Below are 576,716 nucleotides of genomic sequence, written 5' to 3' on the forward strand. Positions count from 1 at the left end.
GTTTGTAAGTCCCTAATCAGTTTTAATCTTGAGGAAAGGACCTTTGCTGGGTTCCACTTCTGTCTTTGACAGGGAGCAATGGTACACAACGTCCAGGATTAGCAAGAAGTAGGAAGCAGGCGGCTGAGACTGCGTTCCCCTTTCTGCGAAAATACCGAAGGAAAATTCTTGACTTTAAGATTGCTTATATAGACATTATCACGAATACTAATGAAACTCTCCTTCTGATAAATAAAGATTGATTTTGAACAAAGTAACCATAGTAAAGAATTTGAGTAGCAATACAAGGTAACGAGAGACCATGTATGGGTGAACTCCATGCCTTTTTGATGGTGGGGGGGCGGCACCACGAGAAGCAAACCACAGGTAAAAGTCTCGTACCCACCTCGCTTTCCTCAGCCAAAAGCCGACATTGTCTATAGAGAGTCTGTATAGTGTTCATATGCAATCCCTGTGTATTTTCGCCATCCGTGGTTTGGCGTAGTCAAAGTTCATCTAATGTATTGTTAGATTATTCAAATGTAAGATTAGTGTGAGACAGTAGCCTTTTCAGGTCGATGTTGTGAGTTTTTCTCGGGTTGAGTGAAATCTTCTTCTTTTGGATTTGTGCACTTAGTTTTAGACCTCGTGGTCCGTTAGTTCAGTAGTTTTACTAAAACCTTTCATGAACAAAGTTATTTCCTTTTGATTTGAAGTGTTTGTTAAATTTAAAGTGTTTTAATTTCGTAATAAAAATAAAAAAGGAACCCCAACTGAACCTTGCTAGACCTTCTTTAATAATTGTATAGCTTTGATGTTTGTTGGTTTTGCCCTTCAGGCCAGACTATGAAAAGTCCAACACCATCTTGTGACTCAGAACCAGTGCATCAGAGGTTAAAATCCCTGACAATATATATATATATATATATATATATATATATATATATATATATATATATATATATATATATATGTATATATATATATATATATATATATATATATATATATATATATATATATATATATATATATACTATTTATTACGTTTTTAATACAATATGTTAAAATGTTGGAATTTTAAGCCATAATTACATAAAATAGAAGACCTATGAATCACCCCAAGAATGCCCAGATAATTATATTTATCAGCCAAATAACTCGATTTACAATTAGAATGATATGGTTGAGTTTTAACTATTACATTTTATCGATGTAACGTGAAAATACCTTATTATTAACCCATAATTAAAATAAACTATTATATTTGCGATACACGCTTACTGTAATGGACACTAAACACGTACGGTAGAAAATAGGTAATTCGCCAAAAATGCTTTATTAATTACTTTTATAAGTACGATAACACAGTTTTATATTGAAATTATATATTTAAATTATATTTATGAAATTTAAATGAATTTAAAATGTTATAAAAAGAAATTTATAACAAAAAAACGACTCAAATAAAGGCCCTAATAATGTTGGGTGGAAAGTGGCCGAGTGAATGTAAACAAACATATGTCTCAGTTCCTGTCGCCAGAGGAGGACCAGTCACAGAAATCAATCAATTTCGACCGGAAATATTGACTGAATGATCGAGTTGAGGGTCAGCCGAGGTAAATCAAGGATTGGAGTTGAATTCGCGAGTTAAAAATTGGGTTAAATTCGAGTTTTTGAGTTAAATACGGTTGAAATAAGTGAGGCGTTTCCCGTCTCGGTGGAGCTATTCAAGCTTATTTAATCGATTTAAACCGTTATTTCCGGTATAAAAATCGTATTTAAATAACGCTGAAGGTCAGTCAGTGATTGACGTTGATTTTGAGTAAAGGAAATTGTGTTAAATTCGAGGTTTTTAGTTAAATATGGCTAAATTAAGGGTATTATTTTGATAGGGGAAGTGATCGGGATTGAGACACATGGGCGGCAGAGTTTTCACTCGATATTTAATCGGAGAAATTAACAAAAAATTGAACCTTTAAGAAAACCCTTCAAAAGATTGAAGCTTCATTAACAAAATAGCGAGAGGAAACTGCCATACGAACTAAAATAAGCATGTGGAGTCTTCGTAAAGTAGGTGTTGCAGGTAATTCGGAATCCAATATGGCGTCCCCCCCGAATACTGAGAGTAAATGAATGGCGATTGGACGCCTCCTTCCCAGCGGTCATTTAACAGTGTTCTGAACACTAATTGCGTGTATATGTAATGTTTGTAGATATTACTCAAGGTTTTAGTTGTAACCAGCACGATAAAACATTTTGTTGCCCGTACTAGTGGAAATATGAGACATGGAATTCCCGTCTCTCATGTGGTTGAACTGGAATGCATTTTTGCCTTTAATCCTTACCGACATCATAACTGAAGTCCACAAGTGCTTATTTGTTCTTAATTCACTCAAAATACCGTTTAAAATACGTGAGGATGTTTGTTCACAGTACTTTACTCCATCAAAGTAGCGAAACTGTGGCGGGAACACTTTTCCAGCCTTATTGTACATCTGGCTCCCACAAACATCCGAGAGCGGACGACGCATTAGTGAACTGTTTACGATAGAAATGTAGTATTTTGTTGTTGAGACTTTTCATTTATTTAAGTCCATGTTACTATGTATACTTCTGAGACATGCAATGTGTACATATGAGTGTTACCACTTGGCAAAAATTTAAGAAAGTTGAGTGCGACAGTTTATCTAGAACTGGTACGAGAGTCAAGATGCCATGACGTCAAAATACAAGACTGAAATAGTTTTAAATCCAAAATTATTACTTAAAACACCATTATATTTGACGAAACTTACACTGTGTATGTGATATATATGTATATCAGGTCCACAATAATATTCAATGGTGAATTCTTGTTGCTTTTATAAAAAAAAGTTAGGAAAGCTTTCGAACCCTGTCCTGGGTTCGTCTTCAGTCAAACTAAAAATTATTGACACAATAAATAAATATGTTAGCTCCAGTTTTAAAGTATGGAACCAGTGGACGACCTCAACGATGTGTTTTTCCAACGGACGAGGCGACAAGCAGGACGGTCAGCTATCCAACAAGGTGGTTGCTTCTCCTCTTCTTATATTCCGCGTGGCCATCCTTCTTGATCTCCTCACCTGTTGTTCTTGTTCTTCATGTAATTCATCGTTAGCGGTGACATCCTCGAAATTGCGGCTGTTGTAAGGTGTCTGCAGGGTGATGTCAGAGATAACGGCCTGTCCTAATATTAAAACCTTTTAATAAATGTTTTGATTGCATGGAAGTTAACTAGCGGGTCCTCGTTAACGAACGACTTGTTTCCCTTAAATGATTCTCCTGTATTTATGGCGGCGCCCTCGACTAATCTTCTTATGTCGACGTTGTTACTTTTATGAATGATGTTGGCTCTATTCCAGTCTGGTCTATGATCGTTATTAAATGCATGGGTAACTGCTGCGCTATTTTGAGAATGTAATGAGGAAGCCCGTCTATGTTCCCCTGAACGTGTTTCTAACCCCCTAGCGCTTTCTCCGAAATATTTACCTCTGCAGTCTTCACGTGGTATTTCGTATACTCCTGGTACTATGGGGTTATTATGATTGTTGTTGTTTTTTATTAGGTTGTTTCTTATCGTGTTGGTGTATTTGAAAACAATTTCAGTATTACCCTGGCTATTGTTTGCATATTTACTTATGTTATCTATGTTAGGGTTAAAAGGTAATGTTAAAAATCAATTCGGTTTTCTTCTGATGTTATTATCTTTAGGGCAATAATAAGTCTTCCGGGCACGTGGGATAGCCTTTTCAGTGAAGTGGGAGGGGTACCTAAGGCTTCTGAAAGTTGCTTTAATGTGATGTATTTCTCATATATCGAGATGGCGTTACTCATCCACTTTTAAAGTGTTTTAAGGAAAAGTTTTTGAGAGCGTCATGGCTGGTAAATTAGCACCGCGCACGGCTAAATCTTAATGAACTTCTGTTTAATCGGAAATATGCCATGATTTCGTAATTTAGGAGAAAACTGTTACTTTTATAGGAACGTAGAGGTCTTGGCATGTTGTGTAGAGGGGACACAAGTCTCACTGATGCTGATGGGGGCACGTTCGAATGCATTTTCTGGAAGTGTCTAAACAGCGGAGGAATGTCGCAGTGTCTCACGTCCTGAGCATTTACCCTAGGTAGAACTACATAACAGGTCCACATGGGATATTATCTTGAAATTGACTTTTTCTATAGTATTTGGGTTACATATCAAGAATTTACCGTTATTTTTATGTCACTCAGCTGTAATTAACCTTAGAAGTTGTATGCTGGCCATCCTGGGATGCTATCGCACATGCGCAGTGTAATATAGTTGCTTTTGGTAAAAAGTGGAGTTCCTTCACCGTGAGGTACAGAAGCGGAGCCCCTTGGGTAAGTAACACGCCCTGCTAGGTTAGGTTAGGTTAGGGAACATTAGATTAGTATGCAGACCAGCCTCTTAAATCTGGGAACCTTGGGACCAGGCCACTGCCGGACCACAGAAGATCCCAGAATATAGAATGCATCCCTAAAAGATGGTGCCTCTATTTAAGCACAGTCTTGCAAACTAATTCCACATACAAATAGCCTAGTTGCCAACTTAGCCTACTTCTTGGCTGAGTTCTGACACCGCTTCTTATCATCTTATTACGCATATATTTTCAATTTATCACTTTATAACTTCATACTGGATAATTTTATTTAAAATAGTGTACTTTATTTAACACATTTAGCCTAATTCCAGAATGTTATTGGTAACTTTCATCTAAATTTATTATCTTCATAATTATCGCTATTTATTTTGATTGTAGAGGGTAATGAGGTGACAAAAATAATGAATGAGCTTTGGCAATCACAGTGCGTTTGAACGTCGCTGTAAAAACATCAACAAAGCAATGAACACTAAACTATTTGCTGATGGGAGAACCATTTTTTAGCACAGATGAAGACTTACGCTTGCGCTTCTTACCTCTAGCGTCATCTGATCTCACGGGTGGCATATTGAATGGTAAATATACAGCTATATAAAAGAAATGATCAAAACCGTATCACCTGTAAGTCTTTTCAAGCACTCTAAGAGTAAGGAATTTGTGCATTGCTAAATGAGTCATTGTTTTGATTAAAAGTTTTGACTTGGTAGAGCCTTCTCAAGTGGAATATTTAAAAATATATATTTATTCATTTAAAGTTAATATCGAAGACATATTTGACTTCACACATTTTCATTACTAACAATTATTTTCATAAAAACAAGATATGGCCATTTTTGGCCATCGGAAAGTTGTAAACAATACGTGGCTCCGCCCTCGTGGCCACGCAACCAACTATTGGCAGCCGATTCAAAAGCAAGCCGAACCACAGGAGTTCCTGGGCCACAGATTGCCAGTTTTAAGAGGTTCAACTGTAGTGCCTTTTGTAATAGGTTTCCTTAGCCAATCCCTTCTTGAACATATGGCTCCCTAATGACTTGCACATGCACGGAAGCATGCCAGAACAACAGCATGGCAGTCCAGTCTTTCTCCCAACGATTTCCCCCACCCAAAACCCCCACGTTCCCGAAGGACCCCAAGGATGATGGGTAGATATGAGGTTAATGATAACTGACTGACAATAAACGCCACCGCCTCCTTCATCAGCAACACTAAAAGTGTAGCAAAAAATTTCAAAGTAATAGTCCGTGCAGAGCTGTTCTTTAGTTTTACCAGAACATGTTCCTACTGAGGTAGAATGCAAAGTAAGATGTCACAAATTATGTTTTTTGGGGGTCCAGGGGAAGCAAACCCCTCTCCCCACTACTTGGCCAAGATTGAGTGTGATCGGCATCGACTTCAGAATTTCCCTCATTCACCTTTCTCCATATAAGCGGTAGTGCCGTCAGTGCATCTCATGCGGTGCACTGTAGGCATTACTTAAGGTTCTTTGCAGCATGCCTTCAGCCCCTAACTGCAACCCCTTTTTTTTATTGTACCTCCATTCATATTCTCTTTCTTCCATCTTGCTATCCACCCTCTCCTAATAATTATTTCAAAGTGCAACAGCGACGTTTTCCTCCTCCTGTTACACTTTTCAAACCTGCCTACTCTCAATTTCCTTTCCAGCGCTGAATGACCTCATAGGTCCCAGTACTTGGCCTTTGGCGTAAATTTCCATATTCAATTCAATTCATTATGGGGTCAGGTCAGAAATGATCACCGAGGTAGTTCTTCTTTGGAGGAGTGGTAGAGCTTTCGACTGGCATGTTGTTGGCCCAGCGTTCGACTCTCCGAGCTGCCAAAGAGGAATTAGAGGAATTTATTTCTGGTGATAGAAATTCATTTCTCGTCATAATGTGGTTCGGATTCCACAATAAGCTGTAGGTCCCGTTGCTAAGTAACCAGTAGGTTCTTAGCCACGTAAAAATAAGTCTAATCCTTCGGGCCAGCCCTAGGAGAGCTGTTAACCAGCTCAGTGGTCTGGTTAAACTAAGATATACTTGACTTATGTATCACCGAGGTATATGGCCTGTATAGGCTACTGTGTTCCAGAGGGCATGAAATTGTGTTTTTCGTAAACAACTTTTATACCATTGTATGGATTTCCATGCTACTAAAGCACTGAGTATTTCCATCATTATCCTCATTTATGGTAGTACACTGAATTGACAGAAGTGCTTAATTACGCCATTTACTCTTAGAAAAAAGACCAACTTTTTGCCTTTCCTCAGACCGTTTCGAACAAGTTTCGCTTTATGATGTATCTGTAATGCAGAGCCATTCCCCCATACCTATCCCCCCCCAACACTTCCCAGTACTATCATCATACAATATATTAATGTGCTTAGAAAAAATGTTGTGTTGGCCAGGATAGGTAAAATGACATTTAACCATAAGTCAAACAACCACTTGATAAGGTATAGTGGATTCTACGCCGTAAAATAAGTCTAATCCTTCGGGCCAGCCCTAGGAGAGCTGTTAATCAGCTCAGTGGTCTGGTAAAACTAAGGTGTACTTTCTTTGTACTGACATCACTGACATACTTCACCACTTCTGCAGAGGGTTGGGTGGCCAAGCACAGCTTTAACCTCATTTCCTAGGTAAAAAAGTCAATGAAACACATACGGCAATGCACAGTAACTTCCAAAAATTAGAATGAAATTTGAAACACTCATTGCGTTACTGGCATGGAAATCCATAAGTCGGTTTAAAAGTTGTTTATGAAAAACACTATTTCTTGGCCTCTGGAATGCATAGTAGGATAAGTTAAGCTGCAGTAAAAGTTCAGGAGCAGATAAAAGATGTATTTTGCTAAACCTCAAGACTACTACTACCTCCCTCTGGTTTGGTAACTACCAGTTTACGTGCCAAATGGGCGCTACGTTTAGTACCAGCTCCTTGGGATGAGTGTCGTGACAGAAATAGAAGACAGTAAATATCGTAAACAAAAGATATGAACAAAAACGTGATCAAAAGGCAATAAACATTATGGTTGGCGACTGGCAGGAACCAGGCCGCAGTGGTAGTCTTCGGCCTGGTTTAGCAAAATACATCTTTTATCTGCTCGTGAACTTTTACAGGCCGCAGTGGTAGTCTTGGCCAGCCCTATGAGAGCTGAAAGTCAGCTCAGTGGTCTGGTTAAACGACTTTAATAATAATAATAAGTGGTAGTCTTTAGTTTCACCCATATTTCAAAAGGGATGCAGATCAGTGTAAAGGGAATGGCTGCATGAAGATAGGCTACCATTTAACAATATAATTTTTTGAAATTAAAATATAGAAAAATGTGTACAATACCTCGATCTTACACAATTCAAGTTGCGCAAATTCACAGACACACGAACTTTTCACTGGAACCTAACTAATTGTCATATGCGATTTTTTCACAGATGCGACATTTGCGAATCCTCGAGAGAGGAGAGAGAGGTAAGGGTTGTCCTTACTGAAGGGAGTGGAATTATTTATCATTTATTATGGTGACAGAGAGAATAACACGAGAGAGAGAGTGGTTGTCCTTACTTGAAATATCAAGTTAAATAATTTATGAATTATTACAGAGACAGAATAACATGAGAGAGAGAGAGAGAGAGAGAGAGAGAGAGAGAGAAGTTATTCTTACATTAAATATCAAAAGATGGAAATTCATGATTTATGAAGGAAAAAGAAAGAAGAAAGAGAGAGAGAGATAGTACCAGAAATTCTTTGACACACTATGGGCAGTGATTGACATATTTGACAGCTTTGCCCTCACCCCTCTCTTCAAGAGGTTTCACGAAAGATTGGAAAACTATATTTGTTTAAAATATCACATAATTTACTGTAGAAATGTAGAAATTTTGTAATTACAGTTATATTATTATTATTATTATATTATTATTATTATTATTGATATCTAACATAAGAATGACTTTCTCTCTCTCTCTCTCTCTCTCTCTCTCTCTCTCTCTCTCTCTCTCTCTCTCTCTCTCTCTCTCTCTCTCTCTCTCTCTCTCTCTCTCATATGTTATTCACTTTGTCTCCGTAATAATTCATAAATAATTTAACTTGATATTTCAAGTAAGGACAATCTCTCTCTCTCTCTCTCTCTCTCTCTCTCAGAGAACCATTCTCTCTCTCTCTCTCTCTCAGAGAACCATTGCAGTCCTCTCTCTCTCTCTCTCTCTCTCTCTCTCTCGTTCGTAGTTAGCACTCACGCACTTTTACAACTTATTATTTCTCTGTATGTCTTTACCTGTACAGCAGATAGTTTAAACTGATCTCATTTTACCTGTACTGTCTACAAACTGTAAAATGGCTAGTGTGGCAAATGCATTCTAAAACATCGAGACATAATAACTAAGAGCTGTCTTAGTCCAAATAAAAAACACTGTTTGTTCATGAAAAAGTATTTCAGAAAGAGAGAGAGAGATGTAGAATAAAGAAGTTATTAAAAAAAGGTTGAGAAGACTTCTAAAAATAGATTGGTCAGAAATGGAGAGAGAGAGAAATTCTTTTCCAAATCTGTATTTTTATGTCAGCCATATATTTCTTTTTTTAAGGGTAATGTATTAAGCTAACTTTTAAATGAAATTACAATAACTTTAATTTCATTTTAAAGTTAGCTTAATAATGTGGGAGCATGATTAGCATCATATTTAGTGCTTAAACTTTAGAGATAAGCATTTATTAGCATTTTTAGAGACCGTGCCAAACTTGCGTGGAAATTCGCCTTGCCCGAGGGGTTCTGGAATCTAACCTAGCGTAATTTTGGGGTATGACTGTATACAGTACAGTACAGGGGAGATAATATGATGGTAAATCAGTCAAGATGTTATGTTGATAAACTTAGCTAAGATTTTCTCTTCAGTTTCTTCACAAATAACATTTTCAGCTCTGATTATACACAAACATTAAAAGCTTTGATTATACACAAATATTAAAGATATTCACTACTTGTCTAAAGTTTGGCAGCAAGTTGCTAAGTATCTTACCAGATGCTGGTACAGGCTGTAAGTATTTTGCTACAGATGCCATACCTCTCAGTCCAGCGTTGTAAAGTCTGCCAGCAGCCTGGCATTGAATATTCCAAGTCTTCTTCTTTCCCACCATTATCCCTATGTTAAGGGGTCGGTTGCCTTGATGCGCCTTCTTACAACAGCAGGCATGGTTCATTTTTGGTAAAGGGGTTTTTATGACTGCATGCCCTTGCTGTCATCAACCACAGTTATTGGCTGTGGGCCTCCCCTTTGACTAAAAAGTCCACCTGCAAGGCAGCAGCTGTCCTTTTAGTCACCTTTCACGACACGCAGAACCCATGGTGGTAGTATTCTTACACCCATACAACAAGGTACATTGTATATTCCGAGTACTCTACTGTAAATTAATACAGTAACCTCACTTTTGTTGGTGTCAGTAGAGCCAAGGGTCTTGTGGATTCCTGCAACACAAAATGGAAATCTTGATCAGTCACAGTAATGCCAATGTCCAGGCTGGGGAACACCAAGATTCCTGCTCTCCGTTGACTTCTCCTGTATTTCAGGTGTATCGGTTTTATTTTCTGTTCCTTCGTATTTATTTATGTATGTGTATCACCTTTTCCTGCACCTTTTTTTCTCGTTTTGTAGGCTGATTCATCTTTGGAGCCCGGTTGGGTTTATTAAAGTCTGTTGACTCTGTCTGTAAGGGTTTTCAGCTGAAGATTTTAAGAAAAGAAAAAAATGCAGTCCCATTGACGAACAAAATGACTTTGAAGGTGTTTCTATTAGGGCCAACACCACACTCCTTTGCCTGTACAACAGACTTCCTGTTGACCACAGTACTCTACTTGACATCCCATTATAGGAAGCAGGGTGTACAGTCAATTCAATTGAACTGTTCTTTAGTCCTCAAAGATGGCCTGAAATAGAGGGCGAGTTAAATAGGTTTCAGGGAGACCTATAGTCACATAAAAATGTCAGATATTAAATTATTACAAATAAATTTTTCCTCATTAATATTTTACTTTGAAAGCCTGAGCGGTGCTTGAACTGTTTGCTTTAGTCTGTAGGATGTCTATACTGATTGTTACTTGGGAAAAAATTGAGGGCTTTATACTAATGTAAGCCTTATACACTTCCTCCTGTGTATTTGCAATAATCAGTTTATTTATTTTGCAGATAATTCGAACGCGCCAAATGAAGCCTTGGTCAGAGGTCCTCGAAAAAGGAGGCTGAAGTAATTGTTGAAGAGGAAGTGCATTTCTTGCTGTTGTTACAGAACCTTCGCATGCATATGCTGTTAGGACCAATGTCCATTTCATTTTTCTGTAAGTTTGTTGAAAAGATTATTCATATGTTTATGAACACTATACTGTAGTTCATTATGGTTTAAAGAATGACTCATGAGATTAGGAACTTTGTAACTGTTAGTTATGCTTAGTTCTCATGGCACCAGAATTGAAAAACTAAAATCACTTGTTCCCACAACGATACAAACCTTCATCAGGGAGTATCTATAGAAAGAAATGGAACAGCCCTTGAATCATGTTACCATGGTCTGCAGGCCTTTTCAAGAGGTCTTTTGTCGACAGAGTTGTATTTTCTGTTTGTATACGATTAAGGCTTGTGGGTGTGAGAGAGAGAGAGAGAGTGTGTGTGTGTGTGTGTGTGTGTGTGGGGGGCTGCTTTATATCATCCATGAATGTTGATTCTAGCGGGCCTACACAACTTTAGTTCCTTTTCTAGGGGGCCATATTTGTGCTGAGGATATTCTTTGCCAAGGAGAGGAAGGAAACATAGACTTTATCTTGTATCTTCTTGACGTCAAGCATTAGGGGCCTGCTTTGGAAATTACGAGAGCATTTCCAAGGCAGCCCCCAGATTCGTATTAGTCTTTTGTTCGTTTGTTTTTTGGTAGCTGGTCTGCTGGTATGGTCGCTGGCGTTGTGGCATGCTGCTCAGATGTTGCGAGTTCAGGCCTCCCTCAGGGCGATGAAAAATCACTGGCTCAGTATCATGATCAGTTACTGCTGCAGTTTGGGGTCTGCGGTGGGCAGCTGTAACCAACGTCCTTCGGAAGCTTGAATTTCAAGTCAATGGCCCCGTGGGCTTGTTCCATGTGAATAGGTTTCATCTAGTGAAATAATAATAATAATAATAATAATACGCAGAACAAACCTTTGGTCTTAACATAAGGGAAAGTTCTCTAGCACCAGCTGGAGTCCGGTTAAAAAAAGTTACAGGGAAATTGGTGGCATCAAGAGATGGACCAGATGGCGGTGGGTAGGAGGAGGAGCCAACCTCCTATAATCCATCTCAGAAGGGTTGCGTCAGTTTTTCTCTGACCTCCTTTTGTAGGAGGTAGTGCTTTTGCCCTCTCTCCTAAAAGCTGGTTTTTTTGCCACTTCCTGCCTGCTTTTGCCATTACCTTCTGCTAATTCCTTTTGGTTTTTGTGTGAGCAGTGTGATTTTGTGTTTCTGTGTGTTCCTACTGTGAGTATGCAATCCCACAGCCCTCCTAAACATGTTAAACTCCAGAGGAAATGCCCTGGTGCTGGCAACAACCCTTGTTCCCAATTCCTGCCTTCCTTTGCAAAAGGCCCTCATTCTACTTGTCCTAGATGTAGATCTAATGTCTGCAGCGTAAGTTACCCTTGCCCTGACTGTGTTGATTGGCCTCCTGAGTTTTGATAAGAAGAGGAGATATAGAAGGAAGTCTGTGCCACCGTCTTGGGAAGGCTTCCCTCCCCTTCTCTATGGCGGCGTCCATGTCTTTCCATTCTTGTTCTACCTCTTCCTTACCAAAATCTTCTCATGCTGCTGCTTCTTCCCATGAAGATTTTACTCCCTCTCATTCTTCCAATGCTTCAGCATTAGAAGAGTCGATTGGGAGTGCAGGAGATCTTGCAATTGATGTGGATGCCCCTGCTCGTGCGGGGATTGTCCCCCCCCCTCTCCTTGGAGTGTAGAGGCTTCTCCCCCTTTGTACTGTGTTTTGAGGAGGTGATGTGCAGATTTTGGAGTGTTGGAACTCCTTAGCCCTACCAGGTGCATCAACGCTTTCTGGCCTCTTGTCCCAGTGTCTATCCACCCGCACTTGAGTTCTGTTTGCCGTTGCAGTTTTCCAGTCTACTGTCTCAGTGACGTCATCGCATCTCACTTCTGCTACAGTTTCCATCTGGTTAGCCTCCTCTCAGCTGTGTACAACACTTGCTGCTCCCCACCCCATGATATCATCCGTGTCCTTACCATCAGCTACACCGACTGCTCCTGACTCCCTTATCCAGTCAGTTTGCGATAGGGTCAAAGGTATGTTGATGAAGAAGTTTGATCATTCAGAGCCCAAAGAATCCAGGAAGAGATGTCGTAGATCTCCTCCTCCTTCTTTGTATCCTAAGCAGCTGGGTACCAGGGGAAATGGACCATCTATTGTGGTTGGTTTCGGTGACGGGGTCTCTCTCCTGTAGGAGCTACTCTTCAGCAGGTAACAGACTTTCTTGCTAGACATCAACGAAGAGAGTTGGCAAACTTCATGACCTTTCCTTCAATGATAGCACTCAAAGGGATGGAGATCTGTTACACACAAGTTTGTCCCAGAACTCATAGCAAAGACTTGGAATCTGTCAGTCTCTGACACTAGATTCAAATCCCCTTAGATCACCTCCCTAAAGGACTTTGTTGGCAGTGAGCAGGACAAGTGATGCGGTGCTATCGTACGAGGACTCAACATCTCAGGCCTGAGTGTCGACGACTCTTCATTAGTGCTGGCTCGACAAAGAAGAAGTGTTCAAGAACACGATTTCTTTCTGCCTTCGTGAGATAGTCAAGTGAGAGTGCTCTACATCTGGCGAGTTAGATGGGAGTATGTTCCGAGTAAGGCCTCATGAGGTTAGGGACACTGGTCTGTCCCAAACGCTCCAGAAGAACCTGTTGGTTTTACAGGTATTAAGGGCGAGAGTGTAGTCTTGATAATCCACATTCACGTCCTTCTACCTTCGGGACATTGCCCACAGGTCCTTGGACACATTGTCCTTGGGTCCTGTGGTGGCTGCTCATCAAGTTGTGTAGCTCACCCGGCTTCCCAAGAGGGAGAGGTAGCATCTCGCCTAAGGTGTATGGTAGCAAAGAGAGAATGTGACTGAGTGACTGGCCTCCTCCCTTTTCTCTTTCCTCTCTCGTAGAAGAGAGGCAAGTGGCAAACCATTGCATGGTGGCCTGGCATGTCATGCAGGTGATCCTACATGACTTGGTACCCTGTCTATAATCTAGAGTAAGTTATCAGATGCAAGTCCTCACCTTCGATCTAGCAAGGAGAGAGAGGGGCTGACAATAAAACGAACTCGTTGGTTGTTTTAGCCTTTTATTGTCTCGGACACTCCAAGCCCTTTTTGAAGTGATGACACAAACTCATTAATTCAAAAGGGACAGAAATCTGGCAGTTGAACATTCCATATGTTCAACAGATCAGAGGCATAGGACTCCTTCAGTTTGTATGTCAGGAAAATTACAAACTACTTCAAAAATTTGTAGTTTTGAGAAGATTTTTACTGCATTTTTGTTATTTATACAGCATGGCCAATGTAATACAGGATTTTTTATATTGAAGAAAGTATCAGATACTGAAAATATTTGACAATAAATTACTGTAATGTAAGATATGACAGTTTGCATGAATGGCTCAATGTTTTCTTGGCAACTACGCAACATTAGTAATTTAGAAATAATTTGTGATGCTTTGTGGTGTGACTAGTCATGCTTTGTATAAGAATATTTGATGTGCAGTATCACTGAAAGCAGGCTGAAAATAAGCTAGGATTATTTTGAACTTGCAAAAGACCTGGATGCAACCTACCATTCTGTGAGATATTGTAGATTTTATGATAACGTGAATGAAAATTGCATACTTCAGTGCTTCCTCTCATTCCAGCAATTTCACAATCTGAAAGTTTGACAATACTACAGTAGTTGGTTCATTTTGAGAGATTTCTTGGATGAAACTGAATATTCATGGGCATAAAACTGACTTTGTTTCAAAGCTGTACATTCAACATCCTTTGAGAATGGAAGCTGAAAACTCAGTTTTGCCTTCAGTCAAGCAACAAAAGGACAGTTTGGGGGATTAACATACCAAAGTCACAGTTGATGGATCTTTATTTGGAGATTCTTCCATAGAAGTTGAGGGGGAGCCAGATTATATTGATTGTGGTGAAGTTGATGTAAAATATAGATGCCAGCCTCTAAAGAGTGAAGACCATCTAAGTTTTCACAAGGAATGTGGAAAGAAGTATTAGAGAAGAAAATATACCACTGCCTACCGCAATTCCTGACGATTCTCACATATTACGTCTTGCAGAAAAGTAGTTTGTGAGAAATCATCTCATAATGTTGATAAAAGTAATGACAAAAATTTGGAATTTTTTTTTACAGAAAACCAACATGGTTGGAAAACCAGTAACTTGTTCAGAATGTCAAAATACTTTTTCTTACTTGAATCATCTCAGAATCCACTTGGGAATCCGTACTGGAGAGAGACCATATCCTTGCACTGAATGCCAGAGTACTTTTGTTCACTTAAATCATCTCAACACTGGCATGAGAATTCATACTGGAGAGAAACCATTCACTTGCCCTGTATGTCAAAGTAGTTTTTCTCGCTCCAATAATCTGAAAATGCACATGAGAACTCTTACAGGAGAGAAACCATTTACTTGCCTCATATGTCAAAGAAACTTTACCCTTTCAAGATATCTCCGAATTCACATGAGAACTCATACAGGAGAGAAACCATTCACATGCTCTTTATGCCCAAGTAGTTTTTCTCATTCTGAAAGTCTCAAAATACACATCAGAACTCATACTGGAGAGAAGCCATTCACTTGTTCTGAATGTCCAAAAAGTGAAATTACACGTGAAAATTCATACTGAAGAGACTCTGGCTTTTCACTTGCACTGAATACCAAAAAGTTTTTTATCATTCCTCTCCTCTCAAAATACTTATGAGAACCCGTACTGGAGAGAGGCAGCCATTCACCTATGCTGAAGGAGTTTTTCTTTATACCACGTTCTCAAAAGGCACATGAAAACTTATACTAGATAGAAATGATTTATATGTACTGGATGTCCAAGTAGCCTTTTCATTAGAACCACCTTAAAATGCACATGCCATTCATATAAGAAGAAAAACACCATTCTTCTGTAAATAGATTTATAATACTCCCAACTCATGTAGGAAAGATGCTATTCATTTGATTGTCAAACTTAGGGAAAGTCGGGAATTTGTGGTAAAGGGAGAAGCTGCTGGTTGAATTGTCAACTACCTTTGGCTTGAATAAATTTTTTGATTCTAAATAGAATCCAGGGATGCTGTTTTATTTCTTTTGAGACAAATTGTGTCCAAGTTATCATTGCATTGTGATATTTGTTTTCCCAGAGGATGCTTATTTTAGAGTTGGAAAAAAAAGCACATGCTGTAAAACATGAAATTATTTTGAATTTCTCATTCTGTGTTTGTTATGAACGGTGCTATTCGGAACATGTTTTCCTCAGATTTTTTATTTTATTTCAGAGTATTCCAAACGGAGGAAAATTTCATCAGGTCCTAACTAGGATTGAGTGTTGTAAATAGAACATCCTGTGGAAATGCCATCAATTAAAGAAGAGAAGGAGAATTTGGAGGAGGATCTTACGGAAAACGCAGGTGAAGGCTCTTTCTTTGCAGATCCCTTAGAAGTCAAGGCAGAACCAGAATTTATTAACCATAGTGAATTTGTTGTTGTGAACTGTTCGTCCCAGTCTATTAAGCACGAGGACAGGTCTCCAAGCTGTGATGATGAAAGTGGAAAGATCTGTGCTGCAGAAGAAAATAGACCTTTGGGTAGAACAGAAGTATTTTCAAAGAAGAGAAACGCAGCAGGGAAGCGACTATCTTGTGCCGAATGCCAAAGGACATTTTCACAGATGTGCAGCCTAAAATCCCACATGAGAACCCATACAGGAGAGAAACCTCACACTTGCTCTGTATGTCAAAAAAGTTTTTCCGATTCAAGTACTCTCACAAAACACATGAGAACTCATACAGGAGAGAAACCATATACTTGCTCTACATGTCAAAGAAGTTTTTCTCGTCAAAGTCATCTTAAAAGACACATGAGAACTCATACAGGAGAGAAACCATATACTTGCTCTATATGCCAGAGAAGTTTTTCTTGTCAAAATGCTCTCAAAACTCACATGAGAATTCATACAGGAGAGAAACCATATACTTGCTCTATATGCCAAAGAAGTTTTTCTCAATTAAGTCCTTTCAAAACACACATGAGAACTCATACGGGAGAGAAACCATATACGTGCTCCATATGTCAAAGAAGTTTTTCTCGTCAAAGTGATCTCAAAATACACATTAGAATTCATACAGGAGAGAAACCATACACTTGCTCTATATGTCAGAGGAGTTTTTCTCAATCAAGTAATTTCAAAAATCACTTGAGAATTCATACGGGAGAGAAACCATATACTTGCTCTATATGTCAAAGAAGTTTTTCTCAATCAAGTCCTTTCAAAACACACATGAGAACTCATACAGGAGAGAAACCGTATACTTGCTCTATATGTCAAAGAAGTTTTTCTCGTCAAAGTAATCTCAAAAACCACATGAGAACTCATACAGGATAGAAACCATTCACTTGCTCTTTATGTCAAAGAAGTTTTTCTGCTTCATCTCAAAACACAAGAGAATTCACACTAGACAGAAACTATACTCGATCTTTGTCCAAGTAGTATTGGAAATCATTATAGAGAGAGGATATTCTCCAGTGCTTATGTAAAAAATGTTGGACAGTTTCAAGCACTTTGAGATTACTCATGAAAATTCATAATATTTTGAGGGCAATTAAATGTATTGAATGCCATAAAGGTTTTTAGTATTTCTCTGCTCTAAAAAAAAAATTATGAGAACCCATATTGGAGAGAAGCATTCACCTCATGAATGTCAAAGGAGATATTTTGAATCAAGGTGTCTCAAAAGGTGTGTGAAAACTCATACTAGAAACTGACTTAGTGGAAATAAAAACTTATATTTTTTCATTAAACATCAATGAAAATTAGGTGCAGTTTTATTTGATTACTTTTTGATATGTTCTTGGTTTTAATCACAGTGGACTGACTGTATTACTGTATTTTGTTGTAAGCTAACCAGTCAGAAGTGTTAAGACAGGACTTGCTTTGTAAATGAATAAAGTACTGCATTACTGTATTCTGTTGTAAGCTAACCAGTGAGAGGTGTTGAGATAGGACTTGCTTTGTAAATGAATAAAGTACTGCATTACTGTATTCTGTTTTAAGCTAACCAGTCAGAAGTGTTGAGATAGGACTTACTTTGTAAATGAATAAAGTACTGTATTAGTGTATTCTGTTGTAAGCTAACCAGTCAGAAGTGTTGAGCCAGGACTTGCTTTGTAAATGAATAAAGTACTGCATTACTGTATTCGGTTGTAAGCTAACTAGTCAAAAGTGTTGAGACAGGACTTGTTTTGTAAATTATTAAAGCACTGCATTCCTTCATTCTCTTTTAAATGACTAAAGTACTGTATTCCTGTGGTCTCTTTTAAGCTAACCAGTCAGAAGTGTTGAGCCAAGACTTGCTTTGTAAATGACTGAAGTAATGTATTATTCTGATTAGATTAAACTTTTTTTTTTTTTTTTTTTAGTTTATTTCAATGTTTAAACTTGAAAAATATTTATGAATATATAAGAATAGTTTACATATGAATAAAATCTTTCATTGAACCTCATTAAAACTTAAATAATATCTGAATAATATTGTACACTACCAAAAGTTAATTTTCAATGCTCGCTATTGTATACGGTTTATGGACTAAATACACCATTGTCTCAATGCACCAACACTAGTCTGAATGTGCCATGCGTCATGGTCCAACGCACCAAGTACTGTATCTGGTCCCAGTGCACCACCTCCCAATTAAAGTGCATCTTTCCTTGTGGTCCCAACGCGCCAACTTAATTCACATAACATCTGCTCTTTGGGGAACTATCTAGGTTGCTATATTCACTTTAAAGGATTATTTTCCTTGATATAATGAATCATTTACAAAGTCTGAATAAGAATATTACAAAACCAACAAATACATTACGGAATGAGAAGAAGATTAATACTAGCCAGTTAAAATGCATTATTCCTTATGGTGCCAATGCACCAACTTAATTCACTTAACACCTGTCCTTTCGGTAACCATATATATTCACTTTGCAGGATTATATTCTTTGATAAAGTGAATCACTTCAAAAGGCTGAACAGAAATGGAATATTACAGAACCAACAAACTCATTATGCTATGAGGGAGAAGTTTAAAACTTTACGACCTTACTAGGTAGCTACCCAGGTACCCCTTGCTTTAAACTACAAGCCTACCTGTTTCTGCAGCTGGTAGTTAACCTCTAAAAGAAATTACTGTGCTAACCACTTGTTTACCTTACCAGTAGCCTACAGTACTGTGATTCAGACAGCAGAGCTTTCTCCATATACCATGACCACAGGACCTAGGAATAAATTCAACCTCCACCCTCGTGTGGTGCGTGAAGGGGAAGTACGGCCACGTCAAGAAGCTATGCAGTGTGACAGCATAAAATTTGTAGTAAGTCTTCTTGGTAAAACTTTAGTATTTTTCTCATTATATGTAGTATTAGAAGAATCAATAGGGTTCAAAGTATGTAAATTAGTTGTGCAAAATCTGTAGGCGTGATCAGATAATGGATCAGTGTGTGTGTGTTTGGAGATACTAGTTAAGAATGTAAAGAAACCTCTATGAATGTTTTCAACAAAGGTACACGCATACCAAATATGAACCTCATTGGTTAAGGCATGAAGAAGAAGACATGAATTGACAACAAATAAAAATGGTAAAAAATAGTGTCCATATATGGGCACTTAAGCTCACTTAATACACATTCAACCATTATTACTTTCACTGTTATATGGTAGCATTTGTACTAAGGTAATGATGAACTTTATACTGTATATCCTTGGATTAAAAAGATATGAGTTAGTAAAATAAATCTGACCTTTGACTTTTACCCTTGACCTCTACATACGGACTGTTATTTGGTAGCGCTTGTCCTAAGGCATGTGCATATTAAATATGGTCCTGATAATATTATGTTTCTGTATTGAAAAGATATGAATCAATAAAAATAAATTGACCTTAATTGCTCGAGTGACCTTTGACATCTACATATGAACTCATTGCATAGCCCTTACCAAATATGAATCTGATATATTTCTGCGTTAAAAAGATACGAACCAACAAAAAAGTGTATACCAAAACAGCAAAAGTTTTATTTCTGCTAATAATATGACCTTTGTAGGTACTTGTAATGTATAGTTCTTGCCCTAAGGTATATGCACACCAAATATGAACCTGACTGGTTGTTGTATTAAAAAGATATGAGCTGAGAAAAAAGTGAATACCAAATTGTCGACACAGACGCGCATGACGGCATCACCCCACCTCATCAGCTGAGCTAAAAATCAACGGACAACACCCCAATAACAACTTATTTATTTGCAGAAAAATTTACATCTGACACTGAGATGGGACTTGAAGCATAAGGCCACGTTGAAACTTGAAAACGTTTTCCTTTATTTTTTTAGGTATCACAAGGGAATTCTACAGGAAGCTAAACAAGAGGGAAATTGAGTTACCTGTAGGGGTTTGCCATAACTGTACTCTCAGCAACCATCTGCAAATGGGTACTGACAGCTTTAATGGAACAGCAATTCCAGATGATCCTTCTGAGGACCCAGCATCACAAAGTACAGCAACTGTAGGTGGTCCTTTCGGGGAGATAATCCCTACAAACTCTTCACTCCTCTTGAACAACAGTCTTCCAGTGGAGGAGATCACTCAAGCTGAGGAGACATCACTTACTGAAGAAGAACCAATCCCTGATGCCATCATGGTAGATGCCCCAACCACCTACCGAGCAACTGAAGGAGGTTCAAGAAAAGGTGGTGATCTCCTCACAGATAGCCTTGGATTCCAGTACAGGCAGTCCCCGGTTTACGACGGTTCCGGCCACGACGCCCGAGGTTACGACGCTTTTTCAAATATATTCAACAGAAATTATTTCCCCGGCACGATGGCCGACGCCGATCCGACGGAAGAAATTTGGCCCCAAAACGGCAGAATAATCATAATTTGAAGGTTTTTTTATGTAAAACTCAATAATAATGCAGTTTACGTCGTTTTCAATGCACCCAGAGCATTAAAAGTAAGGTTTTCTTATGATTTTTGACGATTTTCGACGATTTTCCGGTTTACGACGATTTTCGGGTTACGACGCGGCGAAGAACGGAACCCCGTCGTAAACCGGGACCGCCTGTAGTCATAAAGGGGAGACATCTGTAGCAGTGTGTGTGCGTACAAAGAAGAAGAGGTGCTTTGCTAGTGTTAGTCAGCAAGACAATATCATCGCCAGAGGCCTTAAGGAACTCAACCATGAAGACAACCCAGGAGCACGATTTTGGTCGCAAGCTATAACCTGTGTTAAAGCAGCTGCCAAGAAAGATGTCTTCAAATCTTCAGGGAAGATTGTTACGGATACACTCTTGTCACATGCAACCGATGAAGCTAAACTGCCAAAAGTATCCAACCTGCAGAGAGAGAGAGAGAACTGCCAACAGAGCCCGACAACAACTGTGGCCAAAGCGGCCAACTGATCTGGAATTTGAGATTGCCGAAAATCGCATTCCAAGTGATTTTCTTCCAGAGGATCATCTTCACCACGAAGGAAACCGTCGTTCGTTGCTTGCGTCACCTCTCCAACTTTCTTTCCTTTGCAAATGAAAGATCTGGTTTATCGATGGAACATTCAAAGTTGGCAGAGAGCCGTTTTTACAGCTTGTTAGTATCCACAGCTAAAGACTGGGGACACTGCAAAGCAGGTTCCACTGTTATTTGCACGTATGTCTCGACGAAAGGCCGCAGATTACAAGGTCTGTCTTGGATGCTACCATCACGCTCTTCCCACCAGACATTATGTTAGAAAAAATAGTTGTGGACTTTGAGTGTGCTCACTGGAATGCTCTTCATAAGTTTTTGCCAGATATTCCTGTATATGGATGCTGTTTCCATTGGGCGCAGGCAGTGTACAACGGTTAAAAAATATGGGCTATGCTCAGCATATGTGAATCAGCTTCCTGTCCGTAACTATATTCGGGACTTAATGGCACTACCCAACTGTCCTGATTCACACACCTGCAGTGCTTTCAATTCAAAGACAGATGTCCCGCAACTGCCACAGCAAACTTCGCAGACTGGTGGATTACATTGAGAAGGCATCTCGACCACTATCTAGCTGGTTGACCCTCAAGAGGTTAGTAAGAACGAACGATGAAGCAGAGGGATGGCACCATCGTCTGAATCACAATGCTCCTAAGAAGAAAATGAATCTGTATCTGCTGATATCTATTCTATACAATGAGGCAAAGTTGCTTCCCTTGCACATAAGGCTGATCTCACAGAAGCAGCTATGCAAAGGATCAACTCTTTATTGAGGGAGTACAAAAATCACGGCACAGTAACTTCTTATTACTTAAGAATATGCTGTAGTTTGACAGATCATGGTGAAGACTAGGCTTGTCATTTTCTTTTTTTAATTACTTGTAATTATTTTTATAACAATTGCATTATTGCCGTTGTTTTCACTGTCTATTAGCAAGACACTTTAAGGCTTCTGCCAGAAAAATTCATATCCTATACGTAGACTAAACTGGGGCGGATAAAATCAAATAAATATTAATATTCAGTATGATAAAAAGGATGAATGATATAAAAGCTTTAGTAAAGAAATAAGACTCTCTATTCTTTAAATTAGTTAACAACTACTTTTAACAAGCTAAACACTTTGAGATTTAACCAGTTTCTAGTAAGAAATGCAAAAATTTGATAATACAGACTATTTACAAAAGGGTGCATTTGTAAAGTCCCCACTCAACGGGTTCTCCATGATGAACATCCCGTTTTCTGTGGCGCCTTCACATGCGACCTAAGATCGAACGGACGCAATCTTATTATCATTATTGTGAACTGTTTATTTATTGTCGGTTCATTTGCCCTTATACCACGTATATGTGACAGAGTATTTTTATGTCCAACCAGTTATTGTTAATCATCATGTTCTCTGTGTGTACCTGTGCTGTTTTGTGTAGGGAAATAGTTTGACCTCAGGCCACCTGTAAATTTTTGTACCCGTGGTCTCTGCATATACGCAGACATCCTCGCGCCGCTTTATAAGCGGGTCGCTTCGTTAATAAACCAGCAGTACATGTCTTCCTGCTCTTTATTTCGCACCTCTCACAGTGGTGACCCCCGGAGTGGTTCCTGGAGCCATTAATGGACCCAAACGGTGATGAACCAACCCACGCCCCTAACGGACTAACTACGGCACTCTAACAAAGCGTTCGGGCATTACTGACCCTCGTCTGCAAATCACTGGCATCATTAGCGGACCCACACAGCACGTTCCCAAGCGTGCATTGACGCGAGTGTTCCCTCACACTCCAAGTGAGAGCGCGGAATGAGCATGGACGCAGACATCCCCAACCACATACAAATTACCGCGAACTTCTCAGAGGCAGATGTCTCTCTCACGCAACCCCCTCTCGCGTGCTCCTCCACACCGGTGCCCGCTCCCCACACGATGCCCCTCCTGACAGACCAACCAAGGGTGGCCCTCAGCATAAAGCTGCCACTATTCACCCATCAGAACCCAGCGTCCTGGCTCTACAGGGTCGAGGGGCGATTTAGGGTGGCAGGCCTGACCGACGAGGTGTTGAAGGCAGACATCGCCATTAACGCTCTACCGGAGGAGATATACAAGGTCGCCCCGTGGGTGACGTCAACGACGATCCCTGCCACCTTCCAGGAATTAAAAGCCACTCTCGTTGAGACCTGCTCCCTGCCGGTCTCCGAGAGGGCAACCCGCACCCTCGACCTCGCCATCAACCCCCGGCAGGACACAAACCTCTTAGAGATGTGGCATGCCCTCCAGGACCTCCTCCTCCCCAAGACTGACAGCAGCGGCAGGCACAAAGAGATTAGCCTGTTGAGGGAGATCCTCCTGCTGCAGCTACTTCCAGAGGTCCGTGGGCAGATCACAGAACCATACACCCCGCCGGTTGAGGACCTGATCAGGGTGGCGCAGCAGCTGACAGACTCCACGAGGGCAGCGAAGTGGGCGTCCATGCCCGCACACCCCATCAACTGCCTCCAGCCAGAGGACCCCACCACAGAATGCATCAACCTCGTTGACAGGAGGAGGCCACCCCACCACCAGAAGAAGGAAAGGCCGGGGCTTTGCTATTACCACCAGAGGTTTGGTAAAGCTGCCCAAAATTGCGAAGCCCCCTGCCTTTTCTCCCCTCCAAAAAACGGGGGAAGTGGCGGCCACCCTCACAGGCTGCCATGGCAGCGGCATCAGAAACACCCAGGGGGGGCCCCGCACCAGTAGGGCCCAGGAGACGTCCGCCCAGTTGCATCGAAAGTCGAGGCCACCTTCAGGTTCCCCACCCCTACCTCCATCAGGGCCGTACAAGAATTCCTCGGAATGGTCAACTACTACAGGAGATTTATCCTGGGGATCGTGCACACCCTGGCCCCCTGACGGAGATCCTCAAGAGCCGTCCGAAAACCTTAGTGTGGGGCCCCGACCAGCAAAGGGCCTTCTCCCTGACTAAGACAGCCCTCACCAAGGAAACAGCTTTGGCCCACCAGGACCCCAGTGCTCCCCTCCAGCTGACAACGGATGCCAGCAACGTCGCCTGGGGGGCTGTCCTGGAACAAGTTGTCAACGGAACCCCTCAGCCCATTGCCTTCTTCAGCAGAAAACTCAGCCCACCACCGAATCCCGCTACAGTACCTTCAACAGGGAACTCTTCACGGTGTACCAGGCATTACGCCACTTCAAGTTCCTCCTGGAGGGTATGCCCTTCACAGTTTGGATGGACCACCAGCCGCTGGTCCACGCCTTCACGAAGCTGGGGGATGCATGGTCCTCCAGGCAGTAGCGGCACCTCGCGGCCATCGCAGAGTTCACCTGCTCCATCAAGTACCTCCTCGGCAAGAAGAACCCAGTAGCCGACGCCCTCTCGAGGATCGAAATCGACACAGTGCAGCTTGGGATTGACTACGAGGACCTCGCCTGCGAACAAGCCGCCGACCCAGAGACTCCAGCTTACCACACTGCCATCACGTCGCTGAAGTGGAAGGACGTGCCCCTCGGCCTTGGAGGGCCAACACTGCTGAGCAACATAAGCACTGGCCACCCCTGCCCACTGGTGCCTGCCTCCTGTCATCGACTGGTCTTCGACGTCATCCACGGACTGTCCCACCCCTCCGGAAGAACAACGGCCAGGCTGCTGGTGAAGTTTGTCTGGCACGGCATACAGAAGGATGCGACGGCCTGGGCAAGACAGTGCATACAGTGCCAGGCCAGCAAAGTAAGGCGGCACACCAAATCCGGGGTGGGTGATTTTTTCCAGCCAGGGATACGTTTTGGGCGCATCCATGTCGACATGGTGGGTTCTCTACCCCCATCAGGAGGAGCAAGATACCTTCTAACAGTGGTCGACTGCTCCACCAGGTGGCCCGAAGCTACGCCCATGGAAGAAGCCACCTCCAGTGCGTGCGCAGAGGCCCTCCTCTCCAGCTGGATCAGCCGTTTCAGTGTCCCAGACCACATAACCACGGACAGGGGCCCCGCTTTCGTGTCCGAGCTGTGGACTGCCCTGGCACGCCTGCTGGGGACCACTCACCACACCACCACCACCTACAACCCTGCAGCCAATGGAATGATGGAAAGATTCCACAGGTCCCTGAAGTCGTCCGTCATGGCTCGTTGCACCTCCAACAATTGGAAGTACCAGCTGCCCTGGGTCTTCCTCGGGCTGACGACCGCCCCCAGAGCCAACGGTGACCCATCCACAGCAGAAAAGGTCTTCGGGGAGACCCTCATAGTCCCGGGGGAACTCATCACAGAGGACCGGGACGACTTAACAACGCAGAGGCTCCACGACAGGGTTGGGAAGTTCGCCCCCTGCCGGTGGACATATACCGACAAGACATCCCCCTTCATTCCTCCCGGGCTGTCCTCCTCCACCCATGTCTTCGTCAGCGATGCTGCCGTATGCCCACCCTTAATGAGGCCCTACAGGGGGCCTTTTGTTGTGCTTGGATGGAACAAGAAGGCATTCCGGGTAGCTGTCCACGGGAAGGAAGACTGGGTATCGATAGACTGCCTCAAGCCTGCATTTCTGGAGGAGGACGTCGGGGGCACTTCCCAAAGCCTCCCGCAGAAGGTGGCGCCCCCTCAACCCACCCCGTCCACAAGAAAACCTCATGGGCGCCCCTGGAAGGCCCCGGGAGCTGGCAGGAGAGCAACCCAATACACCCATCCACAGGACACCGTAGAAGATGACCACCCCGCCAGCTGACGTCGAGAAGGCGGGGCCCCCTCCGCCACCCCAGCAGATACCTGCTTTGATCACACGTTACCCAAGTCTTGCGGGGGGAGTATTGTAAAGTCCCCGCTCAACGGGTTCTCTATGATGAACATCCCGTTTTCTGCGGTGCCTTCACATGCGACCTAAGATCGGATGGATGCAATCTTATTATCATTATTGTGAACTGTTTATTTATTGTCTGTTCATTTGCCCTTATACCACGTAAACGTGACAGAGTATTTTCATGTCCAACCAGTTATTGTTAATCATCATTTTTCTGTATGCACCTGTCCTGTTTTGAGTAGAGAAATACTTTGACTTAAGGTAAAATTAAGTATATCATAGTTTAACCAGACCACTGAGCTGATTAACAGCTCTCCTAGGGCTGGCCCGAAGGATTAGATTTATTTTACGTGACTAAGAACCAACTGGTTACCTAGCAATGGGACCTACGGTTTATTGTGGAATCCGAACCACATTATAGCGAGAAATGAATCTCTATCACCAGAAATAAATTCCTCTTATTCTTCATTGGCCGGTCGGGGATTCGAACTCGCGGCCAACAGAGCTCCGATGATGTCGTTATCGCGAAAATCATAAAAAAAAAAACAAATAAATAGTATTTTCAACTGCTAAATATAATAAAGATTATCCAAAAAACTCTAAAACAAACAGTATATAATTTATTTCATATCTAACAACAAAGTTGACATGTATTGTAACCCTGCTAGGTGGTCTAGCACTTTCCCCCCTGGCCAAGGGTACCCCCGTCCATGTCGCCACAGACCCCTAATGTAAGATTGGGAGTTGCACAAAAAGTACGTGAACATTACGTGTTTCAAATCGAATTATTTGAAGGATACAAGTTGCACAAAAACAAACTTCGAGGCAGTCAGTCAGTTTCCAGCGGTGCTGTGTCTGTACAAATCTGTTTCATAATGAGTCAGTAAAGTGAGAAGAACTGCTGCCAGCGTTATCGTCCAGTCTGGGAAACAAGACAGACGCATCCCGCTTTTTCTCTCTCTCAAGGAACGCAACTTCTACCATATAATATTTCTGTCTGTTTCTCCCTAACCATTATTGTCTCGATTCAAGTACAATCACCACTACTTGCATTGCCATGCAAGCATTCCAATCATGTACCCATAATGCTCCACCGAATCATCTGTATCAAACTGCATGTATGTTTCTGTTTGTGAAGACGCCAAACGTCTCGCCATTTCACATATATAGCTACTGCATTGCATTCATTAATCTGTCTCGAATCTCATGCAATTGGCCATATGTGGAATTTCATGGCCTTTCCATTGATATATGTTTTATCATTGTACGTTTATTACGTCTCTCACAATCGCCATCTGTTTGTCTGTCAGCCAATATAAGAATCTGTACATACATTCACGGGCTGCTCTAGGAACAAGAGCCCGCGTTGGCACAAGGCCAGCTAAATCTGAAACAACAGCTGTACATGCATTCAGTGAGGAACCACCAAATAAACTAGACAACACCCGGCCAGTATGGCACTCAATACGATCCTTACAGATCTAAGTATGCAATGTATCGCTGAATATACTAGGCAAATGCTTTGTTATTCTTGTCATTAAAAACAAGTTCTTTGCCTCGTTGCTGTCAGTAAATTATGATAAGAAAAGGATATATGTAACAGTAATTACGTTAAATATGCTTTATATTATTATTATTTCTGAAACAGATTGTTGTTTAATGAACTCTACGTGGGCTTCTTTGTATATCGAACCTACAAGTGTTAGTTAACTTCATCTACAGTAAAGGCAGCATTGGAATTAACTTTCAAAGGTATGAATTTAGCTAACAGGCCTATGCTATGCTGTGTGGCTCTGATTAAACACTAGTAAATGTTTATCTCTTTTCCTCGTAGCCTAGAGACAATTTCTTTGCAGGAGTGCAATGGTAAACTAAATGGTTAGCGCCATGTTGGTCTCGTCAGAAAAAAAAAACCTAAGGAATGAGATATAATTAGGAAACTAGGTAATTATGAGATATTTTTATACTTTTATGAATTATATATGTAGGTTTTCTTTGGTATGGGCCTGAAAGCGTTAGCTATGCTACAAGAAAGTCAACATATTCTATTCTTTTGGATTCAGTTTGATTTTGTATGGCTAACGTGTTACCTTATATATGTAAAGATCAGGAGATAATTCTATGGAAAACTTAAGTCTTGTTTGTAGCCTAGCCTGCGTTAAGTTACTGTTTTCCAAGCTTCTCATTTTCCAACCTGCTTGAAAAAACTGAGTAGCCCTACACAATTCATATAAGTAACTTTCATTGCAATTTTTACTGCCATAGAATGTATGCGTGTATGATATTCACTCTAATGTCACTGGTCCAGACTTTAGTACAAACTAGCAAGGCAGTAAAATTTAGGACACAGTTAAAATATATATTTTTTAGTTATGTAATTATGTCTTTTACAGTGTGGCTGCAGCCCGTAGAAGGAGATGCAACCAAAGGTTGCAAAATTTGTGCCACTACCATTCAAGCTCATATTAGATCCCTTGTTGGTCACTGTGAGAGTAAAAAAAACATTTAGAGCTTGTAGGGTACGCAGCAGCCCTCTATTCTTTGACCCCACTAGTGCAGAATTGAAGGTTGCCATATATATATATATATATATATATATATATATATATATATATATATATATATATATATATATATATATATATATCAGAACACTCTTCTAACTTTTCTGTAGATCATCTACTGTAGGTGACTTACTGCCACGCTTAGACACAAAATCTGCATGTCTCAAGGGCTTGAAGTTTCACAGAACAAAATGTGGTAGATTACAAAGAAATGTAATTGCATCCAGTTTTGCTAAATATTTACGAAAAATGATATTGGAAATAATTATTTCAGCTTGATAGTTGATGAAGGTACGAATGAAGCCAGTATTTCATGCTTAGCCATTAGCATTTGCTACTTCATTGAAAAGGAAAAAAGTAGTGTTAGATGCATTCTATCGTTGGTTCCATCGCAAGACTGTACTGCAGGCACACTGTATAGAGATGTAGGAAAGGTCATGGAAGAGGATCAGTTGCAAATTGAACGCATGACAGGCACAGGATGTGATGGTGCCAACTGGATGATAGGCCCTCGCCATTCTCTTGCAACACTTTTCTGAAAAATGATAACGACAACATAACAGTATTTCGGGGCATCTGTCATTCCCTGCATCTAGCTGCCAGTAAGGCATCTGAAGTGTTGCCAACAGTGTTAGCATTTAGTGTTCGTGAATCACATAATTGGTTCTCACACAGTCCCGAACGAATTAAGAAATATAAAGATATATATTTACCAAACTCTTGAGAGTAAAACACCTCAGAGAATCCCAGGCATGGCAACAACTCGTTGGTTAGCCCGTTTAGAAGTTATGAATGTCATTACTGAACAGTGGGATGCACTGAAACTGCATTTTCATATAGCAGCATCCACAGAGCGGTGTCACACAGCTAAACTTTTGTGGGATGCTTACAAAGACCCTCAAAATGAACTCTATATGCTGTTTGTTAGGAAGGTGTTGAAAGAGGTAGTCGGGGTGGATTGGCTGTTTCAAGATTTGTTGAACATGTACAGAAATATAATGCAGATAATCGTAGAACCTTCTCAGCTTTCAAAATGTCCAGCTGAACAACTTCCAGGGATAAAATTTTTAGATCATGCAATGCTAGTATCTGCCATTAATTCTGGCTTTGAGTTTAGCACCGCAGCATCAAAATGTCCCCTTAAAAATGCTCAACTCACATACGATAAAGAGCGTTGCGGGAGTTCTGTGATAGAATTAATAAGGGAAGTGCAGATGCGACTTCCTGAAAACATTAACTGCCTACTGATACTGAAAAAACTGCACCCCAAAATTGCTACTTCTCAGTGCAAAGACAGTATTTCTTCGTTAGCTGCCAGATATCGATCAACCTTCGAGGACATGGATCAACTCGTGCAAGCTCGACAGATGCGGTTTCATTTTGGGCAGAAGTTAACGAAAAGAGAAACTCTTTAGACTTTGCAAATAGCTAAGGACTTAAACTACAGTCGCAAACATATGTAGACTTCGATATGTTGAAGAATTTTGGTGCAAGGGATAAAATAACCGATGAAGATGTGGGGCTCTGAAGGGAAATTGGTGACTTTAGGAGGAGAAGAAGAAGATGAAAGAACTTCTGTAGATATATGGCTGACAGTGACTCCATATCTGCAATTTCCATATGTACTGGGTAAGCTGGAAAATTAAATTTTTAAGAAAATAATTTGTGGGATATTCTGCGGGAGTCCGAGAATCTTTTGTGGGAATCTGTGGGAATTTTAGGATCGATTCGTGGGAATTCCTATTTTTAGAAGTGGCAACACTGTTCATAATAATCGTCTAGTGACAGCTGACAATTTGACAGATGACGTCTGTGACCCTTATTGGAGAGTCCTCGCGTGTCTTCGCCTCATTTCATCGCGGATATACGCCGGAAATACGTCGTGTTACGCATTTTAAGCGTACGTAATTTTTATTTAACTCGTGAGAATAAAAACAGTGGGTGTTACTTCGTGGAACGGCAGTAAATAAGGCGTTTTTTACGTAAGTTAAACCTCCTATGGTCTAAACCTATTGATATACTAACCCTCCCTCACGGGATCGATGTGGGGACATATTTGACCGTATTTTAGGTGTTTGAGGGGACTAGGTAGATATGATGGTCCTCAAGGGGCGGATACCCCTCTTAATATTATTAAAATTGCCCTAATTCCGGCATAGGCTAGGCCATGGAGTATGGGGGATAGCCTACATCCTGACCTAGCCTGACCTAGGGTGACCCCCTAAAGACTTTGGGTGGTTGGTCTCAATCCCATCAATATCACCGCCTGCTGTGGTGGTGGAATGCAGAGGGAGGGGTCACGACTTTTTTTGGGGGTGTCAAGGGGAGGGCCAACGCCCACAGGGGACAATGTCCCAGTTTAGGTTAGGTTAGGGTTAGGTATGTCCGGTTAGGACATATTCCTACTGGGGTAGAATGCAAGGTCAGAACTATAGGGTAGGTTTAAGTAGTATCTCCGCGGCGGCGATTTCCTTCCGACTTGACTTTTTCTACAGTTTCTTGGTTGCTAATTATGGATTTACCTTCATTTTTTGTCGAACGAATGTAATTAACCTGTAATTAACCCCTGAAGCCCATCCAACAAGGGGTTTCCATACAGGTATATACGTCTGTTTTGAACGGTTCATATCCTGTCCGGCAAGTGCAATAACTTGTTAAAGTTTGGGTACACCTCGCCCCCCTGGGGCCAGTACTAAACATGGCAAAGGGACATTCCATTTGGCCGACAACAAACAAATGCACTGCCAGTATCAGAAGCCCTAAAAGTGTAGAAAAAACCAGTTTCCAGGGTGAAAACGGGCGCGGAGCTAATACTTAAAATTAACAACTATAGCATAACTGCACAGCTTATTACCTTGGAAATTGAGTTTTTCTGTATTATTTTGGTTGTTTATTAAGGACTAACTGTCATTTTTTTTGGCAGTTAACTGATTAATCTCAGAACTGATATGTTATTGTATGCTGGCCATCCTGGAAGGCTATTGCACCTGCCCAGTGCTCTAGGGGAACTTTTAATAAAAGGTCCGTGGCTCCAGCCCCCAACTAAGTAACGTGGCCTACTAGGTTAGGTTAGGTTGGTATAGTTCCTTTTATAATAGGGTTTGGTAAATTTTTAGAAAGAGGAACCAGCCCAAAATGACATGAAAATATGTTTTTCTAGGTGATTTTGATGTGTTTTGCACGAATATCACCTTCATTTTCCTCGGAAATTAACGGTTTTAGACTTTACTCGGAGCACCTACAGTTTCCCCGGCCCACTCGACCGCCGACCGAAATCGGCGGAAGAACACCAAAACCAACATGTCGTCCTGTTTATGTGTGCTGTCAGTAAGGCCGTGGCGGAACGGCGCTTCGCGCCTTATCCACATATTTAAAGATTCTTGGCAAGCACGACATTTTCTGGCAAGAGGTAATGTTGCGCTGCGCGCGCTAGCCACAGGGGTTACAGTAAGGCCGTGGCGGAACGGCGCTTCGCGCCTTATCCGCATATTTAAAGATTCTTGGCAAGCACGACATGTTGGTTTTGGTGTTCTTCCGCCGATTTCGGTCAGCGGTCGAGTGGGCCCGGGAAACTGTAGGTGCTCCGAGTAAAGTCTAAAACCGTTAATTTCCGAGGAAAATGAAGGTGATATTCGTGCAAAACACATCAAAATCACCTAGAAAAACATATTTTCATGTCATTTTGGGCTGGTTCCTCTTTCTAAAATAATACCTAGGGTTCTTTAGCCAATCCCTTCTGAAACATATGGCTCCCATATGCCTTGCATATGCACGGAACCATTCCAGGGTGGCCATCATAACAATAACGTGTCCATTCTCTCTCCCTGTGTTTTACCCCACCCAAAACCCCCTTTCCCAAAGCGTCCCCGATAAAGATGTGAGGTTAATAATAATTGACCACTAATAAACAACACCACCTCCTTCATCAGCAATTACATAACTGTTAGTTTCACTCATTCGGCAGCTAAAATTTTGAAATTCGTGGGTCGCGCTAGTTTGATTCGTGGTAGGTGACGTGCTCTGCCCACTTTCGGGGGGTAAGAGAGGAACAACTTAGCAAAGGGTTCAGTTTGTTTTTGCCAGCTAATGGTTGAAATCCAGTGGTTGACAGCAGCTTTAATTTTGGAATTCATACGTTTTTTGTTGTTTCCTCTGCAATTGGTGAAGTATTCTCATGGTAGCCTCTTGGCATATTTAGTTATCATCAGATTATGACTTTTTCCCCAATTTGGACCTGTTTTTGGATTTTCACAATGTCTGACTCTAGTGTTTTTAGCTTTAGGTATTGCAGCAAAGGCTGCAATCCACATCTGACTAAAGAATCATATGACTCAAACACGCTCTGTTGATTTGAGATGTTCGGAGTGTGCCGATTGGGACATTAAAAAGGGGAAGACTGTAGATTCTCACTTGTGGAGACTTGCAAGGAACAAGAAAAGGAAAGCAATGGCTAGGGACAATAGTAAGTCATTAGCTAGTGAAGCATCATCTGTTGCTAAATCAGATTCTACTGTTCCTTTAATTTCAATGTACTCAGTTCCAACCCATATAACTATTCAAACCTCTCCTTTACCCAGCTCTCCCGTTTCTGAACCCAACCCCGTGGCCAGCCTCAAGTCAAAAATCGACAAGAGGTCTGAGTTAATAGTGGAGTCTATTGCACAGTTAGCTTCTTTGGTGAAAGTGCTTATGGAAAAGAAAGGTAATTTAAAGTGCTCTGTAGCGCCCAGTGCTAGTGAGATGTTGGTGGAGGAGGTGGCTGCTTGTCCCTGGCGATTCTCCCAGGCCAAGGTCCCTGGCATACTACCCAAAACCTGGGAGGAGCCAAACTGGTACCCTAAAGGAGGTCGATGGGGTCTGCCCAAGAGTAGTCGTCCCCTTGGTTCAGCCTGTTGATGTCTCTCAGTGGCTGTTCATTGTATGTCCAGTTCTGGGGAGTTAAGTCCCAGGTGTCAATCTTCTCTAGTGCCTTCCAAGAAGAGTAAAGATCCCAAGCCCCCCTCATGTATTCACTGGGACAGCCCGGAGAGTTTTTCCTCGAGTAACCTCTTGGCAGAGGATATGCTTTTGGTGCCAAAATGCCAAGCTTCCCATAAGCGCTGTTTGCCTTCGAGAGGAAGTTCTTCTAAGGAATGTTGTCAAGCACCTGGGCGCCCAGAAATGTCAGAACTTCCTTCGGAAGTTGAATGCCCAGCAGCTTCAAAGCGCCAGATAGCTCCCGAGTGCCCAGCGGCTCCTGTACATGAGGTAGCACCCGAGTTCCCAAGTGTTCCGTTGTGTTCTTTGGCGCCCGAACACCATAAGGTGTCCTTGCTCCCTGTAGCTACTGACCTTCCAGTGTTTTCAGAGCACCCATTGGTGCCCACACGTCAACCTTCGCAACGTCTTCAATCATCGTTCCTGCTTCTTCTACGTTGGTTGGAGTTTCATCTTTTCCACACCCAGAGCCATCAACTACACAGGTGCTTCTCAGTACTCTGGCTCCCTCTTCTGATATTCCGGCTCCTACACCTGTCCTGGACCCTATTCACGGGTATTCCGGCTCCTACAGCTGTCCAGGACCCTATTCAGAGTAGCATTTTGAGCCTGCTCAAGAAGGCTCCTCCTCCTTCCCAGACTCCAGCTGATTTGTCATTGTCTCCTGTATCCCTTGATGAGGAAGAGGTAGCGGAACAGGACGCGCCCTCGACAGCGTATACCTCGCTGAGATTCCTTCTGACAACCTTCCCTAGCTTCTTTTCTCCAGCAAGGCCTTCCTCTCCTGCTTGGCCTTTTTTAATGGAGTCTCAGACAGCTGGTTCCTTGAAATTACCTAAACTGGTACTCTCTTCTTCAGTGAAGAAGGCACTGAGTGAAGTAGAAGGATGGTTAGCAGAGAAGAGGGACCAAGGATAGAGCTACCTTTAGTTTTCCTCCCTCCGGACTTTCGCGAGTGAGTTACCGCTTTTATGCCACCGGGAAAGCTCCTTCCCTGGGAGTTTCTGCCTCCTCCCAGGGGTATCTCTCCAGGTTGATAGATTCGGCCGGAGATCTGCTTCCACTTCAGTGAAAATCATGTTTTCTGCTTCAGAACTAGCTCATCTGTGAAAGAATGTTTTTAAGGTGTTGGAAATGATGAGTTTTCTAGACTGGGCTGTAGGTGCTCTGGCTCGGAAGATTAGAGAATGTGCAGTATCGCCCCAAGATTCCTCTAATGACTGGCTAGGAATTCTTTCCTGTATTGATAGAGGAATCAGAGATAGTTCCCGGGAGTTAGCTGGCCTTTATACTATGGGCGTTTTAAAGAAAAGAGAACTGTGGTGTTCTTTTACATCTAAGGGAGTGGCTCCTTCACAGAGATCAGTACTCCTTTTCTCTCTCTTGGATTGGCTGCATCTTTTTCCCCAAGCTACAGTCTTGGTATAGTTTCCGATCTTCAGAAGAAGAGTACCCAAGATCTACCTTTCACAGTCGTCAAGACTCTCAAAGGAAACGCCCACTTTTGCTACCAGATCCACAATACCGCTGCGATGCATCCCTTTCGGAGCAGCAAACCCTGGCCATACTCTAGACCGAGATCAGCGTGTATTTTACGCAATGCGCCATTAAGAAGTCCGCCTCTAGATCTTCCTCCAGAAAGTGAGGACAAAGTCATCCATACCCAAATAGGAGCAAGTTGAGGGAAGAAGGGAGCAGAACCCTGGATAGTCTCTGTCCTGGTGGATGGCTACACCATACCCTTCGTGCAGAAGCCTCCTTTAGTCAACATGCCTGTTGCATTGACAGCTTACTTGACAGGCTCAAAGAGGTTTGCAGCCCCCTCGCAAGAAGTCACGTCTCTCGTCAAGAAAGAAGCCATTTATTCTCCAGGGTTCTACAACCAATCGTGCGTAGTCCCCAAGTTGTCAGGGGGCTGGAGACCTGTATTAGATGCAGCTCCCTGAACGTCTTTGCACAAAAGACAAAGTTCAAAATGGAAACAAACCAAACAGTTCTAGCATCCATTCGCCAGGGAGAATGGATGGCGTCCATAGACATGCAGGACGCGTACTTTCACATACCGATCCATACAGATTCAAAGAAGTACCTCAGGTTTGTTTTCGAGGGCAAGGCGTTCCAGTTTCGGGCCCTGTGTTTCAGTCTTTCGACGGCCCCCAGGTTTTCACCAGTGAAATGGCTTCATCTGATGGGAATCAGGATATCCCTTTACCTCAATGATTGGCTACTCACGATCCCAATTGAGAGAACACTGTACAGAGGGCCTTTGGAGTTCCTCGTTGGGCAAGTGGGTTCTGTTCTCAGCTAGCACTCTGCTGGCCGCGAGTTCGAATCTCCGAGCGACCAATGAAGAATAAGAGGAATTTATTTCTGGTGATAGAAATTCATTTCCCGTTATAATGTGGTTCGGATTCCCCGATAAGCTGTAGGTCCCGTTGCTAGGTAACTAATTGGTTCTTAGCCACGTAAAATAAATCTAATCCTTCGGGCCAGCCGTAGGAGAGTTGTTAGTCAGCTTCAGTGGTCTGGTTAAACTAAGGTATACTTTTTTTTTAGAGGACCTTTGGAGAACCCCTCAGGATTTTGGCCTTCTCATCAACATGGACAAATCAGAGCTGACTCCTCAGGAGATTCATTATTTAGGAATGAAAATAAACTCCCAGGATTTTCGGGTTTTCCCATTTCCGAAGAGAGTAGAAACTTGCCGGAAGACAGTTAACAAGATCTTGACTCTATGTGATTGTTCAGCCAACAGGTGGATGAGTTCTGGGCACCTTGTCGTCCATGGTGCAGTTCGTCTCTCTGGGCAGGCTCTTCATGAGACCCCTACAGTATTACCTAAGAGTCAGCTGGAACAGGAAAAGTCTCCCGGATGCATTTGTATTTCCAGTAACGTCAGAAATTACGTAAAAAGACGGGGAACTTCCTTCTTCTCTATTTGCAAGGCAGCAAGGGACCTCCTTCTCTGGTTGGACCAGAATGACACACAAGTAGTGACCCGATTCATTCAAGGAAGACTCAGTGTTCTTGTGGACGAATTAAGCCACCAAAAACAGATTCTCCGATGGAGTGGACGTTAGACCCACTGGTATGCCTAGATCTCAGGAAGCTTTTGGGGGAAACCGATGTTAGACCTTTTCACGACCTCCAGAAACCATCATCTCCCTCTGTTCTGTTCGCCAGTCCCAGATCCTCTAGCATGGGCTCTCCAAAGTCTCTGAAAAACTAATTTTTAAGCCACTGTCTAAGTTGTGTAATTTAAAGGATTGTTAGCTGATAGTCAGTTTGCATACAGGAAGCAGATGGGTGCCTGCGATGGTCTTTTAGACTTGACATGCCATTTTGCAAGAGAACCTTGATAAGGGTTTTGAGTAGTTCAGGTAGATTTTAGTGCAGCTTTCAGTTTAGTAAATCACTTTAGAATCTTGGAGTTGGTGGATATGTTTTAGGATTACTTCAAGATTTCCCTACAGGTAGGCAGCAGCAAGTTGCTGTCAATGGGATCTTTAGTGAACCAAGACCTATTTTGTTTGGAGTTTCACAGGGTAGTGTTCTTGGTCCGCTGTTATTTATAGTGTATACAAGTGACATGGCTGTTGGCCTGGAAAACAAGATTGTTCAGTATGCCAATGATGCAACACGTGGGTGTAGTAAAGTCTTCACTTATGAGAAGTGAAGCAGCCCTCGGCTTCAATTGGGACATGGACCGAATTAGTGAATGGTGTAGCCAGTAGGGTATGAGACTGAACTCCGATAAAATGAAAACACTCTTGATTAGTAGATCTCGTACAGATTTCCCACCTTATCCTACCCTTCAGGTGGATGGAACTTTGCTGATTGAGTCCAAAGCTTTAACTATTCTAGGTGTAACTTTTGACTCACATCTGACTTTTGAGAAACATCTAATGAAAGTTTCAGCAAATGCTGCACGAAAGTTAGGTATTGTTCATAAGGCCTCATGTATTTATAACAGTGATAAAATCAGTGCGACCTGTTTGTTCGTACACAGTATACAAACCATTGGTCTTTACATGAGGATTTTTGCTTCAGTACACCTGGAAACTGGCCGTTTAATTTTAAACCAGGTGCTTTGTTAGGAATCCCACCCACCCACACAGTAAGCATTCACTTTGCATTCAGCCTCCACGCTATGAGGAGCTCTTGGTTCTCCTTCCGCCCTGCCTGCTGTTTTGCTTTACTTTGTACGTTCCCGGTAGGATTGTTCTTTTTCTTTTGTGTACTTTTGTATATATCTGGATATATTTGCATGTTTGAGAAAAATGCAAACCTGTGAATCAGATGATAAGCTGTCTGAGCAAAAGGTTGGCTTTCAGTGTATGTCCTGGGACTAGCCTTAAGCAGTAACCACATCACTCTTCCTTTGATGCTGACCCCCATGCCCTCTGCTCCAGTTGTAGGGGCCTTGACTGTACTTAAGATGATCTGGTCTCCTGTGAAGATGATCTGGTCTCCTGTGCAGTGGGTGAAGTATTCACAGAGGCGGTGGTACAAGAGAAAAACTCCCAAGGATTCGTCTAGTGGTAACACACCCCTGACGTCTACATAGGTTACTGATCCCTCTTATTCCTTCCTTCCCCTGCAAGGCTTCCATCCATGGCTGTCACTCCTACAGGAGTAAACTTCCCCTCATCATCTTCGCTTGTTTCATCAGGCGGTAGTTGTCGTGGGAGGGCTGGGGACCGGGATGACCTCTGCTTGATGGTCTTTGGTAATAAGGGGGGAATCCCTTCGAGTAAAGAGGGACTGCCACCATTAACCTGGCTTCCTTTCAGGTATGGAGGAGGAGAACGAGGAGCTCTTGGAGACTTGGGTCTCTTGGGCATTCCTTCATGGCAGGGCCTGCTGAGTCATCTGAAGGTATCCCGTGATCTTGCGATGACTCCAGTGACTACCACTTATGTGACAGTGACTACTTCGACTGTCATGATGTCTTCCTTCCTGAGGGCTTCTATGTTGATTATGGTAACAACACATGTCTCTCCTTTAGTATCGCCTGCTGTGGTTGACAAGGCATCACCTTATGCTGCTGCAATGGTCTACCCTCCAGTAGCCCAACCATCTGGTTTTTCATCTGCTCCCCCTTCCATCGGGGGTCAGCTCCTCCATGCCATGTTGAAGAAGGTTGCCAAGAAGAAGTCGAGAACCTAACGTACTCATCGACTGGCTGCACCCCCTTACTTCTCAAATTCTGTTATTTGATATCCTATCCCTCCAATTAATTCCTAATATTCTTTTGGGCTATTTTCAAATGCTAGGGATGTATTATCCGAAGTCACTGTACTGTACCATGACTCATGCCCATAAATCAAAATACTCCCAACCATTACCTTGTAAATTTTTATTTTTGCATGCTCAGAAAAATGGCTACTATTCCAAAATGTTTTAAGTATTCCCATTTCCTGATGAGCCTTTTTTAATCTCCATAAATTCTGTGATCAGAGCACATCTTTTACCTAAATAAGTACCTAAATATTTAAACTTATCCACTTGCTTCACAACCATGCCTTCAATTAGACAGTCCCGTGGATTTTCAATATTCATATTCCTGATTTCAGGTTTTCCACTATTAATAGCCAAACCAACCTTTTGACTTTCACTCGCTAGACAATCCAACACTCTCTGCATCTGTTCTGGTCCCTCGCAGATCAAAACTATATCATCAGCATAATCTAAGTCAAGAATTTCACATAAGTAACTCGCCAAGTAATTACACAGCTATACTTTTCCACTCGAGCAGCAGCTAAAATTTAAAGTTTACTGTAGCGATTTCATTGTTTTTGTGTAGATGGCTACCTTGCTCACTATCGGGTAACAAAAAGGAACAACAAAACAGAGGAGCTCATTTCCTTTCTGCCAACTTTAGATGCAACATTGAATGTTTTTGGCAACTTTGTTCAGAGTTTTTCATCGCTGTTTTCAGGGTTTAGTGATGTACTCTTTGTTCTGGTAGCTTTTCAGCTAGTTAAGTTTAGGAGACCCTTGTGTTATTAATAATGTCGGATCCAAGTTCCTCCAGCATTAAATAATTTAGGGAGGGTTGCAAGACTTGCATGACTAAGGTGACCTATGACAGTCATACAGTTTGTGCTAAATGTAGAGGACAAGAGTGCTCAAAGGATCTTACTTGTGAGGAATGTAAAGGATGGGATGAAAAGCAGTGGAAGATTTTAAAATCTTGTTTGGAGAAATTAGACAGATAGAAAGAGGAAGGCAGCTTCTAGAGCCGAGAGTAGGGCTCATAGTTTAAAACCTGTTAATATTCTTTCTATTGATGACCCCAGCCAGCCCCAACAGTAACATTCCTTATTCTCTGGCTTTAGCCTTATCCCCATCCTTAGTCCTCCTAATATTTTGCCATCAACTCCTTTACCCAGCTCCCATGCTTCTGAACCCGATACCATTGCCAGCCTTGAGAGTAGGTTTGATCGCAAATTGGAACTTATGGTCAACAGTGCCTGAGTTAGGTGAGTCTCTTAGGATCCTAATGGGTCAAGTGCCTAGTGTTGTGAAAGTGCCAGTGCCAGTGGAGGAGGCGGCTGTTCATCCCGCTGATTCTTCCAGACAGAAGGTCCCAGTCACACTCCCCTGAACCTGGGAGGAGACATACTGGAGGTCCAAACGAGGTGGGTGGGGATTGCCCACAGACAGTCACCCCCTCGTCTGATTCTGTAGCTCGTGTTTCAGACAGCTGTTGGAAAGGCGTCTGTGTCAGTGCTCATCAGTTGTCTTCAGACTCTGATCTCTCCAGCCCAACAACAAGAGGTATTCTTGGCGCTTTCCGGGCAAATCTCATCCTCCAAAGAGACATCACATCTGTGAGATTCTCCCGTTCCATCGAAGCAGACTAGAGAGCTGTCGCTCAGCCCTCAGCCAAGTTTTGGTGCCCACTCTGCTAGGAAACATTCTTTATCTTTGTCCAGGTGCCCACACAAGCGCACAGTGTATTCTAATGAGCGTCGCTTGGTGTTATCTGTCGCTGAGTGCCCAGCACTGACTCCCAAGCGCCTGGTACCTGCCTCTGCCAGCTCGCCGAAAACCAAGCGCCCGTCTTCTTCTTTGCCTGCAGCCATCATAGAGGATCCGTCTTTTGCTCATATCAAGAACAGTTAGCAGACTTGCTGTACTGAAGCCTTCCTGAGATGTATCATTATCTCCGGTCTCTCTCTGCGGAGGAGGAGGTAGTGTAAGAACCGGCTCCCTCTGCATATGCTTCTCTTTCGAGGTATTTCTTAGCAACCTTCTCATTGCGTTTCCAGCCAGCTGCTCCATTTTCTTCTGCTTCTACCTTCTTTATGAGGAATCAAGCCGACTCCAGCACTCATCTCCCCAAGATGGTTCTTTCTTCCTCGGCGAGGAAAGCTTTACAGGAAGTAGAGGATTGGCTCACGATGAAAAGAGAGCAGGGGAGGGCCAATTTTGCTTTTCCTCCAGCAGGACTCACAGCCAGAAGATATCTGTCCAATGCTACAGGAGAAGCTCCATCCTTGGGAGGCACTGCCTTATCCCAAGGTGACTTCTCTGAACTGATCAAGTCAGCTCGTCGATCCACCTTCTCATTGGCTAAGGTTTTCTTTGCCCCCTCGGAGTTGGATCATCTAGTCAAACATATGTTCAAAGTCCTCGAGGTGTTTAGTCGCCTTACCAGAAAGATATATGATGTTTTGGCGACAGACCTGTCAGTGGATTGGATCGGTGTATTGTCATGCTCTGGTAAAGCCGTTGAGATGGTCCTCGGAGCTTGCAACCCTCTTTTCCATTGGAGTCCTGAAGAAAAGGGAGTTGTGGTGCTCCTTCGCCACGAAGGGAGTGACTTTGGTTCAAAAGTTAGAGTTGTTGTTTTCTCTCTTTGACAAGCAGTACCTGTTTCCGCAATCAGCTGTGAAGGAGGTTGCCACCGATTTGCAGAAAATATCGACACAGGATGTTTTGGCTCAGTTGTCCAAACGCCTAAAGAGCCTTCTACTTTTGCTGTGAAATCTGTCTCCTTCAAGAGCAGCCTTTTGGGGGAGGCAGACAGGGTTTCTCCTCCAACCCCCGTTCCAAGGTACGATTCGCCGATAGGTCCATCAAGAGGGCCTCATCCAGACCTTCCAAAAAATGACTCTTCTATCCTTCGTGCACCTGTAGGAGCCAGACTCCTCTTCTGGGAAAAGTGGAGTGCCAGAGGCATGGAGCCTCGGACAATCAAGGTTCTCGATGAGGGTACTCTATCCCATTCAAGGAGTACCCTCCCCTTGTGTCTTCGCCGATCACATTGACGGCACACTCGGAAGGCCCTGAGAGGTTTGCAGCTCTGGCGGAGGAAGTGTCATTTCTCCCAAAGAAGTGGGCCATAGAAGTAGTAGTCCCCAAGTTGTCAGGGGCGTGGAGACCTCTCCTCGATATCAGCGCTTTGAACGTCTTACAGAAGACAAAGTTCAAAATGGAGACAAATCAGTCAGTACTATCATCCATCCAACCGGGCAACTGGGTGATCACCTGGATATGCAAGACGTGTATTTCTTTATCCCAATACATCCGGAGTCCAGGAAATAAGTAAGATTTGTCTTCAAGGGCAGAGTCTTCCAATCTCGAGTGCTATGTTTCGGCCTCTCCACGGCCCTCAGGTATTTACACAAATTCTATCACCCTTCACAAAGTGGCTACACCTTCTAGGCATCAATGTATGCCTGTACCTGGACGACTGGCTTCTCCGTTCATTGTCCAGGAACAGTGCACGAAGGATATTCCGAAGGATATTCAAAATTACTGTATTACTGTATTCTGTTTTAATCTAACCAGATGGAAGTGTTGAGACAGAAATTGCTTTTTGAATGACTAAAATAGTATATAATTCTGTTAAAGCTGTGCATAAAATACATAACATATAGATGAACTGTGTTCATGGATCACTGTTCCCACACAAATTACTTAAGGTATATCCTTTTTTACGGAGCCATTCAGGAGGCCTTGAAACAGTAACGCAGATAAGAGCAGCTGTAAAGTTAAGTATACCTTAGTTTGACCAGACCACTGAGCTGATTAACAGCTCTCCTAGAGAGGGCTTGCCCGAAGGATTGGACTTATTTTACGTGGCTAAGAACCAACCTAGCAACAGGATCTACAGCTTATTGTGGAATCCGAACCACATTATACCGAGAAATGAATTTCTATTACCAGAAATAAATCCCTCTAATTCGTCACTGGCTGGCCGGAGACTCGAACTCGGGCCTAGCAGAGTGCTAGCCGACAACTCTACCGACTCATCCAACGAAGAACTTGGCAGCTGTAAAAACAAGATGGATAATAATAAGAAAAGTAAGAATGTTAAAAGGTGTAATTTACACTAGTTGGAACTTTAACAATTTAATAGTATGTACAACAATAAACCAAATTGGATCATAAGCAAATGCAAAACAACACTGGCCAACTTGGCCAGGTAGGAGGGTTGCAAAATGAATATACAGTTAGAGAATTAATCAAGTCTTCAGCATCGCTGGGTCACGAGAAGACATCTGCCTCTTGCCTACCATGTGGGAGCATGCAAGCTGACTGACTCAGAGCTGAAGTTCTGAATTCACCCACGATAACACATCTCTCTGGAAGAGAAATGGGTCGTTAAATATGGAAATGGCGTGCATTAAGGGCCTAACAACGTGCAAATGAGCTATCAAGTCTCCCCTAACTAAGAAGTCCGAAGCATCACGATGAAGTTGCGTGCTCTGGACGATGTGCTCATGCACATGAGGATGGCACAGTCAGTAAAGAGTCTCTTTAAGTGATTTTTTCCTAATTTGGAATTAAACGAGGCACGCAAACAGTGGATGGCTTTGGTATAGAGGATTTTATGTGGGTTCCAGGGTAAGATGTGGAAAGTAAGTCATATGAGAGAAGGTAGGGCACGTGGGGAATATCACATTAAGGATTGGATGAGGATTTCTGATAAAGGAAGGAAAAACAGGTTATAGGATAAGGGAAAGGCTTGCCGTTTGTCCCTGTGCACTTGTTGGACTGACCTGGGATGTTTCATTGATTGTATATATTTTAATACAAAGTCCCACAGAGTTTCTCTTTTTGGCACGGGGTGAAGAAAGTGTGCTTCTCACAGGCAGAATGCAGTGGCTGCTTTCCTCTCCACTTCTCAAGCCAGATTGGGACTCGCTCAGGCCTTGCTTCACATCAACTGCTTGGGCTCCAAAATGGCGGGTACCTGTAGGCCACATGACACTAAGTCGATAAGCCTAAAAAGACGCAGATCTCACGGCAGAAAACCTAGGATTTAGGAGTGATTGGGAGAGAGAAAGGCTACTAATTTGGGCTCTATATTAGGCCTACCATGTGTCAGCCATTATGAAAAGGGGGTTTCGAACAAGGTTAAGCCTGCGGACTTAAGATAGCCCCCCATTTTTAGCAGAGATTTCGTCCTTGAACGGGACGGAAGTTTTGTAAGTACAGGCTTAACTAAAGGATAATTTAAAGTGAAGCAAAAGGGAGTTTGACTGGCTGATCATCGCGTGATTCTCTCAATTATATAAATAAATAAACAATACTAAGAAATGATTAGACTGTGGCTAGTTGAATGAAGTTACTTTCTGTGTGATTAATTTTAAATGCAAATTAGATTGAAGTAAGTTGGCCATGAAGGCACAAAAATTGAAATATTTCATGCTTTAAGGAGTTCAGCACACAAGCAATCTAGCGCAGCAATATACTAGGACATAAATGACTTTACAACGAAGATATGTCAATTAAATACAGATAATGCTAAATGAAAGAATAAAATAAATGCGATGCAAAATCACAATATAAAAATACACGGGAAGCTAGGACATGGCCTCAGTTCGTGAGTCTGGGGAACAGTCATAGCTTATTGTAATTTTTCCATACAGCCACGTCTAGGCCACTCTGGAAGGCTACAGAGTTACAGCTACTGTACAGTACATGGCACTGTGCACTAGGGCACTAGTGAGAGCACATTTGCTCTTTTAATGTCTATCCTTTTCCCAAGCTTTTTGTCTGGTTCTATCTCTTTCCTCATCTCTGTCCCAGTCTTTAGACCAAGATCTTCTCCTCCATAGCCTAGAACCTAACCTGCAGTTGCAAGGCCAAAAGTAACTTCTGCATCTGACCGTAGTTTGTCCTGCAGGAGGGAAGGTTCCCTAGAGGGATCCTGGAAAGGGGTCTGTGGCGGAGGCTGAGTGGTATCCATGGTCAAGTATGACCATGAGCTCTTGGCAAAGTCACCTTTGGAACTGAGGCCTGGGATGATGGCCTGTGAACTTCCTTTGGCTGGCACTGGATAATCTAGGCTAGCTACTGCTTTGGCTGCTGCAACAACCGTGACAGTAGCTGTGCCTGTTACATCATCACTGGGTGTCTGTTCCCAAGGAGTGGTTTGGACCTGGGTGTTCAGGACAGTCCCCAAGGCTTCACCCTTGGCCGGAGATGTTTCAACCAGGCTCTCAGGCCTGTCTTCTTCCCTCAGCAGGTGTGGGTCATCTGCCAAGGCAGTGGCTGTGGCACTGACACTTTCCCATGATGTCTCATTCTTCTTTGGCTTTTCTGTCAGACTCCTCAGTAGGTACTGTATTTGGGCCTCCATCAAGAATGCTCTTGCTCAGGTGTTGGCACCAGCTTTGGCTCTGGCTCAAGGTTTGACTCAGGCTCTTGGCTCTGATGGCTCTGTGGTTCTGGTGCTGGTGCGGGCTCTGGCACAGGCTCTGGCTCTTGTCTGTAGCTCGACATCAGGCTTAGCCTGCAAAGCAGCGCCTGATGGAGGATTCGGAGTTGTATTAATTTGGTTGGGCACTGAAAATATAAAGAAAACATAAGAGAAGAAATCTGGTATGATAGCACTGAAAGAAACAATGCTGATCAGTAAGGTTAGACTAGGCACACTAGAATTAAGTGGCATTTATATGGTCAAATGATTTGTCCAACCTGGTTTGCCAACATATATTTGAAGTGAAATTTGACTGTGTGAATTGGGTGTTTGGTTGGCCAACGGCATTGACAAACTGTTTGAAGGAAGTCCAGCTTGGCCTGACTTTTGTGGGTGGGACTTAAGTTATCCACAAACATTTTGCTCGCGTGAACGATCGGCAAACATCAAACCCCATTAGCTATTTTGGTCATGTCTTGGAAAAACTGTCGGTGTTTCCCATCTCAAATATGAATATTGAGGAAAATAAAATAAAGAGGAATGAGATGGAAGTTTTTTGGAATTTATCCTTAAAAACAAAGAATATACACTTTTATGTTAAATCTAAAGAATATGCCAATAAGCTATCTAGAAACAAGGGCTTACCTCACTTCAGGAGGTATTAAAAGAACCAAGCTGCTGCTCACAGGACAAAATCTAAATCTGCTGCCTCATCCAATCTCATATAATTATGCCAGTCCTACGGCCATAATCACCAAATCGACAAGCAAGTTTGCATGAGAAATTTGGTCTCTTTTTAACAACCAGTCTTTTCTCCACTTAGACATTTTTTCTTTTTCCTTGGTGCCACTGCTAAACCAAAAGCAATAACATTGTCTCAGTCCAGAGGCACCTTTGCTTCCCAGCTGCACGACTGAGGTTGGATGTAAATTTGGTCTGACCGTGAGACACCTTTTCAAACCTATTAACAAACAACTTGGGCAAACTGTTTGACCATATAAATGCCCCTGTGAGGACAAGAAAGTTCAACTGGGTATTTATTTGTTTATTACCTGAACGCAGGTATACATGGTAGAGTGAGGACAGAAACGTGGTGTTCGACCTCCGAACCCCATGACTCGTACTCTGAGCAATTTGTGTTTGTTGACAGACAAATAAATGGCAATTTTGAAAGACGTAATAAATGTACAATGATGAAATACATATCGGCAGAAAGGCCAGAAAATTCCACACATGACTATTTACATGAGAGTCTTGACATATTAGGAAATGCAATGCATGACGTGATTGATGCGAAAATGAAGAGACGTCTGACGTCTTTACACCCCTTTAAACGATAGGAATAGGTTAAAAGGGGGAGTAAGATACAAAATGTTTGTGCTGTGAAGAAATAACTGAAAACTTAGAACATTTCTTGCTCTACTGCCCAGCATATATATAGTGACGTGTTTTTGGCGTAATTTATGTAAATATGTAGTAACTGTATATTATGAAAAATGCTACAACAAACGGTAAGGGGGGACCTTATTGCTGGAAAACCGGGTTTCTGGGTTGGGGGGGGGGGAATGGACACAAAGGTATAGGATGTCCATGACTTTCGTAATTCTCGTTTTACTGACCTGCCACTCTGCATACAAGAAGCGACAACATTCGGGAAGTCTACCTTACTTAGGTCGCTATGGTGTGACCTGGTTGAGGGGTGTGCAAAGACCCCCAACAGTCAGTGGTAAATCCAAGCAACGCCTCCACATGGACTATTACCTTGGAGATTGATTTTTCTTATACTTTTAGTGTTGCTGATGAAGGAGGTGGTGTTGTTTATTGTCAGTCAGTTATTATTAACCTCATATTTACCCAGTATGGTTGGGGACCCTTTGGGGACGGGGGTTTTGGGTGGGGGAAATCGTTGGAAAAAAGACTGGACCGTCATGTTCGTATGGAATGGTTCCATGCATTCGCAAGTCATTAGGGAGCCATGTGTTTAAGAAAGGATTGGTTAAGGAAACCTGTTATGAAAGGAACTATACTAACCTAATGTACCCAAGCCTAACCTTACCTAGCAGGCCATGTTACTTATCCAGGGGGCTCCACTTTTTACTAAAAGCTCCCCTATAACACTTCACATGCGCGCTAGCATTCCAGGATGGCCAGCATACAACTTCTGAGCTTAATTACAGGTTAATTACAGTTGACTGACAAAAAATAATAGCAAATTCTTGATAAGCAATCAAAATACTATAGGAAAAGTCAAATTCCAAAGTAATACCCTATGCAGAGCTATTGCTTAATTCTACCCAGTCGGTACTATTTTGGCCACTGTCTTAGTTAGAATGCTTGGGCTGTTCTTAGGCAAAGTTGACATTCAGACATGGTGAGGAGCCCTATCTTCCTCTTGCCAACAAGATTTTTTATTAGCTAATATATATATATACTACTTATTTGCTTTTACCCTTAACTAAGGAGCATTTACCTTAATCTACATATACATCAATGAACTTACCTTATTACTGGGAGGTGTCAGATCCATTTTCCGCAGGGGAGACCGGAGGTGGGTACAGGGTGGCGACAGCAGGCATGAACGTGTGAAACTGGGCTTTGTATACTGGGTATTTTCGGCGGAAGAGGTGATATGTTAGGTATCTGTTGAATGTGTTCCCTTCTGCCATATTTTGGTACATCAGCTATAGCGTCCCTCCAGCAACGTTCAGTGTTCTGGGTGATGCCCCAGTTTTTGGGCCCACAAAGTTTCGTGAGTGGTTCACAGTTTCGTGTGTGTACCCTCTAGTTGTAACTGGGAGTATGCCGGCCAACAATCACCTATTATCTTTGTTCCTGGCAATATCCACTTGTGTTTTCTGGGTACCGGGACCATAAACGTTTTTTGGAATCGAGCCCGAACCCCCCGAACACCCACAATCCTTCAGTATACCTCCCTTTGTTGTACTTTCTTTTGCCAAACTTGGCCTCATTTTTTTCTTCAATTTAGCCAGGACCACCTATTGGACTGCTAGTACTTTCAATGTTATGCAATACCACTTCCCGGCAAAAGTTGTACCAGTAATTTATGGTACCCTCACATACCCTGGTGGCATGTGTAACCTCTAGTTGAGTACAACGGCTAAGTTAAAAAAAGAACACAGTAGAACTTGCTCAGTAGGAAGGTGCACGTTCTCAAACCAAGTTCCTGTCAGCCCTGATACATTAAGGCGACATCTCACTCATTTACCAGCTGAATTCTGTATTACTTTGTCTCAATGGAATCTTATTTTTAGTTATTTTTAAAATATTAGGCAGCAAGGGCATTTATACATTAACTTTAACACTTTGTGCTGTGCTAAAAATTCAAGAGTTAGCTCACGATCCTTGGATATAACTGAAATATCGGCAATGCTTAATTCACAACCGAGGCAGAGATCCATTCAGTTCGCAGGCAAAAATCCAATGGACGAATTCAGAGCAAACTCGACAAAGCCAGCTGTAGCAGGCATAATCCTAGGCCTATGATTGGCTGGGCTGGATCAAATTTAAATCGGAGAATACTGTATGATAGGTCAATTAGAAAAAAACTGTGCATGTGCAGTAACCCCAACCTGGTTGGCACATGCATAAAAGCCTTTGACTCAACCTTCGAAATGCCTGTGACCGTAACAAGGTACTGTGGCCATCGGAAGAACTAGTGGAGAGCGACCTAGTGTGTCACCAGTAAACAACTACTTGGGACGTAAGAAAAATCTGGCTTGTAAGAAACTTGTGTGATCATGAAATTGTCTTTTTGAAGAAGTCGTCTTTTATAATGTTTTGCATGCAATGTGCCATTTTACCGAGATAGGCTGTGCAAGTATTGTAAAGCTTTATCAATTGTTTCATTTCATTTACATTTGTGTCATAGCACTTTAGTGCACGTAATGTTGTAGACAAACTTTCAATAATCCTACAGTTTAGGGGTCCATATTCACTGCTCCCTTGTGTTTGTTTGTTTAAGTTTTCATCCCTATTTTCAATTTCAACACATCTGCAAACAGAAGTATATTTGCTAAAAAACTGAGCAGTTTATCTGCTTACAGAAGCAGAGGTTGTAAAATAAACAAAGGGAGTAAAGCTCTGCACCTCACACGAATAGTGTAGTGTGCCTGCAACTGTGTTTGTGGAGCAAAGCGCTCAGGAACCAGGAACCAGGTAGGAACCTGGCACGGGCTCTTGCTCTTCAGCAGCCGCTTTTTGGTAAATCTGAAAAAATGATCAGTTTATGTGTTTACAGAAGTAGAGATTTACAATTTTCCCAGAATTCTGTGGGTCTGTATCCCCTAATACATGTTTTGTCTATTTACGTTCCCCCTTTATTCCCTTTGTGTTTTTACAATCTCTGCTTCTGTAATCAGATAAACTGTTCATTTTTTTTTTCATTGTTTTCCATGATTCATTAAATATTTGATAAATCTGTGTGCTGATCTTGACTTTACGTAATGCAGTGAATTTGGACCCCCAAACTGTAGGATTACCAAACTTTCTATCTATATGTCTGAAACTGGTTGGTAAATCTGTTTGTTACTGTCAGTGAATTTGGACCCCCAAACTGTAGGATTACCAAACTTTCTATCTATATGTCTGGAAACTGGTTGGCAAATCTGTTCGTTACTGTTACAATGTGCTCCATGACTTTGTCATAAAAAAAACTACTAAAAAAACCTTGAGGTTTCCAATAAATATTATTCAGTATATGTTAGAGGCTTCTGAGCTGCTACTGTAAGTCTTGTAGCTTTAAGAGGTGCAAAGGAAACGAGCAGGAAAAGTTATTGCTGCTTTATTGGTGACCCAGGCAGTTTATATAGTGGCAGACTGACGTCATGCCGCGGAATACAATGAGAACAAGGGTGACCTGAGGTCGATAATAATTAACAATAAATACAGTGAACGAATACACTTTGAGTTATACAAATGGACAGATATGGAGTTGAATACAATCTGATGCTTGCGAAAGAAGTATACATGATATACAAATTGGAGACAGGTAAATAATTATATACATAATTTAAATGATTGGATCTGCGTGACCCATCATGCCAGGTGTGACGAATTGGAGAGGCAAAGAAAATGGGACCTCACCATAGAGAACTCGCTCAGCAGAGACTTTACAAAGCTGCGGGGACAACTGTCCAGTTGGAGGGTGTGGTGTGGTGACGTCTGTGTCCTCCTCCAGGAGGGTGGGCTTGATGCAGTCTGCAGACACCCAGTCGTTCTTCCCATGAAGGGCGAGCAGGAACGCCTTGTTGTTCCTCTCCAGCACGCGGAAGGGCCCCCTGTAGGGCCTGGTCAGTGGCGGGCGGACGGCGTCATCCCTGACGAAGACGTGGGTGGTGGAGGACAAGCCGGGCGGCGTGAAGGTGACTGACCTGTCGGTATATGTCCGCTTGCAGGGGGCAAACTTGCCGACTATGTTGCGAAGCCTCTGGACAGATGGGTTGTGGCGGTCCTCTGTAACTAACTTGCCCGGGGCCACAAGGGGCTCGCCGTAGGTTTTCTCAGATGCGGACGGGTCGCCGTCGGCCCTTGGGGCGGTTCTCAGCTCGAGGAGGACCCACTGCAGCTGGTATTTCCAATCCTCAGCGGTGCAGCGGGCCGTGAGGGACACCATTCAGGGACCTGTGAAACCGCTCGACCAAGCCGTTGGCTGCAGGGTTGTAGGCCATGGTGGTGTGATGAGCTGTTCCCAGCAGTCGTGCCAGGGCGGACCACAATTCGGACAGGTTGTAATGTGGTCAGGGACGCCGAAGTGGCTGATCAAACTGGAGAGTAGGGCCTCAGCGTACGCGCTGGCAGTGGCTTCTTGCATTGGCGTGGCTTCGGGCCACCTTGTTGAGCGGTTGACCACCGTCAGGAGATATCTGGCCCTGCCTGATGGGGGAAGGGGCCTGACAATGTCGATGTGAACGTGGCCAAACCGCCACCCTGGCTGCGGGAACTCTCCTACTCCAGACTCGGTGTGACGCCCCACTTTGCTGGTTTGGCACTGCAGGCACTGCCTTGCCCAGGTCCTTGCGTCCTTCTGCACTCCGTGCCAGACAAACTTCTCTGACAGCAGCTTGGCCGTCGTCCTGCTGTAGGGGTGTGACATCCCGTGGATGACGTCGAATACCTGGCGGCGGTGGGAGGTGGGCACCAGGGGGCGGAGCTGGCTGGTACTGACGTCGCAAAGGAGATTTGGTTCCTCCGGGGGTGAGGGGCACGTCCCTCCACTTCAGGGATGTGATGGCGGTGCGGTAGGCTGGGGTCTCTGGGTCTGCGGCCTGCTCCCTGGCGAGGTCCTCGTAGTTGATCCCGAGCTGCACTGCGTTAAGCTTGAATCTGGAGAGGGCGTCTGCCACGGGGTTCTTCCTGCCGGGGAGGTACTTGACGGAGCAGGTGAACTCCACGATGGCCACGAGGTGTCACTGCTGCCTGGAAGACCATGCGTCCCCCTGCTTGGTGAAGGCGTGGACCAGCGGCTGGTGTTCCGTGTAGATTGTGAAGGGCGTGCCCTCCAGGAGGAACTTGAAGTGCTGGACTGCTCGGTATACTGCGCAGAGTTCCCTATCGAAGGTGCTGTAGCGGGCCTCTGCAGGGTTGAACTTCTTGCCGAAGAAGGCGATAGGCTGGGGAGTGCCGTTGACGACCTGCTCCAGGACAGCTCCACAGGCGATGCTGCTGGCGTCCATCGTCAGCTGGAGGGGAGCGGTGGGGTCCTGGTGGGCCAAGGCAGTTGCCTCAGCGAGGGCAGCCTTTGTCAGGGAGAAGGCCTGCTGCTGGCTGGGTCCCCACTCTAAGGATTTTGGTTGACCTTTCAGGGTTTCCATCAGGGGGGCCATGGTGTGTGCGATCCCGGGGATGAACCTCCTGTAGTAGTTCACCATCCCAAGGAACTCCTGGACAGCCTTGACGGAGGTGGGGATGGGAAACCTGGTGCCGGCTGCGACTTAAGATGTGAGCGGGCGGACACCATGTGGGGATATCTCGTGGCCCAGGAAGTCAGCTTTTTGGACGCCGAAGGTGCACTTGTCGAACCTTACGACGAGGCCGTTCTCCTGCAGACGCTGCAGGACTGCCCGGATGTGCCTCTGGTGCGCCTTGTGGGACCTGGAAAATATAAGGATATCATCCACATAGCAGACGCAGAAATTTCAGGTCCCCCAGGATGCTGTCCATGTGCTGCTGGAAAGTCGCCCCCGCATTCCTCAGGCCGCAGGTGGAGAAGGCGAAGACGTAGGACCCGAAAGGCGTGATGATGGTGGTCTTCAGGACATCCTCTGGCGCGACTGGTACCTGAAAATAAGATTTCAAGAGATCCAACTTAGAAAATATTTTGGCCCCGTGGAAGGAGGCTGTGAGATCCTCCATGTTCGGCAGGGTGTAATGGTCAGGTTCCGTTGCGAGGTTGAGCCGCCTGTATTCGCCGCAGGGTCTCCAGGAGCCGTCCGGTTTCTGCACCATGTGGAGAGGAGAGGCCCACGGGGTGGAGGCCTTCTTGGATATTCCCATCCGTTCTATTTCGGCGAAGGCGTTCTTGGCCTCCTGAAGCCACCGAGGGGGAAGCCTCCGGAACCTTGCGTGTGCAGGGGGGCCCCCCTTGTTTTTATGTGATGGTAGATGCCATGTTTAGCTGGGGCCCGGGGTACCTGGCGGAGCTCGGGCCTGAACACGTCAGGGAACTCCTTCAGCAGCTGTGAGTACTGGTGGGGGGCAATGGAGCAGATGGTGGGCGCCTTGGGTCCCGTTGCTAACGGAAGGGACTGGCAGGAGTTGGTGTCGAGGAGGCACTTCCGACTGACGTCGACTGCCAGCCCGAAGTGGGCAAGGAAATCCGCACCCAGGAGCGGGGTCCTTACGTCTGCGACGACGAAGCCCCAGGAAGGCAGCCGGGTCCGGTGCACGCTTGCAGTCCTCTCTGGATAGCGGGAAGATTGATCTAACGGCCCCAGTGTCGACCAACATCATCCTGCCGGAGATGGTGTCGCGGATGTAGAAGCCTACTGGCTCTGGGCCCCTGGGTTCTTCTGTTGCCATGGCAGCCTGTCCTGCTGGCTGCCGCCTCCCCCGTATTTTGGACGGGCGAATGAACACTGCGGCTGGCAGTTCCGGGCGTCCTTGCTGAACCGCTTGTGGTAGTGGCAAGGACCTGGGGGATTCCACCTGCTGTGAGGCGTTGGGCGCCTCCTGGTGACAGCGTTTACCTCCTGCTCTGCGCCCTCCTCCTGTTGGATGGCGCTGACGGGGATTGCGGGTGCTGGTGCCCGCTTCGTTGCTTTCACGGAGTTCGTTAGGTGCTGCGCTGTGTGGATCAGGACCTCGAGGGGCATGGCGTAGGACTCAGGGATTTGAGTGTGGACCTACGGGAGGAGCTGACGGAGGAGGAGCTCCTGCGACATGCTTATTTCGGGTTGTTTTCCACTGCCGTCGGTGTCGGGGAGGGTGAGGAGGTCCTGTATCATGCCCCATGACTCCATGACACTCTGATCCTGCCGTGGGCTGACGGCAAGGCCGAGGGCGCGGGCGGCCCGCTTGGCGACCGGCAGGGAGCGCGTCACGAGGAGGGACTTCTTCAGGAGGTGGTAGGTGAGGGGCCGTGCGGCGGACACCCATGGGACGAGTTTCCTGTAGATCTCCTCCGGCAGGGCATTGAGTACTGTGTCTGCTTGTAGCACCCCATCGTTGAGTTCCGCTAGCCTGAATTGACTCTCAACCCTGTACAGCCACGCTGGCAGGTTCCCCTGCATGAGAGGTGGTAGCTTTATGGTCAGGGCGCCCTTTGCTTGTCCTGCCGGGCAGGGGAGAGTGTGGGGAGCGGGCAGGGGTGTGGAGGAGTGCGAGAGCCTCGGCGCGGGGGCGGGCGTGTGTGATATGGGCGGGAGGTAGACATCCGAATCCGCGAGGTTAGCGGTTAACTGAATGAGGGAGGGGATGCCCGCATCCATGCTCGCTCTTGTCCTCTTAATTGGAGTGGGATACTCGCGTCAAAACGCACTTGGAAGCGCGCTGTGTGAGTCCGTTAATGACGCTGGTGATTCGCCAACGAGAGTCAGCACGCCCGAACGCTGGTTACAGCGCCGTTGTGAGGCCGTTAGGGAGGGGCGTGGGTAGTTCCTGGAGCCAAGACTGAGTCACCGTGTGAGTCTGCTAATGGCTGCAGGAACCACTCCGGGGTCACCACTTTAAGAGGTGCAAAAGAAACGAGCAAGAAAAGTTACTGCTGCTTTATTGGTGACCCAGGCGGTTTATATAGTGGCAGACTGACGTCACGCTGCGGAATACAATGAGAACAAGGGTGACCTGAGGTCTATAATAATTAATAAATACAGTGAACGAATACCTTTGAATTATACAAATGGACAGAAATGGAGTTGAATACAATCTGATGCCTGCGAAAGAAGAATGCATGATATACAAATTGGAGACAGGTAAATAATTATATACACAATTTAAATGATTAGATCTGCGTGACCCATCACCCCAGGTGTGACGAATTGTAGAGGCAAAGAAAATGGGACGTCACCATAGAAAACTCGCTCAGCAGAGACTTTACATAGCCATTGTCATTCTCTGCAATGAGTAGTGATAATATCCCTCCAGGCAAAAGATTTTCCTTTCACTTAGGAACGCTTGTTGTGGGGGATAAATGGAACGAAAGCAAAAAGAAATCAATCGTTTATCGATGAACGCCTGAAGCGTAGCGGGAGGCAGGAGGTCGATGTCCTCAGTCAGAATGTCTTTCCGTTACAAAAAAAAATGGCCATTTACCCCTAATTTAGATCACAGTGTTACCAAATGATGTTCCTACAACTTGTATAGGGGTAGAGTGCATTTCTGAGCTTGATCAGGGCGACACCAGCATTGAAAGAGGGAGAATGTGTTACTCCATTGAAGGTGGTGTGATATGGGATGCGGGCGGTCGAGATATGCCATTGGTGATGCTTAACACATTAAGGGAGACCCATAGTCACATAAAACACCAAATATTAAATGATTATAAATAAATTTTTCCACACAAACAAACCATTTTACTTTAGTGGCCTTAGTGAGGCTTGAACTGGATACTTACACAGACAGGCGTCCTATTTTTAAGCCTGAAAATGATGGGTTGAACTTTACGTGAGGTATACATTTACCACCATACTTTGTTTCATTAATTCTGTAAATATGACTTTCATCAGTAGAATTTGCTTAAAAGTAAGCATTACCAATCTCCATTTTCATCAGCACCCATTATTGTACATAGCAAGGATAGTGAGAAGGTTTCCAAAACGGAGATATGAAACCTTATTATATTACAAGAATTTATTGTAACATTGAGAATGTATGGTAATTAGAACATTAGAGAAAGATAGGGAACCCAATACTCAAACTAGCAAAACTCTTTTACTTTAATTATCAGCAGTATTGGTGATTTGCAGGTTAGTATATACTGTACTGGTATTTTATGCATTTTATAGACTTAGAAAATTATAATCCTATGCCAAATTGACCTTGAAATGAAAGAATCTTAGGCTAACTAGGCCTAAGGCTAATGTAACCAATCATAGTGTTTTGATTCCAAAGCTAGCCTCTACTTCTTCTTCTTCCCAGCTTGTTCCCATTTTTATATGGGGTTGCCGTGATGCCTTCTTTTGAAGGACTTTGATTTGGCTTTTGGGGTAGGCTTTGTAGTCCTGGTCGGCTGCCCTGCCTGACATCGCTTAGACCCCGGTATTGTGTACATGTATTGTACCAGTTCACCAGCGCTCCTTCTCCCAGCAGCGAGGAGTTGTTACGTGGTGAGGTCGACAATCGAGACGTGTGAGGTGTCTGTTATGTTTTTGAGACGTTGGAGTGGCTTTGTGTGTGTAATAGTCTGTAACAACCATTTGCTCTTAAGCAAACCTATCCTTTGATTACATACATAATCCCGGGGTGTCTACACGGATAGCAAAGTGTCCGCCTCTCTGACCGGTCGGCTGCGGATTTGAACCCGCGCCACAGACTTCTAAGAAGTCCAAGGCTGCTGCCTTAACCAACTCGGCCTTCGGGGCTCTGATTCCAAAGCTAGCCTAAGCCTACATAAACTTAGCCTAGGCTGTACAATATTTGCCAAAATCAAGACTTGAACATTACAGGGGGTATGGGTTGAAATCATGATTTCTGGTGGTGGGGTGAGTGGAATGCTGCTTGCCATAGTCTCCAGGACATTGTATATTCATTGTTACTGAGGAAAACATTAATGCCTGTATATTAATGTAAGCCCGATGCACTTCCTATATTTTGATAATGATCAGTTTCCTATATTTTGATAATGATCAGTTTCTTTATCTTGCAGATAATTCCTAACGCACCAACTGCAGACTTGGTTAGAGGTCCTAGGAAAATGAAGTTTAAGTAATCATCAAAAAGGAACTGTGTTTCTTGGTCTTGCTGGGAATGTGTTAGGACCACTGTCCATTTTATTTTTCTGTAAGTGTTTAAAAGATTATTTGTACGTTTATGAGTACTGTTGTTCATGTATGGTTTAAAGTATAACTCTGGAGGTTAGGAAGCTTCTGACTGTTTAAAAACCAAAGTCATTTGTTCCCACTAGGATACGAACCTTCGGCTGTTATATGGGAGTACAGGCAGTCCCTGAGTAATGATGACGATCCATTCCTACAGTTTGTTGTAGGTAAAAATCTGTCGTGAGTCAGAATAATAAGCAGTCGGCAGCGTAACGTCGGGTTGTTCCTACACGAATACAAACTTTCTGTCTTTACATTAGGATATTACTAGCAGCACAAGGTACAATGAACCCCCCATATTCGCGGGGGATGCGTACCGCAACCCCCCCCCCCGTGAATAGCTAAAATTCTCGAATAATTAAAACCCCTCTAAAATCACTTAGAACTGCCCATTTCGATAGTTTAAACACAAGGAAAACCCTGTAAAAATGTAATACCTGAGTATTTGAATAGTTTTATCACAAAAAGTGCATTTATTCATGAAAATTACAGTATATGAAAATACAGTAATTAGTGAATATTTCTTTGTGGAAAATGCCACGAATGGGCAAATTTTCTGCGAATAATGGGTAGATATGTTCCACAGGGAAACCCGCGAATGCGTGAGTCCACGAATCGTGAGAACGTGAATACAGGGGTTTACTGTACTGTAGTTAACTACCGATGATAGGGGTGGGAGCTCCGCCCACCTGTCGGTACACGCACTTTGCTTTCGGCCGCCGTCGAGTGTAGACGTCTCCTCAACGCAGCTGACCATTTGACTTACCATATTTTTGTTTTTGTTTGTGAATACTTGTGATATATGAGTGTAGTTGTTGTTTTGCTTATCTGAGCCTAGGGAGAGGAAACCGTGTGTCATGAAGCGTTGCCCTGGCACTGACAAACCCTGTGTTACTTCCTCTCCTCTCTTGAGATAGATCCTCATACCCTCTGCACTTTGTGCAGAAAACGTGTAACCAGTCTACCCCTTATTCTGAGTGTCGTGTCTGGTCGTCAAACAGTGGGCGCAATTTCCCAGGGGAAGGGAGAGAAGAGAGCTTCCCTGTGATGCCGAGGTTTCTCTCTGATTCCTTCCTACCCCAGCCAAACTTCCTCCTAAGGGAACGGTCTTCCCTTGATCGTCTCCGACTGCTTCGTCAGTAGACAGTTGGAGTAGGGGGTGGTGACCCAGTACGACTCTTCACCAGAGGGGGAGGAAATTCCCCCTTGGGGTGAAGAGAGAGTGCCCTTCTTAACCTAAGTTGTCTGGCAGGTGTGATGGAGCCCAGGGGGCTTAGGGAGTTATGGCCCTCCCTAGGCGTCCTGGGGGTGTCTTCCATGGAGGGATTGATCTCACACTTGAGTGCCTCTGGTTCCCCTCCAGTGACTGCTGCTTCTGAGACCATAACTATAGCTACTGTCACGATGTCTACCGTATCTAGGACCACCACTATGGCAGTGGTTCCCATGGTCCTGCCTCCTGTAGTGTGCCCCCAAGTGCTCATCTTGACTTCCTCCTATTGGGGGATATCCTTCTCCACTCCCTGTTCAAAAAGATCTGCTGTGACTGTAAGAAGAGGTCGAAGAGGAAGTCGCAAAGTGTCTTCATCATCTTCATCATCGTCTTCTTCTTGTCCCTACTCCTCCCTTTCTTCTTCCAGTGCTTGCAAGCGGAGGAAGAAGAAGGTTGCCTCTCCAAGCTGTAAGAAGGCCTGAAGGGCTTCTGACAGTCAGCCTTCTTCCACTGAAAAGGCTAAGGGATCTCTCGTTTGCTCTTTCAGTCTGTCTAAGGGCACGGGAACCGTTGCATAGTGTTCCACAAACCCCCATGCCACATGACCAACAGGTGCATGGGGTTCCACAGACACCCATGTCACCTTCCTGGGCCAATAAGTTCCTTCTACCACTGTGCAGGGGTCCACAGACCCCGTGACAACGGTACCAGTTCTTTCTACTGCTGCATGAGGTGCCATGGACCCGAGTGGCACTGGTACCATTCCTAGGAATTCAACTTCCCAGACCGATAAGGGTCCTTCTACCGCTGCACGGAGTTCCTTGGACCCCCGTTGCATCGTTACTGGTCCCAGGAAGTCACTTTCTCGGACCAGTAAGGGTCCTTCTACCTCTGCACAGGGTTCCACGGACCCCTGTGACACTGGTACAAGTCCTGGGAATTCACCTTCCCAGACCAATAAGGGTCCTTCTACCGCTCTGCGGGGTTTCACGGACCCGTGGCATCAGTACCAGTTCTGGGAAGTCAACTTCCCAGCCCGATATGGGTCCCCGGTCTATGGATCCAAGCCCGGCCCAACAAGAGAGAGAGTGTGCTCTGAGCATGCAGGCACTCCCGTAACCCCTGCAAATTCCTGCACAGGGACAGTGCCAAGATCTTGGAATGGTGATGCCAGTCTACTGGTCCGCTCTCTTGGGGAGACGAAGAGGATGTCCCCCATCCAGTCTTCTGTTGTAGAGGGCCCCAACCCCCCTCGACTTGGGACCACCTTGACGTGGCGAGGGGGCTCTTGAACCCCAGGAATCTGTTTCTTGATTTAAGTCCAAGAGTCTCATATATGATTATATACTGTATATCTTTGGATTAATTTTTGTGGAATTTTCCACTTTTGCTAAAATTTATTGGACCTGATAACCATCAACTACCCAATGATGTTTGGACCTGAGAGATATCAGATTGATAGCTCAAGGGCGAAACTATTTTTTAGGGCTGGGCCACGGATTCACGGGGGCTCTGGTTCTGGGGATAGTACTCTCAGCATTCTATCTGGTTTGCCCAAACCATGATTAGCGTGGGGTTGATTGTATTCTTGTAATACTCTCGGTCCTAGCAAGTGGGTTTGGCTTGCACTTGGGCCACTCAAATCATGTTGTGCCATCCCCTGTGGGGTGAGGTTAGGGGGTGAACATTTGGGAGTCGGTTCTCACTGGTGTCATTGGTGGAAGAACAAACTCCATGAAAGGCAGATGATATCTTTTTAAGGTTTTCAGGTTTAATTTTTTTCCTCCAATCCTATGAGTAGTAATTATAGAGATTCAAGTACCCCTGGGCCCTTTGATGGTACCATCTCGGCACAGTTGGCGACTGCTGCTCCAGTGCAGAGCAAATCTTCCGGTATGGAAATGGATGATTCTCTGGATAATCCAGATAATCAAAATCAGGGTGGTATTAGAACTTTAATACCGCATAAAACACCCAAAAAGAGTAAATATCAACATGACCCAACTATGACTCACTTCGACTCCCTCTTTGGGAGTGGAAGTTGGTCAAGGTTTCTAACCATGGAAGCTGACCAAAATATTTCAGCTTTGAAATGAGAAAATTATTTATTAAATAGGCATCCAGCGGCAGAATTGCCGTTGAGACAAATAAAGGAGAAGGCTTGGCTTATAGAGGCCACAACAAAAAGTCAGTCCGAAGACTATTTGTCCTTAAAAAATATAGATAACATCAACGTAAAAGTGGAGAAACACGATACTATGAACAACATTCAGGTTCCGTTGTACTTCCTGAAAATAGCAACGAACCAGTCGAAAAGAAAATGCTATTTGACTCTCACAAAGAGATGCCCTAAGGTCCAGGATTGTGAAGTATATGTTGTAGCAAGTGAAAAAGTAATAAACAAATATTAAAAATAGCAAAAATAAAATTTGAGGGTGAAGATCTACCACAAAAAAATATAAATTTTAGGCCAAACAGAGAGTTAAGACCCTCTGTCCCAAAGCCATTACAGTGTCAGAATTGCAGTAAGTATAGGCACACAAAGAAAGATTGTAGAAATGCACCGGTATGCACTTATTGTGGCTCTACTGAACATACCACACAGTGGAAGTGCAATGAACCGAAGTGTGTAAAGTGTGGGCAGAATCATCATGCAAGATCCAAAGAATGGATGTATCACATACACAATACAGAATTAAAAATGTTACAAGAAAGAACAGGGATGTCTATAAAAGAGGCTAAATGAGAATTGAAAGTGAGAGGAATTCGAGATCCTGCTAAGAAACTTACATATTCTTCGATAACAAAAACCAGTAATGAAACAAAAACACATACAGATAGAAGTAATAAAACGCAGTTAAATAAATCTCAAGACATTAATGCTTTACAGAAGAACACAAAGATGGTAAAGAATCAAGAAAGAGGTACAAAGGATATGGATAACATTTTATCAGATTCATTTGAAATTCTAATGCAAATAGGAACACAAGGAGATACTACTCTAGAAGTAACAGAGGAAAGTTGTGAAGGACTGGAAAGTAAAGGTAAAAAGAGATCTTTGGAGAGAACTAATATTAGAGCAACATCGGTTAAATCAAAGACAAAGGATATGAAGAAGGAAAAAAAAAGCTGAGAATATACCTTTATCTCCTAAAATAATAGTAAATATCAGATATCCAAAACACTGAAGGAGTGGGAGAGAAGCATACCATAGCTAACAATGATCATGTCAAGGGAGAAGGGATTACTCCGTCACCAATAATTGGTACAAGAGCAAATGAAACGAGAAATGTACATGAAAACACATGTGGACGTAATGACACATGAAAAAGGTTGCATGTGCATTGAGCACTTAATATATTATAAAGAAAACCAAATGAATGGCGTGAGTAAATTATTAGAAAAATCCAAGTTGATAATACAAAAAAGAAAGCAAAACTCGACCTCTATAACAAAATATTTTCAGTAGTTATATTACACAATGGAATGTAAATGGTCTGCAGACCAGATTACACCTAGGAGAAATACAGCGATTACTAAAAGAATATGAATCAATGATATTATGTTACAACATGTCAACAAAACTGTATCAGCAATAGGTAATACACCTTAGCAGCTACTGTACATATATCAGCTCTTCGTTGGGTGAGCCGGTAGAGCTGCGGACTGTCACTCGATGGGCCGGAGTTCAATTCCCCCCGGCCGGCTGATGAAGAGTTAGAGGAATTTATTTCTGGTGATAGAAATTCATTTCTCGCTCTGTGGTTCGGATTCCACAATAAGCTGTAGGTCCCGTTGCTAAGTAACCAGTTGGTTCTTAGCCACGTGAGATAAGTCTAATCCTTCGGGCCAGCCCTAGGAGAGCTGTTAATCAGCCCAGTGGTCTGGTAAAACTAGGGTATACTTAACTTTTACTGTCCATCTAGAGAAGAAGAAGGAAATTTAGGTACAGCCATATATGTACATAAAGGAGTTTATGACAGAGTATCAGTAAACAGTACTGACTTACAAATCAGGTATTAAAATCCGAATAAAAAATGATAATCATGTAATTTGTAATTTATACAACCAACCTAATAAAAATTATGACATTGATAAACTTAAAGAATTACTTAACAGTGCCGAGGAACATACATTAATAGTGGGTGATTTTACTGTTCACAAACCAGTATGGGACTGTAATTGTACAAACTCAAATAGAGCAGGAAGTACAACAGAAGAATTCATAGATTCAAATGGCATGTGCTGTATAAATGATTACAAAATCAGCACATTTTTCAAAAACACATGGAACATTGTCCTCAGTAGACTTAACTCTATGTACAACAAGCATAGTAGACAGATTGGATTGGAATGCAATTGATGGCTTGCATACCAGTGATCATTTCCCAATATTAATTTCATTATTACAAAATAATCCTGCCTAGCATGTCCCTCAATATAACATTTATAAAGCAGATTGGGAACTATATTAATTCCACACTAGGAATAACCCACCATTTGAGTATATACAAGATCACAAGGAAACAAATAGATTTCTTGTTGATTTCATTAAAAATGCTGCTGTCAAAGTAATAGCAAAATCAAAATGTTACCCAACAAACACAAAGTCCCATGGTGGTCTGAAAAACTAACAGAATTAATAAAAATAAAACAACTAAATTGGAAGATGATTAGATAACTTGAATAGAAAATTTAGTAAAATAAATAAAACATTACTGTTATTAGAAGAAAATTGACAAAAACTGACTATATTGTTATTAAAAATTGATACATTGAAGCCTCCATATAACAAAATATCTGCAAAATTTAAAAAAGTAATTCAAGGAACTCATTTCATGGAGGAAATATGTATCAGATCTCTCTAATAATACTGCCATACAAAAAATATGGGAAAAATTCAGGAAAATAAATGGTACCCATGTTGAACAACCTAGACTTGCCATATCAAAAGATGGGAAAAGAATACTTGGTCTGAAAGAAATAAGTAATGTAATAGGAGAAAACTTAGCAAAAATCAGTAGTAATAACAATTTAGATGAAGACTTCTGCACAAAGAAAAATAGTATAGAGTTAATAACAATAAATTTTGAAACAATAGAAGATATGAATTATAATAGAAGATTTAATATGGAATAGTTGGAATCTGCTCTGTTGAACACCAATAAATCTGCCCCTGGAGGTGACAACATTTGTTTTTAAATGATCTGCCACTTAGCACCTTTGGCAGAGTCATACTTATTACAGTTTTATAATCACTTATGGCTTCGAAATTTATTTCCTGATGAATGGTGTAAAGCTATATTTATTACTATCCCAAACCTGGAAAGGATCCCAGTAATGCAAACAGTTACAGACCAATTTCTTTAAAAAGTTGTTTATGGAAATTACTAGAGAAAATGGTAAATGCTCAACTAACATGGCACATTTGAGAAAATAAAATTTTGACTCCCTCTCAATTTGGGTCACAATGTAACAGATCTACATTGGATTCTCTGTCTAACTTGGAAGACCACATATGAAGAGGATATGCACGAAAACAAATCACTATAGCTGTCTTTTTTGACACTGAAAAGGCATATGATACTACATGGAGATATGCAATATTAAAAACGTTACATAAAAACGGCATATGTGGACATTTACCCAAGTTTATCCAAAACTTTATGACAAATTGCACTTTTGAGGTGAGAATTGATAATTTATTGTCAAGTTCATTTCCACTTGAAAATGGTGTTCCACAAGGAAGTGTCCGTAGTGACAAACTGTTACTTTAGCAATGAATGATATCAGTAAAAATCTACCTGTTGGAATTAAAAGTAACTTGTATATGGATGATTTTGTCTTATATTATTCAGCATCTCAAATAAAACATGCAGAACGAATCATTAATAAAAGCAAAATAAAAATAGATGAATGGGCCTCATATGTAAGGTTTAAATTTTCCACAGATAAAACTCAAGCAATCATGTTTTATAAAAATAAAAAGTGGAAAAAAGGTGAAGAAATAGATTTAAAGATCAAAAATCATAGTATACCAATTAGCCAAACAGCAAAATTTTTGGGATTAGTGTTTGATACTCACTTGTACTGGAAAGCTCACATAGCATACATGATATCAAAATGTAAGAGAGCATTAAACCTAATTAAAAAACTATCGAACACTACTTGGGGAGCCGATGGCCATACCCTTACTGTACTGTGTAAATCAACAGTGCTGTCTGTCATTGATTATGGGAGCGAAATATATGGTACAGCATCAGAGCTAGAAAATTGTTTGAATCGCTGCACATAAATATGCAATTACCTTTAACAGTAAAATTATCTCCTCCTTGGACAATGAATAAAATGTGAATTTGTGCACACCTAAAATACTTATCAAAAAGTTATTAATATACCCCCAGAACACCATAGACAATGTACAGTAGAACATATACAGTAATCCGAAAAGGTTCACATTACACAATACAGGCAGTCCCCGGTTTACGACGGGTCCGGCTTACAACGTTCCAAGGTTACAACGCTTTTAAAATATATTCATCAGAAATTATTTCCCTGTTTACGATACATGTTCCGGGGTTATGACGCGCACGCCGATGCGACGGAAGAAATATGGCTCCAAAACGGCAGAATAATAAAAACTTGGAGGTTTTTTCTTTATGAAAAACTCACTAAAAATGCAGTTTACATCGTTTTCAACACACCCAAAGCATTAAAAGTAAGGTTTTCTTAGGGTTTTTGACGATTTTCGACGATTTTTCGGTTTACGACGATTTTTGGTTTACGACGCGTCGGAAAAATGGAACCCCCGTCGTAAACTGGGGACTGCCTGTATACACAGACGGATCTAAATCACAGTGCGGAGTGGAATATGCTGCAGTATCCCAAGACAAAACGTATCAGTTCTCTCTATCCGATAATGCCTCAGTATTTACAGCTGAGTTATGTGCAATAGCATCAGTCATAAACATAATTAAAGAAGCCTCATTTAATAATTTTGTGGTTTATGGTGATAGAAGTGCTACAGATGCCACTTGAAGTTACAATCCAAAAAATAATATAATACAACTAATTAAGTTTTCACTCCATATAAATTGTATAATAATGGAAATAAAAATGAAATATGTTGGATCCCTGCCTATGTACTGTAGGAATGAAAGGAAATGAAGAGGCTGATAAAGCAGGTAAAGAAGCGGTCCATTTGACAAGGGCAAATGTAAACATCCCTCTTAGTGACTATATTAAGATATACTGTATATATAAAAAGGATCACTTTAAGTAAATGGCAAAATATATGTGGAATAAAGAACCTGAAAATGATAAATTAAAACAGATAAAATCCAGTGTTGGAAAATGGAGTTCATCATATCAGAGACAGAGACGCACACATTCAAGTAATTCTGACGCATCTTTGAGTAGGCCATACTCATATGACCCCGTAGGGGGCTAATGCCGTTAGTGAACCTCAAGCGGTGCACTGTAGGCATTACTTAAGGTTCTCTGCAGCGTGCCTTCAGCCCCTAGCTGCAACCCCTTTGGTTCCTTTTACTGTACCTCATTTCATATTTTCTTTCTTCCGTCTTACCGTCCACCCTCTCCTAACAATTGATTCATAGTGCAACTGCTTTGAGGTTTTCCTCCTGTTACACCTTTCAAACCTTTTACTGTCAATTTCCGTTTCAGCGCTGAATGACCTCACAGGTCCCAGTGCTTGGCCTTTGGTCTAAATAATATATTCAATTCATTTCAGTTCATACTCATTTGACACGTGGACACTTAATGAACAGTCCACGTGGCCCTCCTCCTGAATGCCCAGAGTGCAAAGCATTGATAACAGTCAAGCATGTATTGTGTGAATATCCAAAATATAGCCCGCAGCGATTATCAAATTTTGGAAGTAGACTGATGAAGGAAAATGTTGTCAGAATCTTCTACATTTTCAGTAATACCAGTTTTAATGTTCATGAGGAGCTGTGATTTAATAAATAAGATATAAAAATAAGTAAATAATAAAAATACGAAGAACCTTAGGTGTCTAATGAATTTTAAAACGACTAAATTTTAAAATTTAACTTAACTTATTCTGAATTTTAATATACCTTTTTTAGTGAGTATATATGGAAACATGAGTATAAATGATTTATTGTGTGAGTGTGTTCCAGTATGAGAGCTTGTGCCTTTGTGCAGTTTTTACTTTCATTTTCATTCATTCATCACCATACCAAATGACCTATTTGGTCCCAGTGCTAGGCCTCTGGCCTAGACCTGTCATTTCATCCAAATCCTTCGGGCCACCCCTATTAGAGCTGATAGTCAGCTCAGTGGTCTGATTAAACTGTTTTAATAATAATAATAATAATAATAATAATAATAATAATAATAATAATAATAATAATAATAATAATAATTAATAATAAAGAGGCCCAGCCTCTAAGAAGACTGTAGCATGTCTTTGGGACAGCCTTGTACATGCTCACGTGAATGGGACCTCTCTCCCTGGGACAGCCCCTGGCTACGCTTGCATGAAAGGGACCGCTCTCCCTAACCCATGTGGCTGTCGTCACCGCAGGTTGATGACCTTCCACGGCCTTCCTCACCCACCGGGGCTTTGGCCTCTGGCAGGTCTGTGAAGGGTGCTAGGCACTTCTCACGTGTCCCCTCCACCTCTAGGAGCTGGACAGACCTAGGGTTTGGGACCGAGAATGTTCATGCTTCCATCCCAGCCCAACTACAGAAATGCGCATATACTCCGGGTACGGTCCTTGGATCAGACAGGTCATGTGCTCGAGTGGTAGAGAGATTGTCAGGGGACTGGCGAGTGTCTCTCTCTTGTAGAGGTAGTAACCTGGGAAGACTGTGACCTGGAAGGGCTCGAGAGCTCTACCGTATAACCCAGGACTCGGACACCCCTGAGTTGCAGAGGAGATTCTTCAGAGATCGTCCGTTTGGTATGGCTGTTTAAAGCTCCCGAGGAAGAGACCATGGCTTTCCCTGTGCATGAGAAAAGGTTCAGAAGTCCATGAAGGAAAAAATGTCAGTCGAAGAAAGAAAAAATTCCCATAAAAGAATAGATGAAGGGGAGTGTTTTGATCCAGTCCTTTTCAATAGAAATGCCACAGATCTCCAGAGGTTGTGGATGGTCAGAAAGCTTCCTGAAGGAGAAGCAGCAGAAATGATTTCTCCAAACTCCTCGGGAAGATTTTAGGAAGAAAATTTTTAATACTTGTATATTGAAGATATTGTCGTGGAAAAATAGCACGTTGGAACAAGTTTCCTGTTATTATTAATATTAGAATGTGCAAACATTAGTAAATAGTTGACCACAAAAGTAAAGGCAGTATAAATGAGTGTAATGAAAATAAGTTAATTAAACAATAAAGACTCTAATTAATAGTTATCTAGATGAAAAACTACGCCTAATTTCGCCACTGAATTTCAGCAAATCCGTTGACAGATCCACCACACCTCTTATCTATTTCCTATCAAATTAGGCAAACCACCCAGGGACAATTAGCAATATAATCTGAGACTTAGTTATATACTATCTCAACGCTCACAAAAAAAGTTTCACATCATTGTTTGTCAATTGCAAAGAATATATCGTATGCTTGTTGGTCAGATTCCTTGTCGCTCTTGTGATAAATTTTAAGTTGGTTGGATTGGGAAAGCGTTGGAATTAGAGATGGCAGCAGCTGAAAAGATGATTAAGAAATGCACAGGTGAACAGCGGAAGTTTTGTGCGTGCAAGTGGAAATAAACATACAATTAATGGGACAGGAGCAAGAAAGATGATTTATTCTAATAATGCACTACAAAGAAACATCAGTGAGTGTAGTTTTAAAAAGAAAGTTTCTCTCAGAACATGAACATCAGAAAACTGATCCATTAATTCCAAAAGAAACGTGCAAAAAGTTTAGTCAGGAGAGAGAGAGAGAGAGAGAGAGAGAGAGAGAGAGAGAGAGAGAGAGAGAGAGAGAGAGAGAGAGAGAGAGAGAGAGAGCCTCCAGCTAGATAATCAGGGTGGTAATATTTGTTTTCCAACCGTTTGTAGGCTCCTATATACAGTTCCGCTACCATATATACAGTGAATTTCTACCAATGTATCGGTCCTCTGAAGATGGCCGATACCAGCCAGGACTTGTAACCATGTCTCATTTCTTCCCTGTAGTGTCTGATGTAAAATCACGTTTAAGAGTGATTATATATAATATATATATGTATACACACATTGTACATATATATATATATATATATATATATATATATATATATATATATATATATATATATATATATATATATATATATATATATATATATATATATATAAATATAATATATATATATATAAATAAATATTACCCAAACCTGTAAAAGTATCTTTCCTATAAATCCCTGTATAAAAAACCTTGTTCATTTCTAGAGACTAGAACATCCAGGAATGGTAATTTATTATTAGATTGTTTCTCCAGAGTAAACTTTATGTTCGGGTGTTGAGCATTAATAGTCTAAAAAAGAGTCAGCATTAATTAACTGATTCCTATGAAATTAAACTAGCATTTTTTTTTTCATTTTATCACATCCCCAGAAGAGAAAACCTCCCTGATGTTCAGTTATGCTTTTTAATGAAAGCTATACATAGCATAATCTTATTTTCCTGTTCAGTTAGATTCAGTGATCATTAGTGAAGAGTTGAATCATCACTGGATCATGTCAAGGTTAGCGAACCCACTCATAGCAGTGTTTGCTATTCTATGCAAGAAAATTATTGGGTTCATTATTCTTTATATGGGAATAAATGAGTTCGCTGTTCTAAACATGAACACTCTGGTACCAGTATAATGTGGCGGAATTCAAAACACAAAAAAACAACACACATCACTCACCCCGATCCTCGGTTGCTGGGAGACACCAACAAGGAAACCAACAACTCCCAAAAAAGCATAATACAAAACTGTCCAACGCTAAAACCACTGAAAACAGCGCTCTGACTAAAGACTCAACAACAAGCGAACCTCGTTCACATTCTCACAGACAGACAGCGCCGTGTACAACTCTTCAACTGACGACCCTTATCCATTCTCCAACAACATTAAACACCCTTATTACACCCTCTTCCAACAAAGAAACACTCTCTAACTCTCTCTTCTCTCTCTCTCTCTCTCTCTCTCTCTCTCTCTCTCTCTCTCTCTCTCTCTCTCTCTCTCTCACAAAACGTTGGGAAATGCTAAATAAAAATCCATTCATCCCTCTATACCAGACATTTGATCCCCCAGGGGCTAGTACTAAACAAGGCAGAATACATTTGACCCCCCCTGGGCTAGTACTAAACACAGCAACCCCCCAGGGCTAGTACTAAACACAGCAAAACAGTGTAGATGAATAACTGTTTTGCAGTGTTTAGTACTAGCCCTCATGTGGAATTGGAGTTCAGACCGGAAAGGGTTGGCCATTCTTTACATGAGGATCATTGGGTTCGCTGTTCTTGACAGATGTTGGGTTCGCTAAGCTTGACATGATCCACATTATTTATTTATTTTTTTTTGCTGATAAATCTCCTATTTAACAGTCATTATTTTCCTTACTATTATCATTCGGAGTAAGGAAGAATAATCTGTCTATTGTGAACTAAAATGAAAATAAAGTAGTTAAACTACCACAGAGATAAGCATTTGTCATATAACGATGATGAAGGAACCATCAACAACCTTCTTAACTGACCATTGGGCAACTGTTGGTCCATTTTGTGGCGTAAGTTCGTATTTTGATACTTGATAATCTTTTCTTCACGCCACAGAATATAGAGTGGTCGTCAAAATGCTAAAAATACCAGCTGTTCACTGAGATTATTCTAATGAAGAATAAACGATGAGTTCTTTTTCTCTTGAAATGTTATGTATATATATATATATATATATATATATATATATATATATATAAAATATATATATATATATATATATAATATATATATATATATATATATATATATATATATATATATATATATATATATATATATATATATTTAGTTGTATTCTTCTCAATCACGAAGATAAAATATTACGATGCACTCCACAATGAAGATGAAGGAGAAACCAGAGGAAAAGGAAATAGAGTTCTTAATTTGTCCCAACAGTTTCGCCCTCCATCAGGCCTCTTCCGGGGAACTTTATTGACTAATCAGTTTAAGAAAACATATACCGGACATATGTTTACATTTGGCTTCAAGACTTACATAAAAGAAACTTATACAAATGGTTAACGATGCTTACAATTGTTACAGGATAATATAAAATATAAATTGTCTAGTACATAGTTCGTCCAACAGAAAAAGGTTAACAGTCTAATGAGGCTAAACAGGTAATTAAGTGAATACCTAAGTCAATATATTACATAATTTGTACTGGTTTTTCATGATATGTAGAAATAGCGGGTCTGTCCTGAATAAGCCTATACTGCCATTGAAGTTATTGTTTTCAGTATATTGAATACATGCTGTTTCTATTAGATTTCTTTCTATAAAATTATTGTTTCTGAACAGGATTCTTGCTTGAGACCACTGAATTGGATAAAAACACTTCTAGCATGTTTACTAATGGCGCTGTTTTTTGATCAGTAGCAATACTATATTTATGTTGTGCAATTGTTTCTCAACAGTTTTTGCTGATTGTCCAATATAAAATTTATTGCAACCACAAGGAATTTTGTATACTACTCCGTTGTCGTATATAGGGCTGTTTCTTATCAAAGTTCTGCCAATGGTATTGCGGTAGGAAAACACAACAGTCACATTTAATAATTTAAGTGGGTGGATAATATGATCGAAGGCTGGCATGTATGGCAAACACAGTATATTCCTATTAGAATTCCTATTTCCCTTAGTGGAATAAAATGATTTTTGGCTAGCGAGAAACACTCATCTATATCCTGTAAGGTAAAATTGTGCTTAAGACCTAATCCATATATATAGTCTATCTCGTCATCAAAGAATTCAGGGCTGACTAGATGAAGAGCTCTAAAAAACATAGATCTTATACCTGCCTGTTTTACTTGTTTACTGTGGAAAGATCTCGCATTGATAATCAGATTGTTGTTGCTATCTTTTCGGTGTACTTTAAACTTTAAAGTATTGTTATTTCTAATGACTTTAACATCCAAGAAAGCTATACTCTTATTTTCTTCCTTCTCAACAGTAAATTGATCGAAGGTACTAACCCATTCAAGTGTATTAATGTGAGGTCTATGTCCAAGTGAATTTTCCAAATACTAAATATGTCGTCAACATAACGGAACCAAAGTATATTGTCGGGTAAAATGGAATTAGCCAGCCTACTCTCATAAAATTCCATGTAAATGTTAGAAAGAACAGGTGAAAGGCAATTCCCCATCTGCATACCAAATTTCTGTCTAAAATATTTACCATTAAAAACAAAGCAAGTATCTACTACACAAAGTCTAATCAATTGTAAAATAACACTAACTGGCAAAGTAAAAACATATTTATCTAGCTCACATTTCAAAAATCCAGCACATCATTAACGGGTACACAAGTGAACAAACTAGTTACATCAAAACTAACCATAATTTCATCGTCCGTAAAGCACATTTTTGCAGTTTATTAACAAAATCCACAGAATTTATGATATGGGACTTGGAAATTGTGCCAACTAACGGCTGTAACAATGAGACAAGGAATTTTGACAAAGCATATGTGACACTACCAACTGTGCTGATTATAGGTCTCATGGGATAATTGGGTTTTATGGGTCTTTACATTACCGTATAAATAGGGTAGACTTGCATTATATGAACGAAACTTGCCAATCATATCCTGATTCTTTCCAAAAATTACTTTCATTTGTTTGTGAAATTCACTATTAACTCTCTCTAGTGGGTTGATAACAAAGGTTCATATGTACTGGCATCGCTTAACAAATCATTCATCTTATTTAAATACATTTCTTTATCAAGAATGACAATAACACTTGCTTTGTCGGCTTTGGTGATATATAGATTATCATCATCTTTTAACGATTTCAGAGCTACATTGAATCTCTTAGGAAAATAATTAAAACTGGTATGCTTGATGTAAGCCCCATAAACTATGCCTTTGGCTATGCTCAAAATATTATTTTCGTTGGAATTATATTCTACTAATTTTTCGTTTTGCACAAAACTCTTGAAGATATTTACAATGTCGGGCTTCTTTGTAGGGTTATTAAACTTTATACCCAAACTTAATGCTGTCTTCTCATTTCCTGATAGCTGCCTAGATGAAAGGTTGCAGAAATTGATGCATCTCCCATCTCTTCCCACGTCGAATGGTTGACTAGTGATTCCAGTTTCCTCTTGTGCATGGTCTGTATTTCCGCTTTTGCTCTTCTAAGACGATTATATATCCAGTTCATGAGGCCAATGTGCCACTCCTGGTATGTCTCTATAGAAGTCAGTTCTGATACTCTGAACATTTTTGAAACGTTGCTTTGTGGATTCTCTGGCACTGTTGATATGGAAATTCAGGATGATGTTTTCCAATTTAGTGAAGTTATAATTATTCAATGCTCTCATGCTTTTAGTCATCAAGGAATTTGGCACCACATATGTCCGGTATATGTTTTTCTTAAACTGATTAGTCAATAAAGTTCCCGGAAGAGGCCTGATGGAGGCGAAACTGTTGGGACAAATTAAGAACTCTATTTCCTTTTCTCTGGTTTCTCCTTCATCTTCATTGTGGAGTGCATATATAATATATATATATATATATATATATATATATATATATATATATATATATATATATATATATATATATATATATATATATATATAGGCAGTCCTCAGTTTACAACGGGGTTCCATTGTTACGCCATGTCGTAAACCAAAAATCGTCGTAAACTGAAAAATCGTCGAAAATCGTCAAAAATCCTAAGAAAACCTTACTTTTAATGCTTTGGGTGTATTGAAAACAATGTAAACTACATCTTTATTGAGTTTTTCATCAAAAAAACCTCAAAATTTTTATTCTGCTGTTTTGGAGCCATATTTCGTCCATCGGATTGGCGTACGACACGTCGTAACCCTGGAATATGCGTCGTAAACCGGGAAATAATTTCATGAATATATTTGAAAAGCGTCGTAACCTCGGAACGTCATAAGCTGGACCCGTCGTAAAATTGGGGACTGCCTGTATGTATATATATATATATATATATATATATATATATATATATATATATATATATATATATATATATATATATATATTTTCTCCTTAACTTTTATTATATTATTAAAGACTTCTCACTTAATACTGATGAATCTCAAGAAAACCTAAGTAAAGAGGACATGATAATAATAATCTCATTTGAATAAGCATTAGTGAACATCACAGAGATTCTGTAAGATTTCACTATTTTGCTGACATAAGTTCTGAACAAGATTAAGAACTTAAGGTTTAAAGTTAATCTGTCTGGTGCTAAGTGCTGACCATTTCTGGTGAACCCAACTTTACAGAATCGTTGTAGAAACCATCAGCTCCCATTTTTCAACTCTCTGAAATGTCGTTTTATGCTGAGGCCTTTATGAAGATTACAAGAAGCCTGAAGATTTTGTACTATGCCTTGATGTGAAGGGACGATACTAGTGAATATATGTCCAGTACTGATTTTTCTTTTGTGTAGAATTTCTTGATCTTTTGTGGTATATATTTATGATGTCTTATGTTATACCATTCAAGGCTATTGGTGAGATAAGGATTCCTGCTTTGTTCGTGGAGAGAATTCATTTATAAAATAATCCAGGAACTCATACTGTGATTGTGATAATGAAAATAAGTATATATTAAACTTTTATGTTCAAAATATATACTTAGTATAAGAATAAATATGACTAAAATCTTTATTAAATATACTGAAATCATATCTCATTAAAGTAACCAGATTCTTTCAGATAACCCATAAGGTTCTCTCTCTCAACGTGATCATTTAAAATTTCTAAAATAGCTTTCCCAGTTACTAAGTACTTTGCCCTCAGGCGATTAAATTTAGGACAGTGCACCAACACGTGCTCAACGGATATCTGACCACCACAGTGAGCACAAACTGGGTCACTGGCTCCCTCCAAAATATAGCTATGAGTGAAGCGGATATGGCCACTCCTAAGCCGTGTTAGGACGATCTCAAATCTTCTGTTATGATTAAAACCCAAACTCCAAAAATCGATACTTGTTTAATGTTTCTGTACTTCCTGTTTGTGGATAAAATGGGGGAAGTCCATCTCTGCAGCCATTTTGTACGAGTGTATTGTCTGACATTTGCTTGCTTGCTTATTGATAAAGTCTCTGGTTGCAGTGCTTGCTTCTCTTCTCTTCTCTTGAGCGATTCACGGGTAGCTTTGATTCGGGTGGTTATAAAAATAAACAAAGTGAGACCAGTTAAGGATGAAACATAAGGCTCCTTAGAGAGGTGCCACTTCTCCTTCAGCGTACATAATGCGTTGCCTACCGCTCTCCACGGGGGGTATTGTAATCCAGTCGTCAAATTTCCCATTTTTCTTAAATCTCTTCGTTTAACCAGCAGCTACGTCTTAAAATTAGTCCATCACTTCCTTTACTGCTTGTTCTAATTTCTTTAAAAACCCAAGAATTATAAGCAAAAAGTTTTTAAGAAATATAGATACAAGTAAAGATTAACAGTAAGTATAAATAATATAAATAAAGATTAGCAATACATATAAATAATACAGGGAAACTTCCTGATCTGGTGTCCGTTATTTTATCAATGACATGATTCTGGGCTGTTGAGTCTCTTCTTCACGATTCTATAATTTCTATTAACTTACAATGTTTGTTAAATATCCTTGCAGAGTTTCTCCCTTATCTTGTATCCATTCCATCCAGTTATCTGGCTGTATGCCCTTACCATGCATGGGTGGGGGGGTGGGGGTTAATCACCTTGCACAAAATTATGAGATCTTACATGATGTAAAGAGACAGACTGGTGGTATAGCCAGATGTTGATAGGAGCAACATTCAAATGAATACTGTACTCTACAGAATTGTTATATATATATTGTAAAGAGTAGCAGGGTAAGCTTCACAAAATGGACACCAAACTCATCTAATCAGTTTATATAGTAGGTGCGAGGACAACTATGCAATATTAAAGATGTTCCTTAAAAAATATAAAAGTATAATGTAAGAATTGTTGAAATAATTATAAATATCACTTTTTGTTCTATTACAAAAAATACTTTATGTATAGTAATTTTTCCCCAGTAGACGATTTTCGCAAGTGATTTACTTCCAGTCAAAGGAATGCAATATATTCAGTTACAGAGTTTCCAATAAAAAGAAAATGTTGACAAGTCACAAGTACTGAGTGCAAGAGATATTATAAATGTGCCAAAGAAACGATAGCTATATTCCTTATTATGACTGATTATGCAAAATAAACATACAAATCTCTTTATAACTTACGGACAAAGAAAACGGACTTCAAAGCAGTAAAGTCTTATGGGTAACTATCAAGAAAAATGGGCCAAAACACTTAACCTTCTCTGTGTCCTTGCTTGATTCCCATTCTTGATCGTGATGGGAATATTGTATATCCTTTCAGAAGCAAAATATACAGAATATGTCAGGTTCACTGTGAAGAAGTTTTATTTTAATGAACATAATCTTTAGAAGCTTCAATTTCAAGTCAATGGTCACTTTTGTGGGCTTGTTCCACGTGAATAGGGTTCATCTTCTGAATAATAATAATAATAATAATAATAATAATAATAATAATAATAATAATAATAATAATAATAATAATAATAATAAATACAGGGAGATAATTTTCAACCTAATTTCATACTTTTAGAAATGACTGCTGATAATATTGTTAATGAATTATGTCCGTGATACTGTTTTCCCTGAATTTTAGTAATTTAATATCTTAATAATGTGTATTAATTTTCTGAAATATTGTTTTCTGTATTTCCCATTACCTTCTGTTGCTTCTTTCGAGTGAACACCATATTCTTTGTAATCTTGAATTTCAAGTCAGTGGTGACCCCTTTTGTGGGCTTGTTCCATATGGATAGGGTTCATCTTTAGAATAATAATAATAATAATAATAATAATAATAATAATAATAATAATAATAATAATAATAATAATAATAATAATAATAATAATAATAATAATAATATGTTTTGTTGAATATGATGGCAGCCTTGGTTGCATTAATCTTGTAGATTATTCATTCAACTCTTCTGATTAGTTTTTTCTTCTTCTCCAGCAACAGAATTAAGTAAAGTGCCAAAGTTCATTGCAGGGATTTTTATTTATAAAAATATCCAAATGTCGATGGTAAATTGAAGTTCCGAGGGCGAGGTCCAAAAACGAGTACAGGGGTCGTCAGTGCGTCTGGGATCTTGGAAGGTATCGCGACATGTTTCAGAAGGCCATCTTCCTTCTTCAGGCGGAAGCTTGATGAAGTAAGACTCTGGTCTCACTTTTTTATATCAGCGGTGGGTCACGGTCTGCTTTTTGACTGGCCTAGAGAGCAGTGAATTTTGATTGGCTAAGAGAGCTGACGTCACTGGGCATGGTCTTCTTCCATTGATTGGCGGTTTTTCGGCCGTAATCTCAGAGCGTAGAGGTTGTTCCGTGATGCCCTATGGTTCGTACGACATCCCCTGTGGAGGAATGCATGTATAGTTTCATTAAGGTCATGTCTTGTGTCAGGGGGTTCGTCAGGAGGGTCTGGCACGTTGCTGCTGTTCTCAGCATCCCGCTGGGATGTTCTGATAGTTAGGTTTTCAGGGGGGGCTGTGATAGGGCGTCGTGTTGCTGTCAGAAGCAGATAGGTTTCTTGCATGGTATTAATGCTAGGTTTTTCTGCTCCTATATGCAGTGCCTCTAGTATCCATAGTCTTCAGTGGTCAGGGGCTTGGTCTATTATTTCGAAGCAATTGATAATATCACTATGCTGGATGCAAAGGGATGACAGGAAATCCGTTTCGAAAGACACATGGTGGTCATTCCGATGTAGGTCGCAGGGCATCCTCGCAAAGGGCATTTGTACCAGTGCACCACGTTGGTCTTCTTCAGTTCTACATTTTTCATCGGGTCAGTGGGGGCAACGTGCTCCTTGATGATTTTTCAGGGCTTTTTCATCTTTATACCTTTTGTGGAACCTCCCTCTGTAGAATATTTAATATCTTCCAGGGGGCTGGGCAGGGTTCTTGCTGGTACCAATTCTCCAAACCTTTCTTTACAACGTCTCGGATGTCTCGGTTTTTGTGTCCGTTGATAACCAATACTGTATTTGGGCGGCGCGGTCGAGTTCTTCATGGCGTTTTTCGCCAGAAGGAGCAGTGGGAGAGGGTGCTATGAACATAGGCTTTAATAACAGAGTTTTTATAATGGTCTAAGCACTCGCTTTCACCATTCATGCAAAGGCGCAAGTTAGTGGGTTTAGTGTAAATGGAAGTGCTGAAGGCGATGCCCTGCTGCTCTATCAACACATCGAGGAAGGGGGGCTGGTTGTTTTCAGCATATTCTGTGCTGAAGGGCAGGCTGCTGTGCTGGTGGAAGGCAGTCCGTAAGTTATCAATCTCCTCTTGTGAGTCTGCATGGCGGAAGGTATAGGAGCAGAAAAACCTAGCATTAATACCATGCAAGAAACCTATCTGCTTCTGACAGCAACACGACGCCCTATCACAGCCCCCCCTGAAAACCTAACTATCAGAACATCCCAGCGGGATGCTGAGAACAGCAGCAACGTGCCAGACCCTCCTGACGAACCCCCTGACACAAGACATGACCTTAATGAAACTATACATGCATTCCTCCACAGGGGATGTCGTACGAACCATAGGGCATCACGGAACAACCTCTACGCTCTGAGATTACGGCCGAAAAACCGCCAATCAATGGAAGAAGACCATGCCCAGTGACGTCAGCTCTCTTAGCCAATCAAAATTCACTGCTCTCGGCCAGTCAAAAGCAGACCGTGACCCACCGCTGATATAAAAAAGTGAGACCAGAGTCTTACTTCATCAAGCTTCCGCCTGAAGAAGGAAGATGGCCTTCTGAAACATGTCGCGATACCTTCCAAGATCCCAGACGCACTGACGACCCCTGTACTCGTTTTGGACCTCTCGCCCTCGGAACTTCAATTTACCATCGACATTTGGATATTTTTATAAATAAAAATCCCTGCAATGAACTTTGGCACTTTACTTAATTCTGTTGCTGGAGAAGAAGAAAAAACTAATCAGAAGAGTTGAATGAATAATCTACAAGATTAATGCAACCAAGGCTGCTATCATATTCAACAAAACATATGATTATTATTATTATTATTATTATTATTATTATTATTATTATTATTATTATTATTATTATTATTATTATTCAGAAGATGAACCCTATTCACGTGGAACAAGCCCACAAAAGTGACCATTGACTTGAAATTGAAGCTTCTAAAGAATATTTTCATTACAATAAAATATCTTCACAGTAAACCTGACATATTCTGTATATTTTGCTTCTGAAAGGATATACAATATTCCCATCACGATCAAGAATGGGAACAAAGGACGTAGAGAGGGGGAAGTGGTTTGGCTCATTTTTCTTGATAGTTACCCATAAGACTTTACTGCTTTGAAGTCCGTTTTCTTTGTCCGTAAGTTATAAAGAGATTTGTATGTTTATTTTGCATAATCAGTCATAATAAGGAATATAGCTATCGTTTCTTTGGCACATTTATAATATCTCTTGCACTCAATACTTGTGACTTGTCAACATTTTCTTTTTATTGGAAACTCTGTAACTGAATATATTGCATTCCTTTGACTGGAAGTAAATCACTTATGAAAATCGTCTACTGGGGAAAATTACTATACATAAAGTATTTTTGTAATAGAACAAAAGTGATATTTATAATTATTTCAACAATTCTTACATTATACTTTTATATTTTTTAAGGAACATCTTTAATATTGCATAGTTGTTCTCGCACCTACTATATAAACTGATTAGATGAGTTTGGTGTCCATTTTGTGGAGCTAAATCTGCTAATCTTTACAATATATATATAACAATTCTGTAGAGTACAGTATTCATTTGAATGCTGCTCCTATCAACATCTGGCTATACCACCAGTCTGTCTCTTTACATCATGTAAGATCTCATAATTTTGTGCAAGGTGATTAACCCCACCCCCCACCCATGCATGGTAAGGGCATACAGCCAGATAACTGGATGGAATGGATACAAGATAAGGGAGAAACTCTGCAAGGATATTTAACAAACATTGTAAGTCAATAGAAATTACAGAATCGTGAAGAAGAGACTCAACAGCCCAGAATCATGTCATTGATAAAATCACGGACACCAGATCAGGAAGTTTCCCTGTATTATTTATATGTATTGCTAATCTTTATTTATATTATTTATACTTACTGTTAATCTTTACTTGTATCTATATTTCTTAAAAACTTTTTGCTTATAATTCTTGGGTTTTTAAAGAAATTAGAACGAGCAGTAAAGGAAGCGATGGACTAATTTTAAGACGTGGCTGCTGGTTAAACGAAGAGATTTAAGAAAAATGGGAAATTTGACGACTGGATTACAATACCCCCCGTGGAGAGCGGTAGGCAACGCATTATGTACGCTGATGGAGAAGTGGCACCTCTCTAAGGAGCCTTATGTTTCATCCTTAACTGGTCTCACTTTGTTTATTTTTATAACCACCCGAATCAAAGCTACCCGTGAATCGCTCAAGAGAAGAGAAGAGAAGCAAGCACTGCAACCAGAGACTTTATCAATAAGCAAGCAAGCAAATGTCAGACAATACACTCGAACAAAATGGCTGCAGAGATGGACTTCCCCCATTTTATCCACAAACAAGAAGTACAGAAACATTAAAAAAGTATCGATTTTTGGAGTTTGGGTTTTAATCATAACAGAAGATTTGAGATCGTCCTAACACGGCTTAGGAGTGGCCATATCCGCTTCACTCATAGCTATATTTTGGAGGGAGCCAGTGCCCCAGTTTGTGCTCACTGTGGTGGTCAGATATCCGTTGAGCACGTGTTGGTGTACTGTCCTAAATTTAATCGCCTGAGGGCAAAGTACTTAGTAACTGGGAAAGCTATTTTAGAAATTTTAAATGATCACATTGAGAGAGAGAACCATATGGGTTATCTGAAAGAATCTGGTTACTTTAATGAGATATGATTTCAGTATATTTAATAAAGATTTTAGTCATATTTATTCTTATACTAAGTATATATTTTGAACATAAAAGTTTAATATATAATTATTTTCATTATCACAATCACAGTATGAGTTCCTAGATTATTCTATAAATGAATTCTCTCCACGAACAAAGCAGGAATCCTTATCTCACCAATAGCCTTGAATTGGTATAACATAAGACATAAATATATACCACAAGAGATCAAGAAATTCTACACAAAAGAAAAATCAGTACTGGGCATATATTCACTAGTATAGTCCCTTCACATCAAGGCATAGTACAAAATCTTCAGGCTTCTTGTAATCTTCATAAAGGCCTCAGCATAAAACGACATTTCAGAGAGTTGAAAAATGGGAGCTGATGGTTTCTACAACGATTCTGTAAAGTTGGGTTCACCAGAAATGGTCAGCACTTAGCACCAGACAGATTAACTTTAAATTAAGTTCTTAATCTTGTTCAGAACTTATGTCAGCAAAATAGTGAAATCTTACAGAATCTCTGTAATGCTCACTAATGCTTATTCAAATGAGATTATTATTATTATCATGTCCTCTTTACTTAGGTTTTCTTGAGATTAATCAGTATTAAGTGAGAAGTCTTTAATAATATAATAAAAGTTGTCAGCTCTCCTCACAGTGATGTCCTCTCTCTCTCTCTCAGTTGCTTAGCCACCTCTCTAACCCGACAGTCGAGAATATCGCTGAGATAGTTTCCGCGGTCGGTTAGGGATTTGGTGAGCAGAAGGGTTTGAAGAGCATCAGTCGTGCGAAGGTTACCTAGCTTCTCCTGCTGTGGGATATTATCGAGGAGGTATTCCACTTCAAGGTGTTTGTCCATGGGGCAGGGCTTGGAAACAGAATGGCAGCTCAGACCTTGTTTGAGCAGTTCATCTTGTCGGTGGTAGGGGTATATTCTGTCAAATTGATGAAAGCTCCGGTGTTCTGTGGCAGGCGCAGCTTATCCCCACTAAGGGCTATCAGCTTCTTGAGGATAGTCTTGGTGTGTCATTCTGCATCCTTTTGTTCAAGGTGTCGTAGGCCGTTGATAATTTGGTTGTAGATGTCATGGTATGTGGGTTCTTCTTCATTTCTGTTACTACCAGCACCTGAGGGTGCTGCTGCATTAGGCCTTTTACTATGGATGGATTCCTACTCATCGAGGAGGCGTATCCTTTCAGCATCAAGTTCATCCTGTTCTCGTTCTTTAGTAATGATGCCACGTTGTATCAAGTCCTTGTAGCATCGATGCCAGGGTGTCGGTTGGCAGCTGGGTCCTGTAGCCTAATCGTAGTATACTTTGGGTATAGGCCCTCTTTGATACATGTTTTGCTGAATATGATGGCAGCCTTGGTTGCATTAATCTTGTAGATTTTTCATTCAACTCTTCTGATTAGTCTTTTTTTTTCTTCAGCAAGAGAATTAAGTAAAGTGCCAAAGTTCATTGAGTTCATTGCAGGGATTTTTATTTATAAAAATATTCAAATGTCGATGGTTAATTGAAATTCCGAGGGCAAGGTCCAAAAATGAGTGCAGGGGTCGTCAGTGTTTCTGGGATATAGGTAGGTATTGCGACATGTTTCGGAAGGCCATCTTCCTTCTTCAGGCGGAAGCTGGATGATGTAGGACTCTGGTCTCGCTTTTTTATATCAGCGTTGGGCGGGGACCGCTGTTCACGGTCTGCTTTTTAATTGGCCGAGAGAGCGCTGATTTTTGATTGGCCAAGAGAGCTGACGTCACTGGGCATGGTCTTCTCCCATTGGTTGGCGGTTTCTTGGCCTTAATCTTAGCGCGTAGAGGTTGTTCTGTGATGCCATATGGTTAGTAAGACGTGCCCTTTGGAGGAATGCATGTATAGTTTCATTAAGGTCACGTCCTCTGTCAGGGGGTTCATCAGGAGGGTCTTGCTAGTTGCTGCTGTTCTCAACGTCCTGCTGGGATGTTTCGATAGTTAGGTTTTCAGGGGGGGAGGGCTGTGATAGGGCATTGTGTCGCTGTTTGGAAGGAGATAGGTTTCTTGTGTGGTATTAATGCCAGGTTTTTCTGCTCCTATATGCAGTGCGATTCACAGGTAGCTTTGATTTGGGTGGTATAAATATAAACAAAGTTAGTCCAGTTTAGGGTGAAACATAGGGCTCATTAGAGAGGTGCCACTTCTCCATCAGCTTACATAATCTGTTGCCTACCTCTCTCCACAGGGGGTATTGTAATCCAGTTGTCAGATTTCCCATTTTGTGTTTTTAAATCTCTTCATTTAACCATCGGCCACGTCTTAAAATTAGTCCATCACTTCCTTGACTGCTTGTTCCTTTTTCTGTAAAAACCCCAGAATTGTAAAAAGTTTTCAAGAAATAATAGATACAAGTAATGATTAACAGTAAGTATAAATAATATAAATGAAGATTAGCAATAAATATAAATAATACAGGGAAACTTCCCGATCTGGTGTCCGTTATTTTATCAATGACATGATTCTGGGCTGTTGAGTCTCTTCTTCTTCACGATTCTATAATTTCTATTTTAACAGTTTTGTTAAATACTTGCAGAGTTTCTCCCTTATCTTTAGCCATCCAGTTATCTGGCTGTATTACCATGGGTGGGTATCACTTTGCATGAAACGATGAGGCCTTACATAATATAAAGAGGCAGACAGTGGTGGTATAGCCGGATGTTGATAGGAGCAGCATTCAAATGAATACTGTACTCTACAAAATTGTTATATATATATTATTAAGAATGGGTGTTGGCGGGTATCACCTTGCACAAAATGATGAGACCTTACATGATGTAAATTTAGAGAGCCAGACTTCAGTGTTGCAAGTGGGGAAAATATAAATGTATCCAAAAACGTATCCAGAATGTACAAAACGTATCCAAATATGAAATAGTATCCAAAATGTATCCAATATATTCTCTTTAAAAAATGTGTTATAGGCAATGAGGATGTGGTTAAGAAAAGTGTTTTTAATTGATTAATATTTTTTAATTCTTACCCTGTTGGTAGACATCTTACAGCTGGCAGCCAAGTTGCTATCTGCTGCCTGGTGATGGTGATTGTACACTGTACATCACTGTACAATGTACAGTGATGTACAATCGTACACTATAAATTTGGAGCAAAACTTATACTATTGGTTAGATTTTCAAAAAATATATTTATTAATGCTTTGTATGAACAAAAATAAATTGAAGTTGCATGCAATACACTCACACTGCACCATACGATTATATGAAAACCTTTACTGAAGAATATAAAAGTACAAAAATACAAACTTATGTCTTCTGCCTATACAGCTACATATGCTTCACTGTTTATCCTTCCTTGAATACATTTTGGGCAGAGTTCATCATCAAATTACTAGGCTCCCATTGATAGCAATAAACTGCTCCCCCGTTGCCCTTGCTTAATAACAGTCCATTTACTGATTCAGTATTCAACCTATTTCTTGTGTCTGTCTTTATTAGTTTGACCTGAGAAAATATTCTCTCCACTGCAGCAGAAGAATGAGGCAGAACTAAAAGACATAACATAAATTTTGACAGATTTGGGAACAAAAGTGTTCCATCACTACTTTTAAGTTTTTGAACTGAACACCAAACCTCAGCGGGGTTATTGGAAGTAATCAATGATTCTTCATGAAAAGCAAGTGACCGCCATTCATTATTGCACACATCATATTGTGACTCATGAATAAGCTGAAGGAATTTTTTGAAGGGTGGCACTAGACTTTTAACTGCGCTTACTCTAGCTACAGCAGGATCACAGGCATTTAATAAAGGGAATACATCGCTCAGTCCTCTGAACCTTTTACTGATTTGTTCTGGCAACTCTATGTAGAAATTTATGAGTTTTAATTGGTTTTCACTTTTTGTAAAAAATAATGACTGCAACAATGTGGATGTAAAAAAAATTGTAAAACATATCCAGTTTTGGCCTCTTTATTCAATTTTGTATCCTTTTGTCCAGCGTCGTAAAAACGTACTGGCAACATCAAAATGTATCCAAAGGATACTTTCGTATATCAAACTCAACCTTCAAAAGTAGGATTGTTCATGCTGATAACTAACAGAAAAAGGGCATGAGATACTCAGCTCCTACATAAATTTCTCTCCCTGCTCCCCTTTTTGGTACAGATTTTTATCTTTCTTAGACCTGGTGACTGCTTGAAATACCTCTATATATATATATATATATATATATATATATATATATATATATATATATATATATATATACATATATATATATATATATATATATATATATATATATATATATATATATATATATATATATATATATATATATATATATATATATATATATATATATATTATCCATAACTACAAACGTCCTTTAATATCAATTTGCTCTACCTCGGAAATAATATATTTTCATATGTTACCGAAGGGGAATTTTTAGTTGATAATAACTTCGTCGTCCCGTGGGCTCGAACCAGCGAAGGACAAGAACTCAGGACTACAGTGGACGCCTTTACCCACACAGCCAGCAAGTGAGGTATAAGTTGATATCGGCTCCCATTTACAGATCCCCGTCGAACTCAGGTATTTGTATTTAGAGTCGATATCAGCCCACCTCTGCCATTCTGACAATGTAGTGCGTTTGTCTCACGCAGCCATATTATGACTTATTTTCAAATGCACTACATTGTCAGCAGGGCAGAGGTGGGCTGATATCGACTCTAAACACAAATACCTGAGTTTGACGGGGATCTGTAGATGGGAGCTGATATCAACATATACCTCACTTGCTGGCCGTGCGGGTAAAGGCATCCACCGTAGTCCTGAGTTCTTGTCCTTCGCTGGTTCGAGCCCACGGGACGACGAACTTATTATCAACTAAAAATTTCCCCTTCGGTAACATATATGAAAATATATTATTTTCCGAGGTAGAGCGAATTGGATATTAAAGGACGTTTGTAGCTTACTGATTGTATATGAATCACGGTGATGTGATAAAAAGTATATATATATATATATATATATATATATATATATATATATATATATATATATATATATATATATATATATATATAATATGTGTGTGTGTGTGTGTGTATATACATTTCAACAAGAAGGTTGGTCGCCAAGAAAGCTGATTGTGAATGATTACTTTATTCACACAGTGAGCAGTGTGATAACTGAGGGCTGGGATGCAAGCCAGGCTGGCAAATTTAGTGGTGCAGTTACAACAACATTCTACACAACATAGGATATCTGGGGTTAGTAAGAAGAGTCACATGGATCAGTTACTCAGTGGAATAAATGTTGACTGGTGTGTAAACCAGTAGGACAATGGATGATTAATTAAGCCTCATTGCAGGATAATTACATAGTTTTCTAAATAGTATTCAAATAATCATGAACAGTAAATAAAGAGCCTCGGCGTGGATTGATAATCTTGCAGTAGACAATGGGGCTGAGGGCATAGTAGCAGCGGAGTGCATGCCTCTTCGAGGCAAGGATCCAAAAGGCGGTGGTTGCAGAACAATGGGGGCTGAGGCAACACGGTTCTGGAAATAGATTATTCCAGTTAAACTTAATACATAAGAGAACCCTTTCAATAGCACTGATTTATCACTGTGGAGTGAGATTTAACTTTATGACCTTCAAAACAAATGGTGTTCTATCCCTAACTTAATTTATGCAAAGAACAAAAGATCATTCAGTTATATGACAAGGAACACACAAATAAATAGTAGTGAGAGCTTAAGAGATTTACTTGGAGGGGAGAGGAAAGGAAATAGAAATAAGAAAGTTCAGTCTTAGGGAAAGAGAAAGATTACTGGTACGAAGAAGTCAATTTACAGACACGTACCGCGTTATCTTCTACATTGCACATACTTTGCAATGAAAGGTGGCGTTGATTCGTCCTTCCATGGTAACTGAATGGGGTGCTTTTACCCCTGGGTACCAGTGGCTTCAGAGATAAGGAGTCAGTAATGTTTCCTTCTCAGAGAGTTTAGGCACACGTCTGTGCTGTTCGAAGTTTAGCTATGAACTGCCTGCTTTCCTTACACTCTGCTAGGGCTCAGCCACTCTGGAAGGGCTTGGCCCCCCTTGGGAGAACACCTAAGCTAATTTCCCCGGGGGGAATTTCAGTCGGGGGGAATAATTTCCTGCTACACCGGTCTCATGGCACCTCAGGTTAATTAACTCTTAATTACTTTGCGTGCTGATATTATGCTACCAACCACTAGAGCAAACATTTTCCAGGACTGAACACCACGCTGCTTTCGCAACAAACAGGAATGTCACTGCTTCATAAATCGCGCGCGTGTGTGTGTGTGTCACATCGTGAATGTAAGTTACAATGATGAATATAATTTCATCTGATAAACACTGTAATGTGTTCATACTGTGAAAATAAGTAAAAATCTTATAGAATTCTTAGGATCTTAGCCCTTGTCCATAATGACTGCTCAGAAATTGGTATTTTGTAATTATTATTATTCGAAAGATGAACCCTATCCATATGGAACAAGCCCACAAAAGGGGTCACCACTGACTTCAAATTCAAGATTACAAAGAATATGGTGTTCACTCGAAAGAAGCAACAGAAGGTAATAGGAAATACTGAAAACAATAATCCAAAAAATTAATAAACTTAAAAGTAAATAAATTACTGAAATACAAGAAAAACTGTATCGCGGACATAATTCATTAACAATATTATCAGCAGTCATTTCTAAAAGTATGAAATTTGGTTGATAATGATCTCCCTGTATTTATTATTATTATTATTATTATTATTATTATTATTATTATTATTATTATTATTATTATTATTATTATTCAGAAGATGAACCCTATTCATGTGGAACAAGCCCACAAAAGTGGCCACTGACTTGAAATTGAAGCTTCTAAAGAATATTTTCATTAAAATAGAATATCTTCACAGTAAACCTGACATATTCTGTATATTTTGCTTCTGAAAGGATATACAATATTCCCATCACGATCAAGAATGGGAATCAAGCAAGGACATAGAGAAGGTTAAGTGTTCTGGATCATTTTTCTTGATAGTTACCCATAAGACTTTAATGTTTTGAAGTCCGTTTTCTTTGTCCATAAGTTATACAGGGAATTGTATGTTTATTTTGCATAATCAATCATAATAAGGAATATAGCTATAATAGAAGAAGTGATATTTAAAATTATTCTAACAATTCTTACATTATACTTTATATTTTTAAAGTAACATCTGTAATATTGCATAGTTGTCCTCGCACCTAGTATATAAACTGATTAGATGAGATTGTTGTCCATTAATGTGGCAATCTTAACATTACTTATTGAACATACAACAATTTTGTAGAGTACAGCATTCAGCTGCTCCTTTCAACATCCGGCTATACCACCACTGTCTGTCTCATTATATTAAATAAGGCCTCATCGTTTCATGCAAAGTGATACCCACCCCCACCCTGTGGTAGGGGCATACAGCCTGAAAACTTGATAGCTACAAGATAAGGGAGAAACTCCACAAGAACATTTAACAAAAAGTGTAGGTTAATAGAAATGATAGGATCGTGAAGAAGAGGAGACTCATGTCATTGATAAAATAACGGACACCAGAGCAGGAAGTTTCCCTGTATTATTTATATTTATTGCTAATCTTTATTTATATTACTTATACTTACTGTTAATCTTTACTTGTATCTATTATTTCTTGAAAACTTTTTGCTTACAATTCTCGGGTTTTTACAGAAAAAGGAACAAGCAGTCAAGGAAATGATGGGCTACTTTTAAGACGTGGCTGTTGGTTATATGAAGAGATTTAAGAACACAAAATGGGGAATTTGACGACTGGATTACAGTACCCCCTGTGGAGAGAGGTAGGCAACGGATTATGTAAGCTGATGGAGAATTGGCACCTCTCTAATGAGCCCTATGTTTCACCTTAAAACTGGTCTCACTTTGTTTATATTTATACCACCCAAATCAAAGCTACCTGTGAATCGCACTGCATATAAGAGCAGAAAAACCTATCTCCTTCCAACAGCGACACGACGCCCTATCACAGCCCCCCCTAAAAACGTAACTATCGGAACATCCCAGCAGGACATTCAGAACAGCAGCAATGAGCAAGACCCTCCTGACGAACCCCCTGACACAGGACATGACCTTAATGAAACTATACATGCATTCCTCCACAGGGCACATCTTACGAACCACAGGGCATCACAGACCAACCTCTATGCTCTAAGATGAAGGCCGAGAAACCCCCAACCAATGAGAGAAGACCATGCCCAGTGACATCAGCTCTCTTGGCCAATCAAAAATCAGCAGTCTCTTCGCCAATCAAAAAGCAGACCGTGACCGGCGGCCCCTGCCCACCGCTGATATAAAAAAGCGAGACCAGAGTCCTACTTCATCCAGCTCCTGCCTGAAGAAGGAAGACAGCCTTCTGAAACATGTCGCGATACCTACCAAGATCCCAGAAGCACTGACGACCCCTGTACTCGTTTTTGGATCCTGCCCTCGGAATTTTCATTAACCATCGACATTTGGATATTTTTATAAATAAAAATCCCTGCAGTGAACTTTGGCACTTTACTTAATTCTGTTGCTGGAGAAGAAAAAAGACTAATCAGAAGAGTTGAACGAATAATCTACAAGATTAATGCAACCAAGGCTGTCATCATATTCAACAAAACATATCGTTATTATTATTATTATTATTATTATTATTATTATTATTATTATTATTATTATTATTATTATTATTATTAAATACCAGGAACACTTGAGTGCAGTAAACACCGGACTATCAGTACCATGAGTCAGATCCCAAAAATAATATTAAGGATTGTTGTGAGTAGAATAAGAAATAAGATACTCCCGCAGATTGGCAATGAACAGTGTGGTTTTATGAGAGGTAAAGGGACAAGAAATGCAATTTTTATTTTGAGAATGTTGACGGAGAGAGCAATAGAAGTGAAAAAGGATCTATATGTTTGTTTTATTGACTATGAAAAGGCTTTTGATCGGGTTAGACATGTAGACCTTATAAGGATATTGGAACAGATGAATATCGATGAGAAAGATCTAAGATTGATAAAGAATTTATATTGGAATCAAGAGGTTTCAGTGAAAGTAGAAAATGATGAATCAGAGACTCGACACATCAAGAGAGGTGTGAGACAGGGTTGTGCGTTATCACCTGATCTCTTCAATTTATATAGTGAAATGATAATGAGAGATCTCAGAGATATGGAAGGAATTAAGGTTGGAGGAGTCAGTATTAATAATATCAGATATGCTGATGATACAGCACTTGTTGCAGACTCTCATGATAACCTTCAAGCTTTAATCAGTACTTTACACCAGTCAAGCAGAGAAAGAGGTCTGTCAATAAATATTAAGAAAACAGAAGTTATGGTTATCACCAAAGATGAAATCCCCCCAAGAACATGATGTGTTGGTATTTATAACACATACTAGGCTACAATTCTTCGTTCTTACCTGCAAGGTAAATATGATGTATTTAGTATTTGAGGTTTGGTCCCATTCTCGTCGCAGACGTCCGAGGTATGAAGGGCGATAGTAAAGCTATATCTTTCAGCTGGTGTTTATTCTCTGCTACATTTGAGAAGAAGGCGGTCACAGATGTATACAAAATACAAAAAGCATAACAATGGAATCATAACAGACATATGAGCATCGGAGCTCGATACACAATAAGGAATTACATTCTACATACATGAGGTAGAACTCATAGGATCGAAGCCTATGTGTCGGATTCGATACTAACACAATAATAACTGATTACACTTATACTCTACAGCATTACGCAACATCTAGCTGCAGCTTTGAACTGAACGCGTCTACGGACGGCGTTATATGACAAGTCTTGCACTTACGTTAAGACATACATGACACTCTCCACATCCCTGAACACATCCTTCGGTCTCTCTTGCAGATATGTACAAAAAAGGCCCCGTTCGCCAACCTCCAAGGACATGTATTTACAAGTAGATGGAGTTGCCATGGGTTCCTCCCTACAAGTCTTATTTGCAAATTTTTACATGGGTACTGGTGAACAACAGGTCTTCGCTAATGTACATACACCCCCTGTTTACGTGCGTTATATCGACAACACCTTCCTCCGAGCAGACTCACAAGAGGAGATTGATAACTTATGGGCTGCCTTCCACCAACACAGCAGCCTGTCCTTCACTATAGAATATGCTGAAAACAACCGCCTCCCCTTCTTCGGCGTGTTGGTAGAGCAGCAAGGCACCGCGTTCAGCACTTCCGTTTACACCAACCCACTAACTTGGACCTCTGCATGAGTGGTGAAAGTGAGTGCCCACACCATTATAAAAACTGTTATTAAAGCCTATGTTCGTCGTACCCTCTCCCACTGCTCCTCGTGGTGAAAAATGCATGAAGAACTCGACTGCGCCACCCAAGTACAGTATTGGTTAACAGTCGACACAAAAACCGAGACATTCAAGAAGTTGCAAAGAAAGGTTTGGAGAATTGGTACCAGCAAGAACCCCGCCTGGCCCCCCTGACGATATTAAATTATTCTACAGTGGGAGGTTCCACAGAGGGTATAAGGATGATGAAAAAGCCCTGAAAAACATCAAGGAGCACGTCGCCCCCACCGACCTGATGAAAAATGTACAATTGATTACCTACTATGCCAAAAGAAGCCGAGCAGTCTTATTATGAAGAACAGCCCTGCCCCTTGACAGGAACTGCTGAAGAAGACCGATGTGGTGTACCAGTACAAATGCCCTTTGGAAGGATGCCCTGCAACCTACATCGGAATGGCCCCATGCGTCTTTCGAAGGAAGATGGCCTTCTGAAACATGTCGCGATACCTACCAAGATCCCAGAAGCACTGACGAACCCTGCTCTCGTTTTTGGACCTAGCCCTCGGAATTTCCATTCACCATCGACATTTGAATATTTTTATAAATAAAAATCCCTGCAATGAACTTTGTCACTACTTAATTCTGTTGCTGAGGAAGAAAAAAGACTAATCAGAAGAGTGGAACGAATAATCTACAAGATTAATGCAACCAAGGCTGCCATCATATTCAACAAAACATATCGTTATTATTATTATTATTATTATTATTATTATTATTATTATTATTATTATTATTATTATTATTATTATTATTATTGTAAAGATGAACCCTATTCATATGGAACAAGCCCACAAAAGTGGCCACTGACTTGAAATTGAAGCTTCTAAAGAATATGTTCATCAAGAAAATATCTTCACAGTAAACCTGACATATTCTGTATATTTTGCTTCTGGAAGGATGTACAATATTCCCATCACGATCAAGAATGAGAATCAAGCAAGGACATAGAGAAGGGTAAGTGTTCTAGATCATTTTGCTTGATAGTTACCCATAAGACTTTACTGTTTTGAAGTCCGTTTTCTTTGTCCATAAGTTATACAGAGAATTGTATGCTTATTTTGCATAATCAGTCTCAATAAGGAATATAGCTATTGTTTCTTTGGGTAGTTTACAGTTTCGTTTGCTGGGCCACCTAACTCATTCTGCCCATGCCAAGATTCCTCCACCAAGGTAAGTAGTTCCACCCAAAACAGCTGACGACCAACGACCCGATATACCCCGAGTCCTACCGACCCGACCCGACATGCCCCGAGACCTATTGACCCGATTTGCCCCGAGTCCTACCTCAGTCTGGTCCGAGTTGCCAACATGGCCACATCCGAGTCCTATCCCTCACACGCTTAATTTACTGCCAAAAATCCTGTGAATCTCATGGATTTAGGTGTTCTTTGCAATGATGGGCGGTCATTGCTCGTCTATCTGATGAAAAGTGGCCTACTTGGCGACTTCAGCGGTACTTGTGCAAAGTGTAATGAAAGCACCATCGTCCTCATCAAGCATGGCCAAAGTTGTCCAGATCCCGCCAAACCCAGGTGTTTCAGCCCCAAAACGAAGAAGAATCGAGTTTCCGAAAGCAGTCATTCCGGATTTCTCCGATGAATCCGACTTCGAATAAGGTAAGTGCGGTTTCGAACAGTTTACGATACAATAATTGTACGGCCCTTTCGGGGGGGGATGTCCAGGGTGGGGCAAAGCCCCCCTGGCCAGATAAGGGCATGCTGTCCTAGGTCTGGTTAGGTAAGTCAGGTCTGGTTAGGTAAGGACCTGGGTTTCTGGGGTCCAGGGGCGAAGCCCCCGGCCAGGTAAGGGCACGCCGCCCTGTGTTCGGTTAGGTCGGTTTCATCAGGTTAGGTTGCTCAGTTTTTTTTAATTAAGGTCAATATTAGGCTCCGTCCAGACGCCATCTTCTTTGTATTTGTCCACCGATTTTCTAGTTGGTGCCCACTGCCACCTGGTGGTGGGTCCCGGCTAGAAAATTTGCAGACGAAAACCCTTAGCAAACTAAACTGTAAGCGCCCCATTTCTCTAACACAATTATAATATCTTTTGCACTTAAGACTTCTGACTTGTTAACATTTTCTTCTTATTGAAAACCCCAACTGAAAATATTGCATTCCTTTGACTGGAAGTAAATCCTTTACGAAAATCGTCTACTGGGGAAAAATTACTATACATAAAGTATTTTTTGTAATGGAACAAGTGATATTTATAATTATTTTAACAATTCTTATATCATACTTTATATTTTCAAAGTAACATCTTTAATATTGCATAGTTGTCCTCGCACCTAGTATATAAACTGAATAGATGAGATTGGTGTCCATTTATGTAGCAATCTCTGGGATAAATTCTTAATAATATATATATAACAATTTTGTAGAGTACAGTATTCATTTGAATGCTGCTCCTATCAACATCCGGCTATACCACCACTGTCTGCCTCTTTATATTATGTAAGGCCTCATCGTTTCATGCAAAGTGATACCCACCCATGGTAAGGGCTTACAGCCAGATAACTGGATGGCTACAAGATAAGGGAGAAACTCTGCAAGGATATTTAACAAAAACTGTTAGTTAATAGAAATTATAGAATCGTGAAGAAGAAGAGACTCAACAGCTCAGAATCGTCATTGATAAAATAACGGACACCAGATCAGGAAGTTTCCCTGTATTATTTATATTTATTGCTAATCTTCATTTATATTATTCATACTTACTGTTAATCTTTACTTGTATCTATTATTTCTTGAAAACTTTTTGCTTACAATTCTCGGGTTTTTACATAAAAAGGAACAAGCAGTCAAGGAAATGATGGGCTACTTTTAAGACGTGGCTGCTGGTTAAGTGAAGAGATTTAAGAACACAAAATGGGGAATTTGACGACTGGATTACAATACCCCCTGTGGAGAGAGGTAGGCAACGGATTATGTAAGCTGATGGAGAATTGGCACCTCTCTAATGAGCCCTATGTTTCACCTTAAACTGGTCTCACTTTCTTTATATTTATAGTACCCAAATCAAAACCTAGCATTAATACCATGCAAGAAACCTATCTCCTTCCGACAGTGACACAACACTATCACAGCCCCCCTAAAAACGTAACTATCGGAACACCCCAGTTGGACGTTGAGAACAGCAGCAACGAGCAAGACCCTCCTGCCGAACCCCCTGACGAAGGACGTGACCTTAATGAAAGTATACATGCATTCCTCCACAGGGCACGTCTTACGAACCATAGGGCATCACGGAACAACCTCTACGCTCTAAGATTAAGGCCGAGAAACTGCCAACCAATGGGAGAAGACTGCCCATTGACGTCAGCTCTCTTGGCCAATCAAAATGCAGACCGTGACCAGCACCTCCCGCCCACCGCTGATATAAAAAAGCGAGGCCAGAGTCCTACTTCATCCAGCTCCTGCCTGAAGAAGGAAGACTGCCTTCTGAAACATGTCGCGATACCTACCAAGATCGCAGAAGCACTGACGACCTCTGCACTCGTTTTTGGACCCTGCCCTCGGAATTTCAATTAACCATCGACATTTGAATATTTTTATAAATAAAAATCCCTGCAATGAACTTTGGCACTTTACTTAATTCTGTTGCTGAAGAAGAAAAAAGACTATTCAGAAGAGTTGAATGAATGATCTACAAGATTAATGCAGCCAAGGCTGCCATCATATTTTTAAGAGGTGCAAAGTAAGCCGAGCAGGAAAAAGGTAATGCTAGTTTATTGGTGATCCGGGCGTTTTATATAGCGGCAGACTGATGTCGCGCCGCGGAATACAATGGGAACAAGGGTGACCTGAGGTTGATAATAATTTACAATAAATACAATGAACGAGTACACTTTAAATTACACAAATGGACAGAATTGAAGTTGAGTACAATCTTGATGCCTGCGAAAGAAGAATACATGGTATACAAATCGGAGACAGGTAAATAATTGTATACATAGTTTAAATGATTGAATTTGTGTGACCCGTCATGCCAGGTGTGACGAATTGTAGAGGCAAAGAAAATGGGACGTCACCAAAGAAAACTTGCTCAGCAGAGACTTGACATATTCAACAAAACATGTTTGAAAGAGGGCCTATACCCAAAGTATACTACGATTAGGCTACAGGACCCAGCTACCAACCGACATCCCGCCATCAACTCTACAAGAAGGACTTGATACAGCGTGGCATCATTACTAAAGAACGAGAGCAGGATGAACTTGATGCTGAAAGGATACGTCTCCTCGATGAATGGGAATCCATCCATAGTAAAAGGCCTAATGCAGCAGCACCCTCTGGTACTGGTAGTAACAGAAATGAAGACTCACATACCGTGACATCCACAACCAGATTATCAACAGCCTATAACACCTTGAACAAAAGGATGCAGAATGATGCACCAAGACTATCCTCAAGAAGCTGATAGCCCTTAATGGAGTTAAGCTGCACCTGCCACAGAACACCAAAGTTTATATCAATTTGACAGAATATACCCCTACCACCTACAAAGATGAACTGCTCAAACGAGGCCTGAAGTGCCATTCTGTTTCCAAGCCCTGCCCCATGGACAAACACCTTGAAGTGGAATACCTCCTTGATAATGTCCTACAGCAGGAGAAGCTAGGTAACCTATAGAGACCCATCCATCGCACCGATGGCGATCTCTTTCAAGCACACGCATGTGTGCATTTGCGTGTCATATCTTCGGAGGGACCCAGATAGAGAGGGAACAAGAACACCCCGTTTTCTCACAAGGAACGCAACTTCTACTACCATACAATATTTCCGTCTGTTTCTCCCTAACCATTGTTGTCTTGATATATGTACAATCACCACTACTTGCATTGCCATTCAAGCATTCTAATCATGTACCCATAATGTTCCACCAAATCTCCTGTATCAAACTGTATGTATGTTCTGTTTGTGAAGACGCCAAACGTCTTGCCATTTCACATATATTATGCTACTGCATTGTATTCATTAATCTGTCTCAAATCTCATGCAATTGGCCATATGTAGAGTTTCCTGGCCTTTCCATTGATATATGTGTTATCACTGTACGTTTATTATGTCTCTCACAATCGCCATCTGTTTGTCTGCCGACAAACACAGATGTCCGAAGCATTACCTCTGTTTTGCTCTGTCTGTGCGAGCCGCCTGAAGGGTCTGTTGGCGCGTGGGTCATCATCTTGGGTCAGCCGGGTCCTTCGTTTCACTCTTGGGTCACCAGTGTAAGGATGGGATTGAGTGACATACTGGCTGGGTGTTGACTGGTTTATTGGTAGTTCCTTCCTGAGTGAATGTACAGAATCTTCAAAGATGTTATTGGCCTGTGCGAGCCGCAACGTAGTGTCCACACACAGAGAAAGCAAAACAGGTAATGCTTCGGACATCTGTGTTTGTCAGCAGACAAACAGATGGTGATTGCGAGAGACATAATAAACGTACAGTGATAAAACATATATCAATGGAAAGGCCAAAGGCCAGGAAATTCTACATATGGCCAATTGCATGAGATTCGAAACAGATTAATGAATACAATGCAGTAGCATAAGGTATGTGAAATGGCGAGACGTTTGGCGTCTTCACAAACAGAAACATACTCGTACATACAGTTTGACACAGAAGATTTGGTGGAACATTATGAGTACATGATTAGAATGCTTGCATGGCAATGCAAGTAGTGGTGATAGTACATATATCAAGACATGTCCACCTGCTCATTATTTTGCACCTCTTACAGTGGTGACCCCGGAGTGACCTAGGCTTGTGGGAAAGGCACCACAGAAAACGGGAGGTTCACCACAGAAAACCCGTTGAGCAGGGACATTACAAACCTTCGCACGACTGATGCTCTTCAACCCCCTTCTGCTAGCCAAATCCCTAACCAAACACGGAAACTATCTCAGCGATATTGTCGACCATCAGGTTAGAGAGGTGGCTAGGCAACTGAGAGAGAGAGAGAGAGAGAGAGGACATTCATAGAAAAATAGAAGAAATACTCGCTGATCAGAAGAAATTCAAGAGAATCACAAAGAACCCAGTAGACGACATTAAACGCCAAGCAAACAGACTCACAGAAGTACAGTGCTGCAACAGATGCTACCCACCTCCCTACCATCACAGGTGATTATAGCCCAGGATACATACATGGTAATATCAAGACACACAAACCAGGAAACCCCCTGCGACCCATCATCAGCCAAATCCCCGCCCCCCACCTACCACCTGGCCAAAAGACTGAACACTTTATTCACCCCCTACACACCTGACATGTCCAGCCTTAAGTCGTCTGCTGAGTTCCTACAAGTTCTCCGGTCTACCCCGCCCGGTGGATTCATTGCCTCTATGGATGTAGAATCTCTCTTCGCAAGCGTACCTGTCGATGAAACCATCTCTGTGATTGCTGACCGAGTCTACCAAGATCCTTCAGTTACCCCTGTCCGCATCCCTGAACACATCCTTCGGTTTCTTTTAGAGATACATACAAAAAAGGCCCCGTTCACCAACCACCAAGGACACATATATTTACAAGTAGATGGAGTTGCCATGGGTTTCCCCCATAGGAGTCTTATTTGCAAATTTTTACATGGGTACTGTTGAACAACCGATCTTTGCTAATGTACGTAAACCTCCCGTTTACGTGTGTTATATCGACGACACCTTCCTCCATGCAGACTCACAAGAGGAGATTGATAACTTATGGGCTGCCTTGCACCAGCACAGCAGCCTGTCCTTCAGCACAGAATATGCTGAAAACAACCACCTCCCCTTCCTCAACGTGTTGGTAGAGCAGCAGGGCACCGCCTTCAGCACTTCCGTTTACACCAAACCCACTAACTTGGGTCTTTGCATGAACAGTGAAAGCGAGTGCCCAGACCATTATAAAAACTGTTATTGAAGCCTGTGTTCGTCGCGCCCTCTCCCACTGCTCCTCGGGGCGAAAACGCATGAAGAACTCGACCGTGCCACCCAATTATAGCATTGGTTAACAACAGACACAAAAACCGAGACATCCAAGATGTAAAGAAAGGTTTGGAGAATTGGTACCAGCAAGAACACTGCCCGGCCCCCCCTGAAGATATTAAATTATTCTACAGAAGGAGGTTCCACAAATGGTATAAAGACGATGAAAAGGCCCTGAAAAACATCATCAAGGAGCACGTCGCCCCCACCGACCCCATGAAAAATGTACAACTGATTATCTACTATGCCAGCAAGAAGACGAGCAGTCTTATTATGAAGAACAACCCTGCCCCTCGAAAGGAACCGCTGAAGAAGACCAATGTGGTGTACCAGTAAAAATGCCCTTCACGAGGATGCCCTGCAACCTACATTGGAATGTCCACCATGCATCTTTCAAACGAATTTCCTGTCACGCTCAAGAGGGGTTAATTTTCAACCATGCTAGAGACGCTCACAACCTTTGTGTCCAGTGTAGTGATATTATCAATTGCTTCAAAATAATAGACCAACCCCCTGACCACCAAAGACTACGGATAATAGAGGCACTGCATATAGGAGCAGAAAAACCTAGCATTAATACCACGCAAGAAACCTAACTGCTTCCGACAGCGACACGACGCCCTATCACAGCCCCCCTCAAAACCTAACTATCGGAACATCCCAGCAGGACGTTGAGAACAGCAGCAATGAGCAAGACCCTCCTGACGAACCCCCTGACGGAGGACGTAACCTTAATGAAACTATATGTGCATTCCTCCACAGGGCACGTCTTACGAACCATAGGGAATCACAAGCTGAGAAACTGCCAACCAATGGGAGAAGACCATGCCCAGTGACGTCAGCTCTCTTGGACAATAAAAAATCAGCGCTCTCTTGGCCAGTCAAAAAGCAGACCGTGACCAGCGCCCCCCGCCCACGACTGACATAAAAAAGCGAGACCAGAGTCCTACTTCATCCAGCTCCCGCCTGAAGAAGGAAGACAGCCTTCTGAAACATGTCGCGATACCTACCAAGATCCCAGAAGCACTGACGACCCCTGCACTCGTTTTTGGACCCTGCACTCGGAATTTCCATTCACCATCGACATTTGAATATTTTTATAAATAAAAATCCCTGCAATGAACTTTGGCACTTTACTTAATTCTGTTGCTGAAGAAGAAAAAAGATTATTATTATTATTATTATTATTATTATTATTATTATTATTATTATTATTATTATTATTATTATTATTATTATTATTATTCTAAAGTTGAACCCTATCCATATGGAACAAGCCCACAAAAGGGGTCACCACTGACTTCAAATTCAAGATTACAAAGAATATGGTGTTCACTCGAAAGAAGCAACAGAAGGTAATGGGAAATACAGAAAACAATATTTCAGAAAATTAATAAACATTAAAAGTAAATAAATTACTAAAATACAAGAAAAATTGTATCACGGACATAATTCATTAACAATATTAACAGCGGTCATTTCTAAAAGTATGAAATTAGGTTGATAATCATCTCCGTGTATTTATTATTATTATTATTATTATTATTATTATTATTATTATTATTATTATTATTCATGTGGAACAAGCCCGCAAAAGTGGCCACTGACTTGAAATTGAAGTTTCTAAAGAATGTGTTCATTAAGAAAATATCTCCACAGTGAACCTGACATATACTGTATATTTTGCTTCTGAAAGGATATACAATATTCCCATCACGATCAAGAATAGGAATCAAGCAAAGACACAGAGAAGGGTAAGTGTTCTGGATCATTTTTCTTGATAGTTACCCATAATACTTTACAGTTTTGAAGTCCGTTTTCTTTGTCTGTAAGATACAGAGAATTATATGTTTATTTTGCATAATCAATCATAATAAGGAATATAGCTATCAATTCTTTGACACATTTATAACATCTTCTGCACTTAAGACTTGTGACTTATCAACATCTTTTTATTGGAAACTCTATAACTGAATATATTGCATTCCTTTGACTGGAAGTAAATCAATTGCGAAAATCGTCTACTGGGGAAAAATTACAATATATAAAGTATTTTTTTGTAATAGAACAATTGATATTTATAATTATTTTAACAATTCTTATATTATACTTTATATTTTTAAAGAAGCATCTTTAGTATTACATAGTTGCCCTCGTACCTAGTATATAAACTAAATTGATGAGGTTGGTGTCCATTTATATAGCTATCTCTTGAATTTAAATACGTGAAAATATATATAACAATTTTGTAGAGTACAGCATTCATTTGAATGCTGCTCATATCAACATCTGGCTATACCACCTCTTTATACTATGTAAGGTCTCATCAGTCTGTGCAAAGTGATTCCCCGCCCCCCTTGGTAAGGGCATACAGCCATACAACTGGATATCTACGAGATAAGGGAGAAACTCCGCAAGAATATTTAACAAAAATTGTAAGTTGATAGAATCGTGAAGAAGAAGATGATGCTGAACAGCCCAGAATCATGTCATTGATAAAATAACGGACACCAGATAGGGAAGTTTCCCTGTATTTATATTTATTGCTAATCTTTATTTATATACTTACTGTTCATCTTCACTTGTAGCTATTATTTCTTGAAAACATTTTGCTTACAATTCTCGGGTTTTTACAGAAAAAGGAACAAGCAGTCAAGGAAGCGATGGACTAATTTTAAGACGTGGCTGCTGGTTTAATGAAGAGATTTAAGAACACAAAACGGGAAATTTGACGACTGGATTACAATACCCCCTGTGGAGAGAGGTAGGCAACGGATTATGTAAGCGGATGGAGGAGTGGCACCTCTCTAATGGGTCCTATGTTTCATCCTAAACTGGTCTCACTTTGTTTATTTTTGTGACCACCTAAATCAAAGCTACCTGAGAATCGCTCAAGAGAAGAGAAGGAACATGGCAACCAAACGACTTTATTAATAATATTAAAGTCCAGCATTAATAAAGTCCAGCTTTGTCTGTTTACGAATAGTTTAGTTATAGTTATAGAACAACGGTCCAGTCACGAAAAGCCAAGACTATCGGTTTAACCTTTTTAATGAATTTAAAATGGAATTATGGGTCTATGAATTTACTGATGGTATAGTTGTGCTCTGAACCATTCTTTAAATGAATGAGCTTTCGCTGTTCTGTACTATTTTCTCTCTCTCTCTCTCTCTCTCTCTCTCTCTCTCCCTCACAGAGCCTACGCATGTTTTCTCTCATAAGCATTTTATATGAATGATGTGAAAGTTGATCAGTCAGCGCCATAATCTCTACCTTTTTTGCATTGAGGATTAAACTTCGCAACGAAATGAGGGCTCGGCCTAGAGACGCCTGAGAGCACGACATTCTCGACCTTATGGGCTGAGGGAACAAAGACTTTTTTCCATCTGTTCTTCCTCCTTCTCCTCCTCCTCCTCCCACTCCTCCTCGCCTCCCTAGGCGCCGGTGGCCCTTGCAAAGCCATATAGACCTTGAGTGCTAAGTCAATCAGCCAATCATTATCGGTCTTTTACAAGTAATAGAAAATTAAGTTCTCTCTGTAATTCCTTTTACCTTCCCTTACTTCCTAATGAGCAACACATTCTTTGGAAGCTTGAATTTCAAGTCAATGGCCCCATTGATGGGCTTGTTCCATATGAATAGAGTTCATATGATTAATGATAACAATAATAATAAGAGTAATAATTAAAAGAAAATTTACATAATAGGTGCTACAATTAGTTATGCAAAGAGAGAGAGAGATGTTTAACAAGGAAAACGGGCATTCTCCTTTGAAGAAACCAAAGAAGATATAAAAAAAAAAAGAGGTAAAATTCCAGGATTTTCAATCTCAAACCTGAGTAAAATAGCGAAAATTTTCACACCACAAAATGTTCTGTAAATTTCATGCTTTCTGGGGATGTTCACGACAAACAGTAATTATTGCTGCACTTACAGTAAATGCATATAAATTATAAGTTTATTTTGAAGTTCAAGAGAAATGTCAAAAGAGAGACTGATTCTTTATTATTCTCGACAGGTGTTTGTAAAACGAAAAGCGGACGGAAAGTTAGCGGGCGACCCAAGGCCCCCCGCTGCATCCATACAGAATTTGTGTTTTCTTACAAGCATAAAACTATGTACAGCATTCGTTACAAGGCACATAAAAGGTAGATATACATGTCGGCGGAAAGGCCGTACAATGATGCAAGAGATGAGGTACGTAAAGAATCTGAAATAAAGACAGGTAATATACGTGACATGATTAATGTACGTCTGAAGGGAGAAACGCAAGAAAGGAGAGGCGCGATTTGTCGCCCTTACAAATACTCTCCCCCCCCCCCAAGACAATAATTAGATGAGCAATTATTGGATGAAACAGCATTAATCACGGAGGCACTGGGGCAGTCAGAGTGTGCCCCTGCTTCTGGAGAACTGTGGGTGCGGGGTGGAGCTGACACCTGGGGTTGGCTGGATGAGTTTCCTGGGCCGCCCCAGGCCCGCCTTGGTGGGGAAGCAGGTGTGTCTGCAGGCAGGTATTGAGGGGGGGACTCTGGGGCGCCTATCTTCTTCGCGTACTTTGCTGTCCAACAGGAATGCAGGTTTTAGCCTGTCGATGGTGATCCAGTCCTCCCGCCCATGGATATTGAGGAGGAATGCTTTGCTGGCTTGCCCGATGATTCGGTGGGCCCCCCTGCAGAGCCTGGTTAAGGGCAGGCAGCGGGTGTCCACCCTGATGAAGACATAGGCGCAAGAGTGTAAGGCGGGTGGGCTGTAGGTGATGGTTCTGTCGTTGAAAGTCTTGTGGCAGGGCGCAAACTTTTGTGCGAGTTCCCTCAACCTCAGGAGGGGGGTGTCGGCGCTGTCGGCCGACAGTGGGAAGAATTCTCTGGGGATGGCCAGTGTTTCCCCGTAGACTTTTGGCGCGGGGTGGAGACCCAGCAGAACCCAGGGCAGCTGTTCCTTTCACCTCTCGTCAGTGCAGCGTGCCCTCTCGACCATGCTGTTCGCTGTGGGGTTGTAAGGAGTTGTGCTGTGTAGAGTTGTACCCATCAGGCATGCCAAGAAGACCCAGAGCTCTGACAGGAAGGCAGGACCCCTGTCCATAGTGATGCTGTCTGGCACTCCAAAGCAGCTTATCCAACTGGAGAGGAGGGCCACTGTGCATGATGTTGTTGATGCTTCATCCAAGGGGGTTGCTTCGGACCAGCGAGTGGAGCGGTCTATGATTGTCAGGAGGTATCTGGCTCCCCTGACTGCGGAAGGGGCCCGACAACGTCAATGTGGATGTGGCCAAACTGCCGACGAAGCTGGGGAAAATCGCTGACCCCGGACTCTGTGTGCCGGGATGTTTTGCTTGTCTGGCATGGGATGCAGCTCCTTACCCACTGGCGGATGTCTTTGTTGATGCCATGCCAGACGAACTTGTCAGTCATGAGGCGCACCGTTGTGCGCCCCAATGGATGGGAGAGACCGTGGACTATGCCGAACATTTACTTTCTCCTCGAGGCGGGCACCAGAGGGTGTGGGTGGCCTGTGCTGGTGTCGCAGAGGAGAGTTGTGTCCGAGTTTGCTAAGGGCACGTCTTTCCATTTGAGAGCCGTCACTGCCGTCCTGTAGTCCGCCATCTCTGGGTCCGCTGCTTGTTCTCTCACGAGGTCTTTGTAGTCGATGCTAAGATGAAGGGAATTGATTTCTACTCTTGACAGAGCGTCGGCCACTGGGTTTTTCTTGCCAGGAACGTAGTTGATGATGCAACCGAATTTGGAGATGGCGGCCAGGTGCCACTGTTGCCTTGCAGACCACGCGTTCCCCTGCTTTGTGAATGCGTGAACCAAGGGTTTGTGGTCTGTCAGGATTGTGAACTTGGTTCCCTCCAGCAGGTACTTGAAGTGCCTCACAGCCTGGTAGACAGCCAGCAGCTCTCTGTTGAAGGCGGCGCTGTAGCAAGTCTCAGCTGGCGAAAACTTGCGGCTGAAGAAGGCCAAGGGCTGGGGTGTGCCTTTCACCAGCTGCTCGAGTACTGCACCACAGGTGATGTTGCTGGCGTCCGTTGTCAACCTGAGGGCAGCAGCGGGGTTGTGGTGAGTTAAGGTGGTGGCACTGGAGAGGGCCCTTTTCGTTTGAATGAATGCCTGCTGCTGCGTAGCTTCCCATGTTAGTGTTTTTGGTTTCCCCTTCAGGATTGACGTCAGGGGGTACATGATGCGGGCAATATTTGGGATGAAGTGCTGGTAGTAGTTAATCATCCCGAGAAACTCCTGAAGGGCCTTGATGGTTTGTGGTTCCAGAAATTTTTTATAGCTTTTACTTTAGAGGCCGTGGGGCACACTCCCTCTGGGGAAATCTCGTGGCCAAGGAAGTCTATTTTTCCTTTCCAGAAAATGCACTTGTTGAACCTGACAACTAATCCGCTGTCCTGCAGGCGTTTCATGACGGCACGGACGTGGTGAAGGTGTTTCTCTGGGAACCTGGAGAAAATGAGGATGTTGCCAATGTAGCAGATGCAGAAAGGCAAATCTTCCAAGATGGTGTCCATCAGGCGCTGGAAGGTGGTGCCTGCGTTCCTGAGACCGAAAGTGGAATAGGAAAATGTGTAGCTCCCGAAAGGCATGATGATGGTGGTTTTTGGGACGTCGTTATATATATACAGGGACTTGGAAGTACAACTTCAGTAGGTCCATCTTGGAGAAAATTTTGGCTCCGTGGAGGGTGCCTGTCAGGTCCTGCTTGTTAGGGAGGGGATAGTGGTCTGGTGTTGTTACCAAATTCAGGCGCCAATAGTCTCCACAGGGCCTCCATGAACGATCGGATTTCTTTACCATGTGGAGGGGAGATGCCCATGGGCTTGATGCCTTTTTACAGACGCCCATGTGTTCCATTTCTGCAAAGGCTCTTTTGGTGTCTTGTAACTTCTGGGGAGATAGTTGTTGGAACTTGGCATGGGTTGGTGGGCCCGTTGTGGTGATGTGGTGGAAGATGCCGTGCTTTGCTGAAGCCCCAGGTGACTGGCGCACAGTTCTGGTTTGAATACGTCCGGGACCTCCTGTAGGAGGGACATGTAGCTGTTGGGGGCTGTGGAGCAGATGGTGGGCATTCCAGGTCCGGTGGAGAGCTGACGGGAGTGGCATGTTCCTGTGTTGAGGAGGCGTTGTCTGGCAATGTTGACTAGAAGTCCATGGCGCCCTAGGAAGTCCGCGCCCAGCAGCGGGAACTTAACATCCGCATGACGAAAGGCCAGTGGTATCTGTGCCTCAGGATTGAGATAGCCCGGGTCGCCGTGCCGTAAGTGTGGATGGGAGTTCCATTTGCTGCTATGAGGGCGAGTATTGAGTCAGGTATTTTTTCTAAACCTTCCCTGGATTGTGGGAAGACCGACTGCATTGCCCCCCATATTTACCTGCAGACGACGTTTGGAAAAACCTGCTAGGCAGGGAGCTGGATTTCGCGGCCACAGCTGTTACTTGTGGCCACCTTTATTGTTTTTTTTGAAAGAACAGGGAGGCCTGCAGATACTGGCATTGGTCCTGAACTCAATATGGTAGAAGCACCACATCAGGTTTGACCATGTCCTGTGCTCTCTGAGTGGCGGTCTCCTCTTATAAAGGGTATTGATGTCTCCGTCGTCATCGCCGTCTTCCTCCGACAGGTAGCAGGCTCCCAGGGCAGCACCTGCGACGGCGGTGGTGTGTATCGAAGCCTTGGTGGCCTCGTATAGTTTCTGGGCGTGTTCAACTAAGGCATCCATGTCTAGGTTCTCTGCATCCCTTATCTGGCGCTAAACTTCCCGCTGGAGGCGCTGAAGGAAAATTGCTTTTGTTAGGTCTATAGTCCGTTTCCTCCCGTTCTTGTCATGGCCTGGGAGTGTTATGAACCCCCGCAGCTAGGTCCAGGCTTCCCTGGGTGATGCATCTCCAAGGGGCTGGGATTACAGGTCGAATATGTCCTGCGCTCTGTCGGACACTGCCAGTTTGTCTTTTAAGTCCGCGTATGTGACTTTGTCCGGTTGCGTGTCCAGCCGGGGGGAGGATTCTGTTGAAAACTTCTTCCGCGAGCGCTGTCATGACTATGTCTGGTTTGGTAGCATCGTCTGAGATGTGCGCCATGCAAAAGTGCGCGTCTGAGCGTGGGAACCATGATGCCCTGTTTTGGCACGAGAACGGGGGAAGTTTGACTGTGTCTGGCTTTGTTGGTGAGAGAGGCGTACAGACGATGCTCGCGGGTTTGCATTGAGGTTCTGCTTCTGACATCTTTACTATTGCGTCCATTAATGGTGCTGATTTGTTCGAGAGGTCGAACGAAGTGCCAAAACGTGCCCTTTTGAGTATGCCGTATTTAGTCCGTTAATGGCAGTGTTTCTGCCAGGGAGGGTGCTATCAGAGGCCTAAAGTTCACGCCGTAGTTGGTCTGCTAAAGGCTTTCTGATGGTAGGGTCTGGCTGTAGTTAGTCCGTTAATGGCTGGGCCAAAACTGTGCTGCCTGTCCCTGACCCGGGTCACCAGTGTGAAGTTCAAGAGAAACGTCAAAAGAGACTGATTCTTTATTATTCTCGAAAGGCGTTATAAAACAAAAAGCGAACGGAAAGGCAGCGGGGCACCCCAAGACCTCCCGCAGCATCCGTACTGAATGTGTGTTTTCTTACAAGCATAAAAATACGTACAATATTTGTTACGTGGCATATAAAAGGTAGATATACATATCGGCGGAAAGGCCGTACAATGATGCATAAGATGAGGTACATAAAGAATCTGAAATAAAGACAGGTAATATACATGATGTGATTAATGTACATCTGAAGGGAGAGACACAAGATAAGGGGGGAGCAATTTGTTGCCCTTACATTATCAATATTTAACACACACACCATTATATATATACATATATATATATATATATATATATATATATATATATATATATGCATATATATATATTTTATCCCTCTCCCGACTTCTTCCATAACCACGTCCTAAACCTCAACTGACAACCTACCTTTAAAGTCAACACCTTGTGACTAGTTATTTACCACAGGTACCATATTATATTATCATGAATATCACCCATATTGTCAACAATATCACTCATATTATCACCCATGAAAGTATTCCCCTCCATTTCACTAGTACCCACACATGGGACAAAAACACCAGGAACCCCAACAGTAATACCTCCTGACCCAGTATGTACGGAGACTTTGTTATGCCGGCAAGCAGTGTGACCCAAAAGAATTCTGTTCCCTAAAGCAACATCTCTGATCAGCAAAACTGGTTCCCTAAGTAACTGAGCGCCTAGTGGGAAACAAATGGTAGCCGAACCTAAAATATCCAACTTATGAGCCTGAACATCGCATACCTTCTCATTCGAAGGTTTCAACAGGTATTAGGAAAACATCGACTGATAAAATTCAAAGTCCAATAAACTGACAAAGGCCCAGTATCAATAAAAATTAAAACCTCAGAACCAGAAATGGTCCTCCTTCACTACAGAGCTTTGCCTCTGGGGCATCTTCCAAAAGTGCTACATGACAAGAACGGTTCATTGTCTTTTTTTTTTTGTTGACTGGTCTTCCAAAAAATTCTGCTGATCCCTAGGTCCCTTTGAATAACCCCCTTGAGGAGCCTTCTTAATGGAACTACTAAAGCTCTGGGATGGAGGTCTAGCATTACCTTGTTTTTGGGATGGATAAGACCGCCAGGAGAGTGGCTCGCACTCCTGCAACCTGCACAATATCTAACTCGGCAATTCTTAGTATGCCCTACTCTGTTACAGTTAAAACACTGAAACTGGCATTCGATCCATGAAGGCCCTAGCACTGTCTACCCTAACACCAAGACTATTGGAAGCTAAAACTGGTTTTCTATCAATGTCTACCTTGCCACAAAAACTGCCAGAGGCAAAACCTGAATCCCCTTGTGACTGGTACTTTGGTATGCCCGAAGAAGCCTTCGGTATCCCATTGAAAAAAGTGCTGTCAGCTGCAGGACATTTCAAAATGTGTCCGCGAACCCGAGAGAAAATCAGCATCTCATCAGCTGTATGCTCTATATTCTTATCAAAACTGTCCACTATAGCATCTGGGACCTCGTGTAGAAGTACTGTCACCATCTGCCCAATCAGACCCTCTCAATTTCTTCACCAAATCTATAGTCTGATCGTACAGCCTACAGCTAAAGCCAACCATCGAATCTTGGCCTTTTCTTACCCTAAAGAGAGCCCGAATATCACAAACGACATCTCTGGTTTCAGCAGCGCCACATGCCCTCCTAAGGAAACCTTTGAGATCATCCCCACGTTTTACGCCTGCTAAACAAATAGTTGCGACAACGTCGAGCACTTGTCCCCCTTTTGGGGGGTGGGGAATCCTCGAGCTTCGTTAAATGCTTCATTGTCATTCGTAATTTTCTTAGCAGTGAGGTAATTGTCTACCCCCACAATAAAAATCTCTACCACTTGGGGGAGAGTCCCCTTCACTAACCCAGGAAGTGATTGAATTCCAGCAGATATTTTTGTGACCTTATGGACCAAGGTCTTTTTGTCTTCATCCCCGCCTGCCATATTGTCGGCCTTTTCCATCCTAACTACACCTAAATTGGAATTATCAACCAGGTCTGATAAAGATTTGCTCTCTCTCGAAGGCACATCTTTTTCTACGTCTTGCACAGTTTCCTTCGTCGGCCAATAAACAAACAAATAGGGCAAAACCCAAAAAATAAAACAAAGGTATCTCAAAAATACAATAAAAGAAACCAAACTCTAAGGGAGTAAGCCACCCCTTTGTAGCCGCTCGATTAACAGGTGATCGCAGAATGTAGTTCGAGGATAAGCACAAGTCTTTCCCATTGGAAGGCCAGAGAGAAACCCCAAGTCATCCAAACATGAAAGAAGAGGGGAGACGGAGAAGAAAGGGAGGCGGCGGCGAAAGGTAGAAGAGGATGGCGAAGAGACGCCCCTATACCAACCACTGCCCCCTTCCTGCGTGGCAATGAAAGCAATTCTGCTGAGCCTGCAGAACCCGAAGGAATGACAGGCCAGCAGCTGTCTCTGGGTCAGGAATGCTAACCCCAGCGGAAAGAAGAAGTCGTGACCCCTCCCCGACCACAGAGCACTCACTACATACATGATAAACTCACAGTAAAACCAAAACCAAAACACAGAGGGGAAAGAGGAGGGGAAATAATATCATACATCACCTAAACTCAGTTTGTTCCCTTTAGGCCCCTACTGTAACACACTTCATAATAATAGAGAAGAAGAAATTAAATGGGAATCCACTCGGACCGGAAGCCAAAAGAACACGGAATTACTGTATCCCAAAAATAAAAAATTAACACTTACTTATCTTCGCTTTCCCGCATCCCAGCTACTTTGTGAGGCCTAATCACCCACTATATGCCCTAAGAATTAGCATATCACCAAAATATAAATCGCATAAATTCGATCTGCACGCCCCTGATATACCTAAACACTACCACTGTTGAATGACACCAAGTTACTCAATCACCTCCCGGCTTGCTTAGGTCATCAGTCATGGGTGCCAACCTACCTGACAAAACTATCCATTGAAACCTAATTTAATTACCCAGACCCCGTCTCTGTGAAGGCGTGTTTACCAGTTTATGCTGACACCATCTGTTTTAACCTTCTCCCAACTTCTTCCATAACCAAAATCTTAAACCTCAATTGACAACCTGCCTTGAAAGTCAACACCGTCATCCCTGCTCATCGAAGTCAGTCTAGGAATGTCAGTTTTTCTCTCTTATCTCTCTCATGTCATAGTTCAAATCAGATCAAGGCTAGATGAAACTCATGTTCTACCAAAATACAGGTTTTATTCCTAAACTTAACATGACGGAACAAAAGCAAAATTAAAGAGGAGAAGGCCAAAGACTGTCCTTAACTTCTGGCAAAAAAAGTAAATGAAAAATCAAGCTCTTGGACTGTAAATACATTTTGACATCACTCATTTCCCAAAACTACTGTCAAAGTCTGTCATGACTGAAGTCATAGTTTTGCGTCAGAAATTCCCTTAACATGTGACCACTAACAAATCCGTCTGAAACAAAAGGTCACCTTTACAATAAAGTACAAAGACATATAAATGCATAAATGGGAGAATTCCTAAGTTACCAAAATCACCCACCACATCCCAAAGGTTATACATGGTAAATATGCAAGACAATAGAGGAAAAAATATCCAGTAACAAAATATCAATGAAACCAACTGGGTGTGCAATTAACTCAATGTCCAATTGGGCATTTTTAAATGAAAAGACCACTTCTCACCTTTACTGGCAATAGTCTAGTGCCCTCACCTAGGCAGCACATTCACCAACTCGAGTTACTGCCCGAATCCCTCATCTGTACTTGAGATCACAATTTATTACCCATCAATGACCCCCTTTCGAGCGGACTTACGCACACAACCATAATTCTAGAACATTCTCCTGCCACTCCCTCGTGACGTGATCTCGTGACACGATACAAGTCAGTAGGGTCAACACTCGGGTCTACGCGAGGCACCTAGATTTCCAAGACCCAAGTTCCTTTCGCTCACTGCAAGGACAAACAGCCTGATGTACGCTGACACAAGTGTTCATCTTGCACCAAGCTTTCTTAAACATGCTTGACACTGTTGCACATGCCATCAAGGGACATATGACATACATTTCATTGCTCCATAACTATATACTATTTATTCTGTAGGACTTGCAATGCAATTATTAAGTTTGTAGGGGGAAATTGGTTAGGTCACCATCCAGCAAAAAGAAAACTAATTGCGGGAAGTAAATGTATTTACCGTCGGGATTTTTGCCTCCGACGCACTAGTTCTCAGTCGAGATGTTAGTTGACTCATGATAATCTGGCCTGAAGGGCAAAAATCTGCAAACATAAAACAAGGGGTCCAGCAAGATTCAGTTGAGTTTTTACAGTTTTATTACAAAATTAGACTATTTAAATTTAAAAACGACAGAACCAACGGACCACGAGGTCCATGACAAAGTACACAATTGAAATGGAAGAAAAATTTCATGGAACATCAGAAAGACTTAACATCGACCTAGGAAGGCCGCAATCATATATTTACGTTACTTCTAGATCATTGAACAATACCTTAGATAAACTTTAACCACATCAAGATGCAGATGACAAAAATACAGAGAGATTTCATAAGAACACTAAGTGAACCGGCTCTTTACTGCAAGGATACGACTTGGCTGGGGAATTGCGAGGTGTACGAGACTCCTACCTGTTGCTTATTATGATGCTCCCGGTAAAAGACGCACATCGCCTCTCTGCATGCCTCATCGTCACTTTGGTTCCCATTCAAAACTTCAACATTGGTTAATTTATCAAAAATTACATTTGAATCACTTAAAAGAGAGCCCTTCTAATACACAAGACATTGCTTATACAGGCAATCTGCCTGACACCAATACTTCTCGAACATACTTAAACCAGGAACTTGGCCGCCTGCTTGTCCCTTCTGTTACCACATGCTGAACGTTGTGAAGGATTGTCGGGAAAAAACGGATCCAATTTTTTCATGACATTTACATGAATATATAATTATATACCGTGATAATAAAGGAGCACATTATATTATATATATATATATATATATATATATATATATATATATATATATATATATATATATATATATATCCTGGGATCATTGATTAATGGAGCCACGAGGGCCCCGTGGGAGGTTGGACAATCCATGGAAGGCCTAACAAAATGCTGTTGTGAGGAGGAATGCTGAGGAAGATTTTAAGGATCCTGTTTCCTGGTCCTGGAAAATTGAGAAACCAGAAGTGCTTGAGGCAAGGTGGCATCACAGAGCGATGGATTGTTTGAAGATGAAGAGATCAGTAGAGGGAGATGCTTTCAACAGGAGTAACTGGAGAGAATGCATCAAGATAACTGAACCCTTAGCTTAGAGATACCTCCAAGAGATGAGGAGAGAGAAGCAGTCGGACTCAGGCAGCCATACTGGACGACTTCGCAACGTATAAATTTGATTTTCACTTCAGCATTTAACGTTTATGTTGCCCCAACCACACGTAACCTTCTGTCTAGTTAACACAGTTGTTATTCTGAATAGGGAGAGACATCAAACGATATATGTTGTTGATTCGGGAAAGTTAGCTTGTGTAGCATGTAAATGTCACAGCATTTTGTGAAGGAACTAGGTTGCTCACCTTTGGTCGCTTATCGGTAGGTTGTGCTAAAACTCTTGTTTTTTGCTTATATTATTTAACAGTGGTACCGTTATAAAGGTAAGATAAGTTCATTAATGCTTTGATATGGTTTTTAACACTTATGATCCTGTACAAAAGTAAATTATGAAAATGGCATCCACTATTGATATACCAAGCCATTGTCACTTAGACCCAGAGACGTTTTGACTGTTGATGTAGCAAGGTTAAACCTCAGGTGTCTGACTAATGTCAATATACGGTATATTATTAACATATCAAATTACAGTTTTTGAGAAAAATATTATCTTTGACCAAATATATGGTACAAATCTACCCTGTTTTCAATAAATCAGCTGTGACTAAATCAAACGAGTTCTTTTATGTTGGCAGTCAATTTTGAGCAGAATTTTCTATGTGCAATACTCAGATTTGTCACTAGATAAACAGCTTAAAATTATACATGGGCATTTGTATAACTGTGGAACAGCCTTCCTCAGGATGCCAAGCAATTGGAACTGCAGAAGTTCAAGCGAAGATGCAACGCATTACTTCTGAAATACAATTCTTGTATTTTAATCATTTGCTTACATTTTTTATCATTAATTTGTCGAAGAACTCATGCAGTGATTGTGACAATGAAATTAATCAGCACTTCTTCAGTCTAGAATAGCTTCTAACCACCTTCTTGTAATTCACAACAGTTGTAGTTGCTTGCTTCAGCCTTAGCTGGACATTTGCTTGCTTGCTTATTAATAAAGTCATTAAATTTTGGGTGCCATGTTTGCTTCTCTTCTCTTGAGTGATTCAGGGGTAGGTTTGGTTTGGGTGGTATAAAAATAAACAAAGTGAGACCAGTTTAAGATGAAACAGAGGGCCATTAGAGAAGTGCCACTCCTCCATCTTCTGCTTACATAATCCGTTGCCTGGCTCTCTCCACAGGGGGTACTGTAATCCAGTCGTCAAATTTCCCATTTTGTGTTCTTAAAAATCTTCGTTTAACCAGCAGCCAAGTCTTAAAATTGGTTCATCATTTCCTTGACTGCTTGTTCTTATTTCCGCAAAAAAAAAAAAAAAAAACTGGGAATTATAAGCAAAAGTTTGAAAGAAATATAAATACAAGTAAACATTAACAGTAAATATGAATAATATGGGGGAGCTTCACAGTCTGGTGTCCGTTCTTTTATCGATGACATGATTTGGGGCTGTTGAGTGTCGTCGTCTTCATGATTCTATCATTTCTATTAACTTATAGTTTGTTAAATATTCTTGCGGAGTTTCTCCCTCATCTTGTAGCCACCCAGTTGTGTACCTGTATGCCCTTACCATGGCGGGGAGGGGGATGCATATCACTTTTCACAAAATGGCAAGGCCTTATGTAATATAACAATAGACAATGTGGTGGTATAATCAAAATTATAAAGTTGATAAGAGTTGCAGGATTCAAATGAATACTGTACTCTACAAAATTGTTGTAAAAACGTTGCTAGAATACCAAAGACAGCTACATAAATAGGACACCAATCTCATTTATTCAGTTTATATACTAGGTGCGAGGACAACTATGCAATATTAAAAATGTTACTTTAAAAATTTGAAATGTAATATTAGAATTGTAAAAATAATAAAAAACACCATGTAATGTTACAAAAAATATTTTATATATTGTAATTTTTTTCCCCAGTAGAAGATTGTAAAAAGAAAACGGACTTCAAAACATTAAAGTCGTATGGGTAACTATGAAGAAAAATTTTCCAGAACACTTACCCTTCTCTGTGTCCTTGCTTGATTCCCATTCTTGATCGTGATGGGAATATTGCATATCCTATCAGAAGCAAAATATACAGTATATGTAAGGTTTACCGTGAAGATATTTTCTTAATGAACATTATTCTTTAGAAGCTTCAATTTCAAGTCAGTGGCCACTTTTGTGGGCTTGTTCCATATGAATAGGGTTCACCTTCTGAATAATAATAATAATAATAATAATAATAATAATAATAATAATAATAATAATAATAATAATAATAATAATAATGACAATGGTCCTGCCTGATCAAAAACTGATAAAGGCCTGAAATAATGGTAAAATTATACTTGACACATCTGGACTACCTCTCAGGCTGCACACGATATTTTTCTTGCTTGCTTTGGTGGATTTTTGCATGTTTCACCCCATTACTGTTTTCGGAAATGCTTACTTTTCGACTTGTTTTAAAGTTGAAGGTCATTGTTCGGAAGTCTCCAGGAAGCATGAAAAAAAACACTTTTTTTTCCTATTAGTTTTCATGTTTGTTGTTTTCTGATGGTATTATCTTCGGCAGAACTATTGTTTTCCAATTGTCACTACCTCAATTTAACCCAACAATGTAGGTGACGCTACTTTTTTAACGGTCATTTTTTTTAATGATTCTGCTTTCAGTTTGGGCAGGGCAGACCTGCGCTTCATCTGCATTTTGAACGATTCTTGGCTAGCTCGTATGATCTGGCAGGCGGTAAAGTTGCGCTGCGTGCAGTAGCCACAGGGGTTACAGAATATGAGCGATGTGAGGAAGGTAGTAACAGAAAACGAGCGATGCGCAGAAGATAATAAAAACAGCAAAACAAAACAAGAAAACTTACGGAAAAATGTTTTTTTATGCTGGCTGGAGGCCTTCCGAAAAATGACAGACTTTAATCAAAGTAAAAAACTAAGCATTTCCGAAAACAATAATGGTATGTAGCATGCAAAAACCATCAAAACAAGCAAGAAAAATATTGTGTGTAGCCTGAGAGACAGTCTGGGTGTAAAGTATAAGTCGTAATATAAAGATGAGTTCTTTTAAAATACCTTAATAGTGTGAAGGGCCAGGTGTCTTCACTATCAATGATGACAGGAGAACGTGTGCGGCCTTCAGACTGTGGCGGATACGAGATGGCAGCAGCTTTGAACAGTTCATGAAGCCTCTCCTTTACTTTTAATTTCCTTAGGAACAGGTACCGGGAGAAATACTGTACAAGGTATTGTGTTCTGAGCCCCGGCCTCTCCATCCCCTCTTTAATGTCTTTCCAAAGCCTCTCAATGGTGTGTGTGTAAAATGTGCTGTCTGTTGGGTCCACAAATGCTTCAGAGTGGTTAACCACTTTATGTGTGTAGCCCATGACGGATGTATTTTTTTATGGTGGGTATAAGGGCCTCTGTGCATGATATTGTTGATGCTTCATCCATAGGGGTTGCTTCAGGCCAATGAGTGCAGGGGTCTATGATCATCAGGAGGTATCTGGCTCCCCCCGACTGTGGAAGGGGCCCAATGACGTCGATGTGGATGTGGCCGAACTGCTTATGAGGTTGGGGAAAGTTGCCGATCCCGGACTCTGTGTGCCGGGATGTTTTGCTCATCTGGCATGGGATGCAGCTCCTTACCCACCGGCAGACGTCCTTGTTGATGCTGTGCCAAACGAACTTGTCAGTCATGAGGCATGCCGTTGTGCGCCCTGATGGATGGGAGAGACCGTGGACTATGTCGAACACTTGCTTTCTCCTTGAGGCGGGCACCAGAGGGCGTGGGTGCTGGTGTCGCAGAGGAGAGTTGTGTCCAAGTTTGCTAAGGGCACGTCTTCCCATTTGAGAGCCGTCACTGCCGTCCTGTAGTCTGCCGTCTCTGGGTCCACTGCTTGTTCTCTCGCGAGGTCTTTGTAGTCGATGCCAAGGTGAAGGGAATTGATTTCTACTCTTGACAGAGCGTCGGCCACTGGGTTTTTCTTGCCAGGAACGTAGTTGATGGTGCAACTGACCAAGGGTTTGTGGTCTGTCAGGACTGTGAATTCGGTTCCCTCCAGCAGGTACTTGAAGTGCTTCACAACCTGGTAGATAGCCAGCAGCTCTCTATCAAAGGTGCTTGTAGCAGGTCTCGGCAGGCAAAAACTTGCGGCTGAAGAAGGCCAAGGGCTGGGGTGTTCCTTTCACCAGCTGCTCGAGTACTGCACCACAGGTGATGTTGCTGGTGTCCGTTGTCAACCTGAGGGGAGTGGCTGGGTTATGGTGAGTTAAGGTGGTGGCACTGGAGAGGGCCCTTTTCGTTTGAATGAATGCCTGCTGCTGCGCAGCTCCCCACGTTAGTGATTTTGGTTTCCCCTTCAGGATTGACGTCAGGGGGTACATGATGCAGGTCATATCTGGGATGAAGTGCTGGTAGTAGTTAATCATCCCGAGAAACTCCTGAAGGGCCTTGATGGTTTGTGGTTCCGGGAAATTTTCTATAGCTTTTACTTTAAAGGCCGTGGGCACACTCCCGCTGGGGAAATATTGTGACCAAGGAAGTCTACTTTTTCTTTCCTGAAAATACACTCGTCGAACCTGACAACTAATCCGCTGTCCTGCAGGTGCTTCATGACAGCGCGGACGTGACGAAGGTGTTCCTCAGGGGACCCAGAGAAAATGAGGATGTCGTTGACGTAGCAGATGCAGAAAAGCAAATCTCCCAAGATGGTGTCCATCAGGCGCTGGAAGGTGGCGCCTGTATTCCTGAGACCGGAAGTGAAATAGGAAAATGTGTTGCTCTCGAAAGGCGTGATGATGGTGGTTTGTGGGATGTCATTGGGATGTACAGGGACTTGGAAGTACAACTTCAGTAGGTCCATCTTAGAAAATTTTGGCTCGGGGAGGGTGCCCGTCAGGTCCTGCTTGTTAGGAGGGGATAGTGGTCTGGTGTTGTTAGCAAGTTCAGGCACCAATGGTCCTGCAGGGCCTCCATGAATCATCGGATTTCTTTACCATGTGAAGGGGAGACGCCCACGGGCTTGATGCCTTATTACAGATGCCCAAGCATTCCATTTCGTTTGGCGTCTTGTAACTTCTGGAACAGCCTTCCTCAGGATGCCAAGGAATTGGAACTGCAGAAGTTCAAGCGAAGATGCAACGCATTACTTCTGAAATACAATTCTTGTATTTTAATCACATGCTTACATTTTTTATCATTAATTTGTTAAAGAACTCATGCAGTGATTGTGACATTGAAAGTCATCAGCACTTTTTCAGTCTAGAATAGCTTCTAATCACCTTCTTGTAATTCACAACAGTTGTAGTTGCTTGCTTCAGCCTTAGCTGGACATTTGCTTGCTTGCTTATTAATAAAGTCATTAAATTTTGGTTGCCATGTTTGCTTCTCTTCTCTTGAGTGATTCAGGGGGTAGGTTTTGGTTTGGGTGGTATAAAATAAACAAAGTGAGACCAGTTTAAGATGAAACAGAGGGCCATTAGAGCAGTGCCACTCTTCCATCTTCTGCTTACATAATCCGTTGCCTGCCTCTCTCCACAGGGGTACTGTAATCCAGTCGTCAAATTTCCCATTTGTGTTCTTAAATCTCTTCGTTTAACCAGCAGCCAAGTCTTAAAATTGGTTCATCATTTCCTTGACCACTTGTTCTTATTTCCGTAAAAAAAAAAAAAACTGGGAATTATAAGCAAAAGTTTGAAAGAAATATAAATACAAGTAAACATTAACAGTAAATATGAATAATATGGGGGAGCTTCACAGTCTGGTGTCCGTTCTTTTATCGATGACATGATTTGGGGCTGTTGAGTGTCGTCGTCTTCATGATTCTATCATTTCTATTAACTTATAGTTTGTTAAATATTCTTGCGGAGTTTCTCCCTCATCTTGTAGCCACCCAGTTGTGTACCTGTATGCCCTTACCATGGCGGGGAGGGGGATGCATATCACTTTTCACAAAATGGCAAGGCCTTATGTAATATAACAACAGACAATATGGTGGTATAATCGAAATTATGAAGTTGATAAAAGCAGCATTCAAATGAATACTGTACTCTACAAAATTGTTATATATATATATTGTCAAGGATTTACAAAACTTACCTACATAATTGGACACCAATCTTATTTATTCAGTTTATATACTAGGTGTGAGGACAGTTATGCAATATTAAAAATGTTACTTTAAAAATTTGAAATGTAATATTAGAATGGTAAAAATAATAAAAAACACCATGTAATGTTACAAAAAATATTTTATATTTTGTAATTTTTTTCCCCAGTAGAAGATCGTAATAGATTAACTTCCAGTCAAATGAAGGCAATATTCTCAGTTGGCATTTTCAGTAAAAGAAAATGTTGACAAGTCAGAAGTCTCAAGTGCAAAAGATGTTATAACTGTGTTAAAGAAACGATAGCTATATTCCTTATTATGATTGATTATGCAAAATAAACATACATTTCTCTGTATAACTCATGGACAAAGAAAACGGACTTCAAAACATTAAAGTCTTATGGGTAACTATCAAGAAAAATGATCCAGAACACTTACCCTTCTCTGTGTCCTTGCTTGATTCCCATTCTTGATCGTGATGGGAATATTGCATATCCTTTCAGAAGCAAAATATACAGTATATGTAAGGTTTACCATGAAGATATTTTCTTAATGAACATTATTCTTTAGAAGCTTCAATTTCAAGTCAGTGGCCACTTTTGTGGGCTTGTTCCATATGAATAGGGCTCATCTTCTGAATAATAATAATAATAATTATGACAATGGTCCTGCCTGATCAAAAACTGATAAAGGCCTGAAATAATGGTAAAATTATACTTGACACATCTGGACTACCTCTCAGGCTGCACACGATATTTTTCTTGCTTGCTTTGGTGGTTTTTTGCATGTTTCACCCCATTACTGTTTTCGGAAATGCTTACTTTTCGACTTGTTTTAAAGTTGAAGGTCATTGATCGGAAGTCTCCATCCAGCATGAAAAAAAAACTTTTTTTTCCTATTAGTTTTCATGTTTGTTGTTTTCTGATGGTATTATCTTTGGCAGAACTATTGTTTTCCAATTGTCACTACCTCAATATAACCCAGCAATGTAGTTGACGCTACTGTTTTAACGGTAATTTTTTTAATGTTTCAGCTTTCAGTTTGGGCATGGCAGACCTGCGCTTCATCTGCATTTTGAACGATTCTTGGCTAGCTCGTATGATCTGGCAGGCGGTAAAGTTGCACTGCGTGCGGTACCCACAGGGGTTACAGAATATGAGCGATGTGAGGAAGGTAGTAACAGAAAACGAGCGATGCGCAGAAGATAATAAAAACAGCAAAACAAAACAAGAAAACTTACAGAAAAATGTTTTTTTATGCTGGCTGGAGGCTTCCGAAAAATGACTGACTTTAATCAAAGTCGAAAACTAAGCATTTCTGAAAACAATAATGGTATGTAGCATGCAAAAACCATCAAAACAAGCAAGAAAAATATTGTGTAGCCTGAGAGCCAGTCTGGGTGTAAAGTATAAGTCGTAATATAAAGAGGAGCTCTTTTAAAATACCTTAATAGTGTGAAGGGCCAGGTATCTGCACTATCAATGACGACAGGAGAACGTGTGCGGCCTTCAGACTGTGGCGGATACGAGATGGCATGCAGCTTTGAACAGTTCATGAAGCCTCTCCTCCACTTTTAATTTCCTTAGGAACAGGTACCGGGAGAAATACTGTACAAGGTATTGTGTTCTGAGCCCGGCCTCTCCATCCCCTCTTTAATGTCTTTCCAAAGCCTCTCAATGTTGTGTGTGTAAAGTGTGCTGTCTGTTGGGTCCTAAATACTTCAGAGTGGTTAACCACTTTATGTGTGTAGCCCATGACGGATATATTTTTTATGGTGGGTATAAGGGCCTCTGTGCATGATATTGTTGATGCTTCATCCATAGGGGTTGCTTCGGGCCAGCGAGTACAGGGGTCTATGATCGTCAGGAGGTATCTGGCTCCCCCCGACTGCGGAAGGGGCCCGATGACGTCGTTGTGGATGTGGCCAAACTGCTGATGAGGTTGGGGAAAGTTGCCGATCCCGGACTCTGTGTGCCGTGATGTTTTGCTCCTCTGGCATGGGATGCAGCTCCTTACCCACCGGCAGACGTCCTTGGTGATGCCGTGCCAGACGAACTTGTCAGCCATGAGGCATGCCGTTGTACGCCCTGATGGATGGGAGAGACCGTGGACTATGTCGAACACTTGCTTTCTCCTTGAGGCGGGCACCTGAGGACGTGGGTGCTGGTGTCGCAGAGGAGAGTTGTGTCCCGAGTTTGCTAAGGGCACGTCTTCCCATTTGAGAGCCGTCACTGCCGTCCCTGTAGTCCGTCTCTGGGTCCACTGCTTGTTCTCTCGAGGTCTTTGTAGTCGATGCCAAAGTGAAGGGAATTGATTTCTACTCTTGACAGAGCGTCGGCCACTGGGTTTTTCTTGCCAGGAACATATTTGATGGTGCAACTGAACTCGGAGTGTAAGTGCGTAAACCAAGGGTTTGTGGTCTGTCAGGATTGTGAATTCGGTTCCCTCCAGCAGGTACTTGAAGTGCCTCACAGCCTGGTAGATAGCCAGCAACTCTCTATCGAAGGTGCTCTCCACAGGGGGTACTGTAATCCAGTCGTCAAATTTCCCATTTTGTGTTCTTAAATTCTTCGTTTAACCAGCAGCCAAGTCTTAAAATTGGTCCATCATTTCCTTGACTGCTTGTTCTTATTTCCGTAAAAAAAAAAAAAAAAAAACTGGGAACTATAAGGAAAAGTTTGAAAGAAACATAAATACAAGTAAACATTAACAGTAAATATGAATAATATGGGGGAGCTTCACAGTCTGGTGTCCGTTCTTTTATCGATGACATGATTTGGGGCTTTTGAGTGTCGTCTTCTTCATGATTCTATCATTTCTATTAACTCACAGTTTGTTAAATATTCTTGCGGAGTTTCTCCCTCATCTTGTAGCCACCCAGTTGTGTACCTGTATGCCCTTACCATGGCGGGAAGGGGATGCATATCACTTTTCACAAAATGGCAAGGCCTTATGTAATATAACAACAGACAATGTGGCGGTATAATCGAAATTATAAAGTTGATAAGAGCTGCAGGATTCAAATGAATACTGTACTCTACAAAATTGTCGTAAAAATATTGCTAAATATACCAAAGCCACCTACATAAATAGGACACCAATCTCATTTATTCAGTTTATATACTAGGTGTGAGGATACCTATGCAATATTAAAATGTTACTTTAAAAATTTGAAATGTAATATTAGAATTGTAAAAATAATAATAAAAAACACCATGTAATGTTACAAAAAATATTTTATATATTGTAATTTTTTCCCCAGTAGAAGATTGTAATAAATTAACTTCCAGTCAAAGGAAGGCAATATTCTCAGTTGGCATTTTCAGTAAAAGAAAATGTTGACAAGTCAGAAGTCTCAAGTGCAAAAGATGTTATAATTGTGTTAAAGAAACTATAGCTATATTCCTTATTATGATTGATTATGCAAAATAAACATACAATACTCCGTATAACTTATGGACAAAGAAAACGGACTTCAAAACATTAAAGTCTTATGGGTAACTATCAAGAAAAATTATCCAGAACACTTACCCTTCTCTGTGTCCTTGCTTGATTACCATTCTTGATCGTGATGGGAATATTGCATATCCTTTCAGAAGCAAAATATACAGTATATATAAGGTTTACCGTGAAGATATTTTCTTAATGACAATCATCCTTTAGAAGCTTCAATTTCAAGTCAGTGGCCACTTTTGTGGGCTTGTTCCATATGAATAGGGTTCATCTTGTGAATAATAATAATAATAATAATAATAATGACAATGGTCCTGCCTGATCAAAAACTGATAAAGGCCTGAAATAATGGTAAAATTATACTTGACACATCTGGACTACCTCTCAGGCTGCACACGATATTTTTCTTGCTTGCTTTGGTGGATTTTTGCATGTTTCACCCCATTATTGTTTTCGGAAATGCTTACTTTTCGACTTGTTTTAAAGTTGAAGGTCATTGTTCGGAAGTCTCCAGCAAGCATGAAAAAAAAAACTTTTTTTTCCTATTAGTTTTCATGTTTGTTGTTTTCTGATGGTATTATCTTTGGCAGAACTATTGTTTTCCAATTGTCACTACCTCAATATAACCCAACAATGTAGGTGACGCTACTTTTTTAACGGTCATTTTTTTAATGTTTCTGCTTTCAGTTTGGGCATGGCAGACCTGCGCTTCACCTGCATTTTGAACGATTCTTGGCTAGCTCGTATGATCTGGCAGGCGGTAAAGTTGCGCTGCGTGCAGTAGCCACAGGGGTTACAGAATATGAGCGATGTGAGGAAGGTAGTAACAGAAAACGAGCGATGCGCAGAAGATAATAAAAACAGCAAAACAAAACAAGAAAACTTACGGAAAAATGTTTTTTTATGCTGGCTGGAGGCTTCCGAAAAATGACTGACTTTAATCAAAGTCGAAGACTAAGCATTCCCGAAAACAATAATGGTATGTAGCATGCAAAAACCATCAAAACAAGCAAGAAAAATATTGTGTGTAGCCTGAGAGACAGTCTGGGTGTAAAGTATAAGTCGTAATATAAAGATGAGTTCTTTTAAAATACCTTAATAGTGTGAAGGGCCAGGTGTCTTCACTATCAATGACGACAGGAGAACGTGTGCGGCCTTCAGACTGTGGCGGATACGAGATGGTAGCAGCTTTGAACAGTTCATGAAGCCTCTCCTCCACTTTTAATTTCCTTAGGAACAGGTACCGGGAGAAATACTGTACAAGGTATTGTGTTCTGAGCCCCGGCCTCTCCATCCCCTCTTTAATGTCTTTCCAAAGCCTCTCAATGTTGTGTGTGTAAAGTGTGCAGTCTGTTGGGTCCACAAATGCTTCAGAGTGGTTAACCACTTTGTGTGTAGCCCATGATGGATGTATTTTTTTCTGGTGGGTATAAGGGCCTCTGTGCATGATATTGTTGATGCTTCATCCATAGGGGTTGCTTCGGGCCAGCGACTGCAGGGGTCTATAATATTCATATTATGGTTGTAACTTTCTCTTACAAAGCTAGATTCAATGATATTCGTTTCCAGTGCATTTTTAGAATATATACAATCCTTTTTGCCCCTTCCCAGTTGATAGCATGATTGTTCTCACTAACATGTACAAAAATACCACTGTTCCCCTGTGCATATCTCACACATTTCTTATGCTGTTCAATTCTTTTTTCTAGTGCTTTCCCCGTTCAGCCAATATAAAAGTTGTCACAGGACTTACATGGAATTTTATATACACACCTTTAGTATTATCAAGGGAGTTGTTGATAAGTACATTTTTCATTGTTTTATTGTTCTTAAAAGCGACATTAACACCAAAATTCTTAAGAAGATGGGGGATATCTTTCATATTGTTATTATAAGGCAGTACAAGCAAATTTTTTGTGTTGTAAAGTTCTTTTTGGTTTTGATATATAGTCTTTTTTGCCACTTCAAATGTACTGTTTAATACACTGTCAGGATATATATATATATATATATATATATATATATATATATATATATATATATATATATATATATATATATATATATATATATATATATATATATATATATACTATATATATATATATATATATATATATATATATATATATATATATATATATATATATATATATATATTATAATACTATATATATATATATATATATATATATATATATATATATATTCTCAACACCTCTATTGCAGGACTCCATAAGGAAGGAATTCCTGTGGGTAAAACAGTAAGACTAGGACCCAAGGAGGGACTGCAAACCAACTTACAAGAAGAGAGTTTTGAGATGGATTGTAGGGAAAAGTTAATTTCAGGTACTCGTAAGTGAGAATGACAGGGACGTCCAAACAATAGTTAGTCTTTATGGCCCTTGTTAGAGAGGTTTTCCCCCAAGAGGCAGTGGTGAGAAGTTTTAGGGGCGAATTCCTTATAGTGAATCATACTAAATTTACCTTATTGAATTATTTACTCATTTTTACTTTGAATTATTGCCTGAAATATGGCGTAAGAGGATATATATATATATATATATATATATATATATATATATATATATATATATATATATATATATATATATATATATATATATATATATATATATATATGTAGAATCTACTGGTCACTTTTACCAGACACATATGTAATTCTAATATTAATAACGCCCTCTTAACTTCTCAAATTCTTGGCGCTTTTTGGATATGCTTGTAACTGCATGGCGAAAATATCAGACGGAAGAAATTGAAGAGCCTGTGAATGGCGGTCGCGAGAATCGAACCCGCATTACCATATTCACAAGGAGGTCACGTTGCCGACCTTCTCGTAGGACGGCGGCAATCACAGGCTCTTCAATTTCTTCGGGTTCATCTCTGCGACCGCCAATCACAGGCTCTTATTCTTCCGTCTGGATATTTTCGGTCATAGTTACAAGCATATCCAAAAAGCGTAAGAATTCGAGAATTGTTAAGAATTACATATATTTATATATTATATATATATATATATATATATATATATATATATATATATATATATATATATATATATATATATATATATAATAACCTGATTCTCAGTCGTATACAGGTTCTAACCCTACAAATGAAACACATAAGATGCAATTAAAGTGTATTTTCCTTAATAGCTACACAGGGCCCTGCTGCTAGTATTATGCTACTTAATCATGCAATTATAGTTGGAATGTTCCCTGACGTGATGCGCTGACCACTATTATTGACGCACCCCAACCCATCGACCGATGAACCCCTACTGATCATTAATTTTCAAACTGAACTTGCTTTGGTCATAGACCTCAGCTGACTGGTCTCTTATAATCGAAAGGAACCAATTAGGGTCTTCAATGTATAGCACTCATTTGAATTGCCCACTCCAAACCTCAACGATTGTATGGCATTTGACGAATCAGCAGTTTCTGTTCGTTACTCTCCGTTTTAGATTTAGCTGGCCTTGTGCCAGCACGGGCTCTTGCTTCTAGAGCAGCCCCTAACATTACTCTCTGATCACTAATACATACAAACAGCTGGCAGATTTTCCATATATCTCAAACATGAATTTCTATATAAATCTGTTTACCACTCCCCCCTAAAAGTTCTGCGTCTCGCAGACCTCACAACACTCTTTTTTTTTTCGATTAGGTCATTAACAAAATATCTTCACAGTAAACCTGACATATACTGTATATTTTGCTTCTGAAAGGATATGCAATATTCCCATCACGATCAAGAATGGTAATCAAGCAAGGACACAGAGAAGGGAAAGTGTTCTGGATCATTTTTCTTGATAGTTACCCATAAGACTTTAATGTTTTGAAGTCCGTTTTCTTTGTCCATAAGTTATACAGAGAATTGTATGTTTATTTTGCATAATCAATCATAATAAGGAATATAGCTATAGTTTCTTTAACACAATTATAACATCTTTTGCACTTGAGACTTCTGACTTGTCAACATTTTCTTTTACTGAAAATGCCAACTGAGAATATTGCCTTCCTTTGACTGGAAGTTAATCTATTACAATCTTCTACTGGGGAAAAAAATTACAAATATAAAAATATTTTTGTAACATTACATGGTGTTTTTATTATTATTTTACAATTCTAATATTACATTTCAAATTTTTAAAGTAACATTTTTAATATTGCATAGGTATCCTCGCACCTAGTATATAAACTGAATAAATGAGATTGGTGTCCTATTTATGTAGGTGGCTTTGGTATATTTAGCAATATTTTTACGACAATTTTGTAGAGTACAGTATTCATTTGAATCCTGCAGCTCTTATCAACTTTATAATTTCGATTATACCGCCACATTGTCTGTTGTTATATTACATAAGGCCTTGCCATTTTGTGAAAAGTGATATGCATCCCCCTCCCCGCCATGGTAAGGGCATACAGGTACACAACTGGGTGGCTACAAGATGAGGGAGAAACTCCGCAAGAATATTTAACAAATTGTAAGTTAATAGAAATGACAGAATCATGAAGACGACGACACTCAACAGCCCCAAATCATGTCATCGACAAAAGAACGGACACCAGACTGTGAAGCTCCCCCATATTCATATTTACTGTTAATGTTTACTTGTATTTATATTTCTTTCAAACTTTTGCTTATAATTCCCAGTTTTTTTTTTTTTATGGAAATAAGAACAAGCGGTCAAGGAAATGATGAACCAATTTTAAGACTTGGCTGCTGGTTAAACGAAGAGATTTAAGAACACAAAATGGGAAATTTGACGACTGGATTACAGTACCCCCTGTGGAGAGAGGCAGGCAACGGATTATGTAAGCAGAAGATGGAAGAGTGGCACTTCTCTAATGGCCCTCTGTTTCATCTTAAACTGGTCTCACTTTGTTTATTTTATACCACCCAAACCAAACCTACCCTGAATCACTCAAGAGAAGAGAAGCAAACATGGCACCCAAAATTTAATGACTTTATTAATAAGCAAGCAAGCAAATGTCCAGCTAAGGCTGAAGCAAGCAACTACAACTGTTGTGAATTACAAGAAGGTGATTAGAAGCTATTCTAGACTGAAAAAGTGCTGATGACTTTCAATGTCACAATCACTGCATGAGTTCTTTAACAAATTAATGATAAAAAACGTAAGCAAGTGATTAAAATACAAGAATTGTATTTCAGAAGTAATGCGTTGCATCTTCGCTTGAACTTCTGCAGTTCCAATTGCTTGGCATCCTGAGGAAGGCTGTTCCAGAAGTTACAAGACGCCAAACGAAATGGAATGCTTGGGCATCTGTAATAAGGCATCAAGCCCGTGAGCGTCTCCCCTTCACATGGTAAAGAAATCCGATGATTCATGGAGGCCCTGCAGGGACCATTGGTGCCTGAACTTGCTAACAACACCAGACCACTATCCCCTCCCTAACAAGCAGGACCTGACCGGCACCCTCCTCGGAACCAAAACTTTCTCTAAGATGGACCTACTGAAGTTGTACTTCCAAGTCCCTGTACATCCCAATGACATCCCACAAACCACCATCATCACGCCTTTCGAGAGCAACACATTTTCCTATTTCACTTCCGGTCTCAGGAACGCAGGCGCCACCTTCCAGTGCCTGATGGACACCATCTTGGGAGATTTGCTTTTCTGCATCTGCTACGTCAACGACATCCTCATTTTCTCTGGGTCCCCTGAGGAACACCTTCGTCACGTCCGCGCCGTCATGAAGCACCTGCAGGACAGCGGATTAGTTGTCAGGTTCGACGAGTGTATTTTCAGGAAAGAAAAAGTAGACTTCCTTGGCCACAATATTTCCCTAGCGGAAGTGTGCCCCACGGCCTCTAAAGTAAAAGCTATAGAAAATTTCCCGGAACCACAAACCATCAAGGCCCTTCAGGAGTTTCTCGGGATGATTAACTACTACCAGCACTTCATCCCAGATATGACCTGCATCATGTACCCCCTGACGTCAATCCTGAAGGGGAAACCAAAAACACTAACGTGGGAAGCTGCGCAGCAGCAGGCATTCATTCAAACGAAAAGGGCCCTCTCCAGTGCCACCACCTTAACTCACCATAACCCAGCCACTCCCCTCAGGTTGACAACGGACGCCAGCAACATCACCTGCGGTGCAGTACTCAAGTAGCTGGTGAAAGGCACACCCCAGCCCTTGGCCATCTTCAGCCACAAGTTTTCTCCTGCCGACACCTGCTACAAGCACCTTCGATAGAGAGCTGCTGGCTATTTACCAGGTTGTGAGGCACTTCAATTACCTGCTGGAGGGAACCGAATTCACAATCCTGACAGACCACAAACCCTTGGTTCATGCATTTACAAAGCAGGGGACACGTGGTCTGTAAGGCAATGGTGGCACCTGACCGCCATCTCTCAATTCAGTTGCACCATCAACTACGTTCCTGGCAAGAAAAACCCAGTGGCCGACGCTCTGTCAAGAGTAGAAATCAATTCCCTTCACCTTGGCTTCGACTACAAAGACCTCGCGAGAGAACAAGCAGTGGACCCAGAGACAGCAGACTACAGGATGGCAGTGACGGCACTCAAATGGGAAGACGTGCCCTTAGCAAACTCGGACACAACTCTCCTCTGTGACACCAGCACCCACGCCCTCTGGTGCCCGCCTCAAGGAGAAAGCAAGTGTTCGACATAGTCCATGGTCTCTCCCATCCATCAGGGCGCACAACGGCATGCCTCATGACTGACAAGTTCGTTTGGCACGGCATCAACAAGGACGTCTGCCGGTGGGTAAGGAGCTGCATCCCATGCCAGATGAGCAAAACATCCCGGCACACAGAGTCCGGGATCGGCAACTTTCCCCAACCTCATCAGCAGTTCGGCCACATCCACATCGATGTCATCGGGCCCCTTCCACAGTCGGGGGAGCCAGATACCTCCTGACGATCATAGACCCCTGCACTCGCTGGCCCGAAGCAACCCCTATGGATGAAGCATCAACAATATCATGCACGGAGGCCCTTATACCCACCATAAAAAAATACATCCGTCATGGGCTACACACATAAAGTGGTTAACCACTCTGAAGCATTTGTGGACCCAACAGACAGCACACTTTACACACACAACATTGAGAGGCTTTGGAAAGACATTAAAGAGGGGATGGAGAGGCCGGGGCTCAGAACACAATACCTTGTACAGTATTTCTTCCGGTACCTGTTCCTAAGGAAATTAAAAGTGGAGGAGAGGCTGCATGAACTGTTCAAAGCTGCATGCCATCTCGTATCCGCCACAGTCTGAAGGCCGCACACGTTCTCCTGTCGTCATTGATAGTGCAGATACCTGGCCCTTCACACTATTAAGGTATTTTAAAAGAGCTCCTCTTTATATTACGACTTATACTTTACACCCAGACTGGCTCTCAGGCTACACAATATTTTTCTTGCTTGTTTTGATGGTTTTGCATGCTACATACCATTATTGTTTTCAGAAATGCTTAGTTTTCGACTTTGATTAAAGTCAGTCATTTTTCGAAGCCTCCAGCCAGCATAAAAAACATTTTTCCGTTAGTTTTCTTGTTTTGTTTTGCTGTTTTTATTATCTTTTACGCTTCGCTCGTTTTCTGTTACTACCTTCCTCACATCGCTCATTTTCTGTAAACCCTGTGGCTAGCGCACGCAGCGCAACTTTACCTCCTGCCAGATCATACGAGCTAGCCAAGAATCGTTCAAAATGCAGATGAAGCGCAGGTCTGCCATGCCCAAACTGAAAGCAGAAACATTAAAAAAATGACCGTTAAAAAGGTAGCGTCACCTACATTGTTGGGTTATATTGAGGTAGTGACAATTGGAAAACAACAGTTCTGCCAAAGATAATACCATCAGAAAACAACAAACATGAAAACTAATAGGAAAAAAAAGTTTTTTTTTTCATGCTGGATGGAGACTTCCGATCAATGACCTTCAACTTTAAAACAAGTCGAAAAGTAAGCATTTCCGAAAACAATAATGGGGTGAAACATGCAAAATCCACCAAAACAAGCAAGAAAAATATCGTGTGCAGCCTGAGAGGTAGTCCAGATGTGTCAAGTATAATTTTACCATTATTTCAGGCCTTTATCAGTTTTTGATCAGGCAGGACCATTGTCATAATTATTATTATTATTATTATTCAGAAGATGAGCCCTATTCATATGGAACAAGCCCACAAAAGTGGCCACTGACTTGAAATTGAAGCTTCTAAAGAATAATGTTCATTAAGAAAATATCTTCATGGTAAACCTTACATATACTGTATATTTTGCTTCTGAAAGGATATGCAATATTCCCATCACGATCAAGAATGGGAATCAAGCAAGGACACAGAGAAGGGTAAGTGTTCTGGATCATTTTTCTTGATAGTTACCCATAAGACTTTAATGTTTTGAAGTCCGTTTTCTTTGTCCATGAGTTATACAGAGAAATGTATGTTTATTTTGCATAATCAATCATAATAAGGAATATAGCTATCGTTTCTTTAACACAATTATAACATCTTTTGCACTTGAGACTTCTGACTTGTCAACATTTTCTTTTACTGAAAATGCCAACTGAGAATATTGCCTTCCTTTGACTGGAAGTTAATCTATTACGATCTTCTACTGGGGAAAAAAATTACAATATATAAAATATTTTTTTGTAACATTACATGGTGTTTTTTATTATTATTTTTACAATTCTAATATTTCATTCCAAGTTTTTAAAGTAACATTTTTAATATTGCATAATTGTCGTCGCACCTAGTATATAAACTGAATAAATGAGATTGGTGTCCATTTATGTAGGTAAGTTTTGTATATCCTTGACAATATATATATAACAATTTTGTAGAGTACAGTATTCATTTGAATGCTGCTCTTATCAACTTCATAATTTCGATTATAACACCACATTGTCTGTTGTTATATTACATAAGGCCGTGCCATTTTGTGAAAAGTGATATGCATCCCCCTCGCCGCCATGGTAAGGGCATACAGGTACACAACTGGATGGCTACAAGATGAGGGAGAAACTCCGCAAGAATATTTAACAAACTGTGAGTTAATAGAAATGATAGAATCATGAAGAAGACAACACTCAACAGCCCCAAATCATGTCATCAATAAAAGAACGGACACCAGACTGTGAAGCTCCCCCATATTATTCATATTTACTGTTAATGTTTACTTGTATTTATATTTCTTTCAAACTTTTGCTTATAATTCCCAGTTTTTTTTTTCTTTACGGGAATAAGAACAAGCAGCCAAGGAAATGATGAACCAATTTTAAGACTTGGCTGCTGGTTAAATGAAGAGATTTAAGAACACAAAATGGGAAATTTGATGACTGGATTACAGTACCCCCTGTGGAGAGCACCTTCGATAGAGAGTTGCTGGCTATCTACCAGGCTGTGAGACACTTCATTTACCTGCTGGAGGGAACCGAATTCACAATCCTGACAGACCACAAACCCTTGGTTCACGCATTTACAAAGCAGGGGACACGTGGTCTGTAAGGCAACAGTGCACCTGACCGCCATCTCTGAGTTCAGTTGCACCATCAAATATGTTCCTGGCAAGAAAAACCCAGTGGCCGACGCTCTGTCAAGAGTAGAAATCAATTCTCTTCACTTTGGCATCGACTATAAAGACCTCGCGAGAGAACAAGCAGTGGACCCAGAGACGGCGGACTACAGGACGGCAGTGACGGCTCTCAAATGGGAAGACGTGCCCTTAGCAAACTCGGACACAACTCTTCCTCTGCGACACCAGCACCCACGTCCTCAGGTGCCCGCCTCAAGGAGAAAGCAAGTGTTCGACATAGTCCACGATCTCTCCCATCCATCAGGGCGCACAACGGCATGCCTCATGACTGAAAAGTTCGTCTGGCACGGCATCAACAAGGACATCTGCCGGTGGGTAAGGAGCTGCATCCCATGCCAGAGGAGCAAAACATCCCGGCACACAGAGTCCGGGATCGGCAACTTTCCCCAACCTCATCAGCAGTTCGGCCACATCCACATTGACATCATCGGGCCCCTTCCGCAGTTGGGGGGAACCAGATACCTCCTGACGATCATAGACCCCTGCACTCGCTGGCCCGAAGCAACCCCTATGGATGAAGCATCAACAATATCATGCACAGAGGCCCTTATACCCACCATAAAAAAATATATCCGTCATGGGCTACACACATAAAGTGGTTAACCACTCTGAAGTATTTGTGGACCCAACAGACAGCACACTTTACACACACAACATTGAGAGGCTTTGGAAAGACATTAAAGAGGGGATGGAGAGGCCGGGGCTCAGAACACAATACCTTGTACAGTATTTCTCCCGGTACCTGTTCCTAAGGAAATTAAAAGTGGAGGAGAGGCTTCATGAACTGTTCAAAGCTGCTGCCATCTCGTATCCGCCACAGTCTGAAGGCCGCACACGTTCTCCTGTCGTCATTGACAGTGAATACACCTGGCACTTCACACTATTAAGGTATTTTAAAAGAACTCATCTTTATATTACGACTTATACTTTACACCCAGACTGTCTCTCAGGCTACACGCAATATTTTTCTTGCTTGTTTTGATGGTTTTTGCATGCTACATACCATTATTGTTTTCGGAAATGCTTAGTTTTCGACTTTGATTAAAGTCAGTCATTTTTCGGAAGCCTCCAGCCAGCATAAAAAACATTTTTCCATTAGTTTTCTTGTTTTGTTTTGCTGTTTTATTATCTTCTGCGATCGCTCGTTTTCTGTTACTACCTTCCTCACATCGCTCATATTCTGTAACCCCTGTGGCTACGTGACGCAGCTAACTTTACCACCTGCCAGATCATACGAGCTAGCCAAGAATCATTCAAAATGCAGATGAAGCCATGCCCAAACTGAAAGCAGAAACATTAAAAAAATTACCGTTAAAAAAGTAGCGTCACCTACTGGGTTATATTGAGGTAGTGACAATTGGAAAACAATAGTTCTGCCGAAGATAATACCATCAGAAAACAACAAACATGAAAACTAATAGGAAAAAAAAGTTTTTTTTTCATGCTGGCTGGAGACTTCCGAACAATGACCTTCAACTTTAAAACAAGTCGAAAAGGAAGCATTTCCGAAAACAATAATGGGGTGAAACATGCAAAAAACCACCAAAGCAAGCAAGAAAAATATCGTGTGCAGCCTGAGAGGTAGTCCAGATGTGTCAAGTATAATTTTACCATTATTTCAGGCCTTTATCAGTTTTTGATCAGGCAGGACCATTGTCATTATTATTATATTATTCAGAAGGTGAACCCTATTCATGTGGAACAAGCCCACAAAAGTGGCCACTGACTTGAAATTGAAGCTTCTGAAGAATAATGTTCATTAAGAAAATATCTTCACGGTAAACCTTACATATACTGTATATTTTGCTTCTGAAAGGATATGCAATATTCCCATCACGATCAAGAATGGGAATCAAGCAAGGACACAGAGAAGGGAAAGTGTTCTGGATCATTTTTCTTGATAGTTACCCATAAGACTTTAATGTTTTGAAGTCCGTTTTCTTTGTCCATAAGTTATACAGAGAATTGTATGTTTATTTTGCATAATCAATCATAATAAGGAATATAGCTATCGTTTCTTTAACACAATTATAACATCTTTTGCACTTGAGACTTCTGACTTGTCAACATTTTCTTTTACTGAAAATGCCAACTGAGAATATTGCCTTCCTTTGACTGGAAGTTAATCTATTACGATCTTCTACTGGGGAAAAAAATTACAATATATAAAGTACTTTTTGTAACAGATTACATGGTGTTTTTTATTATTATTTTTACAATTCTAATATTACATTTCAAATTATTATAGTAACATTTTTAATATTGCATAGTTGTCCTCGCACCTAGTATGTAGGTTATTTGGGGCCTCTGGCCCCTCATCGTGAGACATAATCTCCTCAAATACTCAACTTTCTCACGGGAAGGAGGGAAATGCGTGCTTCCTTGATATTTTTATTGCTCTCACAAGAAATTCAAAATTCAAACAGCTTGGGGAGAATGTAACAGGTTCCACAGTTCTTTTTTATAATTCCCAGTTCACTCAAAATTCACAATAACGGTACAAACAAGATACAAAACACAATTGGTACATCAATTTACAACTTCAATATAAAAATAGCAAGAAACTCTGAAAAGAAAGGGCATAAATACGACACACCATAGGGTGTGGGTGACAAGGCACAGGGAATGGGTAACTTCTTAAGGCGTCACCCTAATAAAAGGGGAAAACAATATTTGTTTTACAACACAAACACATATATACCTGATTAAACACACTCCACAATTGTCATATAAGTAAAGTTTAGCAATACTCAGAAAATCTACTTAAATTTCCACATATTGATACAATGTAAACAAACAGGGAGCGTTCTTTTAGACGCTAAACGTACATTTTAACAAACGTAAACACAAGATCGAGAGCATTCTTTTGGACAAAAAACATACATTTAACATCCTCCCCACCATAGGAGTGTGTCAACACTCCTATCATCATAAGAACCTCCACACATTTCTCATAACCTGAAAATTACAAGTCAAGTTTAACAGGTACTTTAATAGATCTCCCCCTTCGGGTTTTACCTACAGTAGACTCAGTGATTGATTCAACTGGATCCATGGGATCCCCTACAACTGGATTTTCCTTTATTATTTCATCAGGGGAATTACAAACACTTTCCTCACTGATATCTGAAATCTCTAAATTGTATAGGTTCTGAACAGGTCTAGTTACAAATCCACGTTTAGTTTTAACCTTGGCACTTCTCACCATTCCATCCTTTCCAGGGTACAACTCAGTAATAACTCCAAGTGGCCACAGCAGCCTAGGCACTCTTTCTTCCCTTACTATTACAACAGAACCCCTTGTTAAATTACAATTAGCTTTGAACCCTTTACCATGCAAGGCAGGTTTCTAAGGTACTCGGATTGCCAGATGTTCCAGAATTTCTCCAACTGACTCAGACGCACAGCCTCTCTCACACACAAATCCTTTGAGGTCACACCTGAGGCAGAGTCATCTGCCAGTTCCACCTGAAAACCTGCTGAACGACCAATAAGAAAATGAGATGGAGTAAGGGGATTAGCAACATCAGGTTCTTCACCTACAAATGTCAAGGGTCTAGAATTGATACATGCCTCCACCTCATGAAGAGTGGTTTCTAATTCACTCCTAGACAATGTCTTAGTGCCCAACGTCTTTCTCAACGCAACCTTCACTGATCTAACGAGGCGTTCCCACCAGCCTCCCCACCAAGGCGCATTAGGTACAATAAACTTCCATTGGGGGGCCATGGGGCCATAATGTTGCTTCAACAGGTTGGAGGCACCCAAAAAGGTTTTAGCATTGTCAGAGTAGAACACAGAAGGTACACCACGTCTAGCCGTAAACCGACGAATTGCCAAATTGCAATCAGTAACCGAGAGAGACTCAGTAAGCTCTAGGTGGACAGCTCTGACAACAGCACAAGTAAAAAGAAGAATATACAACTTCTTGGAGGGGAAATCAACACAAAATAAGGGACCAGCAAAGTCTAGACCTGTAACAGTGAAAGGAGGGCAGATTTAACTCTTAACTCAGGAAGGGAGCCACCGGCTGGGAACAGGCCTTGGCTTCACATCTACGACAAGCGACACATTCTCTGCAAACCCTCTTAGCAATCTGACGAAGACGAATGATCCAATAATTGTTTCGCAGGGTGGAAACAAGCACAGCAACACCAGCATGTTTAAGCAATCCATGCTGGAAACGAACCAACAACAAAGCAATGTAAGTACCAGGGACAATGATAGGGTGCTTACTCTCAAAACTCAATTCGGCATTCTCTAAGCGCCCCTTTATTCTCAGCAATCCTTCCTCATCTAGATAAGGATCAAGTTTGACCAAAGGGGACCCCTTAGGGAGGGGTTGAGACAAAGCCAGAGCATTTATTTCTTTTGCAAAGGCCTCTCTTTGAGCACAGTAGAGCAGTTTGACCTTGGCTTTCATCAATTCTCCATAAGTCAAGGGACCACTAGCTTTAAGGGATGAAGCTTTACAATTACCAACAAATCTTAACACCCAACCTACTATATTGAGTGCCTTCGGAAAGGAGCTCCATCGGGAAAACTCAAACAAGGGCAGATCAGACTCAACAGCAACACAAACAGTGTCTGTTTCACATTGCTCTTCTCGTGTGAATCCCTCTCTCGCATCTTCCTTAAGTAGGAGAGATGAGGTGCGGAGCCAAGAAGGACCCACTAACCAAACATCAGACTGTGTGAGTTGCTCCGCATAAGCACTCTCGATATCAGGTCTGCATGGGTTGTCCTTTCCAGGACAATGTTGCCAACAAAATGGTGGAGTCAATCCTTGAATTTCCACAACTCTGTTGGCTACAAAGGTTTTCCATCTATTCGGTTCTCCTTTAATCCACGCTAGGGCAACAGTGGAATCAGTCCAACATCGAACTGAAACCTCCTGGACCAGCCGCAACGCAGACTTCACAAATACAACCAGTCTAGCACACAATAAGGCACCAAGTAATTCTAGCCTAGGGAGGGAAACTTTCTTTATAGGGGCTACCTTACCTCTAGCAGCAATCAATGTTACCTTGAAATTACCCTCTTCGGGCACTCTCACATACACACAAGCACCGTACCCCCTTTCCGACACATCACCAAAGGCATGAAGTTCAATAGCAGGGAGATCTCTCCAGGACAATTCTGAAAATAAGTAACAATTAATTCTCAATGATTCAAGTACAGAAAGTCCTACTACCCACAACTTAACTCTGCCTTGCATAGCCTCAGGTAATGGTTCATCCCAATCTAGACCTAATCTCCAGATTTCTTGAAATAGTATTTTTGCATGCATAACAAAGGGACATATGAACCCCAAGGGGTCAAAACATCGAGCAATTAGGCTTAACACATTTCTTTTAGTACAAACAATATCCCCAAAGGGATCTACATTCTCTACCTTAAATGTAAAACAGTCCGAGGAGGAATCCCATTGTAAGCCTAACACCTTTACACCTTCTACAATAGAATCCTCTGTCATGGGCAAGGTTTTATAATTAGAAGTACACTTTGATAGGGACATACCAGCCTTCTTCAACATACCACAGGCTTCATCAAATCTTGCACAGGCCTCAGCAGGGCTATCAGCCCCAGAAAGCCAGTCATCAACATACAGATTCTCAAGCAATTCAGAAACCACCTCTGAGGGAGGGTATTTCTTTAAATGAAATTTCAAAGTGGCATTCAACAAAAAGGGACTACTCTTATTTCCAAAGGGTACTCTTACAAAACGGAAATGTTTTACAATATCCTTTTTCTTCAACAAAAACCTGTGAACATCACGGTCCCTCCCTCCTCACCTTAATTTGAAGGAAAGCCTTTGTAATATCAGCAGTTAAGGCCACCTTCCATCTTCTAAACCTCAGTAGAACTTCTACTAAATCTGGGTTTAAGGAAGGACCACTTCCTAAACAGTCATTTAGGGACACACCATTACTGCCACGAGCTGACCCATCAAACACAGGCCTGATTTTGGTAGAGATATTCGCCTCCCGCACCACAGGTCTATGAGGCAAATAGAACACTGGGTACCCACCCTCCAACTGATGGGGTGGGATCTCTTCTATAATACCTTCCTTTTCATACTCTTCAAACACTGTATAATATTGTTCCTGCAGACCAGGGTCCCTATCTAACTTACGACTCAGATTATCCAATCTTCTCAAGGCATGGTGTTTGTTATCAAGTAACTTTAACTTTACAGACTCTGATTTCCAGGGAAGGGCCACCTCATAACGGCCTTCCTTGTAACTTACCAATTTCTCAAATTGCACCAGGATAGGGTCAGGCTTAATAGCGCCAGAACGTGGTTCCTGGGCTTGAATACCTACAGATTCTAAATCCCAAAAGTTACTCAAGCTATCTTCCTGAAAATTAGAAAATGTTAACAGTTGCACACCTACATCACAGTTATCTTTGGACCTAATTGAGGATCCAGACAAAACCCAACCAAAAACAGTCTCCTGGGCTACAAGCCCTTCATGACACACAATTTTGTTAGGGAGCATCAGCTTCCAATACAAATCTAATCCAATCAACATATCCACCTGTATCTTTCGGTTGGATCCATACTCATCAGCTAGGTTAAGATGTGCAAAAGGATCTAAGCACTTAGGATCCACCTTGGTCCTACATAAAGGGGGACAAATTACATTAATCTCAGCTACCTTAAAGCTATGTTTGTGGTTATTAGCCCCTAAACTCATCACTTCATAAATGCTACACAAATCTGCCTTGGAGGCCTTACCTCCCCCAAAGGCAGAAAATGATAAATACTCAGAGGTCAGCCACTTGGGCCTGACCCTTTTGACCAAGTCCTTGGAAATGTAGGATCGATCCGATCCTGTATCAAACATTACAGTTGCAGAGATTATGCCCTGATAGCCTACAACCTTTATCTTTGCTGTTTGTAATACACAACACTGCTTAATAGCCCCAGCCCTTGACTCACAAGGAGCCACTCTCACATGTGTAACAGATTCACTCTCCCCCCGCACCTTTTCTCCTTCAGGGGTTTTCTCACTAGCTGTTACAGGGGTTATCGCTTCGGACTTACGACAAATAAGTGCGTGGTGATGGCCACCCTTGCACTTTGAACACCTGGCCCAGCAACCCCTTGCATAATGGCCAGGAGATAAACACTTAAGACACAGCTGCTTTCCACGAATGGCTTTTTCTCTTTCATGAAGAGTGAGCTTCACTATACCAAAACACTTATCACTAGGATGCAGCTTTCCACAGAATGCACACTGCTGCTTAGAGGCACTATCTTCTGACGAAGTTTGAAGGGCTGAGGCTGAACCCTGGATGAGCTTTTTCTGCCTTTTTTCCACGCCGGGATCCTCAGTCTTTCGGTGGTTCAGCCCCTGAAGGGCCTCAGCCCTTTCTCGCCCCTCAACTTCTCGTTGTAGGAATTCCAGCAGCCCTTTAAGGTCTCCTTCCTCTTGCTGACTTCGAGACCACTCCAGTCTAATCTCGTGGGGGAGTAGGGACAAGATCATGGGCGCCAATACCAGCCCATATTGGTCCCCTCCTACCCCAAGAGCCTCCAAACTGCGAACATGGGCTATCACGTCGTCTTGCAACTTCCATAACGCCAAGAGTTGATTGTCGTACTTGATGTCCTTGACAATGCAAGCTGCATTAGGTCCTGAATGTGGGCGGAAATTATCTTGTTTGGTTTGGCATACCTCTCTTTTAACAGTTCACATGCCGATTCATAATTAGCTGCCGTCTGAGCCAGACCCTGTATAACTCTTCTCGCCTCGCCCTCCAACACAGAGCGCAGGTACATAAATTTGTTAACAGGAGGCATAGGCTTGTCATCAACAATAGCCTTAAACTGATCCCAGAACGGCATCCACTCTGTTATTTTCCCGCCAAATTTTAATAACTCAAGCCTAGGCAATTTCACACTATGTGCTTCACTACTAGGCTCACTTGCAGAAATTATACTGCCTTCAGTAGCCCTACTATTCAAGTTCACAAGTCTACCATTGCCTAACCTTTCTAAAACTTCTGCAGCAGCAATGCGTGTTTGGTCTACCTCACTGAGGAAATCGTTGGCTTCATAGACTAACCTTTTGACTTCTTCCGGATTTTTGATCAAGTCTTGCACCGCATCATCTAGTTCAACCCACTTAGACTTACGGCGGTCGAATTCGTCCATTAGGCTAGTCAACTCATGCCAGCTTGGTTGGCCTTGTAGAACTCCACTTAATTTTCTCGCAGCACAACGCAGCCATGTTTCAGCTCCAACTTTCTTCAATCTAAGACTTCTCAGTTTCATCAAAATGTCAGGAAATCCGGGAAAATCTTCGTCACTTTCTTCTGATCCCAGGTTCTGGGCACCACGTAGGTTATTTGGGGCCTCTGGCCCCTCATCGTGAGACATAATCTCCTCAAATACTCAACTTTCTCACGGGAGAGAGAGAGAAACGCGTGCTTCCTTCAAATCTTTATTCTCACAAAAAATTCAAAATTCAAACAGCTTGGGTAGAACGTAACAGGTTCCACAGTTCTTTTTTATAATTCCCAGTTCACTCAAAAATTCACAATAACGGTACAAACAAGATACAAAACACAATTGGTACATCAATTTACAACTTCAATATAAAAAATAGCAAGAAACTCTGAAAAGAAAGGGCATAAATACGACACAGCCCAGGGTGTGGGGAACTTCAAAAGGCGTCACCCTCATAAAGGGGGCAAAACAATAATTGTTTTACAACACAAACACATATATACCTGATTAAACACACTCCACAATTGTCATATAAGTAAAGTTTAGCAACACTCAGAAAATCTACTTAAATTTCCACATATTAATACAGTGTAAACAAACAGGGAGCGTTCTTTTAGACGCTAAACGTACATTTTAACAAACATAAACACAAGATCGAGAGTATTCTTTTGGACAAAAAAACATACATTTAACAGCTCGTTTTCTGTTACTACCTTCCTCACATCGCTCATATTCTGTAACCCCTGTGGCTATCGCACGCAGCGCAACTTTACCGCCTGCCAGATCATACGAGCTAGCCAAGAATCGTACAAAATGCAGATGAAGCGCAGGTCTGCCATGCCCAAACTGAAAGCAGAAACATTAAAAAAATGACAGTTAAAAAAGTAGCGTCACCTACATTGTTGGGTTATATTGAGGTAGTGACAATTGGAAAACAATAGTTCTGCCGAAGATAATACCATCAGAAAACAACAAACATGAAAACTAATAGGAAAAAAAAGTTTTTTTTTCATGCTTCCTGGAGACATCCGAACAATGACCTTCAACTTTAAAACAAGTCGAAAAGGAAGCATTTCCGAAAACAATAATGGGGTGAAACATGCAAAAAACCACCAAAGCAAGCAAGAAAAATATCGTGTGCAGCCTGAGAGGTAGTCCAGATGTGTCAAGTATAATTTTACCATTATTTCAGGCCTTTATCAGTTTTTGATCAGGCAGGACCATTGTCATTATTATTATTATTATTATTATTATTCAGAAGATGAGCCCTATTCATATGGAACAAGCCCACAAAAATGGCCACTGACTTGAAATTGAAGCTTCTAAAGAATAATGTTCATTAAGAAAATATCTTCATGGTAAACCTTACATATACTGTATATTTTGCTTCTGAAAGGATATGCAATATTCCCATCACGATCAAGAATGGTAATCAAGCAAGGACACAGAGAAGGGTAAGTGTTCTGGATAATTTTTCTTGATAGTTACCCATAAGACTTTAATGTTTTGAAGTCTGTTTTCTTTGTCCATAAGTCATATGGAGAATTATATGTTTATTTTGCATAATCAATCATAATAAGGAATATAGCTATCGTTTCTTTAACACAATTATAACATCTTTTGCACTTGAGACTTCTGACTTGTCAACATTTTCTTTTAATGAAAATGCCAACAGAATATTGCCTTCCTTTGACTGGAAGTTAATCTATTACAATCTTCTACTGGGGAAAAAATTACAATATATAAAATATTTTTTGTAACATTACATGGTGTTTTTTATTAGTATTTTTACAATTCTAATATTACATTTCAAATTTTTAAAGTAACATTTTTAATATTGCATAGGTATCCTCGCACCTAGTATATAAACTGAATAAATGAGATTGGTGTCCTATTTATGCAGGTGGCTTTGGTATATTTAGCAATATTTTTACGACAATTTTGTAGAGTACAGTATTCATTTGAATCCTGCAGCTCTTATCAACTTTATAATTTTGATTATACCGCCACATTGTCTGTTGTTATATTACATAAGGCCTTGCCATTTTGTGAAAAGTGATATGCATCCCCCTCCCCGCCATGGTAAGGGCATACAGGTACACAACTGGATGGCTACAAGATGAGGGAGAAACTCCACAAAAATATTTAACAAACTGTAAGTTAATAGAAATGACAGAATCATGAAGACGACGACACTCAACAGCCCCAAATCATGTCATCGATAAAAGAACGGACACCAGACTGTGAAGCTCCCCCATATTATTCATATTTACTGTTAATGTTTACTTGAATTATGTTTCTTTCAAACTTTTGCTTATAATTCCCAGTTTTTTTTTTTACGGAAATAAGAACAAGCAGTCAAGGAAATGATGGACCAATTTTAAGACTTGGCTGCTGGTTAAACGAAGAGATTTAAGAACACAAAATGGGAAATTTGACGACTGGATTACAGTACCCCCTGTGGAGAGAGGCAGGCAACGGATTATGTAAGCAGAAGATGGAAGAGTGGCACTTCTCTAATGGCCCTCTGTTTCATCTTAAACTGGTCTCACTTTGTTTATTTTTATACCACCCAAACCAAACCTACCCCTGAATCACTCAAGAGAAGAGAAGCAAACATGGCACCCAAAATTTAATGACTTTATTAATAAGCAAACAAGCAAATGTCCAGCTAAGGCTGAAGCAAGCAACTACAACTGTTGTGAATTACAAGAAGGTGATTAGAAGCTATTCTAGACTGAAAAAGTGCTGATGACTTTCAATGTCACAATCACTGCATGAGTTCTTTAACAAATTAATGATAAAAAATGTAAGCAAATTATTAAAATACAAGAATTGTATTTCAGAAGTAATGCGTTGCATCTTCGCTTGAACTTCTGCAGTTCCAGTTGCTTGGCATCCTGAGGAAGGCTGTTCCAGAAGTTACAAGACGCCAAACGAAATGGAACGCATGGGCATCTGTAATAAGGCATCAAGTCCGTGGGCGTCTCCCCTTCACATGGTAAAGAAATCCGATGATTCATGGAGGCCCTGCAGGGACAATTGGTGCCTGAACTTGCTAACAACACCAGGCCACTATCCCCTCCCTAACAAGCAGGACGTGACGGGCACCCTCCATGGAGCCAAAATTTTCTCTAAGATGGACCTACTGAAGTTGTACTTCCAAGTCCCTGTTCATCCCAATGACGTCCCAAAAACCGCCATCATCTTGCCTTTCGGGAGCTACACATTTTCCTATTCCACTTTCGGTCTCAGGAATGCAGGTGCCACCTTCCAGTGCCTGATGGACACCATCTTGGGAGATTTGCTTTTCTGCATCTGCTACGTCAACGACATCCTCATTTTCTCTGGGTCCCCTGAGGAACACGTTCGTCACGTCCGCGCCGTCATGAAACACCTGCAGGACAGCGGATTAGTTGTAAAGGTTCGACGAGTGTATTTTCAGGAAAGAAAAAGTAGACTTCCTTGGCCACAATATTTCCCCAGCGGAAGTGTGCCCCACGGCCTCTAAAGTAAAAGCTATAGAAAATTTCCCGGAACCACAAACCATCAAGGCCCTTCAGGAGTTTCTCGGGATGATTAACTACTACCAGCACTTCATCCCAGATATGACCTGCATCATGTACCCCCTGACGTCAATCCTGAAGGGGAAACCAAAAACACTAACGTGGGAAGCTGCGCAGCAGCAGGCATTCACTCAAACGAAAAGGGCCCTCTCCTGTGCCACCACCTTAACTCACCATAACCCAGCCACTCCCCTCAGGTTGACAACGGACGCCAGCAACATCACCTGCGGTGCAGTACTCAAGTAGCTGGTGAAAGGCACACCCCAGCCCTTGGCCATCTTCAGCCGCAAGTTTTCGCCTGCCGACACCTGCTACAAGCACCTTCGATAGAGAGCTGCTGGCTATCTACCAGGCTGTGAGGCACTTCAAGTACCTGCTGGAGGGAACCGAATTCACAATCCTGACAGACCACAAACCCTTGGTTCACGCATTTACAAAGCAGGGGACACGTGGTCTGTAAGGCAACAGTGGCACCTGACCGCCATCTCTGAATTCAGTGGCACCATCAACTACGTTCCTGGCAAGAAAAACCCAGTGGCCGACGCTCTGTCAAGAGTAGAAATCAATTCCCTTCACCTTGGCATCGACTACAAAGACCTCGCGAGAGAACAAGCAGTGGACCCAGAGACGGCAGACTACAGACGGCAGTGACGGCTCTCAAATGGGAAGACGTGCCCTTAGCAAACTCGGACACAACTCTCCTCTGCGACACCAGCACCCACGCCCTCTGGTGCCCACCTCAAGGAGAAAGCAAGTGTTCAACATAGTCCACGATCTCTCCCATCCATCGGGGCGCACAACAGCATGCCTCATGACTGACAAGTTCGTGTGGCACGGCATCAACAAGGACGTCTGCCAGTGGGTAAGGAGCTGCATCCCATGCCAGATGAGCAAAACATCCCGGCACAGAGTCCGGGATCGGCAACTTTCCCCAACCTCATCAGCAGTTCGGCCACATCCACATCGACGTCATCGGGCCCCTTCCGCAGTTGGGGGGAGCCAGATACCTCCTGACAATCATAGACCCCTGTACTCGCTGGCCCGAAGCAACCCCTATGGATGAAGCATCAACAATATCATGCACAGAGGCCGTTATACCCACCATAAAAAAATACATCTGTCATGGGCTACACACATAAAGTGGTTAACCACTCTGAAGCATTTGTGGACCCAACAGACAGCACACTTTACACACACAACATTGAGAGGCTTTGGAAAGACATTAAAGTGGGGATGGAGAGGCCGGGGCTCAGAACACAATACCTTGTACAGTATTTCTCCCGGTACCTGTTCCTAAGGAAATTAAAAGTGGAGGAGAGGGTGCATGAACTGTTCAAAGCTGCTGCCATCGCGTATCCACCACAGTCTGAAGGCCGCACACGTTCTCCTGTCGTCATTGATAGTGAAGACACCTGGCCCTTCACACTATTAAGGTATTTTAAAAGAGCTCATCTTTATATTACGACTTATACTCTACACCCAGACTGTCTCTCAGGCTACACACAATATTTTTCTTGCTTGTTTTGATGGTTTTTGCATGCTACATACCATTATTGTTTTCAGAAATGCTTAGTTTTCGACTTTGATTAAAGTCAGTCATTTTTCAGAAGCCTCCAGCCAGCATAAAAAAACATTTTTCCGTTAGTTTTCTTGTTTTGTTTTGCTGTTTTTATTATCTTCTGCGCATCGCTCGTTTTCTGTTACTACCTTCCTCACATCGCTCATTTTCTGTAACCCCTGTGGCTATCGCATGCAGCGCAACTTTACCGCCTGCCAGATCATACAAGCTAGCCAAGAATCGTTCAAAATGCAGGTGAAGCGCAGGTCTGCCATGCCCAAACTGAAAGCAGAAACATTAAAAAAATGACTGTTAAAAAGGTAGCGTCACCTACATTGTTGGGTTATATTGAGGTAGTGACAATTGGAAAACAATAGTTCTGCCAAAGATAATACCATCAGAAAACAACAAACATGAAAACTAATAGGAAAAAAAAGTTTTTTTTTCATGCTTGCTGGAGACTTCCAAACAATGACCTTCAACTTTAAAACAAGTCGAAAAGTAAGCATTTCCGAAAACAATAATGGGGTGAAACATGCAAAAAACCACCAAAGCAAGCAAGAAAAATATCGTGTGCAGCCTGAGAGGTAGTCCAGATGTGTCAAGTATAATTTTACCATTATTTCAGGCCTTTATCAGTTTTTGATCAGGCAGGACCATTGTCATTATTATTATTATTATTATTCAGAAGATGAACCCTATTCATGTGGAACAAGCCCACAAAAGTGGCCACTGACTTGAAATTGAAGCTTCTAAAGAATAATGTTCATTAAGAAAATATCTTCATGGTAAACCTTACATATACTGTATATTTTGCTTCTGAAAGGATATGCAATATTCCCATCACGATCAAGAATGGGAATCAAGCAAGGACACAGAGAAGGGAAAGTGTTCTGGATCATTTTTCTTGATAGTTACCCATAAGACTTTAATGTTTTGAAATCCGTTTTCTTTGTCCATAAGTTATACGGAGAAATGTATGTTTATTTTGCATAATCAATCATAATAAGGAATATAGCTATAGTTTCTTCAACACAATTATAACATCTTTTGCACTTGAGACTTCTGACTTGTCAACATTTTCTTTTACTGAAAATGCCAACTGAGAATATTGCCTTCCTTTGACTGGAAGTTAATCTATTACGATCTTCTACTGGGAAAAAAAAATTACAATATATAAAATATTTTTGTAACATTACATGGTGTTTTTTATTATTATTTTACAATTCTAATATTACATTTCAAATTTTTAAAGTAACATTTTTAATATTGCATAGGTATCCTCGCACCTAGTATATAAACTGAATAAATGAGATTGGTGTCCTATTTATGTAGGTGGCTTTGGTATATCTAGCATTTTATACGACAATTTTGTAGAGTACAGTATTCATTTGAATCCTGCAGCTCTTATCAACTTTATAATTTCGATTATACCACCACATTGTCTGTTGTTATATTACATAAGGCCTTGCCATTTTGTGAAAGGTGATATGCATCCCCCTCCCCGCCATGGTAAGGGCATACAGGTACACAACTGGATGGCCACAAGATGAGGGAGAAACTCCGCAAGAATATTTAACAAACTGTAAGTTAATAGAAATGATAGAATCATGAAGAAGACAACACTCAACAGCCCCAAATCATGTCATCGATAAAAGAACGGACACCAGACTGTGAAGCTCCCCCATATTATTCATATTTACTGTTAATGTTTACTTGTATTTATATTTCTTTCAAACTTTTGCTTATAATTCCCAGTTTTTTTTTTTTTTTTACGGAAATAAGAACAAGCAGTCAAGGAAATGATGGATTTAAGAATTGGCTGCTGGTTAAACAAAGAGATTTACGAACACAAAATGGGAAATTTGACGACTGGATTACAGTAACCCCTGTGCAGAGAGGCAGGCAACGGATTATGTAAGCAGAAGATGGAAGAGTGGCACTTCTCTAATGGCCCTCTGTTTCATCTTAAACTGGTCTCACTTTGTTTATTTTTATACCACCCAAACCAAACCTACCCCTGAATCACTTAAGAGAAGAGAAGCAAACATGGCAACCAAAATTTAATGACTTTATTAATAAGCAAGCAAGCTAAGGCTGAAGCAAGCAACTACAACTGTTGTGAATTACAAGAAGGTGATTAGAAGCTATTCTAGACTGAAAAAGTGCTAATGACTTTCAATGTCACAATCACTGCATGAGTTCTTTAACAAATTAATGATAAAAAATGTAAGCAAATGATTAAAATACAAGAATTGTATTTCAGAAGTAATGCGTTGCATCTTCGCTTGAACTTCTGCAGTTCCAATTGCTTGGCATCCTGAGGAAGGCTGTTCCAGAAGTTACAAGACGCCAAACGAAATGGAACGCATGGGCATCTGTAATAAGGCATCAAGCCCGTGGGCGTCTCCCCTTCACATGGTAAAGAAATCCGATGATTCATGGAGGCCCTGCAGGGACCATTGGTGCCTGAGCTTGCTAACAACACCAGACCACTATCCCCTCCCTAACAAGCAGGACCTGACGGGCACCCTCCTCGGAGCCAAAATTTTCTCTAAGATGGACCTACTGAAGTTGTACTTCCAAGTCCCTGTACATCCCAATGACATCCCACAAACCACAATCATCACGCCTTTCGAGAGCAACACATTTTCCTATTTCACTTCCGGTCTCAGGAACGCAGGCGCCACCTTCCAGCGCCTGATGGACACCATCTTGGGAGATTTGCTTTTCTGCATCTGCTACGTCAACGACATCCTCATTTTCTCTGGGTCCCCTGAGGAACACCTTCGTCACGTCCGCGCCGTCATGAAACACCTGCAGGACAGCGGATTAGTTGTCAGGTTCGACGAGTGTATTTTCAGGAAAGAAAAAGTAGACTTCCTTGGCCACAATATTTCCCCAGCGGGAGTGTGCCCACGGCCTCTAGAGTAAAAGCTATAGAAAATTTCCCGGAACCACAAACCACCAAGGCCCTTCAGGAGTTTCTCGGGATGATTAACTACTACCAGCACTTCATCCCAGATATGACATGCATCATGTACCCCTTGACGTCAATCCTGAAGGGGAAACCAAAAACACTAATGTGGGAAGCTGCGCAGCAGCAGGCATTCATTCAAACGAAAAGGGCCCTCTCCAGTGCCACCACCTTAACTCACCATAACCCAGCCACTCCCCTCAGGTTGACAACGGACGCCAGCAACATCACCTGCGATGCAGTACGCGAGCAGCTGGTGAAAGGAACACCCCAGCCCTTGGCCTTCTTCAGCCGCAAGTTTTTGCCTGCCGAGACCTGCTACAAGCACCTTCGATAGAGAGCTGCTGGCTATCTACCAGGCTGTGAGGCACTTCAAGTACCTGCTGGAGGGAACCGAATTCACAATCCTGACAGACCACAAACCCTTGGTTCACGCATTTACAAAGCAGGGGACACGTGGTCTGTAAGGCAACAGTGGCACCTGACCGGCATCTCTGAATTCAGTGGCACCATCAACTACGTTCCTGGCAAGAAAAACCCAGTGGCCGACGCTCTGTCAAGAGTAGAAATCAATTCCCTTCACCTTGGCATCGACTAAAGACCTCGCAAGAGAACAAGCAGTGGACCCAGAGACGGCAGACTACAGGACGGCAGTGACGGCTCTCAAATGGGAAGATGTGCCCTTAGCAAACTCGGACACAACTCTCCTCTGCGACACCAGCACCCACGCCTTCTGGTGCCCGCCTCAAGGAGAAAGCAAGGGTTCGACATAGTCCACGGTCTCTCCCATCCATCAGGGCACACAACGGCATGCCTCATGACTGACAAGTTCATCTGGCACGGCATCAACAAGGACGTCTGCCAGTGGGTAAGGAGCTGCATCCCATGCCAGATGAGCAAAACATCCCGGCACACAGAGTCCGGGATCGGCAACTTTCCCCAACCTCATCAGCAGTTCGGCCACATCCACATTGATGTCATCGGGCCCCTTCCACAGTCGGGGGAGCCAGATACCTCCTGACGATCATAGACCCCTGCACTCGCTGGCCCGAAGCAACCCCTATGGATGAAGCATCAACAATATCATGCACAGAGGCCCTTATACCCACCATAAAAAAATACATCCGTCATGGGCTACACACATAAAGTGGTTAACCACTCTGAAGCATTTGTGGACCCAACAGACAGCACACTTTACACACACAACATTGAGAGGCTCTGGAAAGACATTAAAGAGGGGATGGAGAGGCCGGGGCTCAGAACACAATACCTTGTACAGTATTTCTCCCGGTACCTGTTCCTAAGGAAATTAAAAGTAAAGGAGAGGCTGCATGAACTGTTCAAAGCTGCTGCCATCTCGTATCCGCCACAGTCTGAAGGCCGCACACGTTCTCCTGTCGTCATTGATAGTGAAGACACCTGGCCCTTAACACTATTAAGGTATTTTAAAAGAGCTCATCTTTATATTACGACTTTACACCCAGACTGTCTCTCAGGCTACACACAATATTTTTCTTGCTTGTTTTGATGGTTTTTGCATGCTACATACCATTATTGTTTTCAGAAATGCTTAGTTTTCGACTTTGATTAAAGTCAGTCATTTTTTGGAAGCCTCCAGCCAGCATAAAAAAACATTTTTCCGTTAGTTTTCTTGTTTTGTTTTGCTGTTTTTATTATCTTTTACGCTTCGCTCGTTTTCTGTTACTACCTTCCTCACATCGCTCATTTTCTGTAAACCCTGTGGCTAGCACACGCAGCTTTAACTTTACCTCCTGCCAGATCATACGAGCTAGCCAAGAATCGTTCAAAATGCAGATGAAGCGCAGGTCTGCCATGCCCAAACTGAAAGCAGAAACATTAAAAAAATGACTGTTAAAAGGTAGCGTCACCTACATTGTTGGGTTATATTGAGGTAGTGACAATTGGAAAACAATAGTTCTGCCAAAGATAATACCATCAGAAAACAACAAACATGAAAACTAATAGGAAAAAAAAGTTTTTTTTTCATGCTGGATGGAGACTTCCGATCAATGACCTTCAACTTTAAAACAAGTCGAAAAGTAAGCATTTCCGAAAACAATAATGGGGTGAAACATGCAAAAATCCACCAAAACAAGCAAGAAAAATATCGTGTGCAGCCTGAGAGGTAGTCCAGATGTGTCAAGTATAATTTTACCATTATTTCAGGCCTTTATCAGTTTTTGATCAGGCAGGGCCATTGTCATTATTATTATTATTATTATATTATTCAGAAGATGAACCCTATTCATATGGAACAAGCCCATAAAAGTGGCCACTGACTTGAAATTGAAGCTTCTAAAGAATAATGTTCATTAAGAAAATATCTTCACGGTAAACCTTACATATACTGTATATTTTGCTTCTGAAAGGATATGCAATATTCCCATCACGATCAAGAATGGGAATCAAGCAAGGACACAGAGAAGGGTAAGTGTTCTGGATGATTTTTCTTGATAGTTACCCATAAGACTTTAATGTTTTGAAGTCCGATTTCTTTGTCCATAAGTTATATGGAGAATTGTATGTTTATTTTGCATAATCAATCATAATAAGGAATATAGCTATCGTTTCTTTAACACAATTATAACATCTTTTGCACTTGAGACTTCTGACTTGTCAACATTTTCTTTTAATGAAAATGCCAACTGAGAATATTGCCTTCCTTTGACTGGAAGTTAATCTATTACGATCTTCTACTGGGAAAAAAATTACAATATATAAAATATTTTTGTAACATTACATGGTGTTTTTTATTATTATTTTTACAATTCTAATATTTCATTCCAAGTTTTTAAAGTAACATTTTTAATATTGCATAATTGTCATCGCACCTAGTATATAAACTGAATAAATGAGATTGGTGTCCATTTATGTAGGTAAGTTTTGTATATCCTTGACAATATATATATAACAATATTGTAGAGTACAGTGTTCATTTGAATGCTGCTCTTATCAACTTCATAATTTCGATTATACCACCACATTGTCTGTTGTTATATTACATAAGGCCGTGCCATTTTGTGAAAAGTGATATCCGCCCCGCTCCCCGCCATGGTAAGGGCATACAGGTACACAACTGGGTGGCTACAAGATGAGGGAGAAACTCCACAAAAATATTTAACAAATTGTAAGTTAATAGAAATGACAGAATCATGAAGACGACGACACTCAACAGCCCCAAATCATGTCATCGATAAAAGAACGGACACCAGACTGTGAAGCTCCCCCATATTATTCATATTTACTGTTAATGTTTACTTGTATTTATATTTCTTTCAAACTTTTGCTTATAATTCCCAGTTTTTTTTTTTTTTTACGGAAATAAGAACAAGTGGTCAAGGAAATGATGAACCAATTTTAAGACTTGGCTGCTGGTTAAACAAAGAGATTTAAGAACACAAAATGGGAAATTTGACGACTGGATTACAGTAACCCCTGTGGAGAGAGGCAGGCAACGGATTATGTAAGCAGAAGATGGAAGAGTGGCACTTCTCTAATGGCCCTCTGTTTCATCTTAAACTGGTCTCACTTTGTTTATTTTTATACCACCCAAACCAAACCTACCCCTGAATCACTCAAGAGAAGAGAAGCAAACATGGCACCCAAAATTTAATGACTTTATTAATAAGCAAGCAAGCAAATGTCCAGCTAAGGCTGAAGCAAGCAACTACAACTGTTGTGAATTACAAGAAGGTGATTAGAAGCTATTCTAGACTGAAAAACTGCTGATGACTTTCAATGTCACAATCACTGCATGAGTTCTTTAACAAATTAATGATAAAAAATGTAAGCAAGTGATTAAAATACAAGAATTGTATTTCAGAAGTAATGCGTTGCATCTTCACTTGAACTTCTGCAGTTCCAATTGCTTGGCATCCTGAGGAAGGCTGTTCCAGAAGTTACAAGACGCCAAACGAAATGGAATGCTTGGGCATCTGTAATAAGGCATCAAGCCCGTGGGCGTCTCCCCTTCACATGGTAAAGAAATCCGATGATTCATGGAGGCCCTGCAGGGACCATTGGTGCCTGAACTTGCTAACAACACCAGACCACTATCCCCTCCCTAACAAGCAGGACCTGACGGGCACCCTCCACGGAGCCAAAATTTTCTCTAAGATGGACCTACTAAAGTTGTACTTCCAAGTCCCTGTACATCCCAATGACATCCCACAAACCACCATCATCACGCCTTTCGAGAGCAACACATTTTCCTATTTCACTTCCGGTCTCAGGAATGCAGGCGCCACCTTCCAGCGCCTGATGGACACCATCTTGGGAGATTTGCTTTTCTGCATCTGCTACGTCAACGACATCCTCATTTTCTCTGGGTCCCCTGAGGAAACAAGGTCACGTCCGGCGCCGTCATGAAGCACCTGCAGGACAGCGGATTAGTTGTCAGGTTCGACGAGTGTATTTTCAGGAAAGAAAAAGTAGACTTCCTTGGTCACAATATTTCCCCAGCGGGAGTGTGACCACGGCCTCTAAAGTAAAAGCTATAGAAAATTTCCCGGAACCACAAACCATCAAGGCCCTTCAGGAGTTTCTCGGGATGATTAACTACTACCAGCACTTCATCCCAGATATGACCTGCATCATGTACCCCCTGACGTCAATCCTGAAGGGGAAACCAAAAACACTAACGTGGGAAGCTGCGCAGCAGCAGGTATTCATTCAAACGAAAAGGGCCCTCTCCAGTGCCACCACGTTAACTCACCATAACCCAGCCACTCCCCTCAGGTTGACAACGGACGCCAGCAACATCACCTGCGGTGCAGTACTCGAGCAGCTGGTGAAAGGAACACCCCAGCCCTTGGCCTTCTTCAGCCGCAAGTTTTCACCTGCCGAGACCTGCTACAAGCACCTTCGATAGAGAGCGGCTGGCTATCTACCAGGCTGTGAGGCACTTCAAGTACCTGCTGGAGGGAACCGAATTCACAATCCTGACAGACCACAAACCCTTGGTTCACGCATTTACAAAGCAGGGGACACGTGGTCTGTAAGGCAACAGTGGCACCTGACCGGCATCTCTGAATTCAGTGGCACCATCAACTACGTTCCTGGCAAGAAAAACCCAGTGGCCGACGCTCTGTCAAGAGTAGAAATCAATTCCCTTCACCTTGGCATCGACTAAAGACCTCGCAAGAGAACAAGCAGTGGACCCAGAGACGGCAGACTACAGACGGCAGTGACGGCTCTCAAATGGGAAGACTTGCCCTTAGCAAACTCGGACACAACTCTCCTCTGCGACACCAGCACCCACGCCCTCTGGTGCCCGCCTCAAGGAGAAAGCAAGTGTTCAACATAGTCCACGGTCTCTCCCATCCATCGGGGCGCACAACAGCATGCCTCATGACTGACAAATTCGTGTGGCACGGCATCAACAAGGACGTCTGCCGGTGGGTAAGGAGCTGCATCCCATGCCAGATGAGCAAAACATCCCGGCACACAGAGTCCGGGATCGGCAACTTTCCCCAACCTCATCAGCAGTTCGGCCACATCCACATCGACGTCATCGGGCCCCTTCCGCAGTTGGGGGGAGCCAGATACCTCCTGACGATCATAGACCCCTGCACTCGCTGGCCCGAAGCAACCCCTATGGATGAAGCATCAACAATATCATGCACAGAGGCCCTTATACCCACCATAAAAAAATACATCCGTCATGGGCTACACACATAAAGTGGTTAACCACTCTGAAGCATTTGTGGACCCAACAGACAGCACACTTTACACACACAACATTGAGAGGCTTTGGAAAGACATTAAAGAGGGGATGGAGAGTCCGGGGCTCAGAACACAATACCTTGTACAGTATTTCTCCCGGTACCTGTTCCTAAGGAAATTAAAAGTGGAGGAGAGGCTGCATGAACTGTTCAAAGCTGCTGCCATCGCGTATCCACCACAGTCTGAAGGCCGCACACGTTCTCCTGTCGTCATTGATAGTGAAGACACCTGGCCCTTCACACTATTAAGGTATTTTAAAAGAGCTCATCTTTATATTACGACTTATACTTTACACCCAGACTGTCTCTCAGGCTACACACAATATTTTTCTTGCTTGTTTTGATGGTTTTTGCATGCTACATACCATTATTGTTTTCGGAAATGCTTAGTTTTCGACTTTGATTAAAGTCAGTCATTTTTCGGAAGCCTCCAGCCAGCATAAAAAAACATTTTTCCGTTAGTTTTCTTGTTTTGTTTTGCTGTTTTTATTATCTTTTTACGCCTTAGCTCGTTTTCTGTTACTACCTTCCTCACATCGCTCATATTCTGTAACCCCTGTGGCTACCGCACGCAGCGCAACTTTACCGCCTGCCAGATCATACAAGCTAGCCAAGAATCGTTCAAAATGCAGGTGAAGCGCAGGTCTGCCATGCCCAAACTGAAAGCAGAAACATTAAAAAAATGACTGTTAAAAAGGTAGCGTCACCTACATTGTTGGGTTATATTGAGGTAGTGACAATTGGAAAACAATAGTTCTGCCAAAGATAATACCATCAGAAAACAACAAACATGAAAACTAATAGGAAAAAAGTTTTTTCATGCTGGATGGAGACTTCCGATCAATGACCTTCAACTTTAAAACAAGTCGAAAAGTAAGCATTTAAAAAACAATAATGGGGTGAAACATGCAAAAATCCACCAAAGCAAGCAAGAAAAATATCGTGTGCAGCCTGAGAGGTAGTCCAGATGTGTCAAGTATAATTTTACCATTATTTCAGGCCTTTATCAGTTTTTGATCAGGCAGGACCATTGTCATTATTATTATTATTATTCAGAAGATGAACCCTATTCATATGGAACAAACCCACAAAAGTGGCCACTGACTTGAAATTGAAGCTTCTAAAGAATGATTGTCATTAAGAAAATATCTTCACGGTAAACCTTACATATACTGTATATTTTGCTTCTGAAAGGATATGCAATATTCCCATCACGATCAAGAATGGTAATCAAGCAAGGACACAGAGAAGGGTAAGTGTTCTGGATCATTTTTCTTGATAGTTACCCATAAGACTTTAATGTTTTGAAGTCCGTTTTCTTTGTCCATAGGTTATACGGAGTATTGTATGTTTATTTTGCATAATCAATCATAATAAGGAATATAGCTATAGTTTCTTCAACACAATTATAACATCTTTTGCACTTGAGACTTCTGACTTGTCAACATTTTCTTTTACTGAAAATGCCAACTGAGAATATTGCCTTCCTTTGACTGGAAGTTAATCTATTACAATCTTCTACTGGGGAAAAAAATTACAATATATAAAATATTTTTTGTAACATTACATGGTGTTTTTTATTATTATTTTTACAATTCTAATATTACATTTCAAATTTTTAAAGTAACATTTTTAATATTGCATAGGTATCCTCGCACCTAGTATATAAACTGAATAAATGAGATTGGTGTCCTATTTATGTAGGTGGCTTTGGTATATTTAGCAATATTTTTACGACAATTTTGTAGAGTACAGTATTCATTTGAATCCTGCAGCTCTTATCAACTTTATAATTTCGATTATACCGCCACATTGTCTGTTGTTATATTACATAAGGCCTTGCCATTTTGTGAAAAGTGATATGCATCCCCCTTCCCGCCATGGTAAGGGCATACAGGTACACAACTGGGTGGCTACAAGATGAGGGAGAAACTCCGCAAGAATATTTAACAAACTGTAAGTTAATAGAAATGACAGAATCATGAAGACGACGACACTCAACAGCCCCAAATCATGTCATCGATAAAAGAACGGACACCAGACTGTGAAGCTCCCCCATATTATTCATATTTACTGTTAATGTTTACTTGTATTTATATTTCTTTCAAACTTTTGCTTATAATTCCCAGTTTTTTTTTTTTACGGAAATAAGAACAAGCGGTCAAGGAAATGATGAACCAATTTTAAGACTTGGCTGCTGGTTAAACGAAGAGATTTAAGAACACAAAATGGGAAATTTGACGACTGGATTACAGTAACCCTGTGGAGAGAGGCAGGCAACGGATTATGTAAGCAGAAGATGGAAGAGTGGCACTTCTCTAATGGCCCTCTGTTTCATCTTAAACTGGTCTCACTTTGTTTATTTTTATACCACCCAAACCAAACCTACCCTGAATCACTCAAGAGAAGAGAAGCAAACATGGCACCCAAAATTTAATGACTTTATTAATAAGCAAGCAAGCAAATGTCCAGCTAAGGCTGAAGCAAGCAACTACAACTGTTGTGAATTACAAGAAGGTGAATTAGAAGCTATTCTAGACTGAAAAAGTGCTAATGACTTTCATTGTCACAATCACTGCATGAGTTCTTTAACAAATTAATGATAAAAAATGTAAGCAAATGATTAAAGTACAAGAATTGTATTTCAGAAGTAATGCGTTGCATCTTCGCTTGAACTTCTGCAGTTCCAATTGCTTGGCATCCTGAGGAAGGCTGTTCCAGAAGTTACAAGACGCCAAACGAAATGGAACGCATGGGCATCTGTAATAAGGCATCAAGCCCGTGGGCGTCTCCCCTTCACATGGTGAAGAAATCCGATGATTCATGGAGGCCCTGCAGGGACCATTGGCGCCTGAATTTGCTAACAACACCAGACCACTATCCCCTCCCTAACAAGCAGGACCTGACGGGCACCCTCCACGGAGCCAAAATTTTCTCTAAGATGGACCTACTGAAGTTGTACTTCCAAGCCCCTCGAAGTAGGTTCCTTCACGTGGTGAGGGGGTAAGGGGCCCTGGCTTTTTTTCTTCGTTCTTACGAAGAATAAAAGCCCGGGCCCTGACGGATCACCTACAAACCTTTCGATTTAAATGGCGTGGATATTTTCACTTTCGTACAAATTTCTTGGACCTGGTAAATAGGAAAAGGTATCATAGCTGGGATTGGGTTTATATCCGAAGCTAAATAGTGAGAACCGTGGCAGGACCATCAACTGCCCGATAATGTTCGGACCTGAGTTTTCAGGCGGAACTATTCTACGGGACTGGACCACGGATTCCAGGGGGGTCTAGTTCTGGGAATAGGACTCTCGGCATTCTGTCCGGTTTGCCCATAATGTGATTAGGGTGGGGATGATTGTATTCTAGTAATGCTCTCAGTCCTATCAAGCAGGTTGGCTTACACTTGAGCCACTCTAATCATGTTGTGCCATCCCCTTTGGGGTAGGGTAGGGATGCGGACATTTGGGAGTCGGTTCTCACTTGTGCCATTAGTGGAGGAATGAACTCCATGAAAGGCTGATGATATCTTTTTAAGGTTTTCAGGTTTACTTTTTTTTTTTTTTTTTTTTTTTTTTTTTTTTTTTTTTTTTTTCTCTCCTCCAATCTTTATGACAAGTAAGTTAAAGGATTTGAGTACCCCTGGACCCTTTGATGGTAGCGAATCGGCACGGTTGACAACCATTGGAACCTCATCTGACAACCCTTCTTTACAAAAGTCAAAAATTCAGAATGCAATAACACTGGAACCATATGCTCCAGTACAAAGGAAACCAGTAAAAGTAAATACCGTCTTGACCCAACCTTGACTCACTTTGACTCCTCTTTGGGAGTGACAGTTGGTCAAGGTTTCTAACCCTAGAAACTGACCAGAAAATATCGGCACTCAAGTTGGAAAATTATTTATTAAGCAGACACTCTACGACTGAAATGTCGTTTAGACAAATAAAAGAAAAGACTTGGCTTATAGAGGCCACGACAAAGAGTCAATCTGAAAATTATTTATCAATAAAAAATATAGATAACATAAATATAAAAATAAAAAAACATGATACTATGAACAGTATTCAGGGTACTATTGTACTTCCTGAGAATAATAACGAGCCAGTTGAAAAGCAAATACTGTTGGACTCACTTAAAAAGAGATACCCCAAAGTACAGGATTGCGAACTATATGATCTACCAAGTAAAGAAAAGAATAAACAAGTCTTAAAAATCGCAAAAATAAAATTTGAAGGCCAAGACCTACCTCAGAAAATAAAAATTTTAGGCCAAACCAGAGAAGTAAGACCATACGTCCCAAAGCCGCTACAATGTCAGAATTGCAGCAAATATGGACATGCAAAAAAGTATTGTCGAAATGAACCTGTATGCGCATATTGTGGATCTGAAGAACATGCCACACAATGGAAGTGTGGGGAACCAAAGTGCATAAACTGTGGGCAAAACCATCATGCAAGATCCAAAGAATGTATGTACTATATATATAATACAGAGTTGAAAATATTGCAAGAAAGAACTGGAATGTCTGTAAAAGAAGCTAAATTAGAATTGAAAGTAAGAGGAATCCAAGATCCGTCTAAGAAACGTACATATTCTTTAACAACAAAAACCAACAATGAAACAAAAATGCATACAAATAGAACTAACGGAGCACAGAAAAGTAATTCTCAGGAAGAAATTAATGCCTTGGAAATAAAAACTAAAATGGTAAAGAATAAAGAAACAGGGACAAATGATATGGATAACATTTTATCCAATTCATTTGAAATATTAATGCAAATAGAAACAACACAGGAGGATGCTACTACAGAAATAACAGAGGAAGGACCTGATAGACTGGAAATTAAAGATAAAAAAGGCCATTGGAAAGAACACCACCCAAAACAAAGAAACCAACAATTGTTAGAGAAACGTCAGTCAAAACAAAAACAAGAGATATGAAGAAAGAACAAAAACAAAAACTAGTTAAGAATATTCCATTATCTCCTAAAATAATAGTAAAACCAATGGATACAGATATCCAAAATACCGAAGAAGTGGGAGACAACCATACCTTAGACAACAATGAATATGTCAAAGGAGAAGAGATTACTCCATCACCAATAATTGAGACAACAAGAACAAATAAAGAAAGAAATATACATGACAACTCTTGTGGATGCAATGATTGTTTCATTGCATTGTGCAACGATAACAAAAACATAACAAAAGATGGCTTAACAAACGTTATAAGAAACTTTATGAAATATAGAAAAAAAGAAACCACAGATTTGAGTACCCATGAAAAAGGTTGCATGTGCGTTGAGCACTTAATATATTATAAAGAAAAACAAATGAATGTCGTAAGAAAATTATTAGAAAAAATCCAAATTGATAATACAAAAAAAGAGAGTAAAACTAGACCGTTATAATAAAATATTTTCAATAGCTATATAATACAATGGAACGTAAATGGTCTGCAGACCAGATTACACCTAGGAGAGATACAACGATTACTAAAAGAATACGAACCTATGATATTATGTTTACAACATGTCAACAAAACAATATCAACAATAGGTAAATATACCTTAGCATCTTCATCTAGAGAGGAAGAAGGAAATTTAGGTACTGCTATATATGTACATAACAAAGTATGTTATGACAAAGTACCTGTAAACTTTAATGATCTGCAAATATCGAGTATCAGAATACGAATAAAAAACGATAATTATGTAATTTATAATTTATACAACCAACCCAATAAAAATTATGACTTAGACAAACTTAAAGAATTATCTAATAACACCAAAGAACCTACATTAATAGTAGGTGATTTTAATGCCCACAACCCGATGTGGGACTGTAATTGTACAGACTCAAATAGAGCAGGGAATAAAATAGAAGAATTCATAGATTCATATGACATTTGCTGCATAAATGACAACGAAATCAACACATATTTTTCTAAAACACATGGAACATTTTCCTCAATCGACTTAACTCTATGTACAACAAAAATAGTAGATAGATTGGATTGGAATACAGTTGACGACCTGCATACAAGTGACCATTTCCCAATATTAATTTCATTTTTACAAAATAACCCCACCAAGCATGTCCTCAATATAACATTTATAAAGCAGATTGGGAGCAATATGAATTCCACACTAGGGATATCCCACCATTTGAATATTCAAAAGACCACAATAAAACTAATAAATTTCTTGTTGATTTCATTACAAATGCAGCTGATAAAGCAATACCAAAATCCAAATGTCATCCAACAAAACACAAAGTCCCATGGTGGTCTGAAAAACTAACAGAATTAATAAAAGTAAAACACCAAATTGGGAGACGATTAGATAATTTGAATAGAAAATTCAGTAAAATAAATAAATCATTACCGATATTAGAAGAAAACTTACAAAAACTGACTATATTATTATTAGAAATTAATACATTAAAACCTCTATATAACAAAGTATCTGCAAAATTTAAAAGAGAAGTAATTCTAGGAAGAATCATTTCATGGAGAAAATATGTATCAGATCTCTCTAATAATACTCCCATACAAAAAATATGGGAAAAATTTAGGAAAATAAATGGTACCCATGTTAAACCACCTAGACATGCCATAATAAAAGATGGGAAAATAATGCTTGATCCTAAAGAAATAAGTAATGTAATAGGTGAAAGTTTAGCAAAAGTAAGTAGCGACAAAAATTTAGATGAGCATTTCCGAACTAGGAAAAATAATATAGAATTAATAACAATAAATTTTGAAACCATAGAAGATATTTATTATAATAGAAAGTTTAATATGGATGAGTTAGAATTTGCATTGTTGAACAGCAATAAATCTGCCCCTGGAGGTGACAGTATTTGTTTTGAAATGATCTGCCACTTAGCACCTTTGGCAAAGGCATACTTATTAGAGTTTTATAACCACTTATGGCTTCGAAATTTATTTCCTAATGAATGGCGTAAAGCTATAATTATTCCTATCCCCAAACCAGGAAAAGATCCCAGTAATGTAAACAATTACAGACCAATTTCTTTAACTAGTTGTCTATGCAAATTACTAGAAAAAATGGTAAATGCTCGACTAACATGGCACATTCGAGAAAACAAAATTTTGACTCCCACACAATTTGGATCACAATGTAACAGATCGACACTGGATTGTCTATCTAACTTAGAAGATCACATACGAAGAGGATTTGAACGAAAACAAATTACTATAGCCGTGTTTTTGACATTGAAAAGGCATATGATACTACATGGAGGTATGCAATATTAAAAGCGTTACATGAAAATAACATCCGTGGACATTTACCTATGTTTATCCAAAACTTCTTGACAAATCGCAGTTTTCAGGTGAGAATTGATGATGTTCTGTCTAGAACATTTCCTCTTGAAAATGGTGTTCCACAGGGAAGCGTCCTTAGTGGCACGCTGTTTACTTTAGCAATCAATGATATCAGTAATAATCTACCTATTGGTATTAAAAGTAACCTGTATATGGATGATTTTGCCATATATTATTCAGCATCTCGAATAAAACATGCAGAACGAATCATTAATAAAAGCATAATAAAAATAGATGAATGGGCTTTATCTGTAGGCTTTAAATTTTCCATAGAGAAAACCAAGCAATCATGTTTTATAAAAATAAAAAGTGGAAAAAAGGAGAAGAAATAGACTTGAAAATCAGAAACCATAGTATACCAATTGGCCAAACAGCAAAATTTTTAGGATTAGTATTTGATACTCATATGAACTGGAAAGCCCACATAACATACATGAAATCAAAATGTAAAAGAGCATTAAACCTAATTAAAAACTATCAAACACTACTTGGGAGCCGATAGACATACCCTTACTTTATTGTATAAAGCAACAGTGCTGTCTATCGTTGATTATGGAAGTGAAATATATGGCTCGGCATCAGACGCAACGCTGAAAACGGTAAACCCAGTTCATAATGAGGGCCTTAGAATATGTTCAGGAGCTTTTCGATCATCACCAACATCATCTTTACAAGTTGAATGTGGTGAACTACCTCTGTCTCTCCATAGAGAGCTAGTAACAATGAAGAGTGCGCTGAGAATTCAGACAAATGATTCTCCAACTAAAAAATTATTTGGATTAAGAGATGTGTTTATAAACAATCATCCACCTTCTTTCCCAATTAGAGCTAAAAGATTGTTTGAGTCGCTAAATATACATATACAATTACCTGTAATAATAAAATCGCCTCCTCCTTGGACAATGAATAAAATGAGAATTTGTACACACTTGAAATATTTATCAAAAAATCATTCATATACTCCAGAATACCATAGACAACATGCAGCAGAGCATATTATCCGAAAAGATCCACATTACGCAATATATACTGACGGATCTAAGTCACAATACGGAGTGGGATATGCTGCGGTATCCCAAAACAAAACGTATCAGTTCTCTCTCCCAGACAAAGCTTCTGTATTTACAGCTGAGTTATGTGCAATAGTATCAGCCATAAAAATAATAAGAGAAGTCTCATATAATAATTTTGTAATTTATAGCGACTCCAGGAGTGCTATAGAAGCTATTCAAAGCTATAATCCCAAAATAATATTGTACAACATATAAAGTTCTCTCTCCATAAATTGTATAATAAGGGAAAAAATATTGAAATATGTTGGATCCCTGCCCATGTAGGGATTAAGGGAAATGAAGAGGCTGATAAAGCAGCTAAAGAAGCGGTCCACATGACAAGAACAAATGTAGACATCCCTATCAGTGACTATGCAAGATATATAAAAACAGTCCTTGTAAAAAAATGGCAAAATATATGGAACGAAGAACCTGAAAATAATAAATTAAAACAGATAAAATCCAGTGTTGGAAAATGGAGTTCATCATATCAGAGAGAAAGACAAGCACAAGTAATTCTGACACGTCTTCGAATAGGCCATACTCGATTGACACATGGACACTTAATGAACAGTCCATGTGGCCCTCTTCCCAAATGCCCAAATTGCAATGTGCTGATAACAGTTAAGCATATACTGTGTGAATGTCCACAATATAACCTGCAGCGATTATCAAATTTCGGAAATAAACCGATAGAAGAAATTTTGTCAGAATCTTCAACGTTCTCAATAGCACCCATTTTAATGTTTATAAGAAGCTGCAAATTAATTGGAAAAATATAAAAAAAGGAAAAAAAATCAGAATAATGAATTTTAAAAGTAAATTTTATGATTTTACTAATTTATTTTGAATTTTTATATACCTTTTTAGTGAGTATGTATGGAAGCATGAGTTTAAATGTATTTATTGTATGAGTGTGTTCCAGTATGAAAGCGTATACCTTTTTACAGCTTTTAATTTCATCTTCATTCATCATCATTGACAAGTGACTTATTAGGTCCCAGTGCTAGGCTTCTAGCCTAGACTTGTCATTCCATCCTAATCCTTCGGGCCAGCCCTATGAGAGCTGATGGTCAGCTCAGTGGTCTGGTTAAACTATTTTAATAATAATAATGTACTTCCAAGTCCCTGTTCATCCCAATGACGTCCCAAAAACAGCCATCATCTTGCCTTTCGGGAGCTACACATTTTCCTATTCCACTTTCGGTCTCAGGAATGCAGGTGCCACCTTCCAGTGCCTGATGGACACCATCTTGGGAGATTTGCTTTCTGCATCTGCTACGTCAACGACATCCTCATTTTCTCTGGGTCCCCTGAGGAACACCTTCGTCACGTCCGCGCCGCCATGAAACACCTGCAGGACAGCGGATTAGTTGTCAGGTTCGACGAGTGTATTTTCAGGAAAGAAAAAGTAGACTTCCTTGGCCACAATATTTTCCCAGCGGAAGTGTGCCCCACGGCCTCTAAAGTAAAAGCTATAGAAAATTTCCCGGAACCACAAACCATCAAGGCCCTTCAGGAGTTTCTCGGGATGATTAACTACTACCAGCACTTCATCTCAGATATGACCTGCATCATGTACCCCTTGACGTCAATCCTGAAGGGGAAACCAAAAACACTAACGTGGGGAGCTGCGCAGCAGCAGGCATTCATTCAAACGAAAAGGGCCCTCTCCAGTGCCACCAACTTAACTCACCATAACCCAGCCACTCCCCTCAGGTTGACAACGGACGCCAGCAACATCACCTGCGGTGCAGTACTCGAGCAGCTGGTGAAAGGAACACCCCAGCCCTTGGCCTTCTTCAGCCGCAAGTTTTTGCCTGCGAGACCTGCTACAAGCACCTTTGATAGAGAGCTGCTGGCTATCTACCAGGTTGTGAAGCACTTCAAGTACCTGCTGGAGGGAACCGAATTCACAGTCCTGACAGACCACAAACCCTTGGTCAGTTGCACCATCAACTACGTTCCTGGCAAGAAAAACCCAGTGGCCGACGCTCTGTCAAGAGTAGAAATCAATTCCCTTCACCTTGGCATCGACTACAAAGACCTCGCGAGAGAACAAGCAGTGGACCCAGAGACGGCAGACTACAGGACGGCAGTGACGGCTCTCAAAGGTGAAGACGTGCCCTTAGCAAACTCGGACACAACTCTCCTCTGCGACACCAGCACCCACGCCCTCTGGTGCCCGCCTCAAGGAGAAAGCAAGTGTTCGACATAGTCCACGGTCTCTCCCATCCATCAGGGCGCACAACGGCATGCGTCATGACTGACAAGTTCGTTTGGCACGGCATCAACAAGGACGTCTGCCGGTGGGTAAGGAGCTGCATCCCATGCCAGATGAGCAAAACATCCCGGCACACAGAGTCCGGGATCGGCAACTTTCCCCAACCTCATCAGCAGTTCGGCCACATCCACATCGACGTCATTGGGCCCCTTCCACAGTCGGGGGGAGCCAGATACCTCCTGACGATCATAGACCCCTGCACTCGTTGGCCTGAAGCAACCCCTATGGATGAAGCATCAACAATATCATGCACAGAGGCCCTTATACCCACCATAAAAAAATACATCCGTCATGGGCTACACACATAAAGTGGTTAACCACTCTGAAGCATTTGTGGACCCAACAGACAGCACACTTTACACACACAACATTGAGAGGCTTTGGAAAGACATTAAAGAGGGGATGGAGAGGCCGGGGCTCAGAACACAATACCTTGTACAGTATTTCTCCCGGTACCTGTTCCTAAGGAAATTAAAAGTAAAGGAGAGGCTTCATGAACTGTTCAAAGCTGCTGCCATCTCGTATCCACCACAGTCTGAAGGCCGCACACGTTCTCCTGTCATCATTGATAGTGAAGACACCTGGCCCTTCACACTATTAAGGTATTTTAAAAGAACTCATCTTTATATTACGACTTATACTTTACACCCAGACTGTCTCTCAGGCTACACACAATATTTTTCTTGCTTGTTTTGATGGTTTTTGCATGCTACATACCATTATTGTTTTCAGAAATGCTTAGTTTTCGACTTTGATTAAAGTCAGTCATTTTTCGGAAGCCTCCAGCCAGCATAAAAAAACATTTTTCCGTTAGTTTTCTTGTTTTGTTTTGCTGTTTTTATTATCTTTTACGCTTCGCTCGTTTTCTGTTACTACCTTCCTCACATCACTCATTTTCTGTAAACCCTGTGGCTAGCGCACGCAGCGCAACTTTACCTCCTGCCAGATCATACGAGCTAGCCAAGAATCGTTCAAAATGCAGATGAAGCGCAGGTCTGCCATGCCCAAACTGAAAGCAGAAACATTAAAAAAATGACCTTTAAAAAGGTAGCGTCACCTACATTGTTGGGTTATATTGAGGTAGTGACAATTGGAAAACAACAGTTCTCCCAAAGATAATACCATCAGAAAACAACAAACATGAAAACTAATAGGAAAAAAAAGTTTTTTTTTTCATGCTGGATGGAGACTTCCGATCAATGACCTTCAACTTTAAAACAAGTCGAAAAGTAAGCATTTCCGAAAACAATAATGGGGTGAAACATGCAAAAATCCACCAAAACAAGCAAGAAAAATATCGTGTGCAGCCTGAGAGGTAGTCCAGATGTGTCAAGTATAATTTTACCATTATTTCAGGCCTTTATCAGTTTTTGATCAGGCAGGACCATTGTCATAATTATTATTATTATTATTATTCAGAAGATGAGCCCTATTCATATGGAACAAGCCCACAAAAGTGGCCACTGACTTGAAATTGAAGCTTCTAAAGAATAATGTTCATTAAGAAAATATCTTCATGGTAAACCCTACATATACTGTATATTTTGCTTCTGAAAGGATATGCAATATTCCCATCACGATCAAGAATGGGAATCAAGCAAGGACACAGAGAAGGGTAAGTGTTCTGGATCATTTTTCTTGATAGTTACCCATAAGACTTTAATGTTTTGAAGTCCGTTTTCTTTGTCCATGAGTTATACAGAGAAATGTATGTTTATTTTGCATAATCAATCATAATAAGGAATATAGCTATCGTTTCTTTAACACAATTATAACATCTTTTGCACTTGAGACTTCTGACTTGTCAACATTTTCTTTTACTGAAAATGCCAACTGAGAATATTGCCTTCCTTTGACTGGAAGTTAATCTATTACGATCTTCTACTGGGGAAAAAAAATTACAATATATAAAATATTTTTTGTAACATTACATGGTGTTTTTTTATTATTATTTTTACAATTCTAATATTACATTTCAAATTTTTAAAGTAACATTTTTAATATTGCATAATTGTCGTGGCACCTAGTATATAAACTGAATAAATGAGATTGGTGTCCTATTTATGTAGGTGGCTTTGGTATATCTAGCATTTTATACAACAATTTTGTAGAGTACAGTATTCATTTGAATCCTGCTCTTATCAACTTCATAATTTCGATTATACCACCACATTGTCTGTTGTTATATTACATAAGGCCTTGCCATTTTGTGAAAAGTGATATGCATCCCCCTCCCCGCCATGGTAAGGGCATACAGGTACACAACTGGGTGGCTACAAGATAAGGGAGAAACTCCACAAAAATATTTAACAAACTGTAAGTTAATAGAAATGACAGAATCATGAAGACGACGACACTCAACAGCCCCAAATCATGTCATCGATAAAAGAACGGACACCAGACTGTGAAGCTCCCCCATATTATTCATATTTACTGTTAATGTTTACTTATATTTATATTTCTTTCAAACTTTTGCTTATAATTCCCAGTTTTTTTTTTACGGAAATAAGAACAAGCGGTCAAGGAAATGATGAACCAATTTTAAGACTTGGCTGCTGGTTAAATGAAGAGATTTAAGAACACAAAATGGGAAATTTGATGACTGGATTACAGTACCCCCTGTGGAGAGAGGCAGGTAACGGATTATGTAAGCAGAAGATGGATTAGTGGAACTTCTCTAATGGCCCTCTGTTTCATCTTAAACTGGTCTCACTTTGTTTATTTTTATACCACCCAAACCAAACCTACCCCTGAATCACTCAAGAGAAGAGAAGCAAACATGGCACCCAAAATTTAATGACTTTATTAATAAGCAAGCAAGCAAATGTCCAGCTAAGGCTGAAGCAAGCAACTACAACTGTTGTGAATTACAAGAAGGTGATTAGAAGCTATTCTAGACTGAAAAAGTGCTGATGACTTTCAATGTCACAATCACTGCATGAGTTCTTTAACAAATTAATGATAAAAAATGTAAGCAAGTGATTAAAATACAAGAATTGTATTTCAGAAGTAATGCGTTGCATCTTCGCTTGAACTTCTGCAGTTCCAATTGCTTGGCATCCTGAGGAAGGCTGTTCCACAGTTATATAAATGCCCATGTATAATTTTAAGCTGTTTATCTAGTGACAAATCTGAGTATTGCACATAGAAAATTCTGCTCAAAATTGCCAGTGGGTTCATTACTGCCAACATAAAAGAACTCGTTTGATTTAGTCATAGCTGATTTATTGAAAACAGGGTAGATTTGTACCATATATTTAGTCAAAGATAATATTTTTCTCAAAAACTGTAATTTGATATATTAATAATATACAGTATATTGACATTAGTCAGATACCTGAGGTTTAACCTTGCTATATCACCAGTCAAAACGTCCCTGGACCTAAGTGATAATGGCTTGGTATATCAATTGTGGATGCCATTTTCATAATTTACTTTTGTACAGGATCATAACTGCTAAAAACCATATCAAAGCATTAATGAACTTATCTTACCTTTATAACGGTACCACTGTTAAATAATATAAGCAAAAAAGAAGAGTTTCTGCACAATCTACTGATAACAGTGACATTTACAAGCTAACACAAGGTAACTTTCCCGAATCAGCAACATATGTTGTTTGTTAACTCTCCCTATTCAGAATAACAACCGTGTTACCTAGACAGAAGGTTACGTGTGGTTGGGGCAACATAAACATTAAATGCTGAAGTGAAAATCAAATTTATACGTCGTGAAGTCGTCCAGTATGGCTGCCTGAGTCCGACTGCTTCTCTCTCCCCATCCCTCAGAGGTACCTCAAAGCTAAGGGTTCAGTTATCTTGATGCATTCTCTCCCGTTACTCCTGTTGAAAGCATCTTCCTCGACTGATCTCTTCATCTTCAAACAATCCATCGCTCTGTGATGCCACCTTGCCTCATGCACTTCTGGTTTCTCAATTTTCCAGGACCAGGAAACAGGATCCTTAAAATCTTCCTCAGCATTCCTCTTCACAGCATTTTGTTGGGCCTTCCACGGATCGTCCAACCTCCCACGGGGCCCTCGTGACTCCATTAATCAACGATCCCAAGAGATATATATTATTATAATGTGCTCCTTTATTAACACGGTATATAAATATATACTCATGCAAATGTCACGAAAAAAATTGGATCCGTTTTTTCCCGACAATCCTTCACAACGTTCAGCATGTGGTAACAGAAGGGACAAGCAGGCGGCCAAGTTCCTGGTTTAAGTATGTTCGGGAAGTACTGGTGTCAGGCAGATTGCCTGTATAAGCAATATCTTGTGTATTAGAAGGGCTCTCTTTTAAGTATGTAATTTTTGATAAATGTAATTTTTGATAAATTAACCAATGTTGAAGTTTTGAATGGGAACCAAAGTGACGATGAGGCATGCAGAGAGGCGATGTGCGTCTTTTACCGGGAGCATCATAATAAGCAACAGGTACGAGTCTCGTACACCTCGCAATTCCCCGGCCATGTCGTATCTTTGCAGTAAAGAGCCGGTTCATATAGTGTTTTTATGTAATCTCTTTGTATTTTTGTCATCCGCATCTTGATGTGGTTAAGGTTTATCGAAGGTACTGTTTAGTGACCTAGCAGTAACGTAAATATATGATTGCCGCCTTTCTAGCTCGATGTTAAGTCTTTCTGATGTTCCATGAAATTTTTCTTCCATTTCAACTGTGTTCTTTGTCATGGACCTCGTGGTCCGTTGGTTCTGTCGTTTTTAAATTTAAAAAGTCTAATTTTGTAATAAAACTGTAAAAACTTAACAGAATCTTGCTGGACCTTTTGTTGTATGTTTGCAGATTTTTGCCCTTCAGGCCAGATTATCGTGAGTCAACTAACATCTCAACTGAGAACCAGTATATAGTACATAGTTATGGAGCATTGAGATGTATGTCATATTATGTCCCTTGATGGAATGTGCAACAGTGTCAAGCATGTTTAAGAAAGCTTGGTGCAAGATGAACACTTGTGTCAGCGCACACCAGGCTGTTTGTTCTCGCAGTGAGCGAAAGGAACTTGGGTCTTGGAAATCTAGGTGCCTCACGTAGACCCGAGTGTTGACCCTACTGACCTGTATCGTGTCACGAGATCACATCACGAGGGAGTGGCGGGAGAATGTTCTAGAATTATGATTATGTGCATAAGTCCGCTCGAAAGGGGGTCATTGATCTCGAGTACAGATGAGGGATTCAGGCAGTAACTTGAGTTGGTGAATGCGCTGCCTAGGTGAGGGTACTAGACTTTTGTCAGTAAAGGTGAGAAGTGATATTTTCATTTAAAATTGCCCAATTGGACATTGAGTTAATTGCGCACCCTGTTGGTTTCGTGATATTTTGTTACTGGATATTTTTTCCTCAATTGCCTTGCATATTTACCATGTATAACCTTTGGGATGTGGTGGGTGATTTTGGTAACATGGAAATTCTCCCATTTATGCATTTATATGTCTTTGTGCTTTATTGTAAAGATGACCTTTTGTTTCAGATGGATTTGTTAGTGGTCACATGTTAAGGGAATTTCTGACACAAAACTATGACTTCAGTCATGACAGACTTTGACAGTAGTTTTGGGAAATGAGTGATGTCAAAATGTATTTACCAGTCGGAGTGTTTGATTTTTCATTTACTTTTCTTGCCAGAAGTTAAGGACAGTCTTTGACCCTCTCTTTTGGGAATAAAACCTGTATTTTGGTAGAACATGAGATTCGTGTAGCCTTGATCTGATTTGAACTATGACATGAGAGAGGAAAAACTGACATTCCTAGGTTGACTTCGATGACCAGGGATGATGGTGTTGACTTTAAAGGTAGGTTGTCAGTTGAGGTTTAGGACGTGGTTATGGAAGAAGTCGGGAGAAGGATAAAGGATATATATATATATATATATATATATATATATATATATATATATATATATATATATATATATATATATATATATATATATATATATATATAAATAAAAAAATAAATTAACTTTTTTTAATCGTTCATTTTTATTTTTATTTTTTTATTTTTTATTCTTTTAAATAAAAATAAATACATAAATAAAAAAATAAAAATAAAAAAAATAAAAATAAATAATTAAATAAAAATGAATAAATAAATAAATAAATAAAATGAATAAAAATAAAATAAATAAATAGAAAAAATAATTAAGAAATAAAAATAAATAATTAAATAAATAAATAAAAAATAAAAATAAATAAAAGTAAAAAATAAGAAAATACAAAAATAAAAATAAATAAATAAATAAAAATAAATAAATCAAAATAAATAAATAAAAAAAATAAATAAATGAAAATAAAAATATTAAAAAAAATATTTTCGTTTTTAATTTATTTATTTATTTTTTATTTTTATTATTTATTTATTTATTTATTTTTATTTATTCCTTTGAAAATAAATAATAAAAATAAATAAATAAATAATAAATAAAAAATAAACAAATAAAAATAAGAAAAATAAAATATTTTCATTTACTTATTTATTTATTTTCATTTATTTTTATTTGTTTATCCTTTATTTTTAATTTATTTATTTTTATTATTTTTTGTTTTCAATTTTCAATGGTTATTTTTTTACAAAAAAATAAAATTAAATAAAAAAAGAAAAAGTATATTTATTTTATTTATTTATTATTAATTATTTTTTTATTTATTTTTATTTATTTATTTATTTATAGTATTTTTCTTTATTTATGTTCCAGGGTTACGACACATCGTACACCGATCCTACGGAAGAAATATGGCTCCAAAATGGCAGAATAATAAAAATTTTGAGGTCTTTTTGATGAAAAACTCAATAAAAATGCAGTTTACATCGTTTTCAATACACTCAGAGCATTAAAAGTAAGGTTTTTTAGGATTTCTGACAATTTTCAACAATTTTTCGGTTTACGATGATTTTTGGTTTATGACGCCGTGTAGGAACGGAACTCCCATTGTAAACCGGGAACTGCCTGTATATATATATATTATTAAGCTTGCAATCTGACCTACTTACTTGTATTCCTAGCTCAGGGATCCAATCCTGGGGTCTAGCTTGAGAACAGGGAACTTACCACGAACCTTGTAACTCTGACTGCAATTGCTAGGCCAGATAGAAACTTATATAGAAAAACAGTTGGCTGAAGGCTGTAATTCAACAAGGGATTGTTGCAGACAAAGTCCTAAGTTCACTTTAAATGGAATATATTTACAATTACACAGGTCAATCAGATAATGGGGAATGCTAGGCAGGTAAAGCAAGGTTCCTCCATGGGGTTAAATATTACAGCAATTGTTCAAATACTGTAGAATCTATGGGTAATCCTCTTGAAAGGGACACTGAAGAATTGATTGCAGTGGAAATGCCACGCCAAGAATCACAAGACAAGCAGTTGTTTCCGCAGCTAGCAGCGCCGTCTGCAGTTAAAGAATGCAAGCGGTTATGTAAGGAAATATATAAAGATTTCGGGCTAATCAAGGGTTGCACATATGGTGCCAAGATAACTCAATTCTGGTATGAGATGCCTACATTAAAATTCACACTGGACTGGCTAATTCAGGACTTTGTGAGAGATTGCACTTCAGAAAAGAAAATGAAATTCAGTAAAAAGATTAAAGTTATGTGACTGTTGAAATAACCTCAGATCAGGGACACTTCCTTAAAACGTAGCGATGGAGAGCCTCGTTGAAAATTCACCAAGAATGGAGGGATGAGTTTAATGGGAATGCACAGATAAGTGACTGGGGGGGCTGAGAAATGGCCATTTGGGGGTCAGCTCAATAAGGGGCAAGCAAGGTGTGTGTGTGCAAGTGTGTGTGTGTGTGTTAGGTCTGCTGCTGATAGGGTTTCTGAGAGTGAGGGGGCTTAGCCACACGTTTTATGCCTGCAAAAGATTATTTTCTTGCTCTTCTCAGAGGGTGCTTGGATCACCAGAGTCTGGCCTCGGGTCAAGATGGTGACTCAGTCACATATTTCGTGACCCCCATTTTCTGTGTCAAGACCTCGTGCAGGCCTTCCAAATCCTGGCGACCTCCTGCAACCCCGTGTTCATTTGTTTTTGTGGGGGACGAATTTTCTAGCAGGGTTCGGCAGGCTTCTGACTCCATTCGCCTTGATCTGAAAAGAGGTATTTCAAGCAGTCACCAGGTCTAAGAAAGATAAAAAGCTGTACCAAAAAGGGGAGCATGGAAAGCAATTTATGTAGGGGCTGAGTTTCTCCTGCCCTTCCTCTATTAGTTATCAGCATGAACAATCCTACTATTATGGTAAAAGGCAATTTGGAGGTTGAGTTTGCTTATAAAATGGTTTCCCACGTTACAGTATATATATATATATATATATATATATATATATATATATATATATATATATATATATATATATATATATATATTATATATCATATAATTATTATCACGTGATTCATTTATCACACATTACCACAGGTGAAAAATAAGAGACGGGTGTAGGTCCTGACCGGTTTCGGCTTTATTTCCAAGCCATTGACGAAGGACTTATACAGAGTATAAGAATTCAAAAATATATATACTGCATGAACAGTACTGACGAACATACCCAACCGTTAGAGACTACATATCCACCCACTGGCCGGTGTCGAGGAGGAGTGGCCTTCAAAACTCATTTGGCTAAAAATCACAATATACCCTCGGGGGACAATACTGATAAACATACCACCATAGGCGACCTCAGATCCACACCTGACAGGTGTCAGGGAGGCAGAGTTTGGAAACTCATTAGCACTGTACTGTGTTTACAAATATGATAATCCTATATTCATACATCTCTACTGCCTGCCTTAAAATTTAAATAATTTACAAATTTCTTTTGATATTAAGGAATCAAGTTTATACATCCCTTGACTGATATTCATATTATGGTTGTAACTTTCTTTTATAAAGCTAGATTCAATTATATTCCTTTCAAGTGCATTAATAGAATATACAATCCTTTTTGCCCTTTCCCAGTTGATAGCATGATTGTTCTCACTAACATGTACAAGAATACCACTGTTCCCCTGTGCATATCTCACACATTTCTTACGCTGTTCAATTCTTTTTTCTAGTGCTTTCCCCGTTGAGCCAATATAAAAGTTGTCATAGGACTTACATGGAATTTTATATACACACCTTTAGTATTATCAAGGGAGTTGTTGATAAGTACATTTTTCATTGTTTTATTATTCTTAAATGCGACATTAACACCAAAATTCTTAAGAAGATGGGGGATATCTTTCATATTGTTATTATAAGGCAGTACAAGCAAATTTTTTGTGTTGTAAAGTTCTTTTTGGTTTTGATATATAGTCTTTTTGCCACTTCAAATGTACTGTTTTTAATACACTGTCAGGATATATATATATATATATATATATATATATATATATATATATATATATATATATATATATATATATATATATATATATATATATATACACACCAGGTGTTTCTAAATTGAGCCCCCTCCACAGAACAAAATTGGAAAGTAACGAAGTTTTCTGCTATAGCCTGTCTCCAAGTACATTATTTTAAGTTTCTATTAAGCTACTTTTCATTTTACATTTCTTGTATTTTCAGACTGAATAACAGAGTTAGATACAGCCATGGCTAACGACTCGGAGGAAATCAGATGGATTGACCTAATCCGGGCTATAACCTTCACAGAGGCCAGGGATGCTGGTGCATCCTTCATTTCACGTTCCTGGATAGCTAAATACATTAAAAGAGATGAATCCTTTGTTAAAAGAAACTGGAACAAAAATCCTTATGACTGTCATCGCAAAAAGAGTGAGAATCCTGGAAGGCCTGAAGTCCTTTCTCAGGTTCAAAAGACATCATAGCTGAAGGCAGTGGGTGGACCAAGAAAGTCTTTACGCAAATTGGCGCTTGAACTAGAAACAAAAAGGGGAAAGAAGAGAGGTTATAGTGCTGTATATCTTGAGTTGAAAAAATCTGATATCAAGCCATATCATGTTATAAGAAAGCCAAACATCACTCAGCAACGGAGAGAAGGCCGTGCATGGTTTTGTGGTTCATTTCTTAAAGATTGGGATGAAGCTGACTTTCTCCATGTTGCTGCATCAGATGAATTCTTCATTTACACAGTCAGGAAGCCAAAATCATAAAAATGACATCGTTTGGGCTGCAAAGTTGGATGATATCAGCAATAACGTGCACTATCGCCAAGTTGTGAAATTTCCTGAATGTTTGGGAATTTTTCTCTGTTTCACAGCCAAATGGTTAATGTGGATCATCAAAGAAAAAGGACAGTCATGGAATGGTGAATACTTCAGAGAAACTGTGCTTACTGGTGGAGTATTTCCTTTCCTCAAAGATCCTGAAAATGTGTTATCTGTTGAAGAAGTCACATTTTTGCATGATAAGGCACCATGTTTCAAGGCTCTTCAGACACAGGAGCTGCTTCGAAACAGTGGTATCGAATTCTTCTTGTCAAGTGAATTTCCAGGTAGCTCCCCTGACCTTAATGTGTGTGAAAACATTGGTGGTATCTTAAAGGATCGTGTTGAAGCGCGCACATTGAACTATGATGGTATACCAAGCCTCGACGACCTGCAAAGAGAGGTGACCGAAGTGCTCGGAAATGGAGTTTGAGTCTCAGCTTTTTTGCGATTTGCTGAAACCATACCCCTCAAGAATGCAGGCTGTGGCACAGGCAGATGGAGGCCACACAAAATATTAAATACTCAGAGAGAAACTTAAATAAATACCTGTTCTGAATTTCTTTTGTTTTTGTCCATATCAATTTTAGTTTATACTGTAGTGGTGGGCTCTAATTTTGAAACACCTGTATATATATATATATATATATATATATATATATATATATATATATATATATATATATATATATATATATATATATATATATATATATATATATATATATATATATATATATATATATATATATATATATATATATATATATATATATATATATATATATATATATATATATATATATATATATATATATATATATATATATATATATATATATATATATATATATATATATATATATATATATAGAATCTACTATGTAGAATCACTGGTCATTTTTACTAGACACATATGTAATTCTAATAGCCACAATGCCCTCTTAATTTCTCAATTCTTGCGCTTTTTGGATATGCTTGTAACTGATGAAGCCGAAAATATCCAGACCGAAGAAATTGAAGAGCCTGTGAATAGCGGTCGCGAGAATCGAACCAGCGTTACCATATTCACAAGGAGGTCACGTTGCCGACCTCCTTGTGAATATGGTAACGCTGGTTCGATTCTCGCGACTGCCATTCACAGGCTCTTCAATTTCTTCCGTCTGGATATTTTCGCTTCAGAGTTACAAGCACATCCAAAAAGCGCCAAGAATCTGAGAAGTTAAGAGGGCATTGTGGCTATTAGAATTACATATATATATATGTTAAGCCATACCCATTGGGGTATAGGCTCTTACCTGAGGTCCGGTTGGCATCTCGCAACTGGCCATCGAGAAGTCCTCTCTCTCTCTCTCTCTCTCTCTCTCTCTCTCTCTCTCTCTCTCTCTCTCTCTCTCTCTCTCTCTCTCTCTCTCTCTCTCTCTCACATCAGTACTAAATAGAACCTTTCAACTAAGATGTGTGAAAGTAAATCCCCTTTACAAAAATAAAGTTTATTCTACAAAAAAAAGTGAACAGGTTATTTATGGTAACCAGTCAAAATGAAGAAAATTATTAAAAGTACAAGCAAATACACTACTTCCCAAAAACATTGCACTATTGAAACACTAACGAGACCTTCTCCCGTCTCTACACTGTCACTGCAAGTCTCTCCATTGTTAAGTCAGTAGTACCAGTCTCAATTGGCTGTATCCCCACAACAGCCAAATTCTAATAAGTTCATACACCTGCCCATAATTGTCCTACATGGCACACCAATGCCAATCATGCCCATAGATTTGAAACATTTCATGGGGATTATGTATTTCCTATTAGTCCTGGGCCATATTATGTTTTCACAACATCAAAACGAGAGTAAACAATGGTACCGGGTTAAAACTAATGCAATCAATGACAGAATAAAGATAGAAAATAGGGCGATCAAAGTCTATCTCCAAAACTCACCATTCAGGCGATTGTTTGAACCCAAACGTCCTTGGAATGTTCCAGCAATATTCCAGCCCAAAGCAGAATAAAATATTATTTCACAAAAGGTTTAAGCTCGAGGCACACAGGTATTTACAAACGAACTCGCATGCCCAGTGCCCCGCTTGTATCACAGTCAGGGCTAGAAATTCCTTCTAGAAGTTTCCAAAGAGAAATGCAGATTTAGTATCTGGTCTCATTGCACATCAGGTTAACGAACTCTTAATTACTTGCGCACTGATCTGATGCTACTAACCACTTGAGCAAACACATTTTCCAGGACTGAACACCACACTGCTTTCTCAACAAACAGGAATGTCACAGCTTCATAAATCGTGTGTGTGTGACCACATCGTGAATGTACATAAGTAGTTCAGACAATGATGAAAATAATTTCATCTGATAAACACTGTAATGTGTTCATACTGTGAAAATAAGTAAGTAGCCTCTAGAATTCTTATGATCTTAGCCCGTGTCCATAATGACTACTCAGAAATTGGGATTTCCTGTCACGCCCAAGAGCGGGGCCATTTTCAACCATGCTAGAGGCGCTCACAACCTTTGCGTCCGGCGTAGTGATATTAACAATTGCTTCGAAATAACAGACCAAGCCCCTGACCACCGAAGACTACGGATACTAGAGGCACTGCATGTAGGAGCAGAAAAACCTAGCATTAATACCACGCAAGAAACTTATCTGCTTCCAACAGCGACACGATGCCCTGTCACAGCCCTCCCTGAAAACCTAACTCCAGGAACATCCCAGTTGTAGTCGCTTGCTTCAGCCTTAGCTGGACATTTGCTTGCTTGCTTGTTAATGAAGTCATTTGGTTGCCACGTTTGCTTCTCTTCTCTTGAGTGATTCAGGGGTAGGTTTGGTTTGGGTGGTATAAACATAAAGCGAGACCAGTTTAAGATGAAACATACGGCCATTAAAGAAGTGCCACTCCTCCATCTACTGCATACATAATCCGTTGCCTGCCTCTCTCCACAGGGGGTACTGTAATCCAGTCGTCAAATTTCCCATTTTGAGTTCTTAAATCTCTCAGTTTAACCAGCAGCCAAGTCTTAAAATTGGTCCATCATTTCCTTGACCGCTTGTTCTTATTTCCGTAAAAAAAAAAAAAAAACTGGGAATTATAAGCAAAAGTTTGAAAGAAATATAAATACAAGTAAACATTAACAGTAAATATGAATAATGTTGGGGGAGCTACACAGTCTGGTGTCCGTTCTTTTATCGATGACATGATTCGGGGCTGTTGAGTGTCGTCTTCTTCATGATTCTGTCATTTCTATTAACTTACAGTTTGTTAAATATTCTTGCGGAGTTTCTCCCTCATCTTGTAGCCACCCAGTTGTGTACCTGTATGCCCTTGTCATGGCGTTGAGCGGGGCAGATATCACTTTTCACAAAATGGCAGTGGTGGTATGATAGAAATGATAAAGTTGATAAGAGCAGCATTCAAATGAATACTGTACTCTACAAAATTGAAATAGTTTAGTGTTAAGAATAAAACTGATTTCCGTTGCATAAATGGACACCAATCTCATTCATTCAGTTTATATACTAGGTGCAAGGACAACTATGTAATGTTAAAAATGTTACTTTAAAAATTTGAGACGTAATATTAGAATTGTAAAAATAATAATAAAAAACACCACAGTCTGTTACAAAAAATACTTTATATATTGTAATTTTTTTCCCAGTAGAAGATCTTCGTAATAGATTAACTTCCAGTCAAAGGAAGGCAATATTTTCAGTTGGGGTCTTCAATAAAAAGAAAGTGTTGACAAGTCAGAAGTCTAAATTGCAAAAAATATTATGATTGTGTCAAAGAATTGATAGCTGTATTCCTTATTATGATTGATTATGCAAAATAAACATACAATTCTCTGTATAACTTATGTACAAAGAAAACGGACTTCAAAACATTAAAGTCTTATGGGTAACTATCAAGAAAAATGATCCAGAACACTTACCCTTCTCTGTGTCCTTGCTTGATTCCCATTCTTGATCGTGATGGGAATATTGTATATCCTTTCTGAAGCAAAGTATACAGTACTGTATATGTCAGGTTTACTGTGAAGATATTTTCTTAATGAACATTATTCTTTAGAAGCTTCAATTTCAAGTCAGTGGGCACTTTTGTGGGCTTGTTCCATATGAGTAGGGTTCATCTGAATAATAATAATAATAATAATAATAATAATAATAATAATAATAATAATAATAATAATAATAAAAATAATGATAAAAAACTGATAAAGGCCTGAAATAACGGTAAAATTCTACTTGACACATCTTGACTGCCTCTCAGGCTGCACACGGTATTTTTCATGCTTGTTTTGTTTGTTTTTGCATGTTTCATACCATTATTGTTTTCGTAAATGCTTATTTTTCGACTTGTTTTAAAGTTGAAGGTCATTGTACTAAATGTCGATGATGAAAATTGGTGCAAGAGCTACTGCTCCAACTTTGGGACGTTCTCCTCGTCTGGTGGGAAGGGCGTGGATGAGGACTCAGTCAGAGACCGCCCAATGGGTGTGGGGACCTCATGCTCCAGTGAGAGGCTTGCTGACAATGGTAGGTGGTGGAGAAAGGACTGGGGCATGAGGACAAGGTTCTTAAAAGCAGCCAATGAAAGGAAGAAAGACCTTGCAGACTTGCTGAAGCACACTTCTTGGAAGGTTGTCCTGCCACCATATTGAATGCGAAGAGGGTTGGCCCCTGTACATTCCAATCAAACATTGGCAACTTCATGTAGGCCCCCATAGCGTTGTTTTCAAAAGGGCAGGCCTTTCAATGAGGTCGACGGGAGGGTGGGGCCTGCAACACACACACTTGGGCCTCTGTGTCTACCACAGCCTGTACTGTACAGGGTTGTGACCATTAGACCTAGACCCATGCATTGATGAGGGCACTTCCACTTGTATAGTAGGCTGCAGACTGTGTTGTACCCTGGCAGTGACTGCCCTCAGTGTTACTGATGAAGCAGGGGCATCACTCACCATCTTCTTCTTGCTCCTTCAGAACCGTTTCAAGTGGCCGATTTTTTGACAGCCGTGACAAACAATATTTCTTGCTGGGCAAAACACCTTTCTGGGCTCACGCTGCACACCACAGTTCCCACACATACGAACAACGATAGAGACCAAGGCCCTCTCACCACTCTTCACCACTGCACGCTTGGGGTGGGGGGCAGCCGGGGTCTGTCTCCACATTGGCTGCACGTGGCTCTTGATGCCATGAGTCATGCTGGGGCGTGGATGCATCTTTGTGGGCTGACTCGTATGTTGCACATGCTGCCCTTAAGGCATCTACACTACATTTTTGCCACCTAAAACCTGTACCCAATTGTAAATAAGTACATTTATATATAATAAATCAGATTTAAGGTATTATTGGCATCTGGTCCCTCAGTTCCTCGTTGAATGGGTCGGTAACATTCTCGGCTAGCACTCTGCTGGGCCCGCATTTGAATCTCCGGCCGGCCAATGAAGAATTAGAGGAATTTATTACAGGTGATAGAAATTCATTTCTCGGTATAATGTGGTTCGGATTCCACAATAAGCTGTAGGTTCCATTGCTAGGTTGGTTCTTAGCCACGCAAAATAAATCTAATCCTTCGGGCCAGCCCTAGGAGAGCTGTTCATCAGCTCAGTGGTCTGGATAAACTAAGGTATACTCAGGCCATTCCAGTCCCATCTCTTTAATTTTGAGTAATGGAACCTGAAGAACGAAAAGTAGTTCATTACAACATGAACTGTTTTATATAGAAATTCAAGTTTGAGACGCAACGGAAAATCTGCCAGTTGTTTGTACGTATTTGTGATCAGAGAGTAACTAACAGATACTGCTGATTTGTCAAACACCATATGGGGTTTGGCATAGGTAATTCAAATGAGTGCCATACATCAAAGACCCTAATTGGTTCCTTTCGATTATAAGAGACCTATCAGGGCATAGCATGTTTGTATACTTAGATGAAAAACTCATAATAAGTGCTACAGTAGAAAAATGTAAAAACATTATTGAAGTCTTAGAAGTTTTAAAGTGACATGGTATAAAAATTAATCTAACCAAATGTAGATTCTTTCAGTAAAAATTGAATTTTTGGCACACATAGTAACATCAAAAGGCCTTAAGCCTTGTGCAGATAAAGTAGCAGCAATTAAAGAATTTCCCCAACCGAAGAATGCAAAAGAAGTAGACAGCTTCCTCGGGCTCGCAGGCTGCTATCGTAAATTCGTAAAAGATTTTGGTAGATTTATTGAGCAAAACAGTCGGATTTTCATTGGGGACAGGAGGAAGAAATAGCTTTTCAAGAATTAAAGATTTCATCCACTAGTAATGAACTGCTAGCTTATCCAAAGTTCGATCAACCACTTCTAGCAACCACTGACGCGAGCAGTATAGCTATTGGGGAGTGATTTCTCAAGTTGACAAGGCAGGGAATGAAAACCCTGTTTGTTTTGCATCACGAGCATTAAAAGGGTCAGAGAAGAATTACAGTACCTTCGATAGAGAGGCATTGGCGATTCCATGGATGCTGGAGAGACATCGCTACTTTTTGCTGGGGCATAAAGTCAAAATAAATACAGATCATCGCCCATTGAGAGATTTATTCAAGAAAAGGGCTTTAATCACTCGCCTGGCTCATTGGATCAAGCGACTGTTGAAGTTTGATATTGTGGGAATTGAACATACAGCACGGAAGACAAATAAAGTAGCTGATAGTCTCTCCAGGAGTGTCATAATGGGAGTTACAACCGGAGAAGCAAAGAGGGAGGAGCAGCGACGAAAGAAACAGTTGCATGCCTCAGAGGCACCCGATGTAGAAAACGGGAATAACTCGGTAACTCAAGAGTCAGGGAGAGAGAGAGAGGGGATGCGAATCGAACCAGCCGTGGGAATGGTAGGGCTGATCCTCCAGGGGGGTCAGCAAACAAATGCCCTGGGAGTAAGAGACAGTGTGTGATTGGTTTGTGTGGTTGGAGTGTGGAAGAGGTGATGAGGGTTCAGAAGTCCGAACCCTGGATTGAACAGGTTAAGGCTTACGTAAGGGGTGCGAGTAACGGGTTTCCTATTTTAGTGCAGCAGATTGCTGTAAAAATCGTTCAGATAGTGAAACAAGCATGAAATTTGGCACAAACATTCCTAAGACTACGCTCTCTTAGAAAAGGGCGCTGGCCACCTGAAAATCCAAGATGGCGGCTATTTTTCAAAATGGCCGCCATCTATGTTGAGATTCACTGGTTTGGGAGCATCTATTGGATGGAATATGCCAGTTTTTTTTTAAACCTCGACTTTTAGGTTATAAAATGTTCCATACCACATTTTATTGAAAACCCTTACTAAATGAATTGTAACCAAGATGGTGTACAAAATGGTTGCCATAAAAGTTTTTTTTTTCTATCCACAGCGCTAGCAGACATAGAGACCAACTGTTTTTATTTAATGGTATATTCATGTGATCAGACAGTTTAACTAATATGCTATTTTCAACTGAAATAGTAATGGTATGGTCACATACAACATTGTGTCTAAGACTGTAACCATAAAAAGAAAAGAAGAGAAATACGGACTAAAACGCAACCAATCTATGTATAGGTCTCTCAACCTACACCTTTGAAAAATTCGAGGATAAGAAGGTAGGCATAGCATGACACGTTGGATGCTCAAGCTAGATTATCTACTGAAGAGAGGGCAATATTTATCTAGACTTCACATTTGCAAGTGCACAGAGCTGTGCAGGAAGACCCAGCTTGTAGCACTTGCACCTTTCCCGACAGCCTGCTTTGCATCCACATTTGGTAAGCTGTTGGCAACTCTTGGCTAAGGGGCGAGTTGGTTGTCCAGAGGACTTGCCATGCTTCACCAGACTTTTGCCATCCCCACTCAGCAGGGTTCTCTGGCTGTGGCTGACACTGGGTGGCCTGCCCCACACACAACCAGCCTGGCACGCAGCACGCTTGGTGTGTTGGAGGAGAGCCCCTGGTTGGTGGAATGGCCTCATATGCCCTTTGTTTTCTGGCAAACATATCAAGTCTAGCCTCATCCACAGTGCCAGCAGTGCTGGATCTTTCATACATAAGTATGACAAACCTCTCCAGGACCTTCAGGTCACTCTCTTCCACTCTGAGAGGGTAGTGACTCAGTTTGGAGAACACAGTGGAGGCCTCTGGAAAGATGTTCCATGTCTGCCAGGCGGTCTTCTTGCCCTTGCTCCGGAAGGCTGACACTGTATCACAGCCTGTGAACGCATGGAAGAAGAGCATGCCATTCACCTTCTCCTGGCCCAGAGAGTTGCACAGGTCATGCACAGCAATCCAGCGCAGGCTCTGGCCTTGGCCAAATGCCACCCATAGCTTCTCTAGCCCTAGATTGTGGAGAGTGGAGAAAGCACTGACTGCAACGACAAGAACATCTGTGTCATTTGCTTTAACCGTGATGGTCTTGGCTCCATGTTCTGTGGCATATTTGGCATGGAGAAAGATGCAGGTGTCAGCTTCCTCATGAGAGCACTTTTCCAGTCCCTGAAGACTAGCCTCATGAGTGCTGAGGACAGCAGACCCTTTCGTGGCAATGACAACATTTGTGGCAGACATCTGGGCAACTTTGTCTGCCAGGAACTGGAACAACTCTGTCTTGTTGGCATCGTGTCTTAGGAAATTGCGCCAGTTGGATGGAATTGTGTTCTTGTCTGTCACCTTGCGCCTTCCTCCTTGACCACGTTGGAGCCTGGTCTCAGCTTTGAGGCTGGATGTATTGTATACATCAAATACAAGATGTGATGATGTGTACTTGCTGCTATAGGATTGTATCACAGGCAAGAAGTCGCAAAGTGCATAGCCCTCAAAGGTCTTTCCTTTCTTTGGTGGCAAGGCATGGACCAAAGCTGATCCATCTACAATGAGGACATCAGTCTTTGGTTCTTTGTCTTCTAGTGTAACATGACTCTCCAGGACCGAGGTCAGCTGAGACTTCTGACATGTGTACAGCCTACCACCCTCACTAAGGGAAGCTGGGAATGTTTGATTCTCGTGCTGGAAGAATTCCTGCAGATCACATTCACGGCTCTGACAGGATATAAATAGCTTTGAGAAAAAGCTGGCAATCCTCCTTCAGAAGTTTCTGCTTTGACTGTTCTACAGGAGCAGCTTCTTGCCTGAAGAAGTCAGTTCTGTTCTTCTTTATCGGCTCATAGAAGGAGACTGCATTGTTTGCCAAAGAGTCTGAAAACTTCTGAAATTTAGTGCGGCCTCTGTCAAGGTGTGTCTGTAGAAGTTCTGCTGAGCTGGGGTGGGCAATGTCTTTGTTGTCAATGGAATACAGATCCTGGCTCTCTTCCTGAAAAGGACTTCCCAAGTGTTGCAAAGCCAATGACAGCTTGCTGACTCTCTCCAAGAATGTCTTCTGCGCAAGTAATACATCTCTGCCAGATTTATGAGCCTCAAGTTCTGGAATTTCTGCCAGAAGTTTGTCTTTGAGTCTCGTGGAATTTACACTTGGTGACTCTACACCTAATTGTTCCAGACGTTGTTGGTAGAGGTGGCAAATATCTGCCAGCCGAAATGTGACTGGATCATCTGAACAAAGGTTGTTTTCAACAATGTATGTCATCAGTTCTGACAGAACTAGTGGATACACATCTGATTCTGACTCAGTGCTACCTTGGTCTTTCTCAAGGCTCCTCAGGTAGGACCTTTTTCTGTTGTAGAGGGCACAAAGACAGGCATGGTGATACTTAAACTCCTGTGCAATGACATCCCCACCAGTCAACTTAGCAAGGAGCTTGCCATCACTAAGTATCTCTGCACATTCACGCAATTTCAAGTCAAGGCCCTTAGTACTAGCCTGTCTGAGATCAGATGCAGGTGCCACTTTCTCACAGAAAATGCAAACTTCATTGTCATGACTGGTTCGGCGCAGTTTTGCACGACTAGTCTCAGTGTTGGTGGTCTGGTCATTGGATTGTCGCTTTCTTGCACGGTCCAGTTTAGTGTTGTTAAACAACAAGCTACAGTTCACATGGTATTTTGCTGCATTTTTCCTGAGAGTGGCCTCTATGCCATCACCTTCATCCAGCCTTGCTGGATCCATTATCAGTGGCATTTCATTAATTTCACTGAACATGGGAATGTTCCTTGCCAGCATTGTGTACCCATCATGGTCTAGGACATGATGACTTGGAGGTGATGTCAAGTGCTCACCTCTTTTGTCCTTCTGACAAAGACAACACAAACTCCAGTTTGTTTTTCTACTGCTCAATATTGGATTGGCATCACATTCTGCCATGATTTCACTTCTGATTAAGGCCGAGGGTTATCCTTTTACCACCTTAAACAAAGCACACATTCCTGTATGGGATTCAACTAGGTTCGGTCTCCCTACACCTAGCCCGATCATTCATCCAGTGCCATTTAAGTCCCGTGTGATCTGTACACCATCCGGGTAAGTACATGAACCATCATGTACAGCCCCCATACCCTTGGCTCGGCTCTCCCCGCTGGCACATCCTGTCTATTCAGGTGCGGCTATCTAACTATAGCTGGTCTGGGGCTGTTAGAAAGCATTTGGGACACTAAACTAAACTATACTACAACTACTAGTCTAAGACTACAGGATTAGTAAAGCTGGATTAGCTGGCACTGAACCCCATGCTGAGTTACACAGCAGTGATGTCACCAGTGTGCCCTGGTTGTGTGCAGACATACACTCTTTTACATTTATTAATTTTCCTTCAAAATTGATGAGTTATTCGAAAGAGATGGCCTCATTAGGATCTAAAACCACAGAAACCAAGATCCATGCTTAAAACGATAATTGTTGAACGGGCATTATTTCTCATTATAATTATTGTTTCTACCTTTTCTTGGCAGCCATATAGCCCCCATATTTAAAGGTAAACTGTACTGGAAGCTACAGAAACATAATATTCACAAGAAATAGTATGGAAGAGCTTTACCATATTGCTAGAAGCAAATACATACCATTCTAGTGAAAAATTAGCCAAAATCTGTCGATACTGGCCGCCATCTTGGAATTTGGCCGCCATATTAAATTTTTTGCGTGGCCAGCGCCCTTTTCTAATAGAGGGAACTTTAAAGAGCACTTGTGCAAAATTTCATGCTTGTTTCACTATCTGAACGATTCTTATGAAATATGCAATTATCTGCTGCACTATTTTCCTAACAGTGCCCAAAGATATGTTCTTCCTTGAAGGAGACATCTTATTTCGTAAATATGAGAAGAGACCGGGCGATATCCAATCTCACGCCATCCTTCCTCCCGCTTTGGTAAAGAAAGCCATCCAAATGATACACGTAAGTTCCTGTGCAGGACATGTAGATATAGAAAGGTCCCTCAAGAGGCATGAGAATCCATTTTTGGGTAGGGATGAAAATAGACATTGTCAAATTAATCTCCCAGTGCCACATCTATAATACCTTGAAAAACCATGGACATACTATTCCGAAGGCTCGAATGTTGCCAGCGGAGCCAATCAAATTTGCCAGAGTACACATTGATGTTGTGGGACCCTTTCCCCAAGGGGACAAGCAATTCAGGTATGTGGTGTGATGGTGGATGTGTTCGTGCGATATACACACACGTAAGTGATGATGGATAAATCGGCGCTATTAGTTGCCAGAGCCTTTAGTTCATTTATAGCGAAGTTCGGCTGTCCCCATACGTTAATCAGTGACAGTGGATGTGAATTTATTAACGAAGTAATAAAAGACCTAACAAAAATGTTGAATGTAGAACATTTCACAGTCACATCTTACCGGCCTTGAGCCAATAGGTTAGTTGAATCCCATAATAGAGAAGTAACAAATATTTTGAATTATTAAGTAGCAGACAGTCCGAATCAGTGGGTAGAGATGTTGCCAATGGCGGAACGGCTCCATAAGAGATACCCCATATTTTTTAGTGTATGGACAGGACCCTTCTTTGCCATATACTGTGATCATGGACCCTAGAACTCTGCCGTTATATAGTGTCAAACAATACCGGATGATATTCTGTAACCTGACCCGAAGAGTGTTTCAGACATTGCAGACGCTGCTGTTGAGGGCTAATGAAAAATTTCAGACGAAATATGATCAGCGATTCCGCATGCAAACATTTAAGATACAAATATGGGACATAATCTATCTGAAAAGGCTGCAACCGAGGAAACATAAACTCAAGCCCGCCTACTTAGGACCGTATCGTGTGAAAGAAATTAAAAACAACACCGTGGTGATCCGTCACATTAGAACCTTTCAACTAACATGAGTGAAAGTAAATCCCCTTTACAAAAATAAAGTTTATTCTACAAAAATGTGAATTGGTTAATTGTGGTACCCAGTCAAAAGGAAGGAAATGACTAAAAGTACAAGCAAATAAACTACTTCCCAGAAACATTGCACTATTGAAACACTAACGAGACCTTCTCCCGTCTCTACACTGTCACTGCAAGTCTCTCCATTGTTAAGTCCGTAGTACCGATCTTAATTGGCTGTATCCCCACAACAGCGCCAATCATGCCCATAGATTTGAAACATTTGTGGGGGAATATATATTTCCTAGTAGTCCTGGCCACATTATGTTTTCACAACATCAAAACGAGAGTAAACAATGGTACAAGATAAAAATAATGTAATCAATGACAGAGGATAAAGATAGAAAATAGGGCAATCAAAATCTATCTTCAAAAGTCACCGTTCAGGCGATCGTTTGAACCCAAACGTCCTGAGGATGTTACAGCCCAAAGCAGAATAAAATATTATTTCACTAAAGGTTTAAGCTCGAAGCACACAGGTATGTACAAACGAACTCGCATACCTACTGCCCCGCTTGTATACCAGTTAGGGCTATAAATTCCTTCTAGAAGTTTCCAAAGAGATATGCAGATTTAGTATCCAGTCTCATGGCTCCTCAGATTAATGAATTCTTAATTACTTGCGCGCTGATATTATGTTACTAACCACTTGAGCAAACATTTTTCAGGACTGATCACCACACTGCTTTCACAACAAACAGGAAGGTCACAGCTTCACAAATCATGTGTGTGTGTGTGTGTGTGTGATCACATCGTGAATGTAAGTAGTTCAGACAATGATGAATATAATTTGATCTGATAAACACTGTAATGTGTTCATACTGTGAAAATAAGTAAGTAGCCTCTAGAATTCTTACGATCTTAGCCCTTGTCCATAATGACTGCTCAGAAATTGGGATTTCCTGTCTCGCCCAAGAGGGGGCCATTTTCAACCATGCAAAAGAAGCTCACAACCTTCGCGTCCGGCGTAGTGATATCAATTGCTTCAAAATAATAGACCAAGCACCTGACCACCGAAGACTTCGGATAATAGAGGCACTGCATATAGGAGCAGAAAAACCTAGCATTAATACCACACAGAAAACCTATCTGCTTCCGACATCGACACGATGCCCTATTACAGCCCCCCTCAAAACGTAACTATCGGAACACCCCAGCAGGACGCTGAGAACAGCAGCAACTAGCAAGACCCTCCTGATGAACCCCCTGAAAGAGGACGTGACCTTAATGAAACTATACATGCATTCCTTCCACAGGGCACATCTTACGAACCATAGGGCATCACAGAACAACCTTTACACTCTGAGATTAAGGCTGGGAAACTGCCAACCAACGGGAGAAGACCATGCCCGGTGATGTCAGCTCTCTTGGCCAATCAAAAATCAGCGCTCTCTCAGCCAGTCAAAAAGCAGACCGTGACCAGCGCCCCCCACCCCCTGCTGATATAAAAAAGCGAGACCAGAATCCTACTTCATCCAGCTCCCACCTGAAGAAGGGAGACGGCCTTCCGAAACATGTCGCAATACCTACCAGGATCCCAGAAGCACTGACGACCCCTGCACTCGTTTTTGGACCCCACCCTCGGCATTTCAATTAACCATTGACATTTGAATATTTTTATAAACAAAAATCCCTACAATGAACTTTGGCACTTTACTTAATTATGTTGCTAAAGAAGAAAAAGACCAATCAGAAGAGTTGAATGAATAATCTACAAGATTAATGCAACCAAGGCAGCTATCATATTAAAGTAAGTATACCTTAGTTTTACCAGACCACTGAGCTGATTAACAGCTCTCCTAGGGCTGGCCCGAAGGATTAGACTTATTTTACGTGGCTAAGAACCAATTGGTTACTTAGCAACGGGACCTACAGCTTATTGTGGAATCCGAACCACATTATAGCGAGAAATGAATTAACAAAACATGTTTGAATGAGGGCCTATACCCAAAGTATACTACGATTAGGCTACAGGACCCAGCTGCCAACCGACACCCCGCCACCGACGCTACAAGAAGGACTTGACACAACGTGGCATCGTCACTAAACAATGAGAGTGGGATGAACTTGATGCTGAAAGGATACGCCTCCTCGATGAGTGGGAATCCATCCGTAGTAACTGGCCTATTGTAGCAGCACCCTCCAATGCTGGCAGTAACAGAAATGAAGAAGAACCCGCATACCATGACATCTACAACCATATTATCGACGGCCTATGACACCTTGAACAAAAGGATGCAGAATAACGCACAAAGACTATCCTCAAGAAGCTGATAGCCCTTAATGGGGGTAAGCAGCGCCAGCCACAGAACACCGAAGCTTATATCAATTTGACAGAATATACCCCTACCACCGACAAAGATGAACTGCTCAAACGAGGCCTGAGCTGCCATTCTGTTTCCAATCCCCGCCCCATGGACAAATGCCTTGAAGTGGAATACCTCCTCGATAATATCCTACAGCAGGAGAAGCTAGGTAACCTTCACACGACTGATGCTCTTCAACTCCTTCTGCTTGCCGAACTCCTAACCGAACGCGGAAACTATCTCAGCGATATTTTCGACCGTTGGGTTAGAGAGGTGGTTAAGCAACTGAGAGAGAAAGAAGACATCACTGTGAGGAGAGCTGACAAGACTGCCACCTTCGTCCTCATCAATACTCAAGAATACCATAGAAAAATAGAAGAAATACTCCTGATCAGACGAAATTCAAGAGAATCACAAAGAACCCAGTAGACGACATTAAACACCAAGCAAATAGACTCATAGAAACTAACAATGCTGTAACAAACGCTACCCACCTCCCTATCGTCACAGGTGATTATAGCCCAGGATACATATATGGTAATATCAAGACACAAACCAGGAAACCCCCTGCGATCCATCATCAGCCAGATCCCCGCCCCCCACCTACCACCTGGCCAAAAGACTGAATACTCTACTTACCCCCTACACACCTGACACATCCAGCCTTAAGTCGTCTGCTGAGTTCCTGCAAGTTCTCCAGTCGACCCCACCTGGTGGATTCATCACCTCTATGGACGCAGAATCTCTCTTCGCAAGTGTACTCGTCGATGAAACCATCTCTATGAACGCCGACCAAGTCTACCAAGATCCTTCAGTTACCCCCCTCCACATCCCCGAACACATCCTTCGGTCTCTCTTGGAGATATGTACAAAAAAAGTCACTGTTTGGCACCAAGGACACACGTATTTACAAATAGATAGAGTCACCATGGGTTCCCCCATAGAAGTCTTATTTGGAAATTTTTACATGGGTACTGTTGAGCAAAGGGTCTTCGCTATTGTATGTAAACCCCCAGTTTACGTGCGTTATATCGATGAGACCTTCCTCCGTGCAGACTCACAAGAGGAGATTGATAACTTACGGGCTGCCTTCCACCGGCACAGCAGCCTGTCCTTCACCACAGAATATGCTGAAAACAACCACCTCCCCTTCCTCAACGTGTTGGTAGAGAGTAGGGCACCGCCTTCAGCACTTCCGTTTACACCAAACCCACTAACTTGGGCCTTTGCATGAACGGTGAAAGCGAGTGCCCAGACCATTATAAAAACTCTGTTATTAAAGCCTATGTTCGTCGCTCCCTCTCCCACTGCTCCTCGTGGCGAAAAACGCATGAAGAACTCGACCGCGCCACCCAAGTACAGTATTGGTTGACAACGGACACAAAAACCGAGACATCCAAGACGTTGTAAAGAAAGGTTTGGAGAACTGGTACCAGCAAGAACCCCACCCGCCCACCCCCCCTGAAGATATTAAATTATTCTACAGAAGGAGGTTCCACAAATGGTATAAAGACAATGAAAAAGCCCTGAAAAACATCATCAAGGAGCACATCGCCCCCACCGACCCAACGAAAAATGTACAATTGATTATCTACTATGTCAGCAAGAAGACGAGCAGTCTTATTATGAAGAACAACCCCGCCCCTCAACAGGAACCGCTGAAGAAGACCCACTTGGTGTACCGGTACAAATGCCCTTCGCAAGGATGCCCCGCGACCTACATCAGAAACGGATTTCCTGTCACACCCGTTTTCAACCACGATAGAGACGCTCATAACCTTTGCATCTGGCATAGTGATATTATCAATTGCTTGGAAATAATAGACAAAGCTCTTGACCACTGAAGACTACGGATATGTCAAGAATGTACTGGAATTATGGCAGATGGACGCGAATTGGTCGAGTGTGAGTCATGTTGCGAATGGCACCGCACTGCTTGTCTTGGAACAAGACAGAATTATAAGGCCTCATCTAGCTGTCCTAAGGGTAATCCACTCCCGCAGTCAAAAAGATAAAATGAATTAATGCTTCTCTAAAATCCGTGAGGTTTAATTACTTTTTAAGTATATTTTTTAGTTAGCCTTCCAATAAAGACTTTTTTTTACCATTATCCTGATAATCATTATCTTTACCATTATCCTGATAACTGATAATGACAAGTATAATGTGGCATCACCATTGTTCTACCTGAAACTGCTTTTGGCTCCAACATAGACAATCATAAAATAGTATCAGTAACCAAGGAACAAGACAGGCGACATGGTTTAACATTGTGATGTGCTGCCTACATGCTACTGTAAAGTCACCACATCGGCGCCAGGATAGTGTTTCGGCGGCGCCATTAATTAAGTCTCCGCTGAGCTTGTTTTCTTTGGTGACTTCCCATTTTCTTCAAGCTCAATTAGTCACGCCTAAAACGTGCCAGGTCACGCATTTTAATCATTTTACTTTATGCGTATTTATACAAATGTCACACATTGTGTATCACATGTTTCTTCATTCACAGGCATCAAGACTGTATCCATATTGTAGCTCTGTATGTTTTGTATTGTAATTTGTACTCGTTCACTGCATATTATTGTTTATTGTTTCGACCTCAGGTCACAGTCAATTCCATTGTCTCTCGCGGCCCGGCGTCAGTCGGCCGCAATATAAGCTGCCTGGATCTGTAATAAAGTAGCAGTAACTTTTACCTGCTCGTTTCTTTGACACCTTACACTACCGGTGAGTACTCTGCCAAATAAACTCAACACATTAATACTGCACAAGTACCAGTAAATGATCAGATTACATAAACTAACATAATTCTGATGTAGAAAAAAATTCCTAAGATTTTGTCAAACTTACCCGTTGATTAAGTCATGAAAATAGTTTCTATATAGGGGGGAGAAATGGCCCAGAGGGGGAAAAATATCCTAGGTCTTGATAGTTACCCATAAGACTTTACAGAGAATTGTATGCTTATTTTGCATAATCAATCATATTAAGGAATATAGCTGTCGTTTATTTGACACAGTTATAATATCTTTTGCACTTAAGACTTCGGACTTGTCAGCATTTTGTTTTTATTGAAAACGCCAACTGAAAATATTGCATTCCTTTGACTCGAAGTCAATCTATTACGAAAATCGTCTACTGGGGAAAAATTACTATATATAAAGTATTTTTTGTAATAGAACAAGTGATATTTATAATTATTTTAACAATTCTCATATTATGCTGTATATTTTTAAAGAAACATCTTCAGTATTGCACAGTTGCCTCGCACCTTGTACGTAAACTGAATAGATGAGATAGGTGTCCATTTATGTAACTAATTTTGAAAATACGTAAGAATATATATATAACGATTTTGTAAGAGTACAGCATTCAGTTGAATGCTGCTCCTATCAACATCCAGCTATACCACCACTGTCTGTCTCGTTATATTATGTAAGACCTCATCGTTTTGTGCAAAGTGAGCCCCCCCACCCCCCCCCCCCCGCACCCCGTGGTAAGGGCATACAGCTGGATGGATACAAGATACGGGAGAAACTCCGCAAGAATATTCAACAAAAGTTGTAAGTTAATAGAACTGTGAAGTAGACGCTCAACAGCCCACAATCATGTCATTGATAAAATAACGGACACCAGATCAGGATGTTTCCCTGTATTATTTATATTTATTGCTAATCTTCATTTATATTATTTATATTTATTGCTAATCTTCATTTATATTATTTATACTTAGTTAATCTTTACTTGTATCTATTGTGAGGGACCGCATGGCGGTCTTATGGGCACACGTGAGTGTGAATCAGCCATTGGACAAAACAAGACGACAAAGCATCCCTCTCTCTCTCTCTCTCTCTCTCTCTCTCTCTCTCGCATTACCATGCAAGCATTCCGATCATATACTCGTAATGTTCCACCGAATCTTCTGTATCAAACTGTATGTATGTTCCTGTTTGTGAAGACACCAAACGTCTCGCCATTTCACACACATTACACTACTGCATTGTATTTATTAATCTGTCTCGAATCTCGTGCAAATGTTCATATGTGGAATTTCCTGGCCTTTCCATTGATATATGTTTTATCATTGTACGTTTATTATGTCTCTCACAATCGCCATCTGTTTGTCTACAAGCACAGATGTCCGAAACATAATCTCTGTATGTGCATTCAGTAAGGAACCAGTAATGAACTAGACAACACTCAGCCAATATGTCACTTCCAACCTTCCTTACACTGGTGACCCTGGAGTGACCCGAAGGAGCCAAAGGTAGACGTCCGACCCACGCGCCAACGAATCCTTTGCCGCCTCCTTGACTCAGCCTCCCACTGTTCCCGAGCCTACAGTAGGTGTCCAACCCTCCGGGATGACCTGCCACACCACCGGAGCCTCCAGGCAGCCTGATACCACCGGAGCCTCCAGGCAGCCTGACACCACCGGAGCCACCACCGGAGCCTCCAGGCAGCCTGATACCACCGGAGCCTCCAGGCAGCCTGACACCACCGGAGCCACCACCGGAGCCTCCAGGCAGCCTGACACCACCGGAGCCTCCAGGCAGCCTGACACCACCGGGAGCCTCCAGGCAGCCTGACACCACGAGCCTCCAGGCAGCCTGACACCACCGGAGCCTCCAGGCAGCCTGACACCACCGGAGCCTCCAGGCAGCCTGACACCACCGGAGCCTCCAGGCAGCCTGACACCACCCCCGAAATTGTACCGGACGAGCTGACCAACGAAGGACCAGCCGACGTCATCCTTCAACCTGCTGCCATCCTCCTCAAGTTCCTGCTGGCCGGCATCATCCTGCGGCCCGCCCAAAACCCAAGCCCTTCGTGCCCCCCATTCAAGATTGTCAGCAAGACGATTTCTGCTATCGGGGCCTTGCTTGTTGTGGGGATTCAAGTCAGTAAGGATAGATAATACAAATAAACAGTAACAGTAAACATGAATAACGTTGGAAAGCTTCACGGTCTGGTGTCCGTTCTCTTGTCGATGACGTGATTCTGGGGTGTCGAGTGTCGAATTCTTCACAATTGTATTGACTTACAATTCGTTAAATATTCCTGCAGAGTTGCTCCCTCATCTTTTAGCCATCCGAATTCCAATTACCTAGTTGTATGCCCTTGCATAGGGGGCGGCTATCACTTTGCACAAAATGACGCCGCATTATGTAATAGAACAACTGACAGCGGTGATATAATCGAAACAAGTTGACAGGAGCAGCATTCACATGAATACTGTACTCTACAAAATTGTGCTAATAAGAATTTCAAGGTGTAGTCACATAAATGGACACCAACCTCATCTAATCAGTTTATATACTAAGTGCGAGGACAGCTATGCAATATTAAAGATGTTACTCTACAAATTTGAAGGATAATATAAGAATTGTTAAAATAATTATAAATGTCACTTGCTCTTTTACAAAATAAATACTTTATATATTGTAATTTTCCCCCACTAGATTATTTTCGTAATTGATTTGCTTCCAGTCAAAGGAATGCAATGTTTTCAGTAGGAGTCTTCAATAAAAGGAAAATATTGACAAGTCAGAAGTCTCAAGTGCAAAAGATGTTATAAATGTGTCAAAGAAATGATAGCTATATTCCTTATTATGACTTATTATGCAAAATAAACATATAATTCTCCATATAACTTATGGACAAAGAAAACGGACTTCAAAACAGCAAAGTATTATGGGTAACTATCAAAAAAATGATCCAGAACACTTACCCTCCTCTATGTCCTTGCTTGATTCCCATTCTTGATCGTGATGGGAATATTGCATATCCTTTCAGAAGCAAAATATACAGAATATGTCAGGTTTACTGTGAAGATATTTTCTTAATGGACATTATTCTTTAGAAGCTTCAATTTCAAGTCAGTGGCCACTTTTGTGGGCTTGTTCCATATGAATAGGGTTCATCTTCTGAATGATGATAATAATAAATGCAGGGAGATCATTATCAACCTAATTCCATACTTTTAAAATGACTGCTGTTAATATTGTTAATGAATTATGTCCGTGAAACAGATTTTCTTGTATTTCAGTAACTTATTTACTTTTAATAATGTTTATTAATTTTCTGAAATATTATCTTCTGTATTTCCCATTACCTTCTGTTGCTTCTTTCGAGTGAACACCATATTCTTTGTAATCTTGAATTTGAAGTCAGTGGTGACCCCTTTTGTGGGCTTGGTCCATATGGATAGGGTTCATCTTTGGAATAATAATAATAATAATAATATGTTTTGTTGAATATGATGGCAGCCTTGGTTGCATTAATCTTGTAGATTATTCGTTCAACTCTTCTGATTATTCTCTTTTCTTCTTCAGCGACAGAATTAAGTAAAGTGCCAAAGTTCATTGCAGGGATTTTTATTTATAAAAATATTCAAATGTCGATGGTGAATGGAAATTCAGAGTGCAGGGTCCAAAAACGAGTGCAGGGGTCGTCAGTGCTTCTGGGATCTTGGTAGCTATCGCGACATGTTTCAGAAGGCTGTCTTCCTTCTTCAGGCGGGAGCTGGATGAAGTAGGACCCCGGTCTCGCTTTTTTATATCAGTGGTGGGCGGGGGGCGCTGGTCACGGTCTGCTTTTTGACTGGCCAAGAGAGCGCTGATTTTTTATTGTCCAAGTGAGCTGACATCCTCTCCCATTGGTTGGCGGTTTCTCAGCCTTAATCTCAGAGCGTAAAGGTTGTCCTGTGATGCCCTATGGTTCGTAAGACGTGCCCTGTGGAGGAATGCACGTATAGTTTCATTAAGGTCACGTCCTCCGTCAGGGGGTTCGTCAGGAGGGTCTTGCTCATTGCTGCTGTTCTCAACGTCCTGCTGGGATGTTCCGATAGTTAGGTTTTCAGGGGGGCTGTGATAGGGCGTCGTGTCGCTGTCGGAAGCAGTTAGGTTTCTTGTATGGTATTAATGCTAGGTTTTTCTGCTCCTATATGCAGTGCCTCTATTATCCGTAGTCTTCGGTGGTCAGGGGCTTGGTCTATTATTTCGAAGCAATTGATAATATTACTGCGCCAGACGCAAAGGTTGTGAGCATCTCTAGCACGGTTGAAAATGGCCCCCTCTTGGGCATGACAGGAAATTCGTTTCGAAAGACGCATGGTGGTCATTCCGATGTAGGTTGCAGGGCATCCTTCCGAGGGGCGGGGTTGTTCTTCATAATAAGACTGCTCGGCTTCTTGCTGGCATAGTAGGTAATCAATTGTACATTTTTCATCGGGTCGGTGGGGGCGACGTGCTCCTTGATGATGTTTTTCAGGGCCTTTTCATCGTCTTTATACCATTTGTGGAACCTCCCTCTGTAGAATAATTTAATATTTTCAGGGGGGGCAAGGTGGGGCACTTGCTGGTACAAATTCTCCAAACCTTTCTTTACAACGTCTTGGATGTCTCGGTTTTTGTGTCCGTTGTTAACCAATACTGTACTTGGGTGGCGCGGTCGAGTTCTTCATGCGTTTTTCACCACGAGGAGCAGTGGGAGAGGCCGCGATGAGCATAGGCTTCAATAACAGAGTTTTTATAATGGTCTGGGCGCTCGCTTTCACCATTCATGCAAAGGCCCAAGTTAGTGGGTTTGGTGTAAACGGAAGTGCTGAAGGTCGTGCCCTGCTGCTCTATCAACACATCGAGGAAGGGGAAGTGGTTGTTTTCAGCATATTCTATGGTGAAGGACAGGCTGCTGTGCTGGTGGAAGGCACCCCATAAGTCATCAATCTCCTTTTGTGAGTGCATGGAGGAAGGTGTCATCGATATAACGCACGTAAACGGGGGGTTTACCTACATTAGCAAAGACCCGTTGTTCAGCAGTACCCATGTAAAAATTTGCAAATAAGCCTCCGATGGGGGAACCCATGGCAACTCCATCTACTTGTAAATACGTGCCCTTGGTGGTTGGCAAACGGGGCCTTTTTTGTATAATCTCCAAGAGAGACCGAAGGATGTGTTCTCGGATATGGAGAGAGGTAACTGAAGGATCTCGGTAGACTCGGTCGGCGATCATAGAGATGGTTTCATCAACAGGAATGCTTGTGAAGAGAGATTCTACATCCACAGAGGCGATGAATCCACCGGGTGGGGTCGACTGGAGAACTTGAACGAACTCAGCAGACGACTTAAGGCTGGACGTGTCAGGTGTGTAGGTGGTGATGGTATGGAGGTGGGTAGCATTTGTTGCAGCATTGTTAGTTTGTATGAAATCTGTTTGCTTGGCGTTTAATGTCGTCTACTGGGTTCTTTCTGATTCTCTTGAATTTCGTCTGATCAGGAGTATTTCTTCTGTTTTTCTATGGTATTCTTGATTATTTATGAGGACGAAGGCGGCAGTCGTGTCAGCTCTCCTCAAAGTGATGTCCTCTCTCTCTCTCTCTCAGTTGCCTAGCCACCTCTCTAACCCGATGGTCGACAATATCGCTGAGATGGTTTCCGTGTTCGGTTAGGGATTTGGCGAGGAGAAGGGGTTGAAGAGCATCAGTCGTACGAAGGTTACCTAGCTTCTCCTGCTGTAGGATATTATCGAGGAGGTATTCCACTTCAAGGCGTTTGTCCATGGGGCGGGGCTTGGAAACAGAATGGCAGTTCAGGCCTCGTTTGAGAAGTTCATCTTTGTCGGTGGTAGGGGTATATTCTGTCAAATTGATATAAACTTTGGTGTTCTGTGGCAGGCACAGCTTAACCTCATTAAGGGCTATCAGCTTCTTGAGGATAGTCTTGGTGCGTCGTTCTGCATCCTTTTGTTCAAGGTGTCGTAGGGGCCGTCGATGATCTGGTTGTAGATGTCATTTATGTTACTACCAGCACCGGAGGGTGCTGCTGCATTAGGCCTTTTACTATGGATGGATTCCCACTCGTCGAGGAGGCGTATGCTTTCAGCATCAAGTTCATCCCGCTCTCGTTCTTTGGTAATGATGCCACGTTGTATCAAGTCCTTCTTGGAGCATCGATGCCGGGGTGTTGGTTGGCAGCTACTGAGTCCTGTAGCCTAATCATCTAATCGTAGTATACTTTGGGTATAGGCCCTCTTTCAAACATGTTTTGTTGAATATAATGGCAGCTTTGGTTGCATTAATCTTGTAGATTATTCATTCAACTCTTCTGATTAGTCTTTTTCCTTCTTCAGCTACAGAATTAAGTAAAGCGCCAAAGTTCACTGCAGGGATTTTTATTTATAAAAATATTCAAATATTCAAATGTCAATGGTTAATTGAAATGCCAAGGTTGAGGTCCAAAGATGAGTGCAGGGGTCGTCATTGCGTTTGGGATCTTGGTAGGTATCGCGACATGTTTTGGAAGGCCGTCTTCCTTCTTCAGGCAGGAGCTGGATGGAGAAGGACTCTCGTCTCACTTTTTTATATCAGCGTTGGGCGGGGGCCGCTGGTCATGGTCTGCTTTTTGATTGGCCAAGAGAGGCCTGAGTTTTGATTGGCCAAGAGAGCTGACGTCACTGGGCATGGTCTTCTCCCATTGGTTGGCGGTTTCTCGGCCTTAATCTTAGAGCTTAGGGGTTGTTCCGTGATGTCCTATGGTTTGTAAGACGTGCCCTGTGGAGGAATGCATGTACAGTTTCATTAAGGTCACGTCCTCCGTCAGGGGGTTCGTCAGGAGGGTCTTGCTCATTGCTGCTCTTCTCAACGTCCTGCTGGGATGTTCTGATAGTTGCGTCTTCAGGGGGGGCTGTGATAGGGCGTCGTGTCGCTGTCAGAAACAGATAGGTTTCTTGCGTGGTATTGATGCCAGGCTTTTCTGCCCCTATATGCAGTGCGATTCACGGGTAGCTTTGATTTGGGTGGTATAAATATAAACAAAGTGAGACCAGTTTAAGGTGAAGCATAGGGCTCATTAGAGAGGTGCCACTTCTCCATCAGCTTACATAATCCGTTGCCTACCTCTGTCCACAGGGGTTATTGTAATCCAGTCGTCAAATTCCCCATTTTGTGTTCTTAAATCTCTTCATTAAACCAGCAGCCACGTCTTAAAATTTGTCCATCATTTCCTTGACTGCTTGTTCCTTTTTATGTAAAATCCCGAGAATTGTAAGCAGAAAGTTTTCAAGAAATAATAGATACAAGTAAAGATTAACAGTAAGTATAAATAATATAAAGATTAGCAATAAATATAAATAATACAGGGAAACTTCCCGATCTGGTGTCCACTGTTTTATCAATGACATGATTCTGGGCTGTTGAGTGTCTTCTTCTTCTTCTTCTTCACGATTCCATCATTTCTATTACAATTTTTGCTAAATATTCTTGTAGCCATCCAGTTGGCTGTATGCCCTTACCCAGGGTGCGGGGCGGGCGGGGGGGGTTCACTTTGCATGAAACAATGAGGCCTTACATAATGTAGACTTGTAGAGAGACAGTGGTGGTATAAGCCCGATGTTGATAGGAGCAGCATTCAAATGAACACTGTACTCTACAAAATTGAAAAATATATATCTCTACCGCGTCGAGGGATAAATAAATGGACACCAATCTCATCTAATCTGTTTATATACTAGGTGCGAGGACAACTATGCAATATTAAAGATGTTACTATAAAAATATAACATATAATATAAGAATTGTTAAAATAATTATAAATATAACTCGTGCTATTTAAAAAAAATACTTTATATATTGTAATTTTCCCCAGTAGACGTCTTCAATAAAAATAAAATGTTGACAAGTCAGAAGTCTCAAGTGCAAAAGATATTATAAATGTGTCAAAGGAACTATAGCTATATTCCTTATTATGGCTGATTATGCAAAATAAACATAGAATTCTCTGTATAACTTATGGACAAAGAAAACGGACTTCAAAACATTAAAGTCTTATGGGTATCTATCAAGAAAAATTATCCAGAACACTTACCCTCCTCTATGTCCTTGCTTGATTCCCATTCTTGATCGTGATGGGAATATTCTATATCCTTCCAGAAGCAAAATATACAGAATATGTCAGGTTTACTGTGAAGATATTTTCTTAATGGACATTATTCTTTAGAAGCTTCAATTTCAAGTCAGTGGCCACTTTTGTGGGCTTGTTCCACGTGAATAGGGTTCATCTTCTGAATGGTGATAATAATAAATGCAGGGAGATCATTATCAACCTAATTCCATGCTTTTAAAATGACTGCTCTTAATATTGTTAATGAATTATGTCCGTGAAACAAATTTTCTTGTATTTTAGTAATTTATTTACTTTTAATAATGTTTATTAATTTTCTGAAATATTATCTTCTGTATTTCCCATGACCTTCTGTTGCTTCTTTCGAGTGACCACCATATTCTTTGTAATCTTGAATTTGAAGTCAGTGGTGACCCCTTTTGTGGGCTTGTTCCATATGGATAGGGTTCATCTTTAGAATAATAATAATAATAATATGTTTTGTTGAATATGATGGCAGCCTCGGTTGCGTTAATCTTGTAGATTATTCGTTCAACTCTTCTGATTATTCTTTTTTCTTCTTCAGCGACAGAATTAAGTAAAGTGCCAAAGTTCATTGCAGGGATTTTTATTTATAAAAATATCCAAATGTCGATGGTGAATGGAAATTCCAGTGCAGGGTCCCAAAACGAGTGCAGGGTCGTCAGTGCTTCTGGGATCTTGGTAGGTATCGCGACATGTTTCAGAAGGCTGTCTTCCTTCTTCAGGCGGGAGCTGGATGAAGTAGGACCCCGGTCTCGCTTTTATATCAGTGGTGGGCGGGGGCGCTGGTCACGGTCTGCTTTTTTGACTGGCCAAAAGCGCTGATTTTTATTGTCCAAGTGAGCTGACATCCTCTCCCATTGGTTGGCGGTTTCTCAGCCTTGATCTCAGAGCGTAAAGGTTGTCCTGTGATGCCCTATGGTTCGTAAGACGTGCCCTGTGGAGGAATGCACGTATAGTTTCATTAAGGTCACGTCCTCCGTCAGGGGGTTCGTCAGGAGGGTCTTGCTCATTGCTGCTGTTCTCAACGTCCTGCTGGGATGTTCCGAGAGTTAGGTTTTCAGGGGCTGTGATAGGGGCGTCGTGTCGCTGTCGGAAGCAGTTAGGTTTCTTGTATGGTATTAATGCTAGGTTTTCTGCTCCTATATGCAGTGCCTCTATTATCCGTAGTCTTCGGTGGTCAGGGCTTGGTCTATTATTTCTGAAGCAATTGATAATATTACTGCGCCAGACGCAAAGGTTGTGAGCATCTCTAGCACGGTTGAAAATGGCCCCCTCTTGGGCATGACAGGAAATTCGTTTGAAAGACGCATGGTGGTCATTCCGATGTAGGTTGCAGGGCATCCTTCCATTGGTCTTCTTCAGAGGGGGTTGTTCTTCATAATAAGACTGCTCGGCTTCTTGCTGGCATAGTAGGTAATCAATTGTACATTTTTCATCGGATCGGTGGGCGACGTGCTCTTGATGATGTTTTCAGGGCCTTTTCATCGTCTTTATACCATTTGTGGAACCTCCTCTGTAGAATAATTTAATATTTTCAGGGGCAAGGTGGGGCACTTGCTGGTACAAATTCTCCAAACCTTTCTTTACAACGTCTTGGATGTCTCGGTTTTTGTGTCCGTTGTTAACCAATACTGTACTTGGGTGGCGCGGTCGAGTTCTTCATGCGTTTTTCACCACGAGGAGCAGTGGGAGAGGCCACAATGAGCATAGGCTTCAATAGCAGAGTTTTTATAATGGTCTGGGCGCTCGCTTTCGCCATTCATGCAAAGGCCCAAGTTAGTGGGTTTGGTGTAAACGGAAGTGCTGAAGGCAGTGCCCTGCTGCTCTATCAACACATCGAGGAAGGGGAAGTGGTTGTTTTCAGCATATTCTATGGTGAAGGACAGGCTGCTGTGCTGGTGGAAGGCACCCCATAAGTTATCAATCTCCTTTTGTGAGTGCATGGAGGAAGGTGTCATCGATATAACGCACGTAAACGGGGGGTTTACCTACATTAGCAAAGACCCGTTGTTCAGCAGTACCCATGTAAAAATTTGCAAATAAGACTCTATGGGAACCCGTGGCAACTCCATCTACTTGTAAATACGTGCCCTTGGTGGTTGGCAAACGGGGCCTTTTTTGTATAATCTCCAAGAGAGACCGAAGGATGTGTTCACGGATATAGAGAGAGGTAACTGAAGGATCTCGGTAGACTCGGTCGGCGATCATAGAGATGGTTTCATCAACAGGTATGCTTGTGAAGAGAGATTCTACATCCACAGAGGTGATGAATCCACCAGGCGGGGTCGACTGGAGAACTTGAACGAACTCAGCAGACGACTTAAGGCTGGACGTGTCAGGTGTGTAGGTGGTGATGGTAGGGAGGTGGGTAGCATTTGTTGCAGCATTGTTAGTTTGTATGAGTCTGTTTGCTTGGCGTTTAATGTCGTCTACTGGGTTCTTTCTGATTCTCTTGAATTTCGTCTGATCAGGAGTATTTCTTCTATTTTTCTATGGTATTCTTGAGTATTGATGAGGACGAAGGCAGCAGTCGTGTCAGCTCTCCTCACAGTGATGTCCTCTCTCTCTCTCTCTTAGTTGCCTAGCCACCTCTCTAACCCGATGGTCGACAATATCGCTGAGATGGTTTCCGTGTTCGGTTAGGGATTTGGCGAGGAGAAGGGGTTGAAGAGCATCAGTCGTATGAAGGTTACCTAGCTTCTCCTGCTGTAGGATATTATCAAGGAGGTATTCCACTTCAAGGCGTTTGTCCATGGGGCGGGGCTTGGAAACAGAATGGCAGTTCAGGCCTCGTTTGAGCAGTTCATCTTTGTCGGTGGTAGGGGTATATTCTGCCAAATTGATATAAACTTTGGTGTTCTGTGGCAGGCGCAGCTTAACCTCATTAAGGGCTATCAGCTTCTTGAGGATAGTCTTGGTGCGTCGTTCTGCATCCTTTTGTTCAAGGTGTCGTAGGAGCCGTCGATGATCTGGTTGTAGATGTCATTTATGTTACTACCAGCACCGGAGGGTGCTGCTGCATTAGGCCTTTTACTATGGATGGATTCCCACTCGTCGAGGAGGCGTATCCTTTCAGCATCAAGTTCATCCCGCTCTCGTTCTTTGGTAATGATGCCACATTGTATCAAGTCCTTCTTGGAGCATCGATGCCGGGGTGTTGGTTGGCAGCTACTGAGTCCTGTAGCCTAATCATCTAATCGTAGTATACTTTGGGTATAGGCCCTCTTTCAAACATGTTTTGTTGAATATGATGGCAGCTTTGGTTGCATTAATCTTGTAGATTATTCATTCAACTCTTCTGATTAGTCTTTTTCCTTCTTCAGCTACAGAATTAAGTAAAGAGCCAAAGTTCATTGCAGGGATTTTTATTTATAAAAATATTCAAATATTCAAATGTCAATGTTTAATTGAAATGCCAAGGTTGAGGTCCAAAGATGAGTGCAGGGGTCGTCATTGTGTTTGGGATCTTGGTAGGTATCGCGACATGTTTTGGAAGGCCGTCTTCCTTCTTCAGGCAGGAGCTGGATGGAGAAGGACTTTCGTCTCACTTTTTTATATCAGCGTTGGGCGGGGGCCGCTGGTCATGGTCTGCTTTTTGATTGGCCAAGAGAGGCCTGAGTTTTGATTGGCCAAGAGAGCTGACGTCACTGGGCATGGTCTTCTCCCATTGGTTGGCGGTTTCTCGGCCTTAATCTTAGAGCTTAGGGGTTGTTCCGTGATGTCCTATGGTTTTGTAAGACGTGCCCTGTGGAGGAATGCATGTACAGTTTCGTGAGTCCGTCCTCCGTCAGGGGGTTCGTCAGGAGGTCTTGCTCATTGCTGCTCTTCTCAACGTCCTGCTGGGATGTTCTGATAGTTTGCGTCTTCAGGGGGCTGTGATAGGGCGTCGTGTCGCTGTCAGAAACAGATAGGTTTCTTGCGTGGTATTGATGCCAGGCTTTTCTGCCCCTATATGCAGTGCGATTCACGGGTAGCTTTGATTTGGGTGGTATAAATATAAACAAAGTGAGACCAGTTTAAGGTGAAGCATAGGGCTCATTAGAGAGGTGCCACTTCTCCATCAGCTTACATAATCCGTTGCCTACCTCTGTCCACAGGGGGTATTGTAATCCAGTCGTCAAATTTCCCATTTTGTGTTCTTAAATCTCTTCATTAAACCAGCAGCCACGTCTTAAAATTAGTCCATCACTTCCTTGACGGCTTGTTCCTCTTTCCGTAAAATCCCGAGAATTGTAAGCAGAAAGTTTTCAAGAAATAATAGATACAAGTAAAGATTAACAGTAAGTATAAATAATATAAAGATTAGCAATAAATATAAATAATACAGGGAAACTTCCCGATCTGGTGTCCACTATTTTATCAATGACATGATTCTGGGCTGTTGAGTGTCTTCTTCTTCTTCTTCTTCTTCTTCACGATTCCATCATTTCTATTACAATTTTTGCTAAATATTCTTGCGGAGTTTCTCCCTTCTCTTGTAGCCATCCAGTTGGCTGTATGCCCTTACCACGGGGTGGGGGGTTCACTTTGCATGAAACAATGAGGCCTTACATAATGTAGATTTGTAGAGAGACAGTGGTGGTATAAGCCCGATGTTGATAGGAGCAGCATTCAAATGAACACTGTACTCTACAAAATTGAAACATATATATCTGTATCGTGTCGAGCGATAAATAAATGGACACCAATCTCATCCAATCTGTTTATATACTAGGTGCGAGGACAACTATGCAATATTAAAGATGTTACTATAAAAATATAACATATAATATAAGAATTGTTAAAATAATTATAAATATAACTCGTGCTATTTAAAAAAAAATACTTTATATATTGTAATTTTCCCCAGTAGACGTCTTCAATAAAAATAAAATGTTGACAAGTCAGAAGTCTCAAGTGCAAAAGATGTTATAATTGTGTTAAAGAAACGATAGCTATATTCCTTATTATGGCTGATTATGCAAAATAAACATAGAATTCTCTGTATGGACAAAGAAAACGGACTTCAAAACATTAAAGTCTTATGGGTAACTATCAAGAAAAATTATCCAGAACACTTACCCTCCTCTATGTCCTTGCTTGATTCCCATTCTTGATCGTGAGGGGAATATTCTATATCCTTCCAGAAGCAAAATATACAGAATATGTCAGGTTTACTGTGAAGATATTTTCTTACTGATTATTCCTTTGTGAAGCCTAATTTCAAGCCAGTACTAATTTTTGTGTAGCTTTCTGTCCCATATGAATAATGGTTCATCTTTAGAATAATAATAATAATAATAATGGTAATAATTAGAAAATGCCAATTTCTGAGCATTCATTATGGATAAGGGCTAAGATTGTAAGAATTCTAGAGGCTACTTACTTATTTTCACAGCATGAACACAGTATAGTGTTTATCAGATGAAATTATATTCATCATTGTCTGAACTGCTTACTTACATTCACAGTGTGATCACACACACACACACACACGATTTATGAAGCTGTGACATTCCTGTTTGTTGAGAAAGCAGTGTGGTGTTCAGTCCTGGAAAATGTTTGCTCAAGCGGCTAGTAGCATCATGTCAGCGCGCAAGTAATTAAGAGTTCGTTAACCTGATGTGTCATGAGACCGGTGTAGCAGGAAATTATTCCCCCCAGCTGAAATTCCCCCCTGGGAAAATTAGCCTGGGATTGATTTCCCCCCGTGAATAACAGCCCAGGCTGTTTTTCCCCCTGGGGGAATTTTGGACCTAGGGTATTTTTCCCCCTGTAGGCCATTTCTCCCCCCTACATAATCAACGGGTAAGTTTGACAGAATCTTAGGAATTTTTTTCTATACCAGAATTATGTTAGTTTATGTGGTCTGATAATTTACTGGTACTTGTGCAGTATTAATGAGTACTCACCGGTAGCATGTAGGCAGCACATCATAATGTTAAACCATGTGGTCTGTTTTGTTCCTTGGTTACTGATACTATTTTATGATTGTCTACGTTGGAGCCAAAAGCAGTTTCAGATAGAACAATGGTGATGCCACATTATACTTGTCATTATCAGTTATCAGGATAATGGTAAAGATAATGTTTATCAGGATAATGGTAAAAAAAGTCTTTATTGGAAGGCTAACTAAAAAATGTACTTAAAAAGTAATTAAAAATCACGGATTTTAGAGAAGCGTTAATTCATTTTATCTTTTTGACTGCGGGAGTGGATTACACTTAGGGCAACTCCATGAGGCCTTATAATTTTGTGTCGTTCCAAGACAAGCAGTGCGGTGCCATTCGTAACATGACTCACACTCGACCAATTCGCGCCCATCTGCCATAATTCCAGTACATTCTTGACATATCCACGCCCCAGGAATGTCGTCCTCCCTTGCCATAAGTGTGGCATGAAGCGTCGCAATTGCATCTTCATCCATGTATTTCTAACCACCCTCAAGTGCTTGTCTTTTCATAACAAGTATGCCAAGAAGCTTCTCTGGTTTTGTCTCTATTTCATCTTCGGTGACTTGTTTTCCTTCTGCTTCTGCCTCTCCGATAGCTTGTACAGTCACCACAACGCCGTCAGCGGAGTCTCCTTCGGATGCGACATTCATTAAGTCTCCGCTGACCAAGTTTTCTTTGGTGACTTCCCACTTTCTTCGCCACACAATTCGCTACGCTTAACGTGCCAGGTCACGCATTTTCTACCATTTAAACTTTACATGTATTTGTTCAACTGTCATAAATTGTGTGTCTTGTGTTTCTTTATTTGTTGCAGGCATCAAGATCATATCCATATTGGAATTCTGTATGTTTTTGCATTGTAAATTGTACTTAGTTTGCTGTATATTATTGTTAATTGTTTTTGACCTCAGGTCACACTCATTGTCTTCCGCGGTTCGGCGCCAGTCGGCCACTATATAAACTGCCTGAATCTGTATTAAACCAGCAGTAACTTTTGCCCGCTCGTTTCTTTTGCACCTCATACAAGCTTCCTCATCTACAAAGATAAGTAAAATTACTTTCTCTTCAGCTGGGATATTGTCTGTAGAACTCTCGTTTGTTCAGTCGGTTGAGCTTTAGACCGTCATTCGATGGGCCGAGTTCAATTCCCCGCCCGGCTGATGAAGAGTTAGAGAATTTATTTCTGGTGATAGAAATTCATTTCTCACTATAATGTGGTTCGGATTCACAATAAGCTGTAGGTCCGTTGCTAAGTAACCAATTGGTTCTTAGCCACGTAAAATAAGTCTAATCCTTCGGGCCAGCCCTAGGAGAGCTGTTAATCAGCTCAGTGGTCTGGTAAAACTGTAAGGTGTCAAAGAAACGAGCAGGTAAAGGTTACTGCTACTTTATTACAGATCCAGGCAGCTTATATTGCGGCCGACTGACGCTTGGGCCGTGAGAGACAATGGAATTGACTGTGACCTGAGGTCGAAACAATAAACAATAATATGCAGTGAACGAGTACAAATTACAATACAAAACATACAGAGCTACAATATAGATACAGTCTTGATGCCTGTGAATGAAGAAACATGTGATACACAATGTGTGACATTCGTATAAATACCATAAAGTAAAAATGATTAAAATGCGTGACCTGGCACGTTTTAGGCGTGACTAATTGAGTTTGAAGAAAACGGGAAGTCACCAAAGAAAACAAGCTCAGCGGAGACTTAATTAATGGCGCCGCAAACACTATCCTGGCGCCAATGGTGACTTTACAAATACTCCCCAAGACGAGGGGACGCGTCTGATTAATCCCTGTACCTGGTGGGGCGCTGAAGGGTGCCATGCGGCTCCTTGAAGATAACTGAGGGGCCTCCCGCCTGTGAGGCTGCTGTTTGGGCGGTCCCTTCCTGGGGCGGCGCGCCTGCGGGTGAGGGCGTGCTGGAGTGCGTTTGGGCGGAAGGGTGCTGCGTCGCTGCCGGGACTCTCCGACAGGAAGGCGGGCTTTAGCCGGTCTATGGAAACCCAGTCGTTCTTGCCTGGGAGTGCCAGCCGAATGCCTTGCTGTTCCGCTCCAGCACGCGGAAGGGTCCCCTGTAGGGCTTAGTTAGTGGTGGACGGACGGCGTCGACTCTGACGAAGACGTGGGTGGCGGATGACAGCTGTGGCGGCATGAAGGTGGTTGCTCTGTCGATGTATGAGCGTCTGCAAGGGGCGAACTTGCCGCCACGTCGCGAGCCTCTGCAGAGATGGGGAGTGGCGATCATCCGTCACGAGCTCTCCCGGCACCACGAGGTTCCCCATAGGTTTGTTCAGCTGCGGATGGGGTGCCGTCGGCTCTGGGGCGGTCCTCAACCCGAGGAGGACCCACGGCAGCTGATGTTTCCAGTCCTCGGCGGTGCAGCGGGCCATGAGGGATGACTTTAAGGACCTGTGGAACCGTTCAACCAGGCCGTTGGCCGCTGGGTTGTACGCTGTGGTGGTGTGGTGCGTGGTTCCCAGCAGTTGAGCCAGGGCAGACCACAACTCGGAGAGGAAAGCGGGGCCCCTGTCGGTTGTGATGTGGTCCGGGGCGCCGAAGCGCTAACCCAACTGGAGAGCAGGGCCTCAGCGCACGCGCTGGCGGTGGCTTCTTGCATGGGTGTGGCCGGGCCACCTCGTCGAACGGTCTACCACCGTGAGGAGGTATCTGGATCCGCCTGATGGGGAAGGGCCCGACGACGTCGATGTGGATGTGGCGGTGGCGCCCTGGCTGTGGGAACTCGCCTACCCCGACTGCGTGTGACGACCCACTTTACTGGTCTGGCACTGCAGGCACTGTTTTGCCCAGGCTGTGGCGTCCTTTGCACCCGTGCCAGACGAACTTTTTGAAAGCAGTTTGGCCGTGGTCCTGCCGGAGGGGTGTGAGAGGCCGTGAATGATGTCGAATACCTGGTGGCGGCGTGAGGCTGGAACCAAAGGCGGGGGGCTGGCCTGTGCTGATGTCACAGAGCAGGCTGGGGCCTCCCGGGGGCGGGTCACGTCCGCCACTTGAGGGATGTGATGGCGGTGCGGTATGCTGGGGTTTCTGGGTCAGCGGCCTGTTCTCTGGCAAGGTCCTGGTAATCTACACCAAGCTGCACTGCGTTCAACTCGACTCTGGAGGGCGTCTGCTACGGGATTTTTCTTGCCGGGGAGGTACCTGACGGAACAGGTAAATTCGGCTATGGCTGAGAGGTGGCGCTGCTGTCTGAAGACCATCGTCCCCTGCTTCGTGGAAGGCGTGAACCAGTGGCTGGTGGTCTGTGAAGATTGTGAAGGGCGTCCCCTCCAGGAGGAACTTGAAGTGCCGAACTGCGCGGTACATCGCGCAGAGTTCCCTGTCGAAGGTGCTGTAGCGGGACTCTGGACTGAACTTCTTGCTGAAGAAGGCGATGGGCTGGGGCGCCGTTGATGATTGCTCCAGAACAGCACCGCAGGCAACGTTACTGGCGTCTGTCGTCAGCTGGAGGGGAGCCTTGGGATCCTGGTGTGCCAAGGCGGTTGCCTTGGTGAGGCGGCCTTCGTCAGGGAAAAGGCCTGCTGCTGGCTGGGTCCCCAAGACAGGGACTTGGTTGACCTTTTAGGACTTCCGTCAGGGGGCCGTGGTGTCGCGATCCCGGGGATGAACCGCCTGTAGAAGTTTACCATCCCAAGGAACTCCTGGACGGCCTTGATGGAGGTGGGTGTCGGGAACTTGCTACGGCTGCCACTTTCGATGTAAGAGGCGGACGCCTGTCGGAGACACCTCGTGACCCAGGAATTCTGCTTTCTGGACGCCGAAGGTACACTTGTCAAAACGGACGACGAGGCCGTTTTCTTGGAGGCGCTGGAGGACTGCTTTGATGTGCCTCTGGTGTTCGCTGTGAGACCTGGAAAATATGAGAATGTCGTCGACGTAGCAGACGCAGAATTTTAGGTCCCCCAGGATGCTGTCCATGAGCCGCTGGAAGGTGGCCCCGGCGTTCCTCAGCCCGAAGGTGGAGAAGGCGAACACATAGGACCCGAAGGGCGTGATGATGGCTGTCTTTGGTATGTCCTCTGGCGCAACAGGTACCTGGAAATAAGATTTAAGAAGGTCCAATTTAGTGAATATTTTGGCCCCGTGAAAGGAGGCCGTGAGGTCTTGCATATTGGGCAGAGGGTAGTGGTCGGGCTCCGTTGCAATGTTGAGCCGCCTGTAGTCGCCGCAGGGTCTCCAGGAGCCGTCCGGTTTCTGCACCATGTGGAGGGGGGAGGCCCATGGACTGGAGGCTTTCCTGCAGATGCCCATCTGTTCCATCTCCGCGAATGCTTTTTTCGCCTCCTGAAGGCGCTGAGGGGAAGCCTGCGGAACTTCGCATGTGTCGGGGCCCTTTAGTCACTATATGGTGGTATATGCCGTGCTTGGCTGGGGCCCCGGGACTTGGCGGCTCGGGCTTAAACACCTCAGGGAACTCCGACAGAAGGTGTGCATACTGGTGGGGGGCGACGGCGCTGATGGTGGGTCTGGGTCCCGCCGTTAACGGAGAGACCGGCAGGAGTCGGTATCGAGGAGGCGCTTTTGCCCCACGCCGACTAGCAGGCCGAAGTGCGCCAGAAAATCGGCCCCAGGAGTGGGGTTCCTACGTCATGACGATGAAGTCCCAGGAGTAACTCTGGCCAAGGATGGAGATCGACAGGAGCCTGGTGCCGTAGGGAGAGGATGGGGTTCCGTTGGCGGCCGTCAGGAAAAGCGGCCGGGTCTGGTGTCTGGTTGCGGTCCTCTCTGGATGCTGGGAAGACCGACTTAAAGGCTCCTGTGTCGACCAGCATCATCCTGCCGGAGACGGTGTCGCGGACGTAAAAACCTACTGTTTTGAGGCCCTGGGTTCTTCGGCTGCCATGGCGGCCTGTCCTGCTGGCCGCCGCCACCCCTTTTTGAACGGTTGAACGAGCAGGGCGGCAGGCAGTTTCGGGCGTCCTTTCCGAACCACTTGTGGTAGCGACAGAAGCCCGGGACCACCGTCTGCTGTGGTTCGGTGGGCGTCTGTTGGCGATGGCGTTGACGGGCTGCTCTCGCCCTCTTCAGGCTGGACGGAGCTGACCGGCTGTGTGGCCGGTTTAGCCGCTGTGAAGCCTTGACGGAGTCTGTGAGGTGTTGTGCCGCCTCTATGAGGTCCTCGACAGGCATGGTGTAGGGGTGAGCGATCTGGTTGCGTACTTCGGGAGGAGTTGGCGAAGGAAGATTTCCCGTATGAAGCTTATCTCCTGCCGCTTGTTTGTGCCACCCAAGACTGGTATTGACAGGAGATCTACGACCATGCCCCCCTGCGTCTCTTGGATTGAGGTCGTGGCGTGGATTATTGGCAAGGTCGATAGCACGGGCGCGCCCGCTCGGCGATGGGCAGGGAGCAAGCTTCGAGGAGGAACTTTTTGTGGTGCTGTATGTGAGGGTGTGTGTTTCGGTACTCGCGAGATGAGTTTGTTGTACACGTCCTCCGGAAGGGCGTTGAGCACTGTGTCGGCCTGTAGGATTTCGTCCGTGAGGTCCGCGATTCTGAAGTGGCTCTCCACCCTGCGCAGCCACATCGATGGGTTCCCCTGCGAAACGGGCGGCAGCTTTACGGTGAGGGCGGCCCGCGATTGTGTTGCCCGCCGTCGTGTGTTCGGGCGCTGGTGTGGAGTTGCGGAGGGCCTCGATGCGGGGCGGGCGCGGCTGTGATGGGAGGTAGGTAAACCTCGGAGTCCAGCGGGGTCCGCGTTTAACTGCATGAAGGAGGGGATATCCGCGTCCATGCTCGCTCCTTTGACCCCTTACTGGAGTGGGGTACTTTCGCGTCAGTCGCACTTTCGCGCCGTGGGTTCCGCTAGTGACGCTGGTGGGGTACGCCGACGAGTCAGCACGCTCAAACGCTGGTTACAGCGCCGTGTTTAGGCCGCTAAGAGCGTTTTGGAGAAATCCTGGAGCCAAGACTGAGTCGCCGTGGTGAGTCCGCTAATGGCTCCGGATACTCCGGGGTCACCACTGTAAGGTGTCAAAGAAACGAGCAGGTAAAGGTTACTGCTACTTTATTACAGATCCAGGCAGCTTATATTGCGGCCGACTGACGCCGGGCCGTGAGAGACAATGGAATTGACTGTGACCTGAGGTCGAAACAATAAACAATAATATGCAGTGAACGAGTACAAATTACAATACAAAACATACAGAGCTACAATATAGATACAGTCTTGATGCCTGTGAATGAAGAAACATGTGATACACAATGTGTGACATTCGTATAAATACCATAAAGTAAAAATGATTAAAATGCGTGACCTGGCACGTTTTAGGCGTGACTAATTGAGTTTGAAGAAAACGGGAAGTCACCAAAGAAAACAAGCTCAGCGGAGACTTAATTAATGGCGCCGCCGAAACACTATCCTGGCGCCGAATTGGTGACTTTACAAAACTAAGGTATACTTAACTTTTAGCTGCTGCTCAGTCACAGATGCATTGCATGGCTCTTCTGCTACAGTGATGTCATCATCTTGCCTAAAACCATTCGTGTCATCTTGTTTGTATACCTTTAAATTCACTATGCGGTACAAGTTTTTCAGTTCTTTACTTGATGCAACGTTTTTCAGCTTTGCGCATCCTTTCCTTACAAGAGAAACAACTTCGTATGGGCCTGTGTATTTTGCTTCTAATTTTCCTCCCATTCGGTGATTATTTTCGTTGTTTTTTAATAGTACTAATGAGCCCTCGACTATTTCATTGTATTTACGTGTATGTCTTTCATCACAGTTCATCTTTTGTTTGTTTTGAGCTTTAGCAATATTTATAGTATAGTGAAACACATTTGATAAGAGCTCTTTCGAGGGTTTGATTAAATCTCTCCCGCAATCCACTTGTTTGCGGATGATAGGCCGAAGCAATTCTGTGATCTATCTGTAACTTGGCACATATGATGTCATTCAGTTCGTTGGCAAATTCTCTCCCTTGGTCGGTGATCAACGTTTCTATACGGCCAAATTCGCGTATGGTATCTAAAAAGAACTGTGCAACTTCTGCTGCAGATTTGTGTTTTAAAGGTGAAGCAACTGGAAATTTCGTAAAGTAATTCGTCATTGCAACAACATAACAGTGTCTGTCTGGGGCAAGGGTCGGATCAAGTCCCTTCCTACCCGAGGCCAAACTTTTTCAGCAACAGGCACTGGACGTAACTCTGGAGATTGCATTGGTGGTTTATTACTTGCTCTCTGGCACTTGTCACATTTAAAAACGTAGTCACTAACAAGTTCTTTGTTGCCCTTAAAATAATACTTGGCAGTAATTTTTCCGATAGTCTTATCGGACCCTTCTCATATGTGCACCAAAAAACCCTTCACGACAAGCTCTCATAACTCTGCTCACTTCCATTTTCATCAACACTTGACGCAACTGAACTTCATTATTTATTTTTCGTTTATGCATTAGATGTCCATCTGTAACACAAAATGGTTCGTACTTTTTTTCTGACATCACGCTTTTCGTCTTTGTTCAGTCCATCAGGATACTTTCTGCTATCCAGATATTGGTAGTATGTGTGGTAAGCGAGCTCCTCCATCTTCTAACGCAGCTGTTTCCACTGCCACTACCCAGACAACTGTGAAGCCTCATGGCACCATGACTACAAGGGAAACATGAAAAAAGAGAGTGATTGCCAACAGCCCAAGTGATGGTAGTTTAGTCGTGATGATAATTACCCTGTGTGGCAGGCTGTTGTTGCTACACATCGCCGCCATAGCCATATTATGGAGGAATGAGGTTATTGCATTTGACGACGTCTTGTGTGAGAGAGAGAGAGAGAGAGAGAGAGACAACAAGCAACGGCGTACGTAATTGTTGAATGATGTCGTTAGAGAGTGTGATTTTCTTTTGTTTACGTTTTGATTGTCCGTGAGGTTTCGTGTTCTTTTGTTTTGGGAGTGCGCGGAACTATGTTTTTTTTTTTTTTTCGAATGATCGTGACCAGATAGCGAGAGTCTTGAAAGAGATATTGTGCTGAAAGGACGAATTTTCCGGTGGTTGATCGGAGTTTTGGTTGCGTTTTTTTATTTTCGGTTTGTGTGATTTGGTATTTGGAGGCTTCGTGGTTGGAGTGTTTGTACTTGGGCGTGTTTTGGGTTTTGTGCTGTGTTGGTTGCGTGATCGGTGTCGTGTGATAGCCTTTTTTTTTTTTTTTTTTTTCTGCTGTGTTCCGAGTGAGTTGAGTTTGAGTCTTTTTGAGTCTTGTTTTGGCTCGTGTTTGTGTACTGGTTGGTTTGTTGTTTTCTTGGTTGTGGACTGTTGTTGTGTGGTGAGCGTTGGCATTATGTGCTGTTTTTTTGTTAGTGCGAGTGTGTGGTCGTGAAATCCCGCCACAATATTCTTATAACAGTAGTGGGGTTGGGGGAATCTGGGCCCAGAGGGGGGATATTATCCTGGGACGAAATTCCCACAGGGGGGAAATATATCCTGGGCCATATTTCCCCCAGGGGGAATTCCGGACGGGGGGAAATACAGACTGTTACACCGGATACTAAACCTACATTTCTCTTTGGAAACTTCTAGAAGGAATTTCTAGCCCTAACTGGTATACAAGTTGGGCATTGGGACATTTGAGTTCGTTTATACATACCTGTGTGCTTCGAGCTTACACCTTTCGTGAAATAACATTTTATTCTGCTTTGGGCTGTAACATCCCCAGGACGTTTGGGTTCAAACAATCGCCTGAACAGTGGGTTTTGGAGATAGACTTTGATTGCCCTATTTTCTATCTCTATTTTGTGTCATTCATTGCATTATTTTTATCTTGTACCATTTTTTACTCTAGTTCTAAAGTTGTGAAAACATGATATCCCTAGCTCTAATAGGAAATATTTATTCCCCCACAAATATTTCAAATCTGTGGGCATGATTGGCACCAGTGTTGCAGCCATATAGGACAAATATTGGCATATGTATGAACTTAGTAGAATTTGGCTGTTGTGGGGATACAGCCAATTGAGACTGGTACTGTTGACTTAACAATGGAGAGACTTGCAGTGACAGTGTAGAGACGGGAGAAGGTCTCGTTAGTGTTTCAATAGTGCAATGTTTTTGGGAAGTAGTTTATTTTCTTGTACTTTTAATCATTTCCTTCCTTTTGACTGATTACCACAATTAACCAACTCACCTTTTTGTAGAATAAGCTTTATTTTTGTAAAGGGGATTTACTGGCACGCGTTTATTGAAAGGTCGTATTGAGGAAAGAGAGAGAGAGAGAGAGAGAGAGAGAGAGAGAGAGAGAGAGAGAGAGAGAGAGAGAGAGAGAGAGAGAGAGAATTCCAATATTAATTTTTGTATACATTTATTCAGTAAACGTTGTACAATTTGGTTTTCAAATTTGTGTACAGCACAGTACTGTATTGTAGAGTATTCTTTATTGTTTATAAGCATATACTGTAGTCACAAAACAGGCAAAAAAACAAAAAAAATACAAAATGATAATTTTCATGGTATAGTTAATTATTTGGATACCTACCTACTCTTAAAGTTAGCTTACATCGTTGCGCCATTAGGTGAGATCAGCTAACGCCTTGCTAACCCACTAGTACTGTCTCTGTAATCACCTGTTTCCACCAGGTGGCGTTGGAATGTTTACGTTCTTGTCAGAATTCTTCATGCTGCGTCCTTACGGACATGGTGTGAATCGGCATTAGTAATAATTTTGATGATTTTTAACTTATTTTCTTCTGTATGGTATTGTGCTTGTTTTCTGTTCATGCAGTATGTCTACGACAAGTAGATGAAAGCATTGTCTGTACTGCGTGGGAAAGTTTGTGGAAACTGAATGTTTCGGTTGTGTATGACCACGTAGCCTATATGTTAGCCTAGCTGTTGAGGCACGATATCCTTCTCCCCACACTCTTCACACAGAGAAGTTCAGAGTTGGGGGAGGGGGGTAAACTGGACAGTTGTTGTGCAACAAGGTCATGGAGCCACTGGGCATTTCCAGCCTCAACCAGTTTGCTTGGCTGAACATTGTTTCTCTGGCCACATTAACCCACCATCTTCATTCAATATGGTAGTCGGCTAACTTTAACAGTAGGGAAGATTCATTCCAAATAATGATAATTTCCATGATCAGATCAATTATTTGGATACTTAACAATTGTTAAAGTAAAACCCCAACCAGCCTTCCCACATCTTAGTGGGTGGTCATAAAGAATTCTGACAAGAATATAAACATTCCAATGCCACCTGGTGGGAAACAGGTGAATACAGAGACAGTCCTAGTGGGCTAGCCAAGCATTATTTTTTTAAAATTTTGTATGCCAATCGCACCTAATGGCACAAAGATATGAGCTAACTTTAACAGTAGGTAAGATTCATTCCAAATAACTGACATTTTACATCCATGAAATTTTTTTTTTTTTACCATAGCCACAAAATTCCTTTCTCCACAAGAGCCTTAGGTATAGTACAGCAGATAATTGAGGGTTTACTGTAAATGGCTACTTTCCAGTGTAAAGTCTCATACTGAATTAAAAATGTTTCATGGAAAATGCTTTCCCACATTCCTTGCACACGAATGGCTTCTATCCAGTATGCTTTCTTATATGATATGTAAGATGCTGTTTCATGGAAAATGCTTTCCCGCATTCCTTGCACAAGAATGGCTTCTCTCCAGTATGGATTCTCATATGACATGTAAGATGCTGTTTCATGGAAAATGCTTTCCCACATTCCTTGCACAAGAATGGCTTCTCTCCAGTATGCATTCTCATATGACATGTAACATGATGTTTCCTGGAAAATGCTTTCCCACATTCCTCGCACAAGAATGGCTTCTCTCCAGTATGAATTCTCATATGATCTGTAAGAACACGTTTCATGGAAAATGTTTTCCCACATTCCTTACACATGAATGGCTTCTCTCCTGTATGAATTCTCATATGAAATGTAAGATTTGTTTTTGTGGAAAATGCTTTTCCACATTCCTTGCACATGAATGGGTTCTCTCCAGAATGCATTCTCATATGATCAGTAAGATTCTGTTTCATGGAAAATGCCTTCCCACATTCTTTGCACATGAATGGCTTCTCTCCAGTATGCATCCTCATATGACCCGTAAGAATACATTTTCTGCTAAATGCTTTCCCACATTCTTTGCACATGAATGGCTTCTCTCCAGTATGAGTTCTCATATGATACGTAAGATTTTGTTTACTGGAAAATACTTTCCCACATTCCTTGCACATGAGTGGTTTCTCTTCAGTATGAATTCTCATATGAATTGTAAGATTTGCTTTCCTGGAAAATGCTTTCCCACATTCCTTGCACATGAATGGCTTCTCTCCAGTATGAGTTCTCATATGATATGTAAGATTTTGTTTAATGGAAAATGCTTTCCCACATTCCTTACACATAAATGGCTTCTCTCCAGTATGCATCCTCATATGCACTGTAAGATCTGCCTTTCGGGAAAATGCTTTCCCACATTCCTTGCACATGAATGTTTTATCTCTGATAGGACTTGTGATATGACTTGTAAGATTAATTTTCTTGTCAAATATTTCCTCACCGTCAGTGGATCTGAAAGGCTTCTCACCACTGTGACTGTTCCTTCTCTCTTGTCTTACTTTCGTTTTGCAAGTCAGTGGATCCTTTTCATTCACTACTGAATTCATTTCATATGAATATCCATCATCTTCTTTAGATTCACAGAATTCCTCTGGCTCTATTTTGATGTCCATCAATGGATCCAGAGACAAAAAGTCACCATTACTGGTTTGACTAAAGGCAGCCATGCTGCTGTTTTCTTGATTTATGGAAGGGTGTGATAATGCATCTTCAGTTTCACTTTTCAAAGGAAATTCTGAAGAATGTTCTGGATTCATTCTTGGCGTGTGTCCTTCAACATTCAAAACATTTGTTTCCCAGTATGCTACAGTTGGTGAACCTTTTTCAATCAGTGCTGAATTCCTTTTATATGAATATTCATCACCTTCATTAGACTCAAAGAATACTTCTGGCTCTGCCTTGATATCCATCAGTGGGTCCAGAGACAAAAAGTTACCATCATTCCTTTCACTAAAGGCAGCCATGTTGCTGTTTTCATGATTTATGGAAGGGTGTGATAATGCACCTTCAGTTTCACTTTTCAAAGGAAATTCTAAAGAATGTACTGGATTCATTTTAGCCTTTTGTCCTTCAATGTTCACATCATCTTTTCCCCAATATGCTACAGGTTGAAATGCAAGCTCATCACTTCATATCCTTGGACCTTGTGCATGCTACTCGCTTTGCAAAGCACCAGCATCCACTTTCAGCTCAGGTGCCACATTGTCACACTATCCAGTATTCAATTTTTGTCATTTCTTTGTGAGCAGCATTATTCAAGATTCTGCTTGTGAATTTCAGAGAGGTTGTAATACCAAATGTGTCCTGTATTACTGTTTTAAACACTTCTCCATTCAGACAGAACCACTTTAAAATACATCAACTTTATATTTTCAGTGAATACACAATGACATGCAAGAATAATACATAACACTGTTCTCTAATGACAATGTTCCATTAACAACTCTTAACACAAAATTGTTTATAAAATGATTATCCAATAAATCTGTCATAAATTAAGTAAAATATTTTGTAGGACTACAAGCGGATTTCATTGCAGATGTGTGAATCTGATATTCAGATCAGATTTTAATTGTTGTTATTTTTAAAGTAGGAGTACTACACTGTCACTCTTGTCCCTTACACTTTAAGAGCTGCTATTGGTAATGTTACATGTAGTGCCATTAAACACACGCATTTCCAAAATCTTGATGCTGCTCAAAACTGACGAAGGAAGGAAGGTTCTTCTGAGGGAGAATCTGAAATCAAAGAAAGCAATACAGAGTTAGGAAACATAATGCCAGAACTGAAGCATAATAATAAATCTAATTTAATTCAGGTTCCTATAAAGGTCTCAATCCAATTGACAAGGTGTGCATTTGACAGTACTATCCAAATATTAATACAATCTAACCAAATGTTGTCCAGGCACAGCATCAAAACATTCCTGAGGCAACAATGCAACAATAGATTATCAGTTAATATTGACTCCCACCCTCTCCCACCTGTAAACCTTCTTAGCTTAACACTGTGAGCACATCCCTATTAACAAATCAAAGGCCAAGAATAGAAAATGCAAGAGAACAGCATAAGAATTTTTTTGGGTAACAGCAGAAAGGGTATACAGTAAATGCTGCTTAATTATATGTGATCCATATTATCCACAGTTGCGGCAGACAATAAGAAAAAAATAATAAGGGCGAGTTGAGTAGTAGTTTCACGTGAGACGACAGTTTTTTAATTAGGTTCACTGATTATTGCTGTGGATACAATACATGAGCAGCTATTCTATTGAGACCAGCAACAAATAAGACAAATTTTTTTTCAGAGCCATACAAACCAGAGCTTTTTATGAAGGATTATCTTTCAGTGCAAGTTGGAAATGGGTTAACAGGTGGTTAAGATGAGTAAGGGAATTCCCCTCACTCGCATGCACCACCAAGCACTCCTTTTAGCCTGACAAACAAAGAGGGTTTTGGTTTGCATACCTATGAAAATTTCATATTACAGTATTTCCTCGATTGCTGTGTCTGCATATGCACTGTCCGTGACTCGGCAGCATCCACATTCAACTCCAGCCCACCAAAATCTACATGAATGTACACACACATAAATAAAAATGAATAGAGTAAAAAGCCTTTCGGTTTTCAATGCTGCAAGGGTGGATAATCTACACATTTTTTAAGCTATTTACATTTTTCCCACCCCGTGATTATGCATGAGGGGTGGCTTGAGGTGGGCCATTTATGTAAAGACCTTCAGGTTTGTATGTTAGGCAAAATACAAAATTACTTGAAAAATTTGTAGTTTGTTCCTACACGTATACAGACCTTGGGTCTTTACGTATGGAGACTTACTTCACGTATAAAGACCTTGGGTCTTTACGTATGGAGACTTACTTCACGTATACAGACCTTGGGTTTTTACGTATGGAGACTTACTTCTTGGTGGGAGGATTCTTAGTAAATCTCTGAACTGACTGGTAGTTCTGATCACCTGGGCCTCCTTCCTGGTCATGTAGAGCAGAGGAAGGAGTCCCATGCCTCTGACCTGTTGAGCATATGTGACGTTCAACTGCCAGACTTCTGGGCCTTTTGAATTAATGGGTATGTAGCTTCACCGATTCGAAAAGGGCTTGGATGAACGCATGGTGTCGGAGACAATAAAAGGCTAATAAAACCAGCAGGATTTGTTTTAATGCCAGCCACTCGGCCCCCTTGCTAGAGAGAGGGAACGACTTGCATCTATTAATATACAGACTTATAGATTATGGACAGGGTACAGTATTCAGTTATGTAGCTCACCTACGGTACGTCGCACGCCCGTCCAGGATGTGACGGTTCGGGTATAAAAAGAGAAAGGGAGGCGGCCAGTCACTCACTCACACTCTCTCTTTGCAACAGAGCACCTTAGGTGAGATGCTGCCTGTCCCTCTAGGGAAGCTGGGTGAGCTACACAACTTGTTAAGCAGCCACCACAGGACCCAAGGAAAGTGTCCATGGGCCCATGGGCAACGTCTCGAAGGTAGAAGGATGTGAATGTCGATTTTCGTGACCATGCTCCCACCTTTAGTACCTGTGGAACTGACAGGTTCTTCTTGAATGCGAGGGAAGGACCAATGTCCCTAACCTAGTAAGGTCTGCGCGAAACGTGCTCCTGTCTACTTTGTCAGACGTAGAGGACATTCATTTGTTTGTCTCACGAAGCCAGAAAGAAATCATGTTCTTAAACAATTCTTTTTTGGTCGGACTAGTACTAACGAAGAGTCGCCGACACTTTGGTTTGAGATGTTGAGTCCTCTAAAGATAGTACCGCAGCACTAACTGGACACGGTAAAATATTGTCCTGATCAGTACCAACCAGGTCCTTTAGCGAGGGGACTGAATGGGAATTGAATTTGGTGTCAGGGACTGAAGGATTCTGAGACTTTGCTACGAATTCTGGAACAAATCCTATAATGACAGATCCCTACTCCTCGAGTGCTAGCATCGAAGTTCATGTGGCTTGCCAACTCTCTTGTCAATGACCTCTCTTCCTGTTCATGTAGAGCAAAGGAAGGAGGACAAGCATAAACACAGTCTTGAGGGTCAGATCCCTGTCCACTGAGTCTCGTAAGGGAGGTAGAGACTGTTCGAAGCTTCTCATCAGCATGTCGATCTCTTATGAGGAAAGGAGATCGATGCCCTTAAAGATAAAGACTTGCCAAGGGTAGTTAAACATATGTGAAGTTAAACTGTCTTCTATTGTTGAGAGTGATGATGATTATTCATTGGGGGAGCTGTGGTCCTGTCCTGGGGATCCTCGCGCTGACGAATCGCCGCAAAGTTCTCTGAAAAACGAGGCGATCGTAACTTGAAGAGGAAGACCCTCGCTGCTTCTGAAGCGTGAAACTCCTGTACCTCTCTCCTTGGCGGGAGACCTTGACAGATCCCAAGAAACCCTCCTTGGCTACCTGGTTGTACTACGAGACAATCGGGGGACCGACACCCAAAGCACGCCAGGCAGCCGAACTCCGAAGACATATTCGTCAGAGCTCTCTCTGTCCGTCTCGCGCCTCTCAGAACAACCAAGAAGAAAAGAGGACAGGTGAGGAGAAAGAGTACCCCTACCTGCCCTGCCAGTAAGACCAGCAGGAGAGGTGGACCATGAGCCGGAAGGAGATTATTGCCACATGAGGGAAGAAGAATGCTTGTGCTGTGGCAAAGCGCTTTCCTGGGAAGAGCAGAAAGTTCACTCAAACAGAGCCGAGAACCCGATTCGGAAAACCCGAGCAGGGCCGAGCTGAGCTGATCATGCAAACGCAATCCAGACCAGGTGGTATGCAGTGGAGTGGGAGGCAGTCGAGGCGAGGCGAGCTGAGCCGAGCCAGTCTCGCGAACGCGACCAGGGGCTGGGCAGGGCGGACAAGCCGAGCCAAGCCAGTCTTGCAAATGCGACCAGGGGCTAGGCAGGGCAGACAAGCCGAGCGGATCGCATAAACACAATCAGAACTGGACAGGGCGAAACTCATCTGCCGTGAATAAGCGCTAGTTTCCTGAACTCTAAACTCCTTTGAGGCCGAGGCCCCTCGAGAAGAAGATTTAAAGTAAAGCCCCCTATTCGCGGTCTCACAATTCGCGGATTTCTCTGTGGAACATATATACACATTATTCGCAGAAAATTCGCCCATTTGTGGTATTTTTCACTGAAAAATATTCATTAATTACTGTATTTTCATGTCATTTTCATGACTAAATCCATTTTTTGTGATAAAACTATTAAAATACTCAGGTCCCCAGGTAGTGCTCGAGTTACAGTAATTCGCCTTACGATAATTCGATGGGGTAAGCAATTAATACTGATATGACAATATTTAGAAAATATTTTTAAATTTCTCGCAGGCACAGGCAGCAGTGTACAATCAGGCAGCAAGAGAGACCAAATTACAATACTGTACACCACCTCCTTTTCCTCCATCTCTTTATCCCATCTGCTAGTTAACCCTTAAATGCCGACTGGACGTATCGTAAGTCGACTACAATTGTCTGTTGGGTGACGAGTGGACGTACCGTACGTCGACTACAAAAAATTTCAACCTCCGGTCCACTTTGACTCGAAAAAATGATCGAAAAACGCAATTGTAAGCTAAAACTCTTACATTTTAGTAATATTCAATCATTTACCTTCATTTTGCAACAAATTGGAAGTCTCTAGTACAATATTTCGATTTATGGTGAATTTTTGAAAAAACTTTTTCCTTACGTCCACGTGGTAACTCGGCCGAAAATTTCAGAAATTCTTTCGTCATTTTGTCATAATTTTTGCACCATTTTATATTAACTGTTACATAAAGTTTTATATATGAAAATGTGCGCAATTTCATGTAAAATACAACAAAAAACAACCTATGGTTGTAGCTTTTATCAGTTTGGAAATATTTTCATATAAATCACGATAAGTGCCAAAATTTCAACCGTCGGTCAATTTTGACTCGACCGAAATGGTCGAAAAACGCAATTGCAAGCCAAAACTCTTACATTCTAGTAATATTCAATCATTTACCTTCATTTTGCAACAAATTGGAAGTCTCTAGCACAATATTTCGATTTATGGTGAATTTTTGAAAAATATTTTTCCTTACGTCCGCGCGCGGTAACTCGGCCGAACATCTTAGAAATTCTTTCGTCACTTTGTCGTAATGTTTGCACCGTTTTTCTAATAGCTGTTACATAAAGTTTTATATATAAAAATGTGTGCAATTTCATGTAGAACACAACAAAAAATAACTCATGGTTGTAGCTTTCATCAGTTTTGAAATATTTTCATATACATCACAATAAATAGAAAAATTCGAACTTCGGTCAACTTTAACTCGACCGAAATGGTCGAAAACTGCAATTTTAAGCTAAAACACTTACAGTATAGTAATATTCAATCAATTACCTTCATTTTGCAACAAACGGGAAGTCTCTAGCACAATATTTCGATATATGGTGAATTTAAAAAAAAAAACTTTTTTTACGTCCGCAAGTTACGAATTCATGCATCATTTTGTGATAATATTTTCTGTGTTGCTTTGATCGTTTTGCAATTTGTTATATACCAAAATCATCGCAATTTAGTGTACAATACAAAGAAAAAAAATAACCCATTAGTTTTAACCGTTTTGCTCACAGCGCGATTTGTATACAATTATATACGAAATTTTTTTTCTCGCTGTCATATATTTCAATATTTATATATGATAATATTTTTTTTCATTTCTGACGGTTACATACTAAACTTCAGGCAATGACAAAAAAGGAGCCAAAAATGAACTCTTAATCTTAAAAACTAAGCATGCTGTGATTTTTTTGAAAAATACTTTTTTTCCACTTCGGCGCTAACTCCCGAACGCCGCCGGCATACGGCAGACACTTTTGTCGATAGAGGCTCGGCGTTTAAGGGTTAAAAAGGTAAAAGAGAATGAGTGATAAAAGTATTGTTAGCAACGTTATACTCTTGCGTACAGCCATAAACAACCGAACAAGAAACTGTTGTTTTGCTTATAACCGAATCGGATAACAACAGTCGTTTTGCTTGTACAGTAAACCCCCCATATTCGCGTTCTCAAGATTCGCGGATTTCTCTGTGGAACGTATCTACCCATTCGCGGAAAATTCGCCCATTCGCAGTATTTTCCACTGAGAAATATTCACAAATAATTACTGTATTTTCTTATCATTTTCATGACTAAATGCACTTTTTGTGATAAAACTATTAAAATACTCAGGTTAAGCATTTTTAGAGGGTTTTTTTTGTTTAAACTATCAACATAGGCAGTTCCAAGTGTTTTTAGAGGGCTTTTTAAGTATTCATAGTTTTAAGTATTCGGGGTTGTTAGATTTTAGCTATTCAACCATCATACGGGGGTTGGTTACTCGCCTATTCATCCCTGTGAATATGTGGGGTTTACAGTATTTTTCACTGAGAAATATCCACTAATTACTGTATTTTAATCTCATCTTCATGACTAAATGCACTTTTTGTGATAGAACTATAATTAAAATACTGTACTCAGGTAGTGCTCTAGTTACATTAATTCACCTTGCGATAATTCGATTTTGCAATGGGATAAGCAAATAATACCGATACGTCAATATTTATAAAATTTTTAAATTTTGCGCGGGCACAGGCAGCAGCATACAATCAGGCAGCGAGAGAGACCAAATTACAATAAATAGACAACTTTTCCTCCATCTCTTTATCCCATCTTCTAGTTAAAAAAGTAAAAGAGAATGTTACAAGTATTGTTAGTTATACTCCTGCGTAAATGCGTACAGCCGTAAACAAACGACCGAGAAACTGTTGTTTTGCTTATAACTGAATTGGATAACAACAGCTGTTTTGCTTGTATTTCAACCAACGTACGGTAATACGCAATTACTGTAGGTTATAGTACAAATGACGTTAAGTAGACTATACTATAACCAATTTATGAGCAGACTCCGAGCCCATTTGCGACGTTGCCAGATCCTTCTGACCATTTTAATCCACACCTGGTTTGACCTCTTTAATTTATAAGAAGACTACGAAAAAGAGAAAAAAGAGAAAGGGTAGTTTAAATCCCTCGTTAAAGCAGATTTGAATGGTCAAAGTATATAATCCTTTAATTTCATGCAGCACTTTACGAAATGATTCCTTGCAGCCACCAAACCCAATATTTTCCTTCACTTGTTGTAAAACTTTGTCTATCGTCGGAATTTCTTTCCTTGCATAAAAAGCCAATACAGTTCGTCGTATAACGCATCGATCAAAATCGTCCACATTTGTTACGGCTTTTGATATTTTCCTTTTCTTTTCCCTAAAAACCAGCTCTCCAAATTCTTCTTCCGTTTCTTTAGCTTCCTTACAAATCTGATGCAAAGTCGTTTTTAATATCTTCGTTGCATCTGCGGCACGTTTGACTGCTTGATTGATGCCAAACTTTGAAATTCCATTTTCTTTTCCCCATTTAAAAAACCGGTACACATTGTATGCCATTTCGCGTTCTTCAGGACGAAGGACACGGCGTGGGGAACTCTCCATGGTGTTTACGGAAGCTTGCTGTGCGAGACAATGAATACGGAAGATTATCTCGACCCATTTTATACGATTTGACTGAGGGTCTCAGTGATCTGACCCAGGTGAAGAAGTGGCAGCAAGTTTGCCAGATCGCCAAGTTTGTAATTTTTCTTCCCTTCTTTTAGTGAAGCGAAGGCAGCCAGATTAAGGAGAATTGGCAGTGCTGGAAATGGTCTTGGAATCCGCTCATAAAATGGTTTGACTTTAGGACATATATTTTTACATTATACCCTTATTCAGTTTGGATAAAAGATTGGCAAGGATACTGCTAAATTTAAGCTGCAAATTGTAACTGAAGCTCAGAAAACAATGTTCAAGCTGCTAATGATTGTAAATTATCATGCATTGGCAACATGGATGAAACTCGACCATAAATTGGAGAGGAAGTATTTTAATCAAAATTACTGGGCATGAAAGAACACAAATTACTTCTATTTTTACGCCGATAAACGATAAATACATAAAGCTCGTATTATGATGAAATCAAGTGAAAAATTATTTTTTTCTTTATACAAAATAAAAATGCCCCCAAACGGCCAACATCATCTATTAATGAAAATAATAGATAAATTAATTTCACAACAGTGAACGCCCTGTATTTGCGGGAGAGGCATCCCATAGCTCCCCGCAAATAGCTAAAATCTGCAAATACTTAAAACCCCTCTAAAAACACTCAGAACTGCCCATTTTGATAGTATAAACACAGAAAAACCCTGTAAAAATGCATATACCTGAGTATTTTAATAGTTTTATCACAAAAAGTGCATTTATTCATGAAAATACAATAATTAGTGAATATTTCTCAGTGAAAAATACCGCGAATGGGCGAATTTTCCGCGAATAATGGCTAGATATGTTCCACACAAACCCGCGAATGCGTGAGTCCGCGAATCATGAGAACGCGAATACGGGGGGTTTACTGAATAGGTATTTAAGTTATATTTCGACTTAAAAACACTTCGTATAACGAAAAATAACCTTGCCCCATATAAATATCTAGAGATTCATTTACGCTAACTAGAAGCAAGAAAAGTGCTCTGAACAGAGTCAAACACGGCGAAATAAACTTACCGTGTTATCGGTTTCCAAACAAAAACATTGATCACTATGATCGCAATTTATAATGCAAAAGCAATATAATATCTACAATATTATTGGATACAGTGAATTAAAGCATAACATTTTAAAAGATCCATGGAAAAGATTCATATTCGTTATGTTGATGTTTGTATAATACGATATGTGAATATAAAGTACAGTATAATGTAGGCTAGGCTACCGTATATGTATACGATATACCATAATGTAGGCTAAGCTAATTCTTGTTGTTATTCAATTTCTCTTTGTATTGAATTATCATAAATCACTCTGCGTGAACCTTCAGGATTAGTTGATATTAATAATTACTATACTGTGTATGTATAGAGTATACTTTATAGTGTTGGCTAGGCTACCATATTTGTATACATAGTACTGAATGCCCTAGTGTAGGCTAGGCTATATTCAAGATATGTTTTTTCCAACAAACAGGTTTTTTGGAACCTAACCCCATCGTAAGTGGGGTAATACCTGTATAAGCATTTTTAAGTTTTTTTTTGTGATTGAACTATCCAAATAGGCAGTTTTAAGTGTATTGAGAAGGGTTCTAAGTATTGGCGGATTTTAGCCATTCGTGGGGTGGGGGTGTGTGGTACACCTCCCATGCAAATACGGGGGGTTTACTGTAAAGGGGAATTCTGTGTCTGCTATCCTGCAGCCGAAGCAGCTGGCGGGCAGTATCGAGACACGGCACTTTCTCTCGTCTTGTGCCTCTCGTCAGGAGAGCGCTTGTGATTCATAGAATTTGAGCAACCTACGAGACTCACAAAAACCAGGAGCGGCTGCTTTCAGTTTCCTAAGAAATCAAAAAGAGCCAGGCACAGAACCAGTCTTAGATACAAACTTCTAAGATTGGCAATGAGGGTGCGGCCTCTCAAGGCCAGGCTCTCGCAGCGCCCAAAACGCGAGACCCCAGAGGAGAATGTGAATCGGTTCCTGCCCGAGGGCAAGAAGAGGCAATGAGAGAAACTTGTCTCCCCGAAGAGATTCAGTCCCTTAGAAGTCCCACAGGACTCCCGAAGAGAGTCAGTTCCTTAGAAGTCCCGCAGGACTCCCAAAGAGAGTCAGTTCCATAGAAGTCCTGCAGGACTCCCAAAGAGTCAGTTCCTTAGAAGTCCCACAGGACTCCTGAAGAGAATCTCTTCCCTACTTCTTCTGGTGTTCGAACTGATAGGATCGAGAAACCAGGCTGGGAACTGGACCAGCACTGGTAAGCACTCAGGGAGCACTTGTAGTGCTGGCAGGAAGAGCTGAGACACTTGGGTGCCTCGGCCCTTTCTCTTGCACTGCTCCCGAACTGGGATACTGATATTCCACGGAATCTTGAGCACTCAAAGTGGCTCGCGAACGAGTGCTCGAAGCAGCCTCCGTCTTAGAGGCCGAACCTCTAGGACTGGGTACGGGATCGCAAACCGAGGTCTGTGCGCCCATGGCTCCCGAGACACAAAACCCAGGGGTATGCGAATCGGTTCCCTAACCCAAAGGTCGGGAAGAGCCAATGAGAGACCCACTGCCTCCTTGGAAGGAGGCAGTCCCTAGACGCCCTGGGGCATCAAGGGGAAAGAAGCAGCCTCCTTCTCCTTCGGCCGATGGAGGCCTATCTGGTTCCTGGGACCCCCTCAAACCTCGGGAGAGGAAGGGAAGAGGCAGCAGAAGACGAAATCGAAGATAAGTTGAATAAGATGGCGGCTACTTCCACAGGGTGACTCCCTTCACCTTCATTCTGACATCTTCTACAGGATGGTGGACACGAAACATTGTAACCTTCAGGGCAGCTAGGCAGGATCACAACGGAAGCGGCCCAGGACACGACCACCAGGAGAAGCAGCACATGAAAGTCACCAGCAGCGACAGGAACGATCAGGATGGCTGCGGCAGGAGACCAGGAAGAGCCGCCCAGAGACTGTCGTCGAGTCAACAGGAGCACAACACAGGAAATAGCAGGAGCAGAAGGACCACAGATACGCCAGAGGCAGTGCCACAGCATACACGAAGACCAGCAATCACAGCGATCGATCCACATCGGCGAGAACAGAGTCAGAATGATCCCGATGTGGAACTATGCCATTCCAACCAGGTACTGTGGTCAGTCCTGAAGCAACACTCAATGAATGTCAGGACTCCTTCATGCAAAGATATCCAGCCAACTACTGATGTGTCTGGGATGCTTACTCAACGTGAAAGAAAAAGCAAAGATGATTAGTAGAGGGAGACTCCTCTGGTTATCATCATCACTAGACAAGCGCCGTAAAACCGGATCGCCGATAACCGAGGCCTCCGATAACCGGGGGACTGCCTGTGTCTAAACAGAGGGCTGCTGGAAGAGAAGCATTACCACTCAGCTATGCCCCTCTAAATACGCCCTTGGCCGTCAAACCCAAGACGCAGACGCAGGAGAACGATGGCTTATGCAAGGCTATCACAAATCATGGGTTTGTAATAATAAACATCATACACATGTAATATATACACAAAAATACAGAAAGATCCCACCGGGATAATAAAGAGCTGAACGACAGTCAGGCAAAGAGATCTGAAAACACACCTGCAACGCATGACGGCCGAAAGCAAACTGGAATGTTTACATCCGGGTAGGCGGGTATTCCTGCCTACCTGACGGTAGTCACTGCCTAACCACCTTGTTCAAGAGTTTAATGGCCGTGTCCAGCTTGGCCATAAGTAATTCCTAATGTAAAGGACCGATGGTTTGCATGTCATGTCGGAACAATCAGCGTTTTGGGTGGGGGAGAACACACACAAACAAAGTGGACATGTTTACATTGCGGAAGCATACTCTGGACATGTAAAACACCAGGGAGCCATTTGTTGCAGGGAGGGAGCGGCTGAGGGAAGGGGAGGAAAGTGGGGGAAGGCAGGAGAGAGTTCCCCACATCCCCCCAAATGCGGGGGAAGGTGGAAAGCGGCAGTGGGGGCAGGCAGAAGGTTCTGGCAGACGCAGAATGTACTGGCACCAAGGAAACAGCAGAGGGGGGGGGTTAGGTAGGAACGCATTAGGAAGGTAGGAAACTCTACCAAGCAACAAGGAGAGGCTAAGAGAATAATAGGCCGACAAAAAACCAAACCTCACCTCCTTTACCAACAGCCCTAAAAGTACATAGGGAAAACCAATTTCCAAGGCACCAATCAGTCCGGACGCAGGTGTTCCAAACTCATAACATTAAAAAAAAAAAAAATTCAATATACTAAGAAACCAAGCCCCAGTAGACTTACCTTAGGGACTCCAAGCCTGTTTCTGAGGGAGTGGAGTGCGTTTTGCCGCACCTGAATGCTTTTTTTCTGTATATCCAGTCTGCACTCACTACCGCACCGGAGGCTAAAATTCTATTTTTTTTTTTTTTTAAAGGCTGTGATCTTGACACAGCTGCATTAACATCTCGTAACTGCCGTAATAATATACGTTAAATTCCTGGTAACTGACGTAACAGTTCTCACAGGTAACTGGCAAAGAGTGGCAAGTTGTAGGCTCAAAGGATAACACGTAGAAGAGCGATAAATGCATGAAGAGTCAGAAAGTTGTAACGTGCACTAAATGTTACAGCAACCGAAAGGAAAAGCTTTGTATAGGTTATCATAATACTATAACCAACCTAAAACAGTAGGCCACATTAATTAAATGAGGGTGTTTATAGAAGGAGTAAAATGTAGGTTATTATATTAACCAAACCCACCTAACCCAGCAGGCCGCCTTACCTGCCGGGGAGGCTTTGGCCCCCTGGACCCCACCCCCTTTGCTTATAACATAAATTATAGGCTTTTACAGTAACTAAACCAACCTAACATAACCTAGTAGGCCATGTTAGCTGGGAGGGGGGGAGCCCCTCCAACGCCCCCTTTAACCCACACGGTGCGGCACGTCGATAAAATCGACGCTTTATATGCTGCGTAAGGACGACGTCGATATCATTGACGCTTTATTTTCAAATATCGCGGTAAAATTAGCCTCTCAACTTAGCTCTGTTAGAGTGACATCAACAGTCTCACCAACCATTCAGCTCACTCTTGAGCATAAAAGATGCCAGATTTCTCTAATCATAGGTATAAAAATGGCAAAATTGTAAACTTTCCTTCCGTGGGGGGGCGTGGCCAGGAAGGCTTTTGCATCTTGAATTCGAGCAACGGTCAACAATTTTTATAGTTCTTTGTTTATTTTGCAATTTCTTTGAGATAATGGCATCTTTTGATGATGATGATGTTGATTCATTATCATCATGCAGCAATTTTGGTATCAATAATTACAATGACAGCGACGATACTGACGATGACAGTGGGAGTAACAGTGATAACGACGTGCATATTGATGTGGGAAGCTTATGGGGTCGGGTATTTGCACCTGAAACCCTTGCTCAGGTACGAAATTTAGTTTTTTGCAGAGACATATAGGACCAATAGACATTCCTAGTGAAAATGCTTATCCAATAGAGTATGTGTTCTTATTTATTTACGAATAATGCCATTGTCGACGAATTAGTCGCTTAAACCAACAGATATGCAAACTAAGTCTTTTCTGAGAAGGAAGAGTGGATGGCATCCTATCCACATTCACGATATTCTCGGTGGAAACCTGGCACTTGAAACAAAATGAAAAAGTTTTGGGTTTGTCCTTGTTGATGGGTCTTATTCCTTTGAAAAATGTAAAGCATTTTTAGAGCACTTCTAGAGACGATGACAAGGGATGAATGCTTGCTCATTAGTAGATTTTTTCATGTTAGTGATAATGCACTTGTCTATCCTAGAGATCATCCCCAGTTCAATGCTTGGGCTCGTATAAGGCCATTTTTGAATTCGTAACCGTATCTTTAGACGAGAGTATGGTAGGTACGCGCAACATGGGTGTGTGTACATTCAATATATGGCAAATAAAAGGCATTCCAGGTATGGTATAAAAAAATTTGAATTGTGTGATGCCAGTATTGGGTATGTTTATCACACTGACTTATATTCAGGGAGGGATATTTATGCTAGTGGATCCGAGAAAGGTCTTGCACATACTGTGGTAATGAGTATTATGGAGAGGAGTAATCTACTGAATGAAGGTTACCATCTTGTAACAGACAATTTTTATACAAAAGTGCCTCTTGCTAATGATTTATTGCTTCATACTGTAGTACTTCCCCTACTGGAACCATAAGGATGACATCAGCTATATTGAAAAATGAAAAATTGAAGGCAGGTGACACTGTGTATGTGAGGAAAGGTCAACTCCTTACCTGTGGCTTCAAAGAAAAACCTTGTAAGCCAGCATATATACTAACAAGATTTTCACATGCCGAAAATGTAACACTAAACGAAAAGTAAACCTAAAGTGATAAATGATTATACCAGGAATGGGAGGGGTGGACTTGAGTGACAAGAAACTGTATTATTTTGCTGCTCAAAGACCTACAAGGAGGTCTTGGAAGAAAATATTTATGAATACTGTATCTTTGGTATTTTAGTGCTAAAGGCATATAGTATTCTTCATCAAAAAAAACACTGATAAACCAGTCGAGAGATATGAATTTATTAGGATGACAGTGGGAGTCCTTTGCCAAGGCGAGCAAATTCATACCTATCCAGTGATCCCAACATCACCTTTGTCACCTTCCAGTAGTCGCCTGTCAAATTTGTCAAATTCCTCACCTGGCCCTCATCACCTGGATGTGGAACAAAGCTCTGGTTTGCAAGGCTGGATGGGATAAAATCACAAGTTTTGAAAGCAAATTGTATTTTTCCTAACTATACAAACGTGAGGTCTATTGCATTAGGAATTACTTTCAGCGTAGGCTGGAAACAGCCGTTAAAATCTTGAGCAAGGTGGTTAGGCAGTAGCTACTGCCAGGTAGGCGGGAATACCCGCCTGCCCGGACGTAAACATTCCAATTTGCCTTTCGGTCCAGGTTCAAACTGAGGGGTGGCATGAGGCGGGCATAATATGCAATGTAAAGGACCTCAGGTTTGTATAGTTAGGAAAAATACAGTTTACTTTCAAAAACTGTGATTTGTTCCGACAAGATATACAAACCGTCGGTCCTTTACATTAGGAAGACTCACTGGTTGGAGGGAGGAATCTGAGTGAGTTTCCTGAATTGACTGGAGTTCTGCACACCTAGGCTACTCCTCCTGGTCGAAAGAGCAAGGAGTACAGTACCTTTGACATATTGATCGGAGTGTAGGAACTGCCAGATCAAATGTCAGATACTGGACCTTTTCACATGAGTGAGGAAACGTAACTCATGGAAGAATCTTAGAGTCGGAGGCAGTAAGGACAAGCCGAGACAGGGTTCCCTTATTGCCAGTCTCTCCTTCCTCCCCTTGCTAGAGGAAGGAGCAGAACTGCTTCTATGATTCTAGAAGAAAAATAGAACGGGTGCTCCATGTGTAGTCTTACCGCATCAGCGCCAGATCCAGCAACTATTGGTTCGAGTCCTATTCTCATCCTGAGGACAGATCCAGTCCCTGGGACAGCGTTGCAGAGGACTTCAAGAGGTATCCAGCTATATCCGTTGCTGCTCGGCAAGAAAGCCTGTGTTTGCAAGGAAAGCTGGAAGGTCTCTCAGTCCTGAACACACAGGGATGTACTGCCTGAAGAACTGCTTTTCATGTAGCTGCTACAGGAGGCTGAGTCAAACAGAACTCTTCTTGGTGCCTCGGCTATCAGGTCGGGCGAAAGGCGAAGTCTTCCGGCATTTGTCTGTAACTCGGGGTGAGCAATGCTTGTGAACCCCTAGCAAAACAGACAAATACAGAGGGAAAAATGTAGATATCAATTTTTCCCCAAAAAGACAGCATGCCTCACCGTAGCTACCCCTGGGTCTGGTATGAAGGAGCGAGAAAAACTACCGACTTGTTGTGCAGGGAGGCAACAGAAAGGTGGTAGGGGTTTCTCAGACGAGCAGTCTCTTTGTGAATCTTCGCGGAGAAAAGAGTGGGCAGCATGTTCCTTCCCGATCACTCAAACCCGAGGCCAAGCTCGCCTACCAATACATCCCCACGGGTAATGCATCTGGTTAATTGAGCTGTCGAGTGCACTATAGAACACTCGAGTACCTGCAAATGTCGACAGGTTAAACAGGAGGAAAAAACAATTACCTCTTGTTTGTCGACAAATACCACTACCGTGGTTTTGCAGTTCAACGAAACCACTGAGTGTCGCAAAACTCATTCTGGATTCTCAGATGGCCAAAAGACTGCCCTGAGCCCTGGACGGTGATGAGAAGGTACTAATCGTCTTGGTCACGCACCTTCAGGACATTTGTCACGCACCTTCAGGACAAAGTCTTACCGGTGTGCGCCTATTCCTCAATCAGTGAATCAGTAAGTAGACACACGATGTGAGGGAAATATGCAAGCATATTTGAAAGTTCCTTCAATCAAGCATTAGCCTAGCTCTTTCCTCATACTTCGAAGAGGAAAGAAGGATGGAGGCATGGAAGCAGACCTTCATTCTCCACCACGGGGAAGCTTCTGCAAGATGACAGGATACCGAGACAATTAGCTCTAGCAGGGCTGGCAATTCCCGAATCGGGAGCACGGGAGAGGAAGCGGGATGGAAGTTTGATGAAAAGAATTGCCGAGACCTAAGGGAAATGGATACTTCTCCTGAAGGAATCCATTCCCAGGTCTCGGCACTGTCACTGCCAGCTCCAGAGACTCGATAAGTATCATTTCATCCAGGCATCAGCAGTAGGAGAACTTCTTCCCGGTCGATACTTCTTCCTCCCTTCCCCTACGGAAAAGAGGGTGGAAACACAGTTATGTGCACTTTCCTAGAAGGGAGGAAGAGGGCTATGTGTTCCGCAATCTTCTTCCGAAGCCTGGGACTTCTTAGGAGTTGTGGGGGTTGGCTTGAGCTCAAGGTCAAGTCGAGATGACTAAGACCCCAGGGTCTTGGCCATTGCCCAAAGGACAAGGCAGTGCCCTAGTATGAACCTTGATTACCGCAGTATCTGGCAAATCTCTGAAAGAGAAAGGCAGAACCAAGTAAAGGTTCGTTCCTAAGGGTCGAGCCAACTCAGGACTTACGAAACTGGAGATCCGAATTGGGACAAAGTCCTTCTTCTAGCACCAGAATTGCCCACAGAACTGTAGTCGGCAAGACCATCCGAGGCAAGGAGAATTTGTATTCTGTCGAGGCAGAGGAGAGGCTTGGTGTCTCGACCTGAATGAACTCCTTCTCTGATGAAAAGAATTCATCTGGTTGAGAAAGCTCTCAGAAGCCAGGACTGCAGCGGTCCCCGACACTCTTGGCCCCTCAGCAACTGCAAGGGTTGTGAGTCATGAAGATTAATCATTGGGGGGGAGCCGTGGTCCTGTCCCTGGGATCCTTGCACCAACGAATCGGCGCGAAGTTCTCCAAAAAAAAACGAGGGCGATCGCAACTTGAAGAGGAAGACCCTCGCTGTTTCCAAAGCATGAAACTCCTATACCTCTCCCATTGGAGTGAGACCTTGACAGATCCCATGAAACCCTCCTTGGCTACCTGGTTGTACTACGAGAGAATTGGGGGACTGACACCCAAAGCACGCCAGGCAGCCGAACTCCGAGGATAAGTTCGTCAGAGCTCTCTCTGTCCATCTCGCGCCTCTCGGAACAATCGAGAGGGAAAGAGAACAGGTGAGGAGAAAGAGTACCCCTACCTGTCCTGCCAGTAGGACCAGCAGGAGAGGTAGACCATGAGCAATAATCAACCAAGGGAGATTACCGCCACACGGGGGAAGAAGAGCGCTTGTGCTATGGCAAAGTGCTTTCCTGGGAAAAGCAAAAAGTTCACTCGAACAGAGCTGAGAACCCGATTCGGAAAAACCGAGTGGGGCCGAGCCGAGACGCACTGAAGTGAGCCGATCACACGAACACGATCTGACTGGGTAGTATGCGGTGGACTGGGAGGCAGGCAGGGCGAGCCGAGCCGAACCAGTCTCGTGAGCGCAACCAGAGGCTGGGCTGGGCGGGCAAGCCAAGGTGAGCGCGTGAACATGATCGGCATTGGACAGGGCGGAACTCATCTGCCGTGAACTAGTGCTAGTTTCCCAAACTCTAAACTCCTTCGAGGCCAAGGCCCCTCGAGAAGAAGGTTCAAAGGAGAATTCTGTCTGCTATCCTGCATGCTTGAACCCTAAGGTTCAAGATACAAGGATGAAACCCGGCCAAGCAACCGAAGCAGCTGACGGGCAGTATCGAGACACCTGACATCTGGTCACCCAGACACCTGAGTGTCTTGGCACTTTCTCTCGTCAGGAAAGCACTCGTGAGTCATAGAATTCGAGTGACCCACGAGACTCCCAAAATTCAGGAGCGGCTGCTTTTGGTTTCCTAAGAAATCAAAAAGAGCCAGGCATGGAACCAGTCTTAGACACAGACTTCCAAGACTGGCAACGAGGGCGTGACCTTGAGAGGCTGCGCTCTCGCGGCCCCCCGAAACGCCAGACCCCAGAGGAGAATGCGAATCGGTTTCCACCCGAGGGCGGGAAGAGCCAACGAGAGAAACTTGTCTCCCGGAAGAGAGTCAGTCCCTTAGAAGTCCTGTAGGACTCCTAAATGGAATCTTCCCTGCTTCTTCTGGTGTTTGAACTGATAGGATTGAGACACCAGACTGGGAACCCGACCGAGCACTGTAAGCACGAGTGCTTGTGGTGCTGGCAGGAAGAGCTGAGACACCTGGGTGCCTCGGCCCTTTCTCTTGCACTGCTCCCGAACTGGGCCGGGGAGAGTACTCTCCAGACTAGATCGGGATACTTGATATTCCATAGAATCTCGAGCACTCGGAAACTCTAGGACTGGGAACGGGATCGCAAACTGAGGTCTGCGCGCCCGCAGCTCCTGAAACACAAAACCCAGGGGTATGCGAATTGGTCTCATAACTCAAGGTCGGGAAGAGCCAATGAGAGACCCACTGCCTCCTCGGAAGGAGGCAGTCCCTAGACGTTGAAGGGCATCAAGGGTAAAGAAGCAGCCTTCCTCTCCTTCTCCTTCGGCCGACGGAGGTCTGTCTGGATTCCCGGAACCCCTTGGACCTCGGGAGAGGAAGGGAAGAGGCAGCAGAAGACGAAATCAAAGACAAGTTGAAGATGATGGCGGCTACTTCCACAGGGCGACTTCCTTCACCTTCACTCCAACATCTTCTACAAGCTGGTGGACACGAAACATCGTAACCTCCAGGGCAGTCAGGCAGGAACACAACGGAAGCGGCCCCGGACACGACCACCAGGAGAAGCAGCAGGCACGATCAGGACAGCCGATGCAGGAGCTACGGAAGCGGTTTGGAAGGCAGGAGCTACCGCAATGGCCAGGAACGTCGCTTCCACAGGGCAACTTCCTTCACCTTCACTCCTCTACAGGATGGCAGACATCGTAACCTCCAGGGCAGCTAGGCAGGAACACAACGGAAGTGGCTCCAGGCACGACCACCAGGAGAAACAGCAGGCACGATCAGGACAGCCGATGCAGGAGCTGCGGGAGCGGTTTGGAAGGCAGGAGCTACAGCAATGGCCAGGAACGTCACATGAAAGGCACCAGCAGTGACAGGAACGATCAGGTCGGCTGCGGCAGGAGACCAGGAAGAGCCGCCCAGAGACTGTCGTCAACTTAACAGGAGCACAACACAGGAAACAGCAGGAGCAGATGGACCACAGATACACCAGAGGCAGTGCCACAGCATACATGAAGGCCAGCAATGACAGCGATCGATCCACATCGGCGGGAACAGTGTCGGAACGATCCCGACATGGAACTGTCATTCCAACCAGGTACTGTAGTTGTCCCGAAGTAACAATGAATGAACGTTGGGACTCCATCATGCAAGATATCTAGCCAACTACTGCTGCATACTCCTCTCGCTACAAGGGGAACTGCCCTACGCAGCAAGAGGGGGTACCCTAGACGAGGTCGCCTGACCGCCCCCGCCCCTCATGGTGTTCACCCGACGAGCGAGCGAAGAGGGCGAAGGTGAGAGATCTCTACCGAGGAGAGATAAGGAAGAACCTACAGGGAGAGTGAAGGACGGAGGGGAGGCCACCAAGGGCGCCGTGGAAGCAGAACTTACAGACGACGGCCGCAACCTCCCACCCGCCCCGCAACCCTCTAAGCGCAGGTGGCAAAAACAGCACTCAGCACAAGTAAGAAGGAAGAAGTCATGCCCTTGTACGCGGAGGGTCGGAGCCCAGGATGGGAAGCGAACTCTTATGTCCTGATCAGTGTAGGGGAGAGAAGATATTACGTCCCTATCTCAGATTGTACAGGGGAACGCCTTCAGTATCTAATAAAGGGCTACTGGAAGAGAAGCATTACCACTCGGTTATGCTTCTGTAAATACGCCCTTGGCCGTCAAACCCAAGACAGCGCAGGGGAACGACGGCTTATGCAAGGTTCTCACAAATTGTGGGTTTGTATTAATAAATATCAAACATACGTAATATATACACAAAATATAGAAAGAGCCCACCGGGATAATAAGAGCTTAACGAGTCAGGCAGAGAGGTCTGAAACCACGTCTGCAACGCATGACGGCTGAAAGCAAAACTGGAATGTTTACATCCGGGCAGGCGGGTATTCCCACTAACCACCTTGCTCAAGGACCAACGGTTTGTATATCGTGGTGGAACAAACTAAGATTGTGTGCTATATGTCCAAAAAGATCAAAACACAGGTGCCCGGGATGCAATGCAGGAATTCATGAGAAGTGTTGGCCCGAGTTGGGCCACTATTTTCGGGTGAAAGGGCACCCACAGAAGAAACAATGATAATGAATGAATAATAAAGAAATCTTTGTACCTGATGTAAGTAGTAGAAAAAAAAATCTGAGTTCATTCAAGTTTTATAACATTTTTATTTGGTGAGTAATATTGGTGTTTACGCTAGCTTGCATATGATCGTTAAATACACATGCATATAACCCATCTAACCAGTTAATAACTATTGTATATATTTTTTTTTCAGGTATTTCTTCAGTACATAAGGAGTAATTTTGGCATGAAAAAAATTGGAATTATATAAGAAAATACTGAACTGAGCCTTCCAAAAATAAAAAGTTGTTTCTGAAATTTTTTTATCTTTCCAAAAAACCATAATTTTAAATATAAATTTGTAAAAGTATCTTATATTTTTTTTTTATTGATTATTTATCTGTGATAAAACCTAGCCACTTTCATGGGTGCCGGTCCCAAGCCCGGATAAATAGGGAGGGTTGGTGTCAGGAAGGGCATCCGGCCGTAAAAATCTGTGCCAAAACCATGGAATGAGCCGAAATATGGAAAGAGGTAATGCTAGGGCGTACTCCGTAAACGACGCACAGAGACATCGCCTAACTCTGTGATAAGGCGAGGGCTACTGCATCAGGAGCGGGTGCAGCTAAAGCAGCGAGCTCACATTGGATATAGAGTATGTCAGCTTAATATTGGGTCCATGACTGGGAGAGGTAGAGAGTTGGCTGACCTGATGAGGAAAAGGAAAGTAGATGTTTTGTGTGTGCAAGAAACACGATGGAAAGAAATAAAGCTAAAGAATTGGGGATGGATATAAGCTGTACTATAGTGGAGCAAATAAACAAGGCAGAAATGGAGTTGGCATAGTACTGTCTGGTGAATTGAAGAATACAGTGATAGAAGTACAAAGAAAAGAATGACCGTATCATCAGATTGAAGATGTGCTTTGGGGAGAGTCTGAATATTATAAGTGCATCGCACCACAAGTTGGTTGCACAGAAGAAGAAGGAAGTTTCTGGAGAGACATGGATGGAGTAATGCAAGAAGTGGAAGAACATGAGAGGGTGATAGTGGGGGCAGATTTGAATGGCCATGTTGGATGTGAAAATGAGGCGATTGGTCGGGTGCATGGGGCCATGGAATTGGGGAGAAAACCCAGAAGGGGAGAATGTAGTGGACTTTGCTGTGGCACTTGACATGGCAATAGTAAACACATTCTTTATGAAGAAAAGGGAACACCTAATAACATATAGGAGTGGGGGAAGATGCTCCCAAATAGACTACTTCCTATATAAAAGGATAAAGCTGGGGGAGGTCAAGAACTGCAAAGTTATCCCAGGCGACCATGTAGCCCCCCAACACAGACTGCTATGCATGGATTTGAAGCTAAAAAGGGAAAGAAAAACCAAAGCTAAAGGGATAAGGAAAATTAAATGGTACAAATTAGTGAGGGAGGAGGATAAGAAGAGAGTATAAGAGGAGGGTTTGGAGGACATTGATATAAGAACTGAAGATGTTCAAGAATGGTGGGCTGAGAAATGCAGCAGTAATTAGAAGACATGGAAAGGAGCTGCTGGGAGAGACATCGGGGATCACATGGGAGGAAAGGAGAGAGTTGGTGGTGGGAGGAAGACATTGGGAAAGTAGTAAAAGATAAGAAGGAGGCAAAGAAGAGATGGGAAGAGTCACAATCAGTGGAAGACAGAGATCGGTTCAGAGAGAAAAACAAGGTGGTGAAAAAGATGGTAGCCCAAGCTAAAACAAAGTCGTATGATGATGTGTATAATGAGCTGGGGACGAAGGAAGGATTAAATAAGATGATCAAGCTATCAAAGGCTAGAAATAAGAGCACCAAAGATATTACACATATCAAACAAATAAAAGATCAAGATGGGGTAGTACTTAGAAAGGAAGAAGACATCGTGAAGAGATGGAAAGAATATTTCGAACAGCTGTTAAATGAAGAAAATAATAGACTAATAAGAGGGGATGGGCAGGTGAACATTGGCATGGTGATGAGGTTTTCTAAGCAAGAGGTGCTGGATGCACTGAAGAAGATGAAGAATGGGAAGGCAACCTGGACCAGACATGATACCTGTGGAGGCATGGAAGGCATTAGGGGATGAAGGAGTGGATATACTTTGATCTTATGATAAAGATCCTTGAGCAGGAAAAGATACCAAATGAGTGGCATGGGAGTATACTGATCCCAATTTTCAAAGGGAGGGAGATGTCCAAGAGTGTGGTAATTATAGGGTATTAAACTAATGTCCCACACTTTGAAGATACTGGAAAGGATGATAGATGCCAGACTAAGGAAGAAGTAGAAATAGGTAAAGAGCAGATGGGATTTATGAAGGGAAGAGGAACAACAGATGGTATATTTTGTCTGAGACAACTAATGGAGAAATTCGGGGAAAAACAAAGGGACCTACATATGGTATTCATTGACCTTGAAAAGGCTTACGACCAGAGTCCCCAGACAAGAGGTATGGAGGAGCCTGAGGGGAGAGGATGGTGCCAGAGAAGCATGTGCGATTGATACAGGAGATGTGCCGGAATGTATTTACCAGAGTGAGGAGCAGTGTTGGGGAGACGGAGGGTTTTGAGGTGAGTAGGATTACACCAGGGGTGGCTCTTAGCCCATTTATTTTTAGCATAGTGATGGACGTTATCATAGAGGAAGTAAAGGGAGGCAGTACCATGGAACATATTGTATGCGGATGATATTGTCCTGTGTGCAGAGAGCAGGGAAGATCTGGAAATGAAACTGGAAAGATGGAGACAAGTACTGGAGGACAGAGGAATGAGAATAAGTAGATCTAAGACAGAATATATGTGTACCACCAATGATGGGGGTGATAGGAAAGTGTTCAGCTTGGGGAGAACCAATAAAGAGAGTTGAAAATTTTAAGTATTTGGGATCCTTTGTTAATGCTGGAGGACATATGGAAGAAGTAGTAAAACATCGGGTACAGGCAGGCTGGAACAACTGGAGAGCGGCCTCCGGAGTTCTTTGTGACAAAAGAGTACGCTGAGGTTAAAGGAAAATTTCATAAGGCGGTGGTAAGAAAAGCAATGATGTATGGCACGAGCAGCAAGCTTGAGAAAGACAGAGGAGAAGAAGATGGATGTGGCAGAAATGAGAATGCTTAGATGGATGGCTGGGGTGACGAGAGGATAGGATCCGAAATGATTACATTAGGGGTCTACTAAGGTGGTGGAAATATCAAAGAAAGTGCAGGAGGGGAGGCTGAGATGGTATGGACACCTGTTGAGGAGAGATGAGGACCACATTGGTAGACATACTATGGGGATGGAGGTCCAGGGAAGAAGAAGAAGAGGAGACCAAGAAAGAGATGGAAGGACTGTGTGAGGGGAGACCTGCGTGAGAAGATGAATTGATGAGGCAGAAGCACAGGATAGAAATAGATGGAAACGGCTCATCCGAAACGGCGACCCCATGTAAAAATGGGAACAAGCTGGGAAGAAGAAGAAGATTTATCTGTGATAAAACACGATTTCAACCCTGTATAATACTAGCTGATAAGTTGGAAAATAAGCGAGAAAATACTGGTTCTATGCTATTACTTGCAATTGCATAATATTGTCGTTGTCCTTAAGCGGCATCCCCCCCCGCACCTCATGGGTTAAAGAAAACCTAAATTAATTAAACAAAACAAAGTTCAAGTAGGTTAACAGAAACTTGGTATAGCTGACAGAAGGGTTATGAACCGTTCCAACGCAAACAGACAGTTGCAACAGTTGGAAAGACGACGGTCTAACCTGTGAGGATGGTGTATGAATACCCCCCCCACAGCCCCTCCAACGGCAGGATAAACTTCTCAGTTCATCCTGAAACCCCTTGTTTCCTCACAGTTCCTCTAGGGTGCAGCCCCATTCTTAGAGGCCTATCCTCAATTGTAATTCTGTATTGTTACGCTTATAAGTTAAACGTCACTTGGAGGGAATGCATTAATGTACAGGAGCAGTAATAATTGTGAATAAGGATCTCGAAATAAAGGCAAGCAGAAAGAAAAGACGGTTATAAAAAACAAAAACAGAAAGAAATATAAGTAACTCGGAGTATGAATCCAGAAGTCGTTTCACCCATTCCTAACCATCCGTTTGGGCTGTAGTGTGGAGAATTTGGAAGGTTTTCCTCAACATAGAGTTAACGGTGTAACATGATTTATTGGATAAGTATTTATAGGCTTCAGACTCCCCAGCTCCCGCTTTTTCCTCAGTAAGGAGTCGGGCTGTGTACCAAAAGCTCCCCTATAAGAGAGCGCATGCATGGCAGCATTTGAAATAGCAGTAGTAGTGAAAGTATTTGTCTTTGTAACGGCTACCTTGCTGGTCTTGTTCCGCCCGTGTTTGTGTAAGGGTTTTCGGTCTCTGTATACACTAAGATCCGATCGCCTTCTCACCCCTCTACAGTCTCCCCCACCCATAACCCCGGTTTCCCTAGGGGTCCCCTAAATTGTAGGATAGTAACAAGCGGGGGAGCAAATCAACCTGTCCTGGCAGTATACCCCACCCACAACCCTGCTTTCCCATTGGGTCCCCTAGCTTGTTGGATGAAGTTCTGTGGTTAATTACAGGTTAGTTACAGTCGTGCAACAAAATTTGAAGGTAAATCCTTAGTTAGCAACCAAAATACTGTAGAAAAATAAGTTTTTAGAAGTAAATTGTATTTTTCCTAACTATACAAAACCCGAGGTCCTTTACATTAGGAATTACTTTCAGCGTAGGCTGGAAACGGCCGTTGAACTTTCGAACAAGGTGGTTAGGCAGTTAGTTCCCGTCCGGGAGGCGGGAGTACCGCCTGCCCGGATGTAAACATTCCAATTTGCCTTTCGGCCCAGGTATCAGATTGAGGGGTGGCATTAGGTGGGCATAAAATGTAAAGGACCTCGGGTTTGTATAGTTAGGAAAAATACAATTTACTTTTAAAAATTGTAATTTGTTCCAACACGATATACAAACCGTTGGTCCTTTACATTAGGAAGACTCATTGGTTGGAGGGAGGAATCTAAGTGAGTCTCTATGAACTGACTGGAGTTCACCACCTTGTCTTCCCTTCCTGGGTCGATAGAGCAAGGAAGGAAAAACTGCCTCTGACAAAATGGTCGGGTTGTAAGAAACGAGGGATCAATTGTCAGACTTCTGGGTCCCTTTGCATGAAAGAGGAATCATCAGTTCATGCAAAGTAGGTTAGGAAGAACTTGGAGTCAGTAGAACTTGGAGTCAGTGACATTAAGGCAGTCACAAGAATTGGGTTTGTCTTATTGTTATGGTCTCCTTCCCCCCCCTTGCAAGGGAAGGACTGGGGTTGCTTCTATAAACCTGAACGGAAAATAGAACGGGAGCTCCCGTTGAGTGCTTACCTGCATCGACCGCCAGATCCAGCATGTAGTGGCACATCAGCTCCCTGCCTGTGGGAAGAGAGCTGAGATGGGGAGAAAGAAGAGAGGTCAGTCACTCCACATTCATTCTCCCAATCACAACCATACATCTTAGAGCGAGATGCAACCTGTCCTGTCAGAGCAGCCACCACAGGACCCTAGGAAAAAGTGTCCAAGGACTTGTGAGCCACATCCCGGAGGTAAAGGTGGTCTGTTGGGACCACACACCTGCCTTCAGCACCTGAAGAACCAACATGTTCTTCCGGAAAGCAAGGGACGGACCAATGCTGCGGACTTCTTGAGCTCTCGGACGAAGCGTACCAGTGCCATCTTCTCCAGCAGCAGAGTACGCTCTCCTTATCATCTCACGAAGCCAGAAAGAGATCATGTTCTTCGACACTTATTTCCTGGTTGAGCCAATACTAACGAAGAGTCGTCGACACACAGACCGGAGACGTCAAGTCCTCTTCAGATAGTGCTGCAGCACTCTAACAAGACACAGTAGCATCTCGTCTGGTTCATTACCTACAAAGTCCTCTAGGGAGGGGATCGTGAAAGACTCGAACTGTGCGTTAGGGACTGAAGGATTCTGAGTCTTTGCCACGAAATCCAGGATGAAATCAAGAGTAACTGATCCCCATCACCTCGAGTGTTTAACATCAAAGGAAAGTCTGTGCAGTTCGCCAACTCTCTTCGCCAATGCCAGGGCCAGCAAGAAGACGGTCTTGAGGGTCAGATCCCTCTCTGACGACTCTCATAAAGGTGCACGAGTCAGGCTCCTTAGAACAAAAATCATATCCCACGCAGGGGGGCCTGAGGTTCCTGGGTGGGCAAGACCTTTCGAAGCTTCTCATCAGTAGAGAAATCTTGAAGGAGGAGGAGATATCTACTCCTCTCAGCTGCAAGACTAGGCCGAGTGCGGCGCGGTAGCCTTTTACAGCTGAAACGGAGAGAAGCTTCTTTTGGCGAAGGAAGACAAAGGAAGTCCACGACCTGCTGAACAGTAGCTCCATACGGAGAGATACCCCGTCCACGACACCAACCACAGAAGACAGACCACTTTCCCTGGTATACCGCTCCAGAGGATCATCTGAGGTATCCAGCCATCTCCGTTGCTGCGCGACGCAAAAAGCCTCTCGCTCGCAGGAGATGGTGGATAACCTCCAGCCATGAAGACAGGGACTGCACCGCCTGGTGATACCGCTCCACGTGGGGTTGACACAGCAGATTGGGCCGGGGGGGAGGATCTCTCTCGGTGCCTCGGAAAGGAGGGCTAGCAGGTCGGGATACTAAATGGCAGGGTGCCACCAGAGTCATTCTGAGATTTGGAGTGATCATCACCTGGTTGATCACTCTGCGAATCGGACAGAACGGAGGAAAGGCTATAGGCTACATCAAGGTTGTCCCACGGGTGCTGGAACGCATCCTCTGCAGCGGCTCATGGGTCCGGCACGACAGAGCAGAAGACCTGGAGTTTTCTGTTGTGCTGGGTGGCAAACAGATCAATGACTGGACGCCCCCCCAGACTCGAACAGCCTTTCTGTGATTTCTGAGTGAATGGACCATTTGGTTCCGATCACCTGATTCTGGCAGCTGAGCTTGTCTGCCACGACATTCCTCTTACCTGGAATGTACCTGGCTGACAGCTCTACCGAGTGGGCCAGGGCCCACTTGTGCATCTGCATCGTCAACTGGAGAAGCAAGAAGGATACTAGATGCCCCTGCTTGTTGGAGAGCCAGGAAGGCTGCCTTGAGTTCCAGGTTGTTGATGTGAAGGTGCTTGTCGTCTCGGTACCACACTCCCAAAGTCAGCAACTCCTCCAGGTGTGTGCCCCATCCCTCGGTCGATGCGTCTGAGAAGAGCAGCATGTCCAGAGGGGGAGTATGCAGGGATACTCCTATCAAGAGGTTCCTGTCGTCCATCCACCAGTGAAGGTCCTCTCTCACCTCCTCGGAAAGAGGAGTGAGAAAGGACTGGGGGTCTCAAGACTGGGACCAATACTCGTTTAGTCTCCATCGTAGAGACCGCAGGTGAAGATACACACGAGGTACCAGCGATGACAGGTGACCAATGACGACTTGCCATTGCCAGGCTGGGTGTTCCAGCTGTGCTGCCTGCCTGAACCTGCTGATACGAGAGTCCAAGGGAAAGACTTTCGCTGCTACCGTGTCTATCAGCATGCCCAGGTACTTTACCCTCTGCTTGGGGGTGAGATCCAACTTCTCGAGGTTCACCATGATCCCAAGATAGCAGCAAAGCTCGAGGAGCTGATCCCTGTCCTGCAGCAACTGCAAGCGGGAGCTTGCCAGGACCAGCCAGTCGTCAAGATACCTCAGTAGATGTATCCCGTGCAAATAGGCTCAAGCTGACACAAGAGAGAAGACTCTTGTGAACACCTGGGGAGCGGTCGAGAGCCCAAAGCAGAGTGCCCTGAATTGGAAGACCATCTCCCTGAGGATAAAGCGGAGGCACTTGCGAGAGGATGCTGAATGGGTATTTGGAAATACACAGCCCTCAAGTCCACCATAAGCATGAAGTCAGAGACTCTCCCTGATGGAAGCGAGCATGAAATGCGTCGTTTCCATCGTGAACTGAGTCTGGCGAACGAATAGGTTCAGGGGATAGAGGTCTATGACCGGTCTCCATCCTCCTGTGGCTTCCTCTAAGAGGAAGACACGGCTATAAAATCCTGGGGATAGGTCCGACATGACTTCCACAGCACCCTTGCTCAGCATGGCTTGCACTTCTTGCTCTAGTGCAGAGTCCTTTGGTGTTCCTTGGACGCAGTAGGTGAGGGATGGCTGAGACTCGAAGGGTAGTAGATATCCCTCCCGAAGGACATCCAATATCCAGGTCTCGGCTCCGTATCACCGCCATGTTGCCTAATGACTCGACAGGCATCCCGTACCTCCAGCACCATTTGAGGGCGAACGTCGTCCCTAGTGTTTCCCCTTTTTCTTCTTCCCCTTGCCCCCTGTACTGGACTGGAAAGCGGGCTGAAAGCGGGCGGAAAGACCTACCCTTTCTAGAGGAAGAAAAAGGCTGCGTGTTTCCATGGGATCCCTTCGAAGACTGGGACTTCTTAGGAGCCAATGAAGAGCTAGCCTGACCCAAGGGCCTGGCCACCATGGAACGCGAAGACCCGGAGGTCTTGGCCACTGCCTGGTGAACAAGGCAGTCGCTGTCATCCACCCGGCGCTTGTCCACCGCAGCGTCCACCAACTCTCTAGGGAAGAGAGAGGCCCCAGCAACGGTCCGTTCCACAAGGTCATTGCTGACTTGGGCCCCACGGACCTGGAGAAGCAAGAAGCGAGAAAGAACGGCGCCCCTCCGCTTCAAGACCAGGTTACCCCACAGGTTTGCTGTCTGGTGGGCGAGGTAGGAGATGGCTCTACCTCCAGACTGGCACAGTCTCCTGAAAGAGGAGTCTTCCCCAGGTACAATAGCGCCCGAGGAAGCAGCCACTTTGGATACTGTGAAAGACCACAGATCCAACCAGGAGACTGCCTGGAAGGCTGCCATGGCAGTGGCTTCCAGGGTTGTGGCCTCCTGCTGAGAGAGGGAGATACTCTCTGCAGTAAGTTGCTGCAACGAGAGACCCGGATCCAGACGAGCCAGGTCCGGGTCAACCTGTTTAGGTGGCAATGACCTCTCTGAAGGCATATAGAAACGGTTCTGACGGGGCAGAGGAGTAGGAAATAGCTTGTCCGAGTGGTTCGATCATAGTGAATTGCCCTGCCCAGACACAAGACCATTCACCTGATCAAGGACCTCCTCAGTAAGTGTGGATCACGGCAGCCCCAACGAAGCCTTGGGTTCCTTCTTGGGTCCCCAAAAGGATTTGAGGTGCGATGGACTATCCACAGACGAGGCTGTGGTCCCTTCCCCGAGGTCGTTGTGCTGACGAATCACAATTACCTCGGCAAACGTCTCTGTATCTCGGGGGTGTCCACATCCTGGGGAAGAGGACCCTCGAGTCCTTCCACGGTGCGGTCCTCCCGATCTACTCTCCCTGCAGGAGGGAGAACCTCGGCAGACCCCTGTGCTGGCGAATCGCAATTACTCTCTCTGTATCTCGGGGGTGTCGCGTCCTGGGGAAGAGGACCTCGAGTCCTTCAGGTGCGGTCCTCGATCTACTTTCCCTGCAGGAGGGAGAACCTTGGCAGACCCCTGTGATCCATCCTACACCACGCAGGCATACGACCTAGCCAAACTGAGGACCAAGCCAGGCACGTACACCCCTGAGGTAGAACTCTGGGGAGACAACTTGCCAGAGTTCTTCCTGTCTGACTCGCGCCCCCTGGGAGGAGCCCAGGAGGTAGAGGGGACAGGCAAGGAGGATCGGGCGCTCCCACTGGTCTTGCTGGCAGAACCAACTGGAGCAGCGGGCCAGGAGCGGTTACCAACCCGCGGTGGTGATGACAACCCGGGTAGAGGAGAGCGCTTTCACCTGGGTGAAGCGTTCTCCCGAGGAAAATGGAGCAGCTCACACGAGTCAAGCCATGCACTCGGCTCGCCTGAGCCAGGCTGGCCACGCGAACTTGGTCGGGGGCTGGGAGGAGTTGAGCGTGCTGCTGGCTGATGAGAACGTGTGCTGTCCTCTGGCCATGCCCCAGTCTTCTTTGAGGCCAAAACCTCTTGGGAAGACTGAGCAGGGGACCTCTTTTCTCTACCTCACCAGATGTCCAGACCCAGGGGACCAGAGCACCTTCCCGGGAACCTGGCTTGGCACTCGAACCAGTACCAGCAGGAAGAGTAGTGGGAACCTGCACTCCCGGACTTTTCTCCCGTCCCTTGCCCGCGTTCATATGGAGAGAGGTTTCTCCCGTACCGGACTGGGGTGCTCAGGTCTCCTTAGAGTCCGAGTACTTGGAGCAGCTCGTGAACGAGTGTCCGACACGGTCCTACAGCCTTCTTCGGCGCAGCGGGGGGAGTGCAAAACACGGTTCGCACACCCTTGGCTCCCGATACGGCTGACCCGGGGGTCAATGCATCAGTTCCCTGGTCCTCGGATTGGGAAGAGCCAACGAGAGATCCCACTGCCTTCCCTGTGGAAGGAGGCAGTCCCTTAGAAGTCTCGGTGCAAGACTTCTTAGGGGGGGAGAGGCAGGTTCTTCGGAAGAAGAAGAGGTAGCAGACAAAGACGATGACGACACCTTTCTTGATCTCTTCTTTGTCATCTTCCTCCACGAAGGAGCAGCAGAAAACACAGGCACACCCAGGGGAACCAGGTAGCAGAGATGGTGCTCGGGCCAGCAGCCACTGGGGCAGGTGCAGCAACGCGGGAGCCAGGAAAACCAGAAGACGAAGCCAGGGTCAGGGGCCACGGGTGGCGCATGGGAAGCCAGGCCGGGCCAAGAGTCAGGATAGCCAGGAGCCAGAACCGTGGTCATGAACGAGCGTGGGTTGGCAACAGAAGCAGGCACGGACATATATGGGACCGACGACGTCACCATCTGCGAGGGGCCAGGCAGGGATAATGGGGCCAGGAACCCAGGAGGCAGCGGCATGGGATGAAACGTGGTAGGTGCAGCCGACACCTGGTGCGAGGCCACTGTAACAGGAAGCTCTCCAAATACTGACACGGTGACGGTCATGGTGGTGGATGAGTTGGCTGCGTGGGTCGTCACCGGAGCGCCTGACAAATAGGATACCAGGCCCTCCAATGATGGAATGCCAGGAAGACCCAGGTGCAGCCAGACAGAGGCGAGATCAGGTGCCTGGCTACCAACCGACGCTTCCATACTCAAGCCTGAGGACACAGTCAGGTTAAAGAGGGAAGCCTCTACTCACTCCCGGGGGAAAAAATTCGCCCCTGGAGCAAGGAGAGGCCCCAGAGAGGAAGTCCTGAACATCCGCTCACCCGCAGCCTTCCACACGGATGAAACGAATGAGGAAGGGGAAGGGGAGTCCTCACCACGAGAGTCGTCGGGGGCGTTACCCTCAGACGACGCCTTCGCGGCCTTCCTATGGTATCGTCTCCCCCCCTAAAACTTTGCCCACAGCTCAGGCCGACCAGGAAACACACTCCGAACAGGGAGAAGTACGAGAACACATACGTCCTCTTCAGGTGGGGCAGAGGGCGTTTTGGTCCAAATCAACACTAGATCTGAAAGTGTTACATTTCTTGCCTCCCACCCCCGGAGACACGTGCTGGGGGAAGGAGGGCTTAAGGGATTTATCCACATTCATATCAAAAGCAAAACAAGAAAGTTCCCACCGGGAAAAAAGCTCAAACGCAGTCAGGCAAAGAGCAAGAAACACATGTCAGCAGGCTACGACGGCCGAAAGCATATTGGAATGTTTACATCCGGGCAGGCGGTACTCCAGCCTCCAGGACGGCAGTTAACTAGTTAACTGCCTGACCACCTTGTTTGAAAGTTCAACAGCCGTTTCCAGCCTGCGCTGAAAATAATTCCCAATGTAAAGGACTGACGGTTTGTATGTCGTGTCGGAACAGAGTTAAATTACAGGGAAATCCCCACTGTGGAGTTGCTTCTTAGTTCTACCAAATGAAGTTTAATGAACTGTAATAGAAGGCCTACTCTAACAGAGCCTGGTCAGGCTATACATTGAGGAAGGAGCCAATCCCGAAGCAAATGCTACACTTAGGAAGCGATTTAAAGGGCGAAATACGATTTAAATATAATTAAATAATGCCTTACATCACTTATTAGGTTAAATAAGGCCTAAAGAAAATGAAGATTTGACCATATTTAGCTAATTTAACGTAATTCTCAGCTCACTAAATTCTAACTTCGATCATTCATCACCTGAATTACATAAGTAACGGAATTAACGCTTTAAATAACGGTTAATTACACCGGCAATCGGAACCTTGGGCGCCTCGAGACCGAAAGTGGCCAACTTAACTGAACCATATTTAACACAACAACTCAAATTTAGCCCAATTATAAACTCAAAAATTCAACCTCAGTCATTTGTCTACCTCGGGTGACCTCCGACTCGATCATCCAGTCAATATTTCCGGTCAAAATTGGTCGATTTCTGTGACAGTTCGGTCGATGACGTGTGACAGATGGACGAGCCAACGCCCCTTTGTCACTTTCCACCCGAGGTGATTAGGTCCTTTATCGAGTCGTTTTTGGGTTAATAATCACGTTTTATAAGATTTTAGATTTGTATAGTTGTAATAAATATAATTTAGATACGTTATTTTAATATAAAATTGAGTGAGTTTACTCATAAACTGAGTTTATGAAGCATTTTTGTCGATTTGCTGATTTTCTACCGTACCTAATTTGTTTTAAGTTACCGTAAGAGTGTATCGCAAATGTAGTAGACTATTGTGCTTACTTGCGGGTTAATTATAAGTGCTTTAACAGACGTTGATAAAAATGTGAAAAATTCAATTCACTCATATTATTATAATTATAATTCGGGTTATTTGACTGATAAACGTAATCAATAAAGCATTCTTGGGGGTGATTAATGGGTCTCCTATTTTAGGTTATTATGGGTTAAAATTATGCATTTTAACATGTTGACGTGATAAAAATGTAACAAATATAATTTATATACTATTTTAATATTAAATCGAGTTTACTGCAAAATATGATTAATAAAGCTTCCTTGGCAATTATCTACTCTCCACCGTATCTGTTAAATCAAGGTAACGGTAAATTTATTGTAAAGATGGCAATTTTGTTACATATTTTAACAAAAATAGCTCAGATTTGTTACAATTCATTTGTTATCCAAATTTAATCAAATTGCGTGTATTTAATATCTCATTGTACTTATTTCTGTCTCTTATTTCGTTTTAGTCATAAGCGCAATTTGATATTGTTTCTTACTGAACTTATCGGTCTAATTTTACTCTTACGTGATAATTTTCATTATCAAAATATAAATGAAAGATTATCTCTCACTGTTTATCATATATATGAGTTGTTTTGCCACTAAGTATGACTTTTAAGTACACTCTGACTGTGAAATAAGGTCAGTTTTAGCATTACATAACCTCAACAGTAAATCTTCTGACTTTAAAGTTTTTCCATTTGAAATCATTCACAACTAATCATTTCTTTAAAGATTTATTGGTTCTAAATTTTCTGGCATCGCATAACCAGATTTAAAGTAACAAAGGAGGGTTATAGCAATCCTATAATAATAATAATAATAATAATAATAATAATAATAATAATAATAATAATAATAATAATATAATTTCGTATGTCAGTATGTTTTCATGTGCCTTATTGCATTCTTGTTTTTTTGTCTAAGTGTATGTGAGTGTATGTATGTGTGTATGATCACATCGTGAATATAAGTAAGTAGTTCAGACAATTATGAATATAATTTTATCTAATAAACACTGTAATGTGTTCATAAGTAGCCTTTGTCCATAATGACTGCTCAGAAATTGGTATTTTCTAATCATTATTTTGTTGAGTAAAATGGCTGCATTTTGCGAATTGATTTTATAGTGAGTTTTCTCAATTCTTCTAATAATTCGCTTTTCCTGCACATCAATATTAATCAATAATTGTCCAATGTTCATATTTTGATGGATGAAACAGCGTATTTCTTACAGGAGAAATCCTTTGAGGCATTACAGCAGGTTACAGAAACCTGGGATGTAAAGCTGTAGATTCTCCTGATGGTATTTTCGGTGGTATTTCTTCTTTTTTCTTTTTCTGACGTTTGTCTGGTATTTTCAGGACTTTTTCTGTCGACATGTTTCGACCAGCTCGATGGTCATCTTCTGGACGTTGGGATGAGTATGGAGACACAGGGCACTCGTGGCGGTAGTATATAGGGGGTCTCAGATCAGGTCGATTTTTCATTGGCTGCCTGAGGCGATTCTCCTTGGGCGAAGTCTCCTCTCGCACGGTGATGTTTGTATGCGCTCTTGCGTGCGTGCACTGGAGTGCACGTTAGTGAGTTTATTGTTTGTAGGGTTGCTGCCGGCAGATGGACGTTCCTGATTGGTTCGCTCATCCAGGGTAGCCAGTAGGTGCTGCCCTTCATGCCGATGTCGGGAGGAGGAAGGTCTCCTGTGTGGTATTGAGACTCGGCTTCTCTCTCCCGATATGTAGGGGTTCCAGGAGGCGGAGGTGGCGAAGGTCGGTCGCTTGATCTATTATCTCGATGCTGGGGATAATATAATTCCTTCTTATTCTCAGGTTATGGGCAGTCCTGGCGTGATTAAAGATGACACCCTCCTGGGCATGACAGGAGATCCTCTTGGAGAAGCGCATGGTAGTCATACTGATGTACGAGCTGAGGCACTATATACTGTGTATATATATATATATATATATATATATATATATATATATATATATAAATATATATATCTATATATATATATATATATATATATATATATATATATATATATATACACATATACATACATATATACAGTATATTAAGTCTGGGTTCTCACTGGACAGCAGGAGAACTATGTGACGACCTGTCAGTGTTTTTGTGGCAGGTGCATTTGTGCTGACCTTGGAATTTGCTCATTCGGATGCAGAGAACTATTTGGTCATGGTCCAAACACATGGATACAGCATGATAGGACACTGAACCCATGCGCCGGAAGTCCCCAGGTTCTGGTGGGGTATGTGCGTGTGTGCGTGTGCGATCTCCCATGAGATATTTATGAGAGGAACAGTGGCCCTCACGGGGAGACTGCCTCGATCTCTAGTAGCTGACGTGTGTTTTAGCCTGGTGTAGTGTTTAAAGGTCAGCACTATGAAGATACTTTATTTAAGGCTGTATAAGTAAGTCAAATTGCACAGTGACATTGGTATCATTTCCAGACTTTAGAAGGAAAAACCCCGGTTTGGAACCAGTGAAACTGAACGATGTCTACATAGTGAATTTCCTCATTTGTGCATTTTTTATTTCTGTCTTGGATATGTGCATTCATTCCAGGTTATTAATATAATGAAAAGTTTCTCTCAACAGGAATCAAACATCGTCCTGGGAGGACGAATTTTTGGGAGTGGTGTTTTTTACTCTTACATACGATATGACATTTCTTGTGGTCTTTATGACCTTATTACTTTGCTTGCTGACAATAGGGTTATTCACTAGTATTACTTGGAATAAGATCATGGCTAAGCTTGTTTGCGAAACAGTATTTTCTCTAGTTATGTTTTCCATTGATAGGGGGTGTGAATCACTCCATTTCATGACCGTAGCTTTTGCCGAGTTACTTTGGTTAAATTTGTCAGTGAAGTCTAGTTTTGTATATCAGTGTCTCATTTCAGTAGGCCTTTGTGTAAAGGTAGGTTTAGGAGAGAAGTTTTGACCAAAAGAGAATGGATCTGCTGACCCAAGGAAGAGCTACGGCTACCAGACACATCTCAAGAAAAGTGAGATGTTTGATTCTGTCCTGAAAACAGATACACCAAGTGCAGATGGCCCTCAGAACCTGGGGCCACTAACATATATATATATATATATATATATATATATATATATATATATATATATATATATATATTTATGGTGACACGCATCTTTCGTTTCCCGTGACCGGCATCACAGCCACTTCAGTTTCTTGCACTTGGATCTTACAGCTTTGTAGTGACAAGCATATCCAAAAAAGTGCAAAAAATTCGAGAAGTTATGAGAGCAATGTGGCTATTACAATTACATATGTATCTGGTAAAAGTGACCAGTATATTCTACATATATAATATATATATATATACAATTATATATATATGTATAGGCTAACTGAATCACGAAAATATGAAACATGATGAATATATAAATAAAGATAAAATCCACAAAATGAGATTATGCATCCCAATGTTTCCCTTTCCTTCATGGATTTTATCTAATATATATATATATATATATATATATATATATATATATATATATATATATATATATATGATATATGTATATATGTATATATGTATATATGTATATATGTATATATGTATATATATATATATATATACATACATACAGTGAACCCCCATTTTCACGGGGATCGTCCCACCCCCCCACAAATAGCTAAAATCTGCGAATACTTAAAACCCTCTAAAAACACTTAGAACTGCCCATTTTGATAGTTTAAACACAGAAAAATCCTGTAAAAATGCATATACCTGAGTATTTTAATAGTTCTATCACAAAAAGTGCATTTATTTATGAAAATTATATGAAAATACAGTAATTATTGAATATTTCTCAGTGAAAAATACAGCGAAAGGGTGAATTTTCCGTGAATAATGGCTAGATATGTTCCATAGAGAAACCTGCGAATGCGTGAGTCCGAGAATCATGAGAACAGAGTAATGGGGTTTACTGCATATATATATATATATATATATATATATATATATATATATATATATATATATATATATATATATATATATATATATATATATATATATAGTTATAGTTAGTTTACTGATACAAATGCTCTGTCCGGAGTGCCTCACCACACCCCAACCGGTAGCTAAAATCCACGAATACTTAGAACCCCTCTAGAAACACTTAGAACTGCCTATTTTGATAGTTCAAACACACACAAAAACCAAAATTCTATAAAGGTATTTCTGAGTTCAGTCCCGTGTCAGGCGTATCACGTGCTAGAAAATGGAATGAAGTAGGTGGCGCTGGTGTCGCCGTCCTGGCGGGTGTTGAGTGTGGGAGCTGTAACGGCTCACCGCTCTTTTACGGGGTTTTGATAAGGAAGATCTTTCTATATTTCCGTGGTAGTGGTATTTCACTCACCCTTCATTATACCGGCGTCTTCTAAAGACGGTCGACTGGGGTAGTAACCCCAGCTTTCCTGAAAGCTCTTTTCTCTGGTATATCTAGCATTGTTATACCTAGAAATTCGTGCTGTAATGGAATTTCACCGGTGACACGGGACCTTCCTCAGAAATAGATTTTTCCTCTGTCAAAATCCCTTTATTGTACTAATGATGTGGTTAGGTTCCAAAAAAACCATAGTTTGTTGGAAAAACCTACCTGAATTATAGCCTAGCCTACACTAGGGCATTCAGTACCATTCAGTACCATGTATACCTATATGGTAGCCTAGCCAACACTATATAGTATACTCTACACATATGCGGTATAGTAATTATTAGTATCAGCTAACTCTGAAGGTTTATGCAGATTGAGTTATGATAATTCAATACAAAGAGAAATTGAATAACAAACAAGAATTAGCTTAGCCTACATTATGGTATATCGTATACATATACGGTAGCCTAGCCTACATTCACATAATACCATATTATGCAAACATCAACATAACGAATATGCATCTTTTCCATGGATCTTTTAAAATGTTATGCTTTAATGCACTATATCCAGTAATATTGCATATATATTCTTATATTGCTTTTGTATTATAAATTGCGATTATAGCGACCAATGTTTTGGTTTGGGAATCGATTACACGGTAAGTTTATTTTGCCGTATATAGCTCGGTTCAGAGCAATTTTCTTGCTTCTAGTTAGCATAAATGAATCTCTAGATACTTTATTTATATATGGGGCAAGGTTATTTTTCGTCATATAAAGTGTTTTCAAGTCAAAATATAACTTAAATACGTCTCGTTGTGAAATTAATTTAGCTATTTTTTTTGTTAATAGATGACGTTGGCCGTTTGGGGGCATTTTTGTTTTGTGCAGGAAAAAAAATCAAGATTCCGTTCGCTATTTTCACCTGATTTTGTCATAATACGAGCTTTACATCTTTATCGGCATAAAAGTAGCAGTAATATGTGTTCTTTCATGCCCAGTAGTTTTGATTAAAATACTCTCTCTCCAATTTTAATTACAGTCGAGTTTCATCTACGTTGTCGATGCATGATAATTTATAGTCATTAGCAGCTTGAACATTGTTTTCTCAGCTTCAGCTACAACTTGCAGCTTAAATTTGGCAGTATATTTCCTTGCCAATCTTTTATCCACACCGAATAAGGGTATAATGGAAAAATACATCAGTCCTATTCTGCTTAACGTCATTTGTACTATAGCTACGGTAATTGTTTTCTACCGTACGATGGTTGAAATACAAGCAAAACTTTTGCTGTTATCCGATTTGATTTGCAAAACAACAATTTTTGTTTGGTTGTTTATGGTTGTACGCATTTACACAACAGTATAACGTTACTAACAATACTTTTATCGTTCTCTTTTACTTTTTAACTAGAAGATGGGCTAAAGAGATGGAGGAAAAGAAGTTGGTCTATTGTAATTTGGTCTTTCTCGCTGCCTAATTGTATGCTGCTTCCTGCGCCCGTGCGAAATTTAACCCTTAAGGGACGGCATAATTTATCAATGTGCAGCACCCCAGACCGGGGAAACTTTGAGGTCGGCAAAATAAAAACAAAATCACATCAATGGAAAGAGAATGACACATACATTCACACTTCATAAATAAAAAAATTCGAAAAAATTTTCCCTACCATCCATGAGAATTTGAAAATAACTATTTACAACCCCTTGTGGGGTCTCATTTACAAGACAATTGTAAATTTTACCAACTTATATATGTGTTTTCTAATAAATAAATTTATTGTATTTTGTAAAATTATTATTACTGCTCACACAATATCAAAACAGATAAGAAATAAAAGCAGTAACAAATTTTTGGCATATTTGTCGAAAAATATTCACGTAAATTTACGAGAAGGAAGATCCAGTAACTTTTTTTTTTACTTTTACACGCTTTTTCTAATATTTCTTTCCAATTTTCTTTGTAAAATTACATTTACAACCGACATACTATCGTAAAAGACAAAAACAAAAAACAACAGCAACCCCTTTGTATATTTACAAGCAAATTTACACAAAGACTCATGTGAGAGAGAGAGAGATGCACTACCTTCCCCCTTGAAGTCACAAGCATTGCTGATGGCTGTGAAAAGACGTCTGTGGCGACTGGCCCAACTCTCACGTCTGTATAAAAGTTGCCATTAGTGAATTTTTAGTATATAGAAGTATTGGCACCTCTGTTTCGACGCATTATTACCAAAACAGTGGTGCGTAATACTGTTTCACACTGAGGCTCAATCCGTCCACCTCCCCAAACCTGTTTTACTTCACACTGAGGCTCAGTCCGTCCCTTAAGGGTTAAAAATATTTTCTAAATTTTGTATCAGTATTAATTGCATACCCCATTGCAAAATTGAATTATCATAAGGCGAATTATTGTAACTCAAGCACTACCTGGGTACCTGTTATCACAAAAAGTGCATTTAGCCATGAAAATTATAAAAAAAATACAGTAATTAGTGAATATTTCCCAGTGAAAAATACCACGAATGGGCGAATTTTCAATGAATAATGCTTATACTGTACATGTTCCATAGAAAAATCTGTGAATAGGCGAGTCCGTGGTTCGTGAGACTGCGGAATAGGCGAGTCCGTGGTTCGTGAGACTGCGAATACAGGGGTTTACTGTATATATATATATATATATATATATATATATATATATATATATATATTTACTATATATATATATATATATATATATATATATATATATATATATATATATATATATATATATATATATATATATATACATATGATATATATATATATATACTGTATATATAATACATATACTGTATATATATTTTGAACATGACTGTTCAGTATGTTATAATGTGAAATCTTGGTCAATGTCCTTAAAAGCATTAATAGGGCATAGATAGACCTTCGCCTTTGTACACATCACTCTTAACTGACTCTGCAATTTTTGCTTACAATGTCAGCAGATGTATTGGCCACTTATTTCACAAGATAATCACTTCTAAAACTGTATAGCAAATAAGTCTGTGGGTTAATCTGGCCTTATGATTGCACAGGCGCTTGTTCCTAAATCTGCCTGTACTTTGCAGAGCAAGCCATAGGTCCGGTACAGGTGATTAAGAGGTTTATGCTCCTGCAAAAATGTCTGAAATTTCTGGTGAATATTACTCCTGCGCTGATGGAGAGAGAGAGAGAGAGAGAGAGAGAGAGAGAGAGAGAGAGAGAGAGAGAGTAGAGAAAGAGAGAGAATATGACAGAGAGAGAGAGCGAGAGAGCAGTTCTGTTTCCACAAAAGTTAGAGAAAGAAAGAGATAGAGTGGTTCTGTCTCAGCAAAAGTGAGAGAGAGAGAGAAATTGAATGGATTATATAGTATAAGCCAAAGGCCACAAGCCCTAGGACCTATGAGGTCATTCAGTGGCGGATAGGAAATTGAGAGTAACTAGGTTTGAAAGGTGTAACAGGAGGAGAAACCTCACAGTTGCACTACGAAACTCATTACGTTAAGCCCAGAGGTCTAGCAGCTGCAGCATCCCACATGTCCAACAAGCTAGAGGTGTGGGGTTCCTTCCTCACCTCTTCCAGACCAGGAAGGTGTTCCCGGGTGGGTAGAACCAACCAGTCGGTTCACAGAATTGCCCAGACTCCCCCCACCAATAGGTAAGTCTCCATACGTAAAGAACGAAGGCTTGTATTCGTGTAGGAACACAAAGCAAATTCTTAGGTAATTTCTATTTTTCCTAACATACAAACCTGAAGGTCTTTAGATTTACGGCCACCTCAGCCACCCCTCATTCTTCCACCTACGCCAAAAGGCAAAGTGGAGTACAGACCAACAAGCGGACAGGGCCTCCCCGCTACCATCGGCAATTGAAGACTGCGTTGGAAATTTTAACAGCCATTCCTGCTATGTGTCTGCAAGCTAAAGCCCCAAGTAAAGGTCTTCAGGTTTGTATGGTAGGAAAAATACAAATTACTTTAATAAAAAGTAGCTATTCTGAGTCCATCCTTTAGATGACAACAGTATTCCTGTTTTGAAAAACGTAGTTTTATTCCTTTCTACGAAAAGCTCTTGAAGAAGACGATTATTTCTCAGGTTATGGGAAAATCCTGTTTATTTTTATTCTGTGCATGGTCATTTTAATGGTAGTACTTATAAGTAAACAGTAGTAAACCACTACTTCAATATTTACTTGAAATGATAAAAAAGAGTTAGTTGCAAAATTGTCCAGGGTAGGGTTTACTGACAGGCCAACACTCTGGCGAGTGTGTACAAAAACATAATTAGTTTGATACAAAACATAGGCATATGTTAGCTTATCACATGCTGTGAGGTGATTGAAATACAGTGAACCCCTTGTATTCGCGGGGATGCGTACCGCACCCGCCCGCGAACAGCTAAAATCCGCTAATACTTAAAACCCCTCTAAAATCACTTAGAACTTGCCTATTTTGATAAACACAAAAACACCCTCTAAAAGTGCTCATATCTGAATATTTTATTAGTTTTACCACAAAAAGCGCATTTAGTCGTGAAAACGATAAGAAAAAAAAGTAATCAGTGAATATTTCTCATTGAAAAATACCGCGAATGGGCGAATTTTCCGCGAACAGTGTGTATATACGTTCCACAGAGAAATCCGCAAAGAGTAAGACCACGAACACGGGGGGTTTACTGTAGTATTCAATGCTACACATGAGAAACATATAAGCAACACAGGCAGTCCCCAAGTTACGAAGGAGATCCGTTCCTCAGGCAGCGACTTGAGTCGAATCTGCCTTAAGTCGAATCTTAATAATAGTAATACAGGCAGTTCCCGGTTTACGGCGTTCCGAGGTTACGACGCTTTTCAAATATATTCATCAGAAATTATTTCCCTGTTTACGACGCACGTTCCAGGGTTACGACGCGTCGTACGCCGATCCGACGGAAGAAATATGGCTCCAAAACGGTAGAATAATCAAAATTTGGAGGTTTTTTTTATGAAAAACTCAATAAAGATGTAGTTTACATCGTTTTCAATACACCCAAAGCATTAAAAGTAAGATTTTCTTAGGATTTCTGACGATTTTCGACAATTTTTCGGTGTACGACGATTTTCGGTTTACGACGGGTTGTAAAAACGGAACCCCCGTCGTAAACCGGGGACTGCCTGTATAGTATTAATAATTCTGTATTCTTTCTATCAACTCACACACTCTAGATACATGAGATCAAATGATAAAAATTACAATAGACACAACCTAGATACCGCGAGGTAAAATCATAAAAATGATGACTGGCAATAAATAAAGTACTTAATGCTAAAAAAAATTATAAAAAGTGAAAAAAGTTCAGAATTCTTAGCGTCGTAAGGTCGGATCGGCGTATGTCAAGGCCATCATAACCTGGGGACTCCTTGTACTGATCAAGTTGACAATACAAGACTCCCCACACTGAGGAGTTGCCTAAGGTCTCTAATGCTCACATACCAGACACGCAGAACAGTCATTGGTTTCTTTAGTTAATGGACTAAGTGAGGACTCAGGTTTTTCAAAACCTATGTTGTAATGGTGTATGGTCATTCTGACGGCAGTTTACATTTTACCTGCATTCTAATACCTTTTTTTTTTTTTTGTTGAGAGACTTCCTACTCTGTTGGACTGCCCTGCAATACTCATATTGCTTCTGGAAGTCATGTAGATTTTTAATCACCATGTATTTCATTGTTAGGTATTTATCAGAGATTCATTCTTCACTCAGAGTTGTTAACTTGTTTTCAACCAGTTTGTGATATGTATTTGATAAGTTGTAGTGTAGATGTGCCCTAAGGTTATTTTTATAGGTAAATGCTTTCTCACATTCCTAGCATGTAAGTATGTAAGTAACCCCTCATTGATCCGCATTTGCAAGGACTGGAGCACACCAGTACATATATAAAATATATATACAATAAATAAAAATGAATAGAAAGCCTCCTGTGTAGCTGGCAACACTACACAGCCAGAAAAATGCAACATTAATGCTGGTAGCAGCCATATAGGGGTACAATACAGTGCGGGTGGGGGGTTGCTTAGTGAGGAGGGCCCTTGTCTGCATGGGAGTGTAAAGTCCCCGCTCATTGGGTTCTCTACGACGAACATCCCGTTTTCTGCGGTGCCTTCACATGTGACCTAAGGTCGGACAAACACAATCATATCATTATTGTGAATTGTATATTTATTATCTGTTCATCTGCCCTTGTACCACGTATATGTGACAGGGTATTTTTATGTCCAACCAGTTATTGTTAAACCATCATGTTTTCTTCATGTACCTGTCCTGTTTCGTGTAGAGAAATAGTTTGACCTCGGGTCACCCGTAATTTTTGTACTCGCGGTCTCCGTGTGCACGCAGACGTCCGCACGCCGCTTTATAAGCGGGTCGCTTCATCAGTAAACCAGCCGTACTCGTCTTCCTGCTCATTAATTTGCACCTTTCTCACAGGAGCTTTTGCAATTGTGAGCTTATGGGGTGGGAGGGCCAGGAGAGCTGAGCGGGGAGGACTGGGCAAGTCTTTATCTGTCCGAGAGCTTGTGGCTGTTACTGGCTGAAAAGCAAAAACGTCATGACACGTCATTCTTTTACTACTTTCACTTTTGAGTGGCTGAGTGCCGTGACTGTGTCACAGAAGTTTCGATCTCTCGTTGGCTGCTTGAGTTTGGTCCTCCCATTCTCTCTCTTCAATTTCCCCCTCTGATGGATAACTCCAAAAGTTACCGTGAATTTATGACCGTTGTTGCAATGTCAGTGAACTGAAAAACTTGAAGAACACATTAGGAAATAACATATCAGTATAAACTGCCCCTGTCATGTTGCATCAAAACTTATCTTACCTATCAGTGCCAGTCTTTGCATGTGTGTATATACACAATGTGTGCGTGTTTACGTACACATATGCATCATAAAGTCAATTACAATACACACTTGCTGCTTATAATCACCTTCAACTTGGGCAACCATATATCATTGGTTGAAACCATTGGTAAATATTTAATGTAATAATGTTTAATGTTAAACACCATTATATAAATAACATTTTATTACTAGACATTAACTTGTAATCGTATGATCAAGCACAATGCAATAGAAAGGTAGTAACCAGATACTACAGTACTGAAATAATTGGTTGCCGAAGAGCAATTTACATGTAGTCAACAAACCAACTGAACTTTTTACGATGTAAATTGAATTGCATAGTAAAGTACTTAAAGGTATTGCCTATCCATACAACACAAACAAAAGACTAGGTAGTATTGCTTTAGTTCTTGTTCACTTTCATTCAGTCCTAAGCATATGCTGTACAGTACTGTATTCATAAAACAGGTAAAAAAATACAGGCAGTCCCCAGTTTACGACGGGTCCGGCTTACGAAGTTCTGAGGTTACGACGCTTTTCAAATATATTCGCCAGAAATTATTTCCTGGTTTACGACACGTTCCGGGGTTACGACGCGTCGTACGCCGATCCAACGGAAGAAATATGGCTCCAAAACGGCAGAATAATAAAAATTTGGAGGTTTTTTTGATGAAAAACTCAATAAATATGCAGTTTACATCGTTTTCAATACACCCAAAGCATTAAAAGTAAGATTTTCTTAGGATTTTTGACGATTTTTCGGTTTACGACGCGGCGTAAAAACAGAACCCGTCATAAACCGGGGACTGCCTGTAGTGTGCAAAATGATAATTTTCATGATAGAGTTAATTATTTGGATGTTTAACTACTACAAAAATTAACGTATATCTTTGAGCCATTAGGTGCGGTCAGCATACAAAATAAAAAAATAAAGCTTGCTACCCCACTAGAACTGTCTCTGTAATCACCTGTTTCCCAGCAGGTGGCATTGGAATGTTTTGGTTCTTGTCAGAATTCTTCATGAGCACCCATGTGGGGAGGATGGGTGGGTTTCCACTTTAACAGTAGGTAAGTATCCAAACAATTCATTTGATCATGAAAATTATCATTACTGTAAACCTCCCGTATTCACGGGGGGATGCTTACCGCACCCCCCACCCGCGAACGGCTAAAATCCACAAATACTTAAAATCCCTCTAAAAACACTTAGAACTACCTATTCTGATAGTTTAGAACAAAAAAACTAAAAATGCTTATATCTGAGTATTTTAGTAGTTTTATCACAAAGAGTGCATTTAGTCATGAAAACGATATGAAAATACAGTAATTAGTGAATATTTCTCGGTGAAAAATACCACGAAAGGGCGAATTTTCCGCGAATAATGTGTATATATGTTCCACAGAGAAATCTGCGAACAGTGAGACCGCGGATATGGGAGTTTACTGCATTTGGAATGAATCTTACCTACTGTTAAAGTTAGCTGACTACCACACTGAATGAGGATGATGGGTTAGTGTGGCCAGAGAAACAATGTTCGGCCAAGTGAACTGTCCAAATTACCCATCCCATCTCTGAACTTTGGTGTGAGGAGTGTGGGGAGATGGATATCAGAAGTTGATTGGGGTGAAGGGTAAAACGTATCCTTCCCTAAGAACCGTCACTACGAAAGGTTCTTCCTGACGCTTTACCAGACACTTCTGAAACTCTAAACACAGCCCTCTGAGGAACCACACAGCCTACTTGAAGTGGGAGTTCTAGACATCAGTTATGGTTACAAGTGTAATTTTCCACTTAGAATGCGAGTGAGATCACTACTGAAGCAGAAGTCGAGAGTGGCTTGGGGAATTCTATATAGAACTTATATGTAAAAAGGCTGTAGGAGCAAGACACTACAGGGAAAACTTCAGAGGTAGTGCTAAGAATTTTCTAATCTCCTGATTCGAGACATCTTAGGCGATGGCCTTAGAAACTTAGGGGTTAAGGAGACAATGGTGGGACACTATCAAAAACAGCTACTAATGGTTGAGCAGGGCTACTTTATATGATTTGTACGCAACTGTTTCTGTTACTTTACAACTGAGTTGTAAAAGGAATGAGAAATTCCTCCCATTAGCCTCAGAAGTCGGTCTATGAAGGAGAGGTTACAACCCTAATAAATCATCACGAAACTGCCTCTTCAGGCCTAATATTTATAACTGTTGTCATCATCATCTCTCATATGCATCCACACACGTACATACATGTCTACATATGCACACATAAACATTACTGTACACATATGTATACATATATGTGTATATACACATATATGTGTTACTCTTACAGTAACTGAGCTCTAGTGCAAAGAATGAAATATCGAACTCAAAAGTACTTCCGCCTCACAACTCGGTCAAAGTATCTTTTCAGTCAAAGAACCTTACCTATTAGAGGAGTCTTCGCTTCCTTGGTCCAAGAACTTGAAATTTGCAAGTTGAACAGAGGAAAGTAAAAAAAAAAAAACCTGTAAGTAATTCCTAACCCAGCTCTAAGCAGCTTCAAAAACTGGAAATAGATACAGTAGCATCCGAGAACCGGCATTAGAGGATACAATTCTGAGATCGCCCCTGTTGTTTAGATTAAACCAGAAACATGCCGGTACATCGCCTAGAATGGTTGGTTCCTAAGAGTTCACTCTACGTACACGTTACAAGTACACTACACTGTCCGTGTTAGGAGCAGAGCTATTCAACACTAAACAGTATCCTAGCTTTCTCTTTCGGCTTTTCATCCATTTCCCAAAGGCTCGCCTTGTATGATGACAAACCTTACCGTAATCAGTATTAACTTCTAAATCGTTTTAACAAGAGCCGAGGGAGAAGTAAACTAAAGAGTGCCGGTTAACGGATTCATCTTTGGCAAAAGGAAGTAAAAGCGGAACAACACGAGCTATGCACTGCTTAAATACTTAAGGAGAATCAACCAAGTCACAGCTGAAACCCATAAAGTCTAAACGAAGTAACCGAGATGGAAGAAAACGGCAAACTACGGACGATGCTGGCGAGGCAAAAAAGGACCAGAGAAGATGATATACCACTGAACGTCAGCAAAGGTGACACAGAATGCTGGCAGTAAGTAGCGGACGGCTGGGTGGGGAAGGCAGAGGGTTCTTGCGTGATGTCACCAAGTAAACGTGACGACCGCCGGAGGTGGTTGCCGAGAAGAGAGAGCTGTTCTATCGCCAGGCTAACTCACTCTAGATAAGTATGCTGTGAAAGAGGAAGAGCTGCTATTACAAAAAGGAATACAGCAATTGTCACAAGGTGACAAATATGAGCGATTAGAGGAAAAACTGAGCAGGACAGTGGAGGGTTATCAAAAAAACAGACTGGGCGATGCCGAGATGTATCCAAAGTAATTACCAAACTTCACAACAACTCTCTCTCAAAAACAGACTAACCCGAACCGGCAAATGCGAGAGCCAAACTTGCAAACAACTCATCTGGAGAACATGCCGAATCCGAACCGGAGAGACAGCCGAGAGAGGTGGCGAAGGGCACAGACCTCGGCCCTGAGACACACCATAGTTCCTGTCTGCAGAGAAATTGACCTACGCTTCCAGGTAGGCTAATGGAGGAGTAGCAGCAACACCAGAAGACAAAAGGAAAAGACCGAGTAGTAGGCTTACGGTGCGCCCTAAAGAGTTGTCTACGTAAACTATCGACCTCCAGCATCTTCCGATACTTCATAACACTTTCATCCTCTCATCAGATCACTCATTACCCTCACATCAAGAAAACACACACGTGCTTCAACAGCTAGGCTAACAGGTAGGCTATGTGGTCATGCACATCTGAAACATTTGGTTCCTACAAACTCTTTCCTATACAGCCTAATGCTTTCATCTCTGCTTGTTGTTGATGACATAATGCAAAAACAGAAAACAAGCACAATACTGTGTGGGAGAAAATAAGCCAGAAATCATAAAAATTATTACTAATGCTGATTCACACCGACTGCATAGGGACACACCATGAAGAATTCTGACAAGAACGTAAAAATTCCAACGCCACCTGGTGGGAAACAGGTGATTACAAAGCCGGCCCTAGCAGGTTAGCCAAGCGTTACTTTTTTACTCTGCATGTCGATCGCACCTAATGGCACGAAAATATAAGCTAACTTTAACACTAGGTAAGATTCATTTCAAGTAACTGGCATTTTACATCCATGAAGTGTTCTTTAACAAATCCACAAATTTCCAGTCTCCACAAGAGCCTTAGATATATTACAGCAGATAATTGAGAGTTTACTGTAAATGGCTACTTTCTAGTAAGAATTCTCATACAAATTATAAGATGTATCCCAGAATATTCTTTGCCAAATTCTTGCACATGAATGGCTTCTTTTGAGTATAAATTCTCAATGAACTGTAAGATTTGGTTTCCTTAAAAATGCTTTCCCACATTCCTCACGCACGAATGGCTTCTCTCCAGTATGAATTCTCATATGATCAGTAAAAATAAGTTTGATGCAAAATACTTTCCCACATTCCTTGCACATGAATGGCTTCTCTCCAGTATGAATTCTCATATGAGCTGTAAGATCTGGTTTCTTGAAAAATGCTTTCTCACATTCCTTGCACATGAATTTTCTTATGAACTGCAAGTTCATGAATGTAAGTTTATGAATCCTGGAAAATGCTTTTCCACATTCCTTACACATGAATGGCTTCTCTCCAGTATGAAATCCCATGTGAAGTGTAAGATATGGTTTCATGGAAAATGCTTTCCCACACTCCTTGCACATGAATGGCTTCTCTCCAGTATGCAGTCTCATATGATGTGTACGATGTTGTTTCATGGAAAATACTTTCCCACATTCCTTCAACATGAATGCTTCTACAAAGTGTGCATTCTCATATGACGTGTAAGAGCTGGTTTCTGGGAAAATGCTTTCCCACATTTCTTGCACATGAATGGCTTCTTTCCATTATGAATTTTCACATGACGTGTAAGATGATGACTTACGGAAAATGCTTTCCCACATTCCTTACACACGAATGGTTTCTCTCCAGTATGAACTCTCATATGACGTGTAAGATCTTGTTTCCCGGAAAATGCTTTCCCACATTCCTTGCACCTGAATGGCTTCTCTCCAGTATGAATTTTCATATGAGCTGAAAGATTTTGTCTCTTGGAAAATGCTTTCCTACATTCCTTGCACCTGAATGGCTTCTCTCCAGCATGAATTCTCATATGAACTGTAAGGTGTGCTTTCCAGGAATATGCTTTCCCACATTCCTTGCACCTGAATGGCTTCTCTCCAGTATGCATTCTCATATGCTCTGTAAGATGTTGTTTCCTGGAAAATGCTTTCCCACATTCCTTGCACAAGAATGGCTTCTCTCCAGTATGCATTCTCATATGACGTGCAAGATTTGCTTTCAGGGAAAATGCTTTCCCACATTCCTCGCACATGAATGGCTTCTCTGCAGTATGAAGTTTTATATGTTTTGTAAGGGTAATTTTACTGGAAAATGCTTTCCCACATTCATTGCATATGAATGTTTTCTCTCTGGTAGGATTTGTGATGCCACTTGGAAGATTAATTTTCTTGTCAAATGCTTTCTCACACTCAGTGGATCTGAAAGGCTTCTCTCCACTGTGACTATTCCTCCTCTCTTGTTTTACTTTCTTTTTGCAAGTCAGTGGATCTTTTTCATTCATTACTGAATTCATTTCATATGAATATCCATCATCTTCATTAGATTCACAGAATTCCTCTGGCTCTATTTTGATGTCCATAAATGGATCCGGAGACAAAAAGTCACCATCACTGGTTTCACTAAAGGCAGCCATGTTGCTGTTTTCTTGATTTATGGAAGGGTGTGATAATGCACCTTCAGTTTCACTTTTCAAAGGAAATTCTAAAGAATGTTCTGGATTCATTTTAGCCTTTTGTCCTGTTCTGCAATGACAATGTGTTCAATTGACAACTCTTAACACAAAATAATTTATAAAATGATTATGCAATAAAACTGTCATAAATTAAGTAAAATATTTTGAAGGACTACAACCAGATTTCATTGCTGATGTATATATCTAATATTCAGAACAGATCTTATTTTTAAAGTAGGAATACTACACTGTCACGGTTGTCCCTTACACTTTAAGAGCTGCTATTGGTAATGTTACATGTAGTACCATTAAACACACATGCCTTGCCAAAATCTTGAAGCTGCTCAAAACTGACGAAGGAAGGAAGGTTCTTCTGAGGGAGAATCTGAAATCAAAGAAAGCAACACAGAGTTAGGAAACATAATGCCAGAACTGAAGCATAATAATAAATCTAATTTCATTCAGGTTCCTATAAAGGTCTCAATCCAATTAAAACAAGGTGTGCACTTGACAGTAACCAAATATTAATACAAAATCTTAACCAAATGTTGTCCAGACACAGCATCAAAACATTCCTGAGGCAACAATGCAACAATAGATTATCAGTTGATATTGACTCCCACCCTCTCACATCTGCAAACCCTCTTAGCTTAACATTACAGTATTACTTATGAACATACCTCAAGGACAATAAGAAAAAAACAATAAGGGTGAGTTGAGTGGTAATTTCAAGAGAGATGACAGTTTTTAAATAAGGTTCACTGATTGTTGCTGTGGATACAATACATGAGTAGCTATTACGACCAGCAACACAGTCTTGGAAGGTATGTGCTGATACATTTCCTCAAATAAGACAAATTTTCTTCAGAGCCATACGAACCAGAGCTTTTTTATGGAGGAGTACCTTGCAGTGCAAGTTGGAAATGGGTTAACTAGTGGTTAAGAAAAGTGAGTTAGGGAATTCCCCGTCACCAAGCACTTCTTTAGGCCTCACGAACCAAGAGGGGTGGTTGAGATGGGAGATATGATATAAGGTTTTGGTTTGCATACCCACGAAAATTTCATATTACAGTATTTCCTCGATTACTGTGCTGTATCTGCATATGCACTGTTTGTGACTTGACAGTATCCACATTCAACTCCAGCCCACTAAAATCCACATGAATGTATACATACATAAATAAAAATGAATACAGTAAAAAGCCTTTTGGTTTTCAATGCTGCAAGGGTGGAAAAATAGAAAATTTTTTAAGTAATTTAACAAACAAACCTGAAGGTCTTTACATATGGATATACTTGCAGCACGAGCTGGGAAAACAGTTGTTTAACCTTAAACAAGGTGGTTAATTATCAACAGTAGGGTAGGATTCCCGCCCACCGCCACTGTTAGCATTCACTTTGCCTTTCGGCCCAGGTAGCAGAATGAGGGGTGGCTTGAGGTGGGCCATTTATGTAAAGACCTTCAGGTTTGTATGTTAGGAAAAATACAAATTTTTAGTTTGCTCCTACATGTATACAAACCTTGGGTCTTTATATATGGAGACTTACTTCTTGGTGGGAGGAATCTCAGTAAATCTCTGAACTGACTGATTGTTCAACTCACTGGGGAATTCTTCCTGGTCATGTAAAGCAGAGGGAGGAGCCCTGTGCCTCTGACCTGTTGAGCATACGTGATGTTCGAATTAATGGGTATGTATAACGTCCCTGATCTGAAAAGGGCTTGGATCAACCCATAGTGTCGGAGACAATAAAAGGCTAATAAAACCAATGGGTTTTGTTTGATTGTCAGCCCCTCTCTCCCCTTACTAGAGAGAGGTGAAAGACTTGCATCTATTAACCTAAACTTGAAAGATTATAGACAGGGTACAGTACTCGGCTATGTAGCTCGCCAGCATCGCATGCCCGTCCAGCATGTGACGGTTCGTCAACCGTCCCTCTGAACTATGGGTATAAAAAGAGAGTGGGAGGAGGCCAATCACTCACTCACATTCTCTCTTTGCAACAGAACACCTTAAGCAAGATGCTACCTGTCCCTCTAGGGGAGCTGGGTGAGCTACACAACTTGTTTAGCAGCCACCACAGGACCCAAGAAAAACTGTCCACGGACCCATGGCAATGTCCCAGAGGTAGAAGGGCGTGAATGTGGTTTTTTGTGACCACACTCCCACCCTTAGTACCTGTGGAACCGACAGGTTCTTCCTGAATGCGAGGGACGGACCAATGTCTCTAACCTTGTGAGGTCTGCTTGGAATGTACTCCTGTCTACTTCGTCGGACACGGAGTACATGCACTTGATTGTCTCACAAAGCCAGAAAGAAATCATGTTCTTGAACATTTCTTCCTTGGTTGGGCCAGTACTAACAACGAGTCATTGACACTCAGGTTTGAGATGCTGGGTCCTCTTAGGATAATACAACAGCACTCTAACTGGACACAGTAGTATCTTGTCCCGATCACCACCAACCAGGCCCTTTAGGGAGGGGGCTGAAAGGTACTTGAATCTGGTGTCAGGGGCTGAAGGATTCCGAGACTTGCACAAATTCTGGGATAAATTCGAGCATGACAGATCCCTACTCCCCGAGTGCTAGCATTGAAGGCCATGTGGCTCACCAACTCTCTTGTCGATGTCCTCTCTTCCTTATCGTGTAGAGCAAAGGAAGGAAGACAAGCAGGAACACAGTCTTGACGGTCAGATCCCTGTCCGATGACTCTTGTAAGACATGTCAAGACTGTTCGAAGCTTCTCATCAGCATGTAGATTTCTCATGAGGAAGGAGATCAATGCCCTTAAAGAGAAGGACTTGGCAAGGGCAGTTTAACATGAGATGTTCCAGCTATTGGCTTCTATATCTCAACATACTGAGATAGAGGGAAGCCTCTCGGCAAGGAGGGACGAAGAAGTCCACTACCTGCTGCAGAACAGCTCCTACTGGACAGCAGAGCTCGGCAAGTGGCTACTTGGGAGCCATCAAGGTCATCCTGTGATTCTGGGTGATCACGACCCTGTTGATCACCCGAAGAATCAGAAAAAAAAAAAAATTAAATTAAAGGCGCAGACCTCAAGATTGTCCCATGGGTGTTGGAAGGTGTCTTCTATAACTGCCCATGGTTCTGTAACAATAGAACAAAACCTGCAGCTTCTGTTGTGTCTGGTTGCAAAGAGATCCCAAAGATTGGGCACCTTCAACAATGTCTGGGTGTAGGGGCCATGTCCCTATCACCTGACCCCGGCGACTGAGCTTGTCTGCCACTACATTCTGGTTCCCAGGAATGTACTTGCCTGACAGCTCTATTGAGTGTGCTACTGCCACTCGTGCACCCACAATGCCAACATGTGGAGCTGAAGGGAAACCAGTTCCGCCCCCTGCTCGCTGACGTATGCTACTACCATGGTGATGAGGGTACTGTTGTTCATCAACACCAAGGAGTGCCCATCACTCGATCCTGAAACTCATCAGGCTAAAATGACACATTGAGCTTCAGAATGACGTGGAAGTGTCTGTCGTCACAGCCGAGGTTGTTCCTGTTGGGACAGGAATTAATGCAATGCCTCTCTGAACTTGCTGATACTCGAGTCCAAGGGGGTAGACTAGTTTCAGCATGCCCAGATACTTATGCTCTGCTTGGGTGCGAGATCGGACTTCTCGAAATCGAACGGGACCGTCAGGTCATGAGAAAATTCAAAAACCGGAAAAACTGGAGGATAGGTGTTCGAAAATATGCATCCTAAAGTCCACTGAAAGCATGAAGTCGAACTCCCTGATGGCATCGAGTACTGACCATACTGTTTCCATCTTGAGTCGGTCTGGTGAATGAATCAGTTCAGGGGAGGAAGGTCTATGACTGGTATCCACACCCATTGTCTTCTACGAGAAAAAGACAGCTCTAAAACCCCCTGGAGACCAATCTGTCCCAACTTCTACAGCACCTTTTTCAGCATTGCCTTCACCTCTTCCCATAGCATGAGGTCGTCGGTGAGCCAGGAATGTAAGTCTTCTGGAAACGGACTGGAATATTGGTGGGGGGGTGGGGGGGGGATGGAACTCCAAGGTTTCTGCTCCACATCACTGCTGTGTTGCCCAATGGCTTGGCAGGTACCCCCTCATCAATGGCAACAGGTGGGGAAGGAATGCCGTACCAGTCCCCTTCCCCTTCTTCTTACCCTTGCCCCCTTTCCCAGGCTGGGCAGGGAAATGAATGGAGCACTGCTGCGCACCCTTCCTAGCAGGGGCAGAAGACTGGGTGTTCTTGCGTGGACCCTTGGAAGTTTGGGACTTACTAGGACCCGAATAGGAAGAGCCAGCCTGACCAGAAAGGTAGGCTACAGTGTGAAGACCCGAAGGTCTTGACCACTGCCTGGTGAACAAGCAGTTCATTATTTTTCATCCCTAGCCTGTCCACCGTGGCATCCACTTCTCCTCTAGAGAAGAGGGAAGCCGAACCCAGCACCAGTTCATTCCTGAGTGCCAATGCTGACTCAGAACCAACAAACCTGGTGACATGAGTCAAGACAGAGTCTCTCCTCTTGATCACCAGGTTCGCCCACAAGTCAGCCGTCTGGTGGGGTAGGTATGTGATGGCTCTACCTCCGGACACCATCAGCCTCTTGAATGTGGCTTCCTCCTTGTGAGACCCCAGAGAGGAAGAGGCAATCTTGCCATTGCAAGGGACCAGAGATCTATCCAGGAAACTGTCTGGAATGCTGTCATGACAGTCGATTCCATTGCTGCTGCCTCCTGCTGTGAAAGGGAAACTCCATCTGTATGGAGGCAGTCCAGCGACAGACCCGGACACAGACGAACCAGGTCCAGGTCAACCTGTTTGGTCAGCAAAGCCTCTACAAGAGATTTTAGTATCTCCTCTGGAGAGTGTGAGGCTGAAGAAGCGTCTTGCACGATCAGCTAGATGCAAGTGACTTCTCCAGCCCAGACACAAGATAATTCACTTGGTCCAAGACCCCTTCCACAAGTCGCAACCATGGGTCCCCGGAAAGCCTTGATGGCTGAAGAACAGTCCACAGGGAAAGCCATGGTCTCTTCCTCGAGATCGTTAAACTGCGACATCAAACAGACGATCTCTGAAAAACTCCTCAGCAATTCGGGGGTGTCCAGGTCCTGGGGCATAGGGCTCTTAAGCCCTTCCAGGGCACGGTCTTTCACGGTTACTCCTTCTGCAGGAGAGGGACACTCGCCAGAGCCCCCTGATGAACTCTCTACCACTCGAGCATATGACTGGTCCAGCCCGAGGACCAAACCTGGAACTTATGCTTCTGTGGTCGGGCTGGGATGGAAGCAGGTGAGTAAGGCTGTGGAGAGCGGTCCCGTTCACAAGAACGTGAACAAGAGCTATCACAAAGACGTGCTACAGCCTCTCAGAAGCCAAAGCCTCTACAGTAGAAGAAGACTGGATCTTGCCTTTCCCAGGTGAGTGGACCGGTAGGCTGGCATCACCTCCGGACCCTTGCACCATTCCCTTAGGAGAACAGGATGGGGGTGAGTGAGTACCTGCACTCTCTCTACTCACTACCTCTCGCTGGGACAGGTTAGCAGCCAGGCCTAGGGACCCTTACTGGCCTGGGCAGATGACTTCCTGGGTCCTGGGAGCAGTACTGTTGTACCAAGGGTCCGTGGAACCCAGGGCAACGGTTATTCCCGTGCCGGTGGCAACGGGGGCTGCAGTACTGGTAGTAACGCTAGTGGGAGACCCCATGGCCTTCTCTATGGAATAAGGCTGGCCGTCAAAAGCCCTACGGGACTTCTTACAGCTGGGAGAGGCAGCCTTCTTCTTCCTACGCTTGCTAGCTTTGGAAGAAGGAGAGGAGGTGACAGCACACAACAAAGACGATGAAGACTTCTGATTCCTCTTCTGATTGTGGCAGGCCTTGGACAGCAGGGTATGGAGAAGGATGTAACCAAGGTAAGACCGTGTAGAGGGTAACACTTGTGGGCACACTATCGGAGGCATGTTCGAAGGCATCACTGATGAGTGGTGACCCTCAAGCCAGTAGACACTGTACCCATAGAAGTAGTGACAGTTATGGTGGAAGCAGTTACTGGAAGGCCCATGGAGGCCTTCAAGTGGGAGATCATACCCTCAACATTTGGCTTCCCCAGGAGGCATAGAGATAGCCACAACACCTGTAAGACAATTTCCCTTCCAAGTGAACAGAGACCACCAGAGAGTCAAACCAGTCAACCGTTCCCTTACGTTGGCTCTCTACTGATAACGCAGTAGGAGACAGCGAAGGAGAAACCACTCCCTTAGGATAGCAACAGCGGGTGGAAGCTTGGCCGGGGGCAAGGACTCGGACAGAATCTTCGCTGTCACCAGCGGAGTATTGCACGCTGATGACACTGGAGAAACTTGCTTCTCTCTTCTTTTTCCAAGCAAACTTCACCCACTGTTCAGAAGGCCAGACTCGACACTCACTACACAGACTATTTTGATTACAGACATGCTTCCTGCATGATGTACACAAAGTATGAGGGGTCTATCTCTAACGAGAAGAGGGACTGATTACAAGGTTTGTTTTTACCTGAGCAATTCCTTTTAATGAAAGGTTTCCTCTCCCCAGGCTGTTGCAAGTTGGAGGTTTGCATTATAGATAAAAGGCAAATAAATAAACACACTCATATACACAAAACCACAAAGAAAAAGGAAAGCGAACAACAGTCGGACAGAAAAGTGCAGAGACCTCTTCTCACAACGGCAGCCAAAAGCAAAGTGGAGTGCAGACCAACAAGTGGGAGGGGCTTCGCCTCCTACCACTGGTAGCTAACAGCCTTGTTTGAAAGTTAACAGCTGTTTCAGCTCACATCGCAAGCAAAATCCTATGTAAAGACGGAATGTTTGTTTTTGTGTAGGCACTAACACTCAAAAAATAACCACAAGTTCCAATTTAGCAGTTAGTAGGAACACAGCAAGACATCGTCTCTCAATGATGGCCGACGAAAAAGTGCTTAGTGTCGTCGGGTGTAAGAAAGGCATGGAACGGAATATAGAATTCAGTCCAAAAGCCAAGCAAGCGCTCAGATCTCTGACGAGGTCATTTACTGCTGAAAGGGAAAGCAAGAGAAATAAAGTGGTCTGGAAGATGTAACGGGATGAAAACCTTTTGCAATTGAAGCACTATGAATCAATTGCCAGGAGAAGGTTGAGGAAAGTAAGGTGGAAGAAAGAGAATATGAACGGAACTACCAAACAGTGAAAGGAATGGAAGGGGTTACAGCAGCTGGGGGCCGAAGGGATATTGCAAAGAACCTTAATTCCCTACTGTACGAGGTACCCTGTTGGCACCACCCCTCTACAAGGGATGGTAGGTGAGTATAGGGTCCTAGGCCACAGTTAACTATACGTTGTTACCAAGTTTGAACAGCCAATTCCAACTGGCACTAAAGATTACTCCAATATAAAAGGCAATGGTTTGAATTCCAGTAGGAACAAATTATTATTACTGTATACTCATCCCTTATAATTTTTACCAATCTGACGTCAGGCTATGATGCAAATGCTTAGTTAATTTATTTAGCATTTCATCAATCCTTGGAATAATTCTTGATTTTTAACTTGGCAAGTTTAGTTTCTGCATGGTTGTGCTAGCAATAATCTAATCTAAAATATGACAGTTTTAAAAGTAATTTGTATTTTTCCTAGCTATATAAACCTGACGTCTTTACATGGGAATATACTGCAACGCAGCTGGAGACCGGCCATTTAGCTTTAAACAACGTCGTTAAGTATGTAGCTGACACTGACTACGGGGCGGGGTCGCGCCCACCCAGCCAGTATGCATTGACTTTGTCTCTTGGCCCATGGAGCAGAATGAGAGGTGGCATGAGGTGAGCATTTAACTGTAAAGATCTCAGGTTTGTATAGTTAGGAAAAAATTACATTTTTATAATGAAATAGTTTTATATATACTTAGCAAGTACAGTAATTACATAGCTATCAATTTCCAGTAACCGGCAGCTGAAATTTGAAAATTCGCAGCAGCAATTCTTTTTTTTGTTTTGTTTTTGGTGTAACTAGCCCTACCCACTTTTAAGGAGAGGAACAACACAGCAGTTTCTCAATTGTTTATGACACAATGTCCCTGTGAGGGGAGGAGGGAGGGCTCTCACTCTGTAATTACTTGGTGAGTATATATAAAACTTTATTTTATTATAAAAATGTCATTCTTATATAAGTAACTTACCAAGCAAGTACATAGCTGAGTCCCACACTGGTAGGAGGTGGGATTCATGGACTCATTGCAGCAGGTTAAATTTGGGTTTGTATGATGAAAGACGGTTTGTGTGAACTGATTGTTCCGTTTTTCTTGCTGTGATGTTTTTTTATTATGTTTATTTTGTGTTTTTGTTATGAATGTCTAATGGAAGTTTTCATGTTTTTTTTTCTTTTTTTACTTGCAGTTTGCTTGAGAGTACAGGCGGTCCCCGGTTTACGACGGGGGTTCCGTTCTTGCGCGCGTCGTAACCCGAAAATCGTCGTAAACCAGAAAATCGTCGAAAATCATAAGAAAACCTTACTTTTAATGCTCTGGGTGCATTGAAAACGACGTAAACTGCATTATTATTGAGTTTTACATAAAAAAAAAACCTTCAAATTATGATGATTCTGCCGTTTTGGGGCCAAATTTCTTCCGTCGGATCGGCGTACGACGCGTCGTAACCCCGGAACATGCGTCGTAAGCCGGGAAATAATTTCTGATGAATATATTTGAAAAGCGTCGTAACCTCGGAACGTCGTAAGCCGGAACCGTCGTAAACCGGGGACTGCCTGTGGTAGGATAGAGTAGACTCCCCTTCACCTTAATGCCCATAGTGCTTGGACTGAGAGAACCTGGTTGAGAAACAGTGAAGGAAACAAGGCCTTTATTTCCCTCCTGAATGCTTGCCATGCTTTGCAGCAAGTACTACTTACAAATTAGTTGTGTGAACCAGAGGCTGACTTATTCAAGTTTGCAGTAGAAAATGATAATACAAGACACTATAAACTGATTGTTACAGACTTGTTCCAAGGAAACGAAAAAACATCGAGAGAGGAATCGCAGTGTGAATTGGGTTACAGTGAAGTTGTGTACAGAATACTACTTAAAGAAAAGTGTGTTTGGTTCTCAAATGATCTTTGTTGGACAATCCCAAGTAGACTTTGAAGATTGATCTTCCAAGCATTGGATGTGTTTCCATTTTTAGGATTAAGAAATAAAATTAGATTAGATTCTTAAAATTATTGGGCAAAAAAACTATAAGAAGTTAGGTTAAGGAACTAAGGATAGGTTTTGGTGATCTGTAGTATTAAGTTAGGCTAAGTTTAAGTATAGGAAGATTGTTTTGGTAAATATTAAGAGTAAGTAGGAAATAAGTGTAATGTTAAGGAAATAAATTAGGTTAAGGAAAATCGGAGTTTAATTTAATAACCTTCAAAACTGTTCCCATCATACTGTCCCAATTGTGTACTATAAAAAGCCCCTACATCATTCTACCCCCAAGCATTAATAAAAGTAATGAGTTGAGAATGGAAAAGGTTGCTAGCATCAATACGATGCCTGTTGTTTCCTTACCTGGTAAGAGAGCTGCTGCAGGAAGATACTGACTCTGGTGGTGCTCATCTTACCCCGTAGAGGTGTGGCGGTATAGCCAAGCGTCACCTACTACATAAATGGGGACCTCGCAGTGAAGGACTTCTCTGAACGCTAGCAGTGTAAAAAGGCTGCCCCTACCCTGGGCGCAGTACTGACACCCAATAACTAGAGAACAATGCTGTTACCTGCACAAGAAAATTAAAAACACCACTAACCAACCATTAAAACACCTGGTGGGCATCCTAGTAACCCCAGACGCCCCTAAGACTCAACACCAGTTTCCAAGGCGAAGAGTAAGGATGGAAGGAATGCTTCCTATAACTCCTTCCCCAACGCCATGCCAGCCACCAATAAAGGACCCAAGGTACTGCAATTATTAAAAAATGTTTCAACATCAAGTAAATAGTGACGTAAATACTGACTTACATTTCCAATATGTGGATTGTAGAATGGAAGAAGGAGAGAGATTATACTTAAATGATAAAGATGTCACCACAGCCCTAATCTCGTGAGCTCTCACTTTCAAAATGGGTAGAAGCTGTTCTCCTACTTGGGAATGTGCCTCATGAATGAGATCTCTCAGGAAGAAAGAGAAGGCATTCTTCGAGAGAGGTCACGAGGGGTTCTTCACTGAACGCATAAGACCTCTTATACTGTCAGTCTTATGGAGGTAGAATTTGAGTGCCCTTACTAGACAAAGGAATCTTTCCTTGTCTTCTGAACCTACTACTTCAATTAGGTTCTCAATGCAAGAAGAATGAGGCCGAGGTTTTGCTGGATTCTTGTTCTTTGCAAGAAAACCAAGGGCATAGGAACTTATCACATCTCCATTAGAGAAACCGATTCTTTTATCAAGAGCCTGAATCTCACTTACTCTCTTGGCTGGAGATAAGGCAGCTAAGAAGAGGGTCTTCTTGGTTACATACTTTAATGAAGCAGAGCCAAGAGGTTTGAAAGGTGGACTGGAAAGCCATTAAGTACCACGTCCAGGTTCCACAACACTTGTTCTATATCCTTTCATTTTGAAGTATCGAACGATTTAATAAGATCACACAAGTCCTGATCTGAAGAAAGACCCAGGCCCTATGTCTGAATACTGAGCTCAAAATGGCTCTGTAACCATTAATAGTAGAAGAGGATAAGTCCTTAGAATTTCTCAGAAACAACAAAAAATCAGCAATCTCTGTCACAGATGTTTTAGAAGAAATGTGATTTCTTTTGCACCAAATGAGGAAAATAGCCCACTTGTTTTGGTAGACTCTGGGCGATGACTGTCGCCTGCATTTTGAGATAGCTTCTGAAGTTGCCCTAGAAAAGCCTTTAGCTCTGAGGAGCTTCTTGACAGTTTGAATCCTATTAGAGCTAGTGTAGATAACCCCTGATGGAATCGCTTGAGATGGGGTTGTCTGAGAACCTTGTGTTGGGAAGTCGGACAGGAGACGTATCGGGTCTGGGGACCATTCCCTTAGTGGCCAAAACGGGCCTATGAGGATCATCGAGGCATTCTTGTGAGATCGGAACTTGTTTATCACTTCCCTTGCCATCCCGAAGAAGGGAGGGAAGGCATACAGATTCTTGTTGGACCTGCCTAAAAGCATGGCATCTGTTGCCCATGCAGAGGGATCTGGTACTGGAGAACAATAAAGTGGAAGACAGTGATTTTTGGAGGTCGCAAATAGGTCTAGTGTCAGCCTTCCCCTTGTTGTTGTGTTTTTGGTTGTTGGGTGGCCATTGAGATGGATCATCCCAATTTTTTAGCCTATAGGTTCATTGCCTTGTGATAGGCCGGTCAGGTGGTTGGTCGTTGCCCTTTCCTCTGTATGGTCGCATGATCTAGTCCTATTGTGTGGTCACGCCCGACAGTCATCTAGATCTCTCCAGCTTATAGGTCCCTTTACCTTGCTGGAGACTCTAGAAAGCAGAAGCAGGCTTGGGTGACAGTAAACTCAAGTCAGCTATGCTAACAGGTATGAAACTGTACATGCCAGTCGCCTACATTTCTTTGTTTCAAATCATTCTGTCTCTTCCACCTCCAATGCAGGATCTGAATATAGCATATCTGGCAGGGCACATGAACAAATGATATGTTAATGATAAAATAAAGCTTGTTCATACTACCTGGCAGATATATATATACTTTTAGTGCCCACCCGCTCCTCTTGGCCAGTGGCATCAGTGTCTGAATAGAAAATGGGAATGTGTTCCCGATTCCGCCCCAGCGGCTAATGGTTTCGATTCTCGCTCCCAAAGGCGATGTTCCCGGGACTCGCTCCCAGCTGCATGGAATGTGAGTACTACCCACCTGGCCAATTGGGCAGTTTTAGTTTGAAATTCTGTTTGATTTCGGGGAAATACAGTTATATATATATCTGCCAGGTAAGTATGAACAAACTTTATTTTATCATTAAAATATCATTTTTGGAAGCACATCTAGATAGACTCCAAAGAGACAGACAAGAGAAGGGCTGCTAGTAGCCGAGAGGCTAAAGCTTTAGATAGTCAGGTTTCTACTCTGAAATTGGATATTGCCTCTCAGCCTGTGCCTTCTGCACCTCTACCTGTGTTAGAAGTCCAAGGGAGGCTGGTGGGGTTTGCCCACATGTAGTTGCCCCCTCAACCAAGGATGTTGATCGAACCCAGGACTTGGCAGAATGCCATTGGAAAGGCGTTCATACTGATGTGTGCGCTATGTCGCCCAGTGGTTCGGACACCAGTGCAGACAGGGGGCGTAAATTATTTTCAAAGGTATTAAGGCCATTGAGAAGGCATGCTCCTTCTGCTGAGCACACTTCCCGGCACCCACGTAAGATTCCCGGGGAACAAGAGCACAGTCCTCTTCCCTCCTGCAATTTTTGGGTTAGTTCCAAGAGGGTTGTGCATAACACTTTGGTGACAGAGAGCCAGTCTTTGACGCAGTATTCCTTATCCAAGTTGTCCGAATATCTAACTTCCAGTCCTGATCGGCTTGTGCATGACACTTCGATGCCGGTGAGCTGGTCTATGACATGGCATTCCTCATGCAAGTTGTCCGAGCATTCAGCGGCCAAGTGCCTGGTTTCTGATCATGTAGTGTCCTGCTGTTCTGTGTCGAAGCGCCAAACTTCCGAGCGCACACTGTCCGAACGCCCAATGTCCAAGCTTATGGTGTCAGATCACCCAGTGTCCAAGCGATCAGGTTATGAGCACTCAGTCTCCGAGCGCCCAACTGCCGAGTGGCACCCAGTGTCCGTATGCCCAGTTTCCGAGCGCCAGGTGTCAGAATCCTCACCTTCAGTACGCTTGACGCCAGAAGCCAAACGTTTGGCGCCAGTGCCTGCCGTCACGGATCCTTCGTTGGAACGTATCCAACAGCAGTTGGATAACAGCATTGGGCTTTTACAAAAGCAACCTGCTGCTACACAGGATCAGGAGGACTTAGCTCCTTCTCCCATTACATCAAATGAGGAAGTTGATAAAGAAACTGTAGATCAAGATTATCCTACGTCAGAGTATTCAGCCCTCTTGAGGTACTTCCTCTTCTGCTATCCATCTTTCTTCTCTCCAAGGGCCCCGTCATCACCTGGTTTGGCCTTCTTGATGAGACAGCCAGTAGAGGCCTTTAGACTACAGAAGATGGTCATCTCATCCTCTAGGAAGGCATCACTGGGCATTGACGGTTAGCAGGAAAGAGGGAGCTGGATAAAGCAGTTTTCAGTGCACCTCCCTCCCGTCTGTCGCTAAGGAGGTACTCGTCATGCTCCACTGGGGAATCGCCTTCGCTGGGAGTTTCTGCCGCCTCCCAAGGGGACTTCTCCAGTCTTGTGGACGCAACGCTGAGACTGGCTCTTAACTCTGCAAAGCTTATGTTCACGTATTCTGTCATTTTTGTGAAAGACATTTTTTAAGTCTTCAAAGTACTCAGCTTCCTAGGCTGGACAGTCTTGGCATTGGCCAAGGAAATTGAAGACTGAAGTACACTTCAAGAGGACTTCGCTGCAGACTGGCTGGGAGTACTCTTGTGCGCAGATAAGGCCATTAGGGATGGCTCCCAGGAGCTGCCCCAGGGGGCTCTTAAGAAAAGGGAATTATGGTGTACCTTTACCTCCAAAGGTGTTACTCCCTCTCAAAGATCAGCTCTCCTGCTTGCACCTTTAGATCGGTCAGCTTTATTCCCAAGAGCTGCAATAGAACAGATCGCGTCCGACTTACAGAAGTTGACACAGGACCTTTTGTTGCAGTCGACGAGGCATGCCAAGGAACCCACCCGTGGCACTTCGGTCTCATTCAGCATGAGAACTGCCTCCCCATTGCAACAGCAGCTGTTTCAGGGCGGAAGAACCAAATTTCAGCCCCGCCCGCGCTCGAATCTGTGATCAGTCTGGCCAACCAAGAAGCCGTCCTCCAAACCAGCCTCTCGCAAGTGAGGCTCCGGTCCTCCATGTCTCCGTAGGAGCCAGGCTTTTCCAGTTTTGGGACAGATGGGAAGCCAGGAATGCAGAACCCTGGGTAGTAAGTCTTGCAAGAGGGCTTTGCTATCCATTCAGGGAAAAACCTCCTTTGACAACCCTGCCCATCAGCTTAACAGCCTACTCAGAAGGCTTGGAGAGGCTTTTGGCCCTGAGGGAAGAAGTATCGTCGCTACTCAGGAAAAGAGAGGTGGAGTTGGTCAAAGACGTAAGCACAGAGGGGTTTCACAACCGCCTGTTCGTCCCCAAGGCGTCGGGAGGTTGGAAACCAGTCCTAGACATCGGTGCGTTGAACTTTCGTGCAGACCACCAAGTTCAAAATGGAAACAAACCGTTCAGTCCTGTCAGCCATTCATCAGGGAGATTGGATGGTAACTATTGACATGGAGGATACTTACTTCCATGTCCCAGTACATCCGGACTCAAGGAAGTGTCTGCGGTTCGTATTTCAGGGCAGGGTCCTTCAGTTCGGAGATCTATGCTTTGGCCTCTCTACAGCTCCGCAAGTATTCACCTGTGTTCTTGCCCCTGTAGTGAAATGGCTCCATCTCATGAGGATCAACGTCTGTTTATATCTGGACAACTGGCTACACTCCCCATTGAAGAAAAGATGCACAGAGGACCTTCAAAAAACTCTACTACTGGCCCAAGGGTTGGGACTTTTAATAATGTCCAGAAATCCTAATTTACTCCAACACAGTAAACTCTCTGTTTGGGGATGAAGACATGTCTGGACTTTTTCTCGGGCTTTTCCATCCCAATAAAAGGATTCAAGACTGCCTGAAGAAAGTAAGAAAGTTCATATCTCGCCCATTGTGCACAGCCAACAAGTGGATGAGTATGCTGGGCACTCTCAGCCATTGAGAAGTTCATTCCTTTAGGAAGGTTACATACAAGAATCCTACAATTCTTCCTAAAGGCTAGTTGGCAGAGGAAAACTCTCCCAAACTCCTTCATGTTTCACATCACTCCCAAGATCAAGGAGAATCTTCGGTGGTGGCTAGCAGAGGAGAGGTTCTCAATAGGAAAGTCATTGCACCCCCTGAACCCCAACCTAATGTTGTACCCAGACACGTCAGATCTGGTTTGGGTACACTTTTGAACAACTTGGAAATACCCGGGAAGTGGTTGTCGGAAAAGAAGAAATTACATATAAATATAAGGGAATTAGCGCGATTCTCTTGGCCTTCAACATTTTGCAGAGGACTTACAGCAAGACAATCACAGTCCACTCTCGACAACATGACCACATTGCCCTGCATCAAAAATCAGGGAGGGACTCTTCCTTCTCCCTTTACAAAGCAGCCAAGGAGCTTCTTCTCGGGGCAGAGGTCAACCGTACCAGGATGATAACTTGCTTCATCCAGGGAAAGTTAAACGTTCTGGCATACGTGTTAACTTGCTGCAAACACATCCTTCCGACGGAATGTACACTGAATCCACAGGTGTGCACCAGCCTGTGGAAACGGTGGTGAAAACCGTCGGTAGACCTGTTTGTGACGTCGAGGAACAATCGCCTCTCTGTCTACAGTACTGTTCTCCAGCCCCAGACCCTCAGGCATGGTCAACGATGTCGTGCTCAGGATCAGACTTAGATGTTCGACGAACCCACCATTCACCATGGTGAGGGAAGTCCTAAATAAGTTCATGACCCACACCAATGTGTCCATGACACTTATAGCTCCGTTTTGGCCATAGAAGGAGTGGTTCCCGGACCTTCTCAGTCTCTTAATGGACTTCCCAAGACTTCTACCTCTGAAGAGAAGCCTGCTAAAGCAGCCTCACTTCCGTCGCTTCCATCTAGGCTTATCCACTCTCACTTTGACAGGCTTCAGACTGTCAGGGAGCTTGTCAGAGTGAAGGGCTTTTCAAGAAAAGCTGCAGAAGCAATCACCAAATGCAGACATCAGTCTTCCGCTGTCTACTGGGCAAAGTGGACAATCTTTCGTGACTGGTGCCGAAGACACTGCATATCGTCTTCTAAAACCTCTGTACCACAGATCGCTGATTTTTTAATATTTCTAAGGTCCTCTCGAGGCTATGCCACCTCTACAATCAAAGTTTATAGATCTGTGCTAATCTCTGTGTTTAGACATAGAGTCTCAAGTTGTCTGCTAATCAAGGCATAAGCAATCTAATTAAGTCCCTAGACACTTCCAATCAAGAGAAGTCTACACCAGTTGCCTGGAATCTAGATGTCATCCTCAAATGGCTCTCTGGCCCTACATTTGAGCCCCTTCATGCTTTATCACTTAGAGATTTAACCAGAAAGACTCTCTTTTTAGTTGCTTTAGCTATGCAAAGAGGATCACCGAACTACACACCTCCAGTAAGCGGGTGGGTTTTTTGCAAGGAGATGTGGTCTGCTCATTCACACTTGGATTCCCGGCAAAGAACGAAACAATCATTTGTTTGCAATCAAGGGCTTGTTAGATATCCTTGGACCAGGGGACCAGAGAGAACTCTTTACCCAGTTAGAGCTCTTAAGTAATACTTGGATAGGACTAAAGGGATTAGAGGTCCTCAGAATTTATGGTGTTCGTAAAACCCTTCACGTTGTTATCCAAGCAGTGCCTTGGCCTTCTTTAAAGAGGTTATTCGAGTCACACTCAAGATTCAAGAAGACACGATCTCTAATTTTAAAGTAAGAGTCATGAGATTAGAGCAGTCACCACTGCTGGCTTTTGAAGAAAACTTGTTGCTCTCCCATTCTCCAGTCAACTTACTGAAGTCAGAATCATGTTCACCTCCTACGTTTGCACTCCATGTGCAGTCTATAATAATTGCATAAAAGAATGCCCATTGGCCATGGCTGGCATGGTATTGGGGGAAGAAGGATAGGGGATATCCCTTTCAATCCTCTATCACCACCTTGTTAAAGGATGCTGGAGTTTTGGGATATTGGTGCCATGTACCAGGAGTACCCAGCAGTCCTTGCTTTTTAATGGCTGGGTAATGGTTTTATTATTGTGTGGTAACAAATTTCTGGTTGTATTTATTGTACTGTGCCCAGGGCAAGGGGGACTCATTTTGTATGAGGCCTTGTCAGTCCACGGAATAATTCTCGACTGCAAGGTTCTCCACTGAAGTACAAATGACTCTCAGCTTTATTGCCAGAAAAACATTACAAGTTGAGATGAGCGCCAACCAGAGGCAGTAACTTCCTGCTGCAGCCTCACCAGGTAAAGTTACAACAAGCACACACCATCGTTAACTACCTTCTGAGTTTCAAATTCATTCCTATTGAGGTTTTTGGATGGAATGTCCATGCTTTCCCAATTCCTTGTCACCGGGATTCAGCTATGTAGTTCCTTGATAAGTTACTTATTTTAAAATGACATTTTTATGATAAAGTGTTTTATATATACTAAATCCAAGTAACAACATGATCAAAACCCTCCCGCCTCCCTCTCATGGACATAGGGCACAAAAGAATTGTGCCTCAGCACTGTTGTACCCATTCTTCCTTGCCCTGGGCTAAGACCAATACAGAATGAAAACACGGGTTCACCACACCACAGAATAAAACCAACAACCTAAATCCATTATCAAAGATAAAGTACAAACTGGTGGGTACTCCAGGTACAGTGTACCCCAGGTTTCCCCAACACTCAAAACCTTGAGTCAAGGCGCAGTGGATACAAAGGAACAGATAGATTCCTCATGCTTCTCCCAGCACCCAGTAATATAGCAACATGCAACATATACATTATATACAGTAGTTATATATACACTGCATAAAACCAGTGGGGTTGCACTTATGGCTGGAGGGGCATGACTGGGGTCACCTGCTAAAAAGGTTGGGAACCACTGCTCTACGCCAAGGCAGGAGCGAGATGAAAGATGGTCTTGAGAGGCACATCTCTGTCAGACGACTCTTGCCGAGGTGCGTGTGAAGCACGTGGCAGGAACCCTAAACGAGAGTCACATGCCACCCAGGGACCTGAGGCCTGGGGGACGGCAAGACTAACAGAAGTTTCTCATCAGCAGCTCAATCTCGACTGAGGAGAAAAAGGCTACTTTCAGATGGAAGACTAGGCCGGATAGGGCTGATGTCTTTCACAACTGAATCGGAGAGAAGCAACCCTCAGCGGAGAAGATAAGGAAGTCCATGACCTGCTGAAGAGCAGATCTGACCAGAGAAAAAGTCCCATCAACACCAACCAGCGAAGATGGCTCCAATTCCTGGGTACTGCTGCAGAGGATGACAGAGATATCTAGCTATCTCTGTTGCCGCTCAGCAAGAAGCCTATGCTTGCAAGGGAAGCCGGAATAGTCTCTAGTCATGAAGGCACAGGGATTGTACTGCCTGAGGAACCACTTCACGTGTTGCTGACACAGAAGGTCGGGTCAGGGAGGAACTCTTCTCTGTGTCTTGGAAGCAGAGCAAGCAGGTCAAGCAAAAGGAGAAGTCTTCCAGCATTCCTCTAAATTCAGAGTGAACGACACTTGCTGAACACCTTGTAAATTAGAAAAATATGAAGGGAAGATGAAGACATCAAGGTTGTCCCACCGTGTCAGCATGCATCACCGTAGCAGTCCGTGGGTCTGGTATGATTAAGTAGAAGACCTGCAGACTTCTGTTGAGCTGGGAGGTGAATATGATAGGGAGCCCTCAAGTCAAGCTTGTCTGCCAATACAACCCACTCTCTGGAACGCATCTGGCCGACAGCTCTACAGAGTCCACCACAGTTTACTCGAGCACCTGCAAAGTCAACCGAAGCAACAGGAGTGAAACAAACAAGACCCTCTTGTTTGTTGTCATATGCCACTACTGTGGTGTTGTTGCCTAACATCATTCCAGAGTATCTCAAAAAACCAATCCTGAAACTCTCGGAGGGCCAGGAAACTGCCTCGAGTTCCAGGATGTTGATGAGAAGGTACTTATCGTCTCGGTCGCACACCTTGAAGACAATGGTCTTACAGGTGTGCACCTATTCCCCGGTCGGTGCATCTGAGAACAGGAGCATGTCTCGAGAGAATATGCAGACATATTCAGAGGTTCCTGTCGATCAAGCACCAGCCTAAATCCTCCCTCATCCTTCAAGAGAGGAAAGGACTAAGAACTAGAAGCAGATCTCCTTCATTCTCCATAAAGAGAATCGAAGGAGAAGCTGCCCACGAGGGGACAGCTTCTGCAGCGACGACAGGACACCGAAGACGACTAGCTCTAGCCGGGCTGGCTGCTCTCGAAGTCAGGAACATGGGAGAGGAGAAGGAACGGAAGTTCAATGAAAGGTGGCTGAGACCCAAGGGAAATAGATACTTCTCCTGAAGGTTATCCACTGCCAGGTCTTGGCTATACTGTTGTCATATAGTCCAATGACTTGACAGTCATTCCTTCATCAAGGTACCAGCAGGAGGAGAATGCCGTTCCGAGCGTTCTCCCTTCTTCTCCTCCCTCTGCCCTCTTCATGGTGGAAAGAGGGTTGAAAGAGACACAAGTATGTGCACTTTCTAAGAAGAGAATGAGGAAGGCTGGTGTTCAGTGAGTGCCCTTGGAGTCTGAGACTTCTTAGGGGCTGAGGAAGGGCTAGGCTACCACTGTCTGGGGGACAAGGCAGTTGCCCTGGCACATTCCTTGACTACTGCAGCATCTACAAACTCTCTGTGAAAGACGGAGGCAGAAACGAGTAAAGGTCCGTTCCTGATGGAATGTGACGACTCGAGACTTACTAGGCTGGAGATCAGAATCAGGACAATGTCCTCCTTCTTAGCACCACAGTTGCCCACAAGTTGTTGTCTGGTGCTGGGTAGGTAAACCCACCCCCAGACTGGAGCAGTCTCTAGAAGGCAGACACCTCTTCAGGAATGACTGCATCCAAGGAGACAAAGCCCTGAAAAAGTGAAGGATCACAGACTCAACAGGAGACTACCTGTAGGGACACCAGGTTCGCCGTCTCTTGTGGCGAGAGGGAACACCCTTCGCGGCAAAGAGAAACAGCGAGAGATCCAAGTTTGGACAAGCCAGAGCCAGGACAATCTGCCGGTCAGCATAAGACCCCTCCGAGGCAAGAAGAATCACTTCTGTCGAGGAAGAGGAAGGCGAAGGAGCTTGATTCGGTGGCTCGTCCAAAATAAACTCCTCGTCTGGGGAAAATGCATTCATCTGGTACAGAAAGCTCTTATAGCAAGCAAGGACCGTTGTGATAGGCTAAGTTTGGGTTTGTATGATAAAAGACGTTTGTATGAACTGATTGTTCCGTTTTGTTTGTAGTGATGTTTTTATTTTTTTTATTTTTTTTCTTATTAAGTTGTGTGTATATTTTGTTTATGAACGTTTTGTTGGTGTATGATTGTATGAATGTGTTGTTGGTGTATGACTGTTTAATTAATCATTATTTTTACTTTTTTTACTTGCAGTCTTACCGTTTGAAGAGCTTTGGTACGAAACATTACAGAAAACATTTGCTGGAGTGAGTGAAAAAGGCAGGAGAAGCTCCCCTTCACCTGAACCATTGGAGCCTACAGATAAAAATTGGTGGGCTCTTGCCTCCTTTTGAAGCCTCAAGTACTGTATATCACAGTTTGTAAAGAAAAAGAAGAAATCACCTCAAAGCGGGAGACAGAAAAAGAGAAAGACTGAGAAGTTTGAGGTGAATGAAGAAAGTGAAAGGGTTACTGAAGAAGTTGATGTTGACAGTGAAAAACTATGGAAGTAAAAATATAACACTGTATTTCCTGATTTACTGTCAGCAAGGCTTAAAAGGTTCTTTTGGGGGTTGTGGTAGTATTAAGTTAGGCTAAGTTAGGTATAGGAGTAAGTAGGAAGTAAGAATAAGTATTGAGAGACGATGATTGCTAAACTGTGGCAAATGTAAATAAAAGTAAGATAAGGTTCTGTCTGAAGGTCTTCAGGCCACAGTAATATTAAGGAAATAAATTAGGTTAAGGAAAGGCGAGCTGATCCGAGAACCGAGCCCAAGAAGTAGATCCTTGTATCATAGCTCCAATAAGAAAAAAACTCGTCGGAGTCCTCTCTATCCGACTCACATCCCCCGGCAGCAACCAAAAGGGTTTGAGCGAAGGGGAGAGGAGAAAGAGCACTCTTACCTGTACTGCTAGAAGAACCAACAGGAGAGGCCGACTGCAAGCGATCATCAAGCAGAGTTGATGATGGCAGCAGGGAGGCAGGAAAGTGCTAATGCCACAGCAAAGCGCTAACCTGAAGAGAGAGAAAGTTCACTTGAGCTGAGTCTCCTAAAGGAAAGAGAACCTCCACAGCATTCGGTTCGCCAAACCGAGCGAGCTGAGCCAATCACATAGACTCGATCAGGGGCTGGGCGCACAAGACGAACTGCACGAGCCGAGCTGATCACGTAAACGCGATCACAGGCCTGGAAAGCAAGCCGAGCCAGTCTTGAAATGCTAATGGGCTGGGTGAGAGGGCCGAGCCAATCCGAACCGATCAGGTAAACACAGTCGATGGCTGGGTGAGCAAGCAGGGCTGAGCCGAACCGAGCTGGGAAAGCTGGGCCGTGAACTAACACTGTCCTTAAGACATGTTTTAATCTCCTCCGAGGCTAAAGCCCTCGAGAAGAAGGTTTAAAGGGGATTCTTATCTGCTAACCTGAGTGCTAGAACCCAAGATCCGAGACACGAGTTTCAGAACTGATCAAGCACCCAAAACAAAGAAGGCAGGCAGTGTCAAAACATCTGAATGTTTTTAGACCTTCTCTCATCCTGTGCCTAAACCAGACCAGAGAGTGAACTCCCAAGTACTGGTTTGGGAGTTGGGAGTGCCCAAGATTCCGCAGAATCCCAGACACTCGAGGACTCGCTAGTCGAGCACTCGAGACGCCAAGGAGTCCGAGCACTTGGTGAGACTCCCGAATCTCAAAAGAACAATCATCGGGAGTAAGTTCCTCTCGGCTTCCAAAGAAAACTGAGGAGGGACAAGCACAGAATCAGCCTTAGATGCAGACTTCTAAGAACTGGAATCGACAGCACGTCCTCGAAAGGTTGTGCACTTGAGGCCCACAAGACATGAGACCCCAATGGGGAATGCAAATCAGTTTCTGACCCCAAAGGCCAGGAAGAGCCAAACAAGAGAACGCACTACCTCTCCAAAGAGAGGTAGTCACTTAGACGTCCCTCAGGACCTTTGAAGGGAACCTCCTCCTTGCCTCTCCAAGTGCTCCAACCCTCAGGACTGAGACACCAGGCTGGGAACCTGACCAAGCACTCAAAACTCAGTACTGGCAGGAAGAACCAGGACATTTTGCATGTCTTAGTTCCTTCCCTCGCCCTGTGCCTGAACCGAAATGGTGAAAATTCTCTCCGACATCGGTTAGGGATGCACGACTCTGAAGATTCTCAAGTACTCGGTGTGGCTCGACAAAGTCGAGCACCAGACATAGCACCAGTCTAGAGGCAGAACTCCTAAAATAGCGATGGGAGCACAACAGAAGCCTGTGTGCCCGCAACTCCCGAAATGCAAGACCCTGGGGTAAGCGATTCGGTTCCCGAGCCCGAAGGCCGGGAAGAATCGACGAGAGGTCCCACTGCCTCCCCGTGAAAGGAGGCAACCCAAAGTAACCACTGTGCGAGTGCCACAGGGAAACTCCTTAAGGCTAAGATCTCCAACAGTGACATATCTAGCCATCTACTGCTGCGGCTATGATGCTCACTGTAAACCTGAAGAAAAGATCAAAGATGATTAGCAGAGGGAGACTCCTCTCGCTCCAAGGGGAGCTGCCCTACAGAGTGAGAGGAGGCCCCTGAGAAGAGGTTGCCCGACGCTCATGCTGGGGGATGACGGCCTACGCAAGGCTATCATAAATCGTGGGTTTGTATATTGACAAATATCAAACAAATGCAATATTTACACAAAAAGATAAAAAAAAGAGAGCTTAACGAGTCGGGCAACGAGCTCAGAAAACACGTCTGCAACGCATGACGGCCAAAAGTAAACTGGAATGTTTACGTTAGGTAGGTGGGTAGCCCCATCTGCAGAGGGTAGTTACTGCCTAACCACCTTGTTTAATAGTTTAACGGCCATTCCATCTTTGCCATAATAATTCCTAACGTAAAGGACTGATGGTTGTATATCGTGTAGGAACAAACCAGGTTTATAAAATAAATTTGGTAAATTTAAATAATTTAACCTTATTTAACATAAAACCTCGACTTTTCTTGACTCAAAATAAACTCCAATCACCGACTGACCTCGGTTGACCTTCATCGTTATTTAAATAACGGTTTTAAATGGATCAAATGACGCTTAAATACGACTGACCCCCGTAACCTTTACCTTCAAGGGGCGGAAAATGTCTCACTTAACCGTATTTAACAGACTATTTAACTCGCGAATTCTACCTCGGTCGTTGACTGACCTCGGTCGACCTTCGATTCGATCACTCGGTCAATGTTTCCGGTGGAAATTGATCGGTTTCCGTGACGGATTCTCTGGCGACACGGCCATGACGTTCATCCAACAGCCGTTTGTTTACATTAGGAGACACTCGGCCATTTTCCACCTCAGGTAATTAGGTCCTTCATTTGATTCATTTTTTGGCGACAAATATCTTTTTTTAACATTTTAGAGATATAAAAATGTAATGAATATAATTATCTTATATTATTTTAATATAAAATTTATTTATTGTACTTATAAATGTAATGAATTAACCTTTTTTTTAGCTATTCTTATTTTCTACCGTAACCAAGAAGTCAAGTAATTGTAGAAGTGTATCGCAAATATGGTAGCTTATTTTACTTATTTATGGGTTATTAATAACGTATTTTAATATGTTCAATTGATAATAAAGTAATAAATATAATTATACCAGATTTTAATTATAAATCGGGTTATTTAACTGATAAATATAGCCTAATCAATAAGGCATTCTTAGGGTGACCAATGGGTCTCGTAGTTTATGGAATTTTGGGTTAAAATTACGTATTTTAACATGTTAAACTAATAAGAATGTAATAAATATAATGTACATATATTTTAATATTAATCTGAGTTATTTTACTGCAAAATTATAATTAATAAAGCATTTTTGGGGCATTATGTACTTCCTTCATACCTGTCAGGTCCTGGTAACGGTAAATGTCCATCATAAAAAAATAGCGAATCTGTAATATGTTTTAACTAATATGACTTGAATTTATCATCATTCATTCCTATTTTTTCCAAATTTCATCAAATATTATATATTTAATATCTTATTTTACTTATTTCAATATCTTGTTTCGTTTTGGTCATGAGCGCAATTTGGTATTGTTTCTTACTGAAACGTATCGGTCTAATATCGCCCTTTGTGATAATGTTCATTATCAAAATACAAATGAAAGATTATCTCTCACTATTCATCATATACATGAGTTATTTTGCCACTAAATATGGCTTTTAATAATTCTTTGACTGTGAAACAAGGCCAGTTTTAGCATTACATGACCTCAAAAGTAAATCTTCTGACTTGAAAGTTTTTCCATGTGAAATCATTCACAACTAAACAGTTCTTTAAAGATTTATTGATTCTAAATTATCTGGCATCGAATAACCAGATTTAAAATCACAAAGGAGGGTTATGAAAATCCTATAATAATATAATAATAATAATTTTGTACGTCAATATGTTTTCGCGTGACCTATTTATCTAATTAACATCACAATTTTTTAAAGTTGTATTTTTCCTAACTATACAAACCTGAGGTCCTTTACATTAGGTTTGTATAACGTGTCGGAACAATTAATACTTAGTATTATCTGTTATATATATATATATATATATATATATATATATATATATATATATATATATATATATATATATATATATATATATATATATATATATATATATATATATATATTTGAAATATACTTTATTTCTTTAAATGGGGAAATAAATAGGCCTGTTTCATTATGTTCTTAATGGCTATATAAAAAAATTACTAATGGTGACAATTAGTTTTTATGTATTAAGATACAAATCTGATTCATTTCAAGTGCCATTAATATTTTAAAAATATCTTTCGGGCAATCTAATTTATTTTTTATCTTGAATGGAAATACTTAAATTTTAATGAGATGAATTTTAAACTTGGGTTTCAAAAATTCATTTTGGATCATATCATTTCTGTTATCTTGAATTAAAAATATCTATTTGATGTTTTAAATTTTAATGATTGAATTAAAATCAGTGTAAGATTATATCTAACAAAAATAATTCTGTGGTGTAATGTCCGTGAAATCTGAATATAATTCACTCTGATGAATATGAAATCATGCTCATACTGAGTTAGGTTCATAGGTCATAACTTTCTAAGTAACCAGTAGCCAATGCCTTCTTTCCCCAGGGTCTAACGTGGGGAAGGAATCATCGAGGCTGCCTTACTTTACGCTCCCAAGGTCCCACAGGATTGGAGGAAAGTTTAAATTGAGGACGAAAGGAGAGAGAGTATCATATGGGAAGTGACAGGATTAAGGACCTTCTTGACAGGAGAAATTTGAGGTTAGGTTAGGTTAGGTTGGGTTAGGTTTAATGAGATTTAGGCCACCAAGCAGAGCGCTGGGGCATTTCTGGCCATTTGGCAGTGCTTAAGGCAGTGGAAAGAGGGAGTTGGAGTGGTTGGACAGCAAGACAGAAGAAAGGAAACAGGAGTGGAGGTGAAGTAAAAGGCTAAAAATGGATGTGGAGAAAGATGAGATAAGGAAAAAAACTGAAGATAAGGGTCCCAAATTACAGCAGAGAGAGAGAGAGAGAGAGAGAGGTGAGAGACTGAGATTCACTGGAATTTTGTAAATCCTTCTCTCAGTATTAACTAGATACTGTACCTTGACATAGTTCATTTTAAAAAGCCTATTTATTTAACCTTACATTATACTCACAAAATACCCTGTGTTAACTTGGGCCTAATTCTGAAGCTGACAGAGATTGTGGCACTTCAACAAAGAGGCTTTTATACAATGATATTTTCATGGCTCTGCAAATTACTAGGCAAAAGTACTTGCTTGTTGTAACAGGAGAGCAAAAGATGACTTCGATACCAGTAATTCAGTAAAAGAAACTACAGTAGACTGTATTTACCTAAGAAAGTGAGAAACAATGTTTATTTGCAGAGATCCATTCAGAATTAAACAAAGAATATGGCTCCATCAAGGACCACTGCTCATGGCGTGTGTATTTCTAGTAGCTTATGGAAGATTGGATGCAAGTCTTGTCTAGCAAAGTTCAAGGGCAGAGAGTAGACTTGAAATTATACTGTATGAAGTTGAGAGGATCGTATTGAGTGACATACTGGCTGGGGTGTTGAGTTTATTGGCGGTTCTTACTGAAACAACAGAATCAGTTGTTATTGGCTGGTGCGAGCCGCAAAGCAGTTTCTACACACAGACAGCACAACAGAGGTAATGTTTCGGACATCTGTGTTTGTTGACAGACAGACAGACGGTGATTGTGAGAGACATAATAAACGTACAATGATAAAACATATATCAATGGAAAGGCCAGGAAATTCCACAGCATAATATATGTGAAATGGCGAGACCTTTGGTGTCTTCACCAACAGAAACATACATACAGTTTGATACAGAAGATTCGGTGGAACATTATGAGTACATGACTGGAATGCTTGCATGGCGATGCAACTAGTGGTGATTGTACATAAACTGAGGCATCAGTGGTTAGTGAGAAACACACGGAAATATTGTATGGTAGAAGTTGCGTTCCTTGAGAGAGAGAAAACGGGATGCTCTTGCTCTTGTCTTGTTTCCTCCGATGGATGACGCGCACACACGCGTGCGCCCGAAAGACCGTAATGCAGTCTCTTACAAAGTCATGGCAGGCAAGTTGTAGCTCAGACATCTTTTCACTGCAGCGGTCCAGAGTTCAAGTACTGCTCGAGGCCTGATAAACTTTACTTCTTTAGTTTCTTTTCTTTATTTTTCCTTCTTAAAATCTTCAGCTGAAGAAAATCCTTATGCACAGAGTCGCCCAACTATAATAAACCCAAGATGGTTCCAAAGGGAACTCATCCTGCAGAGAGAGAGAGAGAATTTGCTCCTCACTTAAACATTTGGAGATCAGAAGAGTCCACAGCTGCAACAAGGAAACTATTCCACATTTTAGTCATAGCCAAGATGAGATGATTTGTTTTCATGGCGGCAACTTTCCTACAATCTCGTCACCACCGTAAATGTCTTGATGTCAGCGTTACCCTTTCATGGGGTTAGACGTGATCTGAGTTCTCTCTCTCTCTCTCTCTCTCCCAACTTGTTTGTCCTACGCTCTTTCTGCCTGAACTCTACGATTTCCTGGGTCTTCCTAATGCTTCCATACCAACAGCTTTCCTGACAAAATGTTCATCTCTTCCCCAAACTGAAACTGGAATATACAGTAGAATTCAGGCCAAAGACCATGCAAGCTTTTGGACCTCTGATGAGGCTGTGAGAAAGGTGCGAAATAATGAGCAGGAAGACAAGTACCGCTAGTTTATTGATGAAGAGATCCGCTCATAAAGCGGCGTGTGGACGTCTGCGTACTTCGCAGAGACCGCGGGTACAAAGATTTACAGGTGACCTGAGGTCAAACTATTTCTCTACAAAAACAGGACAGGTGCATACTGCAAGGTCACTCGAACAGACAATAAAATATACAATTCACAATAATGGTAATAATATGTGTTCGGTTGACCCCAGGTCAAATGTGAAGGCACCGCAGAAAACGGGATGTTCATTACAGAGAACGCGTTGAGCGGGGACTTTACAAGGCCACTCAGGGCTGAAAGGTAAACTGAGAGGGACAGAAAGGCTTGAAAGGCACAACAGGAGGAAAACCTCTTGCAGTTGAAGCACTATGAAACAGTTGTCAGGGGAGGGTTGAGGAAAGGAAGGTGCAATAAAGAGAATATGAATGGAGGTACAGTAAAAAGAATGAAAGGGGTTACAGCAGTTAGGGGACTAAGGAAGGGACGCTACAAAGAATCTTATTAATTAATACCTACAGTGCACCATGTGAGGGGAGTTCATTCTTAATGGAAAAAATGTCCTAAAATAATTCTGAAGATTCTGACAAAGAATTCTTTATACTGTATAATTTGTTCCTTTGAATTTTATTTTGTAATATTAAAATCCATTTCTCCCTAACAGGGGGTGACTTCATAGAAAAAACAATGCAAGAGTCAGTTCCACTATACACGTACACAATTAGCACATCAACAGCACATTGAATACCCTGCATACACTGTGCCACTCACCTCTGGTTTCAGTGCATTTTCTGCTTCCTAGATATTTCCAACCCACTTTCACTCCATCTATCCAGTACTTTCAATGTCTTCCCTATCCTCTGTCCACCTACCATATTCAAGTAGCGTGTGCACTCTTTCATCAGCCTATCGTCCTCTATTCTTTCCACATGACTGAACCATCTAAAAATGAAACTTCCATGTATCTCTGAATTTCTCAACCTTTTAGTTCCTCTTAGATCATGTATACTTCACAAAAAATTCATCTCAGCGCCTTCAATCTGTTTTTGTTACAAATACCAACACTTCACCAAATCTTACTGTAAACTGACTGAAATTTATAATGAAACAACAAATTAATTCAACAAAAACATCCAACCGTCAAATTCATCATCGCTCTCATGCCGTGTGACGCAAAGGGCCTCTGTAAAGTATCTTTCCTCTTTCCTGTGCTTTATCTTCCACAAATCTCCACTCATCTGAGGCCTCTCTATTCATAGTTCTCATGCAAGTAGGTCTGGGTCTTTCAACTCTTCTGGTGCCCACAGGAGTCCTGCTGGGGTAGTGCAAAGGACATGTCCAAGCCGTGGAACCTTATAACCACAGAGTATATGATTAACTTGAATAATCGTAGCCCTCAGGGTTTGTGCTACAAAAAAGAAATGTTGAATCTGCCAAAACATAAACTTGAAACATAATTTATTATTCAATAATTTATAACGTCAGCGCCTTTGCCAAAATATCTGGCGTGATGTGAGGCTGAAACTGCATACAAATGAGACTATGTCCAGCAGAGTTCGTCGATTTGAGAATGAAGCTAGGCTTGCCAACCCTCCCGGATTTGCTGGGATTCTCCCATAATCCTGTATACAGTATTCTTCCGTCCCCCAAAATGGCTTTAAAACCTCCAGAAGTTTAGAAAAATATTAGGTTTTAAGTAAAAAAATATATATATATATATATATATATATATATATATATATATATATATATATATATATATATATATATATATATATGTAAATGCATTTTGCGGTGCATATGGCGTACGCACGATCTCCCGGATTTCTAGATCAGGTAGTTGGTAAGCCTAAATGAAGCTTCAAGAACATTAGGAGTGGACGGCAGAACAGAGTGAGAAACAATACCATAATGGAAATGACAAAAGTCCCACATGCCAGAGGAGATAATGACGAGAGGGAGATGGAGGTAGTTTGGACACGTCCTTCGCACAACCCTTGGTAGAATGACGTGTGATAGCATTAGCTCTGGGGCTTCCGTAGCGCCAGAATTTTTGCCTGACCCAGACATACTCAGACGAGAACTATGATAAATTAAACACGGAAAATGGAGACTTCCTTTGAGGACTAGGTGTGGTTTTACTGATCCAAAATGCCATTGATGTAAGAAAGTGCGACACTGTGTTGAACTGGAGACTTATAAAGCAACTGCAGACTGTATAAATTTCATGAATTGTGAATACGACCACTAACAGTCGTTTTTATTAAATTTAACAACATGTATACTTCCTCATCAGTCTCCTGTTACAGTATTTGTTTAGCAATGATGACCAAAAAGATGGCGTGGGTTTCCTGACTTAACCTTCATGATGCTAATTACAGTGAAAAATATGTCAAAGGGTTTTCACTGCTGCTAATCTTTCCAATTTATGAATGTTCTATAATACACATAATCTTAAAAAGTTTAACTGGGATTAAATTAAAAGTTCTCATGGAATGGGTTATAAAATTTAGGCCAAAAGGCCAGCGCTGGGACCTAATACAAGAGGAAAAACCTTTTGCAGCTACACTGTGAAACAATTGTTAGGAGAGGACTGAGGAAAGTAAGATGGAAGAAAGGGAATATGAATGGTGGCACAGTAAAAGGAACGAAAGGGGTCACAGCAGCTAAGAGCCATGGAAGGGAAGCAGCGAAGAACCCTAAGCACTACCTACAGTGTGCTGAGCGAGGTTCACTAATGGCATCATTCCCTTACGGGAGGTATGGGCGGAGGCTGGAGACAAATGGAGATTTTGGAAAGATGGAGGAATTTCACAGAGGCTCTTTGTGTCATACAGCATTAGAGGCGATGGTGATGATGATATGTCAAGTAATGATATGACAGTCAAAAGTTATGTTCAAATCACACCTCTAAGAAAGTAAGTCTTGAAGATAAGTAGGCACTTATATGTTCTTGAAAAGGCTCGCAGGTACTTATGATGACTTATGAAACAAAATATTCTAGTCATATATGTACAAGTGCCAGCTGTAAGTCCACAATTTCCAATGCCTCCAGCAACACCATCTAAGACACGTATTGTTTGTCCGTACGGTACGCGAACTTCATATTCGTGTTGCTTCCAACTATCTGGGGTTTTGAAGATTCTTCTCTATTATGGAAGGCAAAACCTAACCCCCGATATGCTAAATTGTTTATACAAGGGTAGGAAACAGTGTATGGAATGCTTTTTGTTTTCGGTTAAACAAAGCACCTTTTAATGTGGAAACAATAATCTGATTTTCCTGTATTCATTCACCTACAGAGAGTAAACAACTGGCATCTTTTACCTACATGAAATAAACATTTTCTTCCATTTACCTACATAAGGTAAAAAAAAAAAAACAATTTTCCTACAAACAATGAAGAGAGGTGTCTCTTTTCACCTACAATAAATAAACAATTGCCTTATTTCCACTACAAACAATGCAAGGGCATCTTCTTTTATCCAGACAAACAACAGAAGATGAAATTTCTGTCGCCTACAAAACACAAATGCTTTTATCCTGAGACAATAAACAGAAGCACTTTCTACACACATCACAAATAACTCCTTTCACCCAAAAGAAAAAACAAAAACAAATGGACGTCTTCTTTTATACACAAACACATTTCCAAAGATTCTGCTTCTTTTACCTGGAAGCAATAGACTTGTGACTTCTGTTTACCAACAGCAAAGAAATGTACTGTTTTTTCTTATTTACCTAAAAGTGACATAAAAAGACCATGAAAGAACCTCAATCCTTTGAGGGTCCCTTGATGGCAAATGACGCGACTGTAAAATACCTTTAAGGCAAAATTCAACTCATCAATTTGCCTCTTGTTTTTAGTCTTTATCATTTTTTGAGTAAAATAAACATTCAAAAGTATTCAGCTTCAAAACAACACAATCATCCCTAATCTATCTTAATAAATTTACAGGAAGCAATAAAATGTTGCTGTAACTTGATAAAAAAACTGTCTGTTACTGATAAATGGTCAATCCATGAGTCTGATTTATCAGATGTATTTCCAGATTCTCTAAGAACTTCAGTGAAAGATTTATGATCTTAAATGAAGTACAAAACTGGAGAGGGCAGAGTTGTAGACAGTTAATGAGGCTGTCTCCCCCAAGGGAGGTAGAAATAAATACCACAGCTCTCGCTTAGCCTACGCGTTGAGAAAATTAGACTGGTAGCCTGCATACCTGTAGACAATGAGGGCATCCATTTCATCCAAAAACAATAAACAGAAGCATCGTTTTTTTACCTGCTAAGAGAAGGTTCTTCCTCTAAGAGGAGGGCCTTCCTTTTAGAGAAGATCTTCTTTAACTGCATCCATCCACCTTCTTAGCTTATTCAGTCTTCCTCCTCTCTCTCTCTCTCTCTCTCTCCCACCGGGCACCTCCAACTGCATCACTCTCCTCCCTACATTTGTCTCATCCCTTCTCATCACATGGCCATACCACTGTAGTCTTCTTTTCTAGGGCTTCTTTGATAATTCTAAGACTTTTGTAGTTCTTCTCATTCTTTCATTCTTGATCCTGTCCATTTTTGTCACTCCACACATCCACCTAAGCATTTTCATCTCTACCACATCCAACTTTTTCTTTGCACTCTCTTTACTGACCATGTTTCAGTTCCATATATCAAAGCTGTTCTCACTACTGTCTTATGCACTCTTCCTTTAACCTTAAAGATGATTCTGTGGTCACACAAGGCACCTGACACCTTTCTCCACATTTCCCACCCAGGCTGCACTCTGTGTAATTTCTACAGCCAAATTTCCATCACCAGCTACTGTTGAACCAAGGTACCTGAATTTCTCTACTTGGTTCAACCTTGTCCCTTCCATACTAATCTCGGAGTCTTGATCTTCATTAAATTTGGTATTCAGTCTTCTTTCTACTGATCTTTAATCCTCTGTCTTCCAGTAAGTTCTTCCATTGCTCTAGTTTTGACTCCACTACCCCTCTGTTGGTGCTGCAAATCACGATGTCATCAGCAAACAGCATGCCTGGTACCAGGGGGGACTGATCTCTTGTTCACTGAGATAACACATCCATAACCAGGTCAAAAAGATATGGACTTAAAAGACTTAAAGCAGATCCCTTATGTAAACCAAAACTCACTGGTATCCATTCAGTTAAGCCACCACTGCTTCTAACTTGCGTTTTTGCTCCTTCGTACATATCTTCGACCAACCTCACATACTTCTCCTGTGTTCCCTTTGCTTGCACACACCTCCAAACCTCCTGGTTTACTCTGCATCTGTCGTTCCTCTTCCTGGCATGAAACCAAACTGTTCTTCACCTACAGATGCGTCTTCCTTAATTCTTTCCCAGATTTTCACGGTGTGAGACATTAGCTTTATTCCTCTGTAGGTTGCACAATCCTGGATGTCACCCTTCTCTTTATAGCCACAATAAAGCTTTCTCTTCATTCCTTTGGTGTCTTTTCCTGACTATAAATTTTCTTTGCTAGGTCCCACAGCACGTCTTCCATTCCTTCTTCTACCAGGCTCTGCCACACTTCATAAGGAATTCCATCTGGTCCTGTTTCTTCATTTTTCATCCTCTTTGGTGCCTCCTTTACTTCCTATCTTTCTATCTACCTTTCTGTCTAATATATAATATATATATATATATATATATATATATATATATATATATATATATATATATATATATATATATATATATATATATATGAGGGTGGGCCAGGGAAACCAATTAACTCAACATATTTCTCTATTTCCAACGTTTCGTAATAATTTCTTTATTACATCATCAGGGATCTGTTGAATAATGAATGAAGTACTCAAAGAGTTACTATGAAAACTTTAAAAATCATAAGAGAAATGAAATTCACCAAATACAATACAGCTAAAAAACCCAACAGAACCAAAGGTCGCTAACCATCCTTAGGCGGGGAGAGCAAAAGACAGAATGCTTTAGAGAGAGTCAACTCAGGTAAAGTTGAGTAGAGGAGGTTTGGGTATTTAACTGGGGACTAGTCGTTTGATAAACCGTGACTAGAGTATAGGCAATTCGTCAGGATTTGCCGTTTGGCCTATTGTGCTGAAATAATTTCTTTCAATGTGAGTTTTACAAATTTTGGAATGAGCTCTAATATTAGAATAATTAGACTTGTTGCCCAGTCAACTGGGGCAATAACACAGGAAGCACAATAGGAGCAGATGGACCACAGATGTGCCAGAGCAACATGAAGGCCAGCAATGACAGCAATCGATCCACATCGGCGGGAACAGAGTTGCAACAATCCTGTTGTGGATCCATGCCATTCCAACCAGGTACTGTGGCTGATCCCGAAGCAAACACTGTATGAACGGTGGAACTCCTTCAGGCAAGGATATCCCAACTGAGATATCCAGCCAACTACTGCTGTGCCTATGATGCTCACTGTCAACCTGAAAGAAAAAGCAAAGATGATTAGTGGGGCAAGACTCCTCTCGCTCTGAGGGGAACTGCCCTACGAAGCGAGGGAAGGCCCCCTTAGAAGAGGTCGTCTGATAGCCCATGTCCCCCCCCCCAACGCAGTCTTCGCCTGACGAGTGAACGAAGAGGGCGAAGGAGAGATAGAAGAACCTACAGGGAGAGAGAAGGGAGAAGGGGAGGCCACCAAGGGCGCCACGGAAGCGAAACTTACTGACGACTCCAGTAACCTCCCCCGCCAACCCCTTCCACAGCGCAGGCGGCAAAGACCAACACTCGGCACAAGTAGAAAGGGGGTATTCATGCCCTTGTATACGGAGGGCGTGAGCCCAAGAAGGGGAGCAAACTTATTACGTCCCAACCAATGAAGGGGTGTGAAGTTATTACGTCCCAAACTAATATATCCGATCGTACAGGGAATGCCTTCGGTATCTAACTAAAGGGCTACTGGAAGAGAAGCATTACCACTCGGCTATGTCCCTCTAAATACGCCCTTGGTCGTCAAATCCAAGACACAGACGCAGGGGAATAACGGCCGATGCAAGGCTGTCATAAATAGTGGGTTTGTATATTAATAAATATCAAACACAATATATATACACAAAAATACAGAAAGATCTCACCGGGATAAATAAAGAGCTTAACGACAGTCAGTCAAAGAGATCCAAAAACACGTCTGCAACACATGATGGCCGAAAGCAAACTGGAAAGTTTATCCGGGCAGGAGGGTATTCCCGCCTACATGAAGGTAGTTACTGCCTAACCACCTTGTTCAAGAGTTTTAACGGCCGTGTCCAGCTTCACCGTAAGTAATTCCTGATGTAAAGGACCAATGGTTTGTATATCGTGTCAGAACAACTTTCTCTTTAGCCTTCAAAGGTAATGCCAATGGCAGTTTTGCATCTCTCCCTCACTTTTGCCAGCACTCAGGACTGATTTCCATACCTTAAGAGAACCTGGCACGCATCACCTTACTTCTACAAATTGCTCACATTCAGAGTAAGAACTTGATATACAGTACAGTTAATATCCTTCATTGAAATGTAATTAGTATACCTAACTCAAACAGTATTTTCAGTAAAAATGGTGCAATACATATTTGAAGGTCGTTTCAACCAGTAATATATGATGGCCTAAGCTCTAGTAGCTTAAGATGTTTAAGAAGGTGTATATTTTTATGCCACACCAAATAAATAACAACAATGCTGTAATACATTTTTAATAAGATTTGACTGAAATGTTTATTAGATTTTTAATGTAGAGGTACCAAATGCAGTACAAAATAGCAGCTACTTTCAATATTAAATAAACATGCGTTGACATACATTTATGTGTATGTACATGTGCATATACACACATGTATATATCATGATGCTATGCATTTGCACATTTCTGTTTCTCTCCAAGGGTTATTCTTAATAAAAAAAAGAGATAGAGATTTTTCAAGTTTGGCCCATGCAAATAGTTTCGACAAGGTGAACAGGTATGAGAAAAAGAAAGAATTTCAATGTTAATTTTTTTTTATACAATTATTCAGTAAACAGAACCATATAATTTGTTTTTCACTATGTGTACAGTGTGTATTATGTATTATTTACAAGCATATATTATACAGTACTGTAGACAAAACAGGTAAAAAAAAATAGAGTACAAAATTATAATTTTCCTGATATGAATAATTATTTGGATACTTACCTACTGTTAAAGTTAGCTTACGTCTTTGGCCCATTAGGTGCGATCTGCAGACAAATTTTTAAAAAATAACGCTTGGCTAACATGATAGGACTGTCTCTGTAATCACCTGTTTCCCTACCATGTGGCATTGGAATGTTTATGTTCTTGTCAGAATTCTTCATGACCATGTGGGGAGGATGGGTGGGTTTCTAAAATTCATTTCATCATGAAAATGATCATTATTTGGAATGAATCTTACCTACTGTTAAAGTTAGCTGACTACCACTTTGAAAAAGGATGGTGGGTTAGTGTGGCCAGAGAATGCTCAGCCAAGTGAACTGGTTGAGACTGGAAATGCCCATGGCTAAAGTGCCTTGTTGCATAATAACTGTCCAATTTACCCCTCCCAACTCTGAACTTCTCTTTGCAAAGACTGTGGGGAAAAGGATATCAGAAGTTGATAGGGGTGAAAAAAGGTACAAAGTATCCTTCCCTGAAACCCATCACTACCAAAGGTTCTTCCTGACTCTTTGCCAGACACTTCTGAAACTCTGCACAAGGCCCTCTGAGGAACCACACAGCCTACTTGAACTGGGAGTTCAAAACATCATTTATGGTTACATGCGTAATTTTCCACTTAGAATGTGAGCCAGATCACTATGGAAGCAGAACTCGAGAGTGGTTTGGGAAATTTTATATGAAACTTCCATGCAAACAAGGATGTAGGGGCAAGACACTAAAGGGAAGACTTCAAAATTAGTACCAAGAAGTTTCTAATCTCCTGATTCGAGACATCGTAGGTGATGGCCTTCAACACTTAGGGGTTAAGGAGATAATGATGGGACACTGTCAAAAACCGCGACTAATGGTTGAGCAGGGCTACTTTATATGATTTGTACACAACTGTTTCCGTTACTTTACTACAACTAGTTGTAAAAGGGATGAGGCATTCCTCCCATTAGCCTCAGAAGTAGGTCTATCAAGGAGAGGTTACAACTCTGATGAATCATCATGAAACTGCCTCTTCAGGCCTAATATTTATAACTGTTGTCATCATCATTATCTCTTATATGTATCTGCATATGTACAGTCACTCAAAAATGTTTTGCAACATGTTCCAGAAGTTTTCGTTCACCTACCAGTACAGTAATTTGTTCTTTGGATATTTACAAGGAAATGTAATTTTCTTATTCGACTTTGGTTGTTAACCATACGGTTAACAATATAAAAAAGAACGGCGAGTGAAAAATTCACATTACGAAAAACGACAAAGCATTTTGAAAAATTTCACTTCAGATGATTGGGCAAAAGAGTCAAAGAAGAAACTATATTTAGAATCCAGATAAAAGCTTATCGACTAATGAAATAATATTGAATAATCATCAATGAAATTATATATAAATAAAGAAAGAAATCAACCATAATTATTGTCAAAAACAAAAAAGAAAAAATCTCATAACGTCGTATGTCATCGTGTGACTCCACACTCGGGCAGGAAAGTTAAACTAAACTGTCTCGTCACTTGCACCGATAAGATGGGCAACAGACTAAGAAACAACCATGTATAGAGGGATACAACAGCTGAGAGAACGAGGAAATATGATAAATTCATTGTAAAAAGTGGAGGACTACCCCATTGTTGCACTACTGTTGGGGATCATCATCAGATGATCACTGAAGGAGCTCCGCCCAACATTACGCTTTCCCTTCAAGTTGCTGCTCAAACCACCTGTAACAGGCTGCATGAGACCAAGATATTATTTCATCATACTCCTGCCAAGAAACACTTCATATCAGCGAAACGCAAAGAATAGAGGCTAGGGTTTGCGTTATAATAAAATCCAGTGGCCGATGATTTCTGTAAGAGTCATCTCTTGCGATAAGGAGGAGACATTCTCCACTGATGAGCATGGTAGTCTTTGTCACTGCTGGCATTTAGCATTAACTAAACTAATGTTGAACTTCTTGCCAATTTTAATTCTTTAGAAACTTTGATAATAAGAAATACAAAAATAGGCGTTATATTATACTCAGTTAACTTCGTAAGAGGCATCAAAATGATGGGCCTAAGCAGCAATAAATATATATATATATATATATATATATATATATATATATATATATATATATATATATATATATATATATATATATATATATATATAAAGGCATACAGCAGGGTCCACAAAACACATCAAAAAGGCCATAATTTATTTATGAGACGTTTCGCACATGTACTATGTGCATCTTCAATCTGCAAATATAACAAATTTCGTTAAAATTTACAAAACTATTTTAAAAAATAAAGTTAAAAGGAAAAAATTATTTACAAAAATTAAAATTAATAAAACTTGAAAGGTATACAGTAAAAAGAAACCAGTGCTGAACAAACCATTCAAAGGAGGAGGAGAAGAACGAATGACCATGAAAGACCTGACCCCACCCTACTGAAGACTTCAGTCATGCTAGATAAAGAGGAGTTGGAAACGTTAGAGTTCAAAGACGGAACAAGCCGTTTGATGTATAAGGACTCAAGGGTGGTTAGGTAATCACTATGGCTTGTTCCACCAATAATAGAGAAATGTTTTTATTTATTTCGATTTTACATATGGAGGCATGGTTCTTTATATTAGAAAATTCTGGTTTACTCAGTTTCTGACCCGTTCTAAAACTGTATCCCACATGGCTACAATATCTCACCTGCAGTAACCTACGGCAAGATCCAACATAGATACCGGGACATCCCGGGCACTTGAATTTATAAATAACGTTAGATCTCATGAAGGTCTGCAGTTTGTCCTTGTAACCAAAGAATACACCGATCTTGAGTGGATTGATTGGGATCAATTGTATCTTAAGGCAGCCAAATTCCTGTTCAATTATTTGTTTAAGTTTGGCTGAAAACTTGTTGTCAAAAATAAACAGGATTGTTGCATATATATTTTCTTTAAGACATTATAAGAGGGTGACGGATTAGAGAAGTGTTGTGACAGTAGTCTGTTAATGACTTTAAAACCAAATTTTCAGGATAGGAGTTCTGTAAGAAAAATTTGACTAAAAATAAAATCTCAATATGAAAAAGAGACCAACTCGAAGAATAACGAAGAGCCCTATAAACTAAAGTGTATATGGAATTTAGCTTAAAGTTCTTAAAACATGAACTATAGAAGTTGTTAGCAAGTCCAGTGTATGCCTTCATATATCTTCGCCTGGAATCCTTGAATACGTCCGTGATGTTGCATCGGCTTCTTTTCGTCTTTCTCTTTGCGTTCAGGCTGAGACTTCGCCGTATTCAACACTTTTCACAGCTCCTTCGACACCGATATCCACCAGTGACCCTGACCACCTCGAGGAAGTTGGAGAAATTGACCTTAAAGGAAGAAAAAGCCAAATGTGACTTGGATTTCTTACAATACTGTCTTCTAAATGGAGTACACCCGAAGTTCGTCAGATTCAAGCTCTACAAGACCTCGTTATATCGCACTGAATTCTACAAAAACGCCCTGGACGAGCTACTTAAGAAGGAGATTGAGACCAAGCAAAAGCTTATTGAGAGTACTCATACGACTGTCTGCCAGCTACGAGATCAGCTATTTCAATATTTATCAATTATTGACCGTTTTTGTATCAGAAACTTTTATGATTTTGTAAATGATTACGTCTCCTCTGTACAATTACGTCATCAAAAGAAACTAAAAGCCCTAGGTGTTGTTACTCCTAATTTTAATAATAGAAATTACTGTATTTTTAATTTTTCTAACTATGTTCTCTCCAAAAGAGAGGAGTTCTTGTTATCGTTTGGCTTGGACTTTTGTTTACCATCCTACAGACCTAAGTATGCAGACTTCTTTTTCCCTTCGAAATGCTTTTTCAGAGACTCAAGGGTTTAAATTTGGTCAATGACTTAAGTGGTTTACAACATAAGCTATCTTTCTCTTACATAAGACTTATACCAAATTAAAAGTGTCTTGGACCCCGTTCTTCAGGAAAGAGGATTTGAATATCTTACAGAAACTAGGTCATTTGTAAACCAGATAAAGGAAAAGGTGTTGTGCTTCTTAATAAACAAGAATATATAGATAAGGTTAATAACATTCTTGCAGACAACACCAAATTTCAATTACATGGAGAACCAAACTTCTTGGACATTTATAAAAGAGAAGATAAAATTAACAGGTTTTGAGAAAATTAAAAATGAGGGTATTTTAGATGAGGTTACTTATCAGAAACTATTTGTGACCAGTTCTTCTTTTAGCATTCTCTATGGCCTCCCTAAGATACATAAGGAAGGAGTTCCTATCAGACCTATCATGGCAGCCTATAACAGCCCTTCTTATACCATATCAAAATACCTTGTTTCGTTACTGAATGAGTTCGCTTACAACCAATTTTCACTTAAAAATGGTTATGAGTTCCAGAAACAAATAGTCCTACAAGATGGTGATCTACACATGACAAGCTTCGATGTAGAATCTCTTTTTACAAATGTGCCTCTGAATGAAACCATCAACATTATTTTAGACAAGATTTTTTATGACGATCGTGTAGTTTTTCATGGTTTTAACAGACAACTTTTTAAGACTTTTCTTGAGCTTGCTGTGCAAGACTCAATGTTTGTTTTTAATGGTCAGCTCTTTTCGCAGGTTGATGGAGTTGCCATGGGCTCCCCATTGGGACCTGTGTTTGCTAATATTTTTATGGCTTTTTTAGAAGAAACCTCTTTAACTAACTGTCCGGATGTGTGTAAACCTGTCTATTATAGAAGATATGTTGATGACACTTTTGCGTTGTTCAAGGAACCTTGGCATAGAGAGATGTTTCTGGACCATATTAATAAGCAACATCAAAATATAAACTTTACCATGGAAAAGAAAGCAACAACTCTTTACCTTTTTTAGATATCAATGTCAGCAGAGACAATGGTGAATTCACTACATCTGCGTATAGGAAAAAACATACACTGGACTTGCTAACAACTTCTATAGTTCATGTTTTAAGAACTTTAAGCTAAATTCCATATACACTTTAGTTTATAGGGCTCTTCGTTATTCTTCGAGTTGGTCTCTTTTTCATATTGAGATTTTATTTTTAGTCAAATTTTTCTTACAGAACTCCTATCCTGAAAATTTGGTTTTAAAGTCATTAACAGACTACGGTCACAACACTTCTCTAATCCGTCACCCTCTTATAATGTCTTAAAGAAAAATATATATGCAACAATCCCGTTTATTTTTGACAACAAGTTTTCAGCCAAACTTAAACAAATAATTGAACAGGAATTTGGCTGCCTTAAGATACAATTGATCCCAATCAATCCACTCCAAGATCGGTGTATTCTTTGGTTACAAGGACAAACTGCAGACCTTCATGAGATCTAACGTTATTTATAAATTCAAGTGCCCGGGATGTCCCAGTATCTATGTTGGATCTTGCCGTAGGTTACTGCAGGTGAGATATTGTAGCCATGTGGGATACAGTTTTAGAACGGGTCAGAAACTGAGTAAACCAGAATTTTCTAATATAAAGAACCATGCCTCCATATGTAAAATCGAAATAAATAAAAAACATTTCTCTATTATTGGTGGAACAAGCCATAGTGATTACCTAACCACCCTTGAGTCCTTATACATCAAACGGCTTGTTCCGTCTTTGAACTCTAACGTTTCCGCTTCTCCTCTTTATCTAGCATGACTGAAGTCTTCAGTAGGGTGGGGTCAGGTCTTTCATGGTCATTCGTTCTTCTCCTTCTCCTTTGAATGGTTTGTTCAGCACTGGTTTCTTTTTACTGTATACCTTTCAAGTTTTATTAATTTTAATTTTTGTAAATAATTTTTTCCTTTTAACTTTATTTTTAAAATAGTTTTTGTAAATTTTAACGAAATTTGTTATATTTGCAGATTGAAGATGCACATAGTACATGTGCGAAACGTCTCATAAATAAATTATGGCCTTTTTTGATGTGTTTTGTGGACCCCGCTGTATGCCTTCATATATCTTCGCCTGGAATCCTTATATATATATATATATGTATGTATGTATGTATGTGTGTGTGCGTGCGATTATATTCTATGTATTACAAAAATAGACGTGAAATCTGTTGGTCTAGTTCAGCATATTCTATATTAAGTTTCACTAGTTCACAATATACAAAGGATTAGTCATTCAAAAATTTGATTAATAATAATGTGCAAGCAAATCTGTACAAAAGTCGTATTTGTTGATGTTAATAAGACTAATAGTTCAACTTATAACAGTCGTAGGCTTATGTCTACAAAGTTCACACATATAAAGGAGATAAAACAACGATAGTGATGGCAGTTGGAGACGAAAATGTTACAACATAAGAACAGCGATGACCTCTGAAGTATTATAGTAACATCCTTTAATTAAGTAAAAGTAACATCCTCTAATTAAGTAAAATATGACAACAGTAAGCAGTATCAGGAAAAGCCTTGTTTAAGGGTAACTGCAGGTAATTTCTCGGACCCACCATTAGTGTTCAGATGTTTCATGCGCTTACAACTGAGTTGCCAAATAGCACCAGATGTCGCTATTATAAGCTGTTGTCTGAAAAGTTTTGAAGTATGTTGCAAAACATTTTTGAGTAATTGTACATACAGATACATACATATCTAAACATGCATAAACATAATAGTACACTGTATATTATATATATATATATATATATATATATATATATATATATATATATATATATATATATATATATATATATATATATACAATGTATATATATATGAACTGATTGATACAGAAATTCATGTCTGGGACATAATGGAGGATCTGCTAGTTGTTTGTACGTAGTTGTGATCAGAGAGTAACGAACATATGCTGCTGATTCGTCGAACGCCATACGATCGTTGGGGTTTGGGGTGCGCAATTCAAATGAGTGCCATACATCGAAGACCCTTATTGGTTCTTTTTGATTATAAGAGACCAATCAGCTGAGGTCTATGACCTAAGCAAGTTCAGTTTGCAAAGTTAATGATCAGTAGGGGTTTATCGGCGCGTGTCACCTCAGAGTACCCTCCAACTATAATTGCATAATTAAGTAGTGTAATATTAGCAACAGGGCCCTGTGTAACTATTAGGGAAAATACACGTGTTACTTGCATCTTACGTCTTTCATCTGTACTGGTAGAACCTTTATATGACTGAGAATCAGGTCATACTTTTGGTGTCAGTTGCAGGGTCTTACCAGTACATAATAATTAACAGCATAATTGTGAAATAAACGAAGCAAACTAGAAGGATATTGGCGTGCGATGGCAGGAGTGCCAGTGCTAGCAGTACCAGTGCTAACAGTAACAGTGCCAAGGAAGAGGACTGTGTGAAAGAGCTGTCAACGACTATCCAACGCTCATTAAAAGAGTTGCACCAATTAACAAATGAAATGCAAAATTAAAAGCCCGTCAACCCACCCACAATTTCGGCCGACGTCACGTCGTCCCCGCAAGTGTGATCAGTCAAGAAAATAAAAAAAAACTGCCAGTGCTAGATGGATATTCGGTCGTGGTTTGGGCTGGTCAATCAGTTGGCTCCCTTCGTTGCAACGGCGCCTGTTATGGCACCATTTCGGGAATTATTGAAAAAGGGGGCCAGTAAAAAAGTGTACTGGGATGAAATGTTGATGTCTAAATTTCAATATGCTAAAAATAAGTTGTGTAGATTGATATCTGAGGGTCTGCATTATTATGGAAAGACAAGACCAACCATTGTTATGACTGACTGGAGTAATGAAGGGATGGGCTTTGTTGTGTTGCAGCAATACTGTATTGTTCTTGCATATGTCATGATGTACCTTTCTGTTGTCAGCAGGCACCTTTCAAAAGAGGAACTGAACTACGCCCCTATCGAGGGGGAGGCGGTGGCTGTTTGGCGATCGGGAATTGAAGCACATTGAGAGTCCCAGGCTGTTCCGTTTGAAGGAAAAAACCCTTCAGTATAAATTCTCAGTGAAATACGTGGCAGGTAAAAAAAAATACTGCCGCTGACACCTTGTCCCGGTATCCGACTCTAAAGGCATCACCGAGCGAGACAGATATGGAGGAAGCAGAAGAGTTATGCGGGATAATGTCTGCGGCAATGAACGCGTCATTCTTGGGATGGAGGCAGATGTAATGTTTCAGAGGTCTAAATGTACGACGTGCAATGAGAATTCGCCATCCCAACAACGAGAACCATTCGTTCCCACCCAACCGCCAGTGTATCCATTTCAGAAAACAGTGGCAGATTTCTTCCAGTTAGATAATAAATGCTATTTAGCATATGCAGACAGATTAACTGGGCGGCTGGAACTGTCGTACTTTGGCAATGGTGTGACCTCATCGAAGATCAACCCTGTTTTGAGGAGGTGGTTCTGCCGTTGGGGAACCCCTGAGGAGATATCCACTGATGGGGGGACGAACTTGGCGAGTGCTGAGATGTCAGACTTCTATAAGCGATGTAGTTACGTATCTTGTCAGCATAATACCCCCAATCGAATGGGCGAGCTGAGGCAGCCGTGCGCTCTGCTAAGTGTATGATGAGGGACAACGTAAGGGATGACAGTAGCCTAGACACTGATGCTACAGCAAAAGCCCTCATGCAATGCAGAAATACTCCCCTAAGAGATGTAGACAAGTTCTCCGCGCAATTAACATTGGGGAGGCAGTTATGGGACTCTATCCCAATGGCGCATGAATTCTTGCTTTTGGATAATCACTGGATGACAACGATACGAGAGAGAGAAAAGGCTATGGTCAAAACTTTGCAGAAAGAGAAAGAATTATATGACCTGCATGCAAGGCAGTTGCCATACCTACGTATAGGTAACCAAGTCCTGGTACAGGATGTGGTCAGTAAGAAGTGGGATCGATCGGGGGTGGTAATGGAAAGACTCCCTTGTAGACAGTATTTAATCACAACAGATGGGACTGGCAGAATGTCGAGGAGAAATCGCCGCCACTTGAAATACATAACAGCAAAGAGCCAGTGCCCTACTATAGAACCAGCTGGGGCAGTGCCACATACCCAGGACCAGGAGGTATACGCTGGCCACGGCAGCCCCCCACCCCTTGGTGGGCGTAGTTCAAGGCAACTAAACGCCCAGCTTGGCTGAAGGACTACGGAGGTGGAAAATAGATTGCATTCTGTTCGCTGAACTATTATTAAGTTTTGCTTTGATTAGCCATTCCTTGCTGATTTTTTATTTATTTTTTTTTATTTTGCCTTTTCTCGATTATGATATCCTTTATTTGTCTCTAATTCTGAGTTCTGAGTATACCTATATTTTGGTTAATGCGTAGCTGGGGAGGGGGGGATGTATGTAGGATAAGTGTGTATCAAGTCACTGATATCAGTAATACTACTGAATCGAATGTTGTTATGTCTATGGTTAGCAGTGCATTGCCTAACTCCGTCAGGATTTTGGCGCGAACGTCAGGTGCCCTGTACCCGCCATAGGATTAAGATGCTTCTGTAATAAACCATCAACGCGAGAATAGTGCCTCTTACTTACCCTGCCCACAGAGCATCCTATACTGACAATTCGAATGGGCGTGAAGGGCTTGGGCTTTGGGCGGGCAGCATACTGAAGGGCGACGACGGCCAGCAGGAACTTGAGGAGGATGGCAGCAGGTTGAAGGATGACGTCGGCTGATCCTTCAGTAGCCAGCTCGAGGGGAACAGCAGCAGGCTGAAGGATGACGTCGGCTGATCCTTCAGTAGCCATCTCGAGGGGAACAGCAGCAGGCTGAAGGATGACGTTGGCTGATCCTTCAGTAGCCATCTCGAGGGGAACAGCAGCAGGCTGAAGGATGACGTCGGCTGATCCTTCAGTAGCCATCTCGAGGGGAACAGCAGCAGGCTGAAGGATGATGTCTGCCGGTCCTTCATTGGTCAGCTCGTCCGGTACGAGTTCGGGGGCGGCATCTGGCTGCCTGGAGGAGGCCTCCAGGGCTCCGGTGGTGAGGTGGGTCATCCTGGAGGGTCGGACATCTCCTGAAGGCTTGGGGAGACTGAGTCGAGGAGGCGGCAAAGGGTTCGTTGGCGCATGGGTCGCCATCGTGGGTCGGACGTCTACCATTGGCTCTTTTGGGTCACTCTGGGGTCACCAGTGTAAGGAGGGTATTGAGTGACATACTGGCTGGGTGTTGTCTAGTTTATTGCTGGTTCCTTACTGAATACATGTACTGAATCTTTGAGGTTGTTATTGGCTATTGTGAGCCGCAATGTAGTTTCTACGCACAGACAAGACAAAACGGAGATTATGTTTCGGACACCTGTGCTTGTCGACAGACAGATGGCGATTGTGAGAGACAATATAAACGTACAATGATAAAACCTATGTCAATGGAAAGGCCAGGAAATTCCACATATGGACATTTGCATGAGATTCGAGACAGATTAATGAATGCATTGCAGGAGCATAATATATGTGAAATGGCGAGATGTTTGGCGTCTTCACACGGAAACATACATAGAGTTTGATACAGAAGATTCAGTGGAACGTTATGAGTACATGATTGCAATGCTTGCATGGCAATACAAGTAGTGGTGATTGTACATGAATCGAGACAACAATAGTTAGAGAGAAATAGACAGGAATATTGTATGGTAGAAGTTGCATTCCTTCGAACGATCGACGCTGACGCACGGGAGGGAGAGAGAGAGAGAGAGAGAGAGAGAGAGAGAGAGAGAGAGAGAGAGAGAGAGAGAGAGAGAGATACTTTGTCGTCTTGTTTTGTCCAATGGCTGACTCACATACACGTGTGCCCATAGGACCGCCACGCGGTTCCTTACACAGTAAATTACCAAGAGTTGTTATGGTAATGTTACGTAATTGCGCCATGATGAGCTTGCATGTGGTTGCAATGCCACCAACCGTAGGCTAAGATGTGCGATATTCTTCCATATCTTTATAAATATGTCAATTCTCGAGTTACATTCCACCCTTTATGCATATAAAGCCAAGCTTACTGTTTAATGTAACAGTTAAGTTAGGCATGAATACAGTATAGCCTGGATTAAGGGCTGCATGCTGTCTGGCACATTACTGCTGTCCTAAATGAACTTTTCGTATTACAGGAACATTAGGAATAAGTTGTTTGCACCACGTATCCTCTACTAAGAAGCATTAAACAACCACGGGAGTCAGCCTTCCCCTCAACCCTAACCAGAAATGAAATTCTTCCGTCAACGACGTCAAGTACCAGTTCAAGCTAAGAGCAGTCCTGGGGTTATTAACCTAGGCCGGTGTATCACACTTGTATTAGCCCATGGCCAGGACTGAATTGTCATTTTAGGCTAGTCTGAGTTCATTGTCCTAAAGTGAATGGTAGCCTCCGAATGTAAGTCAGGACAATTGACATATCAAGCCACAAGTAATAACAACATAATTATTAAACAATTATTACAGCAGTGCTTATTTCTAGTCTCTTGAGTGATTCACGGGTAGCTTTGATTTGGGTGGTTATAACAAATGAACAAAGCTTAAATCTCTTCATTTAACCCGTAGCCACACCTTAACATTAGTCCATCATGTCCTTGGCTGTTTGTTCTTATTTCCGTAAAAACTCGGGAATTGTAAAAAAAAAAAAAATGGTTTAAAGAAATATAGATACAAGTAAAGATTATCAGTAAATATAAATATGGAGAAGCTTCATGAAATGGTGTCCGTTCTTTTATCAATGACATGATTCAGGGCTGCTGATGTGGCCTTATGTAATATGAATGACAGACACTGATGGCATAAGCGAAAGTTGTTCTTGGGGGTCGGTCCGTCAGTATCCCAAGTAATAGTGACATATAAGTAGCATTCAAATGAATGCTGTACTCCCCAAAAATAGTACTAATTACCATCAAAAGGACAGAGCATGTAATTCTGTACCACTATTGGTACATAAATGCAGACCTGTCTGATCTATTCAGTTTATATACTAGGTGCGAGGACAACTATGCAATATTTAAGACGTTACCTTAAAAATTTGAAACATAATACGAGAATTTTTAAAATTAATAGTAAATACCACTTGATCTATTACAAAAAATACTTTATATATCGTAATTTTTCCCCAGTAGACAATCTTCGTCATAGATTGACCTCCAGTCAAAGGAGTGCAATGTTTTCAGTTGGTGTTTTTCCATAAAAGGAAATGTAAAGTCTCCACTCAACGTGTTCTCTATATGAACATCCCATTTTCTGCGGTGCCTTCACATTCAACCTGAGGTCGGACAAACACAACAAATTATTATCATTATTGTGAATTGTATATTTTATTTGACTGTCAAGTGACCATGCATATGTATATGTAACAGAGTATTTTATTTCAGACAAGATATTGTTAATCATTACGTTTCATGTATGTACCTCTCCTGTTTTTGAAGAGAAATAGTTTGACCTCAGGTCACTGTAATTATTTTGTACTCGCGGTCTCTGCAGTATACGCAGACGTCCGCACGCCGCTTTATAAGCAGGTCGCTTAGAAGCAAGAGCCCGTGCTGGCACAAGGCCAGCTAAATCTAAAACAACAATCAATAAACTAGCAGTGCTTGTCTTCCAGCTCTTTATTTCGCACCCTCTCTCACAAGAAGTCTTGAGTGCAAAAAATATTATAATTGTGTCAAAGAAACGATAGCTATATTCCTTATTGTGATTGATTATGCAAAATTAATATACAATTCTCTGTATAACTTTAAACAAAGAAAAAGGACCTCAAACCAGTAATGTCTCATGGGTAACTATCATGCAAAATGATCCCAAACTTATCTTTCTCTATGTCCTGAACGTTGTGAAGGACTGGCGTGGGAAAAAACGGATCCACTTTTTCCACGACAGGTCGACCGATTGCTTGATTGATTCAATGTTCTCTGGCATCGGGACAACTTAGGTCATTGACGCCAATATCATTTGCTGGGAATGAAGAATTTTTGTAAGAAACATACTGAAATGAGGTCTAGATTATATATATAAAAATTAAATCCGTAGCTTTTGCAAAAGACCTGCTTCTGATACAAATCTTCTTCCCCAAGAGGACTTTGGCTAGAATTTACCGGCCATTCTCGCCTCGGGCCTTGGAGAAAGGCTTCTCCTCAGGTCCCTATGGGTGCGTCGGACAAACACTGTCACCAGATAACAATAGGATGAGTACAGGTGTGCTGATGATGCCAGAAGCGGCCACCACAGATTAACAGCCATTGCCCGTGTTCATGCGAGTTCGAATCTCCGACCGGCCAATGAAGAATAAGAGGAATTTATTTCCGGTGATAGATATTCATTTCTTGTTATAATGTGGTTCGGATTCCACAATAAGCCGTAGGTCCCGTTGCTAGGTAACCAATTGGTTCTTAGCCATGTAAAATAAATCTAATCCTTCGGGCCAGCCCTCTCTAGGAGAGCTGTTAATCAGCTCAGTGGTCTGGTTAAACTAAAGTATACTCAACTTCTCCCATTCCACTAAAGTAAGTATACCTTAGTTTTACCAGACCACTGAGCTGATTAACAGCTCTCCTAGGGCTGGCCTGAAGGATTAGATTTATTTTACGTGGCTAAGAACCAACTGGTTACTTAGCAACGGGACCTACAGCTTATTGTGGAATCCGAACCAATATAACGAGAAATAATTTCTATCACCAGAAATAAATTCCTCTAACTCTTCATCAGCCGGCGCGGGGAATTGAACTCCGGCCCATCAAATGACAGTCTGAAGCTCAACCGACTCAGCCAAAGAAGGGCTTTTCCCATTCCACTACTAACCCTATCTCACCCTTCTCCCGCTTAACCAAAAACTGGAGTTTGCCTTGTTCAAGACTTTCTCTTAATAATAATAATAATAATAATAATAATAATAATAATAATAATAATACTGTATTTCAGCTCTTGGGAACATTCATTATACATATACAAGAAAAAACCAATGTAAAAACTATATTAAAATCACCTCTAAACAACTTCTAGAAGGTGGGAAAGCACCCCAAAAATGCCCACTCACTGACACAAGCACTAGCAACAACAGACACCACCTCTTCAGCACTTCCTCACAAACAGACACACACACACACACACAAACAAATCACACTCTTACAAAATCAAAACATGAGCGCATAAGAACACACCCAAAATCTTTCCACTTTAGGAGAGGATGGCAACAAAAATAACTATACACTTACTTTCTACAGTCCTACTCTGAGGGGCAAGCACAGGCCAAGTGCCATTAAATACAGTGACAGCCCACAGTTCTTCTTGATAGGCAAACGCAACCACACATCTTCCCTTCAAGCGTGGCGGAAGAGCTAAAGAAAATCTTTCTTTTTCCTTCATCAATCCCCACTCATAGAGGTCGGTGCTTTTTACTCTACCCTTCTCAGTCATTCGAATACAGTAAGGGATAAGGCACCTCCGTCAATCTCTTTATTTTCCCAGATTTCTCCCTTACGATCAAGTTTTCCATTTTCCTTGCTGGCCACCTACACTACGAGGGTTTAATCAAAGGGGTCAGTGATCCTATCTTTCGAAATTTTCATTTCACATGACCGTTTTTTCACTTGCATACCATCAGTTCCTACTCATTTATTTACGACCGTGTCGTCACTTCAAGTCACTGAATGATTCTTTACAGTCTGCTGCTCTGTGAGCAGGCACCTGTGCTGGCATAACGCCAGCTTAGTCATGAACAGCACCAACAGGAACATAGAAAGTTAAGTAAAATCAGGCAGGCCAATACAAACCTAAATAAACTGAGAACATAACAGAGGAAAACCAATAAAATAACTGCTTGTCCCCACAAAAAAAAGGAAGTTTCATGGCTCTGAACACTGATTACTGAACCCAGCCAGATACAAAATCCCCGTGGCATCATAACAAAGAATGGAATGCATACACTTAGTATAACACATGTCCCTTCCAGGACACGACTGCCAATTATATCTTGCAGGAGGAAAAGGATGACTCCCGACAGAAATACCAGGTTTCAAGAAGAATAAACAAAACAGTAACATTAACCTAGAATAGAGAGACTCGGGCCACCTGCAAATGCCAATACCCACCGTATAGGCACATGTGAAAAGGGCATTCCATTTCTGCAGAGCTTCCATAACTGATGGAGTTTTAACTTTCCGAGAACTTTCATAAACTTGAGCACTCGAACCTCAGGCGGCAAAAGGTCATCTGTCTGCCCCCTCGAGAGATCGAAGGAAGCCCTGAAAATATGAGCAGCAGTCAAAAATAGGCCATCCAAGGATAGCCGACGCCACGTTGTTATATAAAACCATTAATCAATAAATAAAAAGAGCCCTGAAGTGGCCTTACATTAAAGGAACACCAGAAGTCAACATCAACTCCTTGGTTCTTTGTTTGAGGTCCTGCTTTCAGCTCTAAGTCGGTCCTCCTCCTCCTCCTCCGATATATCTGCTTTGCACATCGAGCCCTTCTTTGGCTGAGTCGGTTGAGCTTCAGACTGTCATTCGATGGGCCGGAGTTCAATTCCCGCGGCCGGCTGATGAAGAGTTAGGGAATTTATTTCTGGTGATAGAAATTCATTTCTCGCTATACTGTGGTTCGGATTCCACAATAAGCTGTAGGTCCCGTTGCTATGTAACCAATTGGTTCTTAGCCACGTAAAATAAGTCTAATCCTTCGGGCCAGCCCTAGGAGAGCTGTTAATCAGCTCAGTGGTCTGGTAAAACTAAGGTATACTTACTTACTCTTTCATTCTTCTCGAATCTCTCTTTCTTCGAACTAATTCGTTCTTAGGCAACTTACTGAATGGCTGTTGCCTAAGAATGCAGACTGACAATGTTGACAGCGGGGAAACTTCCACTATAAATTCTGTGACCTTTGATGAAGAAAAATAAAAAAAAATATTAGCCGTCGAGTAAGCTTAAGGTTACGTAAGAAAAACCTCCAACACTAGTTGATAATCGTGTCTAAAATGAGGTACCATTTGTCAAAATAGTCCTAGAGTCGAGCTCTCTCTCTCTCTCTCTCTCTCCAGGTCATGACCTTTAACCCTAGCTTTACAGTCTAGTAGCTCTTCGTTGGGCGAGTCGGTAGAGCTGTGGACTGGAACTGGCCAGGCTCGAGTTCGAGTCTCCGGCCGGCTGGTGAAGAGTTAGAGGAATTTATTTCTGGTGATAGAAATTCATTTCTCGCTATGATGTGGTTCGGATTCCACAATAAGCTGTAGGTCCCGTTGCTAAGTAACCAATTGGTTCTTAGCCACGTAAAATAAGTCTAATCCTTCGGGCCAGCCCTAGGAGAGCTGTTAATCAGCTCAGTGGTCTGGTAAAACTAAGGTACACTTTTTCACAGTCTAGTCATCATCATAAGGGTGTTATTCAGATCTTGAACCCTATTCATGTGAAACAAGCCCACAAAAAGGGGCCACTGACTTGAAATTCAAGATTTCAAAGAATGTGGGCCACTGGTCTAGTTAAAAAGTTAAGTCTACCTTAGTTTAACCAGACCACTGAGCTGATTAACACCTCTCCTAGGGCTGGCCAAGGCAATGCCAGAGTGAACTCAGAGTCAGATAAAGAGAATACAGAAACAACTTCACTCTGTCGGAGCTGTTCCTCTACCGTATGTGTGGTTTAGAATTTACCTTAGGAGGACCTACAGACCAAGAACACCTCGATATACTTAAAAAGTGACTCTGCACTTGGAAAAACACTTATGTATTGTCACTCAACTAGACAAGAAAATCATTTAAGTCGATGCTTTATTGGAAATCTTCGCTCTGAATTGTATGCAGGCAAAGTAAGTGTCCAAAGACGTTTGTGTAAGTTGAATTGTTTCATGTACAAATGCCTGAATGAGGGAGAAATGACGGTGTAAGAAAAGGTATGAAAATGGGAAACTAGACAAACATTCTTAAACTGGCAAAGGAAAACGAAAAATTACCAAAAGCGATGCAGTTGGACAAAACATTAAGGATGACAATTTTAAATGATTATAATATCCCGATCTAGGTACCTGAGTAATTAAATGAAATTCTGCTGTAGCCATTTCTTGAAATCCGTCTGTAGCGTTTCAGGTGCAGGGGAAAGTTCGCACAATCTGGAGAACTGGACTCCAGAGGCAGTAACTAGATTTTATCCTTCAGGGTGAATCCCAAGAACTTTTTTTTATGAAAAAATAAATGACCGCATTGTTCTCCCTGCACTTGTCACATAAGGCGAATCTAGACAGGAGTACCAGTTTCAGAGTGCCAAAGAAACCACAAACCCACACAGGCAGGGGCTGCAAGGCTGAATACCGCTGTTGTTTCCAGAACAAGAGGTCAACAATCAGAAAGGCTCAGTGTCTCTGTATCAGACCTTCACATGTATTCAAAAAGGGTCGATTCTGGAGACAAGCTGACACTACGCTACACATAATCACTGCTCGCACGTGGTCACCACAGTTTAAATTCTTATGTCAAAGCCATATTGGATTGGTGATTCTCCCAAAATAATGTTAAAATAAGAATGAAACGCGTACATTGCCAGGCAAGGATAACTTTGATACTATTGTCATGCTGGACAATGGTCTTCCTGACAGCGTTGTAAATACTGTTGCTAAGATATATATTTGTTTATTTATTATATACACACATATGGTGTGTGTATATGTGGATGCAATGTACATACACATTCACGTACACAGATAGCCTCTTGAGACCTCAGTAATAATAATAATAATAATAATAATAATAATAATACGGTCAGTTTTACAGCCATACTAAGGAGGTCTGGATAAAATTTAACAACTCGTCAACATACAATATAGCGGGAAAACTAAAATAGTTCCCTGACTGTACAGGTTGACAAGCACGCATTGTATTAGTTAGACTGACTGAAAGAAATCTATATGCCTTATACACATGACAGTTGAGGGTAAATTCGACACATAAATTCTAGTTATAAAATGAGAGTCAGTGTTAGCAATCTTCTCAGGAGCTTCGAAATTGTCTCAGTATTGTGAAAACAGTCTCAGTATAAATAAATGTACCCAAAGATGGCCCGATTTTTCACACAGTCCCCAGGTTGGTATTTCTGACAATGGGAATGTCTGAGAGACATTCTGACAGAGCGACATTCTGACATGGCCGCCTGTCCAAGAGTGCAGCTTATTCATAATTATCAGCCATTCTGAAATGTCAAATGAGATATGGATGGAATGACTAAATGTATATATGTAACTATCTCGAAACACTGTGTGGTTGACACCACTGCCACGGACAGTAAATAAGTGGGAATAGAAAATAACAATAAAAGAAAAAAAGGGTTTTGCCAACTCAGAAGGCACCCAAGACACGGCTGGCCCATGAATGCACGATCACGAAAGTGGGAATGAGAGGGGAAAAAATGAACACGAAACACCCAAACAGCTTCATGAAGGAAACTTAAATTGCCAGGGAAACTGCCTCCCCAGGATCAGAGAGAGAGAGAGAATAAATCTCACATGAGGAGGTCATCCAACCTCCTTCGGAGGAGGGAGTGAGGTGTAATTCGGCAGAGGAGAGAGAGAGAGAGAGAGAGAGAGAGAGAGAGAGAGAGAGAGAGAGAGAGAGAGAGAGAGAGAGAAGGGGGGAGGGGGTGGTCTCTTAAATGATACCATCGGATCCAGAGGGACGCCGTAAGACCCAATCCAATGCACTTGAATCCAAATGTGTTTCTCTCAGGGTTAATCATTGAAGAGGGCGGACAGCCGATGGCAGTTTACGACATTAGTGGACAAGACCAAATGGAGTCCATTTGGGTGTTAATACACCTGAAAGGGTTCATTGAAGACACGAATTGAATTATAATTTTGACAGCAATGTGATTTACTTTGAACGTCAACTCCTGGTAACAAGGTGACTCAATGAATATAAACAGACAATAAGAATATTTAACGTTTGGCAGTGCCTTCCACACAAGCTCAGATTTGGTATTCAAGAAACAAGGTATTCTGCCAGTAACGTCAGAATCCATATGACCTCATGCCTTCTAATTTTGGATAGCTTATGTAAACAGTCGTGGTTACTTAAGCCTCAAGATTAGACTTCTCGACACTGCAAAAAAACTGTTGTTTTAGTACATCAAAGATCCAGCATATAGGCGTGGAAAGAATTTCCTCGTGGTGTGGTACAGAGGAAGTTATAATTGAACAGCACGCAAATATTAATGTGGAACTTTTGTCCATGAATCACCGATATTCTTTGGCAATGGCTTCTCACTACAGAGTATGTCCTGGAGCTATTTCTGGTGTGTAATGAATTGTATCAAGTTCCACTTATTTACTTTTATGACTTGTACATCAAATGACAGTGTAATCGAAACAAGAATATGGTATCCCGTCGGCTGTCAAGAATATAAAGAATACAAGCATGAAAAAAAGTTAAAGAATAGTCTCTACTCTCCCTCTCGAGGAATGACTACTGTATATACCTGGAAGAGCGATATCACGAGACACAGCCCCCTTCTGTCAAGGGTTTTCCAGGAAAACCATCATCAATGAGATTAGGAAGTGACTTTAAACACTTCAGACAAGGTACCTACATTAGGAACACCCATGATGAAATGATCATTCATCCTACCGTAGGTGTATACTGAACATTTTGAACAATGGTCAGGAAAACAATATGCAGTTTTCACTACTCGAAGGCCGTCTGTTGGGAATGCAAGGCTGCTTTTCTTCATTATTGAACACACTGTCGGGCAAATAACACCAACATACCATATTCTGATATGTCATAATACCAAATTCTTGTTGCACTAAATGAGGACCTATGGGAGGTCCCGTAAATATGTGTAAATTAAAACCCAGCACATTCATTCTACTCCCTATCACTGATAGCCCTTTCAAGAAATATTATGCAATAAATCACTAATCTAATATAACTGGAATTCAGTCCAGTTTCCCTACTGTAAACAGTCGGCCATTAAAGCATTTCTCTGGCAGCTTTCAACTTGATGACAAAACACCTTCACAACTTTATTATTCTAGACTGAAATCAGTGACCTTGCTCAGTGGTAGTGTGAGAGGGTGCTAAAGAAAGAGCAGGCAAACAAGTACTGCTAATTTATTGAGGAAGCAACCCGGTACACATAGATAACAGGATGATTAACAACAGCTGATTAGACGCAAAAATACTCTGACACATATACTATGTATACGGACAAGTGCACAGGTAATAAATGTACAAATTACAATAATGATAATAAGGCTGAGTAGTGCGACCTTGGGTCTGGGTCAGCTGTGAAGGTACCGTAGAAAACGGGAGGCTCAACACAGAGAACCCGTTGAGCTGGACTTTACAATATCCCCCCTCCCACCCCAGACATAGGTAATGTCTGATCAAAGCGGTTATCTGCTGGGGTGGCGAAGAGGGCCGCGCCTTCTCGATGTCAGGTGGGGGGTGTGTTCGACTTCTCCGGTGCCCTGTGGATGGGAGGTTTGGGTTGTTCTCCTGCCCGGACCCAGGGCCTTCCGGGGGCGCCCACGAGGTTTTCTTGCAGGTGGGCCGGGCTGAGGGGGTGCCGCTTCGCGCAGGGGGCTTTGGGAAGTGCCCCCGACTTCTTCCTCCAGGAATGCGGGCTTGAGGCGGTCTACCGACACCCAGTCATCCTTCCCGTGGACGGCCACCCAGAATGCCTTTTTGTTTCTCTCTAGTACAAGGAAAGGCCCCCTGTAGGGCCTGGTTAAGGGTGGGCATATGGCATCGTTCCCGACGAAGACATGGGTGGCAGAGGACAGACCAGGAGGCATGAAGGGTGATGTCCTGTTGGTATATGTCCGCTGGCAGGGGGCGAACTTTCCAACCCTGTCGCGGAACCTCTGTGTTGCTAGGTCGTCCCGGTCCTCTGTGATGAGTTCGCCTGGGACTGCAAGGGACTCCCTGTAAACCTTTTCTGCTGCGGACGGGTCGCCGTTGGCTCTGGGGGCAGTCCTCAGCCCGAGGAGGACCCAGGGCAGCTGGTACTTCCAGTTCTCGGAGGTGCAACAAGCCATGAGGGATGCCGTCAGGGACCTGTGGAACCGCTCCACCATTCCATTGGCTGGAGGTTGTAGGTGGTGGTGTTGTGGTGAGTGGTCCCCAGCAGGTGTGCCAGGGAAGTCCCCAGCTCAGAAAGGAAGGCTGGGCCCCTGTCTGTGGTTATATGGTCCGGGACACTGAACCGGCTGATCCAGCCGGAGGAGGGACTCAGCACGCGCACTGGAGGTGTCTTTTTCCATGGGTGTCACTTCGGGCCACCTGGTGGAGCGGTTGACGATTGCCAGAAGGTATCTGGCTCCTCCTGATGGGGGAAGAGGACCCACTACGTCGACGTGGGTGTGCCTGAAACATCTCCCCAGCTGGGGAAAATTGCCCACCCCCGATTCGGTGTGCCGCCCTACTTTGCTGGCCTGGCACTGTATGCACTACCTTGCCCAGGCCGTTGCGTCCTTCCGTATGCCGTGCCAGACGAACTTCTCCGCCAGCAGCCTGGCTGTCATCCTGCCTGAGGGGTGGGACAGTCTGTGGATGATGTCGAAGACCAGCCGACGACAGGAGGCGGGCACCAGTGGGCGGGGGTGGCCAGTGCTTACGTCGCTCAGCAGTGTTGGCCCCCCAGGGGCGAGGGGTATGTCCTTCCACTTCAGCGACGTAATCTCTGGCTTGGCGGCCTGTTCCCGGGCGAGGTCCTCGTAGTTGATCCTGAGATGCACTGTGCTGATTTTGATCCTCGAGAGGGCGTCAGCTACTGGGTTCTTCCTGCCGGGGAGGTACTTGATGGTGCAGGTGAATTCCGCAATGGCTGCGAGGTGCCGCTGCTGCCTGGAGGACCATGCATCCCCCAGCTTTGTGAAAGTGTGGATCAGCGGCTGGTGGTCCGTCCAAATTGTGAAGGGTGTACCCTCCAGGAGGAATTTGAAGTGGCATACCACCTGGTACAAAGCAAAGAGTTCCCTGTCGAAGGTGCTGTAGCGGGACTCGGTGGGGCTGAGCTTCCTGCTGAAGAAGGCAATGGGCTGAGGGGCTCCGCTGACGACCTGTTCCAGGACGGCCCCGCGGGCGACGTTGCTGGCGTCCGTTGTTAGCTGGAGAGGGCCACTGGGGTCCTGGTGGGCCGGGGCTGTTGCTTGGCGAGGGCAGCCTTTGTCAGGGAGAAGGCCCGCTGCTGGTTGGGGCACCACACTAAGGCCTTCGGACGGCCCTTGAGGATCTCCGTCAGGGGGGCCATGGTGTGTGCGACCCCGGGGATGAACCTCCTGTAGTAGTTGACCATCCCAAGGAATTCTTGTACGCCCTTGACGGAGGCAGGGGTGGGGAACTTGACGACGGCCTCGACTTTCGATGCAACTGGGCGGACGCCTCCCGGGGATATCTCATGGCCCAGGAATTCACCCCTGTCGATGCCGAAGGTGCACTTGTCGAACCTGATGATGAGGCCATTCTCCTGCAGGCGCTGCAGGACCTTCCGGATGTGTCGAAGGTGTTCCTTGTGGGACCTGGAAAAAATTAGGATATCATCAATGTAGCAGACGCAGAAGTTCAGGTCGCCCAGGATGCTGTCCATCAGTCTCTGGAAGGTCGCCCCTGCGTTCCTCAGGCCGAAGGTGGAGAAGGCGAAAACGTAGAACCCGAAGGGCGTGATGATGGCGGTTTTGGGGATGTCTTCTGGAGCTACCAGTACCTGGAAATATGATTTTAAAAGATCGAGTTTTGAAAATATTTTGGCCCCATGGTCTTGCATGTTTGGTAGAGGGTAGTGGTTGGGTTCCGAAGCAAGGTTGAGCCGCCTGTAGTCGCCGCAGGGTCTCCAGGAGCCGCCCATTTTCTGCACCATGTGAAGGGGGGAGGCCCATGGGCTGGGGGCCTTCCTGCATGTGCCCATACGTTCCATCTCGGCGAAGGCCTTCTTGGTCTCCTGAAGGCGCTGTGGGGGAAGCCTCCAGAACTTAGCGTGCGTCGGGGGCCCCTTGTCTTGATGTGATGGTATATCCCATGTTTGGTGAGGGCCTCAGGCACCTGACGAAGCCTGGGTCTGAATACCCCCGGGAATTCCTTCAGGAGGGAGGCGTATTGGTGGGGAGCGAAGGAACAGACTGGGGACCGGTGACAGGGGCAGGGACTGGCAGGACTCGGTGTCCAACAGGCGTTTGTGGCCGACGTCGACTGCCAGTCCGAAGTGGGTGAGGAAGTCCGCACCCAGGAGTGGGGTCCTAACGTCCGCGACGATAAAGTTCCACTTGCATCTCCGGCCCAGGATGGAGACCGACAGGAGCCTGGTGCTGTAGGAGAGGATGGGGGACCTGTTGGTGGCTGTCAAGGAGTCTGCCAGGTCCGGCAGGTGTCTGCGGTCATCTCTCAAAGGTGGGAACACTGACAGCATTGCCCCAGTGTCGATCAGCATCATCCTGCCGGAGATAGTGCCAAGGACGTAGAAGCCTACTGGTGTGGGGCGCCTGGGTGTTTTTGGTGCTGCTGCCATGGCAGCCTGTGAGGGTGGCTGCTGTCTTCCCCGTGTTTTGGATGGGCGAAAAGGCAGGGGGCTTCGCAATTCCGGGCCTCTTTGCCAAACCTCACTGTGAGAGGGTGCTAAAGAAAGAGCAGGCAAACAAGTACTGCTAGTTTATTGAGGAAGCAACCCACTTATAAAGCGGCGTGAGGACGTTGGCGTATACGCGGACGTCAGTACAATATTTACAAGTGACCCGAGGTCAAAACTATTTCTCTACACAAAGCAGGACAGGTATACATAGATAACAGGATGATTAACAACAGTTGATTAGACACAAAAATACTCTGACACATATGCTATGTATAAGGGCAAATGCACAGTTAATAAATGTACAAATTACAATTATGATAATAAGGCTGAGCACTGCGACCTTGGGTCAGCTGTGAAGGCACCGTAGAAAACAGGAGGCTCAACACAGAGAACCTGTTGAGCGGGGACTTTACAATACTCCCCCCAAAGACGTAGGTAATGTCTGATCAAAGCAGGTATCTGCTGGGGCGGAAGAGAGGGCCGCGCCTCCTCGATGTCAGATGGGGGGGTGTGTTCGACTTCTCCAGTGCCTTGTGGATGGGAGGTTTGGGTTGTTCTCCTGCCCGGACCCGGAGCCTTCTGGGGGCGCCCACGAGGTTTTCTTGTGGGCAGGGCGGGCTGAGGGGGCGCCGCTGCCTGCGGCTTACTTAAAAAGGGCAGTTTTATCCGAAGAGTGGGCCAGGGCACCTCAAGCATTTCATTACATTAGGTTACAAAATACCACGATACAGAGGCCATGGATTAGCTCAACATTGTGTTCCTGTGCACACAAAAGTGCTTTCAATACCGCCCTTCGGGTTGAGGAAAGGCCTCTCAAATATGACGCATGCATCTGACTAAACAGTCAACTTCAAATCCCTTTACCTGGATAACCTGCTCTATCTGAACAGCCACAGGAACCACAACCATGATTTTTTGAAAATCAAACTGAGAGTCAATTTTCCACTCCTAGAGGGGAAGTCAGTTTGATAATACAACATCAAAAGTCAAATCACATCAAATATAATCGCAACGACCAATAGACGCGCACTGAACTACCTCTTAGGAAAAGCCTGGAAATTACAGGCCAAACCACGACAGTTTTCCTGCTGTAAATAACTGAACTAAATTCTGCAATAAAATCTCATGACAAACACCATGCAAGTCTTCGTTGTCACTGAAAAACCTTCATTCCTAATGCCATTTCTCAGCCAATAACGCCTCAATTAAGTGGTACACAGTGCGCATGTGTGCTATAATCCAGCTTCTTTTTCATAATTATGTTATTTCTATCCTTCTCTCTCTCTCAACAAACACTCCTTCTCCTGAGGGTAATGAGCTGTTGAAATGAAAGACTTGGTAGCAAGGACGTGGCGTTAGAATTGACTTCACATCGACTTCGAAATCAAATTGAAATCATCTGTGGCAAAATACGAAGTTTCAAATTTAGGGCAGTTAGTGTATCAAATAAAATTACGCATAAGACAAAACTGAAATTACGTAGCATACGACAATATCACAGAGGATTCACGCTAAATTAAGCTATATATCTCACCTTTGAAAACCACATGAATAAAATTACAAATAAAAAAAAAAAAATTATAACGCTTTTATTAAAATGTACTAAAAAGTTGAACATTTTTTGAGATACACCGGGATTTTCTTACATTTAATTGTCTACAGAAATAAAATCGTGGGCTCCAATCATGGAAGGAAATGCTGCAATGAAAGAAATATATATTTTTTATTTCTTGTGGCATTTCCTCCCATGTTTGGCGTCAACGCTTTTCAACGCTTTTGCTTTTGTAGACATGATTAATTTTAAGAAAATCCTGGTGTATCTCAAGGAATTGTTTTGTACTTTTAAGTGCAATTTAATAAAAGGGTGCTTTACCATTTTTTTTTATCAACTTTTTATTTTATACTTTTTAGTTTTGACAGAAATTGTAACCGATTTATGACTGATCAGTTCCTCGCTGGGTGAGCGGATTCCGTTCTCAGCTACTTTGTTTTGTTTCTGCCAGTGAAGAACAAGAAATTTGTTTTCATTTTCTCACTATAATGTGGTTCGGATTCCACAATGAGCTGTAGGTTGCCCGTTGCTAGGTAACCAATTGGTTCTTAGCCACATAAGTCTAATCCTTCGGGCCAGCCCTAGGAGAGCTGTTAATCAGCTCAGTGGTCTGGTTAAACTAAGATATACTTTTTTTTTTGTAGCTAACGAAATTGAGATCTTGTCGAGCCAAAGAAGGTTTGAAAAATCCGAAGAGTTATTTACCAGGTCAAAGAAGTTGTGAAAAATCCGAAGAGTTATTTACCGAGTCAAAGAAGGTTTGAAAAATCCGAAGAGTTATTTACCGAGTCAAAGAAGTTGTGAAAAATCCGAAGAGTTATTTACCGAGTCAAAGAGGTTGTAAAAAATCTGAAGAGTTATTTACCGAGTCAAAGAGGTTGTAAAGAATCCGAAGAGTTATTTACCGAGTCAAAGAAGTTGTGAAAAATCTGAAGAGTTATTTACCGAGTCAAAGAGGTTGTAAAGAATCCGAAGTTATTTACCGAGTCAAAGAGGTTGTAAAGAATCCGAAGAGTTACTTACCAAGTCAAAGAGGTTGTAAAGAATCCGAAGAGTTATTTACCGAGTCAAAGAAGTTGTGAAAAATCCAAAGAGTTATTTACAGCGTCAAAGAGGTTGTAAAAAACCCGAAGAGTTATTTACCGAGTCAAAGAAGTTGTGACAAATCCGAAGAGTTTCATACAAATCCTGAGATACTGGGAGAGGTGTGTCATTTTCATTTATGTTGTCCTTTACGTTAGTCCAGCCTTCACTACCAATATGGGTGGGTGTTCCATGTCCCTTTGTTGATATTTGTCTTCCCCATTTTTTCTTTTTGCTCTCTGTTCTTCCTAAGATATAAATAAGGTGAGAAATATACATTTCACGTTATATATACAAGTACTTATTGTTTTTAACTGCTCTTTCAGCCTTGAAAATGCATCAAGCGATGTGAAACGTCGGCTCTTAAATAAATGTTTGAAATCAGAACGCCTTTCCCTGAACTCTTGATCGCGTATCATCCGAGCTACTGCTCCCCCTCTGATATATATATATATATATATATATATATATATATATATATATATATATATATATATATATATATATATATATATATATATATATATATATATATATATATATATGTGTGTGTGTGTGTGTGTGTGAAGATAAAAAGTCCCATACAACACTATTAGAACGTTGCAACCATATATTTCGAGCACTTCCTTCTGGTAAAACATGGACAGATGAAATGTTACAAGGGTATATATACAGAGCATATGTAGGTGTGGTAGTAAGTCTCCGATGGTATGTGACCGTTTCCCAAGAAGGAGGGAAAATAAACAATGCCCCAGTGGTTTTTGGCCTCATTAACTCCCGTTTGGCGATGCGTCTGGTGGTCATGTTTCCTGGAATACCTTCTTCAGAAGAGGTTTGAGGATTAACCCATTGATGTCATCCGATTTACAATGTCCTCCTGACAAGTTTATATTGTTGGTTTGACTGATGATAGCAGATTCCAGCATCTTTCTTTCGTATGGACAGCTACTTTTGAAAACCAGCTCCGTCTCGCTCCAGTTTATGGAATGGCCTTCATCTCATATGAAGGAAAATCCCCGAACTCTCCGAAGCATACCGTACTGACCTTTTGCGCTCTCGCAAAGGTTAACAGAGCACAAAAGGTCAGTACGGTATGCTTCGGAGAGTTCGGGGATTTTCCTTCACATTAGAGATAAAGGGCATTCCATAAACTGGAGCGGGGCGGAGCTGGTTTTCAAAAGTAGCTGTCCGTACAAAAGAAAGATGCTGGATTCTGCTATCATCAATCAAACCAACAATATGAACTTGTCAGGAGGACATTGGAAATCGGATGACATCGACGGGTTAATCGTCAAACCTCTTCTGAAGAGGGTATCCCAGGAAACACGACCGCCAGACACATCGCCAAACGCGAGTAAATGGGGCCAAAAACCACTGGGGCATTGTTTATTTTCACTCCTTCTTGGGAAACGGTCACCTGCATACCATCAGAGACTTAATGTCACACCTACATATGCTTCGTATGTATACCCTTGTAACATTTCATCTATCCATATTTTACCAGTGAACAGGGGCACAGAAGGAAGTGCTCGAAATATATGGTTACAACGTTCAAATAGTGTTTCATGGGCCTTTTTATCTTCATATTATACTGTGGTATGACAGTAAAAGACATTCATACACACATTATTATATATATATATATATATATATATATATATATATATATATATATTATTACTGTAAAGACAAGGTCTCCAACGCCATTTGTTCAGTCACCTATATCTCTTTCAATGATATGTTGATACTCTTGTTATCTGCATTATTATATTTCAGAAACTCTGATACACTATCAATTATGTGTGTTGCCTAAAACTGAAGTATCATCAACAATATTAATCAAAACGTTGAGTAGAATCTTTTTTTCTGTATGGGAAATTCAAGGTCTTCATAACGTTCCCTTGTTACGGTATTACGGTATTCATGAACAGGGTAATGACAAGTCTGGAAGAAAGCAGCTATTCTTTGTAAGAAAGAAAGCAGCATGAAAACAATTGACAGCATAAAGGCTTCTCTCCAACGTTCAGTAAGTTCCTCATTGGACAAGTCGGTAGAGTTCTCTTCTAGCACCCTGCTAGGCCCGAGTTTGAGTCTCCGGCCGGCCAATGAAGAATTAGAGGAATTTATTTCTGGTGATAGAAATTCATTTCTCGCTATAATGTGGTTCGGATTCCACAATAAGCTGTAGGTCCCGTTGCTAGGTTACCAATTGGTTCTTAGCCACATAAGTCTAATCCTTCGGGCCAGCCCTAGGAGAGCTGTTCATCAGCTCAGTGGTCTGGTTAAACTGTGGTATACTTAACTTTTCCAACGTTCAGTGTTCTGCGGTGAGGGCTGATATCTACGATATCTGATGGATAACTAGGATGGCATAAGAGAACTGGCAGAGAGGGAATGGACCTGAAGACATTCAGTGGAGGGAGGTAAGAATAAAAGGATGGTATTCAAGTGGCAGGTGCTTCCTTACCCAGTACCTGCAGGCAGGGTCTAAACTTCCCCTTTTATGCAGAGAGGAATGGCTGGTTTATGAGGCGGCCTGGAAGCCTTCAAGTTGCCCAGTGGATGGGACTTTCGTTCCCCACAAGTGAGCCACCAGCTCTTATGGCCTGTCCACACTAGCGGGCATGCCCGTCGGGCATTTCCAGCTGCTTATATTTTCTCTCGCTTCTGAAGCAGTGTTACCAGAAAATCACACCGTTCTGGCTGCATACTCGGTCGGTCAGTGTAGTGGAAAGGGTTAGGGGAACAGTGTTTGTCCGTCGGTCAGTGCCCGCTAGTGTGGACAGGGCTTTAGATTGCCATTCATCCCAAGAGGCATCATTTGAAATAAATTTCGTTATACCTGTATTTTAGTCATTTACTTACATTTTCATCTATTTATTCATTTTTCACTTACGTTTTCTTTTCTAGTAACGAATCTCTTCTTCCTCTATTCGCTGTTTCCTTCTCTTACTTCGTTCGAATGTGCACCACATTCTTTAGAAGCTTGAATTTCAAGTCAGCGGTCCCTTCGGTGGCTTGTTCCATATGAATAGGTCATCTTCGAGAAACCTGACAACTTCTCTCGAAAAATCCAGTCTCTTGGTCCACGAAAATGGGAAGACATCTAAGTAAGTTGTAAAACTCAGTTAAGTATGCTTTTTTAATTTACTCTGGTCTTGGCTTAGGAAAGAAGTTTGACAACGTCCTGAGAGCAGAAGTATATAATCAGTTGCAGTTAATGGCCAAGTAATGAGAATACTCTGATTGGTGTGGTAAAAAGTTGCCGTAGTAGTTTCGTGGTATACCGTTTTGGGACCAGTTCAGTAATACTGCGGTACCTCGGATTGTATTGACTAACTTGGTAACTGGGGTATGGAGTGTTAACTTTTCATCTCCAGTGTAACTCCTGAAATTTTGGAACCTCCAAAAACAAGGGTCTCGAACAAGATCACAGTTCTGTTGCCACTGGTTTTTGCCAGCAAGAAATCTACCCTGCGCTTTGGATCATTAAAATAAAAAACATGTATATATGTCATGACATCTTGTGATACTGGAAAGTGCTTGCCATTTCATGTCGTGATTTGGAAAATGTACAGCAGAAACTGATGTACATTATCCTTCATGATTTTTTGCTTTATTCGCCATTTATGAGGCTACTGACTGTTAGAGTATGAAAGGTTTAGTTTTATTGTTTTTATCGTTGTAACCGACTCGATGAATCTGTAATCAGTCAAAAGAATAAAATGCAAATAAGACATCATCGCGGTATTGTACGGACGCTGTAAATTTATAACGGCGTAAGAAGAACTCCTCTTTCTTTCTAGATGCAGACGCCTCCTTGCTTCTCTGGAAGATGGTGTCACATCACGGACAATCCTTCGTGTGAGACTAACAGTCCTGAATTTGTTGGGGTTATCAGAAACGCAAGTCATATGGAGAAGAAAACAAACCCATCATGAGATCTGTACAGCTTTTATTTGGTGAAGAAAAAGAAACAGAGGTTTGCAAGAAATTCAGTCATCTTGATCATTCCCACAGAACCTCAGGAAGAAACATTTTCAATGCCAGCTCATTTCATTCGGGGAAATATTCACTTGAACGGTGACAACATTTAGTTGGCAACTCTGGAACTGAAACAGAAAATCTAGGCCAGTGGCCCATTGCTGGGACATATGAGGTCATTCAGCGCTGAGAGTTGCAACTTTAATAGTTTCTTTTGACGTTGCAAATAGCATACGGTATTTCGGTATCACAAGGAATAACTGAACATCCGGGTGAGCTACTGTCTGATAACATGGTGGGACATCCGTCGTCATCATTCAAGTCCGAAAGTGACCCGAGTAAAATCCAGGCTTTACCTGAAAGGAGATCAATTCATTAACCTGCACTGAGTCTCTTGTCTGCCTATTTTCTATATGGTCACATACAAAGAAAAATTGAGCAGCTACATCAAGACAAACTGCATTTCTACATAAATGTTTTTTTTTTTTTGTCTCATTTCCTTATCTTCTCTCATTCATTGACAGACTTGTGCTAACATCGGTTTGCTTCTAAAATTGCATAAATATAGATTTTTTCCAGCCTGTAATTTAAAGACTGCGTAATTACTCGTCAAAATTTCTAAATTATTCAGAATGCTGATGAGTCGCCACCAGGATCCACACCATGAAATGGGTGGCACTCAGTAGAAGTCCAGTCACTCAGCAGCTGCTGTTTTGGAAAACTCTTCTAATCAGCTGATTTCAACACAAACTTTGACTCCAGAGTTCATAAAAGATGAGTAAGCTATTATTTCTCAGGGTTCTTTCCTTCCTTTGCATCCTCTTACGTACTAGCTGTGCAAGAGTACCAACGTCCCTGATTGCAAATGGGAGCTAAAACCTGTGATATGAGACCCCTAGAATTATTGATTATAATGAATACTTACGGAGCCGGATTATTCAGGTTTATCCAAAGCAACTGTAAGAACTTTTTATCAGTAACCACAACTGCCATCAACCTTCCAACCAGAGGCTTCATGAAAGTGAATGATCTCTCTCTCTCTCTCTCTCTCTCTCTCTCTCTCTCTCTCTCTCTCTCTCTCTCTCTCTCTCTCTCTCTCTCTCTCTCTCTCTCAGATGTGGACACTAGGTAGAGAGTCAAGGGAGGAACTGATCCTCCGGACTACAAAGTCAATCACCTGAGACTACTAGTTCATGTTCAATTCAGTTTTTAGGTTCTAATGAGTCCGAATTTTCAAGGAACAAACAAACTAAGCTTGGACTGGTGGTTTCCTTTCCCGAAATCAGCTGATTAAAATGGTTTCCCAAAACAGCTGCAGAGTGCCACCCACTTCATGGTGTGGATCCTGGTGGCGAGTCACCATCAGCATTCTGAATAATTTAGAAATTTTGACAAGTAATTAGGCAGTCTTTACACTACCGTAACCTAAGGTAACTTCGTGCTACGTTCGTTTCATTGAATGAGACGAGTGTGGGGTGTGTGATACGACTGGTGTGAGGGAGGTTTCGCATTCTTCTTCCGCAGCATTCAGCTTAGTTGTACTATTTCAAGTTTCAAGATATGTAGTTTCTAGTGGCTGGAGGTGCTTGATTACTATAGTTCATGATCATCAGATACTAAATATTCTCCTGCCTAATTTCTTCCGTATAGCAACATTTAAGGACTACATCGTTGGTCCTGTGTTGCAAATGGAATCCTGAAAAGTCCTAGTCATTAACTGCTAGTCGGTATTTATCAGCTCCAGTACAATAAAGACATCATCATTTCCACAGTCTAAGTGTTTATATTAGTACTCAAACTAATTAGGCATAACTTGAAATGCATTGATAGTGATAAGAAATTTCTGTCAAAAGTTTGTTGAGTCTAAAGGACAGGCTAAGTAAGGATATCTCTTTAGCCACTTGACCTTGACCATTCATTCCTCTGGGTGCCTCATGAGTCTTGTTCAGCTCTGAATGTCCCCTCACTCATCTCTGACGCAAGACCTGCTTGTACCTCTCCTCCTCGTTCTTATCCAAATTGGTCTGTGTCTTCCAACTCTTCTGGTGCCCGCAAGAGCCCACCTGACATATCACGTGCTATTCTCCCAGGGGTCATGCAGACGACTTGTCTGAGATCATCTCCATCTCCCTTCCGTCATTATCTCATCTACTCATAAAACTTCCCTTTTTACCATTCTCATACAATTTCAAACTTTATGTTACCTGCCTTCTGGATTCTATTATTTTTCTTAAAGCTACATTCCCCAGTCTACAAAATTTTTGGAACCCGTACATTCTGAGCACGATCTCCAAACCCCCCTTACTCTCTCTCTCTCTCTCTCTCTCTCTCTCTCTCTCTATATATATATATATATATATATATATATATATATATATATATATATATATATATATATATATATATATATATATATATATATATATATATATATATATATATGTTACAGTCAACACGCAGTAATCAGTCATTACGTGTAAGGACTGAAATTTCAGTCATCACGCGTAATGCACTTAGGGACATTTGATCCCCAGGAGCTAGTACTAAACACGGCGAAATACATTTGACCCCCCGGGGACTAGTACTAAACCCGGCAAAACAGTGTAGGTGACTCACTGTTTCGCCATGTTTAGTACTAGCTCCTGGGGATCAAATGTCCCCTAAGTGCATTACGCGTGATGACTGAAATTTCAGTCATTACGCGTAATGACTGATTACTCATGTTGACTGTAACATATATATATATATATAATATATATATATATATATATATATATATATATATATATATATATATATATAATATATATATATATATATATATATATATATATATATATAATATATATATATATATATATATATATATATATATATATATATATATATATATACATGTATATGGGTTTCCAAAGTAGGCTTTTGATTGATCAAGTGTGGATTATTTACCAACGATACTGCCCATGATGCCTGGAGCAATTTCAAAGCAAAGTACAGAGGTTGGTATAGTGACCAGTCCATTGAATTCCTGAGCACAACGTTGTTCTGCTTCATCGTAGGTCATATTCCCATATATGAACTTGTAACAGCTCTCAAGTTGCGGGGCGAAAACAGCCTGAGCATCACATTGCGCTGAAAAGTTTGGTCATCATCATAGGAATAGTTTTTCTGTGTTCATAAGAAATAGATACAAATGTATAATAGATACTCATTGTGCGTGTTAACCCTATGTTTAATTTAGCAATTTCCGTATAAGATCTCAAGTAATGAAGGGTACATTTCTACTGAAAATAATTGTAGGAGTAAATATTACCCCTGGAAACTAATTTATACAGGGTAAGAACATCACTGCTAAAACCTGCTAAATTCTGCTGGATTATTAACAGCAACGTTTCAGAAATTCTCTATCCCCTCATTAGGCTGTGAAAAACTATATATATATATATATATATATATATATATATATATATATATATATATATATATATATATATATATATATATATATATATATATATATATATATATATATATATATATATAATTTATGAGCCCTAGCCCGGATTGGTCTGTCTAGCCCTAAAAGCAATCTAAACTCATCTAATTACTTGGCTAAACTCATAAAAAGAAGTTAACAGTAAATTAAATGGTTTTCAAAAGAAATGCAAGACTTCACTAATAAGTTTTTCAGATCTGAACATAGGAAAAGCGTATTTGCTAAGGGCGCCTGACAAGAAGTGTGTTTTGTAAATCTAAAGCATTTCAAGTGATTTTGCAAAGGTTTTCACAAGCTTATGTAAGGTAAAGTGAATTTTACTTATTATTACCATGGTATAATAAGGAATATCAGGGAAATTTTGCCTTAGTGAAATTGTTATTGGTAAATCTTTTATTTATTTTTGCGTGTTGTGTTTGCAATCTCTTAATTTTCACATTTTATATATTGGTGATTTAACATTTATTTATACTTAGCATTTTAAATATTTCTTGATAATTTAACGTTGCATACTTCATTTAATTTTCATTTATTAAGATTTTCTCTTCAAATCTTGATTAATTCTTGATAGTTTAAGTTTTGCTTGATTAATTTAATTTCTTGATAAATTAAAGTTTTGTGATTTAGTTTTGTTTAATAATTTAACTCAAGAATTAATTAAGTTTTTGTGTGTTTTCAAGTAATAGTAAAGTTTTCAGACTGTGAATTCTAATTATAAATTTTGAATTTAAAATTAAACTTTTGCATTTCAAATTTCTAAAAACAATGTTTCATTCATTGACCACCAGTGGATAGGATTAATAGTGTGCATAAGGCAAAGTGATAAACATGTTTTGCTCCTTTAGGTTTGCTGAAGTGAATTAAGACCAGGGAAACAAAGTTGTTTGATGGAGTGATGCCCTTTTTCTCTAGTATATTTCTTGTTTAACTGTTGATACCTCACACTTGTTTTGATAAACTTAGTTTGATTTTTCACTTGATTAGTAAGTTTGTTAAGGGATCACTGTTACATTTAGAGTACTCAGCCGTAATTTTTTTATTGTTATGAGAGTTCAGGTATCTGGCTGAAGTGAGATAAATTTTTGAATTCTGTAATTGGTTGTGTAATAACCAGGTACGTGGAAAACACACACACACACACACACACACACATATATATATATATATATATATATATATATATATATATATATATATATATATATATATATATATATATATATATATATATATATATATATATATATATATATATATATATATACATATATATATATATATATATATATATATATATATATATATATATATATATATATATATATATATATATATATATATATATATATATATATATATATATATATATATATATATATATATATATATATATATATATATATATATATATATATATATATATATATATATATATATATATATATATATATATATATATATATATATATATATATTATATATATATATATATATATATATATATATATATATATATATATATATATATATATATATATATATATATATATATATATATATATATATATATATATATATATATATATATATTGTCACAGTGTGTACCAAGTACCTGGTTATTACACAACTAATCACAGAATTCAAATATTTACCTAACTTCACCCAGATACCTGAACTCTCATAACAATAAAAATTGCAACTGAGTACTCCAAAGGTAACAGTGGTCCCTTAAAAAGCTAATTAATCACTTGAAAAATCAAACTAAGTTTATCAAAACAAGTGTGAGGTATCAACAATTAAACAAGAAATATACTAGAGTAAAAGGGCATCACTCCATCAAACAACTTTAACTGTTTCCCTGGTCTTAATTCACTTCAGCAAAACTAAAGGAACAAAACATATTTATCACTTTGTCTTATGCAAACAATCAATCCTATCCACTGGTGGTCAATGAATGAAACACTGTTTTTAAACATTTTAAATGCAAAAATTAATTTTTAAATTCAAAATTTATAATCAGAATTCACAATCTGAAAAATTTACTATTACTTGAAAACAACACAAAAATTTAATTAATTCTTGAGTTAAATTATTAAATAAAACTAAATCACAAAAACTTAAATTTACCAAGAAATTAAATTAATCAAGCAAAACTTGAACTATCAAGAATTACTCAAGATTTAAAGAGAAAATCTTAATAAATGAAAATTAAATTAAGTATGCAATGTTAAATTATCAAGAAATATTTAAAATGCTAAGTAAATAAATGTTAAATCACCAATATATAAAATGTGAAAAATCAAGAAATTACAAACACAAGAACACACAATACACAAACGATTTATCAATAATAATTTCACTAAGGCAAAAATTCACTTAATATACCTTATACCATGGTAATAACAAGTAAATTTCACTCTACCTTAAACAAGCTTGTGAAAACCTTTGTAAAATCATTTGCAGCTGTTCCAGATTCACAAAACACACTTTTTTATCAGGCGCCTTCACGAATATACAATTTTCATACATTCAGATCTCAAAAGTAACTACACTACACTTTATGCTAATAATTGCTCTCTTTTGGAGAGAGAGAGAGAGAGAGAGAGAGAGAGAGAGAGAGAGAGAGAGAGAGAGAGAGAGAGAGAGAACCAATATGAACGGTCTCTGAAATCAGAATGAATAAAACTGAGGATTCCAGTATGAAATAAACGTCATATGATGTCATTAAGGCATTTTGGGAACGAGATACAAGAGAAGGTTCTAAAAGAAGTAAAAATTTTTTTGAACTGCAACCTTACAAAACATGACATAATCGACCGAGACATGTACTCTTACTCTCAAAAGGGCATGCTTGATTCGAAAAAAAATCATATGGGATGCGATCGGAACAATACGTGATCAGAGCAATGTATGTAACATTGCAAAATCCTTCGACTTCTTCTCATAAGAGACAAAGCTTTTACAGAAATCTTAACATGATCAAACAGACTGCAACTGGCTAACTATGACTGCTGTGTTTTAAAAACAAAACGAAAAACCCGAGTTTTCCAGAACGGAGCAGCGATTGTTATTCCCGACCTGTCAACACGTGAATCAAAACAAAGCGCTCTCTTATCGTAACTGGTGACAGATGGTACATCCAGTCTAAAACTTGAATCTCTCTCTCCCGCTACTACGCTATTATTAGGAAAGATATTATTAATTCTAAAATTACACTGTTAGGTTATCTAAACCACTAACTCTTTTGAGATCTTACATTACACTACAAATGATATTTCAACAATCGTTATTATTACACATAAAACACGATAAATAGAATAGTAAATATATCAAAACTATGGGTGATATACATATTACAAGGAAACATCATGAATATATATATATATATATATATATATATATATATATATATATATATATATATATATATGTGTGTGTGTGTATGTGTGCAGAATCTACTGGTCACTTTTTATCAGATACATATGTAATGGTAATAGCCACAATGACCAATAACCTCTTAACTTTCTCGAATTCTTTGTGCTTTTTTGGATATGTTTGTCACTACAAAGTCTTAAGATCCAAGTGCAAGAAATATGAAGAAATTCTGATGCCTGGTAGCAGGGAACGAACCTGGGTCCACTAATCAGAACATGGTCAGGTGGACAATGGTGCCTAGTTCTGATTAGTGGACCCGGGTTCATTTCCCGCTACTGGGCATCAGAATTTCTTCAAATTTCTTGCACTTGGATCTTAAGGCTTTGTAGTGACAAGAGTATCCAAAAAAGCGCGAAGAATTCGAAAGTTAAGAGGTCATTGTGGCTACTACAATTAAAAAACACACACACACACACACATATATATATATATATATATATATATATATATATATATATATATATATATATATATATATATATATATATATATATATATATATATATATATATATACATATAGTTAATATACAGTTAATGCAGTGTTGCCCACCTTTGCAAGGGGAACAGTTGCAATCATCGATATTTGTAAACAGAAAGTATGTGAGAAAAGTCATTGTCAGATAGCTACAAATAAATTTAGCAACAGATGCTCAAAACCAATTAAATCTTGACTAAAGTCAATAGACAAAATGTCCAGAGCTCAAGATCTATTCGCAATATGCTGATCCATGTAATTGCTGTTGATAAACTTCTTGTTTCTTGAACTTTAAGTCTTCAAATACTTTTCCACGGAGAAATGTCCAAGTTTACTTCAGTGCTGTGAACTACAGGAACACACTTCTAAACTTGTGTAAATCTGAACAAAGCCCTCCCACACAAACACTGTTTTCTTTCGTGAATCCACTTTCACATGAATGCAATGCACTGCTACCCTAAACAGTTTCTGTAGTTATAAACTGTTTATATGGAACAGGCCTACAGTGGCCACTAACCTGAACTTCAAGCTTCCAAAGAGTATAATGCTTGTTTGAAAGAAATCATAGACGATAGTAGGAAACACAAAGAGAAGAGACCTCACTTATTAGAAGAACAAAGTAACCGATTAATGGATCAGGCCGGTTCCATATGAACAGGGTCCATCTTCTGAGTAATAAGAATAATAATATCACCCAAATACTTTTCAGTTTAATATATTATGAATAAAGTACCTTATAAATAATAATGTAGAAAAGTGGTCTTTATCCTAGTTCACTCTGAAATCTAAATGCCAGGCTAAAAGTAATGCAAGAATATCTGGGAACAATCATGTTTTAAATATAAAAACTTTCCAAAAGACTCTGAAAGAGTCTTATGGAAACTGTTATATTTCAAGGCTGACTCTGCATGAGTGTTTAGAATCCCAATCAGAAGTTTATATTAAAGCGAAACTTACCGATACAAGTACCGTTGACTTTCCCGAACCCAGTGTTGCAGAGGCATTCATAACTTCCGTATGTATTTTGGCACTGCGAGTTTGGACCACATGGATTGCTGTAACATTCATTTATATCTGTTAAAACGAAGAAAATCAAGTAAATATTAAAGAGAGAGAGAGAGAGAGAGAGAGAGAGAGAGAGAGAGAGAGAGAGACCGTCCCCAAATCCCCATATAAAATTTTCATTATTACTGTGATGTTGCTGAAGGTGTTCGTATGTAATACGTAGTTCTCATCAAACTTGGAAAGAGAAATAAAGATATTTAACACCTTTGCAAAATTCTCAGATGCAGATAAGGTTTTGCACAGGACACTGTTGTGGTCTAGTTTTCATATAAAATCACAATTTAACAGAGAGAACTTGTGCAGAAGGTTCACTAGACAAAGTTGGAATAAACACTGGGATCTCCACAATAACATTTTGACATGAGGCTTTAGAGGAGCTGCGAGGAACCTTTGACAATAATTTCAGCCGAATGAACTCTGCAAGAATCTTAACTTATGCACCAACTACCCAAAATAAACCATAAGGGTGAGAATGTAACTCACCTCCACATTGCTCAAAGCCTGCAGAGCAAACACATTCGTAGCCTTCTGCTTTATCTTGGCATTCTGAGTTGGTGGGGCAGGTGTCTAGCCCTCTTGAGCATTCATCCCACTTCAATGTAGCTGCGGAAAACAAACAGGGAAGTTGTAGTGTTTTCATCAACCAGACTAACTACAAGGTAGTCTGACAGGAACATGACAAGATATTCCAAGTTTTATTCGCAACTTAAAGGAATACATTTTAGCAAAGCGTGCCTCGATGAATGGCGGGAAGTCGACGGCCAAAAACAACAAACGCCCACTTCCCAGCTTAAACAACAGGCACAAAAGAATACGTACATTTTTTCCAAGTGAAGTTTCTCACTCATTGGCAATACATATCATTCCTCTCCCCATAAGTAAAATTACCTATTTTGTTCTATTAACCTTCCAGTTTTTTTTTTTATAATTCGAGTAGACCTTAAAACAACATCTGGCCTACCCTGGGGTTTAGGAGTTTCCTTAACACCAGTTTGTACAGAATTTGAATTACACCTTTCCAGGAAACCATAATCATTAGGAATATTTATTACACTTGAGTCAATGACAACACTGGGAGGAGAACTTATTGGCATATGAGGCACCACTGGAACATTGACATTGTGAGGCAAAGACTCATAGGTTTCAACAGGATTACACAATTTCCTTTCAAACAACTGGGATAAATGATGCTTCCAAATTAAATTGCCATTTACATTTACAGACACTAAATAATTTCTTCTATCAAGAACTTTTGTAACTTTTGCCTTGACCCATTCCAGTCCTTTACCAAAGTTCCTGGCATATACTGCATATACTGGTTAAACTAAGGTATACTTAACTTTTACTGGTGCAATTGGACTTGCCCAGTCTCCAGCATGCTCTACTTTACTAATGATTTCACTTTTTTCTAATTCTTTCAATGACTTTTCAATTTTACACTCATAATGATATGGTACAGAATGGGCTTTGAAATATTTGGGTACTGCATTTTCTTTTAATTGTAAATCACTCTCATAATCCTATATAGGCAAATTCTCCCTTACCTGATAATTATCAAATAATTCCATGCATTTAGACACTGAATTATTACACTGTACAGCATCAACCTGCACCCACTGATACTTCAGCTTCTTCAATAAAGCTCTACCAGCTGGGTTCACATCATTTTCAACTACAAAAAATGTTTGACCCTTGGCAATTTTGCCATTAGCTGCCACATCACACACTACTTCTCCATATACCTTTATTTCTAATTTATCTTAATTAAATAACTGCTTCTTTGAGGGACATGGGGACACCTGTAATTTTACTACATCCCTCTTAGAAATAGTGGACGCACCACTTCCGGTACCCAACTCAAACTCAGTGGGGACACCATTTAACTCCATCACTTCACGATGGGGCTTATCCTCATTATTGTGAGATTCAACGCAGTTCAAATTAGTTTCAAGAAGCTTACGCAAATCATAAGAGTGTGAGAAACTTTCAACTTCACTAGGTACAGCCGCCTCATTAAGAGAATGAACTTTTGGACCCTTCCCCTTCTTACTAATGCACACTTAGAGCTTACATGACCTGTTTTGCCATAACTATAACAGGTAGGATCCTTATTGGGAATTTAACTGGGTGACTCTGGGGTTTAGTCTTAGCACTAGAACTAAAATTTTTGGGAATTCCTGCCTTGGCTTTATTCACTGTGCTATTCTCAGCAGAACCATTCGGAGGCTTACATTCCGTTAAATAAACTGTCTCCAAATCTGTAACCTTTGTCAGCAAATCCCCAGAAGATATTGTCTTAAAATCAAAAGGATCAGCTGACACCTTGAAATAAACTTCTTGGTCTATTCCAACCAATAATTGTTCTTTCAAACGTCGGTCGAATTCTGTTCCAAATTCACACTGCTGGGCTAACTGTTTTAATTCTGCAAAATACCTCTTAATTGTCTCATTCCCCATCTTTTTTCTCTGCAGAAAATCAAACAGGGTAAATGATCGGGGTTGAGACACATGGGTGGCAGAATTTCCACTTTTCACTCGATATTTAATTGGAGAAATAACAAAAAAATTAAACCTTTAAGAAAACCTTTCCAAAGATTGAAGCTTCATTGACAAAATGAGTGATAGGAAGCTGCCATACGAACTAAAATAAGCATGTGAAGTCTTCGTAAAATAGGTGTTGAAGCCTGGAAGGCAATTTCGAATCCAATATGGCATCTTTCCAAATACTAAGACAAAATTGAGTGGCGATTGGACACTTCCTTCCCAGCGCTCATTTAACAGTGTACTGACACTAATTGCGTATATATGTAAAATACCTGAGAATGTTTGTTTACAGTTCTTATTCCCTCAAAGTAGCGAAGCTGTGGCGGGAACAATTTTCCAGCCTTATTGTACATCTGGCTGCCACAAACATCAGAGAGCGGACGACACATTAGTGAACTGTTTACGATAGAAATGCAATATTTTGTTGTTAGGACTTTTCATTTATTTAAGTCCATATTGCTATGTATACTTCTAAGACATGTAATGTGTACATATGAATGTTAAAACTTTGGCAAAAATGCAAGAAAGTTGAGTATGACAATTTATCTACAACTGGTACGAGAGTCATGATGCCATGATGTCAAAATACAGGACTGAAATGGGAACGGGATCACAAACCGAGGCCTGCGCGCCCGTGGCTCCCAAAACACAAAAACCCAGGGTATGTGAATCGGTTTCCTAACCCGAAGGTTGGGAAGAGCCAACGACAGACCCACTGCCTCCTCGGAAGGAGGCAGTCCCTAGACGTCCAAGGGCATCAAGGGGAAAGAAGCAGCCTTCCTCTCTCTCAGCTGATGGAGGTCTGTCTGGTTCACGGGACCCCCTCGAACCTAGGGAGAGGAAGGGAAGAGGCAACAGAAGACGAAACCGAAGATAAGACGAAGAAGATGGCGGCTACTTCCACAGGGCGACTTCCTTCACCTTCACTCCGACATCTTCTACAGGAAGGTGGACACGAAACCTCGTAACCTCCAGGGCAGCTAGGCAGGAACACAATGGAATCGGCCCAGGACGCAACCACCAGGAGAAGCAGCAGGGATGATGAGGATAGCCAATGCAGGAGCTACAGAAGTGGTTCGGAAGGTAGGAGCTACCACAGCAGCCAGGAACATCACTTCCACGCGGAAACTTCCTTCACCTTCACACCCACAACTTCTACAGGATGGCGGACATCGTAAACTACAGGGCAGCTAGACAGGAATGCAACGGAAGTGGCCCAGGACACGACCACCAGGAGAGGCAGCAGGCACGATCAAGACAGCCGATGCAGGAGCTACGGAAGCGGTTCGGAAGGCAAGAGCTACAGCAACAGCCAGGAACGTCACATGAACGTCACCAGCAGCGACAGGAACGATCAGGACGGCTGCGGCAGGAGACCAGGAACAGCCGTCCAGAGACTGTCGTCAAGTTAACAGGAGCACAACACAGGAAACAGCAGGAGCAGGTGGACCACAGATGCGCCAGAGGCAGTGCCACAGCATACATGAAGGCCAGTAATGACAGCGATCGATCCACATCGGCGGGAACAGAGTCAGAACGATCCTGACGTGGAACTATGCCATTCCAACCAGGTACTGTGGTCGATCCCGAAGCAACACTAATGAACGTCGGGACTCCTTCGTGCAAAGATAGCCCAACTGAGATATCCAGCCAACTACTGCTGTGTCTGCGATGTTCACTGTCAACCTGAAAGAAAAAGCAAAGATGATTAGTAGAGGGAGACTCCTCTCACTACGAGGGGAACTGCCCTATGCAGCGACAGGAGGCCCCTTAGGAGAGGCTGCCTGACCGTCCGCGCTCCCCGCCCCTCCTCGCGGTCTTCGTCCAACGAGCGAGCGAAGAGGGCGAAAGAGAGAGATCTCTACCGAAGTAGGGATAAGGAAGAACTTACAGGGCGCCGTAGAAGCGGAACTTAAAGACGACACCCGCAACCTTCCCCTCGCAACTCTACAGCGTAGGTGGCAAAAACAACACTCACCTACAAGTAGGAAGTAGTCATGCCCTTGTACATGGATGGCGGGAGCCCAAGAAGGGAAGCGAACTCTTACGTCCTGATCAATGTAGGGGAGTGAAGATATTACGTCCCAACTAATATCTCCGAAAGTACAGGAGAACACCTTCAGTATTTAAATAATGGGCTAATGGAAGAGAAGCATTACCACTCGGTTACGCCCTTGGAAGTCAATCCCGAGACACAGACGCAGGGGAACGACAGCTTATGCAAGGTTATCATAAATCGTGGGTTTGTATTAATAAATATCAAACACACGTAAAATATGCACAAAAAATACAGAAAGATCCCACCGAGAAATAAGATCTTCACAACAATCAGGTGGAGAGATCCGAAACCATGTCTGCAACGAATGGCGGCCGAAAGCAAACTGGAATGTTTACAGTTTACATCCGGGCAGGCGGCTGAGGCGGGTCAACGATACTTTACTATTTAAGGATTGTCCACTCTTATGGGCGGCCTGGTCGTCGCGTACAGCAGCGCCGCCATGCGGCAGGCAGGAATAATTTCAGTTGGCGACCAAGGGTCACGAGAAATACTGTCTTGTTCATCTGTTTTTCTATATTATATTGGCTTCCGCTTGTGGCTACGATGGGCATTACAGGCTGTTCAGCTCCGAATTGCTCCAATAACTCCAAGTGGAATAAGGATCAGTCGTTTTTCCGATTTCCAAAGAATCCTGAAAGGTGAGTTTTATCTTTGCTTACTATATAGCACAGACCGTCTTTTATTATCAATTTGATGTACAGCTATGTTGAATACTGAAAGCATATCACTTCAGATTTGTCAGCTAGCATAACATCATTGCCAGCAAGCTACACTGTGCACTGCTTGAACAAACTGGTGTGCTATACTGTATAATTATGTTAAAACACTGTATAGTGTACCAGAGAGTAGAGGAGGTGTTTGCGGTGAAAAATTAAGCAGGCTATCTGGAGTGCAAATGTCCGAAATTCCCTAGGGATTTCATTAGTTATTTCACACTTGCCTGTGACCAATATTTTTCACTGATTTCCCAGTGTCCTGCCCAGCTGTGCTGCTGCTGTCCTCACCTGACAAGTGCCCTTTCACTCACTTACCATTATTATTTCTTGATCAGAAACAAAAACAAAAAACAATATTCTCCAAAGTAAAACAAAATTACTCCACAGCCAGGCGTGAAGGCAATGATGAATGTAATATTGACAATGTTGTGAACAAAGAACACAGGATATTAACATTGATAATAAATTGGCGATATTACTTTGATACATATCCGTCAGCTCCTTTTTTGGACATAGAATAAACCAATGTTATTTCTTTTCTTCCCATAGACTGAAAATGTGGCTTCAAGCTTGCAGACTGCAAAACACTGTGAAAGTAACAGCAGATTATGCTTACAAAAATTTATGCCTCTGCACTAAACACTTTAGTGACTCCAGCTTTATGAACATCACTCAAAAGAACAGCTTGGTGTGGAATGCAGTTCCAAGTTTGTTTGATGTGCCAAAAGTTAAGCCTATCTTAGATTAACCAGACCACTGAGCTGATTAACAGCTCTCCTAGGGCTGGCCCGAAGGATTAGATTTATTCTTACGTGGCTAATAACCAATTGGTTACCTAGCAACGGGACCTACAGCTTATTGTGGAATCCGAATCCTCCTCCTGCTAGATCTCCTAAAAGGAAAGCACAGCACCTCGTGCTCACCGCCCCCCTCTGCCTAAGAATAAGAGAAGGATTTATAATCATCAAGACAATAGTGAAGTTTCAGGTACCTGTTGGGTCTCCTTGTTAAGGGAGTATTATCGGTGAATATATAGCTAAGGAAATGTTTTGAATAAATATCGACGGTTAAACACTCATAATAATCCCTTGACTATCAATATTCCACCATAATATTTCCTATCAGTCAATATTCACTCATAATAATATACCCTTAACTGTCAACATTCACCCTTAACATAAAAGTTACTAGAAAGGAATAGTCTCATGTCGTTAGTTGCTCTTCTTTTAGTGATGTTTATTGTAAATAAACATCTTCATGATCATTACCAGCACCATTGTTCTTTATCAACGTCATTACATTCATCAGTGCCTTCACGCCCGGCTGTGGAGTAGCTTTTTTTTAAATGGGGGAATAATACTGTACTGTTTGGAGGGAGTTAAATTATCATTTTCCAGCTGTAAAACTGTATGTTTTGCGTTAGAACTAGTCTGCAAGTACACTATGGAGTGGGGAAAAACTCAACAGAATGCCCATTTCATGCATCTAGTAAAACACCTGTAGTTCAATGTTCAGTATTTTAGATATCCAATAAAATGTCTGTTTTTATTTATTTATTAGTTTTCACATCTATATATATTGGATATATTACTTTTTTATATCTATACCGGTAGTGTCAGTGATATCTAATTGTTAAAAACAGGTAGCATTGTGTTAGAAATCCACCATTCTTAGTGAAGAACTTGAATAACGGGAAGTTTGAATTGTTCAGACAGCTAATTTCATCCTTTAGTTTAAAGACACACGTATGATTTTGGAATATGTATCCAAATAACTAGTCTACAAAAATCTGCACACTCGTGCAAATTGCTGTAAAACTAAATACAGGAAAATATTTTCTCTCTTCTCCTCTCTCTCTCTCTCTCTCTCTATCACTTAAAACACAGCTATATCAAGATAAGAAAAGCTATTGGATGATTAAGCTAATGAAAGCCACTTAATTCTCCATACACTACGTGACTCATCAATAGGTCTATGCTTTTATTACCAGATTCAACGCTCTGACCCCTGATGATATCCCTTTAGTGGGGTTCTTAAGAAATAAAAGATCTAGGACTAATTATTGTCTAGACTACTAGAAGTAGGTCACTACGCATAGGCCTTATCACCCCTTCGAACAACTTTACATTCATAAAAAGAAAGTATGAAAGAAAAAAAAATTGGATAGCTTTCATCAGATCATTTCTTCATTCATTGCACAGGCCAGGCCTATTCTAATTTTGTACTTCATTTCAAGAATTTAGTCCACTGTCAAAACCAAGACGGAGTGACAAGTCGATGATGCTCCTGTGACGTCACAGAGAGAGAGAGGGAACTTAGCGATCGGATCCCTATGTAAAGGACCGACAGTCTGTGTATCGTGTCGGAATAAATGACTATTCAAGGGAATATATTTAGGAACGAAGACTCTCTCGCCCTCAAAAGCTGTAAAGGTGAAACTGCGAAATCAGCCACGTGCTCAAGAGAACGGAATGATTACTTCACGAACTGCATGTTTTTCGAGCACTTCTTCTTCTTCTTCTTCTTCTTACCTTCCACACAGCAGGAACAGAAGACCGACCTGCATTCCTTTGAAAATAGAAGGCCGTCGCAGTCTTTTTTATTGCTGTTTTTGATGCAGTGGCCACCGTTATCAATGCATGCGTCCGTTGGTCTACAATCTGCAAAGTCGAGGAGTCATGTCTGAATACCTCTCTCCAGTCTATGATCTCATAATGAAATTACGTCGTAAGGTGCAGAAACATAGGGGAACTTTCCTTGTAAAATAATAAAGACATTTGCATTCATATCTTACAGTTTCATAATGGTGACAACGAGATTTCTCTATTTACGTCAAGTAATGGATATTCATTAAGTTTTACGGTACTGGTGGTCTATTTTGACTTGATCATATGCTACGTCACCTCCATAAAATAACCGATAGTGTGTGCTACCAAATGAAAACGAATACACAAAGCCCATTACATAAGACAAAAGAATCCACAAACAAGCAATGACGTCATGGAAGGACTTCGTCCCTCCGGAGAATGAGAGAAACGAAAGGAACTCACGGTGTTTGTGAAAATGTCCTCTTCCCGAATTGACGAGTCCAGGTCTCTGGAAAGACGGAAGAAAATTCGACAGAGAGGAGTTTGTCATGGTGATGGAATTCCGAATAAACTTCAGCGTTTACACAACGCAAGTCAATTATGGCAGTATTTACGAAACTTCTTTCTGACACGGATCATTGGCTGGTGAAAAAACCCTATTTTAAACACGACAGAGACACCATGTCTTGGAAAGACATTATGAAACCCTTCATAATAAAAAAAACTATGTTAAGGCCTAAAACCCAGCACTGAATTTTGTCAGCTGAAATAACTTCAGTTCAGTCTGATCGAGTTAATCATGAGGCTACCTTGTGTCCGGGGCCATGGCATTGCGCTAAGGCAAGGAGGAAGCCGAGGTAAGCTAACGTTGTCTTCATATTCACGTCAGGGAGAGAGAGAGAGAGAGAGAGCTCTGGTAACGACTGCAACTATTTCCCACCTGTTACTGGTGCTCCTAGATTTGAATTAAAATTGATTTAGCCAGGCTGCAGGCGGCACTCACCGCGCTTGCGCTGACAGCCAACACCTGCGCTGGATTCCGGCAATGGCAGACCGCCGAGAGGCAAGAATTAGTTTCGACTTCTCTAAACCGATTGAGAGAGAAAAATAGGATGTATATGTGAAGATGAAACACTCATATCAAAATTCTACTCTTAAAAAATGATGAAATGGAAACTGTGTTCTGATGAAAACCTCTGATTGTGGACACGATCTCAGACATGTTCACCAGACGAATCTGACAAAATATGAATCGGTTCATCAGAAAGTTTGTTTACAGAGTCAAGTCAACTTACTCTTCTAAATTCATGAAGCTTACCAGGCTTTAAATGTCAGTCACTATTCAAATTAAACCTTTTATCTCCACTTATGTGAGAGTTTTTGACGTACTAGGATTAATAATGAAGGAAAATATCTTAAGATCTAACTGCAATGCATTGTCTTCTCTTTGTATTTATCTTAAAGTCTAGCACTGAATAGAGATAAAAAAAAAGATTTAACTGGGGCTTACCAACTGGGGATTAATATTAATAAACTTTTCCAATTATTTTACATCATCTACAATTTATGAACTGTTTGAAATTGTTCATGGCATTGTTTTTATTACGAGTTCCAGTCCTTTTTTCCAGTTTTGATATTTATAAACTCCTATAAAATCTTTGTAAAATAGGATGATTTGCCTTGAGCGCCCAAGGAAGTTCTTCATAAACCTGAGAAAGCATCTGATGGATAAGCAAGTGAGAGGGAGTGTTTTGGCGTTTAAGAGAGAGGCACGTGCCGAAAAAGCTGGTTTGGTGGGTAGAAATGTGTCAAAGAACGAGGACAGTAGTAATGAAATTTCCTGAAGGCAGTTAGTAACAAGCAGAGATCCAACAGGCATTATAGATCAGCATATATTTCGGTTTACTTGGAAACTGCTGCAAAAAAATTGGGCACATAACATAAGGGACGTCATGCCCTAATTTGCGAGTTGTGAAACGCCCAAATGTTCTTATGATGATTTATAGTGAAGTCTCTGAACGATTAATATTTGGTGTGATTGAATACATCAAAGTTAAGTATACCTTAGTTTAACCAGACCACTGAGCTGATTAACAGCTCTCCTATAGAGGGCTGGCCCGAAGGGTTAGATTTATTTTACGTGGCTAAGAACCAATTGGTTACCTAGCAACGGGACCTACAGGTTACTGTGGAATCCGAACCACATTATAACGAGAAATAAATTCCTCTTATTCTTCATTGGCCGGTCGGAGATTCGAACTCGCGGCCAGCAGAGTGCTGGCTGAGGACGGAACCCTCTCGCCCAATGAGGAACTACACTGAATACATCAGACCTTACACACGCAGTTCTTTTCTTTTATAAACTGCTCTACGTGAATCGTTTGTATGACTGACTGCACCAGCAATAGAGTGCTTCGCGTGGAATAAAGTCTGCGTATATATTACGAAATTCATTTGATATCAAAACGAAAGAATCTTCAAGTCCCAGATCGAGTCATTTCCTCCAGAAGTGGTTGTGGAAACATCTACTGCATATTTTTAGAGCTTTTCACCAATCAATTTGATTTTGGTCATAGACGGCGATATTCATGTTCTTAACCTTTAGATAATGAAACGAAGTCTTCACGAAAACATTATCAATTCTCCAAGTGGATCTATTATCAAGACAGTTGGGGTGTCATGGAGGAATAAGAAACCAACAAAAATTGGTTGAGTATATCCCTGTGATGTCTTGGGAATCATTACATCTATTCGGTACCTCACTGAAACAGCAACATTTCACCTTTAGGTTATGGGTTAAGATTTGCTACTGTACCTGGTGAGGAAATCACCAAAGACTGTCTGTGCAGTCTGGAAAGTATAGTGATCTTCCCTGGTGTGGAAATCACCAAAGACTGTCTGTGCAGTCTGGAAAGTATAGTGATCTTCCCTGGTGTGGAAATCACCAAAGACTGTCTGTGCAGTCTGGAAAGTATAGTGATCTTCCCTGGTGTGGAAATCACCAAAGACTGTCTGTGCAGTCTGGAAAGAAATCACCAAAGACTGTCTGCAGTCTGGAAAGTATAGATCTTCCCTGAAATCACCAAAGACTGTCTGTGCAGTCTGGAAAGTATAGTGATCTTCCCTGGTGTGGAAATCACCAAAGACTGTCTGTGCAGTCTGGAAAGTATAGTGATCTTACCTGGTGTGGAAATCACCAAAGACTGTCTGTGCAGTCTTACCTGGTGTGGAAATCACCAAAGACTGTCTGTGCAGTCTGGAAAGTACAGTGATCTTACCTGGTGTGGAAATCACCAAAGACTGTCTGTGCAGTCTGGAAAAGTATAGTGATCTTACCTGGTGTGGAAATCACCAAAGACTGTTTGTGCAGTCTGGAAAAGTATACTATAGTGATCTTACCAGGTGCAGAAATCACCAAAGACTGTCCGTGCAGTCCGGAAAAGTATAGTGATCTCTGTCCTCTCACCAGTCATCAAAATGAAGTTAGTCTCACAAAGGTGGGAATAAAGTTAGAATTACCTACACAAGCCAAAGTTCAATGCCTTTACCAGTTACCCAGACTCTGCCGGGTGAATCATTCTGCTCCCAGCTTATAGGGGAAGCAACCGCCCTTCCAGCTTCGACTGCCAATCAAAAATCGCTTATTATTATTATTATTATTATTATTATTATTATTATTATTATTATTATTATTATTATTATTATTATTATTATTATTCTGAGGATGAACCCTCTTCATATGGAACAAGCCTATCAAATGGGCCATTGACTCGAAATTCAAGCTTCCAAAGAACATTATTATTATTATTATTATTATTATTATTATTATTATTATTATTATTATTATTATTATTATTATTATTTTATATCTCAGTCATCCTATTCGACTGGGTGGCATTTGTAGAGTGGAGTTCTGGGTTGCATCCTGCCTCCTTTGGAGCCCATCACTTTTCTCACTATGTGCACTGTTTCTAACAGCACACTTTTCTGCTTGAGTTCTGGAGCTACTGTGGCATCTTGTTTTTCCAGATTCCTTTTCAGGGATCTTGGGATTGTGCCTAGTGTTCATATGATTATGGGTACAATTACAGTATACATGTAATTACAATCTGCATTAATTCATATTCATACAGAAGCAGATAAAAGCATTTGAACCATGACACAGAAGTTATTTGTACAGCTTCAAGTGCAATTATTACTAAGAGGCACATTTATAAAGTCATGTAACATGTCACAGCCACAATGACCTGTAATTCAACATACTTATTTACACTGTACAGTCTAAGTTAGGGTAGCTTGTAAGAATAACTGACACTTTCATAGCTAGCCAAGACTTGAGCTGTATTTCATAGTCTGTGGAGAGGGACAGACAGAAAAATCAGCGTTCCTGAAAAGTTGCCAAGTTAGGCTATTTTTGTTCAGCTGAGGTTAGGCTATGGGAGGCTACCCTTGGTTATTTGATGATCAGCCCTGGTAGACAAGCTAGTTGGTAAAGTTTACTTTCAAAGCTATAGTATGAATCTGAAGTATCCTTTAGAGTAAAAATGATAATGGTAAAATTGCAGAATACCACCTTTAAGTATTCTGACAGATCAAATTCAGTGGGACTGGCATCTTCTGACAGCTGAGTCCTCTGCATACCAGGAGGTTTGAGAACTTATTGATAACATGGCAAGTAACATCAGAACATTTATAACATTATAAAACTGCAGCAAGTCTAGGGCTAGGCCTCATGACACTAGGCTATGTACATTGTAGTACTAGTACTAGGGAAAATTGTCAAACTTAACCAAGGTTATTTGGACTGATGGTAACCGTAGATGCTAATTTATCAGGCTATATGAATTTAATGTCAAATAGGCTTTAATCAAAAACTCATTACAACATTCACTATTTTATTAACTCAAAAAGCAGGTGTGAAGTTGATTGCGAGTTGACTGTAATATAAAGCATGTTTACTTGCTTTAGTTTGTTTCAACACAGTTATAAAGACTTTCATGAATGAAAACATGTCAATTTCCTGTGAAATGTGATCCCCTGTTCTCTTGAGATCCTGCTTCTGCATTCAACACAGTTGATGGCCCAGCATTGCGTGCCACAGGTGGGTCTGTTGCTGCTGGTACGTGCAGTCACTGCCACTGCCATTTCTGGGAATCAACACATAGCAATGGCGCCCTACTTGCACGCAACAGTCACGTGACTGCCCAATCTATCCTCTCTATATCTATGAGATTGACGGCGGGGGAATGCGATCCCCTTTAGGGGTTCTATTTGCCAATTTCTACACGAGCGCCGTAGAGGAGAGGGTTCTCAGTGAGGTTCCCTGCTGCCCTCCTCAACAACATCGTCAAATAGGTGGCACCTTCACAGGAGTGGACAAAGAAGAGGACCTTGAAACGCTGAGGACCTTCGAAGAATGTTCCGTCCTCCGCTTCATGTGCGAACGCAGTGTTCGTGGTGGCCCCTTCCTGCTGTATATATACTTGTGCATCGTGTCTCTCCATCCATTCACTTTGTCCTCTCATAGGTGACCGTAACGGCGCGTCGGTAGGAAATAAACCTAGGACAACAGAAAATCTGTATATGTCCTTAGGAAACATGATATACCAGCTACATGCTGATGAAAACAAGATTGTAAAACGATTAGAGACGACTCTATACAAATCAAATGCCTTGGAAACAGCTATAATAATCATAATAATAATAATAATAATAATAATAATAATAATAATAATAATAATAATAATAATAATGCAAGTGGACAAACAATATACGATAATTACAGTGCCTGTACTTTTAATTCCTTCCATCTCCGTATCCTGCATTTAGAACTTTAGGATTTATTGAATGTATACATACACACAAACGTGCACACACACACACACATATACATATATATATATATATATATATATATATATATATATATATATATATATATATATATATACATATACACCCCACCAGTGGAAGACCATCACACTGAGGCTTTCAAATGGCATTTGCACCAGATTCTATAGTATGATATGACAAAGAAATCCGTCAATTTATCCCAAGACATAAACATACACGACAGTCTTGACTGTTTACAGCGTGTTCAAACAGAGACGGTAGTCACAGGGAAATTTGCCGCGACCAGCAACAATATAATTACTACTTTTCATGCTGGCGTCATTAGCTGAGCGATTCGGAGAATCGAAAAATTCGACACATGTTCGGCAATCACGGAACTGCTCTCGTTCTCATGACAGAGTAACGACCATTTGGTCAAACCTAAGCCTGCGTCGGCAATCACAAAGGTTAGGCGTTATCAGGAGCTAAGGTAATGGCAAGTCACAACATTACAGAAATTCATTTCTCGCTACAACGTGGTTCGGATTCCACAATAAGCTGTACGTCCCTTTGCCAAGTAACCAATTGGTTCTTAGCCACGTAAAATACGTCTAACCCTTCGGGCCAGCCCTCTCTAGGAGAGCTGTTAATCAGCTCAGTGCACAGTGTTTCAAAACAGCTAAAAACCGGACAAAAATGAAAAAATCGAAGTTGTTAAAATTACATATATCACTTCATTACTGGTTTCCTAAGACGTTAAACTAATGTATAATCATAATTTCAGGTTTAATAGATGACTTGGCAATGCAGGTGTAATACGTGTTTTGTCATGTTTTGAGAGCCAGCAAAATTCATTATTTTTCAGTCCTCTTCTGAACTTATGTCAGGGTGGTAGTTTAAGTTAAGTTGATAGATTACTGTGAGGTAATAATGGCATCTCCATCAAAGTATAGAGGTAAGTGGCCAAAATGCTAAATATTTGTGTTTGTAGTATATTTGAGGGTTGTTTTATCCGATTATCGGAAGATATAGGAACATTAAAAGAAAAAATTTAAAACATAAAAATATAGTTTATATTGCTATCGATTGCTGATGTGATTTTTCAACCAAAAGGCTTCTTAGACTTCATACTAACTTGATATAGAGGTTTCAGCTGCCCGTTTTTGCCCCTTTTTATGTAATTGTCAAATAAAGCTAATATAGGGCTACATACATGAAATATAGCTCGTTAGGCCTATTCTCATAAAACATGCCTTATTGAATGTGGTTGTCTATTTTGATCATTAGTGTCAGTAGAACTATCTCATTTTGATTCTCCATGCTTAGAATATCTTTTTCAATTCCTATAAATTCTTGTAAGAATATCAATTTACTTGATTTTAATAGGCCTATTTCTTTTAAAAAAATGTAAGATGGTGTAAAATTCAGTAGTTTTAAACTTGAATCGGTTGTCAGGGTAGCCTACGAGAATTAAGACCTCTGCTCCTTTGTACTTGATAGTAGCTCATAATTTCTAAAGCCTTCTGTTCATTTATGCAAAGAAAAACTAGTAACAGATTACAGGAATTGCGTTTGTCATCGTCATCATTTTTAATCTTATCTTTAGAACTCTGCACAACCTTCAAAAAAATTATTCTATGTATTCATTTAACTTGACGTTTCAATTGTACATTTTATGCACATTCTCTTGATGAATATCACGGTCATCAATTGTCAGGGGGTCTATAGAGTTTTGCTTTCTCTTGTTATGACAGGAAAAGGAAAATTTTTCAAATCCTGCACATAGCCTATGTTTAACAAATGCAAGGTAACTAATAGTGTGTAATGTATGCGCTTTGCTTTTCAGATACAGGTGTGACTCTAACTAGAAAGGAGTTTATTGATGAAGCCATGACATATCACTCAAAGTCACTGAAAGCTATAGGCACTAAAGAGTTGGTTGAATGTTGATGATAAAAGTGAAATCATTATAACAAATGCAATACAAGACTTTATGTATAAATTTTTTAGTAAACTCAAATCGTGTAACAGAATGATTGATAGAGTATACTCTAAATATCCAGAATGGTTTAGTGCTCCCCTATTCCGAAAAGATGTTATTGATGTAATAGATTCTAAGATACAGGAAAATGCAAGTGCTAATTCTCAAATAACTCTCCAATCAAAAGGAAGGCCATCAGGACCATATGAAAGCCTTACTGACCGGTCAAAAAGGCGAATTACTTCTGACATAAGAAAAGATTTCACACCTGATCAACTTCTCGATGCTACCTCAACCTCACTATGGACATCTCATGAACCTAAAAAAGCAAAAATTGTAAAAGCTGTTTCTTTAAGTTCGCCGAATACACTAAGGAAACTGGACAATGCTATTCTGAGGAAGGAAACTACGATGGCACAATACTCTGCAGAAGAAGCTCTTGCACTGATAATTGACCTAAATTTGGGGATAGAGGCATATAAGACTCTGAGGCAAGGAGCTCTTCATCATGGATTTGATTTATACCCAAGTTATCATGAGGTCTTAAAAGCCAAAAGTCAGACATATCCATTGAATATTTTTGTAAATGAAACGGAATGTAGCGTGAGGCTGCAAGAAATTCTGGATTTGACAGCAAAAAGAATTCTTATGACATATGAAGAAGACATATTAAAGAAATTTTCCAAATTTACTATAGTTAGTAAGTATGGGATGGATGGCTCAACAGGATACAGTAAGTATAAGCAAAGGTCAGAAGAAGAAATTGATGAAGATAATCTTTTTCTAATATCCTTTATCCCCATCAGATTAGAAGGGGTTAGTGAAGAAAAAACAACTGTTATCTGGACCAATCCAAGACCCTCGTCAACAAGATTATGTAGGCCAATAAAGTTATTGTTTAAAAAAGAAACTACAGAACTGATAAAGGTAGAAGCTGGTTTGTTAGAAAAAGAAGTGGATGCACTAACAGATTCATCTATTAGACTGTATGATTTGAATTTTTAGAGTAAGTCACAAAATGTTTTTCTATGATAGATGGTAAAGTAATGCAGGTTATAGGAAATATTAAGTCAAGTCAGGTCTGTGTTATATGTCAAGCAAAACCAACAGAAATGAATGACCTCAACAGAGTTCAGAACAGAGAAATTAATCATGAAATGCTGAAATATGGACTGTCACCTCTTCATGCTTATATACGCTTTTATGAATGTATTCTCCATATTAGCTATCGTTTAGATTTCAAGAAATGGAGAGCTTCAGGAGATAACAGGAGGAAACTTGAAGAAGAAAAAAAAAGAGTGCAACGGGAATTAAGAACCGAACTTGGTCTGATAGTTGATATACCATGTCCAGGGGGTAGTGGAACTTCAAACGATGGCAATTCTGCTCGCCGTTTCTTTGACGAATATGAGATTTCCTCGTATAACACGAGTTGACTCTACTTTATTGAAGAGACTCGGAGTAATTCTTAAAGTGATAAACACTAATTTTGAGATAGATAGTGAGAAATTCAACCAATATGCTCAAGAAACAGCACAACTGTATGTCGAAAAATATCCTTGGTTTTATATGCCAAAATCCATGCATCAGATTTTAATTCATGGAGGTGATGTTATTTCTTATCTTCTGGTCCCAATTGGATCTCTTAGTGAAGAGGCACAAGAGACTCGTAATAAAGACAATAAAGACTTAATCACACTAGAAAAACTAGTCGAATAAGTGGTAATGAAGATCTTATGCATGGACTTTTAGCCTCTTCTGATCCATGTATTGTGGGCTTGAGAAAAGAGCCTAAAACCAACAAGTCATCGTCATTTTCCTCGGAGGTTCTATCGCTTTTAAAAAGAATATACATGGCAAGATGAAGAATTGTAATTATGCTCTAAATTGTATAAATTTCATTGATGGAGCATCCTTAATTTTTTTTTTTTTCTCAGCCACCTACTATTTTTGTTTGGTATAAATATAGTAATATCAAATACTGTTTACAAGGTTTCAACTTTTTCAGTAAGCACCATATAAAAGATAAGATGAAGAACAGTAATAAAACTATGAATTTCATGCATTCTTTATTAATGGAACCTTATTTTCTTATACACTACGTCATTTTGTTTGCCAACTTTCATCTTGTTTCAGTAACTAATGAACCGCACAAAAGACAAGAGAAAGAACTGCAATTCGACATCAAATTTCATGGGTTGTTTATTACTGGACCATCTTTAATTTCTTTCTAAACATAATTCTTTTTCTTTTTTTTTTGCATAATTCTAATTAATATTTGCAAAGTTTCAACGTGTTTCAGTAACTACCATATGAAAGGGATTCTATCACTTTCTTAGTTACCAATGATATGATGAATATTGAAAAACTTTAGCAACATTTTTACACTATGAAAGAACTACAAAACAGTAAGGATAATGTATTCTGAGGGATAAATTAATACAAATATTCCATGCAGAGCCAAAAAGTGTTACAATATGAAATATCATTCAAGACACTCATAAAAACCTGTAATCTAACGTTTCAGACATAAAAAGTTCAGAAAAACTCAAAAACTAGGCCAAAAGGATTTATGTCCGGTTTTGGACTGTTTTGAAACACTGTGCAGTGGTCTGGTAAAACTAAGGTATATTTAACTTAATAACAACATCTGTTGGGAGGTGATTCAGAATGACCCAAATAGAGGCCAGTGTCCCAAGCCGTGTGGGATTTATCGAGCGTCACTCTCTTCGGGATATTCAAGAATCGACTCTCTTCTTTGGAAGCTTCAATTTCAGGTCAATAATAATAATAATAATAATAATAATAATAATAATAATAATAATAATAATAATAATAATAATAATAATTAATAATAATAATAATAATAATAATAGGAAAAGACCTTCTTTAATACAGGTTTTGTTAAATAAAATGGGTTTCAACAGCATTTATTTCATACAGTAAACGCTCAATTTGTTTTTCTTGCGCTGGAATGGTTGCAAGCAACTGACCAATATTCATATCCGGTGGTTTAGTGATGCGTAGGCGGTCAATTGCTTGCAACCATTCCAGCGCAAGAGAAACTAATAAGACGAATTGAGCGTTTACTATATAAAAATAAATGCTGTTGAAAGTGCCGTTTTGTTTAATAATAACAATAATAATAATAATAATTGAAATTTTATTAGAAAACACACTGCTTTAAATGCAAGCATAGGAGTGCAAGAATGACAAATTATCCTCTCTCGTATAGGGAAGAAAGAGGTATTGGCGTTCATCTCTGAAAATCTCTCTCGCTCAGCACGAGGCGAGACTCAATTTTAAAATTCTCTGCCCTTTTGGCCAGTATATTTCCAATGATGTTTCTTACCTACAATTACAGCTCATCAACTCTATTGCACTCCGTTATTTTAGCCTTGCTTCCGGGTTTGATGGAAACGGCACTAATAAAGGGTTTGGTAAAGGTGTTGTTTCGAAACACCTGAGTTTTATCTTTATTGCGCGCAGTGCTTCGAGTCCAATGCTCCTCATTGCTGCTAAAATGGCGAACAGGAAGAGCTCTGATCCAAATACTGAATACTGTAGTTACAATTAGTATACACAAATACATATATATATATATATATATATATATATATATATATATATATATATATATATATATATGTAATCCTTCTCGTGGTCAGGTCGCCAACGCAACCTAGTTGTGACTATGGAACCGGGGTTCGTTTCTCGCTACCGGACGTCATAAGTTCTTCACATATCTTGCACTTTCACCTTAAGGCTTTGTAGTGACAAGCGTATCCAAAAAAGCACAGAGAATTTGAGAAGTTAAGAGGGCATTGTGGCTATTACAATTACAAATGTATCTGGTAAAAAGTGACCAGTAGAGTCTACACACACATATATATATATATATATATAACTGGTTATGTTTTCTAGAAAACTTCAATTTAAGGACGAACAGTACAGCCATCCAGAAGATGTGGAAACACTGAAGACATTAGTAGTTTTTAGAACGTAACAGCAGCACAGCCGAGCTTTCGGGTACAGATGACTTTCCCCATCACCAGGGTCACTTATCTACAGAATGACATAAAAATAAAGAGAAAAGTATTGAAACAGCTGTAACTGACAACACTTTAAGATATACATAATAATATAAAGTAAAAGCGGAAAATATAAACCTAAGTTAAGTGCAAATCAAATAGGACAAAAGAGCAATGACTAAGTAATAGGAGATTAATTTGTTCCTCATTGGATGGGTCGGTATCGTTCTCGGCTAGCACTCTGCTGGGCCCGCGTTCGATTCTCCGACCGGCCAATGAAGAATTAGAGGAATTTATTTCTGGTGATAGAAATTAATTTCTCGTCATAATGTGGTTCGGATTCCACAAGAAGCTGTAGGTCCCGTTACTAGGTAACCAATTGGTTCTTAGTCACGTAAAATAAATCTAATCCTTCTGGCCAGCCCTAGGAGAGCTGCAAATCTAATCCTTCTGGCCAGCCCTAGGAGAGCTGTTAATCAGCTCAGTGGTCTGGTTAAACTAAGGTATACTCAACTTTAACGTACTAAGCAGAAATCGTCACATAAAATCACTGAGCATATAGATATTGAGAGAAAAAAACATGAATATTCAAAATAATAAAAATGATAATGTAGTACCAAATATTGAGAACCTAGTGTTCATGTCGTGGTTAAATGGCAACTGGGCGAGTTAGAAGACTGAGAATGGAAGAGGGTGAAGTGCTGTGGGTAAAAAAAAAAAAAAAGGCTATTGAGTGTTGGTGATATTTGTTTAATATGGAGGGACTCTAAAAAGGGAAGCGAATGGCTGTTTTTTGTTTGTCCGAGTACTTGGAAATCACTGTATTGTATGTGATGCTGGCAAGATATGGCATGAAGTCTAATGGCACTATTTTCTTTTGTGTCTAAAGCTAAGCATGTACAAAGGCCTCATTCAAACTGGATGGTATCTAACTGAGTATTTATTCAGAAAAAGCTACAAACGTTCTTGGACAAACCGTCCACATTATCAAGTATGGGTACACATAATTGATAATGTGAACTGTTTGTCCAAGAAAGCTTGTAACTTTTTCTGAATAAATACTCCATTAGATACCATCCAGTTCGAATGAGGTCCTTTTAGTAATTCTACTATTGCACAGAACAATTGTGTATGTGATAAAGTTAATATACATATGTGTATACAGTCACGGCAAAAACACTCTTGAACACCCACTTCAAATGAACAAAAATCAATGTTACAAAAATGGAAAACAATAGGCAAAGTTTTTTGTTTTATTACCCTTTATTGAAAATTTTGACATTTCTCCATTATTTTTGAGTACATCTCTTAATCTTTTTTGGAGCAGAATGAGATGCGTCTTCAAAATACTGTGCATCCGTTCACTCAAACCAAAACTTCCTGGTCGCATCCTTCAACATAGGCAAGGGTGTTTTCCCTTCTCCCACGCCATTCAGTCGTCGTTTCATGTAGGCCCAGCAGTTTTCTACTGGATTTAGGTCTGGTGAATTACCAAGCCACTTCAACTTCTGAATGCTGTGTTCCTCAAACACCTTTTCAGCATCATTTGATCGGTGGCAAGGGGCTCCATCTTGCACAAAGACTCGCATCCCTGACAGATCTGTATAAGGGACAAGTTCGTTCTCTAAAACTTTAACATACCTCCCTACTTATTACTGTACTGGATGGAAAAACAAATACGTTGAACTGAGCTAATCATGAAATGCATCTGAGAACACAGAGCTGAGCAGAAAATAAATCTGTCTAAGGAACAGATCAGAAATAAAACGCATTTATATAATTTGTACTTACATACAGATTCACAGGTACAAGTGATTGGTAGATCATATGTGTAAGACACTACGTACTTCATGGTGACTGTAAATCAATCGATGATTTGGAATCGATAAAGTCAAGATTAAAAATGACCTTACACCTAATATTGCGAGAGCAAGAAAATGGTCGTCTGAAATGAAGAGTCCAACACGACATACTGGAACTCCCTCTAAACACTCAAGACTCCTCGTAGTGAGAGAGAATGACGTAAAACTCTCACACGCCATCTCATCTGTCAAAAATGCAGCGTACAGAATATTCAGTTGCTTTATTTGTTTTTTGCAAAGAACACTGAAGACAGAATTCGCCCCTACCAACCTCTCCTTCACCACTGCTTTTGTGGGGAGAATACTTTAATCGCCTTTCCTTGTTCGAGTGACTGCCAGACCTTAAAATCCAGGTGCTGATCTGGTAGGAATGCAAATCCTCGCCACCATCTTGGAACTTGGCCCACGCAGCCCCATGCCCGCAGTGACACATGGTTATACAGACGCCAGCGCCATCTACGAAGAGCAGGATTGTAATTCCTGGAATCTAAAGAAAGCGTCCTCTCTCAACCAAAATCTGTCTGTCAAGGGGAAACAAACTCTCGCGATTTTACGTGATTTCTCGTATATATATATATATATATATATATATATATATATATATATATATATATATATATATATATATATATATATATATATATATATATATATGTACACACATATATATAAACATACATATACATATACAGTACATACATATATGTGTGTGAATGGAATTAAACAAAACTCACTTTTTGTCAGGAGGTTCTTCGTTGATTCTGTGAGCAAACTCTCTCTCTCTCTCTCTCTCTCTCTCTCTCTCTCTCTCTCTCTCTCTGTTCATTATTCCATATTCTATTCGAAGACGGAGACCCATGTGGAAAATGCGTATTATTACAGCATCTCTCTCTCTCTCACATACACACACACACTCTACCCAGAAGTTACTGTTCCTGAAAATCATTCTTATTAGTACAGACGGTTATAAGTCTGGAGAATTTTCTTCATAAGTCTATATTAATGTTGTATAAGTTAAATTAGCAAAATTGTATTTTCTATTAATAAATAATATATTGTGTAATTATGACAATAATCGATGCATTAAACTTGGTAACAGCACGAGGACTCTATGGGTCTAGAGACGAAGAATGCTTCAGGGGATGTGATGGGACTCAGCACGACATTCTCGACCTTCTGGCTTCAGGAATAAGGGCGAAATTCCCTCTTGGGGTTGAGGGAGGAAATCATTATCAAGGAATCTTCTCTCTCTCTCTCTCTCTCTGTGGTTTATACACAGTTTTGCTTTTTGTATTTTCATTATCTGATGTTCATGCGCGAGCGGTTCTGAATACAAAATTCACATTACTCTTTGATGTTACATGCTTTCATTTAACTTGACTTCTGTATCTGTCTGTCATCAAAACTTGTAACTCAATTTTCAACTTGTTCCCTTCGTCTGATGGACTTGAAATTTTGCATGGTTACTCAGTCTCAGTGACAATACAAGCTTACATGATCAGTAGGTCAGCAGTGACCTACAGCGACCTCTCCCAGGATCTCAGGATTTGTATGAAAATCTTCGGATTATTTAAACCTTCTCTGGCTTGACAGGATAACACGTTCAATATCGTTAGCTGCAATCATAATTTGGTTAGAATTTCTGTCAAAACTAAAAAGTGCAAAACAAAAAAAATATAATTTTTTTAAAACACGCTTTTATTAAAATGCACTAAAAAGTAAAAAATAATTTTTTGAGACACACCAGGATTTTCTTACAATTAATGATGTCTACAAAAATAAAACCAAATGCTTTCATTTCTGCAGACATGATTAAGTGTAAGAAAATCCTGATGTCTCAAAAATTTATTTTGTACTTTTTAGTGCACTTTGATAAAAGCGTGTTTTTATATTTTTCAATATTTTTTTTTTCATTTACTACTGTGCTCCATTTTAGTCTGACTCCTGACGTATGGATTATTTCATTTTCTCTGATTATAGCCCTGGTGATGGATTTTATATATATATATATATATATATATATATATATATATATATATATATATATATATATATATATATATATATATATATATATATATATATATATATATATATATTATATATATATATATGTATATATATACACTGTATATATATATATATAATGGATCTACATTTCACTTTTTACCAGATACTTATATATAAGTAAATTTGTGCACAAGTGTACCTTAGTTTAACCAGACCACTGAGCTGATTAACAGCTCTCCTAGAGATGGCTGGACGAAGGATTAGACTTATTTTACGTGGCTAAGAACCAATTGGTTGCCTAGCAACGGGACCTACAGCTTATTGTGGAATCCGAACCAAATTTTAGTGAGAAATGAATTTCTATCACCAGAAATAAATTCCTCTTATTCTTCATTGGCCGGTCGGAGATTCGAACGCGGGGCCAGCAGAGTGCTAGCTGAGAACGGAACCCACCTTCCCATTGAGGAACTAAATTTGTGCATTATATATATATATATATATATATATATATATATATATATATATATATATATATATATATATATATATATATATATATATATATAATTTATATTTAATAAAAGCAATTCCTTTAAGCAGACGTCTCTCTCTCTCTCTCTCTCTCTCTCTCTCTCTCTCTCTCTCTCTCTCTCTCTCTCTCTCTCTCTCTCTTCCATTTTCTTGTTTTCGTCACGACAGCTTTCTCTCCACTCTGTGGCAATTCCAAAGCAACTACTGACCTGCAACCCGCTGTTTACGATTGTGGTGGCGTTATGCCAACACGGGCTATTGCTCCTAGAGCAGCTTGTGGAAACTTACGATCTGGGCTGACAACCTTTTTGCTTCTCCATGTGGAGGGGCAAGTGATTAGACCTAAGCGGTGATTGGTCGAGGGGATAAAAGGACGAAGAACCAGTTTTAAGGTCGAAGAAGCTATGGCTACATCGTGCTTATATGGAATCGAGGATAAGACTGTGAATGTATGGTTAAAATGGATATTCTAATTACAATACAGTATGCACAGAACTTGCACAAAAATTGTGGCAATAATTCTATCGAAGTCTACCTGCGCATTTTTAAGGGATAGTTACAAAATGGTATTGTATGACAAAGGTTATCGATAAGTGTACCTACGATGGTGTTACAATACAAACATCTAATTATGTGCAAAAACTGTAAAAGTGTGTGTGTAAACAGTGCAAAATCCTATAAACAAAAATGACGCGAGTGTGTACAATATATTCGACAACACAGCAGACCTTGTCAGGGAGAGGAAGTGTCCAGAAGATAAGAACCCTCAGTGGCAAGACCTTGGACAATCGTCTGTGCTGTCTGTACCAGTCTCTCTCTAGTTCCATCGCCTGGGTGATGTGTAGCAGAGGTCGTCAAGTCATACTATCTGCATTCCCGAGTGACATGGAGATAAGGCCTTGTGAGCGGCCGGAGACGAAGCTGGGTGCTCTCGTTAGTGTTCCGTTTCCCTGTGGGTGATGCGGCGGGCGTCTTCCTTTGTGAGAGGAACCCAAGGACGCATCATCACCTCCGCCTGCAGAAATCTATCTTCCTTTGTATTCTCATTCCCTCAGTCAGAATCACCATTCAGAAAGGTAAGAGATTCTTCACCATCTTCTTCCCATCATGTATCAAGGGGCAGCCTTGCTGCAGACTGTCCTTATCACGAGTTGATAAGGACACAAGTCTGGTAAGGGGAGGTTTCACTGGGTGAGGAAATGCCTTCATGATAAGTGTTTCTCATTATCACACACACACACACACACACACACAGAGCTCCTTATCAGCTTTTAGAAGCAAATCTTCACCTCCTTTGTATCGGATTCTTCAATCAGAGACATGAAGAAGAATAGTTGGGAACAGAAACAGCTCATATTTGGCAACAGCTGCAGGAAACACGGACATTTTTCTTCCAACGCCTTTTCTTTGAAGTTTGGAGAATGCTGCAAAGAATTGAGACTGGATATCAATATACTGTACGACACAGCACATGGAGGAGAGAGAGAGAGAGAGAGAGAGAGAGAGAGAGAGAGAGAGAGAGAGAATACTTGATTTCTAGAGATAGATCACATACAAATGAAAGGAAAGTAAGACAGAGAGAGAGAGAGAGAGAGAGAGAGAGAGAGAGAGAGAGAGAGAGAGATTCTTCCAACATTCCACCCACACCCCCAAAACTGATCTCTCTCAATTGTTAAATTGCGTTCCTATTTCCTGTCCATATTGAGAGAGAGAGAGAGAGAGAGAGAGAGAGAGAGAGAGAGAGAGAGAGAGAGAGAGAGAGAGAGAGAGAGAGAGAGCAAATACTGGCCAAAAATAGGCGGATGGACCGGGGGCGGATTTGTGGTGGGGAATGGGTTGGCAGTGGCCAGGGAATGGCCGACTGGATTTAGGTGGCCATATGTAGCCAGGTGGCCGTTCTAGAGGCCGCAAGGTGTTTCAGGTGAAAAGAAATGGGCCAAAATTAGGAAATGGCACCAATGTCGGATTTTGGGCATTTGGGGCACATTTGGTCCCATGGCGGCAAGGAGGCTGGGCGGGGTCTAAGAGCTTTGGAGGCCTGTGATTGTGTAACGGCCCAATTCGACCACTACACAATTTACACAGTCAAAATACCTTTCCCATATTCACTACCCTGCGATGAAGTCCACAATGGGTGAAATCATACGCCAAATACAGCAATATGAACACTGACAAAAACCATATTTAATACATAATACTCAGACTGAAATAATCCCTGAACCTTGTAAATACATAAACCACAAATACTCTTAATTAACAAATCTAAAACACAACTACACCATTAAATACAGAAAGCAACGCGTTCACATTTTTCGCAGGGTGTCCAGAGAGGCTGAGAGGGACGAAAAGCAAAAATAACCTAACAAATACAGGCTAAGTAAACCTTATAAATAATGGCTTCAATATATATCGTTGTGATCTCCTCAAGACGTTAAGCAAGGCTTGCAACGTCACATATATCAAACTCCACGTCTGGAGTAAAACAGAGTAAGCAGGGATAAAAGAACCCACGCCAAGGTCCATATGCTGTGATCACAACTAACTGCAGGCAACGCCAATAATTCCACCTTACTGGCTGAAAGTGAGGTCCCTCTGACAGATACAAAGCCGAAGGTGAGGATGAAGTCCAGTCCGCAACTCCAATAATGATGGAACAAAATCCCACAGGATGTATAATTGGTATGACCCTACACAAGGTCAATTAGGGTCATAATCTCTTACATTATCTTTCTTAAGAACAGCACCATATCAGCTTACATCTCTAAGATTCTCTGGTAGTGGTGGCCAGCCCTGGGTCAGCAAATTCCTTCTCCCTCGTCGACTCCTCTCACTGAGTCTGTCCTCAAACCAAGGCCTACTGGAATTAAACACCCAGATACAAATCTAGACATTATTTGCAAAAATTTAACGAGAGCGATTCAGCAAAACCTACGGACATATAAAAGGAAATTCTGATACACAATCCATCGAATTAATGATTCTACACCAACCAATACTAGTGACTAACACCTTGGTCATCAAAAAAATAAACGGGTCAAAAATAGGTCAAAGTTTAGTATATTCCCAATGAGTACATTCTCGACCTCTAACTCAGCGAAACATCTGAAGAAGACAAGCAAAATCTTCTTTAGTTTTCAAAGCACAAAAAAATACAGATATGGGAATTCCTCCCACGTTATTCAGCCATAAATGCTTAAACAAAATACATAATATAGAAATGGAGAAAACAATCTACAGTTTGGTAAATAGATACGATTCTTACCTCGAAACCGCAATGTTCAAAATCTGTTCTCGTATCACACACAACACAAGTCTCGGTTTACTTTTCGAGACTTTTCAAAAGGTTCAAGGTTGGTCTTCTAATGATTCCTTTCTCCCAACCTAATCCCTTCACACCTTGGGACTTCCCCCAAAAGACACGCACAAACACACGTTCCCCACCGGAACCTGGACAGTTCCAGCGAACATACATACAGTGTCACCTCGCACGCCTCGAAAATCCTGATGCCATCCTTACTTAACGAGGAAATGCGTCAGATGATAGCTAAACATTCTCTCCAAGATTTTGGGAAAGTTTTCCTCCCCACTTGTTAATTCAACATCCGTTGTATATTGTAATTCATAACATACTTGTGACCTATAGGCTTTTCATATTAATCCTCAGCTTGTAGCGAGGGAAATAGGTCAACAGGACTTCCAACAGGCAGACAAGTATGGTGTAAACCTCTCCAAAATAGCTCAGAAAACAGACTGTCTACCCTCCACAAAAGAGCTTTCGAGCACCCCTCTTCACAGGGGAAAAACCAAGCACCCATCAACCATGTGAAAACAAAAATGACATTTTTATAATAAGGTTTTATATATACTTACCAAATAATTACGTAGCTATAGTTTCTACTTTGAATTTTTGAAAGATTTTATTTATAATTTGTATACTGTATTTAAATTTAAAACCTATAAATAAAATTCTTTAATATTACATTATAGATAGAGTTGATTTTCTTTACTCTGTCTAATAGAAGGCTTGGATAAATAAATATCCTAAAAGTTCTACGTTTTGGTTTGTTCTGTGCTTTGGGTGTGTTCTATGCTTTACTATATCCACGGTCTGAGTGTGTTCTACAATTTGAGTTTTTACCGTAACGCTGGTATAAGCTTATTTGGGTATGTATATATATATATATATATATATATATATATATATATATATATATATATATATATATATATATATATATATATATATATATACTATATATATGTACATATATGGATATGGATAATGTTTTTATACAGAAAACTTAACACTAACTGCTTTATACATGTTCACAGAAGGCTCACAAGGAGATGTGTAATTTTTGTTTATTCCATATAATAAATTTTTTTGTGTTTTTTTCCTGCCTGTGATCTTCACATTGATCTCATATGTATGAGATTCTATCTTTCTTTCTGATCACCGAGATGAATAAATCAAAGGTTATCTTTCTAGTTACTGACCCACGCTCCTTTGGTGGAATGTCTCCCTTCCCTGTATCAGTAATATTTCATTTAGTGCTCCACTTGAGATTGTGATTCTTTCCTTCCTATTCATTCCAAACTTCCTGTTAACTCCTATCCAGTCAATACGTTCCTCATTCCTTGTGAAAGTCATTAACTTCATTTTTCCTCTACTGACAGTTTTCCATGTATTTCTCCCAACTGCTAGTGGCGGATCTTACATTATTTTTTGTCCAGACATTAATTTCTCTTTCCATTTTATTTTCTTTGTATTATAATAATAGACATGCATATATAGGTTATAACGTTATGCCAATACACCAGTAAGTGAAAACTGCGTATAGACAAAAGATATCCAGTATATTTGTCAATCTTTCATATATTTCCAGAGAAATGTTTTGGAAAGTTCTTCATCTATTTTAGTTATTGTTGTATTTTATTTGAAAATGATGATGATGATGATTTTATGTGGGTAGTAGACCCTCTTTCAAGCGGTAATTTTGAAAGTGATTGCTGTGTCAGCTGCATTCAGTTTTTATAGTTTTCGCTATTTTTCTAATAACTGATTATTCTTGGTTACTGCATTGTGTCAGTAACTCTCCGATACTTGTCATTGCTGGAGAGGGAAATAGTCAAAATCAGGATATATTTATTTCTGGCTTATACAAGATGTCCGGTAACTGAAATCTGGAGGGCATGGTCTGTAGAGTTTCTCAGGTTGTTAGAGCTGTTATTCAACTTCAGGTGTGATTCTAGGCCAACGTTTCAGTCTCTGCTGAGCATGTTCACAGTAAAGGGCGGAGTAGACTGGATGTTCATGCTGAGTCCTGCACTTATATACAGGGTGGTCAGCAGGGTGTCAACTGTATGCTGACCGCTGATTGGCTGAGGTGAAATGAGCGCCGTTGATTGGCTGGTATTAATTTTCCTCAAGGCAGACTCAAGCTTGATGATTTTCAATGCTGTAGTCTCGCTGAACGGCAGGGCTGGTGTGTGGCGTAACTACGTGGTTCGTGACGTTGCGTGATGTTACTGCCTGGTATTATCCAGTGATTATTTTCATTGGTCGCTGGGTGGCTCACTGGATCTTGCATTGCGGGGCCAGAAGTTTCACTTGGTATGGTGTCTGTTGCAGGCCTTTGCACAGTGGGTCGTCTAATGCCGGTGGGTAGGAAAAGAACTTCCTGGGTTTTATTTAATGAGGGCTTGAGTCTGCCTTGGAGGAAAATTAATGCCAGCCAATCAACGGCGCTCATTTCGCCTCAGCCAATCAGCGGTCAGCATACAGTTAACCCCGCTGACCATCCCGTATAAAAAGAGTAGTACTCGGCATGAACATCAATCTACCCCGTCCTTTGCTGTGAACATGCTTATCAGACTGCGGGAAACGTAGCCTAGAATCACACCTGAAGTTGAATAACAGCTCTACAGATCTGAGAAACTCTAAGGACCAAGATATCCAGATTTCAGTTACCTGACGCATCTGGTATACCCCAGAAATAAACTATATCCTAATTTACGACTATTTTCTCTCTAGTAATGACAAGTATCGAAGAGTTACTGGCACAATACAGTAACCATAAAAGTCAGTTATTATAAAATGGAGAAAACTCTATATTATTATTATTATTATTGTTATTATTTCTGTGATAGTTTGTCCTTTACTTTTATGGGTAGGTTCATCGTGCTAGTGCAGTCTTAAATATAGTTTTTTTTAATTCTCCATTTAATTTACAATCAGAGTTAATGCTGAGTCAGTACGAAGTAGTAATTGTCATTCCTGAAAGCCATGAATAGTAATTGCAATATCTAAATTACAAACTAAATTGTCTAAGTATTTCTTTAGTCACTTGACTCCTTATACTTCACTCACTAGAAGAATGTACCATTGACGACACAGACACAATAAAAGATATAACATGAATGTATCTGTGACAAATTCATATTAACTAAGTTCCACTGATTATTTTCTTCTTTCTCTTTCTATCAAAGTTGCATTAGCTGAAATTTTTTGCTGTTAATGGACCATTGCGTAGTGTATTTTTTCATGCATCCCTTTAGCTGGCAGGGAAACGGGGAAAAAGCGCCCTGAAAAACAAAAATTTTGTTGGACAACAGCGCCTTTACACTTTTATCGGAACGCAGATTATATGTTGGCAACCAGAAAATGGCGGAATCAAAACCAGACGTCAGCTCCCGGCCTCTCATCTGAAGCATAACCGGAGGAAATCGTTCGCTTGTACACTTCAGTTACCTTGAGTTATGGAGATCCACTGCAGATTTTTTAAATCTCCCTTGTTTCTGGCGAGCACACGAACATTCCAGAGGAAGGATATTTTTCTGCCGGCGCTTCCTAATGCAGCTAAATGTCTAATTTAAAGATAAAATTATTTATCTCGGCGTTTGAGTTGTGGTTGAGAGAGAGAGAGAGAGAGAGAAGAGAGAGAGAGAGAGAGAGAGAGAGAGAGAGAGAGAGAGAGAGAATGTGTGCGTGTTCATTTTTTTTTTTCATTACCTTACGATGAGTTACATGGTATCACTAGTGATCGTTAAATACTTGTGAGTTTTTTGACACTAGCCTGTCGATATAATCACGACCTTTTTATCTGTTAAAGAAATAATAATAATAATAATAATAATAATAATAATAATAATAATAATAATAATAATAATAATAATAATAATAATAATATGAAACCCAAAGTTTACCAAGTGTAAATTGTCACTAAATTCCTCTTTTCATATAATTCTAAATATCAGAGATGAAGAGGAGTAATATAAATGAAGCATGAGGTATTTGCAGCATTATGATATTAGGCCAACTTTACCTTATATGGATGGATGTACTGTCATATCCACGGCACGAATCCTATTGCATGTTAAGTATTCCTGAGATGATGATATATTTAACCATTCGTCTCTTCAATGGCACTGATTTCCAAGCATCGTCGGTAATGAGGGGGATTGGGGATTGTTTATTACTGAAGTTGGAATTCCTCGCCCACTATGTTCAGTGAGGAAACAAATGTTCGTTTTGTACGCCAATGCAGGAACCCAACAGAATGAATCAGGGGTATTGCGTTGCCAAGATGCCATTCAATGAAACAACCGGAAATGGAAGAATTAGTCAATCGAGTTGAAATAAATTAATTTTTTTATCTGACAAATGGTATGGATGGCTATGAACCTTGCTCTTCAATGCATGTTTTATATATATATATATATATATATATATATATATATATATATATATATATATATATATATATATATATATATATATATATATATATATATTTGTGTGTGTGTGAAAACTTAGTGTAATGTTATATATTTCTGGTTTTTTTTTTAGCTAAGCATTCTTCGAGATATTCTGGGCAAAGGTAAATGCGAAATCAGTGCCTACGTATTCACGAGTCAATGCTGAGAAGGGCCTGTCGTCCGTCTCTGCTTCCCATGGAGACAGGGTATCATTCCTGGGTGATGTTCTGGCCATGTCAGAATGTTCCGATAACCAGATGTCGTCAAGTTCCGGAGGAGTGTTCGTTCATGAGTTCTGTCATGGGCGTGTCATAGGAAGTGTGAATATTCCATTTTGAGTACAAGCCAGATATTCAGGTCTTGATTTCCTAGTGAAAAGATCCGCTTTGCTGGAAAAATTTGTGTACTGCCTGTGAGGTGAGCTTTAGGCTTTGTTTTTTTAAAACCTGAATGGGTTTTAATAACTTTGTTTAACATGTACTGTTCTTTGCACTGTTACCATGCTTGATATCTTTTTCCCATTTACTTTTATTTTCTATGTCTGATTTTTATTGATTTCCTGAATTTTTATTTTACCATGTTTTATTATGTGTATTGGGGGTTAGTAACATGGGAGATATCACACACTTTTTTTTCTCTGTGCCTATTTTTTTTAAGTTCTGTTTTTCCTTTATTTCCTCAGAAGTATTGGAATTAGAGGTCAAATAAATGGAAGGGAAAGTGACTTATCATGACTTTGGTCATGTTTGTAGACTCAATTAGTGGAAGTTGATAGCACTATGTTATATCGTACTTGGTTTTTTTTGGGGTTGCCAATTCTGGGATGTAGATATTCCCATTTCATTTCTATTTGATTCCCAACCATTTGCCATGTTAGACTACTGAATAAATTATATTTTAGGTAGACATGCTTTTGTTGAAATTCCTTAGTTCAGTTAGCGACTTGGATATCGAGAAAGAGAGGAGCTGAGCGAGTGAGCTGTGTGAGAGAAAGAGAGAGAGAATGCACTAGCTCAGTGTCACGCTGGCCAACGCTACCGTGATTCCTTTCGGGATGTAAGTTAATTACGTCACTGACCTCATAACAGATGTGGTAAGAGGTTATGACCTTATTTGACCTTTGTAACATATATATATATATATATATATATATATATATATATATATATATATATATATATATATATATATATATATATATATATATATATATATATATATATATATATATATATATATATATATATATATATATATGAGTGGGTATGACAGAAATAATCAACGCACAATCAAGTGTGGAAAGGAAATAAATTTCCGACTTGCATGAGGATCGAACCCATGTCTTCCAATTGAAAGGCAACCAAACCACAAAAGTCAAAACTCGTTGGTATGTGAGGTAGCTAACCTGCCCAGGTAAAAGCCTTAGGTACAATTGCCGTCATGTATTTCGGTACACTTCGTGGTGAGCTATGGAAGAGGAGACCACTTGCAGCTCCACAAAGTAGGGCTAATGCCCTAGTGTACGAGTACAGTGAACAGGAAGCTCTTGGCAACTCTGCCTGGAGAGCAAATAGTCGCTAAACAATCAAAGCACGTTTACCAAATGAGAGTGATGTTAATTGAGTCACTTTTTCTGTGCATAAAGTTTGAAACAATATACTCTTATAGGTAAAGAAATAAAAGCCTCTCTATCGTGACTTGAAAGTACAGTAAAAGAAATAAAAGCCTTTCTATAATGACTTGAATACTTTCTTGAGGCAGCTCTCTCTCTCTCTGCATAACGTTTTTAGAATAAGTGTATTCCTTTCTACCTTTGCTCGATTGACGCGTGTCGTTACGTCATTCCTTTGATAGGTCATTCCTTTGATAGGCTGTCTTTGTTACTATCGAAACAGTTTCTTTTGGGTATCCCATCGTCATAATGATATTGGTGCCTGTAAGACCAATTTTGAATTTAGGAAGTTAATCCATGCTAAGAAAATACGTTGCTGATGACATAGTGTCTCTAATGTCAATTAATCTAGCACTCTATCTAGTTTTTCTTCGTTTACTACAGGAATATATCACTGGTGTCATGCGTAAATTTGTGGTTGTTAGATGCTTCGGAGGTTTAATCTCCTTGAGCACCCATTCCATAATTGTGACTTTTACATCGCTTAGCGTCGCTGCATTTACATATTTCTGTGAGGAAGGGAAGACAGTTTCACACCCGTAGTTCTTAACATTTTGCTGATTTTAATTAATTTTTATTAAAATTTTTCCTGTAGAGCTGAAGTAGTAAATTAATAAATTAGATTTATTTGGATTTATTCGGGTTTAACACAGAGTCAGGTGAGAGGTGAATAGAAGTATAAATGTAGGTCAGAAGTCAGTGCAATGAAATAAGTTAATAAATTATATTTTTTCTTTTTTGACATAATGTCAAATGCACAGTCAGCCAGTTATTATATATATATATATATATATATATATATATATATATATATATATATATATATATATATATATATATACATACATACATACATACATACATATATATATATATATATATATATATATATATATATATATATATATATATATATATATATATATTTAGGAAGTTAATCCATGCTAAGAAAATACGTTGCTGATGACATAGTGTCTCTAATGTCAATTAATCTAGCACTCTATCTAGTTTTTTCTTCGTTTACTACAGGAATATATCACTGGTGTCATGCGTAAATTTGTGGTTGTTAGATGCTTCGGAGGTTTAATCTCCTTGAGCACCCATTCCATAATTGTGACTTTTACATCGCTTAGCGTCGCTGCATTTACATATTTCTGTGAGGAAGGGAAGACAGTTTCACACCCGTAGTTCTTAACATTTTGCTGATTTTAATTAATCCTTTTATTAAAATTTTTCCTGTAGAGCTGAAGTAGTAAATTAATAAATTAGATTTATTTGGATTTATTCGGGTTTAACACAGAGTCAGGTGAGGTGAATAGAAGTATAAATGTAGGTCAGAAGTCAGTGCAATGAAATAAGTTAATAAATTATATTTTTTTCTTTTTTGACATAATGTCAAATGCACAGTCAGCCATTATATATATATATATATATATATATATATATATATATATATATATATATATATATACATACATACATACATACATATATATATATATATATATATATATATATATATATATATATATATATATATATATATATATATATATATATATATATATATACGCAAAGTCAAGAAATATTCGTGTAAATTGTTTAATGTATCAGAGCACAAAAGGAAATTACTCGAAACCACATGGAAATGACTGTACAAATCAGTACTTGGTCCAGCCACCGAGATTATCAGTTACACTCTGAATCCTTCTGGGCACAGGTGCAACATGGTTGTAAACAATTTCAGGCCTCCTTCGCAGTACTTCCCATTCTGTTGCAGTATGTTGCATAAGCTGCACTGATGTTCGTTGTTCTTGTGAATCCCAGGCATTCATAGTGCATGCCCAAGTGTTTTCCATTGGGTTGAGGAAGCCATTCTCGGCCACGGCAGAACGTCGATATCTCTGTTCTTCAAATCACCGTTTTACAATATTGGTATGATGAACAGTACAGTTGTCAAATGTATATAAAATGCGCTCTGTTGGAGACATCACCTTCTCCACTATTTCTAAATATTTCTCGCTGATGAACCTGCCGCCTATCATAGTCAGCTATCCCATACTGTAGAGGATAATCTATCCTTAAAAGTTACACGACACTCCCGCCTCTGTTAAGGCAGCGACAGCTTTGTCTGGTGCTCCTGAGCTTGTTAATGTCATTGATAAAGACCCCATTAAGGGTGTCCAACACCCATGACCCATGATACTAGGGAGGCTTTGCCATCTGTGGCAGGTTCTTCCTCCACGGAAGGCGGCCATAAATAACCAGACTCCTCCCGGAAAAAAAATAGGAGCAAGGCAGTAAAGTGAAATCAATTAAAAAAGGTTCAAGCTTAATGGCTTGAAAATCTAAGTAAAATTCATATATCTTCTCCAGTGGCACTGTCGCGGATTAAGAGTTAAATGGGAAGAACTAAGTTGGTCATATCAGAAGTGTCTCCTGTGTGTATAGCTTTGCAGGAGACTGTTATTGGTAACAATACATGCCTAAGCCAACGAAAATATAGTCTATCATCCCCCTAATAACATCAGTATAGGAAGCCACGGGAGTGTAGCTTTATATATTCGTCAACACTGCAAGTGACAGCTGTGCAGATCCATTTGCAAAGAAAATATCCAATACGATCTTTTATCTAACATCCAGTGAAGTCTTCCCATTGATGAATTTAAATCCTCATCCAACAACTATCACTTCCACTTATGTTCCATCATAGAAACTGAAAATGTGGGATTCTAAAACAAAGGCACATTGTCAGCAACTGATTTATCTATATGCAGCAGTGACTGACTTATTGACTTCAATTGAAGAGTGATAAACGATAAATTTACCAGCGACCATTTTCCAGTAGTAATGAACGTATCTTCAAATCCTCCATCTTCAAGGTTACCTAAATGGAACATTAGTAAAGCTCATTGTGCAACATTCCAGGAACACAGCTCAGTAGATGACTTGGCTGATGATTTTCCCTCCGTAGATGATGCTCTTGATTTTTTTCAGTACAATTATATTTTCTGCTTCTGCTGGTCTTCAATCAATGCCTAGGACTTCAGGCATATTGATCCGCTAACCAGTTCCATGGTGGACTCGCAAATGCTAGGAAACTCATAGGACTATGAGGTCTACTTTCACCAGATATCGCAGATGAAAATGTTAGTACTACCGTATTGAATTTCGAAAAGCAAATGCTAATTTCCGAATGGAAATGGCACAAAAAGAATTTTGGACAATTTGCATATCATCATTAAATTCCCCCCTTACCACCAGTTAACTACCTTGTTATCAAGTTTCAACAACTATTTATGAGCTCACAGGGTTCTGTCCAGTCAATTTACATAACAATTACTCATACTGTACCAATCAAAAACACCTCAGACTTTATTTTGGAAGAGATTTAGAAAAATAGTAGACAAATTTGTTCTTTGTCACCCTCCAGTTATCAAGATCAGTTCATCATGGAGGAGTAAGATTGGTTACAGGAGCGTTTGAATCCTCCCACTGAGAGCATGCTGGTTCGGAGTTGGTACAGATTTCGGGCTCTCTAATTCCTTAACCAGCGTTTGTATTAGAAATGAAATGCATTGGCAGTTTTATGAAAATTACCCAAGCATCTTGAACAATTTGCTTCAGTGTTAAATGTATAACAAGGCAATCAAACATGCCAAAGAAGAGGCTTTACCAGCTGGATATTGGTCAACTCCCCTGAACCAACCAGGGGCAAAATGTTGTAGATATTTTAATTTTACGGAATCAGAAATGTCCAATGAGGCGTTGAGATCAATGTTTTTAGATCATTCCTCTGAACATGATAACTTGTTGCAGTTTTTACAGATGGCCCAAAGGCAGATGCTGCATTGGCTTTGGATTGGTCTTTCCTGATGGAGAAAGAAGGGAGATCATCATCTGTTGCATCTCCTTTACAGCAGAACTGCATGCAATTTTAAAGGCTTTAAAGGAAATTTTAACCTGAATGGAAATAGTTTTACTATATGTTGTGACTCAAGAAGTGTTCTTCAGTTTGTAGAATCTTTTGGCTCTTACACCCACTGATTTTAGAAATTATGAAAAGGTTGTTGTCAGTGAAAAGAAGGGGTTAAAAACAAATTTTTGCTGGGCGCCTTCCTATGTTAGGGGTTCTTGGGAATGAGTAAGCTGGTCAACTTTCTAAGTCAGCTGTCACTGCTCCAGAACCCAGAAGATGCCTCCTACCATAGGGATGTATTTCCTCTTGTAGGTCAGAAAATTAAAAACCTTTGGCAGTTGCTTTGGGAAAATATCAAAACAAATCAAAAGATGCGTAGTACTACGTCATCTGTATCTCCCTGGTCATATCCCTATATGCCAAGGAGACTAGAAACGATGTCGTGTAGGCTAAGGATTAGACATACAAGACTCACTCATGGCTTCTTGATGTCAGGTGGAAATCATCCATTCTCCGACAACTGTATTGCGCCCCTGACTGTGATACATTTGCTGGTTGAATTCATTATGGTGTCAGCAACCTAGATGTTCCGACGCCAGTTTTAGTAGCCATAAGTCAATCAATTAATGACCTCTTCTCGACTCCGTAGATATTCTGCTCATGGTATCTGGTTTGGAAATAGAACTTATGATGAAATGATTGTTACCAAAGTGAGATTGCTACAATTTGGTGAATTGGAGAACGTAAACATTAGCCTAGCTCTGTGTAAATGCAAACGGCAGATGTTTGGTTTGTTATACTACGATGATAAAGCACGTTAACAATACAGCATAAATGAATTCAGTAAGTAAAATATTAGTTCCTTAAATATGGCTGTAATAGCCTATTTAACTTATGCAAATGGATACTGTGAGTGTAACACCCAGCCCAGGCCAATGGTTCACACACATTTTGTATCTCATTTATGGTAATACAACATGTCAACAACTGATAAGAAAGTTACTGTAAAAAATACATTAATTGTGATAAACCATGGTTGGCTGTGGTAAACACAAGTAGTCTACCTACCTAGTGAAATGAAAGAGAGAAAAGAATGGGTTGCATCTTTTCAGATCTTGCCCTTAATCCAGATCATCAAGAGATTACTTATATATATATATATATATATATATATATATATATATATATATATATATATATATATATATATATATATATATATGTGTGTGTGTGTGTGTGTGTGTGTGTGTGTGTATATATATATATATATATATATATATATATATATATATATATACATATATATATATATATATATATATATATATATATATATATATATATATATATATATATATATATATATATATATATATATGTATGCATATATATATATATATATATATATATATATATATATATGTATATATATATATATATATATATATATATATATATATATATATATATATATTATATATATATATATATATATATATATATATATTGCACAATGGCCGTGGGGGATAAGGGATGGCTCTAATTATGACCTAGATAACAGCAACTGACTAACAAGAGGGCTACACTCTGGTGAACAGAAAGTTTAATTTGACTGTACTCAAAATGCCATAAGACTAAGGGTTTAAGGCAAACTAAGATTGCCCACTTAAAAGTATAATTCACTAAAATATCAGAAGAGAAAATATTTATAGGAGCTATCAATGGAGCTCCGGAGCACTATTCAGACTACTGTACCAAGATTACAATCACTAAGAAAGAGTGCACAAAGTGCAAGCATTATAACTCTGTCTTCTTAGGCTAATACATGTCCCAAGTATGGGATAGGAATCTTGAATGTACAGGATGGGGGTACAGCAAGCAAGACAAGGATCACACTGGGATTCTGGATATCTTGACAGGGCATGGCACCTGCAATTTAATTTGCAGGGCACAACAGGTACTGCACCACAGATCTGCAAGAGCAGGGATGTTGTAATACACAAAGGAACTTTGAATAACACTTAGCTTGGAATACGCAACCAAATAGCAAAACACTGCCTTTAATAACTCACTGTATGTTAACACTTATAGTCAAGGTGAATATAAAATTAACACTAGTATTCCAGTATTAATAAATCAAACACCACAATCAAAATCACATGGATCTCTGAGGGAGAATGCAAAGTGGTATGGATATGGGAATAGGGAACAGGTGGAAAAATCAGGTAAAGATAAAAATGGTGAGGCTGAACAAACAACTTTCAATCACATTATCTTAGTCCGGGGACAAGACCTGAAGGAGATCAGAGCCAGGTCCCCATGGCAGGGCATCAGTGGAAGCTGCGTCGTGTATAGTTCCCCACCATAGAGGGATCAGATGAAGCAGAAGGGCACTGTGAGCTACAAAGTCTCAGTGCTTAAAAGGGCAAGGCGTGAGATAGGACCACCTTCAGAGTGACAGCATCAGAGATGTCTAGTGGGGACTTGGTTGGAGCCCCTATTCAGACAGACTTCTCAACAGGTAGGCATCGTGAGATACACCAGCAAAGGATGGTCCATCAGAACTTGTGACACACAAGCAAAGGATGGTTCATCAGAACTTGTATTTTTACTGCAAATGACGCCGACGATGGTCGTGTTTTTAACAGTACCCACTTAATAGAGTCATCTATTGTCCTTGTCTTGGGTACGCCAATTATTCCTGTCAGGTATCTGGAAAGGTCGTTGAAGGTCTGGCCGATAAAAGCTTTCCAGGGATAGAGAGAGGAAAGTACTGGAGATACTTATAGTAGCAAGAAGTGGAGGAGATGCAGGTGTGGGTCAGGTCAAGGCAGTGACCCCAATGGCATGACAGGTTGTTGAACGGAGGGGAATGTCCTCAGAGAGCTCTCGTGACGAGATTGGCTGGGGACTGTTTAACAATACGGAACTGTGTGAAATCTTTAAAGGGTTCGTGCAACGGGCTACTGATTTTCCCTCAAGCGAGGATTAATATGGTCAGGTCAGGTTTGACATGAATTCATCTCCTCATCTGACACCCAAGTTGTCATTATTGAGTGGAAAGGCATGGGAAAAACGTCATGAACTTTACAAAACATTTATTACAACTTTCATTTCACGTTACGTTATTTTTGAAGTATCAAGACAGGAAAAAATGTAAGCGAGCAGTTGACGTTATATATATATATATATAATATATATATATATATATATATATTATATATAATATATATATATATATATATATATATATATATATATATATATATATATATATATATATATATATATATATATATATATATATATATATATATATATATATATATATATATATATATATATATATATGTATACATATATATATATATATATATATATATATATATATATATATATATATATATATATATATATATATATATATATATATATATATATATATATATATATACATATATATATATATATAGAGTATATATATATATATATATATATATATATATATATATATATATATATATATATATATATATATGTGTAGGAAAATATCATTCACTGATGTATGGTAGCATCTAATTGAAGGATTTTTTAACATTAAGGCTGAATTCTGTTGTAATCGACACTGGGTCTAAAATTATCAAAAGGTCAAATTTCCTCGAAGAGACGCCCCTTGACTCTGTTCCTGTCATGACGGTCCCTTCAAAAGACGCCATCGCCAAGAAATAAGAAAGATAATTTTTTCGTTTTGGGCGTCCGAAAAAGACGGGACGAAATTGACATAAGGTCAGAATCGTGCCACATTAAATGGCGAATCATTATTCGCGAAGAATTTGGCATGAACTGCAAAAGTTTGCAAGCAAAGGGTCACCAGTGCATACATTAATTTCATTATCCTTGCACCATTCATTTCCTCAGCATTTATTTTCTTCGCATTGCAGACTCTTTCTCGGAACTTTGGAAACAAATTTTTATGATTTGTCAATGAAGCAAAGGAAAGTAACTTCGCGCAGGAAGACGTAAAACACCTTTTATGGGATTGTTTTATTACATGGATCATCTATGGCTTGCAATTTAGTCCGACCTGATTTTAAAAGTGATTGGGCTGCCACATCTTTATGGCAATAATATATCTATCTAGCTATCTATCTATCTTACGCACACATTAATATATACTATATATATATATATATATATATATATATATATATATTATAGAGTGGTATATATATATATATATATATATATATATATATATATATATTTATATTGTCACGAAGTGATCAAGCACCTGGTTATTACACAAATAATAGTACCAAAAGTTACCTCACTTTGACCAGATACTTGAAACCTCATAACAAAATATATTAAAACTGAATACTCTAAAGGCAAACAGTGATCCCATAAAACTTGCTTATCACTTGAGAAAATCAATCTAACTTTTATCAAGTTATGGGTGAGGTAACAACCAACAAGTTATAAACAGACTAGTGGAAAATGGATATCACTTCAACAAACAATATAACGGTTTCCTGGTTCTATTTCACCTACATATGTCCTCAGGTGAACAAACAGATATATCACTTTACCTGGTACATTCATTAATTTCTCTAATTACTGGGGGTCAAAATAAAATACTGTGCTTTTAAAACTTTAAACAGACAAATTTATTTCTACGTTCAAAAGTTATATGCAGAGTTCACAATCTCAAAAAAGATTTACTCTATCCAACAACAGTGTAAGATTTAAGTATTCCTTAATCAGTTTAATTCACAAAACTTTAATTTATTAAGAAAGCAATTTGCTAAGTAAGATCCAAACCATTAACTATCACTCAAGTTTTAAACATATACCTGATTAACTAAACTCAACACAAGTGTTCACCAAAATATTACTGACTGAATCCATTATAAGTATTCTCTGAAATCTGGTAATAAGTATGCACTAACAAAATGCTGGCAATCTCAGCAATAAAATCCTTTAAACACTAATTATAAAATTAGAGTAATATGATGACACTGGACATATAAGAATAAAATATGCAAAATGGAAATATACCAACAGCCATTCCTCTACTAAGACAAAAATATGTTTAAGATTATATCAATCTTTCAAAAGATTACCTTCACTTTAAAAAGGTTAAACTTCAAGTCTTCTAAGACTTTCTCAAAGACAACACTTTCAAGTCACAATGACATACAAAATGATATATAATTAGCAAGACACATTAGAACTCACTTCATAAGATATATTATCTACCTCTTATCAAAATAATAATTCTCTTTACCTACAACATCACTTTAACTCTTAACATAATAAAACCAGTAAACATCACATTACCTTTTAACTGGTACACCATTATAAACTTTACATAATGCTTGCACAACATGAATACTTAGATCACTCTTTTACAAAATGTTTACACTTCTTGGGTCATTAACCCTTAAGGGACGGATTGAGCCAGTGTGAAGTAAAACAGGTTTGGGAGGTGGATGGATTGAGCTTCAGTGAAGCAGAATTACTCACTACTGTTATGGTAATAATGATTCGAACAAAGGTGCCAATACTTCTACAGTATATGCTATAAATTCACCAATGGTAACTTTATACAGACGTGAGAGTTAGGCTTGTATCATAAATACTTGTGACTTCAAGGGGGAAAGTACTGCACTTTCTCTCTCTCACATGAGTCTTTTGTAAATTTGCTTGTAAATATAAGAAGGCTGCTGTTGTTTTATGTTTTTGTCTTTACAATAGTATGTTGGTTGTAAATGTAATTTTATGAAGAAAAATTGCAAAGAAATATTAGAAATGCACGTAAAAGTAAAAAAAGTTACTGAATCTTCCTCTCTCATAAATTTACGTGAATATTTTACAACAATATGCCAAAATTTGTTACTGCTTTATTTCTTATCTGTTTTGATATTGTGTGAGCAGTAATAATAATTTTACAAAATACATAAATTTATTTATTAGAAAACATATATAAGTTGGTAAAATTTACGATTGTCTTGTAAATGAGGCCCCAAAGGGTTGTAAATAAATACTTTCAACTTCTCGTGGAAGGTATGGAAAATTTTGAATTTTCTTATTTATACAGTGTGAATGCACGTGTCATTCTTCTTCCATTGATGTTATTTTTTTATTTTACCAACTCTCAAAGTTTTCCTGGTCTGGGGTGCTGCACATTGATAAATTATGCCACCCTTATAAGTTAATTTCATGTATTCAGTTAGCATAACTCAGTGCTTATCCCATCTTCGGCTGTCACTGTGAGGTTGGCCGACATGGGCCAGCCTAAGCGCCTAAACACCTGTGTGAACATAAAGGTTAACTCTTCACCTGCCGTATGGTAAACATCACTATGATACTGTCTTATCATGCGCTATTAATTGCTTTTATAACCAGAAACAAAACCGTAACAATTACGTCACTCACCGACTTGGCAATGTTGATGCTGGAGACGTTGAGCTTCCGCGAAGGTATGGACCAGGGGCATGCGGAGTGACCCTAATTGCCCAGGACCTGCTTGTTCCTGAGGTCAATATAGGTCATGGGCCCTTGCCACCCATGAAAAGGGAGCCTTGATTTTCTTAGGCAACAGCATCAGAGGTGACGATGTAAACTGCTGCATTCCTCTAAAATAAATAAAATGACATTTTATAATAAAATAAAAGTTTTTATATATACGAGTGGTAAGTCAAAAAGTTCCAGGAAAAATTCAATACTTTATTTACATGAAATTCAAACATTTTTCTACATATCTACCATCTTGGAATCCTCATACACTTTTCACATAGTTGTTTAATTCTCTGTAAACCCTTCTTGTAGAAACTGTAGCCTTATTAAAACTATGTTGAAACTGCATAAGTTTAGTAAAGACCAAAGATTCAAACTGACTCTCTTAAGTGCCTTTGAGTTTTGGGAACAGGAAAAATTCAAGGAGTAAGATCAGGACTATATGAGGATGTGAAGAGTTTCCCACCTAAATTTCCAGAGGACTCCCTTCTTTGCAACCCCTTTGATGAATGTGCTGAGCCGCATCATGATGGAACAAAATCTGCCGCAACTTTCCTGACGTTTTAGCCACGCCTCAGTTTTGCAAAACACTCGTAGTAGTTCCGTGATTGTTTTGTCCTTCAAGGAAATCAATCAAATCACCTTTGGAGTCCCAAAACACTGCTGGCAACCTTCGGGCAGATCTCGCCACTTTGAACTTCACTGGCAGTTGAACCTTCTGTAACCATTGCTTGATTGAATTTACTTTCTGGGTCATATTTACGGACCCAAGCTTCATCTCCAGTAACAATCCGCCAAAAACTCTCTGATCTATTTGATTCAATCTTTCGTTAAAACTGCAAGAGAAACAGTTTGATGCAGTTGGTCTTCGCAGCAACGCTTTTGGGACCCAACGTGTTGAAAGTTTACTCAAACCAAGATTTTCATTTAAAATTAAAAATATGAACCATGGGAGATCCCAGTTTCATTAGCCATCGCATCGATAGTAATCCGATGATCTTTCATCCACTAGATTCTAAAAATTCAAAGCCACAATTCTTTCATTTTTTGGTGTCGATGTCTTCTCTTGGTTGTCTTTGAGGTCCTCCTCACTATCCTAAATCGCTTTTATCCAATCATATAAACAATTGATTTAGATGGAGAAGAATCCTCCACTAAACCTGTTGCAAAGCTTCAATACCTTTTCCTGGTTTCCAACCAAGCTTGGTCAGAACCTGATGCTAGCTCTCATCTCAAAATTTGATTTTCCTGGCGGGTCTCAAGCAGAATTACTTTTCTGGAAGCAGATGCACCACGGTAGCAAGAGGATGACTGAGGGGTGTAACAAGTCTATATGGATCACTACATCACAGGATACTGTTTACCAAGTATTTGCTTTTTCATTCCTGTGTAAATACATCATTCAACAATTTTTCCTGAACTTTTGATCTCACCTCGTACTTACCAAATAATTACATAGCTATAGTTTCCCTACTTTACGCGCCAGCTCGTCTCAAATGCTGTAGCGCTTGTTTTGTGTAGGTATACTGCCCCCTACTTTGTGAAGAATAGGTACAACGTAGCTAAAGAGCTTCAATTCATTTATGCTCATGTCCATGAGAGGAGGAGTATATAGGCCCGATCATGTAATTATTTGCAAACATAAACGACATTTCATAAGTAAAAATAAAGTTTTAGCATACTACCCAGTTTGAACCAAACGGCAGCTAGAATTCAAATTCTGCACCAGCAAAACAAAAACAACATTGTATGGCAGCTTAGAGATACCCCTTCTGCCCACTGGGTGGAGATGAGAACTACCTTAACACAAAACTTCAGTTGTTTCAGTCTTCATTCATGAGAGAGGAGGAGGAGGAAGGGGGCTGATCGATAACTACTGGGTAAGTATAATGAAACTTCATTTTATTATGAAATGTCATTTTTGGCATGTAACTTACCTGTAGTTACATTTGCTGATTCCCCACACTAAAGGAGGTGGATCCATGAATATAGAATCCAGGCTTGTGTTGTGTTAATCTTCTTTTTATTGGGTAAAAGAAGTGTTCTAAGTTCCTTACCTGTTAAGTGAGCAATCCGTACTGGATTCTGCCTGGGTCAGCAGCTCTTTCTAACTGCAAGACGGCAAGGAGCCATGGGATGTCTCTAACAAAGTAAACAATCTTGTGACCCAGACGGGTTCGGTAGGACACGAAGGATGACCAAACAAATGCCCTGCTCAGGCACAGTACCAACCAAAAATATAAAAACCAATCAATGGTATCACCAGTAGCTCACCAAGATTAAACCCCTTAAAAGAACTAGTGACTTCCTGAGAGGTACCCCAAACGACAACACTGCTGCACCAGACTCCCCAGCAGAATCTAAAACTCTGCATCATGAGAGAAGGACACTAAAGAAGGATGAACTTCTATCACCTTGCCAGCCACTACGAAGGACCTAGGTACTGCAATATCTTGTGTTGTCTCCATATCTCGTGAGATAATGCGAGGCTTAACACTGACCTACTCCTCCAAAGGTCGCTTGTACAATAGAAGAAAGAGACAACCAGCTCACACAGAGGCTGCAACTGCTCATACTTCATGCATTTTAACTTTCAAACACTGCACTCACATCATCCAAATCTTTGTCATGATCTCCACTATTACATTCCGAATAAAGAAAGCCAACGCGTTTGAGAGAGGTCAGGAATGATTTTAACAGCACCAGAGATGGTCCAAGTTACCTCTTAATAGACTTGGTCGCTTGAATAGGTGAACTTGGAGAGCTCTAACGGGGCATAAGAGCTTCTCCTTGATTTGATTAAGAATTTTAGGTCTTGAAGACCAAGCTGGAACCTATCGGGATTATTCAGTGCCAGAGCCCTCCTCTTCTCTGTCAACCAGATCTGTCAGATTATGAATCTTGAACTACTGTACAAGGCCTGATGGGGTTTCATTTCTGGTCATAAAACTCATATTAAAGAACAAATAGTGTTTCCATTTTGCAAATCCTACTTTTAATTAAGGCATGCACTTCACTTTATCCTTTTCACTGCAGCTTAAGTACTACTAAAATTAGTTGCCCTTTCTTGTCACCTCCTCAAAGACGCTGTACTGAGAGGATCAACCATTCCTAAGCCACTTCAGAACCACGTCCAAGTTCCAGCCTTTAATCTGGTCCTTCCGGCCCTCCTTTATCGGCGACTCTAATTTAGCTCGGACAAATCTTGTCACCAGACCAATCTATGTGCATGGTGGTCGTCACCGAGCCCAACAGCCCTGTACCTCATGGTAGAAATTAAGCATATCTTAGTTTAACCAGACCACTGAGCTGATTAACAGCTCTCCTAGGGCTGGCCCGAAGGATTAGATTTATTTTACGTGGCTAAGAACCAACTGGTTACCTTGCAACAGGACCTACAGCTTATTATGGAATCCGAACCACATTATGACGAATGAATTTCTACTACCAGAAATAAATTCTCTACTTCCTTCAGTGGGCCGCCCGGAGAGTCGACCTCATGGTAGAGGTAACAGCTGACTCACTGAGCTAGCTATCGGATAAGATAATCACCAAGGAGGGTCAGCCGATTTAAAACACGTAATGTTCGGACCAATGATTTTTAAGATACTGTTCCTCCTGCTCATCGCTAGCACTCATTTTCCTTTTATTTATCAGGGTAATAAAACTTTCTAATATATTTTATTTATACATACCGTTCTGTATTTATAACAGTAACAATTGAACGTTTTTAACTTGTAGTTCCATTTAACTCAGATGGTGCGTGACTCACTTAGTTATCACAATCACTTCAAGCTGCTAATAGGATTACCTATCTGCTGCCCGGGATTAGTAGCTATAATGATGTTTTGTATGTTTTTAGAAAGAAAAGACCTTGACAAAGGTTAACTTTACGAAGCATAAAACTGAGTTACTGAACAATACTCTAGTTTACGTGGCAAATGACATGAGAGAGAGAATTGTCAATTCCTATGTAGCGTAATTCCTATCTGTGTTTATGTGGCAAACATTATGCAAGATAGGCTAGAGAGAGAGAGAGAATTGTCAGCCCTCTCAAGCAGTGTAGTTCTATCTTCAGGAGATTAAAGAGAAGAATTTTGTTTTAAAGCTATGTCAATGCAGTTTTGTAAATATCTTCCTCAAGCCAAGAAGGAAAACATGTTTTGTGCTGAAGATCTTCTGATCAAGGCCAAATCAAAGTCCTTCAAAGGAAGGAATATGCTAATTTCACTACAAAATGGGAAAAAGGACATTAAGAAGAAGAATAAGAAGGAATTTATTCTATCCTTCATGTAACCAGTAAAATACATACACTATTAAAAACTACATTTTCTATTCAAAACATACGCACTTATGTCGTCAGCTTCTCTGAGCAAAAGTTCTTTCTCAGACAGACTACAGCCATAACCGGATTGGCTGGCTATTGCATGAGACCATAACCAATGATACAGCCCTCTACTTCTGCCCTATTTATAGAATTATGTTGTGGCGGCACTAATTTTGAACGCTGCCATGATCTGGATTATTTGACTGCTGAAGGCAAAAAATTACTTAATAATTTGCTTTATATGATTATTTCATGAAAACATGAATCATCAATAATTTTAGTTAATAGTATGAAAATCCACAACAGCTTTGTTGTGGTGTTGCGTCATCACTTGCATCCTATTCGAGCGCTCTCAGATTTACATCGCAAACTGATGACTTATTATTATTGAAACAATAAAAACAACCTCTCAAGAGATAAGGGATGAATGGCTTATAGTCTTAGTTATCGTTAAAATTGCAAGTTGAATTAAGCAATCATTGTGGACGCGAATATATAACAAAAAGAAAATCTTACTCTTCATTTTGAGATTCCACCTCATTTTTCTTAACAATTGTGTGTTATATCTCAGCCTAGGCATCTACATATTCGGCTGCATTCCTATCATTTATCATGTTTTACCATGCGCTTTAATTCAAACGTTTCATTGGTTTATTATGCATACTTTATAAAGAATAATGAAATATAGTATATATAATTGCCAGTTAACCCGACTATCGGCTAAGGCGACACCCTCCAGTTCTGTGTCTTAACAAGGGTTGACTGTAGATACTAGCTTCATTTTCAAGTAAAAGAAAAGATCGGCCACTTGCGCTAAACATAGAAGAAGAAGACGACGAAGTCGGACGTACAACTGGCGAAGCAACCGAAGTCTCTCTTGGTCTCTTGGAGGATTGAGACAGAAAATCCTGCGTAGATTTCTTCTGAAGAGCCGAAGAAATCTCCACTAACAGTTTCTCTGGAAACAGGTTGTTCTTATTACGAGGTGCAAACAACAAGGCCGACCACTGAATTCTGACATTCCCTTCTTAAGGAAAGAACACCATAATTCTGTCTTTTTAAGGACGCATAAAGAAAACATAGCGGTCAGTCCCGAAGCAGTGTCGATAACTCCTTAATCTAAAACTTTAAGGACTTCTGATACACCCGTAAACGACTCCTCTCATTCAAAGGAGAACATAGAAATCTTTGGTGGTCTTACTGCCCAATGGACCAGTCCAAAAAGAAGACCGAACACCTCAAAATACGAAAGATGTCAACAGGTGTCCAGTTCGAGCGTGGAAAATATAATCCTTGCCGAATTACGAGCTGAACGTCTCGAAGCAATGATAAGCCCTGAGAAACAGAAGGCTTCTCCGCCTCAGAGCAGAGTTGTCTCTGACGCCAATCTGAAAAGAAGGAAAACAGAAGATAGTCTTTAAGGGAGTCAAGCATCAATCCGCTTTAGTGCTTTCCGCAATAAAAAGACAAACGATCTTGTAAGTGCGTTAATTTTCTTCCAATCCTCGAGAGAGAAGTGAGTCCGCAGGGGAAGGCGCTAAGTGGCGGAGAGAACGTAACCGAAAACTCAAAATTTCAAAAGCTTCTTGTAAGCGGTGAATTATGACTCTCTGTTCTATTTCTCATCACCTTCTTCTGTCTGCTTCCTGTCCGAATGTGTAGAGGAAAAGACCAGAGAACGCAGTCTGTTCTGAGTGGTTGCACAAGACCCAAAATCTTCTCCAGTTTCACTTGGAATGGAAACGAAAGGTCCTGAACGCCCTGCTCGAGATAATACCTGGCAGACGAGAGGCAGCTGTTTTCAAAGAACGAGTCGAGCTTCAGGCTGCAAGAATGCGCTCAGCTACTCCTGGGTTACTGCACTCACGCACTACCTCCTCTTCATCATCCAGTCGAAACAACTGCTTGTGCCTCCACACTGCTAAATCTCTTACTTTTCTTAGCAGGATGGTAATCGGTGCCTGAGCGAACTCCGTGCACTTCACCGTCTCTGGAAGGCGAAAAGCCCCGAGCCTCCCACCAACAACAACTGTGGGAAAGCTAAGCATGAACAAGCGCTCGCTTTAAAGTACTCGCTCAGGCGACACCGCGAGATCTTTTGCCGGCGCCAGACTTTACCTGACGGGGACCACTGGCGCCGCGAAGACTCTCCCAATCAGTTGCTCTGCAAATTCCTCTCTGGAGACGCCTTTCCTAGACGTGGCGAGGGAGCCAGGGGACATCTATAGCAATGGCGCTCCTTAGCGGTCTGGGAGTCGACATCAGATCCGCCTGAGGGGGCGACTACCCGGGAGCAGACCCTGCTCGCTCCCCTTGGGCCTCCAGTATGCTTCCCCAGTGGGCCCAGCAGGGACCTTTTTGCCTGTGGAGCACGAGCGTGGCCGAGTAGCCACCTCCTCCACTTCACAAACACTAACATTCGTCACTTCATCCTCCAAGGATTTTACAGAGGTTCCCAACTTCTCAACAGCTCAAAGCACCAACGAAAATTTCACGTTCATACAGGTTTCGAGGCTGGTCACTGCATCGGCTTTATGAAAGGAAATCAGTGGACAATAGAGGGGGTGTTAATGAGAAATGAAAAGTTCATGATCCTGATTATCTACTTCTTTAGAGGAAGCTTTAACTGCAGCTTTCCGCTTCCTATCAGAATCTAATTTTTTCATCCTAGTTGACCCCTACAAGTAGCGCAAATGGTATGTGCATCATAAATTCTTTAGCCAACCCATTTTTGCACCTCTTTGCTGCAAACTCTAATTACCCTCTGTTCTTACCTGAGCTCGAGTCTGGACATACTGCAAAGAAAAGAATAGCTGAAATAACACAAGCTGGAAAAGATGTACTTGCTTGTCCTAACTACCTTGAAGACAAACACTAAGTACATCACCAGATTCCAATAACAGAATACCGTGACTCCCAGCAGCTGCTGCAAACGTGTGTGAACAGTATGAGCCAGAAACGACTGAAGTTTTGTGTTATGTGTTCCTCACTCCTCCACCAGTGGGCACACTATCAGAGAAGAATAGATACAACGTAGCTAAACAGCTCAATTCGTTTACGCTCTATGTCCATGAGAGGGGAGGAGGGAGGCCTCTGATCATGTAATTATTCGTTAAGTATATATAAAACTTTATTTTATTATAAAAATGTCATTTTTATATAAGTAACTTACCAAATAATTACATAGCTGAATCCCACATTGATTGGAAGTGGGATGAATGGACATATACTACCCAAAAAAAAAAACTCTGATATGAAGAAGAATTTGGAATAGAACATTAGCTAACATCTTGAAATGCTTGTTGTAACCTCACCTGGTGAGGGAGCAACGGCAGATGGGTACTGACTCTGGTTGTAGCTCCTCTCAACCTGTAGCAGCGTGGCAGTAGAGCCAAGGGTCGCCTCTACTTGAGTGGGTGCTTTGCAACATAGGAGGTTAATCACAGGCTGCCAAAGCTAACAATTCCATAGGGTTACATAAATAATATGTGGATATGCCCTTGCCCTGGGCACAGTACAACAGAACAACAAAGACCAGACAAAATTAACCTACACCACATTAAATTTTAGCCCAAACCCATAAAATACATATTTGTGACACTCATGACTCAGTGTCCACCAGACTTCCCAAGAAGTACAACTATCCTTATTCAAGGAGAGTGGATAGAGGAAAAGAAGGCATTCCTCCTATCCTTCATCCCCCAATACCATGCCAGCTGCGAAGAACGGACCTAAAGTACTGCACTGTTTGTACACCATTTCAATGTCCCGAAAGTAAAACATGGCAAACACTGACTTGCATCTCCAAAATGTTGTTTGCAAAATTGAAGAGAGAGACAGGTTACATCTGAAAGCCAAAGACGTCGCCACGGCTCTTATTTCATGAGCCTTTACTTTACACAAGGGTAGTAAATCATCTTGAACTCCCGAATGTGCTTCCGAAATTACGGATCTTAAAAAGAATGATAATACATTCTTGGACAAAGGATGGCTGGGGTTTTTCACAGAACACCAAAGATTAGGGGCCGGTCCTCTAAGGTTTTTGGTTCTCTCAAGGTATACTCTCAAAGCTCTTACAGGACAGAGGACTTTCCTTGACTGGATGAGCCTAGTACTTCTGACAGGCCCTTGATTGCAAAGGAGCGAGGCCAAGGGTTAGCCAGGTCCTCATTCTTGACCAAAAAATCCAAAATTAGCGAGTATACAGCATTGCCTTGTGAGAAACCTATCCTTTTATCAGTGACACATGAAGCTCGCTGACTCTCTTGGCTGTAGCCAGTGCCATCAAGAATAATGTCTTCTTCATAAGATTCTGAAGTGACGATGAATCCAAAGGTTAAAACGGTGATCCTGACAGCCAGTTGAGGACCACATCCAAGTTCCAAGCGACTCCCGAGGGTTTAACTTTCTTACTAGTATTCAAATGTTTGATTAAATCACTGATGTCTTGGTTTGAAGACAGGTCTACTCCTCTATGTTTGCATACTGAACTCAACATCGCTCTGTAACCCCTGATGCTTTGAGTCCTTTCGATGTTCTAAGATATAGAAGAAAATCTGCGATTTGGGCTACAGACGTTTGAGAATTGGAGATATTTCGCTCCCGGCACCACTTCCGAAAAACTGCCCACTTGGATTGGTAGACTGCAGAGGAAGATTGTCGCCTGCACTTAGCAGTAGCCTCTGCAGCCTTTCTTGAAAATCCTTTCAATCTGACAAGCTCCCTGACAGTCTGAAGCCTGTCAGCACGAGAGTGGATAACCATTGATAGTAACGGAGGAAGTGCGGCTGTTTGAGAAGACTCTCTTCTGAGGAAGTAGCCTTGGGAAGTCCATCAAAAGGCTCAACAGATCAGGGAACCACTCCTTGTGTGGCCAAAAGAGAGCGACTAAGGTTATTGACACGTTATTGTGTGCGCTGAACTTTCTTAACACTTCCCTCAACATGCTGAAGGGAGGGAAGGCGTAAAGGTCGAGGTTCGACCAGTCCTGCAACATGGCATCTGTTGCCCATGCTTGCGGGTCCGGAGCCAGGGAACAATATGATGGAAGACGATAGTTCCTTGACGTCGCAAGACAGGTCTATCAATGGCTTTCCCCACAGCTTCCATAGGTCGGTGCACACCTGTGGATTGAGTGTCCATTCCATCGGTAGGACCTGTTTGCCATGACTCAATTCGTCCACAAGGACGTTCATCTTGCCCTGAATGAAGCGGGTCACTAATTGGGTCTTGTTGCTCCTTGCCCAAAGAAGAAAAGCCTTGTCGCTTCGTAGAGCGTAAAAGAATGGGTCCCTCCTTGATTCCTGATATAAGCCAGGGCGGTCATGCTGTCCGAATGAACGCTACTGTCTTGTGGAAGGTTAGCGTTGCAAAGTGTTGAAGTGCCAGACGAATCACTTTTAATTCCTTTACGTTGATGTGGAGGTTTCTTTTGGTAAGCGACCATGTTCTTGACACCTCCATGTCGTTGAGAAGGGCTCCCCAACCCAGATCCGAAGCATCTGAGTACAACATTAGGTCGGGGTTCATTGGAGCCAGAGATCTTCCTGTTGTGAATTTGTCTTCTGCTAGCCACCACCGGAGGTCCTCTTTTATTTGGGGAGTGGTGCTGAAAATGAATGAGTCCGGGAACGACTTCCTTTTCCAATTGGCCTTGAGGTAAAATTGCAGTGCTCTTGTATGTAGCCTGCCTAATGGAACAAACTTCTCTATGGAAGAGAGGTTCCTAGAAGACTCATTCATGCATTGGCTGAGCAAGAGCGGCAAGTTATGATGTCCTGGACTTTCCTGCGGCAAGTCAGTATCCTTTGTTGGGATGGAAAAGCCCGAAAACTCTGAGTCTATCACTATCCCCAAATATAGAATAGACTGAGTCGGGACTAACTGTGACTTTTTGAAGTTTATTAAAAGGCCTAAATCTTGGGCGAGACGAAGAGTTTTCTGCAGGTCCTCCGTGCACTGAGATCTTGAGGGGGAGCGTAGAAGCCAATCGTCCAGGTACAGAGAGATCTTTATCTCCATAAGATGTAGCCATTTCACTAGGGGAGTGAGTACCTGGGTAAAAATTCGAGGGGCTGTGGAGAGCCTGAAGCAGAGCGCCCGAAACTGGGGGACTCTGTCCTGGAACATGAATCTCAGATACTTCCTGGAGTCTGGTTGAACTGCAATGTGGAAGTAAGGATCTTGCATGTCGATCATAACCTTCCAGTCTCCCTGATGGATGGCCGACAAAACCGACTGATTCGTCTCCATTTTGAACTTTGTTGTTTGAACGAAGAGGTTCAGGGCACTGATGTCCAGGACAGGTCTAAATCCTCCTGATGACTTGAGAACCACGAAGAGGCGGTTGTAAACGCCAGGCCCTCCCCCCCCCCGGTTTACATCCTTGACTACTTCCACAGCTCTATTTTCTAGTAGGGCTGACACTTCCCGAGATATAGCCGAAAACCGCTCTGTGTCTATCAAATAGGCTGTTAAGCTGATGGGAGAGGTTACTAAGGGAGGTTTCTCCCTGAAAGGGATAGCATAGCCTTCTTTCAGTACTTTCAGCACCCACAGCTCCACATTCTTCTTTTTCCATTCTGTCCAGAAATGGGAAAGTCTTGCTCCCACACGGAGGACAGACGTATCATTTTCTAAGTGTTGTCTTGTTAATGGGTTTCCTAGTTGGTCTGGAGGTTCGGAGGTTGGCTCCTGGTCGGGACTGGAAACGACCTCTAGAACCTCGAAAAGGTTGTTGCTGCAGGGGCGACGACGTTCTAGTAGTTGTGTTTGTAGTGGCTCGTGCAGGGAACTTAGTTCTTTTGGTGGATTGAGTGAGGTCTTGAGTTGACTTCTGTAGATCCACTGAAATCCGTTCCAGGGTGTCCCTGCAGGAACAGACTGTTCTTGTCCAGGGGTGCAAAAAGAAGCGAAGAATGTTCCGATGGGGTGACTCCTTTTGCCATGTACGAGCACCATAAATCTCGTTTCTTGAGGACTCCTGTTGTGAAGATGGTTACTAGCTCTAGTGGTCCATCTGTTACGGCTCTATCCGCGCATCCCAGTACTCCCAGCCAGTCCAACGCGAGGTTCTCTTGAGGGGACGTACAGTCTTCTATCTTTTTGGCTAGGGCCATCCCCCCCCCGTCCAATCTAGAAAACTAAAGATCTAAAAGACTTTAAATATATCTTTAAGAAGACAGTCTAATTCCAAGGCTGTGAAGAGAATTCTGGCCGATGAGAAAGCAGAGTGACGAGAGGCATCTAAGATACTGGAGAAGTCCCCTTGAGAGGAGGCAGAAACTCCCAAGGACGGAGCTTCTCCAGTTGCATAAGACAGATACTTCTGCCTTATCAAACGAGAGGGAGGCGAACAGGAAACCGCCTTCCCGACTTCCCTCTTCTCTACTAGCCAGGCATCCATGCGACCGAAAGCTTTCTTCGACAACGAAGACAACACCATCCGTGGCAGTCTGGCGGTACCTGGTGGTTGTTGCATCAAGTACGCCGAACTCAGCGATAATGGGACTACTAGAGAGAAGAACGACGGGTAGCAGACCAGGAAAAACCTGAGCAGTGCCGAGTAATGAGAGGCAGGTTGCTCCTCTTCTGCAGGTTCCCTGACGGACAAAGCGGGTGATCCTGGGGGTTCCACAGTGTCTTGCACTACTGGAGTTGGATTCTGAAGAAGGCTCAACACTTTATCAAGCCGAAGTTGAAGCGGCACCAACGAAAAATCTTGAGTAACAGGCAAAAATTCTCTTGCGGGGTCACGGAGAAATTAGAAGTGGGGTGGACTTCGAGAGAGGCACCCCCAGCGACTGGACGCACGGACGTTGGGTGCCCACCTGCTGTTGAAGCAGACACTGACTCCTTGGAAGCGACTGCATTGTCCGCAGACACTTGGTGCCCCAAGGATGGGCGCTCGGCGATTTGACGTTCCCGCTCCGAGCGGTCAAACACGGGCTCTTCTAACTCAGAATCTGGGCACTCAAGAACAGGCAAAGCGAAAGCTGCGCGCTCATGCGATGGGCGTTCGGACCATGATGGGCACTCGGACAACGATGGGCACTCAGACATTGGGCGCTCTAGAGATGAAAGCTCGGATGCCGAACGATCTACGGGTTGGCGCTTACGCACACCACTAACGTACACTGGGCGCTCGTACTCTCGGTGCCCATGAGCTGGACTGGCACATACTCGTTTGGGGTCGGAACACACTTTCGCACCTGAATGGGGGAAAGAATCTCTTGCTGGCGACTCCCAAAAACTACAAGAAGGGAGAGGGCTACATTCTTTCTCTACAGCTCACTTACGAGACGGGGGCCAATCTGAATCCACTGAAGCGCCCGGCCTTTTCAATGGCCTAGAAACATTGGCAAAACGGTCATTGCATTTCTTAAATGCGGGAGAAGATAGGGCATCCACATCCATTTGAACACCTTTCCAACGGCATTCTTCTGCAGTCTGGGATTGGCGGACAACAGGTTCGGATGAGGCGACGACTGCTCGTGGGCAAACCCCACCGACCTCCCTTGGACTGCCAGTTTGCTTCCTCCCATGTTGGCAAGGGGAGTTTAGCAGGGACCTTGGTCTAGGAGCATCGGTGGGACGAACAGCTGCCCCCTCCATTGACACTTCACTCGACACTACACTATTAAATTTGTCCATTAGGACCTTCACAGAGTTCCCAATCTGGGAAACAGTACTGACATAAATTAAATTTTTGATCTACCCGTGCTTCTAAGCTGGCAACGGCATTGGGTTCAGCAGAATGAGAGCTAGATAATGGACTGACAGGAAAAGCTGGAGGACTGGAAATGGGAGAAAAAGCTGTCACAGGCGTTGAAGGGATAGACATAACATCAATATCAACTCGTGGAGAATGACCTACACTAGCTGTGGCTTTTCTAATTCGATCACGTTGTAATCTGTCTAAGTGTGTCTGCAAAGTCTTCCATTTACTCTTCTCCCGGTCTTTACATTCGTCACAGTTCAATTCCGGAGAACAAATTTGTTCCCTACAAGTACAACAAATGGTGTGAGAGTCATATTTTGCAGACGCGAGTCTAGTTTTGCAGCCATTGCTGCAGTACCTAATGCTAGACAAACTAGAGTCAGACATAATGGTCAAAACTCCAATTAGGCAAGTCACAATCGAAGAAATAATCCAAATTCTAGCTAAGCTAGATAGCTGCGCTACCAAGAGCAAAGAGTACTTCACCGAGGACGATCTACGACCATCCGGTGAAAACGAAACGAGCTGCTAATAACTGGTGTTCAGTCATTAACTGGCAGAAACAAAATTGAGCTCTTTAGCTATATTGTACCTATTCTTCCCCAATAGTGGGGCGAGGCAGTATACCTACACCCAAAACAAAAGAGCGCTACCGCGATTTCGGATTCTGAGCTGCCGCGTAAATTAGAAACTACAGTGAACCCTCGCTACTTCGCGGTTCGACTATCGCGGATTCACGACTTCGCGGATTTTTTCCATTACGTATGTATATTATAAAAGAAAATATATAGCGGATTTTCCGGAAATTTCAAAAATAGTCGCGATATATGAAGACCCAAATATTTCATTAATTCCATTAATAATTATTAATATCTGATAGTACTGTTGGTTCATTGCATTATGACATATAATTCAGTACAAAATGAAATTAAACAAAAGATGCTTCACTGCATCGCTGGATTTTTCAGAAATATTCATCGAAAAATTAAAATTAAAAAGTACCGCCATATCGGCAGCCATATTGCGGAAAACAGCGATGTTTCATCATGTTACGTGAGAAGAACGGCTTGCGAGACCGACGCGCAAGGACTGGAAGCTTCATTATATACCCACAGGCACTCGGACAAGGCATGTGAGTGGTACATAAGAGAATATCTTATCACTGTTGATGTTTCATCTTAAATCACTGTAAAAATAAGTAAAATCCGAATTTCATACGTAAGCAACTCAAAGGATACTGTATACTCTCATCACCAGCTTGTCAAGACTTAGTCTCGTCCCAAGCTACTGTGCTGTACAGTACACATTTCTCTCTCTCTCTCTCTCTCTCTCTCTCTCTCTCTCTCTCTCTCTCTCTCTCTCTCTCAATGAAATATGAATTACTGTATCATAAACTTTTATGTACAGAATTAAAAATAATTTCATTGATAAATTTGTTTCTTTTAGCAACTAAAACATTATTTTCCTAATGCTTTCGTTAGTAGTGAGCAGCTTCAGTCAGCTGATTCTCAGAACGTAAACATTACAAATATGGGACGATCTTTTTTTTATGCATATTACTGTGATAGGAGATCAAAATAGTAATACAGTGTTTAAGTGCATAGGAAGTGTTTATAACAGTGTGGGAAAGGCTATAAAGCCTTTAAATATATACCATGTATATACAGTATATGCCTCCCTAGGGAGGGGCCAATGCTACTTCGCGGAATTTCACTTATCGCGGGGGGTTCTGGTCCCCATTATCCGCGATAGACGAGGGATCACTGTATAGCTATGTAATTATTTGGTAAGTTACTGATATAAAAACAATCGTTAATACAAAACTTAAACGAGATAACAACCAAATGAGGTGGACACAAGGGAAGTTACCAATCACTGCCTAAGTGGCTTAATAATGAAATTACAATGTAACACAATGCAAAGATATTACAGGACAATAAAGCAAAAAAGGGCAACATACTGACGATTGGAGGAAAAGGTAAATATTGGCCAAAACTAGGCAGGTACCATCGGCAGATTTGTGGTTGGGAATGGGTTGGAAGTCAGCCAAGGAATGGCCAACTGGATTTTGGTGGCCCTAGGTGGCTAAAAGGTATTGCGGGTGAAAAAGGGCCAAAATTAGGAAATGGCACCAATGTTAGATTCTGGGCAGTTAGGGGGCTGGTTTGGTTCCATTCAGATGGGGCATGGCGGCTGAGCGGGTGCTAAGAGCTTTGGAGGCCTTTGGTTGGTCTAAAAGGGAAATATTGGCCAAAAATAGGCCAGTGGATGGGGGCGGGTATTTGTGGTGGGGACTGGGTTAGCAGCTAGCCAAGGAATGGCTGTCTGGATTTGGGCTGTCCTAGGTGGCCAGGTGGACATTCTACAGGCCGAAAGGTGATTGGGGTGAAAAAATAGGCCAAAATTAGTAAATGGTACCAAAGTCAGATTTTGGGCAGTTGGGGCATCAAGGGCCAGGCTCTTAAACCACCCAAAAGGTTTGGTTCCATTTCGATGGGGCATAATGGCTGGGCAAGGGCTACGAACTTTGGAGGCCTGTGATTGCTGGAAAAGGGAAATATTAGCCAAAAAACATGCGGGTGGGCCGGGCAGGGAGTTGTGGTGGGGAATGGGTTGGCAGTGGCCAAGGAATGGCCAACTGGATTTGGGTGGCCTTACATTGCCAGGTGGCCATTCTAGAGGCTGAAAGGTGTTTTGATTGAAAAAAAAGTGACAAAATTAGCAAATGACACCATTGTTGGACTTTGGGCAGTTGGGGCATTTTGGGCCAGGCCCTTTACCCACCCATAAGGTTTTGCGTCATTCCAACGGGGCATGATGGCTGGGCAGGGGCTAAGATCTTTGGAGGCCTATGATTGTTGGAAAAGGTAAGTAATGGCCAAAAATAGGAGGGTGACTGGGCAGGGATTTGTGGTGGGGAATGGATTAGCAACCAGCCAAGGAATGGCTGACTTGATTTGGGTTTCCTTATGTGTCCGGGTGGCCATTCTAGAGGCCAAAAGGCTTTTGGGGGTAAAAAATTCACCAAAATTATGAAATGGCACCAATGTCGGATTTTGGGCAGTCAGGGCATAGGGGGCCAATTCCTTAACCATCCCATAAGGTCTGGTTCCATTCCAACGGGGTATGATGGCTGGGCGGGGCTAAGAGCTTTGGAGGGCCTGTGATTGGTGTGCGTGTCGGGGGCAGACGTGTTGGAGGTCTCTCTTTCTCACGTTTTTTACCAAAATAGAAGGGATTTTTGCTCTTGGTGATTATACCCTCATAGTATTAATAGCGTCTCTACATAATACCTGGCGCGTAAGCCAGACAGTGTTGTGTAATTGCAGATATATTAATCTACGTTCTGCCCCAATCAGTGCCTTCGGAATTTTTCAAGTTTCAACATCTCGAAGCCTATTGGCCCTGTGTATGTGTATGTATTAGGCCTGGCACACCCTCTACCACAAAAATGTCATCTGACCAACCTCCAACCATCGTGCCAGTGACACTGGCACCTAACAATACCTGTGCCCCACACACAAGTTCTGTACTCGCGAACAATTATCTTTACTTTATCCAATGCCAATCAAACCATTCCAATGTTGAGTGTACTATACAACCTGTCAGTGCAGCCTTCTCCGACGAGGAAAATAACTCTCCACATACAAAATGCAAAGACCTGATACCAGATACCATTCTCCAGGAGTGACCCACGAAAAGCCTATCCTCTCTCAAGAAAGTATCATATATCACTAAGTGGCTAAGGACCTGCTTGGTGGAAATCTACACCGATGACCCTTACAATTTGCCTCCAAAGAGGCCTCCTGATCTAAGCCTACCTGCAGTGTACCATACGGCAAAAAATGCCTTTCTAAAAGCAAAATCCCTCTCAGGAAAAATTGACAAAACTCTCAAAAAAACTGAGGAAGCACATGACAAATTCTCACAGATCTGGGACGTGATCAAAGGATTACAGGAATCATTCGACAGTCTTAAAATTGTGGAAACAAATAACAATCTTTCACGGACCTGGGATGCGATCAAAGGAGTGCAGGAATCATTAGACAATCGCACAGCAGGCCACCAGACTCCTTTGAATGAGGCATCTATTATTTCCTCGCCTTCCAACAACACAAGAGAAGTGAGGGTGCAACGCGAAGTCCAGATGGCCATACCCTCCCCTGAGGGAACTGCCCTCTTCCCCTCGGATGAAGTGCCCTCACCCCTGTAGACCTATCGGAGAGGACCGATGAACCCCCAACCTCCCTTCCCTTCCCTTCCCAGTGCCTCTGGTGGAAGATAGATCTTCAGCGATGATCACCAGCCCTCGTGAGTCTTCCGACCCTATCTCTCCCCACCCAAACTCCCATCGTGGGTGAAGATGTGATTGATCATGAGGGGATTGGGGGCTGGCAGACACAAACAAGTAGAAAAAAGAAAAGAACATAGCGAGCGTCCGTTGAACTGAAGCCCAGCATTCGTGAATCACCTCGCCCCAAACCTGAGAGGAGTTGTCACGTTGTGATTCACAATTTACGGTCATCTGTGAAGCTTGATGCCATAGTAGAGAGAGTCAAGTTTCTCACGGGCTCCAACCCTCTTATCTCCCACGAACTCCTATGCAAAACTGAACATAAAGTGGCCCACAGGATTACCTGCCTATTTCAACACCTCGATGTTCTTAAAGGCGAGAATTTCGGTCCTAACGTAAAAGTCTCAAGATACAACCTAATCTGGTACCAACCTCCCCCAGGGGAACTTACTGACACTTCAAGTAGGGGTTCAGGCACAGACTCGCCTTCTACCACAAGTGCCAGCCATCCTCCAAAGCCGAGTGAATGCCCACCCCCACTGGCATATCCCCCATCCACCCAAATGATCAACTCATTCATTTCCCATCTTCATGAGCTGCCATGGATACACTAGATATAATCTCTTGGAATATTTTTGGCCTCAAGCAGAACATTCCTCCCCTAAACATGTTCTGCAAAAACTTCAGAGGCATCATTGCAGTGCAAGAGACACTCCTCTGTCCTCATGACCTTGCCATCTGCAATTCAGTGCATGAGGACTTCAGAGCTTTCTCGACCTCATCGATGCAAGTTACAGATCACATCGTAGCCGGTCGCCCGAAAGGGGGCCTTTCTTTCCAGTGGCACAAATCGTTAGACAATGTGGTGAATGCGTTGACCTATAGAAGTGATAGATTGCTGGGGCTTCAAGTGACAGTAGGGGACTCTAAGATCCTAATAATTAATGTTTATATGCCCTGAGAAAAGAATGATAATTTTGATCAGTACTGCATGATCCTAGGTGAGTTACACAGCATTAATCACGACTCTATTGCTGATCATATTTGTGTAACTGGGGACCTTAATTCTCACCCCACAAAGCAGTTTTATAATGAACTTACCTGCTTCTGTCAAAATCGCGCTCTCCGAATTAGAGTAATTACAGTAACGCTCCTCCCTCCTTCTTCCTATACCTTTGTACAGAACAGAATGGACACAGTTACAACCTCCTGGCTGGACCACTGCATCACGTCCCCTCAACTTCATGATGCTACTGTGACTTGCAACATTCGCTACGATCTTGCACTGGGCTGTGATCACATCCCCTTACAGGTGTCATTCAGTACCCCATCCCTCCCTACCGTGAACCTCCTAACTGATCACCCACCTGCTGTTTACTGGGATTTTAAAAACCAACAGAAAACCAGATCCCTTAGGGAAACCACGGAAACCAGGCTGCGGTCAATAGCTCAACCGGCAGACGCCTTACTGTGCACTAACCCAAAATGTAGAAATGATCATCACAGGAGAGATCTGAAAGAATTCTATTCAAATATAATTTCCACTATGCTCGCCTCCGGCAGGGATGCCGTTAGATCTCGTCAAGGCAACTCTCGTAATGTACTTGGATGGAATGACTTGGTTAAAGATCTTTATGCACATTCACAAGAACTGTTTCTACTGTGGAGGCAAAATGGTAGCCCGAGGGAAGGACATTTTGCCTGCCAATCAAACTGGCCCTTAAACATTGTAGACTGAATGAAAAGCAACTACGAGCTGATGCAATGTCTAGAAAATTAGACTCTGGCGATTAGCCCCGTCTTTGGAAGGACATTCAATCCCTAAATCCCAAAACTAAAAAGCTATCACAGAGAGTAGGAGAAGCCGTCGGTGACGAGGCCATCGCAAGAATGTGGGGCGATCACTTCAGCGCTATCCTGAATCGCATAAACGGTCAAGACTCCCGCAGGGAGGTAAATAACCTCCTTACTGATAATATTCAGTTTCATTTCGCCAACTGTATTACGCCAGCGATGCCATAAACAACCTACCTAATAATAAATCGCCCGGCTGCGATGGTCTGCCTGCCGAAGCTTTCAAATTCTGCCATCCGATAATTTACATTCTGCTAGCTGCTCTGTTCAGTGCATGCATAATTCACCAGTTTCTCCCAGGCTCCCTACTCTTAGTTCACTTAATACCATTAATAAAAAACAAGCTAAAGGGTGCAGCTGACCCTGGCAATTATCGCCCGATTGCAATCACTACAATTGCATTGAAGATACTTGAGTCCGTTCTTCTAATGAGACTTCTCCCCTTTCTACAAACTACTGACAACCAGTTCGGCTTGAAAGCAAACCACTCTACCGACACCTGCATCTACACCCTGAAAGAATTGCTGAGCTATTACCTATCATCAGCCTCTCCTGTTTTCCTACGTTTTGTAGATGTGAGAAAAGCCTTTGACAGAGTTAACTACCTGAAGCTCTTCCTGAAGCTGCACAAACGAGGCACACCTCTATATCTAATTGGCATTTTATGTTGTTAGTTCTCCACACAGCATTTCTGTGTCAAATGGGGTAACGCATTGTCATACACCTTCAGCACCCTAAACGGGCTCCGGCAAGGGAGCATTCTCTCTCCATACCTGTTTAACACGTACACAGATGCCCTGAATGTCAAACTGAACTTACTCCCAATCAGACGCACTATCAACGAAACAACAATAAACAGCCTCTGTTACGCCGACGATATGGTTCTGATTTCCCCATCAGTGCAAGGTCTCCAGCGACTCATCGACACCTGCCGCCAATATGCAGAGGAATTTGATATCCTATACAACGAAACCAAGACTCAGTGTATGTCGCTGCTCCCGAAATCGCTTCAGCATATTGCAGAACCACTAATTTTCCTTGGAAATCATCGTCTGAAATTCATGCACAAATTTCCATATTTGAGACACATTATCACGGATGACCTAAAAGATTTCGCACACATAGAAAGGAGGCATCGTAAACTATGTGCAACTGGCAACATGATTGCAAGGAGGTTTGCCTTCTGTCACCGAGAAACGAAACTGCTGCTCTTCTGCTCATACTGCTACAGTATATATGGGTGTTCCCTTTGGACGAACTATGCCCGAGAGACCATGAGACGTATCACTGTTGTTCACAGTGACATTCTGAGACGCCTCACAAACACACCTCACTATCACTCAGCCACGCAGATGTTCATAGTAATCCGCCTGGATAATTTGAAAATCATTATGAGGCGAACAATGTCTAGTCTGATCACCCGACTGAGAAACAGCAGCAGTTCGCTCATACAAAGCACCCTGAGCAGTGAGGCAAGAAGAAGATCTAAATTGTAGGAAAGATGGAATAATGAGGCATCTGTTCCTTGAATGACTTATTCTTTATTTTTGCAATTATGAAGTGTCATCTTCAGAATGTCATTATTATTATTATTATTATTATTATTATTATTATTATTATTATTATTATTATTATTATTATTATTATTATTATTATTATTATTATTATTTATTTTCCGTTTCTTATTTTTTTCCATTTTTTACTTTTCTATTATTGTGATTAATATCATTGAAGAGTTTTGCAATTTTCAATATTCGTATTTAGCCTTCTGGACCTGACTTCTGTAACCACCTAAGGTCCCCAGATGGAAATTAATCGTCTGCAATCTGTATTTTTTATCGTTATAATTTTCATTTTGTTTTCTAATATTCCCCATATAATTACTGTCATTACCATTATTATGAATTCTATTTTTTTCTACTTCTTCAGCAACTGTGTGGATACTGTTGATAATTATTGTTATCATGTTATCTTAAGTATCTAGGTTGTTTGTATTGCATTTGTATATTCCATGTACAGTATATTGGTGGCCCTGAGCTGAAATAAAAATGATTTTTATCATTATTATTATTGGCTAAAAATAGGCGAGTGGACCAGGGGTGGATTTGTGGTGGGGAATGGGTTGGCAGCTGGCCGAGTAACGGCTGGCTGGATTTGGGTGGCTAGTTGGGGCCGCCAGAGGGCAAAGTTTGAAAAAGAATAAAAACTGGCCAAAAATAGGCGACTGAACCATTAATTTATTTTTTGGTGGGGAATGAGTTGGTGTGGGGCCAATATTCCGAGTCAATTTGGGTGCACCTAAGTGTCTAGGTGGTGCCACCAGAGGGCCGAGTCTGAAGAGAGAAATAAAGTGCCAAAAATAGGCGAGCGTACTGCCTGTGGAGAATGGGTGCACGGTGGGACCAGCAAGGTGCGACTCAATTTTGGCGCTCCTAAGTTGGCGGGGGCGGCCTGAGAGGGCTAAGTGTGAAAATGGATAAAAATTTGCCAAAAATTAGGGAATAGTCTAATCAGGGATTGGTTTGTGGCATCTGGTGGGCCTTTGGGAGGGGTACCCCTGCTGGAATCAGATAAGGGTGGGGTGCAGGCCCTGAGGCAGGCTTGGGAGGTGGAAAAGCGTATAACCTGGATTTGTGAGGTACATGAGGGATGGGTGACAAAAGGCTTGCCAAAAGGTGGAGAATGCGATTGAGTTTGAATTGGACAAAATTTTTTTTGGGTGGCTGGACTTGAAAAACTGTGATTTTTTACCTCTCCCTCTTCCTCTCTCTCTCTTTCACCCTCCTTTCCTTCTTTCTTCTCTCCTATTTGGCCAATTGGCCTAAATTGGACCATTTGGCCCAATTCTGGCCTCGAGTGGATCAATTCATGTTGCAAGGGCCAGGTTTGGGCCAACGTTTTGGCCCTAGTGAGCAAAATCGACCAAAATGGGCACAGAAGGAAGGAATGAAGGATAGAAAGGAAAGCCTTTAAATAACAAAAACTAGCACAAAATTTGCCAAAGTATAAAAAAAAAGGCCTAACTTCATCTTAACCTAACCTAACCTAAATAGGCTACTCATCTAACCCTAACCTAAACTAGGCAAATCTAACCTTACTAGCCCAAGGCAAAATTCAGCACAAAAGGGCAAGAAAAATGACAAACAGAAACAGGTTGCAGCATCATAAACTGGCCAAAATTCCATAAAAATGGCCTAGTCTAGCCTAACCCTAGTCTAGCCTAACCTAACCTACACATAACCTAACCTACACATAACCTAACCTAAACTAAGCTAGGGTAACCTAGCCTAAACAAAATGTCCGCTTCCTTCCCTTTCTCCAGTCTCCTCCATCTATCAACCTGTTCATCTAATTCCTCAACTCCTCTATGGTTCCTCATCTTATTGATCTCATCATGAGTGGTCAAGTTAAAGGCGATATTGACCCTGCCTCTCCTGTTATCATTGTTGCTGATGTTTCTCTCACTCTATTTCCTGCTCTTAACCGCTCTTATTCTTTTCTTTTTCTCAGGCTGTCTCTCCTTGAAGTCTGTTGCAAGAGGAAAAATGGACACACAAGCATAGAGCATCCCTTAGCCTCCCAGTGTTGATATTTAGAGAAGATGGCTTCCTCCTCAGGATCAGTTTCTTCCCCAAAAGTTTTGAAATTCTTGAAACTTTACCATTTTGTGAGGCACTGGGGGAAGGAAGTGGTTTATGTAATATACAACCTAAGCTTTCTCCACGGACAAAACAAGACCATCTACGAGATTCTCATCGACAACCAAGTTCCACTACAAAAGAAGAAAAGTCCTTTTAACGCCCAGGAAATCGAAAATCTTACAGATAAGCTTCCGGAAGAGCTGGACATCACAGTGATGAACAAAATCTGCCAGGCTCTTTGGCAAAAGGGGGTGAATGACCCTGGTGACGAACTCAAAGGATTAGTGAAAAGATCAAGGATGAGAGGAACGTTGTCAGCCATGAGGCCCCTGATATGTCAGACACTGATTTGGAAAGTAAACTCAGAGACTTTCAAGCAATGCTCAAGGTAACCCTTGAGAAAACCAAGTCTCTCTTTCCAAAACACAGTGCTGACATTGACAATCTTAAAGCAGAGACCCAAGATGCTGTTCCAAAGCTCCTAGAAAAGATCCGTGAGAAGTGTGATCCCTCAAACCCTCAGGATGTACAAAGGCTTAAAGAAGAAATAGAAGAGTTTGGGAGTGAGTTTTCTGACATGATATTAGAATCCTCTGAAGCAGAACTCCGGTCTCTTCATGAACGCCTCTGTCAGATTTTGCCCTACGACTGGCTCGCTCAGTATGATAATACAGATCCAGGTAACATCATGGTCTGTTTACAAGTGGAGGATGATAAGGAGTTAAATAGAGGTCCCCATGGGAATAAAAGTATCATTGTAAATCAACAGCAAATCCTCAACAAAAGCAAAATGGGAAAAGACCCTGAAGTTATGATTATATCTGGTGATGCAGGTTCTGGAAAGACCACAATGCTTTGTTCCTATGCAGAGGGATGGTGCAAGAAGACAATGGATATGCCAGAACTCACTTCCTTCCCATTCCTTCTCTGCATGCAATTCAGAAATCATGACCATGACAACTTTGATGATTACCTTAAGTGCTTGATTCCAAAAACTGTTGCTCGATTTCCTTTTGATCTTATCAAATCGGTGGTCCTAGATTCAAAGTGTTTGGTCTTATGTGATGGCTATGATGAAGCCAACACCAATTCGGAAAAGCTCTTCAGAGAAATGTTGGAACTTAATTCGAAAAAGGTGAAGTTTATTGTCACGACACGTCCAGGGAATACAGAGACACTAACAAAAATTGTGAACAAAGGAAAACGTTCCAGAATCAACCTCAAAGTTTCAGGTCTTCAGGAAGAGGATATGAAATTGCTCACAGGAAAGCTCATGGGCTACTTGTTGAAAGATGATGTCACCCAACAAGAGCAAATAAAGAAAGAGCTGCTTCAGAAAATAGAAGAAATGAACACTTGCACTAGAGCCATTCTGCAAACTCCACTCTATTTTAACCTGTTCATTCTCCTTTACATCGAGTGTCCAGATTTAAGGGATGAAATGAACACCAGGACATCAGTCTACTTACAGCTGAGAAAACACAAGATCAAGAGAATCTCTGACAAGACAGGAATCACTGATGAATCACTGGAGGAATTTGATGCACTGTACAGAAAATGGTCTGTGGCACATTACACTGAACGAAAATATGAATGGTCTGAGGCAGATGTAAGAAGCTTTAAAAGGGAGATTAGCTGTCCAGAGGTACTTCAAAACTTTGATGCCATCATGTCATCCTATTTCTCCATAAAGAAAACAAAGAAGCATCTGGAGATTGTAAAAGTATACTGCCACAGACACAGAAGTGAGCAGGAGTTTGCAGTTGCAGGCAATATCTGTGACGACATCATCGCATCAAGTGGAAGGCCACAAGGAGGAGACACTGTTCGAGAGGTGATGCGGTCAAAAGGATTATGGGATGGAAGTAATCAAAATCAGTTCTTTACAAAATTCAGAGAAGTCCTTTCCTTCATATTAGGAATACTTTACAGTACCGAGAGAGATGTGTTGTACAATAAGATCAATGAGATTCATGATTTCTATGTGTCCTACAGCCTCTCTGACCATCGACATGATGATCTTCTGGAACCTTGTATTGAAACTAGATTGGACAATATAGTTTTGGAATCACTTTCGTCACAGATGGAGGGAAAAACTCTGAAAAACAGAGTAAAATTCATGGACACCAAGAGTCTTTATGTCTTGCCGTCCTTACTGCCTAAACTGAGGCCAAAAGAGATTGAGCTGAGTTTTTTAAGTTCAAAGCAACTAATGGAGCCATCGCAACTCAATGAAACACTGAAGGCTACAAACGCACACCAGATTCGCACAGAGCTTTCTCTCTTTAAAAGTTTAAGTGAATACGCAAGACTCTCAGGACAAGAGGTTTTGCATCCAGTGGATGAATTGCGTAAGTAGGAACTTCAACCTTTTCTCCCATAATTATACAGTACTAAACCCTTCAGCCATAAATCAAACAACTTTAGTTTTTTATTTATTCTCTGCTTCTTCTTCTTCATCTTTATGTAGAGCAACTCTGAAGAAGAAGAATAAAAAAGGCACTGAAGGGAAAGTAGCGATGCCACTGAATTGCTTGTTTGTTTTGAAAAGAGATTTGAAAGTTATGTCAAAACATAGGCATATGTAGGCTTTAAAAACAGCAACCGTTTAGTTATACTGCTTTTCTTCTATAGTCAGTTATTATGATGTTCTGTTGTTGTAGATAGTAATATCATTCTCTAAAAAAAATTCCTCTCCTTTTTTCATCCCACAGAATTATACATTTATGATGATAAATACCAACACTTAGATAGCCTTCATCATCCCCTTTCTCTCGTGACTCCTTCCGCAAAGGAACTGAAATTAGACTACCAAATATTTCACGCTCCTGTTGATCGCATTGCCCAAGTCATAAACAGGACGGTTCCAACAAACAGGGAAGAAGACACCACTGACTTAAAAATTTGCTTATGGGATGGTGAGTAATAATATCATCAGAAGTCAACCGTCAGGAAAGAAACTGTCATTCCTTTTCCCTTTTCTGTCCTGCTTGATATCCTCTAATATATATATATACTGTATATACAGGCAATCCCCGGTTTACGACGGGGATCCCATTGCTACGCCGCGTCGTAAACCAAAAATTCTCGTAAACCGAAAAAGTCGAAATTCGTAAAAAATCCTAAGAAAACCTTGCTTTTAATGCTTTGGGTGTATTGAAAACGATGTAAACTGCATTTTTATTGAGTTTTTCATCAAAAAAACCTCTAAATTTTTATTATTCTGCCGTCAGATCGGCATACGACGTGTCGTAACCCCAGAACATGCATCGTAAACAGGGACTGCCTGAATATATATATATATATATATATATATATATATATATATATATATATATATATATATATATATATATATATATATATATATATATTACATAATGCTGTTGTAACCCCAGAGCATGCATCGTAAACCAGGGACTGCCTGTATATATATATATAATATATATATATATATATATATATATATATATATATATATATATATATATATATATATATGCATATATATGCATATATATATATATATATATATATATATATATATATATATATATATATATATATATATATATATGTATATATGTATATATATGTATATATATGTATATATATATACATACATATATATATATATATATATATATATATATATATATATATATATATATATATATATATATATATATATATATGCATATATATATATATATATATATATATATATATATATATATATATATATATATATATATATATATATTATATATATATAATATATATATATATATGTGTGTGTGTGTGTGTGTGTGTTGAGCAAGAGTGAATGCAGGTCAAGTATAGTAGATGTTAATATCCGGCCATTTTCGTCTTTCCTCAGATATTGACATAAGGCTCCTACTCCAGTCACTAACTGTTTCACCTTTGAGGTCACTATACATTCATGTGTTGTCTTATACGAAGATCGATGATAATGAATATGTTGAAGAGTTGAAGACACTCTGCTTGGAGAGGGGGCTTGGAAAATTGCTCAGTAACCTGTGGACTGACGAAGAAGAAGAAGACGAAAAGAAGAGAAAAAGGGAAGAAGAAGAAGAAGAAGAAGAAGAAGAAGAAGAAGAAGAAGGAGAGAAAAAGAGAACGAGAGAAGAAGGCTCCAACTCAAAGGAGGGTGATGTCGCGGTGAGGACTTGAAGACTCATCGCAGGATGCAACAACCTGGCTGCTGTTTCTCATGAAAGTATTTCGGTAAAATTCATCCCATGTGGGAAATTCCCCGATCAAGGATCTTTTCAAACATTTCTTTGTGTAACACCATATTTTCCAATGCTATATTTCTTACTGTAGAATTATTAGTATCGTCTGTTGTCATAAGAAATTAATGATTTTATTTTTATCGTGAATGAACTTCTGTCAGGTAACCGACAGACGATAGAGAACTATGTTACTTGTGACTGTTATTCGTGTGAAATCCAAATGTATTTGCATGTTTATGAGTTCCGTAGAAATATGTACGTCTCTATTGCATGATAATAAGGGTAAAGGGACCACATCTATTCGAGAATGGCACTCTTACATTATTTTGTTTGATGTTCTATGATACTGACAAAACCATTTCTGTTTTAACTAGCCAAGAAGCTACAAGGGAGAATTGGAAGGAGTTTCGTGGTGTGTTTATTCAAAAGATGCTGACTTCTGCATCAGAGAGTTGAGTGATGCCTGGACGTTGTCACTTTTGCTGCTTTCCAGCATTATATTTGAGAATGAGGGTGTGTGCGTAATAACGGGTCCTGCATGGGCCTGACATCATCCAAATTTGTATTGTCACACGCCACTAGTTAACTCATCACATTTAACAAATATGTTGAAGTTCCAGAATAATTTGCTTTTTATTTTTTGATAACAAACTTGAGAATTATCTTAAATTTCTTTATGTCATTGCGAACTTTGTAAGTCAGTTCTGTATTCATGGAATTGCATAACTTGTCTCTTTTCCCCCAATAAAACCCAAATGCAGAGCTGAACAAAACGAACAACTTCTTGGGTCATCTTTTGAGTAGACCTTTCATCTAGTGTCATGTAGTGATGTGTGTGTTTGGACTTAGGAAGGGCAATTGCTCTCATCCTTTGAACTTAGTTGTAACTTGATTCATTTGAGTGCCGTTGAGCTGTAATTCCCTTTGAGTAATTCATGTTCATTGGTCTCATATAATTATGCATTTGATATGTTTAACCTTTAGTTATTAAATTAAATTCAAGTTTAAATTCAACAAGTGCTTTTCAATATCCCTCCATTTTATTTCAGTTTTCAGTTTTACCGAGTTCCAAATTTTATGGATGGTGAATATAATTTGATCTGATAAACTGTGTATTGTGTTCATACCTGAAAGTTACACAAGTAACTTATAGAAACGAGGTGACATTAGCGAGTCCTCTAAGGTCTGAAAATCAACCCGTGAATACTCTTAAGATTTTGAGAGCAAGAGAGAGAGAGAGGCAAACACCTATCTTCATGTCTCACAGCAACTTCTGAGTTCATGTACAGTATATAGGGACTTCTCAGCAAGTAGAAGTACCTAATTGTGTCATCCTTGTTACTACTGAATTGGGTCGAGAGGTATAATCTCCCCGTAATTTAGAAAGTGGAAGGCTTTTATCGGTTTCTGACCAAGTAACAACATCAACACTTGTCCATACGATCACTTTTTCTTCACACTGCATTAAAATGGCAAACCCAGGCCACAGGACATATAAAAGCTACGTACATGCTGGAAGCAATTTCGCAATAACGTTGCCCAAGTAGATGCCTGAGCTTTCAGTGAACGAGCGACAGTCAGTCAAAAACAAAACGGCCCTGTGTCACGAGACAGAAAGTTCTTTTTAGCTATGCTCTCAAGATCTCGTCACTCATTCCGACAAGTGTCTTTCCTCGGACCTGAAACATTCTCGCATCATGCATGTGCATATCAATCTGCCAATATTGTCACGACAATATCCAGTCTTCAGTGTAGAATCACACACACACACAGCACTCCAAAGATCCCTACAAATCGTTAATATTTTCTGACACCCCAGTACAAACAGTACCCCACCCCACTAATGAAATGCAGCAGTCGACACCCAGAAATTTCACCACCCACTGGGGTGTAACACGCCAAAACACAGGCACATTGCAAAAACACCTTTACCAAACCAGAATGTCATCTTCAGTATGCAATGTGGAACGCTTCTCTCATTTACAAAGGAAATGACGTGGTCGTCTCTTATGCAGCCACCAAAGACCTGCGGGTATTATTATTCTACACAGAATTCAACACATGGAGATGTGCTTCATATTTAAATTAGATTGGAGGTACACATCAGTGAGTGTGTGTACTGTGTAATTCCCTCAAGTGTATCCATTACACAATGTATCAAGACTTGAGTGATTACATTTTATGGTTTTCTTGTCAACTTTGTATCCTCTTAAATTATTATGTTCAAAATAAAAGCCTCTCATAGATAACACATACATGTATACATACATACATACATACACCCATACATACATCAACCGCAACGGTGTTTGGTAGTTAGTAAAGCCCAGCAACCCGGAGTCCACAAAAACGCCGACTTTGGCCCTCTAAAACTCTGGTTATATTCAACCGGCCGGGATGAAACTCGGCTCTAGAGGTTTCCCACTAAGGTCTCTAATTGTGCCAAATTTTATCGAAATCCGTTCGGCCATTCTGGAGATCCAGATATCGATTGTTGGTGTTCAGGGGATGTGGTAGGGGGTGGGTGGGTGGGTGGGTGAAGGTCCTAACATACCTGTGAAGCAATAAAAGATACAGCCTTGAAACTTACGATTCTGAAAGATCGCATTCTGGAGGGGTGCCATTCGGTGTTTGTTTTTTGAAATAATGAATTTTAAAGGTACAGTGGCCCATTGAAAGTAGCCCTCAAAATTTAAATTTCCTGATGCTCAGGTACAGACTGCTCACAGCATTAGAGGAGATTCTGTTTTCTTAATGTGTGTGAACCATAGAGCATCAATAACATGGCATGGCAATCTCCCTGCCGAGCCTGTGACCTCGAGTGGCCATATTGAAAGGTCTCAGTCATCTCATAGTACTATACTTTATAACTATTATAATTTTTACTATTATTATTAATCTTATTAACATTACTATTAATATTAATTTACTATTATTATTATTATTATTATTATTATTATTATTATTATTATACTTGACCCAATTTCACAGAGAAAAATTGACTTTCAAAAACAGGTTGGCCTAAGCACTCCAACCATTGTGGTCAATTCCTAAACATCTGCTCTTGGATCTAAGCAATATCTAGCATAAATGGTTCCTGTAAATTACAGGATTTCCTCTGCATACAGGCACTAAACAGTAACTACACAGTAATGTACAATCACTAAACACTAACACACACTATACAATTACACTCGCTAAACACACACACTTACTGTACATTCACACTCACTAAACACTCACACTTACTGTACACTAAACACTCAGTGAATACTCAACATCATTAACCACTCACAATACACTAAACACTCACTAAACACTCATAAAACACTAAATACTCACTATACCCTACAGACTCAGTAAACATTCACTAAACACTCAATCAGAAACATTCATTAAACACTAAACATTCACAAAGTACATAATATACACTAAACACTCACTAAACATTCACTAAGCACTCACTATACACTAACACTCACTAAACCCTAAACATTCATTAAACACTAAAGTCACTAATCACTCATTAAACACTCACTAAACACTTACATGCTAAACATTCACTAAACACTAACATTCACTAAACCCTAAACACTCACTAAACACTTACCCACTACAGATTCACTAAGCCCTAAACACTCACTAAACATTCACTGAATACTTACACACTAAACATTCACTAAACCCTAAACACTTACTCATTAAACATCCATTATAAAAAAAATTTTTTAAATCGCACTAAGGCCCTGTTCAACTTGCGCGGTTACCAGACCTCTAAAGATGGCCGCCGCAAGGCTCTGCAGCGCCGCCCTGGTGGAAGACCGCCGAACCACGCAGTACCGGCATAGAGACCGCACCTCCAGGTATATACCTTGTATGGTGAGAATAGCAAGTGGTGTTAGGCGAAGCTGGCTGACTTACTCTCAATTATCTCTCTCTCTATCTATCCATATAATACAAACTCCCCCCCCCTTCCCTTCCTCCTACCCCTCCCTTCCCTTCCTCCTACCCCTCCCCTCACCTTCCATCTTTCCTCCCCTCCCCCTCCCCCGTAAACAGGGCTGGTGCTGCCCAGACTTTTGCTGACTGTTATCAGTACGGTTAATTTACCTGTCAGTATGTGTATGGTAAAAATATGGATGGGTATGAGTATGGTGCAGATATGGATGGTATGGGTATGGTGCAGATATGGATGGTATGGGTATGGTACAGATATGGATGGGTTATGGGTATGGTACAGATATGGGAATGGGTATGGTCTGGATGTGGGTATGGGAACGGTATGGTATAGATATGGGTATTAGTATGGTATGGATATAGGTATGGGTATGGGCATGGTATGGGTATGTATGTGGGTATAGGTATGAGTAGGGTATGGTACAGATATAGGTATGGGTATTGTACGGAATTGGGTATAGGTATGGTCCGGATATGGGTATGGGTGTAGGTATGGTACGGATATGGGTACGGGCCATTTTTTTTTAGAAATGTAGTACCCAAAAAAGTGACCAAACACATTGGAATCAGTCTGAATGATGAACATATTGTTATAATCACTGTTTTAATAAATATGTTTTAGATGTACAAATAAAACATCTAACACTATACATAATTTATTTACAAAATTTCTTCATTGTCACTTCCGAGGAAGAGGTCGGGATTGTCTAACAACAGCTCCAGCCCACACTTCTGGAGTGGCCAAGTAACTATTACCCACTAAAGACACTACAGAAATAAATACCTATTCACGCTATAGTAAAACTTGCCACGGGTCTTCTCGCTTGTATACAAAGTGGCAAGCTGTGGCACAATTGCAGTCTTGCAACCACGGGGACAATTCCATATCCTGCTGGCCATTATCGAATTTGTTGAAGCCTAGACTGTAAACATATCCATTCACCGCCTACATGGTGGATGGGCAGAGCCTCATGACTTCATATTATGTTTATATAACGAATTGTTTTAGGATCCTTGTCTGTGATTTTCTTGGTTCTGGCATTGGCGACTTCATTTTACTCTATAAATATCAAAACTGTCGAACTTGGGTACTAAATAATACTTGCAAAAATTAGGTAGGGCTATAAAATATACACCTCCCAACATTCACCTTTATCCAATGCTTTGGAAAAAAGTTGTTGCCGAAAAACCGTGTTTCATCGGCTCTGAATCCCTTAGTAACTTCACCAAAACGATGAAAAGACAATTGGAAATGACGAATTCTAAACCAAAGCTGCTGCCAATGACTGGTGTACAGCCATCGGCCGGCAGAAACAAATTGAGCTCTTTTGCTAGTTTTTGTTCCTCTCTTACCTTGAAAGTGGGCGGGGTTAGTCACCTGGCCAAAACAAAATAGCATGACCCGTGAAATTCAGCATTTTAGCTGCCAAGCGAGTGAAACTAATAGCCATGTAATTACTTGGTAAGTTACTTATATAAAACTTGGGTATAAAATGGGGGTATTATTTTACTTTAATATCGCACCTCACTACAGTAGTTTAAGCGCTGTGCTCTAAAGTCTCCTAAATATTATTTATATATGAAAATCACACTAAAATCTACCTCAAACTTTCTATTTCCAAGATATTCACCATCTTTTAACATTCATTCCAAAGGGCCTGGTACTAAACATGGTGTATTACCTCCCAAGAAAGTCTTCCTCTGCTTGCTTCTAGCAAGGAATATCCTCGGCACAAAACATGGCCCCTGCAAGAGGAACAAAGGCACCAGGATCAACATTCAAAGGCGGTATAAAACAGCCACGCACGCTCTCATGTCCAGGGCATCTACTTCCATCTTGCCTGGGTCTACACTACAACAAGCCTTCATCACACACAAACAAAAAATACACCTCAATCATGTCTTCTTGACTTGATGCAAGCTGAAAGAGAGGGTCCTGCCAAAAATACTTCCATATAACAAACAAAGGTGGAAACAAATGAATTTGTTTCTTCATTACTCTAGCACCATGATCACTAAGCATAGGTACCTGACAGTTGGAAAGTTCCTCACCTCATGAGTCATGCATTATAGTCTACATGAACTACAGTACTCATCCAGGTATGAAAAATCTTTTTAAAAAACTTACAGAAAATAAAATTGAAAGTAGAACGAAGCCCGCCCTGGCCAGGTAATGTGGCAAACTAGGTTAGGTTGGTTTAGTTATTGTAATAACCAAAAAGTTTTCGTTCCCTACAAAGGGGGGGTTCACCTTCCCGCTAGGGAACGTAGCGAACTAGGTTAGGTTAGGTCAGGTTCATTTAGTTGGTGCAGTGATAAACAGTTTATGTACCCTACAAAGGGCGGGTCCAGGGGGGGGAAGCCCCCCAGCCAGGGAATGCAGCCAACTGTTTTAGGTTAGGTTAGGTTGGTTGAGTTACTGCAATGTATCAACACCCACATTTCATTAACGTTGCCTGCAGTGTTAAGTTGGTTACATTACTGTCATAACCCCCGCAAAGCTTTTTCTTTAAACTGCTGTAATGTTTAGCACCTGCACCTCTTACAACTCTCTGACTGTTCAGGCAGTAAAGCCTCCCTGCCTGTTACCGCCAGGAAACTTTTCTACTTTCCTGCGAAGTTCCTCACACAAACCCCTTTCTCCCTTCCCATTGGCGTCATTACCCTCCACCACCCCCTCCTCGCAACCCACCACAAGCCTTATCTGCGAGCCAGGCCTACGTCTTAAATAATTCACTTACTGCGTGTTCCGGTTCAGTACAATGGCTGAATCCTTGCCCTCTCCATCCCGTTCCTCTGAACCTATAACCCAGCACACCCTTCCCATTACTTACGCAAACTGTTACGGAAGCTACTGCGAGTTTAGTGTATTCTATTACAGAAATTGCGAACGTTTAATCAAACTCTGCCAGGATCATGGCCTTTTGAAAACACAGTACTTTTGACCCTGGTGTGGTAGGGAGCGCAGGCTGGATTTGCAGAAGAAAGCATTTAGGTGCGACAGAGCCTACTCTACTATGCAAAAAAGGGGACGGAAAAGGTGTAACTTTACAATTGCTGTTCCGCAAAACCTGGTTTTCTGGTTCCTGTCTCGACGGTGAAAACGTCCTGTTTTTTTGCTTTATATACGTCTCAGACCGGTTCACTTACAGTGCTGCTAGATCGGAACTGAGTCTGAGCAAAGCTGCCATTAATGACTGGTCTAGTTTTGGCCAAGAGGCAATACCGAATTGGTGCATAAAGCAAAAAAGGAGGATTGGTGGCCCCGGCAAGGCTGTGGAAATAGACAAAGCCAAATTCAGCAAAAGGAAGTATAACATTGGGAGGGTAATTAGAGGGCATGGGTATTTGGAGGTATTTGCAGGGAGTTGCAGGACTTTTTTGTTATGCCCGTGGAAGACAGGTCTGCTGGGACTCTAGTAACTTTAATTAAAGAATACATAGAGCCAGGTATGACTGTCATTTCAGACTGTTGGAAGGCCTACGACTGCCTGGAAACCAAAGGCTATAGGCACGTGAGGGGCAGCACCCCCAGATGCATCAGGAGGAAGTGTAATTTTGTAGGCTACCTGTTGGTAGCCTACTTTAAGATCCACTTCCAGGACCCCCAGCACCAGGTTCCACGTGTTTTTGAAGACAGCCGCTGATCTGTACCCACCGAGCCCCTAAGGTAAGGCCTTTTCTCCTGTTCGGTTTCCAAGCTTGGTGAGTGTTTTTTTTTTCACAGTTTGCTTGTTTGGAACCGCTGCTGGTAGAACTATATAGTAGCTCCACGTCGGCGACTGCCTTCTAATTTAACTTTTTCTACAGTTTTTTGGCGCTCGAGTGTAATTAACCTGTAATTAATCCCTGAAGTCCACCCAACAAGGGGTTTCCATACGCAATCTTCACAAGACAGAGCACGGGTACGTCCGTTTCGAACGGTTCATATCCCGTCCAGCAAGCGCAATAACTTGTTAACATATGGGTACCTAACCACCCCCTGCCCCCCGGGCCAGTACTAAACACAGCGAAGGGACATTCCATTTGGCCGACAACCAACAGATGCACCGCCAGTATCAGAACCCCTAAAAGTGTAGGAAAAATCAGCTGAAAAGGTAAAAACAGGCGCGGAGCTAATATACAGAATTACCCCGCTGCTTACTTAACCCTTGGAAATTGGGTTTTTCTACACTTGGGGCTGCCGGTAAAGGAGGTGACGTTTTATTTTTGCCGGCCACCCATTCTTTGACCCTCTGACCAATCCCAGGCAGTGTTGCATTCCCAACACCCCCTCCTGTTCCGACGCCTCCCTCGCTCGTTTCCATCATGTCCTGCATTTGCGCAGAACCTTCTCCCTTCCCAAACTTATGCCTTTCCTCACTTTATCCTGCTGTTGGGGGACGTGGGAAACTTCCTCCCTCCCTGTCCCCGGTTACCTCCCCCCTTTCAGCCGCTCCCTCCCAGTGACGGATGGCTCCCTGGCGCTTCCCTCCTCCAGGGGACGCTTCCACAACGTAAACATGTCCGCTTCGTTTTGTGCGTGTTCCCCCCCAGAACCCAGGACCCCAGCTTCCCCCCGCTCCCCCCCTTCACTGTTGAGCAGAGATAAGGGGGCAAATAACGGTCGGCCGACAACAAACAAACACACCTCCAACACCGGCAGCCCTAAAAGCGTAGAAAAAAACCAGTTTCCAAAGGTAAAAACAGGTGCGGAGCTAACACTTAGAAACACCTAAGTGGGACATAAGTGGCCTAGTTAGGAAGTACCCTGGAGGTGGGAGTCTTGGCCACACTTTACAAGTGTTTAAGGCACTTAAACACTATACACGACAAGTGTTTAAGGCACTTAAACACTATATACGACACTATAAACGAAGTCTTCATGAAATTATAACGCAATGGTTGGCACTTGCGATCAATACAGTGAAAAATTAAACGAAAATAAGACGAAACAATATGGCTGACGAGGGGGGGTTGGTGGTCGTCACTTAGAAAGACGCGTAAATTCATTATATACGGTTTTCATAGCAACACAAAACACCTTAAATACATTATACACACAAGACAATGACGTTTTTCTATACTGCAGACAAAGAATAAACAAAGACTTACCCTAGATAAAGACAGAGATCGAAATCTCACTCTACCTCTATGGCAGACAGACAGGTTTGTTTACATCTCGGGGTGAAGGATCACGAGCCTAAAATAAATATGGCGGCATATTATTACCTCGGCGTGAGCGATCACGAGCCTAAAATAAATACGTCGGCATGTATAATCAACAAAAATAGAATTAAAAATTATTAGTTATCTTTAATATACGAATAGACTATTTTAATGCAACATATATGACGCGAAAAATGTAACTTATCCAACCTATTTAACAGGTTCGCGACACTTCCGTAATTGGTAAATCTACGGGACCGGCGCCGCCATGGACGTCAGTCGTCAGCTGTAGGAACTAAACAACACTAAATCAAACATTTAAAGTAAATGAGAACTACACGAAGGCAGACGGAATCTTTGACGTGTTTATGTAACTGAGCTAATAATAATAATAATAATAATAATAATAATAATAATAATAATAATACTGAGAGAATGAGGCCAAAATATAGCTATGAAGTTGTTTATGAATAAACTGGGCTTTTAATTTTCTTCATTTTATCCATTTTCTGTCTGATCAGTGGCCTTTGTGCATATATACAGTATAATATATACTGTATATATATATATATATATATATATATATATATATATATATATATATATATATATATATATATATATATATATGTATATATATATATATATATATATACATTGTTATAAGCGAGTGTCTTTAAAAAGACTAATATGCTTCTGTTTTGAGAACTATTCAAAAGACAACTTGGTTTAAATCAACAATATCCTGATCTAATCGTCATATTTCAGGAACACACACACACACACACACACACAGAGAGAGAGAGAGAGAGAGAGAGAGAGAGAGAGAGAGAGAGAGAGAGAGAGAGAGTTCGCTAATTCATAGCACTGTACTCAGATTTCTGTTAAAGAAAAATCTGGTTTTTTTTTCCATTCAGATATGTCAATACGTACTGATAAAATTTTTTTCTTTAATATGAGAGAGGGAGGTGTCACCTTCTGAGGAAAATATATTATCAATATATCACCGGATGACAGCAACCGTTCAAAGAAACCTCGTCATAAGAAACATTCCAAACTGGGAGATTTCAAACGGATTTATATATATTATATATATATATATATATATATATATATATATATATATATATATATATATATATATATATATATATATATATATATATATATATATATACACATTACCACAGGTGAAAATAAGAAACAGGGTGTAGGTCCTGACCGGTTTCGACTTTATTTCCAAGCCGTTGACGAAGGACTGATACAGAGTATGAGAAGTCACCAATATACTCGTATATACTACAAGAACAGTACTGACGAACATACACAACCGTTAGAGACTACATATCCCCACTCAGGCCGGTGTCGAGGTAGGAGTGGCCTTTAAAACTCATTTGGCTAAAAATCACAATATACTCTCAGGGGACATTGCTGATAAACAAACCATACGCCACCTCAGATCCACACCTGACAGGTGTCACGGAGGCGGAGTTTGGAAACTCATTAACACTACTACCCTCGTACTGTGTTTACAAATAAAGAATTTAGTCATATTTATTCTTATACTAAGTATATACATTGAATATAAAAGTTTAATATATACTTATTTTTTGTTGGTTCTATCTAATGTCATTCTTCATTTTTTACGTTCATATTTTAACGCTGAATTTTACTAGTATGTCATCATTCACCTATCCATTATCAATCATATCATTAATTTATATATTTCACCTTCGTTGCAGCGCTGAATGATCCTGATGGGTTCCGGCGCTTGGTCTTCAAGACTTAAATTTCATAATCAATCAATCAAACAGTCTCCGAATAGGTCATGCTGGTCTAACACATGGACACTTAATGAGCAGCCTACATGAATCAGCTCCCGAATGCTCAGAATGCAAAGTGATAATTTCAGTTAAACATATGTTATGCGAATGCCCAAAATGTAACCAACATCACTTATCAACGTTTGGAAATGGATCGATTGGCGAAGAAGTTTTATCAGAGGCTGGAACATTTTCAATTGACTCAATTTTAATATTCATGAGGAAATGTAAATTGATTGATAAAGCATAAAAATTAATTTATGAAAATACAAAATCCTACGGCGGGCAACTAATATAAACAAATCCAAATTTTAAAAAATCGTAAGTTATTCAGAATTTTATCATTACTCAGTTTTATTTATTTCTTTAATTGTACAGATGAAACTTGAGTAAATGTATTTAATGTGTGCAGTTGTTCTAGTGTGGAAGCATATGCTTTTTTGCATATTTTTAAAATTTCATTATTCATTCATCATTTAGTCCCAGTGTTTAGCCTATGGCTTAGACCTGGTACTTCATTTCATTTTAATCCTTCGGGCCAGCCCTATGAGAGCTGTTAATCAGCTCAGTGGTCTTGTTAAACTATTTTAATAATAATCAAAATGGAGATGAGTCAGTTGGTACTATCATCCATTCAACAGGGCGATTGGATGGCCACCCTAGATAGGCAAGAGGCCTATTTCCATGTCCCTGTTCATCCGGACTCCAAGAAATATCTCAGATTCGTCTTTGAGGACAGTCTTCCAATTTTGAGCCCTGTGTTTCAGCCTCTCCACAGCTCCTCAAGTATTTACGTGAGTTTTAGCCCCTCTCGCAAAGTGGCTGCACCTTCTAGGCAACAGCATATGCCTGTATGGGCAGTCCCTGGTTATTGGTGGGGGTTCCGTTCCCGACGGCGTGACAACAACTGAAAATCGGCGATAATAGTGCTAATCCCCGGGTATCGGTGCCGATAACCAGGGATCAGCGCCACACCGGAGGTTGGCGCATACCGTCGCCGAAAATCTAGTTATTGTCGTCGCTAGACAAGTGCCATAAAACCGGATTGCCGATAACCGAGGCCGCCGATAACCTGGGACTACCTGTACCTGGACGACTGGCTTCTCGGTCACCATCACAGGAACAGTGCACAAAGGACCTTCAGAGAACCCTTCTCCTCGTCCAAGAGCTAGGGATATTGATAAACTTACAGAAGTCGCAGATGTCACCGACTCTGTAGACTCTCTATTTAGGGATGAGGATAAACTCTTGAGTTTTCAGGCTTTTCCATCCCCAAGAGATTCGAGTCCCGCCTACAGACAGTAAACAGCTTTTGCTCACACCCGTCTTGTCTGGCAAATCATTGGATGAGTGTGTTAAGAAGTCTTGCCTCCATCAAACATTTTGTGAAACTAGGCAGATTGCACATGAGAGCCCTTCAGTTATTCCTAAGAGTAAGCTGGGACAAAAAATGCAACCGGACTCCATGATGCTCCCCATAACAACAGAAATAAAATCAGGCCTGCGATGTTGGACATTCGAAGAAAGACTTCTGGAGGGAAAGTTGCTATGCCCTAACCTAGACTTCTTGCAGACACCTCAGATCTAGGCTGGGAGCCCTTCTGGTGAACATAGAAGCTTCCGAGACTTGGTCGCCGGAACAACAGAAGATGCATATCAATGTAAAGGAACCAACTGCCATACACCTGAGTCTAATGTCCTTTGTGGAAATGGTCACAGACAAAACCGTGGTGGTGCACTCAAACAACACCATGGCTCTTTCCTAAATAAGGAAACAAGGTGGGACCCATTCCCTCACCCTTTGGGAAGCCGCGAAAGGAACTTCTCATCTGGGCAGACCAGAATCAGGTGAGGCTTGTCACCCATTTCATCCAAGGAAGAATGAATGTCTTGGCAGATGAACTGGATGAACTGAGTCGTCGTGGACAAATCTTACTGACAGAATGGACCTTGAAGTCCATGGTCTGCAACAACCTATGGAAGCTGTGAGCATACCAACCATGGACCTGTTCACCACATCAAAAATCATCGCCTTCCACTTTTTTGTTCGCCTGTCCCGGACTCTTGGGAATGGGTGACAGACCCCATGCTTTTAAATTGGTCAAATCTGGACCTTTATGCCTTTCCTCTGCTCAACATGATAAGGGAAGTCCTCAACAAGTTTTAGTACCATCACAATGTAACAACAACCCTGATCGCTCCTTTTTGGCCTCTCAAAGAGTGGTTCTCAGACCTCCTGAAACTTTTAGTGGATTTTCTGAGACTGCTCCTGCAAGATCCACACCTACTCAAACAGCCCCACCTTCAGAGATTCCACCAAGGACTATCCGCTCCAGCTCTGACGGGCTTCAGACTGTGCGGATATTTTCAAAATCAGTTGCGGCGGTGATTGCAAGACGTAGACGTCAGTCTTTTTGTCAAGTCTACCACTCTAAGTGGGCAGTCTTCCCACGATGGTGTAACATAATAACATCTCGTCTGCTAAAACCTCTATAGCCCAGATAGCTGACTGCCTCCTGTTCCTGAGGACCACCAAGGGGCTCTCCTCTTTCACCATCAAGAGGTATAGATCAATGCTGGGTTCAGTGTTTAAGCACAGAGGTCTAGATCTTGCCTCTGACCAAGATCTTAGCGATCTCATTAAGTCCTTCGAGACCTCCAGGCAGAAGAGAGTTGACTCTGTATCTTGGAATTTGGACGTAGTTTTCAAGTGGTTAACGGGCCCCGCTTTTGAGCCTCTCCATTCCGCGTCCCTCAAGAACTTGACTGAGACGACGCTTCCTTGTAGCCTTGGCTACTGCCAAGCGAGTTACTGAACTACAGCCTATAGACAAGCAAATTGGTTTTGCCCAGGGAGACGCAGTCTGTACTTTCACACTAGGTTTCTTGGCTCAGAACGAGACACCATCCAACCCCTGGCCTCGTTCGTTCACCATTAAGAACCTTATGGACATCCTCGGTCCAGAATAGGAAGAAAGAGTCCTTTGCCCTGTTAGGGCCTTTTGGTATTACATAGACAGAACCAAGAGAATCAGAGGCTCTTCCAGTAATCTCTGGTGCTCTGTCAGGAATCCCTCTCAAACTATCTAAAAAGCATTGTCGTTTTTTCTTAGGGATCTTATTACAGAGTCTCACTTACAAATCCAGGAGGACGTCCTTCCTACCTTTAAGGTGAGAGCACATGAGATTAGGGCAGTCGCCACCTCGTATGCTTTCAAGCATAATAGTCACTCTCAGCAATCCTGCAGTCGACTTACCGGAAGTGTAGGTCCACTTTCATAAAGCACTATTTGAAAGAAATAGAGACAATTTCTGAAAATTGCAGTCCCTTGGGTCAATTATCAGTGGCTGGCATGGTAATGGGAGAAGCGTTCAAGCGTTCATTTTTCTCCTTGAACTCTCCGCCTTGAAGTAGGGTGTCGGGTCATTGGGGAGCCTGGGGAGTACTTTGTACCTGGAGTGCCCACCAGTCTTTAGTGGTTGGGTGGTGGTTTTTAATTTATTGCAGTGTAGGTGACTATGTTGTCTGGTTTTTGTTGTTTGGTATTGTGCCCAGGGCAAGGGCAACTGTTCTTATGCTTTGTGAGCAATTGGGATTGTCCTTTACTCCAAACCCCCAACTTAAAAGCAGAGATGACTCGCGGCTACTTTGCTACATCACTACAGGTCAAGATAAGCACTGACCAGAGGCAGTAATCATCTGCAGTAGTTCTCGGACCAGGTAAGGTAATAACAAACATTGTATCGATGCTGACAATTATCTGTTTCAAATTCATTTCCATATCTGAATGTTTTTGGAGTAAAATATGTCCATATACCCCACCTCCTATCAATATGGGATTCAGCAATGTGATTATTTGGTGAGTTACTTATATGAGAATGGTATTCTCATGGTAAAATTAAGTTTCATATATACTTACCAAGAAATTACAGGTCGGACCACTACCTCCTCCCCTTTCATGGACATAAAAGCACAAAAGAAGTGAGTTCTTATGTTTTGTTGTTCCTAACGCTCACCGATAGGGGGCGGAGTGGTCACCTACACAAGAGCAATAAAAGTGCTATGGCGAATTTTAAAATTTAAGCTGCCACGCCAGTGGAAAAGTATAGCAATGTAATTACTTGGAAAGTATATATGAAACTTAATTTTTCATGAAAATGTTTTTTTATTTTCTCCCTAAATGTGTAGAGTTACTTTTATGTGCTGCTAGACATAAGTGCATTTTCCCCCGGCCATGAAGTAACGGTGAAACCAGTGCCTCGTCAGTGTATGGGGATTACGGGAAAAAGGAAGGCTTGTGGAAAATTCTTGTCCCCACTCTCTATTAACCCACATTCAATTTGTTCGAAGTGCAGAGGACAAGAATGTTCTCGAACACTGACTTGTCCTGTTTGCGAATCATGGACAACTTCTCAGTGGGAAAAGTTCGAAAAGAGGGGGAGGAAGAAACCTACCCCCTACATTATTTGCTTCCCATCTCCCGCCATCTTGCTCCTTCTCCATTGCCTTTCACTCCTGGTAGAAATTTCCAGTCGATTTCTTCCCCTGATCAGAAGAAAGTTATTCATCAAGAGATGATGTCAGTGCTGTCGAAATTCTTCAGTAAAGAAATCGAGAGTGTTAGTGCAATGGATAGTATGGCAAAGAAAACAGAGAATAGTATATTGGGAGTAGGGAGGGCAACGATCCCCCGACCAGCCCCAAACCAGGACCCCATGGATACCAGCAGAAAAGGGAGAGGGCTGTCTTGTCCGAGTTGGTCAGCCTGGAACCGGGTCCCAGTGGTTACCAACAGAAGACAGGGAGATCTGCCACTTCCGATTCAGACACCTCTTCTGATTTGTCACCAAGATTTTTAAAATGCCATCCTACTAATTCTTCCACTGTTTTAAAGAATAACCAGTCTTCACTCTCATCCGAGAGCATCTCCCGATCATGTTCCAGTGTGACTCGACACATTGCTTCCTCGAAACTTGTAAAACATGGCAAGAAACTCCTTACCTCCTGTCACCGACAACTTTCTGTCACTTTTCGGGACACCCACCAGTCACGTTCTAGAAACGTGATTCGGCACAGTGCCTCCTTTAGTAAGAAGTGGTGTGGAGAGAAAAGTCAACCGGTATCTCGCAGATCCAGGCACCGAGCGAACACTCCCCATCACACACTTTCTTAGTCACCTCCTGAAGCATAACACAGCGCGATGACTCCCTCAAGAATGAACGTTATGAAGATAAGAGCCATCCGGAACCATGAAGATCCAGGCATCAGGTTGGCACTCCACCTACCATTTGATCTGACTTTCCCCATCGTGATCGTTCTGACACTCCCCATGCCATCAAGACATCCAGTAATAGGTTCCCTCACTGTTCCTGGAGTTGGACTACGGATGAAGAACTAAGAGTAAGACCACTCTGGATTAGCAGACCAGTATCACGGGAATGGTCTCGGTCGTGATCACAGTTCTCTTCAAGAGACAACTGTGATATATCTCAGCTCGTTCACCCTCTTTATCATTCAACGAGAACTATAGACATTAGGAGAAGGATGCATCGGGTTTCACCCTCTTTATCATTCAACGAGAACTATAGACATTAGGAGAAGGAGGCATCGGGTTTCCTCTGCCTCTCCCCCACTGAGATGTAGGAACTGAGACTCTTGGTCATCAGTACAGAAGGGCAATAGGGAACAAACCGGACCGTCTACACATTTTAGTCCTTCTGACTTAGAATCGGAATTACAGTAGATCAGTTGGCACATGAATTTCTGGAAGAGGGGAGTAAAGTTTGCCGATCTTGCCCGTATGATATGGAAAATTTTGAAATACCCAGAACCTGAGAGAGAAGAAGCCAAAGATTATGCTGACTCCTCTTTAATGGAACAGGTAACCCATAGCGCTTCAGAAATTAAACGGTATGTCTGCCTCCCATTAACTAAAATGGTGAAGTTGTCAATAAAGGAAACGGATGTTCCAATAGCCTGAGAAGAAGGTTCCTTGGCTGCCTCCAGATCTCAGAAAGCCCATCTTCTAGATTATTCCTTCAGAATGGTGGGATATCTGAAAGAATACATCTATGTATTGGACCATTGTCCGCAAGACAAATATCCTGTACAAGATATTCATCAAGGGACATAGCATACGATTCTTCTCTCTGCAAGCCTATCTTCTAGATTGTTCCTTTCAGAATGGTAGGATATCTGAAAGAATACATCTAGATATTGGACCATTGTCCGCATGACAAATATCCTGTACAAAATGTTCATCAAAGGACATAGCATACTAGAAGAAACTATTCTTCCCTCTGCAAGCCCATCTTCTAGATTATTCTTCCAGAATAGTGGGATATCTGAAAGAATAATCTAGATATTGGACCATTGCCTGCAAGACAAATATACTTTAAGTTTATTTTAGAATTAGAAAAAGACAATTTCCTCCCTTTCTTAGATGTTTTAATACAGAGAGAACCATTCCAATGCAAATTCAGTATTTATAGGAAACCAACCAACAACTTAACTTATGTCCATTTTTATTCAGGCCATCACCTTAATATCAAAATATCAGATTTTTTCTTCTATGTTTTTACGAGCTTTGTGCATTGTCAGTCCGCAGTATGTGGATCAAGAAATCGAACACATAAGAAAAACAGGGACAGATTTATGTTACCCTTCAGATATACTAGATATTTGTTATTATAAAGCCCACTAAAACTTTTATAGTGAAAGGAACATGGAGAAAGAAACCCCTAAGAACAGGACTTCTGAAGGGAACCTCCTCCCTGCTTCTCCAGGCGCTTGAACCCTCGGGATCAAGACACCAGGTTGGGAACCTGACGAGCGCTTGAGGAGTGCTGGCAGGAAGAGACGAGACACCTGAATGTCTCGGCTCTTTCTCTCACCGTGCTCCTGAACTGGGATGGTGAGAGGACTCTCCGGCACAAGTTCGGATTCCTTAGAATCTCAAGCACTCAGAGCGACTCGCGAACAAGCTCCTGACATAGCACCAGTCTTAGAGGCGGAATCCCTAGAACTGACGACAGGAGTGCAAACCGAAGTCTGCACCCCCGCAGCTCCTAAAACACAAAGCCCAGGGGTTTGCGAATTGGTTCCCAAGCCTGAAGGCCGGGGAGAGCCGATGAGGAACCCCCTGCCTCCTCGGAAGCAGGCAGCCCCTTAGAAGTCCTGTAGTAGGACTTCTTAGGGGGAAAGAAGCAGCCTTCCTCTTCTTCAGCCGAAGGGGTTCTATCCAGTTTCCCGGGACCTCCTCGAGCCTCTGAAGAAGGGAAGAGGCAGCAAATGACAAAGTCGAAGGTAAAGCTGAAGAAGACAGCAGGAAACAAGAAACTGCCAGGGCAGCTTAGTCAGGAACACAACAGAAGCAGGCCAGGTGACAGGAACACCATGAGTAGTAACAGGAGCGACCACGGCAGCTGAGGCAGGAGAACCTATGGGAGCAGCCCGGCTGACAGGAGCAATCAGGACAGCTGGGGCAGGAGGCACAGCAGGAGTTGCCCGGTGGCTGGTTGCCATGGCAACAGGAGCAATCGAGACAGGAGGCACAGCAGGAGTAGATGGGACCACAGATACAACAAGAGGCAGTGCCAGAGAAAGATAGCAGTTGGTCCACACCGTCGGGGCACAGAGTTGGAAACCGTAGATACTGACGTGGACCTACGCCATCGCCACCAAGGTACTGTGGACATTCGCGAAGTAACCACTGCATGAATGTCACAGGTAAACTCCTCAGGGCTAAGATATCCAAAGGTGAGATATCCAGCCATCTAATGCTGCGTCTTACGATGCTCACTGTCAACCTGAAGAAAAAAGCAAAGATGATTAGTAGCGGGAGACTTCTCTCGCTCCGAGGGGAACTGCCCTATGAAGCGAGAGGAGACCCCTGAGAAGAGGTCGCCGGACCCCACCCCCCCAACGATCTTTGCCTGACAAACTAGTGAAGAGGGCGAAGGAGAGACAGCAAGAAAGGAAAGCTTACCAGGAGAGAGAAACGAGGATGAAGGGGCGGTTACCAAGGGCATCGTCAGAAGCAAAAACTTTCCGATGACGCCCAGCAACCTTCCTCCAAAGTTTCCTCCCAGCAAACGCATCCACAGCACAGGTGGCGAAGAGCAACACTCAGCACAAGACAGAATAGGGATACAGTCACGCCGACCCCAAGACACGCTGGGGATGACGGCCCTCAAGGCTATCACAAATCGTTAGTTTTTATATTAACAAACATCAGACACACAATATATACACACAAAAACAGAAAAAAAATCCCACCGGGAAAAAGGAGCTTAACAACAGTCAGGTAAAGAGCTCCGAAAACACGTCTGCAATGCATGATGGCCAAAAGCAAACTGGAATGTTTACATCCGGGCAAGGCAGGTATTCCCGCCTACCGGACGATAGTTACTGCCCGACCACTTTGTTCAAGAGTTTAACGGCCGTTTCCAGCTTCGTCGTAAGTAACTCCTAATACAAAGGACTCATGGTTTGTATATCGTTTAGGAACAATTGTATTTTTCCTAACATACAGACCTGAAGGTCTTTACATTTATGGCCCACCTCAGCCACTCCTCATTTTGGTACCTAGGCCAAAAGGCAAAGTGGAGTACAGACCGATGGGTGAGCAGGGCTTCCCCAATACCATCAGTAGTTAATGACCATGTCTAAAAGTTTAACAACTGTTCCAGCTTGCGTCTGCATGCTAAATCCCTAAGTAAAGAACTTCAGGTTTGTATGCTTGGAAAATTACAAATTACTTTAATAAAGCAGTCGATTCCAGAGCCACTGACTCCTGCTGCAAGAGGGAGATTTCCTCTGCATGGAGCAGGTCCAGCAACAGACCCAGGCCTAGATGAACTAGGTCTGGGTCAACCTATTTGGTCGGCAGTGGCCTCTCTGAGGGCACGTAGAAACTCTTCTGACGAGGGAGCGGTTAGAACAAAGTAAGTTCTGCCCAGATACCAGAGAATTCATTTGGTCTAGAACCCCTTCAGCAAGATCAGGCCACAGCAGACCCAGCAAAGCTTTGGGCTCCTTGTGCGGTCCCCAGAAAGCTTCGTGGGAAGAAGGATGATCCACAGGAGTGGCCATTGTCTCTTCCCTGGGATCATTATGCTGACGAATCAATTTTACTATCTCAACAAAGGTCCTCTGTAGTTCTGGGGTGTCCATGTCCTGAGGAAAAGGACCCTCAAGCCCTTCCAGGTCACGGTCGTCCTGGACTACTCTCTTGGCAGGAAAGACTTTCATCAGAACCCCCTGATTGATACCCTCTGCACCACTCAAGCATACAGCCACTCTGATCTTAGGACTAAACTGGGGATGTATGCTCTCATGGGCGGGATGGGGTGGGATGGCAAATGAGCCCACTCTTAAACTCTAGGCCTGTCCAACTTGCGCCCCCTGTTATAACCCCAGAGGTTCAGGGGACAAGTGAGAAGGGCATAGCACTCTTCCAGGACCTGCCAGAGGCTGAAGCCCTGACACGAGAGGAAGACAGTGAGCGGTCGTCAGCTTGTGGTAACGATGTCTGCACAGGTCTGGAAGAGCAGACCCATTCACACGAATGTGCATGGGACAGTCCTGGGGAGAGCAGACACATTCAGGTCAATGTGCTTGAGGGCTGTCTTCGCGGAGAGCAACCGTGCACACATGGGCAAGAATGTCAGCTATCCCAATAATGTGCTACGGTCTTCTTTGAGGCTGTGGCCTCTACAAGTGAAGAAGACTGGGCGGGGAACCTCCTCGTCACTTTCCAAAGTGAGCTTACCTGTGGGCCAGCCTCACCTTTTCGAGACCTTGGCACTGTCTCCTGCGGGAACATGCAGGGGGTGAGGCAGCACCTGCAAGCTGTTGGCTCACTCTCTCTCGCTGGAATGTGCCATGGCCATATGGTTGTGGATCGTGGGCACTCATTGATGTCACAAGAATCCGTGGGACCCCCTGCAGTGGTAGAAGAACCTTTACCAGTCCGTGAAGAGGACTTTCCCGCTGGGGCGTCATTTGGGGGGCTGGGGGCAACTGCCCCCAAGACTCAAGTTGCTCCCCCAAGCCTCAACTTGCCCCCCCAAGCCTCAACTTGCCCCCCCTCACACCCCTAAGCCCCAAGAAGTAACAGCAGCGGGTTTTCCATTATTCCTACCGAAATTCAAATGTGTCACCACATTAAGTTATATCTATCTATCTATCTGTCTATCTGTCTATCTACCTATCTATTTATCTATCTATCTATATTTCTCTATCACACACAATGTTTGTTTGTCTGCCTATTTTGCTGAAATACATTGCTCATGTGGCTTCAAAAAGCACATAAAATAGGTCAAAATAAAAAAAAACCCCAGCTGGTTAGGCTTGCTTCACTCGCCAAACCATCCTTGCCCCCCCTCAACAAAAATCTGAAATGACACCCCTGCTTTCCCAGACTGGTATTGGTGACATGGTCTCTGTGGAGATCTGCATACGTGCAGCATCCGTGGAGACTCGTGCAACAGTTGCAGAGGAGGAAGGTTCTTTCCCGGCCCTAGGAGGTGACTTCGGAGGGCCAGTCTAGACGGCATGGATATCCTTGCTGCTTACGCTTCATGGGAGTCCAGAGAATCCCATGGCATGGTTCCTGCGTCCGTGGACATGGCCGAGCACGTGAGAGATCCCTGTGCCTCTTCCATGGAAGAAGGCAGGAAGTATGAAGGCCTTCTGCCCTTCTTATGGTAAGGAGAAACGACCTTCTTCCTCCAGTCTGTCCATGTAACAGGAACTTTGGAAGAAGAAGGAGAGGAGGTTCTGGAGCACGATGAAGAAGGCAACAGTGATGGCGAATGGCGATGTCTCTTCCTTGACCTCTTCTTAGTGTCTAGCTGGTATTCTCCACCAAGGCTTGGAGGAGGACATGCCCAGAGGAGGAGGATGTTGGAGGGAGCATGGGGGTCAACTGAATCAAGTCCGAATGCATAACCGTGGGGGTCACTGCTGTGATCGTGGATCCTGTCGACATCGTAACCATGGAAGTCGCCATGATTACAGAGGCAGCAATTGTATGAGCAGTCACGGAGGCACTGAGGTAGGAGATCAACCACCAGGGCTGAAGGCTCCCTGGAGATCCCTAGAGAGGACCAGAGCTCCCTAAGTTTCCATAACCGAACGTTGTATCTCCCCTAAACCTGAAAAAGTTAGGTTAAATGAGGGGACCGCCAGCGAGTCGTCATCTTGGTCCATCGTCACCCTGCCCCAGCGGACTCTACATTCACAGAGCTATAGGAGATCACAAAGGAGTGACTTCTCCTTGAGAAGGAGTAGCAACGAGAGGCAGTTTCACAGGGGGAAGGACGGAACTCGAAGAATTGTCAACCATCAGCATCACTGGAAGCGTGTAACCCTCCGACAGCATGTGGGAAACCCTCCTCTTTTATTTTCTTTTCCGTGCGAACTTCACCCACTGCTCCAAAAGCCAATCACGACACTCAGGACAAGGGGTAGTCTGGTTGCTGGTGGCAATAATTGCATAAGGTGTGAGGATCAACTTCGTAAGAGGAGAGGAAGCAATGGCAAGGAACATTCCCTATGCCAGGCCAATGCTGCATGGCACGAGACTTCCCCCTCCCTCCTTAGGCTGTGATGAGTCATGGGTTTGCATAATTGCAATCACAGATCACACAATATATCAAGGAAAATATCACAAAACGATCACACAGGAAAAACCGGGATCGGTGTGGCACATTGAGGAAAACATGTTTGTTGGGCAGAGGTGAGCGAGATGCATGCGTCTTGACCAACGGCCAGGAGGTAATTGATGCGTTGCCGGGCAGAGGGATGGGACTACTCACCATACTGCCAATAATTAACTACCTAACAACCTTGATAAGAATTAAACTGCTTTTTTCCAGCTGTGCTGAAGGTATTTCCATATGTAAAGAGCGAGGGTTTGTATTTGTGTACGAACAATTTGCTATTTTGAGTCCATCCTTTAGATGACAATAGTATTCCCATGTTTTTTTGTTTTTTTTAAATGTAGTATTATTACTTTCCAGGAAGAGCTCTTGAAGAAGATTATTTCTCAGGTTATGGGAAAATCTGTTTGTTTTTATTCAGCACAAGGTTACTTTAATGGTAGTTGTTATTAGTAAATAGTAGCACACCATATACTGATACTACTATTCAACATTTACTTGAAATGGTAAAAAAAGTTCGTTTCAAAAATATCCAGGGTAGGGTTTATTGATAGGCCAACATAGTGGAGAGAGTGAACAAAAATAAGTGTACAAAAATACAATTGGTCTCATACAAAACATAGAAACATGTTAGCTTATCAGATGCTGTGAGGTAATTCAGACAGTATTTGATACTACACTTGAGAAACATAAGCAGTACAGGCACATCCCAGAGTTATGGCAGAGATCCGTTCCTGGGGCAGTGACGTAAGTCGAGTCTGCCTTAAGTCAGATCTTAATGATATTACTGTAATAGTAATAATAAAATACAGTACCGTATTCTTTATTTCAACTAACACAATCTAATGACAATACACACATCTAGATACACAAGATAAAATGGTAAAAATGATAACTGCCAATATACACAGAACTTAACATTAAAAAAAATTATAAAAATGAAAAAAAGTGAAGAATTCTTAGCGTCGCAAGATCGGATCGACGTACGTCAAGACCGTCGTAACCTGGGGACTCCCTACTGTACATGAGAACAGTGAAAACTCATCAAGTTGACAATACAAGACCTCTCATGCTGAAGAGTTACAAAAGTTCTTTATTGCTTACATACCAGACATGCATAACAGTCACTGATCTCTTTAGTTAATGGACTAAGTGAGGAAGTGAGGACTTATGAAATAAATGTGCAAGAATGGACCTAATGTTGTAATGGTGTGTGGTCATTTTGATGGTAGTTTATATTTTACCTGTATTTAGTGAGAGCTGGCATTCTGATCCTTTCTTTTTTTTTGCCGAGAGATTTCCTACTATGTTGAACTATCCTGCAAGACTCATATTGCTTCTGGAAGTCGTATAGATTCGTAATTACTGTATATTTCATTGTTTGGCATTTACCAGAGATTCAATCTTTGCTTACCGTTGTTAACTTGTTTTCAACCAGTTTGTGATATGTATTAGATAAGCTGTAGTGTGGATGTGTCCTAAGATTATTTTTATAGGTAAAAATTCTTTCTCACATTCCTAGTGCGCAAGTAACCCCTCGTTAATCCACATTTGCAAGGACTGGAGTACCTCAATATATATAATTATATATACAATAAATAAAAATGAATAGAAAGTCTCCTGTATAGTTGGCAACACTGTGCATGCAGAAAAATGCAACATTAATGCTGTCAACAACCATATAGCACACTTGAGAAAGGGGTATTGTGAGGGTGGTAGACTGGGGTAAGCACTTTGGGGAGGTTGCTTAGTGGGGAGTGCCCTCGTCTGCATGGGAGCTTTGCAACTGTGTACTTATGGGGTGGGAGGGAGGGCCAGGAGAGCTGAGTGGGAAGCTGGGCAAGGCTTCATCTGTTTGGGAGCTCTCATGGCTGTTATTGGCTGAAAAGCAAAAATGTCATTTCACGTCATTTCCTTCATTACTTTTGAGCGGCTGAGTGTCATGACTATGTCACGGAAGTTTCGATCTCTCGTTGGCTGCTTGAGTTTGTCCACCCATTCTCACTCTCATCCATTTCACCTCTGATGGGTAACTCCAAAAGTTACGATGACTTTATGACTCTTAAATTTATGCACAGAATTATTTCATATATAAAGGGCTTCTCTGAAGTCGCAACACCAGTGAACTGAAATACTTGAAGAACACATTACAAAGTAACATATCAGTATAAACTGCCCAGTCATTTTGCATCAAACCTTTTCTTACTTATCAGTGTCTTTCTTAAGTACACACAAGCATCATATATGGTATGGCATTAAAAACTTTAGGAATCCTTCCTTGATCAAAACCCCTTATACTCACTTTCAACTGAGGCAACCTTGGGTAAACATTGAATGCAATATGTGTGTCATGTTAAACACAATTATATAAATCACATTTTATCATGGGACAATTTGTAATCGTATGATCAAGCACAATGCAATAGAAAGGTAGTAACCAGATACTACAGTACTGTATTCATATATTTGATTGCAGGAGAGTAATTTACATGTAATCAACAAATCAACCGAACTTTTTACAATGTAAATTTAATTGCATAGTAAAGTACTTGAAGGTATTGCCTGTCCAAACAACACAAACTAAAGACTAGGTATTGCTTTAGTTCTTGTTCATTTTTCATTCAGTCCTAACCGTTAAATTAGAATGCGTTGGGGGCCAACAGTTACTCCATACCCATATAAGTCAAAGAGACAACAAAATGATTAGGTATTGCATTTAGATCTTCTTTGCTGCTCATCCAGTTGCAACCATTTCAAAAATACTGTACTCGATATCCGTAAGTCTCTCTCTCTTCACTCTGCAGGTTCAAAAGCTCTTGGTATCAATTTAGGCAAATTAGAAGTGTACAGTATCCTTTCTTTTTAGCCTTCAAAGGTAATGCCAATTGCAGCTTTGCATCTCTCTCAGTTTTGCCAGAACTCAAGGACTGATTTCTGCAACTTCGAGAACTCGGCGTTTGTCACCTTGATTCTATAAATTGCCCGCATTCAGAGTAAGAACTCAACATACAGTACATGATAAAATTAATATCCTTCAATGGAATGTAATTAATACACATATAATTGTGTCAATTAGTATTTTCAGTAAACAAGAGTGCAATTCATATTTGAAAGTCGTTTCAACCAATAATACATGAGAGCCTAAGCTCTAGTGGCTCAAGATGTTTTGGAAAGTGTAAATCTTTTATGCCGCACCAAATAAATAACAATAATGCTGTGATACATCTTTAACCCCTAATGGATGGGAAGCATCATGTGAGTATCTATAACAGGTCTTGGGTGATGGACGGGAGAACTCATATGAGTATTACAGTAATATTACGCGCCATACGATCTGGACTAATTTAGCGGGAAAGAGGTTCACGGCACTTCAATGGCCTATAAATGACTAATGGCAACGGCAGACTTGCTCAGCTCAGGACAGAAGGAGTCAGTATGCTTCTTGACTTGATGGGGAAATGTACTGCCCCTCTCTCCCCATGACGTGCTTTTACTTATTTGCTCATAAATATACCCAGGGTTCTTATCTTTTATGATAGTGTGTCAGCTATAATTGTAATTTTGCAAAGAAATATGTGAAAAAACAGGAAATATTAGAAAAAACATATATACCTCAGTAAATCTCGTAAAAATTTTACAACAAATAGAATTTGTTACTGACTTTAGTTCTTATATTATGATACTGCGTGAGCTGTAATTGTAATTTCACAAAACAAAACAAAATAAATGATTAGAAAAAACATGTATAACTTGGTAAAATATGATATTTTTATGATAAAATAAAGTTTTGTACATACTTACCCGGCAGATATATACTTAGCTATAGTCTCCGACGTTCCCGACAGAAATTCAAATTTCGCGGCACACGCGACAGGTAGGTCAGGTGATCTACCATTCCCGCCGCTGGGTGGCGGAATAGGAACCATTCCGTTTTCATGTCAGATTTTTCTCTTCCACCTGTCTCCTGAGGGGAGGCTGGGCGGGCCATTAATCGTATATATCTGCCGGGTAAGTATGTACAAAACTTTATTTTATCATAAAAATATCATTTTTGTACATGAAACTTACCCGTCAGATATATACTTAGCTGATTGGCACCCTTGGAGGAGGGCAAGAGACAGCTAAGAACTAAAAAAACGGGAAAACAACATATGTTGTAGGAATAAACAAAAACCATGGTTCTTACCTGATTGGGCAGAAGACTTCATGGATACTGTCTATGAGTCTGCATGCCTCAAGAGCTTCAGCGAGGAAGTGACCTAAGACTGACAGCCCTTCTGGATCATATCAATGGGGATAAAACCCACTTACATGACAGAGCCTGTTATGGATCATGTCAAAGGGGATTAACCCACTTACAAGACAGAGCCCTCTACCTGAATCATATCAATGGGGGCTATCCCTCTTACATGACAGAGCTAGGTAATAAAAATACAAGGAGCTAACAACCAAAACCGACCACCTGACCAAGCCTAACCTTGTTAGTAATATGAGAAGAAAAGAGAGAGAGACCTGCAACACTCTTTTTCAACCAACCATAAAAACACAACAAACAATTAAAAATAACACTAAATTAAATAGGATTAGCTTCAGCTCCTTGACCCAGCACCGAATCCATAAGATACGTAAGCTCCTAGAGAGAAGCACTTCTCATATGTCACACGAACATCTCTCAAATAATGAGAAGCAAACACTGAGTTACATCTCCAGTATGTAGAGTCCACAATAGACTGGAGGGACCAAGACTTGTGGAAAGCTAGAGAAGTAGCTATTGCTCTCACCTCATGAGCATTAACTCTTAGGAGCTGAAAATGTTCTTCTTTACATGAAAGATGAGCCTCTTTAATAATATCCTTAATGAAGAAAGCCTGGGCATTCTTGGAAATTGCTCTTGAAGGATCCTTGACAGAACACCAAAGACTTTCGGTGTTGCCTCTGAGCTGTTTCTTTCTCTCCAAATAATGTTTAAGGCTTCTTACTGGACAGAGTGTGTGTTCCAGCTCCTGTCCTGAAAGATCGGAGAGTCCTTTGACCTCAAAACTCCTAGGCCAAGGTTTTGAAGGGTTCTCATTCTTTGCTAAGAAGAGAGGCTGAAAGGAGCAGATTGCAGAGTCCTTCTTAAAGCCTACAGAACCTTCTAAGGCTTGTAATTAAACTCACTCTTTTGGCAGAAGCAAGAGCGAAAAAAAAACAGCGATTTTCTGGTCAAATCCTGAACGAGGCAGATCGAGGAGGCTCAAACTTGCTAGACATCAAAAACTTTAGGACCACGTCCAAATTCCAGCTGGGAGGTCTAGGGGACTTATTTTTGAAGTTTCAAAAGACCTTATAAGGTCGTGAAGGTCTTTATTATCCGAGATGTTCAGACCTCTGTGTCGAAAGACTGAAGACAGCATGCTCCTATACCCTTTATGGTGGAAACGGCCAGGTTACATTGCTCCCTTAGGTAGAGAAAGGAAATCCGCAATCTCCATTACAGAGGTACTGGAAGAGGAAATTTTCTTAGATCGGCACCATCTCCGAAAGACTTCCCACTTCGACTGGTAGAGGCGCAAGGTAGAAGATCTTCTAGCTCTGGCGATAGCCTTAGCAGCCTTGTGCGAAAATCCCTTCGCTCTAACCAGTCCTTCGACAGTCTGAAGGCAGTTAGGTTTAGAGCGGGAAGATTCTTGTGAAATCTGGTCGAAGTGGGGCTGTTTGAGAAGATCGCTCCTGAGAGGGAGCGACCTGGGAAAATCTATCATCCATTCCAGTACCTCTGTGAACCAGTCTCTGGAAGGCCAAAAGGAGCGATCAGGGTGAGCTTGGTGCCCTCTGGACGAACTGAACTTCCTGATTACCTCCCTATTATCTTGAACGGGGAAAAGCGTAGCCGTCTCAGACCGTTCCAATCTAGGAGAAGGCCGTCTATAGCTACTGCTCTGGGGTCCGAGATTGGGGAGCAGTAGTTCTCCAACCTCTTGTTCCAATGGGTTGCGAAGAGGTCTATATGAGGTCTCCCCCACAGGAACCATAGCCTTCGCAAACCTCCTGATGAAGGGACCACTCCGTGGGAAGAACTTGATCTTTTCTGCTGAGCAGATCCGCCCTCACATTCCTTTCTCCCTGAACAAATCTGGTGAGGAGAACGATGTTTCTCTCCCGCCCACAACAGAAGGTTCCTTGCTGCAATGTACAGGGAGAAGAATGTGTCCCTCCTTGCTTCCTGATATAAGCCAGGGCTGTGGTGTTGTCGGAGTTGACTAGAACTACTGATCCCTTGACCAGAAGTTCGAATCTGGAAAGAGCTAGGTGAATGGCTACCAGCTCTTTCATATTGATGTGCCAGGCCTTCTGATCCGTGTCCCAGGTACCTGACACTTCTTCGAGCCTAGTGTCGCTCCCCAGCCCGACTCCGACGCGTCTGAGAACAACACTAGGCGAGGGCTCGGCGGTTGTAGAGGAATTCCTAGACCCAGCTTCTTTGGGTCTAACCACCAACGGAGTTGTTCCTTTACCAGAGATGATATTTGGAAGGAATCCGACAAGTCTTGGGACTTCCGATCCCAAGATTCTTTCAGGAAGAACTGAAGAGGTCTGAGGTGAAGCCTTCCCAGAGAAACGAACTGTTCCAGCGAGGAAATGGTCCCCAGCAGACTCATCCATTCCCTCGCCGAACAACTGTCTTTCTCCAGAAAGTCTGTCACCTTTTGAAGGCAGCGTTCCCTTCTTTCCAGGGAGGGAAACGCTAAAACCCCGAATCCATCCGAATCCCCAGGTAGACAATTTCCTGCTGAGGAATCATCTGAGACTTCTCGAGGTTCACAAGAAGTCCTAGAGATTGGACCAGATTTAAAGTCCGAGAAAGGTCCTCCAGACAACGGTTCTTTGAACTGGACCGAATTAGCCAATCGTCGAGATACAAGGAAATCCTCACTCCTCCAAGTGCAACCAGTGAGCCACATTCCTGAGAATGGTCGAACACTTGGGGAGCTGTGGAGAGTCCGAAGCAAAGAGCCCTGAACTGAAAGGTTCTGCCGTCTACCATGAACCTTAGGAACTTCCTGGAGGAGGGATGGATGGGGGCGTGGAAGTAAGCATCCTGAAGGTCCAGGGACACCATCCAATCTCCTTGACGAAGAGGCGACAGAACTGAAGACGTCGTCTCCATAGAGAACTTCTTCTTTCACGACGAAAGTTCAGGGAGCTCACGTCCAAGACCGGTCTCCACCCGCCGAGGATTTTGGAACAAGAAAAAGACGGTTGTAAAATCCCGGGAGTGAAGATCTTGCACCGTTCTATTGCAGACTTTTCTAGCATTTGATCGACGCTAGAAGAAGGGCTTGCCTCCGCACAGGATCCTTGTATCTCGCCGATAACTCCTCGGAGTTGTAGTTAAGGGAGGTTTCGGAAAAGAAGGGAATGAGGTACCCCTTCCTCAAAACAGAGAGGGACCATTCTGTCCGCTCCTTTTGTGCCCAGGCTTCGTGAACTTGAGAAGTCTGGCACCTACTGGAGTCTGGAGGACTTGATCTTCACTTGGACTTCCTGGAAGGGAGTCCTGAAGGCCTGGATCTTCTCTCAGGTCTCGCCTCCTAATAGACCTGGATGAACGAAAGGGCTCCTGAAAGGGGCTTCTCCTTCTTAGTAATAGGCGCAGCAGGTCTCAACCTCTTCGGACGATTGAGCTAGAAGGTCTTGAGAAGCCTTCTCCGACAAGGAACGAGAGACTTCCTTTACAGTTTCTTGTGGGAAAAGATGGCTAGAAAGAGGAGCGTACAAGAGGAAGACCTCTGGGAAGGAGAGACCGATTTAGAGAGGAAAGCGCTGAAGACTGACCTCTTCTTAAGAAGGCCAGTGCCGAACAGGAAGCGATCTCCATCGAGCCGTCCTTAACAGCTTTGTCCAGGCAAGACAACACACTGCTGAGGTCCTCCATACTAACTGAATCCTCTTGAAGACTTCTCTTGGCTAAGGCCCCAAGAGACCAGTCCATGAAGTTGAACACTTCCAGCACGCGGAAAAGGCCCTTGAGGAAATGGTCCAGTTCACACAGTCCCCAAGCCTTGGCCGAATTAAGGGAGAGTCTTCTGGACGAATCCACCAGCGAAGAAAAATCTGAGCCAGCAGAAGAGGGGAGAGCTAACCCCATAGGCTCCTAGTCTCGTACCACATTCCTGCTCTTCCCGAAAGTCTAGAGGGAGGCAAAGAGAAGACAGTCTTGCCTGCATCCTTCTTTGAGGAGAGCCACTCTCGAAAACCTTTAAGAGCTTTTCTCATGGAGATCGTGGGACGCATTTTCACAAGAGAGGAAGATTTGAAGCCTTGGTGCTCGAGGCATAGAACCAGGGGAAGGAGGAGAAGCAGGCTTGAGGGAATCTCCATACTCCTGGACTAGTAGAGCTGTCAACCTCTTGTAATCAGAGATTGTGATGTCCTTAGGAGAATCGTCCTCCGATAACGCCTCAGGCCAGAAGGAGGAGGAGAACGTCTAGAAGTAGGGGCATTTAACAGAAGAAGAGCGCCTAGAAGGAGAAGAGCCTATGTCCACTGGAGAACGATGATCCGGAGAAGCGCCTCGAAGCTGACTGGCGCCTGACCGAAGAGGAGCCCTTGCTGGGAGAGGGGCGCCTAACAGACGAAAGGGAGGCTGGAGAGGAACTTCTACGAGGCGAAGCGAGCAGGGCGTCTGACTGAGGAGAAAGTATCTCCAACAGGAGAAGACCGGCGGCGACGATGGCGCGGCGCCTGGGTGAGGCGCTATTCGGAGACGAAGAGCGCCGAGGAGAGAGGCGCCTACCAGGAGAGAGGCGCCTACCAGGAGAGGAGCGCCTACCAGGCGGAGCGCCTGCTCGGAGAGGCGCCTACCAGGAGAAGAGCGCCTATCAGGAGAAGAGCGCCTACAAGGAGAGGAGCGCCTGGGCGGAGAGGCGCCTGCAAGGAGAGGAGCGCCTACCAGGAGAGGAGAGCCTGAAAGGAGAGGAGCGCCTGCTGCTGGAGGGGCGCTTAACAGGAGAAGTACGCTTCCTAGAGGACGACTTGCTGGGAGAAGAGAGTCTCTTGGAGGACTTAATCGGAAGAGAGGCATCCTTCCGACGAGAGGAGCTCTTTGATAAAGAGCCAGCAAGAGCAGCGAGTTGAGCCTGGAGGCCTACCAGGATCTGCTTGGTGGACTCTGAACACCAGAAGAAGAGGAGGAAGATCTCACGAGTTCTCTTCTTGAAACAGGAGAGCCTTCAGGAAGCGCTCAGGGCAAGAGTCCAAGGCGTCTCCTCTAGGAGCCTTCCAAGTCCTCTTCAAAGGGCGCGATTCCTCAGCCGAACTCCAACCACGTTTAGGAGACGAAGAAGCAGAAGAAGAGAAACACTTCTTTAAGATCCCTTTTCTGCGGCGATCTAAGGCAGCCTGGGACGCGTCAACAGGCGCTGCGAAGGGACGCCTGACCGTTGGGGCGCTCTTCATCCCCCTTGCGGCTGTCGACATTCCTCCTCCACTGGGTCTGGGAGTTTGGAAGAGGTCTAGCCTAGGAGCGATGCGGAGCCGGTCAGACGCCCCCTCCACTACACTGGGGACACTGCACAAATCACTATCACTTCTCACTTTCTTTTCCTCCATAGCTCGCATCTGCAACTGCATCTTGCGGATCGTAGCCTTCATAGCAGCCATCTCCGACGACGAATCCACAGGTTCGACGAAGGGTGAAGGAGCTGAAACAACTGGAGTGACAGGAGAATCTGGAAGAGTGTTAGGTTCTAAATCTACCTCCTGGAAAGAGACCTACTAGCGCTTCTGGAAGAAGCCTTCCTAACTCTGTCCTTCTCCAACTTGCGTACATAAGAGTTTAACGCCTTCCATTCCAGTTCAGTGAGATTCTCACATTCAACACACGTATTCTCAAAAGAGCATTCATTCTCCCTACACCTAGAACATACAGAATGAGGATCTACCAAAGCTTTCAGTAGTCTCACCTTACAATCAGACCTCACACACACACGAAACACCGGTGCAACACTCTGATCAGACATTCTATAAGAAAATACCAAAGCCAAAATCAAAAACAGTCCACAAAAGCGTATGCCAAGCCAAAGATCCAATACGTCACCAAAGGTCAGTCCAAAATAATCCTCAGCAAGCGAAAAATGAAAATCCAAGCAGAAGGAACCAACAACAGATGTTGCCGGAACCAGCGACAGAGAAAATCTGACATGAAAACGGAATGGTTCCTATTCCCGCCACCCAGCGGCGGGTATGGTAGATCACCTGACCTACCTGTCGCGTGTGCCGCGAAATTTGAATTTCTGTCGGAACGCCGGAGACTATAGCTAAGTATATATCTGACGGGTAAGTTTCATGTACAAAACAACATATTTCTACGAAACTTGTAAGAGACCCCACAAAGGGTTGTAAATAGTCACTTTCAACTCCTGTGGAAGATAGAGAAAAGTTTTTTGAATTTTTTTTCTTACACCATGTGCCAACCTTAAAGTTTGCCCAGTCCCATAAGGGTTAATAAGATTTGAATGAAATGTTTAATTAACAAAATTTTACCTAATTTCAATATCAAATAAGCATGTGTTGGTGTAGGTAACAAAATGCATCATAATGTTTACAAAATAGTTTTTCAAGGTTGGCCCATGTAAACAGTTCTGGCAATAACAATATGAAGCATTTCAATGTTAGTCTTTTATACATTTACTCAGTAAACAGTATCGTACAGCTTGGTTTTCATTATGTGTACAGTACTGAAGTGTAAGGCATATAATGTAGACACAAAAAAGGTAAAAAAATAAGAGTACAAAATGATAATTTTCATGATATAATTATTTGGATACTTACCTACTGTTAAAGTTCGCTTAAAGCTTCATACCATTAGGTGCGATCGGCATAAAAAATTTTAAAAATAACGCTTGGCTAACCAGCCAGGACTGTCTCTGTACTCACCTGTTTCCCACCAGGTGGCGTTGGAATGTTTACGTTCTAGTCAGAATTCTTCATGACCACCCACTAAGATGTGGGGAGGCTGGGTGGGTTTCCACTTTCACAGTAGGTAAGTATCCAAATAATTCATTTTATCATGAAAATTATCATTATTTGGAATGAATCTTACCTTCTGTTCAAGTTAGCCGACTACAATCAATGAGGATGGTGGGTTAGTGTGGCCTGAGAAACAATGTTCAGCCGAAGGAAACTGGTTGAGGCTGGAAATGCCCATGGCTCGATGGCCAAACTACCAAACAGCTCCTCTGGAGAACGCAACGAACCAGAACCCGAGAGACAGTTGAAAGAGTTGGATAAGGGCACAGACCTTGGTCTCGAGACACGCCAAGGTTCTCCGTCCTCGGCGAAGACCAAAGGACCCAGAGCAGTCCAGAGGGCTGGCTACAGACGCACACCAAGAATCTCGCACCTCTCTCGTGGGGAAAAACGAAAAAGGTTGGTCACTATGGGGTGGGGGAGGATCTTCTCCGTAGTGTATATGGTCCAATTTCTAAACATAATATAAAATATCTCAATGACCTATTATTTTTCCTCCTCAACCACATAGGGAACAAAAGAAGGTGGAACAGAAGGAATGAGAGAGGAATTAAGTTACCAGGTAAGCTAATGGAGAAGACTGAGTGGGCTTATGGTGTGCCCTAACAAATTGCCTACGTAAACTATTGGCCTCAAGCATATTCCAATACTTCACAAAATTTTCATCCACTCATCAGATCACTCATTATCTTCACATCAAGAAAACCACGCTCGTGCTAACGTATACAGTGAACCCCCGTATTCGCGGGGGATGCGTACCACACCCCCCACGAATAGCTGAAATCTGCGAATACTTAAAACCCCTCTAAAAACACTTAGAACTGCCCATTTTGATAGTTTAAACAAGAAAAACCCTGTAAAAATGCTTATACCTGAGTATTTTAATAGCTTTATCACAAAAAGTGCATTTATTCATGAAAATTATATGAAAATACAGTAATTACTGAATATTTCTCAGTGAAAAATACCGCGAATGGGCGAATTTTCTGCGAATAATGGCTAGATATGTTCCACAGAGAAACTCACAAATGCATTAGTCCGCGAATCATGAAAACGCGAATACGGGGGGTTTACTGTAGGCTATGTGGTCATCCTATAAAAAAGAACATTCGGTTTCCACAAACTCCTTCCTATACAGCCTAATACTTGTTGTAGATGACGTAATGCATGAACAGAAAACAAGCACAATACCATACAGGAGAAAATAAGCTAGGAATAATAAAAATTATTACTAACGCCGATTCACAGCGTCTGCATAAGGACATGGCATGAACTCTGACAAGAAAGTAAACATTCCATAGCCACCTGATGGGAAATAGGTGATTACAGAGACAGTCCTAGTGGGTTAGCCGAGAGCGTTACTTCTTTTGTTTTGTATACCGATCGCATCTAAAGGCATGAAGATATAAGCTAACTTTAACATCCATTAAGTGTTTTTTTTTGTACCATATCCACAAAATTCTAATCTAACAAGGGTCTTGGATATATTACAGCAGATAATTTGAGGGTTTACTATACATGGTCACTTTCCAGTATGAATTCTCATATGAATTATAAGATGTTTCCTGGAATATGCTTTTGCACATTCCCTGTACATGAATGGCTTCTTTCAAATATGACTTCTCATATGAACTGTAAGATTTGGTTTCCTGGGAAATTATCATTATTATTTTTGCTTTCCCCACATTCCTTGCACATGAATGGCTTCTCTCCAGTATGAATTTTCAGATGAGCTGTAAAATTTGGTTTCCTGGAAAATACTTTCCCACATTACTTGCACATGAATAGCTTCTCTCCAGTATGAATTCTCATGTGGTCTGAAAGAATTCGTTCAAGGAAAATGCTTTCCCACATTCCTTGCACATGAATGGCTTCTCTCCACTGTGAATTCTGATATGAACTGTAAGATCTGGTTTCCTGGAAAATACTTTCCCACATTACTTGCACATGAATAGCTTCTCTCAATATGAATTCTCTAGTAAAATGATTTCATTCCTCAAAATGGCTAAACTCCAGTATGAATTCTCAAATGACGTGTAAGATCTGGTTTCCTGGAAAATGCTTTCCCACATTCCTTGCACAAGAATGGCTTCTCTCCAGTATGAATTCTCATATGATCTGTAAGATTTGGTTTCTGGGAAAATGCTTTCCCACATTCCTTGCACATGAATGGTTTCTCTCCTGTGTGAATTCTCATATGACGTGTTAGATCTGATTTCCTGGAAAATATTTTTCCACATTCCTTGCACATGAATGGCTTCTCTCCAGTATGAATTTTCACATGGCCTGTAAGATCTGATTTCCTGGAAAATGCTTTCCCACATTCCTTGCACATGAATGGCTTCTCTCCAGTATGAATTCTCATATGAGCTGGAAGTTCTAGTTTCCTAAAAAATGCTTTTCCACACTCCTTACACATAAACGGCTTCTCTCCAGTATGCATTCTTATGTGATCTGTAAGGTGTTGTTTCTGGGAAAATGTTTTTCCACATTCCTTGCATAAGAATGGCTTCTCTCCAGTATGGATTCTCATATGACAAGTAAGATTTGGCTTCCCAGAAAATGCTTTCCCACATTCCTTGCACATGAATGGCTTCTCTCCAGTATGAATTCTCATATGGCGTTTTAGAACTGGTTTCCTGGAAAATGCTTTCCCACATTCATTGCACATGAACAGTTTCTCTTGGATAGGATTTGTGATATCACTTGTAAGATTAATTTTCTTGTAAAATTCTTTCTCACCATCAGTGGATCTGAAAGGCTTCTCTCCATTGTGACTATTCCTTGTTTCTTGTTTTACTTCTTTTTTGCAAGCTAGTGGATCTTTTTCATTTACTACTGAATTCATTTCATATGAAGATTCATCATCTTCATTAGACTCACAGAATACCTCTGGTTCTATTTTGATGTCCATCAATGGATCCAGAGACAAAAAGTCACCACTACTGGTTTCACTACAGGCAGCCATGTTGCTGTTTTCTTGATTTATGGAAGGGTGTGATAATGCATCTTCAGTTTCACTTTTCAAAGGAAATTCTGAAGAATGTTCTGGATTCATTCTTGGCGTGTGTCCTTCAACATTCAAAACATTTTTTTCCCAACATGCTACAGTTGGTGAATCTTTTTCAATCAGTGCTGAATTCCTTTTATATGAATATTCATCACCTTCATTAGACTCAAAGAATACTTCTGGCTCTGCCTTGATATCCATCAGTGGGTCCAGAGACGAAAAGTTACCATCACTGGCTTCACTAAAGGCAGCCATGTTGCTGTTTTCTTGATTTATGGAAGGTAGCGATAATGCACTTTCAGTTTCACTTTTCAAAGGTAATTCTAAAGAATGTTCTGGATTCATTTTAGCCTTTTGTCCTGTCCTGTAATGACAATGTGTTCAATTGACAACTCTTAACACAAAATTGTTTACAAATGATTATCCAATAAATCTGTTATAAATTAAGTACAATATCTTGAAGGACTACAACAAGATTTCATTGTCGATATATGAATCTAATATTCAGAATGGATTTTACTTGTTGTTATTTTTAAAGTAGGAGTACTACAATGGCACTCTTGTCTCTTACACTTTAAGAGCTGCTATTGGTAATGTTACTTGTAGTACCATTAAACTCATGCATTCCCAAAATCTTGATGCTGCTCAAAACTGACGAAGGAAGGAAGGTTCTTCTGAGGGAGAATCTGAAATCAAAGAAAGCAACACAGAGTTAGGAAACATAATGCCAGAACTGAAGCAAAATAAATTTAATTCAGGTTCCTATAAAGGTTTCAGGCCAATTAACAAGGTGTACAGCATATGACAGTATCCAAATATTAATAGAATCTAACCAAATGTTGTCCAGACGCAGCATCAAAAGATTCCTGAGGCAACAACGCAACAATAGATTAACAGTTAATGTTGACTCCCACCCTCTCACATCTGCAAACCCTCTTAGCTTAACATTACAGTATTACTTATGAACTTTATCAGAGAGTGTACAGTACGAACTAAACGCTTTATTATGTGATCCAGTTATACATAACATCACATTATCCACAGATGCAGTAGACAATGGGAAGAGAAAATGGTAAGGGTGAATTGAGTCGTAATTTCAAGAGAGATGAAAGTTTCCAAATTAGTTTCACTGATCGTTACTGTAGATACAATACATGAGTAGCTACTAACACCACCAACACTGATGATAGTCTTGGAAGGTAGCACTGCTACATTTCCTCAAATACGACACACTTTTTTCAGAGCCATACAAACCAGAGCTTTTTTTTTATGAAGGAGTATCTTTCAGTGCAAGTTGGAAATGGGTTAACTGGTGGTTAAGGAGAGTGAGTTAGGGAATTCCCTTCACTCACATGCCATTACCAAGCACTTCTTCTTTTCCTTTGTATACCTATGAAACTCTCGTATTACAGTATTTCCTCGATTACTGTACCTGCATGTGCACTGTTTGCGACTTGGCAGCGTCCACATTTAACTCCAACCCACCAAAATCTGCATGAATGTATAAATGCATAAATAAAAATGAATACAATGTAAAGCCTTTTGGTTTTCAATGCTGCAGGAGTGGAAACATGCTAAGGAAATGCTGTTAAAAGTTCATATAGCCTACTAAGACAAGGATATTTTGGAGGGATAGACTAGGGTACAGGTACAGTGGACCGATGCTACATTGCAATTCAGCTTTCACGGCTTCAGTTAGTTGCAGGTTTTTCTGTGCAATGTTATCTCCAAAATTATTGAGGAAAAATGAAATTTTTTCTAAAAAGATAAGATTTTATATATACTTTCCAAGTAATTACATTGCTAATAGTTCCTACTTTTCGCAGCAGCTAAGTTTTTTAAATTTCGCAGTAGCACTCCACTGTTTTGGTGTATGTAACTGACCCCGCCCACTTCCGGGGGAGAATAGGTACAACACGGCTCAGGAGCTCAATTCGTTCATGCTCTATGTCCTCGAGAGGAGAGGCGGGGAGGCTCCAATCGTGTAATTACTTGGTAAGTATATATAAAATCTTATTTTATTATAAAAAAATGTCATTTTTATATAAGTAACTTACCAAGTAATAACACTGCTGAATCCCACAAAGACAGGAGGTGAGATACATGGACACAAGCTACTCAAAAACCCTCAGTAATGGAGATGAATCTGAAATAGATAGATAGCCTGCATTGGTAAATGCTTGTTGTAACCTAACCTGGTGAGAGAGCTACAGCAGAAGGATATTGCCTCTGGTTGGTGCTCATCTTCAACCTGTAGTGTCGCAGCGGTAAGATGACGGTCGCCTCTACTTTAGTGGGTGCCTTGCAACCAAGGAGTGCTAAAATGGTTGCCAAAGCATCATAACAAACAAAGAAATGCCCTTGCCCTGGAGACAGTACAAGAAAATCAACCACATAACTTTGTTACCTACACATCACGTAAAACCAATACCCAACCATTAAAGCAAGCAACTCATGGGTACTCCAGGTACACAGTGCCCCCAGGCTTCCCATAACTGAATCACCTGAATCAAGGTGAGGAGGTAGAAATAGAAGATATACTCCTAGCCTTCCTTCCTTCCCCAGTACCGTGCCAGCCACGGAAAACGGACCTAACGTACTGCAGCTTTCATAAGTAGTCTCCACATCACGTATGTAATTAGAGGGACTGGGCGGCGAGTGGAGTGAGCAAGCAAGCCAAGCCTATCACATGAACGCGATCAGGGGCTGGGTGGGGCGAGCGAGCCGAGCTGAGCCACTTGCGTGAACGTGCTTGGGGGCTGGGCAGGGCTGTGCTCGCCTGCCAAGAACTAGCGCTGTCCTCCCAATATGCTCTGATCTCCTTCGAGGCCCAAGCTCCTCGAGAGGAAGGCTTAAAGGGGGATTCTGTGTCTGCTATCCTGAGTGCTTGGGCCCTACGGCCCAAGACACAAGGATGGGACCTGACTGAGCATTCAAAGCAGAGCTGGCAGGTAGTGTTGAAACACCTGAATGTCTCGGCACCTTCTCTCGTCCTGTGCCTAAACCAAGCCGAAGAGCAAACTCCCTAGTACTAGTTGGGAAGCACCCAAGATTCCACAGAATCCCAGGCACTTGACGCCTCGCCAGCTGAGCACTCACGATTTAGAGGAATCCAAGCACTTGGCGAGACTCCCGAATCTCGTAAGAACAATCACCAGGAGTGGTCTCTTCTCAGCTTCCTAAGAAACCGAGAAGGGACAGGCACAGAGCCAGTCTTAGACGCGGACTTCTAAGAACTGGAATCGAGAGCGAGGCCTCGAGAGGTTGCGCACTCGAGGCCCCAGAAACAAGAGGAGAAGGCGAATTGGCTCCCATCTCAAGGGTGGGAAGAGCCAATGAGAGAACCACTGCCTTCCCAGAGAGAGGCAGTCCCTTAGAAATCTGGCAGGACTTCTGAAGGGAACCTCCTCCTTGCCTCTCCAGGTGCTCAAACCCTTGGGACTGAGACACCAGGTTGGGAACCTGACCGAGCACTGGCGAGCGCTTGAGGTAGTGCTGGCAGGAAGAGACGAGACACCCGAATGTCTTGGCTCTTTCTCTCGCCCTGCAACTGTGACGGTGAGAGGACTCTCCAGCACCAGTTCAGGATGCCCGAGATTCCTTAGAATCTCGAGCACTGGGAGCGACTCGCAAACGAGCACCCAACACAACATCAGTCTTAGAGGCAGAACCCCTAGAACTGGCGACTGGAGCGCAACCCTAAGTCTGCCCACCCACGGCTCCCGAAACACAAAACTCATGGTCATAAGAATTGGTTCCCGAGCCCAAAGGCCGGAAAGAGCTGACGAGAGATCCAACTGCCTCCTCAGAAGGAGACAGCCCCTTAGAAGTCCTGCAGCAGGACTTCTTAAGGGGAAAGAAGCAGCCTTCCTCTTCTTTGGCCGGAGGGGGCCTATCCAGTTTCCCAGGACCTCCTCGAGCCTCACAAGAAGAAGGGAAGAGGCAGCAGATGACGAAGTCGAAGAAAAACCAGAAGACGACAACGACTACCTCCCCCGAGGCTTCTTCCTTAACCCTTTCCTGCCCAATTGACGTCATATTACGCAATAACCCCCTACCCCCCTTCTTGTCTGACTGACGTAATTGTACGTAAAATTTACCGACATTTTTCGTACGTGTGGTAGGGGTAAATTTTTTTTATTTTCGGACAGTTGGTGGTTTCCATAGGCTAAAGCATACCTTGGACCGTAACTCAGGCATCGATACGCCAGGCAAGCAGTGCCTATACTGCGCATGCGCAAATTCCCTGGCATAGTAAATTTCCCACAATGAAATCAGCTGATCCTACCCACGTTTCTCTCTCGTATCTTACATTTTTATTTATAAAATGTAGGATTACATTATTGGAAACACTCTGTTTGGTATCCTCTATTTTCTATAAATTTTTTAGTTCCTCTACTGCGCATGCACAAATCCATGGCGTAGTAAAATTCTCACAATGACATCAGCTGATCGCACCCACGCAGGCCTGACAGGCCACACTTCTGTCAGAGACCATGCGTACGAGGCTGGGTAAACACGTGTGGCTGTTTACATACAGCAACGCCAATCGAGAACAGTTTCAACATGCTTTCGCAAAGTTTTTACGGTAAAACTAGCGGAAATTTGTTAGTGCATCACATAAGAGATGTCTGGATTTTAGGCAGGGCTCTGAATCTCATTTTTCATTATCATATATATCGATATTTAGAGAATTTTGTTGGCTTTCTCATAAAAATAATTCATTCACCCAACTGTTATAGCTTTTGAGCTACTGAACGATGATGTTGACAACGGTAACTTTTTTTTTTTGTTTCGAACAGCTTATAACGTCAAAATGAAACTGTTGCTGTTACCAAAGCCATTTTTCTTGACTCTCACTTTATTCCTCAACCTTTCCTCTACATTTTTGTATATTTACAAAGTAATTTCTATGAAAAAATCCGAGGTAGGGCTCTTCAAAAAAAAAAATCTAGCGATAATTCTCACCTTATGCCTGGCAGAGCGCTCTGTTTCTTACCCACTTTTCTATCAATTTTTCACCAACTGGACTTATTCGTTTTTCATTTTTTTATATGTCGATATTTAGAGAATTTTCTTGGCTTTCTCATAATAAATAATTCATTCGCCTAACTGTTATAGTTTTGAGCTACGAACAATAATGTTGACAACGGTAACTTTTTTTTTTTCGTTTCGATCAATTTATAACGTCAAAATGAAACTGTTGCCGTTACCAAAGCCATTTTTCTTGACTTTCCCTTTATTCTTCAACTTTTCCTCTACTTTTTCGTATATTTACAAAGTAATTTCTATGAAAAATAACCAAGATAGGGCTCTTCAAAAAAAAAATTTTCTTTGCGATAATTCTCACCATAGGCCGGGCAGAGCGCTCTGTTTCTCACCCTCTTTTCTATCAATTTTTTTCACCAACTGGACTTATTCGTTTTCCATTTTTTATATGTCAATATTTAGGGAATTTTATTGGCTTTCTCATAAAAAATTATTCATTCGCCTAACTGTTATAGCTTTTTGAGCTACGAACGATAATGTTGACAACGGTAACATTTTTTTCGTTTTCAATCAAATTATAACGTCAAAAAATGAAACTGTTGCCGTTACCAAAGCCATTTTTCTTGACTCTCACTTTATTCTACAACTTTTCCTCTACATTTTCGTATATTTACAAAGTAATTTCTATGAAAAATAACCGAGATAGGGCTCTTCAAAAAAAACTTTTTTCTAGCGATAATTCTCACCATACGCCGGGCAAATCGCTCTGTTTCTTACCCTCTTTTCTATAATTTTTTCACCAACTGGACTTATTTGTTTTTCATTGTTTTATATATCAATATTTAGAGAATTTTGTTGGCTTTCTCATAAAAATAATCCATTCGCCTAACTGTTATAGCTTTTGAGCTACTGAACGATAATGTTGACAACGGTAACATTTTTTCGTTTTCAATCAATTTATAACGTCAAAATGAAACTGTTGTCGTTACCAAAGCCATTTTTCTTGACTCTCACATTATTCTTCAACTTTTCCTCTACATTTTCGTATATTTACAAAGTAATTTCTATGAAAAATAACCGAGATAGGGCTCTTCAAATAAATCTTTTTTCTAGCGATAATTCTCACCATACATTTTGCAGAGCGCTCTGTTTCTTCCCCTTTTTTCTATCAATTTTTTCACCAGCTGGACTTATTCGTTTTCCATTCTTTTATATGTCGATATTTAGAGAATTTTGTTGGCTTTCTCATAAAAAATAATTCATTCGCCTGACATTCATAGTTTTTGGGTTACGAACGAAAATATGAAAATAAATAAAGATTTTTTTTTTTTTGCAATAACTCACATTTTTTGTATTTAGAACCTGGGACTCTTATTCTGACTATTCCACCATAAAATATAAACATTTAGAAAAAAGGACAGCAAATGAACGTTGTTGGCATAAAATTTATATTTTTGCTGAATTTTCGAAATAATTATTTTTTCGCACTGTCGAGCGCTCCCAGACACATCGGGGCTCATGTGCCCTCAGTGATGTGATAACTATACAGATATGAAAGGGTTAATCTCCTCTCCGATATCTACAGGATGGTGGTCAGGAAACATAGAAACCGTCAGGGCAGCTTAGGCAGGAATACAACAGAAGCAGCCTAGACAAGAGGAACACCAGGAGTAGCAACAGGAGTAACCATGCAGCTGCGGCAGGAGAACCTACAGGAGCGGCCCGGCTGGCAGGAGCTACAGGAACGACAGCAGCAGCACCAGGAGCAATCAGGGCAGCTGGGGCAGTAGGCACAGCAGGAGCTACCCAGTGACTAGTCTCCAGGGCAACAGGAGCAAACAAGACAGGAGGCACAGCAGGAGTAGACAGGACCATAGATACAACAACAGGCAGTGCCACAGCATACCGGAATGCCAGGGAATGATAGCGGTTGGTCCACATCATAAGGGCACAGAGTTGGAAACCGTAGACACTGACGTGGACCTACACCACTGCCACCAAGGTACTGTGGTCGTTCCTGATGTACCGACTGTATGAGTGTCACAGGGAAACTCCTCAAGGCTAAGATATCCAACAGTGAGATATCCAGCCATCTAATGCTGCACCTTACAATGCTCTGACAACATGAAGGAAAAAGCAAAGATGATTAGTAGAGGGAGACTCCTCTCGTTCTGAGGGGAACTGCACTACGAAGCGAGAGGAGGCCCCTGAGAGGAGGTCACCCGACCAGCAGCCTCCCAGCGATCTTCGCCCGACACGTGAGCAGTGAGGGCGAAGGAGAGATCTCTCCCAAACGAGAGACAGGGAAAGCTTACCAGGAGAGACAAACAAGGATGAAGGGGCGGTTACCAAGGGCACCATCTGAAGCGAAAACTTTCCGACACCCAGCAACCTTCCTACGAAGTCTCCTCCCAGCAAACTCGTCCACAGCGCAGGCGGTGAAGAGCAACACTCAGCACAAGACAGAATAGGGATACAGTCATGCCCTTGTATAACCGAAGGGCGTGAGGCCAAATGACAGGGGAGCGAACTTGCTACGCTTCTGGCCGACGACCCCATGACACACGTGCTGGGGGACGAAGGCCTACGCAAGGCTATCAGAAATCGAGGGTTTGTATATTAACAAATATCAAACACACAATATATACACAAAAGCACAAAAAAGATCCTACCGGGAAAAAAGAACTTAACAACAGTCAGGCAAAGATCTCTGAAAACACGTCTGCAACGCATGACAGCTGAAAGAGTTGAATGGCCGTTTGCAGGTTTGCATAAGGTGATTCCTAATGTATAGGACCGATGGATTGTATATCGTGTAGGAACAATATAAGTTTCCAACTACCACTGATATCGAGGCACAGTAAACCCTCAAAGACTAGCGGGGATGCTTACTGTACCCCATAAAATAGCCAACACCCGCGAATACTTAGAACCCTTCTAAAAACACTTAGAACTGCCTATTTTGATAGTTCAAACAGACACAAAACAAACTAAAAATGCTTATACAGGTATTATCCTACTTACGATGGGGTTAACGTAAGAAATACCAAAACGTATCTCGAACATAGCCTAGCCTACACTAGGGTATTCGGTGCCATGTACTGTATACATATTTGGTAGCCTAGCCTACACTATAAAGTATACTCTATACATACACGGTATAGTAATTATTAATATCAGCTAATTCTGGAGGTTCATGCAAAGTGACTTATGATAATTCAGTGCAAACAGAAATTGAATAACAAGAATTAGCTTGGCATACACTATGGTACATTGTATACAAGTATGGTAGCATAGCCTACATTATACTGTACTCTATATTCACATATCGTATTATGCAAATGTCAACAAGACGAATACTGTATGCATCTTTTAAAATGTTATGCCTTAATTCACTGTATCCAATAATATTGTATATATTCTTATATTGCTTTTGTATTATAAATTGCCAAACAAAATCAATGTTTTGGGCTTGAAATCATGGGTGTTTATTTCCTCGTATTTAATTCAGTTCAGTTCAGTTCAGTTAGCGTAAATGAATCTCGACATACTTTATTTATGTGGGGCAAGGTTATTTTTCATTATACATGAACGAAGTGTTTTTAAGTCGAAATATAACTAAAATATGTCTCATTGTGAAATTAATTTTGTGTAAAAAAAATTCAAGATTCCGTTCGCTATTTTCACTTGATTTCATCATAATACGAGCTTTACATATTTATCATTTATCGGCATAAAAATGACAGAAATGTGTTCTTTCATGCCCAGTAGTTTTGATTGAAATACTTTCTCTCTAATTTCAATTACGATCGAGTTTCATCCATGTTGCCAATGCACGATAATTTACAGTATAGTCATTAGCAGCTTGGACACTGTTTTCTCAGCTTCAGCTACAACTTGCAGCTTAAATTTAGCAGTATAAGGGTAGATGTAAAAATATACCAGTTCTATTCTACTTAACGGCATTTGTGGTATAAGCTACGGTAATTGTTTATTACCGTACGATGGTTGAAATACCAGGTAACCGGCTCTTGTTACCCCATTCGGTTATAAGCAAAACAACAGTATAACATTACTAACAATGCTTTTATCATTCTCTTCTACTTTTTTTAACTAGAAGATGGGATAAAGAGATGGAGGAAAAGTGGTCTATTGTAATTTGGTCTCTCTCACTCCATGATTATGCTGCTGCCAGCGCCCGTGCGAAATTTAAAAATACTTTATAAATAATATTGTCTACCAGTATTAATTGCTTACCCTATTACAAAATCGAATTATTGTACGGTGAATTATCGTAACTCGAGCACTACCCGAGTATTTTAATAGTTTTATCACAAAAAGTGCATTTAGTCATGAAAATGATGTGAAAATACAGTAATTAGTGAATATTTCTCAGTGAAAAATACTGCGAATGGGCGAATTTTCTGCGAATGATAGGTAGACACATTCCACGGAAATCTGTGAATACGCGAGTCTGCAAATCGTGAGATGGCGAATACAGGGGTTTACTGCAACAGTATACCATTCACTGCCCTGCGGCATTTATATTAATGCATCTGTCTATCAATATATCCTTATAATTTTTGAAATTTACCAAAACATTACTCTCTTCCCTAAGATATTTACGTACTAGGCTAGGCTAGGTCAAAGAGGTACTTCTTTGCAACCACGTGTTTTTGTAAGGCAATTAAACATATGTGAGTCGATTAAATTGAAGAAAATCACAATTTTTAAAAGTAAATTGTATTTTTCCTAGCTATACAAACCTGAGGCCCTTTACATAAGGAATTACTTACGGCCGAACCTGGAAATGGCTGTTAAACTCTTAAACAAGGTGGTTAGGCAGAAACTAGCGTTCAGTAGGCGGGAGTCCCGCCTGCTCGGAGATAAACATTCCAATTTGCCTTTTGGCACAGGTGTCAGATTGAGGGTGGCATGAGGTGGGCATGATAATGTAATGTAAAGGACCTCAGGTTTGGATAGTCAGGAAAAATACAATTTACTTTCAAAAATTGTGATTTGTTCCGACACGATATACAAACCATGTCCTTTACATTAAAAAGACTCACTGGTTGGAGGGGAGAATCTGAATGAGTCTCTCAAACTAACTGGAATTCTGCACACCTGGGCTACTCCTGGTTGAAAGAGCGAGGAGGAGTGCCATGCCTCTCACATATTGATCGGAGTGTAGGAACTGCAAGACCAAATGTCAGATACTGGACCTTTTCGCACGAGTGAGTAAATGTAACTCATACGAAATAGGCTGGGAAGAATCTAGAGTCAGAGGCAGTAAGGAAAATCAGAGATAGGGTTTCCCTTATAGCCAGTCTTTCCTTCCTCCCCTTGCTAGAGGAAGGAGCGGAATTGCTTCTATGATTCTATTAGAAAAATAGAACGGGTGCTCGATGTGTATAGTCTTACCACATCAGATGCCAGATCCAGCAAATATTGGTTCGACTCCTATGCTCATCCTGAAGGAGGAGAAGTAGGAGGACAGGGAAGGAGGAGGAAGAGAGGCCAGTCACTCGGTATCCTTCTCACTTCCAGAACCAACACCTCAGGCAAGATGCTACTCGTCCTCTTGAAGGAGCCGGGTAAGAAAACAGAACTTGTTGAGCAGCCACCACAGGACCAAGGAAAAAAGGTTCCAAGGACCTGTGGGCAAGACCACAGGAAGACAAGAGTGTGGTCTCTGAGACCACGTCTTGCTTCCAGACCGAAAGAAACTTCATGAGCTCTCGGGTGGAAAGTACCGGTATTGTCGTCACCAGCTGCCGAGTACCTCATTTGATCGCTTAACGAAGCCAGGAGGAAGATGTGTCCTAGACACTTCTTCCTTGGGAGAGAGAGTACTAGCGAAAACGTTGACAACATCCAGGTTAGGAATGTCGAGCCTTTTTGGAAAGTACCACAGCTCCCTAGTAGGACAACGTAACGAATGATCTGGATCATCGATACCAAGTCCATGGAGGAGGGGAACAAGGACTCGAACTCAACAGTAGATGCTGATGGGTTCGGAGTCCACCTACAACATCCGAGAAGGAGTCGAGGTATTGATCCCCTTCATCTGTTCTTCCATCCTCTACGCCAAGGCCAGAGCAAGATGAGAGATGGTCCTAAGAGTGCACATCTCTATCCGACGACTCTTGTAAGGGCGCATGCAGAGCACGGGACAGAAACCCTAAACGAGAGTCACATGCCACCCAGGGAACAGTTCCCTGGGACAGCAAGAGCAAAGAAACTTCTCATCCGTAGCTAAATTGCAACTGAGAAACTGAGAAGAAGGCTACTTCAGATAGAAGACTAGGTCGCAAGGGCCTACGTTCTTCACAAATGAAAGGGAGAGAAGCAACCCTCGGCAGCGAAGATGAGGAAGTCCAGACTCGAAGAGCGACTTTGACCTGAGAAGTTCCATCAACGACACCCACCAGCAAAGACAGATCCAGTCCCTGGAACAGTGTTGCAGAGGGCTTCATGAGATATCCAGCTATATCCATTGCTGCTCGGCGAGAAAGCCTATGCTTGCAAGAAAAGCTGAATGGTCTCCCAGTCCTGAACACACAAGGGATGTACTGCCTGAAGAACTGCTTCTTGTGTAGCTGCTACAGGAGGTTGGGTCAAGCAGAACTCTTCTCAATGCCTCAGAAGCAGAGCTATCAGGTCGGGCAAAAGGAAAAGTCTTCCAGCATTTATCTGTAACTCAGGATGAGCAATGCTTGTGAACCCCTAGTGAAACAGACAGATACGGAGGGAAAAACGTAGATATCGATTTTTCCCAAAAAGACAGCATGCCTCACCGTAGCAGCCCCTGGGTCTGGTACGAAGGAGCGAGAAAAAACTATTGTACCAACTTTGTCATTCAGAGAGGCAACAGGAAGATGGTAGCCCTTTGTTGGCCGAGTCGGTTGAGCTTCAGACTGCATTCGATGGGCCGGAGTTCAATTCCCGCGACCGGCTGATGAAGAGTTAGAGGAATTTATTTCTGGTGATAGAAATTCATTTCTCGCTATAATGTGGTTCAGATTCCACAATAAGCTGTAGGTCCCGTTGCTAAGTAACCAATTGGGTCTTAGCCACGTAAAATAAGTCTAATCCTTCGGGCCAGCCCTAGGAGAGCTGTTAATCAGCTCAGTGGTCTGGTAAAACTAAGGTATACTTAACAGAAAGATGGTAGGGATCTCTCAGTCAATAAGTCTCTTCGTCAATCTTCATGAAGAAAAGAGTGAACAGCACGTTCCATCCCAATCACTCAAACCCGAGGCCAAGCTCGCCTACCAATACATCCCCACCGGGAATGCATCTGGCTAATTGAGCTGTTGAGTGCACTACAGAATACTCGAGTACCTGCAAACGTCAACAGATGAAACAGGAGGAAAAAAACGATTGCCTCTTGTTTGTCGACTAATGCCACTACTGTGGTTAGTTGATCACCAAACCACTGAGTGTCGCAAAACTCATCCTGAATTCTCGGAAGGCCAGAAGGCTGCCTTGAGTCGAGGATGGTGATGAGAAGGTACTAATCGTCTCAGTCACACACCTTCAAGACAAAGTCTTACAGCTGTGCGCCTATTCCTTGATTGGTGAATCAATAAGTAGACACACGATGTGAGGGGAATATGCAAGCATATTCGAAGGTTTCTTCAATCAAGCAATAGCCTAACTCCTTCCTCATACTTTGAAGAGGAAAGAAGGACGGAGGAATGGAAACAGACTTCCATTCTCCACCCTGGGGAAGCTTCAGCAAGATGACAGGATACAGAGACAATTAGCTCTAGCCCGGATGGCATTTCCCAAATCGGGAGCACAGGAGAGGAAGCGGGATGGAAGTTTGATGAAAAGAATTGCCGAGACCTAAGGGAAATAGATACTTCTCCTGAAGGAATCCATTCCCAGGTTTCGGCAATGTTGCTGCCAGCTCCAGAGACTTGAGAAGTATCATTTCATCCAGGAATCTGCAGTAGAACAACTTCTTCCCTCTCGATACTTCTTTCTCTCTGCCCTCCTCCCTTGCGGAAAGGATGGTGGAAAGAGACAGTTATGCACACTTTCCTAGAAGAGAAGGAGAGGGCTGTGTTCCGCAGTCTTCTATCGAAGCCTGGGAGGAGCTATGGAAGTGGTTCGGAAGGCAGGAGCTACTGCAACGGCCATGAACGTCACATGAAAGTCACCAGCAGCGACAGGAACGATCGGGACGGCTGCGGCAGGAGACCACGAAGTGCCGCCCAGAGATTGTCGTCAGAGTTAATAGGAGCATAACACAGGGAACAGCAGGAGCAGATGGACCACAGATATGCCAGAGGCATTGCCACAGCATACATGAAGGCCAGCAATGACAGCAATCGATCCACATTGGCGGGAACAGAGTCGGAACGATCCCAACATGGAACTGTCATCCAGCCAAGGACTGTGGTCGATCCCGAGGCAACACTAAATGAACGTTGGGACTCCTTCATGCGAGATATCCCTTGAGATATCCAGCCAACTACTGCTGCGGTTGCAATGCTCACAGTCAACCTGAAAGAAAAAGCAAAGATGATTAGAGAGGGAAACTCCTCTCGCTACGAGGGGAACTGCCCTACACAGCGAGAGGAGGTACCCAAGAAGAGGTCGCCCGACCGGCCCCCCTCACGGTCTTTGCCCGACGAGCGAGCAAAGAGGGCGAAGGAGAGAGATCTCTACCGCAGGAGAGATAAGGAAGAACCTACAGGGAGAGAAAAGGACGGAAGGGAGGCCACCAAGGGCGCCATGGAAGCGGAACTTACAGACGAACGCCTGCAACCTCCCACCCGCCCAAGAAGGAAGTGAACTCTGTCCTGATCAAGCACATATTATGTCCCAAAAATAACACTCAGCACAAGTAGGAGGAGAAGAAGTAGTCATGCCCTTGTACATGGAGGGCGGAGCCCAAGAAGGGAAGTGAACTCAAACTATGTCCTGATTCAATGTAGTCAACGGAGATCCGAAACATATTATGTCCCAAACTAATATAACAATTTTTAAAAGTAAATTGTATTTTTCCTAACTATACAAACCCGAGGTCCTTTACATTAGGGATTACTTTCAGGCGCAGGCTGGAAACGGCCGTTGAACTTCAAACAAGGTGGTTAGGCAGTTATCTACTGTCCGGGAGGCGGAGTACCACCTGCCTGGATGTAAACATTCCAATTTGCCTTCTGGCCCAGGTACAGATTGAGGGGTGGCATGAGGTGGGCATAAAGTGTAAAGGACCTCGGGTTTGTATAGTTAGGAAAAATACAATTTACTTTTAAAAATTGTTATTTGTTCCGACACAATATACAAACCCTCGGTCCTTTACATTAGGAGACTTACTGATTGGAGGGAGGAATCTGATAAAGTCTCTCTGAACTGACTGGAGTTCACCACCTTGTCTTCCCTTCCTGGTCGTAACAGCGAGGAAGGGAAAACTGTCTCTGACAAAAGATCGGGTTGTAGGAAATGCAGGATCAGTTGTCTGACTTCTGGGTCCTTTTGCATGAAAGAGGAAACGTCAGTTCATGCAAAGTAGGCTAGGAAGAATTTGACGTCGGATGACAATAAGGCAAATACAAGCATTGGGTTTGTCTCAAAGTCATGATCTCCTTCCTCCCCTTGCAAGAGGAAGGAGTGGGGTTGCTTCTATTAACCTGAACGGAAATAGAACGGGAGCTCCCGTTATGTGCTTACCTGCCTCGATCGCCCGGTCCAGCTTGTAACGGCACGTCTGCTCCCTGCCCGTGGGAAGAGAGCCAGGATGGGGAGAAAGAAGAGAGGCCAGTCACTCAACATTCATTCTCCCAATCAACCGTACAACATAGGCGAGATGCAACCTGTCCCGTTAGGGGAGCTGGATAAGCTACACAACTTGTTGAGCAGCCACCACAGGACCCAAGGAAAAAGTGTCCAAGGACTTGTGTGCAACATCCCGGAGGTAGAAGGAGGTGAAGGTAGTCTGTTGGGACCACACACCTGCCTTCAGCACCTGTGGTACCGACATATTCTTCCGGAATGCGAGGGACGGACCAATGCTGCGGACCTCGTGAGCTCTCGGACGGTGCACCAGTGTCGTCTTCTCCTGCAGCAGAGTACGCTCTCCTTATCGTCTCACAAAGCCAAAAAGAGATGGTATTCTTGGACACTTCTTTCTTGGTCGAGCCAGTGCTAACAAAGAGTCGCCGACACTCAGGCCGGAGGTGCCGAGTCCTCTTCAGATAGCGCCACAGCACCCTAACAGGACACAGTAGCATCTCTTCTGGATCATTACCTACAAAGTCCTCTAGGAGGGGATCGTGAAGGACTCGAACCGTGCGCCAGGGACCGGGGTTCTGAGTCTTCGCCACGAAAATCCGGGATGAAATCGAGGTAACTGATCCCCATCCCCTCGAGTGTTTAACATCAAAGGAAAGTCCGTGAAACTCGCCAACTCTCTTCGCCAATGCCAGGGCAAGCAAGAAAACAGTCTTGAGGGTCAGATCCCTGTCTGACGACTCTCTTAAAGGCTTGTGCGGTGCACGAGTCAGGCTCCTTAAGATGAGAGTCACATCCCACGCAGGGGGCCTGAGATCCCTGGGTGGGCAAGACCGTTCAAGCTTCTCATGAGTAGAGAAATCTCGAAAGAGGAGGAGATGTCTACTCTTTTCAGCCGCAAGACTAGGCCGAAAAGCGGCTCAGTAGCCTTTTACAGCTGAAATGGAGAGAAGCTTCTCTCGGCGAAAGGAAGACGAGGAAGTCCGCGACCTGCTGAACAGTAGCTCCGACCGGAGAGATACCCCTTCAACGACACCAACCACAGAAGACGGACCACTTTCCTGGTATACTGCTGCGGAGGATCTTCTGAGGTATCCTGCCATCTCTGTTGCTGCGCGGGCGTGAAAAGCCTCTCGCTCGCAAGAGATGGTGGATAACCTCCAGCCGTGAAGACACAGGGAATGCACTGCCAGGTGGAACCGCTGCGCGTGAGGTTGACGCAGAAGGTTGGGCCAGGGGGGAATCTCTCTCGGTGCCTCGGAGAGGAGAGCTAGCAGGGCCGGGTACCAAATGGCCTGGAGCCATTTGGGTGCCACCAGAGTCATTCTGAGATTCGGGGTGATCATCACTCGGCTGATCACACGGCAAATCAGACAGAATGGGGGAAAGGCGTAAGCGTCGAGATTGTCCCACGGGTGTTGGAACGCGTCCTCCGCAGTGGCCCATGGGTCCTGCACAACAGAACAGAAGACCTGGAGTTTTCTGTTGTGCCGGGTGGTGAACAGATCGATGGCTGGACGCCCCCACAGGTTGAACAGCCTTTCCGCTACTTCCTGATGGAGGGACCATTCGGTCCCTACCACCTGGCTCTGGCGGCTGAGCTTGTCTGCCACGACATTCCTCTTGCCTGGAATGTACCTGGCTGACAGCTCTACCGAGTGAGCCACGGCCCACTCATGCACCTGCATCGTCAACTGATGAAGCTGGTGGGACACCAGTCCCCCCTGCTTGTTGACGTATGCCACTACCGTGGTATTGTCGCTCATCAGTACCACGGAGTGTCCCATCACTCGATCCTGGAACTCCTGGAGGGCCAGAAAGGCCGCCTTGAGCTCCAGGATGTTGATGTGAAGGTGCTTGTCGCCTCGGTGCCACACTCCCGAAGTCAGCAACTCCTCCAGGTGTGCGCCCCATCCCTCGGTCGATGCGTCCGAGAACAGAGGCACGTATAGAGGGGGAGTATGCAGGGATACTCCTATTAAGAGGTTCCTGTCGTCTAACCACCAGTGAAGGTCCTTTCTCACCTCCTCGGAAAGAGGAATGAGAAAGGACTGGGGGTCTCGGGACTGGGACCAATACTCCTTTAGTCTCCACTGGAGAGACCGCAGGTGAAGACACCCGTGAGGTACTAGCTTCTCTAATGACGACAGGTGACCGATGACGACTTGCCATTGCCGAGCTGGTTGTTCCTGCCGAGACAGGAACAACTGTGCTGCCTGCCTGAACTTGCTGATACGAGTCCGAGGGAAAGACTTTTGCTGCCACCGTGTCTATCAGCATGCCCAGGTACTTTGTCCTCTGCTTGGGGTGAGATCTGACTTCTCCAGATTTACCATGATCCCTAGATCCTGGCAAAACTTGAGGAGACGATCCCTGTCCTGTAGCAACAGCGAGCGAGAACTCGCCAGGACTAGCCAATCGCCGAGATACCTCAGCAGACGTATCCCGTGCGAGTGGGCCCAAGCTGACACGAGAGAGAAAACTCTCGTGAACACCTGGGGAGCGGTCGAGAGCCCGAAGCAAAGTGCCCTGAATTGGAAGACCGACTCCCCGAGGACGAAGCGGAGGTACTTGCGCGAGGACAGATAGATGGGTAACTGGAAACACGCATCCCTCAAGTCCACCATAAGCATGAAGTCGTTCTCCCTGATGGAGGCCAGCACAGTTTGCGCTGTTTCCATCGTGAACCGAGTCTGGCGAATGAAACGGTTCAAGGGAGAGAGGTCTATGACCGGTCTCCATCCCCCTGAGGCCTTCTCTACGAGAAAGATGCGGCTGTAAAAGCCTGGAGACTGGTCCGACACGACTTCTACAGCACTCTTGCTCAGCATGGCTTGCACTTCTTGCTGTAGTGCGATGTCCTTCGACGAACCTGGTAGATAAGTTTGGAGATGGACCGGAGTGAAGGTGAGGGGAGGCCGAAACTCGATGGGTAGTAGATAGCCCTCCCGAAGGACATCCACTATCCAGGTCTCGGCTCCGTGTCGCTGCCACGTTGCCCAATGGCTCGACAGGCACCCCCCAACCTTCGGCAGCTTTTGGGGGGGAACACCGCCCCTAGCGTTTCCCTTTCTTCTTCTTACCCTTGCCCCCTTTACTGGCATGGAAAGGGGGCTGAAAGGGGCGGGAGTAACCCCCTCTCGAGGAAGAAGAAGGCTGGAGTGTTTCTCGGGACCCCTTCAAAGACTGGGACTTCTTAGGGGCCGAGGAAGTGCCAGCCTGGCCCGAAAACCTGGCTGCAGTGGGGTGAGAAGACCCGGAGGTCTTAACCACTGCCTGGTGAGCCAGCTGGTCGCTGTCATCGGCATGGCGTTGTCCACCGCGGCCCATCAACTCTCTAGGGAAGAGAGAGGAGGAACCCAGCAACGGTCCATTCCAAAGGGCGATTGCTGACTCGGGACCTACGACCTGGCAAAGCGAGAGAGAACAGCGTCTCTCCTCTTTAGCACTAGGTTTGCCCACAGGTTTGCAGTCTGGTGGGCGAGGTAGGAAATGGCCCTACCTCCAGACTGGCACAGTCTCCCAAAGGCAGAGTCCTCCCCAGGTACGATAGCGCCTGAGGAAGCAGCTACCTTCGATACTGTGAATGACCACAGATCGAGCCAGGAGACTGCTTGGAAGGCCGCCATGGCGGTGGCTTCCAGGGTTGCAGCTTCTTGCTGAGAGAGAGAAATGTTCTCTGCAGTCAATTGCTGCAACGACAGACCCAGATCCAAACGAGTCAGGTCCGGGTCAACCTGTTTGGTCAGCAACACCCCTTCCGCTGGTGCGTAGAAATGCTTCTGACGAGGCAGAGGGGGGTGAAGAAGCTTGTCCGAGCGGCTCGATCGAAGCAAGCTGTCCTGCCCAGACACAAGACCGTTCACCTGATTGAGAACCCCCTCGGCAAGCGTGGACCACGGCAGCCCCACCGAAGCCTTGGGTTCCTTCTTGGGTCCCCAGAAGGATTCGAGGCGCGACGGACGATCCACAGACGAAGCCGTGGTCCCTTCCCCGAGGTCATTGTGCTGACGAAACAGCGCGATAACCTCAGCAAAAGTCCTCTGTATTTCGGGGGTGTCCGCATCCTGGGGCAGAGGACCCTCAAGTCCTTCCAGGGTGCGGTCCTCCCGAACTACTCTCCCTGCAGGAGGGAGAACCTCGGCAGACCCCCGAGGACCTTCCTGAACTACGTGGGCGTAGGACCTGGTCGAGCCAAGGACCGAGCCAGGTGCATACCCCCACGCAGTAGAACTCTGAGGAGAACAATCCCCAGAGTTCCTCCTCTCCGACTCACGCCCCCTGGAGGAGACCGAAGGGGCGGAGGGGACAGGCGAGGAAGATTGGGCGCTCCCACTGCCTTTACTGGCAGATCCAGCAGAGGCAGCGGACCGAGAGCGGTCGCCAACCCGCGGTGATAACGAGCCCCCGGGTCGAGGAGACCGCTTCAGCCCAGGTAGGTGAAACGATCTCCCGAGGAGAGCGGAGCGGCTCGCGAGAGCCGAGCCGCGACTCGCCTCCCCCGAGCCAGGCTGGCCGCGCGGACTTGGCCGGGACTGGGAGGAGCCGAACGCGGCTGGCTGGCTGCGCGAGCTTGCGCTGTCCTCTGGACGCGCCCCAGACTTCTTCGAGGCCGGAGCCTCTCGGGAAGACTGAGTAGGGGACTTCTTCCCTGCCTCTCCTTGCATCTGGCCCTCAGCGGGCTGAAGCACTGTCCCAGGAACCTGACTTGGCACTGGAAGGAGTGCCAGCAGGAAGAGGCGGAGCACCTGCATGCCCCGGCTCTTTCTCTCGTCCCACGCCCTGGTCCGTACGGCGCGAAGTGTCCACTGTATCAGACTGGGGTGCCCGAGTCTCCTTGGGGACCCGGGTACTCGGAGCAACTCGCGAACGAGTGTCCGACGCGGACTCGCTGGCCTTAGAAGCAGGAGGTTTCTTAGGCGCAGCGGGGGGAGTGCCGACCTTGGTCTGCACGCCCTTGGCTCCCGGTGTCCCTGGCCCGGGGGCCAGGGCAGCGGTTCCCTGATCTGAGGATCGGGAAGAGCCGACGAGAGATCCCACTGCCTTCCCTGTGGAAGGAGGCAGACCCTTAGAAGTCTCGGTATGAGGTTTCTTAGGGAGGGGAGAGGCAGACTTCTTCTTCTTCGGCTGCGAAGCCTCGGAAGGAGAAGAGGAAGAAGCAGCAGACGAAGACGACGATGAAGATGAAGATGAAGACGACGACGACGACACCTTCCTAGACCTCTTCTTCTTCTTCTTCTTCACCATCTGCTTCAGGACAGCAGTCAAATCCCCAAGCCAGGAAAGCGAGGCCGCCGACTCAGGAACAGCAGGAGGGGCTGCAGCAGAAGGCACATCCCGGGCAGCGACAGCGGAGCTCGGGCCAACATTTGCCTGGGCGGAGAGAGCCACGCGTCGGCCAGGAACCAAAGTGGGCGGGGCCAGGGATGCAGGCGCCGCCCCTCCCACATGAAGATTCAAGTCCGGCCGTGCCAAGGTCGCTGGGATGGGGATGGAAGCAGACGAAGGGCCGGGCTGGAGAGTCAGATGAGGAACTGTATCCGAAGACAGGCCATGGTCAGCAACAGGGGCAGCAACAGTCACATATGGATATGATGACGTCACCATGTAGGAGGGGCCAGCACGTGTGAAAGGGGCCAGAAAGCCAGGTGGCAGTGGAAACAGCGTGCTGGCCCGCGGATGACACCGACACCTGGGTGTCCAGATGCGCTGCCACTGAAATCGGCATCTGGACCAACCTTGAAAGGTGACGGTTGTCATAGTGGCTGTCACTGCCGTGTGGGTCGTGACTGGAGGGGGGGAGAGGGGAGCCAATCCTCCAGAGCCGAGTCAGATAGGCCCAGGTGTAGCCAGGAAGAGTTGGGATTCATCGCCTGCCTATCCACTCTGGGACCTGAAGCAAGAGTCGGGTTACAAAGAGAAGCCTCCACCCGCTCCGGAGGAAAAACTCCCCTCCGAATGGGAAGAGACTTCCGAGAGGATGTCGCGGTCCAACTCTCCCAACGCCTTCCACAAACGAAGAAACGTAAGAGGAAGGGGAGGAGGAGTCCTCACCGAGGGAGAGGGAGCAAGAAGGGGAAGTTCGCCGGGAGGAGAAACAACCCGACACATTTGCCACCAACGGAGTCGTCGGGGCGTATTTCCCTCGGACGACTCCTTGGTAGGCTTACAACGGTAACGCCTCCTCCTTCGAACTTGCCCCATTGCTCGGAGGACCACAAACAACACTCACTACAAGTAGAGTCGCGTGAACACACGCCCCTGCAAGATGTACAGAGTGCATGTGGGTCCACGTTGACTCTAGATCTAAATGAATTACACTTTTTTTTCCCCTACCCCGGGACACACACGCTGGGGATAGGAGGGTTTAGATGGCTTTTCCATAATTGAAAAAAAAAAAATTCCCACCAAAATAGAAGAAAAATGCAGTCAGGCAGAGAGCGGCGAAGAACAACGTCCAAGCGCTACGACGGCTGAAAGCAAATTGGAATGTTTACATCCGGCCAGGCGGTACTCCCGCCTCCCAGACACTAGTTAACTGCCTAACCACCTTGTTTGAAGTTCAACGGCCGTTTCCAGCCTACGCCTGAAAGTAATCTAATGTAAAGGACCGAGGGTTTGTATATTGTGTCGGAACAACTGGAATGTTTACATCTGGGCAGGCGGGTATTCCGGCCTACCTGGCGGTAGTTACTTTCACTTTGTTTGGTTTTATGTACAGCCCTCCACAGGGATAACTTCCCGCTCTGGCGGGCCCTTGCATGTCTTCGAAATAAGGTGCCTCTTATATTTAATAATTGTCTTTCAGTGTTTTCTCGTCAGTATCGTAGCTCCTGCAGAAGAGGAGAGTCTTTAGTTCCTTTCTAAATTTGCATTCCTCTTGTATGCCCTTCACTTCCGGCGATATTTTGTTGTATAACGTTGGTGCGCAGTGTCCAAATGCTCTCTCGCCTGACTTACAATTTGTTCTAGGTTCAAATAGCCTGTAAGCTTCACTTGCATATCTGATTACAAAATTCATTTCGGGTCTAAAGGAGCTTAAGCAATTCCTCAGATATGCTGATTCATCATATTTTAGTGCTTTAAAAACTTATAAGTGGTATTCTATACTCTATTCTAGCTTTTACTGGTGGCCAGTGTAGCTCAATTAATGCTGGGGTTACGCTGTATGCCCAAGAGTTTAATTCCCAATGAAAAGGACGGACGGTTTGTATACCGTGTCGGAATTAGTGAAAATTCTGTCGCCCACGTGCCTCCTGCCCCATTGCTTTACCCTATGTTGGCGATCGTAACCTTAGGAGCCTCGAGACCGACAATGACCGACTTAATTGAACCATATTTAACACAAAAAACTCAAATTTAACCCAATTTTTAACTAAAAAATTCAACCTCAATCATTTATCTACCTCGGGTGACCTTCGATTCGATCATTCAGTCGACATTTCCGGTCGAAATCGACTGATTTCTGCGACAGTTCGGTCGATCTTCTGGCGACACGTCCAAAACATGACGTCTGTTTGTTTACATCGTCACTCGGCCACTTTCCACCCAAGGTGGTTAGGTCCTTCATTTGAGTCGGTTTTGGGTTAATAATCACGTTTTATAAAATGTTAGATTTATATAATTGTAATAAATGTTGTTTAGATATGTTATTTTCATATAAAATTGAGTGATTTTACTCATAAGTATATTTTATAAAGCATTTTTGGAGATTTCCTGATTATCTACCGTACCTAATTGGTTTAAGTGACCGTAATAGTGTATCGCAAATATAGTGGCCTATTGTGCTTGTTTACTGGTTAATTTAACGTATTTTAACAAGCTGCGTTGATAAAAATACAAAAGATTCAATTCAGTCATATTATTTTGTTTCAGATTTGGCTGGCCTTGTGCCAGCGCGGGCTCTTGCTCCTAGGGCAGCCTGTAACTCTATGTTGATGAGTCTGTGAGGTGGTTAGGGTACATGAAAACTTTATTATGATGCATGAAAGTGATTCTGAAGTGAAAAGATTTAACAGGCGAGGTTGCAACCTCTTTGAACCCTAAGGTACCCATCAGATGAGGACAAAAGTATGAAAGCAGTGAGTGTTGGCTAGTGGGAGATGGTGATCTAAAGCCATATTCCTTGTCCGGTCCTAATTCTTGTGTGTGTGTGTTTTGTGCATTTGTTGGGTGTTGATTGTGGTGGATAAAAGATGATTTTGAGAGGGGAGAGAGTGATTTCTGAAGAGTCTGCTGTTAGAGCTGGTTTAAAGTAGGGGTCGGGTCTGTTTTCAGAATTGGGAAGGAGAGCAGGTGGGTAAGGGTGAGGATTCTTTAGAGTTACCGTGGTGGTGGGTAGGAGCATAGGAAGCCTGCAAATTCGTGAAGGTTTGCCAGTATGTGCTTTGTTATCTGGGGAGCTGTTCTTTAATTTCCTTCACATCTTGTTCTTAACTGTTCTGTCTCTGCACAGTCAAGAAGGTGGTGTTCCAGGGGTCTTCAGGGATTGTTTCACAGTGCTTGCTCCTATTCTTTGCCATGTCCTTTGGTATCCTAGCCTTAACTGATGGATTATGACTGCTGGGGCCCGTGACATTTCTTTGGTTATATAGTGTGGTCTTAGGTCTGAGGTGTCCATGTACCATTTGGCGGTTTTTGAGCCACCGAAAACAACTATTCTGACTTTGCTTTTTTCCTGCAGTTGGCAGAGTGCTCCTCCTGCCTTGTTTTTCAGTCGTGTGAGCGAGGGGGTGATTTTGATGCTAATGTTGCTGTGTAGTAACCCACTTTTTGCTAAAGAATCTGCTTCTTCGTTTCCTTGGATTCCCACATGGCTCGGAATCCAGTTTAGTGTTATTTGCCTGTTCCTGTCTTGATGGAGGCTTGTGATTGCCCATATGCTTGATAGAAGTCTGATGTTTTCTTTTGCTTTTGTTATAACCTGTATTGCTCCTTTCGAGTCAGTCTGAATTGTTGTGCTTCCCTGCCTGTGCTGAGAATCTTCCAGAGCTTTTGCAATGGCAATCAGTTCAGTCTGTAGAGTGGAGGCATTGTCAGAGAGCCTCCAGCATCCTTTGAGGGTTGTTGAGTGGACCCCAGCTGCTGCTGCTGCCGGGATGCTGAGATCTACTGATCCATCCGTCAGTTTACTGATCAAGCGATCCACTTATAAAGTGGCCTGGGGACGTCTGCCTACTTCACAGAGACCGCGGGTGTACAAAGACTTACAGGTGACCTGAGGTCAAACTATTTCTCTACAAAAAACAGGATAGGTTCATACAGAAAACATAAAATGATTAATAATGTATGATGCGTTACAAAAATACTCCGTTACATGTACATAATGCATGGTCATTCAGAAAGACAATGAAATACATAATTTACAAATATGGCAGTAGCATGGGTTTTCGGTGACCCCAGGTCGATGTGAAGGCACTGCAGAAAACAGGATGTCCATTGTAGAGAACGCGTTGAGCGGGGACTTTACAACATAAGTAACTGTAAAAGTGTATCGCAAATATAGTGGACTATTGTGCTTATTTACTGGTTAATTATAACGTATTTTAACATGATACATTGATGAAAATGCAAAAGATTCAGTTCAATCATATTATTTTAATTCGAGTTATTTGACTGATAAATGTAATCAAAAGCATTCTTGGGGTGACCAATAGGTCTCTTATTCTAGGTAATTATGGGTTAAATTTACGCATTTTAACATGTTACACTAACAAAAATGTAGTAAGTATAATTTATATACTATTTTAATATTAAATCGAGTTATTTTACCGCAAAATATGATTAATAAAGCATTCTTGGCAGATTATCTACTATTTCCACCGTACCTGTTAAGCCAAGGTAACGGTAAATTTATTGGAAAGATGGCGATTTTGTTACATATTTGAACAAAAATAACTCAAATTTGTTACAGTTCATTTGTATTGATCCAAATTTCATCAAATTTTATGTATTTAATATCTTAGTTTACTTATTTCTATCTCTCTTTCATTTTACTCGTAAGCGCAATTTGATATTTTTTTTTTACTGAACGTATCAGTCTAATATTGTCCTGAAGTGATAATTGTCACCTTCAAAATATGAATGAAAGATTATCCCTCACTATTTATCATATATATGAGTTATTTTCTCACTAAATATGGCTTTTAAGTACACTTTGACTATGAAATAAGGCCAGTTTTAGCATTACATGACCTCAAAAGTAAATCTTCGAACTTAACAGGTTTTCCATTTGAAATCATTCACAGTTAATCATTTCTTTAAAGATTTATTGATCTTAAATTATCTGGCATCACACAACCAGATTTAAAATCACAAAGGAGGGTTATAACAACCTTATAATAATAATATAATTTCGTATGTCAGTATGTTTTCATGTGCCTTTTTGTATTCTTGTTTTTTCGTCCATGTGTGTGAGAGTGTGTATGTGTATGTGAGAGTGTGTATATGATCCCATTGTGAATATAAGTAAAAGTAGTTCAGACAATGAGGAATGTAATTTTATTTGATAAACACTGTAATGTGTTCATAAATAACCTCTAGAATTCTTACGACCTTAGACTTCGTCCATAATGATTGCTCAGAAATTGGTATATTCCAATTTATTATTATTATTATTATTTTTATTATTATTATTATTACTCAGACGATGAACCCTATTCATATGGAACAAGCCCACAAAAGTGGCCACTGTAACATATATATATCATATTTAGATGTCGCACTTCAATAACTTCTTTCTTCAGCCACTGACTTAAAACTGAAGCTTTCAAAGAATAATGTTCATTATCAAGAGAATATCTTAATAGTAAACCTGACATATATTGTATATTTTTCTTCTGAAAGAATATGCAACGTTCCATTCACGACCAAGAATGGGAATCGAACAAAGACTTACAATAGGATGTTTTGGATAACTTTTCTTGATAGTTACCCATAAGACTTTACGGTTTGGAAGTCCGTTTTCTTTGTCCATAAGTTATACAGAAAATTTTATGTTTATTTATTTTGTATAATCAATCATAATAAGAAACATAACAATCATTTCTTTGACACAATTATAATATTTTTGCACTCAAGGCTTCTCACTTGTCAACATATTCCTTTTTATTGAAAACACCAACTGAAAATATTGCACTCCTTTAATGGAAGGCAATCCATCACAAAAACCGTCTACTGGGGAAAAAAAATTACATATAAAATATTTTTTTAAATATAGATCAAGTGGTATTTATTATTAATTTTAACAATTCTTGCATTTCTTTTCAAAATCTTTAAAGTGATATCAGTAGTATTGCATAGTCGTTTTCTCACCCAGTCATAAACCGAATAGATTAGATTGGTGTCCATTTATGTCCATTGTTGATCAACCACAGTTCTAGTAATTAAAAAAACTTTGAAGAGTACAGTATTCGTTTGAATACTGCTCTGAGAAATTAAAATCCCAGTACAGCTCAGAGCCCTGACTGTGATTGTATTGCATAAGGCCTCTCATTTAGTGCGAAATGATGAACGCCCCCCCTCCCCCCCATGACAAGGACATAGAGGTAGATCATTGGATGGCTTCTAGTTGAAGGGGCAACTCTGGAAGAATATTTAACGATTTATAAGTTAATAAATATGATAGAGTCGTGAAGAAGACACTCAACATCCCTGAATCATGTCATCGATAAAATAATGGACGCCTGATCGTTAAGTTTCCTTGTATATTATTTCTATATTTACTGTTAATCTTTACTTGTACCTATATTTCTTTCATACTTTTTGCTTACAGTTCCCAGGTTTTTGCGGAAATAAGAAAGGTTGTCAGGATCTATATTTCTTTCATACTTTTTGCTTACAGTTCCCAGGTTTTTGCGGAAATAAGAAAGGTTGTCAAGGGAATGAAGGAATAATTTTAAGACCCGGCTACTGGTTAAATGAAAGGATTTTCAACCTAGAGTAGCCTTGAATTGGTATAACACCAGAAGACGTCATAAATATTCCACAACAGATCAAGAAATTCTACACAGAAGATTTTACTACGATACAACCCGGTACAAAATCTTCAGGCTTCTTGTAAATCTTCATCATAAAGACCTCAGCATAAAATGGCATTTCAAAGAGATAAACAAAGGGATCTGAAGGTTTCTTGAATGATTCTGAAAAGTTCCGTTTAACAGAAATGGTCAGCAAGTAGCATCAGACTGATCAACTTGAAACCTGAAGCTCTTAATCTTGTTCAGAACTTATGTCAGCAAGCTCCTGAAATCTTACAGAATCTCTGTGACGTTCACTAATGCTGATTCAAAGGAGATTATTATTATTATCTTTATTCATATAGAGGGGCCACTGACCTGATATTCAAGCTTCCAAAGAATATGGAGTTCATTCGAAAGAAGTAACAGAATGTAAAGGGTAACACAGAAAGTGGAGATCAGTTATTAAGAAACAGATAAATGAACAAATTAATGATAAAAAATGTAAGTAAATCATTAAAATGCAAGGAGAATTGAACCTCTGAAGTTCGAATTGCACACTAATAATTGCTTAGTAATAATTTTGGTGTCACTTCTTGTCCTGATTTCCAGTCGGTGGCTACCATTCACTTTAGGACAATTAACTCAGACAAGCCTAAAATGACGCATGCTGTCCTACTGACACACGTGTGTGTGTGTCATCCATCGGACAAAACGAGACAAAGCATCCCGCTTTCTCTCTCTCCCTTCTGTACATCAGCAGGAGGGTAGCGTTCGAAGGAATGCAACTTCTACCATACAATATTCCTGTCTGCTTCTCTCTAACCATTGTTGTCTCGATTCATGTACAATCACCACTACTTGCATTGCCATGCAAGCATTCCAATCATGTACTCATAATGTTCCACCGAATCATCTGTATCAAACTGTATGATATGTTTCTGTTTGTGAAGACGCCAAACGTCTCTCCATTTCACATACATTATGCTACTGCGTTGTATTCATTAATCTGTCTCGAATCTCATGCAGATGTCCATATGTGGAATTTCCTGGCCGTTCCATTGATATATGTTTTATCATTGTACGTTTATTATGTCTCTCACAATCGCCATCTGTTTGTCAACAAGCACAGATGTCTGAAACATAATCTCTGTTTTGCCTTGTGTGTGTGTGTAGAAACTACTTTGCAGCTCACACCAGCCAATAACAACTTCGAAGATTCTATACATTTATTCTGTAAGGAACCAGTAACAAATTAGACAACGCCCAGCCAGTATGTCACTCAACACCTTCCTTACACTGGTGACCCCGGAGTGACCCGAAGGAGCCGATGGTAGACGTCTGACCCACGATGACGACCCACGCGCCAACGAACCCTTTGCCGCCTCCCCGACTCAGCTTCCCGCTGTTCCCAAGCCTTCAGTAGATGTCCGCCCCTCCGAGGTGACCCACCCCACCACAGGAACCCTGGATGCCTCCTCCAGGCAGCCTGCCGCCGCCCCCGAACTCGTACCGGACGACCTGACCAACGAAGGACCAGCTGACGTCATCCTTCAGCCTGCTGCCATCCTCCTCGAGTTCCTGCTGGCCAGCGCTGCCCTTTAGCTTCCTGCCCGCCCATAGCCCAAGCCCTTCACGCCCATTCCAATTGTCAGCAAGACGATTTCTGCATCGGGGCCTTGCTTTGCGGGGGAGTATTGTAAGGGACCGCATGCGGTCCTACTGTAGTGACACACGTGTGTGTGAGTCATCCATCAGACAAAACAAGACAAAGCATCCCGCTTTCTCTCTTTCCCTTCTGTACATCAGCTGGAGGGTAGTACTCGAAGGAACGCAACTTCTACCATACAATATTCCTGTCTGTTTCTCTAACCATTGTTGTCTCGATTCATGTACAATCACCACTACTTGCATTGCCATGGAAACATTCCAATCATGTACTCATAATGTTCCACCGAATCTTCTGTGTCAAACTGTATGTATATTTCTGTTTGTGAAGATGCCAAACTTCTCGCCATTTCACATATATTATGCTACAGCATTGTTTTCATTAATCTGTCTCGAATCTCATGCAAATTGTCCAAATGTGGAATTTCATGGCCGTTCCATTGATATATGTTTTATCATTGTACGTTTATTATGTCTCTCACAATCGCCATCTGTTTGTCTGTCGACAAGCACAGATGTCCGAAACATAATCTCTGTTTTGTCTTGTCTCTGTGTAGAAACTACTTTGCAGCTCGCACCAGCCAATAACAACCTTGAAGATTCTGTACATTTATTCAGTAAGGAACCAGTAATAAACTAGACAACACCCAGCCAGTATGTCACTCAATACCTTCAATACCTTCCTTTGGGCAATACAGAATCATGTAAACAAATGGAACTCTCCTTGTAGTAAATTTCTAAAGTTATTTTTCATTTTGTATTTTCAGACAAAATAACCATGGCTAACGACTGTAAATAGATGGATTGAATAGCAAACCTAGAGAGGCTGCTGGGTCCTTCATTTCACGTTCCTGGATCTGTGAGATGAAGTGCTCTGGAACAAAATCCATGACTGTCATGCGATATTCAAAGACCTGAATAAGAGTCAAAGACATCATAGCTGAAGGAAAAAGACCAAAATAAAAATTGGCACTGAACTAGAAACAAAAAAGAAGAGAAGTTAAAGTGCTGTAATCGATGGTATCAAGCCATTTCAAACTATCAAACAGAGACATTATCTGGTTCATTTCTAAAGACTGGTAACCTGGAACACGTCAGATGAATTTTAATTTATGGAACACTAAATAAAAAATGACATATTTGAGCTGCAAGGATGATACCAGTCATGTGCTAAATTGAGAAATTTCCTGAATGTTTGCAACCTGCGGTTAATTGGATCATCAAAGAAAAAGGACAGTTGGAATGGCAAATACTTCAGAGAAACTAGTGCTTATTGTAAAGTCCCCCTCAAAGATCCTGGGTTATCTGTTGATGGACATCACATTTTCTGATAAGGCCCATGTTTCAAGGCCTTCACACACGACCTAAGACCGAACAGTGGTATCGATTTCTTCTCGTCAAGTAATTTGCATCATTACCTTAATGCATGGAAAACATTGTTTATCTTAAAGGATCGTGTTATCTATTCATTTGCCCTTATACCATGCATATGACCTGACAGAGAGGTGTATTTTTATGTCCAACTGGAGTTAGTCTCAGCTTTACGGAGAGGTGCTGAAACCATACCTCAAGAATGCAGGCTTTACAGTAGATGGAGGCCACCTGTCCTGTTTTGTCAGAGAGAAACTAAATTGACCTGTTCAGGTTACTTGTAAATTTTTGTCTACTATCAAGTTTGCGTTTATGCTGCAGACGGGGGCCTAACAAAAACACCCTTTATATCAGTGGGAACTCCCTTTTAGTAAATAAAGATTGACTTTGCTAACCTCTAAATAATTTGAATAGCAATACGTGCCCGTGTCTGTGAAGTGCAAGTGAAAAGTATCCAGCTTAAATGTTCAAAGTAAAACAACGGAAGGAAAAAGAGAGAAATAAATACTGTAGAAATTAAATCTTCAAACTATCATCTTTATCTTTTATAGTAGCACCTCTGGAACACTAAATAAAATACTAGAGAAATGTGTGAGTCAACCCTAATTTCATTAACCTGAATTGTTCTGGGGATTGATGAGGAAGGAACTTGCTGAAATGTCAGATATTTCATTATGAATGTTCACCGAGGTACGCACCCATACTTCGTAGTGATAACATATTGTACATCTGTAATAACTGCAAGAGGCCTGAACAAAGAACACACAAAAAACTCATTGAAGATGAACTCGAAGAAATAAAAGAAAACGCAGAGATATTAACAAAGTTGATTCAGGATTCGGCTCAGAAAACTAGTGACGTAATGATCAACGCAGATGAAATCCCAAACAAAATTGATAAAGCCAATGAAAAGAGAGACAAATTATGAGTAAAATAACGGCGCCAGTTGAACAGGTTAAAACAACAAGAGATGGACACTTATTTGTGAGATTTCCAGACAGGAAAAACTTAGAAAAGGGAAAAATGGAGATTCAGAATATCAACAATATATCAGTAAATGAGAAGGGTAAACTTAAACCAAAAATAAAAGTAGTCCATGTCCCGAAGGACGAAGATGACATTGTCGATAACATTGTGAAGAAAAATCCATGGGTGGGTAACCTCATTTCTGAAAATGACGACCTGAAAATTGTAAAGGAAATGATAGCCAAAGATGACAAATATAAACACTGTATCATCAAATGCACACCACAAATGCGAGAGGTGACCAATTGTGTACACTGTATAGCCGTTGCAAAGTATTCGACTGTTACATGCCCTGTCAGTGCTATAAATGTCAGGAATTTGGTCACAGCGCAGCAAATTGTAGAAATGACCAAGCTTGCCCCAGATGTGGTGAAAATCACAAATCAAATGTGCTAGCAACATCTTCAAGTGTAAAAATTGTGTTAAGAAAGGTCATAGTGGTACTAAACATACAACATTTGATGGCAATAAGTGCAGAGTATATAAAGAAAATGTGTCAAAGGTGAAAAATAATACAGATCATGGCTTTGACTGATAAATCTTCTTTGCAATTTAATAAGAAGAAAGCAAATTCAAAAAAGAACCAAAGACTCTCCTATCCTGCAGGAACTACCATACTGACGAGAAAACACTGAAAGACAAATTATAAAACATAAGCAACACCTCATTTTGAAAACGTACAAGGGCCCGCCAGAGAGGGTATTATCCCTGTTGAAGGCTGTACATAAAACCAAACAAAGTAAGTAAAGACCCGCTTGTCTTTTCGGCTGAGTTTTGGCGTAAAACCAAATGTTAAGAGTTTTTCTGGGGTTAAATGAAATCTGCCTTTGTTCAATTCGTGTACTCTGTTGAGACCTCGTGGTCTGTTAGTTCAGTAGTTGTGAAATTTAAAATGTTTAATCTTGTAATAAAACTGTAAAGAAACCCAACTGAATCTTGCTAGACCTGTTTGATGTTTGTTGGTTATGCAGGTGGATCCAGGATTAATAGAGTTTTTCTCACTGGTAGGCAACCATAGAAGAAAACCGGGAAAACAAAGAAATGAAGGGTCGCTGGTTAAAATCTCCAGGTACTGCTGAATTAAAGGAAATAACCCTCCATGTCTTTTTATTGCCATTCACTGTGTGTATATATATATATATATATGTACTCTGTTGAGTCTTAAATATCACAAGCAACCCACATCATTCAACATAAAAAAGGATTAGAAAATTCTGTTTAAATTTTATGTTGTCTGAAACTTCAAGTAAAACTTTTAAAAAATATTACATATATTTATTTTTAATGAGTCTTAAAATCACCAGTCATTCAATTTGTTTAAATTTTATGTTGTATAACGAAAGTAAAAAGAAACTAGAAATCAAGTAAAACTTTTTAAAGCTTTATTATGAAAGTGGCTATTTTATTACTTGTTCATATTTTCTCATTTGACTTCTCTCAGAAGAGATGTTTCTGTTTAGAACTGGTCTCGTCGTTGAAAGGACTGATGTTTGTTCTTCACTCTGGTTATGACTGATGACCATTCTTTAACTTGACACCAAACGGCCACACGACGTCATGCGCGAGATTGTCCTTATTTTGGTCAGAAGTGGACTAACCCTGTCCCCTGATCCATCTTTGTGACTAAGAACTAGTGCGTCGGAGGCTAAAATTTCCGACGAATCACATGTGAAAATATACGTTAATATTAACCCACAATTAAGTAAAACGTTACGATATTTGCGATACACTCTTACTCGGACGGGAATGTATTGGGTACGGTAGAAAATAAGTAAATCGCCACAACTGTATTATTACATATGTAAAATAACTGAACTTTATATTAAAATTACGTAGTATATCATATTTACAGCATTAAATTAATTTAAAATGTTAAATAGCCTTCTTGTTAACCCATTAACAACTAATAAGCCAGTATTTCGCGATACACAATTACGGTACGAAATGAGTTAATTCGCCAAAAATGCCGCATTAATCACATTTTAAGTAAAACAACTAAATTCTATATTAAATTAATGTAACATAATTAAATTTATTAAATTCATACCAATATAAAATGTTAAAAAAACGTCATTATTAACCCAAAAACGACTCAAACAAACGACCTAATCATCTCGGGTGGAAAGTTCCCGACCAAATGTAAACAAAAAAAAAAATGTCGATTTAGTCGTCGCCGAAAAAGTAATCACAGAAACCGATCAATTTGGCCCGGAAATACTGACTGAATGATCGAATTGAAGGTCGCCCGAGGTAAATCGATGACTGAGGTTGAATTCGTGAGTGAAAAATTGTGTTAAAATGTAGAGTTTGAGTTAAATATGGCTGAATGAAGTGAGGCATTTCCCGGCGCTTGAAGGTGAAGGGTAGATGGTCAGGCTTAGTCAAGGCGTTATTTAATCGAATTAAACGGTCATTTACTCCATGTAAATCGTATTTAAATAACGCTGAAGGTTCAAACGATGCCAATCAGTGATCGAAGTTAATTTTGAGTGAAGAAAATCGCGTTAAATTTGAGTATTTAGGTTAAATATACTTAAATTAGTTACGAAGACCAACGCTATGTCCTCGTCATTGAAGCCATATTTAATTGACTTAAACTGTTATTTACGTTATTTAAATAATGCTTTGGCTTTCAAGCATCATCTTCGTTTCATGAAACTGCTTTTATGTCAGGGTAGAGCTACAGGGTAACTCCGCACGGACTCTTGCCTGGGCAATTGACTTTTCCTATGCTTTTAGTGTTGCCGATGAGGGAGGTGTTGGTGTTCATTGTCTTCCAAATTATTATTACCCTCATATCTACCCAAAATTGTTGGGGGCACTCTGGGACCACGAGGTTTTGGAAACGGGGTAAAGACCGGACTGCCGCGTTGTCATGGAATGGCTCGTGCATGCGCAGGTCATTAGGGAGCCGTATGTCCAAGAAGGGATTGGCTAAGGAAACCTATTATAAAAGGAGCTATGCTAAACTAACGTACCCTAACCTAACCTAACCTAGCAGGCCTTTTACTTAGCCGAGGGTCGGAGGGACCCCCCGGTGCAGGAAACTCCTCCACTTTTTACCAAAAGCTCCTCTATAACTGTGAAAGCTCCTCTATAACTGTGCATGCGCAATGGTATTCCAGGATGGCCGGCATATAAAACATATCAGTTCTGATGTTAATTACAGGTTAATTACAGTCGACCAAAAATAAAATAACGGTAAATTGTTAATAAGCAACCAAAATACTATTGGAGAAGTCGTTTTCCGAGGTAACACCCAATGCGGAGCAACTCCACAGTTCTACCTCTAAGTTTCTGGGTTTCATTTTGACCAATTTGGTTTTCCATTTTGTGTGGTTAAGCAAATTGAAGCCTACCCAGGTCTCTTGGGCTAGGTTAAGCTCAGAACCAGGTTAGGTTAGGTTAGGAGTCATTATTGTCTTAATTATTGTTTGTTTCACTGAACTGGTTTTATTAAAGTTTTGATTTTGACCAATTTTCTTTCCACTTTCTTCGTCAAGGTGAATTTGAGTCCACCCAGGCCTGTAAGGGTAGGTTAGGCTTAAGGGTATAGGGCAGGCTTTGGCATTTGAATATTGGTTGTAATTCAAAATTAAGGTAAAATGGAAGACTACGTTTCTACCCTCTGGCTCAGTGACTGTCAGTTTCCGTACAAAATGGGTGCTGCATTTAGTACCAGCCCCTTGGGGATGAATGTAGAAATATAAACAAAATACAGTAAATATAATAAACATTAACAAAAGACAGTAAATGTCTTAAACAAAAGACAGTAAATATCTTAAACAAAAGAGATCATCTTGAACAAAAAACTGAAAATATTCTGGTCTCGCCAACTGGCAGGAACCAGGCCTTGGTAGTAGTCTTCAGGTTTACCATAACTTTTTTTCTTTATAATCATGGGTGGTGATTTTGACATGTTACACTTCCAGTTTCATTGCAGATGCGTGTTAGGGCATGGCCTGTCATGCAGTCATTGTGCCCCAGGGCATGACTGTGTCAGATGAGGATTTTCTAAGTGAATGTGGAGAAAAACTAGTAAAAGAATATTTGTTCTGACACAATATACAAACCCGAGGTCCTTTACATTAGGGATTACTTTCAGGCGTAGGCTGGAAATGACCGTTGAACTTCAAACAAGGTGGTTAGGCAGTTAACTACTGTCCGGGAGGCTGGAGTACCGCCTGCCCGGATGTAAACATTCCAATTTGCTTTCAGCCGTCGTAGCGCACGGACGTTGTTCTTCGCCGCTCTCTGCCTGACAGCTTTCTTTTCTACTGAATTGGTGGGAAATTTACTCTTTTTGTTTTGTAATGGAGAAACCATCCAAACCTTCCTATCCCCAGCGTGTGTGTCCTGGGGTAGGGGGTAAAAAGTGCAACTCTTTTAGATCTAGAGTCGACGTGGACCCACACGCCCTCTGTACATCTTGCAGGGGGCATGTGTGTTCACGCGACGACCCATGTAGTGAGTGTTGTTCTTTGTCCTCCGAGCAATGGGGGAAGTTCGAGGGGAGGAGACATTACCATTGTAAGCCTACCAGGGAGTCATCCGAGGGAAATACGCCCCCGACGACTCCATTGGTGGCGAATGTGTCGGGCTCGTTTCTCCCTCCTGGCGAACTTCCCCTGCTTGCTCCCTCTCCCTCGGGTGAGGACTCCCCCTCCCCTTCCTCTTTCGTTTCATCGTTTGTGGAAGGGCGCGGGGAGAGCTGAACCGGGACATCCTCTCTCAGGTCTCTTCCTATACCAGAGGGGAGTTTTGTCCTCCGGAGCGGGTAGAGGCTTCCTGTACTAACCTGACTCTCGCTTCAGGTCTCGGGCTGGATAGCCAGGCGTTGATTCCAAGTTCATCCTGGCTACACCTGGGCCTACCTGGCACGTCACTGGAGGGATTGGCTCCTCTGCCCCCCGCTCCAGGTACGACTCACTCGGCAACGACAGTCACTACTACGGCTGTCACCATGTCGAGGTTTGCTCAGCTTCCGGAGTCAGTTGCATCGCATCTAGACACCCAAGTGTCGGCGTCACCCGTGTTGCAACACGCTGTTCCACTGCCTCCTGGCTTCCTGGCTCCTTTCACGCGTGCTAGCCCCGCCTGCATGGTGACGTCATCATACCCGTATGTGACTGTCGCTGCCCCTGTTGCTGACCCTGGCCTGTCCACGACTTCTGTTCCTCGTCTGACTTTCCAGCCTGGCCCTTCGTCTGTTCCAGTCCCCATCCCATTGACCCTAGCGCGGCCTGACTTGAATATCCACGCAGGAGGGGCGGCGCCTGCATTCCCGGCCCCGCCCACTTTTGTTCCTGGCCGACGCATGGCTCTCTCCACCCAGGCAAATGCTGGCTCGAGCTCCGCAGTCACTGCCCGGGATGTGCCTTCTGCTGCAGCCCCTCCTGCTGTTCCTGAGTCTGTGGCCTCGCTCTCCTGTCTTGGGGACTTGACGGCATCCCTGAAGCAGATGGTGAAGAAGAAGAAGAAGAAGAAGAGGTCTAGGAAGGTGTCGTCATCTTCATCTTCGTCTTCGTCATCATCGTTGTCTTCGTCTGCTGCTTCTTCCGCTTCTCCTTCCGAGGCTTCGCAGCCGAAGAAGAAGAAGTCTGCCTCTCCCCCCCCAAGAAGCCTTGCACCGAGACTTCTAAGGGTCTCCCTCCTTCCACAGGGAAGGCAGTGGGATCTCTCATCGGCTCTTCCCGATCCTCGGATCAGGGAACCGCCCTGGCCTCCGGGCCAGTGGCACCTGGAGCCAAGGGCGTGCAGACAAAGGCCTGCACTCCTCCCGCTGTGCCTAAGAAACTTCCTGCGTCGAAGGCCAGCGAGTCCGCGTCGGACACTCGTTCGCGAGTTGCTCCGAGTACTGTACCCGGGTCCCCAAGGAGACCCGGGTACCCCAGTCTGATATGGGAGAAACTTCTCGCTGTACAGACCAGGGCGTGGAGTGAGAGAAAGAGCCGGGCATGCAGGTGCTCCGTCTCTTCCTGCTGGCACTCCTTCAGGTGCCAAGTCAGGTTCCTGGGATAGTGCTTCAGCCCGTTAGGGGGTCGAACGCAAGGAGAGGTGGGGAAGAGGTCCCCTGCTCAGTCTTCCCGAGTGGCTCCAGCCTCGAAGAAGACTGGGGCACGTCCAGAGGACAGCGCAAGCTCGCGCCAGCCAGCCGCGTGTTCGACTCTTTCCAGTCCCCGGCCACGTCCGCGCGGCCAGCCTGGCTTGGGGAGGCGAGTGCGCGGCTGGACTCGCGAGCCGCTCCGCTCTCCTCGGGAGATTGCTTCACCTGGGCTAAAGCAGTCTCCTCGACCGGGGCTTGTCATCACTGCGGGTTGGTGACCGCTCTCGCCCACTGCCTCTGCTGGTTCTGCCAGTAAAGCCAGTGGGCGCCCGATCTTCCTCGCCTGTCCCCTCCGCTCCTTCGGTTTCTTCCAGGGGCGCGAGTCGGAGAGAGGAAACTCTGGGGAGTGTTCTCCTCAGAGATCTGCTGCGTGGGGTATGAACCTGGCTCGGTTCTCGGCTCGACCAGGTCTTATGCCCGCGTAGTTCAGGAAGGTCCATGGGGTCTGCCGAGGTTCTCCCTCCTCCTGCGGGAGAGTAGTTCAGGAGGACCGCACTCTGGAAGGACTCGAGGGTCCTCTGCCCCAGGATGCGGACACCCCCAAAATACAGAGGACTTTTTATGGAGGTTATCGCGCTGATTCGTCAGCACAATGACCTCGGGGAAGGGACCACGGCCTCGTCTGTGGATCATCCGTCGCGCCTCGAATCCTTCTGGGGACCCAAGAAGGAACCCAAGGCTTTCGGTGGGGCTGCCGTGGTCCGCACTTGCCGAGGGGGTACTCGATCAGGTGAACGGTCTTGTGTCTGGGCAAGACAGTTCACTTCGTTCGAGCCGCTCGGACAAGCTTCTTCCTTCTCCACTGCCTCGACAGAAGCGCTTCTACACTCCAGTGGAAGAGGCGTTTCTGACTAAGCAGGTTGACCTGGACCTGACTCGTCTGGATCCGGGTCTGTCGTTGCAGCAATTGACTGCAGAGAACATCTCCCTCTCTCAGCAAGAAGCTGCAACCCTGGAAGCCACCGCCATGGCGGCCCTCCAAGCAGTCTCCTGGCTCGATCTGTGGTCCTTCACAGTATCGAAGGCAGCTGCTTCCTCATGCGCTATTGTACCTGGGGAGGACTCCACCTTTGGGAGACTGTGCCAGTCTGGAGGTAGGGCTCTCTCCTACCTCGCCCACCAGACTGCAAACCTGTGGGCGAACCTCGTGCTAAAGCGAAGGGATGCCGTACTGTCATGCCAGGTCTGTAGGTCCCGAGTCAGCTGTCGCCCTGCGGAATGGACCGTTGCTGGGCTCATCCTCTCTCTTGTCCAGAGAGCTGGTGGATGCCGCGGTGGACAAGCGCCGTGCCGATGGCAGCGACCGGCTTGTCCACCAGGCAGTGGCAGAGACCTCCAGGTCTTCGCATTCCACTGCGGCCAGGTCTTTGGGCCAGGCTGGCACTTCCTCGGCCCAGTCTTCGAAGGGGTCCGGAGGAAACACCCAGCCTTCTTCTTCCTCGAGAAGGGGGGGGTCACTCCTGCCCTTTTCAGCCCACTTTCCAAGCCGGTAAAGGGGGCAAGGGTAAGAAGAAGAAGGGGAAACGCTAGGGGCGGCGTTTCCCCCCAAAAGCTGCCGAAGGTGGGGGGTTGTCTGTCGAGCCATTGGGCAACTTGGCAGCGACATGGAGCCGAGACCTGGATAGTGGATGTCCTTCGGGAGGGATCTCCACTGCCTTCGAGTCTCGGCCTCCCCTCACCTACTCTCCGATCCATCTCCAGACTTATGTTCTAGGTTCGTCGAAGGACACCGCACTACAGCAAGAAGTGCAAGCCATGCTGAGCAAGGGTGCTGTAGAAGTCGTGTCAGACCAGTCTCAAGGCTTTTACAGCCGTGTCTTTCTCATAGAGAAAGCCTCAGGGGGATGGAGACCGGCCATAGACCTCTCTCCCCTGAACCGTTTCGTTTGCCAGACTCAGTTCACGATGGAAACAGCGCAAACTGTGCTGGCCTCCATCAGGGAGAATGACTTCATGCTTACGGTGGACCTGAAGGATGCGTATTTCCAAATACCCATTCATCCGTCCTCTCGCAAGTACCTCCGCTTTGTCCTCGGGAGTCGGTCTTCCAATTCAGGGCACTCTGTTTTGGGCTCTCGACCGCTCCCCAGGTGTTCATGAGAGTATTCTCCCTCATGTCAGCTTGGGCCCACTCGCACGGGATACGTCTTCTGGGGTATCTCGACGACTGGCTAGTCCTGGCGAGCTCTCGAGTTGCTACAGGACAGGGATCGGCTCCTCGAGTTTTGTCGGGATCTAGGGATCATGGTAAATCTGGAGAAGTCAGATCTCACCCCCAAGCAGAGGATAAAGTACCTGGGCATGCTGATAGATACAGTGGCAGCGAAAGTCTTTCCCTCGGACTCTCGTAACAGCAAGTTCAGGCAGGCAGCACAGCTGTTCCTGTCACGGCAGGAGCAGCCAGCTCGGCAATGGCAAGTCGTCATCGGTCACCTGTCGTCTTTGGAGAAGCTAGTACCTCACTGGCGTCTTCACCTGCGGTCTTTCCAGTGGAGAATGAAGGAGTATTGGTCCCAGTCCCAAGACCCCCAGTCCTTCCTCATCCCTCTTTCCGAGGAGGTGAGAAAGGACTTTCGCTGGTGGTTAGACGACAGGAACCTCTTGATACGAGTATCCCTGCATACTCCCCCTCCGGACATGATTCTGTTCTCGGACGCATCGACCGAGGGATGGGGCGCACACCTGGAGGAGTTGCTGACTTCGGGAGTGTGGCACCGAGGCGACGAGCACCTTCACATCAACATCCTGGAACGCAAGGCAGCCTTCCTGGCCCTCCAAGAATTCCAGGATCGAGTGATGGGACACTTCGTGGTACTGATGAGCGACAATACCACGGTAATGGCGTACGTCAACAAGCAGGGGACTGGTGTCCCAACAGCTTCATCAGTTGACGATGCAGGTGCATGAGTGGGCCGTGGCTCACTCTGGTAGAGCTGTCAGCCAGGTACATTCCAGGCAAGAGGAATGTCGTGGCAGACAAGCTCAGCCACCAGAGCCTGGTGGTAGGGACCGAATGGTCCCTCCATCAGGAAGTAGCGGAAAGGCTGTTCGATCTGTGGGGGCGTCCAGCCATCGATCTGTTCACCACCCGGCACAACAGAAAGCTCCAGGTCTTCTGTTCTGTTGTGCCAGACCCATGGGCCGCTGCGGAGGATGCATTCCAACACCCGTGGGACAATCTCGACACATACACCTTTCCCCCATTCTGTCTGATTCGCCGAGTGATGATCACTCAGAATGACTCTGGTGGCACCCAAATGGCCCCAGGCCGTTTGGTACCTGGACCTGCTAGCTATCCTCTCTGAGGCGCCAAGAGAGATTCCCCCCTTGCCCAACCTCCTGCGTCAACCTCATGCAGAGCAGTTCCACCTGGCAGTGCATTCCCTGTGTCTTCACAGCTGGAGGTTATCCACCATCTCTTGCGAGCGAGAGGCTTTTCGCGCTGCGCAGCAACAGAGATGGCAGGATACCTCAGAAGATCCTCCGCAGCGGTATACCAGGCAAAGTGGTCCGTCTTCTGTGGTTGGTTTTGTCGAAGAGGTATCTCTCCAGTCGGAGATACTGTTCAGCAGGTCGTGGACTTCCTCGTCTTCCTTCACTGAGAGAAGTTTCTTTCCGTTTCAGCTGTAAAAGGCTACCGCGCCACACTCGGCCTAGTCTTACAGCTGAAAGGAGTAGACATCTTCTCCTCCTTCGAGATTTCTCTACTCATGAGAAGCTTGAACGGTCTTGCCCACCCAGGGATCTCAGGCCCCTGAGTGGGATGTGACTCTCGTCTTAAGAGCCTGACTCGTGCACCGTCATTTGAGCCTTTACTAGAGTTGTCAGACAGGGATCTGACCCTCAAGACCGTCTTCTTGCTTGCCCTGGCATTGGCGAAGAGAGTTGGCGAGCTTCACGGACTTTCCTTTGATGTTAAACACTCCAGGGGATGGGGATTAGTTACGCTCGATTTCATCCCGGATTTCGTGGCGAAGACTCAGAACCCTTCCTTCCCTGGTTCACCTTCACGGTTTAGAGGACTTTGTAGGTAATGATCCAGACGAGATGCTACTGTGTCCTGTTAGAGTGCTGCGGTGCTATCTGAAGAGAACTCGGCACCTCAGGCCTGAGTGTCAACGACTCTTCGTTAGCACTGGCTCGAACAAGAAAGAAGTGTCCAAGAATACCATCTCTTTTTGGCTTTGTGAGACGATAAGGAGAGCGTACTCTGCTGCAGGAGAAGACGACACCGGTACACTTCATCCGAGAGCTCACGAGGTCCGCAGCATTGGTCCGTCCCTCGCATTCCGAAAGAATATGTCAGTATCACAGGTGCTGAAGGCGGGTGTGTGGTCCCAACAGACTACCTTCACCTCCTTCTACCTCCGGGATGTTGCACACAAGTCCTAGGACACTTTTTCCTTGGGTCCTGTGGTGGCTGCTCAACAAGTTGTGTAGCTTATCCAGCTCCTCTAACAGGACAGGTTGCATCTCGCCTAAGTTGTACGGTTGTGATTGGGAGAATGAATGTGGAGTGACTGGCCTCTCTTCTTTCTCCCCATCCTGGCTCTCTTCCCACGGGGCAGGAGCGTGCCATTGCAAGCTGGATCTGGCGATCAAGGCAGGTAAGCACATAACAGGAGCTCCTGTTCTATTTCCCTTCAGGTTAATAGAAGCAACCCCACTCCTTCCTCTTGCAAGGGGAGGAAGGAGACCATGACTATGAGACAAACCCAATGCTTGTATTTGCCTTATTGTCATCCGACGCCAAATTCTTCCCAGCCTACTTTTCATGAACTGACGTTTCCTCTTTCATGCAAAGGGACCCAGAAGTCTGACAACTGATCCTGAGTTTCTTACAACCCGATCTTTTGTCAGAGGTAGTTTTTCCCTTCCTCGCTCTCACGACCAGGAAGGGAAGACAAGGTGGTGAACTCCAGTCAGTTCAGAGAGACTTTATCAGATTCCTCCCTCCAATCAGTGAGTCTCCTAATGTAAAGGACCGAGGTTTGTATATTGTGTTGGAACAAATAACAATTTTTAAAGTAAATTGTATTTTTCCTAACTATACAAACCCGAGGTCCTTTACACTTTATGCCCACCTTCATGCCACCCCTCAATCTGTACCTGGGCCAAAGGCAAATTGGAATGTTTACATCCGGGCAGGCGGTACTCCGCCTCCCGGACAGTAGTTAACTGCCTAACCACCTTGTTTGAAGTTCAATGGCCGTTTCCAGCCTACGCCTGAAAGTAATCCCTAATGTAAAGGACCTCGGGTTTGTATAGTTAGGAAAAATACAATTTACTTTAAAAATTGTTATTTTTTAAGCTGAAAAAACAGTTCTCAAGTATATCTAACTAGGTCACTAAGCACCCCTAAGTATCCTGAAACACCTTAAAAATAAACCAAAATGTTGTAAATGAGGATTTTTCTTGGGGTTTTCAGTATAATTTTTTATGTAAAATTTTTAATAAAGAATTTCATACTGAGGCTTAACACACTAAGGGTGCCGAGCCTGTCCTCCCAACCTAACTTGATTTGGATTCCTACTGGGAAGTTAGTTTAGAAATTGGGAAGCTATAGTAGGCTAGTAACATTTGTGTCACAGTTTGGCAGATTAGTGAAAATCATGTGAAAAACTATCGGTTATTGTTTGTTTCTACATGAATACTAACCTTTGGTCTTTACATATGGATATTGCTTGCAGCTGCGGGGGGGGTGGGAGGTTGAAGTTACGCTTCCACGCCCCTTTTCTCTCCCGTAGGTTCTTCCTTATCTCTCCTTCTCGGTAGAGGTCTCTCTCTAAGCTCTCTTGGCTCGCTCGTCGGGCTAAGAGTGCTGAGAGGAGTCGGGCAACCTCTTCTTGTGCCTCCTCTCGATTTCCCCTCGTGCTTCAAATCTTTACTTTTTCTTTCAGGTTGACAGTGAGCATCGCATACATAGCAGTAGTTGGCTGGATATCTCAGGGGATATCTGGTCTTCAGTGTTACTTGCGACCACAATACCTGGCTGGATGACATAGTTCCCCATCGTTCTGACTCTGTTCCGATGTGGATCGAGCTGGCCTTCATGTATCCTGTGGCAATGCCTCTGGCTTATCTGTGGTCCATCTGCTCCTGGTGTTCCCTGTGTTATGCTCCTGTTAACAGACAGTCTCTGGGCAGCTCTTCCTGGTCTCCTGCCGCAGCCGTCCTGATCGTTCCTGTTGCTGTTGATGACTTTCATGTGACATTCCAGGCCGTTGCAGTAGCTCCTGCCTTCTGAACCGCTGCCGTAGCTCCTTCATCAGCTGTCCTGATCATGCCTACTGTTTCTCCAGGTGGTGGTGTCCTGGGCCGCTTCCGTTGTGTTCCTGCCTGACTGCCCTGGAGGTTACAATGTTTCATGTCCACCATCCGGTAGATGTCGAAGTGGAGGTGAAGGAAGTTGCCCTGTGGAAGTAGCCGTCATCTTCATCTTATCTTTGATTTTGTCTTCTACTGTGTCTTCCCTTCCTCTCCTGAGGTCCAAGGGGGTCCCAGGAATCGGACAGACCTCTGTCGGCCGAAGGAGAGGAAGGCTGCTTCTTCCCCTTGATGCCCTTGGATGTCTAGGGACTGACTCATTCCGAGGAGGCAGTGGGTCTCTCGTTGGCTCTTTCTGACCTTCGGATTAGGAAACCGGTTTGCATAGCCCTGGGTTTTGTGTTTCGGGAACCGCAGGCACTCTGACCTTGGTTTGCGAACCCGAGTCCTAAGAGGTTCCGCCTCTAAGATGGGGGCTGCTTTGGGCAGGAGCCGACTTGAAATTCTATGGAATTCTCCTGCTCTGGGGTCTGGCCCAGTTCAGGAGCAGTGTGAGAAGAAAGGGCCAAGGCACCCTGGTGTCTCAGCTCCTCCTGCCAGCACTACAAGCGCTCCCCCCGAGTGTCTCAATCCTGTCGGTTCAAACACTCTTCCTTTGAGTCCTGCTAAGGACCGACTCTCTTCCGGGAGACATTCTCTTGTTGGGGCGGGAACCAATGGCATTCTCCTGTGGGTCTGGCATTTGGGGCTGCCTCTTGAGGTTGCCAGTCTTGGAAGTCTGCGTCTAAGACTAGTTCTGTGCCTGGCTCTTTCGATCTCTTAGGAAACTGAAAGCAGCCGCTCCCAAGTTTTGGGAGTCTCGTGGGTAGCTTGAATTCTATGAATCATGAGCGCTCTCCTGATGAGAGGCAAAGGACGAGAGAAAGTGCCGAGACACACAGGTGTCTCGATGCTGTCCGCCAGCTGCTTCAGTTGCTTGGCTGGGTTTCATACTTGTGTCTTGAATCTTAGGGTTTGAGCATGGAGGATAGCAGACACAGAATTCCCCTTTGAACCTTCTTCTCAGGGGCCTCGACCTCGAAGGAATTTAGAGTTAGGGAAACTAGGAATAGTTCAGGGCAGACGAGTTCCACCCTGTCCAGTTCCAATTGTGTTCGCGTGATTGGCTCGGCTTGGCTCGGCTTGCCCTGCCTGCCTCCAGTCCACCACAAACCTCCCAGTCTGGATCGCGTTTGCGTGATCGCCTCGGCTCGGCCCCACTTGGTTTTTTCCAAATCGGATTCTCGGCTCTGTTCGAGTGAACTTTTTGCTCTTCCCAGGAAAGCGCTTTGCCACGGCATAAGCGCTCTTCTTCCCACTTGTAGCAGTAATCTCCTTTGGTTGATTATCGCTCACGGTCCACCTCTCCTGCTGGTCTTACTGGCAGGACAGGTAGGGGTACTCTTTCTCCTCATCTGTTCTCTTTTCCTCTCGGTTGTTCCGAGAGGCGCAAGACGGACAGAGAGAGCTCTTCAGAGTTCGACTTCCTGGCGTGCTTTGGGTGTCGGTCCCTTGATTGTCTTGTAGTACAACCAGGTAGCTGAGGAGGGTTTCATGGGATTTCTAAAGGCTCCCTCCAAGGAGAGAGGTACAGGAGTTTCACGCTTTGGAAGCAGCGAGGGTCTTCCTCTTCAAGTTGCAATCGCCCTCGTTTTTCAGATAACTTTGCGCCGATTCATCAGCGCAAGGTTCCCTAGGACAGGACTGCGACTCCCCCAATGAATAATCTTCATCACTCGCAACCTTTGCAGTTCCCAAGGGGCCGAGAGTGTTGGGGGCCACCGCAGTCCTGGCTTTTGAGAGCATTCTCAACCAGATGAATTCTTTTCTTTGTAGAAGGAGTTCATTCAGGTTGAGACACCAAGCTTCTCCCCTGCCTTGACAGAATACAAATTCTTCTTGTCTCATAGGGTCTGGCCAACTGCAGTTCTGTAGGCAATTCTGGTGCTAAGAAGAAGGACTTTGTCCCAATGTGGATCTCCGGTTTCGTAAGTCCTGAGTTGGCTCGACCCTTAGGAACGAACCTTTACTTAGTTCTGCCTTTCTCTTGCAGAGATTTGCCAGATACGTCGGTAATCAAGGTTCGTACCAGGGCACTGCCTTGTCCTTTGGACAATGGCCAAGACCTTTGGTCTTAGTCATCTGGACTCGACCTTGAGTTCAAGCCAGCCCCCCCTCAACTCCTAAGAAGTCCCAGGCTTCGATAGAAGATTGCAGAACATAGCCTCTCCTATCCTTCTAGGAAAGTGCACATAACAGTATATCTTTCCACCCTCTTTCCCATATGGGAGGAGGAAAGAAGGAAAGAGAGAAAGAAGTATCGACCGGGAAGTTCTCTTACTGCAGATTCCTGCATGAAATGAAATGACACTTATCAAGTCTCTGGAGCTGGCAGCGACATTGCTGAGACCTGGGAATGGATTTCTTCAGGAGAAGTAACTATTTCCCTTAGGTCTTGGCAATTCTTTTCATCCTGCTTCCTCTCCCGTGCTCCTGATTCAGGAAATGCCAGCCTAGCTAGAGCTAATTGTCTCGGTATCTTGTCATCTTGCAGAAGCTTCCCTATGGTGGAGAATGGAAGTCTGCTTCCATTCCTCCGTCCTTCTTTCCTCTTCGAAGTGTGAGGAAGGAGTTAGGCTAATGCCTGATTGAAGGAACCTTCGAATATGCTTGCATATTCCCCTCACATCGTGTGTCTACTTACCGATTCACCAGTCGAGGAATAGGCGCACACATGTAATACTTTGTCTTGAATTTGTGTGACCGAGACGATTAGTACCTTCTCATCACCATCCGGGGCTCAAGGCAGCCTTCTGGCCTTCCGAGAATTCAGGATGAGTTTTGTGACACTCAGTGGTTCGTTGAACAACAAACCACAGTAGTGGCATTTGTCAACAAACAAGAGGGAATCGTTTTTTCCTCTTGTTTCATCTGTCGACATTTTCAGGTACTCGAGTGTTCTATAGCGCACTCGACATCTCAGCCAGATGCACCCCCAGTGGGGATGTATTGGCAGGCGAGCTTAGCCTCAGGTTTGAGTGATTGGGATGGAACGTGCTGCTCACTCGAAGATTCACAAAGAGATTGCTCGACTGAGAAATCCCTACCGTTTATCTGTTGTCTCCCTGCACGAGTCGGTAGTTTTTTCTTGCTCTTTCATACCAGACCCAGGGGCCACTACTGCGAGGCATGCTGTCTTTCTGGGAAGCTTGATCTGTACGTTTTTCCCTCTGTATTTGTCTGTTTCGCTAGGGGTTCTCAATCATTGCTCACCCGGAGTTACAGACAAATGCTGGAAGACTTCGCCTCTCCCCCGACCTAATATCCAAGGCATCAAGAAGAGTTCTGTTTGACCCAACCTCCTGTAGCAGCTACACAGGAAGCGGTTCTTCGGGCAATACATCCCGGTGCGTTCAGGACTGGGAGACCTTCCAGCTTCCCTTGCAAGCATAGGCTTTCTCGCAGAGCGGCAGTGGCTATAGCTGGATATCTCTTGAAGTCCTCTGCAACACTCCCAGGGACTGGAGTGGTCTTCACTGGTGGGTGTCGTTGCGGAACTCCTTCTCGGGTCAGAGTCGCTCTTCAAGTCTGGACTTCCTTGTCTTTTCTGCCGAGGGTTGCTTCTTTCCCTTTCATTTGTGAAGAATATAGACCCTTGCTACCTAGTCTTCTATCTGAAGTAGTCTTCTTCTCCTCAGTCAAGATTTAGCTACGGATGAGAAGCTTCTTCGGTCTTGCTGTCCCAGGGAACTGTTCCCTGGGTGGCATGTGACTCTCGTTTAGGGTTCCTGTCCCATGCTGCACAAGCCCTTACAAGAGTCATCAGATAGAGATGTTCCATCTCTCGTAGGATAGGACCATCTCTCATCTTGCTCTGGCCTTGGCAAAGAAGATGGAAGAACAGGTGAAGGGGATTAGTACCTTGATTCCTTCTCGGATGTCATAGGTGGACTCCGAATCCTTCGGCATCTATTGTCAGGTTCGAGTCGTCCTTTTTCCCCTCCTCCATGGACTTTGTATCGATGATCCAGATCATTCGTTACTTTGTCTTTTAGGGAGCTGTGGTACTTTCCGAAAGGCTCGACACTCCTAACCTGGATGTCGTTGACATTTTCGCTAGTACTGTCTCTCCCAAGGAAGAAGTGTCAAAGGACACATCTTCCTCCCGGCTTCGTGAAGCGATCGAAGGAGGTACTTGGCTGCTGACGATGACGATACCGGTACCTTCTACAAGAGAGCTCACGAAGCCGATGGCTTGGTCCATCTCTCGCACTCCGAAAGTTTCCGTCGGGCTGGAAGCAAGACATGGTCTCATAGACCACACTCTTGTCTTCCTGTGGTCTTGCCCACAGGCCCTTGGAACCTTTTTTCCTTGGCCCTGTGGTGGCTGCTCAACAAGTTGTGTTTTCTTACCTGGCTCCTTCAAGAGGATGAGTAGCATCTTGCCTAAGGTGTTGGTTCTGGAAGTGAGAAGGATACCAAGAGTGACTGGCCTCTCTTCCTCCTCCTTCCACGTCCTTCTACTTCCCCTCCTTCGGGATGAGAATAGGACTCGAACCAACATGTGCTGGACCTGGCACTGATGCGGTCAGACTACACATCGAGCACCCGTTCTGTTTTTCTTCTAGAATCATTGAAGCAGTTCTGCTCCTTTCTCTAGCAAGGGGAGGAAGGAGAGTCTGGCAATGAGGGAAACCCTATCTCAGCTTTTCCTTACTGCCTCCGACTCTCAAGATTCTTCCAGACTACTTCGTATGAGTCACGTTTCCTCACTCATGCGAAAAGGTCCAGTATCTGACCTTTGATCTTGCAGTTCCTACACTCCGATCAATATGTCAGAGGCTTGGGTACTACTCCTCGCTCTTTCGACCAGGAGGAGTAGCCCAGGTGTGCAGAACTCCAGTCAGTTCAGGAGACTTGCTCAGATTCCTCCCTCCAACCAGTGAGTCTTCCTAATGTAAAGGACCAACGGTTTATATATCGTGTTGGAACAAATCACAATTGCCTTTTTCCTAACTATACAAACCTGAGGTCCTTTACATTATATATTATGCCCACCTCATGCCACCCCTCAATCTGAACCTGGATTGAAAGGCAAACTGGAATGTTTACATCTGGGCAGGCAGGTATTCCCGCCTACCTGGTGGTAGCTGCTGCCTAACCACCTTGCTCAGGAGTTCAACGGCCATTTCCAGCCTACGCCTGAAAGTAATTCCTAATGCAAAGGACCTCAGCTTTGTATAGTTAGGAAAGATACAATTTACTTTCAAAAATTGTGATTTTTGGACTTTTCCCTGGTAATGAACCTAAACCGGTTTCTCACCTCGTTACAGTAGATCTATGACCTCGTTGTAGTGAATCCTTTTTTGCATTATATCTATAATGCAAACCCCTAACTTGCTATAGCCTTGTTAGAGTGACTTCATACTTTGTGTGCGTCACGCAGGAAGCATGATTGCAGTTGGTTAGTCCATGTTGTGAGTGTTGTCTTGCCTTCGAATGATGAGTGAAGTTTGGCCAGGAGGGGGAGAGAGAGAAGCAGGTTTCTCTGGTGTCATCTGATTACAATTCTCCGTCAACGACGCAGGGAATCCTCTCTTGTTTTCTTCTTGCCCACGACGAATTTCTACCTGCCGTTGCTACTCCTAGGGGAATGGTTTTCTCCTTCAATGTCTCCCACTGCTTCTTCGTAGAGAGCCAACATAAGGGGAAGGGTCGACCGGTTTGACTTCTCTTTATCAGTCTCCATTTGCTCGGAGGGAGAATTACCTCTTCGGGGCGAAGGGAAATTGCCTCCTAGTTAACCCGACTTTTTTCAGATATTGTGGAGCCCGAGGAACTTGGGAAGGATACCCGATCTCTTGTCTGTGGTTCCTGCAACGACCGCTGCCTGTAACACAGGAACTTCCGATGCCTATAGCAAGAGAGAATGCTTATTGCATGGGAGCTTCCGTTGCTTATAGCACTAGAGTGTTATACTGGTCCCACGATCTTTTTTCCTGGACCGGTAAGACTGCTGCCTGGGGTTCCATGGATCCCATGACACCAGTAAGGTCCCTTAAAGAGAGAAGGGTCCCAGAAAATTGACGGACCGGCAGTAGAAGTAGAAGAAGAATCAAGAATTATCATCGTCATCTTTGCTTTCATCTTTGTCATGTGTTGTCACTCCTTCCCCTTCTTCCAAAGCTAGCAAGCAGTGGAAGAAGAAAGCTGCTCTCCCAATCTATCTACAGACACGAAACCGTTGCATGGGCTTCCATGGAACCCTGTGTCACCTGTACCTGTTCCGGGAAGTCACCTTCCTGGGACGGTAAAGATTCTTTTATTGTTGCACAGACCCCCATGTCATGGGAACAACAGGTACATGGGATTCCACAGACCCCTGTGTCGTGGGGGAATAGGTGCATATGGTTAAACAAACCCGTTTATCCTCCTAGTCACTGGAACTGGTCCCAGGAATTCACCTTCCCAGACTGGTAAGGGTCCGTCTACCATTGCATGGGGTTCCATGGACCTCTGTTACACTGGTACTGGTCCCAGGAATTCACCTTTCCGAGCCAGTAACAGTCCATCTTCACCTTCATCTTCGTCGTATGCTGTCATCTCCCTTCTTCTTCTAAAGCTAGCAAGTGGAGGAAGAAGTCCTCCAGGGCTCCTGATGGCCAACCTTCTTCCACGGAGAAGGCAACGGGATCTCTCGCTAGCAGTAGTACCAGTGCTGCAGCTCTCAGTTTGTCCAACTGGCATGGGAACAACTGCTTCCCAGGATTCCATGGAACCCCCATACAATGGTACTGGCCTGGGAATACTTCCCAGTCTGGTAAGGGTTCCTGGTCTACGGACCCAGGCTTTACCCAGTGAGAAAAAGTCAGTTCAGTGGGTGTAAGCAGTCACTCACCCCCTGCCCACTCCCTTTTGCTTCCGTATGGGAACGGTGCAACGGTCCCTGAATGGTGACGCTGGCCTACTAGTCCTGTCATCTGGGGAAGGGAAGTGGAGATGCCCTGCCCAGTTTTCTTCTACTGTAGAGGCCTCAGCTTTTAAGAAACCATAGCACGTCTTTGGGTCAGCCCCCTTCCACGTTTGCGTGAACGGGATTGCTCTCCCAGACCCGTACATCTGTTGTCACCACAGGTTGATGACCACCCATGGCCTTACCTGCCAGAGCTTTGACCCCGATAGGTATGGTTAGGGTGTAAGCTATATCTCACCTGTCCCCTCCACCTCCTCGGAATTTTTTTCCGGGAATCGGGGACCAGACAGGCTTAGGGCCATGGAAGCATACGTTTCAGATTCGGTCTGCGAACCGGACCGGTTGTATGCTCAAAGGTAGAGAGATCACCAGGGGACTCGGGTGGAATTTTCGGAGATCGCCCGTTTGACATGGCAGTTCAACGATCTCTAGGTAGAGACTATGGCTTTCTGCTTTCCTTGTGGACTTGTCACCCATCAAAACTTTCCAAAAGAATCCAAAGTCTCAATGGGCTTGCCATGGTTGCCACTTGCCGTAGAGGTCTTGGACCAGGTGAATTCTCTTTTATATGAACAGGACAATTCAGTGGAATCGACTACCATGGCAGCATTCCAGATGGTCTCCTGAATAGATCTTTGGTCTTGCAGTGGCCAAGTCACTTCTTCCTCTTTGGGTTCTCATAGTTCTGAGGGAGAAGCTACATTCAGGAGGCTGGTGTCTGGAGGTAGAGCCATCCCCTACCTAGCCCACCAGACAGCTAACTTGTGGGTGAACCTGGTGCTGAAGAGGAGAGATGCTGTCTTGACTCAGGTCACCAGGTTTATTGATTCCAAGTTAGCATTGGCACTCAGGAACGTACCTGTACGGGGTTCTGCTTGCCTCTTCCCTAGAGAAGTGGACACCTTGGTGGACAGACGAAGGATCGAAGATACGATCTGCTTGTTCACCAGGCAGTGGTCAAGACCTCCAGGAATTCCCAGGCTTCCAAGGCCCTGCCAAGAACACCCAGTCTTCTTCTGCCCCTGCTAGGAAGGGTGCGCGGCAGCGCTCCATTCAGCTCCCTGCCTAGCCTGGGAAAGGGGGCAAGGGTAAGAAGAAGGGGGAAGATGCTGGTATGGCATTCCTCCCCCACCTGCTGCCATTGAGGGAGGAGTATCTGCAGAACCTTTGGGCAACGTGGCAGTGATAAGGAGCGGAAACCTTCACGTTCCCTCCACCCCTCACCAATGTTCAGGTCCGCTTCCAGATGAGTTCCCAGCTCACCAACAGTCCTCGCCTTATGGGAAGAGGTGAAGGCAATGCTAAAGAAGGCACTGTAGAAGTTGGGACATATTGGCCTCCTGGATTTTTACAGCCGTCTTTTCTTGTAGAGAAGACGAGTAGTGGCTGGAGACCGGTCATGGACTTTCCTCCTCTGAACCGATTCACCAGACTCGTTTTCAAGATGGAAATGATTACGGTCGGTGCTCGATGCCATCAGAGAATTCGACTTCATGCTTCAGTGGACTTTGTGATGTATATTCTTGAATACCCATCCTCCAGTTGATCCGGGACAGAGACAGACTTCTCGAGTTTTGTCGCGACTCAACAGTCCCTTTCGATTTTGAGCAGTCCGATGTCACACCCAAGCAGTGTAAGGATGTGGGCATGCTGATAGATACGGCAGAAACTAGAGTCTGTGTACCCCTCAGACTCTAGTATCAGCAAGTTCAGAGAGGCAGCGCAGTCATTCTTGTCTCGACAGGAACAACCAGCTCGGCAGTAATGGCCAGACAATTTCACATCAGTTATCATATAAGTAACTTACCAAGTAATTACACAGTTATAGTTTCCACTCGCGCAGCAGCTTAAATTTTAAAAATCACGGTAGCGCTTCTTTTGTTTTTGTGTAGGTGACTACCCTGCCTAGTATCGGGGAATAATAGTAACAAGGCAGAAAAACTCGCTTCTTTTCTACACAGTATACAGATCTGAGGTCCGTTACAGTAGGAATTTACTTCAGCACTGCTGGAACACAGCCGTTTGTTTACCTTTAAACAAGGTGATGAAGTATGTCGTTAACTACCGACTACAGGTGGGAGTCCTGCCCACCCAGTCTGTATACACCCACTTTGCTTTTGGCCGTCAGCGAGGAAGGACGTGTGCTTCTTCTCCTCTCTGCCTGCCGTATTTTTGATATTGCTGATACAGTAAACCCTCCGTGTTTGCGGTCTCACGATTCGCGGACTCACCTATTTGCAGATTTCTCCATGGAACATATATACTCATTATTCGCTGAAAATTCGCCCATTCGCAGTATTTTTCAGTGAGAAATATTCACTAGTTACTGTATTTTCATATCATTTTCATGACTGAATGCACTTTTTGTGATAAAACTATTAAAATACTCAGGTACCCAGGTAATGTTCGAGTTACGATAATTCGATTTTGCGATGGGGAAAGCAATTAATACCGATACGACAATATTTATAAAATATTTTTAAATTTCGCGCGGGTGCAGGCAGCAGCGTACAATCAGGCAGCGAGAGAGACCAAATTACAATAGACCAACTTCTTTTTCTCCATCTCTTTATCCCATCTTCTAGTTAAAAAAGTAAAAGAGAATGATAAAAGTATCGTTAGTAACGTTATACTCTTGTGTAAATGCGTACAGCCATAAACAACCGAACAAGAAACTGTTGTTCTGTTTATAACCAAATTGGATAACACCCGTTTTGCTTGTATTTCAACCATCGTACAGGGAGTAAACAATTACCGTAGTTATTGTACAAATGACGTTAAGTAGAATAGGACTGATATATTTTTACATTATACCCTTATTCGGTATGGATAAAAGATCGGCAAGGAAATATACTGCTAAATTTAAGCTGCAAGTTGTAGCTGAAGCTAAGAAAACAATGTTCAAGCTGCTAATGACTATAAATTATCGTGCATCGGTAACTTGGATGAAACTCAACCGTAATAGAAATTGGAGAGAAAGCATTTTAATCAAAATACCGGGCATAAAAGAACACATATTACTGTATTGGTGTTTTCACGCCGATAAACAATAAATACATATAGCTCGTACTACGATGAAATCAAGTAAAAATAGCGAACGGAATCTTGATTTTTTTTACTTGAAACAAAAATGCCCCCAAACGGTCAACGTCATCTATTAACGAAAAAAATAGCTGAATTAATTTCACAATGGGTCGTATTTAAGTTATATTTCTACTTACAAACACTTCATATAATGAAAAATAACCTTGCCCCATATAAATAAAGTATCTAGAGATTCATTTACACTAACTAGAAGCAAGTAAAGCTCCCAGAACTGAGTTAAATATGGTGAAATAAACACCACGCAGTCGATTTCCAAACCAAAACATTGATCGTTATGATTGCAATTTATAATACAAAAGCAATATAAGAATATATATATATATAATATTATCGGATACGGTGAATTAAAGCATAACATTTTAAAAGACCCATGGAAAAGATACATATTCGTTATGTTGATGTTTGTATAATACGATATTATGTGAATATACAGTATATTATAACATAGGCTAGGCTACTTGTATGTATACAATATACCATAGTGTAGGCTAAGCTAAGTCTTGTTTGTTATTCAATTTCTCTTTGTATCGGATTATCATAAGTCACTCTGCATGAACCTCCAGAATTAGCTGATATTAATAATTACTATACCGTGTATGTATAAAGTATGCTGTATAATGTAGGCTAGGCTACCATATATGTGTGCATGGTGGTACTGAATTCTCTAGTGTAGGCTAAGCTGTATTTGAGATATGTTTTTTTTTTTGTGTGTTTGAACTATCAAAATAGGCACTTCTAAGAGTTTTTAGAAGGGATCTGAGTATTTGCAGATTTTAGCTATTCATGGGCGTGTGTGGTACGAATCCCCCACGAATACGGGGGGTTTACTATGTATGGCTTAGCATCAGATGCAACGCTGAAAACGTTGGACCTAGTTCATAATGAAGGCCTTACAATTTGCTCAGGAGCCTTTAGATCATCACCAAAGTCATCTGTACTAGTTGAATGTGGTGAACTACCTCTCTCTCCTCCATAGAGAGGTTGTAACAATGAAGAGTGCCCTGAAAATTCAGATGAGTGATTCTCCAACCAAGATATTTGATTTAAGAGATGTATTTATTAACAATCATTTACCACCTTTCCCAATTAGATCTAGAAGATTGTTCGAGTGACTGAATTTAAATATACAGATACAGTGAACCCCTCGTATTTGCGGGGGATGCGTCCCACACCCCCCCCGCGAATAGGTCAAATCCGCGTATGCTTAAAACCCCTCTAAAAACACTTAAAACTGCCCATTTTGATAGCTTAAACCAAGAAAACCCTGTAAAAATGCTTATACCTGAGTATTTTAATAGTTTTATCACAAAAAGTGCATTTATTCATGAAAATGATATGAAAATACAGTAATCAGTGAATATTTCTCAGTGAAAAATACCGCGAACGGGCGAATTTTCTGCGAAAAATGGCTAGATATGTTCCACAGAGAAACCCGCGAATGCGTGAGTCCGCGAACCATGAGAACGCGAATGGGGGCGTTTACTGTACCAACAATAGTAAAATTACCTCCTCCTTGGCATATGAATAAAATGAAAATTTGCACACACTTAAAATATTTATCAAAGAGTTACTCATGTGCCCCAGAACACCATAGACAACATGCAGTAGAACAAGTAATTCGAAAAGGTCCACATTACACAATATACACGGGTGGATCTAAGTCACAATATGGAGTAGGATATGCTGCAGTGTCCCCAGACGAAACGTATCAGTTCTCCCGACCTGATAATGCCTCAGTATTTACAGCCGAGTTATGTGCCACGGCACCAGCCCTAAAAATAATTAAAGACGCCCCATTTAATAATTTTGTGATTTATAGAGACTCCAGAAGTGCTATAGAAGCCATACAAAGTTACAATCCCAAAAATATTACTGTACAACAAATCAAGTTTTCCCTCCATATAAATTGTATATAGTAATGGAAAAAATATTGAAATATGTTGGATTTCTGCCCATGTAGAGATTAAAAGGAAATGAAGAGGCTGACAAAGCAGCGAAAAACAAGGTCCACGTGACAAGAGCTAATATTAACATCCCTATTAGTGACTATATAAGATATATAAAAACAATCGTTGTAAGTAAATGGCAAAATATATGGAATGAAGAACCTGAAAATAATAAATTAAAATAAATCAACTCCATTGTTGGAAAATGGAGTTCATCTTATCAGAGAGAGACACACACAAGTAATTCTGACGCGTCTTCGAATAGGCCATACTTGTTTGACACATGGACACGTAATGAACAGTCCATGTGGCCCTCCTCCCAATTTTACTTGACTTATTCTGGATTTTAATATACCTTTTTTAGTGAGTATATACAGAAACATGAGTATAGATATATTTGTGTGAGTGTGTTCCAGTATGAGAGTGTATGCCTTGTGCAGTTCTTAATTTCATTTTCATTCATTCATCACCATACCGAATGACCTATTTGGTCCCAGTGCTAGGCCTCTGGCCTAGACCTGGCATTTCATATAAATCCTTCGGGCCAGCCCCATGAGAGCTGATAGTCAGTTCAGTGGTCTGGTTAAACTGTTTTAATAATAATAATAATAATGGACAACATTTGGTTAGATTGTATTAATATTTGTATACTGTCAGATGCACACCTTGTTAATTGGTCTGAGACCTTCATGTAACCTGAATTAAGTTTGATTTATTATTTTGCTTCAGTTCTGGCATTGTTTCCTAACTCTGTTTTGCATTCTTTGATTTCAGATTCTCCTTCGGAAGAACCTTCCTTCCTTCGTCAGTTTTGAGCATCAAGATTTGGGAATGCATGTGTTTAATGGTACTACATGTAACATTACCAATAGCAGGTCTTAAAGTAAAGTGGTTCTGTTTGAATGAAGAAGTGTTTAAAACAGTAATACAGGGAACTTTTTGTCTTACAATCTCTATGAAACTCACAAGCAGAATCTTGAAAAATGCTGCTCAGAAAGAAATGACAAAAATCTAATACTGGATAGTGTGACAATGTGGCACCTGAGCTGAAAGTGGATGCTGGTGCTTTGCAAAGCAAGTAGCATGTACAAGGTCCAATGCTATGAAGTGATGAGCTTGGATTTCAACCCGTAGCATACTGGGGAAAAGATGCTGTGAAGATTGAAGGACGAAAGGCTAGAATGAATCCGGAACACTCTTTAGAATTACCTTCGAAAAGTGAAACTGAAGGGGCATTATCACACCCTTCCATAAATGAAGAAAACGGCAACATGGCTGCCTTTAGTGAAACCAGTAATGGTAACTTTTTGCCTCTGGATCCATTGATGGTTGTCAAGGCAGAGCTGAAGGTAGTCTGTGAGGCTAATGAAGATGATGAATGTTCATATGAAATGAATTCAGCAGTGAATGAAAAAGATCCACCAACTTGCAAAAAGGAAGTAAAACAAGAAACAAGGAATAGTCAAAATGGAGAGAGGCTTTTCAGATCCACTAACCATGAGGAAGCATTTTACAAGAAAATTAATCTTGCAAGTCATATCCCAAATCCTACCAGAGAGAAACCATTCCTGTGCAATGAATGTGGGAAAGTATTTTCCCAGAAACAACATCTTACAGATCATATGCGAATGCACACCAGAGAAAAGCCATTTATGTGCAAGGAATGTGGGGAAGCATTTTCCAGGAAATCAAATCTTTCAGTTCATATGAGAATTCATACTGGAGAAAAGCCATTCATGTGCAAGGAATGTGGGAAAGCATTCTCCCAGAAACCAGCTCTTACACGTCATACGAGAATTCATAATGGAGAGAAGCCATTCATGTGCAAGGAATGTGGGAAAACATATTTAGGGAAACAAGATCTTACCTGTCATATGAGAATTCATACTGGAGAAAAACCATTCATATGCAAGGAATGTGGGAAAGCATTTTCCTGGAAACTAAGTCTTACAGTTCACATGAGACATCATACTGGAGAGAAGCCATTCTTGTGCAAGGAATGCGGGAAAGCATTTTCCAGTAAACAAAATCTTATAAATCATTTGAGAATTCATTCTGGAGAAAAGCCATTCATGTGCAAGGAATGTGGGGAAGCATTTTCCTGGAATCAAAGTCTGGAAGTTCATATGAGACTTCATACCGGAGAAAAGCCATTCATGTGCAAGGAATGTGGGAAAGAATTTTCCAGAAAATCAAATCTTACAGTTCATATGAAAAATCATGCTGGAGAGAAGCCATTCATGTGCAAGGAGTGTGGGAAAGCATTTTTCAGGAAGCCAGATCTTACACGTCATATGAAAATTCATACTGGTGAGAAGCCATTCATGTGCAAGGAATGTGGGAAAGCATTTTTCAGGAAACCAGATCTTACAGTTCATATGAGAATTCATACTGGAGAAAAGCCATTCCTGTGCAAGGAGTGTGGGAAGGCATTTTCCAGGAAAAATAATCTTGCAGATCATACAAGAATTCATACTGGCGTTTAGCCATTCGTGATGGAAGTAATGTGGGAATGTATTTTCCAGGAAACATATTCTTACAGATCATATGAGAATTCATACTGGAGAGCATTTTCAAGGAAACCTCATCTTACAAGACGTAGATACTGTAAGCCATACTGGAAAAGCCTTTTATGTGCAAAGAAATATGTAAAGATTTTTCCACTAAAATTACTTTTACAAGACATGAGCATTCGTGCTTGAAAGAAGCCATTTGTGTGCAAGAATGTGGGAATGTATTTTTCAGGAAACATTTTATAATTCATAAGAGAATTCATACTGGAAAGCAGCCATTTACAGTAAACTCTCAATTATCTGTTGTAATATATCCAAGGCTCTTGTGGCGATGAAAATTTGTGGATCGGTAAAAACAAAAAAAAACTCCATGGTTGTAAAATGTCAGTTATTTGGAATTAATCTTCCCTACTGTTAAAGTTAGCTTATATCTTCGTGCCTTTAGGCATGATCGGCATACAAAATAAAAGAAATAATGCTTGGCTAACCCACTAGGACTGTCTCTGTAATCACCTGTTTCCAACTAGGTGGCGTTGGAATGGTTACATTCTGGTCAGAGTTCTTCGTGCCGTGTCCTTACGCAGACAGTGTGAATGGGCGTTAGTAATAATTTTGATGAGTTCGGGCCTGTTTTCTCTTGTATGTTATTGTGCTTGTTTTCTGTTCGTGCATTATGTCATCTGCAACAAGCCAAGATGAAAGCATTTGGCCTGTATTGGAAAGAGTGTTGTGGAAACCGAATGTTTTGATTGTGCATGACCACGTAGCCTATATGTTAGCCTATCTGCGTAGGCACGAGTGTGGTTTTCTTGAGGTGAAGATAATGAGTGATCTGATGAGAGGATGAAAATTTTGTGAGGTATCGGAAGATGATAGAAGCCGATAGTTTGCGCAGACAATTCGTTAGGGCACACCATAAGCCTACTCAGTCTTCTCCTTTTGTCTTTTAGTGTTGCTTCTCCTCCATTAACCTACTTATTATCCTAGGTTAGTTCCGCTTTCACTCCTGCTCCACCTTCATATGCTCCTTATGTGGTTCAAGAGGAAAAAATAAGTAATTGAGATATACCTGTACAGGGAGTCCCCAGTTAACCCTTTAACACTGACTGGACGTATTTTACGTCGACGAAAATTGTCTGTCGGGTGCCAAGTGGACGTAAAATACGTCGACTACAAAAAGTTTTTTAAATATTCGCGGAAAAATACTTATAGGCCTAGTTTGAAAAAATTTTTAAATCACGCGCCTTGAGGATGCTGGGAGTTCACGGATCATGCTGTTGTTTTGTTTACAAGCGTGATTCAGCTGCGCATGCGTGAATTTCTTTCTTCTCCCACTAGAAAGCATCAATGACGCATCTCAGAAATTCTTTCGTCACTTTGTCGTAATTTTTGCACCGTTTTCTATTAGCCGTTACATAAAGTTTTATATATGAAAATGTGCACAATTTCATGTAGAATACAACAAAAAACAACCCATGGTTGTAGCTTTTATCAGTTTTGAAATAATTTCATATAAATCACGATAAGTGCCAAAATTTCAGCCTTCGGTCAACTTTGACTCAACCGAAATGGTTGAAAAATGCAATTGTAAGCTAAAACTCTTACATTCTAGTAACATTCAATCATTTACCTTCATTTTGCAACAAACTGGAAGTCTCTAGCACAATATTTCGATTTATGGTGAATTTAAAAAAAAAAATTTTCCTTATGTCCGTGTGTGCTAACTCTGCCGAAAATCTCAGAAATTCTTTCCTCACTTTGTCGTAATGTTTGCACTGTTGTATATTAGCCGTTACATAAAGTTTTATATATGAAAATGTGCGCAATTTCATGTAAAATACAACAAAAACAACCCATGGTTGTAGCTTTTATCAGTTTTGAAATATTTTCATATAAATCACAATAAGTGCCAAAATTTCAACCTTCAGTCAAATTTGACTTGACCGAAATGGTCGAAAAAACGCAATTGTAAGCTAAAACTCTTACATTCTAGTAATATTCAATTACTTACCTTCATTTTGCAACAAATTGGAAGTCTCTAGCACAATATCTCGATTTATGGTGAATTTTTGAAAAAAAACTTTTTCCTTACATCCACGCGCGCTAACTCTGCCGAAAATCTCAGAAATTCTTTCGTCACTTTGTCGTAATGTTTGCATCATTTTATATTAGCCATTATGTAAAGTTTTATATATGAAAATGTGCACAATTTCATGTAGAATACAACAAAAAATAACTCATGGTGGTAGCTTTTATCAGTTTTGAAATATTTTCATATAAATCACGATAAGTGCCAAAATTTCAACCTTCAGTCAACTTTGACTCGACCGAAATGGTCGAAAAACGCAATTGTAAGCTAAAACTCTTACATTCTAGTAATATTCATCATTTATCTTCATTTTGCAACAAATTGGAAGTCTCTAGCACAATATTTCGATTTATGGTGAATTTTTAAAAAAAAACTTTTTCCTTACGTCCGTGTGCTCTAACTCTGCCGAAAATCTCAGAAATTCTTTCGTCACTTTGTTGTAATGTTTGCACCGTTTTATATTAGCCGTTACATAAAGTTTTATATATGAAAATGTGCGCAATTTCATGTGGAATACAACAAAAAATAACTCATGGTTGTAGCTTTTATCAGTTTTGAAATATTTTAATAGAAATCACGATAAGTGCCAAAATTTCAACCTTCAGTCAACTTTGACTCGACCGAAATGGTCGAAAAAATGCAATTGTAGCTAAAACTCTAACATTCTAGTAATATTCAATCATTTACCTTCATTTTACAACAAATTGGAAGTCTCTAGCACAATATTTCCATTTATGGTGAATTTTTTGTGAAAAACTTTTTAAAATCATTTTAGTGTACAATACAACAAAAAAATAACTACAAATTCATGAAATTTTTTTTGTGCTGTCTTATCATTTTGTGATATTATTTTCCCTGTGTTTTTGAAAAAACTTTGGTCGTTTTACAATTGCTGATATACCAAAATCATCGCAATTTAGTGTACAATACAAAAAAAAAATAACTCATTACCTTTAACAGCGTTTTATCTCACTCCCTCAGTGCAGATGTGTATACAATTACTGTATATCATGAAACAATTTGACCTTTTTTTTCTCCCACGCTGTCATATATTCCGTTGGTCTTGTCTGTGGACAATATTTATATATGATAATGATATTTTTCATTTCTGATGGTTGCATACTAAACTTCAGGCAGTGACAAAAAATGTAGCCAAAAGGAACTTTTAATCTTAAAAACTAAACGCCTGTCTAGAGAGTGAGTTACCCTGGTGCTGTCTGGTAATGAACTGCGTACTCAGTGTAAAATTCTGTAAAAAAAATTATACTTGATGTATCACAAAAATAGTCACAAAATAGTCAGGTTAGCTAACAAAAGACATGATGTCAACATAATAAATCAATAATATAACATATATAAACAGTCCAAGTTGAAAATAAAACACCCAGCTTACCTAAAAACAGGTGAAAAGAAGCAAAAAAAAAAAAAAAAAAACAAACAAATAAATGACCAGGATGACCATTGAAGTGCTACTAATGACTTGTAGTTGGTGTGAAAAAAGAAAAGTCATTCTCAATAACTCATGACTTCCAGCAGCAAGTACCGCTGCCAAACGTATGATGTAGCACGAGATATCTATAAGAAGCCTTAAAACAACACTGGATCAAGAAACATCTTGTATTAGTCTTGTATTATCATTCAACTTTTTTACGAGATATCTCATGCTAAGTCCAAAGTTTTTAGAACACAGCTCACAAGATATCTTGGGTTCGTCCAGTAAGGGGCTAAGCGGTGCACACCTCACGTTGTTCCATTTTCACTTCCTTTTGCCGAAGGTGGATCCTGTAACTGCCGCTCTTTAGTTACTTCTACCTCGGCTCCTGTTAAATGGACGAACAGTCGAAAGAGAAAGCTAGAAACTGTAAAATAGCTCTGTCGATGCTGATTATGGCAAACCAACCAACCTAAGGTGCATTATCATGGAAATGTGGTTTTTGGAGAGCCTGTTTCCAGTTTTGAAAACTGGGAAATGGACGTCTTCCTCTGTTCAACAGTCGAACCAAGAAAAAGCTAGGAAACTGTTTAGTGTTGAATAGCTCTGCTACTGTATATATATAGTAATATGCAAACAGTATAGTTATAAATAGTAGGCCCGAAGAGGCAGTTTCATGATGATTCATCAGTTATAACCTCTCCTTGATAGACCTACTTCCAAGGCTAATGGGAAGAATGTCTTCTTCCTTTTACAACTTGGCTGTAAAGTAACGGCAACAGTTGTGTACAAATGATATAATATAAAGCCCTGCTCAACCATTAGCAGCTGATTTTGACAGTGTCCCATCGTTGTCTCCTTAACCCCTAAGTGTTTAAGGCCATCATCGAAGATGTCTGGAATCGGGAGATTAGAAACTTCTTAGCACTACCTTTGAAGTCTTCCCTCTGTGGCAGTGGTTCTTAACCTGGGGTACCTGCATCCCTAGGGGGTACGAAACCTTAAGCTAGACATGGTAGCCAGTGCAATGGTGCTGTATATTTATCATGAGAAAGTAAAACATATATTTTCTTAATTTTTCTCTTGTAAGAGCTGCCCATCGTGAATGATGTAAAAGAAAATTTGCAAGAACTGATTCAGTCCTTCCAAGGGTATTTTCACCTTGGAGAAGTTTCTGTGGCACAAGATGGATATGGGATCCATTTCTTTTCAACCTTGATTCCATGGATGGTAATGATATGATGAAAGATGATCTTGTGGAATTGCAGACCGATGACAGAATCCAAATGGAGTGTGAAAAAATGCAACTGGATATGTTTTGGTGTGCACGACTCAAAACATTCCCACGGTTAGCAGGGAGAGCTTTGGAGGTCCTCGTGCCATTTGCAACTACACGCTTATGCGAGGCAGGTTTTTCAATGCTCTTGCACATCAAGACAAAAGCCTGAAACCACTTGGATGCAAGTGATGGCATGCGTCTGGCACTTTCAAAGAAAGAACCTCGTTTGAACATCATCATTAATGAGGAACAGCAACAGAAGAGCAACTGAAAATGTGTTGGTGTGCCACTATAGTATTTACTCATTATTACTGTTATAATGTGCATTCATTGTATCCTAGTAACTGACACTTTACATTTGAAATAAAAAAGTACTTTTGCTCAGTAATTGAATATGTCTAATAATTTCTCAGCAAGGTTTGTATCACTAATCCTTTTCATATGTTTGTATTTATGTTGGATGGGGGTACCAGAAAACTTTCTGAGATGTCAAGGGGTACAGGCACTGAAAAAGGTTAAGAACCACTGCTCTAGGGCCTTGCCCCTATGGCCATTTTTCTTGTAAGTTCCATATAGAATTTTCCAAACCACTCTTAGAGTGTTGCTTCAGTAGTGATCTGGCTCACATTCTAAGTGGAAAATTACACATGTAACCATAACTGATGTTTTGAACCCCCAGTTTAAGTAGGCTGTGTGGATCCTGAGAACGCCATGTGCAGAGTTTCAGAAGTGTGGAAAAGAGTCAGGAAGAACCTTTAGCAGTGGTTGTTCTCACGGAAGGATACTTTGTGCATTTTTTACCCTATCAACTTCTGATATCCTTTTACCCACACTCTTCACAGAGAGAAGTTCAGAGTTGGGAGGGGTAAATTGGACAGTTGTTATGCAACAAGGCCATAGAGCCATGGACTTTTCCATCCTCAACCAGTTTGCTTGGCTGAACATTGTTTCTGTGGCCACACTAACCCACCGTCCTCATTCAATGTGGTAGTCAGCAAACTTTAACAGTAGGTAAGATTCATTCCAAATAATGATAATTTTCAATTCATTTGGATACTTACCTACTGTTAAAGTGGAAACCCCCTCAGCCTCCCCACATGTTAGTGGGTGGTCATGAAGAATTCTGACAAGAACTTAAACATTTCAGCGTCACCTGGTGAGAAACAGGTGGTTACAGAGACAGTCCTAGCGGGTTAGCTGAGCGTTATTTTTTTTATTTTGTATGCCGATTGCACCTAATGGCGCGAAGATATAAGCTAACTTTAACAGTAGGTAAGTATCCAAATAATTATATCATGAAAATTATCATTTTGTACCCTATTTTTTGTACCTGTTTTGTGTCTACAATACTGAATAGTATATGCTTATAAACAATACAGAATACACTACAGTACTGTACACATAATGAAAACCAAACTGTACAATACTGTTTACTGAATAAATGTATAAAAATAACATTGAATTTTTCTCTCTCTCTCTCTCTCCTACCTGTTCCCAATGCCGGAAGTGTTTACATGGGCCGAACTTGGAAAATCTCTTTTTTTTTTTTATTAAGAATAACCCTTGGGGAGAAAGAGAAATGTGCAAATGTACAGCATTATGATGCATACCTGTAGACGCACGTGTACTGTATACACGTATAGTATATGTATGTCAACACATGCTCATTTGATGTTGAGAGTAGCTACTAGAGCATTTTGTTACCTCCACATTAAAAATCTAATAAACATTTCATTCAAATCTTATTTAACATATATTACAGCATTATTATTTGTTTGGTGTGGCATAAAAAATGTACACTTTCCACAACATCTTAACCTACAAGATCTTAGGCTATCGTATAACATTGGTTGAAGCAACTTGTAATTATGTATTGTTCCATATTTACTGAAAATGCTGATTGATGCAATTATATTAATTACATTCTATTAAAGGATATTAACTTTATTATGTACTGTATATCAAGTTCTTACTCTGAATGTGAGCAATTCATAGAAACAAGTTCTCTAAGGTAAGGAAATCAGTCTTCGAGCGCTGGCAGAAGTGAGAGAGAGAGAGATGCAAAACTGCAATTGGCATTACCTTTGAAGGCTAAAAAGAAAGATTACTCTTCACATTTGCCTAAATTAATCATAAGAGCTTTTAATCCTGCAGAGTGAAGAGAGAGAGAGAGAGAGAGAGAGAGAGAGACTTACAGATAACATGTACAGTAGTCTTTAAACAGTTACAACTGAATGAGCAGCAAAGAAGATCTAAATGCAATACCTAATCATTTTGTTGTCTCTTTGACTTAATATGGGCATGAATTAACTGTTGCCCGCAACGCATTCTAATTTAACGGTTAAGTCTGAATGAAAAGTGAACAGGAACTAGAGCAATACCTAGTCTTTTGTTTGTGTTGTATGGATAGGCAATACCTTTAAGTACTTTACTATGCAATTTTCAATTTATACATCATAAAAAGTTCAGTTGATCTGTTGATTACATGTAAATTACTCTTGTGCAACCAATACTGTAGTATCTGGTCACTACCTTTCTATTGTATTGTGCATGATCATAGATTACAAGATAATGTCCCATAATAAAATGTGATTTATATAATTGTGTTTAACATTAAACATATTGCATTAAATGTTTACCGAAGGTTTCAACCAATGACATATGATTGCCTTAGTTGAAGGTGATTATAAGGGGTTTTGATCGAGGAAGGATTCCTGAAGTTTTGTAAGCCATACCATATAAATAAATAGCAATGAAGAGTAACCCAGAGAGAGAAATGGAAAGGCAAGCAAACACACAGCAAGTGTGTATTGTAACTGACTTCAGTGTGATGCATATGTGTACTTTAGCACATACATGGTGTATATATACACTTGCAGAGACAGACACTGACTGATAAGTAAGAAAAGTTTTGGTGCAAAGTGACCGGGCAGTTTATACTGATATGTTATTTCGTAATGTGTTCTTCAAGTTTTTCAGTCCACCGGTATTGCAACTTCGGAAAAGCCCTTCCTTGATGTAAAATATTTTTGTTCATAAATTTAAGCATTCTAAATTCACTGTAACTTTTGGAGTTATCCATCAGAGGTGAAATGAATGAGAGTGAGAATGGTGGGACAAACACAAGCATCCAACGAGAGATCGAAACTTCTGTGACATAGTCATGACACTCAGCCACTCAAAAGTAATGAAAGAAATGACCTGCAATGACATTTTTGCTTTTTAGCAATAACAGTCATGAAAGCTCCCAAACAGTTATAGCATTCCCCAGCCCTCACACCCTTTAAGCACACAGTTGCAAAACCTCCCATGCAGACGAGGGCCCTCCCCATTAAGCAACCCGCCAAGTGCTTACCTGAGCCTATCACCCTCACAATAACCCCCCTTAGTGTGATGTATGGCTGTTAACAACATGATTGTGCATTTTTCTGCCTGCACAGTGTTGCCAACTATACAGAAAGCTTTCTACTCATTTTTATTTGCATATATATATTACATATACTCAATATTGGGGTGCTCCAGACCTTGCAAATATGGATTAACAAGGGGTTACTTATGTGCTAGGAATGTGAGAAAGCATTTACCTATAAAAATAATCTTAGGACACATCCACACTTATCTAAAACATATCACAAACCGGTTGAAAACAAGTTAACAACTGTAAGTAAAGAATGGATTTCTGGTAAATGCCAAACAAAGAAATATACAGTCATTGAAAATCTATATGAGCGTTAGCAAATCCTATGAGTATGTGTGTTTGTTTGCCTTACATCATGATGCAAACCCATAACTTGCTATAGCTTTGTTAGAGTTAACCACCACACTTTGCGTACACCATGCAGGAAGCATGTTTGCAATTTTTAGTCTGTGTTCTGCGTGTCGTGTCTGGACTTCCTAACGATGAGTGAAGTTTGACCGAGAGAGGTAGAGAGAGTAGTAGTTTTATCCAGTGTCACCGGGTTGCAATTCTCCGCTGATGACACAGAGAATTTTGTCTTGATACCTTCTTGGCCCCAGCAAACTTCTACTTGCTGTTGCTACTCCTAGGGAGTGTTTTTCTCCTTTGATGTCTCCTACCGCTTCGTCAGTAGAGAGCCAATGTAGGGAAATGGTTGACTCGTTTGACGACTCTTGGGTACTCTCTGTTCGCTCGGAGGGGAATTATCCTCTTTGGGGCAAAAGGAAATTGCCTCCCTTAAACTATCTTGTGTTTCAGATGCTGAGCCTGAGGGACGTAGGAAGGATACAGGAGCTCTCGCTAACAGTACTTACGTTATTGCAGCTTCCGTTGCTACTGAACAGGAGCTTCTTGATCTGTCTAGGGGCACAGAAGCAACCGCTGCTAGCGGTTCCATGGACCGCGTGGCACGGAAGCTACCGTTGCACAGGGTACCACGGATCCCTGTGACACAGTTACTGGTACTGGGAATTCACCTTCCCAGACCAGTGAGGGTACCCTGTGTACGGACTTGGTCCCAACCCAGAGAGAGAAAGGGAATCCAGAGCATGCGGGCACTCACTCCCCCTTGCCCATTCTCACATGAGAATGGTGCAAGGGTCCCGGAACATTGCTGGAACGGCAGGAGAAGCCGAAGAGAAGGAATTGAGAATTATCATCACTGCCTTTGTCTTCATCTTTGTCGCGTGCTGTCACTCCTTACCCTTCGTCCAAGCAAGCAAGCAGAGGAAGAGGAAAGCTGCCTCTCCCAGACATAAGAAGTTCTGTAGGTCTTCCGACGGTCAGTCTTCGTCCACGGAAAAGGCTAAGGGATCCCTCAGTTGCTCTCCTGATCTGTCTACGGGCACAGACCCCCGTGTCATGAGAGCAACAGATGCATGGGGTTCCACGGACCCCGGGAATTCACCTTCCTGGCCCAGTAAGACCTTTCTACCATTGCATAGGGCTCCACGGAGCCCCATGTCACAGGAACAACAGGTGCACGGGGTTCCACGGACCCCTCATGTCACCGATGCTGGTCCCAGGAAGTCACCTTCCCAGGCCGGTAAATGTCTTTCTACAGCTGCACGGTTCTATGGACACCTGTGACACAGATACCGGTTCCAGGAAGTCATCTTCCCAGACTGGTAAAGGTCCTTCTACAGGTGCACAGGGTTCCACAAATCCCTGTGTTGCCGGTACCAGTCCCGAGAATTCACTTTCCCAGACTCCCAGACTGGTAAGGATCCATCTACTGCTGCACAAGGTTCCACAGATCCCCATGTCACAGGAGCAGCAGGTGCATGGGGTTCCATGGACGCTGTGTCACTAGTACCTGTCCCAAGAATTCACCTTCCCAGACTGATAGGGTCCTTCTACCACTGCACGGGGTTCCACAGCCCCCATGACACCGGAACTGGTCCTGGTAATCTCCTTCCTGGACCAGTATGTGCCCCTCTACCATTGCACAGGGTTCCACGGATCCCCATAGCATTGGTACCGATCCCAGGAATTCTTTTTCCGGACTGATAAGGATGGAAGTCGAAGAAGAGAATCAAGAGTTATTGTCATCTTCACCCCCATCTGCATTGTGTTGTCATCTCCTCCCCTTCCTCCAAAGCTACCAAGTGGAGGAAGAAGACTGCCTTCCCCAGCCATAGAAGTCCCTGCCGTAAGATTTCTAATAGCCAGCCTTCTCCCACGGAGAAGGCTACAGGATCTCTCACTAACAGCACTCTCAGTTCTGCAGCTTTTCATTCATCCAACTGCCACAGTAACAACCGCTGACCGTGGTTCCATGGGTTCCTGTTGCAGCAATACCAGCCTGGGAAGCCATCCCAGTCTGGTGAGGTCCCTAGTCTACAGACCCGGACCCTACCCAGCAAGAGAGAGTGAGTTCAGAGCGTGCAAGAGCTCACTCATCACCGCTGTATGCTTCCATACGTGAACGGTGCAACAATCCCGGAATAGGGACACTGGCCTGTCAACCTATCAACCTGTCAACCTGGGGATGTCAAAAGGAGATGGCCTATCCAGTCTTCTTCTACTATAGAGGCCTCAGCTTCTAAGAAACTTTAGCATGCCTTCAGGTCAGCCCCTGTCCACACTCACATGCACGGGATCGCTCTCCCCATAACGGCCTCTCTCCATGTTTGTGTAAATGGGATTGCTCTCCCAGACCCATACAGCTGTCGTCACCATAAGTTGAACACCGCCCACGGCCTTACTCGCCTGCTGGGGCTTCGGCCTCCGGCAGGTATGGTAAGGGTACTAGGTACATCTCACCTGTCACCTCCACTTCCTCAGAGTTTTCCAGGAACTGAGGATCAGACAGGTCTAGGGTTTGGGACCGGGAACGTTTCACGCCCCCATCCCTTCCCAGCCATGGAAGCATACACCCTGGATTTGGTCCATGGACAAGACCTGTCGTATGCTTGATTGGTAGAGAGATCACCAGGGGACTCTGGCTCCCCTGATCCCAACCCCTTAATGAGGTGGGGGCTTAGGGATCCACTGCAGAGAGTGTATGCTCCCTTATGCCTACTCTTTCTGCTGTGGACTCGAGGGAACTATTACTCCTTCACTCCTCCTCCTCCTCCTATAAATTTTCTCTTCCCTTCCTCTTTCGTTGGCGACCTTGGCATGGCATTGGATTACGGAATTCACTGCTTGTTTAATTCGATGGAGGGTGGAGTTGGACAGCAGGCTGCTCCACTCGTAAAACTAGAGTACCTGATGTGGTCTAGCGAGGGGAAATTTTTATGTCAGGTCATGTCCTCTGCGCTGGGTCCGATCTCGAAGGACTGACGACCCTTAAGGTACTGTGGGTATGGTGTATATCCAGGTGAGGATGCCAGGGTAGTTACCACTGTGGGTAACAGTAACGCTCCTTCCCCAGTTGGGCCTTCCTGGTGAGAAGGACCTCATCATGGACGAAATTTATATTTTTTTTGTACGGCAAACATATCAAACCTCCGTACGACTTCTGACATGGGTATGGACTGTTCCAAGGAGAGTTCAAATTACAAAAGTCGAAATGGGATTAAAACATTAATACCATTCAGTAAGCCTAGAAAGTCTGACTATAGACATGACCCAACCTTGACTCACTTCGACTCCCTCTTTGGGAGTGGAAATTGGTCAAGGTTTCTGGCCTTAGAAACTGATCAAAGAATACCAGCACTCAAGTTGAAAAACTATTTATTGACCAGACATTCTATGGCAGTTTGTTATTTATTTTACCCCTCTCAGATCTTTATGTCTAGCATCTATAAGGATTTGAGTACCCCTGGACCCTCTGATAGTGCTGTTCTGGCACAGATGACGACCTTGGAGATTGAAATTTCTCCAAATGTTGATGACGTCTCCAAAAATAAATTGGCAAAAAGCAGTAATAACAAATATCCTGATCCCCCTCCTAACTTCCCCTCTCCAGGATCCTCCAGCCATGCTTCATTGATGACGACTTCAAGCAAGGCCACGGACTTCTCTAAGAAATCTTCATCCAAAATTAAATCCTCAGCGCAGCCAGGGTGTGTGAAAAATTTGAGAATGCTCCATATTGAAGACTTACCAGTCTGTTGTGATTATGAGATGATCTCGACAGCTCTGAAATCATTTGGAACTGTTGTAGAAATCAGGATGGACTTTATTGATATTGAATCTAAGTGGGAAGCGTGGGTTACCTTTAGTAGCCATGATGAGGCACTAAAGGCTAGTAGTATGGTAAGTGCCATACAAACAGGTCAAGCTACAGTACGGGGAGCCTTAACAAACAAAGTTCCCAAAGACATGGACGTTTATGTGCCATCTAAATGGGCTCAGGATAAACGAGAGAAACTAGAATGCAAAAATAAGGACTCCTAAACCTCCTACGTGGGCGGTAGCTTCAGCCAAGGAGGAAAATTATAACTACTATAAATTTTGCAGGTTTGCTCAGAAAAAGGTGGGAAGAATAAAGAGCTGTGACATTTCTAGTTTTGGGAAGAACACCGTTCTTATGCTATATCCACAGCCCAAGCATATATGCTGACCTTGTTGGACATGAAAAATGATGAAATGATTACGAAGATCAAGCTCCGCTTAAGCTTTAGTTATGGGAGAGGAGTACTATTTGATAAAGACCTTTATGACATGACAGAAGAAGAAATTCTAGAAATGAGTCCCACTTCAGTTTGGAGAGTGAAAAAAAGGCACCTGTTGCCAACATGATCATTTTAACCTTTGTAGACTCTAAGGTACCTTCTCATGTCATATTTGAAAATGAAAGGGTACGAATACGTCCTTTCCAGCAAAGATCAGTGCAGTACTATCATTGCTTCAAGTTTGGCCACCCATCAAAAAACTGCAAAAATGCTAAAATTTGTATAAACTGCTCTGAGGAATGTAATAGAAAAGCAAAATGTGTTAATTGTCAACTGGAACATAAATCCAATAACAAAAATTGTGAAACTTACAAATTTGAACTGTCTGCACTAAATAAAGCCAATGCAGAGCATATAAGTATCGGTGTTGCAAAAAAGACAATTAAGTCAACAACCTAGGAGCTAATGTTTGCTCAAGTTCTTAAGCCACTACCCCTATCTACAACTAGGGGTACATGTAGAACAAAAAGAGCTAAATCTAACAAATGGAATGAGGCATCAGGGATGCAATGGGTCAACCATATTCTTTCCGCTAACAATTTACTTGATAATCGAAAAATGAGAAAGTACAACGAAAGGTTTCAGAAACGAAGTTATAAGGACTATTATTTGCAGACGATGGATTAATCCCAGGACACACCCTTGAAGAAATAACGAGCAAAACAAGCCCTTGAGGAAACAGCACGTGAATGTGGCCGAATATAAACATACAAAAGCAATATATTAATATTCAACGACTGGTATAGTATTGATGATGTGGAGGGTATCCAGCACATAAGGAATAAAAATAGTTAAGCAGATAAGATGCTAACTGGGCGTAATGATGCAGTCATCAGTGAAAGCTGTAGTAGGGTGAAGACAGGAAAACTGTATTGGAAACTATTACAATGCCATCCTTCCCGTTTGCCATGGAAGTCATGAAATTCTAAGACAAGAAAGGCATAAGTGACAAGACAATGTTAAGAACCTGCAGAAAATCTAGAGAAGAAATCCGGTATGATAACATTAAAAAAAATCTTGATCAGTATGGCTAGACTAGGCACACTGTAATCAAACGATAGGAACAGGCTATAAAGGAAAGATACAAAATTTGTGATGTGAGGAATAAAAATGGAAGCTTTGAACAAGATTAGATTAGATTAGATGAGAAATAGATACAGTTTTGTGCAGCAGCCTTATCAGGAAAATAAAGAGGAATTGTTAACCAACACACTTTTATCTGCAGCTCTGAAAACGGGAAAGAATTATGGCTTCGCACAGACAAAAAAAAACTTAAAAACAAAGGAGGAATAGGACGAACAAGGGGAGGAGGAGGAGGAGGAGGAGGAGCCGTTTCAAAGACAAGCCTCACCTATTACTACTACTACTACTCCTATGTAAACAACCACTTCATCTCCGCAGCCGGATCTGGTCACAAAAATCAATCACTTTCGACCCGAAGGATTGACTGAATGATCGAGCTGAAGGTCGACCGAGGTGAATCAGTGATCGAGGTTGAATTGGCGAGTTAAAAATGGGGTTAAATTTGAGTTTTTGAGCTAAATATGGTTGAATTAAGCGAGGCATCGTCGGTCTCTCGACTCCCAAGGAGACGATTGCCGATGTGGATTAACCGTTATTTAAACCGTTAATTGCGTTGTTTTCGTTATTTCCGTTATTTAGATAACGCTGAAGGTTAAATCAATGATCGAGGTTGAATTGGCGAGTTAAAAATGGGGTTAAATTTGAGTTTTTGAGCTAAATATGGTTGAATTAAGCGAGGCATCGTCGGTCTCTCGACTCCCAAGGAGACGATTGCCGATGTGGATTAACCGTTATTTAAACCGTTAATTGCGTTGTTTTCGTTATTTCCGTTATTTAGATAACGCTGAAGGTTAAATCAATGATCGAGGTTGAATTGGCGAGTTAAAAATCGGGTTAAATTTGAGTTTTTGAGCTAAATATGGTTGAATTAAGCGAGGCAATGTCTGTCTCTTGACTCCCAAGGAGACGATTGCCGATGTGGATTAACCGTTATTTAAACCGTTAATTACGTTGTTTTCGTTATTTAAATAACGCCGAAGGTTAAATCAATGATTGGTGTTAATTTTGCCATTTAAAAATGTCGTTAAATTTGAGGTTTCTCGTTAAATGTGGTCAAATTAAGTTGGGCATTCTCGGTCACGTGACTGGAAAGCCTTCGATTGCTGACGTAACATATTCCTTATTTAACTGTTAATTTCAACCGTTATTATTTAGATGACATTGAAGGTTAAATCAATGCTTTTGAAGTTAAATTCGCGATATAGAAATTGTGCTAAATTTGAGTTTTTAAGTTAAATATGATTAAATTGAGTTAGGTGTTTCCCGTCCCTTGAAGGCAAAGGTTACGATGGTCAGTCGTATTTAAGGCACATTTAATTGATTTAAATCGTTACTTCACTTATTTAAATCGTATTTTCTTCTCTTTTTCTTCATTTAAGCAATTTCAAGCCTAATCAGGCCCGTTAGGCTAGGTTAGGTTCGAGGGTATAGGGTAGGCTATGGCCCTGAGCACTGACTGTAATAATGGCGCTTGTTAATAGCGTTGTTATGATTTTTGCTTGTGATCTCGCTAATCGACCCCTCCCCCCCCCACCATGCATGAGGAAGATGATTGCATGACGGTGCCAGACTTGATTTTGGATATTTGTGTGCTTTCAGCCCCCTTCCTATGGGTCGCGCCTCGCTTGAAAGGAAATCAAAGATACTCCTAAAGGGATGTATCCTGATTCCTGCCCCAACATACCCCAGGACACCATGCCCAGACTTGCAGGCGGAAACCCCCTACCCCCAATCCCCCGTCCTTCCAAATGTAACATTCGGACCAAAGCAGGATGTACGCACGACTACGTCGTCGACTTACCTGGATTTTTTGAGCAGCTGAAAAAGAAGATTACATAAATATCGATGAAGGCTCGTACAGCAGTAACCTAACCCTTACTGAACCTAAATATTTAGGATCGAAACAACCTAAAGAATAAACGAAAATGATTTTTGAGTGAGGTTCATTTCCGTTGCAGCTTTCCACAAAACTGTTCTCTGTTAGTAAATGTGATTTTAAAATTTTTTTTAACAAATGAGGTTTTTGTGCTCTTGTTTGACACAGACCTAGGGTGGCAAGTCTGCCCTGCCAACCTAACATGGCCCTGAAGGTATGGTTTCCTACTGGGAAGTCCCCAGTATTAGAAATTGGGAAGCTATAGTAGGCTAGTAACAAAACATTTGTGTTACAGTTTGGCAGGTTAGTAAAAATCGTGTGGAAATTGAATAATAGCCTATTTATATGGTAAAAAATAGGATACAGTACTTCGAAGCTTTTGCAAGGATTGCATAAATAATGCAACTTGTTGAGAACGGATCGTAGCAACACCAGTATAGTTTATGGCAGTTGTAATATGACAGATATAGGAACCAGTGAAATTTGTAAAACATGAAAGGCATGTTTGTTCTGACACGATATACAAACCGTCGGTCATTTACATTAGGAATTATTTTCAGCGTAGGCTGGAAATGGCTGTTAAACTCTTGAGCAAGGTGGTTAGGCAGTAACTACCTCCAGGTAGGTGGGAATACCTGCCTGTCTGGATGTAAATAATCCAGTTTGCTTTCGGCCGTCATGCGTTGCAGTCATGGTTTCGGATCTCTCTGCCTGACTGTCGTTAAGCTCTTATTATCTCGGTGGGTTCTTGATGTATTTTTGTGTATATATTACGTGTGTTTGATATTTATTAATACAAACCCACAATTTATGATAACCTTGCATAAGCCGTTGTTCCCTGCTCTGTGTCTTGGGTTTGGCGGCCAAGGGCGTATGTAGAGAAGCGTAACCGAGCGGAAATGCTTCTCTTCCAGTAGCTCTTTATTTAGATAGTGAAGGCGTTTCCCTGTACGTTCGCAGGTATCAGATTGGGATGTAATATCTTCGCTCCCCTACATTGATCGGGACGCAAGAGTTCGCTTCCCTTATTGGGCTCTCGCCCTCTGTGTACAAGGGCATGACTTCTTCCTTCCTACTTGTGCTGAGTCTTGTTTTCGCTGCCTGCGCTTAGAGAGTTGCGGGGCGGGTGGGAGGTTACGGGCGTCGTCTGTAAGTTCCGCTTCCACTGTGCCCTTGGTGGCCTCCCCTCCGTCCTTCCATCTCCCCGTAGGTTCTTCCTTATCTCTCCTTCGGTAGAGATCTCTCTCCTTCACCCTCTTCATTCGCTTGTCGGGCGAAAACCGCAAGGGAGGGGCCGACGTCTTTTAGGGTACTTCCTCTTGCTGCGTAGGGCAGTTCCCCTCGCAGCAAGAGGAGTCTCCCTCTCTAATCATCTTTGCTTTTTCTTTCAGGTTGACAGTCAGCATTGCAGACACAGCAGTAGTTGGCTGGATATCTCAGGGGATATCTTGCATGAAGGAGTCCCGACGTTCATTCAGTTTTGCTTCCGGATCGACCACAGTACCTGTTTAGTTGACTTAGTTCCACATCAGGATCGTTCTGACTCTGTTCCCGCCGACGTGGATCGATCGCTGTGATTGCTGGCCTTCATGTATGCTGTGACACTGCCTCTGGCGTATCTGTGGTCCATCTACTCCTGCTGTTTCCTGTGTTATGCTCCTGTTAACTCGACAACGGTCTCTGGGCGGCTCTTCCTTGTCTCCTGCCGCAGCCACTGATCGTTCCTGTTGCTGCTGGTGACATACATGCGACATCCTGTGTGTTGCTGCAGCTCCTGCCTTCCGACGGGGCCGCTTCCATTGTGTTCCTGCCTAGCAGTCCTGGAGGTTACAATGTTTCGTGGCCACCAGCCTGTAGAAGATGTCGGATTGAAGGTGAAGGAAGCCGCTCTGTGGAAGTAGCTGCCGCCTTCTTCACCTTATCTTCAATTTCGTCTTCTGCTGCCTCTTCCTTTCCTCTCCCGAGGTCCAAGTGGGTCCTGGAATCTGGACAGACCTCCGTCGGCCGAAGGAGAGGAAGGCTGCTTTTTTACCCTTGATGCCCTTGGACATCTAGGGACTGCCTCCTTCTGAGGAGGCAGTGGGTTTCTCGTTGGCTCTTCCTGACCTTCGGGTTAGGAAACTGATTCGCATAGCCCTGCGTTTTTGTGTTTCAGGAGCTGTGGGCAAGCAAACCTCGGTTTGCGATCCCGTTCCCAGTCCTAGAGGTTCCTCCTCTAAGATGGGGGCTACTTCGGGCTCTCATTAGCGAGTCGCTCCGAGTGCTCAAGATTTTATGGAATATTGAGTATCCTGATCTGGTCTGTAGAGTACTCTCCCCAGCCCAGTTTGGGAGCAGTCTTCTTCCTGCCAGCACCACAAGTGCTCCCTGAGTGCTTGCCAGTGCTCCCCGAGTGCTTGCCAGTGCTCGGTCAGGTTCCCAGTCTGGTGTCTCGATCCGATTGGTTCGAACACCAGAAGAAGCAGGAAGAGATTCCTTTCAGGAGTCCTGCAGGACTTCTAAGGGACAGACTCTCTTCTGGGAGACAAGTTCTGTCGTTGGCTCTTCCCGCCCTTGGGCAGGAACCAATTTGCATTCTCCTGTGGGGTCTGGTGTTTCGGTGGCCACGAGAGCGCGGCCTCTCGAGGCCACTCCCTCATTGCCAGTCTTGGAAGTCTGCGTCCAAGACTAGTTCCATGCCCGATTTCTTAGAAACCGAAAAGCAGCTGCTCCTGATTTTGAGAGTCTCGTGAGTCACTCAGATTCTGTGAATCACGAGCTGATGAGAGACACAGGACGAAAGAAAGTGCCAAGACACCCAGATGTCTGGGTGCCGAGACACCGGGTGTCTCAATACTGCCCGCCAGCTGCTTTGGTTGTTTGGCCAGGTTTCATCCTCGTGTCTTGAACCTAGGGTTCGAGCATGCAGGTACTCAAGTGTTGTATAGCATGCTCAACGACTCAATTAGCCAGATGCATTCCCGGTTGGGTTGTATTGGTAGGTGAGCTTGGCCTCGGGTTGGAGTGATTGGGACGGAACGTGCTGCTCACTCTTTCTTCATGAAGATTCATGAAGAGACTGCTCAACTGAGAAACCCCTACCATCTTTCTGTTGCCTCCCTGCACTACAAGTTGGTAGTTTTTCTTGCTCCTTCATACTAGACCCAGGGGCCGCTACGGCGAGGCATGCTGTTTTGGGAAAAAATCGATATCTATGTTTTACCCTCTGTATTTGTCTGTTTCGCTAGGGGTTCACAAACATTGCTCACCCCAAGTTACAGACAAATGCTGGAAGACTTCGCTATTCACCTGACCTGATAGCCAAGGCATCAAGAAGAGTTCTGCTTGACCCAACCTCCTGTAGCAGCTACACAAGAAGTGGTTCTTGAGGCAGTACATCCCTGTGTGTTCAGGACTGGGAGACCTTCCAGCTTTCCTTGCAAGCACAGGCTTTCTCGCCGAGCGGCAACAGATATAGCTGGATACTTCTTGAAGTCCTCTGCAACACTGTCCCAGGGACTGGATCCGTCTTTGCTGGTGGGTGTCGTTGACGGAACTTCTTCTCGGGTCAGAGTCGCTCTTCAAGCCTGGACTTCCTCGACTTCTCCGCCAAGGGTTGCTTCTCTCCCTTTCATTCGTGAAGAACGTAGACCCTTGTGACCTAGTCTTCTATCTGAAGTAGCCTTCTTCTCCTCAGTCAAGACTTAGCTACAGACGAGAAGCTTCTTCGGTCGTGCTGTCCCAGGGAACTGTTCCCTGGGTGGCATGTGACTCTCGTTTAGAGTTCCTGTCCCGTGCTCTGCGCGCGCCCTTATGAGAGTCATCAATAGAGATATGCCCTCTTAGGACATCTCTCATCTTGCTCTGGCCTTGGTGTAGAAGATGGAAGAACAGGGATGGGGATCAATTCCTCGACTCCTTCTCGGATGTCGTAGGTGGACTGTGAATCCTTTGGCATCTATTGTAGGGTTCATGTCCTTCTTGTTCCCCTCCTCCTTGGACTTTGTGTCGATGATCCAGATCATTTGTTACTTTGTCCTATTAGGGAGCTGTGGTACTTTCCGAAAAGGCTCGACATTCCTAACCTGGATGTGGTCGACATTTTTGCTGGTACTCTCCTCCCAAGGAAGAAGTGTCTAAGGACACATCTTCCTACTGGCTTCGTGAAGCAATCAAAGAATGTACTTGGCAGCTGGCAACGACGATACCGGTAAAGTACCGTTCCACCGCTGCCGAGAGCTTATGAAGTCAATGGCTTGGTCCATCCCTCACATTCCGGAAGTTTCTGTCAGTCTGGAAGCAAGACGTGGTCTCATAGACCACACTCTTGTCTTCCTGTGGTCTTGCCCACAGGCCCTTGGAACCTTTTTTCCTTGGCCCTGTGGTGGCTGCTCAACAAGTTGTGTTTTCCTACCCGGCTCCTTCAAGAGGACGAGTTGCATCTCGCCTAAGGTGTTGGTTCTGGAAGTGAGAAGGATACCGAGAGTGGCCTCTCTTCCTCCTCCTTCCCCATCCTCCTACTTCTCTCTCCTTCAGGATGAGAATAGGACTGGAACCAATACTTGCTGGATCTGGCGCTGATGTGGTAAGACTACACATCGAGCACCCGTTCTATTTTTCTTATAGCAAGGGGAGGAAGGAGAGACTGGCAATAAGGGAACCCTATCTCGGCTTTTCCTTACTGCCTCCGACTCTAGATCCTTCCAGCCTATTTCGTAGGAGTTACGTTTCCTCACTCACGCGAAAAGGTCCAGTATCTGACATTTGATCTTGCAGTTCCTACACTCCGATCAATATGTCAGAGGCACGGTACTCTTCCTCGCTCTTTCGACCAGGAGGAGTAACCCAGGTGTGCAGAACTCCAGTCAGTTCAGGAGACTGACTCAGATTCCTCCCTCCAACCAGTGAGTCTTCCTAATGTAAAGGACCTATGGGTTTGTATATCGTGTCAGGAACAAATCACAGTTTTTGAACGTAAATTGTATTTTTCCTAACTATACAAACCTGAGGTCCTTTACATTACATATTATGCCCACCTCATGCCACCTCTCAATCTGAACCTGGACCGAAAGGCAAACTGGAATGTTTACATCTGGGCAGGCAGGTATTCCCACGTACCTGGCATAGTTACTGCCTAACCACCTTGCTCAAGAGTTTAACAGCCATTTCCAGCCTGTGCTGAAAGTAATTCCTAATGTAAAGGATCATAGGTTTGTATGGTTAGGAAAAATACAATTCACTTTCAAAAATTGTGATTTCTCTCTGCTTTGGCTGGAAGGATTAAAAGTATGTATGTATATATTTTTAAGGGTACTAATGTTTAAGATGACTTTGAAATGACAATAATATAATTTCAAAGTTTAATACAGTAATAGGACAATAATTTAAGGTATATTTGATGTAGGATGATACTTTAAGTATACATTTGGTATTTGAACTTTCAAGATAGGTAGTTATAAGCATTTTTAGAGGGGGGGGGGACAGGGTAGCAAGTATTTGTCAGGGGGTGGAGTCTGGAATGCATCCCATGTGAATACGGGGATTTACTGTATTGATATAGAAGTACATTTTTCTCAATTTAACAGACACACATATGTGTTTTATTGCCTTACAAAAACACGAGGTTATAAAGAAATACCTTGTGAGGAATGGATTGATAAATTAAGTTCTCCAAATGCATGAACTATTACAATGACCAAACACTGTTGAGATTTCTTCAGAAGTTATATGAAGGGTAAATTTATATACAAAAATAGTAAAGTGTAGCCAGGTAGTGAATGGTATCCTTATTACCTCGATATCAGTGGTAGTTGGAAACTCATCCCTAATATATTTTAGATTAGGTAATATCCAGCAGTCCACAGGAAAACTAAACTCGGCAGGTTAAAACTCCAGATTTATCCCAAAGGTTTATGGAAATGCTAAATAAATTAACGAAACATTTTCATCACAGCTTGACATCAGGTAGGTTAAAATTATGTATGACAGAATATGATGATAATTTGTTCTCACAGGAATTCAAACCATTGCCTTTATGTCGGAGTATTCTTTAGTGCTAGCAGGAATCAGCTGTTTAAACTCGGTAATAACGTACACTTAACTGGTGGTCAAGGACCCCTCGCTCACCTCTGTCCCTTGTAGGGGGGTGGTGTCATCAGCGCACCTCACATCTTTCACTATAGGCATTACTTAGGTTCTTTGCAACGTCCCTTTGTCCAATAGCTGCTATGCTTCCATCTTATGTTCCTGAACCCTCTCTTGACAAATTTTGTTTCATAGTGCTTAAAGTGCAAAAGGATATCTCCTCCTGTTACGCCTTTCAATCCTTTCTGTTCCTGTCAGTTTCCCTTTCAGTGCTGAATGACCTCATCAGAGATCCCAGCACTTGCTTGGCCTTTCGCCTGAATTCTACATCCCATTCCTTTCCTTTCATTTGCCTCCTGTCACCAAGCACTTTTCCTTCGGCCGTCATCAAGTGACGATATCGAGCTGTGCTCCTGCTGGCTGCTAAATTGGAACTCGGGGTTTCATTTTGAGTGTTTTGTTTATTTCAACCTGGAGAAAGTGTCATTAATGTAGATGTAAAGGGCGGGTCCCTACTATATACCGCTTCACTCTAGGTTTAGATTTGCTTCTGTCGTGGGATGAAGGCTTTGGTAGAGAAGGTAGGTGTGGAGAGTTAGCCTACCCCTTCCTCCTGCTAATGAATACCTCCCTACTCCTCCCTCATGTACACACATAATTAGAAGGGGGTTATGTGCCGTAGGTTAGGGGGTCAGTGTCCCTGCTCTTTGCATGTCGACTGCTACCATCAAGTGTTGAAGCATCCAGAGTCAGGCAAGGAAAGTAAGCACAAGCACTTTCTATATTCCTCCTAATCCCCCTTCTTCTCCACCTAATCAAACTCTTCCTCCCCCTCCTCTTCGCCTTCTTCATTTTCCTCTCTTAAGAAGATGAGGAAAAGTCCTGAAGACCTCACCGGTTAACTTCCTTCTGATCGAGCTAAACGGCCATTCCATCTTATGCTGAGGATCTCTTAAATCAAAGGCGTTGGTTTTTATACCTATGAAACATCCCCATAGGGGTGGGTAGCGCCGTCAGTACACCTCATATGGTGCACTGTAGGCATTACTTAAATAAGGTTCTTTGTAGCATCTCGTTGGCCCCTAGCTGCAACCCTTTTCATTCCTTTAACTGTACCTCCGTTCATGTTCTCTCTCTTCCATCTTACTTTCCTCAACCCTCTCCTGACAATTATTTCAACATTATTTCAGCGCTGAATGACCTCATTAGTCCCAGCGCTTGGCCTTTGGCCTGAATTTTATATTCCAATTCCTGTGAAAAATACAAACTACTTTTAAATGTTGAGTTATTAAAGAATTCTTGTACAGTATTATTATGTGACACGTATGTGTATCCTACCATAGGAGTGTTCCTTTAAACTTTACTTCTGCACCAGTTAGCAAGTGCATTTATGCTCTGTCAAAGTGCTGTAATGTCACACTTTTATTAAAACACTTACAAGCATAAAACTGTGGGCAAGTTTTTAGTAGGTGTTAAGCGTGGTAAGTTTGAGCAAAGTTTTAATGCTACAACATATGGAAAAGCGTAGACAGCGTTTTAAAGTCTTGGTATGCAGAAATAAAATAGTAGTATTATACTGTGATATCAGTAGCTATTTGTTAATTTTTTCTTTTTCTTTTTTAATAAGTGAGACCTCATCTTTCTCTCTGAATTTCCTTTTGCCTCCTCTTACTTCTTCTTGTTCAGTATGAATACTGTAGAGTTCTTCTTTATTTTCTGAATAATATTAATAATGATAATAATGCTAATAATAATATAATTATCGAGCAATTCTCTTGTTCCAGTTCTAAATGAAGAAGGGGAAAGGGGATGAATCTGTGGAGTCAGTGAAAAGACTTACAGCGACTGCACCTGTCATTCCCAGCCAGGTAAAAGCATTCCTATGTCGAGTTGCAAGTATATTGGTGCTGCCATACTGATTCTGCCAGATCTTTCAATCGCATGGGGATACTGAAGATACTGTAGGCATTACTCTCTATGTTCTTTGCAGCATCCCTTCCATGGCCCCGAGCTTCATCTCCTTGCGTTCCTTTTGCCGTAGCTTTCTTTTCCGTTTGCCGCACCATTCATTCCTTTGACTGTGCCTCCTCCTCTGTTCATATTCTCGCTCTTCCATCCTTTTTTCCTCGACCTTTTCCTGATAATTGTTTCATAGTGCAACTGCAGAAGTCTTCCTCCTGTTACTCCTTTCAACCTTTTTTATTCCTCTGTACCTCCATCATAGGTCCATTCCATTCCAGACTATGCCACAAAACTTTGAAGGGCACCGTACCGTTTCGTAACTTGTTTTACATACTCACTTTCCAGATCTTCGTTCAGCCCCAACACTTCACTTCGGTCCCTCTCCTGCCGTCGGCCGGCACCGGATCGCTAGTGGGATCCCCGACAGCCGTTGCCATCTCTGTCCAGCCTCAGCAGGTGCCGATCGGTGGCGACCAGTGCCTGGTGGGGGGCACGATCACATACACCCAACCAAACATTCACTCTGCTGCGCCCTGCAACATCGTCTTTGCCTCGCCCCAGCCTTATGTCACCTCCGTGCCCGTGCCGCCACACATTGCAAGCAGTTGCAGCAACTGCTCAGATAATCTGAGCCCTGTCGCTGCTGCGGCAGTTCCCGTGTCGCACATTCCAAACACCTGCAATTCGTCTGGGAACTGGAACTCCCCCTCCTGCATCTCCAATGCGTCCTTTGGGTCGTCTGTAGTCGCTAATTATTCCCTGGTGGCGCCCGACGGTAACCACCAGCCTAATCACCAGCCTTACTCTGGCACGACTGAACTGAGTCAGGCCGAGCCATACCCCAGCACTTGCAGCCTGAAAAGGAACGCACCAGCGGTCGATAACATCAACTTGACAGACGGGGAATCTGGGGGGTTCACTCCGGAAGTTCTCCAAGAACCGAACAAAGAGAGCGCTGCATTTTCATCCAAGCCAGCTACGCCCTATTCCCCAGAGGATCTGAGGTCCCAGCTGCCCAGCGTCATCAAGAAGAGGCTGCAGGAGTATGCTGTCAAGCGGTCGAAGGAGCCTGTGAAGGAGAGGCAAGAGCGTTTGTCCCAGAAGTTCAACCTGCTGATTCGGAGCAAGATTCTTGAGCTGGTGCGAGTGAGAGGAGCCAAAAAGACCGTCTGTCCTTCAGAGGTTTGTAGACGATGGCCCCTTCTGGGATTACTTGTTTTTGTCTCTCGAGTTGGTCATTGACAAAAAAGACTTGGTTTAGCTTCTGGAGTATGTGTGTTGTTTACTTTATAGGCAATTTTATTTATTCATTACAGGCAGTCCTCGGTTTATGACAGGTTCTGTTCCTACGCCGCATCGTAAGCCGAAAAATCGTTGAAAATCGTCAAAAATCCTAAGAAAACCTTACTTTTAATGCTTTGGGTGTATTGAAAACATTGAAAACTGCATTTTTATTGAGTTTTTCATCAAAAAATCTCCAAATTTTGATTATTCTGCTGTTTTGTAGTCATATTTCTTCTGTCGGATCGGCGTCGTAAGCGTTGTAACCCCGGAACATGCATCGTAAACAGGGAAATAGTTTCTGATGAATATATTTGAAAAGCGTCGTAACCTCAGAATGTTGTAAGCCGGACCCGTTGTAACCCGGGGACTGCCTGTACTGATATTATTTGTTTATTAGACATGAAAGTTCTTTTCAGCACCCTTTTTCATTCATCTGTTCCCTTCAGTCTCTTTGTACTTATCTGTCCAACATCTTGAACTCAAACTTGCTCCAGTTTTCACATAATATAAGAAGTACCACCTTAACTTAACAGACGCTTTGCAGGCCTGGCTTTCTTATAAGTAGTGAAGTCCGTTATAGACTGCACTTAAATGTTTCGAGATTTCTGATAACTCACAAAGTCTGTCAGGTAACAAAGACCTTGTGTTATAGCCTGCACTTGAATATTTTCTAAATAATGTGCAGCTACCAGCAACTTCACATAGTTCCTAACCTAAACTGCCCGTACTTTATGCTTAACATTCCATTTAGGAGATTTATTTAAAAATGTGTCACATCTAAAAAGAGGCAACATAGCAAAAAATAATCGTAATAATATAGCTGATAAGTATAGAAGTCCATTAAGTTGAGGCAAGACTACAAATGTGATGGTGCAGTGCCCCTTCACTTAAAAGAACCGTCCTCTTGACGAGATACAGTCTGGTCTGATGCCATTATTGTAATTTAATTTATATTGCTCTATGGACTAAGTTCCCCTCTGCCCAGACGATTTCAGCTTTACAAATTTCTGTTGTATGGTTAGAAAATGCACAGACATTAGCTTATTGTAAGCAGATTCCTCTGTGGCTAATTTACCATAAGATTTTTGCAATTTGTTGTTACTGTATTCTCTTGTTTATTTAGTTAATATCGTCTTGGCTTATGGTAGCAGCAAGCAATATTCAGTTGCATTACATTTTAAAATTATTATTCTGAGCACCGTAACTTCTTCCCCTACAGGGCTCAGAGTTTAGTTTTGCTTTTATGTTTCATTTACTTTAAGCTGATGCCATTGTGATCAGATGAATTAGTTGAAGTTCTGTGGTGTAGTGATTCCCATAGGGGGTTAGTTCTGTCAGTGCCCCTCATGCAGTTCTCTCAGTTCATTGTGGGCATTACTTAAGGGCATCCCTTTGGCCCTTAGCTGCAACCCCTCCCATTCCTTTTACTGTACCGCTTCCATCGTACTTTCCTCAACCCTCTCCTGACAATTGTCACATAGTGGAACTGCAAAAGGTTTTCCGTCTGTTACACCTTTCAAACTTTTTTATTCCTCGGTTTCCATTTCTGCACTGAATGACCTCATCATAGGTCCTAGTGGTTTGCTTCTGGCCTAAAGTTTATATTCTATTCCATTCCATTATGTACTGTGGTGATTTCGTTGTCTTGAAGTATCTGAGGCCTAAGATCCAAAGTTAGTACAGTGTGCCCACTTGGGTAATGTTTTTAAATTCTAGAAGTCTCCAGGAACTTTTAAAACTGCTGGGAAACTATGGATTTTACATTGATATTTATTCCAGTCCCATTTCATGGGCCATAATATCTAAGACATCTTTGGTCTGACGGACTAAAGGCTAATACCTTTTGAGGTCCCCATAGCTTACAGTTGTTCTTATTACCCTAATGCAAATCTCCTAGTATTTTCATAATTTACTTGCATCTTTTTCTTTTTATTAGTTTCTTAATTTATTGTTTCTGTTTTAATAAATGATCTCTTCTTTGTGTATTTCCCATTACCTTGTGTTGTTTCTTTCTAAATAGCACTGTAATAATCTTTGGAAGAATCTTGAATTTCAAGTCAGTGGCCCCTTTTGTAGGCATGTCCCAAATGAACAGGATCCATCTTCTCATGAATAATAATAATAATAATAATAATAACAAGATACATGATGTACAGGTATTATAGCAGGCAGGGCGTATACAATTGGTGGGTTGGTCAGTAGGCAAGAATTTTAATTGGTTGTAGGTTGGTGAAGAAATCTGTTCCTGAGGCGGTGAGATCTCCTAGGTCCATCTAGTGTTGTTGGCTCAGGGTGGGTATTGGTTCGGGTAACCCCCACTAGTGTGGCAGGTATTAGAGGCCATCCAGGTGACATGTCATCGGCTTCCGGCTCTCTCTCTCTCTCGTGACAGTGTTTGGTGTCGGTTGGTTTCTTGTATTTCTCCTTACGATGGTGGGAAGAAATTCTGTTTTCTTCACTGTGTTGATACTTGCTTTTTTTCTAATATATGCAGTGCCTCGAGAAACCATAGATGTTGTCGGTCCGGTGTTTGGTCAATAATTTCTTTATGAGCTCAGCTCTTTCTGGTCTTATGTTGTGGTTTTCTCTATAATGATTAAAAATGGCCCCTTCTTGAAGGTGGCAGGAGAGACCCTTGGAGAGTCTGGTAGTGGTCATCCCGATATAGGAGAGGTGGCATCCTTCCACCGGGCTTGTGAATCTGTAGATGATGCTCCTTCTCTTCAAAGATGTTTCTGGGGGGCGCTGGGTTGTTTTTAAGAAGCAGCTGGGTGTTTTTCATGTTTTTATAATAAATTACGAGGCTAATTTTGTTCCCTTCTACAGTGGGGGAGACATTTTCCTTTATTATTTTCCTGATAGCCTTTTCATCTTCTAAATATGTATGGTGCAAAAACTTTTTATAAAATATTTTTATAAATCCACTTTCATCGTTGTTGGTGTCCACTGTGCTATCCTGGTGCCAGTTATTGATGGAATCTCGGGTTTGATGTTTGACCATGTGGTTTGAAATATTGTTATTGATGAGGATTTGTGTGGATCTTTTGATCTCCCTCGTGGTTACAATCCACATGGAACAGGGTGTGAGGGGACAGTGGACGAAGGCATCTACCGCAGACCTTTTATATCTGTCCGGGCACTCACTGGACCCATTAAGGCATAAACCTGGGTTTGTGGTGTCTTTTTTTGTAAACCACGGTAGTATAACCCGTAGAGTCTGCTGTACACGAACATCCAGGAAGGGTAGAGCACCATCAACACTGTGTTCACACGTGAAGCAGAGGACGGAACATTCTTCAAAAGTCCTTAAAGTTTCAAGCCTATAATAGGCTGCCACACTAGTGGGGGGTACCTGAACCAACACCCACCCCCCCAACAACATCAGTTGGACCTAGGAGATCTCAACGCCCCGGACAGATTTCGTCACCAACCTGCGACCAATTAAAATTCTTGCCTACTGACCACACCCACCAATTGTATATGTCCTGCCTGCAGTGATAATAATAATAGTCTGTTCCCCGTAAGAGACTTAGTCAAGCCAGTGGCCCTCAAATGGTACACTGTAGGCGTTAGTAAAAAGTGACTGCTGCATCCCTTCCCCTCCTAGCTTGCACAAACTTTTTAGCCTTTGACTTGACCTCCATTCCTGCTTCCTTTCTTCCATCTCGCTGTCCAACCTCTCATATTGTGTAGTTTTTCCCAGTTTCACCTGTAGATCTTTGTACTTCATTTCATTTATCGTCTGGATCTCCTATCTTGCTGTCCAACCACTCCAACTATCTCTTTTTGCTGTCTCAAGTGTTGAATGGCAGAAAGCGCCCCAGTGCTTGGCTTTGTAGCTTAAATTTCATAATTCAATCATTTCCTGGAGTCGGAGTAGTGCCATCAGTGTAGGCATTACTTAATATGGGTCTTTGCAGTGTCTCTTCCTTAGGCTCTTAGTGCTGCAACCCCTCCATTAAGTTCTGTACTGTATTCCAATTCCACTCCACCATTCAGTCGTTCAGTTTTGTGGGTGAACTATTTACAGCTGACTGACATTCCCAGATGGACAAGCAGTCCCCAGTTTACTAGCTACAAGCAATTGCCCCCAAAATATGCATCCGAATATTTAAAGTTTCAGCAACAATTTTGAACTACAGTACACTTAAGAGATTCGTTTCTGAAGGGCAAAAATAATCCCAGACTAGGATTAGACCTAAGTGAGTTTAGCTTCTGCAGTTTAGGTTACATGGAAAGTCTGCCTTCGACAAAACTTGCCTTCTCTTGAAATGGAAACTCAACATTTTTAGAAAACGCAATATAATATATTTTGTTTTTTGAACATTTGTATGTTTAATCAACAAGCTAATATAATATTGTCAGTCCCTGTAGTGGGGTGGTGCTGTCAGTGCACCTCACGTGGTGTACTGTAGGCGTTACTTGAGGTCCTTTGCAGTGTCCCTTCCTTAGGCCCCTAGCTGCAACCTCTTCCATTCCTTTTACTGTACAGGCAGTCCGCGGTTAACGACGGGCTCGGTTAACGGCGATCTGGTTTTACAGCGCTTGTCTAGCGACGAAAATTGGCAATTTTCGGTGCCGAAAATCACTGATTTCCACTTATCGGCGCTGATAGTTGGATATTGGCGCAGATACATACCTAACAGAGACGCCAATAACCGAAAATCTAATAAGCCCTGAAAATCGCCAAAAAGCCTCGAAAATCGCTGATTTTCAGTTAGTGGCAATTTTCGGTTATCATCACGCCCTCACGCCCTCAGAACTGAACCCCTGCCAATAACCGGGGACTGCCTGTACCTCCTTTCATATTCCCTTTCCTCCATCTTACTTTCCTCAACCCTCTCCTGACAGTTATTTCAGAGCTTCAACTGCGAAAGGTTTTTCCTCCTGTTCCTCACTTTCCATTTCAGTGCCGAATGACCTCATCATAGGTCCCAGCACTTGGCCCCTGGCCTAAATTTTATCATCCATTCCATTCCCTTATTGTCAGTTGTCAAGTGGTTAATCTGAATAAATGCAAATGAACTGTAGCTTATTATTATTATTATTATTGCTGTTTCAGCTGCATTCATTTTGTAGAAGACTTTGTCTATTTTCCTTGTTGCGGACTTCTCTTCGTTGGAGGTGCGTGCTAACAGCTCGCCTATATTTGTCATTTCATGGGGAAAATGACAAACATAGGCGAGCTGTTAGCACGCACTCCAGTGAAGAGAAGTCCGCGATAAGGAAAATAGAAAAAGTCTTCTACAAAATAAACGCAGCTGAAGCAGCAATAATATTCAATAAAACCTGTTTAAAAGAGGGTCTGCTGCCAAATTATATTATTATTATTATTATTATTATTATTATTTTGTTGAAGAGGATGGCAACATCAGTGGAATTGATTTTATATGGTCTTCTCAATTCATCTAATTATTTTCTTCTCGTCAGGGCTGATATTTGCTAATAACTGGCTGATGTTCATCGTCTGGATAAGGAATTGGTTTCTTGAAATATTAGTCTTATTGCATAAAAGCTAATAGTGGCGTTTGATCGCCGTAGAGTTTCTGAAAACCAGGATTTGTCGTATTCTCGCTTAGAATCTTCGTTGTTGTTCTAAGGGCGTAGCGGAATTCCAGCGTTTCCAACCATACCATCAGTTCATTCTCAAGGAAGGATGGGCTTGTTCTGGTTGGAATGGGGTCGTCAGACGGTATTTATAGTGTCCCATGCTGTGAGGGCTGAATTTTCATTGGCTGATTCAGGGGATTAAGTCAATGAAAATTCAGCCCTCACAACACAGGACACCTGGGGCACTATAAATACTGTCTAACGACCCCATTCCAACCAGAACAAGCCCACCCTTCCTTGAGAATGAACCGATGATATGGTTGGAAATGTTGAATTTCACTATGCCCTTAGAACAACGACAAAGATTCTACACGAAAATACGACAAATCCTGATTTTCAGAAACTCTACGGCGATCAGACACCGCTTTTAACTTACATGCAATAAGACTAATATTTCAAGAAACCAATTCCTCATCCAGACTATGAACATCGGCCAGTTATTAGCAAATATCAGCCCTGATGAGAGGAAAGTAATGAGAAGAATTGAGAAGACCACATATAAAATGAATTCCACTGGTGATGCCATCTTCTTTAAAAAAACATGCCTGAAAAACAGTCTATTACCTTCATATTATTATTATTATTATTATTATTATTATTATTATTATTATTAGGTAATTTAACCTTACCAATAAGCAAAGTTGATATTTTTATTAACTTATTTTTTGTAATGTACAGTACTGTATATGCCTTGGTTTTCATAATTTATTGTCATTTCTTCTCACAACCTTTAAACGTAATATACCAAGTACAGTAGAGTATTAATAACTTTTAAAATTGTTCCTAGCCAAGTTTTATAAATTTTAAATCACGATTATGGTGCAGAAGTTTGTGTATAAATGTCTCAGCTCAGTGGACATCAATTCAGCAGACTTCATGACTTATCAACTGTGATATCCTGATTATTTTTCCATATGCTGCCATTTTAGATGATATATTTTTAGATAAATTTCTGAAACTGAGTGTTAAGTAAAAGTATAGGCTAGTTTAGGTTAGGAACTGTGTGGAATTGCTGTTAGCTGTGAGATATCTAGAAATATTCAAGTGCAGGCTATAATGTAGGCTCCTTGTTACTTAACAGCCTTTGTTACTTATCAGAAAGCCAGACCTTCCAAATATCTGTGAAGCTGAGATGCCACTGATAATGTTTATCATACAGAAATGTGTTCATATGTTTTAAGAGTAACTTATCTTTTCCAACCTCTTGCCCTCTGCAGGTAGCTCGCGCCCTCTCCCCCAAAGCATGGCGGGACCTGATGCCAAAGGTTCGTAAGATCGGGATCGAACTCGTGGAAGAGGGGCTGATCCTCGTGACTCAGAGGGGCGCCATTGTCGATTTAGCAACTGTCCGGGGACCTGTGAGATTCGGACTGGCTCAGGAAAACTAAGGTGAGGGCGATGGGATCGAGTCTATCCCTCGATCACGGTCTCATTTTTTTTTTTTTTTGTCTGTCACAGTCATCCAATTCAACTGGGTGGTTTTTATTTTGTGGGGTTCCAGGTTGCATCCTGCCTCCTTAGGAGTCCATCACTTTTCCCACTATGTGCACTGTTTTTAATGGCACACACTTCTGCGTGAATCCTGGAGCTACCTCGGCTTCTAGTTTTTTCAGGTTCCTTTTCTGGGATCTTGGGATTGTGCCTAGTGTTCCTATGATTATGGGCACAATTTCCACTGGCATATCCCATATCCTTCATATTTTTATTTTCAGGTCTTGATGCTAATTTTTTCTCTTTCTTTCTCTGCTACTCTGGTGTCCCGTGGTATTGCAACATCAGAGTGATACTTTCGTCTTGATTTTGTCAGTCAGCGTCAAGTTGGGTCTATTGGCACGTATCACCCTATCTGTTCTGATACCATAGTCCCAGAGGATCTTTGCCTGATCGTTTTCTATCGCTCCCTCAGGTTGGTGTTCGTACTACTTATTACTGCAGGCTAGCTGGTGTTTCTTGCACAGGCTCCAGTGGAGGGCTTTGGCTACTGAGTCATGCCTCTTTTTGTACTGATTCTGTGCAAGCGCCAGACATTCACTTGCTATGTGGTTTATGGTCTCGTCTTTCACATTGCACTTCCTGCATATGGTCGAGATGTTATTTCCATCTATTGTCCTTTGGACATATCTTGTTCTTAGGGCCTGATCTTGTGCCGCTGTTAGCATTCCTTCTGTTTCCATCTTGAGTTCTCCCCTCTGTAGCCATCACCATGTTTCATTGCTGGCCAGTTCTTTAGTCTGTCTCATGTACTGTCCGTGCATTGGTTTGCTGTGCCGTTCCTCTGTTCTGTTTTTCATTCTCCTGTCTCTGTATACTTCTGGGTCCTCGTCTACTTTTATCAGTCCTTCTTCCCATGCACTCCTTAGCCACTTGTCTTCACTGGTTTTCAGATATTGCCCCAGTGCTCTGCTCTTGATGTTGACGCAGTCCTCTGTGCTTAGTAGACCTCTCACCTCTCCCTCCTTCCTTTCGTGCTATGTATAGTCTGTCTGTATTTGCTCTTGGGTGTAGTGCTTTGTATATTGTCATGTGTTTCCTAGTTTTCTGGTCTATGCTGCGGAGTTCAGCCTTTGTCCACTCCACTACTCCTGCGCTGTATCTGATTACTGGTACTGCCCATGTATTTATGGCTTTCGTCATGTTTCCAGCGTTGAGTTTTGACTTGAGTATTGCCTTAAGTCTCTGCATATATTCTTTCCTGATCAAGTCCTTCATCTCTTGATCTTTTATATCCTCTCTTATTATTCCCTTGTATTTGTATCCTGTCTCACCTATGTGTTTGATACTATTCCCATATGGTAGCTTTATCACTTCAGTCCTTCTCACTTTACCTTTTTGTATGTTGACAATGGCGCATTTTTCTATTCCAAACTCCATCCTCATTCATGTCCCCAGATACAACCCTTGCAGTCTGGATTAGGGTATCTATTTCCATGATGTACCATACAGCTTGATATCGTCCACGAACATCAGATGGTTAACCCTTAGTGGATGGATTGAGCTTCAGTGTGAAGTAAAACAGGTTTGGGGAGGTGGACGGATTGAGCTTGAGTGTGAAGCAGAATTACGCACCACTGTTATGGTAATAATGATTCGAAGCAAAGGTGCCAATACTTCTATATGCTATAAATTCACTAATGGCAACTTTTATACAGATGTGAGAGTTAGGCCAGTATCAGTAATGCTTGTAACTTCAAGGTGAATGGTACTGCATCTCTCTCTCTCTCACATGAGTCTTTGTGTACATTTGCTTGTAAATATACAAAGGGGTTGCTGTTGTTTTTTGTTTTTGTCTTTTACGATAGTATGTCGGTTGTAAATGTAATTTTACAAAGAAAATTGCAAAGAAAAATAGAAAAATCATGTAAAAGTAAAAAAAAAGTTACTGAATCTTCCTTCTCGTAAACTTACGTGAATATTTTACAACAAATATACCAAAAATTTGTTACTGCTTTTATTTCTTATCTGTTTTGATATCGTGTGAGCAGTAATAATAATTTTACAAAATCCAAAAAACTTATTTATTAGAAAAAACATATATAAGTTGGTAAAATTTACGATTGTCTTGTAAATGAGGCCCCACAAGGGGTTGTAAATAGTCATTTTCAACTTCTCGTGGAAGGTAGGGACAATTTTTTAGAATTTTTTTATTTATACAGTGTGAATGTACGTGTCATTCTCTTTCCAGTGATGTGATTTTTTTTTATTTTGCCGACCTCAAAGTCTCCCCGGTCTGGGGTGCTGCACGTTGATAAATTATGCCGTCCCTTAAGGGTTAATTCTCTTGCCTCCTTTCTTGATTTGGTACCCAGCATCCATCTTCTGCAGTACTTTTGTCGTGGGAATCATGGCTACTACGAAGAGTAGTGGGGACAGTGAGTCGCCTTGAAAGATCCCTTTCCTGATGTTAACCTCTGCTAGTCTTATCCCAGAGCTTGTAAGTACTGTATTCCAGTTGTGCATTGTATGTTTTAGGAAGCTGAAGGTGTTTTCCTCTTCCCCATATATTCTCAGGCATTCTATTAGGCACAAGTGTGGTATCATTTCGAAGGCTTTCTTTTAGTCAATCCATGCCATGCTTAGGTTGGTTCTCCTTCTCTTACTATTCTTCATTACCATTTTGTCTATCAGGATCTGGTCTTTTGTGCCCCTACACTTCCTTCTGCAGCCTTTCTGTTGGTGGGCCTTCTGCAGCCTTTCTGTAGGTGGGGGATGGTGTTAGTATCGTCTAGGTAGTTTTGTAGCCTTTCACTGATGGTACCTGTAGTTACTTGCTATATTTCCCATGTTCTTGTCTTTTTGTACTAAGGATGTTCTCCCTGTGGTCATCCATTTGGGCGCATGGTGGGTTGTGAATAAATGAACTTTGGACAGCTACTGTTTGTTTTATCAGCTGCTATGAAGAACCTCATTCAAGAGACTGAGAAACTACAATGCAAACTAAACAGGATCCAGACAGCCATACTGTTCAATAAAGTTTGCTTGAGAGAGGGCCTTCTTCCAAACAACTCCAGCATTGTGATACAATGCTGGAGTTGTTCTGCTATTTGTAGGTGTAGGGCCTTGAAGTATTTGAGCCAGCATCCATGGACTTCATCGGGACTTGGGGCTTTCCATTTGGGCATTTTCTTTAGTTGGTGTCTGACTGTGTCTGTCATGATCTCGTTGAATCTTTGTTTTATTCTCCCCATTTCTTCTGCCTTGAGTTCCTGGAGCCATGTTGCATGTTTGTTGTGTGATACTGGGTTGCTCCATATGTTTTCCCAGAGTCTCTTACTTGGTCTGGCTTCAGGAATTTCCTGGTGGTTGCTTTACCCTCTTAGTTGTCTGTATAGTCTTTTCTGGTTGGTTCCGAAGAGTTTGTTCTGTTGGTATCCTTTATTCCTGTTCATGTACCGTTGATCTTATGTGCTTTGGCTTTAAGCCTCTGTCTTATATCCTCTATTGTGTGGTTTAGTCTCTAGTCCCTTCTCCTGGACTCTGTATTTGTCATTCAGTTCCTCTCTTCTTTCCTTGCTTTTTAGCCTCTTTTCTGCCAGCTCTTTCAGTGTACTCAAGTCAGACCTCATCGCCATGATTTGTTTTTCCAGGCGCCTTTTCCAAGGCAGTTGCTGTTTTGGTTTCTGTCGGGTTGGTTGTGATGTGGTGTTGGTGTTTGTATCCCCATGAGTTCTACTACCAGTCTTGCACCAGCATATGCCAGGTTATTTGTTTCTGTGATACTGGTGGTGTGGATTAGTCTCATTATTTCATTTACTTCACTTATTTTCTCCCTTAGTTTCTTTGTGTTGTAGGCTTTCATGGAGGGAATCTTTGTTCCTTCTGTATCTGGCTTCACCCAGTGTCTGATCTTTTCCACCCATCCTGAATTCGCTGTAACATCTTCTGTATTTCCTCGTGTGCCGTTGTTTGGTGGCTCGTCCTTCCTGTCGTCTTCCAGTTTCGTCTCTTAGTTCGTCTTCTCGTCCTTCTTTGCTGGGTGTTATTTCTCTCTCCAGTTCCTCTCTTTCTGTTGTGAAGAGCCAGTTCTTTTTCTTTATGTTCCTTACTTCGTCTGCCAGCCTCTGTCTTGTTTGAGGGGTGTTGTTTCTCTCATTCCAGATGTCGACCAGTCTTCTTCTGTATCCCCTTTCTGTCGGGTTGCTTCTGATGTAGCATCTCCATATTTCCTTATTTTCTTCTCTTGTCCATTTCTTCTTCTGGATTGCCTCTGTAGCTCCAGTCTCTGGTTGCTGGTTACTGTCGTTGTGGTGGTCAGTTGTTGGATGACGACTTCCAAGTACCTGACCGTCCTTAGGAGAACTTAGGCGAGGGTGATGGGGTCGGGTGTATCCCTCGGTCATGGTCTCAGTTATTATTATTATTATTATCATTATTATTATTTTGAAAGAAGGCCCTCTTTCAAGTTTCACTGAACAGTATGGCCGTCTGGATGCCGTTTAGTTTACAATGCAGTTTCTCAATCTCTCGAATGAGGTTCTTCATAGCAGCGGGCAAAACATACAATAGCTGTCCAAAGTTCATTTATGCACCTTGACAGTTTGGTAGAGCTTTCTACCATACTCTAAAGGCAAATGAATCCTGGGGTACATCAGTGCCACATTTATACCCGAAGCGGGCTTACAAAAAATTTTCTTGTCAATTTTTCATTGGTTGTCGAAGCTGGGGGAGCTCCTCCTCCTGGCTGGAGTGGAATGACTCAGCTTCGACCACCAGTGAAAATTCACCAAAAAATTTTGTAAGCCTATTTACGGGTATAAATATGGCATAGATGTACCCCTGGCCTCATTCGCCTCTCAGAATAAATGAACTTTGGACAGCTGCTGTAGGTTTTACCTTCTTGCTGCTACAAAGAACCTCGTTCGAGACATTGAGAAATTACAGTACAAACAAAATGGCATCCTGTACGAAAATGGCATCAATATAACGGGCGTAGATGCACGGGTTTTGGATGTGTGAAAAACCCGCTCCTCTACTACTATATGGGTGAGTAGAAGAGCTTGTTTTTTCACACATCCAAAAACTGTGCATATACAAACGTTATATTGATGACATTTTCATACAGGCTGAGGATGAGAATGAAATAGAAACACTCCGCCACACATTCATAGAATGCAGCTCTTTGACCCATACGGTTGAGTCCTGTAAAATCGGCCAGCTCCCTTTCTTGACGTCCTTGTCTGCCAAACCGATGACGGCCTGAGGACCTCCATTCACACAAAGAAGACGAATCTGCCTTAACGGAGAGAGTAGTGTGAGTGCCCTTCAAGATGCAAGAATACCACCATCAAAGCCTTCATAAGAAGGGCTTTAACGCACTGTTCGCTTCTTGGCAGGGCATTCTCCAAGAACTAGACCACATCTCCCAAGTACTCTTGAATAATGGGTATTCTAATAAACAAGTCAACAAAGAAATACATCTTGCAATGGACTGGTGGTGCAGCAAATGCGAGCAGCACAGCTCAGACCTGCAAAGAAGTCTTCGATTTTTTTATAAGGAGAGGATGCACTCGAAATACTGGAAGACAAACATGCCATCAAGAAGATCATCGCAGACAACGTCTTCACTACTGACATGGACACGCAGCTTGACCTTGTCATTTACTATCAAAACAGCCGCAAAAGAAAAACCTAATTATGTAAACAACCCAGCCCCATTAATGAGAGATCCTCTTTAACAGACGAATGTGGTACAGTGTACCGATTCAAATGCCCAATCCATGAATGTCCTGGGGCATTTATCATTATGACCACCATAAAACTGGCAAAGAGAATCTCCCGTCATCCTCAAGAAGGCGCCGTAAAAAAACCATATGAGAGATGCCCACAAGGAATGAAAGTTCCTCGTTGGGAGGGTGGGTTCCATTCTCAGCTAGCACCCTGCTGGCTGTGAGTTTGAATCTCCAACCAGCCAATGAAGAATAAGAGGAATTTATTTCTGGTGATAAAAATGCATTCCTCGCTATACTGTAATGTGGTTCGGATTCCACAATAAGCTGTAGGTCCTGTTGCTAGGTAACCAATTGGTTTTTAGCCACGTAGAATAAATCTAATCCTTTGGGCCAGCCCTAGGAGAGCTGTTAATCAGCTCAGTAGTCTGGTTAAACTAGGGTATACTTACAAGGAATGAAATAGTGGGGAATACAGAAATAATTGGACAAACCCCCAACCCAAGGTGCCTACAGTTGCTGGAGGCGCTCTTAATACAGCAGGAGAAGCCCTTATTAAATACCTCCCAAGAGGTGTTCCTCCTGCCTGCCAGCATTAGGCGGCCTATGGCTTCTGTAGCTGACAGACCGACTCCAGACACGGCAAGAAACGGCGGTCCTGAGTGTGAAGCTCACAACAATGTCGGAGATTCTGTGAGCTGCCAGGCCCTCAATCAGAATATTCACCGTGAAATACCAGAAAATTACATCACACACCAGCCCTGTCGCTCAGCAAGGATGCAGCAGAGAAACCATCAGCGATAAATTTTTGGCTTGAGAAAATCTCGCCAGCCAATAAGCAGAGCGAATGTTTTCTCCTCAGCCAATCAGCGGGAAGCTGAATTTGACACCCCACTGACCTACTCGTATATAAAGAGCAAGACTCACATCGAAAGTCAGTCTACTTCCGTCTTTTGGCGTGACCATGCTCGGTGGAGCCTGAGCGAAACGTGGCCTCGATTAACACCGAGGAAGACTTTCTCCTGAAGGACAACTCAAAAGAAGACTTTTTTCTTGAAGGACAACTCTATGGAAGATGGACTCGCGATTTCAGTATCCTGTTACTGTTATAATGTGTTCATCGGAAATAAACCATCCAATTTTGTAACCTGCTTTCCTCTACAAGTATGACCGATATCGGCCTGTTACTGGCAGAATGCAGTAACCTAGAAAAATCATTGACAGTATTAGAAAAGTAGAGAAAACTCTTTATAAACTTTTAACACCACTATTATTATTATTATTATGATTATTATTATTATTATTATGATTATTATTATTATTATTATTATTATTATTATTATTTAGATTAACCCTATTCATATGGAACAAGCCCACGGGGGCCATTGACTGAAATTCAAGAAGCTTCCAAAGTGTTCATTTGAAAGACGCTACAGAAGGTAACAGGGAATACAGAAAGAAGAGATCACTTATTAAAAAAGAAAAGATAAGTTAACAAATAGATAAATAGATAAAAATATTAGTAAATAATTAAAATACAAGGACAATTGCTTTAGGGTAGCAATGCATTACAGCTTCGCTTGAACTTTTGAGGTTCTAATAGCACAACATCATCATCAAGGAGACTTCCACAGTCCAACGGTGTGAGGAATAAAGGACCCCTGGAACTTTGGAGAAGTTGTACAGTGAAGTACAGTTGCACATTTGCACATTTACTGCACGTTGGTTCTGCTGTTCAGCAAATCTGGTCGCTTAGAGTAACAAGAGCTAAGGATTTATTCTGAAATTAGAATAATAGATAGAACTAAGTCAAGCGAAGTTATATCTTGTTATCTCGGCCCCGTTTCTTCCAGATGGAAAGTGGGAAGATGACGGTTGGCTCGCGCGTCGAGTGCGAAGGCGCCAGAGGCACAATAAAGTTCGTAGGAGAGGTCGCCACCACCCCGGGCGTCTGGTACGGGGTGGACTGGGACGAAGAGTCGAGAGGGAAGCACGACGGGATGCACAAAGGCAAGAAGTACTTTGAAACGAGGTCAGTAGTTCTGTTTTATTCTTCAATTTTTATTCCAGGTTGTCGTTATGATTCTCTCAAAGAAATTGTTTATGCCTCAATATATATATATATATATATATCACCTACTCTCTTCATTGCCTTCCTAGGTCTTGTTGCGACCCTATCCATGCAGGTCAGTCTCCCCTAGGGGGGTTAGTGCCGTAAGTGTACCGTACATGGTGCACTGTAGCCGTTAGTGTTGTTCGCAGCGTCCCCTTGGCCCATAGATTAACTATTATGTATTATTATTCAGAAGATGAAGAACCCAATTCATATGGAACAGGCCCACAAAAGCGGCCATTAACTTGAAATTCAAGCTTTCAGACAGTATGGTGCTCAATAGGAAGTAAGAGAAGGTGAAAGTAAATATAGAAAGAAGTGATCACACTTACGTAAAATAAAAAAAAAAAATAACCCAATTTTCAGCCTTTCACTTTATTTCCTTCTCCACTTCCTATCTTCATCTTGCTGTCCAACCACTCCAACTTCCTCTTTTCACTCTTTAGCTCAACTGTATAGACAAATTTTCATGGGTCAAATCAAGCCGGGGACGTCTAATGTTTTCCGTTTTCGTTAGAGATAACCGATGATCTACGTCGTAACTTACAGGACGCAGACTTCAGGGTCCTTCGTCCGTCCAGCGAAAGTGAACGCTGGGGTCAGCCTGGAGGAAGCAGTACGAGGCAGATACCAAGATGACACAACCATTGAATCACAAGTAAGGTTCGGCCGAAGCCATTTATTTCCTCGCACAACGCTTGTGCAGTCGAACCTGTACCCATGAGTGTATGGGGCCATGAGTAACTGGAGGCACGAGCACTATTATTTAATAAAATGTTGTTGTACCCACGAGCAAAACCACTAGTTGAATTATCAGTCTGTTATCACAAACTTACAAAAATTTGCTTACGATAGATACATCGGCAGTTAGCCTGTCAGCCATTTGCAATGAGTGGCCTGTCATGGTAACACATAAATGCTGTTTATTTATGGTAATCTCATTTAGTTTCCTTTAAAGGTGAGTGTAAATTTACATATGATTTCATACTTTATTCCAGTAACACAATTTACTCTAATAATTAGGCTCTTTTTTCACTGTTTTATTATTAGCAAAAATTTTTTATGCCTACCCAGTATGGCTCGCCGTAGGCTAGGCCTAGCCTAGCTTATGGCGCTCAGCCTCCCACCCATAATACGGCTGCATTGGATGCAGGGCAATTTTTTTATACATTTAAATATAAAAAAGTATGTCCAATACACCGGCAAATACAGTTTTTCTCAATCAATACTACTAATATTGTCACCTAAAGCTCAATTATTGTGCCTAAAAACATTTTTTATGGGGGTATTTTGAGGCTGGAAAACCAATTAAACCCTTTTCCATTATTCCTTATAGGAAAAAGCGTTTGTACCCGAGAGTTTATGTACCCACGAGCTATTCCCTCCCTCCAACCAATCACCCTCATGGGTACAGGTATCGCTGTACTGTGTGATTGTGCGGGTATCTGTACCAGTTTAAAGTGGGAGTTTATCTTGCACTGTTGGCATCACTGCTACAGTTAATGCTTGAAAGATATCATAGCCTTTGATAATAAATATATTTTGTCTTTTAAGAGGTTACTGACGAGGTATCTTTCTCCACAGCATACCGAACAGCTCCAGCGAGCGATCGGGGCTCGATTCGTCGAAGTTGTCGGCATGGAAAAGATTGGAAAGAAGCAGAGGTAAGAGGTTCGTCCTTCTGTTAAATTGCCCAGCGTAGGCACGTCAGTTAGCAGTACGTGTGATTCTGTCGCAAAGTTCTGTACCACAGTGACATAGAGTTATAGGTCGCTCGGCAGTACAGTACGTGCGATTCTGATGTATAACTCCACAGAGACTAACAGTTCTGTCCGGTATCCTTTCTGCTTTCTACTTTCCGTCTATCTGTCTTTAATTTTTTTTTTTTTAATTTTCTATCTTTTGTCATATTTTGGTCCAGATTTTACGTAGAATATAAGAACAGTTTATTTAGGCAGGTGTAACAAGCCTAGAAGTTAGTGCATGGATAGATAAATTATCTAGACAAATAATAATAATAATAATTATTATTAATAATGATAATAATATTAACAATAACAATAACAGTTATAATATACAGTGGTACTTAATTATCGTTTTGGAAAGAGAGAAAACCAGAGAAAAGAATATTGTCACTGATAAATTCAGATAAAAATTTCATTTTGAGGTATCAGGAGAATTGACGCAAAATTGAACGAATGTCAGTGTAATTGTCCACGGCCACTACTGTTCTGACAAATTGCTCCTAATCTCCCATTCCTCTCACAGATCCAAACCATGTCTTTATTTTCCCCACTTCTGGAGGCCACATCAGAGTTCTCCCTTTTGTATCGTGACTTCTGTAACATGGCCGAGCCATTTTGATTTAAAATATACTTGATAAAACGAAGTTAAGCCAGCCTTTTCCCCACAGCAAACTGGAGGAACTCGAGAACGTGGTACTAGACGGATGGTGCGTATACGGCGCAGGGGACAGCGACCTTATGAAACTTTTCCCACGTATACAGGAGCTGAACTTGTCAAATTCACTGCTGTCTTCTTGGGAGAGCGTCGCGAACATAGCACGCCAGTTGCCCAGGCTGAAGTTCTTGGACTTGAGGTAGGTCTATTAATGAAGGGAAATATAGAATTGTGGCCAAAGCCAAGCACTGGGAGCTACGAGGTCACTCAGTGCTGAAAAGGAAATTGATAGTAGAAAGGTTTGAAAGGCATAACAGGATGAAAACCTTTTGCAATTGGAAGAGAGAGAACATGAATGGAGGTACAGGAACAGTAATGAAAGAGTTGCAGCACCAAGGGACCGTGGAAAGGACCCTGCAAAGAACCTTAAGTAATGTCTACAGTGCACTGCATGAGGTACACTGACAGCACTAACCCCCCCTACAGGGTATGGCGGGTCTATTGTAGGCTTCATGTTAGCTTTGCAAATGTAGGCACAATCCCGGGAAGGCAATGAATATTTTCCTGACTTGGGAAAACAAAGACTTTAAAATTGCTATACAGGCAGTCCCCGATTACCGGCAGCATCGGTTAATGACGATCTGGTTTTATGGTGCTTGTCTGGTGACACCGGTAACTGGATTTTCGGCACCAATACCCGCTATAGGGCGCATAAGAGCACTAATGTTCTGCGGCGCTCGGCCAGGAATGGAACCCCTGCCGTTAACCAGGGATTGTCTGTATTTTGTTTGCAATCTTTTGTCATATACAGTATTTGATTAAGCCAAGCAAGTAGCAATAAACATATCAGGTAAATCTTGGTTCCTTCTGTCTTTCAATAATGTGAGGCCCTGTTGAGGGGTAGCGCCGTCAGAGGTGCACTGTAGGTGTATAGCTAAAATCTGCAAATACTTAAAACCCCCTCTGAAAACACTTAGAACTGCCCATTTTGATAGTTTAAACACAAGAAATACCCTGTAAAAATGCTTATACCTGAGTATTTTAATAGTTTTATCACAAAAAGTGCATTTATTCATGAAAATTATATGAAAAAACAGTAATTGGTGAATATTTCTCAATGAAAAATACCACGAATGGGCGAATTTTCTGCGAATAATGGATAGATACGTTCCACAGAGAAACCCACGAATGCTTGAGTCCGCAAATCGTGAGAACGCGATTACGGGGGATTTACTGTACTTAAGAAGGTCTTTTGCAGCTTCCCTTCCATGGCCCCTAGCTGCAACCCCTTCCATTCCTTTGACTGTACCTTCGTTCATATTCTGTTCCGTCCATCTTACTTTCCCCAACCTTCCCCTGACAATTGTCTCTTAAGCAACTGCAAAAGATTTTCCTCCTGTTACTCCTTTCAACCTTTTCTATTTTTCTTAGTTTCCCTTTCAGTGCTGAATGGCCTTATCATAGTTCCCAGCAATTGGCCTAAACTGTATATTCCATTTTCAATGAGAGGTGGAACTTGGTTAAATCGGGTTAGGTATATCGACCTACATCCCAAGTGGGGAAAGAAATAAGAATGATGTGTGCGAACTGAGCTATGGTCATATTTACACAGTAGAATTACCTTCCACGCAAGCCAAAAGGAAATTAAATAATGGTAACACCTCAACCTAGCAGACTTTTGTGCTTATCAGCTAACTTATTTTGACTATTTTTCTCTGTGCTACCTTTTTAGATGTGGTATGTTTTTAGAGAAATATCTCAAATTGAATGTTAAGTGTAAATCACAGGGGATTGTTAGGTTGGGAATTATGTGGAGTTGCTATTAGCTGTGAGATAGGTAGAAGATATTCAAGTTCAGGCTGTAATATAGGATCTTAGTCACTTAACAGACTTTGTTCCTTATCAGAAATCTAGAAAATATCCGAGTTCAGGCTGTAATATAGGGTCTTTGTTAACAGACTTTGGTACTTAACAGTAAGCCAGACTCGCGAAGTACCTGGTAAGTTGAGGTACTATATAATATAAATGGCAGTATTAGCAAATGAAATAATTAAACACAGTAATAGGCTGTGTAACTCTCAGCTAAAAACAGCTGCGCGTATCAGACGCCAGTGTGTTCCCAGCCTTTGACCCTCTATTTTTCCTTTCAGCGGCAACAAGCTGCAACTGCCGGAGAGGCCCTCGGAACTTGTGGAGAGCATGAGCAACATAGGCCACTTGGTGCTGAACAACATGATTGGCTACGGTTGGAAGGAGATCCTGACCTGCTGCGTCATGTTTCCGACCTTGAAGAAGCTTCAGGTGAGGTGTCTTCGCCCGAGTTCCTCCTGAAGGTGAAGTCTCCAAAAGCAAAGGGTCACGGTTGTGTCTTATGGCATCTAGACACTTAGAAGTTCAACTCCTGTTCTGAGGAACAGTCTTCCTTATGTTGTAGTTGTAGAGGAACTTATTTTTTGTTGAACAGGCATCGTAGTTCATTGGTGTTCATCGCACCGTTGAACTGTGGAACAGTCTCCCTGAGGACATTGTGCAATTGGAACCTCAGAAGTTCAGGCGAAGATGGAACACACTGCTACCCTTAAACAATTCGCCTTGTGTTTTAACAATTTACTTACATTTTCGTTTATCTATTTATTAATTTGTTGATTTACTTTTCCTTTAATAACTGATCTCTTCTTTCTGTGTTCCTATTATCTTCTATTACTTCTTTCAAATGAACACTAATACTCTTTAGAAACTTCTGGAACTGCAAGTCAGGTTTATCTTCTGAATAATAATCATAATAATAATAATAATAAACGACCCATGATGTAAATGGAACCTCTAGCAACAAAGGAGCTTCATCCGGCAGCCGGGTACACAGCCCAGTCGACAGGGAAGACAGGCAGGTACTTGGAGGTCGTCATCCAGCAACTGACCACCACAACGACAGCAACCAGCAACCAGAGACTGGAGCTACAGAGGCAAACCAGAAGAAGAAGAAATGGACGAGAAGAAAATAAGGAAGTATGGAGATGCTACATCAGAAGCAACCCGACAGAAAGGGGATACAGGAGAAGACTGGTCAACATCTGGAATGAGAGAAATAACAACCCTCAAACAAGACAGAGGCTGGCAGACAAAGTAAGGAACATAAAGAGAAAGAACTGGCTCCCCACAACAGAAAGAGAGGAACTGGAAAGAGAAATAACACCCAGCAAAGAAGGACGAGAAGATGAACTAAGAGACGATGGCACAGAAAACGCCAGGAGCGACGAGCTACCAAACGACGACACTCGAGGAAACGCCGAAGACGTGACAGAGAGGTCAGAATGGGTGGAAAAGATCAGACAATGGATGAAGCCAGATACAGAAAGAACAGAGATCCCCTCCATGAAAGCAAGCCTACAACACCAAGAAACCAAGGGCGAAGGTGGCATATGCTGGTGCAAGACTGGTAGTAGAACTCATGGGGGATGCAAACACCGACACCATATCACAACCAACCCAACAGAAACCAAAACAGCAACCACCTTGGAAAAGGCGCCTGGAAAAACAAATCATGGCGATGAGATCTGACTTGAGTAAACTGAAAGAGATGGCAGAAAAGAGGCTAAAAAGCAAGGAGAGAAGAGAGGAACTGAATGAGAAATACAGAGTGCAGGAGAAGGGACTAGAGACTAAACCACACAATGGAGGATATAAAACAGAGGCTGTCAAGCCAAAGCACATGAGATCCAACGGTACATGAACAGGAATAAAGGATACCAACAGAACAAACTCTTCCGAACCAACCAGAAAAGACTATACGGCCAACAAAGAGGGGAAGTCAACCACCAGGAAATTCCTGAAGCCAAACCAAGTAAGAGACTCTGGGAAACCATAAGGAGCAATCCGGTATCACACAACAAACATGCAACATGGCTCCAGGAACTCAAGGCAGAAGAAATGGGGAGAATAAAAGAAAGATTCACCGAGACCACGACAGACACAGTCAGACACCACCTAAAGAAAATGCAAATGACACCACCTGAAAGTCCAAAATGCCCTACACTCATAGGAACAACTGATTGTATCACAAACCATCGGAATGAACAGAGAGAACGTCCTTAGTACAAAAAGACAAGAACACGGAAATATAGCAAGTAACTACAGGCCTATCACCTGCCTACCAATAATGTGGAAGTTACCAACAGGTATCATCAGTGAAAGGCTATACAACTACCTAGAGGATGCAAACACCATCCCCCACCAACAGAAAGGCTGCAGAAGGAAGTGTAGGGGCACAAAAGACCAGATCCTGATAGACAAAATGGTAATGAAGAATAGTAAGAGAAGGAGAACCAACCTAAGAATGGCATGGATTGACTACAAGAAAGCCTTCGAAATGATGCCACACTTGTGCCTAATAGAATGCCTGAGAATATATGGGGCAGAGGAAAACACCATCAGCTTCTTAAAAAATAGTGCACAACTGAAATACAGTACTTACAAGCTCTGGGCTAAGACTAGCAGAGGTTAACATCAGGAGAGGGGTCTTTCAATGCCACTCACTGTCCCCACTACTCTTCGTAGTAGCCACGATTCCCATGGCAAAAGCGCTGCAGAAGGTGGATGCTGGGTACCAAATCAAGAAAGGAGGCAACAGAATTAACCCTCTGATGTTCGTGGATGACATCAAGCTGTATGGTGAGAGCATCAACGAGATAAGATAACCTAATCCAGATTGTAAGGATTGTATCTGGGGACAGGAGGATGGAGTTTGGAATAGAAAAATGTGCCTTGGTCAACATACGAACGGCAAGGGGATAAAGCTACTAGACGGGAATAGCATCAAACACATAGATGAGACAGGATACAAATACAAGGGAATAATAAGGAGAGGGTATAAAACACCAAGAGATGAAGGATATGATCAAGAAAGAATATATGCAGAGACTTAAGGGATACTCAAGTCAAAACTCAACGCTGGAAACATGACGAAAGCCATAAACACATGGGCAGTACCAGTAATCAGATACAGCACAGGAGTAGTGGAGTGGCCGAAGGCTGAACTCTGCAGCATAGACCAGAAAACTAGGAAACATGACAAATCAAAAAGCACCACATCCAAGAGCAAATACAGACAGACTATACATAACACAAAAGGAAGGAGGGAGAGGGCTACTAAGCATAGAGTACTGCGTCAACATCGAGAGCAGAGAACTGGGGCAATATCTGAAAACCAGTGAAGACAAGTGACTAAGGAGTGCTTGGGAAGAAGGACTGATAAAAGTAGACGAAGACCCAGAAATATACGGAGACAGGAGAATGAAAAACAGAACAGAGGAACGGCACAGCAAACCAATGCACGGACAGTACATGAGACAGACTAAAGAACTGGCCAGCGATGAAACATGGCAATGGCTAAAGAGGGGAGAACTCAAGAAGGAATCAGGAGGAATGCTAACAGTGGCACAAGATCAGGCCCTAAGAACCAGATATGTTCAAAGATCAATACTGTAGATGGAAATAACATCTCACCCATATGCAGTAAGTGCAGTATGAAAGATGCGACCACAAACCACCTAGCAAGCGAATGTCTGGCACTTGTACAGAACCAGTACAAAAAGAGGCATGAGTCAGTGGCAAAAGCCCTCCACTGGAGCCTGTGCAAGAAACACCAGCTAGCCTGCAGTAATAAGTGGTACAAACATCATCCTGAGGGAGTGATAGAAAATGATCAAGCAAAGATCATCTGGGACTATGGTATCAGAACAGATAGCGTGATACATGCCAGTAGACCAGACGTGATGTTGACTGACAAAATCAAGAAGAAAGTATTGCTCATTGATGTCGCAGTACCATGGGACACCAGGAATTGTACCCATAATCATAGGAACTCTAGGCACGATCCCAAGATCCCTGAAAAGGATCTGGAAAAACTAGATGCTGAAGTAGCTCCAGGACTCATGCAGAAGAGTGTGCTACTAGAAACGGCGCACGTAGTGAGAAAAGTGATGGACTCCTAAGGAGGCAGGATGCAACCCTGAGCCCCACACTATAAAAACCACCCAGTTGAATAGGATGACTGAGATAGACATAATAATGATAATATTGAAAAGGATGGCTGTATTATGCAAATTTATCTTATAAAGGATCTTTTCTATTTTTTCCTTATAATTCGCTTTTCAGGCTCAGCGATGTTGGTCAGGAACTGGCCAATATTCATATTGGAAAAAGGACAGTGTGTGGAATGCGGGAAATCTTTTATTGAAATATTCAATCAGAAATCAGTGGATTCCTTCATGGTCTGGACTCAGGTTCTTCTACTTCAGGTTGTGGTACCGTTGACATGTTTCGACCAGCTTGTTGGTCATCCTCTGGACGTGGCTGAGAAGGAGCTGGAGAAACAAGGTGCTTGGGTCGGTATTTATGGGGGGGGTGACTTCATCGATGCTGAATTGTGATTGCCTGTCTGGGGCAGGTCATGTCGGGCAGAGCCTTCTCTCCCATGTTGATGTTCGGGGCTCGTCTTGTGTGCAAGTGGCATCGTTGTGCTGGGGATGAATGGGAGAATTTCCATCCTCAGATGCGAAATTTTGATTCGATCGCTCGCTTGATATGGGGGTCGCTCAGTGCAGGTCTCCTGGCGGCCGTGGGTAGGAGAAAGGTTTCCTGTGTAATGTTGAGGGTTGGTTTCTCCTTCCCAATGTGCAATGCTTCCAGGAGGCGCAGGTGGCGGTGGTCCATAGTTCAGTCAATTATTTCCATGTTTATGATTATATCTTTTCTTGCAATTCTCTGGTTATGGGCGGTCCTGGCACGGTTAAAGATGGCTCCCTCTTGGGCGTGGCGGGAAATCCTCTTGGAGAAATGCATGGTGGTCATACCGATGTAAGAACTGAAGGCATCCTCGGACATTCATCTGGTCATTTATTACAAGAGCAAAAAGATGAGCAGCCTGGTGATGCGTAACAATTCAGTCCCACCTCAGCAGGACCCCTTGAAGAAAACCAACATGGTATACCGGTACTCATGCCCTCTCCGAGGGATAGAAGTTACTCCACATGCTTTAAACCATCTAGCGCTCAATGTTAAGTGTTACAGGGCATGGAGCCCTACGTTAGGTTAGGAAGGCAAGGTCTGGTTAGGTCAGGACATGGCATTCTGGGAAGGATTAGTTGTGGCCCGTTTTCAAGGTGAGATTTCTCATGCCTAAACCTGTCTCCCTACTCTGCATGTGCTCTACTTCATCTCTGCAGCGTCCCTTTGGCCCCTAGCTGCAACCTCGTTCATTCCCTTGACTGTACCTCCGTTCTTATCCTCTTCATTCCGTTCGACTTCCCACCCCCTCTAAAAATTGTTTCTCAGTGCAACTGTGAGGTTTTCCTCCTGTTACACTTTTTAAAACCTTATTACCATCAATTTCCCTTTCAGCACTGAATGACCTCATAGGTCCCAGTGCTTGGCCTTTGGCTAAATTCTGTAGTCTGTTCTACTAATCATCACTGTATTTGCATGTTGCCTTTTATACAGGGAAGGTTCTGAGATTGAGGATTTGTTGTGAAAATAAGTAATTGCTTTTGCACGAACCAGCCTCCAAGCCCCACTCTTATCACGGTAAATCACTCGGACAGTACGTCCGTACTTATCTGTGTTGTGCCGTTATCTTTTAACATGACCCCAGGTTTCCATGGGGATTCACGGACCATGAATGCCGGCTATTAGAAGTAGTAGAATTGTGTGAAAAGTTAATTTTGTTTCTAGGAAATTACTTTTTTGTGAAACACCAAAAATAAATATTGGACGTAAATTCTCAAAATTTATGTCAGTGACATATTTTAGATTTTTTTTTTATTTAAGTCTGTTCAGTTATGAAGTTTGTAGGAAGCCATACTTAATTAGATAAAATATATGATTCTTTTTGTTTCTATAAAATAAAATTTTTTGTGAATCACCAAAAAAAATATTGAACATAAATTACTAAAAGAATTTTATCAGTTGCTCATTTTGGAACAAAGATAGATTTTTTCAGTATCTAGTTGTAAAGTTTGTATGATGCAGTGATTCATAAAATTAAATATAATTCATTTTGTCTCATTAAGAAAGATCATTAAATTTAATTACCATTTTCACATATCAACAAAGGTTGTATGAATCTGTGAATTATAAAAATTGAATATAATTAATTTTGTCTCATAAGAAACAGGCCATTAGAGTTCATTACCTATTTTCATATGTCGGAAATTACCCCTCAATTCTATCGACAGGTTGCCTACAACCAACTGACTACCTTGGGTCCAGTACCTTCAAACATTTTGAGTTCCCTGGAGGAAATGGACATTGGAGCGAACCCAGTTTCATCATGGGAGGAGATTTGTCATCTTGGAACGTTGCCAAGGTTAGTATTAGGATTATGGGAGACCCTCGTGATGAGTCAGGTGCCATATCGTTTTACCCTCGTTCATTGATTTGTCAATTTGTTGTCCCATGTACAAGGTACCTCCATAGGGAGTAGTGACGTCAGTGCACCTCTCATGGTGCACTACAGGCAGTCCCTGGTTATCGGTGGGGTTCTGTTCTGAGGCTGTGATAACCGAAAATCGCCGCTAACCGAAAATCGGCAATTTTCAGGCGTTTTTCAGCAATTTTCGGGGCTTATCGGCACCGAGCGCCGATTTTCGGTTATTGGCGCCTCTTGTTAGGTATGTATCGGTGCCAATACCCAATTATCGGCGCCGATAAGCAGAAATCGGTGGTTTTTGGCACCGAAAATTGCCAATTTTCGTCACTAGACAAGCCCCATAAAACTGTATCGCCGCTAACCAAGCCTGCCATTAACCGGGAACTGCCTTTACAGGCATTACTTAATAAGATTCTTTGCAAAGTCCCTTCACCCCCTAGCTGCAGTCCCATCCATTCCTTTAACTGTACCTCTGTTCATATTCTCTTCCTTCCATCTAACTTTCCTTAACCCTCTCCTGACAATTTTCTCAGTGCGAAAAAGGTTTTCCTCCTGTTGTGCCTTTCAAGCCTTTTTATCCCTCTCAGTTTCCTTTTCAGCACTGACTGACCTCATCCTTCGGCCTGAATTTCATGCATTCCATTCTATTCCATGTGCATGGTATGTGGTGTGTCCACCCAGCTTCTCTTACAGTTTCCAGTGTATGAATTTTGTAGTTTACAAATTATTTGTACATATACCAACGGATTTCATGTGATTTTTTATTTACTTCAGTTTTTTTCAATACAATTTTGGGTGTTTAAGTTAGAAATAACAAATCATCATTCTTGACCGATCAGTAGCTCTGTAATGTCTCCCTCTTTCTTTGCCATTCCCTCTTCGAAATCCTCATCCTTAAAAGTCTCTTCCATCCTGCTGTTAAACCTCTCTCATTTTGTCCAGCTTGAGTTTCCTTTTGGGCGAGACTAACACCCACCTGGAAATAGGACTGAGTTAGATGTTTGGTTACAATTCTTTATAATCTTAATACAAAACTTTTAAAATCTCCATACAGTACTCTTAAATTCTTAATCATAATATATGTACAATGCTATTAGTTACAATCGCATAATTTTAAAAATGATGAGAAAAACTACTTCTCGACTTCCTCGCACTTTTCCTCTTGCTAGATCCTGTCAGCGTTGAATCGAAATGGAGAGAATTAATGTTGAAACTAAACACAAAGGTTGAGCTTTGAATCTAAACAGGGACATGTAACGTTGATTCTGACGGGAAGGTTTTAACTTTGAATCTAAACAAGAAAGGTTCAAGTTCCTTCAAACATTTCACAGTCTGATTCAGAGTTTACAGGGCAGTGTAAATCAAAAAGTGCAATGAATTTGAGAAGTTAGACCTTATTTGTCAAGTGCCAGAGTGCTCAGAGTGCAGGGTGATAACAACAGTCAGACATGTTATGTGAGTGTCCAAAGTATGACCAACAACAACTGTCAACTTTTGGGAATAAATCAATAAATGAAATTTTGTCTGAATCTTTTACGTTTTCAGTCGTTCCGATTTTGTTGTTCGTGAGGAACTGTGGTTTGATAGATAAAATATAAAAATAAGTAAATAATAAAAGCGTGAAAACATAGCGTTTGTTGAATTTAAATTAAAATTTTTTTTTAAATATTACTTATTATGAATTTTAATATACCTTTTTAGTGTGGAAGCTTGAGTAAATGTATTTATTGTATGTATTACAGTATGAGAACGTGAGCCTATGTGGTATTTTATCCTAATCCTTCGGGCCAGCCCTACGAGAGCTGAAAGCCAGCTCAGTGGTCAGGTTAAACTACTTTAACACTACTACTGTCCCGTGGCAATATATTACTCCATACGATGCCTCCGTGACATTACTATTCATACTGTGATAATCATTTTTTGTCATTTTAAAGCAGAACACTTGCATGGTATTGTGGTCCATTCATAAAGAAAATGAAGATAAAGAATTGCCAAGTTGAAAATGTCATCATTAGCTGAAGGTTCAGAATTGCCAAGTGAAAAATATTACCTGATGCATTATTGTTCCTTAAGTAACACCTCAACTTAAGCAGACTTCTGTACTTATCAGTTACACTACTATGAATATTTTCTGCTGTGATACTAACTTAGATGTGGTACACTTTTAAATTAATCACTAAATTGAATGTTAAGTGTTAGATACAAGTTAGTTTAGGTTAGGAACTAAATGGAGTTGCTGTTACGTAAAGGAAATCTAGAAGATGTTAAAGTCCAGGCCCAACAGGGTCTTTGTTGCTTAATGGCCTGTGTTACTTATCAGAAATGTAGAAAATATTCAGTTCTAGGCTACAGTATGGAGTCTTGCTTCTTAACATACTTTGTTACTCATCGGAAATTTAGAAAATATTCTAGTGCAGGTTGTAGCATAGGGTTTTGGTTAATTAACAGAGGTAGAAAATATTCAAGTCCGGGGGTCTTTGTTACTTAAGACTTGCTTACTGAACAGAAATCTAGAAAACATTCAAGTAAGACTTTGTTACTCATCAGAAAGCCAAACCCCAAAGTTTGAGCTTTTATTTATAAAACTGTCTACAGTATATTCTTTCCAGGCTTGAAAGCATCAACGCAAACAACTGCCTTTTCAAGACGATTGATTTCCCCGGAGTTTCGCTCAACCAGAAGACGGAACTTTTCCCCAGTCTGAAGATCTTGACGGTCGCTAATAATCCTCTGGAACTGGTAAGGTCAAGTGTGCAGTAAATTATCCATTCGGTCTATTATTCTTGTTTATAACTTCTAGACCCTGTAGGGAGGTAGTGCCATCAGTGTACCTCATGCAGGGCACTGCAGGCATTACTTGAGGTTCTTCGCAGTGTCCCTTCCACAGCCCCCAGCTGCTACAACCCCTTCCATTCCTTTGACTGTACAGGCAGTCCCCGGTTTACGACGGGGGTTCCGTTTTTACGCCGCGTCGTAAACCAAAAATTTCATCAAAAATTGTCAAAAATCCTAAGAAAACCTTACTTATAATGATTTGGGTGTATTGAAAATGATGTAAACTGCATTTTTATTGAGTTTTTCATAAAAAAAATCGCCAAATTTTGATTATTCTGCCGTTTTGGACCCATATTTCTTCCGTCGGACCGGCGTACGATGCGTCGTAACCCAGAACGTGCGTCGTAAACCAGGAAATAATTTCTGATGAATATATTTGAAAAGCGTCGTAACCTCGGAACGTTGTAAGCCGGACCCGTCATAAACTGAGGACTGCTTGTACCTCCTTTCCATATTCTCCCTTCTCTATCTTAGTTTCCTCAGTCCTCTCCTGACAGTTGTTCCGTAGTGGAATTGCAAAAGGTTTTTACTTCTTGTTACATCTTTCAAACCTCTCTGTTCCTCTCACTTTCTCCCTCGAACCTTCCTACTGTTAATTTCCATTTCACCAGCGCATGGCCTTTGGCCTAAATTCTATATATATTCTATAACTTATAGAAAACATTATGAATAATGTTGCTACATATGTTGAGAAGCCAGTAGAAGTAATAAATAGAAATTAAATAATTTTTTATTTTTAAATCTTCTAGTGGGATGCCGTCGGCAACCTCAACAAATTGCCCGTTCTCGAAAACCTGGTGATGAGCTACGATGAAAAGGCACACATATATTTCCAGGAGTTCGCCTTTGCGAGGATCACGTCCTTGATGGTGAGTTGTTACAAAGATTATTATCGTCGATATTTGCCATCGTTAATATTTTTTACAAGATTGTTATAGCTATCGTTATCCATGTTTTTCTTTACAGGTCTTCAACAGGTGCAGGATCTCCCCGAAGGAGAAGCGGGACTGCGAGCTATTCTACCTGAAGTCCTTCAGCGACGAGTACTATGGCAGTGGGGGGAAGGAGGACGTCGTAGACTCCGAGGTGTCCCTGGAATTCCTGCGGAAGCATCCCAACTACCTCCTGCTGGTCAAAGGTTCGCTTCACTGCGGTTGTGCGACTTATTTGACTGTTTGGTTAGACTGTTAGGTTGTTGTTGCTTGGTAACATAGCTGCTTGGTTAAGCTCTTAGGTTCTTGCACTATTTAGCTGTCTGGTTAGACTGTTGGAGTGTTGCATTGTAACTTAGCTGTTTGTTTAGGCTGGAAGGGTGTAGCTTTGTAACTTAGCTGTTTGGTTAGGCCGTTAGATTGTAGCTTTGTAACATTTGGTTAGGCTGTTAGATTGTAGCTTTGTAACATTTGGTTAGGCTGTTAGATTGTAGCTTTGTAACTTAGCTGTTTGATTAGGCTTTTAGATTGTGGTTTATATCTTGTTCAGCTGTTTGGCTAAACACTACGATTGTAGCTTTACAACTTAAGCAGCTATTTGGTTAGACTGTTAGATCATAGTTTTGTACCTTTTCAGGTGTTCAGTTAGGTAAATTATAAAGTACAACCTAACAGTCTAACCAAACAGCTGAATAAGTTACAAAGTTACAACCTTGCAACTCATTCAGCTGTTAGGTTGTAGCTTTGTGACTTTTTCATAAAGACCCTTCGACCCCAAGCTAAACCTACTCTGTTACTTCCAAATGCTACTTTTGGTAACTGTGACCAACTGGATGGCAACATTAGTTCGAGCCCCTGCTTGCGCGGATATCAAAGTATTCAGGTAACTTATATCGACTTATGGGACTTCCAACAGGCTTCCGTACTTATCAGCTACATGATTACGATTAGCTTCTGCTGTGCTGCCATTTTAGATGGGATATTTAAGTAAATCTCTTTGATTTAAGTGTAAAGTAGTATATGGAGGCTAAGAATTTCAACAAATAATGTTGCAAGTCATGGAGTGAAGACCCAAGAACCTCTCTGCAGTCAGGAACATCCAAAAATACCAACGCAGTAATACAGTCGACCCCCAGTATTTGGCTGGGGGGGGGGATGCATACCACAACCTCCCACGAATAGTTAAAATCCGCGAATAATTGACACCCCAAAAAACCCCCTCTGAAAGTCCTTATACCTGAGTACTTTAATAGTTTTATCACAAAAAATGCAATTAGTCATGAAAATGATATAAAAATACAGTAATTAGTGAATATTTTGCAATGTAAAGTACAGCAAATGAGTGAATTTTCCTCAAATAATGTGGATATACGTTCCTCAGAAAAATCTGCAAATAGGTGAAGCCGCGAATTCAGAACCGCGAATAGGCGGTGGTCCACTGTAGGTTACTTTAGGTTAGGAACTCAGTTGAACTGCTGTAGTTGTAAGGTATCTAGAAATTCTTCAGTGCAGGCTGTAATATAAGTTCTTCGTTACTTAACAACCTTTATTACTTATAAGAAATCTAGAAAATATTGAAGTCCAGGCTACAATATAGGGTCTTTGGTACTTAACAGCCTTTCCTAGTCATAAGAAATCTAGATATATAGGGTCCTTGTTAATTAAGGGAATTGGTTACTTATAAGTAATCTAGAAAATACTAAAGACCAGGTTGTAATATACGGTCCTTGTTACATAATGGACTTTGTTACTTGTAAATAATCTAGGAAATATTAAAGTCCAGGTTGTAACATATGGTCCTTGTTACTTAATGGACTTTGTTATTCTTAAGAAATATAGGAAAATGGGCCTTTGCTACTTAATGGACTTATTATTTATAATGTCAGGCAGTGACAAATTCTTCGCCACTTAAAGGACTCTATCCCACAGAGCACGGAGCGCCCATCAACGAGTCCAGGTTCAGGAACCAGAAGCTGAAGGACCTGAAGATCAAGGTGACTGTCAGGACCCCCAATGACCCAAAGAGGGAGCCTTTCAGCAAGGCCTTCCTGCCCACAACCCGAGTGGCCAAGGTCAAGATGACTCTCAAGCGGCACCTCAAGATCAATCCCGCCACCAACGTCGAACTGAGCTATTGCTCCAGCAATGTAATTATTCTTTGTTATTGTTTTTTTTTGGTGAGACCGCTTGTTTGGCTGTTTGGTTGTGGCTTTGCAACTTGTTCAGCTGTTTGGTTGGGCTGTTAGGTTTTGGCTTTGTAAATTAAAAGTTAGGTTAGGCTGTTAGGATGTGGCTTTATTTTATATTATACTTGTTTAGTGGTTGTGTTTGATAGTTTTTGTGTTGGTGAGACTGCTTGTTCAGCTGTTTGGTTGTAGCTGTGTGACTTATTGAGCTGTTAGGTTGTAGCTGTGTAACTTATTGAGCTGTTAGGTTGTAGCTGTGTAACTTATTGAGCTGTTAGGTTGTAGCTGCATAACTTATTGAGCTGTTAGGTTGTAGCTGTGTAACTTATTGAGCTGTTAGGTTGTAGCTGTGTAACTTATTCAGCTGTTAGGTTGTGGCTTTACTTATTCAGCTGTTTGGTTGTGGCTTTGTTATTATTCAGCTGTTTAGTTGTGGCTTTGTTACTTATTCAGCTGTTTGATTAGACTGTTAGTGCAGTTTTATGTTTTATGTATTCGTTTAGCCGCTTCATGTGTTTTTGTATTAATGAGACCAATTGTTCAGCTGCCACTTATCTAACTGTCTGGTAGCTGTGTAACTTTTTCAGATGTTTGGTAAGGCTGTTAGATTGTGCCTTTATTTTTATATATTATATTTATTTAGCTGTTTCAACTGTTAGTTTTTTAATAGTAAAATACTATTATTACTAGTTATGATAATAGTACTACTACTATTATTATTAATAGTAATAGTACTAGTGTTATTACTAGTAATAGTAGCACTAGTATTAAAACAGGCAGTCCCTGATTATCGGTGGCCTCTGTTATCGGCAATCCGGTTTTACAGCGCTTGTCTAGCGACGATGATTTTCAGCTATCGGCGATTTTCGGTTATCGTCACGCCGTCGGGAACGGAACCCCGCCGATAACCAGGGACTGCCTGTAATAGTAGTACTACTACTATTATTATTAATAGTAATGGTAGTACTGTTATTATTAATAATAGTAGTAGTACTGGTAATAATAATAAAGAAGTAGTACAGTCGACCCCCAGCATTCGTGGTGGATGTGTACCACAACCCCCGTGCGAATAGCTAAAACTTGTGAATGCTTAAAACCCTCTACAAACACTTCTAGTCAAGTATTTTAACAGTTTTATCACAAAAAGTGCATTTAGTCATGAAAATGACATGAAGATACAGTAATTAGTGAATATTTCTCAGCGAAAAATACCGCGAATGGGTGAATTTTCCAAGAATATGTATACAGTATAGGTTGCACAGAGAAATCCACAAATCCGGAACCACTGACAGGCGGGGGTCGACTGCAGTACTATTAATAATGATAGAAGTAGTACTACCATTAATAGTAGTATAGAGTAAGTGCTACTTATACTAATAGTAGTCAACAGTGTGAGGATTATTTTCTCGCCATTGTCTCATTCCTTTAGCGTAACCTGGAATATTCCAGAGTGACCCTGCAGGAATTCTGTTCACTAGAGAAACGATAAATTACAACCATGTCGACAAACGCGTCAACTCTCCTTAGGGTGATGTAAATAGTGAAGAAATAATAGTAAAGTAAGAATAGTGAAGAAGCGATAGTGAGAAAGATTAGTAGAACACAATGAGAAAAATTGTGGGAATTACTTTCGATTCAGCTTGTTTTAAAAGAGGGTTTTTATATTAATATTATTATTATTGTTTTAATATTGTTATTACCCTTATTATTATTAATAATAATAATAATAATAATAATAGTAGTAGTAGTAATACTGTTGTTATTAGTAACAGTAATACTAAAATACTAATACTGTAGTGATAACAGTAATATTAATGTTACTATTTGTACTATTACTGTAAGTATTAGATACTAGAATACTAATAGTATAAATATTAATGTTACATTTCTTATTAATAATAATAATAATAATAATAATAATAATAATAATAATAGTAATGAAATAGACCCTTCTTAAATAGGTGTTATTGAAAAGGATGGCTGTATTATGCGAATATGTCATACAGGATCTTTTCTATTTTCCTTATAATTTGCTTTTCAGGCTCAGCGATGTTGGTCAGCAACTGGCCAATTCATATTGGAAAAAGGATAGTGTGGAGTGCGGGAAATCTTTTATTGAAATATTCAACCAGAAATCCACAGAATCCTTCGTGATCTGGACTCAGGTTCTTCCAATTCGGGTTGTGGTACCGTCGACACGTTTCGACCATCTCGTTGGTCATCCTCTGGACGTGGTTGAAAAGGATCTGGAGAAACAAGGTGCTTGGGTCAGTATTTATAGAGGGGGGGTGTCTTGATCGGTGCTGAATTATGATTGGCTGCCCGGGCAGGTCATCTCGGGCGGATCCTCCTCTCCCATGTTGATGTTCGGGGCTTGTCTTGCGAGCAGCATTGTAGTGATGGGGATGAATGGGAGAATTTCGATCCTCAGATGCGGAATTTTGATTCGCTCGTTCGCCATGGGGGGGGTCTCTCGATGCAGGTCTCCTGGCGGCCGTGGGTAGGAGAAAGGTTTCCTGCATAAAGTTGAGGGTTGGCTTCTCCTTCCCAGTGTGCAGTGCTTCCAAGAGGCACAGGTGTCAGTGGTCTGTAGTTCGGTCAATTATTTCCATATTTGTCATTATATCTTTTCTTGCAATTCTCTGGTTATTGGGCAGTCCTGGCACGGTTAAAGATGGCTCCCTCTTGGGCGTGGCAGGAAATCCTCTTTGAGAAATGCATGGTGGTCATACCGATGTAAGAACCGAGGCATCCTTGCATCGGTATGACCACCATGCGTTTCTCCAAGAGGATTTCCTGCCACGCCCAAGAGGGAGCCATCTTTAACCATGCCAGGACTGCCCATAACCAGAGAATTGCAAGAGAGGATATAATCACGAATATGGAAATAATTGACTGAACTATGGACCACCGCCACCTGTGCCTCTTGGAAGCATTGCACATTGGGAAGGAGAAACCAACCCTCAGCATTATGCAAGAAATCTTTCTCCTCCCCACCGTGGAGACCTGCACTGAGCGATCCCCATGGCGAATGAGCAAATCAAAATTCCGCATCTGAGGATCGAAACTTTCCCATTCATCCCCAACACTACAATGCCGCTCGCACGCAAGACAAGCCCCGAACATCAACATGGGAGAGAATGCTCCACCCAAGATGACTTGCCCTGGGCAGCCAATCATAATTCAGCACCGATCAAGATCCCCCTTGTTTCTCGAGATCCTTCTCAACCACGTCCAGAGGATGACCAGCGAGATGGTCGAAACATGTTGACGGTACCACAACCTGAAGCAGAAGAACCTGAATCCAGACGACGAAGGATTCCACAGATTTCTGGTTGAATATTTCATTAAAAGACTTCCCGCATTCCATACACTATCCTTTTTCCAATATGAATATTGGTCAGTTGCTGACCAACATTGCTGAGCCTGAAAAGCGAATTGTGAGGAAAATAGAAAAGATCCTGCATAGGATAAATTCGCATGATACAGCCATCCTTTTCAATTATAATAATAATAATAATAATAATAATAATAATAATATTATTAATTATTATTATTAATAACATAAGAAGGAAGTGAACCCACTCTTGGAATAGTCCAGCCAAATAATTCTTATCTGTGCCTACTGATAGAAAATTATTATTGTTATTTATTATAATTAGAGTAAATTATGAGATTATCCTCTTCCTTGTCGAGAATAAAAAGCTCCTTTAATATGCTCCCCATCCTCAAGAATAAAGGCTCCTTTAATACACTCTTCCTCATCGAGAATAAAGGTTCCTTTAATATTATGCTCCTCCTCGTCAAGAATAAAGGCTCCTTCAATACCCTCCTAATGTATTTTTCTCTCGAACAAAATACGAATGTCGATGTGGAAGAGATAGTCTTATAGTTTACTCTAAGTTTGATTAATAAAATAATAATTTTCTCTTAATACGTCCCATATGTCATATTTCGTACGGCTTTTCCCCCAACTTAGAAGCTACTTTTTTCTAAAAAAAAAAAAAAAAAAAAAGTTGCTTAAATAAGAAACTACTTATAATAAATACAAAAATAGTTACTTACATAAAATCTCTTTTATGTCCGATTGAACACTGTGGCTGCTATGTCATCAGAATTTATTTTGTGCATTACTTTAGTTTTTTTTTTTTTTCTTTCTTTCTTTCTTTTGCCTCAGTGTACGAAGGTGAGAGTCTCTCGGCTTGTGAGTGATGACTTTTAAACATTTCTGACCAATGAAGTACAGTAATACCCCGAACTTGTGCGATTCGAGTTGCGCGAATTCACAGACACACGAACTTTTCTTTGGAACCTAACTAATTGTCATACACGAGTTTTTCAGATGCGTGAACATTTGTGAATACTGAGAAACCCTGCAAAAGTGTTTTTGTTTAATTTTTTGTGTAATGTATAAGTTTTCAAGCTTTTATGTGTAAATTAACCCTTAAACGCTGAGCCTCTATTTACAAAAGTGTCTGCCGTATGCCGGCGGGGTTTGAGAGTTAGCGCCGAAGTGGAAAAAAGTTTTTTCAAAAAATCACAGCACGCTTAGTTTTTAAGATTAAGAGTTCATTTTTGGCTCCTTTTTTCACATTGCCTGAAGTTTAGTATGCAACCATCAGAAATGAAAAAAATATCATTATCATATATAAATGTTGGAATATATATCAGCGCAAAAAAAATTTCATATATAATTGTATACAAATCGCGCTGTGAGCAAAACGGTTAAAGCTAATGAGTTATTTTTTTTTGTTGTGTTGTACACTAAATTGTGATGATTTTGGTATATAACAAATTGTAAAATGATCAAAGCAACACAGAGAAAATATTATCACAAAGGATGCATGAATTAAATAACGCCGGGCGTAAAAAAAGTTTTTCAAAAATTCACCATAAATCGAAATATTGTGCTAGAGACTTCCTGTTTGTTGCAAAATGAAGGTAAATGATTGAATGTTACTAGAATGTAAGAGTTTTAGCTTACAATTGCAGTTTTAGACCATTTCGGGTGAGTTAAAGTTGACCGAAGGTTGAATTTTTTCTATTTATCGTGATTTATATGAAAATATTTCAAAACTGATAAAAGGTACAACCATGAGTTATTTTTTGGTGTATTCTACATGAAATTGCGCACATTTTCATGTATAAAACTTTATGTAATGGCTAATAGAAAACGGTGCAAAAATTACGACAAAGTGACTACAGAAATTCTGAGATTTTCAACAGCGCATGCGGACGTAAGGAAAAAGTTTTTTAAAATATTCACCATAAATCGAAATATTGTGCTAGAGACTTCCAGTTTGTTGCAAAATGAAGGTAAATGATTGAATATTACTAGAATGTAAGAGTTTTAGCTTACAATTGCATTTTTGGACTATTTCGGTCGAGTCAAAGTTGACCAAAGGTTAAAATTTTGGCACTTATCGCGATTTATATGAAAATATGTCAAAATTGATAAAAGCTACAACTATGAGTTATTTTTTGTTGTATTCTACATGAAATTGCACACATTTTCATATATAAAACTTTATGTAACAGCTAATAGAAAATGGTGCAAAAATTACGACAAAGTGACTAAAGAATTTTTGAGATTTTCAGCAGAGTTAGCTGATGCTTTCGTTTGGGAGAAGAAAGAAATTCGTGCATGTGCAGCTGGGTCACACTTGTAAACAAAACAACAGCATGATCCGTGAACTCCCAGCATCCCTCAAGGCGTGTGATTTTCGCAAACTAAGCCTATAAGTATTTTTCCGCGAATATTTAAAAAAACTTTTGTAGTCGATGTATTTTACATCCACTCGGCACCCGACAGACAATTTTTGTCGACGTAAAATACGTCCAGTCGGCGTTAAAGGGTTAAATAACATTAAATAAAAATAATAATTTCTCTCTCTCTCACTACGATGAAAGAATTTTTATGGTACATGTATACATATGTTTATTAGTTTTATGTGATAAATTAATTATCTAATAATAAGTATTAATTTTCAAATAAATAATAATAATAATAATAATAATAACAATAATAATAATATAACTGTAATTAAGAAATTTATTTTAAACAAACAAATATTCCTGTATCTTTTGTGAACTGTCAAATATGTTTAATTTAAGTGACACGATGGGGGAGTGTTGCCACTAGCGGGTCCAAGGATTCCTAAGTAATCTCTCTCTCTCTCTCTCTCTCTCTCTCTCTCTCTCTCTCTCGTAGTTAGTGCTCTCACATACAGTGCGTCCTCAACTTACGGTGCCACTAACCTACAGCAATTCGATCTTATGGCGCTTTTTCAGCACCATTAACAGCATTTCACAGCGCTGTAATCTTGATGTTGCATCAAGTTACAGCACTAACAGCAAGAATTGGCATCAAGTTAACGCGCTTACGGCACTGTAACTTGATGCAACATCGAGTTACGGCACCATAACTCAAGTTATGTTGCCATAACTCAAGTTATAGCACCATTAGTGGCGAAAAATAGACTTACGACAGAAATCAACTTACGGCGGGGCGCTGGAATGGATCCCCCACTGTAAGTCAAGGACGCACTGTATTTTACAATTTACTACCATTTTTCTGAGCGTCTTTACCAGTTCAATAGAAAATTTTAAATTTATCTAATTTTACCTGTACTGTCTATGAACTATAAATGTGCTAATGTGGCAAATATCACGTTCTAAAACTGAAAGACAACTAATAGTTGTATTAGTCCAAATAAAAAACACTGTTTGTTCTTGAAAAATCATTTCAGAACAAAGAGAAAGAGACGTACTAGAATAAAGTAGTTCTTAAAATCGAGGTCAAGAAGACTTCTAAAAATAGATTGGTCGGAAGGGGAGAAAGAGAAACTTACATCAACCATTAATTTCTTTTTTGAAGGGTATTGTATTAAGCTAACTTAAATGAAATCACCATAACTTTAATTTCATTTAAAAGTTATCTTAATACTTTGAGAGCATGATTAGTGTCATATTTAGTGTTTAAACTCTAGAGATAAGCATTTATTAGCATTTTTAGAGACCGTGCCAAACTTATGAGAAAATTCGTTTTGCACGAGGAGTTCTGGAACCTAACCTCGCGTAAATTCGAGGTATTACTATCGGTCACTTATGTGCCACAGAAAAAGTATATTAATAGTATAGTAATAGTAATATATTAATAGTAATATACACTATATTAATAATAATATACTGTGCAAAATAATTCTGCTGACATGTCCACAGCATTCAACCGAACACAAACCAAATCTTTGTCCACAAACAATTGTTCCATATTGTTCGTAACTTTGTAACTTTAGGCTCTGTGTGGTAGTGATAATTACAATAGGCAGAATCATCCAGAGGCAGTTCTTCGCCATTTTGTAACTTTATCCTCGCTTTTCCAGAAGGACAAGCTGTTTGAAATTCCCATTGACAACGACATGAAGGAGATGGAGTACTTCTCAATCAGCAGTGGCGACATCTTGCTAGTCCGGTGGTAGAGGTTTTTTGGCTTCGTACTTTAAAGAAGGACTTCCACCAACCGTTGAAGGTCCCAACGAGAGAGATTTAAATGGGGACTTCAACTAGCAGTTAAAGGTCTCGATGAGAGACTCAAATGGTGACTTCAAAGTCTTCAAAGCCATTAGGCCTATCGCGAGTCTTCAAAACTGGCTCGCTACAGGAAGCCGTTATAGGCCTGTTCTTTACATAAAGGTGATGTGTTAATTTGCAAGTCGTCAGAAAAAGTACAAAAACATTTGTTTGATGAAAAGAAAATGGTTTTATCCACATAAGTCTGTAAAGGATTTGTTTTACTTGTAATTTGTGATGAGTGAATTAATTTATGTTGGGCAGACATACTTATTATAAGTTACCGTAAATTTCATTTTGAAACACGGGTGAACTGTGACTTTAGTTTTTGGATGCAAGGCAAAAAAATGTATTTTATTTTTTTGCTAAAAATTGGAATTATTATTTCCGACTTAGTTTAAGACAAATTAGATTTTGTTTGTAAAAAAACCAATAAATTTATTTTACAATTTGGTAATGAAACATTCCAGTGTGACTGGCTATTATAATTTAAGGAAAATTAATTTGTTTATTGATTGGCCCAAAAAAAAGGGTGAACTGGTAAACTTTCTTGATGTTGACTGGCTGAAAACAGGTGAATTAATCATCTTTATTGAAGCCATCTGGCCAAAAGCAGGTGAATTAATAAACTTTCTGGATGTTGACTGGCCAAAAACTTGAATTAACAAACCGTTTTTGTTGTCGACTGGCACAAAACAGGTGAATTAATGACCTTGATGTCGACTGGCTGAAAACAGGTGACTTTTAAACTTTCTTGATGTCGACTGGTCTAAAAGTGCACGTACTGTTTTTTCACCACCATGTCGTGACAGGTTTATGTCGCATGTATTTTACAGCACTTCTCAGGAAACGTAATGAAAATTACATGTAGTTTTCACACGTGGAAAAGGGTTTTCATCGTAAATAGGCCCAAAATCAAGGTAACTTGGCTCATGAATCATGTGTTTTAAGCCTAAGTTATCCAAAAATGTTTCCCAGATTGGTTCTGTGTTGTGTTTAGACTATTATGTTATCACGTGTTTGTAGAAGTTCATCATGTGTTTGTATAATGACATCATACTTTTGTTTCACAGAACAGAAGCCATCTACCTTTTACATAAGAGTATTCCTCAGTACGTGCTGGAATTAGTTGTTAGAACTTGGTGACGTGGTGGTTAATCAGAGGTAGTTAGGCTCTTTTCTTCAGCAGTGGCTGCTTTAGATGTCTTGATGCTTTGACTTACCATAGAGTTGAAACTTCTTTCTTCATTTTTTTTATTCTCGATGGTGTTTCTGTTTCTCGTTCCTGTTTTGAACAAGAAAAGTATCTTTGATGTTAATGGACTTGTGTTTTGTTGTTCTACAGTTCTAAGTCCTGAGAGGAAAGTGGTTATTGGTCTCAGTGGAGATCTTTGCGGTCACCTTTCAGGTTCTTCCTCCTGGACTGCTGTCTGTCTCTCTCTTACGCCCTGCTGTCAGCTTGTTCTCCTCTCACTTACCATGGGGGCTATATGCATGAGGGTAGGCAACCAGCTTGCCCTCTGTGGCAGAGCCTACCCATGTGATGCATTTCAAACTCTCCTCAGGTTAGGCCATAATGCGTACTCATAGTTCGCTGCTGCCCATCTCTCCTTCATCGGCCGTTCTGGGGGTTTCAGCCTCGGAGTACATTGGGTGTGTTCTTCTCTTCTCTTGGCATTCTGGGAAGCCCACCATTCTGCGCCTTTATCGACCACTTAGCTACTACTACAGCCAAGGCTTCCTTCCTGTTCCTGTTGAGTTTCCTGTAGTGGTCATTTTACTTGTGGGAGACAGCCCTTGGTATAAAAAACAGGTCATACTCGTTCTTCTGTTGCAGTTCCTGCCTTGATTAGTTCTCCTGTGAAGAAAAATGGGCTTCCCAGGATACTGTCACCGGTGTTCACTCATCTTCAATTAAGATGGCTGTCGTAGGTAGGGTAGAGACAGGACTTTAAGTTGTCACCTTCCATTTTTCAGTCCAGAGGACTACCCCAGGATCTTTTTCCTTTATTCCAGCACAGTTTCAAGGAACAGACCTGTGCTACCCTCTCCTCAGCATGTGTGTACAGACAGGGGAGCTTAAGCAAGACAGGTCACTGCTGTATCATGACAGCCTGTATTTGTGTGATTTTGCAGACACTCAGGGTGTATTCCTCTCCTTCAGGAGAGGATTCAAATCTTTCCTCCAGGGATCTGATAGGACGAAGGGTCCTTTACCTTCTGAACCTAACCAGGCTGAGTTGGAATGACACTGTGTGATCGAGTTATGATCGATCAATTTGGAGAGAGGTCCTTGACCTCATTCATGAGTGCAGTAGTCTGAAGGAGGCAAATCCACCACCATTGCTAAACCAGATCTTGTTAATAGAGTGCACTCTTCTCCTTCACACAGCCTCGTTAGGTCATAGGTGACGTTGTTTTCCAGTGCACTGACCACCTGGTAAGGTCCATCAAACCTAGGTACAAGTTTTGAGGAAAATGTCCCAATAACAACATTTTCTTATGAACTGAAATACCTTCTCAAAAGTGTTTCTAATTCTCCACTGACAGTAATAGGAAGACTTAATGTCAGCTACAACCGTTCTTGAAGTTAGACTGGATGGACCACAATTTGGGAAGATTTGAGAATTTGGTTTTGACTAGCAAGGTGTAAATTCTGTCACCTCTGTGAACGAATGGGTTTTAAAGTCATAATACGATCAGATGAGTTTATAACTGACCTAGGTGTTGTGGCCTTCCGACTTCTGTTACCTTATCCATGAGGCGGCACTAATTCTTCAAGGTTTGCCCGCTCTCTGCTGCCGACGTCTCCTGAATTTCAGGTGTATCGGTTTTATTTTCTTTTCCCTCGAATTTATTTGTAGATCACCTTTTCTTATAACCTGTCACTTGCTCCTCAGTAGGATGATTTCCCTTGGGAGCCATCTTGGGTTTATTCTAGTCTGTTGACTCAGTCTGTAAGGGTTTTCTTCAGCTGAAGAAATCCCTTGTGGATGGAGTCAACAGACTATGATAAACCCAAGAGGGGCCCCAAAGGGAAATTAGCCTGCAGAAAGAGAGACATTATAGAAAAAGGTCTTAAATAAATAAATGAGGGAATAGGAAATAAAACTGATACACCTGAAATTCAGGAGACATCAGCAGCAGCAGCAGCAGAGAGAGCAGAAATGAATTTGCTCCTCAGTAAAACATTTGAAGATCAGAAGATTCCACAAGTGAACTAGACCACCATTTAACTAACTTATAAACAAGTTTTAACGGCCAATTCCAGCTCACATGGAGGAATATAATATGTGAAAGGAACTGGTTTATACCTACAAAAACTACAATTACTCTGAAAGCTTGTGATATTGTCTTTATTTTAGAAGAATCATTTTCATCAGTTCAGAAAACTTGTTTTGTACTTTTTTGCACGTGCTGTAAATCTTAAACACTTTCGGATTTGATAAAAGTAAGTTCTGTTATAACTGAAATCTTTATCAGCATGTTTATGGCACCAACAAGGTCTTGTAGCATCACATAATTGAAAGTTGACTGACGCGAAAGAACCATTTTGTTAAGCTGCAACAAAATAGACTGAACTTGTAATGGATTGAGAGTTCAAACTTACACAAAAGAGTTTTGTTAAATTGCTATAGAATTAACCGGAACTTGTGACAGATTAGTAGTTGAAACTTTGCTGTGATTGAAAGTCATTATGTCTTGGAAAACTCAGCAATAGAGGGAGATTCTGGTATTCGTGAAAACTATCAGTACTGCATGGAAAAATAAACCTCACGTATTCCTTAAAATCTATCAGACCAGTTCGAAAAGCGAAATGCTCCCACTTAATTATGTAAATCAACAACAAGGCAATGGCTAGAAGCTTAACCCTTTTGAATGATAGTTACTCTCAAAGTGCCTTCTGAATCTTCCCGCGTTGTCTTGTGTAAGTGTGTGTGTGGTATGTTGGCAACAGTTGTCAACTGCATAAAGCTGCATGAGTTTATATACTATGCATTAATACATTGGTATATATGTTCATGTGTACCTTAAATGTCTCGAGAAAATGTTTCTCCTGATTAAATAATTGTTTAAAGCTTTCTTTAACATTCATTTTGTTACATATCGATGTACCAGATTTAGTCCTAAGTTGAAAGTTGGTTTGTGTTAATTATATGCAAAATGATCTCTGTTTCTAAATGTCTTTATTAAAATGTGATTTTATGTTAGTCTTAATAATGTAAGCAAAAAAAAAAAAAACACTTCTGTTCTCATATCTTCACTTTGTATAACGCAACGCTTCAAAATGAACCAACGTTAGTACTAAATGTGCTCACTTAAATTCCCCCCAAAAAGTACAGTAGTCTAGGATTTGATAGATAAAGTTTCAATTCTTTACTTAAAATATATGTCAGATCTTGAATGTGTTTCATTTTCTCCATAGATGGTGTGTATGTGAACTACAGACCAACGCAGGGGAAAGTTGTTGGCAATACCACTGGGCTACCATGACCCAAACCAACCTCTCGTGTTCAATACCTGTTGGAAATGCTTAACGACACAAAATGTTGTGTCACAAAATTAAAGGAAAAATAAACGAACTGTGTTCATATGAAAACAAACACCTTGTTGAGGTCATTATACCCAGAATTGGTCAGCTCATCTGATGCAAGGGTATTTAGATGACTACCCCGTAAGACCTAATTCCAGAATGCCGAACAACACTGAACAATTAACAGGTTTTGACGTAGGAAAAGCCTATTTTTGGTAGCCGCTGTGAGTCCTCGAAGGAGGTACACTGTGTGGTCTCCCAGGGCTCCATAAGACAGACCAACCAATTACAAAGAATTCTCTTGTAGTTGGTCTCGCCCAGAATAGTGCTTGTTGGCACAGCGGTGGAATATAAAGGACTCAGGACGGGGGTGCCTGTACCGCCTGTCCTACAATGATTACCTAGGCTCTACGTCATACCCGGGCTCCACGTCCTACCCAGTCTCTACTTCATACCCGGTCTCTGCGTCATACCTGGTCTGTCCAAGTGTTCCCTTGCACATTTTGTTATTGAAACTTATTATACAATGCTCTTTTAATGATGATAGATAATTTGAAGTTACCGAAAGGGTAAATTGGAGTAGCCTACCTTTCTTGCTTGTGAAGCTGCCATGTTTGTAATTCCCAGTCGTGCTTGAACTAAAGGGTTTTGTGATCTCGATAGTTCCCCAGTTATCCTTAATATTGGGGTTCTTTCCAGTTTTAAAGGAATATATTCATGTCGATCTACTTCCGGAGG

At 41.8% G+C, this 576,716-nt stretch overlaps 8 protein-coding genes, 3 long non-coding RNA genes and 1 pseudogene across 19 annotated transcripts in view; 7 read left to right on the forward strand and 5 right to left on the reverse strand.

The window, feature by feature from the left end:
* The first annotated feature begins 1,465 nt into the window (after nt 1-1,465).
* Nucleotides 1,466-18,168, forward strand: LOC136835905 (zinc finger protein 271-like). The gene is made up of 3 exons (XM_067099776.1): nt 1,466-1,598; nt 10,576-10,724; nt 15,962-18,168. Exon 3 carries the CDS (start codon nt 16,036-16,038, stop codon nt 17,065-17,067), a length of 1,032 nt encoding a protein of 343 aa, XP_066955877.1. The 5' UTR covers nt 1,466-1,598; nt 10,576-10,724; nt 15,962-16,035; the 3' UTR covers nt 17,068-18,168.
* Nucleotides 14,833-15,321, forward strand: LOC136835731 (gastrula zinc finger protein XlCGF57.1-like). Its single transcript, XM_067099593.1, has one exon. It carries the CDS (start codon nt 14,833-14,835, stop codon nt 15,319-15,321), a length of 489 nt encoding a protein of 162 aa, XP_066955694.1.
* A 770-nt stretch (nt 18,169-18,938) lies between the features above and the next one.
* On the forward strand, nt 18,939-21,967 carry LOC136835732 (uncharacterized; annotated as a pseudogene).
* An 8,394-nt stretch (nt 21,968-30,361) lies between these two features.
* Nucleotides 30,362-88,816, forward strand: LOC136835915 (uncharacterized). The gene is made up of 3 exons (XR_010852295.1): nt 30,362-30,521; nt 56,499-56,632; nt 87,873-88,816. It is a non-coding gene; the product is annotated as an uncharacterized lncRNA (long non-coding RNA).
* A 44,767-nt stretch (nt 88,817-133,583) lies between these two features.
* LOC136835733 (uncharacterized) lies at nt 133,584-138,114 on the reverse strand. The gene is made up of 5 exons (XM_067099595.1): nt 136,414-138,114; nt 136,139-136,271; nt 134,720-135,757; nt 134,059-134,592; nt 133,584-133,900 (listed from the first exon to the last, which is right to left on the reverse strand). Exons 1-5 carry the CDS (start codon nt 138,112-138,114, stop codon nt 133,584-133,586), a joined length of 3,723 nt encoding a protein of 1,240 aa, XP_066955696.1.
* Nucleotides 138,115-138,182: 68 nt separating this feature from the next.
* LOC136835734 (uncharacterized) lies at nt 138,183-139,007 on the reverse strand. The gene has a single exon (XM_067099596.1). The coding sequence runs from the start codon at nt 139,005-139,007 to the stop codon at nt 138,183-138,185; it is 825 nt and encodes a 274-aa protein (XP_066955697.1).
* Nucleotides 139,008-211,057: 72,050 nt separating this feature from the next.
* LOC136835735 (zinc finger protein 850-like) lies at nt 211,058-471,613 on the reverse strand. Its single transcript, XM_067099597.1, is given in 12 exon segments — nt 211,058-217,261; nt 217,808-217,872; nt 266,007-266,189; nt 266,432-267,511; nt 267,750-267,812; nt 301,217-301,336; nt 312,556-313,140; nt 322,299-322,358; nt 322,735-322,856; nt 428,846-429,048; nt 448,354-450,043; nt 471,497-471,613. Coding segments are annotated over 11 exon segments (5,556 nt in total). The 5' UTR covers nt 449,703-450,043; nt 471,497-471,613; the 3' UTR covers nt 211,058-215,535.
* On the reverse strand, nt 333,107-421,883 carry LOC136835913 (uncharacterized). 2 transcript variants are annotated; one of them, XR_010852292.1, is made up of 5 exons: nt 421,791-421,883; nt 342,110-342,229; nt 341,519-341,635; nt 336,103-336,285; nt 333,107-333,509 (listed from the first exon to the last, which is right to left on the reverse strand). It is a non-coding gene; the product is annotated as an uncharacterized lncRNA (long non-coding RNA). The 2 variants fall into 2 exon arrangements; XR_010852293.1 differs by lacking the exon at nt 336,103-336,285.
* Nucleotides 366,573-413,481, forward strand: LOC136835894 (uncharacterized). The gene is made up of 4 exons (XM_067099743.1): nt 366,573-366,856; nt 408,353-410,834; nt 411,198-411,401; nt 412,364-413,481. The coding sequence occupies exons 2-4, from the start codon at nt 408,818-408,820 to the stop codon at nt 412,675-412,677; spliced, it is 2,535 nt and encodes an 844-aa protein (XP_066955844.1). The 5' UTR covers nt 366,573-366,856; nt 408,353-408,817; the 3' UTR covers nt 412,678-413,481.
* Nucleotides 471,614-482,225: 10,612 nt separating the features above from the next.
* LOC136835901 (zinc finger protein 568-like) lies at nt 482,226-513,316 on the forward strand. Its single transcript, XM_067099768.1, has 2 exons — nt 482,226-482,362; nt 505,323-513,316. The coding sequence occupies exon 2, from the start codon at nt 505,730-505,732 to the stop codon at nt 507,032-507,034; it is 1,305 nt and encodes a 434-aa protein (XP_066955869.1). The 5' UTR covers nt 482,226-482,362; nt 505,323-505,729; the 3' UTR covers nt 507,035-513,316.
* Nucleotides 513,317-521,264: 7,948 nt separating this feature from the next.
* Nucleotides 521,265-575,849, forward strand: LOC136835898 (tubulin-specific chaperone E-like). 8 transcript variants are annotated; one of them, XM_067099751.1, is made up of 17 exons: nt 521,265-521,419; nt 530,750-530,833; nt 531,273-532,109; nt 539,039-539,210; nt 541,628-541,752; nt 546,838-547,016; nt 547,647-547,755; nt 548,682-548,761; nt 549,511-549,696; nt 551,648-551,798; nt 557,729-557,859; nt 560,532-560,661; nt 561,507-561,626; nt 561,724-561,895; nt 563,619-563,836; nt 571,258-572,060; nt 572,144-575,849. In XM_067099751.1, the coding sequence occupies exons 5-16, from the start codon at nt 541,720-541,722 to the stop codon at nt 571,351-571,353; spliced, it is 1,605 nt and encodes a 534-aa protein (XP_066955852.1). In that variant the 5' UTR covers nt 521,265-521,419; nt 530,750-530,833; nt 531,273-532,109; nt 539,039-539,210; nt 541,628-541,719; the 3' UTR covers nt 571,354-572,060; nt 572,144-575,849. The 8 variants fall into 8 exon arrangements, with proteins under 8 accessions (XP_066955852.1, XP_066955856.1, XP_066955857.1 ...); XM_067099755.1 differs by having other exon boundaries at nt 571,258-572,018; nt 572,061-575,849; XM_067099753.1 differs by having other exon boundaries at nt 521,297-521,445.
* The window catches only part of LOC136835912 (uncharacterized), a 31,993-nt gene continuing 13,946 nt past the window's right edge, over nt 558,670-576,716 (reverse strand). Inside the window, exon 2 of the long non-coding RNA XR_010852291.1 lies at nt 558,670-558,898. This is a non-coding gene — a long non-coding RNA (uncharacterized lncRNA). The remainder of the gene's footprint in view (nt 558,899-576,716) is intronic.

The sequence above is a fragment of the Macrobrachium rosenbergii genome, chromosome 55 (assembly GCF_040412425.1).
Source record: "Macrobrachium rosenbergii isolate ZJJX-2024 chromosome 55, ASM4041242v1, whole genome shotgun sequence".
NCBI classification, from domain to species: Eukaryota; Metazoa; Arthropoda; class Malacostraca; order Decapoda; family Palaemonidae; genus Macrobrachium; species Macrobrachium rosenbergii.

Bases quoted from the DNA above. Each gene is read 5' to 3' on its own strand.
- LOC136835734 (XM_067099596.1), bottom strand. From the start codon at position 139,007: ATGTCTCACGATGAGGGGCCAGAGGCCCCAAATAACCTACGTGGTGCC.
- LOC136835733 (XM_067099595.1), bottom strand. From the start codon at position 138,114: ATGATCTTGTCCCTACTCCCCCACGAGATTAGACTGGAGTGGTCTCGA. The intron at 134,593-134,719 runs GTCAGATTGCTA...TCACTGTTACAG, and splicing joins TTATTGGATCATTCGTCTTC to GTCTAGACTTTGCTGGTCCC. The intron at 133,901-134,058 runs GTGTGACCTCAA...CTGTTGTAATAG, and splicing joins GGCAGATGACTCTGCCTCAG to TAAGGGAAGAAAGAGTGCCT.
- LOC136835731 (XM_067099593.1), top strand. From the start codon at position 14,833: ATGGTTGGAAAACCAGTAACTTGTTCAGAATGTCAAAATACTTTTTCT.
- LOC136835898 (XM_067099751.1), top strand. From the start codon at position 541,720: ATGTTAACCTCTGCTAGTCTTATCCCAGAGCTT. The intron at 541,753-546,837 runs GTAAGTACTGTA...CGTTTCTTCCAG, and splicing joins CTAGTCTTATCCCAGAGCTT to ATGGAAAGTGGGAAGATGAC. The intron at 547,756-548,681 runs GTAAGGTTCGGC...CTTTCTCCACAG, and splicing joins ACACAACCATTGAATCACAA to CATACCGAACAGCTCCAGCG.
- LOC136835894 (XM_067099743.1), top strand. From the start codon at position 408,818: ATGTCAGACACTGATTTGGAAAGTAAACTCAGAGACTTTCAAGCAATG. The intron at 410,835-411,197 runs GTAAGTAGGAAC...TTCATCCCACAG, and splicing joins GCATCCAGTGGATGAATTGC to AATTATACATTTATGATGAT. The intron at 411,402-412,363 runs GTGAGTAATAAT...GTCTTTCCTCAG, and splicing joins AAAAATTTGCTTATGGGATG to ATATTGACATAAGGCTCCTA.
- LOC136835905 (XM_067099776.1), top strand. From the start codon at position 16,036: ATGCCATCAATTAAAGAAGAGAAGGAGAATTTGGAGGAGGATCTTACG.
- LOC136835901 (XM_067099768.1), top strand. From the start codon at position 505,730: ATGAATCCGGAACACTCTTTAGAATTACCTTCGAAAAGTGAAACTGAA.